General features: G+C 43.7%; 52 protein-coding genes and 6 non-coding genes across 95 annotated transcripts in view; 30 read left to right on the top strand and 28 right to left on the bottom strand.

Annotated features, from left to right (window-relative positions):
- Nucleotides 1-602, bottom strand: part of LOC117897903 (homeotic protein bicoid) — a 2469-nt gene extending 1867 nt beyond the window's left edge. The window contains exons 1-3 of the mRNA XM_034806982.1: nt 228-602; nt 87-162; nt 1-25 (exon numbers count right to left, since the gene is read on the bottom strand). The exon at nt 1-25 is cut by the window's left edge and continues 1066 nt beyond it. Coding sequence (XP_034662873.1) covers nt 1-25; nt 87-162; nt 228-380 — 254 coding nt within the window. The 5' untranslated portion in view covers nt 381-602. The remainder of the gene's footprint in view (nt 26-86; nt 163-227) is intronic.
- Nucleotides 603-3946: 3344 nt separating this feature from the next.
- Nucleotides 3947-5335, top strand: LOC117897969 (protein amalgam). The gene is made up of 2 exons (XM_034807080.1): nt 3947-4045; nt 4077-5335. The coding sequence occupies exon 2, from the start codon at nt 4088-4090 to the stop codon at nt 5063-5065; it is 978 nt and encodes a 325-aa protein (XP_034662971.1). The 5' UTR covers nt 3947-4045; nt 4077-4087; the 3' UTR covers nt 5066-5335.
- A 20706-nt stretch (nt 5336-26041) lies between these two features.
- LOC117897682 (homeotic protein deformed) lies at nt 26042-37623 on the bottom strand. Of its 2 annotated transcripts, XM_034806691.1 has the most exons (5): nt 35981-37623; nt 35564-35664; nt 35320-35497; nt 27184-27608; nt 26055-26840 (listed from the first exon to the last, which is right to left on the bottom strand). In XM_034806691.1, the coding sequence occupies exons 1-5, from the start codon at nt 36783-36785 to the stop codon at nt 26502-26504; spliced, it is 1848 nt and encodes a 615-aa protein (XP_034662582.1). In that variant the 5' UTR covers nt 36786-37623; the 3' UTR covers nt 26055-26501. The 2 variants fall into 2 exon arrangements, with proteins under 2 accessions (XP_034662583.1, XP_034662582.1); XM_034806692.1 differs by lacking the exons at nt 35320-35497; nt 35564-35664; nt 35981-37623 and adding an exon at nt 28146-28392 and having other exon boundaries at nt 26042-26840.
- Nucleotides 37624-59858: 22235 nt separating this feature from the next.
- Nucleotides 59859-59931, bottom strand: Trnak-uuu. The gene has a single exon. It is a non-coding gene; the product is annotated as a tRNA-Lys (tRNA).
- Nucleotides 59932-60743: 812 nt separating this feature from the next.
- Nucleotides 60744-60816, bottom strand: Trnak-uuu. The gene has a single exon. It is a non-coding gene; the product is annotated as a tRNA-Lys (tRNA).
- Nucleotides 60817-65192: 4376 nt separating this feature from the next.
- Nucleotides 65193-65265, bottom strand: Trnak-uuu. Its single transcript has one exon. It is a non-coding gene; the product is annotated as a tRNA-Lys (tRNA).
- A 170-nt stretch (nt 65266-65435) lies between these two features.
- Trnak-uuu lies at nt 65436-65508 on the bottom strand. The gene has a single exon. It is a non-coding gene; the product is annotated as a tRNA-Lys (tRNA).
- Nucleotides 65509-66607: 1099 nt separating this feature from the next.
- LOC117896881 (homeotic protein Sex combs reduced) lies at nt 66608-93216 on the bottom strand. Of its 2 annotated transcripts, none has more exons than XM_034805410.1 (3): nt 92694-93216; nt 83638-84676; nt 66608-68300 (listed from the first exon to the last, which is right to left on the bottom strand). In XM_034805410.1, exons 2-3 carry the CDS (start codon nt 84623-84625, stop codon nt 67993-67995), a joined length of 1296 nt encoding a protein of 431 aa, XP_034661301.1. In that variant the 5' UTR covers nt 84626-84676; nt 92694-93216; the 3' UTR covers nt 66608-67992. The 2 variants fall into 2 exon arrangements, with proteins under 2 accessions (XP_034661301.1, XP_034661302.1); XM_034805411.1 differs by lacking the exon at nt 92694-93216 and adding an exon at nt 90717-91390.
- A 13743-nt stretch (nt 93217-106959) lies between these two features.
- On the top strand, nt 106960-109086 carry LOC117898146 (segmentation protein fushi tarazu). The gene is made up of 2 exons (XM_034807345.1): nt 106960-107923; nt 108036-109086. Exons 1-2 carry the CDS (start codon nt 107092-107094, stop codon nt 108635-108637), a joined length of 1434 nt encoding a protein of 477 aa, XP_034663236.1. The 5' UTR covers nt 106960-107091; the 3' UTR covers nt 108638-109086.
- A 28434-nt stretch (nt 109087-137520) lies between these two features.
- Nucleotides 137521-151053, bottom strand: LOC117896335 (homeotic protein antennapedia). 2 transcript variants are annotated; one of them, XM_034804575.1, is made up of 5 exons: nt 150938-151053; nt 149934-150873; nt 149748-149786; nt 149401-149620; nt 137521-138982 (listed from the first exon to the last, which is right to left on the bottom strand). In XM_034804575.1, the coding sequence occupies exons 2-5, from the start codon at nt 150594-150596 to the stop codon at nt 138732-138734; spliced, it is 1173 nt and encodes a 390-aa protein (XP_034660466.1). In that variant the 5' UTR covers nt 150597-150873; nt 150938-151053; the 3' UTR covers nt 137521-138731. The 2 variants fall into 2 exon arrangements, with proteins under 2 accessions (XP_034660466.1, XP_034660467.1); XM_034804576.1 differs by lacking the exons at nt 149748-149786; nt 150938-151053 and having other exon boundaries at nt 138732-138982; nt 149934-150596.
- A 37-nt stretch (nt 151054-151090) lies between these two features.
- Nucleotides 151091-202581, bottom strand: LOC117896336. The gene is made up of 2 exons (XM_034804577.1): nt 202325-202581; nt 151091-151216 (listed from the first exon to the last, which is right to left on the bottom strand). The coding sequence occupies exon 1, from the start codon at nt 202502-202504 to the stop codon at nt 202397-202399; it is 108 nt and encodes a 35-aa protein (XP_034660468.1). The 5' UTR covers nt 202505-202581; the 3' UTR covers nt 151091-151216; nt 202325-202396.
- Nucleotides 202582-298589: 96008 nt separating this feature from the next.
- LOC117897153 (sorbitol dehydrogenase) lies at nt 298590-300136 on the top strand. The gene is made up of 6 exons (XM_034805825.1): nt 298590-298735; nt 298795-298828; nt 298900-299369; nt 299427-299645; nt 299707-299828; nt 299889-300136. The coding sequence occupies exons 1-6, from the start codon at nt 298682-298684 to the stop codon at nt 300070-300072; spliced, it is 1083 nt and encodes a 360-aa protein (XP_034661716.1). The 5' UTR covers nt 298590-298681; the 3' UTR covers nt 300073-300136.
- Nucleotides 300137-300140: 4 nt separating this feature from the next.
- Nucleotides 300141-303739, top strand: LOC117898733 (putative leucine-rich repeat-containing protein DDB_G0290503; the record flags this gene model as incomplete). The annotated part of the gene is made up of 2 exons (XM_034808353.1): nt 300141-301804; nt 301910-303739. Coding segments are annotated over exons 1-2 (3363 nt in total), but the record flags the coding sequence as incomplete, so codon positions are not given.
- Nucleotides 303740-304593: 854 nt separating this feature from the next.
- LOC117897213 (axoneme-associated protein mst101(2)-like) lies at nt 304594-306587 on the top strand. The gene is made up of 2 exons (XM_034805922.1): nt 304594-304965; nt 305029-306587. The coding sequence occupies exons 1-2, from the start codon at nt 304788-304790 to the stop codon at nt 306468-306470; spliced, it is 1620 nt and encodes a 539-aa protein (XP_034661813.1). The 5' UTR covers nt 304594-304787; the 3' UTR covers nt 306471-306587.
- An 88-nt stretch (nt 306588-306675) lies between these two features.
- Nucleotides 306676-309083, bottom strand: LOC117897214 (arrestin domain-containing protein 17). Its single transcript, XM_034805923.1, has 4 exons — nt 308786-309083; nt 308011-308166; nt 307107-307952; nt 306676-307041 (listed from the first exon to the last, which is right to left on the bottom strand). Exons 1-4 carry the CDS (start codon nt 308898-308900, stop codon nt 306887-306889), a joined length of 1272 nt encoding a protein of 423 aa, XP_034661814.1. The 5' UTR covers nt 308901-309083; the 3' UTR covers nt 306676-306886.
- A 1440-nt stretch (nt 309084-310523) lies between these two features.
- Nucleotides 310524-314143, top strand: LOC117896401 (PAX3- and PAX7-binding protein 1). Of its 3 annotated transcripts, XM_034804712.1 has the most exons (9): nt 310524-310822; nt 310886-311163; nt 311500-311740; nt 311809-311991; nt 312124-312780; nt 312842-313390; nt 313452-313644; nt 313699-314022; nt 314088-314143. In XM_034804712.1, the coding sequence occupies exons 1-9, from the start codon at nt 310603-310605 to the stop codon at nt 314137-314139; spliced, it is 2697 nt and encodes an 898-aa protein (XP_034660603.1). In that variant the 5' UTR covers nt 310524-310602; the 3' UTR covers nt 314140-314143. The 3 variants fall into 3 exon arrangements, with proteins under 3 accessions (XP_034660603.1, XP_034660605.1, XP_034660604.1); XM_034804713.1 differs by lacking the exon at nt 310524-310822 and having other exon boundaries at nt 311039-311168; XM_034804714.1 differs by lacking the exons at nt 311809-311991; nt 312124-312780; nt 312842-313390; ... (1 more) ...; nt 313699-314022; nt 314088-314143 and having other exon boundaries at nt 310886-311168; nt 311500-311681.
- A 289-nt stretch (nt 314144-314432) lies between these two features.
- On the bottom strand, nt 314433-317422 carry LOC117896402 (E3 UFM1-protein ligase 1 homolog). Its single transcript, XM_034804715.1, has 5 exons — nt 317262-317422; nt 316200-317200; nt 315657-316137; nt 314937-315595; nt 314433-314773 (listed from the first exon to the last, which is right to left on the bottom strand). The coding sequence occupies exons 1-5, from the start codon at nt 317336-317338 to the stop codon at nt 314634-314636; spliced, it is 2358 nt and encodes a 785-aa protein (XP_034660606.1). The 5' UTR covers nt 317339-317422; the 3' UTR covers nt 314433-314633.
- Nucleotides 317423-318121: 699 nt separating this feature from the next.
- On the top strand, nt 318122-320996 carry LOC117897401. 2 transcript variants are annotated; one of them, XM_034806219.1, is made up of 2 exons: nt 318122-318256; nt 320257-320996. In XM_034806219.1, the coding sequence occupies exon 2, from the start codon at nt 320279-320281 to the stop codon at nt 320633-320635; it is 357 nt and encodes a 118-aa protein (XP_034662110.1). In that variant the 5' UTR covers nt 318122-318256; nt 320257-320278; the 3' UTR covers nt 320636-320996. The 2 variants fall into 2 exon arrangements, with proteins under 2 accessions (XP_034662110.1, XP_034662111.1); XM_034806220.1 differs by lacking the exon at nt 318122-318256 and adding an exon at nt 320060-320182.
- A 334-nt stretch (nt 320997-321330) lies between these two features.
- LOC117897398 (THO complex subunit 4) lies at nt 321331-323349 on the bottom strand. The gene is made up of 4 exons (XM_034806217.1): nt 322917-323349; nt 322151-322352; nt 321880-322083; nt 321331-321815 (listed from the first exon to the last, which is right to left on the bottom strand). The coding sequence occupies exons 1-4, from the start codon at nt 323196-323198 to the stop codon at nt 321646-321648; spliced, it is 858 nt and encodes a 285-aa protein (XP_034662108.1). The 5' UTR covers nt 323199-323349; the 3' UTR covers nt 321331-321645.
- Nucleotides 323350-323733: 384 nt separating this feature from the next.
- Nucleotides 323734-324840, top strand: LOC117897399 (dephospho-CoA kinase). The gene is made up of 3 exons (XM_034806218.1): nt 323734-323937; nt 324024-324315; nt 324380-324840. The coding sequence occupies exons 1-3, from the start codon at nt 323826-323828 to the stop codon at nt 324678-324680; spliced, it is 705 nt and encodes a 234-aa protein (XP_034662109.1). The 5' UTR covers nt 323734-323825; the 3' UTR covers nt 324681-324840.
- A 65-nt stretch (nt 324841-324905) lies between these two features.
- Nucleotides 324906-327559, bottom strand: LOC117897395 (terminal uridylyltransferase Tailor). Its single transcript, XM_034806213.1, has 9 exons — nt 327363-327559; nt 326918-326998; nt 326453-326852; nt 326167-326391; nt 325992-326098; nt 325794-325929; nt 325549-325716; nt 325286-325487; nt 324906-325224 (listed from the first exon to the last, which is right to left on the bottom strand). Exons 1-9 carry the CDS (start codon nt 327462-327464, stop codon nt 325026-325028), a joined length of 1620 nt encoding a protein of 539 aa, XP_034662104.1. The 5' UTR covers nt 327465-327559; the 3' UTR covers nt 324906-325025.
- Nucleotides 327560-328510: 951 nt separating this feature from the next.
- LOC117897397 (tubulin alpha-1 chain) lies at nt 328511-330586 on the top strand. Its single transcript, XM_034806216.1, has 2 exons — nt 328511-328665; nt 329146-330586. The coding sequence occupies exons 1-2, from the start codon at nt 328663-328665 to the stop codon at nt 330493-330495; spliced, it is 1353 nt and encodes a 450-aa protein (XP_034662107.1). The 5' UTR covers nt 328511-328662; the 3' UTR covers nt 330496-330586.
- Nucleotides 330587-333215: 2629 nt separating this feature from the next.
- On the top strand, nt 333216-333822 carry LOC117897402 (enhancer of yellow 2b transcription factor). Its single transcript, XM_034806221.1, has 3 exons — nt 333216-333371; nt 333430-333568; nt 333627-333822. Exons 1-3 carry the CDS (start codon nt 333295-333297, stop codon nt 333711-333713), a joined length of 303 nt encoding a protein of 100 aa, XP_034662112.1. The 5' UTR covers nt 333216-333294; the 3' UTR covers nt 333714-333822.
- Nucleotides 333759-365149, bottom strand: LOC117897393 (zinc finger protein zfp-1). Of its 8 annotated transcripts, XM_034806204.1 has the most exons (14): nt 364844-365145; nt 362025-362503; nt 361769-361965; nt 360225-361708; nt 359856-359943; nt 340733-341249; nt 340329-340674; nt 337945-338638; nt 337707-337887; nt 337471-337629; nt 336179-336604; nt 335546-336099; nt 334883-335104; nt 333759-334816 (listed from the first exon to the last, which is right to left on the bottom strand). In XM_034806204.1, the coding sequence occupies exons 1-13, from the start codon at nt 364876-364878 to the stop codon at nt 335063-335065; spliced, it is 5202 nt and encodes a 1733-aa protein (XP_034662095.1). In that variant the 5' UTR covers nt 364879-365145; the 3' UTR covers nt 333759-334816; nt 334883-335062. The 8 variants fall into 8 exon arrangements, with proteins under 8 accessions (XP_034662095.1, XP_034662097.1, XP_034662102.1 ...); XM_034806206.1 differs by lacking the exons at nt 335546-336099; nt 336179-336604 and having other exon boundaries at nt 364844-365143; XM_034806205.1 differs by lacking the exons at nt 333759-334816; nt 334883-335104 and having other exon boundaries at nt 336012-336094; nt 336176-336604; nt 364844-365144.
- On the bottom strand, nt 353762-358656 carry LOC117897396 (muscle LIM protein Mlp84B). Of its 2 annotated transcripts, none has more exons than XM_034806214.1 (2): nt 358509-358656; nt 353762-355983 (listed from the first exon to the last, which is right to left on the bottom strand). In XM_034806214.1, exon 2 carries the CDS (start codon nt 355908-355910, stop codon nt 354426-354428), a length of 1485 nt encoding a protein of 494 aa, XP_034662105.1. In that variant the 5' UTR covers nt 355911-355983; nt 358509-358656; the 3' UTR covers nt 353762-354425. The 2 variants fall into 2 exon arrangements, with proteins under 2 accessions (XP_034662105.1, XP_034662106.1); XM_034806215.1 differs by lacking the exon at nt 358509-358656 and adding an exon at nt 357141-357245.
- A 309-nt stretch (nt 365150-365458) lies between the features above and the next one.
- Nucleotides 365459-366762, top strand: LOC117897006 (secernin-3). The gene is given in 4 exon segments (XM_034805572.1): nt 365459-365677; nt 365743-365930; nt 365995-366542; nt 366545-366762. Coding segments are annotated over 4 exon segments (1062 nt in total). The 5' UTR covers nt 365459-365527; the 3' UTR covers nt 366721-366762.
- Nucleotides 366763-367062: 300 nt separating this feature from the next.
- On the bottom strand, nt 367063-368300 carry LOC117897007 (ELMO domain-containing protein 2). Its single transcript, XM_034805573.1, has 2 exons — nt 367861-368300; nt 367063-367800 (listed from the first exon to the last, which is right to left on the bottom strand). Exons 1-2 carry the CDS (start codon nt 368108-368110, stop codon nt 367100-367102), a joined length of 951 nt encoding a protein of 316 aa, XP_034661464.1. The 5' UTR covers nt 368111-368300; the 3' UTR covers nt 367063-367099.
- A 332-nt stretch (nt 368301-368632) lies between these two features.
- Nucleotides 368633-369678, top strand: LOC117897009. Its single transcript, XM_034805575.1, has 3 exons — nt 368633-369162; nt 369228-369399; nt 369463-369678. Exons 1-3 carry the CDS (start codon nt 368857-368859, stop codon nt 369642-369644), a joined length of 660 nt encoding a protein of 219 aa, XP_034661466.1. The 5' UTR covers nt 368633-368856; the 3' UTR covers nt 369645-369678.
- A 227-nt stretch (nt 369679-369905) lies between these two features.
- LOC117897008 lies at nt 369906-371230 on the top strand. The gene is made up of 4 exons (XM_034805574.1): nt 369906-370019; nt 370098-370150; nt 370502-370690; nt 370751-371230. The coding sequence occupies exons 1-4, from the start codon at nt 369977-369979 to the stop codon at nt 371219-371221; spliced, it is 756 nt and encodes a 251-aa protein (XP_034661465.1). The 5' UTR covers nt 369906-369976; the 3' UTR covers nt 371222-371230.
- Trnag-ucc lies at nt 370375-370446 on the top strand. The gene has a single exon. It is a non-coding gene; the product is annotated as a tRNA-Gly (tRNA).
- Nucleotides 371231-371266: 36 nt separating the features above from the next.
- On the bottom strand, nt 371267-371338 carry Trnag-ucc. Its single transcript has one exon. It is a non-coding gene; the product is annotated as a tRNA-Gly (tRNA).
- A 313-nt stretch (nt 371339-371651) lies between these two features.
- On the top strand, nt 371652-372587 carry LOC117897161. Of its 2 annotated transcripts, none has more exons than XM_034805832.1 (3): nt 371652-371788; nt 371848-372030; nt 372098-372587. In XM_034805832.1, the coding sequence occupies exons 1-3, from the start codon at nt 371711-371713 to the stop codon at nt 372485-372487; spliced, it is 651 nt and encodes a 216-aa protein (XP_034661723.1). In that variant the 5' UTR covers nt 371652-371710; the 3' UTR covers nt 372488-372587. The 2 variants fall into 2 exon arrangements, with proteins under 2 accessions (XP_034661723.1, XP_034661722.1); XM_034805831.1 differs by having other exon boundaries at nt 371654-371788; nt 372086-372587.
- A 1872-nt stretch (nt 372588-374459) lies between these two features.
- On the top strand, nt 374460-379370 carry LOC117896447 (pancreas transcription factor 1 subunit alpha). Its single transcript, XM_034804776.1, has 5 exons — nt 374460-374740; nt 375605-376020; nt 376090-376255; nt 376382-376526; nt 378896-379370. The coding sequence occupies exons 2-5, from the start codon at nt 375830-375832 to the stop codon at nt 379153-379155; spliced, it is 762 nt and encodes a 253-aa protein (XP_034660667.1). The 5' UTR covers nt 374460-374740; nt 375605-375829; the 3' UTR covers nt 379156-379370.
- A 1271-nt stretch (nt 379371-380641) lies between these two features.
- LOC117896544 (GPN-loop GTPase 3) lies at nt 380642-385984 on the top strand. Its single transcript, XM_034804929.1, has 3 exons — nt 380642-380774; nt 380828-381486; nt 385772-385984. Exons 1-3 carry the CDS (start codon nt 380730-380732, stop codon nt 385926-385928), a joined length of 861 nt encoding a protein of 286 aa, XP_034660820.1. The 5' UTR covers nt 380642-380729; the 3' UTR covers nt 385929-385984.
- Nucleotides 381488-385686, bottom strand: LOC117896543 (glutathione S-transferase 1-1). 2 transcript variants are annotated; one of them, XM_034804926.1, is made up of 4 exons: nt 384923-385686; nt 382934-384858; nt 382225-382372; nt 381488-382158 (listed from the first exon to the last, which is right to left on the bottom strand). In XM_034804926.1, exons 1-4 carry the CDS (start codon nt 385394-385396, stop codon nt 381595-381597), a joined length of 3111 nt encoding a protein of 1036 aa, XP_034660817.1. In that variant the 5' UTR covers nt 385397-385686; the 3' UTR covers nt 381488-381594. The 2 variants fall into 2 exon arrangements, with proteins under 2 accessions (XP_034660817.1, XP_034660818.1); XM_034804927.1 differs by lacking the exons at nt 382934-384858; nt 384923-385686 and adding an exon at nt 382602-382671 and having other exon boundaries at nt 381505-382158.
- A 311-nt stretch (nt 385985-386295) lies between the features above and the next one.
- LOC117897373 (trichohyalin) lies at nt 386296-389222 on the top strand. Its single transcript, XM_034806171.1, has 2 exons — nt 386296-388236; nt 388293-389222. The coding sequence occupies exons 1-2, from the start codon at nt 386359-386361 to the stop codon at nt 389178-389180; spliced, it is 2766 nt and encodes a 921-aa protein (XP_034662062.1). The 5' UTR covers nt 386296-386358; the 3' UTR covers nt 389181-389222.
- LOC117897374 (melanoma-associated antigen D4) lies at nt 389166-390042 on the bottom strand. Its single transcript, XM_034806173.1, has one exon. The coding sequence runs from the start codon at nt 389975-389977 to the stop codon at nt 389228-389230; it is 750 nt and encodes a 249-aa protein (XP_034662064.1). The 5' UTR covers nt 389978-390042; the 3' UTR covers nt 389166-389227.
- A 10385-nt stretch (nt 390043-400427) lies between these two features.
- LOC117898681 (putative epidermal cell surface receptor) lies at nt 400428-419645 on the top strand. The gene is given in 10 exon segments (XM_034808264.1): nt 400428-400861; nt 410808-411765; nt 411767-412124; nt 414518-414815; nt 415083-415727; nt 415802-416044; nt 416381-417406; nt 417751-418776; nt 418971-419195; nt 419274-419645. Coding segments are annotated over 10 exon segments (5037 nt in total). The 5' UTR covers nt 400428-400611; the 3' UTR covers nt 419282-419645.
- Nucleotides 419646-420663: 1018 nt separating this feature from the next.
- On the bottom strand, nt 420664-423002 carry LOC117898683 (protein SHQ1 homolog). Of its 2 annotated transcripts, XM_034808287.1 has the most exons (4): nt 422614-423002; nt 422127-422544; nt 421023-422072; nt 420664-420986 (listed from the first exon to the last, which is right to left on the bottom strand). In XM_034808287.1, exons 1-4 carry the CDS (start codon nt 422901-422903, stop codon nt 420846-420848), a joined length of 1899 nt encoding a protein of 632 aa, XP_034664178.1. In that variant the 5' UTR covers nt 422904-423002; the 3' UTR covers nt 420664-420845. The 2 variants fall into 2 exon arrangements, with proteins under 2 accessions (XP_034664178.1, XP_034664177.1); XM_034808286.1 differs by having other exon boundaries at nt 420664-422072.
- A 510-nt stretch (nt 423003-423512) lies between these two features.
- LOC117898682 (phosphatidylinositol-binding clathrin assembly protein LAP) lies at nt 423513-436542 on the top strand. 19 transcript variants are annotated; one of them, XM_034808273.1, is made up of 16 exons: nt 423513-424102; nt 426488-426630; nt 427503-427578; nt 427932-427967; nt 428219-428321; nt 428385-428506; nt 428561-428754; nt 428819-428955; nt 429171-429285; nt 429359-429689; nt 430268-430363; nt 430858-431076; nt 432412-432742; nt 433135-433234; nt 434427-434516; nt 435240-435422. In XM_034808273.1, the coding sequence occupies exons 1-16, from the start codon at nt 423967-423969 to the stop codon at nt 435420-435422; spliced, it is 2412 nt and encodes an 803-aa protein (XP_034664164.1). In that variant the 5' UTR covers nt 423513-423966. The 19 variants fall into 19 exon arrangements, with proteins under 19 accessions (XP_034664164.1, XP_034664158.1, XP_034664174.1 ...); XM_034808267.1 differs by having other exon boundaries at nt 429123-429285; XM_034808265.1 differs by having other exon boundaries at nt 423514-424102; nt 429120-429285; nt 435240-436542.
- Nucleotides 436543-438427: 1885 nt separating this feature from the next.
- Nucleotides 438428-440659, top strand: LOC117898684. The gene is made up of 7 exons (XM_034808288.1): nt 438428-438674; nt 438737-439044; nt 439098-439660; nt 439722-439868; nt 439924-440034; nt 440093-440250; nt 440311-440659. The coding sequence occupies exons 1-7, from the start codon at nt 438464-438466 to the stop codon at nt 440595-440597; spliced, it is 1785 nt and encodes a 594-aa protein (XP_034664179.1). The 5' UTR covers nt 438428-438463; the 3' UTR covers nt 440598-440659.
- Nucleotides 440660-445024: 4365 nt separating this feature from the next.
- LOC117896805 lies at nt 445025-445851 on the bottom strand. 2 transcript variants are annotated; one of them, XM_034805308.1, is made up of 2 exons: nt 445315-445851; nt 445025-445260 (listed from the first exon to the last, which is right to left on the bottom strand). In XM_034805308.1, exons 1-2 carry the CDS (start codon nt 445790-445792, stop codon nt 445217-445219), a joined length of 522 nt encoding a protein of 173 aa, XP_034661199.1. In that variant the 5' UTR covers nt 445793-445851; the 3' UTR covers nt 445025-445216. The 2 variants fall into 2 exon arrangements, with proteins under 2 accessions (XP_034661199.1, XP_034661200.1); XM_034805309.1 differs by having other exon boundaries at nt 445025-445250.
- A 5637-nt stretch (nt 445852-451488) lies between these two features.
- On the bottom strand, nt 451489-454012 carry LOC117898098 (facilitated trehalose transporter Tret1-like). The gene is made up of 7 exons (XM_034807278.1): nt 453835-454012; nt 453651-453768; nt 453480-453591; nt 453272-453402; nt 452633-452985; nt 452154-452566; nt 451489-452091 (listed from the first exon to the last, which is right to left on the bottom strand). Exons 1-7 carry the CDS (start codon nt 453914-453916, stop codon nt 451894-451896), a joined length of 1407 nt encoding a protein of 468 aa, XP_034663169.1. The 5' UTR covers nt 453917-454012; the 3' UTR covers nt 451489-451893.
- A 5117-nt stretch (nt 454013-459129) lies between these two features.
- LOC117897924 (flocculation protein FLO11) lies at nt 459130-477435 on the top strand. The gene is given in 7 exon segments (XM_034807007.1): nt 459130-459326; nt 459750-460093; nt 471613-471660; nt 473107-473153; nt 473219-473485; nt 473542-476365; nt 476368-477435. Coding segments are annotated over 6 exon segments (3750 nt in total). The 5' UTR covers nt 459130-459326; nt 459750-460065; the 3' UTR covers nt 476904-477435.
- Nucleotides 477436-478289: 854 nt separating this feature from the next.
- Nucleotides 478290-480582, top strand: LOC117898895. Its single transcript, XM_034808578.1, has 3 exons — nt 478290-478448; nt 479178-479224; nt 479289-480582. The coding sequence occupies exons 1-3, from the start codon at nt 478412-478414 to the stop codon at nt 480408-480410; spliced, it is 1206 nt and encodes a 401-aa protein (XP_034664469.1). The 5' UTR covers nt 478290-478411; the 3' UTR covers nt 480411-480582.
- A 58-nt stretch (nt 480583-480640) lies between these two features.
- On the bottom strand, nt 480641-483477 carry LOC117898890 (nucleolar complex protein 3 homolog). The gene is made up of 4 exons (XM_034808572.1): nt 483364-483477; nt 481681-483302; nt 480996-481619; nt 480641-480934 (listed from the first exon to the last, which is right to left on the bottom strand). Exons 1-4 carry the CDS (start codon nt 483370-483372, stop codon nt 480712-480714), a joined length of 2478 nt encoding a protein of 825 aa, XP_034664463.1. The 5' UTR covers nt 483373-483477; the 3' UTR covers nt 480641-480711.
- Nucleotides 483478-483539: 62 nt separating this feature from the next.
- LOC117898898 (G patch domain-containing protein 11) lies at nt 483540-484554 on the top strand. The gene is made up of 2 exons (XM_034808580.1): nt 483540-483648; nt 483699-484554. The coding sequence occupies exons 1-2, from the start codon at nt 483602-483604 to the stop codon at nt 484459-484461; spliced, it is 810 nt and encodes a 269-aa protein (XP_034664471.1). The 5' UTR covers nt 483540-483601; the 3' UTR covers nt 484462-484554.
- Nucleotides 484476-485887, bottom strand: LOC117898896 (serine/threonine-protein kinase 16). Its single transcript, XM_034808579.1, has 4 exons — nt 485693-485887; nt 485029-485623; nt 484838-484972; nt 484476-484775 (listed from the first exon to the last, which is right to left on the bottom strand). Exons 1-4 carry the CDS (start codon nt 485800-485802, stop codon nt 484659-484661), a joined length of 957 nt encoding a protein of 318 aa, XP_034664470.1. The 5' UTR covers nt 485803-485887; the 3' UTR covers nt 484476-484658.
- A 289-nt stretch (nt 485888-486176) lies between these two features.
- LOC117898899 (DTW domain-containing protein 2) lies at nt 486177-487347 on the top strand. The gene is made up of 2 exons (XM_034808581.1): nt 486177-486342; nt 486410-487347. The coding sequence occupies exons 1-2, from the start codon at nt 486254-486256 to the stop codon at nt 487086-487088; spliced, it is 768 nt and encodes a 255-aa protein (XP_034664472.1). The 5' UTR covers nt 486177-486253; the 3' UTR covers nt 487089-487347.
- LOC117898900 (general odorant-binding protein 84a) lies at nt 487104-488292 on the bottom strand. Of its 2 annotated transcripts, none has more exons than XM_034808583.1 (4): nt 488136-488292; nt 487562-487623; nt 487376-487502; nt 487104-487315 (listed from the first exon to the last, which is right to left on the bottom strand). In XM_034808583.1, the coding sequence occupies exons 1-4, from the start codon at nt 488287-488289 to the stop codon at nt 487221-487223; spliced, it is 438 nt and encodes a 145-aa protein (XP_034664474.1). In that variant the 5' UTR covers nt 488290-488292; the 3' UTR covers nt 487104-487220. The 2 variants fall into 2 exon arrangements, with proteins under 2 accessions (XP_034664474.1, XP_034664473.1); XM_034808582.1 differs by lacking the exon at nt 488136-488292 and adding an exon at nt 487687-487973 and having other exon boundaries at nt 487105-487315.
- A 105-nt stretch (nt 488293-488397) lies between these two features.
- On the bottom strand, nt 488398-500161 carry LOC117898891 (glucose dehydrogenase [FAD, quinone]). Its single transcript, XM_034808573.1, is given in 5 exon segments — nt 488398-489982; nt 489985-490344; nt 492495-492615; nt 492689-492866; nt 499793-500161. Coding segments are annotated over 4 exon segments (1836 nt in total). The 5' UTR covers nt 492857-492866; nt 499793-500161; the 3' UTR covers nt 488398-488795.
- A 458-nt stretch (nt 500162-500619) lies between these two features.
- LOC117898893 (synaptotagmin-4) lies at nt 500620-504249 on the top strand. The gene is made up of 5 exons (XM_034808576.1): nt 500620-500744; nt 501379-501489; nt 501741-502936; nt 503021-503095; nt 503165-504249. Exons 2-5 carry the CDS (start codon nt 501447-501449, stop codon nt 503282-503284), a joined length of 1434 nt encoding a protein of 477 aa, XP_034664467.1. The 5' UTR covers nt 500620-500744; nt 501379-501446; the 3' UTR covers nt 503285-504249.
- Nucleotides 504250-505151: 902 nt separating this feature from the next.
- On the top strand, nt 505152-507485 carry LOC117898892 (modular serine protease-like). The gene is made up of 4 exons (XM_034808574.1): nt 505152-505206; nt 505380-505677; nt 505742-506749; nt 506802-507485. Exons 1-4 carry the CDS (start codon nt 505167-505169, stop codon nt 507094-507096), a joined length of 1641 nt encoding a protein of 546 aa, XP_034664465.1. The 5' UTR covers nt 505152-505166; the 3' UTR covers nt 507097-507485.
- Nucleotides 507486-507743: 258 nt separating this feature from the next.
- Nucleotides 507744-545242, bottom strand: LOC117898888 (zinc finger protein rotund). Its single transcript, XM_034808571.1, is given in 9 exon segments — nt 507744-508494; nt 508497-508769; nt 508847-509924; nt 528671-528975; nt 529102-529152; nt 531009-531048; nt 532456-532557; nt 537309-537824; nt 544575-545242. Coding segments are annotated over 9 exon segments (2928 nt in total). The 5' UTR covers nt 545097-545242; the 3' UTR covers nt 507744-508453.
- On the top strand, nt 523251-524602 carry LOC117898894 (GTPase-activating protein RacGAP84C). Its single transcript, XM_034808577.1, has 3 exons — nt 523251-523609; nt 523665-524466; nt 524524-524602. The coding sequence occupies exons 1-3, from the start codon at nt 523353-523355 to the stop codon at nt 524545-524547; spliced, it is 1083 nt and encodes a 360-aa protein (XP_034664468.1). The 5' UTR covers nt 523251-523352; the 3' UTR covers nt 524548-524602.
- A 2049-nt stretch (nt 545243-547291) lies between the features above and the next one.
- On the top strand, nt 547292-558879 carry LOC117898074. Its single transcript, XM_034807249.1, has 2 exons — nt 547292-547737; nt 558859-558879. Exons 1-2 carry the CDS (start codon nt 547423-547425, stop codon nt 558871-558873), a joined length of 330 nt encoding a protein of 109 aa, XP_034663140.1. The 5' UTR covers nt 547292-547422; the 3' UTR covers nt 558874-558879.
- Nucleotides 552588-553898, bottom strand: LOC117898073 (endoplasmic reticulum resident protein 44). The gene has a single exon (XM_034807248.1). The coding sequence runs from the start codon at nt 553882-553884 to the stop codon at nt 552643-552645; it is 1242 nt and encodes a 413-aa protein (XP_034663139.1). The 5' UTR covers nt 553885-553898; the 3' UTR covers nt 552588-552642.
- A 1738-nt stretch (nt 558880-560617) lies between the features above and the next one.
- LOC117898732 lies at nt 560618-560891 on the top strand. Its single transcript, XM_034808352.1, is given in 2 exon segments — nt 560618-560659; nt 560661-560891. Coding segments are annotated over 2 exon segments (273 nt in total).
- Nucleotides 560892-561511: the final 620 nt, after the last annotated feature.

The following is a 561511-nucleotide window of genomic DNA, read 5'->3' as shown; positions in this document are numbered from 1 at the left end:
ATCACCAGGGAATCAGGCAACTCCTCTGTGAGGGGGGAAAGAATGAGCTTTACAAATGTCACCTACTCTGTGTTTTTGGCACTCACCTGGCTTGGGCATTTGGTTGGGCAGATAGGGACGTATGTAATTGTAGTTAATGGCACCCGTTCGCTCATCGAAAAGCTTAAGAGGAACAAGCATCACCTAATTACATCATCTGTTGATTATTTTCCTGCAATTATTCTTACCAAATCGAAGGGATTCCGAAATTGTGGCGGCAATTGAAGCTGCGGATGTTGATGTGGATGGTGGGGATGCGGGTGGGGGTGGTGCGACGGGTGTGTGTGTGTGTGCGGCAGCGGGTGATGATAAAAATTTTGATCTGGCGGCGGTTGCGCCATTTTCCCCACAACTCCTCCTCCTCCTCCTCCTGCACCTCGCTTGCAGCACTTTTGCACTCGTTTTAAGGTCGTTTCCAATTGAAATTGGGAACGGGAAAATGGTATAAATAATTCCTAATTCGTTGGGGTAACCGGTTACGTTCGAGACGCTCTCGCAAACTTATCTTTCCAGCATTTTGTGATCCATTTACATGCGCACACACGCATACATACATATTTACATATGCAAGGTGCCGTTATATAGGGATGAACGATCACGACTAGGGCTGCCAAAAAAAACATTCGATCGCTATATATCGATTGGGATTTCGGGAAGTTTTGTAAATATTTGACCAACAAATAAACATTTATAACTTTCAAGCTTTAAGTAGCTAATTATTATTTATTTACATTTGTATTAGGCGCACAGTTTGTCTTCAGCTTACTGTCTGGCAACGCTGTTCTAAAGCCAGTCTTACCGTACATGACAGCTAGAGGGCGGTTTTAACTTTTCACACCGAAGCAATGCTTGGCTATTAATATTGCTGCTTTTTTTTACTGGAAATATGAGAAAAGTGTAGGCAAGGAACTAATTTTGATTAAATGTGTTTTACTCTTCCAATATATCTTTTGATTTGAGAGCCAACCTAGAAATTCAAAGTAGCGCGCGCTCTTTAGATCAGTGTGGCAGCACTCCTTAAATGGGAGTTTCCTTTTTGCAGGCAGAGGGCGCTTTCGGGCATTTTGCCCTCTGCCGGATAGAAATGTAACACAAAAAATTGATTTGCTCACTGACAGAAGCTGACGTATATAATGTATTGGCGGACTATTTGAAATTTTATTGAAATTAATCAAACGCTGTAATTTACTGCTGAATTGTTAATGTTAAGCCTATAAATTGAAACCCAAAATATTAAAGCGGTTATTTTTTTAGGTATAGAATGAGTCCTTGCTGTTTGCATTCATTTCCTCCCCATTTTACCATTCTTTCTACCCACTACCTCCTTTTTTTTTGCAGCATTTTTGTCAATTGCTAAGTGAAATATTTTAATGACATTTACCGAATAATTGTCGTGTTTGCTTTGGTGGCTGTGTGTGTGTGGCATGTTGTTGCTGTTGCAACTTCTGCCACTGATGCCAACTGGCAACAAAAGTCAATTCACAGACAGAGAAAGAGAAAGAGCAACACACAGAAAGAGCAAGAGAGTGCGGGGTATCGGGGCGGGCATCCAGCCAAAAGGCAAACAAAACTACGCGCCATCCAAAAGCCAAAGGATACACACACACACACACATGGATACACTCACATACGCATACACATACAGTGGGCAAGGAAAATTCACACGCAGTTTGTGTGTGACAAAAGGACTCTTCTAGGGAGACCAGAGCCCGGATCCGTGTACTCCCCTCTGTGCCGTGCCACACAGAGAATCCCTCCGGTTGCTCCTGTCCCCTCGGTTGCCGCATCGCCCGAAACACCCGAAAGAGTCACTGACAGAAACAGGATTCGGGTAATAAATTACAAAATTTGACATTTTCTGTTTTGGATCCGCTTGAATGTGAACAGAGAGCTGAGAGTCAGCCTTCAGCCTGGCTTCCAGCAGCGGTGCGGTGCGGTTCGTTCTGTCTCTTTTTATACATGTCTCTCCCTCTCTCTCTCTCTCTCTCTCTCTCTCTGTGTTGCTCTTTATAGCCCTGTCTCTTTCGGTGTGTGTCCAGTTTTCGGTCCGAGCCAAGTCGAGCGTTGCATTTGAGTGCATAAAGCAGCCCAGAACCCTGGGACCCTGGACATCGACAGTGATGATGATGATGATGACGATGATGATGATGCTGCTGCTGGTGGGGATGCAACTGCGCGAAAGAGATGGGATATGTGGCAAGGACATATAATAGAAGCGCCCTATGAGGTCGCTCCCAACAGATAGTTAACTTGAAATTTATTATTTTACACAATTTACAATTATCTGATTCGAATGTGCACTCAGGGATACACATACGAGAGGACTAGAGAACGAGCGAAAGAGGCTTAGAGGCAGTGGGCAGGATGCATTTTCCGACTGCATCTGCACCCCTTGCCCTCGGGTGCAGCCTCAGAAAAACCGATTTAAGATTTTGATTTAATTTTCCCCTAAAAACTGTGGAAATGCCCAGTTTTAGGTCGGTCTCTTAAGGGTCGAAGAACAGACGGTGGAACACCATCAATCATTTGCCATGAGAGCTGTGGGTTCAAGTTGATTAGGGACTTGGGTTAAGGCAAGAAATATCTTCTGTTGGTAAATATGGAAATTAAAGGGAATCCTAGAGGGTTTTTCGGATACGGAAATTCTGGCCCTGCCACGTGTTATTTAGAATCAGTTCCTTAATCTGAAATTATTGTAAAAACAAAGAGATTTTGGTGCTTAAAATTTAAGATTTAAACCATTTAATATTAATTTCATTCTTAAATTCTGCTTCCTTCGATGCTTTGCACTTTACTCTGCTCCAATCCTAAATTTCAAAGCGAAAATCGTTTAAATTCTTAAATTTCAGGAATTCCCGCATTAAATTTCCCCGAGAAAGTCCCCAGCATGGCTGAACTGCAGGCCAGGCCAGGCTGCAGCCCCTGCCTGTCCAGCTTTCTGCCACCCCTTTTCTGTTCCAGTTTTCGCGCTTGCGCCCCTGGCTGCAGCGTGCATGAGAAAGAGAGAGCCTGACCATCCTCTCTCCTCTCTCTCTAGCTGTCTGGGAGCGTTAGGATCGTGACCGCGCGGCATTTCCAACCAAAGAGGCGAAAGGTTATTCCAGAAAAGTTCGCTATTGTTGCCGTTATCCCGGCGGCGCGCCATGCCATAAATCATTCCTCGTCCCTGAGTGCGCGTATGCGTGTGCGTGCGTGTGTGTGTGTGTACGCACATTCCCACATTTCCAAGAACCCCTAAACTAAACGGTTTATGGCCGAATGGCGGCACAAATTTGAATTTCAGTTTGCCCGCGGCGGCTCTTTCGCTTGCGCGGACACTGCAATCCGCTCCACTCTTATCGTCAGAAGTGTGGGATGAGGAGGAAGCAATCGGGGGAAAAGGTCCAACAACATCGAGCAAAACAAATCAATTAAAGAAAAGGCAAGCGAGAGTGCATTGATAAGTGCAAGGTATATTCCAAGGAAGGTGCGCAAGGAACACTCCACTAGAAGAGACTTTCTCTATCTCTCCATGAATCTTTCTTTCTTTGCCCACTGCCCACATGCTCGGACCACCTTACCTGCTGCTAAATATACATTGGATAATTGAGTGAGCAGCAGGAGAACAACATCAAACAGATAGAAAGAGAAATAAATATGTTAAGTACAAAAACAAACAAGTCGAAGGGCGATAAGATACCCGAAACGTCATTGACTTTGTCTTCGGCAATTGCACTGAGAGAAAAGACGCAGCAAGCACATTGAGCAGAGATAATCACCTAATAACGATCGCGCTCTCCGCTGTCTTGGTGCCTCTCAGTGCACAGTTTTCGGTGCTCTTTCCCGCTGTCAGCGTCGGCGCAGCAGCATAAACGAAGACGAGGCGCAGGCAGAAAACCGAACTTGAGCCGGGCTCAAGCAGGCCGTCGGCACCATCGTTTCATTCAAATCCCGAACGTTGCGCATTGAACACTGAGCTCGCGATTGAGGAAGAGAGTAAAAGCGTGCGACCAAAAGCAAAGATAAACGGAAAGAGTGTGTGTGTGTGCACAGTTACTCGTAATCAGCCATGAACAATATACGGCTCTGCCTGTGCCTCTGCGTGGGCCTCGCTGCGGCAGCCAGTGCCGCCCCCGTCATCAGTCACATCACCAAGGATGTGGTCGCCAGCGTCGGGGACAGCGTCGAGTTCAACTGCACGGTGGAGCAGGTGGGCCAACTGTCTGTGAGCTGGGCCAAGTCGGACACCAACTCCATGCTCTCCATGCGGAACATGCTCAGTCTTCCCGATCAGCGGTACAATGTGTCCGTCACCGAGGATCCCAAGGCGGGCAATGCCATCTACACCTTCCGGATAAAGCAGATCGAGGTGAACGACATGGGTCCGTACGAGTGCCAGGTGCTGGTCTCCACCTCGGAGAAGATCACCAAGAAGCTGAATCTGCAGATCAAGACTCCCCCCGTGATTTCGGAGAGTACGCCCAAGACCACGCTGGTCACCGAGGGACAGCATCTGGAGCTGACGTGCCATGCCAATGGTTTCCCCAGGCCCACCATCTCCTGGGCCCGCGAGAACAATGCCATTATGCCAGCGGGAGGGCATCTTCTGGCCGAGCCCACTCTCCGCATCAAGACCGTGCACCGCATGGATCGCGGTGGGTACTACTGCATCGCCCAGAATGGAGAGGGTCAGCCCGATCGTCGCCTGATTCGCGTGGAGGTCGAGTTCCGGCCACAGATTGCCGTGCAGCGTCCCAAGATCGCTCAGATGCTCTCGCACAGCGTGGAACTGGAGTGCTCCGTTCAGGGTTATCCCGCACCGACGGTCGTCTGGCATCGGAGTGGCGTCCAACTGCAGTCGAGCCGCCAGCACGAGGTGGCCAACACGGCCTCATCCTTTGAGACGACGACATCGGTCCTGCGCATTGAGAGCGTGTCCGAGGAGGACTTTGGGGACTACTACTGCAATGCCACCAACAAGCTGGGTCACGCCGATGCCCGGCTCCACCTCTTCCAGACCGTCATCCCAGTGCCCTCCCTGTCGTAGGGGCCCTCGCTGCCCGACGCTGCCCATTCCCACGCATATAAGACTTGAACTTTTACTTTAATGAACTTTTTTCGGCAATTCTGCGTCTGTGCGGATCGCTCCGGATGCGGCCTCTGTTTATATTATTAATGATTCATTCAATTAGCTCTCATTCAGATTCATATATACTTTTTGGGATACACATGAAATCGTTCGACTGTTTGTGCCTTAAGAATTTTTGCATGTACAACAAATACAATGCCATAAACATACATACATATAGTATAAGTACATAATGTTCTTTGATAAAGTTTAATCGGCGTTTTCCTATATGGTGGCATGTTGTGGAATCTTTTGCAGGGAGTAAATGTGGGAAGGGTTGTGGTAAATGCTCATTAAAATGATATTTTAATGGAAGATTTTGGATTGCTAGAGTCAGAATTATGAGAATTATAGGTTGAAGAAACAGATCAGCAGAAGATGGATTTGAAAATTCGCAGGGTCTTCAAAATAGTAGAAGAAATAGTATATGAAACAGATCTTTCAGAGTTCGGAGAATATGTTTTTATAGTTACCTGAAAATATGCTTATCCTAATCATACGATATAGTATGTTCCCGCTTTAACCAGCAAAGTTTATTCGCCTTAAATCAAATCGCTTTGAAAATAAAGACCCAAACTCCTAGAGAGAAAGTCCCACCTGAATGCGAGCACAAGTGGCCGGCGCCCGAAAGCCAAAACCCCAAGCACTTTTCCCGACAGTTTATGCTGGTGGAGAAAAAGTCATTTAGCAAAAAGTTAACAGAGCCCGCTGAAAGTGCCACAACATTTAACTCTTCAATCATGGTTAAAAAATGGCAGCCAGTTCACCTCTTGACACGCACCGGGAGATGAAAAGTGAACCCGAAAGTAAGTTGTTCATTGTAATTGAGAGAAATGTGGAGGCATTTGTAAGGGTCTGCCACTGCCACTGACAGGAGCAACAACTACTTTATGTGTGTGTGCCTGGACGCCATATGAGGCATGGGCCCAACCAGCACCCCATCACTCCCGCAAGGGTGGCTGGTCCATTACCGCCCGAGGACATTAGTTTAACTAGACCCCAAGTCGCAGCAGAGCAGAGCCCCAGTGCCGTATCCAGTACCCCCATGCATCGCTCACTAATATCAACACTTGCTAATGACTTAATTGTTTCCATTAGAAACCCGTTGGCTGGCTTGGCTGCGGAATACTACATTTGGCCACATATTTTTCATGCTGCTGGACTTTTTCGCACATGTCCTGCCGCCCCAGCTCACATCCCGACCCGACCCACTCCTCTACTAAATGAAATCCTGACTAAATGTCTGTCTTTATTGTAATTGGTATTGTTGCTGCCCGCTCGCACGCATTCAAGCCACTACATGGACATGCGGCAGGGTATGCTAGAACACGTGCATCCTCGTTGTCGTCTCCTTCCTTAGAAATATCATTTCATTGTCTGCCTCTCGCATAACGCAGAGAGAGTGAGAGAGAGAGAGAGGGAGAGCGACCGACCATCATGGACGTCGACGTAAGTTTTATTGATTTTTGTCGCTTGGTTAAGAGCCAACCCCTGGAGAGAGACAGAGAGGCAGACGCTCTGACAAAAGTCGATTGGAACGCAGGCTGTGACTCTCCGAGCGGCTTAGGGGTGGAATTCGTGTTGCACAGGAGGCCACCCCAGGCCCACAGGAAAATGGCAACAGTATGTCCTGGCTAAAGGCTCCTTCCAGCATGCGAACCATGTGTGGGAGTCCACACGAATGCATTCGGCCATGGGGGGAATGGGGTTGAGGTGTTGGAAGCTGAGTCTTGGCGACTGCGCACTGCCACCCATTGGTTTACCTTTCGGACTTGCACTTTTGTTGGATGCTGTGCCGCGCTCTGCTCTGGAACCTGGAATGCCATTGAACACACAGAAGACTTTTGGCTGCCCTGACGGACGCCTCCACCACGCGGACGACGACGTTCATTCGTCTGGGATCTGGCGGCAAGGATGCTCTGTGACTGTGCTCCTCCCGTTTTCCTTGCCGTTTTGTGATGATGGTCCGACCATTTTACGACCTTCTAAGTTGTAAACAAAGGCTCTGGTGTTGGTTTTACGATGATGATGGGACGCTGCTTGCTCCCAGTGCCTGGTGTCTGGGAAGATGCTGCTGATGATAGTGCTGATGGTGCGAAGCTCCCACGACTGCTGCTTGTGCTGCTCCTACTGCTGCTGCAGATGCACTCGAGAACTTGTCGTGGCAATAAAATCGCCGTCATGTCCAACGAAATGTGAAATTTGATTGGGTGAGTATTTACTCTGAAGATTTGCTGTAATCTCCCCCCTAAATTGTGTGCCGCTGATGAGAAAATTTGTTGTGTTAAATAAGACTGCAGAATAGCGTACTTCGAGAGCCGTTTAGTGTTGTTTCTTATTTTTAAGATTAATTAGTATTTCCATTAAACAGTGTGCCATTAATGTAGCTGTTATTTTTTTTATTCATTTTTAAATATTACTTTACTTTTATCAGAATTTCTGGGAGTATATTCTGCCACAACCTATGTTGATTTATTTCCATTTGGACCATTACATTTCTGCTCTTACTTTTGGCTTCTCGCCAGGATAATTGTTTACTGTATTTTTGATAAGTTGCCAAATTAGAAGTATGCGAAAACACAAAACATTCATTGGCTTGCAAAATGAGCAAGAATTTTGGCACAGATGAAACCATTTTCAACCCTGTAAAGGTAATCGTGATTGATGATCGTCATTAGTCCAAAGATAGCCTATTGTCTGTACTTGGATCTTTTTCTCTGAGAAGAGTCTGAATAGAATCTTAATTATATTTATTGATAAAAAAAAATACTAGTCGGAATTATTAGGATAGAGATCGAATCATATAATAGGACTGTAACTTATCAGACTAATTTGTCAGCTTTAGTATCATTATTTCGATATAAATGACATCAAAATCTATACGTAAAATTATGAAGAACATAATAATAATGGACATGTGTATAAAAATACTCATACTCTTATCAAATTCATAGATTTGCCTGATCTCCAAGGATCTAAATAAGCTTTTTCGCAAGAGCTATCCTTTTAACTTATCTTTTATAACTTTTCATTGTGTAAAATTGGTTAAAATTAACTCTACAAATATGGGTAAATGATCACTTAAGCATTAATGTGTAAAAATACTTTCTTTATCCCTAATAATCCATGTACATACAGTCTTCCGATTAAAAGTACTGCGCTGCTTGACAACCTTCCTTTCCAGCCTCTACCATATGAATAATGTACCAATTATGGATGTCTTACTCTGCCGCAGCCCCCTGCTGTGTGGGAGAGTGGGTGGCAGCAGATGCAAATGAATGACTGCCACGCCTACAATCAGATAATTATGACCATGTTGCGAGGCCATAAGTAATTGCATTGCAATTAATGTGGCATGGCATTTGCTCTTCCCGCCGCTCAGCGCGCTCCGTTCGTTGGCCATTCTGTGTTTCTGTTTGTAAAAGATAAATTAGTGAATGAATTATCGATGGCAATAGTGGGGCATTAATTGAAGTTTCGCTCGCGATGGCTTGATTTATGAGGGCCCCGAAATTTATAGACGAATGCATAACCATTTTCCCTCATATCCGTTCTGGTAAAGATAGAGCCATGAAGCGAGAGAGAGACTGAGAGCGGGGGAGAACTGAATGGGGAAAATGGTAAATGGCAAATGGAAATTGGAAAAAATGCGGCAATAAATAATAATTTAAACATTCCATAAAAACGAATTAGCCAAGCCTTGACTTAAAGCCAAATATTTACGAGTGGGTGGGCCATACATTGTATGGGACATTAAGGGGGGGGCGGTTAATGGTAGGGAGAAGCAGGGAACCATGTGAATGACATGCAATCTGAACGGCATGCATATGCATGAGGGAGCCAGGAGGAACTTAGGGGATTGGACGGACTGTCGTTTGGTCGCTTGTTTGTTGCGCTGTCATTAATCCCCTCATGCGGAGGAGACAAATGCCAACTGCTTTGTTTTGCTCTTGCCCCACACGCTCTGTCCCGCTTGTGCTTGTGTGTGGCACATGCGGTCTGTGGTTTTGCTGCTCAAATAATAAATTTAACTAATTGCCCAAACAGCCAGAAGCTCAGAAATACCGATTTGCATTGGCCAAAGCAGATACACTCATGTATATGTGTGTATCCTACATACAGCCCCATCCTTTTCTGCTTCCACGCATCCATCCTGCTCCTCCTTTTCGACTGCCACTAATCCCTTCTAAACTTGCTCCCTCAAAAACTTTGGCATAGTAGGGCGTGGTGGACAGTGTCGTAGACAGACTCCAAAGTTGGCAATGAATTGAAAGAGTTTTGCCTTGGTTTATGTCTCGGGGATTACTGGGGAATTAGTGCCAATGATTCATTGGTTCATTGCTGGGGAAATGCCTTAAAGATGGTTCAAATTAAGAGCTTGTTCCTCTTGAATTAGCCTAATTAAAAAGTATTTTTAAGATCCTGTAAAGTAGCGATTACATTTGATATTAAGTCGTCTTTGAATTGGTGACTAAACAAGAGAGTTTTTGTTTAAAGATGATTTTCCGTAACGAATTCCCTCGTTTGGTTTTGCATTCAACATCTGCGCTTTGCAACTACTTCCTGGGGCACCTTTAAACGAGCTCATTTGCCAGCCGGAAAAAGAACTCTTTTCTTTTCCACGTGATAACAAAACCTGCAACATTCAAAGGCCATTCAAAAGTGCTGTTGGGACTTGAATTGGTAGCATCAGGCGCACCATTCGTAGCCACTGCAGGGAGGAGGCTTAATGGGGGGGGACTCCTTTTTTATGCTCCTGTTTTCTGGTTTCTGGTTGGGTGCTGGGTGCTGGCCCTGCGCCAAAAATGTGTAACGCGTTTCGCATTTCGCAGTTTGGAATTCGGCCGCGAAATGTGCCTTTTTGTGTGTCGCATCTGGTCGGTCTCTGGTGCTGGCCCGGCCACGCCCATTTGCTAGATGGGGGAAGTCGGTGTCCGATGCGATGTCGTTTTAATATTTCGACCAATTTAGATAACTGTTTCCATTTGCAATTAAAATGCAAAGTGCAGATACAGTACGCAGAATGCAGATACAGAAACTCCAAGGGACAGATGCACTCGGGGCGCGTCTGGCTGTTAAAAATTGGTGTCGCCCGAAAACTGAAATTAAAACTTTTCCTTGACGACTGCGAGTGGGGGCATGCTTCAGGGGGAGGCTCCGCAGTGGGTGTGGCCATGTGGCAGATAACTGGTTGCATTTATCTCAACGAACTTCAATATCACGTTCTGCCTCACGTTCTTACACTTTCAGCCTTTCCATTGTTGAAAATTAAAAACGAAATGAAATTAAAATAAAAGAAAACAAAAACGAAAAAGAGGAAAAACAATGAAGGAAAAACCAAGAGACATGCCGCACGCTGCCAACGCATTTGCATGTTAAAAGTTTTCGCACTGCTGGCATTTTATTTTCCACCGCCTCCTGGCCACATCCTGCTCCCTGCCAGTGGTTTTTGGTTCCTTTTGGCAGCTTCTGGCGGAAGCTCTGGGCCACCGCCATTTCGGTGTACACTCCCCCGTCTTTTATGTTAAAATTTTAACGGAGGGGACAGGACAACTGAATGGAGGTCCTTGCTTTTAAATGGAAAGGAGCAGGATGGTTCTCTCTCTCTCTCTCTCTCTCTCTCTCTGTGTGTGTGTGGGGCCAAATATATTTATGTTTTTGACATTTAATTTATGTTTTCGCTGTGTCTCACTTAAGTGCCTGATGACACAATGAACTTTGGTTTAGGGTAGGTGGCAGGGGCAGGGCCAGGGGCAGGTACTTAGTGTCCTGTTGATTGGGTATTGATCGGGTTTCAAAGTCTTAAAAGGGTCTTAGACGTGGGGGCGACATTCCCGGTTTCATAAATCATGTTAATTGGACAGCTGTGTAATTGAAATTTAATTTTTGATTAATCAGAGATGTGTTTTGAGTGGGTCATCAGCCTCTGAAGATGTTTCTGATATGATACGATTCTATCTTGAACAACTTCTGTATCCGTTCCCTAATCAGCGTCTAATTCCCGAATCTCCTCTGAATCTCAGCCAATGTCCTCTTCAAATCATAATCTTATTTGTTCTCCTACCACAAAACGTGTCCTTCAGTCCACAAGATAGATGCCCCGCATCTCTGGGACCTTCAGATGGTTAAATCCGATTTTCTCTTGGCGTCTGACGGAAAAAGCCAAAATCCGTTGCGAAATGATGAGCAATTTATCTCTGCGCGAAAATCTGGAAGAAATCTGCTGTGTAATGAATGTCCCACGATAGGTCTCCCCACACCCCTTTATCCTCTCCACTCCATCAGGCGAGTACTGTAGCAGGGAGTCTGGTTGGAGTTTGGGGCTGACATTATTTGGTTTAAGGGGTTTTCATTATAACATGCATCGCACGCCACGTCGAGTCGCATTTCTCTCTTCTCTTTATCTTTATCTATGTATCATCGTGGCAGCATCAAGCTGCTTGGAAGCTGGAACTCGTGTATCTATCATGGGTATCCATACGGCGGCACCCGGCTCTCCTCCCACCCTTGAGCCACACCCACCAGCAGATGAAATTCATGGGTGGAGCAGCAGTAGTAGCTGGAGTGGGGGTTGCGGGAGGAACATCATGGTCGTGGGCTACATTAAAATGTTGCCAAGCGGCGTCTCCCTCATCCCAGCTGCAAAGCGACAAACATCACCGTCTCCCGCTGGTGGTCCTTTTCCCTCTCCGCTCTGGCACGATTGCTGGTGGTCCGTTCTCCCACACTCACTTCTGTTGCCTTTGGCTCTGCTGCTACTGCTGCTGCTGCTCTTTGCTATAAATAAACTGCCGCAATCGCCAGCATCATCGTCGTCGCATCTGCAATTGCGTATTTCTGAGCGGGGCGGAACGGAACGGAACGGAGCGTAGGAGGAGAAGGAGTAAAGGAAAGGACCATGGAGAAATTTACCGTCTGAATATGCCGTTACCTCTGCTTCTGGGCTCTGTCTGTAAATCTTCTCCCTGGCTCTGTCGCTGCTATTAGTTCTGCCGATGGTATTAGTTCTGCTCTGCCTTGGCTTTTGACTCCGTTATTGAGAGTGGTCCTGGTGCTCGCCTTGCTTCTGCCTAGATGTCTTAATAAAGGATAAAGCCAGCTCTTCGAGTTTCCATGAGCATCACGTTTAATGGTCGCTCACCGTCTCACGTCTGAACCCAACTGATACAAAAAATGAGACAGCAGAGATAGAGCGTCTGCTGTGAACACGCATCACCTTGCCGAAACAGATCACAGATGCAAAAGGGAGCTTTTTAGTCTCTGCCTCTGCTAGCCTCTTAGCTTTTGCTTCTATCCCCTTTTTGCTATCGCCTCTCAATCTACCGCTATCTTTGATGGTCCCGCTGCTTCTATCTCTGCCCATGGCTCTGTCTCTGACTGTGCCTTCGATTCTGCTGCCTCTCCCACTTTGTTTGTTGTTGGCGTTTACGTATTCGATGCGTGGGTCGCTCAGCTCTGGTCAGACGGGGGTTGGAGAGGTGTGTCTGGACTTTGCTTCTTGCCTGCTCCCCGCGCTCGCCCACTCCCACTCACATTCCCATTCCCTCGGCCATCTACCCCTCTCTGTGATGTCTGACTTGGGTCTAATCCTGGGCTATTCGCATAAAAATTTGCATATAATTTGCGTTTCAGTTTTTTGCCTCTGTTTTTTCCATGCTTCTTTGTTGTTGCTTTTGTTTTATTTGCTGTTGGCGCATTTGTATTTTATGTGTTCTCCGCTTTGCTTTTGGACGAGGGAAGGGAAATTGGATTGGAGGCGTGTCCGAGGCGTACTTTTCATCTTCTCTCTCCTAATTTAAGGATCTTGGTAGATGAATATGCGTTGTGGAATGGATACAGAGGGCGGTTTTCACTCTATTTGGACATTCCCAATAGTTTCGAAAAGAATTTACCAAGTTTCGTATTGATTGCAAAGTGGCCATTATTCAATCTTTATCAATCCACCCAATTCGTTCCATTGCAAGTAACTTTTATGTCCCCCCAATTAAAATTCCCCAATTCCCGCAACTAATTAATTGTTTAATGCACTCCCCGACATGTACTACCATGCTCCATTCCGATTCATGCATCCCCCCCTGGGGCATTTTCCACTGCTTTCCAAAATGGCCGTTTGCATTCATTCCGAACAGCACAGACAGAAGATAATGGCTGTGGGGCGGGGGCAGGGCGTGTGGCATGGTGTTTCAAAGAGACAGAGCAGAGCCCACATGGAGTTGGAGATTTTAATTACCTTTTGAATTTATGCTAATTCATATTTGAGTATGTAGCCGGGCACATCCACATCTGCGGCCACCATGTTTGTATCTCTATCTGCAAATGTATCTCAATGCGTGTATCTGCAAATGCAACTGCCAGACTCGCCCCAAAGTGCGGCGGGGCCATGGCCATGCAATTATGCCTGTTTAATTTGGAACCAAATTTATGCACCACTTCCCAGCGTAAACTTTTGACCAGGCAGCCACGGCACCATGTAGCGGGACTTAAAGCGTGGCCCTGCCAGTGTCAGCAGCATAAAAGCTCCAAGGGGGGTAGCCAATGGAGAGCCGTTGAGCTCGTGCTGCTGTTGAAATTACTTTTGCATCCGGTGCATTTTCAGTGCGAATCGCTCCACAAGGTCCTCCACTATTCCCGAAAAAACCGCAAAAGCGTGAGTTTTACAGTCGCCTTCCGATGAAGCCATTTTGCTATACTCCACCAGGCTCCCCACGCCACCACCTACCCTACACTAACTCAGCGAGGAGAGAACAGTATAAGAAGAAGACGATGCTAAGTGAAAATAGAAACTAACGGAAACCAGAGTGGCACAGCGGGAGCCACTGTGGGACGTGTAGGCGGATTGTACTGTGGAGCGAGAAGAGGAAGTGCCAGAGCAAACATCAAATGCGAATGTTCAGTGCAGCGCACAAATTGAAAACAAATGGCACCAGGCCCTGCACAAAATTATTTTCCCTCCTTTTTCTACTCGCACTCTGTTTTATGCCTGCTCTTTCCGGCACACGCTTTATGTGCATCTTCCCCTAGCTCACATACACTCGTTTTTTATGTCAGCTCTTTCTGGCTCTTAAACGGATTTTTCTTGGTTGAATTTTTTCATTAGCTTTTTTCGGTGCAGCTTTGCAGAGTGTTTCCATACCCTAACTGGCTTAAGAGGTATTTCAAACTGAAGTTGAGTCTGGCTAACATAGAAAAAGACACTTAACATAATGAGTATTTAGATAAAATTGATACAGAGCTTTAAGAAGAGTACCTAAAGCATAAGTTCGTAGCGAAAATATAATCGATACATATTACACATACATACATATGTAGGTCCAATAGGGAGTACAGTCTTCGGCTTTCTTCCAATGCACTTTTATTTCAATTTTTTCGGTTTTTTTGAGTACAGTCAAAATGCGCCCATTAGAGAGGTACGGCTACGTGGCCCGAGCCCATATTTCACAGCGAATGACCTTCTGCTGCAGTCAAAAAGAAACTGGGAAAGAGAGCACAGAAGAAAGAGGGGGTGAAATGGGGAAATAGCGAAAAGGAATGGGCATTGGCAGCCCTTTTAATTCCAGTACAAGGCTGCAAAACAACCAAAAAACCCGAGAAACGAAGGAAAAACTAAGGAATGGAGAGAGGAGAGGGACTGGGACTTGTTCCGTTAAGGATTCCGAGCTCGTTGGGCATTTTAAGCGATTGCCAGGCCATGATAAATTGTGGAACTAATTTAATTAAAGTTTACGGCAGCCATGGGCCACGTCTCTTCCCCGTCCCTGACTTCCTTGGCTGCAATCTGTACTCTGAGTCAGACATTGTGCGGATACAGTTACATTTACTCTTACAAATGCAGATACATGCACAGATAAAGGGATTCAATTAAGGGGAATACAAATTATTATGCAAGAGCGTTGCTGCCTTCTGAAAAATGTTTGGGAAACCTTTTTGGCAGAGATACACAAAATATAAACCTTTTATTTAAATAAGCTTTTTCATTATATTCCGCAGGTAGGAAGAAATATGATTGAAATATTACTGGAATGTCACCAAAAAGTATGCTAGGCCTAGGGATATATTATTCCACATCAGTGGGAAGCAAATGTTTAGCTAAAAATTCAGTAATATTAAATTCCAAGTCAACATTTTCTTGTCCAATTTCAAAGTGCCTAAATTGTGCTTCTGTAAGCAAACGCACAGATCGTAAACAAGATAGGGCGCAAATAAATCCTATAAGTGAAAGCGAGACGGAGCGATATAGAGAGTCTAAAAATAGAAACAGCAAACAAAACTTCGCCAGCAGGTAGCAGAGCCGATGAAGCTCTCCACGCCTCGCTCTCAAGTGCGCGAGTAAGGTACTGAGTAAACGAAGCTGCAGCTCAAGTGCAGCATAAGCCTGCACGATAAGTCACCGAGAAACTTCCGACACGAAGGCTTGCATGCTTAGACAGTACTTAAAAGAGAAGAGCGAACTTCAAACCGCTCTCTGCAAGCGCACAAAGCAAAGACCGAGGCAAGGTGTTGGAACTTAAGGTGAGGTGTTCTAGTTGCATCTATTCTTTCGCCACTCTGTTCGCATGTGGAGTAATCGGAAATTCGCCACCTAACTTTAACAAACCTTTCTTTAGGCACGTATTCGAAGGTGCTCGTCATGCCCACAAGTGTAAGCGAGATGGAGCGATAATTTGCAATTCGAGCGGCTAAAATTTGTTTAGCCAGATTTAACAACATTTACCGGAATGCACACAACATAGCAAGCATCTGCTTTGCTAGATTTACTATGGTTAACAGGTAACATAATGCTCTTGGCTGTGATTTACAGCTTGAGGTTGCAATTAATGCAACTAACTATCATGTCGAGCACAGAGCCATGCTCAGCAACTAATAATGTAATTACACATCAGAAAACAATTTCGCCAGGGCATACCATTGTTCGGCCGTTAATTTATGGTGTTGGTACAGAAACGACACAAACAGCAGGAAAAAGGAACATAATTAACACAAGTACATATGTTTTTACGAGGCACATCGCATGCATCTGAATCTGATGTGGTGTGCACTATGTACAGATTTATATGGTTACTGGTGGGGCCAGAGCTCATTATGCGCATTTCGCCTGGCATCATAAATAAACACAATTTTGCTGTAAATTACAGATTAAAATGAAAACTAAAATGCAGCTGGGCGTGGCCATGAAACGGAACCCAGAGGAAGCCAACACCCCACACCCCTCCACAGCCCGATGCGGATGTGGGACAGGCGGAAGTTTGCATCGCTTTGGATCTCGAGACATAAATTACAAGTTCATTTTCATTTAATTGCACATTTGCGTACACAAAATCGTAAATTGCGAAACAATCCCCCCCACACACCCACACCGTGTGTGCGTGTGTGTGCATGGTGGAGATGTGTATTTCAAATTATGATTTCTGCTTATAAAGTTGAACTCGTTTCAGGCAATTCCTGGACTGGACTGGACTGGACCAAGTTAAGAATGCAAACAAATTTAAATATTAAATGCGTTGCGAGTGGCAGTGCCGTGCCGGACAAAGGTAAGAGTTGGTGGTTGGGCCAGAGGCAGAGGGTGCCATGGTATCTAGGTATTGTCCTTTCAGGGAGACAGGACATCTGCTCGAATGTCGCTGGGACTTCCCCTGGAAGTGCAGCAGCAGCAGCAATGTCCAGGAGCTGAACTGAACCGAACAGAGAACAGAAGTAACTAAAAACAAAACTTTTGCCTCAAGTACACTTTGCTGTCTACCATTTTGTTTTGCCATCTTTTTGCCCCAGAAGTTTGTCTTGTTTTTCCAAATTGTTATTTTACTTTTCTTTTTTTTTTGGTCGTGGGGAAAATTCCTCATCGTCTTTGGGTAGATACGATGCCAAAAGTTTTCTCTTTCTCATATTTATGGCACTTGTTCTTGTTCCTGTTCTGCTGGTTGCTGTTTACTGGGAAATGGCTGCCTTCCGGGTATCAACTATAATGCAGAATTCTGTGCCGTGCGTGAGGCTCGGCTTATGGATCGGATGTTTGATTGCAACGCTCCCGTGACCTACCCTGTAGTTCCGGGCTTTTGTTTATATTGCGCCCGATGTATTTTCGAGTGTTTGTGTCGATTATCAGAAGCTCGTCTCTACAGGTATCTCACAGGGTAGAAAGAAACAACATTGAAAGTGAAAATCATGTGTCTCCCTCCTCTAAGTGAAGTGTTTCAAATCATTTGCATTACAGTTTAAGTTAAGTTAAAGATACTCTCATCAAATAAAAGGCTTACCAAAACAAATGAAGTTTCCCTTTAATTTTGAGTACATTTTCAACACCAACTCATTCTTAGCCCCAGCCATAAAACTGCCTTTTCATTGTTGGCAGACATTCAACATTAGCTTTCAACATTTCTGCTTCTACTTTAGGATCACACAAAGGAATAAAAGAAAACCGAAGCCCATCAAAGCCCAAAAGCAAATACGAGACATAAACTTGGCAAACACCATGAGGCGTATACTTAATATCAGCAGCAGGACCACGACCACTAGGAGCACCAGAACGACCGCCACCATAGCCAGACCCAAAGCCAAGAGCAGAGCTAAACCAGAACCCACCTATAAACGTCATCATAACCAAGCAAAACAAGAAGAAATAAGAACCAAAAGGAGACTCCAAGATGGCGAAGGAGCATGGGTGAGAAAACAGAACAGAGCCAGGCCCATCGAAATCATTATTTATGTAGGAAAAGCTCCAGGTTCACCTTCTCCCTCTTTTCAAGCATTTCCCTTGGCTTGCTTTAAGCATCTGCAGACAATGGCTCTGGTGTTGCTCCCCTGCGTGTTTGGTTGTGTTGTGATTTTTCGCTTCAGATTTTCCACGATTTTCTTCACACCTCTCGCTCGCCTGCATCCCCAACCTCCCCTGGCCCCAGTGCGAGGGAGTTTGGTTAAGTGAAGCGCAACTTTTATGTGGGCCTGAATTATTAATAAACGTTAAAAGGCAACGCCAATTGTCGAGGCAGCCATTGGACAGCTTCAGTCTTCGCCGTGGCAAGTTTTCACCTGTTTTCCAAGGGGGTTTCCCTCTAAGCTTTTCCTCCCATTTTCCGCTGTCTGCTCTGTCATAGTTGAGTTGCTGTTTTATGTGCTAAGTAGTTGGGTAAGTCACCTGCGACAAGTTGCCTGAAAGCTTATTGCTTTACTTTACTTTTGCCTCCATTTTCCACTGAATGTTCTTCTTCGTCTTTTTCTTCTGTCTCAATCTTCTTCTTTACATTTTCACTTTGTCTGAGAAGTTTTCATATCATTTGTCATCACATTGTATGAGAAAAATGACTGCAAAGCCTGGCCCAAAAAAAGATTTTCTTCCCTTGGCTCTTAATGTCAAAGTGCAACCATTAACACCACACAAAGAAAATTGTGGTTGAGATATTAGGAAAGTTATGAGCGTTCTCAGCGGAAAACGGAGAGTTTGGATTCATACAGAGAGTTTGCAGATGTTTCAAAGATAACTCAAATATCATATATTTCAAAAGGGAAAAAACTGCATTTGGTTGAGATTAATTTGCCGCTAAAAACTTCGAAATAATTCCATTAAATCTCGAAATTTAATTCATGCGTTTTATGCACTTCTTTCATTATTATAAGAATAAAAGAAATTTGAATGCCAAGCTATTGACAGTTTCTATTCGACTTGCTTTAAAGTTTGAGTCTTGAACTGAAATCGACTTTGGAGGGGAGCCAACGGAGCCACTGTCAGTGCTCCAAAGTGATATAAAAATGCCTCACGTCTCATCAAGGGGGGGAGATGGTACCGCCCCGTTCTGGGGGGTTGCTTTTATGGCAGCTGTTGTCCTTGGGGAGGAATGAGGAATGCCAGTGTCGAGGAGAGTCGGAAAGTCTGAGAAAAAGCAAATGAAAGAATGCGATTTATTTTCGCATTGACAATCGTTTGATTTTCGTTGCGTTTTTCCGTTTTACGAGTGGACGGGGAGGTTCTAAGCGAATGGTTTCCCCCCGCAGGTTTTTCTTCTAGTTTTCTCCACCCTCCAAAGTTCTTGTTGCTTTCATTGCGTTGGCAATTTCTTTGTCATTTGAAATCGTTGTTGTTTCGGGTGTTTTCCTGCGTTGTTTTACTCGATTTTGCCATGTCCTTTGTGTTTCTCGGTATTCCCCTGTCCCTCCTGTCCGCTACTGTAGTGTCTCCTCATATCCTCCAGTAGTGTGTCCGGCTGCCTCCATGTCCTTTGTTTTAGTTGTGCTTTTGCCTGCCATGTGCTTTGTTTTTCCCGCATTCCCACATTTCCCACACTCCTTTCGCTGCTAAAATTCCCACTCTCTTGTCACCACTTTCCCACTGTTTCTCTTTGCTGCAGCTTTCAGCAGATTGTCGTATCGGTGTGCTGCCAACATGGCGAAAATGTGCGGGTGGGGGTAGGGGTTGGGATGCTATCACTGGAATGAGGGAGCCCATTGAGAGAGCAGCTCGTAAAATGATTCGCACATATAATTGCTTTTGTTGTGCGGCACACTCCTCACGTTGTTCAGCTGCGGATCTATTGCTATCCATCTATCCAAAGACTCCCCACCACCGACAGCCGTGCCTTGCCATGCCTCCCTTTTGCCATTTACCGTGGACGGACCCGCTGAAATCATTCGTCAGGATTTATGCGAATGAGCGACAGTTTTTGCCATTCGTTTGCAATGCCATGGAGGAACAACAATACGAGCACCATCCTGCCACACGTAAGGAGGAAAGGAGGGAAGAGTCCTGCTGGGAGCAGGAGCGCATAAGCGATGAATGATGGTGTAGCCATGGTGCCGTATCTTGGCGCTAAAGTATCTTTGTATCCGCATGCAACGAAGAGCAGAGTGCGCGCTCTACCAAACAATTGCTGAATATATTTTACGCGTTTAGTTGCCATCTCGCTCGAGGAGAGTATAACTGCGAAGGTATATCCCCTCGCTCCCTCTCCATCCCTGTATCGGTGCTCTCTTTCTGCTGGGGATATTCCTTCCTCTTGCCTTTCTCTGTCTGTTAGTATATCCTTCATTGCTGTCTCCCTTTCCCACTCCTGTCTATTTTATTAATTCGTTTTATTTTCCTTCGCGTGACAAGTTGACATAAATGGACAAATTGAGCTTTTAAATTTGTGCCCGAGGATGGACCAGGAGCAGAACATGGTACCAGAGGACCAGACTACCAGGAACAGCAACAGAGCAAGAGAATGGATGGAGAACCAGCAGAACCATGAGGGGCACTAGTATCTGAATCATAGCACACGAGCAGTACCCAAAGAGCACCACGAGTACCCCCGTGCACAGGACAATATCCACCATCGAATAAATACAAATTGTTTTGCAAATAAAATTGATTACTCCTGAAAGAGCAGGGGCAGATGCAGGGAGCTCTGTGGAAGCTGTGCAGCAATATTTATTGGATTAACATAAACTGAAATGCCAGAATTTATTGCCCTCCCAACCAACTTTAGTTTGAAATTCAGTTTCATTTTCATTCATTTTCCATTCGCCTTTTCCATTTTCAGCTTTTCCCTGGCATTTCCCACAGCTGTGGCCATTGCTAATTATTTCGGGTCAGGTCATTGTCCAATTTATGACCATTTAATCATGAACAAAACGAGAAATATTCGGAAACGCTGAAACTATTGCCATAAATCAATGCATTTTATTTACACGTGAAGCATTTTTGATTAAGATCGTTTAAAAATAAATAAATCATATGATTAGCCAAACAGTAACTATCTCGAAGTGGTTTTTGGGCTGGAAAATAAAGAAGAGCTTTGCTGGGGATATACATTCCCGGATATACATTTATATATTCTGTGGGATAGGCTCCAACATGTGCGTGTGTGGCTTTTTGTGTCGTGTCCTGTGTCAGTGCCATGTGACAGTGACAAACAGCTCCGTGGCCGATCTCCACCTTAATACCCGTCTGACCCGTAAGGTTAAGAGTGTCAGGCAACAGCACCAGAGATCCGCGTGCTGAGCAAGGACACACTAACATTCTTGCCACATTGGGTAGAGAAAAAACCGTGATACTATTGCATCGCTGATGGCTTATGGTTTTATAGGAGTATTTCGACCCATAGCCTAGGACAAGAAACAATTAACAACTGAACGACTGAGAAATGAACAGACAACAAATGGATTATTGAGAATTGTAGGGATCCTTTTATCTTCGTAAGCTTGACAATTTGCTAGCTTTTTTGATTATTAAAACATAAAACAATTTTAAATTGGTTATATATTAATAACCTCATGCAAACGAGGCAAGAAATATTTAATTCTTAAAATGTTATTAAGGAAATATAATTCTACATGAACTCCTTATCTTACTACATTAATTTACTTTACTCTTTACATTGGGTTCATGTCACGACTAAGACATTCAGCACTAATGATGCCCCTTTCTTATTTTCAGCACGTGTAGTCGTCTCTTTCTTTAGTCAGTACATGAACCATAGAATGGAATACATTTGTGGATGCTGAGTGGAACATATGCGGAACTTGGCTCGCTACTCCGCAACAGATGGCGTTGCCGGACCAAACATTTAATTTAAGAAAATTAAATAAATTCATTTAACGAGCAGATTTTCTGCACATTCTATCTGCATTTGGAAACCTTCCAGTAATCCGTGAGAGTTAGATTGGTTTTCTAACTTTTATATATAAGATAACAATTTTCAAGTATTCCAGTAGAATAAATCGGCAATTCTGTAAGTACATCATGGCAACCATTCGTAAACTGTGAAATTATTTCCCTCTTTAGCTGAAATGCTTCCGAGAAAAGTATCCCGTTATGTCTTTTGAGTGGCCAAACATTTTGGAACAGACCACAAAACAAACGAATCGAAAAAAGAACAGAGAACCAGGACCAGGCCCTGTACCACTTCCCCCAACCAACTAAAAAAGCTACTCCAAATGCGTAACATTTGTCAAAAAAAAATGTCACCAAAAAGTGTGTGGAATGGGGGAAAATCGTCTCTTCTTCCTTTATTTCTAATGCTACTTCAACTGCAAAGGAGACAGAGTAGAGGGGGAAGACGGGGCAGGCAGGCGGCATGTCAACGAAATAATCAACAAAAGGACATAAAATCGTGGGGTCCAAGCGAGCGGCAGAAATGACATTGACGGCTATGTGAACGGAATAAAATTTCATCAGAAATGCTGCTACTACTGTCAGGCGAATTGCAAATGGTTGGAAATTGCTGCTACTTTCATCTGGGTTCTGTTTTTGGTGGAGAACTTTCACTGGCACTGCCACGAGGGTGGTGACATCGAGGGTTGGAGGATGGTTGTGTGAATGTGTCTGCAAAGAGGGATGCGAGCACACCACACCACACACATCATATATGGGGATTTACGGACCCTTCAGGCATGGCATTGCCTGCCTGCCTGCCTGCTACATCAAGGAGCTGTCAGTCGGAAGAACAAAGCACTCAGTAGCGCCAGCATCAGGGCCCGGGCGGCCATGATGCAGATACATAAAATGGGGGATACCTCGGACTCAAGCAACTCCCTTGTCCCAAAAAGGGAGACTCCGTGCCCCCAAAAAGACTGCTCAAAGTCGACTCAAAAGAGCAGAGAAGGTGTTGAAGGCCGTTCCACTTGCTGAAAATTGTAACAAAAAATGAGAAAAAAACCGAAACTGTCTCCCTTGCAACAGAGTCGCACTCTCCCTCCCTCTCTCTCTTTTGGTTGAAATCGAATAAAAATTCGTAGGCGAAAAAAGCAACGAAATGAAACGAACGAAAGGAAATGTCTGCAGTGTGCAGCTTGTGATTAATGATCGAATGTCAATTACCGCAGATACTTCGTACTCGCACTGCCGTATTGCTGCCTGCCCTGCCCTGCCCTGCCTCGGCGTTCCAAAGAGCTCGACCAAAGTGCCAAATGGTAGGGGTATTAGGACATATTCTATATAGAGATACTGTGCATTTGTTCAGTGGTTTTAAGAAGACAAGAAGAACGTCTGAGATATTTTTAAAAAGTGCAACAATCTCCCTATTCCTAGAGACTTACATTTGAAGGCAACATTTTAGTTTAAATATCACTTTAAAACTTCTTCAATTTGTTTATATTTTCCTTCCTCATCTTAGAATATTTCTTCTAATTCAAAGTTAGTTCTTGGGCAGCTCATTTCCTCTAACTCTTTGACTCGTCGCAGCGGTAGTTCTGTAATCCTGTCTCATCCTCTTTCATCCCGGATTATCCCAACAGAAGTCAAGGGACACGTCTCAACCCTTTTTGGCTGTGCCAACGTACTTTGTGCCGCTGCCGCTCCTGGAAAGGACGAGACAAAACAAAAACCATTAGCTGCGTCTACTGTTGCTAATTTCATTGGATCGGCAGGAATACCTTCTTTGCATATCGGAATAGCGCAACGCCCACCGAAAACGCCCACGCGCGACTCCAGGCGGCGGCACAAGTGAGGGAAAGGAAAGGGGATTATAAGGGGCACGGAAAAAAGGATTCTCTATTGAGAATAGAGGGTACCGGTGCGGTCCTGCTGTGAGGTTTGACTTCTTCTAATACGCCATTTGATGAATGCCGAACTGGGCATTTCCAAGGCTGCCAGCTACCGTTTTGTGCTGCATGTCCTGCATGTTCTGTGTCCTGGAATTCAGCTGAAAACTGCCATCTAATTGTTGTTCATATTCGCCAATTAGTTGGCCATTTAATGGCCACTGTCAAAATAAACACTGAAATCAGAGCCAAACCAAAGCCAAACCTTTTCAAGTGGCATCAATTCTCATCAAGTTTTTGTTGTTGTTGCATTGGAAACCAATTCCCCGTGTGGCAAGAACACACACACAAAAGAGATCGGGGCATAAATCAATATAGTGCAGAGCCGTAGCCAGAGCCGTAGCCAGAGCCAAGGCCAGAGCCGAGCAGAGCCACAATTATGTGCAACAATGCACCTCAAGTGTGGCCCTCGGCAGGAATCAATCAAGTCTCATCACTCAAGTCAAGTAACTTCAGGCGTTCGTACCCGTCCCCTCTCATTGTGTATACCCCTGCCCTTGCCTCTCTCTCCTTTTCGATTTAATTAATGCCTGGCCATTTATTAAATTGGCAGCTTAGTCTCTCCTGCCATGCCACATCTTGTGGCAGGGAGCCTGCGGTTGGTCGCACTCCTCCATTCTCCTCCTCCTCCTCTGCTGCCTCCCTGTGCGTGCAACCGATCCAGGCCTAATTTGTAACCATTAACCCATGTATTATGTTTGCCCATGCGAGTGCCTCCTGCCTGGCCTGGACTGGCCTGGGCTTGCCTCCTTTTGCCCCATACGATGGATGGAATATAAATGGTCAGACGAATGGCTGCGCTGAGTTTTGTCTATTAAAAATCATTTAGAACAAATACCCTACAGATTTTGTGGTCCATACAAAGGTGTGAGAGTCATTTTCGAGGGTTTAATGGATTGATTTCGAGGCGTTCTACGAAAGGGTTTGTGCTCTTCGGTTGTAGATCTAATCAAATTCTATTAATTTCAGTTGGGTTTGGTTTGATTTGTGGCAATTTACATGGCTAAATTTTTATTATAAAGTTATTTCTAATAGTTTCTAGCTTGTTTTTTCCCATTTGGTTAATTTATTTCAAGCCTTAAAAACTAAAGAACTTGCAATAAAATTCCTTCAAACTGAAACCCAATCTGCGGTGGGTCTTCTCTTCGCCCGCGGTCAAGTGACAACCGAAGCTACCGTTGGTCATAATTACGAATGATATTCCATAACTTGTAACCCATTCCCCCTCTCTCTCTGCTGTACTGCTATCCCTGTCAAAGTGTTAAAAATTATTTCCATAACACGTGCTCATGCCCTCGTAATCACTTTGAGCTGCTAATTTCAACAAGGGGCGAACGCAATGTCAACTTTTTCCCGTCTCGGTTGCGGTTCTCCTCGTTCTCGTCTTCGTTTTTCAGGCTCTCTTCTTTCGTTCCGGTCTATAAGTAGGTCTTAATCCTTTTATCGCTTGAGGCGAGTGCGCGGTGCAGCAACTTCCAGTTCCAGTTCCAAGTTCGGACGCCAAAGGAGCAGAGCAGAGCAGTGCTGATCATTTCGCAATGATAAATTAAGCGCTAAGAGTGTTTCCATGTACCGGCCACGACAATCCACAGTGTCCAAGTCAGGGGGTAGATTGATTGTGTCCCAACCGAGAGGTTACCGATCCGATCCCCTCTGGAGGAGTCTCTCTCTCTCTCTCTCTCTCTCTCTGGTCATTGTCAACGAGGAGGAGTGCACGCTTGACTAACCACTCACAATTCGCAATAGGACGTCGATTCAAGAGAAATGTGTGCAAAGACCAGTTCCCCTTCAGGATACTGCCCATTCGCTGTGCAATTTCTTGAGGAGAGATGATTTCTTGTTGAACATATTTCCAGAAGCCAACAGGTGCCAATGGGCCGTGATCAATCATTGAATGAATCGATTTTTAATTAAGAACTCTTGTTAGCATTTGGCGACGCTGCCTCACTGCTCACAGCGCAGTGTTCCCCCAAAATGTTGATTGGCAACAAAGGCCTGTTGAATTCTTTAGCCCCGAAATCCCCCCGAAACGAGCAGGCACACAAAAGGAGTTCTTGGATCCCAGCAGCGTTTGGGCCGTGATGTTTAAATTTGTCCTAATTAGTTGACAATGAGCGATGGATGAATCAGCGGATTATCATCGAGTATGAATCTACTACTTGGGGTAATGTGTAGGCGGTTGCCTTTCAATCGAAGGAGTGAGGTCTTTACTTTACTCATTCAGGCAAACATTTTTATTTGTTTAATGCAAAGTAGAAGGAGTTCTGGGAAGTTTTGCTACCTTTAGCTGTACTCTTTTTGTAAGCAAATTAAACTAAAATAAAACTGAATGATAATTTCTCTTACATTTTCATTTTATATCTTTCGTTTTATATCATTTATTTGTATCCATAAAATATACGTACGAACTTACATTCATCTAGACGACGCACAACAAATGCCACACTACATCTAATAATAATAATAATCATAGTTATACATACTATATGCAATCCTATGTACTAAATATATCGACTTATGACTATGACAAATCTTTCTAGGCTTTATACAAAAAACTCTCTCTTATACCTGATTCTTGGGGATTTTTGGGGGCCTTAAGTACATATACAACATTTGTTTGTGGGGTGGTTGGGGGTTTTGGATTAAGTGGGGGGTTCGATTGCCTAATGGTCGATGCTTAACTTTAGTCTAACTAACTATTTTTGTTCACTGTATATTCCGATTTGTCCTTGGCCTTGTTCAGAGTCCACAAGGTTTTCGTTTTTAGAAAAAGAAAACAAACACAAAGATCTTACAAAGGAAGTGGGTAAATTTACATTAGCTACAGGACCACATAGTCCTGCGATGTCTACAGTGCCGTCAGATCGTAGTCCTGTTTGATGTGTAACTGCAGATTGGTCATGAGATCGGATTGTTGCTGCTGCTGCTGCTGCTGCTGCTGCTGAAGGTGGCTCCCATGCAGACTCGTGTGACCCATTTGATTGTTGTTATTTGTGTTATTATTGTTGAGGTTGCTATTGTTATTATTATTGTTATTGCTGTTGGTGTTGTTATTGTTGCTGTGATGCTGCTGCTGCTGAGATCCGACATAGCCATTCCCTGCTTCTGGGGCCGCTGGTATGTAGGGAGGATTGCCCAGCGAGGAGCTCACATCGCCAATGCTCTCCAAACTATCTGAGCGGATGCACTGGAATGGGGAGAGAGAGAAAGAGTAATGGTTTAAATATGGGTTTCAAGATAGTTATTTGGGAGCCATTTTTGCGTCTATGCGGTCAAAAAATCGGAGATGCTTTTGGGCTTTTATTTCTATGAAAGATAAGCCAATCTCTGAAATATATTCCATATATTTAAATCTAAATTTTGTTACTAAAAACAGGAGAAACTACAGGTGGAATAGTTCCTTCTGCTTTACGATCCTCCCATCAATTAATGATATTCCGATTTCCATGCCACGCATAAACCCAAACGGAGTCTCCCCAGAGCCGCACTTAAAGTGCCTTTTCTGTTGACTTTCAACACAATCCACTCACCTCATTCATCACTGGAGTCTGCTGCTGCTGCTGCTGCTGTTGCTGTTGGTTCTGCTGCGATTGTGGCAAGTTCTGTGGCTGTTGCTGATTCGGCTGCTGCTGCTGTTGCGCCTGCTTCTTGGCACTGGTGCGCTTGGAGGTCTTTTTGGCTACCGGTGTTGGATTGCCATTGGCATCGACCGTCTTCTTGCGCACATTCTTGGTGTTTGGCAGCTTGTTGTCCTTCTTCCACTTCATGCGACGATTCTGGAACCAGATCTTGATCTGACGCTCCGACAGCACCAGCGTATGGGCGATCTCGATGCGTCGCCGTCGCGTCAGGTAGCGATTGTAGTGGAACTCCTTCTCCAGTTCCAGGATCTGGTGTCGTGTGTAGGCGGTGCGTTGGCGTTTCGGTTCCATGCCCGGCTGATACGAGCCGTTCGCTAAAAACAGAAGAATATTTTCATAATTAATGGTTTTGGCAGAGCAAAATAATATTCAGGATTGGGTTTGGGTTTGCGACTGGGAAGGGGTGTGGCGTGGTGTGGTGTGGCATCCACAATTAATACACTTCAAATTGAGTTTCTCAATAAATCTCTTAGATAACTTGACAACCCTTAAAAGAAGCCTCCGCCAAAAAGTTGTGCTTTCACCTTGGCAGCGCGAACTCCTTCGCGGAGGATGTGACTGTGGGAAGGGGGTTTCAGTTGGGAGGGGTTGGGGGCTGGTGTGTGCCAGCGGGGACATGAAAGACCTCCTTGTGGCAGGATAATTAATCAAAATCAAATAGCGCGCCAGGGCTGCTTGTCCTTGTCTGTCCACCGAAGGTTGCCACATTTCGCGGCCACAGTTTAGTTTTCCAAGGGTTGCGGCCCTTAGCCCTTCCGCTTTTCCTACTACTTCTCCTTTCATTTTCCTCTTCCCCTTCCGTTTTCTTATTATTTTTTAATTTTTATCGCCGCCGAATAAATGCCTCGCACCTGCCACCAAGAGACCCAAATGATGGACAGACATTTGGTGTCCATTGGATCAAAATTTATGTGCACGCTCCATCAATTTCAATTTGCTGCCATCTCCAATGCTGATGTTTCCATCAGAGTTTTCTCTTCTCTGCTGTGCAACTGTTTCATATCCTGTCCGTTGTTCATCCCATCCGCTGCTCCATTCGGTTTTTGTACATTTATAAACATTTCATTGCGTCTGTGACAGACAGCTTTCGATTTGATAGAAATATTTCAATCCCAGTCGAGGCCCAAAACTTAGATTAATGATACATTCTGTGCTGTGTCCAGCGCTCGTCGCTGTCCAGCTATCCGTTGACAGCTCTTCATGGAGGTGTGGGTCTTGGTTTGGTTTGTCTTTGGTTGGGGCTTGGTTTTGGGTGGTCCCATGAAGAGACTGCTTGAACATGGGTCACTCGATTGGAAAAGGAAACACAACAGATGCGCCTAAGATCTGCTGACAAGTTCTTTATTCGCTTGTGGGTTTTGAAAGTCTTATTTTCTCCAAGAAGTAGAGAAAATGAAGATTATATTGTAAACTTCAGGGGTGGACAGCCAGACAGCACTCTTGGATGGTCATCTGTCATGGGGGTTGGAGTTTCATTGAAGTTGTTTGAGGCATTGGTGGATGCTTTCTGCTACAGTTTTAAGGGAGTTTTCTATATGGAAATTCATATTTTTATTTAGTTCTTTATATGTTCCCTCCTTAAAAGGTTCTTTAATTTAGCCTTGAAAATCTATCCTCAAGTTAATTTACCAGAAAAAGCAAGTGGGAGTTCCTTTAATGAATTTTTAGATTTAATAAACTATTCTTCTTAGATTCTTGGATGAAAAAAAAGTGAAGATTGAAAAATCTGTAATGTCTAGGAATCACAGAAAATCGAAATAAAACTTGATTATGCCTTCCATTTCATTTCTATAATTGCATGTAACACCAAATTCTTAAAATTACGTAAAACATGAATCGAAGAAAAACTCAACTCAACAAACTTTTTGCGGCATGAAATGGAGAAAATTTCACCGAAAAACCAGTAGGAAGCGAGGAAAAAGAAAGAAAAACTAAACTAAATCGAAGAGCAAAAAGAACGGGCCGTATCAATTACAAAAGGGGAACACCTTCAAAAAGAGGAAGAACCAGGCAAAGAACAGCACCTTTAGAGCAGGAAAGACTCTTGTAAATGGAAAGAGAGGCACAACAAAGTCCAATGTCAGCTGCTGCTGCTGCTGCGTCAGGGGCCTATGACGCTGTCTGCGGCGTTGGCGTTGGCGTTGGTGGCATGCTGCGTTAATTCGTTTTTAATAAGTGCGTATCATTTCATTTCAACATTTCAACGAAAATGCCAGCCTCAAAGCAGAGGAAGAACTCAACACAGGAGACGAGGAGAGAATGGGAGAAGAGCAAAAAGCAACGTCATGGTCGCGGCCCAAAAGAGGAACCGAAAAAGAGTGCCAATTGCATTTAAAACTGCCATAAGAATGGCAGCCAATTTATGAAAATGCCAAATCATACAAGGCCAAGGAAATCAAGATTGCACAAGAGTTCCCCGCGTACACCCGTGCCCCGTCAGCGGTTGTGCTGCATGTGGCAAGAGTGGGGAGAGGAAAAACAGCGCTAAAGAGCAGCCAAATCTCAGAGAGAGAGAGAGAAAAACAAGCTGCAAAATCTAGGAAATTGGCGCTCTCTAGGGAATTCAGTGCCCCTGAACCTTTATCCATTGATCCCCCCTGAGTATTCCTCAAATATATTCCCAATTCTAACCTCCTGACTCATTCTGAAAACTGTTGTTGGCTGTCGGCATGTTTGTCCCATCCTAAAAAAAATATTCATATGATTTATCATGCATTTGTGACTCTACAAACTCATTCACAGACAGAGAGGGGGAAAAGTCTCACTGAGAGAGAGAAAGAGAAAGAGAGGGCTCTCCCCATACGTACACAAAAACTATGTCAGACATTATTTCATAATCTCTTTTGTCTGGCGGCCTCATTTGGTGGGCCCTAATCTCCCCAAAGCCCAAACCCAATCCCAATTTTAAGGTGCGGTGGTGCCACCAGACAACTTCCGGGCTTCTCGTTTCGATTCGATACTCCCCAGCACTTCATTCATTTTGCATTCGTTTCAATGATTAATTACTCAGATAGACTTAAAGTCAGAGAGTGTGTAAATATTTTGTGGTTAAAAAAGAAATTTGACTCGTGCCACGACAAAAAAAAAAACCAAAAAAAAAAGATGCAGAGTTGAAATCAAGCAAAAATATTTAACATCTGTCATAATTCATTTGGATGGACATTCATCAGAAATCATTTATAGAAAAACCAGTTACCAGACTGTACAAATACTAGAGGAAACCGAGGGGGGAACGTTCCATCGTTTCACGTTGCAGTTTCAACAAATTGCTAGAAATTAATTTTAGGATCTGCACTAATGAATGCCGCGTTGCGCATACGCCGCGTTATCCACTCCAGCTGGGGTTTGTTCCAAGTTTAAAACTTCGTTTATTTTTTCCCCCCTTAAAGTATCTGTGTGTGAGCTCATGGCAGCGAACAAAAAAAAAGGCAAGTCAACATTTCAACAACAGCGGGAGCTGCATCAGCAGCTTGTCAAGTGACTTGCAATTTGTGGCAGAGCCGGGCGAAATAATAAAAATAAACATGAGCTCATGCTACTTACACATGTACCCCATGCATGTGCCCCCACCCCTCAAGAGAACACCCAAACCCTCATGTACCCATACATCATATATGTACGTAAATATCTACCATATATTCGTATATTTGTGGCTCCAAAGTAAAGTACCCGCAGCAGCACTTGAACTGGTTGCCGCCGCCACGCTGTGGGAGAATTGTTCTACGCCATGAATTTTTATTCATTTAAAGTTTAAATTTTAAACGCAAAAATACTTTTGTTGCTTAGATTTTCCAAATGGCTTAGAGCTTAATGCACATTAAAATCATAAAATATGCTAATTTATGCGACTTGAAGCAGTTGGCTGAGATTAAGGAGTAAATGTGATACCAATTTAGGTTAAAACAATATGAAAGAGCCCATTAAGACAGACAATAGATCAAAGTTGAACAGAACCAGAATAATTTTATATTCGTAGAGTAAAATAACGAAATTGAGTAAATTGATGTAAGAAAAATATCACAGATGTCAATCTTTGTCCAATTCCTAGCTAAAATTGTATTGCTTAAAGAATAGTTCAACCTTTAACGCAGAGGAAATTAAAATTCGAGGAGATTTATATCCAACAAAGAATTTTAGAACAGTTCTAGAGACCTTCCTTTCTTAGAATCTGATTTCCCTTATACTGCCGGCATTCCAAAATAGTCTCGAGAATTCCCACAAAAACCCCTCTAAAATCACGTTTTCCTTTCCCAAGTTGTACGTTTATTTCACTTTCGCCTTCTCATAGCCCAAGAGAGACACAACAATAAATGGCCATCGAAAATGTTATTCAACTAAAAGCATAATCTTAAGCACTTGTTCCAAGACTCGGAATCGTTTTGTTTGAGGAAAATAGAATGGAATGGAGCTACAAATACATGAAGAAAGACAGTAAGAAGCTCACGACTTTTAAGTCTTCGGACAAACAATGGAGAACAGACAGCGGAGCGACCTTGAAGATTCGTTTGCTTTCAACAAAGGAACACAAAGACACGCAGAAGCCTCTCCAAAAATTGTCTCTAGCCGTAGTCTATGGCGAAATATAGAAGTAAGGGAAGTACGTGCAATGGTCGAAGGCAGAGAGCAATAAATGTACGCTAATTAATGCCAATTTCAATAATTTGCAAACAAGTTGGCAGCTTCGGAGCGCTTCAGAGAAGAGAACTTTTATTGGCTTAAATTGCCAAATCAAGATAGAGACGGGTATATGTTAAAAGAGAGAGAGAGAGAAGGTCCATTCACTTGCTGGAGGGGTGATCGCGGGATCGCTAATTATGCTTTGTGCAAGAACTCAGCGGAGATTCGGTCTCTGGGTCTGATGTCCAAGTCTGAGTCTGACCGAAGTCTGAGCCCCAGTATCTGTGTCTGTGCCTCAGCTGTTCGTGCCTCATCTGTCATAAAAGGCGAACTTCTTAATTTTTACTGCGTCATTTTCATCATTGTCATGCCCTGGGCGGCCTGGGCAGCCGCCGCCGGTAAACATTTTGCAAAAGGCGCAATATTCCAGTCGAGTTTTTACAGCATCTGTGTGTGCCTTCATGTATCTGTATCTGTATCTTTAGCTTGCACTTTTTTTTGGTTGGTTTTTTTTTGCCGTTCAGGCGGCTTTTCCGCAAGTCATCGGGTAACTGTGACTCTCAGCCTCAGCCTCAGTTTCAGTCTCAGGTCGGTCTCCTCCTGCCCCGCATGGTGTGGAAACTTAATCGTGGACTTGCCATTGAAATTCAGTTACAAGGCTGTTCACGTTTCACTGTTTATTGAATGCCCCGCCGCCAGCAGCAGCCACAGCAGCAGCAACATCTGAGTATCAGAGTAGTACGAGTATCTCTCTCCCTCTGTGGGTATTGTATATCGCATAAACATGAAACTTGTACAAGTTTTAGCCACCTCATCTCTTGGGCCTCTCTGTCGTGCATGAAATCAATATTTTTCATCCAAGATTACGAAGAGGTTTCCCCACACATAGGTTATTAGCATGTGATACTTTGACAGAAGAATGGGTTGAGGTATGGGAGTTTTATGGTAGCTTTAAGCTGCGGCTACTCTGAACCAAAATTTAAGGACTCTGCAGCAAAGTAAGACCGACTTTGCAACGTATTTTATTGTAGATACGTACAGCCAACATAGTAGTTCTTATTAATATAATAAAAACATTTGTAAGCAATCTTCGTATAGAAGATAGTTTTCTGACACTTTTTTTTGAAGGGATTAAAATAGTTTGTTTTTAAAGCTAATTTTCTGAAACCAAAATATCATTTACAGCACTATTTTGATTGCTTTTTAACACTTTTCAAGAAGAAATCACTGTCTAGGAGTAGTTAAGTAACCTTTAACAGCTCAAAATAACTTCCACTGCCATCATAAACTTCAATTTAGGAACCATTTCCCCAAATCAAAGAAAGCCCCAAAGTCCCCTTACAACACTCAACACTTTTTGATACCTTTTCAACACTTGCCCCCTGAAACTATTAAATAATCCAGCAAATTGCTCTCTTAATACCATTTCACACTTCTCTTTCAAACAAAACTTTGAACAAGTTTTGTGTGTTTTGCTGGGCCGTAGGGCAAAAAAGAAAAGGAAAGGAAAAAAATATAATAATAAATTGAGCAAAAGACCACACGCCACATCCCATAGTTTTTTGGGGCCTCGACTAGTCGGGAGAGGCAAGTGTTAAGCGAGTGTAAGTCATTTGTAAAGGGAACAACATGACACCGCTGGTGTATGTACGGGAGTGAAGGTGGTTGAAAGGAGGGAGGGACACAGGTTTTGGGGCACATAACGAGACGAGAGACTCCACTGCGAGAGAGATGATGCACTGGCGATAATCAAGTTTCGTCTTGTTCTCGTAGTCGTGCGCTCATGATAAATGTCACAACATTAACATCAAATGACACGGACCATCCGTCACTCAGTCGGAGTCAGAGTCGAATTCGGAGATGGAGATGGAGTCGGGTGCGTCGTACGACGTACCTTGCGACTGTGTCAAACATGCCCCTGAGCGATCGTTTGTGCGTTCGCCTGTCCATCCGTCCGTCCATCTGTGTGTCTGATGGACTACTTTGATTTTTGATATTTTCTGATGCTTAGAGTCAATTCCCCAAGCGCCTCTCTGGAGTGGCCTGATGAGGCGCGTCGGAGTGGCGTAAAACGAACATTATAATTACCCATTTGGGTCAAGGTTATGGCCAAACTGGAGTACTCCATAGGTCTGGGTTTGCGTTCGGGGTCTCTCTGTGCTAATTAAAAAGCAATCTATCAGGTCCGTGTGTGGAGACTCCTCGCGGGTCTCGGGTAAATGCAGTCGACACCTACTTGATGCCCCTAAGGCATCCCATTCCAACTCAACTCCAATTCCATGCCATGCCATTCAGTAATATTAAAACAATAAGCGGCGACAATCATCAGTCGGTAACCCACTCGACACTCGGACATATGGCTGAATGAATTCCTACGTTTTAGGCTGTGACAATTATGGGTAATTATCTGTGCCACATCGCAGTGGACTGTGGCCCATTCAGTGTTGCCTTCTGGTGAATGGTTTTCGACACTGAAATGGAAACCTGTTCTCGTATCTGCATTCAGTATTTAGTGTATAGATCATTATGGGGCTGTATAGTCATAAAAGTTGTAAAGGCCGAGCTGGCGGTGTAACTCAAAGAGTGTGTGAGCAAATGAGTATTCAATGAGAGGTTAGACATTATTAAAAATAGTCTAAAATAGCCAAAGAAGAATTTTGATATTACTTTTAGAAGCTGCTACATAATGTTATTGTGTCAGAAACTACCAGAAATTTATTTGTATTATACTAAATAGCCCTAAATGTATTTTAGCAGAAAAACTATCTGCAAAATATTGGTCAAACATGCGGAGGTACATTTGTCAGAGGATAATCCTGTAAGACATTTAAAAATGTATTATTTTGTTTACTTTCTTGTGGAAGAAATCATTCAAATTTACTTTCAATCACTATGTTTTGCTTTCCCATTAAAATCAATTTGAACTCCTATATTCCAATGATGTATCAATTGGCACTATGACGTTGAAGCGACTCAAGCAACTTCAAGTGTTGAAAGAACCTCTTGAAGAATTCCCTCTAAAGACAACCACTTGAACTGCAGTTTACAGTGAAAACTCACATAAAACATAAAGATATAGCACAATTATATATAGGAGCAGTATGTTCAAATGTAAGTATATACAAAAACATGTCACTTGGGTTGGTGCCCGGTTTTTAGAGCCTCGACAGGAGGCGTGGCATTCTTGATTTTGATTGATGAGCTTTGGGAGTCGCAGTTTTCTTTCTTTGGCCTCTCTCTCTGTGTTTTCGCCAAAGAGTGAACATTACAGAGGGGCCTGTCAGTGGATCAAGTGGGTGTTGGCAGCTAAGTAATTTAATTAGCATACCCCGAAAAATGGGGGCACAATGTCTGGGGATTTTGTGGGACAGGAAAGAAAAGGAGTGGGAACGGAAACTTTCGACTTACCTACACCCGCCACATGGATCTTCTTCATCCAGGGATAGATGATCCGTTCGCCGTCGGTAGTCTCCGCCATCAGATCATCGTCACTGTCTGAGTCCCCCAGATCGTCGTCGTTGTCGTTGGAGAGGAGTTCATCAGGTGATCGATCCAGCATCAGACGATCCTCTTCCGACATATCATCCTGCATAAATCAATGGGTAATTTGCATTAACTATTTTTCGAAGGGTTTGTTTTTGTGTTTAATTACCACTTCGGATCCCATATCATCACAGCGCAATCTCATTCCCAGTTCTTGCAATTGTTGTCCGGCAGGTACAGCTTCTTCGATGCGTTTCTCTAGTTTTAAACCTGCATTGAGAGCAGATTATTATAAGGGGGTTACAAGGAGATTTCTGCTAAATTTGTATATGAAAATGTACTTATGATTTAATTGCTGCTTATAGAAGAATCTATTGAGTTCAAGATGGCAGACAATCGTCATTTTTAAACAAAGATTGGACCTGTTCAAGACTCTAAAAGGTTTAATTTTGCCAGGACTTTTAGGGCACAGCTCAGATCTACCGCAGGAAACCCTTCATTCCTCTCATATTTCTGCCCCAATTCCACATCCAATTATTATCCACCTTAGAACCATTATTTTTTCATTTCCCGATTGAAAACTCACCTAATTCCTGCAGACCCAGTGCCGTATTTGTGGGTGGCTCTGTGGAGGAGCATTGCAGCGGCAGATCCATCATCTGGGAGTGCGGCGAGTGTCCCTGAGAGTGAGTGCTGCCCACACTGCCGTTCGCTGGGCCATACCCTCCACCGTAACCCCCGTAGTATCCATTGGAGTTGGCGATGGCTGCTCCTCCAGAGCCGCTCCCACTGTTGGGGACATTCACCGACGGCCCGTAGCCGGCATTCGAAAGCGGCGCCGGATCGGAGTGTACGGCTCCGGCGGAGATGAACTCGGGTGCATGATGGACGTAGTATCCGAGGCTCTGGTGTGGATGCGCGTGCGGATGCGTATGCGAATGAGGATGCGGATGGTGGCTGGCGGGCGGTGTGGCGGCGGCATAGTTGGTGCTGTAGCCACCGGCGGATGGCTGATGGACGCCGGACAACGCGCTATTGCTGTGGTGGTGCGAGTGCGGGTGGGTGTGCGAGTGCGTGTGGGGATTGTGGTGATGGGCCATATAGTCGCTGACCATATCCGCCGGATGCATGGCGTGCGGGTGACCAGACATCCCCGCTGCACCACCTGTCACCCCGCCAACCGAACCACCGACACCGAGTGCACCAGCTCCGCCACCGCCGCCGACGGCACTGCTCATGTGACCCGTGGATGCGGTCATCGAATAGTGACCGTTATAGTGATGATAGTCATCGGCCACGGGTGGAAATTTCGGATCCAGACCATTGCCCATGGACATGGGACTCTGGACGTGATGGGGGGCATGCGGATAACCCATGAGGAATGAGCTCATGCTGACGGATCAGCCTGGGAGCACCACCTGGTCTTCACGGCGTCTTCTCCTTTCTATTTCGGAGCACCACTTGGTCTTCTACCGGAGCACCACTGTGTATATTCTAGTATCTCCGATTTCTGTTGGAGGTTTTCTTGGTTTCTGATAAAAACTTTTCAGTTTGCAACACTTTCACTCGGTTCGCACATATTCTTTCTCTTTTTTGGGAGTATTTCTCACACACTTTGCTTTCAATGCTTTCTTATATTCGCATTCTTTGGGTTATTTATGGGGTTATATGGGGGGGAGCTTGTTGGGAACACAACGCGAAGCTTCACGCGTAACCGGCGTTGGAAGAAAACGGGGAAACTAGAGAGACTTCAACGGAAAAACTGACTCTGACTCACGAGTGCGATGCGAACACCGAAGAACCGTTCCATTCGAGCCGTGCTTTTGTTATGTTCGAGCACGCGAGCTCTCGGCGCAAGCGAACCTGTTTTCCGTCTCCGTTTTGCATTCTTCTCTCCCTCACTCGCGCCCGCTCTCTCTCTCTCTCTCTCTCTCTAGCTCTCTCTGTCTGTCCGTCTGTTCACCGCCATTCTACTGCCAGACGAAACCCGATTTACTGGTTTAAGAGGCACCAAAGGCCGGCCCACTGTGCGCACGGACACTGTGGGCCTCTTGTGGAAGCCATGGCTGTGGTTCCTCTTCTTTTCACGCCATTTTCCACCACCAATTTGGATTACCTCTCTCATTCGCTCTTGTTGTTGAGATAGAGAGAGGGCTGAATAAGTCAGAGCGAAATGGCATGACTGTTGGTCCCACCCATTGAATGGAATGACAGTGTCGGAGTGGAATATTGAGCACCGTGAACGTTTACCAGAGAGGGTATAATAATTATATATGGAATGTGGGTGAAAATGTGATATGTCATTTACCAGAAATGCTCGAACCATGGTAAATATTCGTACATATGTAACTGTGGAAATATTAAGATATTAAAGCATGGGAAATCTGTGCTAGTGTTTCTACAAAATATAAACAAAGTTTAAACTCTCACAAATTTTAAATAACCTGAAACTATTAATTCTGTGATATTAGAATAAACTGAGGAACAAAGGAGGCTCTAATCTATATACCACATACTTATTTACTTATAGATCTATCTTTTTCTTCTCTCTTTTATTACTACAATTTTAAAATTAATAAATATATTCAGTTAATATATACCCCTAGTTTGTTGGGTGAACTTACAGTAAGTAAGCCACAGACCACTTTCTTGCCCGCCACTGTAACCCACCTCTGTTCCTATTTATACAGCATCGACTGTACAGCCACCGCGTGGACACATTTTTGGTTGTTTTGCCTGTGTGGCTGTGTGTGTGCGTCTTTGTGTTGGTGATTTGACAGTCATGGCGCATGCTCGAAAAGTGAATGCCAAGCACCGCCCATTTTCAGTAGGCTTTCATCGATCCCGCACCGTATCTGTGTGTGGCTCTGGACCAGACCATTTATTTTCCGCTCTCAGAACGTGCTTTTCTTATGTACAGATGCAGCAACAGCAGCAGCAGACTCTTGGCCAGCAATATCGATCAGGAAAGAGAGGAAAAAAGAGGTACTGCTCGTATATTGCATGTTGATTTCTCTGACGGAATCTCGGCTACCGACTTGAGAGGAGTCCGAGAGAGGCTGGGGCTCTGACTTGCAATAATTTCAATTGAACATCGAACGAATATCACTTTGGCATTATGTTCTCTTATGTGATTATTGTTGTGGTTTGTCTGGGTGCTGTCCGATGGGTCGCGGAGGGGGTTTGTTATCATTACTACCGTGATTCCATTGTTGAGATGAGCATGACGTGCAGATATTCAAATGAAGCGAACAAAACATGGAAAATCGATAGAATGATTGTTGTATAATGCACAAAGCACACACACACACACGTACGATACAGAAGGTCGTACATTAAACGCTTTAATATGGTTTTTTGTAAATATTTAGACTTGCTCTACGACTTTCCACAGATCCATTAAATCATTAAATTCCCCCTCTAACTTTTTAAAAGAAAAACACTTTGACTCACACTTTTGCCATGTGTGACCGCGTCTGTGTCGCTGCCTAATTGCCGAATAATTGAACCACGATACGATAGCAAACACCTCCATCCAATCTACTTACTCTCTCCCAATTGGGTCCACGTGCTATATACCACCTCCGCCATCAGTGTCCATGTCCATATGTGTGATTGTGTTTGTTTTTGTGCCAGGGTACTGTGAAGTTTGGTCGCTAATTAATCGACTTCCAACTGATTCGATTTTGATGGTCACCATCAAAACGTCATTAGGTCCCGCTAAGTGTATAAAACTTAAATTTAGTTTGTGGTTCGTGCCCATTTGAATATACGACTATGAATGAATTTTTGTGGGTTTACATAGGTCTTCATTTTGTGGTAAAAGTGTTCAAATTAATTAACTAGCCACTGCATACTAATAGGGCAGACTTTTGTTAACTTAATAGTGTTGTTTGTTTTTAAATATGAATTGGATGTGGCTGCTGGGATTTTATTGCTCTGATTAGCATAATTTTTCTTACATTATCTTTACTTACTCTTCTCTAACCAAATAAAGGATACTTCAATTCAGATAAATTTGGGATAAGAGTTGGGGTTATACTGGAAAAATTAGACACTTAGGAGACACAAAACAAAGCAAAAATATTTTAATATAGCATTCAAAGCAGCTGTAGCTTTTGGTTGTTCCCTACTTCACGTACTTTAAACTCCTTCTGGATGGAACTTTTGAGCCCGAGCGCATTAGTGGCTGCTACATTGAATTTACTCAACTCTGACAGAGCTGCTTAAGGTGAAAGGAAGTCCAATGTGGGAGCCAAAGAAACAAAACTCAGACGCAGACGAGGAGGAGAAGAGAATTCGCTGAGAGCTTTGCGTCAGTAGCAAGGAAGGAAAAGGATGGTACACAAAGTAACTGTAAGAGGATTGTATGGGATGGCACAGGATGGTTGCGAGGGGGTTGTGTGTGTGTGTGTGTGTATGTGTGTCTTGCAGAGCATTTGAGTCCAAAATCCCAATTCAGATCCAGCAATCAGTTGCGACTGTCAGGCGGCGGCAAAAGGAAGTTCACTTGCTGCACGAGGCAACACAGAAAATGTGATTAATGATGCCACCACCATCGCAACATCCACATCCACATTCAGCCACATTACGACCACCAATGCGAATTATGTATATACAGACAAATATACATACACATATGTACACACATACATATATCACCCATATATGGTTTGTTTCTTTGTTTTCTGTTCTGTTTGGTTCTTTAAGCCAGCCATCAGAAGTTTTTGATATAAACTTAAGAAACCCAAAAAGTGTGTGCGAGATCCCATAATATGAGTTATTTTTATGCAAAATGGGTGGCAACCAAAGCCACTGATTTAACGACTAATCTGTGTAATTAAGGGTATTCTAATAATGGTAGGGGATAGAGGGAATAAAATACATATTTTACAGATATTTTTAGAGGTTTCTAAAACAATTCCATGCCATGAAAGATTTCTTTTCTCAGCTAAGTTCAAATCTCAACTGAAATTCCTAAGCTTCCATCTCCCCGTTGCCCGATAAATGCCATTAAATCTAATTTCCATAATAAATATAAGCCCAAAACCTCCTCTCAACCCACATTTATGTACAACCCCCCCACAAGACAGCCTTCAGTTAGAGACTGGCATTCCAATCAATCTGGTATGGAAATTGTGTTAACGACATGTTGACAAGTCGATGGAGTAGAGCAGGCCTAAGCCAGAGATGAACTCTGGCAAGGGGGAATGGGTATCACATCACAGGATGTTGATTAGCTGGAGAGACCTCCAGCGAAATGCTGGTGGAGCCTTCTCTTCTGCTTCCAGCGAAAACAACAGGACAATGAAGGCTCTCCAAGGAATCGCTTGCCAAATGATTGATTGAGTGATTAATGATTGACTGACTGGATCCCCAGTGTATGTGTGTGTGTGTGTGTGTGGATCTCTGGGAGCTCAAGAAATTAAAGCTTCCACCCGATTTGACTTTTATAGGTATTCAAGTCAAATTTACAACACGAATCGAAAGTTTTGCATCGAGTCTAGAGCCCAAGAGACATCTCCAGTTGGAAACCTGAAACAATTAAATGTGGTTCAAATATTTGGTTGGCCATTTATCAACTGTCTCAACTGTTTGGCTGTCATATTATGACCAAAAATGGGGCCTAGATGAGCTCCAGCCACGGCGGAGATGAATGTTTAACGAAATTTACACTGCGGCTGTTTAAAATAATTACACGAATCACTTAAATGAGTCGAAGTCGAACGCTTTGGGGCCACAAATATCGAGCTAAACCGGAGACTGGGGACTGGACAGGCACCCATTATCCATGACAGATTATCTCTGATTGATTTTATGTTCACTGCACAAGACCATAATGGAGTGGAGGGAGCCTCGGACTCTGAGAGACCGCTGCATATGGACCATCCACCATCTACCAGGCAAGGGCTCGAGGCCAAAAGATCGCCGCTTCTGCCGCCAATTGGTTAAAAAAGATGAAACCGTAATTGCCTCGCATTAGCTCCAAAAACTTAAGAAATCTTCAACAAATTATGCTTAATGATGGTGGCAGTTTAAAACCCCCCTATTTTTCATAGAGTTCTTGGAGTTTTCTCAAGACCCAACAGAAAGTCCAGAAAGTGAGCAGAGAGAGATCTTAGGTTGCCAAGGAACTGTACAAATTTTGGTTTGAGTCATTTAAAGTTCCATTAAAATCTTGTCATTTAATTGAAAGTTTGTCATTCCCGATTTCGTAATTAGTTAAGACATCAAATGAATACTTACCAGCGAATAATTATTCATTAGAATCTCTCCATTTCCTAAAGATCATGATAATTATGGATCATTTTGCAAATGACTGCAATAAATTCGTAAATTAATTCAAAGTTGAAACTCATCTAATGATGGCTTAGATCAAGGAATTCAATGGGAGTTCTTGACCACGGAATGTCTGACACTTCAAGAGGGAAATTCTAACTTGAAATAATCAGAGTTACGTCAAAGAATCTATCGATGTGTTTTAGAGAATATTTAAGGCAAACTTGCCTTTGATTTAACCGCCCTAAAACAACTTTGATTGACCTAAATTCTTCCCAAGAGGAAGTCAAAAATCTTCTCTTGGTGAAAATAGTTACAAAACTTTCTTTAAATATTTTTCACACCAAGCCCAAGACATACCCTCATTCCAAGGCCCAGCTTGAGTGTAAAATGCTACAAAAAGGCCCCCGAAATACAAAAGGCTAGAGCGCTTATCCATCAAAGAAAGTTTTTCTTTTGGTTAGTCCAAGCCGAAAACCTTTAATTTAGTGAAACTTTTTGAAGACCGCCGATGCCGATGCCGATGCCGATGGATGGGCCTCGAAAAGCTTGACTCAAATTTCCAATTACGTCTGTGTCAATCATAATTAGTAACAACGGCGATTTTTCATTAAAGGGCTACACAAGAAAAAGCCTGAACAGCAGCCATAGAAGCTGGAATCCCAGAGAACTGGAATCCCAGTTTCTCACACATTCAGCTGGCGTGGATCGGGAGCAGCTACAACATGTCCGGAGGAGATCCAGAGGAAATCCAGAGGTGGCCCAGATGGGAGGAGCATAAACATGGCTAAAAGCGAGGCTCAGTTTTGTTGTAACATGTAATTTGGTAAGGGCCGACTGGCTGGCTGGCGGTCTGTTATGAATGTGACTAATTAAATTTAAAGATATCCCAGAGATTATCAATCTTTGAAGCGCATCGAAGAGGAGGAGATGGGAGATGGGGATAGGGATGCGGGGCAGGCAGAAAAAAAACGAAACAACAAAAAATTTCACAAGATACAACACAAGAAACAACAACCATCAGCACCCAAAGAGCACATTTGTTTCATGATTGAAATAATGATTAATGAACGCACCGCCAAAATTCAATTCGAATTTACTATGTATAGCCCGGGAGGGACTCGAATGCGATTGGAAACCTGGGTACTAGGCACTGGGTGCCAGAGACCGGAGACCAGACGGGACGCCGACTGTGTTCCATGCGTGAAATCCCAACCAGCGAGTGGGACAGAGGAGGCCATACAGGGACTGAAACTGAAAAGAGACGGTTAGAGCCGCCACGAAAGTGCATGTGGGGCTCCCATGCTGGTCAACGAGAATACAACACACAACTGCAGCAAGCAGCAAGCAGCAGTCACAGTCCTGGCCAAAACCATCAATTACAGCGCTGTTTCTTTTTGTGTTTTCTGTTCTTTTTGTGTCTCCTCTACAGAGAGAGACACACTCTCAGCCAGTCGTTGGTGTCGTTCCTTTTTGAGAGGGAGAGAGAGAACGTTTTCATTTTACTGAAATCGTCCAAATGGCTTTGTTAACAGCTTTTGTGCAGTGGCTTGGTTAATAAATGTTTATTTAATTGACTGCATATGTTCACGACTTGCTAGGGGCTCACCTACAGCACTCGCACCCACCCTTTCCTCTGCCCCTTCAATACCGCTCCTAAAGCTCCAATCAAGCTCAGGCTTAGCTCAGCATTCATAATTATCATTCGGCTTCTCATCTGGCTCCCCGCAATTGAGCAATTCATTTGGCTTGTCATAACGATAAGTACTTTGGGTGTAATGCTCAGATTAGAGACACAATCGCAGTTCGCAAACTGCAGCTCGCCTGCGAAACGCTTTAATTAATGAACAATGCCTAATTGTCTGATGCCCAAGTTGCAGTTTTCAACTCACTTTTCTTACCAAGTCACGAAACGAAGGCTTGAACACTCGAAGTTTTCCATTGAAGTGGTTGTTGCACTTGCCAAAGGGGTGTTCTAGGTTTGTGTTGGTGGAATAATATCATTTCTTATTTGCAAAAATATATTTCTCTTTAGCTAAGAAATTATCAAAAGCTACCTGAGTATATAGACTGTAATGCATAATTTACTACCTTCTAAAATATTTTACAAATCTATAATAGAATAGTCTGGAATCTATAAATAAACATTAATGGAATGTCTCTTAACTTTAAAAGGTTTTAATGCGCCTTTGGAATCACTATTTTTGTTTGGCTTTGAGATATTATTAGATGCTATTCCAAGAAAATTATTCGCAGCTAACAAAAAGTGTACAAAGAAAAGCTGCAATTATCTCAGTTTTAAGAGTCATTAAAAATTATTAAAGAATACTCTCTGTTTTGTTGGACAGGAGAACTTACAAATAGACGAATGGAATGCTCATACTTTATTTTATTTTAGGACATCTCAATTACGCCGACGATCTGTCGTACTGCGCACTGAAACAACACAAAATCCAGCACCAAATCGAATTGATCTCCCTTTTGGCTTAAGGTTTTTATTGTATTCTAGAGGGATCGAGGAGGGTGTAACTTTTAGAAGTGCTTGTGAGAGAGGCACAGGGTCCAAGCATGTGTCGTTTGGAAAACAAATGATCGCAAGTCGAAAGGGAAACCCAAGTGAGTGAAATTCTGTGGGCCTTTCATTTATTTTTGTGTAGAAATCCACAGGAAGAGCAAAAACGAAAGAAGAAGTGGAAACTTTTCAATACGAAAATGTCAGATAAATCGGCTCAGAGGATGCTCTGGAACAGGCACAGGCAGAGTCCCAGTCCCAGTCCCAGTCCCCTGGGAATAATTAATGATGTGCTCCATATTCACGCATTGGTGTAGGTCCGACTCCTCTCCGGCTTCGGTTCCTTTCTCCTCTCTCTCTCTCTTTCTCTCTGCGCGACAGACCGCCTGCATGTCCATCGTCTGTTTGATTTTAGATTTCACCATCTTTCTTTTTGCTGTCTGTCTCTCTCCTGCTGTTGTTTTTCCTGGCAAACTGTCACTTTTCTCTTTGGTATCTCCTCGAAAACGACAAACGTGACGTGCGTACGGCAGCGACACGTGAGAGAAAGACTTTTACCCGTCACACGAGTAAAGATAACGATTACGATTTCGTTTTCCACAAAAGATGCATCTGCATTTGGGCATCTGCTTAGCATGGCATGCATCTCGTCTCGTATCTTGTATCTTTGTGTCTGTCTGTCTGTCTGGTTGGGTGTCTGGTAACATGGGAGACCATCTCTGACCATCACTCATGGCTGCGCAGCCACACGACCTCTACTGCATGACCTCCACTCCCTGAGCTTCTACACAGCACCAAAAAAAATATATAAGCCACCAAGTTGACAGACAAGTGAAGCTCAGGTTTAGCGTCTGAAGGTTCCTGTTTCGCTTTTGTCTGCTCTTGGCTAATGGAGTTTGTGATTCAACAATGAAAACTAGAGTTCCAGAGAGACGATCATCCAAACTTTAATTGGAGAAAGATGGCTGGGCTCTAAGAACTGTCCTGGAATCATCTTCTTCCCTTCATTGCAGTCCCCGACAGATACTCCCGCCTTTCCCTTTAACGAATTTTAATTTAATTTCTTATCGCTGAGTGCGACCCACTCTGCAGTGTGGGTTTTGTGGGGGATGGGACACCTTGTCACTCGCACTCGGGGCTAATCAACGCGACCTCAAAATGTAAATGGGACGGGAGCCAGGCCTTGGGCAAACATTGTCGCCATTTTTTTTTTTGTTCTGCTTACTTTCATTCCATTTCGTTTTCTCTGCCATCCCTGATCCTGTATATCCTGTTCATCCACTTGGACATCTCAGGGTTGCCTGCGTAACTGTCAGTCAAACTCCTGCAAAAAGATACTTTTCTTTTTGAGTCCTCTCGCCCTCTTCCCTCTGCCCTCTTCCTTCTCACCGTGCTCTCTTTTCGCTTTCTCCTGCCTGTTTTGGTTTTCCCCACTTTATTTTTGTTTTCTCTCTCTTTCTTTCTTTCTTTTTTTTTGACACATAAAAGGACACGCACCGCGTCACATCATGAAAGGATTGATTAATGATTCGTTGATTTTTCGCCCTTATTCTCTTTAGTTACACTTGGGCACATAATCCGCCTCGTCTTCATCGCTTCCATTCTATTTTTGCGGCAGGCGGCAGGACAGCAGGAGGTGGCAAGCAGCCAGGAGGCTATACGCGAAGTATGGCTAGTCCAATTTTTACGTAAAGTTAGTTTTCAAGCGAAAACAATGCATGGCCAAGTTTTAAATGTGCGCTTTTGGCAGGGAAATGGCAGGGAATGGTTGTAAAAGTTATGAAATTTAAGGTGCTTTTTCCTAGGAGCATACTGATATGGGAAAGAAATTGGTACAACCTGCTGTTTGCCTCTTTTCTAGCACACAGAATCTGCCATAACCACAGAAACTTTAAACTCTAAAATTTGTATATTGTAAACTTGATTTTAGAGCATTGAAAAATGATCAAAATGAAAGCGATTCTTATAACAATAATGATTGATTGAGTGAAGACTGGAACTATGCTAATGAGACAATGATATCTTGGAAAGATTACTGTCTCTTTAAGACTGTTTATCCCTCAGGGCATACAAATGTTTATTCTCCCACAGAGACAGAGATCGACGTTGACGAATATTGAACAATAATCTCTAGTTCTACTGCCCCTAAGTTTCTGATGTCCAATATCCGTAAACAATTTCCCACATTCCTTGATCCTTTCCTCTCACATTAGCAAATCAAGTGTATGTCATTCAAGCACACCCACACCTTAGCTTAGAGACTTCTCAAATGGAATCCATTAAACGAAAACAAATGCTTAAGGCCACGAGTGCAACTCATGAATAAAAGAACAGAAAGAAAGTAATTATCACTGGAGAAACACCCAGTCAGCCAGCCCAACCCATCAGCCAGTCCAATACCCATAGTGCAACCGTTAAGAACTGACAATTAAATGGAGGGAAAACCTTCTATAGAGAGACTCCCCCCTCACACACACCTTAATGAATGAGACACTTTGACAAAGTGTTGATATTCCAAGTAATTAAAAGGAGAACTACTGGGGGGAAAGGACTCCCCACGTGGACTAATTTCTGCTACTGCTTGAGTTTTGACCAATGTCCATTCGTTATTAGCAGCTTAAGCAGCTGTTGAAGGGGGACTACAAATAGGGATGGCTAGAATGGTTTCCCTTTTTGGGGTAGAATCTGATGGAGGACGTGACACATGTCCGCTCTGCACGCTGGACACACAAGTAAATCTGTTTGGCATTCCACACAACAGAAACAGACTCGGGGCTGGCCATTGCTCGGGAAAGCGAGAGAGGAGAGAAATTCCCATCCCAAAATGGACCCTTGGCTCGCACCATTTCCTTTCGTTTTCCTGGGGGTGGATACTGGTGTTTAAAGTGTCGAGTTTAACGTCTTAAAACTAGAAAAATGATTCGATTCGACTCGGACACCAGCAGCAGTGGCAGCGGCAGCGGCAGCAGCAGGATCATTTCCTTCTCCATTCTACCTATAGATAATTTTAAAATTGGTCTCTAGTCCGTGAAGCGAAGGATGGGTTGGCCCAAAACAACGGACAGCGGAGGAGGAGGGTCCAAAGCAGCGGACAGCAAGAACAGACAAGAAATGAGTTCAAAAAGAGCGAAAGAGAGAGGGATAGAGATGGGGAAAAACATTTAAAAGGCAAACTGCGTAGAAACCTTCATCACGTTTGACTGACAGGTTTTCAAGATGTTCGCACTATCCAACCAAATGTTTCCGCTGCTCCCAAACTCCATTTCACCGACTTTTAGAATTTGATGGAGGGGAGTCCTACAAAAATGGTCATCGCAGGGGGAGATGGTAGATGCTTTTCATGGTTTTGGTATAAATTAAACTGTTTTGTATTAAAATATATTCTTTATTTGAAATTAAAAGACGCTAAGGCTAAGGCTATAGACTTTGTAACCCGTCTTATCGAACTAGTGCGCGCCCACAAGTGCCTTTATGATAAACATGCTGATAAGGAGAATAAGGAGTGGGAGTCAGCTCCGTGAAGATGAGTGAGAAGGTGAGTTAACAATATTTCTTTTGCGAACATGACAGCCGTAAAGAGCGCCATCTTTCGGTGGGTAGCAGTCTCATCGCACGCGTTCCATATCGTTTAGCATAGACACAAACCTATTCGATACACATAGCTGTGCTGCTCTTCTTCAAATAGTTGTCTCATTCTGGCAGAGGGGAAATGTAAGCAACTGAATTGAGTGGAATGGAATGGCCAAGAAATATGAACTAACGGGTAATAACGTTTCCTAAGGATCCTTCTTCTACCAGCAATCACTAGCAAAGACTCAAGAAACAATCAGACGATGTCGCCACGATAATTTACATACATGAACTCCAACGAAAATACAGGTGGATTCTCCCAACCCAAAACGTCTCGCAAGGGACATAGTTGTCCTGTGCTCCCATGTACTGGTGTCAGTACTCTCCGTGGAGCAGCTAAGGTCCATCCAGGTCGAACTGCAGACCAAATCAGGAACCTTATCTCGACCCATTGCCAAGCTCCTTGCATTGGCAACCAAGGATGAAACCAGCATCCCATCCCAACTACGTACTAGCCCGGCATCTATCAAATTCTTTCAGTCAAAAAGCACCCGTTCTGTTCCTTTTTATCGCAGATGTGATGTGAAAATATGCATAAATACGCAACCGATTCGGTACTGGCAGCAGTTCCAAAACTGGATTCCATCAACCAACAACGTGTGGTGAGGCGGATAGGACTCCACGAGACTCAATGAGTTTTCTGGGAGTTTTCCCATGAATAATTTGGAAAGCGTTTACGTTTTCCAGCTTATTTAATCAGCAATCTGAAATCATTTTCAATAAACGCTAATAAGCTTGTAATAATTGGAAATCAATTCATTAGTTCATACGAAAAATATTTATTGTTGTACAATTTAATAACTTAAATACCTTTTGATTGTATTTCGTATCTTCTTAATACCTTTAAATTTGACATTCCTTTTTCATATATTTTTAGACATTACAAACGCATGGCTCTTATCGATCCGAGACTCTATAAATTTAAAGATATCTTCAGTGCTTTTATTATACCAAACCTTATCAGATAGTTGTATTCATGCACAGACATGACTAATGATAATTTCCAATATCTTAATTAGGTTAAAAAATACTTTCCGCCCAGACAGTAAAGAAATTTCCCCAAGGACTGGCACGCCAATATCAATTGGTTTAAGTATTTTATGGCGGAGCGGTTGGAGGAAGGAGAATCTCTTGGAGAACAAAAAAGGTAGCCTGGCATAATGGGCGGCGACGGATGTGATTCAAGTGGCGTCGTATGTATAGCCGTATGCAAATTGGTAAAAGTGCATGGCCATTTGCACAAAACTGCAAACTTAGCCGATTCTCAGCGACCAAACACCACACTCTGCCCCACCACCCCACAGAAATCGACGCCCCACAAACCACTTGACCCAAATGTCTTGTTCGGGCAAAAACACACACCCCATATATAGGGTGGTCGCCCCCCACTCCTTTAAGCCAAATTGTAATAGCAATTTGTATGCAAAATTTGGAGAATGTAAATTTCATGCAACACATCGAATAAATTGAAGTCAGCAGGAATACAAATGAAGGCAAAGAATCGAAAGGAAGTACAAACAACAGCAGCAGCAGCAGCAGCAGCAGCAAATGTCCCATGTCCGGTGGGTGAAGAACTTTTGAAATGTGATACTTGATTCAATTGAAGGCAAATACTTTTGGGAGCAAGTGTAAGCCGATGGGCAATTGATGGAATTGATTTCTAAAATACTAGTTCCACGAGGAAGGTGTGAAATAAACATTGTACTGCAATATATTTATGCTATTAAAAACCTGACAACCATGAGGGGTCACTCCTTAGAATTTAATGCTGTTATCTTGTGGGACAATCTTTTCAATTTACTTTCAAGTGTCTTTAAGGTACGTCATTTTATGGTCAGACATTTTTAAACTAATCTCTGAATCATTGCCTTGCCCTTCTAAATGATAGTAAATATTCGAAACTTAATACACAATTTTCTTATCAATGAAATGATGTTAAAATATTATGTTTAATAGAGAATTTGGAAAGTATTTCACTTAACTGTCGTCAAGTGGGTTCTCCTAGAGTAAGTCATTTATTCATTTTGCTGACAGTTTGAACAAGGCAATCCTTAGCCAAGCCTTTTAAAATTCCATCTTTAAATTTCTATATTTAAATAAGAAATAGCTTAATGTAAAGAGAGAACATAATTAATGTAAAATTTCATAAATATTGGCAATGCATATGCCATTTAAGATATCTTAATTTTTTCTAGCAACAATTAAGTTAATTTAACAAATTATTCACTTGACAAATCACTTCAACACTTTTCACTTGAACATCGATCTCTCTTCGTTGTACATTGAACCACACAAACCTCTCTAGAACCGAATTTGTCCTTAAAGCTAATGTAAAACAAATTCGGATCTACAGGGTAGACGTGGAGCAAACTGGAGAACACACAAAAATCTGCCTGCCGAGGGGCGCAGCTGGTGCCATGGCAAAGCCGCGGAAAGGTGAGCAATCAGGACTGGAAAAAAGTGAAAATATTAATACATATTTTAGGTACTATGTGCGGAGGGGTATAATTTCGTTGGGGAGTTACGGTTGAAGGTAAAAATTACATGCGCCTAGGCCAAATTATATTTATCGTGCCACACGTGATGCGACGGCAACCGCCGTTTCCTTTCATTGTTGCCAACGCCATCGACATCGCCATCGCCATCGCCTGGCGAAATTATGAAATGACCCATAAAGGTGATTACAAAGCTCACAGTTGCCGGCCAATTAAGCCGAGGCATGTTCGTGGGCCGTGTCCGTGTCCGTGTCCATGTCCGTGCCCAGAGTCACGAAAGGCACACAGCCATGGAGAGCCTGGAGACGTGTGTCTTCACTCTCGCCGCCAAAGCCAAACTGAGACCAGGTCCCCAACGAATGGTGACCAGGTGGAGGTGGCCCAAGATTAGGCGACAACACACCCAAAAAGAATGAATACAGAAAGTAATTCCAGTCGTTATCGGAAGACGCAGCGATAAGATAAGACCCGCCGCAGTCACACTGATAGCTCTGTGTCGAGTAATATCTCTGCCGTGGTTCCGATGCCTTCTTCGTGGTGTGCTTAGAGCTCGCTCCATGTATCTAATTGATTGCTCGCGGATTATGGCACTTTCTTGTGATAAAAAGCACTGAAAATCGGATAGACAAGCAAAACACACAGTTAATGATAGATGTGATGCACTCCGTGGTGTGAAATTGGGTCTGGTCTTTTGTTTGCACTGAAATCAATCAGGTTGCTGATTCCTTGGGCTCGTCAGACGCCTTTCGTAAGCTCTTCGACCCCCGCCAGACACCAGTCACCAGTTACCAGTCGGCCAGTAATTTGTTGTGTAAAGTCTTCCTCCAGTTAGGCGCCAGTTCCGTAAGCCTTCTTCGGGGCTGGCCCTGCTCCACTTTGCCGCGTGCCCAGCCAGCACGTTGATGATGATGATGATTCAGCATAAGCCCCATGGTAAGGACTGCTGAGTAATGGTATCAGGGGGTTCTTCTGCCAGATGACTCTGTCTCTCTCGCCCTATCCCTCTGCCAATGTGTGTCCTGTAATGAAATTTCAATTAATTAATGACTCTTTAGCATTATTCATTAGCACTAAACGGAGCCTAAGCTGCCACGGAGTCAAAAACCTTTTCGTGCTAGGGCTCTGGATCCTAGATCCTGGGGTAGGCGGTTGACGGTTACCCCTGGAAATCCCCCGGATTAAGCCCCGTAATGGCAACAAATCTTGCGTAAACAAAGGAAAGAGGACAAACCATTTGACTTTGCACACCCTCTAGCCAGCCATCAGCGCTCTCTCTCGCTCTCTCTCTCTCTCTCTCTCTCTCTCTTTTTGGTGCCTCTTTGTCTGCGCGCCCGCCTGCCTGGTGGTTGTCCTTTTTTGCAGCCTCAATATGGCTGCTCTGCTGGATAACCATAAGCCCGGAGCAAGAGAGAGAGAGAGAGCCGCCGAGCCAGAACTCTCTCCAAATTTGTGTACACACACAATCCACAAAAGAGCGGAGAGGGATGCATGGCAGAGGGTAGAAATGGATAGAAAGAGAAGGAAAGTCAGGGTGAAGGACCAGGCGAAGGGAAGGGCAGGGAAGACGGCAGCTGGAAGTCTCTCTCCCTCTCTCTCTCTCTCTCTCTCTCTCTATTTGTGGTGGGTTTTCGGTACGATCGTACTGCTGCTCTAAATAGCCCTAATTTCTTGGCCTTGACAAAATTAACGCCGTTTCGCCAAAACTCAGAAATTTGCGAAAAACATCAGCCTTACATCACCGCATCGGACGCCCTGCCCCACACCCCATAGCCCATCCTGCTCCAGCCTTAGATTGATTCCCTGCTAATTGATTTCACGTGGCTCGAAGTTAACACATTTCCCCTGTCACCCCCTCCCGTACCTTCTGTACGTACATTTTATTGACACAAACGCAAATTGCCAGGAAATAAACATGCTCAAAGTCTTTCTACCCACTCCGATCATGCTAATTCAGTGTAAATATTGGGGTTTATCAAATACATTAAGTACCATGGGGGGGATTGATGGATTTTTCGTTCATTTGTAGCTGCAATGATGTACAGTCATGCTTGGACAGAGGCTGATGATGTCTGGGAGGGGTTTTATTATAAGACAAATTCAGGAGAGAAATCTTTCATGTAATTGCAGGTGGAAACAAAGATTGTTCAAGTATCTTTTAACCTTCGAGAACGCTGAGTGAATAACTAGCGAAAAGATCTTATCTTCTTGTTTTTGGATGGGAATTTTCATTGAAAGTAAGACTAAACCCAACTATTTTTATTCTGTTCCTTGAAATATCTTTAACAAACTTCCCCCACAAAAATATTCTCTTGGAATTAACTTTTCGTTTCTTTTGAAGTTGCCAAACAGTTTTAAGGCTCTTTTCTATTTCTGTATTTTAAACCCAAATTGATTAATTAATTTGCTCATTTCATTGATACAAACATCGTTAGTATTATCAATAATCGATAAACATGATGTATGAGCGAGTAAACTACTTATTTTGGGCGGCAGCCCTTTGAAATTGTTTTGTTCAGGTAGCAACAATCAAGGTGCCCCAAAACCAAAAATCACTCAATCAGTTTGTTTTTATTTAGTGATAAAATATTCCAGCTCGCTCCAGATGGACATGAAATGATATGCATCGACATAAAAGAGTGAGAGACCCCAAGGAGACGATCCCCTTCTGGCATGGAACGGAAGTTCCGCGAAAGTACACAAAAGGCGAGTCAAGAATGCGTATCACCCTCCACTCTCCTGTACCCTGGGCAGACCCAGAACCCTCCGCTGCCCACTAGCATTCCCCTGGACAGTGAGACACCCATAAACCATTGAGCCAGCGGAACAGCAGAACAGCAGCAGCAACACTACACAAAGGGGCAATGACTGGGTACATTTTTCGCAATGTTGCTTTTAACACTCGAAGACAACTTCGCACATAAATCACAGAGCCACTGCTGAATGGCTGGGTGGGGTGGAGTGGAGTGGGGGGAGATCATGTACCTGGGTGCCACGAGTGCATGGTCAGGGTGCACATTTCCATCGGGCATCGCCCCACTGTACCGGCGAACTTGGGGGGCTCTGCCATCTACCATCTACGATATTGTTGTTTGCAGCAGCAACGCAACGGACACTGAGAGCTTGAGAGGCCAAGGTTGTTTCAGTTTGCTGAATAATATTATTATTCTGCTCTCCTCCGTTTCCATCGTTCGCGCTATTCGCGGCGAAAATTGAGAGGTGGTGAGACACAGGTAGAAACGGGAGAGGAGACAGAGCGAAGAGACGGGAGGAGTGAAAATAAAGAGAAAAAGAAATTCCAAAAACGCGGTTGTATTTTTATATATTTTTGAACCTGCCCAAGTTTGCGGCATTTTGTATCTTTGTATCTGTGTCTTTATTTGTGTTCGCGCATGGGTACAGGGCATTGGGGTATGGTTATCCCCCTCCGCATCCCTGGATCACATACCGGTCGCTGTCTGGGAGCTGGCCGCGCTTCTCCGGAGGTTCGTTCTCTTGATGTTGTCGATGCCTGTTTGTTGTTTACGAAAATACGCGCCTTCCTTTATGGGTTCCTCTTGTTGTTTTTGTTTCTTTCTCTCTTTTCTACAGTTTTTGTATTTTATTTCGTTTTAGTGTCTTAATTTATCTTTACGTCGGGCTTAATGAAAATGCGCGGGCAACTCTTGTCTGTGCGTTGCTGCCCCGCGGACAGTCTCCGAGGGTTCGGGCTCTCTGTGGACATAGAGTGCACATTTCTCCGAGGGTTCTCTGTTGATTGCAAGCTCTCTTTCAAGACAGCTGCATTTGCCCAGTTGATTGTTTGAGAATTTGCATGAAATTCCAATAAATATGTCATACTGCCGCTACTCGAAATGGGTGGAAAGAAGTTCCCACCTCAATTCGATTCCCCTCAGGGTGGTTCTTGATAATGTTGGGGTTTTGGGGTGTTTTTTTCGATACGGGAAAAATGCAGCATATGCATATGTGTGCGGCATGTTTTAATGCTTGGGGGAAATTAAATTCTTCGGGGATTTTATGGCTATCAAGTCGTGCTAACGAATTTTGTGGGAATTTGTTTAGCCACTGTTTTTGTTCTTTTTCGTTGAAATTCACACAACTTATGCAACACAACGTCAGTTGGTGACCCATTGACACAGAACTGGCGTCACCGAAGCTGCCTTTTCTTCGACATTTTGCTGATTTGAATCTACAAATGCTACACACTGCCAGCCGCCTATACATGTTGTTAAGAGTATGCACAATTCCCATTCCAATCTCTTAAGAATTCATTTCTAATCTCTTTTTATTCTACTAGTCCCTGGTAAAATGTTTTAACATTGAATAATTATCCAAGAGACAACATCATAGCCCTATCAAACAGATTTCTATGCCATAAAGAAACGTCAGTAAACAGGTCTCGGTCTTCATCTTCGAGTCGTCACCCATACGGAATTAGTCATAAAATACAAAAAGATACTCGAACTGGAACTTGGGGGGAGGCTTCCATATAAAATAATCATAATAATCAAGACAGCGCACAAATGCATAAAAAAGCAATAAACGTTGGTGGTTTTTTCTATTGATAATTCAAGTGTGACCCAGCGAGTTTTTTATTTTTCAATGATATTCTCATTTTGGCTATTAGTCAGTTGCCGGTTTTGCCGTTCAACAATTTGCATACGCTCGTATAAAAAAGAAGGAAAATGGGTTTATTTTCCAAACATTAGGGGAGCTGCTCGCACTGAACCGTTTTGACCTTAGCCAAAAATGTGGCGAGCTCTGGCGGGGGGTTGTGGCCATATCGCCATATTGCTGCCTGCGCATCCCCGAACCTCGAAGTTTACGCACCTTACGCGCATCCACACTCAATATATGCACAGATGTACCACGGGTGTAGCTATGTACATACATATGTACAATTTATGTATGTACATTCCCTCAGTATGTACGCATTAAGTGCAGCCGCTGCATCCGCTGCAGCAGCCACGGGTTGGGTCAACGTCATCATCAGCATCTTCAGCGCCACATCTCTACATCTCAGCATCGCGCCATCTCTATATCTACTGCAGATGCTGCCAATCCCAGTCCTCAGACCCACTCCCAGTCCCCTTCCAGCTTAACACTTTGCCACTTGCCGTATCTGTATCTTCATCATCATCATGATGATGGGGTCCCAGTGCCTCTTGCCTGTAGATGGAAACACTTTTTGCCTGTGGGTTGGATGGAAAGCGCCTTTTTCCTGTGGCTTTTGGGTGCTCCTATTTTGGGGTTTATGGAGCAGCTGTCGCCGCTTCTTGTCCTCCCGCCCCACTAATATTTCGGTATACTACTTAACCCATGCACTAAATGGCGGGACAAGTGTTTCCCGGCCCACCGAAAGTACTGCTGGGGGGTGGCTCTGCCTGTGGCAGCCAACCTGGGGAGGGGAGTGGGCTCAAGTAGTTATTGTTGCTGCTGTTCATGCCACTGATAGCGCGACAACGAGGTTGAAATTCGGGCTTCTTCCTTTTTGTGTGTGTGTGTGTGTGTGTGTCGTACTCTGGCTTTTCCTGTGTTGAAGGGAGGGGAGGTGTGGCGAGAGGGTGGGAAGTTTGCGTTCGGTTTTCTGCGCAAATGAAAAGTGGATGAAAGGAGAGCTTCGACTGCTGCGGCTCCTGCTGCTATGCCTTTGCACATTTCCGGGCGCGCGACACTCACACTAATACAAAACGCGAACACACACAGAGACACAGGGGAGACACACAGATACACACAGATACATACAGAGGCGACGACGAGTCAAAACGAGGACAGGCGCAGGCTTTGGAAATGGCAATTGACTCAAGCACCCCCTTACGCTCCTGTGCCACTCGGTCTACCCCCCTCCACGCCTGCCTCTCTATCCTTTCCACACCTCACTCCGCCCGACCCTGCTCCCTCGCTCCTGTCTCTGGCACATGCGTACGAGTGTGTCCTTTGGCTCTGACTCTAGCTTTGAATCGTTTTTCTCGTCGAGTTTCCATTTAAAATAGTTTAATTTTCGAACATACCTGATTGAAACCAATATTTAACATTAAATCCTTGCCATTGTCTGGGCTTTGAATGCTTTAAATCGTTTTCTATTATCACTAGGAGGCTTTCCTAAGGGGGGTTTATAATTTTTGTAGCACTTTTTGCACCGTTTAGCGTTTTTTTTGGTCGCTTTATTTTTGCAGCCATTTTAATGAATGGCCCTGAATGAGGGCCTGATCCCAGGGCCGTCGCAGAATCCTGCAGGATAATGGTTGCTGCTCTGCCGCAGCGACGACGTCAGCTGCGTAGTAGCGACGGACGGGTGGAATATAGCAAAACCAGCAGCACCAACACCGGCAAACCGGCCGTGTCCCGTTGAATGTTCCGCTGCGCTCGGCGTCAAATTTCAAAGTGAAGTCGACTCAGAGAGCAGCAGAAACGTCGACCCACCAGGCACCAGCACAGCACCACAGAGCCACAGCACAGCCACAGCCACAGACAGCTCTGGCGTACGGCAAGGCATGCTTTTGCTGCCAAAGTTGATAACAGCCATAATGCTCGTTCTCTCTCTCTCTCTCTCTCACTACCGCTGAGTGTGTGAGTGTGTGAGAGAACTAGAATGAGCTGCAAAAGAGAGCAGCAGCGCGCGGCTTCCACTCGGAGAAATAATACGTCAGCAACTAAAGCTAAATGGTGGATTTTATGTGATCTTAGATTGGAGAGGAAGATTGAGAATTAAAGATTACTCAATAATATTTAAAAGAAGATAATTTTAAAACTTAAAAGAAGAAACTTCAACAAATTTTAGAATATTTGATCGAACCGGAAAATGCCTTAAGTTCGTTTTGAAGTGTGGGTTACGTATTTTAAGTTTAAATTCATCTGCAAATATTTTTGAAAACTGCACACTCGTGTCGAGTGTAAATATAAGAGACGGAATTTATTCTTTCAACCTCCAGACTCCCAACGACAAATGAACTCAACATATTTTCAGTTATTTTATTATAAAATACTGTCTGATTCTGTTGTATTAATATAACATTCGATGATTTAAAACAATTTTGGATGAGATATTAACAGAAGTATGCAATTTTCCCATGGTTAATGACAACTATGAATAACTATGGAAAGTTACATATGAATATTATAATAAATAGTACCATAATATCTCCAAGTGTATCAACTACTGCTCCTTTATTTTCCAGGACGTGACATCGCTTCACACACGCAATTGTGGCAGAGGAAATATATCCAGCTCATTTGTAGACATTTTGTGGATTCTATTTCCACTGTTTCTGAATTGCCCAACACACACTTTCGTGTGTAGATGTGTGCCCTGGCTAGGACCCTCAGCTCTCTTGGCAATTTACGAGGAGCAGCTCTCTCTCTCTCTGTCTCTCTCCAGACCTTCATTTTTTACCCCGTAGCCTTGTCCACTCTCCACGAGCTGAGAGTCAATGAAACTTCTTTGTTGTTCCTCTCACGCAGCGACGGCACTGCTCCGTCGTGTTTTGAGAATGAAATCAAAGTGGGATATTTAAAGCCTCATTAATCAGGACCTCCGCTTCGCCCAAGGAAAGTCCTTTGTCCACGAGGGGGACCTCAAGTCCTCGTTGAGAGCCGCTGAGTGCCCCTTTCATTGGTGGAGATTGAAGGACTAGCTGCAGAGGGTGGAGTCTGGCTGTAGATGCGCTCGTTAAATTCAAATTTGTTGCATTGATAATTACAGAGATAACACCCATCGAAAGAGGCAGGGGGACAACATTAACTTAGTAATTATGAAAGCCGATCAAAGCTAACATTTCAATTAGCTGTTTTTTCAATAAGGGTGAATGGAGCTTCTTTTGTTTAAGGGAATGGGAAATATAGGAGATTTACTTTCAATTTAATGGATTTAACTGTAATAGAATAGATAAATCCTTAAATGAGGTAAAGTTTTCAGTAAATTGAATATTTATGCACTTACATAATTCAATCAGATGAAGCCTTAAATTGATTTTGCTTGGCTACGTATTAACTTCCTTTGCACAAGTACAACATAAGGCAGAGTAATTTAAGGCTATTTGTTCTATATAGTTCTATATGTTCCTTACTAGTACTCTAAGGTCTTAAAAACAGATGCTTATCTATATTTCCTTTGAGTTATTTTGTTCTTTTCTAAGTTTAAACGTCTCTAGCTTGAAGTATTATTCAAAAATGTATAACATTATTCTTCAAATAAACCTAATCCAGTTTCTCCATTCATTTAAAGCTGTTTATTTCTACAGAAACACTACCACACATTATTTTCAATACATTTTCCACACCACCATCACACAGATGCAAAGACATCCGAAATATTTGTCATACGCCATTTTTCTTTATTTCCCGGAGCTGTCATAAAGAACCCGAAAAGATTGAGAAAATGAGCAAACGCAAGCTGTTCTTTGGTTCTAACGAGGGAAATCTGTAGCTCGGGTCCATTGTTTCTTTGGCATTTGCCATTTTTTAATTTATGACCCATATTTCCTTCGTTTTTCGGTTGCCCTTTTTTATGCAACGCCTCTACCTAAGTTCGAGACTCGGGCCAACAGGTAACGGGCCGGTCGTAGCCTTGATAAATGTGCCAAAAACGAAAAATTTCTCTGTAGCATTTCATACTCGGACTCTTTTCATATCTCATCTAATTTGATCCAACGTCATGGAACAGTTTTGAAAGATCTCTTGACTTTTTGTTTATCAGCTAAATATTTGAGTTTATTTTGTAGATTAACACGGGACCCGCAGGCCGGACCGGGCCTAATGTACACCCAACGTTTTTCCTGCTTCCCCGGAATGGGTTCCGTCCCGCGTCTCTGGTTTTATTGTTGCATCGTGAGTGCCATACTCTGCTGCCGTGGCAATTTGATGATTTGTCGTAATGAATGCTAATTAAACGCATTCGTTTTCTAGTTCACTTGGCAGTTGGCAGTCAGCAGCCAGCAGCCAGCATCCGAATAAGCTGCTAAATCGACCAGATATACAACGCTTTGGTGTTTGGTATGTACTCTCCTCCTCCTTTGTCTGGGCTGGGGCTTCGTTTTTAGCGGGGTAGGAAAGTGTGTCAAAAATTCTTAGGCGTATCCATACAGCCAGCAACGAGGGCTCTGCTCTCCTATATGCCGTCGGAGGTTAACAAACATCCGTAGAGTCTGAGGCACTCGCACACTTGTCGACACAGAGCCAGCGAGAATTCTAGATACAGAAACAAATGCCGTCGGAGCGGGGCTGTGGCAAAGACATGAAAAGAGGCACAGAGACCCGGCATAGATACTGATACAGATAGCTGTGTATGTACAGCACACAATTTGGGTATATCCACGATGTCGGCAGTAAATGGAAACGCAAATAAAAGGTGCTAATTTCATGAGGGTTCAATTAGACGTTGGCCCCGGCTGCTGTACGATTTCTTTTCTCCGCGATGGTTAGCGGACTGCGACTAGTTGAAACTGAAACATACTAAATGTATCCAAAAACAGATATGATCCAGTTTCATTTTGCAATCTATTGTCAGGCGGAAATGTGAAACAATTTGCAGAAGCAGCAACAAAAAAGTAGGTCGCCCGAGCAGGGACTTGAACCCTGGACCCTTGGATTAAAAGTCCAATGCTCTACCGACTGAGCTACCCGGGCATGTTATGGACGCCAGCCACAAGGCCAACAGGCTATAAGGCCGAAAGCGTTCGAAGCTTCTGAGTGCTTTGGAATTTTGAAAGTTCTACCTGAACTGAAATGTTAAAAAATAATTAAATAAACAATTGGCAAACTACTTTTGACTCCTTAGGAGGGACATAAAAATTTGTGGTTGGGTTGCAAAAGATTGTGGTCCAACCATGTTGGTGGGCTGGCAACGGCAGTTCACTCCGGTACGCTATCCCACTACTGCCTACCACGGGAACTCTTGGCTGCTGGTTTTCACCCCTGGCCCGGTTCATCCCTCCTTAGCCAACCTGAATGCCGCGGACTCCTCCATGGCACCCATATTGATGGCAAGCTTAGTGCGGACGTTCCGTCAACATGAGCTGGTCCGCTACACAGTGATTCCCAGCCTCAGGCCATTCCACAACCCGACCTCACAGAAGCGTGATTACAGAAGATGCCAACCCTCCAGTCGAAAGTCTGTGGTGTAACATTCCAACTTATGCAACGTTTTATTGATTTTGATTTTATGAAAACTACCTTATCTACCAACGAACTGCTCTATCGGCGGCGTGGCCAAGTTTTTCGTACTGCTTCGTTGTCACGCAAGCAGTTTACATTTCAACCAATTTATCGACACCCGCGTTGCCAACCACACCAAAAATATTGGAGACGAACTTTGATGCTTCTGATACTTGAAAGCAGTTTTTTCTTTGAGTGTGACATGCATATGTATAAAAAGCTATTTCACAAAAATTGAGAAAAAGACAAAATCTCGAATTAATTGAATGTAAAAAAAGTCAGTTCGCCCGAGCAGGGACTTGAACCCTGGACCCTTGGATTAAAAGTCCAATGCTCTACCGACTGAGCTACCCGGGCATATAAATTAACTGTACAAAAGGCCCCTGAAAATAGTATCCTTTAAATTAATAGACCCATTCTTTTTCCCTGGAAGGAAGTAATTCATTAAGAGGGCCCTTCTTGCAGGACTTATTAAAATTGCATAACAATACGTATGTATGTATGTATGTACAGTTGTGTTCAATGAAATAGTAGTGCCGCACCTCACCACTTTCAAAACTATTTTTAAGACATTTTCAATCATCCAAATTAAACAAGTGATACCTTTTTAGAAAGCCTGGAATGTACACATTACGAACCAGAAGGAATTTTGGATTAATTGCATTCCATCTTCTTGTTTTACATGAATTTAGAAAAATACCCATGAAAACTGCTGTTCAATAAAATAGTAGTGCTGGGTGCAAGTATTAAAAAAAAATTAAAAAACAAATTAAATCAATTCAAAAGAGTTACCATCAGTAAGCTTAGTTTATATATTGAATATTTTGATGAAAGAAATGTTTGAATATAGAGGTACTTTTGTTTTTGGAGCGTAGAAGTAATCATTGAACGGTCCAATATGGGAGACTTTAGAATTAGACTAAAAACTAAAATCAGGAGGTATAATGGAATTTAAAACTAATTTGAATGTGCTTTTACTGCTATATTTAATAGTTTAAACTAAAAAAAATACCCTGAAAATTGATTTTTTATGCGAAAAAATTGTCTTTTAGTAGATGGTCGAAGATGGTCGAAGGCAAGGTCAAGGTCTTCAATATCCTCAAAAATTATGAAAACAATTTTATATCACACTGTAAGTGTTATGACAGCTCGTTGACGAATGACTTCATATTATTTAATTGCAAGAAGTCCCAGAAAGCTACGCGTTTGTCTCTGAGAGTATAGGGGTATACAGCTAAAGTTTGCAAGAACGCATGTAGCTGAGCTGTGTCGCAGTGACAAAAAAATACTTTTGACTGATGAGTGTAAAGTTGTATAATATGGTAAGAAATAACAAAAAGAATAGGTTTGGCGTTCACAGACATCAGATTAGTGGTCAAATTCTTGAAAAAAACGGTATTGGGCATGTTGGGCTGATCCTTATGAGCTCCAGTCCACATGAAGTGGTACTTCCTAGCCTCCTAGTTGGAGCCTTTTATAAAATTGTGTGGGCCAGCATGCTTTTTCATACATTACATTCTTATTCCAGTTGAAAAAAACCTTTGAAAAGGAGCTTTCAACAAGATAATGATCCGAAATACTCAAGAAAGCTCGCCAACTGGGTGGTGAAATTGGGTTTCATCTGAAAAGATCGGCGTTTTTCGATGTTCAAATCAGTCCCTGGATCTGAATGTTATAAATATTATGGGGAAATGCCAAATGCATTATAATAAATGCAATTCCGGCATCCAGAGTAAGGTTAGAGCCAGTGGTTGAAAAAGGATTGGCTAAAATCCTATTGGAGCTTGGGCAGGACCTTATTAATTCCTTCCAGGCGGGAGTAAGGAAGTAACTAAATCAAAATTATTAAAAAACTAAATATTAAACCTCAAGAAACATGTAGCATATGAAAGATAGGTATTAACTTAAGTTTCGGTTTTTTTTTCGATTTTCAAAAAATTCACTACTATTTCATTGAACAGCAGTTTTCATGGGTATTTTTGTAAAGTCATTTAAATCAAGAAGATGGAATGCAATTAATCCAAAATTCGTAATGGTTCGTAATGTGTACATTCCAGGCTTTCTAAAAAGGTATCACTTGTTTAATTTGGATGATTGAAAATGTCTTAAAAATAGTTTTGAAAATGGTGAGGTGCGGCACTACTATTTCATTGAACACAGCTGTATGTACATATGCACACCTGTGGTTATGGATAAGTATTGCAGCACGTTTAAAATTTCAACACCAATTTTGAGACAGTGTAGACAGAATAGACAAGAAAGCAAACAATACATAAAACATAAAATATCCCTTTGCAAAAGCATTTCATTTTCATGTTTTTTAAGACTTAACAAATATCCCGGAAAACTGCAGTTCATACAAATAAGAGAACGAGCGTCTTCGAACTGTCACCTCACTTTTAATCATTTTTGAGGATATTGCAGACCTTGGTTATGCCTTGAACTACCTTCGACTAATCGAGATCCTAGTCCACTTCTTATAGTCCATTGGGTTAGATAGAAAATAAGAGTGCATTCAACTTAGTTTTCAATCCCAGTATGCATACATACATATGTATGTACCTCCTGACTTTAGTTCTGTGTCTAACTCTTAGGTCTCCTCTTCTGGACCAAATAATGATTTCTCCTACGCTCCAAAAACAAAAGTACTGATTTGTCCGAAAAGTTCTGTAATCAAAATGTGTAGGGATTTCTTTTTTTCTTAAGCTTACATTCCAGTCTTCTCTAAAAGGTATCACTGTTTACTTTATTTCATTGAACACTGTACATTATCTACACACATACATACATACATAAATATGTACATAAATGAATGTATGCATATATTTTCGTGGTAAAATAAAACGATTAGAAACATAAAACGAAGCCTGCAACGATGTCTGCAGAAAACAACACCAAAGAAAACAAGTTTTTATATTAATTATTACATTTATTTTGAATTCGTCTAAAACTTGCGCATCCCTTCCTCGAAATCCTCAAAACAGGCAGCTTTTGTGAGCTCGTTGGACTAAAATACCTTTTCGCCGAGCCGTTTCTTTCGGTGTGGAAACAAGAAATAGCCACTAGAGACTGTATCCAGAGAATGGGGAGACTGGGGAAGCCTTTCGTAGCTAATTCATGGATTTTTGCATATGTATGTCTGCGCTCTTGCTTTGTCCTGGTGGAAGTTCAGAGTTCCCATGGTAAATATTTATCAATCTTGTCCTTTAAATCAAAAGCCCTTTTATCCGAAAAAAAAATCAATTAGCATACGAAATTTATTTTTCCAATTGGTTCTTCAAATGCAAAAGTGATGCTTAAAATCAAGCAGCACAAGCGGTGTAGAAATATGTATTTTACATTTTTTAGCACTTAATGTTAATTTGTAAAATACGTTTGCTTGAATATATTTTAGGGTATTTGTGGATTTTGGGTATAATTAGTACATTAAAATTGAAAACATACATACATACATATGTACACTGACAAGCAAATGTGTAACATGACTTCAAGCTTCTCACTTCAACGGTCAGTATCTTCTCTTCTATTTAATGCAGCCTCAAGATCTAGGTCTTGTTTTGTTGGTGACTTATTTAGCTATGTGTACCAAAAAACTGAAACAGAAGGTCAGATGAACTAAAAATGTAGATCCCACTATGGATAATACAATATGACCTAATATGATAGAGGGAATTATAATCCGAGTTTAGTTTTAGGGTCCTAAACGGCTCATGTAAGACATAATTCGATCTACAAGTGGAAGGTACAAAGGAATACAATTTGTGGTGAGGCTAATGAGAATCGTAAAGTTTATGCGGCTCCACAAGTCAGGGCTACTGAAATAACATAATTAACTTGACGGAGTTACATATATAATACATACCATAAACATACCACCCAGTCTGACAACATGGGGTTTCTTCTAAGCGGGACACAAACTTAGAAATTATATCAATATTTACAGATATTAAATTATAATTTTATGTCTATTTTTGGGCCGGCTGGCTTGTTGTCTTTGCCAATCTTACAGGAGCTACATTATAAACAGTGGCCACCATTATAAAACATCAACCGTATTGCTAAATCCATCTGATGTTTCTTACAGAGACAGAGTTTAACGACACGTCTCGAAAAATTTGAGTCCACTTTATTTCTTGACCAAAACAAAATAAATGAAAAATTTGTGGTAGCAAAAGATTGTGGTCCAACCATGTTGGTGGGCTGGCAACGGCAGTTCACTCCGGTACGCTATCCCACTACTGCCTACCACGGGAACTCTTGGCTGCTGGTTTTCACCCCTGGCCCGGTTCATCCCTCCTTAGCCAACCTGAATGCCGCGGACTCCTCCATGGCACCCATATTGATGGCAAGCTTAGTGCGGACGTTCCGTCAACATGAGCTGGTCCGCTACACAGTGATTCCCAGCCTCAGGCCATTCCACAACCCGACCTCACAGAAGCGTGATTACAGAAGATGCCAACCTTCCAGTCGAAAGCCTGGGTTTTTAAATTCAAAAGTAAGCTACAAATTCAAAAGGTTTTCACACTAAACTGCTATACCGACGTAATCGACTGCTCAACCGACTTAAATGAATTTGACATGCACTGCTTGGACATGTAAATATCAAAGATGTAAAAAGCGTCTACAAAAAATAAAATTTTTGAATGAAAATCAGTTGAAAATGTAAAAAAAAAATTTAAAATGAAATAATAAGAAGACACAGTTATTAAAAAAAAAAAATTAAAAATATTGTTCGCCCGAGCAGGGACTTGAACCCTGGACCCTTGGATTAAAAGTCCAATGCTCTACCGACTGAGCTACCCGGGCATTCAATCAACGTGTGGCAAACTACCAACAAAACCAACGTTCTAATATCATTCTGGTGACGTGGCACGGAAAATATTTTTAGCTTCAACAAGTTTATTACCCAGAACAAAAAAAAGAAAGAAAATACGATGACAAAATGCAAGCTATGATACGATGCAGTAAAAATAAATCGCCCGAGCAGGGACTTGAACCCTGGACCCTTGGATTAAAAGTCCAATGCTCTACCGACTGAGCTACCCGGGCACTTGGGCCACCCCCGCCACGGACTTTTTGTGAGAAGGATGTCCACCCCACCCCCAGCATCCAATCCAAAGCCTTGGTCAGGAATAAGATGTAGGATGCGGTACATTTTAAAATAGTTTTTATTTTTTTATGCCATATTCATACATGTTTACATATTGGTTTTTTGTTTTGTCATTATATTTGTATGGTTTTTGTGTGGTTTCATAGTTGAAATTTCCATTTGATTTTCGTTTTCATTTTCGATTCCATTTTTAGAAACAATGCCTATGCAATTGAACCCAGATTAAGTTAATACATATACATACGAATTTCATTAAAAATTAGTTGCGTAATTTAATTTTTACATGGAATGCAGTTAAACTTTTTGCGCCCACTGTGCCCACTGGGCCGACAGTGCGTAAGCGCCGCTCCCTTAACCCAAAAAACTACAAACAGTGTAAGTATTGTATTGCATATCGTTTCGGTTCAGACAAATTGCAAAAAAACAACCAACCAATCGACAGAGTGTGTTTCAAATTAATGATTGAACAAATGTACAACGAAACTAAACAAAAAATAATAATGATTAATTAATTTGTGCTAAGTATTTTTTGTTTGATTTTGATGCATTTTCCATTTCCATATTTTGTTCGTTTTGCTTTCCGATTTGTATCCCATTTTGTTCTGTTTTCACTAAAAATTTGTCTTGCTAGTTCGATATACATAATTTAGGCTTACTGGCTAGGTTCACATAGACTACCGATAGTTCTAGAATGCACTAACCTTAGCTTTGCGAAAAGTACAGCATAAATAATTACATTACATTACGGTTATGGGGTTTCCTTTAGCTTTCGAGTGTAACAATTCTCGTTCTATTCAAGATTTTCGTTTGCTTATTATTTGTTTTTGTTTACTTTTTGTTTTGTTTTATATTTTTACAGATATGAAACATTGGTGAGAGGTCTCTAAATAAATAATAGATAATGCTGCTGCTCGAAAGAAAGTCCAGTTTCCGTACCGAATTCTATGCTAAATGTGAAATATTTTTAGTTCCTGTTTGACTTCCGAATTTGTTCTTCAGTGGCAAATGATAAAACGATTTGAATCTGTTTTCTTTTTGTTTGTTTTTGGATAAAATTAGTAAAGCATTTTCGAAGCTGCTAGAGCACTTTCAACAACACACAACATAAACTGAACATTAGAGATAGTTTCAAAGATTTTTCATTTCTAAACGAAACACAAACATAATAAAAAGAAAGGCATCCCCCGCGGGACTGTCGTCGAGTCGGAGGTGTGCGCTCTCTGCTATTTACAAACTAAACAAAGCCTTATGTGGTTAACTAGATTTATAATATCTACTAGCTAGGTATTAAGTACACACGTTAGGACTCCGTGGAGGGTGGGGTGTTTGGGTTGGGTGTTGGGATATTGGGTTTGGATTTGGATGTGGGATATATTTAAACGAAGAACTAATGTTAGTTAGAAATCACTTTGAAATTATTGCAGATATTAGTTTTTTTTAACTCGATCTTCATCTCCTCTCATCTGTGCAGCGCTTAGGGACTACAATTTATGCTAGACTTATAGACTAACAGCTTTTCGAATACTGCTTAGAGAAAGAGGTCCATCATACTGGGTGGGAACCACACGCATTCACATAAAGAAAGTTGGAAGCAGAAAGGAAATCTCTGGATTTACCCAGGCAGTTGAGAGCTGTGCTCAATTCGGGGGAAAGTTTTTAAGGAGGAACTTCCTTTGAAGGAAACATATCAAATATCGAATAGAACTGTGTGATTGCTTGGGGTCCCACATCCCAGTATCATAGACCCAAACGAGCTGCCGTGGGGAGGAACAGCTCGTTTCTTAGCTTAACACGAATCAGTTGCAAACAAGAAACATCGTCTCTGATGTTGGTTGATCGACGGGCGGCGACTGGGACAGGCGGGTGGTGGCATGCGGTAGGCAAGATGTGGGGCAGGTGGGCAGGTCGCAGATGGCAGGTGGCAACGCATAGTTATGGTTATCGACTCAGCAGCAGAACATGTTGCAGCCAACAATGTCCGTTTTGTAGTCCAGGTCCAGCTCTGGATCGGGCTCACAGTCCGACTCCAGCAGCCGTTCCATTTGCTGATGATTTTGCTCCTCCTGCTCCTGCTCCTGCTCCTCCTCCGCCTGCTGCCTGATGATAACCTGAGATCAGAACTCTTGCGGATACTTGAGGCAATCGGCATTGGAGTTGCTGGCAGCGGAGGAGAAGAGCGAATTGGGACCGTTGCCGGTACTATTGCTGCTGCCACCGCCTCCCGTCACACCCGCACCACCGCCAGCACCACTGCCGATGCCACCAACGCCTCCGTTATTGCCGCCAGCGCCAAGGGACACAGCATCCTGCGGCCCCTGCGACTGATAGCTACCGGCCACACTGGCCGCCGCCGCCGCCGTCTGATATGGTTCCTGATACAACTGATTGAGTCTCTAACCAGTACCCGAAAAGTGCCACGCGTCCTATGCGCTCAGATGCGCAAACTGTGACGGATGGATATCGAACTGGTGGTAGGGGTGGCCGTAGGGACCCATGTGGTACGGCACAATGTTCATCGAGGCCATCTTGTGCTCCTTCTTCCACTTCATGCGTCGGTTCTGGAACCAGATCTTGATCTGTCGCTCCGTCAGGCAGAGGGCATGGGCGATCTCGATGCGTCGCCGGCGTGTCAGGTAGCGATTGAAGTGGAATTCCTTCTCCAGTTCCAGTGTTTGATAGCGGGTGTATGAGGTCCGTTGTCGTTTCGTCTCGCCATTGGCATTCACAGTACCTGTGCAGAAGAATGAAAAAGAATACATTTCTCTTAGTGGGAGCAGTAAAAATGTTTCTTTAATTCTAAGTTCTGTTCTCTTCAACCCCTTCCACTATTTGTAGGCGTTTCTAGGCAATGCTCAAACGTTCAAGTGGACAAGACACCCATCCAGCGCTCCAAGGCAGTTAATTTTCTCATTTATTTTGTGATTTTCTGCAACGTTGCGCATTTCATAAATATGACGTGTCAAACTGCAATTTGGTGGCACCCGAAAAGTACAGACCCAAACCAAAACCACAACTTTGTATTGCCAAGGAGAAAGAGAGGAGTTCTGGTACGAGAATCGCCCTAGACAGATGTTTCACTCCCTCTCTTTGTATCGTATTGTATTTTATATTCATGCAAGATAATGACAATTTCCCGTTCATTGTGAGTCGCCCCCGAAAAAAGTTTTCTGTCATCTGTGCGAGCATTGGGCCTCCGACTTTGAGGCTACGAGGGCGTTGGAAACGCGTCGTTCATAATGAGGGGGCGTGCTGTGGCAAAGTAGACTTTTAAAAGCCATTTACCGTGGCGTGTTATTATGGCCAAGTCAATTGGCCCGCCCGCCCCGCCGCCCGGCCACCTCGTATTCGCTGCTTTTCGTTTGCTTTTGGTTTTTGGCTTTTTCCAAAGAGCCAAAGAGTTGCCAGAAACAATGGGCATGGACATGGGCATGGCTGGGCCAATGCCTTCTGCAATAGATATTGTATCTCTAGTATTTATATCTGTGAAATGTGTGGCAGTCAGTCAATGTGATAGACGGCAACCGCTGCCTCTTCTGTGTGTCTGTCTGTCTGTCTGTCTCCCTGTTTGGGGCATGTCGTTCCCCCATCTCTATGTCTCTTAGGGGGGATCTTATTCCACGTTCCACTGATATTATATGGGTCATGGCCCATTTGCTCAATGGGAATTAGTTTTGGAATAGATAAAGCTAAAGGATAAGTTTTTGCAGCCACAAGTTTGGCTGTGCAGAAATTTAGTAGATTTCGATGGATATTTCAGTTTGGTTAAAGTTTTTTCAACAAAAGTTTAAAATGTGCCACACAAGTTGCTCCTCCTCCTATTTTATTTCCCTCTTCCCCTCTCTTCTTTGTTGCTGTCTGCTGTCTCATTTTCGTGGTCTTCGATGTGACGTTGGCGGAAGATGTCGGGCCACATCAATCAGCGTGGAAAATCTAAATGGAATTTCCGATTAAAGTTGAAATTAATTACCGCTCATTTAATTAAAGTGAATTTGAGTGTGGCAAATGCTACTCCAAGCACACACACACACATACCGGGTTGAGGCCTGTGTGTGTGAGTGTGGAAGCGCCAACATCAAAAGCTCTTTTCACATCCCTGGCCCTGCCTGGCTCTCTCTGGCTCACTCTCTGGCTGCCACATCCTGAATGGGTGCAAACTAATGACCAAGTAAACAGCCAGCAGACAGTAACCAGACAACGGCCATCGGCTTCATCAGTCATGCGGATCAGCAGAGAGAGAGAGAGAGAGAGAGATGGCTGACTGTTGCTGTTGCTGTGGCTACAAATTGAATTGCAGTAATCCCAGACCCAACCAACTCTTGACCCAGTCTGGACAAAACTGTCAGTCAGGTTATCAAATTTGATTGTGCAACTAATATTTCTAGTTTGCCATTAGCCCAGAACTTTGCCAGAGCCCCACCACATCCTCGAAAAACTTGGCAGACGGCTTCAAGGGTCAGACTGATGCATGATGTGCAGACATTTTTGAGTGTTTTCCTGTGACTATTTCATAAGCTCGGCTCTGACCTTGCCCAGGGACCAGCCAAATCAATAAACTTTGCTAGGGGGCAACTAAGAGCACTGCTCTTCCTGGCCCTATTCACATGTTCTCCCTTCTTGATGGTTGGCGAATCATGTGAGTGCCTGCTGGCTGGCAGAGACAACAAAGACACGCTGAACACTTGCACTGCCATCGACCATTTACAATTGTCAAATGTTGCTGTCATATGTTGCAATTTGTTTACAACACTTACACCCTACCACAAAAGAGGGGCAACATCAGTGCCAAATGCCACAGAAATGTTGGGCTGCATTTGCCAGAGTTTTGAGGGGAGTTTGGGCAGACCCAAAATGATAAGATAGCTCCATAAACCATAAACTTCTTTGAAGAGCTGTAATTCCCCAGAATTCTTGGCCATATCTGCAACTTATCTTTGGTCTTCTCTCCCATTATGTCTAAATCAGCCCCTTCATTGCCCATCATCTGCCTCTGGGGAAGTTCCCATACTCTTCAGCCCAATGCCCACTCAAATTTAGTTTGATTTCCGACTAAAGATCAACCAGCACAGACATCCGCAACCCGTTGAGTGTCAGCACTGTGGTGGGACTTGTCTGCCCAATCTTTGGTTTATTTTTCATTTGGTTAACTACATGCGAGTAAGTAGCGCATCGCTGTCGTCATGGCCAGGCGCAAAAGCGCAAAAGCCCCCCGAATGAGTTGACAGGGCAGAGCAGCCACAGCCACAGAAACGGCACCTGGCATGTCATATCACTCCTCATGCTTATATCAGAGGGGGAATGAGAGAGCGGGAGAGAGAGAGATCATGGGAGGAAGGAAGACCGCTTGACAGCGCCAATGAGCGAACATTCGAAGCGTTTTACAAGTTTGTTCCCATTTCCCTGCCACCTCAATGGATTGTGGATGTGAAGAGTGCTGGGTGCTGGGTGCTGCTACGTCTGGGCATTTGTGAAATACTATATAGACATATTGGATTCTGCATGCGTACATATATACATAAGAGTATGTACATATTTCAGAGACATGAACGCCCCAAGAATGAAGAACTCGCTTGTGTGTGACTTTTTGTTTGTTTGGCTTGTTGCCGCTCTGTCATGTACTCTTTCTGGGGCTTTGTGAATATGATGTTTGTCCAACAGCTAAATGTGTTTGAATGCAATAAACCTTATTCAAATGCTGAGAGAATTAAATCTTCAAAAAGGGTATTCAAACGTCTGTGTTTGGTGTATGGCATCCCCAGTCTGTTGGTCATTTTATTTGCATTTCATGCAAGATGACGTCAAGTGCTCGGATCTCGGACCACAGCTGACAGCCGCTTAACATATCAGTTGATATTTGAAATATTTTGGTGCAACTCCGCATGGGGATGGGGGGGACTGCATGCAAAAGATCTGTTTCAGAATTTATTAAGTGACGATCCACGGTCGATCGGTCGCTCCAACTTCGATCTCAGTGTCAGTTGCAGCAGCAGCAGCAGCAGCAGCATTCAGCATTCTGCAATTCAAATTGCCATTGTCTGTTGGGCCTGTTTCCCCCAATGTTTTGGTGCTTATCTCTTTGCATACTGGCTGGCGGATCGGGTCTGTGATTGACACGAGATTAGCATACGCGCCGCAGACTTCTCCCAGTCGAAGGCAGGTTCAAAGTTAAGCAGAAAACCTTTGGTGTAGGTCAGACACAGGTACAGATACAGCAACAGCTTTGAAGTTTAATTGTTTTTTGTTTTTGTGGCGCAAATAGACACAAGAAATAAGGCAACAAAACAAAAAAAAAAACATAAAAAAGATACTTGCGGCTTGTCACAAACACTTGTAGCAGTCATTTGTCAACGGACCGGCGTCTGGTCAGTGGAGGTAGGAATAAAAAAAAAATATATACATACACACAGCCCCAGCAACAACAACTGAACATCGTCATCGTAATCAGCAACGTGTGCGGCACCAGAGACTCAACTTTGAGGCAGGAGCGAGGCCACAAGCGTCTCCCAGCACCTGGGATCATCTGGCGGCCTCAGTTTTGATCTTATCCCAGCGCAAAAAAAGGAAAACATCTCTGAACTTGTAGTATTTCTTACAGGGAATTGCGACAAACCAACTGCAAAGTGTCCATGAGTCAGGGCAGGTTCATTCCTCAAAGGAAAGTTCATAAATCAACGCACTTCCGATTGGACTGGACATGATCCAGTGTGCGGTGGCTACTTAATGAGTCGTTTAACCAAAAACCATTATCAATGTCAAAATTCCAACCCAAGATCATTACTCATAAGAAGAGGGACGGATGGATGGTTGGGTCGAGAGTTTTGTATGGCCAAGCCAAACAGTGGTAGAAATTTGTCACAAATTGAACTAATTAACTCGGCAGATTTGTGTTTACATCGGAGGGGGAGGAATTCCCAAAACAGTTTGCACAACTTTTAGTATAAAGATTCAAAACTCAAACAGTTCCATAAATAAATCAGACAGAGAGAATGGGAAGGGAAATGGGAATGAGAGAGATGATGCCACGCTTGAGGTCTGTTGGAAGAAATAAATCTTGAACCATGAGAAGCGATCGGAATGGCATGGACATGGACATGGGCATGGGCATGGGCATGAGGATAGGAATGGAGGATTGGGCATGGATGGAGTCAAAAGGGCCGCCACAGGGGTCGTCGGGACATGTGCAGCGTACGCGCGGGTTAATTTCTTTCGGAAAAAGAGAATTAATCAAATATGTGTGTGCCTCAGTGTGCCTCAGTGTCTCTGTCTCGGTGCTATCTTGAGCATGTATCTTCTCTCTTTCCCTCTCAGTTGCATTCCTTAGGTGATAAATGATGATGCCCTGGGGTTTTCAGATGCTTTCTGTGTGCACGGCTGTGTGTGTGTTATTTTTGGGGGCCATGCGACAAATGATGTGACATTTGTGATAATGAAAGTGTTACCATGAGAAGAGATCTCCCCCTCTCTCTCCCACTGGCACGCGCTAATAATACGCTCGGACAACAGGTGTTTCCGGGGTCTATCGATGTCCACACACCATTAAAGTGCTATTAAATCGTAGTTACAACTACTGTCCGATGTCCGATGTCCGCTGTCTGACACTGCCACTGGCACTGTCTGCGGGGACGGACATTTGTCACAGGAGCAGCATGGGAAAATGGGAATGGAATTGGTAACAGCACTGGGGATCATTAATCACAATTCACAATAAAGGAAACGATGCAGTCGGCGGGAGTGGTGGTCAAGTTGGAGTCTGGGGCGGGCATCATCATAAAAAATGGCAAGAATATTAAAAACACTCCACGAAATGGGATGCAGCCAATTTCTGGAACATCCATCCCCCCCCATCCGCCCCACACACAAACCACGTTTTGGGGTTTCTTTTTGTTTTGGGTGCGAATTGTGCGTGGCCTTGTCCCTCCCACTCTCCCCACCCCACCCCATTACTCTCTTTCCTTCTCTCTCTCTCGCAGGTTTTCTTTCGTGAGCATTCGCGTGGCTGCCTTTTGGTTTTCGTGAAAAATGGAAATTATGTCAAGAAGTAAATTGATTATTTCGCTTTAAAGCATTTTTCAATTTATATTCCGTGTTTGTTGTCAACACGAACAGCATTCAGTATTCAGTATTCAGCATTTCGTCAGAGCCCGCCACAATGCTCTGTGTATTCTCAGAGTGTTTCCTTTGAGTTCTTTCAAATGTGAAGCCAGAGCCACTCGAGTGAAATGACATCATGTGGCACGAAGCTCGGCAACAGCTGATGCGCTCTGTTGGCAAATTAAACGATCTGAACCCCGAAGTGTAGGTACAGGCATGAGTGCGGGGGATACGTGTGCTCTGAGGATACCATGGGCGATGGCATATGGAAGAGCATATGGTTTCCGGTTGGCAATGGGAGAGATGAGAATGTGTTTACATGGGTAAATGTTTATTAAACATATGAGAATTCGTAATGCATTCCCTTAGCCTCAATCCCTCATTGAATTTACCTTCAATTACCAGTCTTCAACCACTTTTCAGCTAACAACCAATCACACCAATTAAAAGTCCCACTTGCCACCTTCACAATCCACCTGTTGATTGGGTTGCCCAGCGCTTAAGTGCTTTTTGGGGGATTAGATAAAGGCAAAGGCGAACGCCCTCTGGAGACACGTGCCCGCCCTCGACCTAACCCCAAATGCCAAATGCTTTTGAGACAATTCAACCCTTAGAGAGTCACTCCACCACTCGAAGGTGTTTCACAATAATTGTTTTCAATTCGAAACAGTTGCCAGAAGCACAGCAAAACACAACCCAACGCTCACCCATCCTTCAATTCCTCGCTCAGCTCTCTCTCTCTCTCTGTGTTGGCATAATGAGCTGAATAACAAATTATGCCGCTGTTTGTGTATTGTGTTGAAAATATAATAAATGAATTATCTGCATAATTAATGAGCTTTTAATTTTTAATGGCGCGTCGCAGGCTCCCAGGCTGAGTCCGTCCCCAGCAGAAAACAGAATGAAATGGGAACCCAAACAGAAAGTTTGTTCTGAAGAACATGACCAGAGAGTGGCCCAAAGGGGAGAGCGGGAAGGGAGAGGACACCGTGGCCAGACATCGGTCAGCGGTTGTGCGAGGTGGTTATCAGGGAACGCGTATCTTTTAGATACAATTTTAATGTGACTTCTTGCAAATTATTTATGCGCGCATTCTCGCTCGGATAATTATCGTTTATCTCTGATTTAAGGAGAGGAACTCTTCTCCACCCCAAAGATGATGATGATGATGATGCTGAACTCCATATGTGTCTGCTCCGTATTAAAGTACAAGAGGTTTATGCCTGTGTGTGTGTCTGCCTGTTCATGTTCGAATCCAAAATGACTACCTCAGTTAATTATGGGGCTCCCGAGTAGGGAGCGAGCGTCGCGCATGCGCACATAAATTAGCAGAGCATCCAAGCAGTGGAAGGAAAACCTGTTTTTGGCGCACTCCCTCTCTCGCTCCGTCTCTCCTGCTTGCCCTTGCCACTGCCACTGCCACTGCCGCCGTGTAAAGACCGCATAAACAGACACCCTGCCACCTCTCTCTCTCTGTCTCTCTTTGGAGAGAGATACCCTGCACCGTTGCACCCATTTTTAATGAGTGTCCTGTCGTCTGCAGTTGAATGAACGCGCTACAAAATGCGGCGTTGTCGTTGTCTGGCTTCTGGAGTTCGTTCTCTTATTTTTTATTTTTGTTCCAGCTACCATGATTAACTGCTCGAGGTCTTTGACTGGCGCTGATGATGACCACGACCACGACGGCGACGGCGACCACGACTGCGACGGCGACCAGGACCAAATCAAGAGAACCAGACCCAATACCAGACTCAGACCCGACCAGACTCTGTAATCAATCAAAGGCACGTTGAAGAATCTCTGTGATGCCTTTTTTTGCTCCTGCTCTCCCGTTCTCCTGCCTCCTGGCTCTGGATTCACTCGCGTCGCACTCATTGACTTTCCATTAATAATTTCCTTTGTAAATTGCATCCTGTGGCAATTGTTGTAATTGTGATGAATTCCTTATTAATGCAAAGTCGGGAGGGGGGAGGGAATAATGCGAGCGGGGCACGGGCTACTGTCAATGGCGTTAGGTTCAATTATCCCCATAATTCTTTGTGGCAGACTTCTGTGTGATGGGGCTGGGGCCTCAATTCATTTGCGATCCGTCAGATTGGCTGCCAGCAATTTGCGTTTGAATACTCGTGCTCCTCCCCCTGTGATCAGAAGTCTTTAATTTGTTAGTGGATGCGATTTTGATGATGCATTTAAAGGCAATTATCTCGATTGCATAAATCAGATGAATGTACACTTCGGTTTTATAATCAATAAAGCAAACATCGAGGCAGAGTGAGGAGTGCGGAGTGCGGAGTGAGGCACGGGTCAATCTCGGCACAAGACTAAGAGCTCTACTTAAGCCATTAACTGCTCTATTTAAAGGGCAATTAATCATTCCGCTAACGGTATTCAAATTGTGCCTAATAGAGCTGTAGAATCCACTCAAATAACTCTCCTGGATAATACATATTTAACTGCTGAGTTCTCTTTGCATTTCATTATTTTAATTTATAAGCTGCCCAAAAATGAGCAACAATTTTTCGAGCTCGTAAATGCTGTTCAACCCACAGGCCGCTCGCAGTTGAACAACTATTTCTACACATTTAATTAAATGGAAATACAAAACACAAAGCCTGCCGGGGCAGCAATCAAAATTAACTTGAAATTTAACTCAAACAAAAAAAGACACAGCACAGCGCAGAAAATCGTAAGATTCGTTTTTAGAAAACAAAAGTATTCAACATGGCTGCTCCCAGAGCCAACAGCATGTCAGAGAAGATGTGAACACGTTAAAAAAGCAGAGGCGAAAAAGGAAAAAAATAACAAAAATTAAAAAGCCCCAAACGACTCAGAGGCTCTGAGGCTGATGCTGATGCTGCGGCTGCGGCTGAGACTGAGGCTGGGGGCTCTGAAGCTCTGAGGTGATGAAGATGAAGATGGTGAAGTCAGGGCGCGGAACAAGTTTCTCAAAACTTGCTACAAAGGTGTCTTTAAAAATCTTTTAATTTCGACTCTCTCGCGTATAGGAAATGTGCAAATTTGCTGTCGTCAGTGGCGGCGGCTGGAGGGGAGAGACAGACAGAGACAGAGAGAAGGGGACTGGGACTCCATTCGAACTGGAGCTGCGCCTGGGATTGGGACTCGCCCGCCCGCCCGCCTTTTAATGAACCGCGAAGTGCAGCGAAATGTTGTTAACAGTATTGGGGCTCTCGTGTGCATCTGTGTGAGTGGAAAGTAAGGCAAGAGTTCCTGCAGAGGCAGAGTTGGACTGAAAGTTGAAGTCGCTCTGGGCCCAAGGGCAGAACGTTGCCAACAAATTGCAATTGTTGCCATTGCATTCGAGCTGTCACTGCAGAAGGCAGGGACACACAGAGACACACGGAGGAGTAGGAGCAGCAGGACGAACTGACCCTTGAACCCCAGTGCTTTTAGCACGCCATAAACAGGAAGGGAGAGCGAGAGAGAGAGAGAGCGAGAGCGCAACACAAAAAAAAGGTTACAAAATATGGCCAGGAAAAGCCAAGTGGAAGTGGCAGACATTTAAATCGAATTGGCTTGAGGTGGCGGGCCACTCGGTTTTAATCTGCGAAATGTAAGACGGTACTGCACGTAGCCCCAGTCAGCTAGCAGATACATATGTATCTGCCAGATACACAGATACATATATACGACAGCGCCCAAGCCCTGGCCACGCGTGTAACTCAATTTTCAATGGAGGTGGCAGCCCCAGCCGAGCACACGTTCCACAATCCTCCGCCGCCCGCTGCCCGCTGCCTGCTGCCTGCCTCCTCCTTCTGATTCCGGCACCAGGTTGCCGTGGGTTTGTCTACTCAGCCAAATAGTTTTGCCGCCTGCATTAATAATTCACAATTTCATCTGGAATTGTGTGCGATTTGTGATGGTTTTCGTTTAACTTGCTTTTCGTTTGTTTGCCCGGAACCCCAGGCCAACACACAGCTCCAAGGTCTGTGGCTGCTCTCTGGGTTTCCTAGCCTGTTGCTGGTTGTGGTTTGGTTTTAGTCAGTGGATTGGCCACAGTGGGCAGTAGGACGCAGAGAGAGAAAAAGACTTTAATTGGGGTGGAAAGGAATTTAAGGTGAGACTCAGAGTGTGTTCAAAGTAAACATATTGAAGTTTGGGTTAATGGAAGAGCCTAGGACATATTTTCCATAATATTGCTATTGATCTACCAATTCTTAGCCACTTTCATGCCACTGTGCGCACAGTGCGCTTATCGCCATTGCGTCACTTCATTTCATTTAAGTTAATGCGAAAAGAGATTAATATTCTATGCGTATCTCGGCGCAAAGGCGGCCAAAGAAAAAGGGGGAAAAACGGTAACAGGCTGAGAGCAGCGAGATGGGCTCCGAGTGGACCTGCTCTGCACGGACCTGCTTCAGGACCTGTGGTGTGGCAGTGTGGCAGTGCGGCCCCAACTCAAACAATCTGCAGATGTGCGCCAATTTGCGACTGAATTTGATAAATTCGCATTGCAGCGCTGCCGTGACACTCAGTTGGATTTATGGCTCGCACTTTTTCACCATTCAAATCGCAATTACTTTGCTTTATTCGCAATTTAATTTTCTCCACTTCCCCAGATATCTGCAAGATATGGATAGATATATGTATAGACGTATCCATAGATGCGTACCCACACAGCTTGATCTGTTTGCTCTCTAAACAATGGGAAGTGGAGGAAAAGTAAACAACATTTTGGATGCTTCCAAGTCCATTAGAATGTCGTTTCAGATGTGAAATGATTCTATTGCAGTGCAGTCTTCCTGCTGCACTGAATCGTATCTGAATAATGGATGTATCTGTATCTGAATCTGTAGCTGTATCTGCGGGCGTTTCTGCAGCGGATGCCGCTGCGTTTGCATCTATCAGCGCTGGCACATCATCAGTCATTAGTGGCGCCATTGTTGGCTCTTTAAATATTGTTGTCTTTGTATCTTGTGAGTGGCCTCCATTGTTAGTGTCTCGTTCTGGTTGAGTCTCCGCTGCCTGGCCTGGCCCCCAGTTCTTCCCCCAGTTTTTAATGCGCTTTTATTAACTTTGGCCAAAAAGGTGGTGGCCGACTGCCACTTGAAGGCATCAATGGGCCACAATGTTCTGTCCGGGGCATAAACAATCCTCTGGACTCTTCAATCATCTTTTTTAAAAGCCTCTTCCCCTCGCTTTTCTCCTCACTCTCTGGCCAAGTTGATTTGGGCTATACGATGAGTGATATTTTTAAGTCAGACAATGGGATATGTGCGAGTATATATAGAACTGCACTTTCGCGTTGACCTACAAACAAAACCAAAATTGTATTCTATTCCCTCTATGAATGTGTGGGGATGTGTCTTGTCTGCCTAATGAGCTAATGATTTTTTATGCAAATTCTGCCCATTCACTCTTGAGTGGCCCTGTCCCATGCCTATCTTTCCAACGAACTGAAGAATGAATTTCAATTCGAGCAAAGTGATGATTCGTTTAGCAGCGCGACATCTCTGAATGAGCCACTCAGTTTCATTAAGAACAATCACCCAGAGTGACGGAGTGACAAGACTCGGTATTCGGACACTCTCTGATGGTTGCCAAAATTTCGTGCTCGTGGGGGAAACGGCCTGAAAGATCGCTAATAATAGGGAGCAGGGTCTGGCTCTGGCTCTGGCTCTGGGGCTTGGACCCATCATCGTCTCGATGGAACCAGCCGAGCAGTAAAATTAATTTATGTTCTACTGCACTTTCAGCACCTTGCGCTGCAGAATCCCTGTCCGTATTTCGTATGCACCTCTCGCTGGGCACAATAAAAATGATTTTTGGGCTAGAAGGGAGTGAGGCGGGACAGTGCGGCGGGGTACTGGTTCGGGTACGACCAAATATAATAACAATCATTATGATTAAACGTAGCTATTTGAAAAGTCGTGTTCCAAGTTAATGAAAATGTAATTGAGGCAACGAATGCCGCGCGCGTTTTTCCTCGCTTGTGGGTCTCTGTCTCTGTCTGTGGGTCTGGGTCTGGGTCTTGGTCGCTGTCCTGGGGTCTGCAACTCCCTTTTGGGTTGTGCAGTCTGGTCTGGTGTTGCTGAAAAACAGCATGGCGGATGGCATGGCAAGATCGAGAGCAGGAGCTGCTGCCAGCATAGACGAGTAGCGGGGACAGTGCACAAACCCAACAGCAGGTCCACCAACACCCCAGACCCAGATCCAGAGTCAGAGTCAGACTCAGACCCGTACCGGACCCAAGTCCACGTCCAGGCTGTGGCTGTGGCTGTGGCTGTGGCTCTGGCAGACGCTTGAAACATTCTCTGTGGTTGGTGCCTTGCAGCAGCCGTCGCGTATCTTGTATCTGGCATTCAACTCGTTTGCAAACTATTAATTTTGTGTAACATCCTGCATCTGCAGAGCCTTCGGGTTGAACGGCACGACCGAGCCAGAGCTCAGGCCAAAAACCAAAGGCTGCTCCAAAAGGTATTTGTAATTTAGATTTGGAAAATAGACTGGATTTCATAATGGATCATGCATTAGATATTTGTTTAAGCAGTTTCATATGCGAGCTGAGAGTTTCCTCTGGGTGCTGCAAGATGCTCGCAGATTGGCTTCTGTTTTGTTTGCATTTTCCATGGCCATCTTAGCCTCAGTTTCCCATTGATTGAGGACGCTTTTGATGCCCATTGCAGAATACCCAAAATTGTAAATGAAATAAATAAATAGCCCACTAATTGGGGTGCGGCCTGTATTCGCTTCACAGAAATTCAACAAATTGTCAACAAATGTTGTGGCTTATGCGGGACACAGACGAGGAGGAGGCCGGAGATGGGAGGTCTAATAAGCATTTGACATTTCGTTAGTGATGTCTGCCAGTCATCAGGTTGTATCTATGCACACATCCATCTATCTATCTATCCATCTATCGTGTGTATCTGTTTGGTGCATCTTTTGATGATCTGCTTGGAGCAGTGCCAGCTTTGGTCTTGTCAATTAGAGAATGCCTTTCTCGAATGCCAACAACTTCACAAGACTGCATGCGATATTAACTAAACATGGATCTATATATACTCCTACCCGCACTACACAAAAAACCCATAAGAATTGACCATTTAGCCAGGAGCTCTTTTTTGTGTCTTGGGAGCAAAGTGTTTCGCAGAATTCTGGTTTTTTTGTGGTGCTCCTCTCGATATATCTCTCTCTGGAAGATGGCGTTTTGGGGGCTGAGGTTTTTGTTCTTACACATTTTAAAATGGTTGCCACAGTAACAACTTGACGTGATTATATGCAATCAGCGTCGTGCCCCAGCCCCAGCCACAGCCACAGTCCATCCCCCGTCTCTTCCCAGGCTGCTTCTTCCCGCTTCTCTGAGCAACATGCACTTCAAATTTGCATAATTGTTAACATGATGTTGTAGCCCCTCTCCACTCCTCTCTTGCTCTCGCTCTGGCTGTTGTTTTATACTGGACTTTAATCAGCGAATGTTCAGCCAATGCACCCTGCCCCCCTGCCCTAGATTACCCTTTATTATTGGTATTTGTGCGGCTTGGCACCTGCAACAACGTTCATTTTTAATAGCGATTCTTAGTTTGGCAGCCGCAATTATAATTCGAGGGAAATCTAACACATGCCAGCAGCAGGCAAGGGACTTCTAATAAAGACATTTACTGACAGAAAATTGAGTTGTGTGGCAGCAGCGATAAAAAGTGGCAAAGCCTAATTGCCACAAAACACAAGGCTATTGACTCTGCCGGACTCCGCGGGGTGTGGCCACCATTAGGGGCAAAAGTCCACAACAAGAAACAAACTCGAACTCGAAACCCTACCCCAAGTAGATCAATGTATCTCTAAGTAAGAGAGAATGTTCCCCTGACACACACACACACACACACACACACACACACACAAACTAATTGGCAGTCTCAGATAGCTTATAGTTATGTGTATCTAAAGATACATGTACAAAATGTAGCTATAGATGGCTGCTTTTCATATTAGCCTCAGCAGAATATGATTAAGAAAGTAATTAAATCTCGTCGATGCATGAAAACTCAAGGGAAAAACGAAACAGCAAACATGGCAGCGCCAGACAGAGATGCAAAAACATCAACAACAAAAAAACTGCACATTTGGAGAGCAGATGAAGAGATACAGATACATTTGAGAGTAGATCGTTGGGGAGATCTTTGAGTGCTCTTTCATTCATGTTCCCTCCAGAAGTTCATGTTCTTCATTACTCTCTGTGTGCCTCTCCACTTGCTGCAATTTGCATAACAGATACACAGATACCCAGATACTTGCTGTTGTTGTTGTTGCCTCTGCTGCCATGAGTTACAGATACATAAATAATAACAATGTGCCCCATTGATTGGAAGCGCACACGAAACGAGTTTTTCCACCACACACACACAAAAATCGAAATGGAAAATCAGCCAGAGTTTTCCTTCAGTTTCGTTAATCAATATGTATCTGCATCTGTGAGGTTGTTGCTGACTGAATGACTGACTGACTGACAATTTATAAGTGCAGTTCGTGTGGCTTTTCAACGTCTCCTTAATTGGCTGACATGTTGTGATTTTGGGTTGTCAAGAGGCAGTTGGCACTGCCTCGCGGCCAATGTGGCCAATGGAAAATGGCAATTTTCCCAACCAGGCAATTATCGAAGGTTTGCAGCAGGGAAAAGCACACAAGTTTATGGATATTTGAGCAGAGAAAACTCCTACTTTCCGGGGCATGTCTTTCATTTTGCTTGCTAATATTTTTTGTGATCTTTCGGCTGCCCCTGCCAATGGGCTAATGAGCCCAGCGAAACATTTGATAGATGAACGCCTCCCAGATCAAAATTCCAATCGTACAAATAGTTTCCCAGAACCCCAATCAAATGATTAATATGAATAAATGCGACTACACAGAAATATTTAATTATTTTTTTGGCTTGGCGTTCAAATAATAAACGAGCTGCAAGTTGAATTGCACTCAGGTAGATCCAAGCAAATGTCAAACAATTTGCAATCCAATTAATCTCATAGATCCCTCGCCCCCCTCTGCTGTAGCACCTTCCGCCAAGCTTCCCCCCCGCCGTACCACCTGCCACAAAACGATGAAGCATCTTTGGCTGCGGTCAATAATTTGATTATGCGGCGAACTCCGTCCGCGTCGTGAGAGACCCTCCATCAATGGGTCATGAGAGGTGGCCAGAAAAAGGGAATCCACTTGAGGAGAAGGAGTACCAGAAGCAGGAGGTGGAGGTGGAGGTGGCAGTGGCAGGCAGCTGTGGCACACAGAGAAAAATCTGTGTGCGCGCCATTGACATGATGAAAAATCGCTCAACAATTTTTCCGTTCACAAATTTTCCAGCCCAACGAATTTCGTATGAACAAAACTTTTTTTCTCGTTTCAATTTAAATATAAACGAAGCGAGGTGCTGAGATTTATATCAGGCTACACTAACCGTCTCTTTGTATCTGTATCTCTGTATCTCATGTAGATGCAATCTGTATCTGTATCTGCAGATGTATCTGTATCTGCAGATGTGTCTGCGTGTGTGTCGGTTTTATGAGTTATTGTGGGAGTCAGTCCGTCTTAGCTGCGGGTGCCAGGTCCCTGGGTTCTACGATGGATCGCCTCCCCCGTTTGTTTACAGTTTTCACGCGCTACGATTTTCGCGGTCGAGTTTTTCACGCAGCGCTCCACCCACCACACCCCCCCTGCTCCCATCTGTGGAGTGGAGCATTGTGGGAGAGAGTGTAGGTGTGAGGGAAACTGCTGCTGCCGAGAGGTATTGTTTATGTATTTTGACAAGATTCCCCGCGCGCACAGTTTGCCAGACAATTTGGTGGCAAGCATTCCGGTAGCTACTCACTTGCAACATTTTTCGGCTGGCAAATGAGTGAGGCGAGTGAGGCAAGTGTCTCGCAGGCACATCGATGGGGCTTTTCGGTGGGTGGATAATAATAATCTTCCAGAAATGATTCAGGAATCATTTCCAGGGAAGTTTCCTCCCTTAGAATATATTTTTCAATACTCACTCTGTCCGAGATGCACTCTCTTCATCCATGGATAGATCTGTGGCGGATTCTTTTTGCCATTGCCGCTGTTCTGGCTGCTGCCCGCCTCGTTGCCGCTGTCGCTCTCCGAGTCGGAGTCGCCGCCGCCAGGACTGTGCATCGGGACATTGACCACGCCCGGCACACCGCCGACACCCACACCACTGCCACCGCCGCCCACGGGCACACCCCCAGCACCTGTGTGATTGTTGTTGAGACTCACGGCGGCGGCGGCGGCCGCTAGGCTGCCACCCAGCACTCCTTTGTTCAGGGATCGTGCCACACTCTCCACCACGGAGCTGGGCGAGAGCTTTGGCGAGATGTCGCGCGTGGAGAGGTCCTGCGGGCTGGCCAACGATTGGTTGTTGTTGTTGTTGCTGCTGTTGTTGTTGTTGTTGCTGCCGCCGCCGCCGCCTCCACCGCCACTGCCGCCCGGTGTGGTCGGATCATTGGCGTACTTGCAGCTGATGTTCGTCTGCTGCTGCTGCTGCTGTTGCTGCTGTTGCGGGAGTTGCTGCTGCGCGAGTTGCTGCTGCTGCTGTGCCACCACGGCCGCCGCGGCATGGGCATGTTGCTGCTGCTGCTGCTGTTGCTGCTGCTGCTGCTGCTGTTGCAGCAACAGTCGCTGCGGCTGCAGCTGTGTGTAGTCCACCATGTCCGGATTGCCCTGTCCGCCGTATGCCGCCGCCTGGTTGGCGTAGTGCGCCTGCGGCGTGTTCGGATAGAGGTTGGGCGTGTAGGCTGCCGCCGCTGGGAAATAGTCATTGGCTCCGGGCGTGGCGGCACCGGAGTTGCCCGGCCCACCGTTGGCCCCGCCGCCGCCAGTGACTCCAGCTCCAGCTCCATTGCTGCTGCCCGTGGAGGCATTGGCGCCCGGATGGCTCTGCTGGGGATTCATCTGCTGCGGATAGCAGGAGGCCAGCGAGTTGACAAACTGGTACGAGGACATGGCAAAGCAATCTGGATCCATTCTGTAGCCAGTCTCTGTGGTCTGGTCTGTCGTCTACGAATCGATTAGAATCTGAAATGAAGCGCAAGCAGAGTGCAAATTCAATTAGTTATGGATGCAGGAGGATCTATGCTGTAGGGCCTCTTTCTGTGCTCAGGAAAGAGATTTCACTGCTCGATTATATTTGCATAATCCAGAAGAAAGATACGCAGAAAGAAGTTCCTTCCTGAGAAGTTTTAAAGATCGTTAAAAAGATCCTTCAACCCATGAGCTGCTTCCTGCAGTTAATTCCCCAGCCAAAGAGTTCCAATCAAATGGCATCCCAACCACTGTGGCCCCCGTCTCTGGGGTCCGTTGATTGGTTCCTCCCCCAAAGTGTTGTGCGGCGGTTAATAATTTCACTGGCTTTCGTTTGGCTTCTACGTGGTTGTTATTATTATTATTATAACTTTTAGAACGGTAAAGAATCGGGTTTCTCCTGGGGCCACAGACCCGCAAGTCCCCAAGAAAGCGAGAGAGACAGAGAGGAGAGGAGAGGAGAGTGAGAGAGAGTTCAGTGCCTAAGCATGCAATTTAAGCAAGAACCAAGTCACAGGCAGTGGACTGGACTGGAGTGGATATATTTATGTACAAGTATTGGGAGTTTGGGTCTTTGTGGAATGCCTGGACCGCCCACTCTTCTGGACACACTTTGCTGGAGCTGCACTTGTCCGTGGCCCAGCCAGGCAGCAGGCAGCAGGCACTTCTGCAACCATCGCAGAGATACGAACCAGTGCCAGTGCCAGTGTTTGTTCAATGGAGGAGAAAACTTGTATTCCTTTTGGAGTCGCTGGAGATAGCAAACAAAAGCAATGACCGAGGCACAACCTCTGCCACTTCCCTGTCCTTCTGGAGGAGGAGGAGGAGGAGGCCATAGCCATAGCCATCGAGGCTGAAAATCGCCCGAAAGCCGAAAAAGTGCAAAACGCAATGGCAAAAGAGGCCAAGCGAGGCCGCTGCACATGAACATGGCCAAAATAAGATAGCGAGCGAGAGAGAGAGAGAGAGAGAGAGAGCAGAACTTTGGACAAAAACAATGCAACGAACTCTGCCACTTCCCCCCTTCCCAGTGCCCCTCCGCCACTCCTCGCTGTATCTCTGCCCTTTTTTTGCTGTATTTTGTTTTGTTTTGTGTGCTGCTTGAAACCAATAATTTTGATTCAGTGGGCAATTTAACCCTTTAGCATGTTGGCCAACTGAAAGGAGCTGGCCAAGTTGGGCTTAAATTAAAACGCCGTACGAGAGGCGCATACCACGTCTGCTCCCCCTCCGCCTCCCCCTCTCAAGATAAAACAGAAATGGCCAAGAAGACACGAGCAATGCGCAGCCACTGGACAGAGATTTATTTGATGAGCAGCGTTCCACAAAACACAGCACAGAGAACGGGGAACGTGGCCAAGGAAATACTTATTGTAAGCGCTAGCCGTCAGCAGGGGATCTCTCCCACTCCCACTCCAACGATTATAGACTTTAACGGTGGTTATTGCCTCCCCCTCAGAACACCCCTTAACGAAAACCCAACCAAATTCGATTTGGCAATATGAGAATTATAGTTGTAGGCAAGCGCCAATGTTTAGGCCGAACAACAAGGCCGAAATCAACGAAAATTATAGGATCAACTGCGGATTTGACTCCGTCTCTGAACGTTGAACGTTGAACCGTTGAACCCTTGTCTTGACTGGCAGATATTTGTACTGTGCGCGGGGTCGGATCGATTTGGTGGCAAAATGGGAATGGAAGCGATGAAAATTGATTAAGTGCAGAGATCCCAAAGATTCACAGTAATCGATGAACGGAACGGGAACGGGAACGGGAATGGAAGATAGTTAACGTGCAGCTGAGAGATCTTTAAGTGGAGTTTAAATTGATATCTGAAGATTGTACTGAACACTCTGCACCTCCCGTTCCACTTTCAGTTGGTAAAATTCAAATTAAACGTAAGGCGGCTGCTTCCGTTGATTTTCTGATCACTTAAGGGCAAATTAAATATGCAGCGAAATGCGGCGGGGGGCTCATAAATTATACGAATTTTTGGAAATTGTTTTCCAAATAGTTGAGGCGACAAGCGGTTCAATTGGTGTTAATTAAATCCATGAATAATAAAAGCGCAAAGCGAATTTGCGGGCACCCCGAAAAAGATACAAAGATGCACACGCAGGGAGGAGAGAGATGTACAGAGAGGGGACGGGAGGGAGACAGCCGCCAGACATTGTCTTAGATTGGCGATCGTCGGTCCATGTCATAAGAAAGCCATAAATTATGGCAATTCTTTCGGCATTTTGGTTCGAGACGGCGACAGCGACGGAGACGAGGGAGCGAACAAGTCAGTTTTTCCTTTTGTCCTCCCATCCAGTCCCAGTCCCAGTCCCAGTCCCATCCATCCACTCCTCTATTGTATAAACAATTTTTAATATGCCTTCAAATGGGAGTGAAATTTCTTTTTTGTCCCGATACTTAAACCGCAGAAAGAATTTCCTTTCCCCGTTTCACATTGCCGTTGCCACAGGTAAGAGAACGGATCTCGAAAGGAAAGTGGGGAGAGGTGAGGTGAGGTGAGGTAATACTCGTATAAAATAAACAGCAATTGAGTTGCACATGCGTCGGGTCCGCCGTGGACGCAATAAATCAATTTGGGGCACACATCGAGGCGACAGCTGAAAAGGGTTTTTCATGAAAAATTCCTCAAGACATTGACGGGGTTTCCTTTCTCGTTGGAAAGTGAGAGAAAGAGCAAGGCCCAGGTCGAGCCGTTTGACTTTTGTGCGTACGTTTCAGGGGGGTTGAGAAGGTTGAGCATATGCGTAATTAAGATGATTAACTTTTGCATAATCGATAATTAAAGCGATTTTTAAGGGTTTTTTGTGTACAGGATTGATGGTCCCGCTGTCTATATTTATCTTTATTCTTTATGGCAATGTCAATGAATGCAGCCTAAATATCTTTAATGTACAGAAAACTATACAGAACTTCTCCCAAATATATTATTCTTGCATGCATTATTTCATATCTCGCTCTAAATTCGAATTTCCCTATGTGTTTCCCTTAAGAAAACATGCCTTAAATAATCAAAATACAATACACATAAAGAAAATGAAGCTATTAACTAATATAATCCATAAATTAATTGTCTACAAATATCTGTAAAAGTCAGTGAAACAATTTAAACCTGTTTCTTCCTCCACAAAAATCCATTCTTCTTCAATAGGCAATTCTATTCCTCTGTTGGCTCCTCAAACTAACTTACAGTGGAAGTAAAATGCTGCTTAGAAACCCAACCACCTAATGACCAAACTGTCATCCATTTCTAACCACTCCATCATCGTCATGGGACTCTCCTCGCCACCATCTTAATTATGAAATGAAGAAAACCACCCAAAGCAGTTATTTCTTTTACAAATGTCGCCCTGGCTGCCTCGGCCGCTGTCGTCACCATTTCAGATTTTTGTGTATGGAAACAGAGACTGAACAGAGACTCAGCCACTAGGGAGCAGGGAAGAGAACCCTGTACCCATCATAAATCATAATTTTTAATATTTGTTGTCAACGACATGGGCGTAGCTCGTGTACATGCAAACATGCCGCCGCTTCTAAAACTAGGGTCTACGCGGGCCAGGCCAACCCACGGTACACGGTACGCACGTGAGTACGAACAGATCGTTGGACAAAAAACATAAACAGAAAACTACAACGGAACCAAAGAAAAAAGGATGAGGAAAATATGAATAAAGGTATTTGCGCACGCGCAGTCACACTCATTGGGCTGGCTGTCTCTTTTGCACTGCCTGAACAGCCAGCTGAGCCAGCTGTGGGACAGAGGAGGCGACAGACTGTGTGTGGACCCATTAAAAACTCATAAAAATTTGTAAGCACCTCATAAAAATAGTCATAAATATTATTCCTCCTCATCTTTTTTTGTGTTTTTGTTTTTGGAGTGCGGTGCGTCTGGCCCTGTCCTCTCTTTCACTCTCATTCGCTGGGTCTCTATCTGTTGTGGCAACCCTCGTCACAGTTTCTGTTTGCGGTTTGTTTGTTTGCCTGTCGCTCCTCATAATTTTTATGAGTTCTTTCAATTGTTTTCCAAATACTCGAAGCCAATCAAAGCCAACGATCCGCACTGCAAGCGGCCATTTCTGCCATAATTTACGATGTGTTATGTAATGGTTTTTGGTTAGAGATATCAGAGTAGTCGTGCTCCTGGTCAAGGACAGCTCAATTGTGTAATATTTCATGGTTCCTGGCTACTGTTTAGGGGCAGATTATTGTCGTTTAAGTAGTTGGGTTCAGATTTTGACAGCGGGATGTAATTGATGGAGTGTGGACAGGGAGCAGACCTCAAAGATATCAATTACAGAGGATTTAAAGATGCGGAATTTATGGAATTAAATATCCAACGAATTGGTTCCTGAACCTTGCATTTTTCTAGGAATAATTTGTGAATTAAAGCTTGCATGCAAGTCGACTGCTTGAGGTCTACTGGTTCCCTGACTTTTGCTCCCTTCAACAACCTTCAAAGTGTCCCAGCACCTATTGCACAAACATTTGTGGCATTTCCCCTTTCGAAGTACTTAGATCAACGACTACAGACTTCAGCACACAGTTTGAGAAGTTTGCGTGTTTCGGATTTTGATTTATAAATATGAACAAGTAACGATGAAATATCATAGGGGCAGAGGCGAAGGGACACGAAACCCGCGAATGATGAATGTCCCCGCCAGGCGCAGGCCAAATGCGAAATCCGAAATGATAATGGGCATAAATAACGATTGCCACAATGCAGAAGACACTCGAACTTTGGACATACTCGTACTACGAGGCGGTACACCCCTCTGTGTGCCTTCTCCTCACATGGCCAATTAGCTAGATGAAAACTGGGAGTGGGACAGAGAATGGGCCTGGGTCTGGGTCTGGGTCTGGCACTGCAACTGTAACTGTCTCTCTGTTGTGCCCACATTATGCAATCGGGGCAGCCACTCTTTGATCTTGGCCCACCCCTGGCGATGGCTAGGGCGAGGGCGATTGCTAGGCAAATGAAAGTGACCTACATCAAGTGGAATTTTCATCCACTCAGTCCACATATGTGCATATACCCGGCACTCTCTCTCTCCGCTCGATTCACTTATATCAGAAAAAAGTGCCCATGCAGGGACTCTGTCTAGGGCCCAGGAGCAGTCGGTCATTGGTGCAGCTACTCGGCATCTCGGTTCCAGACCAATGCGTCCGTCTTCTGCCCAGGTTCCCGTCTTTAATATCATTTCGGTTTCGCTCTGCAGTCGTCGCCCCATGGCGTCTTGGCCAGCATGACTCCGCAGTCCCGGACAGGGGCCAGACCTATGTCTTGGTTGCTTCATCCCTGCATACTTATAAGAGGGATCGGTGTTGTATATAGGGATGAGTACATAGGGTTATATGGTTAGATTAGCCTCTCTATATTCGCTGCTTGTTAGGCATTTTTCATTCGCTGTGACATTTCGCCTTTGTGCCTCTTAATTATTTCGAAAGCGGCTGCATTTCGTTTTAATGAAGTGAAAATTCTTGGCGCTGATACCGCACACGCAACCCAATGAAAAATTACTAAACACACAACGAAAAACCAGAAACCGAACCCCAAATAAAGGGAAATAAGTAGCAGCCAAAGTATGCGACAGTATATGGAAATTTTGTGGGGCTTGGTTTTTGGACAACGAACGATTTTTATTGATTTAAAACAAGATAGATACGAGTTTCCAAATAGAGGCTAAAATAGTAAAAGAAGCTACTGAAATTTGTATGTAAACAAAAGGAAAGAATATCTACAAAGTGCGGAAGACGATTGTGGCATAAAAAGTTACTTTAATCCTAACAAAATAAAAACAAATAATACCTGCAACTCAAAAGCAAACAAAAGCGAGCTTCACCTTTTACTTAAACAAATTCTCTTCTGCAGACACAAGAAAAAAAAAAATGCACAAATAAAAAAAAATTGAAACAAATTATAGCAGATTGTTATCTAAAAGAGAAAACATTTGAAATACAATGCTCTTCCCATGCAAGGAATGCCTCAAATGATTATTATTACCCCTACAACTCTACTCACAATTTTCAGTTAGCCGTCGGCGTTTGGCATTTACCAGATAGCAAGTGAATTCTTTGAATATTCACTTCACTCAATCACTGAATACACTTTGTATGGTATTTAGAGTTGTTTGCATTAGAGGATGGATTTGAGCAGAAGTTGCGCTGGGATTTCAAGAGTTAATCCGTTTGCATCCTGCTGGCAAGGCAAATGGGTTGGCGAGTCCTTTAACTTTACCTGCACTTGCCACAGGAATGATTGTTTGGCTGACTTTTAGCCTTAATTGGCCGCAGATTTGAACGGTTTTATTGCACACACACACAAACACACGGCACACACACAGAGGCAATTTGTCACAGACGCCGGCCGGGGCAGATGAGGCCCATTAGGAGGCGAACGCGATAAGTATCTGCGAGATGGCTAAAGTATCTGCGAGAATTTCACGCCGAATTTATGATTATCCATCAGCGCGAATGCCTCTCAGACGTCATCGATGAGCGCCCTGACACTGAAAACACTCTGCTGCCCATCCATCATGTATCTACGAAGTGTATCTTTGTATCTTTTGTGTGTGCAAGTAAGTATCTGTGCAGCTTTTGTATCCAATGGACAATTGTGTGTCGGATTGTTTTAGGTTGTTCCGTTTTCCGTGTTCCGTGTATTCCGGTGCTCGATGTATTCGCGGCTACGTGCTCGAAGCGTCTCACTTTGAATGCTCGGGCATCATTCAAATATCCGAGCATCAATAAAAAACACTCACACACTCATTCACTCGCTCGCTCACGCGCAGCCCCCGTCCCCGTCTCTATCTCCTTCCCCTTCCCCTTCCCCATACCCTTACCAACCCCACCAATGTCGACCCATCCAATTGTATCTGCGAGTACGAGCAAGTAGGGCTACTATAGAGCCACATCCAAGTGCATTCATCAAGCACTCACTCGCGTAAAAAAACGAAGAGCCAAACACCAAATTCGAACACAAGTGAGTGCGAGCGAGCAGGCAGCACTGTGTGTGTCGCCTGCCGTCTCCCTTGCACCTTCTGCGGGCATCCATGCCGCTCTACCTTTGCGGACGCAGAGAACATTTTCGTATCAACCGCCAAACCAGAAATTCGAAGCCGCAAATACCGCGCGTGTGTGTGTGTGTGTGTGTACGTCTGTGAATTCGAAAGAGAGCGAGTTCGAATGATGGTTTCTCTCTCCGCATTTTGGTCAAAGTTCTTATTGCTCTCACGTACACTGTCCGTGTGCATTTGAGTCTCACGTACACGAGAGATCGTTCGGCGGCAGTTCGAACAATTTCTTCACTCAAAATTCTTATTGCTCCCACACGGACACTGTGCGTGTGAGATCGATTCCTTAAAGCCTTTAAAAACATTCGAACTTCGATGTTTTGGATATCTTTGAGCGCTTTCCCATAAGCTGCATTTTGGCTGAGAATTGCTGATTGGGGCTAACGAAGGACGGGAAAATAACATACCTTTTGGAGGAGGCTTATTTGCTCAGTAATTGGCAAAAAAACATTCCAATTTATGGGATTTAACTCTTCATATAGCCGAAAACTCTGGGTTCATTATTTAATGACCTCTAAATAGAAACACAACATCTACACCCCCTTACACCTCGTGCACCTGCGGTTTCAGTCTTGTTTGTCTCCTACATTACACTGTGTAGAATGAAACAATGTAAGACAATAAATACTAAGATTTGTCTGTCAAAGAAAAATATCTTGGCCTCCAGTTCCGCTTTTATTATTAATCATTTAAAAAAGGAAAATACTTCTAGTAGTTGGAAATTTAAAGAAAGACGTTGAAGATGTTTTAAAGTACATTTTTTCTAGCACTTTTGGTGGGAATCCAACTAAATGTTGGGTAAGAATTTCAGCTTATTTTAATTCTTTCAGAGCTTCAACTCTAACTTTTCCAACCCATTCACTGACTTATTAAAAACCTCTTCCTATGCTAATCCCATAATCCATATTTGCAGTTTATTTTCTTACCTATAAATGGTTGAATTTGAAATCCAATCGCAGGTTACTTATCTGCTTTGAAGAATCTGTTTATTTATTCCAACACTTCACTGGATATTTCTGTGTATTTTTATATAAATTGTATTTGCTTTCAGCACCGCACTTTTAATCCAAATTATTCTGTGTTGAGTTGCTTCGGGATACAGTTTTCACTTTAGGATTGATGGTGGAACTGGGACATCTTTTCAGGGGGAGAACTGGCTCCCTTATTGAGGAGTTATCTTGCAGATTAATCCGTTATAAGCTCATCGAGGGGACCATGACCAGTGCACCTTGGTTCCGATTTACCGACGCCTAAAAGCTTCCTTTCCATGGGGTACAAGACTCCAAGTTGCATGAGAGAGAGGGAGACTCGAGTCGACTCGCGTTGGAGCAAAAACTTTCGCGTGTTGCACGATTTTTGTGGCAAGTTGAGGACCGAGCGCGCGGCTTGGCGACTGGAGCGACTGAAGTGCGCCACGTTCGATACACGTTTGAGTGTCGGACCATTCATCGGTCCACCAGTCCACGTCCGAGTCGTCGATTCCACAGTGCTTCTGGGCTGCGCTGTGCACGTGTTTGTGTGTGTTTTTCGAACACTGTAAATCATCTGCCTGCGAGGCCATGAGTGCGAGCGGGAGGCCGTCTGTGTGCGCATGTTCGAAAAGCAGGGTGTCCCGCTCTGGCCCGAAACTGACTCCGCCCCGTGCCTTGATTTATGGACAGAGGGTGCCAAGAACCGGCCTATGGCGCTGCAGAGCTGTCTGTCCCGTGGAAATGGAAAAGCCAAAGAAAACAAAAGAGCACAAAAAACAGGTAGTTGGATCCAACGTTGGCTGGCTGGAGGGCCAGCACTCCAGCTCTCTTTTGTTCTAGCTGCTGCTGCTGCTGCTCCAGATTAGGCCGAAATCATCCTAGATTAGGATGCGATGCGTCCACCCAGGCGGGCAGGTCTCTCTCTCTCTCTCTCTCTCTCTCCCCACTTATGCCTCCATGGAGCCCACTCCCCTCGGCGACTTTATTTGTATTCAATCGTGGCGCTGTTCCCCTAAATCACCGTCACATTATTATTTCGCATTATTATTTTATAAACGTTTCGCCGCGTTCCACGTTCATTTCCATTTTTATTGGCTGCCTTTGAAACTTTACAAAATCTGTTCGGTGTGTCCCTGCCTCTGTCCCTCCTCCTACACCTCTTCCTCCGCTGCCATCAAAGTGTATTTTGTGACTCCCTTTAAAACGAGCTCGTTTGCAGTTGTCTCTGGATTTAAATTTATTGGCTCCGGTTTCGGTTTCTGTTTCTGTTCGCTGTTCATTCTCCGTCTTCTGTGTTCTGTCTTCTGTCCCCGGGTTCACTTTGGGCTCCATGTTCCACAGGCCAAGTTCAAGTTCTGGTGATTCATTCGGGGTTTGGCTAAATGCCTTAATTAAAAATCAATTTCATATTTGGCTACCAACATTTTTGTCACTGCCAAACAAATGTGTATTGATTTTCGTTGACATTTGAATTTGAATGAACTGTGTTTTGGTATTGTAAAAGGCTTCGATTGGGAATATCTATCTATAGATATTTGTGTTTGCAGATGAACACAAAGACACACCCAAAATTGGTTTAAATTTTCAATGGGGTTTCAATTAGTGGATTTTTACACAGGTTGAAGGTTGTTTTGGGATTGATTTCCATTTGAATGAGTTATGGAAATAGCCAAAAATCTTCCTAATAAGTATTTCTTTTATATAACCACAGAATTTACATATAAGAAAATTGACGATATTTACTCTTCCGCTCTGCATCCCACCAAGGATTACACTTTTCCAGATGTTTTCGTTTCCCAAGCGCACACGCAGACATGTGTAGAACACCCTCTCTCTTCCCTCTTCGCTGCCACAGCCCGCACACCGTATAAAAATATGTAAAGAAACTAAAAGAAAAGATATGGTACGAGTATGGCTGAAATGAGAAACTAAAAAAAGAAATCATAAGAGAGACGCCTGCGTGTACTTCTGTAATTGGAGTTGATGTTGGCGATGCCAGCGGGCAGTCAGAGTCGGCTTTGGGACTCACTCCCATACCAGACCAGACCAGGCCATACCATTCCGGACCCATCGAGGGTACCAGGGTCCCCTCGCTCTCTCCTCACTCACCGGGCTGCAGCAGAAGCATCCAACATGTTGCAGGCGATTTTTCATCATCGTTGCATGTTGTTCCTCCGCTGTTGTTGCGCCACACAGTCGCACAGTTTTTAATATGAAACAATCAGCAGCATTTGTAGTTTGTTTTTACTAAAAATGTTGTAGGAATTTTCAAATTAAATGTGGGCATAGGAACTATCGTTGCAACAGCAGCAGCAGCAGCAGCAGCAGCAGCAACGGCAGCATCAACGGAACTGCCACTGCAACAGTTTCCAATTAAACGATCCAAGAAAAATGGCCCCCAACCCGGTGCCAGTCCCGGTCTCGACTCACGACAATTCGTTAATACCTTGCCATTTGAGTTCTTCACGCATCCGTAATGGAAATGGGGGAATGCCACGGCATGGCATGGAGGATGGATGAAAGATGGGAGACTGAAGTTTCAGATGGGTATACCATGTCTACGAGGAGTTGATAAATACCCCCATTTAGGGACAACACACAAGTCGGAGTTAGTTGGGATAGTAAGCGATATGTGGAGCAGGAGCTGCTGCACTTGGCGATGCATTGAGAGATGCACTTCCATTAAAAGCCAATTTAAATTAATTTCCACTCTCTGCTTTTTGGCAGCTACCAGTTTTCCGTACTTTCCTCAACCTCTACCCAAGAGCAGACCTGCAGAGCAGAGACCCTCTGTGTCTCCTTCTATGTCAGTGTCAGTGTCAGTCCATTCACATTTGATTATGACAAACGTGGCTCAGCTGTCAGGCAATGAGCTACTTAGTGCAAACAAGATGGCTGCCAGAGTGGCCAAGAGAGCGGAGAGGGGGGAGAGGGAGCAACTCCAAGACCGGGTGAAGTGGTTCTGTGTGGCAGGGCGGAGCAGTAGCCTGGGGACTGGAGGTCATTAGGAGCGAACAACAGCTGAGTGTAAGCGAGGAATAAGAGCCGGAGATTGGGTTCTGGTTTGTAAACAGCATTTGGGAGGAGTGCCAACAAATTTGCATTTAAAAACAGATTTTAAAGCTTTGCTATTCTATAAATAAATCTAGAAAAACCATCAATTATATGGAAGGAGTCTCAAGTATTCTTCCCCTTTTAAATTCACAGATTTGTAAACTTGATTTAACTTTTTATTGATTACAAATAATTTTCATCAACTGTATCTACAATTTTCAACTATAACTCTGTAATAAAAACAACAGGAATTGGTTGGCATATGTCTGTTATTTATAGAAATTCTAAAAAATGAAATACAGTAAAATATAAATTTAAATAAAACAAAAATTCAGTTTTAATTATGATCACCTCTAAAACTGCATTCCATTTCATAAAAACATTTGTTTTAATGCATTTAAAGTTCCATTTTCCACCAATACATTATTCAATCGATGTTTGAATCATGAAAGCCCCAAAGTAGCATTAAAAAACTGTGCAAATAAGCACTCGTAATGCTGCAGCTAACGCCAGGCCAAACGCCATTTTGATTGAATTTTTATACACACATATCTGTCTCTCTATGTATACTACAAAGGACCATAAGGACACATTTGCCAGGCAGCGGCAGCCAGCCAGATAGCGAAGCTTTTTTGCGTTGTGCTGTGTGCGAAAAGCTTCAACTGTATATTGCTCTCGCTTTGGCCGCAGCTGCTGTGCAGAGATGGAGATGTGTAGAAGGATGGGAGGACGCAGGACGCAGGACTGGGAGGGGACTGTTGCGCATGTCCTGTGCCACAAGCTGCGTACTTATGCGATGATTAATACGCCAGGACAGCGGCAGCGGCGAAAGTTGCTCCACCTACGAGGATGGGTCGGGGTCGACAGAGTCGACAAAGCCTTTAAAGATGCAGTAAGAACTGCCTTTAAGTATGAAAATTCCATTCCATGCTACAAATTTAAAATGGCTGAAAACGAGAGGAAGAGGCAAAGACACAGCTGCTCCTGCTGCACAGACAGCAGCCCCTAGGACTCGTTCTCAGCAAATCCTGACAGCAATCAATCAGATTGCAACAAAAGATACGCAGTCGAAAAAAAGAATTTCTATAAATGCCTGAATGGCTGCCTGGATGGATGGCTGGATGGAACGGAATGGATGAAATGGAGGGCCAGGGCCAGGGCCAGGTCTAGGGCTGCCTGCCTGCCTCCTCCTCCTGGCTGCTCTTGAAATGCTGCGCCAAGGTCGAGCTTGCTATTCGGGTGTCCTTCCAACAGGTCCTCGCTGCCAGCATTGTTCGACATGTTCCAGTTGTAGTTTTTGGCAAATGTTTGCCAATTTCTTACCCTCAACTCCTTTCGGTCGGGCTCATTTGTGTTCATTATCGTCCTGCGGCGCGCCGCCAACAAAATCCTTCCATCCCATCCATCCTTTTGCCCACATTATGCGTGTGAACAATGCGGGCATTCACTTGCCTCGCCGGACAACTCTACATGAGTCTTGATTGTGCCCTGCCTCCTACACTGACTCTGATTCCGACTCCGGCTCGGGCCTGCCACCTACCGCTGCAGCTAATCAGCGCCGCTTTAATTAGTTCACCTCATCAAGGCCACATTAAAGGCGCAGAAGGATGGTAATGGCAATGGGAAGGTGGGAGAGATTCGCAAAAGGAATAAGTTGGTCACGGTTTGCATGCAGGCTGAAAGTTAATCCGGCTAAGAAAACCCAAGATCTACAACTGTTTGTGAGGCGGAAACAGGTTAAAAACTACTTAATTTGGATTATATTTTATATTTTGAAACCCTTTGCTAAATTTTTTAACAGACTTTTTGCCTCTTACAACTCTGATCAAAGATCTCAAAGATAAAGACAGTTAATTATACTCCCAATAATATCTAATACAATAAATTAATTATTTATCTCACAATTTATTTAATAACCACAATTTAGTCTCAAAATCCTGCAATCCTTTGCAACAAATGCACTGGCAACATTTATTTAATTTTAGTCTGCAACATTTTCTGCATTGACCGGCAGCATTGTTGCTCCAGGACAGCAGCAAGCAGTGCGCACTGCTTTACTATCCCCTGCAAGGAATTTGGTTTGAGTCCAGGCAAACAAGGGAAAGTGCATTTTCCTCCTTTGGGTCCGCAGATGTAGACTTGCATTTTCCTGCGCAAATGTAAACTTGCATTTTCGGTAGAGTAAAAATAGATTTACCCAATAAGCATACTGGGAATCCTTTTCAACTGTCAATCCAACCAGAAATGGTTGATTATCCTTGTCAGCTCCTTTCCTTTTCTGTGCACAGAGGTCGCCCTTAATGAGTTTTCCAAATACATTTACTCGAACAGACTTTAAAGGTGCCCAAAATGAAGAAAATTCCTACATAAAACAGACTTTAAAGAGCTTCCCAGAGACCCCTCAGAGCTGTCAAATCGACCATCGACCATCGACCTTGGCCATTAATCCTCGCATTCATGTCAAATTTGTACAATTCAAATGTCAATTGTGTGTCAGAAGTAGAAAGTTTCCAGCCAGCCTCCGTCAGAGTCGGCAGAGTCGGCAGAGAAGAAAAATCAATAATTCGAAGCGCATGAGTTTCCATTAACAATTTGTTTTGGCGCCGCGCCGCTCGCATTCGAACTTGAAACGTGAAACCCGAAACACGAAGAGCCTTGAACAGTTTGCTAAAAAATAAATTAGAAAATTCCTCCACACTGCGAGTGTGGCACATGTGCAGGGGCTTTGAGCGCTGGGAGGGGAAAGCCAGTGAAACTTTTGGCCCTTCCATCCACACCATGAGGCCAACGACTTTTCTGCTTAGAATTAGGGTTACAGGGGGAGATGCAAAGGGATGAGATGGGATGGGATGGGATGGGTGGTTGGCGCCCTGCCTAATTTGAATACATGCTTAAGGAAAATGCGTGCCGTGCCACTGCCACTGTTGCTGTTGCTGTGTGGAGTGTCTGTAAATGGAAGTTTTGTGTGTGCGATTCGCTCACTGACTGACTGACTGACACATATTTGGGCATGATCAAAATTAATGACCCGGCACACATATAGGCACAGGAACACACACACGGAGACACCTTTGGGTTGATGCAACACAGGGCACTGGAAAATGGGTCAAATTTGGATTTTGCTTGATGTTTCTTTTGGAAGAACTTTGGTTACGGTTTGGATTTTTCGTGTATTATATTTTATTATCTATAGATGAATCTTTCTCTATGATGGATAGCTTTCTATATGAATGTAGGCGCGCACTGAGACAGACTTTCCATAGATTAAGTATAGTTCCTGCTAGCACTTTACACAATTTCCCTGACCACAATTAACACCAGTACGAGAATTTGCTTCATTTGAATAATTCCTACAAACAAACCGAACTATGATTCGTGGCGGAGACGGCCAACCCCTGAGCAAACCCACTTTATGATCACATCTCCACCCTTGGGTAAATATTATTTCTGCGATTCTTTTTGCCGCCTTTTGGCGTCACATGCAATTTGCTTTCATTCCGAGTTAAACATTTTCTTTTTGACCCGAGCTGTCGGTTATTAAAAGTCATAATTGAATTTCTTGTAAACAGTTGGTTGGTTGGTTGGTTGGTTGGTCGGTGAACGATGTGGCCGGAACATGCAAAAAGCCACTGAAGTAAGGGGAACGGGATGGTGGATCCAGCCTGGCGCTGAAAATTTCGAAAGTATGAAAAAAGCAATTAAAACTGAAATAATGAATTCTTTCTTTTGCCTGCCATGTTTGCCACTGTCTCGGCGTGAGGCTCGAGGTTGGAGTTGAGGTTGGAGCCAAAGCCCAGACCCGTGCTTGGTTGGCTGTTTCGGTTCCTCAGTTCCTCGGCTGAGTGAAGGGATTGCCCCTCCCCCAGAGACCCTGGCTCTGGCCCGGGCTGATTAGCATGAGGCGTAACAGTTTTTAATTGCAGCCACATTTGGCTGTGCCTCGCAATGTGCAGCAGTGGCAACAACAGCCAGAGAAACACTTATCTTGCCATCAGAAAGTTGAAAAAGTTATTTCTTTTTCCTTAATAACAATAATAAAAGTTTTGTCTCACAAATGTTTTACCATTTTGGTTGTCGCCTGGTGATTAACATAAAAAATATCTATTTTGCATGTTGAAAATAGGATTTGGAGATGGCTACAACGAAATGTAGAGGCCATAAATATTACCTTTGACGGGAAAGTCTGGGATAATCTTCGAAATATAATATTGAAATATTTGAGTGATAGAATGAGTTGGTAAACGTTTCGTTTTGCCAAGTTAATACCATTTAATAGTTAACGTTCTCCTATCATGCTCTGCTCTACATCTAATTTAAGGACACCCATCGGGTGTTGACATTATGGCCCTCCGCGTTGTCAAGTTATCTACGCCGCTTGAGGCCTTTGTCGTCGCTGCCTTCGCTGGAACACGGCCAAGGCTCTGCTGAAAAAAAGATGAAAAAATTGTGACAATTTCCACTGATTGCTTGGGACTAGACCTTGACTGCCATACAGTCAGAGACCAGACCCAGTTCTGGTGAGAGTTCCTATAAAAATCCTCATAAAAATGCTGCTGGCGAAACAAAAAATAAAGCATACAAAAAAATGTGCCTCAGTTCTAGTTTAGTTTTGAGAAATTCTCTGTTTATGCCAGGGAAAAAATTGGAAACTAGAATACGCGGGACAATAAAAAAAAAAAAAAAAAACGAGGCGCTGTAAAAACGTTTTAGAGCGAATCCGCTTTTGTATTTTGCGCATTTTGTTGGCCATTGTTAAAAAATGCGAGCATTTTTTTGGGCCGCGGAAGAGAATTTTTATTCGAAATTTGTCTTCCACTTGGCATGGATTTGTCCTGGTGCTGGTCTCGCTCTCCTCTCTGGTCTCATTTTCCATTTAAAATGCGAAACGCACAAAAGTTTTTCACGAATTTATGATTTTATCGCTTTACGACTCACCGGTCTCAATAAAACTTTATTAAGGCTGCTGACGGTTGTCTCAGTGCCCGAACTGAACTGTCTCCGTGCTCGAGTTTCACCTCCGTCGACCTTATTTGGTAGCCTCAAAACTGTAGCAGGGTCAGAGTCGTTTTCTCTCTGGCTCGGCTGGGTTTGGTCCTGTCCTGGCATGGATGGGAGAATGAGGACTAGGATGAGGACTATGGCTCTGCGAATTAAGCCAGGTCCAAGGCCGTGCCCGGTTATGCAAGTCTATGCAACGGATGGGCTTGCATAATAAAGGAAAATATTTGTTTAACTGGGAACTGCTCTAGTTAGCCATTGTCCGCATTGTTGTCCAGGCATCACCCAGGCACCGCCCACGAGCCGAGGGCCAGGATCCGTACGGAGAGTCAATAAAGCACGGCGTAGCCATCACCTTTCACCTCTTGCACAATATTTCACAACAAACTCTTAAATCCGGGGATTAGGCGCACCGTCCTCGCGGGCCACAATGAACTCAGGGCATCATGCCCGTCGCGGCCGACGTCTTTTGCTCTAATTTAAATTACCAATTGCATTGTCTTCTGGCCATGGTTCCTAAAAACTGACCTAATTTACGCACCACACACCCACACCTTTCTTTACACGTTTTCTCGTGTAAGTCTTTCGTTTTTACGATCATCCTCAAAACGGTGAAAAGTTCTGCGAATTTTGGCTATGTTTTTGTGATTATTTTGTCAGAGTTTTTGAAAAGGTTTTCGAGTTGCAGCGGAGATTATTCAATATGGAAATGAGAAATGGGTTTCGGGGAATGAAGGGGAAATAATGGAAGATTTGTAGTTTAAGTAAGATGAACGATACAGAAGGATGCTTATTTTATTTCTAAAAAATATCTAGAAATCAATATCCATTTATTGATTGTTCAGAATATTTTTCAAATGTTATTTTTGGACTTTTCATTTTAATTCTAAGCTTTCCAAGTTGTGACTGAATTGCATCGCCAATTAGTGGGACTCTCATCGGTACTTCTATGTAAAAATAAGAGGTGGACTTTGCAAGTTAACTGGAACTCCCATTACAAATCAATTTCCTAGTCCATAGACGTGGGCGTTATCTAAAGTAAAGTATGTTTTGGGTAAACATAGATGAAAATGCCTTTGCCCGATGCTCTGTGATTCCCATTTCCACCTCTGATTTCCACGGACGAATCAAGGACTACCTGAGGGTGGAGTTGGCAGGACGACGACGAAGCGTGTGTCTCGCATTAGAATGATGTCTTGTTGACGGACAGCGACAAGGACAAGGACACTCATCTCCGCTCAGCTCGCTCGCGCGACTCGAGACGCGACTTGAGACGAGTCGACTGTTTATGGATGGTAAATGCACCGTGTCATGGGTCCTTAAACGTCTTAATTGCCCGCGTATCCTTCGCCAGAGCAGCGCAATTGGTTTCCAAGGCGGAAATATTATTGGCACATCATAAAACTATAAAACAGCCGGCAGGGGGCCCACACAAACATCCTTCGCACTGCCCCGTTCAGCTCCGTCCAGTCCTTCCAGTCCTAGCAGAGCTTCCACTGAGAGACGATCCATTGCCATCAGCGAATTCGTCGAATTGCGATTGTCGCGCACGCGCGCGACTCCGATTCCCCGGCGTACGACTCGTCAATATCCTACGCCGAACTCCACGGTGTCCTCTGTCCCGATCATTGTTAATAGACACTATCCTTATTAGCTGCTGATATCCCATGAAGTAGAATAGTTTTAGGATGTAGTGATTGTACGAAGGTGACTTGGATAGTGGAAATATCTATTACTAAAGATAGATCTAGGTATAGGAAAAGCACAAAGATAACTAACACTTAAACTGTGATCAGATATAATACAATTCCCTGACTCTCTTTTAAATCAGGTGAAGCATCTGCATGAGAATAATACCCTACAGCTCTCTGAGATCTCAAGCGATTTTCTTAAGAAAAGTCTTTCTGTGCTCTGCCTTAACAGTAGATAAATTAAACATTAAAAACTGTTAAACAAAGATAAATAAATCCTTAGCTTGAGACTCTTTTTAACTAACGAATGGCAGCTGGTGTCAGGAAACTCTTCTTACCATTAGTAGTCCCTGCATGGCCATGAGCTAAAATCGAAATACTTATCGACAGATTGACAGACACTTGTCTCTATTTCCATGGGCCGTAATTGCGATCTAAAAAACCATCAATCTTTGAATGAGCTCTGCTGGAGCGGCTGACACGGAAGGTGTTAACAAGGCCCTCACACCGAGTGTGGAACGTTGAACAATTCACAATTTATATCTCAGGGCCATAAACAGACGGACGGTACAGAGTCAATGCATAATTCCCATTTCATTCAGCTTACGAGGTCATCATGGGCTCAACAATGCGAATAAGTGTGACAGGAGCAATTATTGCCTGATCCTGATGTGATGTCAACACAAATACGAGAGAAGCAGAGCCAGAGACAGAGGCAGAGGCTGAGGCAGCTCGAAGGCGACGTTGGCAGGCAGTTGACATTGAGAGCTGAGAGAACAGAACAGAAGCCAAGGACGAAGGCGACGCGTGACGCATTGGGAAAATATTTGTACAAAAACATTGAGGAAACACTGTAAAGGAGCACAGCGTCAGAGCAGCCTTGACTTTGATTGGTGCCGACTGTCGACTGTCGACCATCGACTGTGGACTGTCGTGACTGCCCAAGGCCGGAACGTTTGAGGTGACCTCGAGAGGAGTCTGAAGCAGCTTGTCTGTGGGACCAGGCTCTTGAACCAAGGTCAGGGAAAATGTCCTGCACTGCCTTGTCCTTCCATTAGAGATTCGAATGAGCCATGGCAAATGATTTGCAGCCTCGCTGAGTGAGCAGTACACTGGTAGCCAAAGCTGAAAATTGCTTCATCGCTGCAGGTCTCCAACAACATCTGCCAGATTGATGCCTCCCTCGGCAGCACTCGGCAGCAGAGAGAGAGAAAGAACTAACGACTTGATCTGTGCACTTTAATGGCTAAATCAAACAAATCGCATAACGCACACGGAAAATTTTGAATAATTCCCAAATGTTTCTCACTAATTAGCCGCCGATTGAAGCAATCAAATTGATTGCACTCCCGATCCGCGATCCGCGATCCATCGATGATGCCCCAAAGAAAACCTCCTGCTGGGTCCCGGCCTCCTCCTCTCTCTCTGGGGCGATACTCTCTCTCGTGTTAGACGGATTGACGCTGATCCTATATATAGAGATATCGGAATCGTGGGGGAATTTACACCACTCGAAGTTGTTTGTTTTGTTTGTTGATAATTTCTCTCGGCCCTTTACCATTTTATACGCAGCGGGCAGTCGACTGTTTCACTCTGATAATGAGTGTCGATCTAGTCGATTGTCCCCCCCGTCCACTCCTGTTCACCCTCTTGGTTGCCGCACAATTAGCATTTGGTATCGGCGTAATGAGCAATACTATCTAACGATTCCCCCCACTAGGAGGAGCAGGAGGCAGATTCAGCATCGACTTCAAAGACAAACCCCACAGCGTGTGACCGACCATCGGCAGCCCCACACACACAAACTAGGAAAACAAACAAAAGTCTGGAGTAGGAACTGAAACTGGAGTATCCCAGTGGAGTATCTTATGTAATGGTCTAGCTCTAGGGCATCCATTTCCATGGGGAAATCCTTTGAAGTCTCAAATATTAATGGGATCTCAAGCAGCAGGCTCTGCAATTGATAATCCAATTCGAGCACCAGATACTGTAATTATCGTGTAAACTATTCAATTTTAATTGGGATTTTGGTTTAGTTTAAGTTATTTAGGGAATCAAAAAACCATTTTCAGAACTAAAATTTCCTATTTCCTTTAAGGCAAACTTTTGCAATTTTGGTGGAAGAATAAATGCGGAAAATCTGTAAGGTTTCTGCAACTGATTTCAATCTGCATTTTGGCTTTACTTGGTTTATCTTGTGCCACTAATGATTATATTGCCTTGACCAAAAGCAGCAGCTGATGATGCTAAATGATGATGATGGCAGCGGAGAGAGAGATTGAGACTGTGACAATGCCAGCGCTGGGAATTAACACACTCGCCTCCTCCAGGCGCGTGCCTGTTCTACCTTCCCGTGCATTGATCAATAATATCTGACCGACCCACTGGCTGTCTCTCTGGGCGAGGCTTACCCTCATGAAAGTGCCAAAAATGTGCAACGCCGCCTGCGGAAGGAAGGAAGGAAGCAGCAGGGCAGGGAGAGCGTGGTCCAGGGACTGGGACACACTGCAGCCACTCCGACACAATGGGATGGTCCCGATTCACTGTCAAGGTAATTTATTAATTCGACAATAAAAACGCACGAATTCTTGGGTTGAGATACGAATCGCCGTGCTGGGGTTCGCCTTCGGGCTTCGGGCTGTAGGCTTCGGGCTTCGGGCTTGGGGTGTGTTGTGGTCGGACACTCGCATGTGGGCCTTGGGCCTTACAACTCAATTAAAGTTGCCTTGGTCCTGGTCCTGAATCCTAGTCGTTCGTCCCCTGGCACTACTGCATTTCTTTTGGAGAGTATTTTATGGCCATGTGTGTTGGGTTGGACTGAAATTGGGTTGGGTTGGGTTAGGGTTAATCTGCGATGTTGAGCGAATGGCAGCCAATCAGTCGTAAGTGAGAAAGTTAAGTGGTCGACGGGCAGCAAAATAAATGCTCAATTAAATTTAATAAAAGTTAGATAAATATTATGGGGGGAATACCAAATGATTTATGGCTAGAGAACCTGCAAGATCAATCAAATATTTGGTGTTTAAATCAGATTGAAAATAATTTCACAGATAAAGATGTGACTGGAAATGTAAATCTGTGGATTAGAATTACTTTTAGAATTATTCTTTGCTTTCTTTGCAACAATTTCAATTAATCTGCCACTCTAAACGTGGAGTACATTCAGTGTTAAATCTAAAACCAGAAACCAAACTCATATCCGTTACCAATAGAGCAATCACAGGAGTATGCGGAGAGTGTGGGCTGCTGTTGGGCCCTATTCGGGGTCCGATTCCTCTGCTGTCAAGCTGAAAAACGCCATAAATTTAGTCCAACAATGGAAGCTGTCGCAATGCACATGGGGGATGGGATGGGATGGGATGTGGCAGGGGTAATATTCGCACATGCAGCAACTGCACACATATGTCAGGACTACGACTATATGTTGTGTATCCTAGGGGATGGCTGGCCTACGGGGGTGGCTGTGAGTCTGCTACCATGATACCACTGCCCTGCCAAGTAAGCCGATCAGAAAGTCATGTAAACACAAAAAGTAGGCGAGAATTGGCTTGCTTATCCGTGGGCTATTGTTTTTTTTAGCAGTCAATTTAGCTGAGCGGCTTTTGGGTCGACTTGCGAGGGCTATGCAAATACAAGTGCCACGGAAGCAGGAGGAGTACTGCAGTGGGAGATGGCAGGGAGTTGCGCACTTGCTGAAGGACTGCGAGCCGGTGGCCGCGAGAGCAAACAAAAAGCGCAAACACGCGACCCCTGGCCCAGGAGCACGCGCAATCCTCGCAAGAATAAACGTAATGTTATCCTTTTGGCAGCCCATTCCAGGACGAGGCCCGAATCGATGCCGAAACTATATGCGTGGATTCTGAGAACAACTGGCATCAGCTTCCCGGTTCAGCCATGGAAAAAATCCAGAGAAATTTTTACGAACGGCCAGAACGAACCATAAATCGGTCCGAAGGGAAAAAGCCCATTGTTCCGACAGAGTTTCAGCAACAGTTTACAGTTCCTTTTTATGTCTTTATGATTATTGCAATTAGAGAGAGGAATGCGAAAGCAGCAGCACCAGCAGCAGCAGCCGCTGTCCCGCTCGCCCACCCATCTATCTGCAGCTCATCTACCTATCGATGGCCATAATTACGACAAGGTCCTGCGCACGACAAGCGTCTCAAGGCTGGAACCGATCTCTGCTATGGAGGGGAAATGCTCTCGGCTCTCGGCTCGGATAAGTTCGGAACGCTTCGCGATGATAATGGGCGCGATGGGTAGGTAATAAGCAGCACAGCAGGTAGGCTCCTCAGCGGATAACTTGCTGGAACTCACGAACGGATAAACTCTGCACTGCTACCCCTCTGTCGCAGCAGCAATAAACTCCGGCAAGGACACTGGGGAGGGGTAGTTCTCGGGCCCAGCATGTGTCAAAGTGTCATGCGCAGGGATATTTATGCGCTATGACGACGAGCGTGTGCCGGGCATCAGTGGAAGCTGAGCAGCTCAGTTCGCTATATTAGGCAGGATCTGTGGCAGGAGTAGCTCATTCGCAAACGCATCAGCGTCGCGCACACATCGCACACACCCAGAGCAGAACAGAACCCGCAGAACAGAGTCCAGCAGCCATGGCCACCACCAACAGTCAGAGCCACTACTACGCCGATAACATGTACAACATGTACCACCATCACAGCCTGCCGCCCACGTACTATGACAACAGCTACTACCAGAGCGCTGCCACACAGAGTGCGGCCGCCAGCCAGTGGCAGCCCGCGGCAGCCAGCTATCAGAGCAACTACGGAGCAGCAGCCTATGGCCAGGAGAGCTACTCCGACAGCAGCTGCTACTACGCCCAGAGCAGCTACAGTCCCATAGATGCCACAGTGCCACAGATGCCGCCAGCACTGCAGCAGCCAGAGATCCCTGTCGCCTCGCCCGTCAAGTCGCTGAAGCGCAAGGCGGAGGACACCGCCGCAGTCATTGCCGCCGTCGAGGAGCGACCGAGCACACTCCGTGCGCTGCTCACCAATCCCGTGAAGAAGCTGAAGTACACCCCCGACTACTTCTACACCACCTTCGAGACGGTGAAGAAGAGCCCAGCCCAGGCCCCGATTAAGGCCAGCTGCAGTCCCGCTCCCAGCTACGAGCAGGAGTACGTGGCGGCACCCACGCCCAGCGCCTCGGAGGATGTCGACTATCTCGACGTGTACTCGCCACAGTCCCAGAAGAACCACAAGAATGGCGAATACGTGGCAGCCACACCACCACCAGCCTCTACACCAGCCACGCCCACGTCCATAGTGGAGGGCATCAGCACGCCACCCCAATCGCCCGGCGTGAAGTCCGCCACGGCATCGAGTGTCAGTCATGAGATCAATCATCGAATTGTGACAGCTGCCAGCAACGGAGTCGCCGCCGAATTCAATTGGTCGCACATCGAAGAGAGCCTCTCATCAGGTAGGCATCGTTCCACAACAGCAAATCCATACCCATGCCTCCATCCCCCACAGAATCATCCAATGAATCGTTGACTAACCAAACATTTTTCTTCATTTTTTGTTTCCTTCAGATTGCAAAGACTCGAAACGCACGCGCCAGACCTACACCCGCTACCAGACCCTGGAGCTGGAGAAGGAGTTCCACTTCAATCGGTACATCACGCGGCGGCGTCGCGTCGACATTGCCAATGCCCTCTGCCTGACGGAGCGACAGATCAAGATCTGGTTCCAGAACCGACGCATGAAGTCCAAGAAGGACCGCACGCTGGAGGGTTCACCCGAACACTGCAGCACGGCCTACGGTGCTCTGCTGGCACCTCTTGAAGCCACCTCCGCCGTAGCCCTGCCCATGCCCGCTCAGCCACAGACCATGCCACAGTCCATGCCGCAGTCCATGCCCTACCATGCCACCGCTCCGTATCCCGCTTATTTGGCCAGCAGCCACAGCCACAGCCACAGCCATGGCCATGGTCTTGGACACAGTCACGGACAGGGCTATGATTACACGCAGCAGCAGCAGCAGCAGCAGCAGCAGCAGTACGAGCAGTACGCCACACCGCAATATCATCAACAGACCCAGCAGCAGTGCAGCCTCAGCAGTGCCTACCAGCATCAGCACCAACAGCAGGAGCTGACCGCCTCCAACCAGGCGCTGTACCACCATCTGCCCTAGGCCCAACCCACACACACAAACGAACATCTATCTGCCACAGAGCGGAACCGAGACGCACACAAGCACTTCTCTCGACCATTTGCCGGTGACACGCAAATGCCGAAGCCGAGACCGAAGCTGCAACCGCGCTGCCAGGCGCGCACACAGAGGAGAGCGCACTCCCTACGGTGCCCATCATTCGGGCACAGCACAGGACGAGTGCGCTGTGCGCCTGCGCCTGCGCAGGGACACTGCCAGCGAGGGGCAGAGGCTCCTTGCCGGGCCGAACTGCTGCGAGCCGAACCCAGTGGCTGGCCATGATGGGTTCTCAGCGATCGATTATCTGCGGGCCACAGCCAACCAACAACCAACCGATGATATTGATTCAAGATCTTGGAGACTGACACACACACACTCACACACACATGTTTTTGTTAAGCGAACGAAAGTGCTTCACTGTACATTTACTCTTAGTTTAATTAGCAATATTAATATTTATTTAAATTTAATATATGTATATTTTTAGGAAATAATCGAATTTACAAGAGAACAAAGGAAAACAAATACTGAATTTTTCTTGCAAAGAAAACGATAAGGGATGAGGATATTGGAGGGTTTGAAGCATGCCTTTGCTTATGGGAAAATAAACCTTAAAGTTCACGAGACTAAAGCTTAAATAATTTTATGTGAATATTCACATTAAATAAATCAATTGAGGTGGAAAACTCATCGAACTTTAACATCAGCTGATTGAAAGTATTTCTATTACCATGTCGCCTCCAAAAGTTTGAAACATTACCAAATATTCCAAAGAATATCAAAAGGTCCACAAACAACTGATGGATAAATAGATACGTTACGAATCCTATATCCTCTCTGACTTTGATACTGGCCGAACCACCCGAAAAATCGATGCTCAATAAATACCAAAAACAAACGCTTCGATTTAAGCACGAATCGTGCAAATTCGAGCAGCTGCATTTTCTTGCTCTCATCGACATCGCCCCTTCCAAAGCGAACGTTCGCCCTATCTCTCAGATTTTCTATAAAATTCACTCTTTTTGGCTGGAGGAAAATGTCACATTTTGGTCGGAAAAACGGGGTCTATCTACCACCGCATCCCCCCGGTGCGACCGGCAGCCCTGCGCTGTTTGCCCATCTATTCAAGTGAGACATTGATTGGTCATTTTTCATTGCACACCCATGACAGTTTTGGGTAACGCAACGTAGAGTCAAAGCCGTTGCCAGATACAGATACAAAGAAAGCGGCAGAGGCACAGCAGTCACACTCAAAGGAGCCATGTGCACGCGCATTTTCCTGGGGCATCATTTATACGACTCATTAGATAAGAGTGGACAGTGGCACAGGATAGAGGATAGGGAAGGGAAACACCATCTGTGGGTGCAGAATAGATTTCGATTGAGGTTAAAAAATTGGCTTAGAGTTTCCAACTTCTATCTAAGGTGGGAAGGTTGAATTACAGAACTTACAGAACTTTTCCTACTTTTTAGAAGGATATTGAAGGCTGTATTCTAATTGTTTGTAAAATTCTCAAAGGCTTTCCGTTGAATTTCCAAGCCAATGCCTTCTCCCCTTCCAAAGTATTTCCCACAAATCTCTGCCATCGTCTAACTCTATACCTAAACCTCTAGCTAACATTAAGCAAGCATACTACAAAGGACTTTATGATTTTTCCAAGAGTCAACTTTCAACACGGAAAGAGTCAAAAATGTTCCCTGCAATATTTTTACAATTCTCGGGGAGTAGTAAATGTTTTACGCGTAAATTGCGAAAGAGTTACGTTAACTCTTCTAACGTCCTTCTGCGAATCGAAGCCTTTTCCGACCGTTTTTTATCCTTTTTATTCGAATTTCGCTTTATTGGAAAGACTAAGGACACTGCTTAGGCCACAGGCGAGGATCAGATTCGCGGAAAGTGTCTTTGTGGGCGGAATCGTCTGCAGACGGGGAATGGGATGAGTCAAGGCTGCAAAGTCAATCCTTTAGCGTAATCCTTTAAATAGCCAAAATAAAGCCCGCCTTTGTCAACACAGTCCGCAGGGCCGAACTCTCTCTCTCTCGCAGAATTCGCATTCGCGAATAGGCGTTCTATTGTGTCCACTTAGCCGGACACGGTACCTGCCTCCTCAACCCGGCCCATACTTTGGACCGATACCCATACCCCTACCCCTACCCCTACCCCTGCTCCGGCCTCAACCATAACGATCGTAAAGTTATCCTTTCGCAAACACGAGCAGAGCTACTCAGATACTCGTAGGTGTAGAGCCTTAAGCCTGGCGAAGGAGTTACAAAGTCATAAAAACAAAACACCTTTGTCCGCGCTGCATTGTCGGTTGGCGAATTATCCTTTCTGTCGCCGCTGCCGTATCCTTAATCCGCACCGTGTGTTTATAGCCAACTGAGAGAGAGAGAGAGACAGAGCTAGAGATTCGCAAATTACTGCTCGACCCTGGGCCTGGTGCTGGTGCTGGTCCTGGCCCAGACGAAAGGGGAAGGGAATGGCATGGAAGGGTATGGCATGGCCTGGCTGGAAATTGCTGAGTAAGCCTTTAGCTGGAAGGGATTACATTACATTATCCTTATGTTAAAGATAAACACGGGAGAATTTAAGCCAAAACATTGGATCAAAGCGTGATATTCGCATTAACCAGACCTTGCAGGAGAACTGAAAGGAAGTTTCCATCCATCCGTGGAAGCTGGTTATGGAAGGACAAAGTGCAGCTAAATTCCACAGAAATCAAGAGTGTTTCATAAAGTTTCTTCTGTACATATTTTATTCCTGTCATAACACAGCCACAGATGAAATCATAATCATGCTGACACAATGATGTGATATGATACCCATCGGGAATCAGCAAGTCATCATAGAGGTCAGCACTTCTGTTGTCGCCGCGCCCTTTGTTGTGATGGCCACTTCTGGCCATATATTTATGGCGCTCAAAAAGCAATTAATTGTGACCCAAATCAACAGTTTCCGAATGGCTGGCAACACCACCACACGGGCCTGATCTAATGGCCCGGCAAATGCCACCGATCTCCATAGACCAAGACGTGGCGCTGGCATTTGGAAATGGGTTCGAACATTTTGGATATGCCATGCTATGGTCTGGTATGCTGGATGAGTTATGGATGTTCAGATGTCGCCTCTAAATGCCTCATTTCTATGCATAAACCTTGTTGTTGGCTGCTTGTACTCTTTCCATGAACCCTGATGAAATCAGCGCCAAAAACTAAACCTGACCGACTAGTGGCGGCTAGATCACTGCTGGGCCCCGAACCAGAGGTTAGCATCAATATGTTAATGTGCCACCGCCACCGCCACCGCCACTGAGAACCGCCGTAAAGGCATCCCATCCCCATACCCATACCCATCCTCATGTGAGGCTGTGGGGATTTATGAGTCCACCGAATGCTTTATGGCGTGTCGCTTTGACTAATTTATCTGCAAAAGGCGACGGCGCTGGCCACGAATTTTATTGTTAATTTATGATTAAGTTGATTATGCCTGAATCGGTTTTGTTTTTTTGGTTTCTGGGTCTCTTGGCTTTCGTACGTAAGGTCCAACAAAGGGAAATGAATGGTTGCCAATACCAAAAATATAATCCTAAAAATAAAAACCAATCGATTTATTGTATGCAAATTGTGCTATATTTTTATCTGTATTAAGAAGCCGCTAAATCTCGTCTTGGTTTTTGCTAATCAACTCTTGAATCTCTTCAGAGACTTGTTTTGCTAATCAACTCTATTGAAAATCTCTTGAAATCTAAAAGACAAAAGTGAATACAATGTTTGAATTATTGTTGTTGCGGGACCCAAGCAGCTAATGAAAAAATGCCTGTGTATCAAAATTCTGAAAATGAGAGCGAAATGCGAAAAAATCTTTGGTCGGTTTGGTTTAAATGGGCCGTAAATGATAATTTTAATTTTTAATCAAACATATGTACGGCCAGAACGGAAAAGAGGAGATCCGACCCTAGCCAACCACCAACCACAACGACCGAGTCAGAAAGACCCGGCATCCACCACGGATTTTTGTGTCAAAGAGACCGCCAAAAAGGCATGTGAGGAGGAGGCATGGCATCCACGGACGACACACAAAACGTTGCACCGCTCGACGTAGCACATCTTGAGTGCGGTGGCGTTGCCGCTGCTTCTGCCTCCGCATCTGCCAGTGCACTGCACTGCAGTGTTCACGGTCATGGGATGGATAGCCATTCGTGATTTCAATATGTATAGTAGAAAAAGTGTACATAGGAACTTATTATTCCACTATTAATGGGAGCACTATGATGACCAGAGGAGTAGCTCCATCCGGGCTGGATGCTATGTCCTTTTGCAAGCCGTCTGGAAGCCAGCTCCTTGATGTTTATTCAAGCGCACTCTTCTGGAAACTCCTCAAAACCATCCAAATCTCACTGGAAAATGATCTCCAACCAGAACAGCACTGCAGCATTTTCAAAATATTGCTAATTGTGTTGCATGTAGTTGTATCTACATGAGCCTGTAGTTATATTGCTGCCTACTACATTCCTGCTACATTTATTAGTGGCGCCACCAGGCGCAATTCCACTAAACCCTTTATATTTAATTTGCATACAACAAGCAATCCTAAAATAAACAAATTTTATTGTTTCAAATTTAAATTGCTTTTTAGGCTTCAGGCGTTTGAACGGTAAACAAGTATATTGACCAAACAAAATATAAATTTCTAGCAAAGAACACAACCAAAAGCAGTGCATGGGCATGTACAGCAAGAAAGCAGTTCAAGAACTGCTTGCAGACACTTTTCTGCTGAAATGTTTCTGGGGAATATGTTTCGCAACATTCGTCCGTGTTCTGAGACATTTGCGTAGATACATTAAACCGCATTTTTAAAAGAACTAAAAACTGCAGTTAATAGCAGACTAGAAATAATTAAAAACTTACAAACGCGTAATTTTTGCACACTTTCTACCATTCCTAATGTTTACTTTACGCATAAAATACATTTTTGTATTAATTAATTCCATTCGCAAGCCGTCGCTGATGATGATGGTGTATATTCGTTTCCATTAGCTAGATCTAAGCTTAGATACAAACTTAGATATTTCATAGAGTTAGATATGTACATACATATGTAAATAAGTTGTACATACATACTGTGTCTTTGCTCTGTTATTCTTTTGTAATCAGATTTCATATCAGTTTCCCTACTTTGTTCTCCTAATTACAGGTTCATGAGTGAGTTTTCACAGTCCCAGACAATACAGGGCATACATGGAGAAGTACCTACATATGTAGGTAATGAAATAAACTTCAAAGATATCCGACATTTTCTTGTCTGTTGCGTGAGTCGTGAGCGTGAACCGGCAAAAGTTTTGTATGGCGGCGTCGGCGCCTATCTACAGTTGTTCCTCAATTAAAGTTTTGTATGGCAGAGACGAGCGGTCGCGTCTCCCTTTCCCGTTGGAGTTCCTTCTTTCCCTTTGGGCTCCCCCCATTTATGCGGAGTGCCGTACAAATATGGCGCAAGTAAACAAAAATATCTGGAAGATACAATTATACGCACGCAATTCGTCAATCAGAACGACATTTTTCTTTTATTTGCTCGCCGGTCATTAAGAGTCCCCCCAGCCACCAGCCCCCAGTCCAACAAGATAAACCTGCGCCTGAGAATGGGCGAACGAGTAATAAAAGTGCCGCAAGGCAGTATTTTCTTGCAACCTTCCATTTTTGTTTTGGTTTTGGTTTGGTTTGGGTCTGGGGTAATTATTATTTGTGTTTGGGCTTTGGTTTTGGGGGGACTGGAGCTGCATTTCTGGGGTTTCCTTGAGCAATTATACGAGTAGTTCTGTTAGATTATGTTGCTCTCTCCTTCTCAGACGGTATTTACCCCTCTCTCTCTCGTTCATTGTCAAGAGAGTCGCACAAAAGGTAAACTAATTAATTGATTAATGGCCGCGATCACACGCTTTATCACGCAAATTAATATTATTCAATTTAAAACTGACTTAAAGTCGTTTTCACCACAACTAAGAGTTGTCGCACTCTAATGGCGCCCATTTGTTTGTCCCACGGAGACAGAGACAGAGAAAGAAGCGAACAGAACGGAGGAGAGAGCAGGACAGGGAGAAACCAAAACAGTCAGCAAGATCCTTTTGAGATCTTTATCGCCTCCAGCCGCTCCGACCATCGATAGTCGCTGGGCATGGGCCGGGACTTGGGTCTGGATCGGCTCCGATCCGATCCCCCGAATGAATCAGTTGCCGCTTGTCACATGCGACCAGGCCGCAGATAATGCCAATGGATCGCATAACTCAAATCTGCCTTTCGGGGCTCTTTCGCTCTCTGGACGCTCGGCTCTCGGCCTCGGGCTTGGGCTCGGGCGCACATGAGACACACAACACACACAATTAATTGAGCTGTTAAATGTAAGTCTCCAAGAAATGAAAGGGAAAAATTAAAATTGACATCCCAATTAATATTTGGCTCGTTTGCATGTCGCAGCGTTCTGCAGGTCCCGAATACCCACAATACTTGGAACACATTTACGGGTTCTACAGGTTTTCCGCTCTTTGAAATCCCCCCCAAGAAATCGGATCGATTTCAATCAGTTAGGTGTGGATATTTCAATTTCATTTTCAATTTCTTGCTTGATATTTTAGAATGGGTAACCGGGAAGAGTAAAAATGGAAACTCTGCTGCTCCATCATCAGATATTAAAGTATTCCAATTGAAATTACTCAACTTCCCCGCAACTACGAAGAGAATTAAAACCAATTAGATGATGGTATTCCTCCATAGATTAATACATTTTAATTACACGCTTCGGTTGGGTTCAGTCGGGCCTGTTCCACGCAACGTTTCGGGAATCAAATATGTATAATGAAAACTTCAACGCCGTTGAGCAGGAGGAGGGTCTTGTATAGCTCTGACGGAATGCTGTCTAGGGCAGTCGTCATCGTAGTCATCCACCAAGATGGTAGGCATTTAAGGCACTGCATACACGCACAACACACGCACAACACACACACACACAGACACACACAATACAACGACAGGCACACACACAGATGGGGCGAGTCCGAGAGTATCCTTTTCGCTTCTTTCACTGGCTTTGGCCTCCCTTCAGGGGCGTAGTACATGATAAATGTCGACGAATTCGTCAATGTCAAAATCAGACTGTTACAAAGCAGCAACGGCTACAGTCCACAATGTTGCAAGGAAGGGAACGGAATGGGTCGAGAACGGCAACGGGAGCGGAAAATGAGAATGCGTCCAGGATGCGAGCAGGAGCATCACAAATAACAATAACCAGAGACCGCCCTGTACCGAATCCCATTTCAATACGAACCATTCAATATTCACTTAATATTTTGAGCAATATTTACCCTGGTTCCGGGTCTGCAATTTTGGCCAAAAACCAATCCAGAGACAATTCCGTGTGCAGTCCATGCAAATGCAAAATCATCGAGCGGAAATTATGTTGACTAATTGCGGAGCATTAATTCTGCTCCTGGCCTCGTTCTTGCTCAAGGAATATGAGTCGATGTGTGTGAGCGAAGGAACTGGCTAGAATTGAATTTGATATGCTCCATTGGCACCTTCCACACACGCACGCAGCCAGCAGCCAGCAGCTCCTTCCTGCCCGACTCTGGGATAAAGTAATTAAATAAGTCGGTGGGTGCTGCTGCAGCAGTTTATTCTATTAGTGGCTGAAATTCAATCTGCCAAAAAGGGGCAGTGCCAGTGGATTATCGAGGATAAAAAGGGGTAAAATTTGCTGCAAGATGCTGGTTTATAATCACTTTTATTCAAAGTTGTAATGTTTAATGTTGCATTATAATGTTGCATTATATCCACAGCTTCAGCTACTTGCAACTATTTTATTTGGCTTCAAAATAATATAATAAAAGTCTCTTTAAAGGTGCAACTACAAGTATCAAAGTACATGTGGACATTAAACAAATACAAATCTCAAATAAACACAAAAAAGTACAACAAATTTATCGTAGACAGAGGACCCAGCAAAAAACGAACCAAATACATACGAGTGTCCTGTGTGTCCTGTGTGTCCTGTCCATTGGTGAGTATTTTGACAAATTGCCCGATTGGACATTGAAACATTTTATCTGCCATGTCGTCGATGGGGCCAATGGGCGTGGGACTCAGAGAGAGACTGAGAAGTGGGTGGCATGCGGCATGTGGCATGTGGCATGGGGGTGGTGGGCCCTGGGCTATGCGTTGGGTCAGTGCGTGGCATTTTGGTCATTTATATGGACACTCGTCCTTTTTCACAGCCAGTTGGTGTCGCCCTCTCTCTCACTCGCTCTCTCTCTGTCTCCTTCCGTACACATGTGTGTGAGGGGCAGCAGCCCCAACTCCGTAGCGAACCAGAACCCAGCCAGAAGGGCCTCCGCCTTCGGGAGCACATCATGGCGAATGACAGATTAGCAAAGTCCCAATGGACATTTGTAACCGAACTGCAGAATGCCGGCCAGAATGCCACTCGAACTGGAAGCCCATGTGGGCGGCGGTGGCCAGAGCAGCTCGAGGGTTGGGCTCGAGTGTAATTTAAATGGCCTGTCCTGTCCGGCTACCAGAACGCAGCATTTTTGACCGCTGCCCACCTTCGGGTGGGTGTGGGGATGAGAGGAAGTCCCTGGAGACGAGACGCCGCTCGCCTGGACGCTTCTTATCGGCCGTGATTACTTTCTAATCCGTGGCAGCATCAGGAGCGGTCCACGCGTTGACACAAACAAATGACCAACAGGCAGGACAAGGGCAGGAGTCTGTAGCTTGGAGCAGGCGCAGGAGCCGGAGCCGGAGTCGGAATGACAGGGCACATCAAACGGGTCAGAGTGAAAGGTATTAATTGCCATCGCCATCGACCAGGTAGGCTGGACCAGGACCAGAACCAGAACCAGCACTAGTCCATCCTCTTTGTGGTGGGTGAGAGTGTTTTTAATGTGAAAGCAATTTCAGCAAATCTCTCGTCAAACGAAAAAGCCGCCGCCTTTCTTCCTCTCAGGCAGGTCCTGCTGCTGGCAGGTACTCTTCGTCCTCGTACATGTGGAAATTCTTTAGTTATTATGACCAAAGTGGCCATAATTATTTTGATGTTGCTTCGTAATTAGTGTTCGATCAGCCACCACCCCGGCAGTCGAAAAGGAGAGTGAATGAAGAGCGGGGAAATGGGAAAATGGGAAAAAGGGAAAGTGAAAAATGGCACTTCATGCGTGGCTGCCTCAACAGGGGAAATTACGCACTTACACTCGTACTTTGGGCTGTTGTTAATCGAAAAGTGAATTTCGTTTGGGAGCAACTAATTGCAGTCATTCGCTGCAATGCAACAAAATGGCCTGCCACCAAATGGATTGGACAACGGGAGGAAGTGGCAACAAATTATAATATGCTGCAGATGATCAATGTGGCAGAAGGAGAGACATTTACAGGCGGTGCCAATGGGGCTTTCGTTTCAAATTACAATCAGCTCGAGAGGATCCTTTTAAGCTTCACAATCACCTCACACTCTCATGTATTTCCATCTGTTAGCAACTTAAACGGCTCTCAAGGCTGTAGGGTATCGTTTCCACGGCCACTCTGATCTTTTGCCATTTGAATGCGTAACTCTGTCGGCATTTGAATAATGGCCGCAACTCCCGTTGACGAGCACAACAAATTTCATTGCAACGTCTCATACTATCAATGTCGGCAATATGTCAAATATAACAGCAGCAGCCGCGGCAGCCATTGGGTGCACAGGGTGCACAGGGGGGCATGTGGCAGACAACGGGAGTGGCAGCTTCCACGTGATGCAGAAATAAAATGAGAGATGCAGGAGCTGCGTCAAAACGTTGCACCAGGCACCGGCAGAGGCGCATAAAAATTCATTTTGAAAACTTCTCCCCCTGTGTGCACGCCTGCCACAGCGCCCCGCCCCGATGCCGCTCCCGCATGTGAAGCAGAAATTAATAATGACGCCAACAGCGACGACGGCGCGACGAGGCTATATGGCTATATATCTAGATGATGTCGGGTGGGCAGAGGCATCAGACTGCCAGAGATGGCAGCGTGATGGGAGTCTGGAGCCGGACCAGAGATGACTGGCAATACTCCCGTGACAAGTTCGTGTCACGCTGCCATCTGCTCCAGGCATTGGTTGCCATTGCAATTGCAGACATCAAAGACAGACCCAACGCGTTTTGCCTTTTGCCATTGGCTTGTTTGAGTGACAGATCGTTCTGCTCGCAACTTTGAAGTGGAACTGAACCCCGACATGTCTGAGGCAACCGTTTAAGATATAATTAACTCGGAATTTGAGCACACACGAAAATTGGCAAGGCATAAATTTCGTATCGAAAGGCTTTCCATATTCAAAGTAAAACAAATGACAAACACAATTTCCCATTATGTGAGAATTGTGTTAACAGCAAACAACTAATGACAGTTGAATCAAAAAACTTTGTCCACTCAACTCATTGACATTGAAAAGAAAGAAAGAGGGAGAGCCCAGAGCCCAGAGCCCAGAGAGCCACACACAAATTAGATTAATTTGGGCAATTTGAAGTTTCGTTGTAATGAGTTTTGTCGGTCGGTCACTCATTTGGGCCTCTGCTCTGCTCTGACATTTGTCGTTCATTCCATTTCGCTTTGTTGTCTTAATTTCGAGGGTCTGTCGGCCACTTCTTATCCTCCATTATTATTGACATTTGTGCCCGAGTGTGTGTGTGGGGCCCATAAAAGAAAACTCAACTCAAACACAAATTTTTATTCAGCTTAGAATTATAATATTCTCTTCCCCTTGTTCTGTTTTGGTTGCTTTATTTATTTGACTGCCCGAAATGTTGAAGTTGCCCATTTTTTGAGTGCCAGTGCTCCGAGGCGACATCAGTTCCGCATTCACAGATTCCGACTCCGACTCCGACTCCGTTGCAGTTGGAGTTGCATCTCCCCGAAGATCCCATACCATACACGAAGGGGCGGGTGGGGGTGAGCATGTTTCTTATTATTTTTCGCTGATTAATCGATTGTCGGCTGCGTGTCGCTGGCTCTCCCTGCCGCCATATGTCATCCCCAGTGCGCTGCAGCGTGATTCAGACACTTGTCACTGGAAAAATGTAAACACGAAATGCATTTATGTAGAAAAGAAATGTAAAAAAACGTATCTGAGCAAAATGCAAATATCTCCCATGCATGTAGCTGTAGTCTGTGTGTGTGTGTGTGTGTGTGGGGAGGGGGCAGGCGGTGGCTGCAAATAAAAAATTGTTTGACATGGAGCGTTTCAGTTGAGAGACACCCGCTGGGATTTGGAGAGCCATTGCATAAGAGTATGTTGAGTATTTTAATCTTTTAGATGTGCTGCAGAAAAGAATGTAACTAATGGATGATGGTGTCTAAGTAAAACGAAAGTACCTGAAGGAAAAGAACGCTTCTAAAACTCCTAAAATTCAATCTAATTTACACAAATAATTGTGACTGCATAGCTTTGGGAACTATGACAAAAAAGGCACTTTAAACATTTTGCAAACTATTTCAAATATATTAAATTAAATCAAATGTTCTCTGTAGTTCCCATCTTTTTCCATTAGTTTCTACTTTTCGTGGCTTCTGTGCTCGTGGCTGCTGCACGCGCCGGTCCATGGGCCAGAGGCCAAAAGCTTCAAATTGGAAAATGAAAGCGAAATCTTGCGCAATTCCCAAATGCTACATTTTTACTGAAAAAGTCGAGGCTGGGAACACAACCACTCGACGAGGCAGCTCAGCGCCATCATCCCAGCTCGGATTGGGTTGCCGTTGCCTCTGCCCCTGCCCCTGCCCCAGCACCAGCCTTTGCCTTGCGCATTGTTTTCCCAGTGCTGCCCTTGCCCGTGTCTCCGGCTCAGGCTGTTTCCCTGCGGGCTGTGCTGCTCCGTTCCCCCCTTGGTTTCAGATCCCGGCTGCTGCCGCTGCTGCTGCTGCTGGCTCGGTCTGTGCTGCTTTTGATGATGATGGCATTTCCTTTGGTAGTTGCGTACGTCATAGATTAATGACAGCAATTCATCAAAATCACTCGATGGACATGACGAACAGCCGAAATTCAGGAGAAGAAACCGGGTCCAGCAGTCCCAAAAGAGAGCAACAGAGAGAGCAGCAACTTTTTGTGTTTTTTTTCTTTATTTATTTCTGCCTTGTGAACATTTTTTTGCTTTGCAGCTTCTGGAGTTTTGCTGTGAAATTTTATCAGCAGCCACCACAAAAAATAAATGAAGAGTAAGCCAATATTGGGGGATTACTTAAAGCCATCTGTTCTGAAGAAGGGGGGATGTCGGAGAGGAAACAATCTCTGGATACTTCTGCTATCGGCTCAGATTCAGAGGCGCCAAAGTGCATCGCATCGACGCGTCGTGCTGCAGACTCAATGATTAATCAATTGCCGGAAGAGATGGCAACTCACGGCAAGGTCCAATGACAACGCTTCTATGAATAGAAGAGAAGAACTCTTCACACACTTACACTTACACTTACACTTACACTTACCAAGCAGATCGTTTGCCATACCACTTAGCATGAATCCGGCATTAGTGTGGATGCCACTTGAGCAGTGGGCATGGGGGATGCATGCCACGTTTAATTAACAACAAAAGTGTGACTGTGACACATCCTCGGGGCACGGCACACACGCACACCTCTTCGTCTGCATCTGAGAGTTTTTATTCAAAACTCTTGTCTGCCGCTCGACGGACGCACAGCATTATCGGCAATTGATTAATAACCATTGTCTCGCAGCCCCCTCGCGGGCATTCCCAAAGTATATGTTCGTGTTCTCCGATCTCCGATCTCCACCTCCCCTCCACTCTCTCTCTTTGGGCGAAGATCTTGTTCCGAATTATGTATTTTGTCTTGTTCTTGGGGAGGTTTCGGTTTCGATTGTTTCCTGAGCATATTCCTGAAAATAAATGAGAGAGAATTGTGTTAAAAATTTCAATATTTTACAACTATTTTTAGTAGCTGCAAATTAATCAAAAGAATATTTCCCTGACAAGGGATTTCTGCCTGTTTTGTAATGCAATCCTTTGAGTACAATATAATTGTTTTTTAAGTGCCGCACAAATTACTTAATCACGTTTCGTCGTAGCTCTGACAAAAGCCCTGGGCCTAAGACTCGAGACTCCGCCTGAGATTCCCACTTCCTTGGGAACGGACTGAGGCTGCTGCTGGAGCTGCTGAATGGCTGACTGGGGTCCTGGTCCTGGCGATTATTCGTCTTTTTTGTTTGATAAATGTTTTTATCACCGCATCGAGTTCATTCATTGCCGGCAGCGCTTAATCTGAATGCCATCGTCAACTGATGGCAGCGCATTAGTTTGCCACGGGCCACGGGAGCTTGGGGTTGGGGCTGGGCTTTGCCAGCGGAAGTTTCATTACAGTTTGTCCTGGAAGGAAATGAAACGAATGCCTGCCCGGAACAGCCCCGTCCCGTCTCCACTTTGGAGGCGCTGAAATCGATGCGTATCTTGAAGGATGATTTGCGGCGTGCGAGGAGCAGAGCCTGACGCAACCGACGAAACTTTCTGTTGAAACTTTTTGAAAACCATAAAATAATTAACACTTGATTATTATTCGGGGAGCTCTCTCCACGCTCTCTGGCTGTCTCTGTGTCCAAAGTTTTGTACAACTTTGCTTAAGTGTCAACATGGGTGACATCGATTTAATTTCCTCCCCGCCCCAGCCGAAACTTTCGCCAAAAATGAAAAAAAACAATTTCGTTGCAATCTAAAAACCGATTTAGACTTTTGTCGCTGTCAGCAGCAGTGGGGATTGTGCAGCGATGGAAGATGCAAAATGGTTGCAGTGGAATGGAGTGGAATGCAAATCTTAATTTATCAAATTTCAACACTCTTAATGGCGCTTCCCCTGGCCGCTCCCTGCTTTGTCGCCTTTGTTCCTTCTAATAAACTTAAGTGCAAGTTGCATGCCCCAACGACAAAGGGAAGTGGAAGCCAAGACAAAAGACAAAAGCAACAAGAATAAAAAATTAACGTCAAACAAAAGAAAATCCACCATTATTATGTGCCACGCACACACAAATGGAAATAAAGGAAACGAAAGCGGTCGACGTCGATGGGTGGTTTGAGAAGTTCTGGAAGAGAAGTGGGAATGAAAAATGAGCAGAGTAGAAGGCGCACTGTAATATCTTTTGAAATAATAGTGGATACTCCACAAGGAAAAGGAACATAATAATTAAATTTAGTTTAGATTATTTTAAAATCCTTCAGAATCGATTTCTTATCTGAAACCCTTAATCTTTCTTCCATTAATACTCAAATTTATATACGAACAGATGCACTTCCCTTTCAATAATAGTTTTTCCTTTTCGAATATTGGTTTCAACTCAAAAATATAAACCACTTATAATTTCTACCTTTGTCTGCTGATCGCCACAATTTCCCTCATTACTTTAGGCACAATTCTCACAACTCTTTGAACCACCCAGGGGCCAGGACAAAGCGTGAAAAATTCAGCTTTTCATCCCCGCCAGGGAAATTCTTTTCGGGCAACCATAGTTCTTCTGTTTTCTTGCTTCTTTTTGGCTGCGGAGAAACAAGGGTGACATGATGGACAGACGTCGACGTTTTTCATCAGCGCTCGTCATCTTGTGTCATCGTCAGACCGGGACTGGGACTGGGACTGGGACTTCGACTTTGACTTCGACTCTGAGCAATGCCTCGCCACGATACGCCACGCACAATTGTGCGTATGGCTGCCACTTCCCCTAGCCGCCATTCTTTCTTTGTGTGGCACTGTGGCAGTGGCAGAGGCAGTGGCAGTGGTGGTGCGGTGCCTGAGTGGTTGTTGCTCCGAGGGCTGCCATGGTGGTGGTGGTGGAAGTTGTGCGTATTTTTGTGTCACATTCCAATCTATATCAATCTTGTGTTCGCAATGACGGATGACATTTGTCAATGTCAGACATTTTCGTTTTCCATTTGAGCCTCTAATGGCAGACAGGCAGGAGCACACACACAAACACACACACAGGAAGCAGGATGGCAGGACTACAGCACAGGAACACAGGGTCCCTGGGCCAGCCTTAAAGTCATCCTTGCCACTTGCTAAGCTCAGAACAGGGCCCACTCCCACGCCTCCCGCCTCCCCTTCGAGGACGCATGAGTTTGACGAATCTGATGTCAAATATTTTCGTTGTTTCCCTCATTTTTTTATGAAAAGCATTTGCTGGGAATTAGAATTGGCTTTCTCCCCTCAGGAGGATAGCTTTTTGGGGTGGCAGCTAACTCCCCCCTCTGCAGCATGTTGCGTTGGTGTTTGCCAGGAATCTGTGTGGCAGGAATCAGTAAATGTGTTTGCACTAAGTGTTTTCGATTCACAAATATTTGCGTTCCTGTCGGGGTCCCATCACTGCTATGATTTGGGGGAACTGTGGGGGTTATTAGCTTGTAATTTGATGGATGGGAGAGTCACTAACTATTGCAGGACAAATACTCCTTCAGCTTTACCCATCAACCCATCAACCTCTCATGCGACTGATCCCTCCTCCAGCGTTTATCCAATCCGAAATCTATATTACACATCGCCTCTTGGAGTGGGATTGAATAATCATTAATCACTCAATGCTAAATGTTTAATTCCGCAGACGGGCTCCATGTCAAAACAAGCACTCGACATCATTCAACATTAAGCAATGATAAGACCAGAAACCTGCGTGTTTCCCTGACCACTGACCGGGCTGTAGAATATGATGAAGGAATGAAACAATGATCAGCAGCTCAAAGGGAGGAGGAGGACTCGAGAGTAAACAGGAACCACCCGCAAATCAACGGCAAGATGCGACAAACAGAAAACTGTCCAAACCGAAAACAGAACCAGAACCAAGACCAAGACCAAGACCATAAGCAGAACTGAAAAAGAGCCGCCGTTTTGTTGAACATCATTAATAACAAAATACAACGACGAGCCAAAGGAGAGACTGGGAATCGTTTTGGGATTAATGAATACTCACGAGAAGGAGAGAGAGCGATGCGCCCCGCCAAAGATGTGCTAAACGCACGTCCAGCCCAAGTCCAAGGATCCTGCTGCTGCTCGAGGCGGAAATTAATGAACTTTTGCTGAAACGCATGCCCCGAAATTCAAACCCAAACACACAAACATGGAAATAATGAAAACAAAGCAACCGAAATGCATAAACAATTGAATAAGTGTGATGATTGGGAGGCATTTCCCCACCAAAATCGAAGCTGGAACCACAGAGTCTGCCTCGTTAGAGACTTTGTGTATCCTTTGACAGCACTTTAGTAGACTTGACGTCGACGTGGCCTCTTGTTAGATCGATTCGAGTGCGAGTGGGCAGGGCGAGGAGACTTTGATGATTGATGAAGCCCAAAGGTGAATTTCACACCCAGCGGATATCGCACACAAATCGAATTAAAGAGACACAGCCCCAAAACGATTGTTAATTAATTGTTCCAGCAAATATTGACAAATGATTCACGATGCAAACTTAGACTCGAATAAAATACAGAGACAGAGGCAGTGGCCGCTCTCATAGACTTTTCTCTTTGTGTAGTTTCGGATGTGTTGCTCTCCACTAAAAATAGATCCTCACGTGATAAATGATGTGCCGAAGAACGGCTTCAAGTGACGGTGGCAATTATGCGAGGAGCCAACTGAGGCCCAAATGACAGGTCGATTGAGTTAACGTTAACGCTAAACGCTAACGCCTGCTGCAAAGGGAGGATGAGGATGAGGATTCGGATTGGGACTGGGAATGGGAATGGGAGGAGTTGCTGCACTACCAGCTACCAGCTAATTTTAGTGGCTATTTCTGTAGGAGCTTGCAGACCGCCGATCGCCGCACGATCGATCGCCAATCATTAATAATCCATTGGAACAAGGTCTGCCGAGCAGCACCAGCTCTTAGGTCTCTTAGGTCTTTTGTGGAGCGGAGCACGAGTGTGGCAGGGCCAAACAGGTGTGCCCTGATGGGGCCTCCTCTCCTGCTGCTACGATCATCAGCTCGGGCATCCAGCCATCCAGCCATCCAGCCAGCCGGCTCTGTCTCTGGCTGTCTCTCTGGGGCTTTCAGAGAAAATCGATCATCGTCACGCCGCTGCCAGGGTCGATTAAAGTGAGCGAATTTTCATTACCAGAATTCATTTAATTTTTTGTGTTCGTTGAGAAAAGTTATAATTAAATATCCCGTTGATTGGGTTGAAGGCATTCGGTACAAAAAATATACGTACAGACCACACAGAAAATTGGTAATAGAAATTTGTAAAAGAAGGGGAGGAAAATGATGTCTAAAGTTAATGAAAACTGAAACTAAAACTTACAGGAGCCAAGGCAGGAGCCACCGATTGTGTCGAGAGTGAAATGGAAACTGATCTACGGCTGTCCGCACATTTCCACTCGCATCTGTCGCTGACTTCGTCTCTGCTGCCATAAATCACCCACACACAAAAGGATAAAGTCAAAACACAAAACAAACAGACACCCATCCATCCATCGAGTCCATGTCTCTGGCCATCCATCGCATCCTTCCACCCACGCGGCGAAAGGATGTGTGCGTATGCAGAGCGAAGTTTTATGACGGTCATTGCCTGGCGATTGACATTTTGAAGGACATCGACTACCCACGGAGCAAGGATTACAAAGGATTGCCGAACAATTGTATGGCCAATATTTGCATATCAATTCGATACGCCATTCCGAGCATGTCAAGGACATTCCTACTGCTCAAAACACACACAATGGAAAACGCAAAAGTCCTGGGTGAAAAGTCAACAGAGAAAGGGCAAGGGGAAGGGTGTCTAAGGTTAAGGGTAGGGAAAAGGAAAGGAGAGGAGAGGAGAGAATTTCTTTCAGCATTGTTCTGCTGCAATTGAAGGCCATGTGTTGAATACTTTCGAGTTAAGGGGAAATTGTCAATGTCTGACTCCTCTTCGAAGATGCAACTGGATGGATGGGGGAGAACGAGAGGCTCTGGGCCTTCGTGCCGCATGAAATGGTTGCACATTTGCATAATTATTGTAATTATCAATAAATATTCATTAGTGTGAGGCAGATGCTTAACTTTAATTCGCTTTTAATTAGCCCCATAATAATTACACTCCCAACCAGCCAGCAGCCAGCAGCAACAAGTTGCTTGCATTGTACGAGGATGGGGTCATAATGGATACTTTTTGGTGGCTAATGGGGAGAGAGGTGTATGCCATCATACTTTGTACTCATTGCGCTGCTACTTTGTTGAATAAAATACGTGTAGTTTATTGAATAATCGATACTGAAAGGGGCAGAGTTCTACAGAGTTCTTCAAACATGAAAAATCTATTTCAAAATGCTATCTCTGCAGACCAGTAGCCTTTGTTTTAGGCCACCAACTGACTGTATTTTAAATGACCAAACGACCAAAACTTAACCTTTATTTAAATCATTTCTTAGCCCAAAATGTTGTAATTAAAATTGAAACAGTAGGGGGGGAGAACTCTAAGCGAGGGAGCTCAGAATCAGCCATTGACCTCACGCAGCTGAGATGGAAAACAGGTTTTTCCGAATCATGACCCACAGAGGGTGGGAGAATGCAGGCGATAAATATTCTACCTGTCAATGGATGAGTATGAGCGCTACCTTAATGGCATCCGAGAGATAAACCGACATTTGCTGCTGCTGCTGCTGCCCTTTGATTGTGCATTGGGTGCCGGTGGAAAGACCTTTCTTTCCCTTTCCAAAATGGTTGCTGCTTGATGGTCGCTGACCAGAAAAGAAAGGCGAACAAAAGCCAACAAATTCAATTCAGTTCAATGTTTTTTCATACATATTTCGGCTCGGCTTCACTTAAAACGCCGTTTTCTATAATAACATGAATTATTTAGCGAAAAAAAAAAAAATTACTCGATGAGAGCTGCAGCAGGAGAGAACGGGGAGAGAAGTGCCCCAAAAACACGCACTAAATGGGGCACAGGAAGTGTTTGTTGTTTGTGGTTCGTGTGTGAGTGGAGTAGTCTGGGGCAGCAGCCTCGGATCTGGGGGTAATGGCTGTGTCAACAGGGCGGCCCCTGGCCAGTCGCTGGTGGCTCCAGGCCGCGGACCTGGCAATGAAGTCATTAAAATTTCACCCTTATTATGGCTTTTAAAGTGATTGCAAAATGAGAGGCAGCAGCAGCAGTATAAGGTATGAAATGTCTTCATTAAGCATGCATCAAATTTACGATTAAGTAAAAAGTGCACGCACATTTTCCTTGCGAAATAATCAACTCAACCCTCTACTTCTCTCTCTCTCTTTATGTGGAAGGTGCAATGAAGCAATTTCCTGTAATTGCCACCATTCTTGTTAATCACACTCCACATGTGGAGGCAGAAGGTACCCAGCACACATCCAGTAGCCAGTAGCCACAGAGAGAGACAGAGGCATCCAAGTGCAACAGGCGCAATCTTTTTCTGTTTTTGCGGCTGCCTTCTAAATACGCGATGAAATATTTATGAGATGCACACCATCTCGTGCTCTGCACTCCGCACTGCCAGGCTGAGGTTCCAGTGGGTTATCTTCGCTGCTACTGGAGCCATCCATTCATAATTGAGGTCCTGTCTGCCGACTGGCGTCCAGGGAACTTCCGCTTTTGCGCCACAAATCGATCGCTTAAGCAACTCCTAATAATATGCCATTAAGTTTTTATTTCATCACAAAGGAAATTAATTTTTTTGCACTCAAATTATTCAAATTGTTTTTCGGGATTTTTGCCAGCAATTTAATGCCACAATTAAGCCCAAGCCAAAGCCAAAGCGGGACAGGAGGATCATCTAGACGCCATATTTGGCACACAAAAGCGTCGCCATTAATTACTTCAATCAAAGGAGAACTTTTCCTTTTTCTTTTGGAGTTTTCAGCTTTATTTTTGTCTCTGGCTAATCTCTGCGGCACTCTCTCTCCCTCTGTCTCTGGCTGTACCCGTAATTTGCCACAATTAACGACTGATCAGCAATTAAAGTTGCATTACCACAGGGAGCCGCAGAGACAGAGAGGCTTAATCGGCACCTGGCGGATCAGCGGATCAGCGGATGATGCCGCAAAAGTGCGTGGATAATAAATACGCCGCTCCATGCGATCCATCAGTTTGGTTGGCCAGCCACGAGTACGGTGGGCCGCTGATTGCCGCTCTCTGGCGGGGACATTGCAGCGTGCCACAGCAAAAACGAGTTAAGGCCTCCACCGCACGGCGACCACTCGCATTTGGTGGATATTTCGTGGCAGTTTCTAATGATGATGATGGCGCAGAGTAGATGCCCCTGGCACATCCACAACCACTCATGGAGTGGAGGTCAAATGCGGCTCTAAGCGGAGCTTTAAATTTCTATCCTTAAACCACATGTTGCTCCACTTAGGATATTAAAAAAATGTACACATCCTTCTCGCTGGCTGGCTGGCTGGCTGGCTGGGCTCGCTGCTTTGCTTACGGGCGTAACTAGTCAAGATTTATGGAATTTAATTTCCTGATGCTGCTTTTTGTGCGCTGCCAGCCATGGCCGTGTGCCGCAGGATGTAAACCAGGATGCAACGGATGCGTGGCCGTGTGGAGAGTGACATGTAATATTCGCAGATGCCACAGGGAGTGGGAGAGGCTGCTGTCAGCACATGTGCAGTGCTGTGGAGGGAAAATGGAAAACTGCAGAAATGAGGAATGGCTTTCTGTGTGCAGAAGAGGACCTAATAACATTAGAGGCCAACACCAGCAGCGGCAGCAGCAACTGTTACCTAAGCAAGGAGCAGCAGGAGCAGCAACAGTAGCAAGGGCAGGGAGAGAGCGAAAGTGAAAGTGCGCCTAGGGCTGGGTCGGAACGCGATGGCAGGCAAATTTCATGCACCATTGCGTGACGTGGAGGAGGCAAAAGTGTGCCGTCTAGCGGCAGGACACCAATGCTTGTCGTTCTCGTTGTCGTTGTCGTTGTCCTTGCTGTTTTGTTGTCCTCTCTGCCTAACAGCGAATGCCACACGCAGGCGGAGGCTAAGGAGGCAAGGCAGGAGCCCAAAAGCAAACGAATAATATATGAGTGCACTCACTCAAACTGACTAAATTCCCTCCCAACTGGAGCCACTACTCCCTCCATCTCCCACTCCCCCGCAAAAACCGAACCAAACCGAACTGAACCGAAAAATGTTTGCTCTTGATCGATTGCCGTTGAACCGTAGCGGAGGCAACGCACGCGTAACAAATGCAATCCTCCTTAAAAGCAGAAATGTGTCACACGGGGCAATACACTCCCCTTGCCCCTTGCCCCATGCCCCATAGCCACCTTCAGACTCTAATGGCTGAATCCTTTCAGTGCAGCTCCTTGGGCTCCGCTCCCTTTTGTTGGCTGTTCTCTTAGTTGTTTGCGATTTTTTTGTTGTTGCCTTTGTCGTCGTCATTGTCGCCATTGTTGATGTATCCTTGCAGATCCTTTTGTTGTTGCTCTCCTGTTTTTTTTTGTGTGTAAACTTTTTCCTGTTTTTATTTTCCATCTTCTGCTTCAGCTTTTCTGCTCCTTTTCTCCTGTCTCTGGTTCTGGTTCTTGTTCTTGTTGTGCAGCAAACAAAGATAAATTGGTTAATTTCCCCACCCTCCCCCACCAGTCAGACATCGATCGATGTTCCTGTCTCTTTTCCTGACTCCGCTTGCCATCTCCTTCGCTCTGGTAATGGACTTGAGTGAGCTTACGCATTATTCTATTTCCTTGTCTTACACTTTTTGCCTTAGTTTCCTTGCGTTCTTTTGTAGCCATTAAAATTGAACAGGACATTGAATTAGTTGAGCAATTGGCAGTTCGATGGGAGGGGACGTGAATAGCGAAAATATAGACAAAGGAATATAGATGAAAACATGATAACAAAGCATCAAAAGAGCAGAGAATATTGATATAATTCTCTAATGATATTTACCCAACTTTCTCGCATGTAAATATCCCCTTTATCCATCTCTTCCACCGAAGAGAAAAGTTCTCCTCCTGCTATGCCCTCTAAGGTCTTCTTACCTTTTTGATGTATTGACTGGCTAATGGGCAAAGTCGCGTCTGTGATAATTAAAAGTCAATGTAGGGCCACACTCGTCAGCTCTCCGGCTGATAAGTATCAATGAGGTGCAACCTGCTAGACGTATTACAATCCATAATCGTTGCCAGCTTCGTTGGCAATTCGTCACTCAGCTCCAAGAGGAGCAGCAGCAACCGGAGGCACAGCAATAGGAAGCACAACAAGAGACAGGCAGACAGACAGACAGACAGACAGAGAGACACTTCATCAGAGTCGAAGGCCACAAGTGGAATATGGATAACTCTCGGAATAGAAATTCCGAGCTGACAACTGAGGCAGCAAGCAGCCTCATCTCATCACATCACATTCAGAGTACTTCAATTTCTACGTCTCCCAATCCCCAAATGAAGATTTCCTGAAATCAGCTACCGGGCTTCCTGCTTCCTCGCTCCCAGGATCCTTTTCCACGTTTCCCTAGAACAAAAACTGGGCAAAGAAAAACACGGAAAGCGAAACGAAAACTGAAATACGGCTGCATCATTAAATTTAATATGATACTCATTTAATGAAATTGTTGCCGATTTGTTTTGAAAATACACGCGCTGGCTCCCCATTCCCCCAACCCCATCCCGGAACCACTCTCCCGCACTCTTGTGCTCCTCCACATCCACCTCCACCCTCCTCCTGCTGCTGCTGCTCCTTCGAGTCTGACGCCTTTGCCAATGCGAAACAGTGAGGGAGGTAAGTCCCTGCCCCGGCTCAAGCCACGGCTTCAGCTTCAGTTTTCAGTTCTCGTGCCAAATGCGGGCGGACGGACTGTTGGATGGTTGTGGGCGGGACTGGGGCTGGGGCTGGGGCTGGGGAGAGTGCAATATTGCGAACATGGCCGGATAATGACGACAACGCCATCGACGTGGCTGGCCTCCGCTGACGACTCGGAAGGAAATATGCACTGGCCGCAGGCTGTGAGGAAGAACCACGAGAGAGCGAACCCAAAGAGAAAAGGACAGGGCACACTGCAACGAATTGTGGAATCGACTGAAACAGAATCTAACTTAAATATCGAGCAAATTTAAGCTTCTGTTCATTTAGAAATCTGTATAGATTCGGTCTTATTGGTTTTGGCATCACTTCGTATCATTTTAATAGTATTTTATGATTCTTTTATTTCGATTGGTAAACACGATCTACAGTGTATGTTTTCCACTCAATTGTTCTCAACAATTTCAATCTCCTTTGTTAATTATTCCCCCACAGTTTCTCTCAGTGTAGTTCCTGGCATCGTAGTTAGTGGCAAAAATCATTCTAATGACAGCAAAACGTAAAAAGCTCTGAAAGTGTTAAGTGGTTCCTCATTAAACTTTATGTACTGCTCGGTTCCGTCTGTTCTGTTTGGTTCAGACCGTTCCTGGGACCCCGGACCCGCATCCCCGCTCCTCCTGTAGTTTGTTTTTGTGTGTGGGCGGAGAATGAGGATGGGGATGGGGATGGCATGGATGAGGCTTAAACGATTGCCCGACCAGCGTCATTAGCACTTTTAACCGCATATTAAATTTAGTAAAGCTCTGATTAATGGCCACGCACTTCATTTTTGTGCATTTGAGAGGCTCCAGGTCTTTCAGGTGGTCCCGCTCCTAACCCACGGTGTTGTATCCCATGTAGTGCCTGTTTGCTACCGAAAATCTTATCTTTCAATGAGTCGCCGAGACAAATGACACGTGATTTTATTTGATTTACTTACATCTGCAGCTCAATTTTCAGTTGACTTTCGGTGTTTCTTCTCTGCTCTCCTCTCTCTCTGTTGTTGTCATTGGCCTTTCTTATGGCCAACAGTTACAGATACAGTTTCAGATACAGTTCTCGGTGCTCTTCACCGAATGGCTGCTTCGGCTTGGGCCATTATCCGAAATGATTCGATCATTAGCGACATCGTCATCGTGGCAGTCGTGGCAGTCGTCGGTCTCCGGGATTGGGATTGGGATTGTTGTGTTCTTTGGGCATTACGGGTAATTACTGGAATGTTGTGACAACATTTCCCTCTGCCTTGTCTTCAAATTACTTAATTTTAATGGCCAGCAATATCGCACAAAAATATTGAGATGTACGGGGTAGACTCGCACTCGTAAGGAAATGTATTTGTACGATGTAGGTGTCAGTTCCCCCTCTTTACCGACGGATTATCCCCCAACAGTTGATGGCGTTAATTGAAATCGAATGCACAATCAGTTGTCTTTTATCTCAGAAAGGGGGCTTTCTTGGGTGAACTGGGATCCAGATGGAGTCATGAAGTTATTTATTCTGAGGACTATAATTAATTTTCATTTTTCTTCTAATTTTAAATCTCCTAAATTTGAAATTCTTGCATGAAACGATCCCTTGTCCATTGATGGAAGAAGTTACTTCTGTCCACTGAATGATTTATATTTCATATTCGCATACGAAGTTATTTTAAAGTACTGCAAACTGGGCACAGCCATTAAGTCCCTCCTATAATTAATATAATTTGATAATGTTAACCATCATCAAAGATCATCAAAGATCGACAAACATAAAGAGTTCATTAGACTTCCTAAATGGTTTCAGATATATATCAGCACAGAATTATCCTCCTATAAGTAGTGAATATTCCCAACCGTAGGAATTTTTCCATAAAATAATTATATTTCATATAATTTAATTCCATTTTCCGATATAAATAACCTTTGTACTCAGTAAATTTCATAGAAGAATACTCTGAAAATCGCTAGATATTAATTGAAATGGCACAAACCACTTTAAATGAGAAAATCCAGAATATTTTTCAATTTTTATAAACATTTTTATTATGCATTAAATATTATATCAAATCACAGATGGCTTTCCATAAAATTAAGCATTTAATTAAATTGTTCATTTAAATTCGCATTTGGATCTCGATTCATTTGGTTTCGTTTCGTCGCACTGGCGGCACCGGCGGCACCGGCGGCACCGGCGGCAAGTGGCCTCCTCCGCTGCTTCGAAAATCATCCAAAATCGTCGGCAAATGTCTGCCTCAGCGCGCGGCATGGCGCATCTGGGCACCGGCAACAACAGCAACAACAACAAACAGCAATTGGAGCTGTCAAAACGGCGGCCATATTGAAAATCATTCAAGTATTTCGAAACCCGAGGGCGGGGCCACACGACGCGCATGCGGGTGCGGGTGCGAGCAGGCCGACAAGTGTATGCCACGCAAGTGAGTGCGTAGAGTGCACCTCTATAGAGCGGCCATGCCTGCCACATTCAGAGGCAACATTATGTTGCCTGTTCCGTTTGCTGCGCGATGCGCATGCGGTGTGCGTGGAAGAAGTACTGCTGTGCCGGTCCGAGCCAGCGACCAGCTCCGGGTCCAGCCACTTCGAAAACCGTCGAAAACTTCGATGTCGAAATCGAAACCCTTGCGGCACTGGCAGCGAGAGAGCGAACCCTAGAGAAGGCTCTGTCATGGTATGGGTGTGCTCTCAGGTAGTTTGCGAGTGTATTGGTGCGCTGCGGTGCACTAGTGTGGGTGCGATCTTCGAATGTTCGAACATCGAATTCAGTTTCGACTCAAAACCGGACTTCGATTCGGGTCTCGGAACTGCTGGCTTCTGGCTGCTCACCGCCTGCTGCTTGCTGGTTTTCCAGAACTGGTTTGGTTTTGGGCCAGGTTTACCTGCTGCTCGAGAGTCTCTCTCCATCTCCATCTCCATCCCCAGTTCTCCCTTCTCACAGCCATAATCATTCCTGGAGCCAGCGACAGGGACAGGGACAGCGACAGCCATAACCACTGCATTTGGTTAGGCGGTTGCCCGAATCGCTTTTTGGGAGTTAATATTCTATTAGAGGCTCATTTGTGTGATTGCCAGCGCAGGATATGTGTAATGCTTCTGCTTCTGCTCTTCAGCTCCATCCTTGTAATTGCCCAACGATTGTCGGGTTTCAACTTTTTTTTGCACTCGCCAGACAATTGAATTGGCAACTGGCAATTGGGCTAATATTTGCTTTTGGCCCTTCTCTTGCAGTGTTTAACAACTCAATTGAAGTTTTGTTCTTCGTTTCTAATTATCGCTTCTCTCTCACACACCCATGATTTATGTGCCTCGGGCGGACTGCCTTGGACGCTCAATATCGCCTTGATGGATCGCCGATCGATTGATGGATTGTGTGAACCCGGTCCCAGACACAGACACGCACTTGTCCGTCCGTCCGCTCGCTGATACAAACATACATAAATACATAGATACATACATATGTACATATGTTCAGATGTATCTCGTAGTCTTCATTATTGGCTCGAGTGGATTTCTGACATCTTGCTTTGTTTGCTACAATCATTTTCAGCCAGTTTCCAGCTTGCTTTCGAGTAATTAATGATTTATTTCAGTTTTTTTGAAGTGTTGTCTTAATTCCAGCGAAGTGATTATTGATCGTTTTGCTCTCACTCCATCTATCTATCTATCGCGCTCTCGAGCAAAGTGTGAGATGTTTCAAGTGGAGATACAGTTGCGATTGGCCCAAGAGTCAGATGGCTGTTGCATATTCCCAAATGCAGATGCCGGTGTGTAATGGGCAGGTAATATTTAAATTTTTAACGAAATTTGATGCTAAAAGGTGAAAACAGGTGAAATTCTTTGGGCGATTGTCAGGTAATCTGTTTAGTTTTATGCGGGAATAGTTGGTTGTAGTTAAATTTAAATTAAGATTCGCTTTTGCTCTGCTTGTCAAACAAAACATAAAATATAAAAACTCATAATAAATTGTGTGTTTAAGGCACTTAAAATGGTACCCATTTATATATAGAACTCAAACAATATGTATGACTAAGGCAAGGTTGTTATAACAAATAATTCTATACGTAATAATCTACGTAAGAACATTTCGCGCATGACTTTCACTCATAATAATACAATATTTATCGCTTAATACAAAAATGGATGGATAATTTACATGAAATTGCAAAAGTTGTCTCCCACAGAATTATGCATCTTGGTAATAACCCATACAACTCATTATCACACCCCAGCGACTATACCATTTGCATATCTAGATACCGTACATATAGATTAGCATACAGATATATTCCACCTCTAGGTAGAAATCTTGGGTTGAGCGTGAGGATTCTATTTGGGGGCAAACAAGGAACCATTTTTAATTAACTTCAGCAGACCGAAAACCAAATAGGAAACTCAGAAAACTTGGCAGAAAATCTTGTGGGAATAGCCATGGAATTGCCATATGTACATTCGCATCCGTGAGTACAAATTGGCAGCTGCTCAAGATCCACAAGACTATTTATGACAACTAGGGATGGGATGAGATGGGATGGGGTTTCGGTTTCGGTTTAGTGTAGACTTTATGCAAGATCTTCATTCGAATCCACCTCAAAAATGGCATCAACAGAGGGTATGTATGCTCGTACATACGAGTACGTACATATGCTCTATGTGAATTCTGCTAAAATTATTCATTTCGATTCTGTGACATAAACGTGAGCACAGTCACTCGAATTCACTCGGATTACAAATGGCCAGCGATTATGCAAACAATGCGAATTCAATTTGTTTGAGCTCCTGACTCGCCCGCTCGAGAGAGATGTGTATAGTATGTCCAATGCGGGTTACAGTGCGGGTGGATTCGAGCAGCTGCCGATCGTGCTGGCTGGGGTGCCTTAGCCTCAGTCTCAGTCTCAGCCTCAACCTCAGGTGTCTGCTGCGTTGTGGCCATTGGTCAGGGGCTTTGTTAATGCCACTTGATTAATCGCTTATTATGATGTCAGATTAATAAGATCGTTTCATAAATGGAGCTCTCGACTTCGAAAGGCCTGCAAAAGAAACGAAAACTTTAGTTTTTTTGTATTATACAGAAATTGTCATATTGCGGCTTACCCTCTGACATAATCATTGGCCTAGAGAATGACAGCAGTTTGGAGATCATTGAAAAGTCTGCAAAAACAAGAAACAAATAATAATTAATAAAATGTTTTCGTTGGAATAACAATTCAATGGACAGATTCACTTACTTCAACAAATATTCATCGACAACTGAAATCTCCCAAGAAACCCCCTTGTTTTTAGAAGCAAATAGAAGAGAAGTTTTAAATTTTTAAATACTATATTTTTATTATAAATATTACAAATAAAAACAAAATCTCATTTGTAATTTAATTATAGTTTTTCTTTATGCTTTTTTCTGCGTTGCCGCTTTCGCAGCACTTCATCATCCTTCACCTTCTCCTTTTGCTTCTCTTTGTTTACACTAAAATTTAATTTTTATTTACAACAAATTATTTAGCTTCCACATTTCATTTCATTTCCCTTTCAATTTCGCATAAATGTTTGAGTATATATATTTTTAAATCAACGCATTCGAATTTTGTTTCTTGTGAATTTCTACATTCTATTTTCCAATTATCCTTTCTTTTCTTTTTGAGTTGAAACTTAATTTAGTTTCTTACAGAATGAGGCCGAAAGTTACGTATCTGGATTGTGTGGAATTCCCGCCTCTCATGGCTCCATATGGTACCTCCACTTTTTTGACTGGGCTCTGGGCTTTTTTTTTTGTTATTGTTTTTGTTTTTTTTTTTTTTTTGGGATTTACAAAACGAAACTCTTTCTCTCTACAAAGTTACATGCTTTATGCTTAGGTGTGTTTTGTGTTTAATTATATATATCTACATATGAACATATGATGCTTTATAGTTTTCCCTTGCTTTCCATTCATTTTCCTTTCATTTTGCTTTGGTATATGGATTTCCACAGCTGTGGAAATTGAGTTTGAGTTACGTACATACATTCATAAAGTGTGGTTTGTTAGGCGTATATCTATATAGAAATCGTTCTGCATTCAAATGGGACTCTCCCTCTCGCTATCATCCTCTAATATTGATCTACTTTACACGGGGTTTTTCATTAATTTATACATATTCTTTGTTTTGTTTGTGTTCTCTTCGTTTCTGTTAACAATATAGATTTCATTTTCATTTTTGCCAATATTCTTCGCGTTTTTTTTTGTTTTTTGCATTTCGGTATACTTTATATCCTTTACGACCTAACTCGAGTTTTATTTTTTGCAAGAACTAAAAAATTGCACAAGAAATTAAAATGAAAACACACATAAAAACGAAATTAAAAGGTCTCTAAAATTTCCATTGGGAGAGACTTTCAAAAGTTCAAAAGTTGCCGAAAATATTTTATACAAATTTTGTTTGTTTTTTTTAAATGTTTTTTTGTTTTGTTTTTGTTTTTATAATAGTTTTTATTGTATATGTAAAACGTTTTTGTTTACTTTAAGCAACGTCTTTCCATTGGTTTTGGTATTTCTTTGTCTAAATTTGCAGACACTCCTCACTTAGGGTCAAAAGATTTTTATTATAGTTTTTCTGTTATCCATTTTATTGGGGGGTAAATGGATTTTGACGCCATTTTGGTTTATTTTTATTCGTTTCCTTTTTTTTGTAATATTTATTTTGCGCTAAGATTGCTACAAACATTGATTTAGTTTTAGGGGTTTAAAGGGGTTCTTGGGTTGGGCTTATGGGGGTGTATATATAAGTTAATCGTACAGTTACTTATGACGCATAGAACTAGTGTTATCGTGTATATAGTAGTACGTATATATGCTTCATATATAGATTTATTTTCATATATGTAACTCCTTGCCTTTAGCTTTAGTTGGTATCATGTATAGTTATCCATAGGTATATGCATTATATTTAAATATAGCTTATTTAGATCTGAGGTCACATGAGTTGGTTTTGTTTGAGTTTTACGCTTTACTTGTATCTTGTATCTTTTATCTTTACTCTTTATCTTCTATCTTTATCTTTACGCCTATCCTTTCTCCATTTGCAATTCGTGTAAAATTAAATAATAAGTAGAAAATAATAACAATTAACTAAGTTGTAGGTATAGTTTTCTCTTCTATTCTTTTTTCCCCTTTCTTTTGGGTTTAGTTTTAACGGATTGGATTTTATAGATGGATACATGGGGTAGTAGATAGATAGTCCTCTGGGATCGAAGTAAATTCTGTTGTTGCGCTCTCCAAAAAAAAACATAAATTGTATTTAGGATAGAAATTCATTTAATAGTGTGTGTGTCTCTCCGATCTGTCGCTCTCTGTCTACTGCGGACTATTGGGTGGCGTGATCTCGTCGCCCTCGCCGCCCGATCCCGGTTCGCCCTTCGTCTTGTTCTCCTTCTTCCACTTCATGCGGCGGTTCTGGAACCAGATCTTGATCTGGCGCTCCGTCAGGCAGAGGGCGTGCGCGATCTCAATCCTTCGCCGACGCGTCAAGTACCGATTGAAATGGAACTCCTTCTCCAGCTCCAAGGTCTGGTAGCGTGTGTACGTCTGCCTGCCACGTTTGCGTTCTGTTGGTTCCAACAAAGAAAAGGGGAAAAATATTCACAATTAAAATCAATGCATCGCTTCACTGGCCACCAAATTAACAACATCTACTATATTTCTACAGATCCACAATCCAACTACAATGCATACGAGTACGCGTACAACAACAAGAGCAGGGATACATACACATACATAATATACACATTTTTTGTTGCTGTATCTTTTTGTTCTTTTCTGTGGCCCAGAACGAGGGGGAACGGAATCCGAAACCACATGAAGCAAGGCGCACAGCGCTCGGGCCCAGGCGGAGGCTGATTAAAAGACAACCTTACCGAATTCGGATATTTGTACTTGTCAAAAAAACGAACCAAAGCGGCCCGAGAGATGAGGGGCTGCCCTCCGACGCGGCGGCCATCCCGATAGGAACTCTGGATTTAATTCTTTGGGTTTTACACTTCCTTCGGGTAGTGGGAATTTTGGAAAGATCTCAAAACCCGACTGAGAAGGTTACTTTGAAGTTGTTAGACTGAATCTTGCAATGAAGAATTATGCATTTTTGGAGTTACGACAATCTCTCTATAAAAATACATCCCACAAAATGATTCCCCTTTTGCGTTTATTCCGTGTTAGGGCATCCATCTTTCGTTCTGTATCAATTCCTGTTTCTCTGCTGGATTAAACCCTGGTGGAGATTTCATGGACATCAAGCGGCGAACGGACAAGGTAACTAATTATGGCCCCGATGCGGTCTCCCCTCCGCCTGTCTGTCTGTCTGTCCCACCGTCTGTCGGGTATCGCTGTCCGTAAACCAGAGAGGAGATATCATGGCAGTGATTCAGTCAAGTGCAGTTTCACCTTCGAACTTCCCTGCAGCCCTCAATCCACTTCGCCCACCTCTCTCTCTCTCTCTGTGTACGGTAGCCAGGGCACAACTGTAAAATAATTCGGCATAATTATGGGAGTTGCCCCCGATCTGTGGCCCCCTCGAAAACCACTTGGAAAGCAACCAACCAAATGAGTTCGGCGCCTAATGACACTTACTATAATTATAATTTTGGTAATGACAAAAAAGAGCTACTGCAGGGAGCAGGGAAAAATCATGAAAATGTGTAGTGGTGGGAAGGGAAAAATATGTCAAATATAATACGCAGCAAATATTATAATTGTCAATGGCCATTGCCATAGTCTGGACAGCCCCTCCCGCTGCTCCCCTTCCCTCTCTAATTGAAATGGGTTGGTAGCGTGTGAAGCCATTTTTTGTTGTTCGGGGTGGAGTGTAGGTTTTTCCTGAAAATGTTTGACCGGAAATTGAAAGGCGGCCACAGCATTGGCATTGCGGTCGAACCAAAAGACGTTGCCACGCCAAGCGGCAATCAGTGGAGAGACTTTTTGGAGTGCCTGTTGCGAACCCCCGTTCCCCCCGTACCCATTCCGCCTGGGAGGGGAGCATGGGGGCCGGGGACAATGCCTTAACTATTTTTTAATAACATCTTCAGCATTTGTCTTGCTCAACTCGCTCGACCAATGTTTTTTCTTCTCCTTACGAATGTCCATCTCTGGCTCGAGGTCATTACATCATAAGCTCTTTTATATATTTTTTTATTTTTTTGTTGCCCCACACCGTCCCCTCCCTCTGTTTTTTGTGCGGCATCCATTAAGGCGCGCGAATCCAAATCGCATAGAACCCGGGGGGTGGTGGCGGCCGAGCGGGGGCCTGCGGACCGACACAGCGGTGGTCAGAGCGCGCTGCTACCTTCTTTTAAATGACACGACTGATGCCATGTCTATAACCCGAGGCGTTCGCATTTAATCATCATCAGTTAGACGAGTCGCGGCTGTGGCAGCGGCAAAAAGCTACACAAAAAAAATCTTGAAAGATTTGCGGCAAAAAGCGTGCGTGGTCATCCCCCGCCACACCCCGTCATCCCAACCACATTGCAGTTGGCGTAGAATCCACGGGGGAACTCCAAAGCGTATTAGGAGCGGATTAAGAGTGGAATAAATGTGCTGGACTTTCACCCAGATGATGACTAAAAACGAGGGAGGGTTTTTTCATCGGTTACTACGACGAGACACTAAAGAGGAACCTATAGTCCATATGGAAAGATCTTGATGGAGCTTTTCCTCGCATTTTCCTATGAAATAAATTCGTTCTTCATGCTATGCATCACTCCCCAAGCCCATTTCCATTTACATCTCCACACCTACATAAGTATGTATGTATGTATGTTGCCCTTCCCCTTTCACGTAACAGAAGAAGCTTTCGCAGATAATTAGCGGTGTACCCCCTCGCTCCATCCTGCCACCATCATGCAGATGCGGATGGTTGCAAAGGAAGGGCATGGCATGCATTGCAAATAAATGATTATTTTAATTGATGAAAACACCTACAAACATGTCTCAGAAGTCTGGATCTATGTGCAGAGTGGGACTAGTTAGAGCAAGGGGTGTGGGGGAAGGCGTTCTTTGGCAATTTATGAGCGGGCGCTCTCTGAAATTTGTTTTTAATGATGCCTTTGCACAATTTCATGCAGCCATCACTCAGAAAACCCAGAGGAAGAGGAGCAGCAAGAGAAGAAGGAACAGTAGAAGGAGGAGGTAGAAGAGAACACAATGAAGAAATGATTGTTTTCCTTAGATACATTGAGGCGAGCTCGCTCTTGATCGCGAGCCGGGCACAGAAGCTTCGGGGATTGAGCGCTGAGAAATTATTATAAACGCATTAATGGCGCTGGCGCTTTCAGAGAGGCGCTCGCCAGTGTGGTGAGGAGCCAAGAGGGGGCTGTGGAGTATCAGCAACAGAAATATAATAAAGGTGAAACAATTAATATGAAAAAATAGAGTGGCGATACATGTGGAGTGTACCGGTGGTACCCCTTGGCAGCCTACCCCGTGCCACGCCTCCTTCTCCTAGTCCTATGGTTGAGTGGCGGTTGGGAGGGGGGGCATTAATGCTTTTTGATATGAAAGCCGTATTGTAATTAAATTGCGATTAGGCCACCATTTTAACCATTTTACTCGTTTATTACACTCTGCTCTTGGGGCTCCATAATGGATTTTATTCCATTTCTTCCATCCCTCTCGAACTCACTCACTCTATAGGTGCTCTCTCTCTCTCTCTCTCACTCGCGCACACACAATTACATTAGAGTGCTAGAGTTTGTGTGTGTGTCGGTTAACGTTTAAAGGAAATCATTAAAATAATTGCCAACAACATTTTATGAAATTCGTTGAAGCAGGGGAAAAAAAATTACAAAAGCATTATTATTATTTAATAGCAGAGAAAAAATTCTATTTTATAATGTTTGCCATAAATTATTATATTGGCTGCGGCTGAGTTTGCCGTTTTTTTCGCATCCAACCAGAACTAAAACAATGGACGGGAACGTACCTGGAAAAGGTTTAATTCCGAAATAAGAAGAAGCCCCTTGAGGAGCGGCGTAGAATCTATTAATAGAATGCGGAGTAAGCACGAGAATAAGCTTCGACACTCTCTGAGCGCAATAAGCATTGCATTTTTGTGCCTAAGTACTGGCTAAACGAGGCTGCAGCTAGTCCATTTGCAGCTCCTCCTGTTTTGCGCTGCAACGAAGCAGGTTGCTCGTTTAGCCAGTACTTACTTGTGCTCGCGCCCCTCTCTTCGTTTGTCTTATTTGCAAAACGAATCCGAAACGTTTGATGACTTTTGCCTGCACGCTGTCGCTCTCTCTTTGGGCTCTGCTCTTACTCTCTCACCTTTTCAATTGCTATTGCATTTGCGACGCTTGCCGCTTGCCGCTTGCAGTCTCTCTCCTCCTTCGCTCGTCGCACAACAACTGCTATTCCTTGTCATGCAAGTGCTTAATACAATGAGGTATTCTTGAAGTTATTTCTAGGTAACTTTTAATTGCACATTTATCAGCGAGGTTAAGGCTTCCCCCAGCCACGCCCCAAGCGGCTGCTGTTGCGGCTGCACCTGGGTGGTCCCCTCCCCGCCGCTCGCGACCCTGCCATCCACCGTTCGTTTCTCGCTTTGCCAAAAAGCTGCATGTCATGGATGCAAAAATGCATTTAGCTGTAAACAAAACGAAAAGCCAACGAGCAAGCAAGCACCAGCGAGGGGCGCAAAAAAAAGCTCACATCAAATGCGAGTAAATGTTTTTTTAATTGCGGAAATTACAGACAAACGCGAGCCGCCGCTGGAAAATGATTATTATTTATGATCGTAAGTTGATAAATTTTTCACCCGACTGAAGAGTGTTCGTGTGTGGCATGACAGTGAGAGAGAGAGAGAGAGAGAGAAGAGGGCAAGGTGGCCGTTGATGTCACTCGTTGTTCTAAAGCTTCGCGTGGTGTTAAAATGCAAACTCATTCGATGACTAGCGACTGATGCAGGGGGGGAGTGAAGAGGGCGGTAAGGTCTGGAAGTGGGTGAGCTTTTTTCTGCCCAACAGAAAACTTCTCTCCCTCTTTTCCTTTTTTTTTTTTTGATTGTTTTGCATATTTGACGTATTTTTCCCGTCGCAAAACTTTTCTGTGGTCCCTTTTGACCTTTGGGGAAATAACGGAACAAAAAAAGAGAGAGACAACCGGAATAAATATCCCAAAAAATCCTTCCGAGGTTTGATGTCTTTGACTGCTGGTCCCCCGAACAATTTCTCTCTTTTTGGGTTTTATTTTTAATTAAGTCAAAGAATTGTTCATAGAGGTAAGAGTTAGAGCCACAATTAAATATTGCCATTGACCAGTGGATCATTTGTTACCAGCTCTTTTTTTTTTTTTTCCTTTTTTCTCCGTCATAATCTCAGGAGACTCTGGGCACAATTTTAATTTGGGACTTGTTAAGCACTTAAGAGGGTTAAAAATCGACAAAAGTTGACACCAAAAAATAAAAAATAAACCAAGAGAAAGGATCGCAGAGCAGTTGGTTTTTGGGGCTTATGAATGCATTCATTAGGACGCGGGGCAAACCCAATGGACATGTGGATGGCAGAGTAAAGGGGACTCTTAACTTTATTTAGTTATCGCTTAAACAAAAGCAAACCCAGAATGAGAGAAAGAAGGAGAATAACTATGCGTAGTCAGTGGATTGTTCGTTTCGTTGTCTTCTCCCGCATTCTCTATGTTCCGTTCCCCCATTTTGGATGCCACATCCATGGCTGCTACCCATGTCAAAATATTTGACAGCTGACTAAAACATGCTATGCCCGAGACTTTGGTAGAGAGACAGGCGGCAGGCAGCAGGCGGCAGGAGGCAGGGTAGCAGCAGGCCTTCACTCAAGCGGCAGCTCCTATCATATCCCTAAGCGAAACCCGAAATTTCTTTCCCTCGCGAGCTCTACTCTCTCTCTCGCGCGCTCTCTCTCCCTCACATACTCTACATCTCTCTCTCTCTATCTCCCCCGCTCTAGCATCGATTCCATCATGGTAGTGGTAGGCGGCGTGCGTGGCAGCCATTGAAACATGTGGCCTGACATTGATGACGACGACGGGGGATGGAGAAGGACAGGTTTCAGGATGATGTTGGGGAATCATCCGCTCTTGGTGGCAAAGCTTTCGTTTGGTGGCAAGGGTAATGACAACCATAATGAAAGGATATTATGGAAAACACTTGTGGTCCTGCAGATAACTCACAGAATATTGAAAACTAATATTTATTTTGAAGAAAGTTAAACTTGATGAAGGGTTTCTCAGATGTTTTCCCCCTCACAACTGTCAGAGATCTTAAGTTTTCTGTGCATTTCAAATAGTTGTATGCCGGAACAGGAAACAGAAAACCATCTTAACACCATTGCGGCAAGCCGAGGCTCAAGCGTGTACCACAAGAGACACTGCGAGAAAAAAACAGCAAAAAGAGGGGGAGGCTGAGTGCCCAGGAGATAGGGGAAAGAAGGGAGCTTCCTCACTTCATTGCTGCATGAATAATATTCGTAATTTGTCAAAAAGGTTGGCCAAATCCCAAAATACAAAAACAGAAAGAGAAAGAGAAAGAGAAAACCAGAAACAGAAACAGAAGATGCGAAAAAAATGGAATGGAAACCGAAAAATACAGAGAGCGCTGCGATTGAGCCACAAGCAACATCCCCCGGACAGAACTGACCCGGCCCCCAAGGAGGCACCCCCTCAAAGGACCTTTGGCGAGCTGTTGCCATTATTTCACGCTTCTCAGCTGCTGGCCACAAAGCAGAGGAAAAGCGAAATAAAACCGAAATTTCCTCTTCGCATTTGCAGCGCTTTATTAAACTTTTTTCGCCCCTCTCCCGTGCTGCTTGTGTGTGCGGGGCTGGAGCGGGAAATCCCCAAAGTTCCTGTGTCATTTTTTCTCGGTCTTCACGTTGCTCAAATTTTTTGACAGAAACTGTCAGAGGATGGGGGACTGGACTGAGGGATGACGGTTTTATTCTAGAAGTTTTTTCCTCACTTATTTTTGGAAAAAATCTTCACGCATTTGGCAAATTATCTTTTGATCCGACTGCTTAAATTGGCCCCCCCAGAAAAATATATCTATACCGAGGAAAATGCGTTAACACAATTTCACTTTTGGAAAGCTGAAAAGGAAGCCGAATGCCGATGCCAGCCCCAGCGTGGACACATCCTAAGCCATGGCAATCGTCTGCCTAAGTAGTTGTCCACCTCTCCACCCCTCACTCAAAGCTGTCACTTTCCTTTCCTCTAAACCTGTCCCCTGTCTCCTCTCTGTGTAGCCATCTCTCTCTTCCCCGCTCTTATAGCTGTCTGTTCTCTCCCTCTCTCTCTCTCTTGCTGGCATCGAAAAGTAGTTTGCGCGCAAATCCTCAAGTTAAGCAAAACTCTTCAGGACATTAAGTGCAGCGCCAACAGACAACAAAGTCCAGAAGTTTTTTTTTTTTGCTCCCACACTCTCGCTGTCTTCCTGTCTCTCTCTCACTCGCTCTTTCTCTTTTGCTCCTCTTTGTTTCTGCTGCTGCTGCTGCTGGCAACTGCCAAACGGATGATGGGCCGGGATCAACGTTTTACCCAAAAGCCAGGGCGAGAAAACTTTTCTACAGCCATCCAGCGGCAGCATCAGCATCAGCAGCGGTAGCTAGCGAACGTGCAACTTTTTGGCTACCAAGGAAGTTCTTTTCATTGTCTTAGCCCCACTGACAGGTTGAAGGTCCTTCCCTGCCCCCTCCACCCTTCACTTTCGGCGGGGGCAACTGTCGCTTATAATGCGCACAATGAAGTGCACTTTTCATACTCGAAAGGAATTGAAAACTTCTTGGCGGAAAAGTCTGCCCTTTTTTCTGTGTCTCTTTTCTTTGCTCTACGAAAGTGGCATTTCTATTTTGTATTTTGGTAAATACATTTGAGCAGAGAGAGAGAGAGAAAGATTTACCAATGAATAACTGTGAATAACAATGAATTAATGTTTCAATTTGAATCATAAATTCAGCAACCAAAAGGCGCAACAAATAAAACTCTTTCCCTGAAAATGGAGAAACACTTGTTGCAAATATTTGCTGACTGTCGCTTAAATTTATGACCCCCAAAAGCGTTTGGGCCACAAAAAGAGTCGACGGCAGTCGGCAGGCAGCGGCCAGGCAGCCCCGGCAGCATCGTCCATGGTGTCAGAACACAGGATTAGGTGGTAGTGGGGGGGCAGGCAGACTGCAGCAAGTTTTCCTTCAGAAAATTATCAAATAGAAGAGGGACAAAAGCAAGAGCGGGAATCGGTTTGAAACTTGGTAAATATCAAAACAACATTAACGCAAACGCAACATCCTGCGGAGAGTGTCGGGGGGCATGGTCAGAGAGGTGGCACTCCATTGTGGCACCCGGCACCGCGGACTCCGGGCCATGAGTAACAACTTAATTGAAACCGAGTTTCGTTTTTCCTTCTCTCTGTCTGTTTTTTTTTGCTTTCCATTGTGGACATTGTCTGTGGGGTTCTCTTTTCTTTGGGTTCGCCTCGGCTGCGCCTTGCCCCGTCACGATCGGAACCTTTATGCTGCTTTTTTCTGTTTTATGGTTGTTGCAACCTAATGCAACGTCTGAAATATGTCCAGGCGTTAAGTGGTTACAATCGGTGTGTGGGTACAGTGGGAACCAAGAACATGGCAAGATTTGTTTGAATGTTTTATGACAGATAAATAACTTATGGATCCCGCCATGTAATGGGGAAGAGGATTATGTATCTACAGGTTTTTGGCTCAGATAAATACGTAGTGAGTAATAAAGGATATGTGGCATTTGAATATATAGAAATATAGGTTGAATGTATAGGAGGTTAAGTGTGCCACTAATAAGTCCCTAAATCAGCGAAAACTAACTTCAACTTGGGGTTGGTCTATTCTGATAAAGGATTTGCTATTTCCGTCAACATTTTGTGATGTTTATGCATGGCTACAAATTTCAGACATTCCTGCAAATCTTCGCAATTTTATTCCTTAATTTTCCACAATTTCAAATCACTTCCCAGCATCCAGCACATCCTCGAATTATTTGTCCCACTGTCTCCTCTATTTATGGGCAATGCAAAATGCAGGGAAACTGAGCTGCAGAGGCCAGGGGACACTGTCGAGCAAAAAGAAACCCAAGCAGAAATAAACTCGTATGCATTTAATCATCGTAACTTAAGCTTCGGGGATCATGTTGTGGCACAGTGAGAATGCCCCAGCCGCCGCGGGAGACGCCGCCGCGAGCAGGGCCAAAAAACAGCTTGAGAGTCGGACTCCAAGCTGCAACTCCAGGCTTTAGTTCTTCCCCCCAAGCCATGCCTCCTCCGGCTGCTGCTTCATTTTTAATAAAGAAAATAAGCAAAAAAAAAGGTAAAAAAGGAAAAGAGAGGAAAAACTTCATGTCACCGTGGCGGTGGTTTTTTTTTAGGCGCGTTCTTTTTATTTATTCTCTGGCTGCCGCCACAAAAGGAGGAGTGGTGTTGCAAGGAGCAGGGAGGCTGCAGCAGGAGCGGGGGGATTAAGAAGAGTGGACGGAGTGGCCAGGTCGGGTACTGCGATTGCGACTGCGACCACTGAGATGGCGGTGCTATGAATGGGGCAGCCGAAGCCGAAGCTGGAGCCGTGGAGCTCTCTGGATGGAGCCTCGGCGTGTTCTGGAGATTAATAAATTGATGGCATCCATTGCACATAACGTGTAACTAATGGCGCTCATCAATTCTGCTTTACATCTCAATCTGGCTTTGGCGCAAAAAACAACAACAACAACGCAGCGAAAAACCACAACAACAGCAGCGAGAAACACACCAAGGAGCAGCAGCAGGCCGCAAAAGCTCCACCAGATTCCAGTAATGACACGCGGCCAGGGTCCAGTCCCCGGGGATAAGGATAGAGCGAAGGAAAGGACCAAACACTTGAGAGACAGCGCGAGGACTGCTGCTCACTTTCACCCAGAGAAAACAGGGGAAAGTGAAAATGGTATTCTATATTTAGAAAGGACTCTGCTGCTACCAAGAAATCCCCCACTTATGCAACGCTTCGCATCCTTTGAAACTGAAACTAGAACTAAAACCGAACCACATGGTTTCCTCCTCCTACTTCCTCCTTCCTCCTCTGCTCTATTTTCGGGGATTAGCTACGGATCTCTGGCTTCTTTTGGCACAAACCTTTTTCTTTCGCTTTCTATTGTCAATTTGCATTAGGCGACGGGACCGCCTTCTGTGTTCGGATCGCATGAACCCCGGTCCTGTCCTGTATGTGCATGCACCTCTTCCGCAAAAACCTCTTTTCACATTCATCGATTTTTGGGATTTGGGAAATTTGCACAAATTGAGGCGAATGTCAGGTATCGAAGTGCCAGCAGGCGACGCGGCTCGTCTCCTCTCTGCAGATGGATTACGCCTAATGTCGAGCAATTGGCCAAGGCAATAAAGTGAAATCACCCGGACGTGTCAAGGTCGTCGCAACGTGAATACACAAGCAGACACACAGCGCAGAGAGGACACATAAGGCGGTGAAAGAGGGTAGAGATTTGGCTTCTAATACAAGTAGAGGGACATTTGCATTGAACTATCTGTTTTAGAGGCTTATGTTAATTTTGAAGATTATTAGAATGTAAATTATAGTTGAAAATAATTTTAAAGATTTTTCCCACATTTTCATAGAGGCATTTCATGTGTTCTCCATTCGCAGAAATTCAAATTTCCCGCGTACACTGCTTCCAGACATTGATCAGCAGACAAGCAGTGCTGGCAGTTTAACATTTCCGTTGGACACTGCTTGCAGTCTTGGACCAACAGTCGAGCAGTGCCCTCAAGCAGTGCTCGCTGTTAAGCTTCTGGGCTGAAAACTGTTATTAATTAGTATAAAATCGAATTGGATCCCTTGGCTCTTGTTGTTGTACGCACGACTACTACTAATTGGAGCTACTAAAATCTAGTACAACGGGGGATGACTAATCTACATTCAACCCACTACTATAAGAAGAAGAAAAATTCCACTTAATACGTTTCGTGGAATTATCGATCACTTTCCTTGACACTTACCAAACTGACTTCGCATCCAGGGATACAGTGGTGACGGCATCCCCGAGGATTGCGAATTCGGGTTTTGGGATGGCGGCGTGTGTTGGCCCGGTAAATGGCCCTGGTGCATCTGCGGCGGCCCCTGGCCCTGGTGCATCATTGCCTGTGGTGGTGCACCCACAGGGGGCACACCCGTCTGCTGTTGTCCGTACATTCCCATGTTGTGATGGTTTTGATGGACCTAAATGAACGATTCAAAAAGAGAATGTAAATATTTTATTGTCTACGGTTAGAGGGTGCAATTAACCAGCCACCATATTGGGAGAGGGGATGGGTAATGAGAGAGGGCGGGATGACGGGCGTCTTACCTCTGTAACATCGGGAACTCCAACGTCCGTGTAACCCAACTGTTTTGGTTGATTGAAAGCAGCATGAGAAAGATGGGAAAAAGCATTGAGTATTGGGTTATAAGCAGCGGATTTCAAAGCAATTAGAACCCCTAAAACCGTAAGCTAACAACCCCCAATCTACCCTTAAGAAAGCTTCATTCTCACCTGCGCCTGCGGATGTCCCATGTGATGTGGCAGCGACATTTGCGCATTCATATGATGTCCCGTCATCTGATCCACCAGTGGGGGAGAGCCACCCTCGGGAACCATGCCCAGACCCACGCCCACGGCCGCCTGCAGCTTGCAACTGGCATAGACGACAGGCTGTTGCTGTTGTTGCTGCTGCTGCTGCTGCTGTTGGGGATGTGTCACCTGTTGCGTCACTTGTGGCAGTTGCTGCAGCTGCTGCTGCTGCTGCTGCGGCTGTTGCGCCTGCTGCTGCTGTGGGGTCTGTGACTGCTGTTGGGGCTGCTGCTGCTGCTGCTGGGCCACCAGCTGGCCACCGGTGGGCAGGCCGTTGGTCTGTGCCTGTGGCATCACGCCACCCACCTGACTGGAGGGACTGTCCGGGCGGGAGTAGCCCTGGTGCTGCTGCTGCTGCTGGTCCATGCCCTGGCCGTTGTAGTAGGGCATGCGGTCGTAGGGCGGGAAGCGCGGGTAGGGCATGTTGCCCTGGTGATTTGGATTCTGGCTGTAGTGATGCATCTGCTGGGCATCGAGATCGGTGACGCCGTTGCCCGGGTAGTGGCCATGGTGCATGTCGGCGCCCATGTACGAGTTGGTGAAGTACGACGTCATGCTTTCACAGTTATTTGTACTCATCGTCATTGTGGAGGCGGCGGTGGCGTTGGCGTTGGCGGCGGCAACTGCGGCTGCTTCTGCTTCTGCTGCTGCTGCTGCTATTTCTGCTGCTTCCGTGGTGAAACGTGACTGCGAACGTGCGAACGTTCGGATGATCGGTTATCGGTTATCGGTTGTTTATCGCTTCCTATCGCTACTCCTGCTTAGTGGCTAGTGACTAATCCTTCTCCTCTTCTCGCTCTCTCTCTCTCTTTACTGTTCCTTCCTTGTGCTTTTAGCTACTTTTCCTTATATACAAAGTAAACTGAAATGAAGAGAAAAGCATGATTTAGCATGTATCGATAATTATCGCTGGTTCGATTACTCACCTAAATAACTCTTCCCTTTTGAACACTTAAGTACAATGTACAGTTGCGTCTCTCTTAATCGTTACGTTACGTTACGTGACGTGACGTTACGTGTGTAGTGGTGTGAGGTATAAAATTATTTCCAGCGATTTGTTTTTCCGCTCTCTGTTCCTCTGTTTGTTGCTGTCTTGGCCAAAATAACCGTCTATAGATTTGGTGTTTTTTGTTTGTTTGTTTGTTTGTTGATCCTTAAGTAGCCTTATCCTCTAATTGGTATTCCTCAATTTTGATTTTGAAACTCTGAAAAAGAGAATGAAGTAGAGTTTTCGTTAAAGTTCGAATTCGTGTTGTTCTCTGTTCAAAGTTTTGGCTTAAAATGAAGATCGAAGAGGCTTCTCTTCGCGCTCTGCTTACATATGTTCCCCAAACATGTGCGCTGCTTCCGCGCTTCTCTCTCGCTGACAAATTGTTTATTGCATGCTTCGACAATGTTCTTAAAAATATGTCACCGAAGCCCCACATTTCCCCCTTTCAGACCAAACGGGTTGGGGTCCATAATGGAGCGGGTGTGTGTGCCTCAAATTCTGCTTTAAAGTTTCCGACTAGTTTGTGTTTGTGCTAATTGTCGCAAAAGTTGCTGTTAGTAGAGTTGACACTCTCATGTTTATCATTCATAGGGCTGCCACACAACATTAAAACTCTGATTGAATTCTGTTCTAGCAGTTGAGTGGCAAATATTTCGACTTAATAGCAGACTTGAGCAAGTTTCAACAAAATTTTCAGAGTTTCCACACTAAACAAACGCACTTCCAATTTCATTCAACTCCTCTGGCAACTCTGTGCACCCCTGCAATCATTTGTATTGCCCTCAAATCACACACAAACCAAACTTAAGCTGACATTTCTGCAATTCCCCATCCAATGCAGAACTTTGGTAATCCTCAAACAGTTAGAAAGCCTGCCAGCCCCCTTCCCCTCTGGGGAAGCCCCTCTGGGGCTTGACAAGCTGACAACATTCATTGAATTTATGAATATGAAATCAATTGTGTTATCCCCTTTTGACCTGACATCCTTCCGGTCAAAGTGATTTAATTTCCGGGCTCATTATCACGAGTCTCTGACCTCATAAATCAAACAGAAAAACCCCTCCCACACACACGCAGAGCAAAGGCAGAGCAGAGCCACACAAACATTGCAGAGACAGTGAAAGAGACAGAGGAAGAGAGAGGGACACACGTTACATGCCAAGTCATGCATATGCAATGCATGTCTCTGGCCACTGTCCTCTCTGTGCTCTGTCTCTGTGCCGTTTTTGGGGGATTGTGCCTGGATGATGGTGACAACCCTGCCGAAAAACCAAACTAACTAACGGTAACTTGTTGTCGGAAATGAAACTTTCCCCAACTTGCCCTCAACAACGGGGGGAGAAGCGGCAGCAGCAACAACACGAAGGAAGTGCAAATAAAAAGAAGGGAAGAAAACTTTAAAATATTTCGGGCTTGCATTATTCCATATTCCATGTCCCTTCCCTGCTTTGGTCCTTTTCCTTTCACCATTTGCATTGTGTGCGTTTCCCTTTCCCTGGTCTCCGCTCTGCCTTTGGCATTTCCCTTTTGTTAACGAAATAATTTTCTTTGCCGCTCTCCGACGCTGCCAAAGCCAAAAGCTTCCCTTTCAATTACACATTTCCCAATGATGGCGATTGAAGTTGCCAGGGGGATGAGCAGTGGCAGGAAATGGAGGAGGACCTGAAACAGAAGCAAAAGGAGAAGGGGCAGGAGGCGCAGGCGGAGGCCATGGCGCGAAAGGACAATGGCAGCCAGCGGAAGGAAGCGTGTGTCTGCCTGTGTGTGTCGAGAGGGGGCCAAAACGGATGCTGGCAAATCGCTGGACTGTGCCCCGATCTCTCCACTGCCTACGCGGAATCATGCCATATAATCAGACATGGTCGTCGGTGGAGCAGGGAGGAGGCAGTGCCAAAGGGGACCTTTTGGGGTAGGCAAAGAAACTCACTCAAGCACAAGCGAGATGATAATAATGTCTGATGTGTGTTTTGTCTGCTCTTCCTGTCGCTGTTTGCTTTTTGTTGTTGCTCCTGCCTTTGGTTTTGTTGTTTTGTGGCATGCAGCAGCGGGTGGGGTGGGGGGTATGGTATATATATGATTTATGTTTGTCTGATGTGATTTATTCAAGCGAAGAAAATGCTCAAATTTGATTTGCAATAAAAGATTTCACACCCAGCACTTTAATTGCAAAATGTGCTTTGGTCATTGAAGCTGGACAGAGTATTGATTTTTGGTCTCAGTCAGAGTTTTTTCTATTAGTTATGCTTCAGGCCATGGCACGCTCCGGTCGCCACACAATTAACGTAGCTAACAAAACTTCCTCGCGTTCCCATTCGAACAACGCGCCTACGGTGGCGCCCTTTGTGTCCGTTTTCGGAACTACACTACTCAATGTCAAATACATGTCAATCAACTGTCATTTCTACACACACAAAACACGTGAAGCCCGAAAGTATGCAGCAACTGTTTGATGGCACCAATGCGCCATCTAGTTGGTAATCAGAGAACTGTCAGCGTGTACAGTGGGCACAATCTGTTGGTTGGGGCATGAAATTAAATGGAGTTACTTAGACATTTGGAAATATTAAAATTAACTTTTGTCCGACTAGAAACTGATTACTACTGTAATCTATCTCTAAGATAGATGAACATATAGGAATTATATTTGTAATCTTATCAGATTATAATAAAATTAAACAATGAAGTTCATATTTCTGAATACTTTTGTCCACCTGCCTCGCCCCACTGTGCATGGGCACTGCTCGTGCAGTTAGCGGGGACAACAACCATAGTTTTAAGCCCAGCCCACTTACGCACACACCCAACACACACACAGACGGCGCATGGCATATGGGGCGTCAGTCCCGTTACCAGTTTTAAGCCACACACAGCGGCAGACAGCTGATTTGCAAAAAAAGAAACGAAAACCGGACTAAAAGTAGGAAAAGAACAACAATCTACTGCCCGCTTAACGCTCTCTCCCTCACCAAATATTTAACGTGAAATTAAAGTTAATGAGAACATCATGCCGTCGTTCTACTCCCACGCATGCGCTGTCTCTGTCTCGCCCACAGAGCGGTGTGTGAAGTGAAATGAAATGAATGACTTCTTTCTTCAGCCATCAACTGCAGCCATTTTGATTTACGACTGCGACTGCGTTGCGCTGTCATTGTCGACGCTGACGCTAACGCCGACGCCGCTTCAGCTACCACTGCTTCCTCTAGCTGTTTCTCTTTCTCACCCTCATCATGGGCATGGCCGCAGCCGACGCTGCTGCGCTGCTGTTGGAAGAAGGCGTCGCTTGTCAACTGTCAGTTCTACTTCTTTTTTGCTACCCCTTACAGAGGATTGCAAGGCTCTAACTATTATTAATAGATGATGGCAATTTCCAATGGTCTCTCGTATAATTTCCATGTAAAATATCGCTAAGACAAACAGTTTTTGTGGCAGAAAACTCACTCAGCTCGTCCACCGATACTCTGGACGTTTTCTGGTAAAAATGGGTCTTCGAGGGTATCTGAACGCCGACACCCAAGGCTGGTCTTCCATTTCCTATGCCCATTGTTGTCGGCATCATCAGAAGAAGGGCGGCAGGCAGCCGCGGCAAAGAATTAGAAGACGCTGAGGCCTGGCTTCAACGGTAAACCAAAACCCAGTTAGTGCGTCTTATCGCCAGGTGGGAAAGAGAGGCGGGGGTTGGGCTTCCTCTCTTTCTCTCTCTGTGTGTCTCTCAATTAAACCCAAGTTGGAGAAAAACGTTCTGCTCGGCTGCTCGCCGCGGCCGACCGCCGCAGGCAGCTTAAATTGCTGTTTTGCATTTTATTTAAATAATAATTGGCTTGACTAACTTTTCAAAGAGGCTGGCGGGGGGAGGGGGGCAGTGGCTTGCGAGAGTAGGAAGAAGGCGTACCTTAAACAAGGTGGAAGGTGTTCCAGAATACCAAATCAAGGGAAATCACTCACACACACAGACACCAGATGCCAGACTTTGTAATGGAAATGTGGAAATTTAATTAGAGGAACGGCTTTAAAATAAACTACAGCAAATTACCCAAGGTATAATTGGAAAGAATTCTCGGAAAATAAAGATACTACATACAAGAAAATTACTATAATTTATTGCCACAAAAAACGGCACACAGCTCTTGCATTTTAGCCACAAAGTTATATTCACCTTTCTATCACTAATGTTACACGTAAACCCATCTGATATCTTCGCTTTCATCTCCCTGAACCGAAGAAGGTACATTTATTTCCTATGTTTTCAGCATGACCACTACCCAAATGACCTTGAAATGCATTGCTGACTCAGTCTTCTCTCTGTCTGTCTCTTTCCGCAGAATATATTACAATAATCACAAAACTGAAGAGCAAGTAAATGCCGAAGAAGTGGCTTAAGCACGTGCTTGAGGGGGGAATCCCGAAAAATGCCAGAAGAGTTTATTGTGCCATCAACTAAAAGAGCAAATAAAATTTTATTACCACTATAAATTTCCAGGGCACTTGAAGAAGCGCACCAAAAACAGAGGCCCAAACAAAAATGTAAAAAAAGAAACCCTTGGCAGAGGCGTGGGCAATATAATTTCTAGAGGGTATACTTCACAACAGATATGTTTCTGTTCTTCGTTTATAGCACGGGGGCTTGAAGCCTCCTCCTTTATTAATTCCCATCTCTGGGTAGCTACGCCACTGGCCTGCAGGTTCTCTCTTCGCAGCTTTGCCGTGAGGATAAGCCCACGCAAGACAGAGACGGCACAACGACGAAGAGGCAAGCAAAGAGAAGAGCAGCAAAGGGACGAAGCGATGAGAAGAGCGAGCGGTAAACGGGCCGTGCATTTTTCTCACATTTATCTTGCGTTCGAGTGCTGCGTTTTATTGCGATTGGAAATTGAGCTTGTCAACGCGGCAGCGCGGGGCAAGCCACGCTTGGCTAGTCACTTGCCTCAAGAACGAGCAGAGGGGCAGGGGGGCAGACAGGGGCAGGCTTAAGGAATGAGAGGACAGCTGGTCCGCTGGTTTTTGGGCGCGGACTTGGACTCTGTTTCCCTCCAGATAATAAAAATGTCAGGCACAGGGCACACGGGGCCTTGCCTGCCCTTCCCTTCGTTGTACCCAAACTTCATTTGTATTCCTTCGAACTTTTTGCATTTGAATTTTTGGGCATATGATCCTTGAAAAAGGAATTTTCCTGATGCATTTAATTGGCGCATATTTAGCATTTACTAATGGGCATGAGGCACAGTGTGAAGGCAGGTGCCTGCCCCCAGACAGACCAAAGGCAGTCCAAAGACTGACTCCTCACTCAATCCAATGGGAATACAAACAGGAGGAGAGGCACATCAGGGGGTTGGGAATGGGTGGCAGTGCTTGTGGCAGCAGCAGACAGTAAACACACACAGAAATGGACAATGACAAGAGCCTGATAATAAATCTAATTGACACATTTGCAATGGTTGACTCCCCGTCTCGGCCAATCCCCAATGGGGAATACAACATCGACTCTGAGATGGAAAAGATCTGCAGGCGATGTGAGTGCTTCTTGCAATTAAAAACTAAAATGAGGCAGAGCCAGAGATACTTATTATGCCACAAATAAACAAACAACAACAAAAAAGAGCAGTTGAACAACAAACATTGACAATCTACACGCACACACAATACATAAATTGTTTTGTCGATCATATCGAATCATCGATCAATCGTTTGTGCCCCCAACCATCGATCCATCGATCGGTGGATGGATGGTTGATCGGGCAACCTGCCGTGATAACACCACAGGACCTCGAACCACTGCTGTCTGCTGCTGTCCACACTCCACTCCACTCCACACTACCGATGCTGCACTCTGAGACTGAGAGACTCTGAGATGCTGCCACATCCATCCATGTTGGACTTCATCTGTTGCCATTGATTGGCAGGCAGCAGGAGAGCTTTGCTTTGGGGCAAAAACAGAGCACACACACACATGTGCACACACATTTGCTAGTGGAAATTGATTGGCAAAATGAAACATGGCCAACACATTGGGGTTCATGTTTGTAATGGGGAAAAATGCCTTCATTACAAGGCGAAATGCGTAAAACGCAAGCCACGCATGCGCATTGAATGCGCAGACCAGTTGTTGCAACTTGCAACCAGATGCAGCGACACAGACAGCCTCCTCTTCTCTCACGCACCACCAGTGGCACGCAATCCTCCTGCTGCAAGAACATCCACAACATTATCTACGTTTGTCACTTGCTTTCTTGTTAAGTGCAAATGCAGCTCAGGTTCAGGCTCAGACGCAGGCTCAGGCTCAGACGCAGGCTCAGGCTCTTTCTTGTATATCGTACGATATATTGTGCCACAATTGAATTGTTAAGTGGCCTCTGCCTTCCTCGTTGACTTCGCTGTGCCTTTGGGTTGCGTGTGAAAATTATAATTTCCTGACCAGGTTCCACGGCGACCCCAAAAACGGCAGCGGCCAGCAGCAAGAAACAGAAAAAAAAAAAAAGAAAAACCCCGAACAGAGCCGCAGAAATGTTGTCAACAATTTGCAAAGGTTTTTATGTGTGTTTCGCTGGCAATCAACGACGCGTAGAAACATTCAGACTGGAAGGTAATTAAATTTCATTTAATGGCCCAAACAAACAACCTTCCAAAAGGAAGGGAAATTTGTTGCGCTTTGAGAGCCATAAATAATGTTTTTTGGTAGTTAAAACCAACATGGCAAAAAGTGAAATTAGTGGGCTTTGGATTGGAGCCAAGTGGAGCTCAAGAGGTTAATTGTTGTCCACTGAAATTCAGTTTCTCTTGAGCTCATTTTCCAGGGAAATCCTGTCCAGAACCTGTCTCAAGACTGCCCTCTGTGACCGTCTCTTGGGTTCAGCCGAATGTCAACGGGTGGCCAAAGAGGTGAAAGTTGTTGGCAATTGTTGCATAAGAAAAACGCATAGCGATGTCCTGCAACGTCCTGATGATGCAACGCAGGTACTGGCCATAAAACGTAGACAATTGCTGGTACCTCGACCGCCCGTTTAGGAGCAGCACCAGAAATAGAGCAATTAACCTTGCCTACGTGCTCGGAGTTTTGGACTCACTTTGGCTCACTCAGGTCCTCTGGCAAACGCGTTTGTCATTTGCTTAATTGCCAGTTAGTGCCCACGATTATCAGGGCTAGATTCGAAGGGAATGAAGAGCGGGAAATGGGGGTTTCCCTTTCATCAATTGCCTGCTCCAAATGTCATTGGAGTCAACACGTAATTGTGATTCAACTTTAATTGAAGGCCAAAGTAAGCGTTAATTAATTTATTATCAAGCAGTCGAAGGAACGTTTTATCGATTTCAGGCAGAGACGTGTGATAAAAGTTATCCATTAAAAGATGTTTAAACAAAGGGAATTTACAAGTAGAAATGGAAGGTTTTATGTAAGAAGCTATCGCCATAAATGTGGCTAAAATCGATCAATCTTGGGTTAAGTTTGATTCCTGCTGGCAAATCGATAAACTGTTAACCTCAAAACAGAGATGAAGAGTTGTCTTTCATTTCTGTAGCCTTTTATCTCTCAGTTGTAGTCTCCTTTCGATTATCTTCTGTCGCATTAGCAATGTCATCTTCATCTGCCACCGCCATGTGCTGCCCATTTTCCTGGCTTTATTTACTTATTCAAATCGTTGGAACTACCCTCGACACACTCCCGCTCCTCCATTTCCTTGGGACAGCATTCAACTTTGCCGCCTGACACTTTTCTGACAGCGACAAAAACTTTTGTTCTATTTTCCGCAACAGAAACAGAAGCCAGCGACACAGAGAGAGAAAAACCCTCCGCAATGGAGGGGAGCCGCCCGAAAGGCAACATTGCAAAAATGCTAAAACAAAAGGCTGGAAAAAAATCTATATATGTATATGTATTCATACATATTCGTACAATATAGTATGCTTAAGAGATCTCTCTCTCTCTCTCTCTGGTTGAGGAAGCCACCACCCTCCTCTTTCGTGGCGAATGTCATGACAGGCTCAGTGACTTCGGGAGACCCTGGGACGGGACCAACTGAATTGCTGACTAACAGCCTGTCGCGAAATATGAGTCCATTTCAGCAAAAGAGATACCCAGAAGCAGCAACTGGAAGCAACAGTGGGGATTCGATAGATGAAAAAGAGGCTGCAGACTCTATACTGTAGAAGATAAGTTCATTTGGGAAACAGATAAATTTGTAGGTACCCGGGGAAAGGGGTTCTTTGATCATTCATTTGTGTTCCCAGATAAGTTTCCACTCTATTGTGTCTCCACTGTACCTGCTGAAAGGGCTATGGGGCTTTCCGTCGCTTTGCAGTGACAATGATGATGTTGGCCCCAGGGCCTGGGGTAATCCCCGTCTTACTGTTCTGCTGCCAGCCTGGCCCTGGACTGCTCCACTGTGCTGCGCACGTGCTTAAATACTTTTGGCATTACCATCCAACGCCCACCAACGTCTCTTTCCCCCACCCCCCACTCGCTCGCTATTCGCCACGGAAAAGTCTTCAGGATGTGACACAAAATGCCGACGCGCCAACGTCCGTGGGGCTGCTGCTGTCATCATTGTCTGCTTTAAAGATTACACAAAATATTTGTAAAAATACAAAACAGAACAAGCCACCGCCGAGCGGAGAGGCGGCGGGCCAAATGTGGGTGGATGGGGATGTGGGCTGTGGAAAAGAAATAAACTCTTAGCTTTACAAAAATAACAACTGCCAGAGGGACAGACGGAGAGAAGAATCAAAGAAATAAAAGCAAAAGGAAAAAAGCGAGCAGAGAAATACACAAAAATATTTACAAAATATTTTCCACTTCAACGAAATGGAAAACGCGACCGCCCGAGCGCTGCTAGCCCCCACACACCACACCGCCCCGTACCCAGGGACAGTGGCACCTTCCGAGGCGCCCGCTGTGGAGCCCCTCACACTCTCATTTACGGTGCGCCACTGCATTCCCCTGTCGATCTGCCTCTTACGGTGCATTCCCTTGTAGAATTCCCCCGCCCACTGCATTCCCCTCTGTTTCCCACCATCTGCTGTCTCTGTGTCTCTCTCTCCCTCATTATCTGCTGCATAGCGGCTGTCTCGCTATATCCCTCTACCTTCCTCTCATTGCTTCAGTTGCGACGGCTTTTGTCTGCTCCTCCTACTCCTCCACCCATTCTCTTCCGCTTCCCCTGCGCACGTCTTTGAATATCGTTGCGCCTGGCAATGGCTCGTTGGCGCTGCCTTCACTCCCTCTCCCACTCTCTCCCTGCTTCCTTCCCTCTCTCAAAGTTTCTGTTTCTGTCTTTAGCGCTCGACGTTGACTTCGGCGCCGGCTGCCAACAAGCGTAAAATGCCTTTGGGAGCAACAACAACAACAGCAGCAGCAGCAGCAAATGCAACGGGAACTGCACATGGCAACAACAAAGCCAAGGAGAGAGGGCGAGCAAAGAGCATGGGCTCAGAGCAACAACTACAAAAGCTAACTGAACTTGACTGAGAAATCAACGGAAGCAGAAGCAGCAGCAGCCGAAGCGACCAAATCGGAAGAGCCGAAGTTCTGGATGCACTTTTCTCTCTCCCTGACGAACTTATTCTCAAAATCAAGCAGCTCTCTTGGGGGAGAAGAGTATACAGAAGGCAGCAAAAGATTTTTTTGTTTGCACAAAATACGACAAAATGCTGCTTCAAACAAACGAAAGTTGAGCAAATTATATAAAAGATAGATCACACTACGAGCGTATATGTATGTATGTACATACATATGTATGTATGTACATACATATGTATTTATGTACATACGAATTTATATCTGTATTTGTGTGTGTGTGTTTGAATGTGAACAATTTTGTTTCGCTTTTTTCTTAATTGGCGAAACGAGTTTTTAATTGATTTTCTTCTTTTTTCACGTAAAGGAGAATGCTCTGCGCTGTGACCCACAAAAGTGAAAATAAAAATTGTTTCAACTTGTGGAAACAACTTGTGTGTGGAGTGAAAAAACAAGCGAAAATTCAGGAAAATTGCTAGGAAAGTAAACAATTTTCAAGAAAGAAGAGTGCTTTCAAGCTTTTAATGGGTTTAAGATGTCTTCCGAGTCCGAAGGAATGAAATTAGATCATCCAAAAACGCAACTAAATTAAAAGCCAACTATCCTTAACGCTCTGAACTTTTCGTTAGTGCGGGAAAACTTCCACAAACAACAGTTAAAAAAGTAATTTTTCCCTTAACCAAAACTTAATGCTCATCCAACGTTAATCCCTCCACTCATTGGACCCCCGGGAGGTGACTCCTGTGTCCTGTGAGCTCCATGATATGATAATTATATGGCGCCGCACACAAACTGGGGAAATGGGAAATGGGAAATGTGAAATTCATTTTCATTTGCGGTGGCGAAACTTCAACGCGACGGCGGCGGCGGCGGCGGCGGCGACCACTCAAAATATGAAATGGAAAATGTGTGAATATTTCAGAGCTCCCATTCTCCTGGCGGCGGCACATGTGGCAGGCAGCAGAGGCAACAACAACAAAAACAACAGCGAGGCATGTCAATGTTAATTTAGTCACACAACAAAAAAGAAGAAAGGGAAGGAAAATGAAACAATTCCATTGGGTATTGTTAGGGCCAAAAAGCCACCACCTACTCAGCCAGCAACCACCTCCCACTCCCTGCCACCTACCCCTCCTTTTCCGCACCTCCTGTTAGCCTGATTTCCACATGTGGCTCTGTGTCAACTTTTCATGAAATTAGTTGGCAACATGACGAGCTGCCAGGGAAATGTCGCCAAAGCCGCTGCCGTCGCCAACGAGCACACACGCCCATTAGAGTGATGGCGGGAGGAGGAGGTGGGCTGCGGCAGAATGGAGTTTTTCTGAGGGTGGGGCTCACTCTGGTGCAGCTGACACCTTGGTCCCAAAGTAGTTTTCGCTGTTTGTTTGGGAACCAGCGAGAGACCCCAAAACCGAGGTCCATTGGGGATTACGAGTACGAATGTTCCTGCCTCTTACACGTGTTGCAACACCACCGCAACGCAGCGCAGCGCAACGCACCACAGCAGAGCAGAGCTGCGTTGGCGTAGGGCTCTGTGTGCTAATTAAAAAATTTCCCTCATTTCATCAAGCCTGCCCTGCCACCCAGTCCATTTAGTCGTCTAATTATTACAAATGGGCGAAAAGCAGCAAAAAACAACAGCCGAAAGGCAACAGCGCACAGAGGGAGTATTCATGAAAGTGCACTCACAAATTAATTTAAGTAATTAAATGGTCACTCCGAAAGTGTGGAAAAACAACTTCAATCCAATGAAAAGTTAGCCATGAAACAGTGGGAGACATAGCCGGGCTTAGCTTCTATCCATATTAATTTGATTAATTTTAAATTCAAATTAAAAGATCTAAAATTTCAGAGGAAATCTAACCAAAATACTAAAATTCTATTCGGCATTTCATTTCGGGTTTATAAAACTATTCAAAAAATCTTCTCTAAATATTTTAAATTCTCTCACATTTTCCCACTGATCTTAAATATTCCTCGAGCATTTTTCTTACACATTTCCTAATTTTCGTGCACCACTGTGTGTCGCCAATCACTTTATTTCCATTGAGGAACTTTTGCCGTGTTGTTGTCTCGAGAAAATCTGTTTTTGCTGCCGTGACAAACACTAACTACTTTGGCCCCCTTCACTCCCCTGTTTGTATCCCTCAATTTCCTGGCAATCCAAAAACACTGCCGAAGTATTTCTGTTTAATCGATAAAAACATTTCAACTGCAATTTGGCTATCGCTTAGTGCGAACATTTGCCAGGAAGTGGAAGTGGAGGCAAAACTACTTTTAGACACAATATCCAGCCCCTGCACACAGATACAGTTACAGCCCAATGGAGGGAAAAGATACGCAGATACATCTAACAGAGGGGAAAAAGATACAGCCAACAGTAGCACAGATTTCTCTTCCATTCTGTCCTCTGTTTCCTCTAGGGAAAACCTACACACTCACACATACAAGTCGAAGGGAAAATCGAATATTAGATGGATTTAAACACGTGTGTGTGTGTGTTCCCGGAGCTTCCATCTCTGAAGCGACGCAACAAGCTAAGATTTGAGGCATAAAACGCAGCCGCCACAAAAAGAGGCAAACATTTTGGGCAGAGTGAGAATTCGAGACTGCATGACCAGGATAAGGTTAGTCCAGTTTTAGCTTCAAGTCTATGCCTCCTGTTCCATCTCATGTCCAGCTGTCCATTCGAAAAAAAGTAGCGGCAGGAGTAGAAGCACCAAAAATGGCATTAGAACATCGTAATCGCAGGAGGCACGACCGACCAAGAACCGGGTGGATTTTTCCTCAATTTTTCGTTACATGGCGGCGGCAACGAAAAACCATCCCCCGACCAGAATATACCCCCATTACAATGTATGTGATTGTGTGTGTGTGTGTGTCTGTGGGGTGGTTTTCATTTGCCTTGGAAATTTATCCCACATCACACACAGTTAGTTATTGAAGTTTTCCCTCCTTTCTCTTACCCGAAAAGGCGAAAATTGTGCACTCATTTAATTAGATTTGTAGCCGGAAGAAGTTACTCCATGAATTACCATGAAAAGCGCCTTGGAATGAAATCCTTACCTGAAATAAAAGAAAGCAAAATTTAAGATTACTTAGGGCACATATAAGTAAACAAATTAATTTAATTAAATGTAGTTTTCCCGCTCAATTGAACCTGCGTTTCCGAATTCCAATTAAATCTTTTTGGGGGCCAGAACTAATTAAGAGAAAAGTCAATAGCAGACCATCGCCAGAGAATCGAACGTGTTGATTAAAAGACCATAAAAATAATAAGCAGGCGAAGAAATAAAAACACATCAAGAACAGTCGTGAAAGAGGGAAAAAAATACTTAATTAGTTGGCCAAAAGAGCAGTCCAGGCGACAGGAGCAGTCGGTCGGAGCGGGCCAAAAGCACCAGCGGCCGCAGCAAGGGAAAAAAGCAGTCCAGGCCTCACCAAAGTGTAAATTGAATGAAATATTCATGCACAGATTTCTACAGACCGCAAAGACCGCAGTCCACAGACGCATCCTCCCATCCCACTTCCAAAATTGGCAACATTCAACGTGTCTCCGTTCTCTGTCTCCTGGAGGCGAGTGCGAATGCCACAGTCTGATGTTTTATTGAATTGAAAATCTCATTATCACCTCCAAGCATTCTTTGAATGCATTCGCAAAGGGGGGCTCGGGGCTCGGTGCATGCAGGGGGGACAGTGTGGACCGGGTTTTGGGCAGCAGCAGCAGTCTTGGCCAACGCATTTGGCAGATACTCGCAGCTAATTATCGTAATTATTGCAAATTTACAAATTGATATGAAATTGATTAGTGCCCTGGCCCGGTCGAACGTTGGACCATGGACGTTGCGTACGATGTGGATGCTGTGGATACAGGTTGCTCCGCTGCTCCTTTTTTGATGGAAAGAGAAACCTGTTTTTGTTTTGGCTCCGAATGGGAGGGGGAATGGGAATACATTATGGCCAAAGTGTTGAGACTTAATGAAGATGCCAAAATGGAGAACAAAAGAAGAGACAGAGGAATGCTCTGAAAATCCTCTGGCAAATCAGAGAAGATTTTCCGACCTTTCTACAAATGATTTTAATATATTTTTATTATTTATTGGATTTAATCAACGCTTGTAAAAGCAAATCAAAAGTTTTCAAAATTCATCCAAAGTAAAGCCACACTCCGCTCGGCTAAGCTCTTCTCTCTCCCGCTCAGCAAACTGTAAATGCAAAGCTTGTTTTTGCATTCACAAAACCAAAAGCAAAGCAAAACGAAGAGCAACAACAAGAACAATGGACAAGGAGACAAAGAGACAGACAGACGACAGTCAGCCGCTCCCTCTAGTGGGAATGCAGAGAGGGACAGACAAAGGGCAAACATGAATAAAATTTGCGTAAAAACTGGACAACAAGTAAAATGTGCAGCAGGCACAGGGAGGAGGAGGAGAAGAAGGAGGAGGATGCGAAGACGGTGGAGTACGACGAAGAGGTCGGCATTTCAATTGGAAGCGAGAGATAAATAGAAAGAGAAGGAGCGACAGGCAGACTGCAGCGCGTTGCTTAATAAAATAATGCGACAGAAGGAACGCAAACGATCCGGAATGATGATGATGATGATGCTGATGCTTTGATGATCAAAGCTGTTGATAATAATGATGATGATGATTGCGGCTTGCTGTGTGAATGATTGAGTGTGTATTTGTGTGTGTGTGTGTGGCTTTTGTGTTTGTATTTGTGTGTGGCGCGAAGTGAATTAATGGCTTAATTGAAAAATTTGTTCTCACCATGAGAACTTTACACTCTCACTTGCTCGCTCTCTGTGTGCGACTTTCTTTCTCGCTTGCTCGCTATGTTTGTGCCTTCCTCTCGCTCCCTCACTCGCTCTCTCTCTCTGTCTGTTTCCGCATGAAAGCAAACAACATGACAGTCGAGATGCGACAAATTGTGAGCTTGTTTTTGCAGCAGTACCGTTATGTGCAGTTGATACAGTGAAGACTCCAAGTTTGAGGAGGAAAACAGAAAGAAGGAATCTTCATATTTATGGGACACTAGGGATTATCTTGCTGGAATATTCATTTCTTCCATGCATTATTACTTTAGTAATGTTCTAGTTCTGGAATACACTGGGAATCCATTGTGGGGTATATCATGCTCCATGGTGAGGAGAATATTACATCAATTTCACCTTCCACACATCATACACACAGCCGCCGACGACCGCCGACAGTTGCTAATTTTCAACACCCTCTGCCGCCGCTGCTTCCCGCTCTCCCCTAGCTACTCTCTCTCTCGCTCTCTCGTACTCTCTCTATCTGTGCTTGGCTCTGCGGGCTGCCTTCATCGTCATCGTCATCGTCCGCGTCATACGCCCCGTGGGTGTTCATGCAAATGGTATACTTTTCACCTGCTTCCTTTCGGTTGCCCGTGCCTGCGCCGCACCACAACCCACCTTCGTCCACCCCTGGGGGTCCGGCATTGGCCCAAGGAAAAACTATATGGCATGCGTGCTGCTGCTCGTACGAGTACCGGTGGAAATTGCATGTTATTAGCCGCATACACGATCCCTTCCACTGATAACAGAACCATATTTTATTTATACTCTTTGTTTTGCTTTTGTTTTTTATTCTCTCAATTTTGCGCGCTTAGACATTTTATTTACCAATAACCAAAACGACCGACGGCAGTCGGAACCATGGCCAAAACCAGAGAACAGTGGGAGCGGGAGAGACGCAGGCGAAGGTGGGTACCAGTTGTTGCAGCAGTGTCGCAGCATAATAAGAAGACATTACACCAACAACAGTGGCAACACAACAGCCACCAGCGGCAGCAGCAACAGCAACAGCAGCGGCGGCAGCAGAACAGGAGCAGCAGGCAGGAAGCGGGGAGAGTGGGTGGAGTGGGGGGATAGCCTTGCGTGCTAACATGCAATTTCAATGTAACCAACCAGAAAGCGGACACAGAGAGGGGCAGGTAGAAGTGGGTACAGTGTTCAGGGGTCACACAGTGCTCGAGAGGAGGAGGAGGCAGGAGGGAGAACGGTAACACGTCTATAAAGAATTGTGAATAAATTTCCAAATAGCAAAAGGCAAATGATTGGAGCAGGATCAGTAGAGCACAAACTGAATCCAGATATTTGCATAGAAATATGGGAAATTCCAATGTAAAAATTTAAAACTACAGCAGAAGAAAAGATTATCTGAAGAAGGAATAAAAATCATTAACATTTCGACCTTTTTCTAAAAGAAATAATTTAAATTTAAGCTTTTAAAAAATTATGAAAATAAATATAAATTTCGAAATAAATCATAACTCAGGAACTGTAATTACAAAAATTATAAATATCAATCAAGTTAGAATGAACACTTTTCTGCACACTTTCTATTCGATTTCGCTCCACTGTTTTGGATAAAAAAATAAACAAAAACATAAAGTATACGCCACGTGTACGACACAAAACGCATGAGAGAACGATTTTTGTAGAACGATGTTTTTTCCGAGGTTTCAACAACCCCACTCTAGACACCCCTTACCCACCCATCAATATTTATATACGTGTGTGTGTTATGTGGGGTGGGGAGGGGCAAATATCCTCTCTAACAATCCTAAACCCGAACGAACAGGGAACAACTTTTCTGTTTGTTTATCATTAAGACATTTTACACTTTTACACGGGCTGGCTGTTGCCCCTTCGCATAATCTGCTCCCACTCTGATGCTGCTGCTTCTCCTGTCATATGTGGACGCCACATATACATACACACACATGTACATATGTACATACATATATTCTGTAGAATATGGTTGTATATTTGTGTGGCAGGATATTGGCGTCGCCTGTCGCCATGGGCTTGTTTGTGGAAAGGATTACAACGTAGCCACAAACAACTGCGACTCCCAACAGCCACAGGCCACAGCCATAGCTAACCAAACTCCCACAGCCAATTCCTTCTCATATTTGCCCTCTCTTTCTCATGTAATATGCGCCTCTCTCTCTCTTTCTCTTGTGCTCTTGCTAATTACAATAATTTTTCTAATGTCGCAGCATAAATTTGTAACGTGACATGCCCGATAAGCGATCTCTCGCTCTCGCTCTGCGCCAGAGTTGAAGCCACACACAAAACAACAAAATGACATGACAATTTGCAGAGGCAGAGACCACAGCCAAAGCCTTGGAACACGAACATGGAACATGGAACATGGAAGACCCCAACAATCGACATGAAGTCAAACACTGGACAAGGTAAGAGAGAAGCGATAGAGCCATAAGAGCCGTGGAGCCATAGAGCCAGAAACGTGTGCAGCGATAGACATCAGAGCGGATCGTACGGATTCGCTTGGATCATTGTCAATCAGAAGGGGCTACTCAATGGCACTGGCATACACTCAAAGAAAAAGATATCAAAGTGCTGAATAATAAGAAATATTATCTACATATTTCCCATACATTTTCCCCCAGTGCATAGACGTGCTTCTGCTTTTGCTTCATTGAAAATGCGCAATAGACGCCGCCAATGGAACGCCATTTGCCCCCCAAAGACAGACCCCAAGCGACGGACGGACGGACGGACGGACGGACACGGACCGCCCGATAGAGTGTTGGGGCAATGTGCGGCAGCGGCGGGGATTGGGGTTTGGGTATGGTTGCGGTGCCGCCGCCGGTGGCATTTAACCGCTGTAAATGAGTTTATCTGGCGCAATCGGGCAATCGGTTAATCGACAATCAGCAATCGGGCAATTTTCGGCATCCGCTTTTGTGATGTCGCATCGCGTAGCTGCGCGCATGTGCAGTGCCTACAGTGGCTGCCTGCCTGCCTGCCTGCCCGACTGCCTGCCTGCTTGAATGTTGAATGTTAATTAATTGAAATGTACGAAGACGACAGCGCCACTGCAGGCAGGCAGTAGCAGCAACAACAATGCATGTCTCTCTGTGCCCCCCGTTTTGGTGGGGTGCTTCTCCCCACCCCATTGGCAATTGTGATCGCTGGGCGATAAGCAAATTGCAGGCGCTGCAGTTCAAAGGAAAACGACAATTATGCGCCAGGCACTCAGGTCTCTCTGGTTTTCGTTTGTCTTCTTCTTGGGGTTTAATGTCGCGAAAAACATGGCGCTCTGACGCGGCAGTAGAGGGAGGCAGCTAAAGCCAAGGATATTCAAAATAGGGTCAAGAGAGAAGTGAAGATAAAGGCCTTGCATCCTTAATTTCCACAGCTGTTTTTCCACCATTTCCCACTCCATTCCATCGATCCATCAACGTATCATCGTGCCCCCACTTACATGCGCTTAAGAGTCCCTTTCTAACTACCTTTTCGAGGCGCCTCCAGCTCCCGTGGCTGCCTCTCCCCTTAGTTTTTGGGTCAAGTAGCAACTGTCGTTGCTTCTCCTTCTTTTCCTTTGCTCTTTTTCCCTGTTTTCCTTATCCTTTATCTTGTGGCATTTGTTGTTGCCGCGGGTGTTAGCCTTTCCATTGTTGCAAGATGCACATGCGGCAGGAACAATGTGAAAGGGCAGCAAGGGAGACTCCCAGGGGGCAACAACAATAGGCAACATGGTCGAAAAGAGGGAGAAAGAGTGGATGTTAGCCACGTTAATGATGACACGCGCCCAACTAGACGCTGGCCGCTGGCCGCTGGCCGCTGGCTGGGCGCTTGCCGCATGGCGAGTGGATCCCGAAACAAATTAACATACAAGGCAGGAGACAGGCAACGAGGCAAAACCAGAGGCAGAGCCATGAGGATGGGGCATGCTGCAACTGGCGTCAACCGCCAACGCAGTCGTCGGCAGTCGGGCAAGTGGATGCCTGGATCCGCTTGTGGTTCCATGTTGCTGCTGCCCCTGGATGTTGTTGCTTCTGATGCTGATGCTGCTGCTGCTGCTGTTGTCGGTACAAATAAGGCGAGTGCACAATAGTGCACCTTTGGGGCAGCCACAGCACAACACAACACAGTTGCTGCAGTGTTGCAGCTGCAACACAGAGTCCACTGTCGTCCGGACAACAGCTTACTGGGGATTAAGTCAATTGCACTCGAATGTCAACCCAAATGCCGCAACAAGTTGCAAGCAACGGCAGCCGCAGCAGCCAATAACTTAATTAGCCATGGACGTAGGCTCCATGTGGCACGTTGCACGTTGCACGTTGCATCGGGGCTTTCAGTGTGTGTGGGAGTAGGACATGGATTAAGGGGCATTTTGTTGCTGAATATTTTAATATTTGAACAGTTTTTGCCAGGCAGTAGATTGCAGGTATTAACAATGGAGAAGGGAGTTTCATCGTGAGGCGATAAAAGTCGATCATTAATGGGTGATTCGATACGCCAAAGGTGTGTGTTTTGATTGCAAGATCTTGATTAATCAACACTTAAGTCGAACAAGAACATGTTCTCCTATATTCCCCATACTTAACGAGTATAAATAATCAAAAATAATCTCTAAAAAGTATCTTTAATCCACACCAAATGCTCGTATATCAAACACCACAACAATATATCTTTCGCTCGACTGCATTTCTCTCAAGATCTCTGCTTAATCATCTTCCAAATAAGTAATTGAAACGCTTCCACGAGTCTTCTTTTTCTTTGCCAAATTTATGTTAAACAATTCCATGGCACCTCCTCCTTATTGATTCATGGATCTGCATTAAAACCTCTCCCACATTTGACAACAGCTTTAAATTAGAGCAAATTAATGACTATTCATGGAGCACACAAAACCAAAGTGAATCCCAAATCAATGGGAACTAGATTTTGGCTTAAACACACACCGAAAACTGGGCCAAGAGAGCCACAAGAGGGACACACAAAAATCAGCGCAAAAATCGCATAAAAAATATCATCGCAAATCGAAGCAAAAATCTTCCCAAGCTGCCGGCGGGGCTTTGGGGCTTTGATTAAGCGCCTTGTGACATTTCTATCGCAAAAGAGTTAGGAAAAAAACATAGAAATCGAAATTGAAATTCATGCCAGATTGATGGCTATCTTTGGGACTGGACGATGTCACTTGTCGTCTTATATTAATGGAGGAGACTGTCACAGAGAGAGACCAGAGCGATTATATCTCTCGGATTCATGCAAATGATGCCTCGAATTGAAGCGAATAAAATGCTGTAAACTAATTGCAATGACTGCCAATGGAAGATACCTTGGCTCGAGATACTTTTCCTACAGATACTTCTGTTGGAGAGACAGAAGCAGAGATTATCTGGCCGGACAGGTGACAATGACAGCTTCATTATAAAGTAATTTACATAAATCAAGGCATCAACAAAACCCCCCATCCCTAATTGCTAAGCCACACTGGAAGAGAGGAAGTGGGAGAGAGACAGCAATTAGTATGTGCGGCTGCTGCTGCTGTGTAAAATTAATTTTTAATACATCGAGCAGGAAAAGTGCAACTGACAGGAGTCACATGAGAGAGAGGATAAAGGACACCCACATGGCTGTGCCAGGCAGCCCCCTCCTGCTGCTACAGCTGCCAGACTCAACTTTGGCTGACAGGTTGCAGCACTTGCACCCAGACTCCTCCTGCCACAAGAGCTCTCTCTCTCTGTCCCTCTTTCTCTGTGTCTGTGTCTGTTCTGACTTATAGTTTGAAGTAGAGGCTAAAGCTGTGTAGTCTGTAGTCTGACGCTGAAGCAGTGGAGTGCGTGTGTTATTCAATATAACAGCATGTTGAACAGCACAGAAAACAACGAGAAACAACACAGGCAGCAGCAGCAGCAGCTCCAGCAAGAAGTGCAACGTTGGCTTGGAAAATCTAACGAATATGTAAACGAAATGCTAGAAAAATGTCAGTCAAACTGTCGCTTCCAACACACGCGCATAACAGCAGCAGAAACAGCAACAACAACAACAGCAGCAACAACAAACACAACATTTAGTCACTTGATGCTTATATTGAAAATTGTTTCTCGCTGCAGAGAGAGGCATTTTGCGTCCAATAGTTGCATCTGACAATGCAGTGAAAGAATATATAACGAAAAATATTTAAATAGAGAAAGGTCTTTGAATGAAAAATGCCTAAGGAAAGTCGATTTTAAATGTGTAATAAAATGCATAAAATGGGGAGCAATTTTCCATATGAAATAACATAGGGAAATATCTTTTGATCTCTACTAAACTATCTCTACTATTAATTCACACAAAATAAATTCTTTAAATAAACAATTTTCTAAACATTTTCCCAAACCAAGAACCTGCGGAAATTTTGCATATTTCTCAGTCAAACCTTCTCTTTATTTCTCTCACCATTTCCCACATTTCCTGTGGACATTTCTCATTTAAAAGCCTCTCAGTGTATCCCATAGTTTCACCTCAGAATACTGTTTTATTCACAGTACAAGCCAGAACCAGCTGTAGAACAGCCACTGCCGCCGCTGTGGGGCAGACTAGCGTTGAAAAAAATCAACACATTTATGGAAATTTATTCATAGAACTTATGAAACCGATAGACAACGGACAGCACAGCAGCAGCACAGCAAACAAAAAATAAAATAAAAAAAACGCCTGTCTGACGGCAGTCCCCCACAAGTTTACGGGGCTTTCCCCCCTGCCTACCACCAGAGTCACAGTCAGAGCCCCCCACAGCACCGTTGGTGGCTGACTTTCAAGCCTGGTTTAGTTTTTCGCCAAACAGTTGTCAGTTTTTGTACCTTTTTTTTAGTATGTGCCCCACAGAACACAGCCTTGAGGGAAAGAGAGAGCGAGCGCTTTGTGCAACGGGGAGGCGTTGAAATGATTGCCACAGCACTGTATAAATATATGCGAGAGGTCTCTCTGGGTGCAACAAAGAGATTCGTTTGCAACAAATAAAGAGCATACGACTGCAATTTGTTGATGGTTTCATACAAAGGGGGAACATGTAAAAAATATGCCACAAAAATATGATGGTAAATAAGAGCAAATTGTTTTCGGGGGGTGCTGGGACTGTCAAAAGGGGTTTGCAACACTTTATTGGAGGAAATCATTAAATTCGAAAGGGGAAATGCTGCAAGTAAAGTTGAACGTATCTCTTTCACAGTGAAGCTGAGCAGCTGAATATGATTTATGCGATCAGCAACCTTTCGCAACATATTCCTCTACAAAAATCATGTAAAAACCTGCGATAACGATCGCAAAAACTAATAGATTCCATTCGGAGAATTCACCGCTTCTCATTACACAAGAAAATTCTTGTAATATTTCATGTTTTTTCCATGTTTTTTCCGCCGGTTTTTTCTTTACGTTTGTATTTGCAAATAGCAATTAAATTAATTGTTGACTTGAGTACTTTTGACGCCATTCAGCAGCATGGAGTGGCACATCATTATTACGAATCCAAACAGATAAACGACCGAGTGAATGTGAGTGCGAGTGTGTGAATGAGTGTAGGTGTGTGTGTGTAAATATATTCAGGCACTCAATCTGCAGGGAGAACGAGAGAAAACTAAAAAATATGCGCGAAAACATGAGCAGAGAAAATATGATTTATGGCCATTTTGCAAATGCAACAGCGCAGAGTGGGAAAGAGAGGGGTGGCGCAGGAGAGAGGGAGATAAGCACAAACACAAATTGGAGCCTCGCGCGCTCTCTCTCTTATCTGCCATCGCTCTCCGCATGCATCTGCTGCCTGCATGCATCCATCGCTAATTATTTCATATGTTTTTCTGTGCATCTCTTTCTCTTGCGCTCTGTCCATCTCTTTTGGAGGGATGCCCCACCATCAATTAAGCTGCATTTTCCATTTAGAGTAAAACAACTTGTTTGATTATTGAACCGCGCAAATGTTTAACCCGCGATTTGCCGCCGCGATTTGCTGACTAATTTGTTTCTGTAAAACGTGCTGTCGCCTCTCTACAGATCCTCTCTCTCTCTCTCTCTCTAGAAAAGATTTATGAACTGCTTTAATGATCTAATTAAATTGCAACTATAGCCATGAATATACTCGCTATCATTCGATTCACAGACGATTCACTCAGTCGCTGCTCCTACTCCTCCTCCTCCTCTCATATATTTGCATTATTTTTAGTCATAAATCATTCAGGCACTCGCGCGCGCTTCCATGGGAAGTACAACTCGTAGATGTGTTCTGTATCTGAATCTCACGAGAATCTACTGATTACATGGATCGATTGACATTCGTTTATTCAAATTAATTTGATTACTGAGTATTATCGACTGAACGTTTTACCCTATCATTGTTTTAGCCGCTTCAAAATGGTCTTTAAATGCGGCTTTAAAATGTATTTTAATTGAATTTTATTCAGAGAATTCGCGGAATGATAACAACAAACAGGAATACTGGAAAGTGACGACAATTGCAAGGTATTTTTGGCAGGAAGGTTGATATATTCTAGGGTGTTTATGCTTTCAGTTATCTTAAGCGAAATCTATGGAATCTAGTGAACAAATCATAATCTAGCCAATGGGAAGTTTATAAACTAAATTCATATATTCGTTTATTTACCTTAGTTTTTACTTGTGATTGTTTTCGTGTCTTTTATAGCGATATATATCTATATAATTGTTGTTGTTGTGTAAAAATCGGTGCCCAAAATATATATATATTGATGTATACGTTTAGATATTTATTTGGTGTGTAAATATTTATTGGATTGATACACACAAATATTAGTTTTTTCATATATTTAATATCACAAATTTCTTTTTTAAAAACGTTGACGTTTTGCAGAATTTACACTTATGACTTTTATGATTATTCTCTTTACTTTTTAGGGGATTACTTGTATGTGTATTTTATGCATATTTACAATCACAATATCGCGCGCGACTTAACCATAGATTATTTATTAGAATCGTACTCATGTTTTTATTATTATGTGGAATTGCGAATGTTTTGAGTGTTGCTTTGGGGCTTATGTTGTTGATATATTTGAATCTTTTGAAATGTTGTTGCAAACGATACAGAAGCAAAATCAATAGAAAGCGCGCCACAACGATGGCAATCAGGAGCAGGACGACGACGACGACAATAAACGAAAGGACGACAAGATGCAAACGCAAATAATTTCGATGTTGGCGCGACGATTTGCGTTTTCTACCCATAAAAACACACGACGATTTCGGTTTCCTTTTTCACCCTGTGATTGATGATTGAAGAGAGAATCAGTCTCCTTATCAGCATACGATGGATGCGCCACTTCTTATCGGTGGACTCCAACAAAAATCACAATCGCAATGGCCTCCTCCTACCCAGAGGAGCAGTCGCCGCCGAATAAGTTCAATGGTTCGGCGATAAGAAAATTGTTGAAATCAAAATTCGAAATTTCTTCAGCAATTGAATGATGATTGATGATGATGCTCTTGTTGCCATCCGTACGATGAGATTTTCTGCGTATTTTCCATGTCATTTTCGCATAGAATTTTCCATTTCATTTCATGGTAAACCATGCCACAAACGGCGGCTCTTTCATTTTTGCGCCAAAAATATATACGCGAAGAAGGTTGCTTATGTCACCGAATCACAAAGTTCTGGTGTCTGGGGGTCCAGGGTCTGGTCTTGTTTTTGTTTTGGAGAGACTCTTCTGGTCCACAAGAAATTCCCTTGAAAACTTTCAAGGGAAACACGAACCGCGCGAGGGGAAACGATGAAGCGTAAACCGAAGTATTTTTGTATTTATTTCGATTTTGTTTTTTTATTTGTATTTTATTTGTGCGATTGGGGTTCTGGATCTCTGTTCTCTGGAGTGGGGAATGAACCGAAACGACGACGACGGCAGACGGCGGCGAACGAACAATACGTATACGATATACGGCGGCACGAACGGCGAACGGCAGCACGTCTATTTGGCACGTTCATTCATTCACAAGTAAAAACAGTGTGCGGCCAGTGAGTTCCCAACGAGCCCGGCTCGTAACTCGTAAATACTTCGAATAAACCAGGCAACAATGTTGCCGGCTGAGCTCTGGCAGCCGCTGCCGCAACATGTTTCCCGGGCGATTGGATTGATTCGCATGTTGCCCGAGAGAATGTTGCCAGAGACACATGTTCCTGGTGTTTGGGTGATTTATGTATGGGAACGAACGTTCTCTCCCGCTGCTGATGATGTTTTCGGACATTACAATTTATGATCTATGGTTTTGGCACTTATTTTATGGAACTACTAAATCCAAACATATGTATCCTACATCAAGTTGTGGTTTTGATTTGAAAGGTATTTCGGTTTTAGAAAGGGTTTGTTTTGGGTTTTGTATAAAGTAATGATTATTATATGATTGAAATAAATTTTGAAATAATTGAATACTTGGGCACCTTTTTAGGATGTAATATTTCGTGCTCTGCAGTTTTGGTGCAAAACATATGTTGAAGATAAAGTTGTGAACCTCATTTTAGACACCTCATTTAAGGAAACGAGAAACCTCTAATTTTGAATCTCCTTCTCAAACTCTGCTTGGAGACTTGCATTGGACACACATGTTGCTGGCTAGTAAATGTTGCGCGCGCTTTTGGCCAGACTTGTGGCCAGACACATGCTCCTGCCTGCGAATGTTGCCAATGGTAATAGTTTCAAAATAAATGCCAACAGCAGGCAATTAAACTATTAAAAATGCATAAATTAACCAACAAAATTAAAAACAAACAATAAATTATATAAAATAAATTTATACATACAATAACTCAATTATTGGAGAGCTTTTCGTTCACTAGGGAAAATATTACACACATTTTAGTTGGCGCTTTTTGATTTCCAACCGATAATGGTCTGTCATGAATAAATAATATTTCTGTAGGCACAGATCTGTGTTGAAGGGTCGGGTGTGTGTGGGGGGTTGGGTGATATTTGTTCAGGAAACCCCTTTTTTTCGATGAGAGAACAGAACAGGCTTTGAACTTGAATTTCGGCAAACGAATGAACGAACAACATAATCACAAAAATTACCGCCATGCATATGAAATACAAATATCCCCCCTCTTATACCCATCTACACACCCTTCCCAGCCGACTCCTTTCCCCTTACTCCACCACCCAACGAAGCGCACGCAACAAAAACTTGAAAAAAAAACAAGAAAAAAAGATTTATGACTTTTTTGGCGGCGCAATTGTTGTTGCCGCTAAAAGAAAGAGAGAGGTCTAGACCAGAAGGAGAGGGCAATGCTAGACCAGAAAGAGAGGCAAATATCTCAGCAAAAAGAGAGGCAGATACCAGTAAAAAGTTGTGCCACAATTGAAAGTGAAAAGCGTGGAAACGTGGAAGTCATCGAGAGTGTCGTCCGTTCGGTCAGCAAACGCCGGCGGCGGCTAAGGATTGCTCTGACTCCTCCTTCTGCTTTCCCCTCCTCCTCTGCCTTCTCCGTCTCCTTCTCCTTCACCCTCTTGCTCTGGACTACAGCTTCATTATGCCCCCGAGGACCTGGTCCTGGTCCTGCTCTGCTTCTTTCGTATTTAAATTCTTTATCAGACTTTTTTTTTCAATATCCCTTTGCATATATTTTCCAGCGCTAATTGCGTGAAGCCATAAATTTTCAATTCAATTTTTTAGAGACCGAGAAACGCAGAGAGATAGAGGGAGAGGGAGTCCACAGTGACATTGATAACTTCATTTAAATGCATTTGCAACGCTCGATGGAGGCCACTACTTCTTGTGGCAACAGTTTGTGGCAGGCATAGGAGTAAAATTCTTAGATGTTGCCCTTGGGGAATGGGCGAGTGGTTTTCTTGAAGGAACAATTAGGACACGGTACACACTGGAACCGATTGAGGTGAAAGAGTGCAGATAAAGCCAGAACTATGTATTTGTGGATATTACAAGGGGAATACTGAGTATTGTAGTTCCAGCATTTTCCCCTAAAGTCTGAAAAATGTTCCAAAAATCTCAAACACTTTTCCTACAAAAAATCTCTCCTTTCAGCTATTTCGCTGGCTAATTTAATTTATTTGTGCATCTGTTTCGAGCACATTTAACATCCATTAAGCGCGGCAATTCTCTTGATTGCACTCACATCCCTTCGCTAATGCACATGGCCTGCGCTGCCCCTGACGTACACCCTCATCTTGCAACACACTACTCCGCCTCCTCCTCCTGCTCGTCCCTTACTTAACAGCAATCCGTGCAATCAAGAGCGACATTGAAACGGTGGTGGTGCATCATTAGAAGGAAGTCAGAGCAGAACGGGTGGCAGGACAATGACCAACATATCAAAAACAATTCCCGACCGACAAAATCCATGGAATTGAAATTTCAACTTACGGATGCCCGCACCCAGCACTCTTGGCCCCCCGCCCGCTTCGGCATGTCAGTGGCAAAAGCTGACAAAGACGAAAATCAAAAACGTTACGTGGCGTGGCAGCATCCCAGCAGCATTCAGGACTCTTGAAATTAGAGCCTCCCCACTGCTAATGGGCATGCCATGCCCTGCCACAGACACGCACACTGCTAAAACATATACTAGCACAGCTACTAGAGCAGGCACAGGACCTTCCTCGCATCTAGTCCACACACAAACACACATCCTTCCATGTCCACTCGCTGTGGAACAGAAACAGAGCCCAGAGCCCACGAGAGTTGACTGGCAAAAGATATTCCAAAACTTCCATATCCGATCCGCAAACACACGCACACAGACACACAGGGATACAGCACACACACACACAGATACATTCCTCGCTTCGCATATGAGTATTGAACGACGAAATGAAACGCACATAAATCAAAATGGCCGGACAGCGGACCCAGCGAAGGACGACGACGCCCGTCGCTGCTGCCGTCGCCGTCGCAGTCGCCGTCGCCGCTCACTCGCTCTCGCTCTCAGAGTTTTAGAATGACAGGCGGACCTCTGCGGGGACTAACGGGAAACCAGAGTGCGAGAGGGGTGGGGGTAGAGGAGGCCGAGGCTGAGGCTGAGGCCGAGGCATCAACTGAAGGGCTTTTTCGGGCAGCGCACACGGGAAATGAGGAAACGAGGAAAAAGGGAAAGGAAACGGCGTTTTGCTGCCGCTGCTGCTGCTGTGGCTGCGGCTGCTAACGGGTGTGCCGCTTGCCGCTTGCCGGCTCTGGAAAGAGGGGGTTAGGGTGTGAGGGTGACTGCTCTATCGGGGGTGGGGGGGTGAAATGCTGGCCTGGTGGTTCAGGCCTGAGTGCGCGCTGCTGAACAAATGAAATGACGACGGGTTGACTGCCTGTCAAAAGAACAAACATGGGCGCACAGAGAGGCAGAGCGGAGAGTCGTCCGCTGCCACACAATCGCTGGTTGCTGCCACACAGTCACTTCTGCTGCTGCTGCTGCTTTTGCTGCTGCCGCCATAGGAAATCAAATGAAATGAAATGCACACATGACGAAACAAAAGCCAAAGCCAAAAAAACACACACACAAAAAAGAAGGCCTCTTTCTCCCTCCTCTCTCCTTCTGTCTCACTCTTGCTGCTGCCAAAATACGAAATGCGAAAACCAAAAACCAAAAGCAAAACAAAAGCTTGAAAACAAGCAAAAAGGAAGCGGACAGAAGAGCAGAGAAGAAGCGAAACCATCATTGTAATCATCACCAGCAAAAGGGCGGCCAGAGGCAGGCAGCAGCAGGAAGAGTGGCAGCAGCAGCAGGCAGAAGGATGAGGCTGCAGTCAGCGGGTGAGTCCCAGCAGGAGCACCAAGGGGGTTACGGTGGAGAAGGCAGCAACAGGAACCAGCGGGCAGCAGCAGCAGCAGCCCCAACAATCCCTGACAGCAGCCTCCGCAGACAGCCACTGAAGCAACCCGCTCTCGCTCCCTCTCGCACTCCCTGCGTTCACTCAGAGAAGTTTGTGTGTTTGTGTGGGTGGCTCAGAAGGGGGTCGGCCGGGCAGATAGGAAAATGCTGGTTACATGGGTAGAGGCCCATTGGCTGGTCACATTTGTGGCTTGTCCGCTTAACCGCTGGAATATTAATTAACGCTAATAGCAATGCTGCAAAGTTCGATGGATGGCAAAAGATTGATATTTGCACCAGAGAGACCCACTAGATTCCAGTAAAGATACCGAAAAAGTACGTAAACACAATCCAATTTGTGGAATATTTATTCAAAAATTAATTCTTACTTTAATTTATTTCTCCATTGAACATCTTTTATCTTCTCCTCCACTGAACCACCGAGTAAATGAGAACAAAAGCCAATCATCCATCCGATGATTACAGCGTATTACAGGCCGCACCTGTCATCGCCGGCAATTGATATTCCCACTACCCTCCGCTCCCCTCTGCACCGCTCCGCACCACAACTAATTTTCAGCTGAAAAATGAAACAGAAAAAAAGGAGAGACAAACACGCCCCCAGACAACGTCAAGTGGAAATTGAAATGTTTTCCATTGTAACGAATATCAATTTCGACATATCCCGAGGAGGCCTAAGGACACGCGGACAGGACACAGTCCTTGCAGCCCAAAAAACACAAACAAAAAATAGTAGAGCACGAAAAGGAAAGGAAGGGAGGAGGGTGAGGGCCAGTACATGGACACGGCGTTGCAACATTGTGTCCTGTGTGTCTGGTTCTTGTTCCTCCAGTGTCCTGTCGCGACGCACATGTTCCAATCGAAGCGGCACAAAAACTGTACATGAAATGATTACAGAAAACGCCAGGGAAAAGCCGGAGGAAAAAATGGAATAGAATTTCAATTTCAGAAACGTGTTTCGGCCATCGCCGCCCCAAAAAAGGAGGCCTGGCCCGGCCCGGCCAGCGTTCCAGTTTTTCCCGAGAGTTGACTTTGGACTTGTCTTTTGGGTGCATTTTTGGACACTTTCCTGTATCCGATGTGTGTGTGTGTGTGTGTGTGTGTGTGTGTGTGTGTGTGTGTGTGTGTGTGTGTTTGTGTATGTGCGTGTGCAACCCCCGAAAAAAAATAGCAGCAACTCTGTGTGGCATGGACAATGACGGATGAGTGCTGTCATTATGGCGGCAATGACGAGGCCGAGGGCTGAAGTGTGTCTAAAATCGAGCTGACGAACTGTCACTCACTCCCTCACTCGCACACGCACTCTCTCTTACTCTCTCTCTCTCTCTCTCTCTCTCTCTCTGTGTGGCAAAGCGAGATGGAGAGATTTTCTGGTGGCATGTGGCATGGCGTTTGTCCATCTGGAAGGGAGGATTCTTCTCGCCCTAGATTGATTGCTCTCAAAAATCAGCAAAAAAGAAACATGGCTGCAAGAAGGAAACTCCTTCAGCATCCCCCTTCCGCTCTTCCTTGCCCATTAATATTCATAAATATCCCGAGGTGCAAAAGCAAAACCTGGCATGGCGGAAAATGGAAAATGTTAATGGCACGCACTCATGTCGAAAGCGCACGCAGCAGCAGCAGCAATGGAAATGGAAATGGAAAATATCTCCGATGAGGAAATGGAAATGCGCTTTGTCTACAATTTATTCATGGCGTATTTCTTCTTGTGTGGAGTATTTTTTCGGTTTGGACTTGGGTTTGGTTTGCTTTTTGGGGTCTTTAAAAAATAAAAAAACCGAAAACTTAATTGGTTGCGCTTGAGAGACGAGAGGCATTTTGGTTGGGGTTTTGCCTAATGGGTTATTCTTCTCATGGGAATGGGAACTGGGCAATGTCTTGGTCTTGGGGGTTATCTGATCCACTTCAAAAATAAGATCAAGATCAAACAAATCTTACCAGAGGAAGCAACCACTAAGCAGGCAAGTGAAAGCCAGAAAAAGTTGGACTCGTACCTGTAACGAAATAAAATAGAGAAATATTTGTTTAGTTGGCAGTGGAAGAAGTATTTCTATAAACTCAATCTCGTATGGAAGGATATTTCCCCTGGGGCGCCACTTAAAGTGTGGGAAAGAAACATTTCGAGTTCATTTGAACAAGTAGTAAAATGCACTTAAAAATTCGTCACACGGCCTACACGTGACCCACGAAAATTGAAGGGGAAAATGTGTAACCCCCATTGCAAAAACCGATTCACAGCAACATCAACCCTCTCTCTCCTCTCCTAATGAATCATTGAGTGGTGCTACGCGCGCGGCCCGCCCAAAAATCAGTTCAAGAAAATGTAATAGAAAATGGTCCAACTTTCAGGCGAACGAGAACGAGAACGAGTGCTGTGGGCGTCGTCCTTTGTCTAGGATGGTGGCGCACCCCACCCAAACCCCGTCTCAGCTCATGGCCATACATGAGTTACAATATTTTTCAATTAGAAATTATTCTGTTGAAAGTAATTCGATTATTTTCACTCCGAAGGCGACACGACTGCCAACGGACTCTGCCTTGCGGACTCTGGTTTCCGCTCTCTTTGGGGACGCAGGACGAGGTACACGGGCGAGCCAAAGACCTGCCAAACTTCCCACAGAAATGGGAAAATACGAGAGAAAAAATGCAGTCAAAAATGTTTGCAAACAATTTTCGATTGGCGACGGCGGCGCCGGCCCAAAAGGTAAGGGATATATCTATACGTATATATTTCCCCGTTGAGTTTTCATTTTCTTTTCGCGCTTTTCCGCTCTGCACCGCTCCCCAAATGAATTATATCGCTGAAAATGTGAAAATCTGTTGCTGACAAAGTCAACATTTTGCTGGTTGGATGACGGTGTTCCTTTCAATGGCAGGAAGCGGAAAGGGTAGTTAAAGGTGATTGGAATGGTCTTCTATTAGAATGGGATTTCATTGGGAACTAAAATTCCTTGGGGTATTGATCGGTTGGTGAAATAATTTCATAAGCTTTTGCTACACAAATTGGTTCAATTTCATGCCAGAAAATATTTATAAAATTCCCTCAAAGCACTATAACACTACCATTCTTTCTCCCTTCCTTCTTAACCACCAAAAAATCTATAGAGTCTCCCTTTCTTCCTCCTTTTATCACCGCTCAAAAACATCAGTCAACCCCTCGTTCATGGCTACAAAACGACACACAAAAGACTGTTCCAGACGACATTCAATCCCACAGTTAACAACAATCGTAATCGTAATCGTAATCTTTCATCGTTCATTCGTTCATCGTTACAAATGTCGTCTGGCACTTCATAAAACAAATTTATGAACTCTCCGCGCGGCGCACTCGACCGCCGATCATTGATCTCGACATCTTCATCATCAGGTGGCTTGAAGCTGAAATCGAATTGAATGCTGAATGCTGAATGCTGAAAGTGTGTGCTGTGTGGTGTGGTGTCCCCGAAGCGTAGGCCTCGTTATAACTCAATCGTTTGATCCAAATTCCATGCAATTGCTCCCCTGGTTACCCCCATTGTTGGGCTGGGGATCTCCTCTCGGATCTCCTCCTGGCTTCAGTTTCAGTTTTGCAGCAGAGCCAGCATCGTGTGCCTCACATCATTGTCGTTGGAACGTGTGTCGCTCATTCGTTATTGCAACTACCAGCAGCCAGCAGCCTGCACTCGACTCGCGACTCCTTCTTTGACTTGCAGCCCGACTCTTGCCTCTTTCTTTCTTGGGCTAATGAATTTAATGCAACTTTTGGCTGCCTCTGGCCTCCTCCTTCTCCTCCTCCTCAGCTGCCTCTGTGCGCATTGTTGCATAGCATTGCAGGCCTCTCTGCACCCCTCTCCTGTTCGCTCCGTGTCTCTGTGGCTCTTTTTGTTTACTTTACCTTTAACCATTTCTGTCTTGACGTTTTTGCGCACGAGTTATGCGTATTTATGATATACGTACACATTGTAGGAACGTTTTTCTTCCCAGAGACCAGAGACAGTGCCAGAGTCTGGTCTGGTCTGGGGTCTGTGCTGCGCATGCCGCAGGATGCCAAAGCCAATGGCTCTGTGGCTCTGGCTCTGTTTGGTTAACCTGTTGCGTTATGTTGTCGGTCTTTTTTGCGCCTCTCTGATTGTCTGGCAGGAGGCCTCGTCCCCGGCCTCGGCTACGTTTTAGTGGGCCTCTCATTGTTAGCCCCGTTTTCTGGTTGTCTTGAGGACCGGTTCTTTCTGGCTCTGTCTCTGGATCTGTGGATTCTCTGGGTGCTGGGTGCTCCGTTTATGACATTTTCTTGTAAGCCACGCACCTACAAGAGTCAAATTTATCTCTCGCTTATTGCAGAATGAAGTTGTTACAGTTTTTCCTTCGATTCGATTCGATTTCTGTTGATTTCTGCTGCTCGAAGTTGAGTTGATTTTTGATTGTCACACAATTGTGACATGAAATGACGCAATGCACAGCGATAGTCACCCAACCCCCTGCGATGGTCAGCGATTGAGATACACGATATCCAAGGTTTTGTCTGCTTACCTTTCAGATTTAAAGACAGAGAGAGAGATCTGGGGAATGCACAGTGGAATTAGAAGGGTTCTTGTGTGCTATCGTTTGTTTATCGATTCATATTCTGAATTATCGATAACACAACGTTCTCTTTGCCCTGCAAACAATCAATAAAGCGCTGACCAATCAAACAATTTCCCATCTCAACCCATAATTCCCTACTCCTCCGGCACACTCCCTCTGTGGCTGTCAATGGAGAGGAACTTTATGAATTGACTGGCCCCTGGACCCTGGAGACCCTTTCCGCTGGGTCCCAACATGGTAATCCAATTTGGCAGGGCAATCGCAGGCTTCCCGGAAATACCAAAAAGTTCCCAAATCGATTCATTAAAAGGGATCGATTTTTGGGGGCCCACAAAAAAGAGAGAATAGAAATAAAAGCAAGACACAGACGTAAACCCATAATCAAATCACAAACACACACATTGCCAGCGTACAGTGAGTCAGAAAAGTTTCGCAGCTTGTGGTACGAAAGTAATTTTGTGGGCGTTTTCCTTGAGATTAGAGTTTGGGGCGAAGGCAGCACGACGTGCCTTGAATAGATCTTAGACTTCGCTCTGCCGCACTCAACTCTTCTGCTCTCAGACGATGAGACGGAGAGCATCTAAGCCAAATCAGAATCGATGTTGTGTGTGCTGTAGCTGTCCTTCTTCCCGTGTGCGTGCGAAAGGAGATTTGAAACGGTACGGAGCGGCGAGCAGACTGCCTGCCACTTGGGGGCACCTTTCACATCGCCTGCTGGTCGCACAACAACACCAGCAACAACAACGGGATACGGGACACGGGACATGGACACATGGCTCCACATCACATCTCTCTCTCTCTCTGTCTCTCTTGTTGTGTCTTGTGCTGTGGCCCAATATATGCATGAGGCGCACATAAATCAATGTCAACCATAATCATTTAAAATCAATCAAAATGCGAACGCTTTGACTGCAGAATTGCCTGGAATTGGTCGAACGTGGCCCCGCTGCCTCGCGAGGATGGAGTCTCGGACTCTCCGAGTACTCCTAAGCCCATTCCCATCCTCCTCCTCTGCACACATACGCTGTGCATTAGCACGGTAGGTCCCCCTCTCTGGTTACTCTCCTGCTCCTGCCGTATCAAACGTCTATGATCTCCTCGTGCAGTTGGTCAGAGGTTCTCTGGCTGGCTGCCTGGCTGTCTGTCTGCGTGTCCTGTGTGTTGCCTGAAGTTTGAAGCGATTAGTGGCCTACAGCAATCTCTCGCTCACTCGCTCACTCTCACACCCCCGCCCTAAGCCTTCTCTTTCTCTATTTCTTTTTTTCTGTTTCTGTTGCCGTTGCTGTTTGCCCGTCAATTTTGTGCAGTTTTTACGCGTGTGTCTCAACCTGTCCGAAACGGCCTCAGTCACTGGCGGCGACTGTTAGAAAATCGCACACACGCGCATTACCATATCGAAAACCCCACTGGCCAAAGCCCCTCTGCCCCCTCATTCCAGTGGGTTGTGTGTCTGGCTTTGGTTCGGGCTTTGGTCTGTGTGCGTCATGCATCCATCTAATGGTTGAGAGGTTGCACGAACAGTGGGCGGAATGTGCTTCTACTTTGGAAAGAGTTGGATGGGGTGTGCTGAAGAAGGGAACAATAAATTGAGTTATCAATTGTGATGCAGTCTCTAATTACTCTATTTAATTTAATAGAACTTTTGTTCTCTTCCAAGCAAGAAAGTGAAAGCTTGAACCATCTCCAACAGTGGAACAGATCCCAAATCTTTTGTATTCTCATCCTCTAATATTATTTGAATTATTATTTTCTTCCATAAACTTATCATATTTGCTACCATCTGTGGCAACAATCAATCATTTGCATCTCATTTAACGTTGCACATCGGTAATGCAATTTCTTCTGCCCCAAAAATGATTGTTCGCTGGGTTCATCTACAGATGAAATCTCTTTATTGTATCCATTAGTATCCACTCTTGTTCCACTGTAAATCATTGCTGGAGTCGTTTTATCCGGCGGGCATTTGCAATTTTTTGAAGTTTGTGCCGTTTTTCGGAGATGGATGGGGTGCCTGCCAGCAGCGAGTGGTGGCTGCCACATGGCATGGAGTGGTGTGTTTTTTGGGTGGGCTTCAAACTATCAGTAAATTGGCTTATCGACCCGATGACGCCATTCGTAAACGAACTCAATGCAAGCCAATGGCATTACTCACACAACGAGGCGTAAATTGTTACTAAATTATCGATAGATTCAGCGATAGCGATAGCCCCGCAAGCAAATTGAACTGCCGTACAAACGCTTATATAAGTGCGCGCACTCGGCTCCTTATCGGCATTCCCCCATCTGCAGAGGTGGTTCTGGTCTCTGGTCTTGCCCCCTAGCCCCACAAAGCATCTGCCAGTCAATGTTCAATGTTGTGGCACCTGTCGACCTGTAAGTGAGTGTGTGAATGTGTGTTCGAATGAGTGTTTCAGTGTGTGTGTGGGGTGTATCTATATGTATGTCGTGTGAACTGCTGCATATGTTAATGTTTTGGTTCGGTTCCCTCTCTGGCTCGACGCCATCTTCTACTATTTCTTTTTCTCCCTTCTTTAATTTGGTTTTTCGTATTTTTGGAGGGTTCCTCCACCATCAATTTGCGCTTTAATTTGCTCTTGATTCCTTTTTTTTTTAGCTCCACCATAAAGTTTGTATATTTTTCCACCAATTTCTTAGCTTTTATTTTTCCTTCTTTTTAATTTTCCTCAGATTTTGTATTTGTTTTTGGGGCACCTCCACCATCAAGGTCCACAATGTTTCTCCCGCTGCTTAGTTCGAATTTAGCTCTACGTTTTCTTTCTTTTTTTGGCTTAGAAAATTACAGTGCAGACGAACGTACTCCACCATAAGTTATCACTATTTTTCTCTCACTGCTTTGAATAATTTAACCCTAAGAAATTCTTGCAGTTTGCTTTTTATTTTCTCCCGTTTACGTTTGAGTCCCGACTGAAACCTTTGCGGCTTTGTTTTGGTTTTGGTTTTGCTTCGGTTTCATGGCGGGGCGGCTTTCATAATAATAATGGCAATAAATCATAAGAAATTGCACCTTTCATTCAAGAGTTGGAGGTGGAGTTTTTGGCGTTTGAGCCCTTTGCTGATCCCCTCGCTTCCTGCTTCTTGCTGCAATTTTTTGAAGCTCTCGAATTATTGGAAACACTTCTAAAAATATAATATTTTCAAGCATTGTTTCGTGGCGCTTAAATCGTATCGCCCTCCAAATTCTATTTTTGTGGCATTCCCCATTAAAACTTTTGTTCCCTCCAAAAATTTTGGTTTTGTCTCCAATAATTTTTGGTTAACGCGTGTTTTGAGCGGGGGGGACCCTCCGTTCTCTGTGCTCTGTGCTCGGTGCTCTGTGATGGTATTCCTTTTGTATTTTTGCGTGTTTTGAATACAATTTTATGCGTTGTGCAGTTGACATGACATGTGCGTGCAAACATTTTTCATTCCTATATTTCGTATTCGTATGCCATGTTTGTATTTCAAAATAAATTCGTAATTAAATACACAAACAAACGGAACAGCGAACGAGCGAAACGAACGACAAAAATTCAGGCAGCAGCAGCAGCAGCGGCAGGCCGAGTTATTATGCTCCGAATTGAGTTTTATTTCTGTGGCCCATATGTTGGCCCACCACCAACAAAAGGATAAGAATCTTGCAGCACTAATTACAGGACTCTCTGCGTTCATTCATAATCAGGCTACAGGATACGGCGCGCATTCCCGGCACAATAATTTCGTTGCGTGAGGGAATGTCGCCTTTTGCTTTTTGCTTTAATTGCGGTAGAATTTAGACGAAAGTTCAGACCGGAGGCAGGCATGATATATGGGTGTTGGAGGCATTTTTTAGTTGCTTTTTGATTGGGGTCTGCTCAAAGTTCAATCCAGAATACGTTTTGATAATGCAAAAAGCTTTTCAAAAATTGTACACAGATAATTCCCAGATTTCGCAGACTTTTGACAAATAATCTTTATGGTGGGGCTTATTTATGAATATCTTATGCCAAATATATAGAAAATATATGGAATATTGTCAGGTTTATTAGCCTCGAAAGAAATCTTCACAATCTGCTGCCAAGTCAGCCATCAGCGCCTTTTAGACCGCTGCCAAATGGTTTCTATTTTATTTTAATAACAAAAAGAAGCCCACTTTTAATTATGACAAGAGCCACCATTCGGTTGACAGTTTTAGCGCTTAAAAACTGTCACTTTTTGGGTGAAAAAACTGATGTTTATTTGAAAGAAAAGATATAGGGAAATCGACTCAAATATTTTAAGTGTTTTGCAACATGTTTACGAGACAGCAGACAGCAGAGATACAGCGGCACATATTTATAAAGAATTTATTAGTTGGAAAGCTTCCTCTAAAAAAGGGACTGCTGGGGGATTGATTTATGGCCACAAATTGAGGAGCAACCCCCACGAAAAGAGCCCGAAAACAGAAATGATTGGAAAGGTACCCCGGTCGACGCCAGTCTGCAACTTGATTTCCATTCGGTGCAACTTCTTCGGGGCAGCCACTCGTGGCAGCTGCAGGAAGCGGCAACACATGGAACTAATTTTTAATAATTATTTCATTTAAAAATGGTTCTCAAATGCCGCGAGGCTTAACCCTACAAAGCCTCTGGCAACAGCACCACAAAACCCTGAACCCCTGAACCTTGAAATATTTATACAACTTTTTTGGCTGTTGCTTGAATTAATTAAACAAAAATTATTCATTAAAAATGTTGTGTAGATCTACACGTTTTTCAATGACCTTCTTTCCCCTCTTTCCCCGCTTCACTCCTTCCTCTTTTTTTCCGTTTTTCTATAGTCTAAAGTTTTTCTTTTGTTTTATTTTCTGTGCTAATTAGTTGAAAATTTCTATTGTTTGTTAATTAATTATGTGACACGCTTATCTGGAGCTGAAGACCTACATAAATGGCAACCTTTCAACTTCCGATCTTTTGAGCCCCACGGGCCACGCCTTCTCCTTTTGGGGGACAATTAAAATCGAATAAGCCGCCAATTCTCATGTAATTCACTTAGCCAAAAGAAGGAAAGGCCGCAGCACCAGCAGCAGCACCAGCAGCAGAGAGAGGCAGAGGTTTTAGGCCATAAAATCCATTTAACTGCCGCTTAAAGAACGACGGCATGTGGCATGGGGTTCGGTTCTTGTGGGCCGTGCCTCCAAAAGCCATCTGTGGTGCGATGCGGTGCGGCATGATGGCAAAATGATTGCCTTTTTATGACCTCATAAAATTAGATACAAATCGCTTTGTCGACGTTTATCATTTGGTCGTCTGCCACTGCTCCATCTCCGTCTCCCCTTTTCTGCAGATACCTCTACAATTTCTACCATTTCTCGTGGCGAAGGAAGGCCCTGCCAACTCTGCTTTTGTTCGCCCTGGCCCTGCCAACTGGTTAAGTAAATAATTTAACGCCTTTTCATGTTTTACGAGTGGATGAACGGTGGTGTGTGTGTGTGTGGCAATTATCAAGTGTTCACTGTGGTTAGTTTTATGACCTTGACGGAGTGCCTGTGGATGGCTCTCCCTAAATTTATGTGTGGAGGTGTGGAGTGGTTCTCTCTCTTATCCGTTTAGACAGGGATTTAAGGATTGAATTTGGTTCTGGTTTTGGGTTTTCTGGCATTTTTATTGTTCCATGATGTCTTCGTCTTAGGGGAGGAGTTCGGTAGATGGGTGGGGCGCTTGGGTGATGATGGGGGAGATGTTCCATCGTTAAATAGAATCGGATGGTAGATAATGGGTACTGTGATTGTTTTCATGACTTGTTATTTAGTCATAAAATAAATCATTGCTTATTGATTGTTAGGGAACGAAAAGTGAAGTTGAAATGAGGAAAAAGTGAAATGGTTCACAGAGAAATTATGATTTCACTTTGATTGATTTTATATTTTATTTCTCTTTTTACAGCTACACAAACATTCTCTATCGCAGCTGGCGGGCAACGGTGCAGGATGAGGCACCTGTCGCAGGACCGAGGGACAAATCCTTTGTGCCAGAAAAGGTAACCACCACAAAGGAGGAAGAAGAGGGAGTTCACCGGTGGCTTGCAATTTTGAAATGAAAACTTCCACCAAAATCCCCCAGCACAATGCAAAAAAATCAAGAAAAATCCACGAAAATGCAAAAATATAAAATCAAGACATGAAAAATAAAGCATTTCCTCTCGGGTTCTTGAGCGGATCCCGTGAGAAGGATATCCAGGGTTTTTTTTTTGGTTAAAGGTGTCAGAACTTTAATTTCCGCCATGAAGGAGTTCTCCTCCCAGCAACGTCGAACGGCAGGAGGCAGCCCACGGAACGGCAGGATTTTCCAGCGAAAGCAGGCGACAGGCGAAGGAGGACCAATCCCCTCCCACAATCAAAAACAGGACGGAAAAAAACCCCTTACATGTTCACTTTGTATGTAAAATCATCGCAGCGCGAGAGAAAGAGCAACAAGAAGAGGATGCGGACGCTGCAGGAGCATGCACGACCAGAAAGGAGGAGCAGGAGGAGCATTCGCTGTCCACAGAAGCGCCACGCCATAGGTGGGCCCAAACCGAGCGACCGCAGAGGGCGCCCCGTAAAAGCTTTTTGTGTCAACGCCATCAACACGCTGAAATCAATTCAAATGCCAGGAGGACGAAGGACTTCCAGCTCACCCGCCCCCCAGTTCTCCAGCCTCGAAGCGAACGTCTGCTGCTGGCATTGTTGTTGATGTCCTCTCGATGGTGTCTCTGTGCCTGGTGCTTGAAGAGGTCCTGTGGACAACGAGATCGTGGCAGGGGAGGAAGGACATTCTGTTGTACGCTGCAGCTTCCACACCAGAAGCAGAAGCAAACTTTCACCTACGCGTCTGACTGCACAGCAGGAGAGCAGCGCCACAGCGCCCAGTGCCACAACAAGGGGCACAGACAGGCAGACAGACAGAGAGAGATGCATATAGAGTGAGGGGGAGGGAATGTGCCATCGAGCAAGTGTCAATAGCAAAAGCATCGCTGGGGAATTATGAAATATTTTATTAAAACCGAAAGGCAAATGAAGGAAAGGGAGGGCCACATGCCACAATGCCACAAAGGAAGACCGAAGGAAGGGGCAACGTAAAAGCGAGAAGAAAGCACAGAAGGTGGCAAGGGGAAGGCAAAAGGATGTGGCTGAGAGCTGGGGGACACGAGAGTGCAAATGGTAGAGGGAAATGAGAGATGCAGATGGAAAGGGAATACATGAATGAAGGAAGGAATCTCTGCTTTTGGACTTGGAGAAGAAAATGACACCTCCATGGGGGGTGTGGCATCCCTTTTTCTTCAAGAGGGTTGCAAATTTCTCTAGTAATTATTTCATAAATGGCAGCACACATGAAAAAGGAGAAACTTTTTTGAACACAGCTTTCGATGTGTATTACTTTCCCTTTCTCTAGGGTTATTTTCCAGAATTTAGTTATTTTAGGATTAATTTGATTTTAAATTTAATTTTAAGACTTTTCATTGCATTATCCTGCATCTAAGTTTAACTAAATTGCCTAAACTTTAAAGATTATTTCACGAAAGGAAAACTTTAATTCGCTCAAATGTTTGCCCAATTTATTTTTGCTTTCAATTTTCATTTTCATTTAGCAAGTTCTCAGCCTCTCCCTCTATCTCTTCTCTCTGTCTCTGTCAAACTGTAATCTGTATGGAAATTTCAAGTAATTTTCCCTTTTACCAAAAATTTGATTAAATTCCATTGGACAAGGACCTGCTTCGGGCAGGCGTTGGGTGTAGGGGGACAGCGCATTTCCATGTCATTTTCATTTTCCTGCTTCTGCAATTTACACAAAATTAAATTCGAAAAATGTCCTCTGTTGTCTTTGGCACATCGAAGGAGGTCCTTCAATGGCGGCAAGGGAGAATGGAAAGAGGATGGGCGGAGGGCAGAAGTGTTGCTACAACAGGCAATAAATGAAAAAATTCCAATGCAACGTTTGAAGTTTATTGGCCATAAATAAGGGGTCCTCAATCCTCCAGCACCCCAACACCCCAAAGGACACTCGAACTACACGGAAAGCAACAACGGGACGACAGAGGCGACAGCGATTGACAATTTGATTAAAAAACAGAGCGAGAATTGCATGCAGCCAAACAGAGTGGGAGGATGCGCTTTACAGGGGGATCCCCATGCCGATCCTTAACTTTGCATTTTTCACACTTTTCCAGCCATTTTCCCCTGGATTTTCGACTCATTAAAGTGAAAGTTTTCATCGTGAATTTAATGTCAGAATAACAGTCAAAAGGCATTCATCCGTTTGGAGTAATTGTTGCTAATGAATGAAGACTGAGCGATGGAGAGGGAAGGGTATGTTGCAGCAGGGTTGGGGCATAGCCGGGGGGCAGCTTATTTAAGTGGCTAATTTCAATGGCTGAAAATGTCCTGTTGGAATGTCCAGGGACGACCAGAGGGAGGCCAATGTCCAAATGACAAATGAAATTGCAGCCGCTGCACAAAATGCAAATGAAATGTGAAATGCAATGCCGCACAGAGGGAGAGCGGGATTGCGGCTGCCACAGGGGATGCCACACGTTGCAAGGACAATGTGTGAACACAAATGCAACGTCTGTTCGTGTGTGTGGGTGTTGCATGTGCATTTCCATGTGCGGTTGTTGCATGAGTGAAATGTCTGTCCTGTCGTTTTCTGTTTTACAAATTTCCGCATTTATTGCCACTGACAAAATATGATACGAATACTCCAAGTGCACGTCGCACATGTGGGAGAACGAGAAATTAATATTATTGATTAAATAATTGAATTTGGCATTTGGCCAACATGAATTATTACTGCAACAGACTCCCTGCCTCCATCCAGCCAGAGTTTCCCCATATTTCCCCGTCCACCCTCTGACATTTCGGGTTTTGCATATTGTGAAAATTGGCGTTGACATTCGTTCAGGGGAGGAGGGCCTGTTGTTTGGCTTTTAGCTCGAGTTTTGAATGAATGAACGATTGTCAATCAATGGGCATTAAATCGTGGATATTTTTTGAATATTTTATGGATTTACTGTTGGATTTCAGCGAAGCAAAAATATGAGATACGAACGATAGATAGGCAATTGGCAAACAGAAACCCCAAATAAAAGTAGTTTTCAAGGGAAATATTGCACTTTTCAAAAGCAAACGTGTGGATGAAATTATTCATACAAATTGTTTATAAAATTAAAACAAATATATTGATATTCCATCTAAAGAAAGTTCGCAGAACTTTTTAAATTTTAAATTCATTCTTTATATGCAAAAGTCATGCACATTTCCTACTTTTCCAGCCCAAGGAACCACATCTTTCCACATTTTCCCAAAACAGAAAGAAAACCCAAAAATATTCATAAAGAAAAACCACTTCCATGTGCACAACAAATGATCAAGAGGAAGGCAGGAAAAATATTAATTTGCATAACGAACTGCCAAAAATTCTCAACCAAAAAGATACTTTAAGAAGTCATAAAGATGATCATTAACCTAATTACCATAAGTATAAGGCGTTTAACGATAATGAGGCGCATGCACCATTGACCTTGCAACAGTTTAGCGACCGCACACGCATACACACAAAGGACTACAGGACTACGTCCTGCGCTTCTTTCTCAGAGGTTGGCCTCTCTGTGAGGATTAAGGCTCATAAATCGAGGGTATGGAAATCGCTTGCACTTTCCGTTGACCTTCGACCTTTGGGATTGCATAAGATTGCAGGCTACTAAGCCGAAGAACAAGAGTCAGGCCAAAATACATCGAATGTCCCACGAATGTCCTTCGTTTTGGCCTTGTTTTATGCGCTGCTTGAGAGTGGAACTAAAGCGAAAGGATCCCGAAGCAATTCGTGTGCATTGCATAAGGATATTGTGCTGATGCATTCTTCCTCTCCGTGAGGATCGAAATGTTTTGCCTATTCAAAATGTTTGCTTCAATTTTCGTGCAGGAAAACAAAGCGCAAACTTTCTCTTTTTTTGCAGCAGGAGTCCATTTGTCTCAGGGCCCCGACTTTCGCCTGTTGTTGATCCTTTTGTGCAGCATCCTTTTGGCACAAACAGGTTGCTCTTGTCCTGCTGCTCAAAAGGCGGTGGAAAAGAGTGAGCTGCAGCGAGAGAGATCTCTCAGTGAGTGTCCTGCGAAGATGGATTGTGTGTGAAACTCCTTTCAAATGATTTGTTTACCAACACACAAGGCACTGCCACTGCGCTCTCTCCATGTGGATTTTCCTTTGCGTCTCTGGTGTTTTTTTTTCGCTTGATTTTCGCTTGATTTTCTTCTCGCTTTTCCTTGACTGCCGCCTTCTGGTGGTGCCGCATGCCTCATGCCTCATGGTGTGGTGCCTCCTGCTTCTTATCCACTTCTGGCAGCTGTTGCATTTTCCACGCATTTATCAGTCGAATGTCCATGTCCTCCAACATCCACATCCTCATCAACACGGATGGCTGTCTCTCCCTCTCCCTCTCTTTTCTCTCTATCTTTCTCCCTCTCTCTCTCTGTTTTCTGTGGCACCATATTTCAATGTTCGTGACTCCGATATTTTCCCCGTTTTCGTCTTCATTTCGCACGCTTTTATTTGTTATTTCTCTTGCGATTTAATTTTTATTACAGTATGCGGTCTTTGGTCAATCGTTTGGCCCCTCTTCATCATCATCTCCCCTGCCACCAACCCAGACTGCTTCCTTGAACATCACCTTCGCTCTTTCGGTTTATCGACAAACACTTTAGCCACGAAGAAAATGGACAAAAAAACAACAGCAAGAAACACACCAGACGCCCAGCCATGTCCATGGACTTAGACGATGCTCCCCACAACAAGGGCGTCGTGTGGCACGTTTTCAGCAGGGGTTAGTTTGCAGAACAAATTAAAATATATACAAAATATTTAATTGGAATAAAAATAATTAAGGACATCATTTTCATATTTTTAGTTACCCAAAGAAAACATTTCCTCTGTCAATCCCCCCTGCTCTACACCACTGCTCCTGTTACTGTCTGCTGCCCCGCATATGGTGTTTCCTTCTTTTGGTCGCTGTTATTTCTTTTTTGGGGTCTGCAAAGTGAAAACATGTTTGTGCCACCAGCCACTCCACTCGATGGATCCACCATGGAGCTCGGCTCTTCGCGTACGGAGTACCCGTTAGTTATTCTGTGGATGGATATTGTCGCTACGTGTGGACTGGTTTTCGTCTTGGATGAGGTGGGGATTCCCGGACCAAAAGGTTCAATCAACATTTGTGTTAAGAGGAGTCTCGCTGCTCTTCAGCCACGAGGTTGCACTCGGGGCACCTGCCTGTCGTTGCTTATTAAAAACGAAGCAGATACGAGTGCAGGGAGATGCAGATGCTGAGGCTGGAAGAAGAGCTGTGCCCCATGATCCACACCTAATCGCTCCACTTGTCACTCGTGTCTACGTTTTGTACAGCTCCTTCCTCCTGCCACATCCACCTGTGCCCTGTCCAGTGCCCTCTCCTCTCCCTGCTCCCTGAAGCCCAATTGCAGCCACCAAGCCATGGCCTCCTCCATAGCTCATAATGCTGCTGCTGTGGCGGCACAATCTTCAATTCATTTACATTTTTATTCACGCAGATTAGGCGGCCAGGTATCGAGGCAATGTCATCTGCTTTGTGCCCAGCTAAGAGCTGGCTCTGGCATCCTCCCAGCCACAAGGATGGGGCACTGTGGCATCACCTTCGTACCGCAAAAAACTGTTTGCAATGTCGCAAATTTTTATCGCACGTCTACAAGAAATTCAACGCGTGCAACATTCCGACGGGGCGCATTCAAGATGTGCAGACATCACAGTGCAGCCCAAAAAAAGGCAGAGATACAGTGGAAAGGAAAATCGAGACGTGGGACTAAAAAGCAACCAAAAGGATGGGCAAAGAAATTAATCAGAGAATATCTTAAACATCGTTAAACATCTTTAGAGAAGATCAACTTTAATGGGAATTCCATGGAAGAAAGAGGATACAAAACTTTATTCCAAAATTCCTCACCAAACAACTCTTCAATTCAACACATTTTCACCCACATTTTCCTTACTTTATCCCATGGTAAAGGCACTCGCTTGCACACCGTACATCTGTCTGTCTATTTGTTGGTCCTCCCCCCGCCGGTGCCCAAGTGCCACAGAGAACCAATGCCAATGCCAGACGGAGTTCCTTTTGGCTGCATGCCCTGGAAGATGCTTTGGAGGCTGCTGCCTGCCTGCCTGCTGCTGCTGCTAGTTCGAAGCATCGACATTTCTTGCTGTTTGATTGCATTCGAAGAAGAGAAGCAGAGAAGTTGCACCTTCGACTGGGACTCCATCTGTGGCTGCCACATTGCCAATGCGAGATTGCAACGTTTCGTTTCGATTCGATTCGTGGCTCTCTGTGTCTGGGCATTTCTTTTGCAGCAGCAGAGGGAAAATAAAGATGTTAAACGTTTTGCTGATTCGTGTTTTATGAACTCAATTTCAATTTATAATCTGTGTTGCCACTCAATGGACGAAGCTGTGGCAGGACAGACTCTGTTTGTGGCAGGAACTCTGACTATAAATGTGGCTCTGACTCTGCCTCAGGGTCCCTCCTCCAAGTGGAGTTTGGCTGCGTTTTATCGCCTAGAAATACACGTTCAATTGGCGGACAAACCCTATCCCTCATGTGCCCCGATCCCCGTCTGTCCCGTCTGGGCTGCTGTCACTCTATCTTTTGGGGGTTACTTAAGTTGGCTCTCAGCTACGATTCTGCTGCAATTTTAATGTTGACAGAAATCAGATATAGCCACAGCTGCAGTGGAATGCCTGCTGCCTGCATTTAAGGTATTTGAAATGTATCCCCGCCACATGCCTCCGTTCTCCTACTTCTTCTTGTGGCATGAACAGACACAGAGGCAGAGCGAGAAGATGCCATCACACAGGTGTCTCCTCGTGCACCTCGAGCTGTGTGTCGCCTCTTCCTACTCCTCCGTGGCTGTGTGGCTGTGGAAAATGTCTGTTTGCGTGTTTACCTGCAATGACACAAGAGGTGAGCACAGAGAGGAAATTAGTTCAATTTGTTAGATGCATAACTAAGAGAGATTCTCATATTTGTAATGGTTGGGGAAATCATGGTACGAGAGGGGTGAAGTCAAGCTAGAAATGTGGGTTAAATTATGGCTTAAAAGGGGGTTTTAGGCAGTGGATTTAGGAATAGTTTTCTATAGAGAAATATGAACAGAGATTGCTGGGCAATCCCATAAGGAACTGTTTAAATTGGTTAAGTTTTCCATATATTTCCCTAGAAATATGCCCCTCAAAATATCGCACACTCTCAACATTGGTTCCCCTCCATTCCATAATTTCTTTATAATTCTCCCAATTAAAATTAGAATATTTCAAACCCCAAAAATGTACAATTTTTCCCCTAAAGAAAAGCCACAAAATGTTGCCTCAATCTCCCTTTACTAAATATCTGTGGAAATCATATTTCACAGACGAGAAATCATTCAATTAAGTGCAACATGTATTTTAGTGGCGCCAACAGTGGCTGCCCTCTCAGGGGACGACCTTTGACTTCCCTTTCCGACTGTTTCTCTCCCAGGGAAGAGTGTCTGGCCAAAAGGAAGAGTCTCATGTGGAGTGAGGCATCGTTTGGAAGATCTTATTTCCCCCATAAGAAGCCATGTAATATCCGGTTAAAGGCAACTGAGGCTCACACATATGCATAGAATGATAAGTGTATACACATCTGTATTTATATCTGTATTCCTTTGACACTTGGCAACAATCTGCAGACAGCTCTCACTTCTCTCATGCCGCTGCAAAAACTGTGATTACATTTTCCTCATAATGGAGTCATCTTTCATAATCGGCAATCGGAAGAGGAATTTTTCGGGATGAAGTTTTAGGGTTCGTGGGAGGCGTGGCCCTGGATTAAAATGATTACTGCCGCTGCCTACACTTTCTGGGGCTCTTTTGGGGGTTGTTTTCTAACGTAATCTCTCTCTCTTTCTCGCTCTTTGGTCTTCTACTAGTGTCAGCTCTCTGCCACTCCTGTTCTTTCCTATTGACGCCATTGACGCCGCTTGTCATTTACATTGATTTATGCTCTCCTTTTTTTGGTAATTCTTTTTCTAACTGAAATATTATCCATCAAATTGGATCGACCTTTTTTCTCTTGGGTGGGGAAGGAGTTTTTCCTTTTAATGCATATTATTTGTAAGCACAATTAGTTAATTGATTTGCTTATCCAACGGACATTTTCCGTTTTCCCCTTTTCTTTTTAATTACGATTGTTTTCAATTTCCCAGGGTGCGTATTGTGGGTGTGAAAATCCTTGTCTTATCAAAGGAGACATTTACGTTTCATTCTAGGGGGAAAACATTTACCTTTTTCTGGGGCAAATGGTCTACGCAAAAGCTCTCTTTCCTCTGTGTCATGCCTTGTTCCACTGTATTCCATTCCATTTCTTTCCCATGTTGACCACTGACCGATCCCGTTTTTTTCGCCTACGTGCACCCCCTTACACCTATGCAGCCCCGTTCCCCATTTCCATTCCATTTACAATCCCGTTTTGGCTCATCGAAGGAGAGAGACGAAGAGAGAGAGAGAGAGAGAGTATGTCGATTGCGGTAAATGCAGCACATCCGATGCCCGCTGACGCTTCCAGAACGTGAAGGGGGGGGACTGTGATTCAGTGGGGTGGGAGCGAGTATGTTACAGGGAGTAGGAGTGGGAGGAATGGGACTCCTCTGCCGATGAGGAAAAGTGTGTAATGAATTATTACCCTCTGATAAAAGTGCATGTTGTGTTTTTTTCCCTCACTCTCTCTCTCTTTTTTTGTGTGTTGTTTTTTGTTTCTGACTGCTATTTTCCCTGAATGTTGGAAATGGTCTTTAAAAAATGGGCAGTTTTGTAAAGTGTTTCCTACATGAAATGTGCAATAAAAATATGGAGAAAGAATAGAGGCAATAGAAATATCAATAAGGGTTTAGAATCACTTTTAAATCTGAACAAAAATTTTCAAACCCTAAAAACCACATGTAGAAAGCCTCTTTTTTCACAAAATCCCCATAATCTCTTTCTTTCAGTGATCATGCTCATTTCTCAACGATATTTTCCTTTTTCCCATCGATAGTACTCCCCTTACCATCATTCTAGCTCTCAGACTCCTCTTCCTGCGCTTCCTCCACTTGCTTGTGTCCTTCATTTGCTAATCACTTGCAACATTCACCGCTTCAGGGTCTAGACAAACATTTCAATTAGAATCGAAACCCAAACCGAATAAGCCCCCAACCCCAATCACAGACCCCCTGCCATCCATGGCTAGCCTTTGGCTCTTTTTGTGGCACACAAATGAATTCATTTTGTTGCTGCTGCGGAATCATCATCGATGAATCAGAAAAAACAGCAAATGGGAGGCGTGGCTGCAGCAACAAATGTAAAAAATAAAACAAAATAAAAGAGAAGGCGGCCGGGCAGGGCAGGGCAGGGCAGACGTTAAATAAAAATGTGAACAGAAAGAGAGAAACGCAGCAAAGCAAATGGACAAACGATGCTGCACCTACAACAGATGGGGAGATGGGATGTTGACTGTGTTGCATGCAGCTGAGAACCGGCTACAAGTTTTTTGGGATTAAGTTGTGAGTCGTGATCTTCGATGTGGCAAGGTGGCAAAGAGCGAATGCGCGTGGAGCTGCGGCTGCAACAGTCGAAGGTGAAGTCTTTGGAGTCGCATCTTTGGGGCTTGCCCCCTCTCCTCTGAGCTCGCCTGCGGTGATTAATCCAATGGAAGGTGCACTTCCAAGTGCAACTCCTACAACGCCAGGGCGAAACCCTCTTCTCCATGAAGGAAACCCCTCTGCTCCCTCTTCCATGAAACTCCTCTTCAAAAGACTACTCTTCCATGAAGCTTCTCTCCTTTCATGATCTTCGCTCCATGGAACACCTCCCTGCCGCCCCTCCATTAGCCTTCAAAGCAGATTCTCCTCTACAGATGCTTTTCTGTGGATGGATCTTCGTGGAGCAGCTGGGTCCCTGGCTTTGGCTTTGGCTTTAGCTTTGGCGATATTTAACCCATGATTACAATGTTTGTACATATTTTAGCCTTCGTTCTGGCCTTCGTACTGGCCTTGCGGGCCAATTTGTTCGCCAGGGAAGAGACCTCTGTCTGGTTGCCCCCAAAATGAAGCTAAATTGGTGGAGCAGCAGCAGCAGAGCAGATCCAATGGGGATCCTCCTGGTAGTTGAGCAATTTATTATTGCCGCAAATTGATTTTTATCTAGGCTTAATCGATTGTAGCTCTAGGAAAGGCAGTCAAGTGCAGCAGAAAGCAGGGAAAAACTACAGGAAAAAGCGGGTACACGGAACGCTTAGCAGAGGACGGCTGCGGGGGGTTTTGTATGGCAGATGAGCCTGAAAATTATTTATGTTATTTCACACATTGTTTTACACGTAATTTATTAACTCCCGGGTGCACTCGTTTTCCCTTCTCTTGTGCCTAGGTTTTAGGAAAATCAGTTTTTCGCTCGCTCTACTGACATTTTCAGTGTGAAGGTGATTTATTCCACCCACACTGCCTTCCACCTTCCCCTCTCTTCTCCACTCTTTGAGAGTCGATAATTTGCTGGCAGAAAAAAATGTGAGAGATATTTATGACAGAGAAATGAGCGCCAATTGGCTGCAATTACCGCAGCGCGTGTTTGGCCGTCGGCATAAACGGGTTTTTAGTTTTTAGCTTTTAGCTTTTTAGGTGCTTAAAGAGCAGAGAGAGAGGTGGGAGGGAAATGGTGGGAGAATGTTAAACTAGAAATGCAGAAGAGATGAAAGAGGATAGAGGAGCATGGATAGCATTGGATGAAAATATGCTCGGAATTTGGGGAAAACAAAATAAAGGAAGGCATACATTTTATGTACATTTATTTCGTAAATATGTACATATATGTATGTACATGTGTATTTATGTATGTAAAATATGTACATATGAAAATTTAAATTTTTAAGCTGCAGATTCCATATTTTTCCATTCAACCTTATTTATTTTGCAGACACATTTGAAAATGTTATGTCATTACATTTTCGTTCAATTTGCAGTTATATTTTCCAAGTTTTGTTCTGTCACTAAATTTTCCAGTTGATCGGCGCTTTTCTCGTTGCTATTTCCAGTTGCCTTTCTAAAATCTGTTCAATTTACCACAAAAATGTTCCTTTGGCCTGTACCTGGCTGGCTGCCACCCCTTCCCCGGAGCTCGTGGTGGTGTGGCGGCGCCCCGCATTTTCAGAATTTCATTGAAAATGTAATGCATTTCCACCGCCACAGCCACAGGGAAAACTGCATGGAATTTTGCAACAACCATGGAAAAAATAAAAGTGTGTAACGCATGAGAGGAAATGCAACACGCGCGTGCAACAAAAAAGGGAAAAATGAAAAGCGGAGAATGAAGAATTTTTTAAAAACATGGCGCGAACATAATGTCCTGTGTCCTTGCCTGTCTTCTCCCTCTCTCTCTCTCCCGCTTTTCCTGTCTCTTTTTTTTTTGCGAATGCGAATTTCCCTTTTGGAAAATCGAACATTGATTTATGGCCCTGTGCGAAAAAATGGGGGGTTGTAGGGCCTCTGGCCATGAGACAACGATGATGCTGATGAGCGGGAATTGTTTTTGATATGTTACCAAAAAGAGCAGAAAGAGCGAGAAAGAGAGAAAGGGAAGAGAAGGAGAGACAGGAAGGCAGGCAGCGACAGACAGATGCAGGTCTCGGGTTTACATTGATATATCCGTACTTCGTATATTCCGCACATTACGAATGAGGATTCTACGGGTTCCCCTTCCCTTTGGTTATTACAGCCTCCTTCCCTTCTGCGCTTTCGATGATGTTGCACCCTCATTTTGCATTCATCGATGTGGCAGCCGCAGCCGCAGAAACAGCAACAGAAATGCAATTCGTAATGCATAAATTTAAATGCGAAAAAATGGGAAGAAAAGGGAATCGAACGCGTGTCACATGTCGATTTTTCGATTGTTTCGCAAATTAATATATAAAACACAAACGTAGCTGCGGCTTCTCCTCTGCGGCTTCTCCTCTGCGGTTTCTCTTTTACATTTTATATGTTGCAATGTTGCAGCCTCATCAGCGGATATTGAAAATGTATCGATTTGGTTGGGAAGGTGAGGGCATGCTTTGGGATTACTGTACTGAGGATGAATGAAAACAAAACAGGAAAAAATCATCATCATCGAGATGATTGGATCAAATGGATGATTATGCTAAAATTAATAGGTTAATTTAATCCATCAAATACATCACCATCCATCACTCATAGTTCAATAGAAACACTCTCCATACGCGAAAAAAACCCCCCCAAGAATCCACAAGTTACCAAAAACAAAATCAAAATAGAAGCCAGAACTTTCCCTCAAGCAAACATCATCAAAATAAATGCACTTTGGACCCAGAGAAAAGCCACATAAACACACACACACACATAAGAAAATCCACAGAAAACCAAACGCAAGCCACATGAAAATATTTACACAAAACATTTATCAACACTTTGCCATTGAGTGCTGGAATCGAAAATGAAAAACTTGTGCCCTTCGTAGTCGATACAACAGCTGGTCCAAAAAGTTTTAATAAACTAAGGAAAATATAGAAAATAAAGCAACAATCGAAAGGAAAACAAAAGAGGGCAAAGGATCTCCCAAAATATTACCTTGCAATCGAAGACCGAAACCGTCACAAAATATAAATTTCCTTTTGTGGGGTTTTCCCGCGCCGCGCGCTTTTATTTGCGATACTTTTTCCGCTTTGTTGGTGGGGCCTTGGCTATACGAAGTTTCCTTTTCTCAAGGATAATGGTGCAGAGCAATTCGATTTGCGTTACGGGGCACATTGTGGGGTCCGAGGGGCAAGGAACGGACGCCGCCTCACATCCATTAGCCGGACATTAGGCCTCAAGAACTTTCATTAAATCACGCGGCACTTTTACGAATTTCTGGAGGGAAATGCTACAATTTTCTACTGTTTCGCCGACGGCAATTTGCTTGCAAATTTTTCTCGTTTTTCTACCGGAAAATTTGTTGCCGCTTAAATCTCTCCACGACGCTGCGGAATTGCCAACTAGAGGCGCCTCTCCTCCAGTCGGCACGGCACACTGCTGCTACTGGCCTTAGGAGCCAAACAAAATAAATGTATATATATCATTCCTGCCTCTTCTTCGTGCCCCACCTTCATCATCGCCTTGTTCTGCTGCTGCTGCGGCTGCTGTTTCTTTGGGAGCGTTTTCTGGCCCGAAAAATGATAACAAAAAGCAAAGAAAAAGCTTAAGGAAAAGAGCGGAAAAGCAAAGGCCAAGGAATTCTATAAATTATAGCGCCTGCAGGGGGGTCGCTCTCTTAAGTGGCGCCCCCGAGGGTCAACACAGAGCGATAGAGAGAGAGAGAGAAAGAGAGACATAATAATAACGCAATTTTCAAGTTGCAACAAAAACTTCTTTGCCACACGCAAATGACTTCATTGCCACCCAGTGACGGCAACGACTCGGAAGTTCATGGCTCTTGGTGGCAGGGGAATTAAGGAATCCTCCAATCCGAAAATTCTCTTAGAAATTCTCAGCATGCGCAGTGACGTTCTCTCTCTCTCTCTCTCTCTGTCTGCACAGCACTTGCCAGCCACTCGATGAGGCTGCCATCGAAAAGTGGGGCTGCCGCACTGTGGGAACCAATTGCATTGACTATAGAAAAAAACTTCTCGAGAAGAGCGTTAATCCAACTCAAAAATTAAAAATTAAGAGCATAAGCAAGAAATAATCGAAAAACCATCGATATGACAAAAGGAATATTAAATATAATTCCTTATTCTATTTATAAAATCCTCCCAATTGTTCCATTTAAAAACTTTTATCGGGAAGAAAACTTTAAGGAAGGTTCTGTATCCATTGAGATAATTATCACATAAGTAAGTGTTCGAAAACGATTGATTTTTCGAAAATATAATTTTGCGTTAAATTAATTTGCAACTCTGAAAACATCCCATGCGCATCAACATTGTATTCCTATAAACAATCCCACATCTTTAAATCTTTAAGTGCATTTTAAAAACAGATTTAAGCCCATTGTCCTATGGGGATTGTCATCGTCATCATCGTCTGCACATTTACGAGCACTCGTACTCGCCAAAGAGTGTGCTGCATGTAAAGGCAGCTAATAAAATTAAAATGCCATATTTCAGCCGTTGATAACAATAAGTGCGCTCAAGTTGCCCCATCGGATGGTGGTGCCACAGATCCCCCTGGCGCTTCGCCCCTCCCTGATGCTTCTACTCTCCTTGTACGCCGTGGACTGCTCTTCCTGCTGCGTCTGGTTCAAAGTAGGAAATTATTTTTTGGCACGAACGCACAAACGTGCGGCCTTGTCGCGCAAGGGGCACGCGGCACGGCAAGTAGTCTGTGCCTCGGCTGGGAGTCGTCTGTTCATATGACAAAAGCGTCAGACCTCCACCAACAAAAACAAGGCCTACAAAAATACCTGTGGAAAAAAGTTTTTTTGAAAGGTATTTTTTGTACGTTTCCTTTTTGTGGGGAGGGAAAAGATATTGATTTTGGTGTCAACGGTGCCGTGGGCGTCGAAAATTATGAAAATTGAAAATGAATTTGAATTTTCTGAGAGGCTGGGGGCTGCGCGAGTTTTTTCTAATTTTCCACGTCAGAAAAGATAAAAATCTTGGAGCAGAATGATTTATGTGGAGTTGATTTTTATTATTGATTATCAATTGCGGGGGTGATTTTGTGGAAGGGAAATGAAAGGCAGCTGGAAAAGCTGTGGAAAAGCTAATCTATTAATGTGCAATATTTATTTTTGTCCCCATAACAAAATGTCAAAAAGGAAACCCCTCTCCCTGTCTCTCTCTCTTCCTCTCTCTATATTTCCTCAAGGATTGTAATTAAATTAAAATTCCTGTTACATGACAGGCCCCACAAACACATACACACACACACACACACAGTGGAGGCCATGTCCTGGCAATTTAATATCTGTGTGTGCGGGGGTATTCGTGTCTCTGTGTGTGTCCTTGTGTGTGTTGACTGCATCTCTTGAGCTCGTTTTGTGCAAGCTAAGACACGTTGTCAGCATTCATGTCACCTACAACCAACGGGGAAGAGACGTGAAGTAGCAGCATCAGGCTCTTGGCCAAAAGAGGCGAAAGAGAGGGAGTCCGGGCGAGAAAATGGAAAATTGGCTGGAAAATGAGTGGAAGAGTAGACAAAATTGGCCATGGAGGAGACGGGAGAGCAGAGATCTAGGGAAAGAAAGGGTCTGTCTCCCTTTCAAGTGGCTTTTCTCTGTCCAAAAGAAAGATTTTTCATTAAAACTTGTACACTCCTTCCATCGCCTAATAGTTTTAGGCAAGGGAACATTTTCCTAGCTGTTGGAGAGGGTTTGTTTGTGCGGGCAAGTGTGTCAAAATGTAAGAAAACGTTTCATTTGAGAAGCAATTTTATAATTGTATGTTAATTAAATTGCATTTCTTTGAATATACAAAATTAGTTTAAGAATATGACTGATTTACAAATATTAAGCAAACATATTTCTCTTTTTTATTTCCATTACCAAAAAAAACGCATTAAAAACGCTACAAAATTTAATTAAATTTTCCCCGCTCTTTTCATTCTGAAACACCAGTCAAGGAGCGGAGCAGGAGTCCGTCCCCCAATCAGCATTCAAACACGTAAAACTGTTCTCGTTTTCCACACGCTTTTCCCATAATGGACTTCTGAGTCGCGGACAACATTTAAAGATTGGGGAGCACTTCATGATGGGGGCCTTCAATCCGGAACCGAATCCGTAGCCCAGACGCCAACCCCCCAGGAGTCCCAGAGGGCTAACGAGGGGTATGGGGACTTTTTCGGGGGAAAAACACAAAAATCTTTTTACGTCAGTTCTGCTTGTCTTGTTGCCTGGCATTTTCTTGCGTTGTTACCTTCGGTGCGGCGCAGAGCGGGAGGAGAAGAGAACCCTGCGAAATGCTTCGTTGCGTTGCCCTCTCTCAAACTTCCTCACACCCCTCACACTTTTGCCTAGCCCCCCTAACGATATTCGACTTCCTTAAGAGGAAGCAGAAGAGAGGAACAAGAGTTACGACAATGCAGTACCTGGAGTGGAGTACTTGAAAACTGTTAAGGATGAAAATTATTGAAACAAAAAAATCCTAATAACAATAAAGCATATTCCAATAACATTAAACAAATGTCTTCAGTGGCCTCTGACGAGTACGAATATTACCTTCAATAACCTATACAGGGTATCCCCAATATACACGAAAAACGAAGCGAAAACTTTTTGCGAAAAACGTTAAACGCAACTGTCCGTCCCCATGTCCGTCCGCCCCCTTTGTGTCTGTCTGCCTGTCTGTCCCGCTGTCTCGCTGTCCCTGTCTCACTCTCATGCAGCCCCTCACTCCCTCACTCTTTCTGTCTGTCTGTCTGGGTCTGGTTCATCCTTCCGTTTGCCTGTTCTCCCGGTTCTCTCTCACTCCGCCCCTCAGGCAGTTTAGTATATAACAAGTCAGCGTCAGCTGCTCCTGCCGCTCCCGCTCCCCCTGCTGCTGCTGCTCCCGCGCTTCGGTGTTTCTGCTGCTGCTGCTGCTGTTGCTGCCACTTTGTCGGCTGCCTCGAATACTTCCATGTTCATTTTACAAGTAAAACGGAAATGACAGTTCCGCAGCGAACATCTTTTGCTCCTCTGCCTCGCTCGCTGTCTCTCTCTCTCTCTCTCGCTCTCTGTGGCAGCTCCCCATGAAAAGTGAAAGAAACCTTTCTTGCATAATAGTCTGTCAAAGTGCTCAAGTTGCTCCTCCTCCTCCTCCTGCTCCTGCTCCTGCCTCAAGGAATATGGCTGCTGGAGAGATAGAGAGAGCACTTAGCACTTGACAATGGAGATGAGACACCGACACCGCGTGCGGATCGTGAGAGGAAATGAATAGTGAATGAGAGTCTCCCAGAAATAAAACTGTTTTAATTACTACCAAATTTAGTCTTCTACTATAGCTGCCCTTCTTATAACTTGCCTTTAATCTACAATGTCTCATCCCCAACCTCATTATTTATCATGCGTATCTTCAAAGTTTTTCGAATAATAATGACAGACAAAGAATCAAAAAACTTAGTATCGAAGCCAACAAACGGAAAATTACGCTAATCAGTCGCTCCACTGGCGATTAGTGGAAAGCAAGAGGGCCCAACAATAAATAAATAAATCAAATTCAATTCAAACAATAAGAAGAAGGAGGAAGAATGGGAACAACGCAAACAATGAAAGAAGGCCAAAAAGTTTTGGCCAAGTGATTTGGATAAGTTCGATATTGCGTAGGCAAGTCCATAGCCATAGCCGCTGGAGAGCCTGCCATGGGAGACTGGCCAACAAATATTTTGACATTTTTCCCCAGCCAAGCAGCCAGCCCATAAATCACTCAGCAAGCGAATGAGAGGAGAGTAAGGCACTCCAACGCTTGACATGATTTCTCTGCGCTCTCGTCTCGGCCTCATAATTAGAAAATTAGTTTCGAGTAGCTTTTCGTTGTACATATTGGGAGGGGAGGTTGCAGAAGTCGGAGATGCTTCGAAAGTTAAGCCGAATAAGAGCGAAAGTAAAACCAACAAACAAAAATATCTAGGGACTGTTTAGTAATTTCTTCTGTAAATGTTGTTTAACATTTTTCCATAATTCTAGATTTCTAAAATTGTATTTTAGTATTTTTATAGCATTCGTAATATTTAAATTCATTTTGTAGAATTTTTAAATACTTTATGTATTTTTGTTTGGCTTTATAAACTCTTCTGTGATCACTCATCAGCCGTTCTCTTCATTGAGTGTGCACTGTACTTATCCTCAGCTCAAGAACACACACTCATGAGATTTCTGCATCTGTAGTGTGAATGTTTGTTCAATTGTTCCATGGGGCGGCGGCAGTGGCGTCACTGAAAGACACCCACACATGTTGCTCCACTTTGCTTAGTCTCCGCACCACAACAGCCTCTTTTGCAAGTGGAAGAAGGACAGCAAGTAAGTGAATGAGAGGAAGCGGGAGAGAACTACGCTAAGCAATTCCCAGAGGCGAGGCTGGCGCTGGCGCTGCCGCTGTAGCTGTAGCTGTCCCGCGTCTTCTCGGGTTCGGGGGCAATGGCGCGATGTCAACGTCGGACGTTTGCTCTTGTGCTTCCAAGTAATTTGCAAAACTCTGACACTTTTCTCTGTTTCTCTCTCCCTCTCGCGTTCTCTGTAGTTAGGCGACTTTGATTTATGGGCGTGTGTGTGTGTGTGGCATGAGTTGAGGGAATAAAAGGGGGGTATGTGGTTGGTACAACTCAATAGTAGGCGTGGCATGGCCCATCATAGTAGTGTGAAGGTCAAACTAGTTCCCGTTTCAAAAGGTTTCTACCTTCAATGCCACAAAAACTGTGAATAAAATGTCATCTCTACCTCACTGCCCCTTCCACCCGTTCCTCTCTCGCTGCCTTAACGAATTTCGTAGCCAAAGAAAGAGATGAACAAAAGTCCCCACCATGTTATTCCACAGAAAAAAGTCACAAAAGTCAACTTCACATGCCCCAAAAAGAGTCTCGCACAAATAATCCCAAAAAACTTTTGCGCTCAAAAACATGAAAACGTTCAACACAATGACAGCAGGGAGGGAGGGGGGTGCTCAGGATGAGGCTTACTAGGAAGGGATGTGTGATGAAGGCTAGGCAGGGGGTGTGCAGAGGGGCAGAGTGGAGACCCAGAGTCAGATCAAACAAAAAAAAAAAGAAAATGTCAAAGTTCTTCTCTTTGTGGTCTTCGGGGTCTCCTCGGGAGGTTCTTTAAATGTTCTTTCGACGTAACAATTTTTTGTTCTCTGTTCTTCGGTTTCTGTTCTGTGTTTTCGTTTCTTGGAATAGCCGTCAAGGGAATTTTTGGCACGGAATTAGAGATGGGAGCAACATTCCCGTCACGAAAGGCACGAAAACTGTGATGGAAATTCCAGATGAATTCATTGTTAACTATTTCTTTGTGATTCATCTCTAGCAAAGGAGCAGATTCATTTCTGAATAATGTTTTTCTTTTCCTGTTGGTAGTTTTTTGAGCTTAATTTTTTGTTTTTGGCATACAATTTCATCTTTTGATGGTTTATGTTACAGCAAGGCCGAGCAGAGGGTAGGAGGAGCATGCGAAGAGCAGGCAAGAGAGGTCATCATTTTGGTGCGGGTATTGTGGAAACAGGAAACGGAAGGTAGGCCCGCATACAGGAAATGTCAATGAAAGTTTCACATGTTTCTGTCTGCGGATGAGCTCAAGTATAACTTTTTGACTGTTTTGGCTGAGCAGGTTAAAGTTACAGAATATGGAATTAAAGTTAAGGATTAGACGAATAAATCCCCACGAGAAATATATTTAGAAACCCAAGAGAGTCCCTTTATTCACTGGTTTCCCACCTTTGATTGCTATGATTTTTATGATTTTTAGATGGATTAAGATTCTGTATTGAGTGCCTAAAAGTTAAGCTTTTGAACATTTTTGGCTTAAAGCCTTAATTACTCTACCATTTTGTTTATGTTTCATTCAGCTTCTCTTTCCTCTGTTATTTCTCTCTTGTTTTCGCTTATTTTTATGGTTGTCACGCTTCCGTTAACATGAAAAGGAAGTGCACGTCAAAGCTTAGACACAAACCACGAAGCGTAAAGGTGCAAGTGAAGCCAAAAGTAACAACATTCATTGCAATTGCCGCCTCACACAAAGCACAGAAAAAACAGCAGGAGAAATACCAAAAAAAGAAAAAAAAACAAGTATTAATACCAACAAAATCTACAAAAAAGAGAACAGTCAGAGGGAGGGGAGGAACAATGGATTAAAGGGCATTCGTATCCAGCAATGCGTGCGAGCGAGAATCTGTTGAGCAATTTTGCTTAATTTTGAGGAGATGGAGGAGCTGAGAGTGCCACAGACGTAACGGCAGTGAAGCAATAAGAGAAACGACAACAACAACAAAAACCTCAAGCTTGCATAAATGAATAAATGACTCGCAAATAAAAAGGGAAAACTAAGCAACAATCAGAGAGAGAAAGGGGGGAATAGAAGTGCCAAGCAATGGGCAGTGAGTAAAAGAGAGAGGAAAAGAGTGGCCGAGGGGGGATTATCACAAATTACTAACAATTAAATGGCAAACAAAGTAAGCCAAAAGCCAAAGCCAAAGCCGCAATTATCACATCACTGGCCAACACAGCAGAGTACCCCCCAGCCGCCTCACACTCCCATGCACCATGGCTCCATGCCCACCAACAGCAACATCATCGGGGGGGGAGAGGAGAAGACAACTCTAATTTATGAACTGCTCTGCTGCGCTCTGTCGTAGAAGGAGGGCCAGATACAGTGGGGCTAAGAGACTAAAAAGAAACAAAGAAATACTACAGAACATGATAATTACTCCAGCCAAAGTCAAAACTAAGTAAAGTCAGGAAAATTACAGGAAAGATAGATAAACCATCGACGGACTTTTTTATTGAAGCTAAAGAACGACTCCAGTCATGAGGATACTGTTTACTCATATTTTCAGCGCTGCATTATATTACAAATGCCCCACTGTGCATTAGTGGAAGCAGGAGCGGAACGGAACGGTTCCTCCTGGTATGTGTGCGTGCATTTTTTCCCTAGCATTCTTCACCGTCTCTTTCTCTCTCTCTCTCTCTCTCTCTCTTTCCTATACTTTCGAGCAACGTCTTCAAGGTGAACAGCGATTTGTAAAGATGCAGGCGATAAGCAGGTAAAAAGAGGCAGACAGAGACGGAGGCAGAGAAAAGAAGCAGCAACAACAAAAAAGAGCGTCATGCCTAACAGGTGCTAACAATCAACGGAGCAATTTGCAGGCTAGTCAAAGTAATAACCGTAATAACCACGCTCCCTCCCGCAACGCTCTTGCACACTCTATACTCCTTCCACTCTTGCCCTGCCTCTTCCTTTGCGTTTTATCTTCCTCCTCATCCTCTTTCTATCAACTAAATTGACAACGATCCAATTTCATAATGAAAATTTTTGCTGCTGTCAGGCCTTCAATTGAATTGGCAAAAAAATAAAACGAAGAAACAAAAGCGATTCTACAACAACAACAAAAATGGGAGAGTATTCCGAAACGACAAGCAACAACACCAAAAATTACTGAAAAGAGAGTAATCTGTAGAGAGTCGCAAAAATGGTACCCTTGAAAAGCCAAGGTGCTTGTGGTTCCGGAGCTTGTGGAAGTGTTTATCCCGTAATTTCGTTTTGCATAAGTGTTTTCTACATTATTTCAAATAATATTCCCTCTTCCTACAGGGTACCGCCAGAACAGCAGGCAAAACTTTGGCAAAAGCAAAAAAATAATCTCAAGACATGAGAGAAGAGAGCATCATGAAAGCGAAGCTTCAGGAGTGAGGAGAGCAGAGAGTAGCACCCCCATGAAGAAATCCAGCTGACAGGCCAAAAGAGTGACAGAGAGACGCACAGACAAGGAGTCATGGTGGGGGTAGAGGGGAAGCGAGACGACCCCAAAAACTGCTCAGAACAGAGGATAGCATGTGTTTGGACCTCTGTGTGTGTTGAAGTGCGTGTTTTGTTTTTGTTTCTTTTAGTATAGTTATAACGGGAAAACAAAAACTTTTTTCCACTTGAGTAACTTAAGTGCCAATTCGTCCCCACAGAAAAAAACGAAGGAACTGGGGAAAATCCAATACTCGGCTAAAGTTAAAAGAAAGAAGAAATATAAATATGATAGCACTTCCAATATTTACATCTTTATTTATAAGGACTTTAGAAGAAACACTTCTAATGATCCCTTCTAAAATAATTTGACATTAAATTATACATAGTGCAAACGTATGAACTCTAAAAGCAAGTTCCGTGTGAATAAAATGAAACGGAAGCCGATTGAGATGTCCAGCATGAAACACGGAATCCATCAAAATAATTGTATAAATGTATCGTTTAAGTATTGGAAGTGTCAAAAGGTTTCTGACACAGTATTAGTTTGCCGTCGGTAAATGCACCACCAACAATTATTTCCAAAATTATTCAAAAACCTATTCCGCAACAATTCTAAATCAAAGACATCATCAGTTTCCAGTTACTAAATTGAAATGGTATGGTGATGACGTCGTTTTTTCTTTTTCTCGCTCTCTTTCTTGCCTGAACTTGAAAAACTTTTGCAGAATGAATGCGCAGAGGGGGCGGGGGCTCTGTGGCGTTGATTGTTTCAAAGGAAAAATGAATAATGGCCGCACACAGCACCTCAATTCCCATTGATCACACACACACATAGACAAACAGTCACACAAGCAAACACAAAGAGAGAAACACATGGAACAATAAAGGGAAAGAAAAACAGGAAGGCGGCCATGATTTGCCGACGGCAAATGGTCCCAAAAAAACCACCACAGCAGAAGCAGTGCTAAGAGAGCACGGCCTTAAGAGAACTCGTTTGCACCCTGCATGACGAAACAGCTGCTTTAAGAGAGTTTTCTCTTATCCTGTTTTACTCTTAAAATGATTGCCATCTCTGTCGTGCACAGCTGTTCCGTTGCTGCTGTTTTGGCGCCAAAACTTAAACGGTGCTCACTGGAAGGAAGAGAGGAATGTTTTGCTCTCTTGATGATGAGAAATGTGCTTCGATGCGTGTTTAGGTCAGGAGCAAAAGGAATGGGAAGGTATTTGTGTTTGCTTTTGTATTTGCTTTGTTTTTGCTTCGGCCTATTCTTAATTTTTAGTAGCTGGACTTTGTCTGTTTCCTGGTTTTCCTTATATCTCTGCATTTGCTCTTTCCTTGTTTTTTGCGTTGTATTTTTAATCGAAATTTTATTCCATTGTCAATTTGGAACGATAACGATAACTACCGGCAGGCAGACTTGCATATTGATTAATTTTAAACGTTCGATTAACATAAATTCTTCTCCTGCTGCCTCCCGCATTTGTGTGGCACCACAACTTTCGATCTTTTAAGGCATTCAAGACAAGAATCAACATGTTATTGTTGTTCTTGCTGCTGTGGCACACACACAACATTCATCCGTCGTGTGGCACATTAGCACGTCTGACCCCCATTCAAGGCAATTGGTTTTTTGGCCCCAACACCCATCGGTGGGTAATGGGGCGTCTTCTCTTTTGGATACATTTGCAAACAAATTATGCTAGCTTTTTTGCAAACACTGAAAGAAATCATTGAGTACGAACAGAAACAAGGGCCACAAAAGCTTACCAAAATAAGTATATCGAATTTTTGGTATGGATTTAAGAGCCCGCTGAAGACCCTCTAACATTTCTGCAAACATTTTCAAACCCATTCCCAATCAGAAAGCAATCCCAAAACCAATCGAAGAAACCACTCAAAAGCCAATACCGAACCACGGAGACCTTCGCATTCCAACGCATCCGCTCTGGTATCCGTCTGTCTTTTTGTTTCTGCTGCATCTGTATCTGTGCATCTGTTTGCCTGTCAAGTTGGTTAAGATATCGGATGTGTGCATATATCTGTATCTGTATCGTATATACTCCCATATCGATTTCAATGGCCAACAGAAAATAATTAAGTTCTCAAAAGGAGATAAAAATCATGTTAGCCGCTGGATCAATTAGTTGATTTTTTAACCATAAAACCAGACATATATCAATTTTTCTCCTCCATCTACTGATTCCCCCACCTCTTCTGCCTCCTTTTTCTGCTTCTTTTGTACCCCCTTTGGCTGCTTTTACGCCCCCACTTCAACCTCTCTGGGGAGCAATCCACGCATGGAGCATAAATTTACATATGAGAATGTCTTGAGAATGCTTTTTGAAGGCTGTTGAAATGTTGCTGCTGCTCCAGAGGAGGCAGCTTAGCACACCTGCCGCCTGCTGCCTTGCCCTGAAGCCACTAAGATCTCTCTCTCTCTCTCTCTCTCTCTCTCTCTCTGTGTATGTGAAGGCACGGATTGCAGGCACAGGAGGAGTCCCAATCCCCAACTGAAGTCTGGGATACTGGACATGCACATGCTCGAACGTCAGTAACTCATTTATCGCTTAACTAAAAGCGGGAGGAGCCTGGCCAAAGCCGATTCTCCCTCCCTCTGCAGACACTCCCCAAACCCTCGCTTTCCCCTCCCAAATCCTGTCTTTTTCCCTCCCTCTTGTGGGCACAACTTTTGGTTTCAGTTTCTGTTTCGATTTCTTTGTTTTTTTCTTTTATTTTGACAACGAATTTGCATGCGCTGGAAACTGTGTTTTGAGGCTTGTTAATTTTGACTAAAGTTTGCGCTGCAGTTACGTGCCACAAGAGTCCGCAGAGACCCCGATCCACCGATCCACCGATACAGACCATTGCGTGACTGAGCCCAAAAACCGCGAGAGACTTACGCATGCGCGCGCTTACAAACGCCAAAATATATACAAAATACACAAAAAAACACCTAAAAGCAGCAAAAGGAACTGGTAGAAATGGAAACAACAAAACTGTTAAGAAGGAGAAAAAGAGTAAAATGTGAAACAAGAACCAAAACAAAGTGTTCCAATGTTTCCGTTTCAAATTCTATGGAACAAGACATTCGCTGAGGCTCCAAACGGTGCCCCAAAGGCAGAGGCACAGAGTCTCGAGTCAGTTCCATTGTGCGGGACAGTGGGACAAGTGGGGACCGGACCAACTCGGGACAGAGAGACAATTGGCGGGCAAACAATTGTTTCGGTTCTTCGGCATTTCGGCTTTAAACCCAAAGAAGAGGAGTTTCCCTCTTAGAGCTAGTGAAAGACAGTGGAGCACAGGGCGAACAATGGGGTAAATGCAGGAAATTCTCCTCTCTTAAAGTCTTATTCCTCAAGGCACTATTCGGTGTGTAGCTATTGGGTCTTAGGTGGATCTCTTTCATTCATTCATTCACTCGATTACAAATGTTTTTATTTCCTCTTTCTATCTACCACACCCACTGTAAGTCCCAACCTCTGCTCTGTGGCACTGCCTCTCCACCTCCACTGTTGCTGTGCCTGTTGCACTGTTGCTCTTGCGATTGTGCCGCAGATAAAAGAAAGGCACTTGAGCATTACAACCAGAGGCAAGAGGCGGCCAAAAGCCATGCCAAGATTTCGTTTTGTTTTGTCCGTGGCGGACAAAAAGTGCAAGAGAATTAACAATTCATTTTATTGTTAAGTATCTACGGTGGGGCCTTTCGATGGGGGGAGTTTAGACCACAGCTTGTTAGGGCCTGGCCTAAGTTGTCTAGACTATCACTGAGAGACGCTGCCCTGCTTCCTTCCAGCCTCTTTCAGCCGCCTTCTTCCTTGCTGAGTTGCTCCCCTCTTTAGCAGGCTGCTCTTCCTTGTTTTTTTGCTAGTTAATAATGCGATAATTTAATTTTCATTCAAAGCAAATCGAAGGCAAGAAAAGGGAACATAAAAAGAAGGACAGTCGAAAGTTTAGATACTCTTTAACAAAGATCGTTCAAAGGGTAGATTTGGGATGGGATAGGTAGGTACATTGATAAGAACTATGGGGTATACATAAGCATTTTTCATGCTCTGAATGCTTTACACAACGAAAAAATTCCTATTAATATCCTATTATTGGATATTCATTATAGCCGTCTTGGAGGAGGGTATAAAATAAGCCACAACGAGAGCTTGGCTACCGTATTACGACCAGAATGAGGGACAGAGAACCCAATCCATAGCATAGAAAGAGTCAGCGATATGCAAAGGTAAGCGAGACAGAAGAATGAGTGGGGTAGGGGGAGAAGACTCAGTTTTAGTTGCTTTTTGCGAATTTCATGGCGTGTTGCGGCAACATGTTGCCCAAAAGACATGGTACGGTTCGGCCTGGCCCTGGTCTTTCTTTCGTTTCGGACTTCGATTGAGTTTTGTGGAGGGGGGGGGGTGCAGTGGGTGCGGGGGTAACCCTGATGCATGCACAAAATTTAAATTATGTTGTTTTGTCGCATGTTTTCCTTGCTTTTTGTTGTATCCTTTTGCTGTGTCTGTGCCTTAAGCGCATTATCAATGAATAAATGAAAATGTCTTTTGTCTGCTGCAAGCGAAAGAGTAGGTAGGGGGATGGGGGTAAATTGTTGCTTGCCTTTACATCTTCCTTAAGCTGCTGTTTTGTGTCACAGCCAACCTGTCATTTGTACATTCAATTGCTGGCTGCTCTGTCGAGAGGTCTCTTTGGAGTCCCTGTTCCCCGTGTTAAAATTTACATAAAATCACAGGAAGCACTTAGGATTAATAGGGGCTACTCCTGTTTCCCCCCCTGCCCCTGTCCATCTCCTGCTTCAGTGGTGTCATGGGTTAAGCATTTGCTGTGTTAAGCGATCATTGCTTTCAATTTGTGCTTTGATTTCTTACCTTTTATGATGCGCGGCTGCTGCTTCTGCTAGTCGCTTGTAATCCATGTAGGACATGCACTTTGTTTATCCATTCAACGACGCTAGAGTGGGTAATCCAATAATCCAGAGGGTAATCCACAATTTTAGAGCGAAGATAATCCAAATCCAAAGCGGAGTAATCCAAATTGCACTGGAAAATAAACGTTAAGACATTAAAAATTAATTTAAATGAAGAATTTTCGAATGGGAAATTAACACCATATACTGGCGCCATCTGTTTGCGGGTAGTGGAAGCGCGCAGATGGAAGGGGGAATTCGTAGGGGAATTTAGCCGTTGTTAGGGGAATTTATGAATTTTTAATCGAATTTAATTTGGTGCTAGGAATACTCGTGTATTACTTAAGAAACTTTTGCATTTCTCAAGGGATAAACAAATTTAATTGTTCGATTTAGATTAAATTCCAATTTCTATAAAATAAAATATAAAGGTAAATGAGGGACTATTTTCAAAATTTAACCAATAAATTTAACAACTTTGTGATAGAAAACCAATTTAATAGTTTTCCCAGAGTCGCAGCAATTATTTCAATAACCAAAAGAAGTTCCTGTATGCTCCCTTGACATTTTCTCACCTTTTAATGTCAGCGACAGACCAAAATGTCGCATCGGATATGGGGAGAGCCCCAAAGCCCCAAAACCGAATGATCGGGACTGGAAAGAACTTCAGTGCAAAGAACAAAAAAAAACAATGAGAACGAAAGAACTGGCAACGAGGAAGCTGCAGCAGTAGAAGTGGCAGAAACTGTCAGAGAATTTCAGTTTCGATTTGGCGATCATTTCGGGGGGCTAAGGGTCCCTCGATGTGGAGGGGCTGTCATATCCTTTTGCGGTAAACGACATCGCCGCCTTTTCATGGTGAGGGAAGGGGAAATTCATTTGCGCCAAATGTCATTATTGTTGCTCGTTTGTTGCGCTTGCACCTTTCTGTGGCTGTGGCAGTGGCAGTGGCAGCATCTTCTCTGTTGGGTCTTTTGTAAAACTCCCTCGTTAAACAGATTATTTTCACACCGACTGTGAACCGGCGGCTGCCTGCTGCAGGAGTCGAAGCTTTGGCTGCTGCCAATTTGGTAAGAGAATTGAATGGGGAGGCCCACAAATGGAGGCACGAATGAAGCGGCGAGCCCTGAGACTGAGAGCAGGCGTTAATAATGCGATTTCAATGCAATTTCTGGTCTCCGCTCTGAAAGTGCGAAATGTTTTTTGTCGTTTTTGTGTTTCTGTTGTTGTTTGTGGCTTTTCGGGGGACAGAAGGAGTGACACATGTATGCACATGGTTTAGAAGGTTGCCCCAACAATGGGGCAGACGCTTTCAAAGACTCCTCTGATTGTTAATTGCCCAAAAGGAGGAGTATTGCTGGAGTCTTCGTTTGCGCTTTTTTGGCAGCAAAAGTTTTGATGGTGCCGGCCGATGGTTTAAGATTAGATTTGATTATCACAAGAAGTTCAGATAAATCGAAAATGAATGAAGAATGAAATAAATATGAATAGGGAATGGAATGGCGATCATGGGGATATTTGTTCCATTCCACTGGCGGACACGCTCCAACGCACGTAGGCAAATTGAATAATGAAGAACGAAGAGAAGGAAGAGTGGAGAGGAGGGAGAATTGGCAAAAGAAACCCTTGGAATGCAAAAACTGTTTTATGGCAACACTCAAAGTGGGAAGGGTAGGCAACCATCAGCAGTAAAACGCTCCGAGGGGGCAAGAGGGAGACCACCTACGCTTAACTGTTAACCAAATTTGATGTGCATAATTTTTGCAACTATTTATTTGCGTTGTTTGTTTTGATCGCGAAAATGTTTTGCGCGCCACTGCGGCTGCGCAATTTGTTCGAAAGTCGCGAAAAAGACACACGAAGGTAGGGCTGCCAGAAGATAGAAGGGGGTGGTCCCCCCGTGACACGTGAATGACAGATCATAGAACCACATCACGCCCAAAAACATCCATAAATATTTTTGTCATTTACGCTCTGCTGTGCGGCGGGCTCTCCGGAATGAATTTATGGTCGGGAGTCGTAAAAAAACCGTAAAAAGCGAGCATCATAAAATTAGAAATAGTCGCAAAATAGTCGTCGGCCCTCGATTGTGAACAAAATATTTAATTAAACGATCCAATCGATCGATGGGTGGCTGTGGCTGGTGTTGGGTGGCCCACCCACAGTCCTCGTCTCCATTTCGATTCGATGAGCGAGCGTGCGCGTTCATTTGATTTATTCAGCCCTCCCCCACCCAACGCGGACACATTTTAATGAGCGGCATTTGAATGCGCAGCCGCCGTTGGCCGAGAGTGTACGGACGAGTATTTTGGTCTCTAAAAATAAATGTGGGATAAATTGTGGGGGGCGGGTGTGGAGGTGGAGCCATGTGCAATGGCACGGAAATTCCTCGACGATTTGAGCGCATGCCAAAATGTGCTGGCGCCATCTGATGGGTAGCGGCGGAACCACAGCCGCAAAAAGGGAAAGTTTTTCCGCATTTTGGAAATTTCCTCTATGGCTGAATGAGGGCTAGGGCTGACCGATAAAAAGGACATTTTCAGAGGGTTTCAGTCATGGCTAAAGGATACTGGGAAGATGTTTCGTGAAAGGATATTTTCCGAGGGTTTCCATCCCTGCTGCAGGACTGTTTGGAGAGAGCTTTGGAAAGGGTATATTGAGCGGGTTTCTGTCTTTGCTAAAGGATAACTGACAATAGAAAGAGCTTTGATGTCCTTTTCTTAACAAGGGTATTTCAATTGGTATCAATGGGACTTCCCTTTCGCCTGGTTTGGACATTTTTTGATGGGGAATTTATGGCTTATACAGGGAACTTTTCGGTAAAAGCTTTCTCCAACAGAACATTTTGTAATGGAGGTATGTAAAATATGGATGAATGTCATGTAACAAATGTAAGAAGATGAAGATGAAATTAGGAGTTTTGTATGATTTCTACTGCATAAATGAGATAAACCTTTCTCTTAAAGGATCTGCAGAAGGATATATGTAAGGAAAACACCCGTAAACGTGCTTTTCAATCAACCTTCCATTATTTGTGTTTTGTTTGTCCCTCTGTGGCAACTTTCATTATTATCGCTTTTTCCATCTCTGTCACCGAAAGCAATTAAATAATAATAAATAAAAAATGCCAAGAAGCTCCATAAAAATTCAAATCAAATTTCAAACCATATTTCTTGAGCAAATCATCATACATCATCGTCATGAAAGAAGCAACAGTACGAAAAAGCGTGTAAATTAATTGTAGACAACAGAGAGAAACAGGAATGGAGAGACCTGCAGACCACACACAGGCATCAAAGATGGCATCAAAAAAGATACCAGAAAAAGCAAGCAACAAAAATGAAGTGTGCAAAATAAAAATGAAAAATTGAAAACGTAAGGCCATAAAAATGCGAAGTTCCTTTTAATTTGTATGACAGTGCCGACACTTAATAAACAATAATCATCAGCCTATGATCTGGGGAGCATTCCTTCCCCCATTTCGCATAGGCATACCCATGGAACCCTTCCCCATCCACATTCATGGCCATGGAAACGCTTTGCTCTCAATCTTCAAGAGGAACCAACTTCTGCGCGACTATAAAGCGCACCACGATTTTTATGATACCCTTTAATGAAAGGGAGTATACATTTTCATCATCTCCCACTGAGTTAGGTAATTTTACATAGGAAAGTATATATTCCTAATCTGAATCCGAATGAAAATAATCACATGGTTTAAATTATATTTAAAAACTTATTCTTTCTTATCAAGGCTGGCAGCCTAACCAAGAGAGAATATTTTACTAATCTAACTTCAAGGGTATACAAAATTCGAACTGAGAATTAGCATCCTTTATGCTTACACTTTTTTCTTTCTTTTCTTTCTTTGAAAGACTTCTTGTTGTTTTTGTTTACGAGATTTGCATTTTGATGAATTGCAGGTGAGAAAAAGCAAGCGAAATACGGTTTTGTTTTGTTTTTTCGGGTATGTTGTCTATTGAGGAACATGTGTGAGACATAGAGAGAGAGAGAGAGAGAGAGACCTGTAAGTCATTTTTCGTGACATAACCTTTAGGGAGAGGGAGAGCGGGGGAGGAAACAGACTCACGTGGCGGGGTGGTGGATTGAAGTGCTTGAGAGATTGAGTGTTGGAGAAGTTGACAAATGCAGAATCGGAGTGGTTGCTACATTGAAAGATAGACAAATGTTTTAAGCTTCCATCGGAAGCTCTCTAGTACTGCAATGCCAGAGAGGGACACTGCGAAGGGGAAGTGTTCAAAGAGCAGAGAAGAAGTAACTCGTGTAATCTTTTTGTTGTTGCTCTTTTTTTTCACTTTAGTCCCCTCTTCTCTGCTGCTTTTGTTGTTGTTGTTCTCTTGTGTGACTTGAAATTTAAATTAACCTTCGGTCTCTTTTTTTCAGTCTCTAGTTTTTCCCTTTTTTGTCTGCTGTTGCGGTAATTATTTTTTCATTTTGCAAAAGAGCTTGAGCTTTGCTTTGGTTCGAGTTCGGTTCGGTGGATGTGTGATGTGATGTTGAGTTATTGTGCAAATTAAAATGAACGATGTGTCGGGGTAAGGTCGCCTTTGAGTTGGTAGCGCCGCCCCGCCAATGACAGTCGCTGCTCGGTGGTGGCAGGCAGACCCTGAACCTGAACCTGAACCACAAGTGCTGCTCCGTACATGGTTTTTTCTAGTAGCACTCGTCTCCGTACATGATGTGACTCTATGACTATGATTCGTGTTGGATCATGCCATGAATTTTGCCCCTCTGTCCATTGGCGCGATAAGAATCTGCCCGCCATTCGCGAGAGTTCCCAGCGTCAAGCGGCGGCAGCAGATGAAAAAGCTTTTGGCAGGCAAATATTGACCAAGTGTCGGTTTGGGCAAGGTCTAAAAGAGGGGGGGTTTGGGGAAACCCTGACAGCGGTTAAGTGATTAACTTTTCACATGACTCTACGTTGCGCCTCCATCTTCATGGCTCCGCGGCCGCTTCTGTCTCTCTGATTCAATCTACATTTTCGTAAGACAAAAGGCGGCAGTTTTCGGTGGGGGTTTTTTAGTGCCGTTATGCTTGTTCGGCCTAAAACTAGTTACCGTTTAATCGGTGTTTAAGATCTTGATTTATTAATTTTCAGGAGAAAATGATTAAAAGCTAAGCGTTTTGGTAGATGTTTTCATGGGCATTGCTCACTTTTTAAGTTGAATATTTCTTAATCAAATTTCCGGTACTCTCTGCAACTATTTTCTGTCAAAATTTAAGTTTCAAAGCGCTCCCACACTCCTCCTACGCACTCCCACTCCCAATTTCTGTCTCTTTCTCTTTCCCACTCTCTCTGTACACTTCTCTCTTCAATTTCCATTTTGTGGAACCAATTGAGACTTGGAATTTGCCATAAATTGCATGTGCGACAACTGTTCCACTGCCTGTCTGTGTCTGTGCCTGTGTCTGCATTTCTGTATCTGCATCCGTGAGTGTCTCTCCATTTGCATTTGCATCTGTGTGAGTGTGTGTGTCAGAGGTGGAATCTTCTCTCTCAATGAAGTCTCAAAGTTTTGCAGTTCATTTAAGGTTCAAAGTCTTACGGATGCCACAGAAATGTGCAGAGACAATGTTCAGAGAAATATTTTCACAAAGGACACGACCCCAAATAGATGGAATATTTATGTATCAGTCTGTGTGTGTGTGTGTGTGTCCATTTGGGATGGGGAAAAATATGCAAAAACTTGCTTCTGAATTTTGAATGACCTTGGCATAGAGGAAATGGTCTCTCGCACAAAGGGCATTATTTTGAACTTAAACAAGCCGCCAGACAATTGGGGGATACAGCACACAAACACACACATATACATATGTACATAAATACACACATATTTAGCTCTGTGTGTGTGTGTGTGTGTGATGGTTCGAGCCAAAAACTCAATCAGTGCCTGGCGGCAACACACGGCAGGCAGCAGCGGCACAAAACCCATTAGAAACGAAACCTCCTTCCTCCTTTGGGGATTTCTCTGCACGCCTACCCCTTTCCCCACCCCCTTCAATAAGGGGGTGTGGCATGCAGCAGCAGCAGCAACAGCAACGGCATGTGTGTGTGTCTTCTGCGTGTATTTTGCTAATTTACTAGACAGAAATACGCCTTTAACCCTCGAAGCTCATTTATTATATAAAACACAGTGGCGGCTCCCAAAAACGGGTGTCAAAGGGTAGCAGAGAGTGGCCCAGAGGTGGAAATGAGGGGTAGATCAAGGGCAAAAAGGGGTATCAGTGGGCTAGCAGAGAGTGCGCGGGGGGGTGCCTGACAGAGAGACAGGTTAACTTTGCAGAGCAGCAGCAGCTGCTGTCCTTTCACAGGCAGGAAACAGCAATAGCCGCAGGACATCCCCGCCCAACCCTTTCCCTCTCTGTCTGCATGTGTGTGTGTGTGTGTGTGTTCATTTTCGAGGGTAGCAATCTGTGTGTGTGTGTGTGTTAATTTTTGAAAAGGCAGGGCCGGGCAGGGCAGATTTTTTCGGGCTGTGACCATTTTATATGAGTTTTTAATTACAGAAATTAGTTGGGTCTTCCGCTTGCGCCTCTTCCTTTCCAATTTCTCCCCCTCTTGTTTTCCTTTTCTGATTCTGCTTTTGTTTCTCTCCATCCCTTCTGTCGTTCTTTCTTAGTTTTGTTCTTGAAGGAAGAAAACTTCAAAGAAAAGGTGTGACAAATGGCAATGAAATGTCATACAATTTTGCAGATTTTTGTGGGGTATTTTCTTGGATAATTTGAAAGGAAATGTGGCCAAGAAAAGTCCCCAAATTGCATCACTTTTCTTGTAAATTTTCACCTGTAAAATTTTCATTCTTCTTTACCCCAATAAAAGCTGTGACTCCCTTCTCCCCAAAAAGAAACTCCAATTAAACGCATCCAAGAATCTGTATAAAATATTTAAAATGCAATTAACATTCACAGCGGCAGAAGGAGACAGACAGACAGAGAAAGAAGGAGAAAGAAATACACACAGCGAAGAGGTGGAAAAAGAAACTTTTGTCAAATCAACTTGCTTCCGTTTTTTGGCTTGCGCAGCACAAAATGAAAAATATCATATGAAAATTAACCCCGTGCAGAAGGGCAAAGGGAACCACCCCCTCGCTGGACGACGACCTACCCCGTGCATAAAAAAGAGCGAGCCAGGAGGGGGGGTAGTAGGGTTGGGGTGGCATACAGCCATGGCTGCGGCAGACAATGTGGCAACAAATTTGTATGTAAATGTATGCAAAAGTAATTAATCATAGTCGCACATGCACAGAGAGACACACACACACACACACACACACAGTGCCGCACGAGAGACAGTGGCACACAGGATATTCCGAAAGGACATGCAGTGCAAATCCTGAGGTGCAACTTGTTTCAAAGGTTAACTTCATTTTTTAATGTATGTTATGACTGAAACGGAACACACAGAAGGGCGGGATTTCATTTTAAAAATATGTAGGGGATGCACTCGACATACAAAAGGGTTGAAATTGGAAGGATATTCAGGAGTAAATCAAAGCATTGAAGGTGGAACTAAATCTTAATTCATTTAGATTCAAACTTGGATTAAAATTTGACTATAAATGAATTCTGGGCCCTTGCAGAGATTTCCTTTAAATATAAATATATTTAAGTAACATTTTCGTGTGGATTTCCATCCATTTTCCATCCACAAGCACAGGAATATGGGAAAAGTTCCAATTTAACACGTGGTGTCGTCTCAGCAGATGATTTATGGGCCAGGCAGGGCACCATAGACAAAAAGAAAAGCTAAAACAGCGCTCGCAACTCCAAAAGCCCTTTCCCCTCCCTCCATCTCTCGGTGGCAGCACATGTGTCGCCGGCCGCTGCTGCTGCTTCTGCTGCTGCTTTCCACCACTGCCATTGTCTGTCTGGTGTGCGCTATCGCCGGGTTGCACTAAGCGGCGGCAGCATCATGGCAGTGGCAGCGGCAGTGCCTCAGGCATGGCCGCCGGCAACGTTATCGTTTTGGGCCAACCACCACCAACCCCATGGATGGGCGACGAGGAAGGACAAAGACTGCAGAGGAGGCAGGAGCAGAATGGCTGCTGCTGCTGCCACATGTTGTACTGCCAAAAGGATTTGTCGCCGCTCCCGTGCCTCTCGCTCTCTGTGGTTTCAAATTTCAATATCGCTGCCGGACAGCAATCTCTGGATGGGGCAGCACTCACACATGTGTGCCACACACTTGAGACCTTTTTTCCAATCGGATCTCCAGCAGGCAGCAACTGCTTGCTGAATTGGTGTTTTAATCATTTGCTTCATTGGTTTATGGAATTTTTGATTGAAGTTCGGAGGTTCTTTGAGGCATATAAAAGAAAGGAAAAGGCTCTAGGATATCTTTGAATGTATAATATTCATTGAAATAATATTTCAACCAACACTTGCCATTCAAAAACGCCCTATAAATATCATAAATACGGGAACAAGGTTCCTCAAAACGTTTCTAGGCTTGTATTTGCTCTGCAAATTGCATGCAACATTTGAGGCCAACTCTCATGCCACAACATTTGCATGCAAATCATACACACACGTTGTTCCGCCTTGCCCCTGTTCCCCTCTTTCCCCTCTGGCTGCAACGAAAAAAAAAGCCATAATTTTCCAATTAAGCGAAAATGAGCGATTTATTTGCCATGAAATCAGTGAGAATCGCCGATAAAAATCTCTTCATTCTGTTGCACAGAGCTCTGCGCGAGTGTCGGTGCCGCATGTCGGTGCACACTGCCGGTCTGTGTGGCAGTGGCAGTGTCTGTGGCTGGGCTGTGGCCGGCCAGGGGCCATCGGGTTGCACACTGGGGCCAACAGACAGCTGCGGAGAGTGCGGGCGAAGCGCTTTTTCGCTTCGAAAGTGCAATGCGAAATGTTTGCCGCCGTTGCAATTATTTATTGTGCCACACAGCAGCCCCCAGAGGAAGCGGAGAGCAAGGGAGACAGAAGGGAATATAGGAGGGATTTTTGGGGGCAGTGCAACAGCAGCTGCTGTGGGTGGGATGTGCCGAAGCTTCTGCTGCTGTGCCTGCGAATGATGCGATGTCTGGCCACTTAACCCCACCGAAAAGAGGGGCAACATTGAGGGGAAAGAGTGTGTGTAAGGGAGGGCTGAAGGGGCATTGCAACACCCCCGTTTGGCCACTGGGAATTCGAGAATTCCATGGCTCTGATGTCGCATTGTTTTTCTGTTTTTTTTCCCCTTTCTCCCTTCATGTTTTCTGCTATTTTTTCGACCTTTTTCTTTGGTTTGGTTTTGTGGGAAATTGCATTTATTTCAAGTGGAAAATTGTTAAAGATAAATTCAAGGTAACTATGGCTAAAGGGTAGTAGGATATTAGAACAGAAATATTCAAAGAAATAAATCCAAAAATGCATTTAAAAACTGTTGCCTGCTTTTAGGGTGCTCCATAAAATTGTCTCAATGGAATGACAAATTCCATTGCGAATACGAATTCCGTATGCTATTACAGGGCATCAAATATTCGACTATTCAAATAAATTCGTTCCTTTTAAGGTGACAACATGAATTGCTTAATTTTCAACCAGATGAACCTCAAGATACAGCCCTAAAAAAGGTGGCAAAAACTCCACTAAAGGGAAAGGAACGCAGGGGTTGCTGCCACTTGAAATGTTGCATGTTGCACACTGCAAAAGGAAGGCAGGACCTCTCTGGCTATTTAGCACCTGTAATCCAACACTTAATTAAAAATGCAATTTCGGTTGCTTTTTTCCTTTTTTTGGTTGCCTCACACGCCAACACCTGAAGGAAGGCGAAAGGATCCTCGGACTTGGGCTTGGATTTCGGACTCCTGGTGTAGGCGGCGGTGGCATGCAACTCGTTTTGTTGCACACTTACTCCTCGCTTTGTTTAGCATTAATTCAATTGTGAGAGCAGGCACAAGGGTGCTGCCCCTCTCCGCCCCTCCATCGACACTGTCTTACACTTCATTTATCAACCAGAACTCCGCTTTTCACTCGCTCACTCGTCTGCCACTTCCTGCTGGCCAGAGCCCAGGGGCAGAGGTGCCAAATGCAATTTGTGTTTCATTTTTAATTCTTGTGACCCTCGCACTCAAATTTGATTTTTCAATGAAATTGTTAAACTCTTTTTAAACACCTTTACTCTACATATTCCTGTGTATATTTCCCTTCACTTTTTGTGTATATTTTCTGTTTATATTCGCTCACTATAAACCAGAATTTATCTACAGAATTCACTCGCAAACACTCTCTCGCCTGTCAAAGGAGAGGTCGCTGCACTCTCCGCTGCCCTGCCGTTTCATTGCATTTGCATTGGCGCCAGTTTCCCCGAAAAAGAAAACACCGACTGGGGGATTGTTGCACGCATTTCGCAGAGAAATCTCCAGGTTTCAGGTCCATGAAACGAGAAACAGAACCAGAACCATGACCAGAACCCAGTAGCAGCAGCGGCAGCAGGCGGAATGCCCATAAATTTCATGAATTTTCCACACAAAAACACAGTCGGAGATGGGACAAGGCGGGCAGAGAAAGAGAGCGGGAATGGTGGGGTGAATTTCCATTTTCATTTTTATTTTCTCTGTTCATTTGCAATGGCAACATTTTCCTTTTTTTGAGGAAATGGATGCCGTGCCACCGAATGCCGAATGCAAAATGCGTTCAAATGGATGAAAAATTAATTTTAAAAATCGTTAATTGAGTGTTTATGGCGCACACACACACACACACACACACACTTGGAAAGGTGCAAATTCATAGACAGAGACTAACAGAATTATATTTTATGACATGTGAATATTTTTAAACACATAAATAGAGAAAACCCAACTGAAATGTTGAGAGATTTATGGCTGTCGCATACAAATCCCAATTATAATTATAAATTTGAAGCGTAACTAACAAAAAGTGATAAGAAAAAGTAAAGACGTACTTGATACCCTTGCGATTGATAATTGATGCATGACTAAAACATTTCTTTGACAATGAATTATATTTTTCATAAAATATTCTGCTTATTTTCAATAGGGCCCATGCCCAGGGAATAGAACCATAAACGATACTTTCATCCTTAACTCAGCATTTATTTTTTAAATCATCATACCCTCTGCTACCCTGCAAACCTCTACTGCCCAAGCAGAGGGTATAATAAACTGCTTAAATCAAATGTCAGTCATTCATTCACTTATTCATTCATTCAGAGGTTGACTTCAATTTGCATTTGCAGCTAAATCATTTGAAAGCGAGTGCCCCCTTTCCCCCTCTCCAACCGCAACAACGAGTGAGTGTGAATGTGAATATGAGTGCAAGTGTGAGTGTGAGTACTCGTGTGAGTTGGAGTATGAGTACTCCGTATGCGCATAACAAGAGCAAACAATATTTCTCACATAAATTCACACTTTAACCAATTTGCATGCAATCTGCGGGGGTGAAACGACTTTCAGTCACTACTCCCCCCCCTTCACCATCCTCCGCCTGTCTGGGGCAGTGCACCCTTACATTGTGCCCCTTCCCCTGCACAGTGTGGGGTAGAAACAGTGTCTGCATTTTGCGCATGATTCTGGAGGGAAATGGACGGGAGCCGGGCCACATGTGGGGGGGTTTTCTGTCGTATTTTCTGCTGCATTCAGTGTAAACTTTTTGCATATTTAAATGGATTTCCCGCTCGCTCGCTCTCTCTCCCTCGCTCTGCGTGTGTGTGGTAGCCACTGTGGCAAGTGACTGAATGAGTTTGAATGAACTCCAAACGTAGCAACACACCGAAAAAACAAACACACAAAAAAGTCTGCGGCCCACGGATTGCAGTGTACGAAGTGAAACAACATTTCCCTGGCTCTCATGGACATCGTCACAACAGCAACAAAATGCAAGAATATGGCAGTGCAAAAACGGTGAAAGATGAGAGGGAAGAAGGGAGAATACAGAACAGAAAATGTACATATATAGGTGGCAACTATAGGCAATTCCATCGAGGAGGTAAACAGTGGGTTAGCAAGTAGATTTTAAAACCTACAAAAACATGATTAAATCATAATCAAGCAATGGATAGGCAGGGGTACTTGTTTCCATGGATACTGGAAACTAAAATAAGTAACTCTGAATCTGCAAGCATATAAGAATGTATCCTAGAACCACTGTGCATGCCTGCGGGCATTGGTAGTGTGTGTTCCTTGAGCTCCACACCGGGACTTCCTGTATGCCCCTCTCGCAGTGGTAAAAACCCACTAAACCCTCCTCCTTACAATAGCAATCTCCTCTCCTACGTTAGGGTTCACCCTGCCTCTCCTTAGACCTCACCTTTGCTGCCCTTTGTGGCATTGTAGAACGAAAACTTAAATCAAAAGGTGACTAAACGAGAATTTCCTTTTTAAATTAATAAACTCTCGGGTTGCCAGCCTGACGTTTTGGCCTACGACTGGAACTCCCTTTAGTTCTTGCCTCGAAAACTTACCCGCTAACTGCTGCGACTGCCACTTGCCAATTGCCCCACTGGCCGCTGCGCTCATAAATTCTGTGGACTTTTTGGTGGCAAAGTTTTCCACTGACATTTTTGCGCGCCAAAGTTTCGCACTTTTTTGGCATTTGACCACCACAAAAAAAGTGCAGTAAAAATTAACAAAACTTTAAATTTTAAAATAAAACGAGGAGGAACGTTGTGAGACGCGTCTTAAGCCGCGTCACAACTCTTATACCCGGTACTCAGTACTACATCTGCACCTTAGCGGTTATTTGTCAAATTTTACATTTTCTCTTCATCTGTCATCTACATCAACAACACTACTCACGCCAACACGCTCCTTTAGCTCGCCACCCTCCCCTAGAGACACACACTGCAGAGTCAGGGCAGAGGCAGCGGCAGAGTCGTGGCCGAGGATGAGTCAGAGACGTGTCAGGGGAAGAGGCCTCTGCCACTGCGCGAAGCAGAGTGTGAATGAGAGAATGTGTAAAAGCAACAAAAGCTGCTGGACAGAGTGGGTTTAGCCACTGCAACTTAATTTCTTCATTGTGGCCATAATAATGATCCAATCGGATCCCAATTTGGTGATCAGATAGATATGGTCATTCCCTACGGAATGGCGTTTTTAGTTTTCTTTTATCTTTAAAATTGTAGATTTGGGAGGTTTTCGCCCTTTTGCGGGGGCGGAAGAGGGCGTGGCTGATTTTTGAAATACACTTGTAACAGTGTGAGCATACAGAAGTCTGGATGCAAAATTTGGTGGCTCTAGCTTTTATGGTCTCTGAGATCCAGGCGCTCAACAAGACGGACGGACAGACGGACAGACGGACAGACGGACAGACGGACGGACAGACAGACATGGCTCAATCGACTCGGCTATTGATGCTGATCAAGAATATATATACTTTATGGGGTCGGAGACGTTTCCTTCTGTGCGTTACATACAACCGTTATGTGCACAAATACAATATACCCTATTTACTCTTCGAGTACCGGGTATAAAAAATATCATGTATGCAAACTAGAAGGATATAATTTTTTTTTTTCTTTTTTGTTGTTTGACAAATCATTAAGTGCAGATCTGCAGATACTTTTTGTGGGCCAGAAATCTCACCTGAAACGAGATAGAAAGAGAGACAGAGGAATGATTAATTAATTATTGCTTTATTGTTTAATAAACTATTGATTTATATGCAAATAATTGAGAACAATACAATTTATGACTATTTTTGCGAATGACATTAATTATGCAGAAAAAATGCAATAAAAATGGAGCGGAAAATAGGAAAGAGAATGCGGCAAATATGGGAAGATGTATACGGGAAAAATGGGTAGAAATTAGTGGAAAATATGAGGAAAAATGGGGAATAAATATAGAAGGGAAAGGTATAAAATTTAGTTCTGAAAAACGCCTAGAAATATCTAGAAATAAAATACCAAAATTAATTTAACAACAGGCCCTAAAAACCTTCTCTATTCTGACAAATGGAAGTTCTCCGAGTCCTCTAAGTCCCACTTTATCTCTGACTTCTTATCACAGAAAACGAATGAGAAACCGAATGTGAATGTGGTGAATGCCATGCATGAATGAATCGGAATCGAATAGCTAATGGAGAGGCCGCCTGCTGCTGCTGGAAGGTTAGAGAACTTCCTTGAAGGCACTGCCCTCGCGGGTAAATTGTCTGCCTCCGCTTTGGTGGCCTCCGTTGATAAGGATACGCGGCACTGCGATAAGAACGGGAGGCACAAGCCAGAACGACAGAGTACTGAGCTTCCTTCCGGCTTCCACCGCTTCTGGGGCACAAACAGCAGGCTTGGCTTGTGGTGCAACTGCCACGCGCAGGTTTCGCATAGTTTCTAGTACTGCGCGAGGGGTGATGTGATGTCTGTCCTGTCTGCACGGCTCGGCTCGGCTCGGCTCGCAAGTTCTGCGATATCTCATTTTTATAATTAAAACACTTGGTGCACAGGACATGTGTGTGCCTGCCTCTGACTTGGCCTCTGTGTGGCATGTGCCCCTCCGATGGGTACGTTCCGGGGTTCTGTTTTCTGCTCCGGGGGCAAGGCATTCCATCCATCGTCTGTGGCACATTCCATCGAAGCAAAAGGAACAGTGGTCCGGCCTCCCTTCCCCTCTATCTATCTATCTATCTATCCTCCCTTTCGGTTGGCTTCTGTCTCCCTCTTCCCTTTGCTTTCCATCTCTCTCTGCAAAGGGTGATATTTATCAGCAGCTTGGCATGGCAGTGCAGCAGCAGGGGGCGAATGTGTGGTCTGTCCTGCTAACCCGTATCCTGGCCAACAATCTACAGCCAAAGGATGAGGGGATGAATGTTCCACTGAATGCGAATGCGAATGTTCCGACGGTTTTAGCGATTGCTTTGTTGATTGGAAGTCGGAATTGAAAGCGATATCCTATGGATTGGTATGGGAAAAGGAACGGCAGAATGAAATGAACCTTTCCTAGGGGCCTTAACTGTAGCTACAACTAAGAATTATGGATGGGAAATGCAAATCGAAGGCTATATCCATCAGTATTGGTTGGTAAAATGAGATTGGAAGGTGGATCCAAAAGGATTTTCTATAAGAATTGAAAGAAGCGAGATGTCCGGTGATTTATTTGGGATCTTTAATGAATATAAAATTCTCTTCATCACAAAAATGGCATCCATCATCTTCAAAACTTTTCTTTTTGATGCAACTAAATGAACCTTCAAGTCAAACGCAAGTTTTGAATAATGCCCAAAAATCAACACACAAAAGTTGAATAGAAAATTGGGTGGCGGGAAAGCGTTGGTAAAACCCCCCGCATAGCTGGTGGAAAAGTCACCGAAAAAGTAGGCAAAGCGGAAGCCATAAATGAAATTAAAACAAAAAGCGAGAATGAGAATGAGAATGAGAGAGGGTACGGCCGCTGGTGTTTTGGCCAGGGCCATGGCATGAGGAAGGGCTCTCTGTCGGTCTGTCGCTGTGTCTCTAAGGACTTGAAAATTAGGGTCACTGGGTGTGTGTCACATTTCCCGGGCGGGAAAAAGCATTGCGTAACTCAAAGAGAGAAAGAGACAGATGGAGGAAGAGGGAGAGATACAGAAAGAATGGAATGATGTCCAAAAAGATACGAAAAAAGTCCCCAAAAATATCTACAACAAAAAATGTGTTGCTGATTTTTGTTCTTTATTTTTCTTTCTACCATTTTTCAATGCGGCGCCCATTTTGCCTGTGTGTTTGTTTCATTCTTTCCTTTGCCGAAAGCTTTTTCCTCTATTCTCGTATTCCTGTAAACAGATATATATTTCTGTATACATATTTTACCATTCTTTGTTCCGAATTTTGTTTGTTTTTATGTACATATATTTTTGGTTGACTTTCCCGCTGTTTTTGGCCATTTTTTGTATACATATTACCACGCCATTTATCATGCTCCCTGTGTTTTGGGGCAGTCCTCTCCCTTCTCCCACAGTTATCCTTCTATTTCACACACTTTAACCTCTCTTTCCCTCACTTAAGCCCGTCTCTCTCTGTCTCTTTCCCACTCTCTATCCAAGAATTTACATATTTCTAACATTTTTTCGCTTTATTTTGGTTGGAATTTCGCAGGTAAATAAAAGAGACGACGACGATTCTCGTGCGGCTTTAATTTAATTTATTAAAAAAAAGAAAACAGTTCTCGGCTTTTCCCTGATTTTCCCCGACCCCCCACTGTGCGTGAGAGGCTTCACTTAGTGGAGGCCACTCCCCCTTAAAAAAAGGAAAACTAATGGAAAACTCTGCCAGTGAAAATGAAACCAAGGGAGAAGCCATGGCAAGGGGGAGAAATGCCTCGAGACTGCGTTTTGTTTTCGTGTTTCGGTTCTTGACATTTCCTGGTGCCCCACGGACCCTCCACCCCCCGCGACGGCTCCTTGATTCTGGCGCTGACTTTGAGTTCTGGTTGGGGGGGGCTTTCTGTTGGGCGGGGGTTCAGGGGTTCCTCTGCGTGTTTGCATTTGACACATTTAATTCCAATCCACCTCCTCGCACTCCCACTCTCCGCTCTTCCTTCTTTGCTACCTTTCCTTTCCTCTGCAGTTTTGCCCCCTTCTTCCACCTCCTTCTGCTTTATTTTTGCGCCTGACGCTGACATGATTTATGAATTATGCGACGAAACATGAAACGAACTTGAGTTCTTAATTTGGGAGACCTTTAAACGCGAAATCCCCTTTGAATAAAAACAAAAAAGAGTTAGAATTTGGTTGGCAGTATTGAGATATGGAAAGATATGGTAAATCGTTTGATTAAACGAAAACCACGAGTGAATGAAAAGGGAGATGGAGAGGAACCAACATTTATGACTGGATTTGTTGTTGTGTTTTTTAACCATTTTATTAGTACTATGTTTGGGTTTTATGGTGTTTGTTTGTGGTATCCTCTGGAATTTCTAAAATATTCATTGATATTTCGATCTTAAATTGAAAAAACAAACAAAAATACTCTTAGAACCTAATCCAAACACAACAATCTTTAAAATACAAAGTCAAGAGACAATTTTCATTGAAAATCCATAAGAAAATGCTAATGAAAACACGTGTATGCTTTGCTTTTATTCAACCAATGGAAAACAAAAACGACGCCAGAGAAAACATTCAAGAAATCCAAAGCAAAATGAAGGCAGCAAAAAATGTTGTATTTTCGAAAATAAAAGCAAAGGAAAGTCAGAATTGGGGGACACACTTATGTACATATATGCTCATGGATGTATAATGTACATATGTATACATATGTACATACATACATATATGTACATACATAAAATGTATCTAAATGTTGCCTTAGAAAACAACAATTTTGTTGGCGCTGAACGAAGCGAGATAGATGGATGGCTTTGGGTGCCAAGATTTATGGTTGATCGAGAGAATTTTCCCTGCTTTTCCTGCCACCCGAAAAACTTCACCACCCCCTGTGGGGCCACACCTTCGCCCTCCCCCCGTGGCTGCTCCTTTTATTTTTCTCCGCTTATTTTTAGATTTCCTTTTCCTTTTCGTTTCGTGTTTTCTCAGTGCAATGCTCCCAAAATGTCTCCATCTTTCAGCATCTTGTTTCCCCCCATTTTGCTGCATCGCTTTTCTGTGTCTCGTGGCGCGAGAAGAAGAGAAATGTCTCTTGGGTGTATTCATAACATGGCCGAGCCATAAATATGCCGCTTTTGCCCGCTACAAGACACACATCCGATGTGTGTTGTCTCGATATCTGTCTGATGCTGCACAGAGCCAATGGACGTGCCACAGAAAACCAGAGAGCGAAAAAAACACACACTCTGTAAAAACTGGGCGTACGCCAGTCGACGCCTTGACGGATTGGACGGATGTTGCAGCAGATGCAGTGCCCCAGCCTCCTCCTCCTCCTGCTGATCGTTCGATCGGTAATCAAGTTGCAAGTGGAGTGTGCGCCTGCGTTAATTGAGAAACTAGTTTCCACTTGCAGCAGCAGCAGCGGCAGCAGACACGGCAGACGATCTACATAAAGAAATAATCGTAAAACTTGTTGTCCCTGCACATCCCCCCACATGAGGCAGCTCTCTCTCTCTCTCTCTCTCTCTCTCTGTGGCATTGTGTCGCAGGAAGTGTTAAGCAGGAATGTTTTAATAGCACAGTCCTGCTCGTTCGTTCCTTTTCTATATGCAAATTACAAGAACTAAAGTTAATAACATGTTCCATGTGACAGGGAAACAGCCATCAAAGGGCAGAGGCAGAGATTCAGGGAGGAGGAGACGCCGCAGCAGTAGATTCGATGCGAAATGTCTCAATTTTGAGAGACTCTTTGGGAGGGATCGTCTGCGGGAATGGAGCTCTGTAGATTCTGTGGGGAGCACCACCTACAGGATTTCCTTTCATAAAAAAATGCAAAAATAAAATTCAAAATTGAAATTAAAAGCCAAAGAGAGAGACGTGGTGAGGGAGAGGGGAAGGTGATAAATCAGGTGACACAAAATTAATTGAGTTATTCAACATTCGAGAGGCATCGCTTGGATATCGGGATGCAACACCTCACACCCCCCCTCTTGGGGCAGGCACCGGCACCTGTGGCAGACACACCGTGTAGATACTTGTCGTCGATGTTGTTATTGGGATCCCAGAGATCGATCCCTCTGGAGGAAGAGCCGCACCTCAAGAAGGAAGGAGGAGCCACAGACAGACATCTTTCTGCCAGAGATTTGCTTTACTTTTTTTCCTCTCCCTCCAACCCAAAATCCTCTTCATGGTTTCTTCGATTCTCTGGCTGATTTTTGGATTAATTTGTTCTGCTTTTGGTTGCAAGGAAAGTAAATCCCCGAAAAAAATGCAACAAAAATGCAAGGGAAGAAACAAGAAGTACAAAAAGGAGGCACACGAGTCACCTTTACCTGTGGCGTGGCAGCGGTTCTCGGCGTGGCAGGTTTTTCGTTGTTTTTTTGCGTTTTGCGTTTTTTTGGCGGAATGATATATGAAGTATCTCATGGTATGACATTAACAGCACACACGAACATGTAGTTTTGTTATTTATTGAGTTTTCAGATATTTTGAAGGCATTAACATTGAAACAAATTATTATGATTACAAGATTTATGGCCCAACGACAGAGCCGACAGACCGTCCAGACAGCCAGCCCAGCGAGAAAACACAGCGAATAATCAACGAAAGATACAGATACGGGAGAAAGAATGACAGAGAGAGGGAGAGAGAGAGAGAGAATAAAGGAGTAAGAGAGGAGAATAAGAAATAACTCATTTGCATGCAAATTTGAAGCGACAGAATCCAAGAGGTCGTTCGACTTCCTGAGTTTGTGCTGAACCTTTCAATAAAAGATCCTTAGGAATTCCAATTGATTGATTGGGAAATGCCAGTAAAATTGCATAAAATACAGCAAAGTTCATTTATAAACACTAATAAAAATTAAATAACATTAATAATAGCAACAAAACTAACCCCAAGGAGTTTATGAGAAAAGAAAAATCCAAATTTACTGGAAATGAATCCTCAGATAGTGCTTTAAATTATAGTTTCTCTAACCGTCTCCACCCAGCAACTTAATTAACTCTTTCATCCGTTGTCCCATTGCCTCAGTGTGCCCTAAAGGGCGGACACATAGCAGTCACAGTAGCCGTGGTCGTGCCACCGATTGATTTGCATGTAAATTGTCAAAGGAAGTGATAAACGATGGTCCCACCGACTGTCTGCCCGGCTCCCTGAACGACTGTCTGTCTGCTGGAGTCTATCAAAGAATAGGGAGCTTTCCCTGGAAAATCTAATAAAAATATTGTCTCCAAACACTCGCGGGCGCACACATAGAACCAACAGCAAGCAACTGCCGCCAGCCACCACATGACATGCGACAGAGAAGATGACAAATTGTTGGGACAGGCAGAGAGTGACAGCAAAAGCAAAAGCAACAGCAACAGCAACAAAGGTGGCAACAACTCTATGTGGCAAGTGCACTGCAATTAGTCAAAGTGCCACCAACAACAACAGTAGCTGTGTGGCAGAGTGGCAACAACAGTCAAGACATTTTGGCGTTAAAAAGCCATAAAAAATGCTATAAAAATTATGGAAAAAACCACAAAAAAGCAATAAAAAAACTGTGATAAAAAACAGAAAGGGGGAGAGCAGTACGGGGGGTGGTGTGGTGGGTTAATGCCAACACGTAGCTACACGTGCAACCGTGCAACGTGCGACGTGCGTCAACCGGTGGCAATTATGAAGTCCAGTGCAGAAATGCCGCCGACGGCAATTGGCAGCCAAAAAGCAAAGCAAAGCAAAAAATCAATGCAAAACTCCAGACCAGACGCAGAGGAGTACTCGAACTGGGACCGCATTTTGCAGTCAGGTGTTTGGGTCCGCCTTTTGGGCCGTCTTTGAATCAATAAACGCGATTAGAAAGCCGCCGAGAAAGGAGGCCTAGAACAGGGCGCTTCGCTCTTTTTTTGCGTTTCGCCTTATCGATGGCTGTGCATCGTCTGCCTCGTCTATCGAATGCATTGCATCCGCAATAAAAATAAAAAACCAAACACCGTTTGCACCTTTGCGCATTTCAATTGGAAGGCAATTATGCAATTGACCAAGAGACGACAGACCACGGACGGCAATCGCAGTGCAATTGGCCAAAAGTGTCGCGTCGTCGTCTACGCTTCGATGGCAAAAGGCTGATACTAGTATTTCTCTCTGCCACATCGTATGGGGCATGCGTGGGTCCCTATGTCTGCCGGCTGGCTGGCTGGATGGCCGACTGGCTGCTGCTGCTGCTGCCTGGCCAGTGTCCAGAGATTATCAATGTTAATAAGGCAATAACAAATGGGTTTTTTCTTGGGGAAAAGTCTAGTCTGGTGGGTAGCCTCATATCGGCCATCATCTCTCTCATCTCTCTGTAAATGCAGAAGATTTGCTGAATGGCTGCCAAAAGATGGGCATTTTTTATGAGAGATTGTGAGAGAATTGTGGGGAGTACTCTTTGGGAGGGTCAGCAGAGATTCAAGTGAGATTTTGTAAGAGATTCTCTGAAGATTCAATGGATATTTTATTCATACTTGATAGACCTTTTATTCCCCTTTCTTCCTATTTCACCGAGAACCCATCAATATTTCACCATCGACCAAATCTTTGGCTTAGATTTTCACTCCACCAAACAACTTCAATTTCTCTCAACATTCATTTCTGTTCTGCCACTTTTAAAGCTCGAACTGAATCGAATATATCCACCCTTAGACGAAGGACCTCATAAAGCTTTCGACTCCGAAGGAAACCAATTTGTTCTGCCGTTTGATTTAAACGGTTTTATGGCCCCGTCCTGTTGTTTTCACTCCAATGTCTTTCGGGGTCTGTCTGCAGGACTCTCTGCCTCTGCCTCTGCCACTGCCTCCTGCGGCTGTCTGTCCCGTCGACGACCACGACGCGCCCATAAGTATGCCACTCACACAGGGGGCAAGCACCCCACTCACACTCGCTGTACTTGCCGTACTTGCCGCAGCACCGCCACCCCACCACGGCCGCAGACTGCCTTGCCACTTGGGACTTTGGCAAATTTGCAGCATATGCAATGGATGATAAGGACAAGGGACAGAGCACAAAGGACATTTCGTTTTTCGCAAGACATTTGGTCAGAATTCAAATTTGGTTTCGGGTTTTGCGATTCGGGCTGCCATGTGTGTGGGCCCTGGGAATAATCCCCGCTTCTCACCCTTGGCTGGCACCCTGCAGACACCCCCCAACCCTCTGTTGCCACCCTCAACTCCCTCTCCTGTTCAATCACTATCCACAGCCCTCTCTTCAAGCTCTACTCAACCCCTTCCACCAGTTTTAAGGGGTGCAAATGGCAGCCGTAACGCTTTAATCTGTTTTAAATTATTTTCCGTTTTCTAAAAAATATTTGGAAAGGGCATTAATCGGGCCTCGGAAAGATGTTAGCGGTCGGGGTATGTGTAAAACTAAAAAAAAATTAAAAACAATTTTCTGATGGTAAAGTATGATGTGGGAAGGAGACCTCTTATAAGTGGATCTTAGTTTGGTAGAATTTTTAGCGCTATGATGTGAATCTATACAGTCCCACTACATATTGAGATCACTTGATTTTCAGTATTTATGGGAGAATTGTTGTATGGAGAAGTATGGAATTTTGTATGATATTATTCATACGGATGACATTGCAAGTGGTTTCGGGAACCTGTATGCATAATTATGGTTTCATTTTTTTTTGCTTGAGCATTTCTTTCTTTTGTACATTTCATAATCCCCAAACAGTACTCCATCTCCCTCTCCCGCTTGGGACAGAGCCACACACTCACTGCTGCCATCTCCCTCGCACTCACTCACTAGCGATCCCAGATCCAAATTTTTTGGGTCCGTTGCCAGGGCGACGCTTGCTTTGGGCATCAAGATTAATTTTAGACCAGAGAAAAAAAGCAGAAAAAAAGAGGGGAATGGGAAAGGGACGAAGAGAGGCAGCGAGGGGAAAGGCAAAAGAAGGAAAGAAATAAGTCAAAATGATTAATGGGCTTTAATTTTTGTTGTTCCTCTGCGCCGCTCCTCTCTTCTCATCCACTCCCTTTTGCACACTGCATTTGTATTGGTGTTTTTTCGGCAATCGCTCGCTCTCTCTCCCTCTCTCTTGCACCCACGCCTTTCCTTTTGGTTTCTGGGTTTCTGGGATCTGGAGTTTAGTTTTTGTTTTTGTTGGGTCTATCCGAAAGAAATAGTTTCCGAAAAGGTTAATGCATCATTTCTCGGTTGTGTTTCTGTTGCTGTATCTTTTCTTTCCTGCAACCATCTTTGATGGCCTCGTATCCCTATCTCTTTCTGGCTAGCTCTCTCTCTCTTTTTATCCCATCCCTTTGTCTTGCATCCCTTTCTGACTTGAGTCACGGCCATGCTGGTTTTTTTTTGGAAATGGATTATGGCTGCCACTGCGATTACGATTGCCGTTGCCGTTGCCGCCACCTTTTGATGCTGATTGCCGCCTGTGGCAGGGGATGGAATGTGGGTGCATGGCGTCTGTTGTGTCTCTTCTCTTTCGGAGGAGATCATGGAATTCATTTGAGATAGGGATAGGACAGTACATAAACGGAATATATATGGAATAAACAGGAATAGAATTCGGAATGTGGAATCTAAGGCACTATAAGAATCAGCAGATGGAAAATATTTTATTTTATTAACATTAAAACTTATTTTAACGCTGATATTTTAATGGATTTTATTCGATTTTCAGTGTTTTTGCTTTGAATATTTCACTGTTTTTTCTGCATTATCTGGGTCTGCTCTCGTCCCCATTGCAGAAAGTATCTTTCATCTTTTATTGGGCCAAAAACGAGAGCAACGCCAAAGCTACCAAAAAAGATTTCCATGGCTAACACACGATTTGCTTATACACATGCTCCATCCAGCCATTCAGTATATTTCATTCCAGTTAACTCTTTCCTAAGGTCTGTGCTCTTTTTTTTTGCTTCTTTTGCCTTTTTAATTGTGAAATTTCCACGAAATTTTTGCGACGATGCGACTTTCGAGTGAGTTGATTCGTGTTTTTTGAGGCTGACACGATTCCTCCGCCAAAAAAAGAAGCCAAAACCCAAAGAAAGAAACCAGCGTGGAGCTATATCTGTATCTGTAAATGTGTATCTGTAGGTCCCAGTCCACGCGGTGGGGGTTGCGGGGTTGGGGTTGGGGTTGAGGTTTGTTGGGTCAGTGAGCAATCCGTACCCGTACCCGTACCGTACCGCATTTGTGTCATTTTGCGACAACTTTGACATGTGTGACATTGTTTTTTTTTGTCTTTCGTTTCGTCTCAAACTCTTTTCGCTTCTACTTCTTTTTTGTAGCTTTTTTGTTTGTTTTTTTTGCAACATTTTTCGTGTAGTTTTTTGCCGCAAAACGAATTATTTCATGTAGGTTTTTTGTTGTTGTCTGCGAGTTTGCCCCATGGCTAAGTTAGTTTAGATACATAGATATAGATTATATTTGTGTGTATATATACATACATACATATGTGTAGATGTGTGTTGGAAATGCGGCTGGACTTTGGTTGCTTTGTTTTCTTGAAATTTGCCGCCTCAGGTTTATTTTGGAACAACTTTTGTTCGCAGTTTTGTTCTCTCGTTTGATACCCCTTAAAAAACATGGCATATATTGAATTTGGCATTGGCATTGATACTTATAATGTCTGAACTCAATAAATTGTAGCCTCTTTTCCCCTTGGTTTACGCTTAGAATTATGATTCTTCTTCTGGTATTTTCATATATTGCTAAATTCAATGGATATTCATTTTAAAGGGTACTCAAAGTATGATTACTCTTGTGGATATGATTTTGCTGTTACTTTTCTTGAGTCATTCTTGAAACTCTGTCCGAAGCCCGACGCTCGTGCTGTGTCCGTCTGTGGAACGCGGCCTTAAACGTTTGAAATTCAAGCAACGGACAGACGGACGAGAGAACACGCAGTCAGCAGATGCAGATCTAGTTCCCAGATACAGATACAAACAGCGGAATCTCTTGGAAAACCGTACAAATCCAGAGCATGCCTAATTGCTTACTCACTTATGTAAAAAGAGAGGAAGGAAATGCATATCCATCCATATTCAATATTCATATTTTTGTCATATTTTGTTTGGACAAGGGGCGCCGCCCTGCCGCTGCCACCCGCTGCCGTTGCAATATGCAAATACCACCATATGTGTGTGTGCAACAAAGACACGCGTCCTAGAACTACCAGACTTCTTTATGGAGAATGGTCGGGGCATTTCTAATGTTCCAATTCCTCTACCACTCGCAGAGTTGTCTTCGCAGCAGTCGCTGCACACACGAAAAAATCAAGATTTATTTGGATTTTTTTATGACTTATTGACTTCTTCACACAAATAAATCATGAAATTTTCTCCCCATTGTGATGTGTTTGTGAAAATATTGGAAGTGAATGTGATTTATGGAGGCGACAGGACGGCAGGACAAACGACGACACACATGCGGCATGGAACAATTCTCACGGTTGCAGCAGCGGCAGCAGCATAATTGAAGCAGAGAGAGGAAAGTCAGGAAAAGTGGCTAAGAAAAAGGGAATTTAGTGGGTGACCTTTTTGATGGTGGGAGAAGGATATATTTATATCATAATAATAAAAATACAATTAATATTTAAACATCAGTTAAATATATCAAAGATAAAAATTGATCTATTATTTTTAGGATTGAGGAAAATTCCAAACCCACTCCTCAGAGATTATCCTTATTTTATACGCTTAAATCTTGTAATCCAAAAAATCTTTCAGAATTAAATGCACTTTCCAGCCGCCAAGGAAAAATAACCTGCTTCCCGTGCAATCCATGTGTTGTATCTGCATCTCCTGCATTCCTTGGTCCTTAATCCCTGCCCCAAACAAAGAACCAAGAAAATCTAAACATTGCAATCCAGAGACTTTGATTTATACGAATATCCAGAGCACAAGACAAACCATGCACCAGCAGCACAGAAAAAAGGAATTTGATTTATTGTGAAATTTCGATTTTCAATGAAAGTAAAGATCGAAGAAGCAAGCGAAAGGAAAGACGAAAGACGAAAGAGAAGACCAAAAGATGCAGAAAGAAGCATAGAATTGCAGTCCAGTCGTTCCTTTCGTTTCGATTTCCAGATCATCGACGGCGCGACAACAATGCCAGATCATAAATAATAATTTGAGAGCAAAAAAGAGTCCAAAGAAGAAGGAGAGGCAGCAGGCGAGGGGCTTGTCTCTAAACTGTAAAAACAGGTAACCTTCAGAGGGACGGGACACGCGGGTCTTTTAGCCTCGAAAGAAGCCAAAAGTCATGTACTTTTCAGAGACTTCAGAGTCAAGGTTTAGATACAGTTTGCAGGCGTAGGAGCGAGAGAAGAGCGCAGCAAATTGGCACCAACAACCGAAGGACGCATATTAATTTTTATGACCATTGCATAATCAAACGAGGCAGAAGGCAGGCAAGAGTCAAAAGGCAAGTAAGATCGTCCTCAGGACCGTTCGCCTTGCAGGTGACTTCCTAATGGACCTTAATCCTAATTTTTGGTCGGAAATTCTCTCTCATTTATGACTCATTTATGACATGTGCAGGACGGTGTGGTGCAAGTGACAAAAAGGAAATGGAAAAATCATAAAAATCAGCACGTTTTTGCCTTGCACTTTCATTTACCAAAGAATTTTCATTGTTTTCCCCTAGTTTGTTGTTGTATTTTCAAGGACATTTCGGACATTAAAAAAGTGACTTTTCCTTGAACAAAAATCTGTACCTTTAAGGTAGATTTTTGGCAAAGGTTTTCAGATATTTTTGGAGAATTTTTAGGTAGATTTTGCAAATATTTTTGGCAGAGTTTAAGTTTTTTGGTAGATTTTTTTCCGTGGGTTAGGACAGATTTTTGTCGTTGATATTAGGTAGATATTTTTTGGCGGAGATTGAGTTAGATATCTTTTTTTTCTTGCCTAGTTTTCGGTAGTTTTCCCTGCATTCAATTTGTGGATTTTCATTCGTGTTTTTTCTGTTGCTTTCTCTTTCGCTGCTGCACTTCTTTCGGGCTGAAAATGTTCTGTAAATATTTTTCGGTTGTGTTTCGAGGAGCTTTGTTTTTTTTGTGAGGTTTTTGGTGAGTTTTTGCGTTTTGTTGTCGCTTGGGTATCTCTTTGCCATAAATCATTGTCACCCGCTCCGCTTCGCTTCGGTTCGTTTCGGGGCGCAATGTCACTGGGAGGCGCAGCAACAGCAGCAGGAGCTTCCCGCTGGGCGGCTGGGGCCTCGCACTGGTGCCTCGTAGCCCCCTCTAGAGCTCTGCCTCTCTATCCTTGGCCCCTGGATACTCCCATTTCAACTTCATTTTCGACTGGAAAGCCCTCTACCCAGTGCCTGCGAACAGTTCGAGTGTTGAAAAGCAGAATTGCATTTTACCGCAGTAACAAGACACATTTTTTGGGTGAGTATTTCGCTCTGAGTGTACAAGGCCAACTAAAATAAGTGGATTTAACTTTTGCATACATTTAAACAAATAAAATGATTATATTCTTTAATTAGAAATAATAACTTTCCTAATGTTTTCGGCATTCTTTGAGAACTTTTAATTAACGAATGATATTATAATGTAAATAAATATAATTCCAAGCTAATTTTAACACAATAGGCGGTCCCAGAGGTTCCTTAACTTTACGATAAAGCAAACTCCAGCACTATTCCGGCACTTCCGTCGGAGCTTATCAAAACCCGCTCCACAATCTCCAGGGAGAGAAAGAGCTTGCAACGCCCTCAAACCGCAATCCCATCCCCGAAAGCCCGAGATGAAGCCATTTTTTTGCCACTCAAACAATAAAAATCCAACACAAACAAAAAATAAGCTTATTTCATTTAAAAATAATACCGTTTTTGTGCCGCCTTTTGTTTCTTGTGTTCCGTGTGTTTTATGTGTGTGAAATTTTCGAGATTTTGTTAGATTTCTGGTCGGGGTTTTGTTGGTTTTCTGTGCATATGATTAATTAGCCATCGTTTTGGTCGTTTCGTTTGTGTCGCCATCCATCAATAGAGGGATTTTATAATATTTTAATTTCAAATCTGAAACCCGAACAACAAAACGAGTTTTCTTTCATTGTTTCCAGAGGCATTTTTTGTTGTTGTTTTTTTTAACAACAATTTCGTTTATTTGTTGCTCAGTTTTTGGTTTTGTTTTGCGTTTGTTTTTCGAATGAGGAGGCTGCCTCTTGATTAATGTTTTTACAAAAGAGTTGTCGCCGCAATATAAATCTTATTTGAGGTGTGTTAGCCCTGAAGTGCGAAGTTGATTAAATATTGAACTGAGAAAAAATTATATAAAAAAGTTGGGAAATGGCGAGATTTTTTTTTGTTTTACAACATAATATTTCAAAAATTGATTTTATGTTTAATTTATGTAGATACAGACATTTTATAAATTATTTTTCGGGAGTTCATTAAATTATCTACATTTTTAAAGAGGATAAAAGTGTATCAAAATCCTCAAAAAAATGATTGAAAGTCTATTTGGAATTGAAACCATTGAAATATTAACTAAAACTCGTATTTGAAACCATTTAATGATTTTGATAAAAGCCCATAGATATTTTCTCTAGTATTTATTATATAATATATTCTTCGTAATATGATCAAATTTATTCCACTGTATGTATCGAATGCCTGCCCTTTTTCTGGGGCCATAAATCACGACAAAAACTTTTCTGCATTGCAAACAAAAACAGAGACAAAACGTAGAGGAGAGGAGTTTATGATTTTGTCAGCTGTGTAACATTTCCAGCTGATTAAATCGATTGAATTATGAGAAAATAATACCGACAATCGAGTGATTTGATAAGAGATGAGAAAATGGGGAAAATATAGAGAGAAAACTGAGCGGAAAATTAAGAGAAAATTGGAATAAATAAGGGGTAAACGCAAGTGCAAAATGTGGAAATGTGTCAACAAATAGTTCATTAAAAACATAAAAAAACCTTAACATTTAATGAATTTTTGGTTGAAATATATTTAAATTTACGCGCAAGTGCAATGAGAAAATGGGAAACAGAGAAAATGAGAAAAAGAGAGAAAGACCGATGGGGCATGGTATGAGAGAGAGGGAGGTTAAGTGGCAGACGACACACCGAGGAGAGTGCGACAAATATGCAAAAGGCCACCAGACAGACGACCGCCGACCCGACCCGACAACTAGGACAACAGCAACAACAAGGACAAAGGACGACAACTGCAACGCAATGGCCGCATAAATTTTCTATGCGAACCAAAACCCGAATATGTATAGAGAAGAGGAACGGAGAGGATCTCTATGTGTGCAGGGATTGTATATGTGTGTGTGTGTGAGTGCCCCATTCGGTGGGAAGTGAAAACTATGTTGCCCAGGATATGTGCAATAATTCACAAAAGCAGGAGAGAAATTCCAAGTTCAAAGCGGCCATTACTCGTGCGGTCGTGGGCCGCCCAGGAACTCCGACTCTCAGTTGCAGTTCCCGCTGCTGCTGCTGCTGCTGCTGCTGCTGCTCTTCTGCAGCTTCAAAGTTCTCTAAAAAGAGGGGCTGTACGGACGGGGCATTCAAAATCGTATGGCTCTAAAAGTAGGGCCTCCAAATGGGGGTAAAATTTATGCAAATGGCTAATAAGCCTGTCAACAGTTGCTGCAGCAGTTTTGTTGCAACCAGCACACAGCAAATGAGTGATGGACCTGGGTTATATGTATCCCGAAATGAAAAACACTTTTTGAATTATGAAGTGTTGAACCTCCCCTCAGAAAAGGGATCTGCCAGAAGATATACATAGGTTCTCCTTTACACTTGGAAAAAGCTTTTTTGGTGTTTCAAAAAAATGTAGAGATTTCATAGATGATATCTTCCTTTTACTTATATGCAGGTTTTGTATGAGATAATAAGAACTCTTTTCAGAAAACAATAAATTAAATAGAAATCCCTTAAGACATTATTTGTGTATTACTGGCATTAAGTAAAGATTGCTTGACATTTCATATAATAGGGATACAGCACAGATATGTATTTAGGACAATCTCTATTACAATTTCTCTATATCTTAAAAATATTTCCATCTTCTCCTTGACAATTTATAGATATTGCAGAACATTTTCCTATTGGAAAAAGCAATTTCGTTTAAAATATGTTTCAGAAAAACATTCTCCATTTATATTTTTCTCTCTTGCAGGGACTTCATTCAAAACTAATTTCTTCCAGTGAACTTTTAACCCACTTCTAGGCCATAAATTAACTCAAGTGTTTTTCTGTTTCCTCTATGAAAATTGAAAACATAAGACCCATCCGCTTACCTTTTAAATCCAATAATGTGTGTGACTGACTCTTATCCTTGGAATCCTGGGGTCTCAATGTTGCCTGCCCCCAACTTTTTGGCACGTACCAAAAAACTTTTGTTGCGGCAGAAACTTTTGCTATTCTTTTGTATTCTCTTTTTTTGGTTGTCTTTTTTAAAGGCTTAGAATTGGTTTTAATTCTTGATTATGTTTTATAAGTGTGTAAATATTGCTGAAGGACTAGAAATTGTTGAAAGTTTTCAAGTTTTCCGGCTGCTGCACAACAAATGAAGGATTATACGATATACAATAATATTTTATATAGTAAAAACACTTAGATTTTAGGGATTTTTTCTTTTTGGCTTTGGATTTTGCACAACTAATCGGTTAATTATATAATCCCTATATGGATATATCTTTTAGAGTTTTTCTGGTATATGTAGATATTGCACAAATTGAGGATTCAGGCATCCCCGGAGACACCTGCTCGACACCACCTTCGAAAATTTGCGCGCGCGAAATTTTCTTATGGGGTTTTTCCTCTCGCTCTCTGTTTGCCTTTGTTTTTTTCTGTAATGTCGTTGCCGGACAAGGCCTCAGAGCGATTGAAGACAAGGGGCGACAATATTTTTTACGATTATGATGATTTTTGTGTCGCTTTTATGACAATTTTCGATAGTTTTTATCGCTTTTACGATCTGTGTACTTTGTTTACGATCTGTCAATTGAAGTGGCGTTTTTGACGATGGGGGCGTTTTGGTTGAGGCGTGGCGTGTGGTGTAACAACCGCGACGACCGTAGGCGACCGAATAGTCGGTAGTTCTTCTGTTCAGGGCCCCCAAAAAGCGTTTGATGCGTATTTTCTGATGTGGGATACTGTGTGGTGGAGGGCGGCGGTCGGTCCCGGTCCCCCTCTCTTTCTCACGCACACACACGCACGAACCGACGGACACACACGCACACGCACGAGAAAGCACACGGCAGCAAGAAGTCGTAACGTAACGGGGTAACAAACGGTAACGGGCAACGTCGAGTGGATACCACCGTCGAGTGCTTTTTTGATGATGTTGATTTCTTTACGAGTTTGGTAGAACTAAACCCATAAAGCATTCAATTCGTAGCATATAGCTCTCCTCTGCCATTCGGCATGTGAAAATCCTTATTAATCCAGAACGTGTGCGCCAACGTCGGCGACAGCAGAGGCAGCAACGCTAGCCAGCAGAGGCAGAGATGGAAAGCAGCGGAGTATATAAATAATCTTATAAGAAACTCGTGTGCGCCGGCAGCCAGCAGCAGCAGCAGCGAAAGAGAGCGATTTTATTTATGTGACTGCGCTGCCTCGGCCACAGTCAACGTCGCAGCCGCAGTCAGCACCATAAAGCATTTGGAAGAGCAACAACAACAGAAAAAAAGCTGCTCTCTGAGAGAGTGAGTTATGTTATGCCGCAGAGAGAGAGAAAGAGAGCGGCGCGTAATTCAGAGAGGAGAGTCGTTGGCAAGCAGTCGAAAGGAAACATTAGCTTGCGGTAGTTTTCCGATTTTTGCATTCGAATGAAGCGTAGACCAAACTAGGCGACTTTTGCGGTACTTTAGTGTTTGAGCTTCGAATAGATCCACGAATTCGAGATCTTGAGGAACTACTAGATTTATTGGTTGATGTTGGTATGTTTTTTGATTTCTGTTTTCTAAACATAGTTTGGCCTAAATTGTCTTTTGGGTAAAAATAATAATGTTTTTTTACAGCACTTTTATAGTCATCTAAATAGCTACTAATGTTCTATTCTTTTTATAAGAGGCTATCTAGACATTTTTTTTTATAGCTTAAAGAGAACTTAACGAATTATATTCATTGGAACTAAAAAAAAGGAAAGGAAAATATTATCCTTTGAAAAAATGTTTCCTCTTAATATTATTTTATAAATAAAACACAAATCTATCAAGACCAATTTTAAAATTATCCAATAGAATTATCAATTGGCTCGGCAATAATCGAGAGCAATCTTTCATACGCAAGCAAAATGATGGCCGCCGTGAAGTATTATGGAATCCAATCCTCCACTTTGCCGACGGCAGAACCATCATGGCCGTACATTTACCGTACAGATGGACCTCTTGGAAACAGAAAGCAGAACAACAAATCACACGCACGCATAAACCACCCCAAAGCAAAAAAAAACACACTCTCTCTCTCTGTTTTTCTGATTGCTCTCACAGCTGTTGTTGCTCGTCTTTCCCCTTCCACTGCCACCCGCTGAGAGATCCAACAACAAAACTTGGCCGACTTTATGCTGCCAGCTCTCTGCTGCTCTGCTCTGCTTCAGCCACGCCACTGCCTGCGCTGCGTCGCCAGTTCTGCGCTCGTCGTAAACAGGGAGGAGTCATAAAGCATTCTCGCTGTCGCCTGCACACACACATGTATTCTCTCCCTCTGCAAGATGGATGGCCTGGTGTGCGTGTGAGAGCGAGCCAGCGCTAGCGCGCGTACGAGGGAGATGGCCCGATGCCGGCCGCGTTAAGTGTGACGAATGTGCCATTATTTTGCTTTATGTGTGTCGTGAGCGAGCTGCCGCCGTCGCCGCGTGCTGCTCTTTTTTCAATTGGGATTTCTCACATAAATTTACGCAGTCGACAGCCGCAGTCGGCGTCGACGCTAACGTCGCTGCCAGCGTCAGCGTCGAAGTCTGGACTCTGCTAGCGTTGGCAGCGCTCGTCTGAGCGGCGCTTGGAATTGGAGCTTCTTGCTTCGCTCTTTTGCCGGTTCCTCTTTTGGGGCTTTTGTCAGAGAATCAAATTGTTTGTTGCTGGAGCTCGAGGTTCGAGCAACGGCGGAACTTTTTCTGTGGACACTGAAATGCCAGCGGCAAAATGGTGCTCTATAGGTTGGAAGGGTTTCGAAACCTAGAAATCGTTATCGAGTTATCGTGGAGGTTTTGAACACATATTGCAGCGGATTTAAGACATTCAATAGATTATAGAATACATTTTAGGTATTTTCAGGGGTTTTTAATGCAGATATTTTGGGAAAATAGTACAATATGAAATGGATATTGTACCATATAGGAATGGGATATTATTAAAAATGTCCAAATATACATTGAAAAATATCCATAATGGGTTTTAGAGCGTGATTGATTAGTCCCTAATAAATTGTGTGCGTTTAGGGAAGGGTTATTCGAAAAGTGTATTTTTTTGTTAAATTTAAAAGATGTGAAAATTTAAATTAAAATATTTAATGGATATAATACTCGTATCAGAAATGTTATGTTTTTATTTAGATATATATACATATATACCAATAACAATAAACCAATTATGGTTTAATTCTTTATGATATTTTCAAACATATTTATTTACTTCCAATTTTCCACTCAATTGTGCTGCAGTATCAAGGGGCAATAAATATCAAGTGAGCGAGATATAGAAACAGCGACCGGATGAATTGGTTTTAAAAGAACACTTGGCGCCTACCTCTCGAATCCCCACATGTTCCCGTATGGCAGAGGAAATGTTTTGGGGGCCATACGCATCGCTGCTCTTTGACAACTGTTTCGGCTCTAAATCATTCATTCAGTATTAGTGGGGATTCCAGGATCACAGGCCAGGCTCAGCTGCGGGTCCTTTTTTCATTCCATTCCAAGGTGAATGCCAAAGAAAACAACAACAAGAACAAGGGCCATGGGACCCCAAAGAGCAGCGCTCTGTTTCCGCTCCAACAACTAAAATAACAAGAGAAACGAACGGCGCGCGTGCCGTTCTGCCTTGCAGATTGGATTGGAGACACACGGACTTTAAATCCCTTGTCTCCCTCTACCTGTCCCTCTCTTCCCGACCCCTTCCCACTTTGTGTGCCACAAGAAGAGTCTCGTCCAAAAACAAGTGATCGATGAAGTTGCCCGCCAAATTTACGACGTGAAACTTTGAATTGTTTCTCGCATGTCGCTTCGATTTTGCCATCTGCCTGAAAAGGCGCAGTACTCTGCTGCTCCATGGCGGCTCCAAGCCCCTTTCCCCCACCACACAAAAGTCGTCTCCAAGCGGAGGTAGTCCCAAGTCGAACCTTCACCTTGCGTTTCCCCTGCTTTTTTGCTTTCCGTCTTCTGTTCGTTTCGTGGGTTTCAAGTACAAAACTTGTCCCGAGAATTGGCTTAAAGTTTTGTATATTTAAATTATATTTGAATTTGATTGATATTACTAATTTTAGTTTATTTGATTTAAACATTAAACTTACACACATATTACATTTCATATAGTATGTACATATGTATGTACATACATATATGAAATTGTTTTTAAATGCAATTCCCCTTGTATTGATGGCGATTGTTGCGATTATGGGAATGATCTTATTTCTTTAATAATAAAAAATAATGGAGATTTTAAAAGATTTCGATCCTTTATCATTCCTATCATGTTTAATTTAACTTAGAGATTGTTTAATGGTTAGAACGTCTGTTTAATTCTATGCAAATTAAATTGTATGCATTAATCCTAGACGATTTGCAAAGATTTAAGAGCTGAACTATGTTATGCGAATGTTTTGAGTAGATTTTTAATTCATCGTAGATACAAACTAGTTTTCCATAGTTTTGTTTCCATTTGGAAGAGTGCACTCCACGTTGACGCTTGATTCTGCTGCACCAGTGGCAGTGGCATGTCAGCAAATAGTCCGTCAAGTCGATCAGGTGAGTCAATAAATAAAGTTGCGGAATGAAACCCCAACCCATTGGTCTATGGAGTGCTGTACAGTAGGGTGGGGCAAGAGAATTTGTCACGGCAGCAGGTAACTCTGTTGACATGTGTGGGGTGCATATGACAACATTTTAATGCTAATTTATCATAATTTGTGCCCCCCTACTGAAGCTCTAATTCAAACAGAGAGGAGGAGGTACATCTACATAGAAGATATGGAGTGACATTTGAGCGCTAGAAATGTCAGCGGAAAAGGGGGGAATTCATTGATGAAATTATGTCTCATGTGTCTCATGAAACGTCATGGTTTCATGATTGATTGAATGATTTTCCATATCTATAAGCATTCATTATCCAAAGGTTCTCCAAAGGTTCTGCCAATCTCCGTTCCTATTTATTATTTATTTATCAGCAAATAAATCCACAAAACTACAACCATTTTAGGGGTTCATCTAAATAATGATATGATTATGAAAGACCCCGCCGTAGAGAGGGTAGAGAGGGGCAGAGTGGCAGAGTGGAGCAGGGCGTTGTGGCAGCCAGTCGGGCAGGAGTCAGGAGTATTAGATAGATATATTTATGTGTATCTCTCAGATCGAATGAGCAGAAAATGCGTGTGCGGCCATTAAAATGAAAGAAGGGCGGAACCCGAAAGAGGGCGGTACCCCTGGGTGGGGCTCCCACTGTTGTTGGGCCACTGAAATACGATGTGGCAACACCCCGAGGCGCCACTACGCACCCACGCACACCCACACACCCACACTCCCTTTCCCCCATTCTCCCTTCTTGTTTTCTGCTTTCTTTTTCTGCTGCCGCCTCTCGCACGCACACGCACACGCACGCACGCACGCACTCGACACATGGCGCTATCGGCGCTTCCGGTGCGTGCGTCTCCACATCTGCCACGCATCCCCCGCTACCCGCTCCCCACCCACATGGCCATGACCGCCCCTCTGAGGAGGTTTTCTCGTGTGGCAGAAGGAGGCGCCCGGGCGTGGCCCAAGGCGATTCCAAGGAGCAGCTGACAGCACAGGCAGAGGCAGAAAAAAAACATCTAAAACGCAATAACTTTGGGGTGAAAATACCCGAAAATATCGATGGAGGATGGACAAAGACACCACAGCGCCGCAACAACTACAACAAGAATAGAGTAGAGGCATAGAAAACATTGGAAAAAAGTAAAACAAACCCAAGAATGCCCTTTAAAAGCATAAAAAATAAAATGAAAAGATTTTACAGGAATTAATAAAGAAGAAATAATTAGAAATATATTATTATTTTTGTTTTTTCCTATTCCCATCGAAATTTTCCTTTTATTTATTTCTTAACTTTATTAAATATTTATAGAATTGATGGAGCGTGATTTCTTTTTGGATAAACCTCAAAATACTGCAAAATATTTTTATTTTCTATATGTTTCCAGTTAATTTCCAACAAAACTCTGCCAGCTTTTCCTTAAATGTTGCCTAACTTTATAGTTAGGGTATTCAAAATAGTCACAAAAAGTGCGAAAAAAATCATCCCGAAAAAATAGAAATAAATTCCTTTGTGTGGTGGCTATGCCTCTTATCTATATGATTTGTGATTCTGTTCTGGGGTGTTGTCGTTCCATCGTCAATTGTTGTTGTTGTTGTTGAAAGAGCGGGGGGAGGGGTAACCATCCATCCTGCCTCCAAAACATCAGCCTAATGGAATTCCTCCTACAACAAGGATCTAAATACAAGAAAAGAAACTAAGCGAAAAGGACTTCAGTCGCTGGACCTGTACTTCTTTGGGACTTCCCTTTCAAAGTTGCTTCTCTGCACTTCCCCAGCTCAAGCTTTTGTATCTCACAGATACAATATTTCGCACATAAATTGTGAAAACCAAGACAATCTATCTTTCATTTCACCCGCACCGTGAAATTCTTTTGTCAAATGACAAAAAAAAGACTGCACAAAAATTTCCCTGCCAAAGAGAACGAACGAAACGGAATATAAATAATATCCTCATAATGTCGTGAAGTATCTGCCAAAAAGGAATAGAAACCATCTGCAGAGGGGAGGAGGAGCCAAGTTGAAGCCCGGCTCCAGCGAACGAAAAAAGAGACGAGGGAAGAGGAAAGAGGAAAGAGACTCCAGGGCACAGGAGGGGAAAGAGGAGCAGTCCCCGCAGCCAAAGATTAACGTTCATTCCGTGTATCTTTTCATATATTATTATAATGCGGATAAAGAGATACAATTTCATTGATATCTCTCTCGCCTGAAAAAAAAGTCGCAATATACGCCAGAGATTTATTACCCACGTGAAGATGCTTCCCCCAAACCCCCTCAAAACTTGACTTTGACTCATTCTTCTGCCTCTCTTTTTTGTTGTTTTATTTTTTGTGGCTTAAGATTCATGTTCATGGCCAAAAGATACAACACAGCAAAATTATCAAAAAATACATACACACAGACACACTTTTATTGTGCCGCTAAAACGATACAAAGATACGCCAAAGATACACGCGTACAACAGATACTACTCAGGGATACACACATCCGAGAAGAACAAACGATTTTTGATAAATGAACATCCATTACACTTTTCATTAGGTGAAAACATTTATCTTCCAGGCGGCACATGCTGCATGGTGCCATGGGGCATTCCTGTTAATGTCCAGCTTCTAGGTGTATCTTTTGTTATCCTTTGTGGAAATTATCGCAATTAGAAATGCCTTAAAATTAATATAAAAATGGCTAAAAATGTTTATATTTGTAATTTTTGTTGGGAAATTGCGGAAGAATTTCTAAAGAGCGAAGCCAAACTTGTGTCTAATTTATTTGCTCTACAAGTTTTTAAACCATAAAGATACATAAAATGTATCTATTTTTATCATCTCTTTAGGAATATTTTCCCTTTCTAATTCATTGTTTTATTGAATTGATCTTCCATTTTTCGAGTACGTTTATTTTGACAGGGGAAAAACCTTGAAAATCCAACACCAAACCATTCCGCATTGACCATGAAAAGCGAAAGCGAAAGACCACACCTGAAACAATGGAGAATCCGAGGGGTAATGCGAATGAGCACTACTCTTTATGGATGGAAGGTCGAAGTGGCAGAGCACTGACCCTCGGAAAAACACATTTGAAAAGCGGAAAAACAAAGGCAGAAACAGAAACAGAAACAATCATCAGGTGGTAATTAACCCGCCTCCGTCTGGGTGCACCGACATGTGCCCCTGCCACGTAATAATGCATAAGGCGACGGCAGGAATGCGGCAGTGTGCTGCACCAATAAAAGGCAATAATTGTTGCAAGTGCAAGTGCGGCAGTCCGGTGTGTCCTTGCCTCGAATTTTAGTGTTTTGCCACAAGGTCACGGCCTCATAAGAACCCCAGAATTCAGGACTCAAGAACCAGAACCAGAACCCCCGAAAACGTAACCGAACGGAACGGAATCCGCCGCCCGTTGCAAGGAATCAAGGTTAATTGTCCATTAAGGAAAGGAAGGACGATGGGGCAGGGGCAGGGGCAGGGGCAGGGGCAGGGTGTGTGCTGCTTCGTCGTGTAGAAAGTGCAAGTGTCGTGTGGAAATGGCAGCGCTTGCAACTTCAAACCCAAAATTGCAATGCTTGCATGAATATATGGGTGTTTCGAGTGTTTGAATGTCTGATGGCATGAATATATGAGTGTCTGAGTGGCACGAATGTCTGCCCTTCGAGGTATTTCTGTTATTTATGAGGTCAATGCGCTTCACTCTTCAGATTTTGAGTCCCCTCCCGCATTAACAGTCTTCCTTTTGTCGTCGGCAAGAGTTCCTTTGCTCAGGCAAATAAAAAATCAGTTAATAGAAAAGCAAAAACTTCATTAAAGCCGAATATTTATACGAGTTTTCCCAGCAACTTATTGAATGCCACACTGTGAGCCAAAACAACACAGAAATCGCGAAAATAATAAACTTCGTCCTCCGTCCGCTGCCCACCAAATGAAAGGAAAGTCGTTTCCACTTGAAAAGCAGCAAAAGCCTAGAAAAATCCCCAAGTACAACCCCAAGTAAAGCCCCAAGCAAATGAATGTCCATCCTCAGTCTCCCACCCGGCCCTTCCATCCACTATAGTCCTTCACATATCCTCCCCCCAGTCGTATAATGAATTCAAAATCACTTCCGATTTGTCGATTGAATAAAATTACTATAATAAATTGGCACGCACTTACGGAAACGGAGAAACGGGAAGACAGTGAACCCAAGAGGAGGAGAGACTGAGCCACAGGAAGAAGGAGGTTCTCTGGGAAAGTAATCCCCTACTCACACGAGGGTGGAGGCGGCGCCCAGATTGTGTGGCACCACTTAAAAGAAATTGCCAAATGATAATGATAAAATAAATAAACAACAAAAAGAAGAAACAACTACAAGATATCAGAGAGAAAAATGCCAGAAAAAATAACAAGAAAAAGTTCTAGAAAAAAACCAAGAAAGAAAATGCAAACATGGAATGGCAGAAGCCGCAGCCGAAGGGGAACTCAAACGGAAACTTGTATCCGTATCCTAGATGTCTCCTTCACTCATTCCTACCCAAAACTTCTTCCACTCGCTTCAAATCAACGAGGAAATGCCTACCGGAAAAAGTTTTGCTCCAAAGCCAAAAGCGAAAACAAGTTTCCTGGGAGGGTAGACCGTTGCAAAAACAGAGAAAAACCGTAACCAGAAACCGCATTTTCACCAAATTTTCATTTGGTTTGTGGGTTGGTCTCTGAATTTGCCTCTAGCTTTGGGTTTTGGCTCCAGTTTCAGCATTTTCTTGATTTTGGGATGCCAATCTCCAAGAGTCGATGAGTGGCAGGCGACAGGGCGGTAATCCTATGGGGAAATCGGAAAAACACACACACACACACCCCTCCTCGCAGGAGCAAGTGTCTCTCTTCAGATACGGGGAAAACTTTCTGCCATTTTCCCTGGGGATCAACAAAACCTAATCGCTTATGGGCCCTGCCTCTGCCGTTGCCTCTGGAACGCTGAAGAGCCAACGGGGAATCGGATTGCACGTTGGACAAGTGGATTTTGTATCTGTATCTTTTGGGTTTTGCAAGCAAATTCAGATACAGATTCAAGACAGATGTCAATCCACGCAAATGTTGTATCTGATTTTGAGTCCAGCCATCCCCTCAGCCCTCTTTGCTGTTGGATTCTCTGAGCAGTGCCTAGGAAAATGGCAGACTTTACCGGAAAATGCCTTGCATCAATTAGCAAGGAAACATTTGTTTTGGGTTTTGGCAATCGAAATGCATTTTGGGCTCCCCAATTGAAGGCCATTAGAATGCTGAACAGGCGTGGTCACCAGAAGGCCTCCCTACAGATGCAAGTACTAAAGATACTTGTAACCAGGAAAAGTGTACAGGAAAAACTCAATTGAAGAAGAAATTGTTTCTAGAGTAAATTTCGATTCAATCTCCGATACTTAACCCACAAATTCCATTCACGAGGAACACACTAAAGTCTCTCCTTGCCTTACTTAATTCCATAACAATCCTGATTCCCGTTTCTGCCTGTATATCCCCCATATTAATGCCTCCGCCCCCTTCCTGCCCATCAATTGCACTTTTGAAGAACGTAATTTGTATGCACAAGCCTGTGCCTCGCCTCTTTAGTTGGGAGGTGCAATAAAAAAAGAATCAAAATTCGTGTTTGCACAGAACCAGAAAAGGTGTAGCTGCCGCTTGTATCTGCATCTATATCTGTACATATGTGTATCTGTATCTGTATCTGTAGGCCTGCTCTTTCGCCATAGATCGTGATGGGAATCAGCAAATAAATGACTGAAGGGATCACACAACAGCGACAGTGCGACAGCCGACAGCCGGCAAGTGTGCAAATTGTTGCATTTGCATTTGCATTTGTGCCCCAAAACACACACCAGAATTGCTTTTTCGCATTTTGCAGTTGCCTGTTGGCTGTTGCATGCAGTTCTTGGCTAAAACCAAACCTCGATTTGGCTCCCGTTCCCCATTAGGGGGTCTACGACGTCTACTCGTCCTCCTCCTCCTCCTCCTCCAGTTAATGACAGTTTTCGACAGATACGGATTTTGATTGTCAGCCAGAAATGAAACGATGGATTGCAGGGGGCAGGCTTTGGCATTGTAATGTGGTTGTTGACACTAATTATAACTGGAAAATTGGAAGGCAGCGAAGGCACAGACCTAGAGCCCAGAGGTGGAAGCCACTGGCCATCGTTGCACACTTCCACCTGGCCATTCGGTCAGGTTTTTCATTGCATTTCATGCTGCATTTAGCTCACGTTTTAATTAAGTCGTTGGGACACGGTAGTCGTCGTCGTCGTTGTCGTTGTCGTCGTAGGAACTGCAACTGCAACCGTGCAGCAAACGGAGAAACCGAAACAGAAACAGCTAAAGGCAAACAGTCAGGCAGCAGCAGCAGCAGACAGGCAGCCCCAAAGTCATTGCAGCAGTGGCGATGCCGGCACTTGCATGTAAATCTGCTCATCATTGTTGATGGGATATTGCTGCTGCTCCTGCTCCCTGCCCCCTGATCCTCCCCCTGCACCACGCAGCACTTGCAACCCAAAACGAATCATCAGACAACGAAATGAATGCAATTTACAGTCGGGGGACACCTTTTGTTTCGTATTTTTATGGATTTTCATTCGGTTTTGTCTAGTGTTAACACGTTTGCGCATTTGGTTTTTTGTTTTTAGAAAAATTGCACAAATGCTTTGGAATTTTTATTATTATTTTTTGTTTCTTTCTGTACAATAATATTTCGCGACTCTGGGGTCTAGACTCTAGACCTACCGCACACACACTGAGCTTTGATCTTTCTGTTTAGTTTTATAAAAATAAAGATATCATCATCATCATCTTCAACGTCGGAGACAACGACAGACAGCAGAATACGCGGCGGTTCCGCGTTCCACTGCCAATTACTTTGTGCTCCCAGCCCCGCACTTCAAAATGTTCATTTTTGAGGTAATTTTGAAATTAGGAAAAAATACATACTTGTGTTTTTGTGCACTGTGGGCACGTTCTGTCCATCTGGGATGCAAATGTTGAGCACTTGAATCCCATGACACGAACCACGAATTATAGATAGTTATGTGATAATTTTAAATAATACTTGCAGCTATTGTTTAAGCATTTATCAAAATAAAACACATTTCAGCATGCATTTAATTTTACATTTCGATTACCAACCTTCCACTCGTACGGGACCTACCATCTAGTATATAATTTCTTTTATTGTGTGACAATTTCCTTTTACCGTATCGTTCACATAATGAACTGCCACCCAAAGCCTTACTCCTAGTCTTCACAGCTAATAATGAAATACTTGATGAAGCGCAAAAGGGATTGAGCAGGGAAGAGAGGAAAAAGAGTAGCAGCTCCAGCGAGCAATGGAACAACATTCATTATGGGGCGGTTGGGCATCACCCAATTACTTCCACCCCGTCTCCCCATCCCACGCAATGGCATTACTTTATCTGCTTTCGTATTCAAGTGTGAAGTGCTCCCCGCCCCTGTCCCCCGCTACGCCTAACCACCAGCCAACGCCAACAAATGCAGCTCGCAATTTAAATGAGCAAAAACACCAAGAACCCTCCCTCTCCGACTGCCTCTCCTGCTGCCATCACTCACCCACTTCTACTCTCATTTCTACTCCCTTTTCTACTGTGCTCCCCTCCCCCGGATGCCACCTCTTGGGAGCAGCCTTCTCGACTACTATTCGCTTCATCTCTCTCTGTCCTTCTCCTTTCCTGCTCCTTGCCACAACTCAAGTTGAAGCAGCGGCAAATGAGTTTTCTCTTCTTCTGTCTGTCTCTCACCCTCCCCCGTCTAACCAAAGGCATCCCCTACATCCACCACCCCCCTCCTGAACCACACACCTTTAATCAGCATCTGCTGCTGCTGCTGCCTCTGCTGTTCGCATCTTCAAGTTGCCACAAAATGCTTTATTGCATTTTGTTGTGTTATATTACCCTCGTGTACCCACAAACCCACACCCACAGAGGGCGAAGGAGAGAGAGAGAGAGAAAGGACATAGAACGGAGGCAGCAGCTTGCGACCCGGACATGGATACTACGGGGCTACGGACACGAAGCCCATGGCCGTGCGGGCTGTCAGTCTGCCATCCCGGTGGCTCCAACACCACATTCCTTCCTCTCCAGCACAAATGTCCTTTTCTTGTTTTTCCAACACCCCATTGCTGCTGCTGCTCCTCCCTGCCTGCCCCTCGCTTCTTGTTTTTCTTTTATTTTCATTTTGCTGCGTTTTCTTTTGGCATTTTTCGAAATTAGTTTTCTGCTTCTGCTGCGAAGCGTCGGAGAGATCCAGAGAGTCGTCGTCGGAGTCGTTGGAGTCGGTTTTAATATATAGCAGCCCATACATATTTATAGAGCTGCGGCACATTCATCTTCAGGATGTCTGCCCCTCACCATGCCTCCCCCCCTCCCACTTGTCACCCACTTATTGTGGCATAAAGTAGGAAAAATGGTTGTTTCTTGCTGGCACACACAACATCATCAGCAGCCATTGAGTACCCCATTCCAAGACGTTCAAAAATCTAACATTAACGATTTTCCTTTAACTAATTTTCACAGCCAAAATTATGGCTGAGAGTGGCTGAATCTTTTGCCCACTTAAAAAACTTCTACTTGGAGACAGCTGGTGCTGTCTGTCCATTCCCAGGCTACATCAAAAAATCCAAGAGATACTGAAAATTGGACCTAAGGCCAGAGTGGACAGCTGGGACATTCCTTCCTTCACTTTTCTGTGCCCATAAACACCCTTTGGCGGGCCTCTTCTTTTCCACTTTCTCCACTCTCGAATAAGCCCCAAAAAGAGACCCTAAAACCAGTAGAAAAGAAGAGGAAAACACCGAACAGGATCACGGGATCCAATGTGGAATTTAGATGAGAGGCCAAGCAAATAATTCATTCGCTCGTTGCGCCACCAGAAATGCCATTGGCGGTGTGGTGTGGCAGTGGCATGGGGCTCTGCGTGTACACCTAATATCCTTCTGTTTGTTTTTTTTCTCGCACTTTTCAAAGCTCACGCAATTTGCTTGCCAAAAGCCCAAGGAAAAGGAAAGGCAAGCGAAACGAAGGAAAAGCCAAGCTACAAAAAAGAAGCGTAGGAAAAGCCAAGAACAAATAAAACATTTTATATAATCTTGGGAAATATATCACACTTAGAGCGAGGCAGGGACGAGACCCCTCCCCATTCCCCTGCTGGAAACACCTACCCCTCAAGCCCTGCTGCAGAACAAGAATTTCTTCCATTTCTTGGGCTCTGCATGTCCTGCCTTGTGTCCAATTGTCCCTCTGTCTGTCCGTCTGTCTGTCTGCCTGTCTCTGTTTTCTCAAAGTTCCATTTTCCTTCTTTGGGCGGGCGGGCAGGCACCATCTTGCAGATACTTGCCCTTCCCCTATGGCTGGGCAGGGGTGGGTGGGTGCCGCCGCTGCTGCTGCTGCTGCTACGTGCAAAAGGAAAGAAAAAGAAAAAGGAAAAGGAAAACCCTCCCCCTCGAAACATATTAAATTGCGAAATGCTGCTGCGAAATGCTTTATGGCTTTTCAGTTAGATTTATTTCCATTTTGTATGTTTTATTTATTTATTTATATGCGGGAGAGGCTACCGAAAATGTGTGTGTGTATGTGTGTGTGTGTTTGTGTGTGTGCTTCAACATCCCCCACACGCTCTATTGCTGCTACTGACACTGCCACTTGAGGGGTGAGTTTTTCCCATCCGTGTGTCTGTATCTTTAGGTGTGTGTGTGTGCTTGAGTTCTGTCTGTATCTGTATCTGTTCTTTTGGGCTCCGTATTTCAAATATATCTTGTTGTTGTTTGAAGAATGATAGCGAAACTAATCGAAAAATAATTGGATGTTTTGGGATGCCCCCCAACACCTCCCCACTTCATTTCGGCCACGCCGAAATCGCTTCCTCTATCTTTTTTTTCTCATATCCCTTCATTCTCTTTCTGTGCTCCTTTCTGTTTATATTTTCCTTTCGAAATGGAAAAGCTATTCCCAAATGCATCGTAATGTTTAAACAATTTAAAAAAAGAAAACAATAAGTACCTCTGGCTTTTATTTTGACGCCAAAAAGTCTCGGGTTTTAGAGGAGAAAACAGTAAAACATCATCCAAGTTATGCTAATACAAATAAGAACTAGTCTTTTATTTAAACACAGTTAATTGAACTATTCCTTTTGCATTCTAACACATTTTCTACACCACCAAAAATACAAATCAACACAATTAAAAAATATATATTATATTTTTAAATAAAACAACAAATTCAACAGCAACAAAAATAGCATAAGCCTCATAAAATAATCATTAGAAACATCACACAGCATAATTCATACAATAATTGTCCACCCACATCAATTAAAAGCCAGAAAACACAAAAAAAATGTCGAGTTTCCTGGCAATCAATGCCATAAAAATCTGCCTTCATTGTAGGAACCAAGGATTATTTAGGAGCCCAGGAAAATCTCCCACAGTGCGAAAGAAGGGAAATTTATGCATTAAGTGCAGGCCCCAAACCGCAGTAGCAGCACCGCGGATGTCCTCCAATGGCGGTACAGGGACAGGGACATGGACACGGACACGGCATTCATTCTCCGATTTCCATTCTGCATTCTGGAATTTTCCCCCACTTTTAATTGAAAACGAAAGAGCAGCAAAGGCAGCGGCAGTGCTTTGAAATGTTTACTGAAATGTTCAACATAATCATGTCCTGGGCCCCACATATCCTGCCAGGATGAAACAAAAGGACTACTGCACTGAACTGCTGCCAGCCAGCCTGCCTGCCTGCTGGACACCAAATTAATTTCGAAAGACAAAATACTGCTGCTTGCAATGCAATGCCCGCGAATGGCGCTGCCGAACGCCGAATGCCATTAGCCGCCCGGGGGGGTGATTCCAGCGGGGCTTAGGATACGCTCGAACACGCGCCAAAACCAAACCGCAAGCTGTGCCACTGCCAGTGGCTGTGGCACTGCCATGTGGATGTGTGCCCAGTGGCTACTGCTGCAGCTCCTCTGCTGCCTGCTGCCTGCTGCCTTCTTGCAACTCTCATCCTCTGCTTCTGCCGCTGTGGAACGTGACACGAAAACGGGGCACATTGCATTGGCCACCAAATGCGTGCGCCAGCAATTTGATTTTGGTTTTTAGGGGGCAATACTCGTACGCTGTTTGATTTCAAATATCAGAGACTTTAAAAGGGTCCAAAAGGTTTTGCCTTAAATTTTATTTGAGAGCCAGAAAATTCTGTCGAAAAGTGTTGAAAAACATCTGCAACACAACACTCAAATTAAGCCAAAGGTTTGGTTGTGAAATGTTGCTAAAAGTTGCTCAAATAAGGTTAATAAAAGATTCAAATTTCCTATAAAATTTAGTTAAGGCCAAAATAGCAGCTGAAATTCTTTCCATAACAGCTAATCCTTTAGCTAATAAATTGAATTAAAATTCCTCAAACTAAAAATAAACTATATTATGCCCTTCCACAACTCTTTCCATCTCTATTTAAAACTCTAAGTCACATTCCAATGGGCGCAAAAGATAATGTCGCACATCGACTGTGTGAACAGAATTTAGGAGAGAGGGATGGGAGTGTGGCATGGAGGCATGCCACTTACAAGCGCCCATAATCATTTCAACAAGAATAATTTTAATAATTATTAAAAGCAATTCAGGCAGCGACAGGGCAGAGCAGGGCAGGAGTCGACAATTACAAACGACTCGACGATGGCTATGGGTCTCTGTAGCTGTCGCTGTCTCTGGTTTCGGGACTCTCGACGTTTGTCTGGCAACAGGCCGCCAATTGCTTGTTTGTGCCTCCTTCCCCATCCGCTACAGCCTTTGACTTTTATGATTGCCTCAGATTTTCATGCTTTTTTTTCTGTGGTATTTTTTGATGCGGTTAAAAATTAATACGCGGAAGGATATGGCAGGCAATTCGTTTTGTGTGTGCGCGAACGCCTCCCCGACGAAAAACAAAAGCGAGAAATACAACTGAAATTTGAACGCATTTCATTGCTCATGAAAAATTTACATTTGAATAGATCGCAGAAAGAGAGGGAGAAATCTCTGTGGAGAGCGGTTGAACCGCAGGACAATGGCTGCCTGTTCATTGCAGTGCTCCGAAGGGATGTTCGCTTCTCTGAGCATTTATGTGGCGTATTGTTTTAATTTTTTGATTAATAATATAAATTGTACGCGTATTGGAGTGCAGAGTGCAACGAAACGTACAGAGGGTTCACTTCTGCGGGGAAACGCTGTGGAAATTAACTGATTAAATGGAAGCAAGAGAATGCTCCTGTTCTCCTGCTCACCTGTTTGATATACACATTCCTTTACTCCACAAACAATCTCCCAAAATGCACTGCAGTAAGCGCTAAAGCAGACTCCAGTATTTCCTGCACCCAAAAAAAGAAAAGAAACAATTCGCACTCCCCCCCTGGCCGCTCATGTGTGTATTTTTGAGAGGGCGTGGAGCGGGTATCCTCATAAGTCGAGTCGTAATGAAATCCTTCGCTTTATTACCATGCAATATTCATAAATTTCATTTCTACACAACAACCAACCAACATTCGAGGAGTGCACCAACAGCTACTCCGTGCAGCTCTCCGTACTGCTCCTGCTGCAACAACAGCAGCAGCACTGCACCACAGCAATGTGCAACAATGGCAGCAGGCATTCACGCAGGCGGGCAGCAGCATCATCCGCTGCTCCAGGGCCAAAACCAACTCCCAAAACTAAGAGAGAGCTCACAGGCGCTCCACCCAGAGCTGCCTCCAACGACTATCCTCGTTTACTTGTTGAGAGGTGTTGAAAGTGTTGGAATATATATGTAATAAATAATAGCGCTAAGTACTACTTTAAGAATTTACATGCGGCAATTGCAGAGAGCCAGCCATGCAGCCAGCAGTGGTGCTGAATGGCAGAGGGTACGCGAGGGGTACGGTACCAGTAGGAACAGTATGGCGGGTAGGGGAGGGAGTGTAGGTAACGTTTGTGCCGCCACCAAAAGCTAAAGTCAGTGGCTACTGAAAGCTATGGACTGCACTGGGAGAAATCAGAGTGAGCTAAGATAAAGGCTAAGCTTGAGGGAGTAAAAGACAAGCTGTCATGAGTAATTTTCAGTACATGCCATATGGAAACTTATTTCATTAACTTTAGAATTTTTCCAATAATATTATTAGAAATTATTAAATCTGTTACTAGAAAAAATGAATTCTTCCCAGTCGATCATCATTCATTTTCCATCTCAATTGTGTGCTCTTTGCTCACCCAATTTCTTTCAGTGTACACAAATTTTGACGCCAACATGGCTGCGGGGATTTTCGCACACACACACACACACAAACTCATGCACTCATGCCTCTGTGTGACTTGCATTTTGAATAATCGTTGGACAATGCTGCTGCAAGAGTGCGGAGCGGCACGAGGAAGCGCTACAAGGTATGGGAGGAGAGTGGTCGGTAAAGAGGAGTAAGAGCGGAGCCAAGCAGCATATGAAAAGCGAGTTCTTTTGGTGCTTTTGTGCGACGACTGTGAATCCCTTTTTCGGGCTGTATGCCTTTTGTTCCTCTTCCCCTTGTATACCTCTGTACCGTTTCCCCCATCTATAACTAACTCTCTTTAGATCTGCACTCCCCCTTTCTATATGTATCTGTCGACCGTGTGTTGACTTAATCCTTTTGAGATTCTGCCGCATACGCAGTCTGCAGCATTAATAGAGCTACTAGCCAGACCAGGATTTAGGGACAATCCCACACCTCTAACTCCCCCTACTGACTCTCTTTTTAGCCATAAATTAAGGTCCTTTCTCATCAATAATGTCTAGAATAAATGTTGGCTTATTAAATCCCATTTGCGTGCATCTACTTACAGTTTAAATGAAATGAAAAATGTCCAAAGAAACAGTGAGGCAAGCATCATCAGCAGCAGAAACAGCAGAAGAGCCACGAAACAGGCAGCAGAGGGGCATAAACTGTGGCACAGGCAGCAGAAGGAAAGCCAAAGTTCTAAGGCCTTTGGAGGCAGAACTGGAAGGGAAGCAGCCCACAGATAAAAAATCCATTAAAATAAGAATGCGATAAGGTTGTTTTCTTTTTTTTTTTTTTTTGTGGTGTAGTGAAAGCGTGAAAAAAAATTGTCTAAATTTATGCGGCTTTGCCATAAATTTTCGCAGATGCTATAAGGATATCATTAAAGCGCAACCACACACCCACACACATCCTTCGTAGAGAGCGAGAGAAAGAGAGAGAACTTCTTGGCAAAAGCTTTCACTTTCACATACAATCGCCTAAGCCTAAGGAGCGACCATGTCCTATACACAAATACCATGTACTATGGGATGAACAATGGATATTTGAAAGAACAAAATATTGTTTGTCTAAAATTATTTGAAGAAATCAAAGAAATGGGACACATTTCTTAAATATCTTTAAGCATCTTTTGTTTGTGTGTATTTCAAGTACATTTTCAACAACATTTTCATACTCAAAAATGCAATTTAAATATATAAATATATGTATGTACATATATGTATGTATGTACATAAATAGCTTGGATTGCTAATTAAAAAAAAAAAAAAAAATCCAATTAGCAAAATGAATACATTTTAAATAACTTAAATAATAAATTATAGTTCTTGATGGTTTTTTCTTTGCAATTAAAAAGATAAAATTTAAAAAGTACCAAATGTTTGTCCAATTTGTCCCATTGTTTTGAAAGAAAAAAGTACACAAGCCCAGAAAAAATAATAAATATTATACGTACAAATATATTCTCCTGTTTTTGTTGTTCGTCGAACATTAATAATAATTTTGCGATATTTATTACAGGAAACATCGAGACATCGACTGAACGTGAAATGTGATTACAAGGAGCAACCCCCTCAAAAGCAGAAGCTGGAGTTGGAGGAGGAGAAACAACCCCCAAAAGGGGGTTCTTCATCTTTCATTGATCTCCCGAAAACTCCTCCTCAGTGGGAACAGAGGGTATCAAAAGTTCGCCATTTGCATGAGTAATTTTGTTCTGCTTTTTCTATGGAAAATATAGAGAAAAAAGTTTTCGTTTGGCGAAAAAGAAAAAAAGGAATTTCATTTATATCGAAATAAACAACCACTGGAAGTGGGAAAGGAGAGGAAAACCCTCTGTTTTGGGCGCACTCCAATGTTATTTATGATGTCATCCATCATTTTTATCGTGAAAAAACATTTTCCTGTCTCAGCCTCAGAGAGCCTCAGCCGGGAAAAGCACGGGCTCCTTCTGCTCCGCTACTGCTGCTGCTGCTGCTGTCATTGGCCAAGGACTTTTTGTGTCGTTTGTCGCTGATGGCCAGCCTCAGTCCCAGCCCCAGCCCCCCACATGGCATCAGGGAGATCCTTGAAGAAATTAGAAAGACGACGGCAGGGTCTCTGCCAAAAGGGACGTACATTTTCGGGGAAAAGGCTCGACTCTAATGATGCAACCCCATTCCCGGGCGCTCCACCCTCGCCGTCAGCCTCCATTCAAGCGAAAACCGAAACGAAGGATTTCCTTAAGGATTCCTGCTGCTGCTGCTGCCGCTGATGCTCCTGCTCCTGCTGCTGGAAGGATGTTAATGAAGTGTATGCGAATGAAATACGAAGGAAAATTACAAATTGCCTTGGCCAAAACCCAGAAAACAGAAAGAAATCCAAGAGGGAAAAACGAACGAGAAAAACTGCAAATGTTGTTTACGATTGTTCACGGGTTTCCTTTCGATTTCGTTTGCAATTTATGTGAAAAAGCAATTCAGATTCGGACGCAGGACAACAGGACACAGGACCCTTCTTAGAGATGCTTCCACTTGATTCGAGAACTCAAGTGGCGCTATATTTCTGGTCAATGACTCACACTTTCCCTTACAGTTTCTCCCAATTGGAACATTAATTAGCGCCTGGAGAACGGATGGGGAGACACAAACTTAATGATTTAATTCGTTTTGGTGAGGATTTTTATGAACTTAATGGCTCAACACGCTCTTAAATATTCTTAGAAGAGGAAAGATGTATTTTTAGGTGTGTTTGTTTGAGTTCTAAAGATTTTCTATGTAGATACTTGCAGCTAAAGCTTTAAACTAAAAGTTCACCTAAAATATTCAAGTTTTTCACTTACCCAACACAAAAGAAAGAAATCTTCCTGGCGCTCTCCAAGTAAATCCCCATTTTGAGGACGCTTAGTACATATCCTGTCTGAAGTCTGCCAAGTGCATGTTTCGGTGGAGAGCACACACACAGAGTTTTTATTATAATGTACGGAGACAACGATGTGAGGTCATAAATTAAAACGTATTTCACTTGGAAGAAAGAAAAATCTGCGGCATAATAAAACAAATAGCATTCAAAAATTGCAAGACGCACCATGCGACGCGACGGACGGACGAACGGATGGACGATCCACATGCGAGTACAACAACGTAATTCAAATTGGAGACAGAAATATGTAAGGGGAGCAGAAACAAAACGGAACGAAAAAATATTATAATCTTCTGTCGCCTGAGAAATGCTTGACAGCCCACATTTTGTGGGAGAGAGAGCGAGACGGGAGAGACATTTACCGGTGGTTTGGGGATCTGCAAGATTGGACATGCACAGACATGCATGGACAGAGAGCCAGACTGGCGGAGACGTGTGGGGGCCAGCATGAGAAAGAGAGAGAGAGAAAGGAGTGGATGGAAAGGTTAAGATAAAGAGCTCAGGAGCAACTACATAAGTTATCGGTGAAAAAAGAAAACATGATGAAGGAAATATCAAGTAGATAAAAACCTTTTTTCAAGGAACTTTTATAAATGTTTATTTAAACTGCCATAAATTCGCCTTTCTAGCATAATTACTTCCAATGATACGTTAAAGATGTTGCATTCCCGAATCCTTAAATCTGTTTTCAATATTTGTATTGCTGTTGTTTGTTTCTGGAATACTTACGAGTAGTATTTGTCGTGTCGCTGTGTTCACATCTGCAATTTATTTGCCATCATCACAGGAGGCACTCGAAGTTGTTTATTCATTTGTTTGCTCCATTTGTTTGTTTGTCCATTTGATTGGGAGTACAAACACAAACACAAATACAAATACTCGAACTCTCATTCGTATTCGTATCTGTGTGAGTGGCCATAACTCAAGTTGCGGGCACAATGTGATCATTGGATCGCATGATTTGGATTTATTCCCAACGCGCCATTGGACATATTGCCGGCATGTGTGTGCCACACACAGAATCCACATCCAGGGCGACACAAAAACCCCCATTGCTGCTGCTGCTGCTGCTCCTGCTCCTCATCTTGAAAATTAACATAATCGAAAAGCGATTCGATTCCCAAGCCATTCCCAATGTGACTGCCTGCACTTTTCTCTCGCTTTATTTATTCATTCATTCTGTCAATTTCTGTGGCTGTCTGTGGCTGCGTCTGTTTGTGTGGTGCAGCGAGCGAATTTCTTGCTGACAGAATTAATTATTTCGCCACATAAATTCTTAACCCGATGGCTGTCTGTCTGTCAGTCCATCTGTGCTGACAATATTTCCCAGGAAATGGAAAATGGCTTCATTAAGTTGAAAACTTTTAAAAATTCCATTCAAATGGCAACCAACTGAGAGTTCCCGTTTTTTTAATGAAATATAATGCTGGTGGTAGGAAAAACCCCATATTGTGCGTAGTTCTGGGTGGTTACTTAAATTTAGCCATAAGCTGCGTTTAATACTTGTTTTATTCACACAATTCCTGCAAAGAAACCGCTCTAAGTCCTTTTCCCATATTGAAGCATTTTCCCATATTGTATCCCCATTGACCTCAATGCAATTACACATTCATTTAGGCCAAGTTTGTTAGTTCAATTCCCATTTCATCCAATGAAACCATTCACTGAGCTGTGAGTGACTTATGAATTTGCAAAAGGCCCAAGGGACTTGCCCGTACACCCCTCCTTCCCTTCTATAAAACAATTCAAAAGTGTGGAACCCAAATTAGAGTAAACCTTATTGAGACCCACCTTAATGCTGCTCCACTGCTGCACACACACACACAATGCAAACAAATTTATTGAGAGCAAAGGAAGGGCAAACAAACCTATTGAATTGAGAGCAGGGGGAGCTACTCCATTGAGTGGAGAGAGAAAGATGCTTCCAGGGAGGAAGAGAGAGTGTCATAGAGCCCAGGATGCAGGGCTAGTCATGCGGAACCACTTACAAATCCATAAATGTGAATATTATTACTAAATTTTGTAGTTGTTGTAGTTCTCTCCTGGCATTGTGCTTGGGCCCATCGACTCTGTCAGGGGACACCCAATTCGGGGGGGAGATGGGTCCGTGGATCGTGGTATGGGAGATTGTTATGGGGACGCAAACACCGCAATGACTTTAGCAAATAGTCAAGCAACAACAACCACAGCAGCAGCCGCACACCACAACAACAATGTTTGCACTTTGCTTTTGCCGATTTGCAGTTTTCAGTTATTGTAGGGTATATGTACATATGTACAACAAAGCAGGAGAGTTTCATGAGCTGTAAAAGAAGTATGCAAAACATAGAAAGAGTGGAGAAAGTAGATCTTATTAGAGCCAATTAATACATATGTATATCCACTTACATTTAGCAAAGTTATTACATCTCTCCATGAACTCTGCTTCGAAAGGGTATCCGCTAGTCGCTCTTCTAATTCGCTTTCCTCCTTTGCCCGTTGTTTTTGCTTTTGTTGTGGGATGTTCGGTGTTTTGCGGGACTTTTGTGTTTGTTGTTGGCTTCGCATGAGAATAAATTCCAGTAGCCGGAAACAAACGATTTTATTGCAACAACCAACAGCAGCACTCGAACGAGCAGCATTCGTGCATTTTTGTTGTTGTTGTTCGCCGTATTACATGTCGTATTCTTTGCGATATTTTTTGGGTGTTCTGTTTTGCCTTTTGTTTTGTCAGCAAATACCCAAACACAGCCCAGATCTGTGTCTCCCTCCAATTGATTTTAGTTTATTTATTGTTTTGCTTTAAACTATTAAAATATTGTCTGCACATATTCCTTGTTTTTTTTTTCGTTTCTCTGCAGTTGGTGGTCACCCCTCCACACTGCCACTGCCGTTTGTGGCATCGTTTTTGGTTGTTGACTCAAGTTTTTGGCAAATAATTTGATTCGGAAAACGATAAATTGTAACAAATCTATAAATTATACTTACTTCGGCTTAATGGAACATTTTTACAAGGATTATGGAAAAGCATGTAACAATAAAATAAAAATTCCAAAACACTGGCCTTAATGGGGACTATTTGTTGTAGTTTTTTTAGTAACAAACAGTTTAAGAACAAATAAATAAAAACATGTGTTTAATCTCTCACGAATTTCAGGCATCGTTTTCTCAATAATTTGCCAAATCTCGTTTTGTTTATTTTTCAACCATGCAAAGAAAGATTCAAAATTTTTTTTTTGCATGAATCATAGCCATAAAGATTCCATCGACTAGCAAGGACTCCCCCTCCACCTCCCTCATCGATCTACCCCATCTGCTAGCTAATTTATTATACCGTACTCTTCTCCACTTATTGAAAAGAAAATAAATAAATTAAGTAAAGAAAGAACGTGGAAAAACCTTCAATAGAAAGTCAAATAAGCTGAGAAGGCGGAACTTTCGCATAAATTAGCCGTTTGCATTTGAAAATTCTCAAAAAACTTCCTTCAAACTGAAATCAATTCGATACATTTCCCCCTCCTCCTCCTCCACTACCAACAAACAACAATAACAAAAGAGTTTTTATGCTTTTTATTTTTGCGCTGCTGAAAGGCAAAAAAGTTTGTTTTCCCATTTCTCATTGCTTACAACAGAAAGTTTTAAGTAAAAAATAAATTTCTGCCAATTGGAAAAACTAGCAAAAAAAAACAGAATGCTGAAAAGGGATGGGGGAAAATCGGGGAAAATCTGTGTGTGTTTTGCAGTCAACCAATAAGAACAGACAGACAGTCGCTCCGTCATTCAGATGGAGATTATTTTCTACTTTTTTTGAAAAGGAATGACTGGATGGGGCGCAGCTCTTGGATGGCTTCCAAATTATAAGGCTCTGTCCTGATTTCAATTTAGCCGCAACCGAAACGTCGACCCAAGGGGTGGAGCAGCGACTATTTGTCGCATTTTCACTTGTAAGAAAAAGTCGTCTTTTCCAGCCGCCTCTGGAGAACAGAACCAGCTAATGGCCATAATAATTTAGTTATCCTTCACGGATACGGAAACGCCTTGGGAGTTAATGAAACTTTTGTTTATGAATATTGTTTTTTAAACATGTTTCAGATGGAATATTACTTGGGGGGAAGCCAAGGATTAGGGCTGTATTTTTGATACTTTGAGTTTTAAAACTCAGGAAAGGTCGAAAAAAAAAGTTTGATACCCAATATATTTCTGGAATCAGTCCTTTAATGTAATATTTGAAAACAACGATTAATAAATAATAAAATAAAAACTAGCTGTAGCTAATATCTAACTCTCTTCCAGTGCGAACTGAATATTTCCCAAAAGCCATATTTTTTAATGTTATTTCTCAATGAAGCTATAGAAATATTTGCTTTATCCTTCATACGCTTTCTTTATTTCTCCATTCATCATTGTCTTTCCCCTTTCCTTTGAGCTGATCTTGACTACATTTTGGCAAATAATTCTCAGCAAGCAATATTTATGCCGCATTGTAAAGTCAGCGAAAAAAAAAAGCGGAACCGAAAGGAATGAATATCCTTGTGCCAAAATCCTTGGGTCTTTCTCGCTGGCATCATGTTGCATGCAGCAATGAAGCAATCAATCAATGCGAAAATCGCTTTGGTGTCGCAAAGCACCGCTGGGCAAAGCGACTTTTCGCCTTAGGAATAATATCCATCATTGCGCAGTCCCGCAGTCCTGCGGTCTCCGTTCCGAGGAGGAGACCCAGAGCCAGAGCCAGAGCCAGACCCCCATCGTAATCGTAATCGTCTTCATTTTCAGCGGGGCAGGCCCGCGCGCTGCTCAGTCGGAGACGCCTTTGATGCCGTGGCTCCATGACTCAGATATCGATGGGGCTTCCAGGGGAGGAGTACTCGTACTTTTACTGTGGTGGGGCTTCGGCTTTGGGGTCTCTATGTACGAGTCTGCCTGTCTCGAGGAGTCGTCTCCTTCTCCGTCTCCGTCTCTGTGTGTCTCTCTGTCTCTGCCCTCGTGCAATCTCTCGCTGCGTAATCACATTCAAGTGCCGTGCCGTCCTACGTCTCCTCCACATGTGTGACTGTGCCTGGGAGTTGGGGCATGGCATCGAGGATTGGGGGCTCTGGAGCTGCTGGAGCAAGGGCACGGCGAGGCAATGCCGAAGCTGTGCCGCATATAAATGTTTGATTTATGCATCCAAAATGCTTGACTCGCAGCCAAAAAGAACTTCGACGGGCGGCCACAGTGGTACCAGATAAGTGTAGAAATGGTGGAAAGTTTTGGAAAATATAAGAAAGAATTCGTAGATCTCATTCAACATATCAAATAATATTTTTGTTTAAGGTTTGAGCAGTTCTTAAATCCGTTTTCTCTGCACCACTGTGCCACCTCATTGTCGTGGTTTTTCTGCTGCAGCTGTTCTTGCTTTGGCTGCAGTTGTTCTCCTGCTCCTCCTTTCCTTTCTCCTCCTCCCGAGTGCAGTGGAGTGGAGTCTAGTGGACTCTCTGTCTGCGAGTTGTGACTACAAATGCAGTCCGTCGGCGTCGTAGTCGTTTTCCCATTGCCATTGGCCCCATCATAATGGCGGCACTTTGAGCTTACAGAACCCACCGACAGCCCGACAGCACCGACACCGCGGTACCGAATAGAGAGAGAGAGCTTATCCTTATGGCCCATGGAACCACATCATTCCACTGGCCTGACGAGAGGAGCACATTATCATTATCAGCGCTGCTGCTAGAGCTAGGTGCTAGAGGCCACCAAAAGCTCAGAGCTCCGTGTTGGCACTCTGTTATAAATCCGACGCGTATCTTATGGATGCATTTTTGCCATCTGCATTTGCCACTAAGCCTGCCTCTGCTCCTCCCCCTTCTCTTCAGGGCCCCATCTGTGGGCATTTATAACTCGTTAAATGCTCAATAACTTTATTTATCTTTTGCGGAAAGAGGATTCTGATGCCCCCGAGGGTCTGGTTGGGTCACCCAAAAGGTGTGTGAGCCTTGTCTCTGCAAGTCAGGAAGCTTATTAAGCGATTGGCTTACAAGGCATGGGAATACGCCTACCTTCCAGTTGGGGACTTATGGGATTTGAAGAGAAAAAGGATTGCCAGCGATTTTTGTGTGTGTGTTTTAAGGTGTGGTTGCATGTTAATGGAGGGGTGGAAAAGGTATAAAGATGATTGCTGGAAAGAGAAAGCAAAACATTTTTGATATAATTTTTTTCTACAAATATTCATTCTCTTTCATAACAAAACTGTTTGAAATTCTTTTAAAATATTTTCCTATAGCTAGCAGAAGAGTTTCTTTAGAATTCCTACCACATCTTAAACAAATGATTCCTTAAAGAAGCAAAGCAATTCCCCTCAATTGAGATTCTGTTTCCTACGAGTATTGCCCCACACATTCTTAGATGAATCTCTCATGAATAATGCATGGAAGTGGACTTCATTGAATGAATACAATTACAAAACTTGCGTTTGCGCACTTTGACCAAAAACTTAGACTAGAAGTTTTTTTGTTCCTAATAAATTTACGAGCAGAACTTTCAGTCTTAAAAGCAACAAAAAGAACAGAAAAAGTAATCACTTAAGTTTTTACAAAGTCCCTGAAGACGCCCAACATCGCCTTCCAGTTAGTGGGCGTCTTAATCATCAAAGACCAAAAATAGTCAAGTTCTTTCAAAGGAAACAGAGTTCTGGGAAACTAATTTGGTAGCGTATTTTGGTGGCTTCTCCCATCTACCGTTCTGGACCATCATCGTTCATGGTCTTCTTCTTGATCTCCTCCATCGCCACCCGCGTGGAAAGCAATAAAGCAGCAGCAGGAATAACAAAGTTAAATAAACAAAATGTTCTCATTATTTATATTTGCAACACAACTCGCCAAAAAAAAAACAAAACAAAAGCAAGAAAAAAGCAAAAGAAAACTGCTATGAAAACAAGCTGTGAGATGGAAAGTTGAGGAAAATATACAGGGTAACCAAATCAGGGAAATGGAAGAAATCTGTTTCAACTCCTTAGAAATTAGTGTAAATATTAATTTAAATCTGTAAAATAGGGTGCGTTTGCCCGGTAACAAACATTTTAACTGTTTCACGCATCATGCAGTAGCACCCCTCGCTTGGTTTTTAATTCATCACGTTTCACCCTGTATCTTCTTGTATCACAAAATATGCTCAAAGTTTCCCTTCAGACAATAGAAGCGCGTAAGAAAAAGCTCATTAATAATCTCTCCCGTACTGTTGCCAGCTCATCTTGCTAGCTTTCTCATCGTCTTACGGTTGCACTTAAAAATTAATTTAATATCCTTCGTGTATCCTTTTCAGCAAGCACCAGACGTCTCCTCGCACTCGCATGCTCCACAGCCATAACGATGGCAATCCCTGTACAAAAGATGAGCGAAAACATCCTTCTGCCGGGCAAATTCCCATTGTGTGTACTCCTGTGCTGCTGTTTAGCTCCTCCTCGCATGGCGGCGGTAAATATAATTATGTTCGGGAAAATCCGAACCAAAGAGGATTAATTAGTGCGCATTACCCCCAAAAAGGAATAGAAACAAGCAATGAGGACTTCAGGACTTCAGGACTTCAGGAAAGCCCCTTGGGAGGAGCTCATAAGCATAGGTGATGTTTCTCAGATCCCCTGACAAAAAAAAGTGGCTTACTAATTAAGAATCCATGTTTTAAATATATAAATGTACACTCCTCCTCCACATTATGTTCCTCTGGGTGAAAGGAGCTGCTTGTCTGTGGTTTAGAGTTTCGGGGCAGCAGCCATAAAAATATAAGTAGTACATGGCGCATAAATGTTCCCTGAACCTCACAGCAAAAATACCTCTCACGAAAGGATTGAATGACAGTGCCATGCCCACTCGAATATTACCTTACACTGTATCCTTCTAATAAAGGCAGAGAGCGCGAGAGAAGTGATGATGGGGTGGCTTTTAATGAAGGGAGAGAAATAAGTTTGGGAGGCAGAGACATTCATACATTTGCAGCAATATTGGTGGGAGTTGCAAGGGTTTCCATGCACTTATCCTTTGTACAATAGTTAAGAAAATAAAGCTAAAAATAAATGAATGCTAAAAAATTAACGAAATACGTTTGTTGCACTAAGTGGCAGCAATTGAATGCAAAATCAATCAACAACTCAGAACCAACCTCAAAGCAACCTGCAACATACAATTTATGGGCAATAGAAATCACATACTACATCCATAATCCGATGAAGGATCCATTCGCATCAGACAAGCCACAATCAAAAGACAACCAGAAATCGTTGCAAACAAATGAGCGACAAATTAGAAACGAGCTGCGAAACGAGACTCAAATCTCGTAAAAGACTCATAAATGTCGCAATAACAATAAAAATTCCGGTTGCAAATAAAGTTTGAAGCGAAAGCGGCATACCAGTGAGAAAGAGAGAGAGTCAGCCCAGCCCAGGCCGGAACCCAAATGCCGAGAGAGCCCAGACATAGCTATGGCTCCCCCAAGCCATTGAACATGTTCATAAAATCATCGCCTGTTGCTGCTTGCTGGATGATGATGATGGTAGTACTCGGCGGAGTAGCTATAAAGCGGTGCCACACAAACAGACAGACAGACAGACTCACTGAACAACCAACTGTTGAACGTCCCGTGGATTTTACGAGCCGAGTAATGACGTCATAAAAATTAACAACTTTCAGGACTGGTTCTCTGCCCTTTTTTCTGTGGGGTAGGGTAATCTTTTGACAGAGTGCCAGCGGCAGAGACAATTATTAGAATAGTAAAAAAAGCATCAAGAAATCACAGAAAACCATCTGTAAAAAGGAATTCTAGATTCAAAATTCAATGAGCGGGCAAAAGTGTGAAATTAAATTGCAATCACAGTGGCACACAAAAGTTCTATGCACACAACCAACCAACAATTCCCACTCTTTATTTGCGTGTGCCAAAAATAGGAGTAAACGAGGATGCATGGGGGGAAGTATGGTAGGAATACGTGTAAGAGGAGAATGAGGAGGATATATGGGCAGGCTATGGCAGGACAACTGCAGGACGACTGCAGGACCAGCCACACACAAACACACACCAAAGCCAAAAGAATGGCAAAATTGCGTTGGAAAATTTACCGGCAAAACGAACGGATGCCAACGGATGCACACACGGAAACTCCCTCTCTCTCTCTCTGAACATCCCACTCTCTGCATGTGTGTGTGCGTATGTCCTGGGTGAAATATAATTTATTCGATCTGCGATAGCCAGGGGCCTCTGTCCGGCATGTCTCATAAAAATTGCAGTTTAATTACTCCATCGACAGTATCAATTTAGCGAAATCTTTTATTAGCGCGCCGCCAGATGGATTGCCATCCGTGTTAAAGCGCCATCTGTAGGCGGCCAGGTAAACGGCTCTTTTGTTTTAAAGTGCAGGTTAAAGGTTAAGGCATAAATGAAAGGATTAAACTATTTGAATGGATCTTAGTATTTGGGGAATGTTGGAGGTGCATGGAATAGACTAACATTTATTATTTAATTTAATGGGAATTTGAATGAAAAATAGCTTTTATTTATTTATTGTTATTTGATTTACATTTTCGATTACTTGTATTATTCTGGTATTTATTTCACCAACGTGTTAACCATTGCTAATATATTTATACATATTTTCTTGAATTGGAAAATATTTAATTTTCTTATACTTTGTATTTTTCTTATTTTTCTAATACAGAATAGAAATTTAAAATTGTTCTAGGTTTAAAATATGTTTGGAATCTCTTTTCTTATATCTAAGACTTTAACTCAATCTTGACAACTTTTAGCCAACTTTCTACTTTATATAAATAAAATAAGCTAAGATAATAAAAGCTCTTTTTGGGTTTTGATTCGAGTCCTTTCATTAAAGTTCCCTTTAAAAGGAGCTCTACTTTTTCTCATAGTCGCATATTCCCTCAGTGTTCCCTGGTTTTTCATGCCACAGCTGCGTTTTCTCTACAGCTATGCCCGTGCCTCAAAATCCCCAATGCAAGGCTCACAAATGAAACCCAAAAACGAAAAAACGTAGGCCCAAAAACCCCACCAAATGCTGCCACGGCTCATCCACAAGATTTATGTGTGTATCTCAAATATGTGTGTGTGCGAGTGTGTATCTGTGTGTCTCAGGGTTCGAGTACGAATGCCTATGCAGCATCCATTTTCCAGAGTTGTGCCTGTTCTTTTTTTGGGTAGGACCCAGAGAACCCCCAGCATCCAGGACTCCGATGGCGATGCCGATGCCGAGGCCTCCGATTCCCCGATTCGCCAAAACAGTTTTCTCTGTGTATCTGTATCTCGCACGAGTGTGTTTTTCTGTTATTGTGCCTCGCGCTTTTTAAAATTTACGTGCGGCAAATGCAACATACTTCACTTACGGAATTTGCGTTAATGTGAATTTGCAGACCACTTCAGAACCAGACCCAGACCATGCCATGCCACATGCCGCAGCAGTCCCTCTGCCTGTGCCTCAGTCTGTGTCTGTGCCTGTGCCTCTTTGGCGGATTGCTTTCATTCTGCATTTGCATGCTGGCCGCCGACGCATTCGCCCGCCAATCGAAGGTAGGGGAAGAGTCAGAGTGTGGGGGAATGCATGTGCAGGGCACAAGTGCAGCGGCCTCCAGTTTATACTACAAATGCACTATGGAGAATGGAGTATGAAGTGCATGTTGCTATTGTCAGACGCGGAGTAACATTGCGATTTCAATCGGGGATATGCGACTAAAGGGTGCATTTTGTAACGAATGGAATTAAATTTGTAAGAAATGTATTTAAGTATTTAAGTAAATATAAAAGATATTCAGATATTGGTTATCTTACTTTACTTAGCTCTTTCTTCGTTATCCCAATCTGAAAGCACTTCCTTGCATAGCATACTTCTTGGAGCTACGTAGAACATCCTTACGGGATATCAATTAGTCGTATACTTCCCTTCTGCCCAGCACATAGAACTCTTCTTACTTTTGTTGTTGCAGGGATTTTTGCTTTTGATGCTTTTTTGCAGTCTTTTTGTTGTTGCAGCATTCGTTTTGTTTTAGTTGTTTCTGTAGTTGTTGCACAGATTGTTGTTGTTGTTGTTGCTTTTGTTGTCCCTGTGTGATGCATCCACCAACGAACGTCAGCTACAAGGTACACCGTACAATGTACATTTGTCGGTGTCTGTGCCGTCTCCCTGCCTCTCTGCCTCATGGTGCTGCTGCTGCTGCAACTGCAACTGCCTCATGCATAAGAGTATAAGTGTGTGTGTGTGTGTGTGTGTGTGTTTGTGTGCCGTACGCAAATGCAGCCCATGATTTATGATCTGAAACAATATTGAGCGCACGAAAATTTATGGAGTGCGCTCTCCTCCGCTTTTTGCACAAATAAAACAGAAATAAAAACCTTTTTTTGTCAGTTGTATTTTTCGTTTCAATATTTTTCTCACTCTCCCCTCACTCTCTCCTACCTCTCTTCCGCTCTCTTTCTGTCTCTTTTTTGTAGATGTTTTGTTGTTGTAGAAGGAGGCCCAGGCCCAGGCCCAGCCCAGTCTTTACTTCATGACTCCGACAACCATTCATCCTTTTGGTGTCCATTCATTTCGCTCTCGATTTATTTCATTTCCGCATCCCTGTGTATCTGCCAGTGAGTGTGTGTGTGTGTGGCAGTGCATTTGAATCTGTGTGTGTGTGTGTGTAGGCGGCTTTCACCCCCCAGAGATGCTCCCAAAATGCATTCGAGCTTAATATTTGTTCTTTATTGCTGCGATCGGACATAATATATTTGAGATTTCCAGGGCGAAATTGCATGTAATTTATTGCAGTGTAATGGAATGTTTACTCAATTTTAAAATAAAATCATTTTGATGCTTTCTTGAGGCATTTCTAATGTTGTATTGCTTTAGGTAAGGTTTTCATTATCTCAAAACCATAAATACTGAAAAAGTTCTTCCACTCTCAGGGCTTAGGGAATTAAGCGAAAATATTCATAAAGTACTAAGTGAATGAATAGAATTCTCAAATAAATATAATGTTTTCTCAAATATTGCGTTTCTTTTGCTCTTTAATGATAACAAAAACAAATCTTCTGAAACGAATTAAAAATATTGAAAAATATTCAATAATTCCCATGGTCAATGAAGTATGAAAAACCATTTGAAAAATGGAGAACGAAAACTGAAAATGTGGGAAATGGTGCATGAAGACACTAAAGATGAAGGAAAATTTTGAAACGGGTAAACAAGGAAAGTGGTGAAGAATTTTACGTACTCTAAACAAGATATTGATGAATGTTTTTGTGGTTTTTATCAGTAGAAAGTAGAACCCCATTCGTAAAATATAATGTCTATAGCGCCGTTATCTGTGCTGCAGCACTTCAACTTACCTCTAGAAACCATCTTGCCACAAACATAGTGGGGAAGGGGCAAGACAGGGGGTAGTCTTCAAACCAAGAGAAAGATGAGGGGAGAGACTATCACACTCAAGAAAAAGACACTGGAGAGTGGGAAACCCAATGGAAACTCAAGGGAGAGACAGGCGGAACTTTTGGTTTTTGGGGGAGTATTTCATTTGCAAGTGACATCTTTGGGGGCAGGGGCGATAGAGGCGGCCAAGGATAATTCGAGCATATATCATGTTCAGTTTTTGGGCAATCGATTTGCGTTCGATTGAGGCTTATCAGAAGAGCATGAAGAAAGCATCAGAGTATGGGGGCATGAGGGTGTGCATGTGGCATACGACGGGTGTGTGGCATGCTCAATTGAAAGCCGTTACGCTTACGATACACAGACTGAGGGACTTCCTGCCAAAAGGACATGGGATGCTACTGCATATCTATCATCAACCAGCAACCCCCAATGCCAGATGGAGAATCCCACAAACCCAGAATCCAGAATCCAGAGACCTACCATTTTGTTGAGCCACCATATGGCCATCGACGGGTGTGAAGGAGATGCAGATGCATCCAGGGTGTTAGGGGGGATCTATTTCTGTTTGATTTCGGCTGACAAATGCAGGAAAACTCCCTCTGAGCACGTGACTTTTCAAAGAATTTTCTATATATTGCACATTTAATGGGGATTTTGGAGAAGGAATGCGGAATGGCTTCTGAGGAATGACTGCTAGAAATCATCATCAAAAGGGGAAAATATATTTTTTCTGTTTGTCAACAAGAGCTATTATGGAGAGGGATTTTTCAACGATTAAACGCGAAGAAATCCATGAAAAAGGCACTAAATATATTCGTTAGACTCGCTCCTTACAGAAAAATGTACCCCTTCTTGGCCGAAATTGGCACCGCCGGCCGAGGAAAGCTGCTGCATGACGTGCAACCACATATAATCAACTAAAAATATTTTTACCGGACATTTCACTTCTCAGGCAACTAAATCAGGCTGTTTTCCTTTTCAAGAAAGGATCCCACACTGTCTTCCACAATCATTTCCTCTCCAAACACGAACTAAAGCCATTTTCAGCTCCAAAATTGTTGACACTTTCCCTGCCAAAGGCACTAACATTAGAAAAAAAAGGAACATATGGTTTAATAAACCAATTCGTCAGTGGCTTGGCAACCAACACTTGCCGCAGAGAGTCTAAAGTATCCTGCAACAGAGGCCATAAATCATAAAGATGCAGATGCATAAAGAAGAAAGATACTTATTCTGCTCTAGATATTCGGTGCCTGAAGGAACATCACAGCAGTCTTCCTTACTGCTTCGCAGGAAGCGACTTCCTTTGCGTGTTGCATTAGTTTTGCATATGCAAAAAAGGACCACCAGCCCAAAAACAAGGAGCCATAAAACAGCAAGGACAATGCACACAGCAGCAGCAGCGCAGTGAAAATTAAGCCGAAAAATGCATTTGATATTCCGTTCCATATTTTTATTTTTTTTCTGCGAATACATGTGGTGCAAATATGATTTATGATGATGCCAAAGAGAAAATGTCACACGATGACAACAGCAACAGCGACAGCGACGGAAAGCCAAATAAAACAGCGGGCAGGCCGCTCAAGTGTCTCACAGATACAGATACTGCAGTTGGTGGCAATTAAAAGCGTCATAAGATCTGGCAGGATACATCGTTAAATGGATATATTAATTTGTGATTTCACTTGGCCGCTAATTTATTATTAATTGAATGTGAAAGAAGGAAGGACAGACCCCCCGCACAAACATAAATGCTGGGGATCCAAAACACACACTCAAAACAGACCACAAATGGAAGCAGGCCTGACGTCTCGCTCAGATGTTATGTGAGTTTTATGTTCTATTTATGTGGTGCAAACGATGCCCCATAATCGTAAAAATATCAAAACAAATCGTTAAAATCGATCTCTCAATCGTTTGGCAATCGATTTACATCCCCATGCAGCACCGAAGAGGAGTGGCGTTTTTACGGCGACGAACGCGTGTCATATTGAATGCTTGTATCTCTACCCATACACACACACACACACAGCCATATGTATCTCTATCTCTACCATTTGTATCTCCATCTCTCTGTCTGGTGTCTGCGGGTCGTGTGTGCCCTCCAAACAAGAAGCTCATAAATTTTGTGACTTAATTAAGTTGGCATCACTTGAAAATTGTTTGAATTTTTCAGTCGTTGTGTATCTGCGTTTACAGATAATAATTGTAAGAGCCCCAACCATAATTGATTCCCAGTATTGATTTATAATTATTGAATCGACTCAAGTGCCACTGTAAAGAGTGCCACACACACACACAAATTGGTAATTTAATTAGCTTCGAACATTTTGGAAATGTCTATAGAAGTGCCTGAACTCTTTAGGGTATAAGAAGATTATTTCAAGGTTTATATAATGTTTCCTAATGTTTATTCACTCATTTTAAGAAGTTTTTCCTTTGGACTTGACGCTCGCATTCCGAGGGGTTCTGCTGCATTACACGTGAGCCATTTCATCTTCTTTCTCATAGAGATTTTAACCAATTGCGAATGAGAGCGTACCCGTGGAATCCATCTATAAGTATCAGTCATGCTATGAAGTCATCAACTTTCAATTTCAAATCAATTCCATGAACAGCCTCACTATTGAAACTATTTACCAAATAAATAAAACACAAATCTAAGCAAACAGAAACCAGAAAATCCTACCCACAAAAAACCTACAAAAAAATGAAATACACGAGTTGTTTGTTTATTTACCTATGCGATGCGGAGGAGGAAAATGTTGGGGCATGTTGGGGCAGACAGCGGCGAAATGAAGAAATATTCGCAGCATGTCCCAGGAGGAGTCTCCCAGGCGTCTCCCACTGGTTCTTCTCGTAGAGGTGCCACATGAGCGGGAGAGGCGCTCAATGGCGTTGTGTTTATCCAACGGTGGGGACCAGAACCAGACCTCCATCGAGTGTTTGTTTTTATAGACTAATTTTTATGGTGCTTTCCCCCACCCCCTCATCCCACTGGATTTCCCCCTAGATTTTTGTGTGTTGGTTGTTTATTTTTCTTTGGGATTGCTCAACACTTGCTGCCTGCCTGCCGTCGGTTCGGCAGCACGAAGAGGAGGAGGAGGAGACATGTTTACGATCCGAAAGAGCCGACTGGCGAGGCGAGCAGTCCATTGCTGTGCCACACATAATAACCATCATAATAAAGCATTAACTTCCTCATTATCCCAGGCAATCCCAGGCACCCACAGTGGGCACTCCGAATCCACCGCAGAGGAGACCCACACACACACAGAAAGGATTCGGTTGCGGCGCGGGATCATAAAGACATCATAACTCAAACGCCTGCTGTAAAGGGATACGATGGCATAAAGTAAAGCCATCGTGTCGTCCTGCCCATAATTAAGTAGTTTTCTATGCAAAACTCTGTGAAAAATTAGAACAAAGTTACAGTTCTGTTACCTGTGGTCCTGGCTGATCCTTTGGCTAAATTAAAATCACCCTCTGTGCGCACGGCAAGTGCCAAGACATTGTCACACATTATCCTCGGGCGGTGGGAAACTCTCATGCCAAACAAAGGCAGAGACAAAAGGGTTGTGAATCCCCGTGAATCCTTCGAGTTGAAGACAAACTTTTTACAGCCAGCAGAGTCAGTGGTAGTGGCGGAAAAGTCAAAGGCAAAGAGAAGGAAAAGTCAGCGGCCTGAGACGGAAAATTCGTAGGCAGAGCGCTGGCAGCAGGGGAAGAGGCGGTGGCGGAGGCGGAGGCAGAGGCATGTAGTGGCTGGCAGCTGTGCTGACGCGCCCATCGGCTCAATTGCAATTACGGCCAAATTACTTTATTACATCCGTAATTGTGTGACCATCGAGCGTGCCATTTTTCGGGGGCATTGAAATTAGTGCTAATGCCACAAGTGGTTGAAGGAACGGTCTGGCACTCCAGGAACTACTTAACCACACTCCTTCCAACACTCCTACCTAAGCTTTTGCCATAATTTCTTGTACTTGATGCTATACTCCTTAGACTTTTTCTTGGCCCTGCCTTCCTTTACTTTCCTTCTACTCTCTTCGCTGGGCTGCAAAGGCGCAATGCCGACGGCTATGTTTTGAGCCACAAATCCGTCGGCAATTGCCACGCAATCCGAAAGATTTCTAAGAAAGGTGGTGATAAGACTTTTGGAAGTAAATGGTAACTTTTTTTTTTTGATAGTTAAATTAGTAAATATTGAATATTCCTTATGTAGTAATTCATACATTCATACTGTAAAAAAAAAGGTCCAAAGTGAAAGAAACATATTAAAGAAAAGGTGGCGCTCTTGGATACACAGTTCCATTGGTAGTTCTGTAGATCTTTTCACCTTTTAACCACTAAATATCGTAGAAATTCCCCCAATATGTAATATCTCTTTCAATACACCCCTCCACTTACCCACTCCAACTTCTGTTTCCACACAGGTTTTCTTCTTTATGAGTCATCCAGGCACTCGTAAATTTGTTAATTCTCCTTTGGCCCCCAAAAGCAAGACCGCGCTCCAGCTAATTGTCTCCGATCGTGATCAAGATCGTGTCTTACATGGAGTGGGAGCGGGTGAGCGAAGGCCCCAGGCTGCTGACGTCACAGCGGAATCAATGGAACTATGTACGAACCCATCCCCTCCCACACACACTCTCGGTCGCTGGGGGAAACAAACGCGCGCCAAAAACACTGAAGTGGAGCTCTCTCTGTCTCTCCACGCAGACTCGCTCTCGCTCTCCACGTTTGTCCTCTCTCTCAGCCATATTTATTTATGATGTAAACAAACCATTAAACGGGAGAATTACGAGCGCAGTCGCAGTCGTCGTCGCGCAGCCATCATGGCAGCGACGCCGACAGCGACCGAGACAGCGCAGTAGCGACGACATAGCGCTCTCTCGCTCTCGCAATGCTTTATGGCTGCCGGCAATGGTTTATGGACTCGCACGCACACACGCACGCGCTCTCGCTCTCTCAGAGCAGCTGTTTCTGTGTCCAGCATATGTGGGGTTTTGTTGCAGCTTGAGTGCCAGAACGAGAGGGCAGCACTTTAAACTCCGCCCCGTTTTAGTGCTGCGAAGCGTTTGAAGAAGCGAATGCGTGATGAAGGTTCTGCTCTTGGACTGGCTGTTTTTACTATCCAATACTGGCCTAATGAGAAAGAAACCTGTTAGAGGAAGCACCTGGAGAACTGGTTCAGAGCCGAAATGCCGAAATTTATGGCTACACGTGGCCCGGGCCACAGCATTTCTCCCGCATTTTCATTGAGAAAGAAACCGTCGCTTTGTTTATGGGCGTTTACTTTTTGTCCAGAGCGAGCACATTTTCCTAGTGTGAGAGAGCGAACTTCTCGCCTCTATTTTATGGGCTTTATGTCCCAGTTGAACTTGAAAATTACTTTATTAATCATCTAGGAATAAGCGCGTCTATTAGAGGGCATTCATCATTAGAGGGAGCGAAGGGAGCCTATGTAATGATGGCAAAACCATGGAGAGGGATTTTTAAATTAAATTTGAATAAAGTGATTAAATTCAATGTCTTTGGAATAAGAATTATAGGGGATTAATAGATATATGTTCTTGTATTCATATTTTATTGAATATTATCAGTGAAATTCGGGTTTCCTAACAATATTCTGAATATATTTTAATATATGTAAATAAAAACTAAATAGGTTTTGATTTTAATGATTTTTCAATATACTCGCGTAATCCAGTTAATTTGAATTTTGCATTCTGCTAAATACAGGCACTCTACTGTTACTCTCCCACTTGACAGAATATAGCGGTCTTGCTGGGATAACTTTCTTCACCTTGAAGTTTGTTAGCTATCAACCCCTTACCAGCTACCTTAATCCCCCTCCCCTACACCCTTGATCAAATGGACATTTTCCATCATGTAGCCCCCAAAATTAACATGACACTTGGCTGCAAGCATCGTATATCGTATGCCATCCCTTGCCACAATTTTTCTTTTGCCACATCAAACAACGCCATTTTAGAGGTGGAATGGAGGGGAGCGCTGCAATCCCAAAGCGCAAGTTGCGATGGTCATCAATTAGGTCCGTTCACAGCATCCAACACCTCTCGTAGCGTCTCGGCTTACGTGGTCGCCCGTCGCCTTCCCGTGGCGTGGGGCTGGCCGCCGCTCTACGGGTCCGCCAATTAATCAAAATCGTCGCCGTGTGCAGTCGGTGGTCGTTGGGTGGTGGAGTGGCTACGGAGTGCTGTTCCAGCAGGAGAGAGAGCCAAAGAAATGTCGTTAACTTAAGTGTCCAATTAATTAAAATCGCATTTAACAGCCGCCAAGCTGCGAAAACCCATTAAGATAGTTTGTCACAAAACACATGAATGCCTTAAACCACCACGTCCTCATACACTCCCTCTTCAAAATGGAAACTTTTGCTCCTTGAGGTTTCTTCTTTCCTCTCTTCATATTTCTTTCCCTTTGCTTTCAGTTTTTGAGCCTTGGAAACTTCATTTTGTCTTTGGCGTTTTTTTCTGCTGTGTGGCGTGCCTTTTCCTTATAAACTCCCGGGATGGTGTGTGCCATTGTGGTTGTCGGAGGAGTCGTTTTCCTTTTTGGCCATGTTCAAGTTTTGTGTGTGTGTGGTGCAAGTTTTTGAGCTGCTCGCTCATGTGGTTGTTGGTCGTCGGTTCTCGGTTGTTGGTCTTTTGGTTGTCCGACGATTTCACACTCAACTTCCCCGTAACAAGATTAATTTCGTGTGCATTTGTCGGCGATCTTTGTCCATGGGTCTTAGCAGTCGTTGGGGACTAGGGTTTGGAAGTGTATTAATTTTTGGTGATTTTTCAAAAGAGTCTTTCAGGAGTCATGGGTCTAAGAGGCCACATAGGTAGCAATTGCAGTTGACTTAGCTGATCTTGTGGAATAAAGATTAAGAGATACTTAATAAGGAAAGTTTTTTATTTAGTTTCAGGGAAAATTGAATATCTCACACGTCATGCAGAAGCTTCCTCTTGTTTTCTGTTTACCTTTGTATCCCTCCAAAATTGATATATGTACATATGTATGTATGTTTGTAAGCCACCTTACCATATCCAAGAAAATTCCCCCACTTAATTTGGAACCCTTTTTCAAGGATGTGCGAACCCTGTGGGAGCCACAGAAAAACATTCATTAATTTACTGCACTTTTGGAGCTCTGAGGAGAAGGCAACAACATTTTTTGAATTGTTTTGTGCGAGTCCGTCGGCAGTGAAAATTTATGAACTCAAGAAACTGAACATTTTCTTCCTCCCTCTCTGGAACTTCCACTGTTTCCCAGTGCAAAAGTGCAGCCCAAGAGAGCAAACAAAAGTTTTCATTCATTTTTGGTTTTTGCCTTTTTGTGGAGAGACTATCCAACATTTTTGTTGTTGTTTGGGTTTCCTTTGCCAGAACGTAAAGTAAACTACACTAAACATTTGCCAGTTTCTCATTTAATTTATTTTGCGGCCAGAGAATTTATGGTGTTTGCCCTCGAATGTGAGGCGTCGTCTTATCAAATAATTGCTGGCCAGCAAACGCTCGTACAATTAAGCGGTAAAACGGTTTGGTTTGTGCTGTTCCCAGTGGGAATTTGACTGCTCATGGATCCACCCACAAAAGCCCCACATCAAACATACACATTGCATTGGTGGGACAGTGAAAGCTCTTTACGGTGGAAATCTAAAATGTCGCTCCACAAAATATTGGTATTACTTTTAGGAACTATTTTCCTTAATAAAAAGGAATTGTAAAACAATTTTCCATAAACTGAAAACTGAACTGAAAACACATTTTCTACACAACAGAACTTCAGCTCTATCATTATTCTATAATTTATTTCCTTCGATTTCAAGCTTTCACTGTCCTCCTCTTTATCCTTTTTTTCTTCTTAATTTTCACCAAACAGTGTACACATTTTTTCTGCACCGCTTGTTGCGCTCTCACCTCACAGGACTTCTGCTCCTGCTCGCAGGACCTTTTTTTGGTGCTTATCTTTATAGTCTCGTTTAGTGGCTACCAAAAGAATTATGTCGCTCGTTTTTTCTACATTTTGTTGGTTCTATTTTTTATTTCGCCATCATTTTTAAGGTCCACCCTAATAATTGCAGACCCGTAGCCAAGCAGTGCAAGCAGTTCAGCTAGAGTACTTTTCATAGTGTCAAAAATTCACCTGAAATGTAGTTCTCGTATAAAAAATTACTCACGAATTAGTGCGAAAGTTGTCTAGTTGATAAGAGCAGCAGCCCCCCAATGATATATGGAGGCAGCGGCAGAGCAGAGCAGATGCTGCCTCTCTACCTGGGAGGGTCATCTCCAGAGTCCAGTCCAAAAGACTTAAAACTGGACACTGTCAGGAAGGGGGCAGAAAGGGGCACAAGCAGTTGGTTGGGGCCATGACATCGATCATTTTGGACGCGTGTGCTCTGTGGCTCTGCGGAACCTGCAACCTGATGCCCGCCGGCAAGGTTCAACGCAGCAAGCAGAAAGCAGCAGCTTCGTGGAAGAGCGATCGTGGCACAAACGGGTCGTCGGGTAGGGTAGAGAGTGGGGCAGAGAGATCTATATATATACGCGTGTGGTGTGTGGTGTTGTGTATGTGCAACATTCCAGCCATCTTGTTGTGGCCTCCACTCCAAGGTGTGTCACATCTCTTTTGTGTCGCACATTTGTCAGAAATTAATCATGTTCTTGTTGTCCCGCATGCTGGTGGTGGTGTGTGTGTGGTGTGGTGTGTGTCCATGATAAATTAGCCAGAGAGGTGGGGAAGAGAGGGGGAGAGAGATCCAAGGAAAGGTTCGGGGCGTGCGAGTGTAAGAAATGCAATTAAATGCGATCGCAAACACACGACTTTGGTGGCGCAATTAATTTTCATTAAACAAAAACGAAAGAGAAACCGGATTTAAATCCTGAAACTGAAACTTAAAAGATTAAAGTACCCTAAAAGAAGGAAAGTGTAAGTATAAGAAGCGTCGACGTTACCGCAAAGTTTATTATTCTTTTTATTAAGAATAATTCCCTGTCAAGCATCGTGCAGCAGCACTCCTCGGTTGTTTATTTCAGCTTCTGCTTGAAATAAGTTCTTAAAAAAATTGTATACTGTAAATTCAGAAGAAAATTGTGTAGGATCTATATTTTAAAGAATATTTTAAATCTCTTTCCCTAAAGTCAACGTCTATCATTTCGAAAAAATTAGTTTTACTTCTTAGCCCTGTAAGTTTTTCTTAAATTTTCGCACTTTAAACAGCCACAAGTTCATTACGACTCCCCCCTTTCGATTGATCGCTGGGCGGGTGCGACATTAATTGATATTCTTATCGGCAATCGATGACGATTACACCTTTTGTGCGATTACTTACTTATCCAACGAGTACATCCAACGCTCATCGGTTCAATCCACTTTCAATTTGACAGCTGCGACAGACAGGTGACAAGCCATAACTCACGATCCTCGCGGCGGCTCAGAGTCACAGCCAGAGACCCAACCAATGTCCGCTTCGGGTTCGGGTTATTTATGCAACCCGTCTTACGCGGCAAGGAATATACTTATACTCGCCAGTCCCTCTCTGTCTCTTACTATGCCAGACACGATTCTTCAATGCAATGCAAAGTATTTATTTATTTTTTGGCTTCTTTCAATGATCAATGGAATTCTGCTGCTGGCCAAAGAGGAATCCGCACAGCCAAAGCCAGAGCGGTGGAGGAGGCCTTGAGGCGTATTGTTCCTTTGCTTATAATATAATTGATGATATTGTCTTTTAATTCGCTGGATCTGTCGTGTCTGGCATGGCGATACGATTGACTCGTGCATTTGCATGCGGTACGCTTTGAGCCAACCATTGGATTGTATCTGTATCTCTGACTGTGTGTTCAACAGATGTTAAACGACAATCGAATCGGTATAATGGAGTGTGCAGTGTGCAGTGTGTGGAAGTGGAGTGGAGTGTCCTAATCTCTTTTATACTCCTCTGTTGTCTGCTGTTTTTTACTTTTATTTTTTGGTAAACCTTTTTCTTCCACCTTTTTACCATTTCGGGGCAAAACAAATTAGAGATTTGAGTGTGTAATTTACGACCCAAAATGGTTGATCTATGATGGGAATTAAGGGTTCAGCATTGGCTGCGTGTTTGTGGGGGGTAGAAAAGGGGATATGTTACCTTTCAAACAGATTCGGTGGGAGAATGAGAGCAAGGGGTTATATTAGCGCTGGTACAAAGAGTCTGGTTGAATATGTGTTTTTCCCAAAGTCTAGTTTTTCCTTTCGACTTTTCTTTCTTATTATCTAACGACGAAAAAATCACCGCATGGCCAAGAGTCGCCAGGCCGTCATTTATCTTGTTTTGGTGTCTTCTCCTGGTGCCTGCCTGCATCAAAAATTCAACTGCAAAACCGGCAAAATAAATCAGTGCACTTTTCAGACCAACAGAAACACAGAGCGAGAGAGAGAGACAGAGACAGAGACACACACACACACACAAGACAGATAGAGACAGCGCGATATGTCAAGTGTATTTTTGGACCTCGACAACTCTTTCGCTTTTTTTGGCATCTTCTTCGCTGCTGGTACGCTGCTGGTCTCCTCCTCCGTCTCCTCCTTAGCAATCTTTAGCGCCAAGATTTATGACATTTTAGTTGGCAGCATCTTGGCGAAATCTTATCGAAAATTTCTTCTTTTCTCTTGGCATCGCCATCGGTCTTCGGGGACTCTGCCGTATCTCCCTCTATATCTCTTCCTCTTTGGGAATTGTAATGCATATTTTCAGCATGACCTCAGCCCAAAAGCAAAGGCAAACCCAAAACCAAACTGAATCTCCATTTCTTCACTCTCTCTCTCTCCATCTCTCTTAACCATTAATCCCATGTCTACCTGTGCGCAACCGACAAAAAGTGCGGAAAATGAAAGGAAAAGTGACCCAATAACGCGTAATGTCTCCGCCGAAAACAATGATGACAATAGCAATGCCTTGAGTAATGGCCAAAAAAGGAAATGGCTTAGGGCCCAAGGTCATTGATTTTCACCATCATTTTCACATACCAATTATGGTTAGATTGTTCTATGTTGATGTCCTTGGTCCAAACATGAAACTCATGGTTTATTATTTGAAATTGTAACACAATGAAAATGAGTGATTACAAAAGCTAATACTAATCTGTTATGGTTTCAATTTTTAGATTATTGCAAATGGAAAGTGGAGGATTTTGTGATAAGAATAGCTTTTTATTGTTCCTAAGATTTTTGAATATTTTGAAGCTATTTTGCATTGAAAATGGAAATGAAAGAAAGAGTTGATCATTAAATATCATAAAGCAGGGACCTTGGAGGAGATAGAAAGATAAACAGACAGATAAATAATACAGATCAATAAACAAATAAATTTATTTTCTTTTGGTTAACCACAGTTTGAGCTTAGATACAATTGATCCCAATTTTATTAGAACTTGCAAGGCAAAGAGCACTGGAATGATCTAAATCCTCCCCTACAAAAACCCACCTAAAAGTATGCTTCATACCTAACTCAAAACTCTTCCAACTGAACCATTTTCTACCCTTCACGAGAAAGGCAAGTATTCCTTCCAGCCATGTCCTATCTGACCAACAACTGTCCCTTCATTTTTGAATATATTTGTAACGCAATCTACGAGTATAATCTATCGTAGTTGAAATATTCACCTTTTTATTTCCACTTTAAAGTTATCAACGGCTTCAGGGCTTCAAATGCCCAGCATGTGATAAGGTGCCCAAATGGCAGTTTGAGGATGAAGTCAGGGGGGAAATTGTCGGATTAGAAACCATTTTGTGGCATCCACACGCACTCACACACAACCAAAACAACAGAGAGTGGCAGAAAGGTGCGTCGCACAAAAGGGATGTGGCATCGAGTGTGTGGACTGTGGCTGTGTGGATGTGTGGTGGAACATCCATAAGTGTCATGTTCGGGTATATCCTCATTCATCCTTGGCATGCACGCACGTTTTTTTCCCTTTCGGGGCAGGCGGCGGCTCCTTTTCTTTCCCTTTATTGTTGTTATTTTTGTTCTTGCTTTTTGTTTTATTATGTGCACGAATTTCTATATGGAACTGAAAGTGAATGCCTGATTGTGTGTGTGTGTGGAGTGTGTGTATTTGTGCGAGTGAAATAAATTCCGTAGCGCTAGAAGCAAAGATTTATTATCAAATTAAATTTCTGACAGAATTTATTGCTTTATCTCTCGCTCTCTCGCCCAAAACATAGTTCTTTTGCCTTTCGGCAGAGCATCCAACACAGAGAGCCACAATCCACCAACCCAACCCGACCATCCGCAGACACCACCCACACAAATGAATCCACCAACTCCGGAATGAATGAACCGAACCCAAACGAAACCCACCAGAACACCCAACCCAAGTGGTGACCCCGACCTGAGCCTTAGGGTCGCTCGCTCCTCAGGCCAACAACACGAAATTTCATTTCGACTACGGTGTTCTTTTTGCTTACAAAATTTATAGAGAACAAATTTGGACAATATGCGCGTATTATTCTCGCGTGTTTTCGTACATTTATTTTGGCTGCAAGATTCGGAAGAGGAGTCGTATGCGGGTGCCACATGCGAGTGCCACATTAAGAACATGATGCTGGCGCTGCAACACTCCATGCTCCTTTATTCTCTTTAGAATGATGCATTGCCCCCTGGCTAATATAATTATAGGCAGCAGAAGAGCGGTGCAGACTACAAGATCTTTTCAATTTTCACACATTTTTAATTAAAATTTAGTTGAATGAAAATTTTAATTAAGGGGCACAATAGGAAAGGGAAGATTAAGGAAGGGAAACCCCGAATATATGTATATTTTAGCAGTAGATGCAATTTTAAAACACATTTCAGGAGGAAACATGTAAAAGTAAATTCAAGCAAGTGGAAATATATCTAGAAACGGATTACACAACAAACCTTTTAAGGCTTTATAAACGTTTGAAATTATACAAAAATTATAAAAAAACTCATTTGAAACATCATTATAATTGCCGATAAAAATATTTAAATTTATAATAAACACTCTGAAAATAAGTGCACTACATAAACAATCTCTTAAGCTTTACCTCCTTAACTATTTATATTTATACTCCTACCACACCACACCTCTCGCTTTTTATGAGTATTGGGGTTGGGGGGTTTTCCTAACTAAGCTGCTCATTTGAATTGTGAATTCCGGACATGTTTGCCGCTGTAGCATATTGATTTATCTGCCCCAAAGCCATATATTTTCCATTTACGTATGCCCTGGATGCCACTCAGACTCCCAAACACCAACACTCCCCCTCCGCAGAATGAATGAAACTTTTGCAATTTCAAATAATCGCCAGCGCCCAATAATGAGGCCTGAGAGCGCGAGCGAAACACGCACTCCATTCGGTGGGGTGTGGGAGGGATCCAAACCCCCTTTTTGGTTGGACCAAACAAAAGGAAAGGCCAGAGCCAGGACTCTCTCTGAAGTAACCACACCACAAAACGAGGGGGAAAAGAAAAACTTTCTTATTGCCAAACTGCCAAACTCAGAAGGCAGCCAGCGAGAGACCACTCCCTGGGCATCCACCGAGGCACACAGCGTCTTGGGGCACACAGCAGAGTAGAGGTGGCGGTGTGGCAGTGTGGCGGTGCTGGTGGCAGGAGGCAAAGACGACGCGGCGATAGCATGAGGGATTACAGCGCGTGATTTATATGGGATTCCGAAGAAATATGGGCGAAATGTGTCGGCAATTTTTATTGGACATTTTAAAAAGGCGAGTAAGATGTTCTCTGTTCTGTTCCCCTCTCCTGCTAATGTTGTTGCCTCTCTCTAGCTCTCTGTGGCTTCTGGGAATACGGAATATAAGAAACTGCGGCAAAAGTAGCTGCTGCTGCTGCTGCTTGAGATGGGAGGTTTTGGGTGGTGCGGCCACACACACACACACACACACACATATTTTTGCAACGCGGCAGCTGCTCCCCTCAGCAGAGTAAAGTCGAGAATTTTCCCCACTTGATTTTGCGTTGCGTAGTTAGTAAGGAAGTCGCGTTTCATTCGTTCTCGCAGGCTCTAACGAGCCCCAGCGAATATTTATGATCAGCCAGAGTTGTCCTGCCTCCCCAAGAAAAAAAGAAGGGAATGGGGAGGGTTGCATGGGATGGTCCAAAAAGTTTACCCAACATTCGTTTTTTGGCATTTTCAGCGGTTTTGCATTAATTTAAATTTCCGAAATGCAAATGAGGCAATTTCTTAGAAAGCCAAAAAGAAGATGCTGTTGGTTGCAACCCTTCAGGGTTGCCAAGCCAATTCAGCGCTTGACAAATTGCACAAAAGCCTACGGAAGAGAGTCCATGTCCAGGGGACTTGCCCCATCTCTGTTTTCCCTCTCTCTCTCGCTCTCTGTGGTGTGAAGGAGAATGGCGTCAAAATGATTTAGTTTTTACTTCCCCGCCAATTGTTAATGCGTCACTTAATTTAATCGTCAGAGGACACAATTTTAAATATTTTTTCCGTGTCTCTTTTGCTGTGAAACCTTGTGGAAATATATATAGGAGTATCTGCAACTCCAGGCACGTTGTAATGGAAATTAATTAGGCAAGTTCCTCCCCTGACAATGGCAAGAGACAACGACCCAACGATGGCGATGACTGTGAAAATTGCCCTCGGCTCTCTATATCATTTTTAATTTAGTGGGCGCCCCCTTCTATGGGACATAATACCAAGTACGACCACGAGCGTATATAATTTATATCCACCAATGTGTGAATTAACGAGCAGATGTCGGAATGAGTCGACGACAACTGAAGGAAGGTTGGAACTTGTCGAGAGCTCTGGTAAACAGAATGGATATCCTATAAATGCTAGGATAAATGTATAGAAAATATGAACCAAAGAATTTAAAACTGTAACCATTATATACCATTATCATCTTTCAAAAGAGAATTATCCCTGAGTTCTCTTCGATTGATTGAGTGTCCAAACAGAAGCATATGTATGTAGATGTGGGTATCCAAAAGGACTCTGCTCTTGTGTAAAAGAATCAATTCTAATTTTATTGTTATTCAATGTTTTGCTTTGGCAGACACTGCATAATACCCATTCATTTCTTGCACTTCTTTTTGCTTATAAGTAGCGCCACTCGTCCTGCAAGTACATCCAAGATTATTGTCTGTGTCTTTTGTGAATGAAGAACTTCCGGCAGTTTTCGGCCATTAGTCTTAATACACGCATGGAAATGAACAGAAATTTGCCCAATAAAAGTTCGATGCCATAAATTAAGAGGCGAATGCCATTGCCATCCTTGGTATGGCGCATCCTGCGCATCCATGGCATCCTCCATGGCCGGGCGCCAGCTGCCACACAGCGAAAGGATGGGGGAAAGGAGAGGAGTGTGCACGGTGTCCTGTTGTTGACCAGGAGAAAGGATGTGAACGTGGAAGTGGACGTGGACGTGGCGCCCAGAGCACACCGGAGGAAGACCGGAGACCCAAAGGCGAGATATGCGATCAGTAAATACGTTTCCGTTCCGTTTGCTAATAAACTTCCTCTTCAGCTTTAATTCTTAAATGGTCGCCAGATGGTGATGGATGCTGCTCCTTCCCAAAAAAAAGAGATAGAAGCCATGGAGGTCCTGGGGTGCAGTGGGGTTGGGGGCATAGTCATTACTCTCAGCTGGTGCTGCTGGGTGTGTGCTGTAAACTCGCAACACTTTGATGTTTTCAGAAATTATTTCATTTTCTATATCCTGCACACTCTGCGGAGAGCTTCAGCTATGGATGCTGTTACAGCAGGGCCCAGGACACGAAGGACTGTTCCTAGGACAGGACGCGGACTTTAGATTTATGGCCGGGAGCCAGACAAAGTGTCTGCGGTTCGGTCAGAGCCTTCAAGGCGACGACGATGACGACGAATTCTGCGGGGCTTTTGTGTGTATCGTTCTGCGCTCATCTCGGATGCATCCTGTGTGCCCCAGGATCCCTATTCTGCTCTCCTTTGATACGCCCAAAAACTGCAAACACACACACAAAAAAAAGTTGAAGAACGGGGGGCCAAAACTTGGCCCTGGGTCACATGTGAGTCAAAGTAAGCCAGAAGCAGCCTGCAGGAGTAGCTAGAGGAAGCTGCAGCAAGGGGAGGAATATCTGAAGGAAGGAATAGCAGCATAGGAAGGTTGAAGGAGGAGCCGTAGCATCCCAAGTAGGAGCATCCTCCAAAGATGGGGAAACAGCAGGAGCATCCAAGAAGTCCAACTTTTTTGCTGCAACGCATTTGCAATTCTCAAGACGAAAGTGCAACGCTGGCATTTGAACCCCAGAGCAAAGCCGGATGTCGGAAGCACTCCATTCAATCTGCAAACAAGCGTCGCCCATCATCCTGCAGAAACCTCTCCCCTCCCCCCCAACCGTAAAACTGCATCGAAATGAGAAATTCATTTTTTATTTAAATTTCAAGGAGAGAAAAACATCCTGGCCCCTGGCACACATACACACACCCGTGATCCTGCCTCTTGCAGTCTCTCTGGCTTTTCCACTGTCGCTTCCGGCGCGAGGAAGATGAATGCCTCGACGGCAACGACAACACGATGACGCCAATAGTTTTTCTCACCCAGGCCAGTCTCCTGCAGAGGTCTCCTCGGGGTGGTCCTTCAGTTTCCGTCTAAAGTCTCCTCTGGTGGTCCTCAAGTCTTGTTGATTTTAGCCAAAACCAAAGAAGGATTCACCAAGGATTCACCCCTGTGAACGCAGCCCTTTGGTTTTTTTTGGGGAACCTTTTCGCAAGTACTTCAATAATTTTGGCACTTTGGGCACAAGCCTAAATTGCCATAATTTCAAGTTATAAATATTTTAATTGAAATTCAAATTTAAAAATTAAAGAAATACAAAAAAAACCCTCGTCGTATTTTAACAATTATGCAACTTCATTAAATTCGCGCATAACTCATGGATGCATTTTTCGAAAAAGTTTGGAATTGCAAACGGAATCGGGCGAAGCGAAGTGGATAAAACTGCCACACCAATCAAATGATTCGACTTGTGGCATACCCCATCATCAAAATGATTGTTCGCTCACTGCGATATCAAATGATGAATATTCTACATAAATTATAAATAATTTGTTCGATTTGGCAGTGAAATAACTTTTATAAATAATTTATTATTAATCTGTGATGCAGCCCCAGATAATTAAAGTTGAGTGTACAGGGTATCTTTGGGCATCAAAATCGAGTGGAAAGTATTGTTGTGCGTGCCACCCCTGAAAGAGGGCTGGGGAAGGATCGGCGCGGAGGTCCATTGGATGACCGTTTGGTGTTGGCGTTGCCAGAGTGCGTTTATGGTTTGATGATTTACAGTCACGGCCATAAATATTCGCACGGCCAGTGTGCACATTATTCGCGATTTATAACGGGACCGGCTCCATGCATACATAACTCATGCAACAGCACATGTAAAATTTATGCAATTATTAATTTAACACGCCTGCAATGACCTCTGCAAAGCCAACCCCTCCCGATCCCACTAGATATCTCTCTTACACTTATTCCAGGGCCTATCAATACGGATCTAATCAGAGCATTTAACGGCACTCGGACACCACTCCGCTTCCCGAACTGGAAGAACCAATTTGTAAGGCTGTAAATGGTGGCAGGGCAGAGGGAGAGCAAGGGTTATGGCCACCCTCACACTATAATTTACTCGACGAGCAAAAACACTCACGGAAAAATAATAAATGTCCAATATGTTAGCCCAGCCCTGGCCAACACACATAACGGCGTGGGGGAGCCAAAGGAAAGGCAACACACACACAACAACACTCTCCAACATACATTCAGGGCACAAAATCGACATCAGTGACAGAAACAACAACAACAGAAGCGCACTAGCGGAAAAAATGTCATTTGACAAAATAACTTTAGGACGAATTTACTATACACTTTGGGGAATAGAAAGCTGTCAAGAGTCTTTTCAAATATTAGATACTGGGTTGAGTTTGCAAGGAGCTGCTATCCAGACAAACAAGTCCTTGAGTGACTTTACCTAATACGTATTTCAATTGTATTAGGACTTTGAAAGGAAAATCAACCGATGAGCGCAGCTGCATGGCGCGCCTACAGCATCTACTAAGGAGATTTTTCTTAAGCCAAAGTCATGTGATTTGAATAAACTTGAGAGAAGTGCTTGACGAAGAAAACCAACAGTCAAAATGTAAAGTGAAGTACATACAATGTAGCTTCGATACGGAGGATTCTCATATATCTCTCGCGTAAACGGTGTTATAAAACAGAAGATAGGTTGATTTGGACTCCATTTTTATGATGCATTATCCTATACATTTCACATACATATGTACATATGTACATCTCATCTAAATTAGAACACCTTGTGGTAGGGTATGGCAAAAACATGTCCATTCGGCATGTGTGAAGCGAAGGATTATAAGGAGGAGAAGTGGTCAAAGTCCTGTGTGGAGAAGATGGAAAAGAAGCTGCTGGGTCGTGGGGTGAGAGGAGGGGGGCCACCTGCTAGGCCCGGAGTGCATGGCAGTGAAGTTCCTCCATTGCGAACATGGCCAACATGTCGCTCCATTAATTTGCCATAAAACAGAAGTGGACTAAAATTTGTTTGTAGTTGTTATTGTCCAGGCAAAAAATTACAAATGGTTCCGCTCCAGGGGGAGAGAAACATAGACAGGGAGAGAGCTAGATGCAGGGACAGGCAGGCGGGGAATACACTTGTATAACTGCTGCTGTTGAGGAGGTCAAAAGCTAGGGGTCTTCTTATTTATGGGCACAGGCACAGGCACATTTTCTGATGTTCTGTTAAATGTCCGCAATGACACATTGAGGACACCCACTACATTTTTGTTTCTGTTTGTCAGAGAAGGGCATTAGTAGGGCTCGGCAAATCAGATCTACATATGTACATATTTCCATCATCATATGTACAGACATACAAACATATAAACTTGTACATGAGATTGTAGATAAGCTAAAAACTGTAGACGAAACCTAATCTGACTGCAATTTGCACACAATAATTGTAAACAAGCAAAAGGGAATGGGAAAAAAGCAAAACTTAGAGTGGAACATTATGGGTAGCCGCCGAGTGGATACCTATTACTTTTATGCAAGCAAAACAAGGCACTGCGGTAACAATCACTCGTTATCTTTCGTCTCTACATATACAGCGAAGCACCGGCAAACGGTACAAGCTCAAACAGAGAATGTTCAATCGAACATGTTTGAAGCCTTGCATGCACGATCGTGCAGGTTCGATCTCTCTTAATGCAGTTCTTTGACACTCACTAACATGCTTCCCCTAGTATTCTACGAAAGGGTACATAAGTGTACAGTTCATCTCTGAAAACATATACATATGTATGTATGTACATACACAGCTATTCAATTATATTCCTATCGCGCACACCCACTTCCACCCACCTATGGCTACCACTATACCCTTTCCACGTGGTAGTGCTGCAATCTTTTCGTTATTCATACACAATAAACATAAACAACGAAACAGCTGTTTTAGAGTGGGAGAGTTGATAACATTTGACCGCTAGTTCTCAGGGAGGCAAGTCGATTAGTCTATTATCGCCTGCACCGACGTAGGTGACCCGCCCAGAGCCCCCGAGCGCGATAATATTTAATTCGTTTTCTGTCGTCCAAATCAGTTCCAAGTCAACTTTCAAGGCGTACGGTTGAGGATTTCATAGAACTACTACAATGGCAAAGGATAATCTGACAGCAGTGCTGCATGGCATTGAGGATATGCGTTTGGTGAGCATTTGGAAATACGAAAATTACAGAATTTCTATAACTCTCCGTTTGATTACCAGGAACAACGTCCCATTCCAGTGATAGCCGATGATGGTAAGTGCTAGAGAAAATACAGATAATAGCATTTACTCATTGAACTTGAATTCTCCTTGGATGTGCTTCAGAGGTGCTGCTTGCTATGGATAGTGTGGGCATTTGTGGCTCCGATGTGCACTACCTCAAAGAAGGACGTATTGGCGACTTTATACTGACCAAACCCATGGTCATAGGACATGAGGCGGCCGGTGTTGTGGCCAAATTGGGCAAGAAGGTGACAAACCTCAAAGTGGGCGATCGTGTGGCCATCGAGCCGGGTGTACCCTGCCGCTACTGTGATCTCTGCAAACAGGGAAAGTACAGTCTCTGCGCGGACATGGTGTTCTGTGCCACTCCACCGTACGATGGAAATCTCACGAGGTACTACAAACATGCCGCAGATTTTTGCTTCAAGCTGCCTGATCATGTGTCCATGGAGGAGGGTGCACTCCTTGAGCCCCTCTCAGTGGGTGTCCATGCCTGTCGTCGTGCTGGCGTAGGCCTCGGCTCTCGTGTCCTCATCCTGGGAGCTGGCCCAATTGGTTTGGTCACTCTGCTGGTAGGTTAACCGAGGAATAACTTCTAGCATGGAAAGCCTAACATTTCCAATTTTTAGGTTGCTCAATCCATGGGAGCCTCAGAGATTCTCATTACGGACTTGGTTCAGCAGCGTCTGGATGTGGCCAAGGAGCTGGGCGCCACACACACCCTGCTGCTGAAGAGGGATCAAAGTGCCGAGGAGGTGGCCGAGATTGTACGCCGTACAATGACGGCACAACCGGACAAGTCCATTGATTGCTGTGGAGCCGAGAGCAGTGCCAGGTTGGCCATTTTTGTGAGTGACTCATAGCCTTTTTTGGGAGTCAAATAACTCAGTTTTGACATACTCATTTCAGGCTACTGTGTCCGGAGGAGTTGTGGTGGTTGTGGGCATGGGGGCCCCGGAAGTGAAGCTACCCTTGATCAATGCTTTGGCCCGTGAGGTGGACATTCGTGGTGTCTTTCGCTACTGCAATGAGTGAGAAATGAATATAAAAATCCATAAACAAAAATATTCTTCAACCATTCTGTCCTCCAGCTATGCCGCTGCCTTGGCTCTGGTGGCCTCTGGCAAGGTCAATGTCAAGCGTCTGGTGACCCATCATTTTGACATCAAGGACACGGACAAGGCTTTTGAGACCTCCCGCAAGGGTTTGGGTGGAGCCATCAAAGTGATGATTCATGTCCAGCCCAGGAACACAAACAATCCTGTGAAATTCTAGATTTTTTACCTCTGTACATAGGTTTCCTTTTCTTAGTCAGTAAACAGTTGAATTTGATTCAAAAACAAATATTTTATTTACACAAAAACTGGAGACAGAGTCGACAGTCATGCAATATTCATTTTTCGACTGAAAATTACCGGCAAAATCTAAATTTTAAAGGATTTACACAACACGCTGAAAGCAGAGCAAAACCAAAATGATCGGTAGAATACCAATCTGCCGTAGACCCATTCACTATTTGGGATTCCTGCGTCCTTTTCTGAGATCCGCTCAGATATCGCCCATCGCGGAGCGTCGCCTTAAACATGGAATGGAGGACTCCGGAGAGGAGTCATTGGCCAAGGCCCGCACTCGCCTGCGACAGGTGAAAAGTATTAAAGTGCGACAGGGATTTTGTAAGAAAGAAAACCCAGCCAGGGATGGTGCAGCGACTAGCGGCCTGATGACAGAAAACGTGGGGCATGCGAAGGAGGAATCAATGAGTGAGGCAAAGGATGAATTGACGAGTGAGGCAAAGAATGATTCTATGTGTGAGGAAACAAAGGTGTCCTTGAGTGATTCGAAGAATGAACCCATTAGTGAAACTAACGACGCACCTCAAAGTGATGCCAAAGACGAACCCTTCACCACCGAGATCCCCCAAGAGCGTAGGCAGGAGTCTCCCTTCGAGTGCAGGCCGGAGCTTCCTATGAAGGGGCAGCCGGCCACTCCCACACAACCATTACCAGCCGTGGTAAATCCCAAGAATCCCTATCCCGTAGTGACATGTCAACAGGATCACGATGCTGCTCCATCGAGCTCTGAAGAACCCGAAGGTAAAGTGAAGATATCTGGCAAGATCAACTTTAAGGATAGCTCTCAGTTGGACACCAAAGCATTGAATATTCTCTCAAATGAAGCACCGTCAACGAAAGGAGAGTCCATGAATGTTTGGGCACAGTCCTATGCCTCTGACGTCATGGACCCCGCGAAGAAGAACTCCAACGTGGACTCAGCCGCCAAGGAAGCCAAAACGCAGATCATTTTGGAATTTGAAACACGAGACTCAACAACAGAAGGAAAGAATAGTCCAAGCTCTGAGAAACCGAATGAGATTGTAGAGGGAAAGCAGCAGAAGACCGAGGAGCTATATCCAACGACCCCAAAAGGATACGAGATTGGCTGTGTGATAGATGTTAGTGACAGAATCCAGAGTTCCAGAGATTTGGCAGGGAAGGCAGAACAAGCAGTGGAAACCAATGTCCATGAAGCTAAAAATCTTGAAGATAAGATCCGGAAATCCTCCACAGGAGTTAACGAAGAAAAACCTGCGAAAGCCATCGAAGAAGTGGAAGAAACGAAAAATAGCACAGAGATCGAGATCAAATCTCCAACCAATAGCTTACCCATAAGGATCGTAAGGAATGAGGATGATTCACCTGTTGATCCCCCGCCAATTATTACCCGAATACCATCATCGGAGCTTAAGTCGGATAAGGATGCACCGCCAGAAGAGTCCTCTTCTTCGAAATACAAAAGAAATCTAGAGTTTATACAGACCGAACCGGTGTTTACCAGCGATGGGGAAATGAAATTGGTGGTACCCACATCGGTGGACTTGAGTCCCGAGAAATCTATGAAGAAAGCAACAGAAATGAAACCGGAAATTGAAGAACTTCAATCGAAGACAAACGAACTGCAAGCGGAGATGAAAGAACTTCAATTGGAGGCAACAGAACAGAAATTGGAGGCAACAGAACAGAAATCGGAGGCAGCTGCAAATGAATTAAAGTCAAAAGAACTGCAATCGGAGAAAAAAGAACTTCATTCAGAAGCAACAGAACAGAAATCGGAGGCAGCTACAAATGAATCAAAATCAAATGAACTCCAATCGGAGATGAAAGAACTTCAATCAAAGGCAACAGAACAGAAATCAGAGTCTACAGAAGCTGTTTCCGCGTCCCAGATGGCTTCCCAAAATACTCCCAAGTCCGCTGCAGAAATAATCTCCATGCTGGAGCTCAAACAAAAAGCCATGAAATCCATGTCCCATGGCAGCACACTGGCTGATACGCGAATCAAATCCACATCCCAGATAGTGGCGACATTTGGCTTGAGACCCGAGCCTGGTCAAGGATTTAGGGCCAAAGGAATGCTTAACAATACCGAGCTGGACAGACACGCTGATGAATATTTTGCGAAGATCAACGAACACGAGACGTCACAATTGAAAAAAAAAATGGAACCAGAGAGTAAAATCGAATCAGAAACCTCAAAATTGGCGAATATAATGGAACCTGAAAGCTCCCAATTCCCGAAAACAATTGAAGCTGAAAACTCCCAGTTAGATAATAAAATGGATGCAGAAACCTTCCTACCGGAAACTAAAGTGGGACAAGTAGAGACCCCAGAGGAATCCAACAGAAAAGCTGAAGAATATTTTGAAAATATTGCCGAACTAGAGATCTCGCAACTGGATAGACAAATGGAAGAATCGAAGTCCTCCACGTTTGAGGAATTATCCGCCATCTCAAAGGCTGATGAAAGCTCAGAATTGGAGACAAAAGTAGAAGAAGTGCAGAACCCAAACGAACCCAAGGAGTACACCACGTTCAAGGCCATGGTGAAGGAGAGAAAAGCTGAGGAATACTTTGCCAAAATAAACGAAGCAGAAATCTCACAGCTTGACGGCAAAATAGAGCCTGAAAGCTCACAGTTGGACGGGAAAATGGAAACCAAAACACAACAGGAATCAAAGACTTTCGAGGTTATGTCCACAGGGGGGAAAAAGGAGCAAACAGGCGACACCGTCTTAAAGGAGACGTCAAAGGAAATTAATCCAGACGATGACATAGACGACAAGAAAGTTGAGGACAAAAAGGAGCTGCCATCGGATAGACCTCTCTTTGTGCCTGCTGACGACAAGGATAGGCTAATAGAAAAAAGTGCACTGACAGGAGGAGATCTCTACAAGCCCCAATCGGAGGATCCTATGTCCGATGATTATGATTATGATTCAAAGTCCACCACAGATAAAACCGAAACGAAGGAGAAACCAAGAAGTAAACCCAAGCTGGAGGATGGAGAGCTAGATGTCAAGCTGTTGGTTCCGGACGAAACCACCAAGACTGCCAGCGGGATTCCTGAGACGACTGCAGCACCAGCGAAACAGAACTTTGTTCAATTTATTTTTGGGAAGATATTTCGCCAAGGAAAGAAGACCCCACCAACAGACAGAACAATGTCCACCGATTGCCAGAGGCGAGACCTGAACACAAGCTCTACTCTGCTTTACCCTGAGCATGATGACATACTTGACGATCCGCACAGTCCAGAAGTGGACAAGGTAATCAATCCAGACGATAAGGATTTCATTTCGCCAGATCTTGAAAGACAGGGTCTGGGGGCCAGAACAATACACGAGGAACGCTATGATCAACCCCAGGCCATGAAGAAGGACAATCCGGTGGGTGTTTGGTCAATCATCAAATTAAAGGCTCCTTTGAATACTCAGCCATCAAAGAAGATGAGCATGGCCATGCCCATGTTGCGGTTTGCCAGCGATGACAAAGGTTCCCTCAAGATACGCAGCGGTTCCCCCCAATGCAAAAACCAGGAGAAGACAACCCATGAAGAGCTAAGGGAAAAGAAGGAGAATCAAGAAAATAAATCGAAAAAGATGGACCAACTCAAAAAGGAGCCCAAAGATGATGATTGCAAGCGCAGCTTCAGCAGCTATTTTGAAGGATTCACCAAAATGTTTTGGGTAAGTAAATCAGAGATCATTGACAGATCCCCAAGGAAAAAATACTTTTAAAGGGTAGCACAACTTTCGCCATACAGAATGTATTCAATGTCACATCGAGGTGACAAACACAGCTGCACTTACTCGTAGATTAGGTCTCACTCTACGTAAAGTGGAAAATATTTAGCGTCAATTAAAAGTTTATGCCACCCCGCACTGATAAGCCAAAACTTTTGATAGTAGTAGCAGAGCGCCTACGCGTTGAGAGAATGGGAATGTTTAGTGGTATAAATATAATCACTTGGGCTGGGTTATTTGTAGGTCAGGAAACAAATCAAATTTCCAACTAATGGGCAAACAGTCTTCTAGCATTTCAGCTGCAGACCCAAGCAAAAAGGACAAATAGAAGAGGAGAATGCAGTAGAGGCTTCCCAACCAAATTGGAGCTATTTGACAAGAGGACTTAAAATCAAATTACAATTATTTCTTATACAAAATTAAATTATATACAAATTATGCTTACAAGTAATTAAAAAGAAAATATGAACATTTGTGCATGGGCATTTGAAACTTTTATTAATCAAATTGGGCTCCTTTTTTTCACTTACATTTCTGATGAACTTCGATTAATCTGCAATTAATTTCCTATTAAATATGTATCTACAATTTATACCATTCGTGCCTACGGTAGAACCGCCTATTGGGTTTGTTTATACCACAAAAATGTTTTCAAAAATTCTGGATAAATAGCAGGCTACTCCTTTTTGATTCCCCAATTCTATACCTTTTTACTATAAGCACGACAGTTCACATCGAATGCTCGATAGGCTCGTTTCTAAATGTTTCGGTTTTTGTTTTAAATTTTTTTACGCAATGTCTTAGGGTTTGCAGTTCCAAATGAAGCTCTGCATTCCTTATCACCTAATTGCACGTACTCTTTGATCATTGAAAATTCGTTGTAAAATTAGAAACAATTTCACGTTTTAAGATGCTGAAAAGAACGGCATTGGCCTTGGGCAGAAGTGTGCAGGAATGCCTTCGGGCATGCAGAATCGCGGTTCAGCCAATCACCACCTTCCGCAGCAGCTGCAATTATAACGAGGATCACGGACATAACAATTCGGACAAGTGTCTTCTGCAATCGGTATTCAAAAGACGGAACACAGGTGAGTACAGGACATTAATACGCTTTAAGGATCGGCTATATCACCCATGATACACGTACATAGATGTTACACTGGACACGGATGGCGCACGCTTGTGTGGCTGTAGGACCGACAACTTGTTTCTTAAGAATTATATGGTCATGGCTTATGTGGCCGCTTGTATGGGCGCCGAGAAAGTGCAGTTTGGACGGCATCCCGTCTACAATCAACCGATCAAAAACGATCAATTTCCTTTCAGTTCCGGGCCCTTGTGCCACCATTCGGCTTTTCAAGTCATCGGTAGAAGTGTTCATACCCAGAGATCGGTGCCGATTTCATTGAATATTCATGCAAAACCATCAAGAATCATTATTCCTAAGACAAAGGAGGATAATTCAGTCATAGTGATCAGGGAGGTGAAGCCATTCAAGAACTATAGTTCCCCAGCTCTGGACAAGGATTTCATTTACCATCGGGATCTGCAGAAGGCCAATAAGATACAGAAGGATGCCAAAACAAGTAAGAAAGAACCCGATGATAAAGGGGACTTTCAAACCATTTGGATAAATGCACAATTCAAACGCCAAAAAGTGACCATGGCAAAATGTGGCAGCGAAGACAAGAAGGGAGCGCAGAAAAGCGGCAAAGAATGCAATAAAAACGATAAAAAGGAGAAAAAGAAGGAATCCATTGACGACATATGTAAGATAAGAAACGATTGCTCGAAAATGGCTAAGAAAATCAGGGCCGAAATGTTCCTCAAAATGTGCCAGGCACGGGCCGAGAAGGTAAAGTGTGCTGGAAAGAATACAGATGATGTTAAGGAAGAACTTCGAAAGAAATGCAAAAAAGTGGTGGAAGCTTTAAAGAGCAAAAAGAAGGCCGAAGAAGAAAAGTGCAAGAAAATGGCCGAAGAAGCAAAGAGGAAGAAAGGTGGACAGAAAGAATACTTCAAGCAGCTGGCCGAAAAGTCAAAGTGCGAGAAGGAAAAACTCCAAAGCCAAGCGGCAGAGTTGAGGGCCATGCAGAAGGCCTGCCAGGAATTAGCCGACAAGATCAAATGCGCCAAGGAAGCCAAGAGAAAGGAGCTGATACAAGCCTGCCAGGCGCTGGTCGAAAAGGATCGATGCGAGCAATGGGCCAAAGAAAAGCAGCAGCAGCAGAGAGCCGAAAGCAAGGCAGGTGGCGACTCCTGTAAACAAATCAAAAACGGCGGCAGTCCCAAAAGCAAAGCCAATCTCGAAGCAGAGCAATATCTAAGGGAGCAATGCAAGAGATTGGCTGAACAGAACAGATGCATGAAAATCCGGGAAAGGTACAAGCTGGAAAGAAGAGCAGCTGAGCTGAAGAAAAAATGCGAGCTAGTGGCCCGAGAGAAGAAATGGAGAAACCTGGTGAAACAGAGGAAGGCCAAGAAACAAGCGGAACTGGAGAAATGCAAAAAGTACAAAAACACTCGAAGTAGGAATGCAAATCGAAGTTCGCCACGAAACGAGTGGCCCAAGAGAACACGAGCCAAGAACTGAAGGAAATTTGGCATGTGAAGAATGTTCCATACAATACAATAATAATGTCTACCTGATTCTCTGAGTGCAAAAGAGAGCATTAAATGGAACGTTCCTCGTTTTTGGATTTTAAAATAATATATGCGTTTTATTACGAGAGTCGTCGTAGGAGTTTTAGTTAGCTTTGAGTTCCAGGCACTATTTGCTGAGAGTAGAACTGAATTGCTGAGCAGCGTAATTGACAGAATTTTGTGCGCTTGTATAACGTGTACAATATATAGGGGGGTTGGCGGATTGCTGCTTTCGCTTTGGACGGAAAGCTATTATCAAATAAATGCAAGCCGAACGAACAATCAAAGAAATCGACGAAACTAAATCAAAAGTCGAGTAGAGCACACTTGAATATCATTCCTGGGGTCATAGTCCGAGATTGGTTTTTAGTGATTCACTGGCGGCGCTGTGGCATTGTTGAACTGAAATGTTGGATAGCGTGGGGCAAAGCCTCCCTCGCCGCTCATCTGCGTGTGTTCCGAATCATCGCGTCCGGCAATGGTGGGCGCTCGATACTGTGTCTCCACAAACTGCGGTGGCGCTGTAGCAAAATATAAATTACCACCAATTAAATCACATTTTATTGTGGAAAATCTCAGTACTCACGTATATTGGGGTAAAGACCACCACCGCCTCCAGTGCTATCGGCGACATTCCAGCCCAGGGCCCCACCCATGGCACCATCCGAAGCGGGTGGACTGGCTGGACTCACCGGCTGTGTGGGCGCCAGTGAGGGATCCTCCGATTGGGTAGCCCGCACATCTGTATATTGAACGGGCGGCTTCATGCCAGCCAGCGGAATGGTCCCCAAAGTGATGGGCACTTTGCCCGTAAGATTTCTATGAGCACCGCTGACCTCGCAGGTCACATGCAGGTCATAGTCCAATGCAATAACCCCACAGTTGGATAGATTGGTTGGCGGCAGTGCGGGTATCTCCATCTGCTGCGTAAACGTGTGAGAGTCCCCGCCATTCACTGGGCCAATGCTGAGATTCGAAATGATCACCTTCGATTCGCGCTTCTCGCTGCGCGGCTGGCTCGTATGGAAGGTGACCAGCTTGCGGAGCTCAAACTTCACGGCACTGAGATTCACGTTGCTGGCGTTGTCCACCTCGCACGTAATGGGCAAGATCTGACCCGAAACATAGCCAGTTTGCGGTATGCTCGTGATCACGGACAATGGACCCGAGGCACAGCAGAAGCAGCAGAAGGACTTCTCCAGCTCCAGCTTAAAGGGATCCTTGACACGTGGATTGAGATTCAAGTCCACCGGGGCTATGACCGTAAAGGCCATTTTCATGTCCTGATCGAATTTCCATGGTCGATCCAGCGTCACCTTGATGGTATAGCGCACATGTCCGAATTCCCCCTCGAACGACGAGGGCAGAGTAGGCGGCAAGGCGCAAGTAAAGGGATAGGTGTGGGTACCCGGCGGCAGCTCCGTCTCAGAGCCTGAAAAGTTGTGCCATTAGAGAGGGAATATTTTGGTAGATGTCCATGGAATACTCACTGTTCTTGCCGCCCAGCAGATAGTATTGGATTTTAAAATACTCCTCATGCCCCTTCAGTGTTGTGATTTCGTTCTCGGTCTTGCCCTCGCTGGTGGTCACATTACGCTCCTCATTCCACTCCGTATTGGCCTCGCCCAAGAATCGTATTATGATGCCTGCAGAGAAAAAGTGTTTGCTGTGAATGACAATTTACTGCGGTCTACCCCAACCCTCTGTAAAATTAGCTATAAATAATATAAAAGCTACTGCGTCTCTGCTACGCTCTCGCTGACGACTCTCGCTCTTGGCATACCCAACAGATGACATCATCGCTAGGCAGCAGCATCGTTCCAATGTGTTTGCTAACCTCAATCAAAGGTTTTGGGTGTTTGTAATGGAACGCATACGCTACATATACATTCTGTATTTATTGTGTTCACACTTGTGCCTATAAATAGTTTTGTTATCTCTCAAATTGGAAGTGCACACAAAGGGGGAGAAAGTGCATTTCTTTGGTAGGTTCAACAACCGCGAGCAACTGCGAAAAACAGACCCCCAACTAGGAGGAGGGTGTTGGGTGGTTTCATGACCGACACCCGGCTTTTGGGGTGCAGGACTATCCCATTCTAAGACGCACAAAGAAAACGGCCTGCATATAGTATACATTTTTTTATGTTAGGCTGTCGTCACTCTGATGAGTAAGAAACCGCAACCTCTCAGCTGATGTGAATAATTAGTACATACTCCCCTCTCCACAAGACCCACACTCAACATTTCAATTTTGACATCACTCACCTCGAACCTTCTTGGGCGAGTCAAATGTGAATTTTGCCTGGCCATTCACCGTCTGGCCGGCATAGTACGTGTTCCAGGGATTGTCCAATTCCACTTCACAACCTTTGAGACCCATGTTGGAGATTCAATGTTAACTGCACTAACAAATAAACGACAATTTCCCTAAAGTTGTTTTGAACGGTCTATTCTGTGTGCACACAGCACACCAGCGATGGATTTCAATTTTGTCGCTGAAATTAATGTTTGGTACGAGCTAATTTGTTCTTTTTCGAAGAATTTATAGATATTATTATAATTCCTTAGCGATGGGTAGTTTACTCGTCTTGTTGTGTTTTTATATTAAAGGTTATATGCGATGCGTTATCGATATTATCTTTGTTATCACAAATGTTACTTGCGACTACTGTGTGCCTATCAAAGCACTGTCGCTAAGCTTTTAGCGTATTTAGGAACCATGGGCTTAAAGCCCCGTTTCTGCTGTCCGTTAGGATGGCGACACGAGAAAAACCGCGCGAGATAGCATGGTCCAAGGCCTTATCAATTGCAAGCAACTCGGCGGACAGAGATGATAAGGTTTTGTGCGTGAAAAAGCTATGTGTCTGTTAGCTACTGATCCATCAGTGTAGTAGATCCTCCCCTTGTTCGTCCCTTGTTACCTGCTTGCCTTGCGGTCACATGCCAAAGAGAGGATTAGGTCAGCGGAGAGAGTAAGATACTCTCTCCTCTCTCTCTTCTCATTTTTGCGTCCCAATTAGAGGTGGAGAACTATCGATGACACATCGGTAGTTCCTCATTTTTGCGGTTCGATATCGAGCATTATTGTGATTCCCGGCTATCGGCTGCAGTCCATCTCTATAACAGTACCAAGAGGAAGAGGACCTAGGGTTGTCAAATATATAAAAAATATCATATAATATATTTTGCTTGGGAAAAATATCAAAATATTATTTTGCTTGTATATATTTGCTAAAATTCAATTCCATGCGCATCGGAAATAAACCATAAAGAAAACAGAAACCTTACGTATGTTTTTAACATCTTTAATCCTTATTCCACTTTTCTGTGTTTTGACTTATTCAACTATTCTTCGCTTAACATATGTAATTAATTCTTTTGAGTAAGTGTTTATGGTTTTTGGTTCAAAACACCCACAGACTTTTTCACTGTATAAAAATCCTCCAGATCATATTTCCATCTCGCTCACCTAAAACCTGACAAAAACCAACAATGCTGAATAAATTGCCCTTTCCTATTTTTCTATAAAACTCTGAGAAAAATTATTTTACGGAGGTGGTAGTTGGGACCAACGCACTAACACACACATGCGGTGTCCGTGTAAAGTCGAGAAAACCCCAGTTTCATGAGCTAAACGAATAGGGACGTGTGAGACGCTTCATACATTCACTTGTATCAGTGTTATATCACAGCAATCTTGGATAAAAATTCAGTGGCTCTAGCTCTTATAGTCTCTGAGCCAGACTGCCAGACGGACAGACAGACATGGCCATATCGACTCGGCTATTGATGCTGATCGATACCACTAACCACAGATTATATATTCTTTATGGCGTCAGAAACATTTCCTTCTGTGCGTTGCATACATCCACTTTTGTGCACAAATACAATATACCCCATATATTTATTTAGATCCTGTTGTTAGTTACCGAACTTAAAATATAAAAAAAAAATATCGCAAAAACATATCGGTATATTGATATTTTGAAATATATTTGACAACCCTAAGAGGACCCTTTGCGAAAATTTTTTGTCTGCCTTTTTTAACAAGATAATTTAAAGTAGCTATAGCATTGCATTAAATGTCGCTGTTTCGCAAGCCGAAGAAAATACAGCGGCGCGTGTTCTCCAGCGGTGTGGACGATGACAATGACGGGGCCACGTTGGACTTGGACGCCGAGATGGAGTCGGCACCGCCGCCGCCGATATTATCCGGCAAACGCGACAAGGAAAAAGTGAAGAAAACCATCAAAACGAATGATGACAACAAGCCAAAAGCTTTGCTTAGCTTTGCCGACGATGGTGAGATCGAAAATTTATCCAACCCCAAGTGGTTCCAATTGTTACGATTCATTGATTTTGCAGAGGATGATGGGGAGGTCTTTCAAGTGCGGAAATCGTCGAATAGCAAGAAAATAATGCGCTTGATGGACAAGGAGCGGCGCAAGAAGAAGCGCGAGGAGCGAACGGAGCACGGTAGCACGGAAAATGGTAGTACACAGCATTTAGAGTCGTCCAGTGCCACGGGTGCTTCGGGTGCTACAAATTCTAGTAGATATAAAAACGCGAGCAGCGATCAGAGTAAAAGTAAAAAAAGTGATAATCATATGATCCAAACCGAAATACGCACAGACGACTTTGTGGTAAGGTTATTATTATTCAATTTTTCTCTCACCATTAAAAACCGAAAAATTTCAACTCAACAAATGATTTGATAATGATAGAATTACAATAATTAAGAGCAACTACTTATATGAAAACCTTTGAGCGATGAAGGCGATTGTGTTGTTGATTTAAGCTATATTTGCAGCCAACATATAACCATAAGTTGCTGTTGTAGTCGATCCATTTCTAAGCTTATATTATAATCGCATGAACCCACTTTAATATGCCGCATGAATGTTCTCTTACTTCTTACTCCATCATGCACCCTTTCCGAGTCTATCCATTAATATTTATTGTACTCTTTGTTCCCTTAGCTCGTGGTTAAGAAATCAGAGACCCCCGAGGCTGTTCTGAATGGTCGGGCGGCCCTCTGTGCCGGGCGTGATGATATGAGCGACGATGGAGGCGATCCATCGGACGATGGGGGCCATAGCAAGGAGCATCATCGCTTCTCCAAGCCGGAGGCATTGAAGCAAATGCTGGAGAGTGGCTCCATTCCAGATGCGGCAATGATACATGCCGCTCGCAAACGACGACAGCGAGCCAGAGAACAGGGTATGAATTGGGTGGATACTGTATGCTTTCCATGACCTTTCCTAATACTTTTCTTGGATTTCCTTTAGGTGCCGGTGATTATATACCCATTGAGGAGAGCAAAGAGCAACCCAAACTGAGCACCCGCCTGCCCAACGAGGATGTCGAGGGCGATCAGTCGGACGATGAGGAGCGTGTGGACATGAGCGACATAACCGGTCGCAAGGAACGTGAAGAGCGTCGCGAGCAGTTCTATGCCGTCGAGAATGATTGTATGTAGAGTGTGGGCCAGTCCCCCAAAATATTGTGGCCAGAGCTGACCGCAGCTGCACGTCACTCAGATGCCGCAGATACCTATGGTTTGTGCCCAATCAATTATCTAATCTTTGTTCACTCTACTTCAGCGACCGATGAAGACTCTGACCGCGAGATGAACGAGTGGGAGAACCAGCAGATCCGCAAGGGCGTCACCGGTGCCCAGCTAGTCCATGCCCAGCACGAAACTGTGCTCTCACGCTTCATGATCAAACCGGCGGCGCCCAGCGGTGCTCTAGCCCTGGAAGACGCCGACCTAGTGGCCCCACAGTCCACCTCCACGCTGCTGGAACAAGCCTATGCGAAGAATGCCCTCGATCGCAGCCATCTGGCCTCAGCCATGCGCAGCTCTGCCGCAAAGCCCAAAAAGGAAAAACCCAAGGCCACAGCACTGCGCACACCCCAGGAGATATTCACTGCCATTCAGTCACGCCTTGCGGAGATTAAAGAACGCTCGGCGGATCACTCGGCCACCATGGCCAGAGTCAGCTTGGAGCTGAAGGAACTAAAGCTGCAGCAGCAGGAGTGCCAGAAGAATGCTCCAACGGCGGCAGCCAAGTACAAATTCTATCAGGAGGTCAAGTGCTATGTGAACGATCTGGTGGATTGCCTGGCCGAAAAGAGCCCCGTCATCAACGAGCTGGAAAAACGGGCCCTGCATCAGTCGGGAAAGAATAATCGCTATCTGGTGAATCGCCGGCGACAGGATATCAGAGATCAGGCCAAGGAAATGGCCGAGGCAACAAGTAGGAGTGTTTAATTTCCCTTAAATCGTCTTGGGTTTCATTGTGTTTTTCCTTTTGCCAGAACCTATTTCCGCTGCTGCCCGTCGCACACCGGAATACGAAGAACAAGTGCGCCGCGCAGCCGAGCGGGAGGGACGAAGGACACGTCGTCGCTGCGAACGTGAACGCAACGATCTCTTGGCCTCCCACTTGGATGGCATGTCCAGCGATGATGAAATAGCCGACCAGCAGCAGGAACAGAGTGTGTCTGCCACTGCGCAAACGCAAAAGGAAGCTGACGAAGCGTTTGAAGATGTCACCGATGAATTCTGCAAAATCGAGCTCATTCTCATGAAGTTCTATGCTTGGCGAAAGACCGACATGTCCTCGTATCTGGATGCGTTTGTTAGCTTGTGTTTGCCCAAACTATTGGCCCCACTAGTGCGCCACGAACTGCTGGTGTGGTCGCCATTGCTGGAGGTGTATGCAGACATAGAGACAATGCGCTGGTATCAGGCTTGCATGCTGTACGCCTGTCAGGCAGATGAAACAATGGAGCAGCTAAAGAACGATCCTGATGTGAATCTAGTGCCATCGCTCATTGATAAGATTGTGCTGCCAAAAGTGACCTGTAAGTACAATTGCTTCCTTTACTGCTAAAAGTAAACCCATTTTGTATATTCTTCTTTTAGCTTTGGTCACGGAATGCTGGGATCCCTTGTCTACCACACAAACACTGCGGCTCGTGGGCTTTATCAATCGCTTGGGTCGTGATTTTCCACTCACTGGAACCAATAAGCAGCTCAAGAAACTCTTTGAATCGATTATGGAACGCATGCGATTGGCATTGGAGAATGATGTGTTTATACCGATATTTCCCAAGCAGTAAGTTAAAACTTTAAGCCGCAAATTAAGGTACTAAACTGTTTATATTTACAGAGTGCAAGAAGCGAAGACTTCATTCTTTCAGCGTCAATTCTGCAGCGGCCTGAAGCTCTTTCGCAACTTTCTCAGCTGGCAGGGCATCCTGGGGGACAAGCTACTACGTGAGCTGGCAATTGGGGGGCTACTAAATCGCTACCTGCTGCTGGCCCTGCGTGTCTGCTCGCCCAATGATGCCATCAACAAGGCCTATATCATAGTAAATACCCTGCCCACGGTTTGGTTGCTGCCCAACAGCGAAACTCTCAAGAATTTGGAACTATTTATAATGTATATAAAACAAACATTGGACAGCTGCGATTCCAGCAATCCAGTTTTTATGTGAGTACATGCAAAGCTTGCCATTTAAAGAGATAACTTTAATATGTATCCCTTTGTTCCTTTAGGCAATCCTGCGAAAAGGCCAAGCAAATGCTAATAAGACTACATAGTTATTAAAGTACACAACATCGCTCACATTTCAAGACACCAAAACGAAAACAATCAAATACTCTCGTTGTAGAAAGGCAATGCAAAGCACAAAACTCTAAACTAAATATTAAAATTTGTATAATTTGTAAGAATTTTTAAACAATTTGTATATAGCCCCTTAAAGAATGAGTGCTCTTGAGCTTGAGCTTAGCAAAGCACCAATAATGAGAAGAAACGCTTGCCTAAAACCTAAAGCCCCTCCTCCAATCGTTTTCCTATAAACATTAAACAAAAACATTCAAAGTGATAAATTGTGGAACTCTGTTTAAGGCTCTTAAACCATTTTTGTAACTTTACTGATTGTATTCAAGGCGACTCGACGACTCTCGTGCATAGCAATAATAAAATATTAAAAAAACAATTTATACAAATTATAAACTATGCAAATTTAACAAAAACTCTCTCTTAGAGACCAAAACCAATTGAAATTTAAGATGTAATCAATGAGGAAGGAAGAGATCTCAATCTGCCTTGGAAACCGAGGCCCGTGTAAAGTTCTGGGCCAGCTCTACCACCTCCGTCTGCATGATCTGCAATTGTTCGTGGGCCATTTTGGAATCGTCACTTTCTGGCGCTGCCTGCAGCACTTGCAATACCAGATCTACAAAGAGAATTTAGAGTTTACAATTATTTGCAAAGTGGCACTATCTATCAAAGACTATAAAAAAAAACCATGATATTGATGCATTGGGCGAACACCGAAAAGCCCTGCCGCATGCAACATCTGTAGAACTTTTCGTATTATAATATGATTAAATACCCACCGTGATAGCGCAACAGCATGTTGTTCTGGGCATCATTTAGAGAGCCACGGATGTGCTGCAGTATGGCAGAGACGAATTTACCAGAGGCGTGCAAAATGCAGCCACTAATTGTGGTAAACAGTATCAGGGCAGCCAAATGCAGCAGCAGAGCTGGCTCTCGGCAGTCGAGCAGCTGTTGCTGCAGCTTCTTTTTGTGATCCGCAATCAGCAGGCGATCCTTCTTCCTGTCCACCTTTTTGATAATCATGCTGCAGGCTTTTAGCACCGATTCGGTGGCCAGCTCAAACTCATCTATGGACTTGTTCAGGGCTTTGTTTTGCTCCAGCAGGGCACTGCGATACTGAGCATCGCACTCTTGGGCCAATTTGATGCGCTGATCCACATTCAAGCTGGTATTCTTCACCGTCAAATTGCATTCACTGGCCACATACAGCGAAAGTTCATTGCAGATGTCATTACCCAGTGATTTGAGCAGATATTTCACCAGCTGCGTCTGAGTGTCGTGGCTAAAGAGCTTCAGACCCTTCTCATACAGCCGAATGTCTATCAACAGCGTATTGATGCGATCCTGGATGGCGGCATGGGTCTGCCGACGATTCGTTTGCGGTGTTGCCTCATACAACTCCTGGGCCTTGGCCAGCGCCGTCTGATTCAATTGACTGTTAAAGATAGATAGAGAAATATAAAGCACCAGCACGTGTAGTCTCACTTTTTGCATACTTTAGATAAAGAGCTGCAATCGATGGGGCCAAGTGCTCCAGGCTCTCTTCCTCTAGACTAGCGTTGATGAGCTTGACAATGTCGGCCGTCTTGACCAAATCCAATGGTTTTACAGTCTTTTTATTGCCACCGCCACCGCTTGCTCCGCGGGCGCCCTGTTGCTGCCCATCGTCTTCGTCATCGGTATCATTGTGGGCTGCTCCACTGCGTCGTTGATGCTTTTTCGTTGACTTTGTTTTGGTTTCACGTCCCTGGGCGCCGCCACCGGCTTTGCCAGAGGAAGCCTTCTTCCTACGCTCATCGCGTTTGTCCACTTTACCATCATCATCCTGGTCCTGGAAGGAGGAGTTACCCTTCTGAGCCAGGCTCTTATCCACAATAAACTGCTGATAGACGCCCGTGTCAATGGCTGCCTTGGCCTGTGCCTCGGCCAGAGCATGGCATGGCTGCACCAGCTGCGTGAGATACGGCTGCGAGAAAACTATAAGGAGAACACACAGAATAAAGCACAAGTCCATTGAATTATTAAAGTATAACCCATACCGATGCTCTCCAGGTACACAAAGTTGCTGGGATTGCTGTGCTTCTGCGCCATAATGGCACTGAAGACTTCCTCGATATCCTCCTCCGAAAGATTGGAAGGCAGAATGGTTGTCAAGTCCAAGTATTGCTTGGTGGCACTGCACTCATTGAGGGCCGTAACGACGGTGAGCTCTACAAGACGAGCGCCGAGGGCTACGCGCTTCAGGAACAAGAACTCCTCGTTGGGAAATTGTTTGCGTATATAGGATTTGGCATCGGAGATGCCAAGCTTGTTGATCGCATCGTATTCCAGGAAGCTGTTCTGCTTGTAGAAGGAGTTCACCCAATCAGCCTGAGTCTTGGCGTAGATGTGCGGCACGTACTGGGCATTGGCCAGTTTCGAGGTCACCTGTCCGGCCGGCGAGATCTCGTCTAGCAGTGAGTGAAAGATCTTCTCCTGAACATTGATCTGCTGCAGAATGACAGCCACATTTGTGGGTCTGGTGATGGCCGCCAGAGCACCGCGTATCTTCGCCTTGCATCGCTGGATGTAGGCTTGCGTGAAAAAGACTCGCGGATTGGTCGCATCTTGGCGGCCCTTGATGATCTTGCCCAGGTGCTTCTCCACCACATCCTGCTGCAGAAACTCCGATGGCAGATCGAATTGAGAGGCCAAATCGGAAATGGATATTTCGCCACGCAACGCAAGCTTCTCGTTGATCTCCTGGGCAATGTGGCTGATGTAGTCCTCATCGATTAGCTGGCCCAACACCAGATGCACCAGAGGGTTCTCAGCCGCAATGCGCTCGGCCAATGTCACAATGCGGGACAGATCCACATTCAATGTCCTGCTGACCTCCACCAGATTGGCCCGGCCTCCATTCGCATACAGCTCGTCTTGGATCTCGCGCTCCAAGTGATCTGGTGTAATGTACTCCTTGCCATCATTGGTGAACACCACCTCCAGCAGCTGCTTCTCCAGCAGCAGCGTCACAATCTCCACGCAATTGCGTTCGGACAGCCTTTCAATGATAAATGTAGGGGGTCGGATCAATGGGAATACTTTAAAATTCACGTACTTACTTCTGCAGTGTCGAGGTAAGCTGTGCTTTTTGAAAGTCCGCCGCCAGGCGCTTTATCTCATCCCAGTCGCTGCCCATTTTAATTGTTAAATTAACTAAATATGGAAATTTAAAGTGAAAAACTTGAAACGTCAACAAAAGTGCACGCAGTGTGACCGCATGCCAATCGATCCACTTATCGAACAAAATACCGATATTTTGGTGTCGTCAATAATTGTAATAAAGTTTGTCAGGGTTGAAACAATTGATTTCTAAGATTTCAGGCGAATATAAAAAATTGTTTTTGAGCGGATTCAACAAGAAAGTGTTGCTCCACACACAAGAACAATACTCCAATATCGGCCGGATATATCGGAGTTGATCCCCAATTATGTTGTGAAGATAGAAGAACTGCCCCCCAAATCCCTCCGAGCTTATTATAATATTTACCTATGTTCCCGTTCTCTTTCCCTTTCTGAAAAACAAGAGAATTTCTTTTCTTTTTTGTTGAGCGCGCTATTTTTCAAAAATTTGCATGATATCACTTAACATACATGTGTCTCTACATGTAACATACACTTACATACTGAACACAAACCTCCCTTGCTTCCAGAAGGGCGATTTTAATGAAAAATTAAAATGCAAATTTGTTAAATATAAGAACATAAGGTATACAAACAAATAAAAATTAGTATTTAAAATACGTCCAATTAATTCTTTAAACGGATCAAATTATTGTTTCTGTGTTATAAGTCTTTGCAACCTGGTAATATTAAATAGAACACCAAAACCGTGGAATGGCATTTAAGACTATGGTATATTTACAGTATATTTTGAAGATTCAATGGTATAGTTTGGTATTTTTCGATGGTCTGTCGGTATATTTGATCGATAAATCCGCTGTCACACTGCAATTTTGAAAATAAACGGTACCAGTGCGCGTCGTCTGCAGAATTTTTGTAAAATTTTTCGTTTGTTTGCCAAACCATTTAATAAGTGTTCAAAGTATATTCTAAGGTAAGCTTTCAAGTTGTGCTAATGGGTTGGATCAGCAGTTAGACCATCATTGCCATGTGCCCAAAAAGAAATCAATATTTTCCGCCTAGCAGCATTGTGCCATGGAATTTTGTGGTTGTCTGTCCCTATGGCGGTGCTTGGGATGTGTTGTGCCGAAGCGCAAGCGCTATGTGCGTGTTCATGTGTCTGTATGTCCGTTGTTTGATGCAGCTGCCGCCTTTAAATTTTATTTAGCACAGCTGCCATATGCATATAAATAACACACATATCCTCTTGGGCTCCCTGTTTTATGCTCCATTCTGTGCTCGCCTTTGTCTTTTTTTAGCGGCCATGTTGCTCATTTAGTCGGAACGATTGCATGCATCGGCTGACTGGGGGCCCAGCCACCTGAAAAACTAGCTAGAGGCAGTTTGAACCGAAATTTTTGCCTTCCGCGCGATTCTACTCTTTGGAAGTGACGCTGACGACGACGCCGCGCCGCCATCTCGGGCAACAGTGCAAAAACAAATCTGCTTACCTCTGCTCTGCCAGTTTCGGTGTGCATCGCGGTTTAAGCTATAATCGAAAATTCGTTTAAGTAGGCCCCATTCCCCCATTCACTGGTTAGACTTGATTTCCGACTGTCTTAATGTGCTTTTTCCATATACATAAATCTGTACATACATTTGTACATATGTATTTGGCTGTTGATCGCCTTGTCTTTGGCTAATGGCGAAACCATAACACAGCGAAATACAATAGGATAGGTAACAAGAGAGGAGAAGGGAGACGTAGAGCGAGCGAGAGATAGAGAGTACATACCGACAATTTCGAGCTATATCTAGATCGCTCATTACTCATAATTTCTACAAAAATACCAGCACACGGTCACCGTTAATGTTATTTGTGTGCATGTGTTCATATGTTTCTGGCTGTATGGGTGAGCCGGCAAGCGCGCTTAAGGGCAGGCACAGTGTTGCCAATTCTGTTCTCTTCCCGCAATATCTGGCTTTAAAAAAGCAAACTGTTTTTGAGTACTAAACTAAATCTAGATGAAAACTATTTTGGCCTTCTTAAAAAATAGCAGCACCGTCGAGCATCTCCTCAGTTCGGCCTGCTGCTGCTGCTCTACTTTATTTTCTTAGCTGAGAAACGTTTGCCATCTAGCGCATATTATGGGAAATACAATAGCCACGCTGCTGGAGATCTTTGACTCTATGCGGTCATTCACTTTGCTTTGTTTTACCCCATGCCCCAACATAATTGCGCGTGTGTATGTCTCTCTGTGGTGAATGTTGCCACCCCACTGGGGCCTGCGCCATCCCATCTCCACCCCCTGCGTTGCCCAAAGGATGATGACGCATCATTACAAACGTTAAAAAGCGCTTCTGGCAGATGTCATCGCCTCCACTATGACCTCCTTAGCCCACCCCACAGCCAAACCATGAAAACAATACAGAAAAAATGACTGGGGGATAAGAGCAACAGCAGCAACTACTACATATCTATGTATGTACATATGTAGAAATCTTCCATTTATTGCCAATAGTTGTGCAGTTTTGGCCCACTGTTCCGTCAAGCTTGACACCAAAACGAAAAAAAGCAACAACAAAGAAAGTGCGACAGCAACAAAACGCGCAATTACAGTTAACGGCAAAGTGTAAAGAGAACGCAACCAGCAAAAATAGATAGATAGAGATGATAAATTTATGTGTATAGAGAGGGGCCAATAGCCAGGCAACCATTGTGGCGTTGGGGCGGTGGAGAATACTAACACACATCCACCAACTCTCGTACATGTGAATTTCTCATTTTCTCTCGCCGTTCGAAAACAGAGTTTCCTCAGTAGGGCGGAAGGCGCGCGCGTCGTCATCGTCATTCGCTTTATTCTGCTGGCCACATCCGCAAGTGGCGTGACTGTTGTATTTCCATAGGCTAGAATTTATTGTATGCTGCCATTGTAATGTGAGAGCTGCAGGCCGCCGTATATTAATTTCACTTTTGTTTCTTATTCATTGCAGCAGAAAATAAAAAAGCAACAACATGACTTCCACCGAGCTAAAAATTGGCATGACCAGCAGCACTCGGCCCTCTAGCCGTGTGCTGAAGCCACCGGGCGGCGGACACACCAATATTTTCTCGGAGCCAGAAGTTGCCGTACCCGCCCCGCGTCCCAAATACAATCAGCAAAACTCTTCCAATTTGAATGCCTGCATGGGCTCGACTGACCCCAACAAGGTGGTGGAGAAGCTGCGCGACGAGGTAACAACTCCAAAGGAGGACTCCAAGCCCACGACCAACAATCAGCCCAAGGAGTCGGACAACAAGCCGGCGGCCACGAATGGCGAGGCGCGCGGACGAGTGCCTCCCGGTGGATTCTCGTCGGGCGGCTTCTGGTAGAAGAGGAAGCCCCAGACAAGCATTTAATGACTCATGCATCCTCAGCCACCCCCCACATAGACATACTACACACACAATCATGAACTAAACATAAACCTATAAATATAAATCGCTTATAAACATACATACGTATACACCTCTACATACCTACACTACCATAAATATATATATTAAAAGACGAACTATCTATATTCAAAAACGGATCTGCTGGAAAAAGGAAGCCGCAGAAGTCTATACATACATAGCTCTCCAAAATCTACATCCCTTCCCCCTACTGTGTTGCCCTTTCATGTATTTTATTATTATTCTAAACGTCTAACGCATTTGTTGAAAAATTAAGTAACTCGTGATTCCGCCCTAAATAACAAAGAAAAAGAACCATGACTAACGTTCTACCACCTAAAAACAAAACTACCAAAACGAAGCTTAATTTTGCATTTTGTACTTAGGGAGGGAGTGTCCCCAAGAAGAAATTTCTAATAGTCTGTACAACTTGTCCAAAAAAAAGAACCACAACATTTTCTAACTATCGATATTATATTCAAAAAATAAAAGAAAAAACATTTAATTATAAATTGAGTTTGTTTTATTGTATAGCGAGAATGCATGATCCGAGCCGGAGATGATTATTCCGGCTCGAAATTAGTTCTATTATATTTTACACTTCAGCCTAAGAATTAAAAAAGTGTCCATTAAATTTGCATCGTCAATTCTCACTTCGTTAAAGCATATTTCTATTTTAAATAAATACAGCTCAATTGTATTTCAACTATTTTCGCCACTTTGCAGTATTCACATGCGCTCAGACGCATTTAAAATTAAACATTTCTCTTATGAAAAGAGTACTCGTTCCAAACAGCTTTTCGGTTTCTTTCCTTTGCGCGGCGTCGTTATTGGTACAGAATTATGTTATTTTACCATAAGGATATTCCGTCCTTATGGTAGGCCTTAAGACTAGTGGGGTGTTCATTTTTCTTTGTTAGAGACTAAAATATCAGACTATCAACTATTTAGATCTTCATGTCATTAATGTACGAGTCCAGTTCGGCGTCTAGCTCCTCGGCAGTTGGTGGGGCTTTGCGCTCGCGGCGTGCTCCGCCAGCTGGCTTGGGTGCAGCACCTCCACCACCCGGGGCCGGACGTCTCAAGCCACCGCGACGCGGTCCACCGGCCTGGCCACCTGCAAAAATAATCGAAATGTTAGTGCCAAGACTGGGATTTGTGATCATTAGATAAGTATGTACCACCGCGTTTGTAAGGAGCCGAGGCCCCGGCGCCGCCTCCCACACGATGCTTGATATCCCCTGAGGCCACTGGACGGGTCAAAGCATTGACATCGGATACGGCAAGCTGTATGGTCATGGGACGTCCATCCAAGGGCACTCCGTTGTACTGTTTGATGGCCTTCATTGCGTCGGTGCGACGCTCGAATATAACATCTGCGGTGCCTGTGTGGGTGCAAGCGACAAGAGCATTAGATGTGGGTTCGATTGCATAAGAGTCTTCAAAACGTACCCAAGGAGCGACCGGAACGATCGTAGTGCACGGCTGCCTTCTTAATCGGTCCAAATTCATTGAATAGCTCCTTGATGTCGGTGTTCGAAACGCCGTAATCCAGATTGTTAACAATCAGGAGGGTTGGGCCAGATCCAGAGCTGGCAGCACCGCGCTTGGGTCCATCATACATATCGTGCTTCCAAGCGCTGTTCACATCGCCCTAAAGGTGGGGGTAGTATTAGGTAGAAGGGTATGTTGGTTTGAGCGCGTTGGGTATCAAATATTGTGGGAGTAGTCGTAGCAGTCGCAGCAGTTGTCGGTATCCTAGCCTCATGAGGACAGCGCCATCGCATGAAGAAACACAAAAATTGTGCATGAAAAATATTTAGCGTTGGGAACTGGGGAAAGAAAGAACTCAATACGAAACGCTGATCGTTCATTGCTTCTGTCTGGAAAAACTGTATTAAAAGGAACTTGATTTCGACGAGGTGATACCAGGCGAGGAATTCCCTTCAAAACAGCCGATCCGAGGAGTGTGGAGGAGTCCGTATGAACAGCTACATTTACATTTTTCGCTCGCTTCGCACGCCAAAAACCAGCTCTGGCACCGTTAGTTGCCATGCACGGTGGCCATTTTGAATCCATGCAATTGTGTGAATGTTTGGAATGCAGCTGTCAGAGCTCCGAGCTCCACACATGGCAGTGTCCTTGTGAATGCATGGATATTTTCTTGCTGCTCTGATGCTTTTCTTTGACTCTACTTGAGACAAAACGTATGTATTACCCGTGCGAATTTCGACTTCTGAATGGCGCCGCCGCCGCCGCCACCACCACTAGCACCGCCACTACGACGACCCTTGAGCACGCCGCCTGCACCGCTTGCTGGCGCTGGTTTCCTTGGCGATGAGCCGGCTCCACCGCCGCGACGCGGACCGCCAGCCGGAAAACGCTGTTGTCCAGCAGGCCGACGTGCTCCGCCGGGGCCGCCGCGCGCACCCTGTGGTTTTTTCTGTGTGCGGGTCGACTTGATGATATCGTCAAGGCTCATTTCAATTTTGTCCACCATCTTTGCTTTGTTATCAATGCGCTAAAGAGATCTTTCAGTTTATTTTGACTTTTTCTCGTGAAATTCTATATTAATTTCGCGTTGAAACTCGCTTTACAAAAAAAATGCGCGTGTAATTTCACAAACTGAAGAAAATCGCCATCTTGGTTTTAGGCAGTGTGACCGGATTCCCAAACATACTGAAATATGCCTTTTCGTTTTCCAAAATATACCGTAAACATCAGTGTTGGCAGTTTAGCAATTTCTCCACTAGATCAAGCGTTTTTCAATTACCGAATGCTGGATTACCTATTACTGACTTTACTTATGTGTAACAATATTGAGAAGTTCTAAGGAAATAAAATAAAGTTTTCAAAGTCTAGTTTAGCTTTTTTATGACCCCAAGTGTTGGCAGCACTGGCTTCTATATACAAATCCATAGATGTATTTATCCATATGTGCTGTTAAATGGTGCAAAACCAAGGATATCGAAAAATACTAGATATGCGGCATGCCAGTGCTGGGAATTGAACAATAGTTAAACAGTATTTTTTTGCCTCTCCTCTTCGCGTTTTCTGCACATTCGTATCGTATTTTAACAAACATTAAATATAACATTCCCCGACTTGGTTTAACTATTCTAGAAATATGTTTATAGTGGCCGTAACTGGTGGCATTGCCACGGGCAAGAGTACCGTTAGCAAAGTGTTTGAACGTCACGGCATTGCCGTCATAGATGCTGATAAAATCGCTAGGGAGAGTGAGTAGTCCAGATATGAAGAATCTGTTGTTAAGCTGCTGTAATTGAGAACAATTACCGTTAATTATCGCATTTAATTTACGTAGTCGTGGAACCAGGTCAATCTGGCTGGGAACAGATTCGCGCTGCCTTTGGCGAGGATGTGCTCCTCCCCAGCAAGGAGATAAACCGTCCCGTCCTTGCACGCATGATTTTCGAGGACAAGGAACTGCGTGGAAAGCTGAACCAGATTACGCATCCCAAAATACACCGTAAGATCTTCTGGCGGGCATTCAAACTGTTTGTCACAGGACATTCGTGGATTGTCCTTGACCTGCCGCTGCTCTTCGAGACTGGCATTCTAATGGATTTTATCTACAAAATTGTTTGTGTTTCATGGTAAGCAATCTACCTACCCTGCACAGTTGATTTCAACTCACTCTGGATTTATGGATTTTTTCAGCGACTCAGACAAACAATTCCAACGCTTGATTGCCCGCAATGAGCTTTCCGAGGCAGAGGCGAAACATCGGATCGAAGCACAGATGCCGCTGGAGAAGAAATGCGAACAATCGCATTTTGTCATAGACAATAATGGCAGCGTTGAGGAAACGGAAGAGTCGGCCATTCGCATTGTCAACATGATGAAGGAGTCCAAGCAGCACTGGCGCAATCGTGTGTATCTGCTGGGGCTGATCATGATCGTGGGCTTTACCATCTATATGTTGTTGAAGGTCTTCAGTCGCGTACCCGACGTATTGTAAGCCATTGTAAGTGTGTTCCTGGCCTCCATCCAGCGTGTGCCATTTGATGCTTTTTAGTGTGTTAGTGCAATTGAAACCAAATCTTGCTTCATAAGGCAGCAAAATTATACAATAGTGCGATACTTGAGCGCCTTTTAGTGAAATATACAATTCAGTAATATGTATTTTCTTTTGTTTTCTTGTTGCAACAAACGCTCGGATTGTCTCATGGTGCAGACAAGCGAGCGTTGCAAAAATATCCGATTTATTTACAATAAGAAAACTCTGATAAACATCAATTCGAAACTAAGAGCAGATATCAGAATTTAGGAGAATTCTGTGTTCTGCTTATTTTTGTGTCTATGTTTATGTGCGCTGTCGCCAGTTGGTCGATGGCTCACCCATCAGAGATGCCGTCTGCTGGCAATAATCTATAAACGACTGCAGTGCATATCGTGTTACCGCCTTCGTTACGTTATGATTCAACTGTATGGGATCCTGGACAACCATTGGCTTCCGCAATTGCAATGTACACTCGGGATTATCCCTGATGTATTGAGTAAAACTACAATTTGAAAATTGTACAATTAGTCCACACAGTTGTGTAAGTGCGTTAAATCTCTTACCGGTTTGGCATTAGCTTCTCAACATGTTGAATTTGAACATCACGGCTACCAAAGTATGGACACACCAAGCAACGCTCGTAATCAAATGTGGAATAGAAGGTGAAGAATGCCCTCAAAAGGTTCCGAGCTGTCTGCACATCCGTATCGGCTTCCGGCAGACGCAGATCTTGCAAAGTTTTCTGACCAAAGTTGACAATCCAAGCTGAAATCGAACAAACCGAATAAAATCCATGGTAAATGCAGTGAAACCGACTGCGACTTACGTCCAACAAACTGATTCAACGGCTGTTCATGTTGCAAGGAGAATACCGAGGGCAGCAAGCCGTGCAGCTGCATGAAATATATCACCATCAAAACAATGCTGTAAGTGGAGATGTCTGTCAGCTTGCAGCGTTCCAGCCAGTTTTTCGCATATATGCACATGTATTGAGCTGCCCCGCCAAAAGATAAGAACAATCAATGATCAGAGGAATGGAACGTGACTTGGGGACTGTTTGTTTGCGCTTACCCAGAGGCTGTGTCTCGAATATGTACTTTAACAGATTCGTGTTGCAGAAGCCCAGGCTATTCAGGCAAATGTCACACTCTATGCCGGTCAGCAGATGGGAGAGCTTGATGATTGGAACGCGCGCCTGCTCGATGACCTGCTCATGAAAGCCATAATTTAGTATGCAACATAATGATGTGACTTTGAAGATTAAGTTACATTGAGGATGCGCCACTTGTTGCTGGAGCAAAACACTGGACGCATGGCCCGCAGCTTGCCCAACGTGTCCTTGGAGGCGCGATGTTCAAATGTGTCGAATGTGTTCCCTGTCAACGCAATGCAATGGTCACATCAATGAGACATCAGTGGGGATTAAGTGATCGAATGCACTTACCAATATCCACAAATATATCCAGATCGGAACAGCGTGTGCCAATGCCAGTTATGCGTGAGCCGAACTTGTAAATGCGCATCGCGCTATTTGGAAACACGGGCGTCAGCACCTTTATTAGATCCTCCTCGATCAAATCGTATTCGGGTATCACTTTCAGCTTGTCGGCCACACCATATCTCTCCTTGAAAATTTTTGTGAGATCGGACATAACCAAGGCTTTGGCTTCTGTAAAGCGAGAGTCGGATAAGAGAACGTACGAGGGCACGCACAGGGGCACGCTACTTACTCTTGGGCAGAACGTCTATCAATCGACCGCGTGGGGCCCCCTTGGCGGGTATCCTATTCTGCTTCCACTGCTGCGCTGCAGGCACTCCGTTATCCGGGCTCTGGTGCTTTTCGGACAAATGCGTCACAACCTTAGAAATGTGCGTACCAACCATTTGGTTGGCACACGCTATGCAGTTGAATGTGCGTTTGATTTTCTGCAATTCCTGCGGAGGCACAAAGACCACACCTTCTCCCGGCACTATGCAGGTGGGCTTTCGGTCCAAATACTTTTCGATGCCCAACATAATGCGCTCCAGCAGCGATGCCAAATGTTGATCCAATTCGACATCGTTGTTGTTGCGGCTCACCTCCTCCAGGGTTTCCAAAAAGAAGTTGGCCTCTAGCGTGAGGGGATTTAGCTGCAACGCGAATTCCAGTGCATATTAGAACCGCAGTTCAAGGTAAAAGCTCACTCTTCACTCACGTATGGTAAATTTTGTGGATTCTGTCGGGCCGCCATCGCCTTGATCTTCTTTTTGTTCTTTCTCGAACGGACGGCGGGAACCTGTACGGTACGGGAAGGGTCAAAGTAAAAGATAATTTTATGAAATGTCACTTTTTGAGCAGTCTTTGCAGTTGTGTTTACGTCCGGCCCGGCTTGTTGAGTTTGAGTGCGTGCAATTTCAAACTGTCAGTAAATGCGAGCTGACAGCTGATTTTTGAGGGGCTGCCAACTGGGTAAAATGAAACCGCACACAATAGATACATATGAATGTATTATGAACAACACATGCAAATCAATATGTGAGCAATCGTGAAGTTTTGAGCAGCATTTAGGCATTTTAATTGAAATGCAAGCGACTCCATTGAAGCGAGGAATATTTTCAGCTTATCGCTGCAACTCAACATTTGTAATAGTCGTAGCATACCTGCTCGATCATCTGAATACATCTCTCCTCGTAATATAACCTCTCGGCATTGCTGTACACAGTCTTATTCAACCAAAACAACTCCGAAGCTTCGATTCTCATGGTCTCTCTAATACAATTAGTTCCTAACTAATAATTTAAAAACAAACTCTAGCGTCAATGGCGTCGGACACGTAAATTTACACACACAAACTAACTAAATGCGTAGGTGTGTGAGTGTAGCCCCCTGACAACGTATTAAAAACAGGTTGGCATACCGCACGCATGGTAAAACTATTTAAGGTAGAACAAACAAGAAGGACCGACAGATTCGGCTATTGTTGCTAATCAAGAATATATATACTTTATAGGGTCGAAAACGTTTCTTTCCGTGCGTTACATACATCCGTTATTCCCCACAAATACAATATACCCTTTTTACTCTTAGAGTACCGGGTATAAATCTGAACTATATATAAAATATTAATATTTGACTGTAGAAATAAAAGAAAAGAAATAAAATCAAAGAAATCGGTAATAAGTTAGTCGTTATTTTCATCATTATCCGGTGTTCCTTAGCAAAAGAAAGGATTAATTACAATGTATAAGCCGAAGCCTAGCCCCAATTGTATTGTAAAGATAGAAGAGCTGCCTCCCAAACCACTCCAAGCTTATAATAATATTTACTTATGTTTCCTTTCTGAAATTGTCAGGAAAACAATATAATTTTTTTTCATCCTTTGTTACGAGCGCTATTTTTCAAACATTTTCAATGATTTCAGCTAACCTACATGTGTTTCTACATGTTACATACATTTACATACTGAAGACAAAGCTCCCGTGCTGCCAGAGGGGGTGATTTTAATGAAAAATTCAAATACAAATTTGTAAAATATAGGTCCATGAGGTATACACTCTAATAAAAATAAGTATATATAATACGTCAAATTAATTCTTCAATCGGATTAAATTATTGTTTCAGTGGTGAAAGTCTTTGAAAGTGAAAAATATCAAATAGAACATCAAAATCGAGGAATCTGATTTAAGACTACGGTATATTTTGGTATATTTTAATAAGCAAAAGGTATATTTTGAGACTATTTTGAGGGTTGTGCGGTTTATTTGACCGATAATCCCTCGGTCACACTGAACGCTAAAATTTAAACTATAAAACCGAGTCGCAGCGACTTTTACTTCAAGTTTATGTTTGTGAAACCTCATAACCGGTAGTTCGAACGTAAACGCTCTCCACGTCAGACCTAAATCACAAGTTTTGTGAAATTTCCTATTTGTGTGTGAAATAAACTAGAAAAAACTCAATATGGTAAGTAATATGCGCTAGTTGTAGATGGTAAATTTGAGAATAAGTGGGCATTAAGATAAAATTAAAGGCATGCGGCGTTGCCGCAAGTTTTCGCAAAATGGCGACCGCACGCATTTTCGGTAAAAAAAAAATGATGACGTCATGGCAAGATACTAGTCAAAAGTTGTAGAATCGAATTAAAACCAGCTAAAAGTAGAGAGTACTCTGCACAATTGTGCATTAAAATTGTTGCAAAGCGAAAGCCGGTAAATTATATAGACATTTAGTGAGGTTCGGCATTCGGAAAAAAAAACTGCGGCGTCGGCAAAAGACATTTTTCTTTTTCTGGTATACCATCTTGCCGTCTCGCTTGCACATACATACATACACATGTGTGGAGAGACAGGGCCGCATCATCTTGGGCGCGGCTCTGCGGACTATTGATTTTTTGTCGGGCGTGTTATTAATCATCGTCTCGTTTATTTTCTTCTCTGGTTACAGCGCGAATGTATCTCTATCCATGTTGGACAGGCTGGTGTCCAGATCGGTAATGCCTGCTGGGAGCTGTACTGCTTGGAGCACGGTATCCAGCCCGATGGTCAGATGCCCTCTGACAAGACCGTGGGCGGTGGTGATGACTCGTTCAACACCTTCTTCAGCGAGACTGGCGCCGGCAAGCATGTGCCCCGTGCTGTCTTCGTCGATTTGGAGCCAACTGTTGTGGATGAGGTCCGCACTGGCACCTACCGCCAGCTGTTCCATCCCGAGCAGTTGATCACCGGCAAGGAAGATGCCGCCAACAACTACGCCCGTGGTCACTACACCATTGGTAAGGAGATCGTCGACCTGGTGCTCGACCGCATCCGCAAGTTGGCCGATCAGTGCACTGGCCTCCAGGGCTTCCTGATCTTCCACTCGTTCGGTGGTGGTACCGGCTCTGGCTTTACCTCTCTGCTGATGGAGCGTCTCTCCGTGGACTACGGCAAGAAGTCCAAGCTGGAGTTCGCCATCTACCCAGCTCCCCAGGTCTCCACCGCCGTGGTCGAGCCCTACAACTCTATCCTGACCACCCACACCACCCTGGAGCACTCTGACTGCGCCTTCATGGTCGACAACGAGGCCATCTATGACATCTGCCGCCGCAACTTGGACATTGAGCGCCCTACATACACCAATCTGAACCGTCTGATCGGACAGATCGTTTCCTCGATCACCGCCTCTCTGCGTTTCGATGGTGCCCTCAATGTGGATCTGACTGAATTCCAGACCAACTTGGTCCCCTACCCACGTATCCATTTCCCTCTGGTTACCTACGCTCCCGTCATCTCCGCCGAGAAGGCCTACCACGAGCAGTTGTCCGTTGCTGAGATCACCAACGCCTGCTTCGAGCCAGCCAACCAGATGGTCAAGTGCGATCCCCGTCACGGCAAGTACATGGCCTGCTGCATGCTGTACCGTGGTGATGTTGTGCCCAAGGACGTCAACGCCGCCATTGCTACCATCAAGACCAAGCGTACCATCCAGTTCGTGGACTGGTGCCCCACTGGCTTCAAGGTCGGTATCAACTACCAGCCCCCAACTGTGGTGCCCGGCGGCGATCTGGCCAAGGTGCAGCGCGCCGTGTGCATGTTGTCCAACACCACGGCTATTGCCGAGGCCTGGGCTCGTCTGGATCACAAGTTCGATCTTATGTACGCCAAGCGTGCCTTCGTCCACTGGTACGTCGGTGAGGGTATGGAGGAGGGAGAGTTCTCCGAGGCCCGTGAGGATTTGGCCGCTTTGGAGAAGGACTACGAGGAGGTCGGCATGGACTCTGGCGACGGTGAGGGCGAGGGTGCCGAAGAGTACTAAACGCTTCACACATACACACAGCCGGGGCGTCACTGGTGGATGGGGGCCCAGCCCTCGTCGAAACCAGTGCCTACGCCCAAACAAGAAGAAACTCCACTGCAACACAAGAAAAGAAGCGCTAACAAGAACCACAACAAGAAAGTATAACCCAAGAGTATTTTATTAAAACACAAAGACACGTACAGCGCAGATACAAAAAAAACTAAAACGGCGATAAATTGTGTACAAGAATAAAATCGGCTGAAAGCAGTCTGGACAGCAAAAGAAAATCTCTCCATTTGTTGTTTTTCTTTTCCCATCTTTTCCGATTCAAACTTTTCCAGCAGACGAGAGAGTTCATTGAACGGAGGAGCTATAATTACGGGAAAGCGGACCAGCCGCAGCTCTCTGTATCTAATAATAGTGCCGCTTTCTAAGTTGCTCCATTTCATGCTGCATGTGGCAAGTGCAGACTGTACCAGCCCAGGGTGCGACAAGCACTTCATGCTGCAATCCCTAGGGGGAGAGTGCATACAATTATATATCGATTTTTTAGTCGCCTGATGAGTCATTCATTTGAGTGGGCCCTGAGGAGTGTAGGCCGTAGTAGCATAATAATGGTCATCGCCATCGCGACGCCAGCAACAACGCCAACTCGGCAAAATCATGCGATGACTTCATTTCCTAACTGATATGTGTATGTACATCTGTATGTACATACATACATACTGGCAAGCCACGCAAGTGTGTGCGCATGTGTGAGGTTGTGCCATATATGAGGGTTGCTTTTCCAAAAACAAAATTGAAGCCTAGGTAAACCGGCTTGTTGTTGTAAAAGGCCGCCCAACCTCTGCCTGCGCTGCGGCATTTTCGAGAAACAGACCGGCAGCTGCTGCAGATGTTATTGAATTTCCAGAAATACACAAGAAATGGGCAGGAAATGCAAGAAAAGGGCCACCCAGGCCATTTACAAGCATACATATGTATGTACATATGTACTTATGGATTCACATGAACACACACACATTTAAAGTGCCGGCAGACCGGCGAACTCGATTGAGGTTATGTATGTATGTATGTACATATGTATGTTTGATGCCATTTACTGCAGATGTCCAAAGAAAAGCAATTTCCCCTCCTTTGAGACACTTTTATTACCAAGGGCTTAAGCCTGTCGCATCATTGACGGAAAAGTCAAGGTTTAAAGCCAAATTCAAATGGTATTCCCGTCAAATAAAGCTGATTCGGCAGAAATCGTGAAGCAGTTGGCTTCATTGAAGCCAGAGATATGTACATATGTAACGCAGTATGTACATTGTATGTATGTATGTATGCATGTATATATACAAACACTGCGATGCCGTCAGACCATATTTGTGCATTGACTTGAGGGGCCAAGCCAACGAATTCAATGATGACGACAAGCCTCAATATCAGAGATGCTTAAGGCGATTTTTTGTCGCATATGGTAGGCGGTATAATTTTTGTGGGCTTCACAGTTGAAGCTCCTACACAGGAAGGTCCCACACCCACATTTAAGCGCTTGAATGAGTTTTGATGTTTGATCAATAAAGAAAAAGCTAATAAAAGTAGGAAAGCGAATATTTCGGCTCAGCAGGCATTCATACATAATAGTATGTACATATCTATGTATATATGTATGAATGTATGTACATACATTTTTTCATACATACATTCATAAGTACATGTACATATGTATGTACTATATACATAGTTTATGTTTATTTTAATCGGAATTCACGACCTCGATTTTGATATTCGCTTCAAGTGACATATGTACATATAATTTTATCCCAAAGATGAAACAATTTTCTACAAGATTGGCTATGTTTAAAGTAACTTGGTTTTCTATAGGTTGTAAAATAAGGTTTAAGCAAAAATCAAAAACATTAAACGTAACAGTGTTTGGATGTTACGTTATTTTTGATGGTCATCCGGGTTTGCGATATTAGTATGCGACGTTTGTATGCCCTCTATACGGTAATTAATTAATGAAAACTTAATAATGACTTCGAGGGAACTGCACATTTACCTCGATTTCAATACCTATTCTGCATAGTTTTTAAGATAGCCTTAAAACATAGCCTGACTGGTATCTGCATTAATTGGATCCAGGGATGACAAATACGTCCTCACTTCTTTAATATTATTTTTTACCAAGGGTATCAGAATGTGCTCATTCCGTTCTTCTGCCATGACATTTTTATAACGATGTGGCAGGGCCGAACAACTAGTTCAGAATATGAACTGGTTCCTGTAAACATCAACACTGCCATGACCAGAGTGACCTTTTAAGATATATATATACTTTTCAGGATATTTTGACCACTAAATTGAGTTGATTGTATATTTACGGTATATCGTTATATAATGGTATATTTCATGAATTTAATCGGGTATCCAAACATCCCATACGTAAGATTTTTAAATATCCCTCGAGGACTTTCTCTCTTCTCCGTAGGAAGTTTTCTCTCTCCATTGAAGGGATATTTCTCTTTCGCAACATGGGAATTTTCATCTCAGCAATGAGTCTTTATTCCATCCGAATTTACGTTGAATTCCATCCAGACTTACGTATTTTACCGTTGGCGAAAAGTGCGAAAAGTGAGCAGTTCACGGTATATTGACGGTATATTTTGAAAATACAAGGGTATATTACGGTATATTTTCGAGGCCCCGACGGTATATTCTATCGATAACTTCGCGGTCACGCTGGCCATGAGACTAGTTTTTTTTAAATTAAAAATAAACAAAAATAGATAGCAACTAACTGAACAAATATTTTTACAAACTGTTATCATGCCGCACAGCAAGGAAATTGGCACTGATGCCCAGCCGAAGGAAGATGTTAAATTAACACATTGCGAAAGCGTCACGTAAGATTTGTGGATAATTTAATTGTAAATTGTTTTCATTTAACTAAACCCTCGGTAGCCTGAAGGATATTTTGCAGACACGTCTTATTGAATGCGGCTGGCGTAAACAAATTGAGCAATTTATACGTGAAAAAATTGCAGAGCGCGGAAATCAGACTATAACAAGTGAGGAACTGGCAGCCGAGATTGTGCCTCAAGTAGGTGATATAAAATGCGACTGTGTTCCAATTTAATTGATATAGTTATATTCGACAGGCCCGCGCCATGGTACCCGAGAACGTTCGCAACGAGATGATGATACGCGTGCGTGAAGCCCTGGAGTCGTCGTTGACACGAGAGTAAAGGACCGCCAACCCAATCAATGGTGAAATTATTCGCATAATCTTAAATTCTAGCACATGTGTGTTTCTTCCTTTATTATCTCGTATTTAAGTAGATATTTACATGCTTACGCTAAATATGAAAGTGCACCACTAGTTGTACAATATGTATGTAATAATAATAAATAAACAGCCTAATTGTAATGCATTAAAATACGTTGTTTGCTATATTGTATGTTCATATTATTTATCGGTACGATTGGCTAAAACAAAATTTGTGTGCTTGGTTTTCAGGGTGTATGGTGTGGTGGCAGTGGGTTAAGTTAGGAACGCGGTTTGGGCTCTTTTTTTTCGTTGAATTGTTCTACAAAAAATAATGGGGCTACACTTTAAGTAATAATTTCATCATTATTTACTCCACTTTTCGTCTATTTACTTATTCAATAGCGAGTCAATTGAAAAGTCTTTGAATTTGGCGTTGGAATCATCGTTAAATAGCTGTGGTTGCTGCTGCTGTTGCAGTTGCAGTTTTTCCCTTGTTTGTTGTTCATGTTTTTCCTCATCCTGAACAACAATTGTTTTTGTGCTCATGGTGTTTGTTGTTGTTCCATTGTCCAATGTTGCTGTTGTTGTTGGCAGCATTTTCATTAGTTTATTCCTTGGCTTTCGCAGAAATTTAGTGTTTATTTGAAATTTTTGAGGCTTGTGATTCGTTTGGGATTGTAAAAGTTGTGGTGTGTTGGTTGCAGTTGCTGTTGCTGTTGCTATTGCTGTGGGGGCTGTGTTTATTGTGGGTACTATTTGGATTGTATTGCGATAGTTCTGACGCCAGCTACGCAGCTCTGTGCTCGGGGATTTGACAGCATGCAGGCTGCTGGTTGGTGTTTGACCCACTGGCGCTGCTGTGGTTGCTGCTGGTGTTGCTGTTATGGTCGCTGCTGATAAGGCATTGGGTCCAAAGCATTTTAGAAAATTCTGTACATGCAACAAGCTCTCATTCTCATCCTTATGCTTGGGCCTGCGTTGTTTGTCCTCGTTCTCATCCTCAGCCTCATAGTCCACCGAAGATTCCTGCTGTGGCGACGAAGAGGAAAACGTGGAAGAGCTGCTGCTGTCGCTGCTGAGCTGTAATTTAGACACCAGTTTAGTTAAGTATATTTATGGTGTATCGATTGATTCAGTTTTACTTACATCATCATCATTTGTATCGCGTAGTTGCTGAAAGCTAAGAGGCTCCGCTGGCTTCGGCTTGCTGTAGTAGGGCGTAGGATTGCTGCTGCTGTTGCTACAACGGCCTCCGCGTCTGGCCAGTATCGGTTTCTTTTTCGGCTGTGGCTTCTGCTTCTGTTGCATTTGCTCACGGTATGACTTTCAGCTGGTTTTGGCGAGGTTATCGTCGCGCCTTAGCTGGGACTGTAAAACAGAGGGACACACCATTTATGAGTTGCATTCTAAGACATAATTCTACATATTGTACGGGGGTTCTATTTGGATAGAATGAATATATTAATAGTCTTCTCTTTCATCCTGGCACACAAGAAACCAGATATAATTTTGGGGTTTTCTGCCGTGAAATGAGATATTTATAATGCAAAAGAGATGGTGGTGGCTAAGCGGATGGATACGATTTGTGTGTGCGTGTGTTTAGAAATTTCTTTGGGGCAATGACTGATTGGTTGATTGAATGACTGAATGACAATAGATATGGGAGGGGCACGTTGTATGAATTATGAGCATAAAACCAAAATGAATGAAAATTGCACAAAGCCTCGGGGGAATGCATGGTTTACAGACACACACACACACAGAGAGATACAGACACACACACATACAGGCGCGCACGCACACAACTACCTGATGATGCGTGCTGTAGAGCGCCGCGTGATGCGCCGCATAGGAGGAGGTGGAAGTGGTGGTGGTGCTACTTAAATCGCCCAGGCCCAGGCCAAGGTTAACGCCAAGGCCAATGCCGCCAACGCCAACTCCGCCAACGCGGAGAGGCATGCCCACTGTTGTTGTAAATGTGGTTGTTGTTGTTGTTGCTGTTGATGTTGCACCAGCTAGAGCTGTCGCTGACCCACCTCGTCCAATATTGCTGCCACCAACCGCCGCCGCCACTCCACCAGCACCGCCCATGCCCATGCCCACGCCCACACCCACACCGAGCATATGGGCGGCGGCAACAGCGGCGCTGGCATGATGCGACGACGACGACTGTTGCTGCTGCTGTTGCTGCTGCTGCAAGTGCTGCTGTACGACTTGTTGTTGCGACGGATGTGAATGTTGCTGCTGCTGCTGTTGCTGGTTCTGGGAGGGATGCTGATGCAGGCTGTTGCTGTTGCTTATGCTGCCACTGCCACTGTTGCTGCTGCTATTATATGCCGCATGTGCCGCAGAGACATGAGGTCTACGGGGAATAAAGATTACGAATTAGAGATATCTCTTTTCACATCCCTTGTGTGGGGAGGGGGGAGTGGACACTCACCTTCAGTCCCAGGCTGGCTGCATTGCTCATTGTCATACCGCTCAGGGACATGGGGGTGGTTGTGCCCGAGCTGACATTCGAGGATGATGTTGCTCCTGCCCCACCAGGATTATTGCTCATGTTGATATTGTTGTTGTTGCTGTTGACGCCGCCCGCTGTTCCCGTGCCCGCGCTCCGATAGTCTAGTACACCGCTGGAGCTGGCCGGCGCCACTGTGGGGCGGCTGTTCACCATTGTGGGTGTGGTCGTATTGATGGCCGTGGTGGCCAGGGAGACGGCTGCCGCTATTGTTGTTGCCGCATTAAGAGCGCTCATGTTGGAAGCTGCTAATGTGGAAAGGACAGAAGTTGTACAAGTTGTTGAAGATGTTGTTGCTGTGGTTGTTGAAGTTGAAGTAGAAGTAGAAGAAGTTGTGGTTGTGGTTGCAGCTGTAAAGCATTTTTTTTGTTGGTTAGATTGTGAGTATCGGTATCCCCTGCCCCCATTTTTGTGTTTATCTTTACCCAAAATTGTATTAGTTTGTGCGTGTGCGTGTGTGTGTGTGTGTGAGTGTGTTGTGGCGTGGCATGCAACACAACAAACTTATGAGCTAACAAAATTCGGGAGAGGAGAGAGCGTAAAATTTGTTCTGTGCACATCGCCAGTGTTGGAAAACGTAAGCGGTGTAAACTTTTTCAAACTTAGAGAAACAAATTTAGAATTTTTGTTCATTTTGAAACATTTTATTCATTTTTCAAATAAATAAAATCGAAAATGATTAGTTTTTATGTAAATATACATATACTTGTAAATATATTAGTGTTTTTATATGGTATAATTAAGGTATTTATCGTGTAAAATTGATTAACTTAAGAGTGTTGTCATGGCAAAGAAAAATGCATTTAATTGAGGAAATTGTCTGATCATTTGACTATGTTATGCAGTGTATGTGTATGTAGGTAGGTGTAAGGTTTATATTATATACAATTAATAAGAAGTTTGACTGTTAACTTAGGGATAACTTAGGAATAACTTCAATAACTTAAGACTATCCATTGATTCAGGTGCATTGATTTGTATGTACAACGGATACGAACAACAGACAAAGAAATTTTTAACAAAAATTCAAATAATAAACGTAATCAATTTGGTCTGTTATCAGTGGCTGTGTGTGTGTGTGCGTGAGTTTGTGGGATGGGTGGATGGCTTGGCATTGCAATCCTGCCTCATCTACTGCCAAGTGCCATGTGTCATGTGTGTGTATGTGCCGACACCAAGTTCAAGAGAGATCGGACGTTTTGCCTTCTCTACTTACCATGCGCCTCGGCCTTGCTGGCGATCGGATTCAGTGGGATTTGTAGACGGGCATTCACCGCCAGCAAATGATCTCGCCGCGCTATCAGGCTGGTCACATGCTCCTCCAAACGCAGATTCTCACTCTGCAGCTGATGCAAGCAATTCAACAGGGAAGCAACTGCAATGGGGAGAAGATTAAATATTTTACAGATTAGAAATTCGCTGCAGGGCATCCTCAATGCGACTCATACTCACTGTCAAAATGCTGCGCCTGCTCCATGAGAAACTGTGAGCCCTGTTCCCATTGGCGCTCCAGCAGCTGCTCTAAGCTTTGGGGTATCGACATATTGCTATTCATTCCGACTCCGCTAAACATCGACTGCAGTGGATTCGGTGCAGGTGTGGCATTCATGGAGGCGGCATTGGTATTATTTCGCTGTGAAAATGAGAGAGAAATTTAATATCTTCTTAGAGCAACACTGCTCCTGCTTACCTGTTTCCCAGGGAACGGCACTCCCGCGAATTGCGAGCCCATTGCGTCACTCGTGTAGATGGCATGATCCTGCACTTCCATATGCAGCTGCTCCGAGAGCTTCTGGGCCACACTGCTATTAGGATTCACATGATTTCCCAGCATATGGGTGGCCGTGTGTGCAATGATCGAGCTCGCTGGTGTGGCCGGCGGCGTGGGGGTACTGATCGGACCACTCGATGAACTACTGCTGGCTGCTCCATTTTGCAGGATGCGCACATCCTTGAGATCTGGCTGCTGCTGTACGTTTGTGGACGCCGCTGCTGCGGCTGCAGCTGCCGTCGCTGCTGCTGATTGGGCGGCCGCCGCTGCTGCTGCAGCAATCGTCGACTCCTTGGCCTTGCGTCCACGCTTGCGTACATTTCCAGGCTGTGGAGCTGGTACAGACACAGCTGTGGCACTCAATGCTCCTGCCGAATGCAGCTGCGTTGTGCCACCAATCTCGGAGCCTGGCGAACTCGGCGGCGAGTCCTTGATGGAGCTCACCGGCAGCATGGCCACATCCAGGTGCGGCTGCTGCGTCTGACTCTCGTAGCTGAACTTGAGGCCACCCCCAAGGGGCAACATTGACTGGCTCAACTGTTGACTCGTCAGCGTTGTTGTGCTTGGCAGTGATGATGTCGTTGCGGCCGATGTTGTTGCAAGATCCGGAGTTCTGTTCGATTTCGTTATCGATGTTGTTGTTGTCGCGGAGGTGGAAGAAGGATTGGTAGGAATCGAATTAGTGAATTGTAATATTTCAAGATCTTCATGTTGATTCTGTGCCTGCTGCTGCTGTTGCTGTGGCTGTGGTTGTTGTGGTTGTTGTGGTTGTTGTGGCTGTTGCAAGTGCATAAAGTTTGCCTGAATTGGAGCTGTGGCTGAGGCGGAGGATGAGGCAGAGACAGAGGTTAGATTTGTGGGGGATGAGGTTCTAGCGGGTATCGGTGCAAATGTCTGTGGTTGTTGTTGCTGCTGCTGCTGCTGGAACAATTGCGACTGCTGAGCACGCAGCATTTTCTTATTCAACGGCTTGGTGGTGCCACTGCTGCCGCTGCTTCCGCCATAGTTCCCTTCAGAAGTTGAGCCCTTGGCATTGCTCGTGCCCGTGCTGCCCCCTCTGTAACCCACTGCCGATGGCCCTGTGGACATATTGACGGGAGAATCCAGCAGATTCACCACAGGGACCACACCACCAATCGAGGACATGGACGAGGAAGATGTTGAGGATGAGCACGGAGATGAGGTCTGATCCCCATTATGATTGCCATGCAGTAGCATGCTGTTGCTGCTGTTCCGCGTGCTTCGACTTGGAGTTGGTGCTGTTGCTGTTGTGGGAGCTGCTGATGCCCCTCCCGCCACAGCGGGTGGCGAGTCTATCGAAGATTGCGAAGAGGACAGTGACAGCACCACTGGCGAGGCAATGCCTCCAGGCAGACCTGCACTTGGCGATTGATGTGGTGAACTATGGCGACTTTGTTTCTCCGCTATGGTTGCTGCAGCTGCTGCAACATTGCCTGCTACTGCTGCTGCAGCTGCTCCCGAGGCATTGCTTTCGTTCTTATTGAGTGCCGCTCCACGCTTTTTACCCGAACGTCCACCCGATGGGGCTTTGGTGTTCGATGCGTTGGTGGCAGAGCTACTGACGGGTGTATTGGGGGTGGTCAACGAGGTGCTGCCTACGCTGACGGCAGAGTGCAACGATGTTAGCTGCTGTTGCAAGTGATGCTGTTGCTGCTGCTGCCCCTGTGTGTTGAATGATGTGGGGGGAGACTATTGCTGTTGTGGTGGTGGTTCTGCGAGTGATGATGATGGTGGTGATGATGACTACTGGTGCCACTGCTCTCACCAGAGCGCGATCTACTTGTGTGGTGTGTGGTGTGGGTGTAGGTATGGGTGTGTCATGGGAAGACATTAAGCAAATCGAGATAACAAGAGAAAGAGAGATTGGAAGAGAAGAGAGAGTAATTTTGTTTATAGATCGCAGCTTTATGTTCTTATGAAATGAAACACAAAAAGCTGCTGCTGCCCGTTGGAACCAAAAAAAAAAGAATGAACCACACAGCCCCGTTCAGCCTCCCGCCTCCTGTGGTGGTGGTGGTGGTGCAGTGGTGGGTGCAAAATGATTGATTAAAAATGAAACACAGCCTTCTAAAAAATCTACACACAAAATGAGACACACAAGAGCAACAGAAACAGGATAAAACACAAGAAACAACACACTTTACAGGTAACCAAAGAGCAATCAAGGTGTGGAACACATCTCTATCGTTTAAGAGTGATTTATAAACTAAAAGGCAGCTTGCACAGGCAACAAAACATGAAGACACTCGTCATAATATCCCTTCTCGCAATACCCTGCATACCTGCTTCTGCGCGACGTGGCTGGCGGTGCCTCCTGCTCTTGCAGCTGTTGCACGCGCGTTGTCTGCTTCTCGTAGCTGATCTTCAGGTTGCCACTCTCTGTGGTGGTGGCCGTGAGATTTCCAGTGCCGCTGCCAGTGCTGGCGGAGATAATGCTGCCACCGCTATTACCGCTGACTAGGGAGCCGCTGCCACCCAGAGCAGGTGAAGATTTTCCGCTCTGATGCTGAATGACCGTTGAGGCGCCACTTGTTGCTGTTGCGTACGCTCCTCCTGCAGCACTCATTGTCGACAGATTCGCTGCAGTCTGCTGTTGGGTGCTTCGTGAAGTTGCCATCGCATGAGAATCTGTGGGGAAAGGATCGTTATTTCAGTATTCTAACTGCAGATTACAAGAAAAACTTACCACCACTGAGGTTCGTAGGAGTGCTGCTGCTGCTGTTGCTTGATGGCAGATTGATTCCAGGTACATTGGCCGTCGACAGCGGCACAGAGACATAAAGGCTGGGGGCATTGCTGTTGCTGCTGCTGCCAATTCCACTCGCAGGTGGCGGCGGATTGCTGTTGCTGCTCTCCTTAATGCCGCCACTGCTACTACTGCTGCTGCTGCCGTGCTTGCTGCTGCTTCCGCTGGTGTTGGCTTTACTCGAATCTGTCTTTGGATAGCCAGTGGCACCCACTCCTGCCGCTCCCCCACCCACAGCTGGTGAGTTAGCCAATCCTGCTCCTCCTGCTGAACTGCTGCTTGTGGCATTGCTGGTCAAAGTGCTGCTGCCCGTTGTGGTTCCACCCGCAACCGATGTCACTGCTGCCGTTGCTGCTGTGCTCGCAGTGGCAGCTATTGTGGCGCTTGGGACGGGTGTGGCATTCACTTCAGCGGTGGCGGATGTTTGATGGGTCGGCGGACTTAGTTCCGTTCGTTGCTGCAAAGAGGACAAAGGGTTTTTATTGGTTAGTTTTGCGTGATTCACTTAAAAGTATTTCCACAGCTGATAAAACTCTCAGCTGATAAGCCGGCGATCATAAAAAACGATCATCAAGTGGTAAATTTTTCATGTTACAACAGCAAAAAGGATTGCATAACTTTGTGAGTGGATTTGTTGAAGAATTCCTCAGTTTGAGGCAAGAAATTATTAGTTTTCAAGAAATCTCTCCAAGCCTTCCTTTTGGATGGTCAAAACTTCCTTCCAAAAAGTGAAGCCTGTTGCTTTAAAGCGTATTCCCATATTCGGTGTGAATCCAAAACCCCACGTTTTTCTTTTAGATTTAGCCTTTTGGCTTTGCGGTCATTAGCAACATCCGGCGGCTGTCGTTGACTGTGTGTTGTTGCTGGATTTCTGGTAAATGGGTGATGTTTTTTAATGGTGAGACGTGTAAACACATGTTTACAACCGAAAGAATAAGCAAATACAAGGCACAAATACAAATCACATGGCAAGGGGGGAGCAGCAACACCATCAACAGTGGCCTCCTTCCAGCGGCAGTGATGTTAAATGTTACAGAAAGTACCTAGATTTTTGATACTCTAACAGAGAGCTTCTAGAGGAATAACAGCACTGAGAAGAGAAGGTGGAACAGCAGAACAGCAGTGAGGAATAACTGCACTAAACTGGGAGGGGGAGTAGGAACATATGTAGGGTGACAAAAAGAGAGCAGGGCAGAGCGGAAGATACCGTGATAGAGGGGGTAGGGGGGCTTAAGCGGCGCCGCATGTGTTCCAAATAGATTAAAAGCTGGCGAAGGGACGGACGGACACATTAATGCAACTCAAAAAGCTCTTATCGCTGATGTTGCCTGCTGTTGCTGTTGTTCGGAATACAATAAAATACAACGACATGCAACATGAGTCACAGACGAGTCAAAAAAATGCATCGCAGCAGCAGCAGACAGCGCTGCATGCAGCTGCATTAACAGCAAACACAGAAGGAGAGAGAGAGAGATAGAGAGACCACAACAACACCCACCCGCTCTTCACTTCACAACTCACTCTCCCTCTGTGACCTGTCTCTCTCGCAATCTATGAGAAAACAGTCTCTCACTCTTTTATGGGAACAGCTTCGCACTGATGTGGGAACAGTCTAAGAAAAAGAGGCAGAGAGCGAGAGGGAGTGGGGTTTCCATTGTTTTTGTTGCTGCTGTTGTTGCACGTTGTATGTACCCCCATTTACAATGTAGTTTTCGGTCACGTAGGCCAACAAAAAAACTATGAATGGCGTTGCCACCTGATGACATTTGTTCCAATAGGAATTGTTCCATTGAATTGACATTTGATTCCAACAAGTTGGCAGCCCCTAGCCCTAGAGCCTGTTGCTGGAAAAAAGAGAGAGAACACCGAGGAGGAGTCGCACACGAATGACATTTTAAAAAGTGTCAAATTTCCAAGCAAAAGAAACACCTTCATGCCTCATTAGATTTGGGTCAAGAGATACAGCGAAGAAATATGTACATGCAATATGCTTAACTGGATGTGTGTGTGGTCAGGTCCTTTCTGTTTGAGAGCACTTAAAAATAAAACGGGTCCCTAAATACCCTAGAAGATGTATTGATTGCAACTATAATAGTAATGTGAAACAGGAATTAAATTTTGATACATTTTAACAAATGTTTTTACAGGATTTTAATCTATAAAGCCTGAATAAACCATATTGCTTATCTATTTCTGAATGTAACAGTAGTCCAAACCAGCTAAATAAATTATTCTTCAGTCCTATATATTGAAATATGAGAGACTAGCTGGCATTTAAAAGCAGATTAACAAGTGGACGACAGACGGTCAATGCTAATCAGCAAAAAATTATATCTTTGTGGAAGTGTCCGCCCAGTGGGTCTCCCTCCGCTTCGGCATCTGGTCAAACATCTGTTGAGAATCATAATACCCTCTCTATGTCGCCACCGTTCGGGGTGTCACAAAAAATTTCGTCTACTACCATTTCATGGCCAAGTTTCTAGAAGATTTTCGCAGTTTCCCGCTTCTCTCTCACGTTTCGTATCCCACACTCTCTCTATGGCTGCTTCGGGGGCAGCTGTCGGACAAACAATGGCGGAAGGTTTCAGGCGCGCGCTTTGATTATCCTGTTGCTGAAGCTAATGGCCCACAACCCCCAGGCAGGCCCAGACGCGGAGCACAACGCGATACCGGCATGCACAATCAACCCCTTTTTTTTTGGTTTGTTGGGAATTCGCTTCCGCGACACATTTCAATTTTATTTCCAACCAAATTCAATAAGAAGAATTGTCGAGCGTAGCCGGAAATAAAATACCAACTATAAATATTATATTAGCGTGTGTCTGGGATATTTCTCCATCCTCGAACAACTCCCTCTCTATAGAGCTGGTACTTCCCTTTCACAACAATGCTGTGGGTTAATGGTCGCATAAAAGGGTTGTCCTTGTTCCCTTTTTTTGGCGGCACTGAATAATTTTGCAAAGAACTCATGATACATACTAGGTACGAATCGTACAACAAATAAACGATTGAACGATAGAATTATTCAAATTGAATTGAGAATTCAATCGTTCTTTTTGGGGGACAACTTTTGGGGGAAATCGGAATATCAAAAGGAATGATGAGATTCAGAGGAATTAACAAAGGAATGTCTAAAATGTTTGAAAGTGCTCGTAAAAAGAGCGAGTAACTTTGGGATAATCATCAAAGATCAAAGGGAAGTGATTCATGTAGGATTTCCTCACAAAATAGTGGATGTTTGTTGTGCTACTAGAACAACAAGTTATAGCAAGTGTGTTTTCAAGGTCTTCCACAAACAAAGCATCTAGAAAACATCTTTAATCTTTATAATCCCAAACAGAGAATAGAAACCATCTAAAGTTTTTACAGAGATATCTTCTTTAGCTCAAATCCTCTAGTAGCCTTGGAAACACGAAAGGTAAACGAAACAATGAATGCCAATTAAAATAACAATTAGAGCAAGAGTTGAGAAAGACACGACTCGTCTTGGGCCTGTCCTGACAGCCAGCATAGAGTTCAAGACATTGTCCTCAGGTAGGACGTGAAACAGCAGCTGTAACCAGATCGAATGGAAGGAAAGGATCAATCAGCCGCCCAGGAAGGAACAGCAAGTACAAAAAACTAAGGGTAGCTGCAGCTCTAGAGCGGAGGAAAAGAAGAGGGGAAGAAGAAGAGCTCTCGTTGCTCACGAGGCAAGAGAGGCACAAGATAAGGAAGCATCTTGTGGCAGCTGTCGTAAACTAGGCGCAAATGTGCCAACCATACAAATACAGAGGGCTATCCGATCCAAGGATATTGCCAGTGAAAAACCGGCCCTGGGCTCACGAGAAATACGTATGCATGTTTCTTGCGCTACCTTCAAGGAACAAGAGGCTACGTGATACGTGGCACAACAGCTGTCTCTCCCCCGTTTGGTAGGCACTTACACTAATCAATAATACAAACTCCCTTTCCGATAAATGTACGCATATAAAAGGATATGCACTACCCGACAATTGGAGCATTCAGTGTGGATGTAATTGCGGGCAAAGGCGGGGCATTGGCATTCCCCGGGAATAATTGAAGGTGTCTCTTCCCCCTCTCTTTACAACATTTCTTTTGTTTTATGTCCCTGTGGCAGGTGGCTTGCTCTCACCGCCTTCAAAGACATCCCAAGTGGTGGTGGTGCAGGTGCCTGCGACAGACTGCACACAAGTGGCACATAAGCAATGCGGTTAAATAATTGATGGAGTGTCAAAGACATGGCCGATCGAATTGGGAAAACATCATGAGGGTTGGCTTCGATTATGCGATGGGAATATCCACTGAAGAATACGCTTGTAAATTACGGATCTTAATGGGGATAAACATTATCGGCTTAGGGGAAACCAGGGAACAGATCAATCATCCTTACACTCACTACCAATGTGGAGTGGAGTTCTCGGATGGCCTTGGAATCTTCTGGATTATGTCTTTGGCCTTTGAGGAAATAATTCCGAGTTGTTATTGAACTGTTAATCGGCTGAAATACACACTTTAACGGTGTACTCCTCATGGAGCCTGCAGGTCTTTTACCCAAACTATCTTTCAATCTAAGAAGAGACTTCTCGCTCTTTTGAATGCCGCTTTCACTTTACTCCAGTTGCTTATCTCTCCCCTAAAGAATCTTCTAGCTCTTTCCTATGAATGATTCGTAAGCCATTCCAAAAGTGCGCCTCCCTTTAAGGATCCAGGAATATCTTTTTCTTTCAAAGAACACTCGCAACATTTATATCTGCCACAAGAAGACAGAACCAACAGCATCTTTTTCCAAAAAAAGACAGCACAGCAGGTCAGAGAGACAGCTTCTTCCAGGGATTTCCCGAAATAGATTTTGAGGGATTGGCATGGACAGATGCGACTGCCAGGCGCCGTGGATCTACGACTCTTTCTTACCCCGGAAAGCAGGAAGCGTATTTTTAAATTGTGCGGATACGTGGTGGTGGCTGTTGCTGTGGTGGCTCCTCCGCTGGCGCCGCTGCCTCCTCCTGCGGTGGCAGCTCCCAAATAGGAGGGCGATGCAGAGGCCGAACCCCCCACATATTCAATGGTCGCCGAGGGTGTGGTGGAGGCGGACGAGGGCGAGGACGAGGCGGATGTCGAGTGCTGGCTGCTGTTGTGAAGATGATGTGACGATACCACCTCTCGCTCCCGCTCCCGCTGCTCCCGCTCACGATGCCGGCGATGCTCCCGATGTTCACGATGCTCCCGATCCCTGTGCTTATGATGGCGATGCTCCTTGCCCTCCTTCTCCCTCTTGTCACGTTTCTTCTTTTTGTTCTTGCGATGCTCCTTGTACACCGCCATATCGATGTGATTGTTGTTGCTCTCCGCTGTGGCAGCCATAGAGACCATTGTGGCGGTAAAGTCCACTAGAGTGGCGTTGCCCACTGTGGTGGCGGCCACGGCCATGGCGGGTGCAACATCCATGGGCTGTGATTGGGATGTGGTGTCCATAGTGTCCATCATCATCATTTTGTTGCTGCTTCTCTTTTGGCCCTTTTATTCTTCGTTTTGTTCTTTATTCTTATTCCGTTGTTGTTGGCCCTGTGGCCCGTAAGCCAGGTTTTCGTTTCGTTCTCTCTCTCTCTCGCTGTGCTCGCTCTTTTAGCTTCAATTTTGTTTTGTGGTCTGTAATTAACTGAACGGCAGCATAGTCGTCCCCAGAGGTTGGGCTCCAATCTCAGTTTCTCAGTTTTCAGTCTTTTTGTCTCTCTCTCTCTTCCTCTTTCAATATTATTATTTTGTATGCTGCTTTTGCTTCTTGTCTTTTGTATTCACTCGCACACACACAATCACAAATCACAGCGCGCATACGTGAGAACCAAAACTGAACAACCAACCGCCTCCACCTCCTCGCTCCACAATATCATGCGCTCTCACTCTCTCTCTCTCTCCACTCTCCCGCTGATGGCTAGTAGCTGTTCTGTTGTTGTTGGGGTGAATAACTTGCGTGGCGGCGACTGGGCTGGCTCGCTCTCTCTCCCTCTCTCTCACTCACTTCTTTAGGCTCTTTCACTCTTTCGCGCTCGCTCTCGGGCAGCGTTTAAACTTTTTCGTTTTTTTCACAGAAATTTAATTTCTTTTAAATGGAAACTTGCGACTATATATTATTTGTGGGATTTTCTCGCCTGCTCTGCGAGCATGTGTGTGTGGCCACGTGAATGGTTTAATTTTGTTAGTTTTTCATACAGGAAAACGTAAATGATTGAATTTTGTGTCTCACGAAAAACGTGAATGATTTATAATATTAGTTAATTTTCCCAGACAGGAAAAGCCACTTATTATTGGTTTGCGCGCTTTTTCAATTGACAACAACAAAAAAACACCAACAAATTCACTTTTTTGAGAAAACAACAATTGCCACTCGAGGGGCTGGATGCACATGCACGGAAGCTGCAGCTGCGTTGTTGCATGGCCGTTCGGAGTTGAATTTGTATTAAACATTAAACTCTGCTGCCTTGAAGCGTTTGCTTAGAAGCGTTGCTCTCTCAGCGCGCTCTCAGAGTGCGGCGAGAGAGCACGGCACAGTGTGCATTGTTGTTGCTGGCAGTCCGTCGAAAGGTAGAATTATAATAGGTAAGGGAAACTCAGCCAACCCTGTTTTAGCCAGAAGCATCGAGAGCGAGAAACAGCCTGAAAAGAGGGATGACCGTACCTTGAATTCCAGTTATACCATGGCCCATCGTTTTCGTGGCAGCCGGTTTTCAGTGGGGGATTATTGAAACGTGCATATATATGTACACGTACATATGTATATATTTTTTGAGAGTGCAGGAGTATATATGTACGTGTGTGCTATGTCTGCACGTAGGCCAGACACGCACCAACACAAACACATGTATACCGGTGTGCAGACAAAAAGAAACAGCAGCAGCAGCAACAACAGCACCAAGAGCATAAGAACACAACACACGGCGGCAGCATAAAAATAAACATACATATGTACATACTCATAGTCAGAGGGTGAGGAGAGGTGAGGCGCACAAACAGATGCACAAAAAGTTAACTGGAAAAAAGTCACCCAGTGAGCAGACAAAGTGAGAGGAAGTCCTAGGTAATTTCATAGTGAGCAATTAGCACCTTTTAAGAGATTGTAAATATTTTTAAAGCTCAAAAGCTATGCAACTATTAAGAGTATTAATCCTGGTAGGCATTTCTTTACCAGATACATAATTTAAAAACATCCATCAAGTTAGGCAACCTAACCTTTAACTCAAAAAGGTAATACAATATATGACTTTTATGGGATAAGCCCACCTTCACATTTAATTGAATCCAAAATGTTGACTGTGCAGTGACAACAGTTAAAACCAGCTCAGCATTTACCTATCATCCAAAATGTTCACTGTGTAGCGCGTAGTCACAAAGCAGAACACATAAAAGTGAATCTTTCACAAACGCACACACACGCAAGCAGATACAAATACAAATACAAATTCAAATGCAAGACAACGACTGCAGTGTGCATTTCGTAATGCTGTTGATGTAATAAAAAAAGCACACAAACGCGAACACAAACAGAGAGAGAATGAGAGAGACAGCGCAACGACAATGTTATCAATGCAGACAGACAACTGTAAAGACCAGGAAGAGCGATGACGATGAGGAGACAGGAAAAGCTGAGCAAAACAAAATGTGACAAAGATTGAGACTAAAACGAGAGGAAAGGAGACTCAGGACAGTGAGTAGGTACCGACTTAAAGAAGAGGAAACGGAATCAATAGGCATGAAACAAGTCCAGACCAAAGATAGGAGTACCTGTCCTCAAGCAAATGGAAGCAGGCGCACTCGTAAAAGATACTTTTTATGTACATATTGTATGTATATACAGATATTCAAGTACCTTGCAGCTCACTGCAACATCTGCTTTTTATGAGCCCGATCGAAAATGGGTTTGAAGAGGTTTAGCCGTTAAAAACATCCTTCTGGTGGCCTATGGTTATGGGGTGGTACCACTGTTCCCAGGTCAATATTTGCCTGAGAACAGTTTTTAGGCTAGACAGAGGGGGAGAGCGCGAGCGAGCCAGAGCATGGTGAGCATAGCAGTGAGAGCACTGCATTATCACAGTGTGAGAGCGGAAAAGCATTGCAACATAAAAACAACAGAAAATGTAGCGGTGGTCTGCTCTCAGCACTAATATTTGTGTGTGTGTGTGTGTGTGCTTTATGCAATGGCTCTGTCAACGAGGGCGGTCAGTCGGTCGGCGGGGGTGTGCGGGTGACGATTGCTGCTGCATGCAGGTTAATTCTTCTCTCTCTCACTCCCTTGTGGGTTTTGTTGCTGTTGCTGGTGCTGCCAGACAACGGCGACAGCGATTCAAGAAGACAAAACAGGAAAATGAAAAATAATTGAATTGTAAGGCAATATTTACAGGAGAGGAAAGAGAGAGACACAGACTGGTGGAGCAGCAGGCAGCAGCAGAGGAACCACCGCCGCCGCAGACGTTTGCAATTGGCAATAAATAAAAAAAAGAAGCACCAGCAGACGAAGAAGATTGTTTGCAGCTGGAACGGAAAGAAGAAGAGGAGTAGAAGGAATTGGTAGAAGCAGAAGAGGCAGGGGAAGATGAAGCCTCATCGCGAGCATAATTTGCGATGCAAATAAATGGGGAATGTGGCCAAAGCCAGAGCCCAAAAAATCATGGTGCAGAAAATAAAACAAAGCACAAAAAAAGAGGAACGTTAAGTGGCATTTACCTGACGACGGCAGTAGTAGACCAGACGATGGGGGAGTGCGGATAGGTGGGTGAACGTGCCTGTTTTACAAAACAAACAAAACAAATTGGCAGCGCCGCCACTGCATAGGAACGGTACTAATATTGCCGTTGCCACATTGCCCCACCCCACCCTCCAAACACATCACCTGACCAACCGACCGTTTCGTTTCCATAATCAAATCATAAGAAAAGGTGGCAACAATGGCGCGCCGTCTTTTGTCGCCGACAACGGGATAATTAATTTTAATATGCAGTTAACATCGTCGTTTTATTTATACCCTTTTAGAGGAAGGTATTATGATGCTGATGAGAGGTATGTATGCAATGCCGCAAGGAACGTCCTTAAAGTTAGAGGTATTTTAGTTTGCGATTCTGCCTTTCTATCAGTAGATCCAATCATTTTAGATGGTACAAATATTTAATATCAGAGTACCATAAGCAGCCACCATTATAATTTTGCATCTATTAGGGTATCAACAGCTTCTGCTGTTGCCCAAAATAAAACTTTATGATGACTTTATGCGTAACATGGTGGGACGCGACAGCTCCTTCAAAATTTTCGCATGCCTAATTAACAGACCCTAGAACATAAAGACTACCTAAAGCATATTCATCCACATGCATTAATTAATGAATCCCAGGGCTCAGACAGGTGACTGATGCTTTTAAGTCTTCCACTTCTTCGTTTGGGTTCATTCAACCCCCTCTGTCTACAGAAAAAAGGGTTTCCCAGGAGCAAGCACTCAGGGCACAAGCATAAAATGAAATGTGCAAATATTGAGACAGGCGCAACTGCCGTCATCCGTCAAGCGTTCACATTTTTAACTTTGCACACGCCACTAAACAAACCCATTTCGTACGCACTATTGATCTTCATAAAAGTGGCACCAATGCACAGGAAAGGCACATCAAGGGTATATATTTATGTACATAAATACATATGTAGGTTTCCAAAAATCAAATTAAAATTAAAATACTAAGAAAAATGTCAACAATCAAATATTTGAACAAGTGGCCAAAGGACTCGTGCTCGAAGGACCTAAAAGCAGGAGTGAGAGTACTGCCATATCGTGAGAGAATATGCAAAGAGGTGGGGGTGTGGTTGTCATCGATTGTAACCACTGATTAAGTAATAAGACAGACATACTGTCTGGACGTTGATATGCAATGACTGCACCATCACGTGGCCCATGCGACACCAAGCCAAAGCCTGTTACGCGCGGAACCCAGCAGAACGCAGCCCTCCTCCCGCCCAACCGACCGAGGGGCGCTGCCGCATGACGCGCGGCGCGATTAACCGAACCGGTCGCGAGCATGCAGGAAAGATAGATGTTAGGCTAATATTCGAGGAAAATTAGAACTAAACACAACTAAACTAGAGCAACTATAGCTAAGCAAGCAAATACTTATGTACATACATGTATATTAAATTGATATCTGAAGTTGATTAGTTGTCAAATCGATTACATTGAACAGAATACATAATCAAAACCATCAAAATATAAACCACTTCATTTATCCATTAACAAAGACTATAATTCGAAGTTACGAATTCCTCCCATGGTATAACTCTACCATACAATTACTTAGATTATATCTAGAAAAACAACATTAATACCATTATGATAGACACTGCAAAAGCATTAACAGCCACGGTAACTGTACTTGAGATCAATGTTTGCGACATTTTTTTGTACAAAGAGTCACGGCTATAAAACGCAATAACGGGACACGTGTCGGACCCATGAATATGACAAATGCAGGCAACACGCGACACAGCAGAACGCAAGAACCCACAGCACACCCTAAGTCCAACACCCAAACAAGGTGTTGTATGGTCGACTATCGAGCAATCATAAAATGAACTCCGTGGTGCTCAGCTCATAAATGAATTGCTTTAGGAAAAACGTATTTGTCCAAATGATTTGTATGGTCATTTAAAGGGAACCGCTTAGCAGATGGACACCCAAAACAGAGGCGACTTACAGGAGGCAATGCCATAAAAACCATGCCTTGAGTACGATTACATATCATAAAAACATAGTTTTTTTGTACCATCTAGATACTTATGTGTACCTACGTGGTAGTCCATGCCAGCACGTGTGCTTGTGCTCAGTTTTTCTCTCTCCTTCTCCATTAAGGTCTCTGAAGAAGCGCTGATAATTGAAACAGTCATGAGAGGAACCAAATTATGAGTTATTGCCTCCCACCACACCCATCAAGAGCTCTAAAAATGACAGCTACCGCGAACCTTTTCATTCCACCACTATCGACAAACAGTGTGTACACACTACCGCACAACAGCAAAAAAAGTCAGCATGGGGTCCTTCCTTTCCTTCCGTTTGATTTCCGAAGGCACCCCCGCTGATCCAATAAATGTGGTTGCAACCGAGGGGTTGGCTTCTCCAAAGAATGGACATAGCATGAAAAATGGCAATCGCAATTTAGAATTTATAATTTTTCCAGCCAAAATGCTAAGCACAGCAGTAGTCTGTTCGCTGTTTCTGTGGCTAAGGGTTCTAGAGTTTCGCTTGGTTCCGTTCCACTCGGTTGGGCACCCTCTTCCCCTCCCCATTCGATTTGTTCCGACAATTTGTAATGGGAAATCAATAAGTTGTGGCCCCCATTAAGAGCATGTACATAAGACACGTAAATGTAATAGATATGATGGATATTTGGAGCGCATTTCCACTTCCTGAATTAATCATGTCAACAGGAGAACACATCTCCTTTTCTGTTACATGTCAAAATGACTTGAAACCTTGCAAAAAACACTTCCGTAATCCAAAGAAAATCCAAACACAAGCACATGTTCTATATCCCCAAAGTCATAATCGAGTATACAAATAGTTGCACATTTCAACAAGCCATAAATCTATTCACACCATTGAACGGGCCACAATTAAACATTAATTAAACAGTAGAAGCGCCATAAAAAATAAAATATCCATCGTAGTATATTTACTGATCATCAATAGTCTACAAACAACAACAACTTGCGATCAATGTTTCAAGTGCTGTGTCATATGCGAAACAATTTCAAAAACAGAATCCCTCTAATCGAAAATAGACTCTGACTAAAATCAAAAATCTATAAATACTCGCATCAACTAACACAAAAACACACCTGGCCCACAAGTGCCATTTCTTTTAATATCTATAACACAAATAACAATAAATAAAATATTTATTTTTTGGCCCCCAAACAACCCCATGGCAACATCACGTCACAAAGGTGCTGCCCGCCCTATAGATATTTGCCAAAATAATTATTAGAAATGTGAATAATGTTTGTTTCGGTTGCGGTGGTGGGAGGATTTACACAGTACACGAACAGTTCTTAAGTGCATGAACATTAATTCTAATATTTGCGACCTTCCACCACCCGAAAATGCACTTTATTCGAAATGGTATTTCACTTAAGGATCGTTTCTCTTGAGTGACTCACTCATTATACAACCATTATCAATCAGGCACGTGGTAAAAACATTCCTTACAAACAATTTCCAAAGCCATTATCTCACTCAGAAGCTCTTAAAAAATGCATGAAGATATTTCTCCCAAATATTAAAGAGTTTTCTCTCTTAAGAGTTGGATACATCTCTTGAATGAAAAATCTATGAGTGAGCATTTGGGGATATGAGCATCGGCATCATATTTATATTTAGAAATCATTTGGATACATCGGGTTATGGAACATTTTCGAATGTGTTTTTCTCTCAATATCACACGCAAGAGATCTCTATATTTATATGTATATTTAGAGAATTTTTGTTCTTGTGCGTATGGTTGAGAAATAATTTTTCATGATGTTTAGTCGGTCGAGAACCGAATCGAGGAGAATCTATATATAGATCCCATGAGGTGGCTCAATTCAAAAAACCGAAATCCACCCACCCACCATGGATACCACCAGGTCATCATCCATTCCATCCATCTATGCGTCCATCTACTAGATGGTGGCATTCAACACACAGCACAGGTAAGCAGACAGGTAGAGATATCTGTGGTATGTTGCACCCAATTAAATCAATTAAAACCACGAAAAACAATTTTGAAATTAGTTTTTGTTGTTGTTTTTTGTTTTCATGGAACCCACTGGGGCATATATATTATTTGGATGTTATGTGTGTGGTTGTTGTATGAAAAATAAGTATTTTTTGCTCTATCCAAATCCGTATTGGAATTTAGAGCGATTTCTTTCAAGAGATTAAAGAGTGATGAGAAATTGGTTTGAAAATATATCATTATAAATAATCAAGATTTCGTAAATATATATGTATCGTAAGAACTAAAAATCATCTAAATATACATCATCGTAATATATATATCATCATTTCTTCATTTCATCTTTCATTGTATCATCGTTCATCTTTTATCGTATCATGGGTAGTATATAACATTTTTCAAAGTATGTTTCATTGTTTTTTGTTTTGGAGCATGGAACATACTTTGGTTTGTGTACAAAAAATAAATATAAACGACTTCTTGGCTCGCTTCGTTTCCCTATAATTCCTCCTATAAGTCCTGTGCTATTGCTGGGACTGTACCTCCACAAATGTTAAGCATTTTTAATGGGCCTCTGCCGTTGGTTGTCGTTATAGATCGTTAGGTCATTGGTTTCGATGGTTAGTTTCGCATTTTGATTCGTAAGTTCTTTTGGTTGCAGTTTTCAAGTATTTTTTTTCAATTTTTTATTATTTTTTTAAGCTTATTCTCACATAACCTAAAAGAAAAGTAGATTTGTTGCATCGTTGATCGAAATATCGTTGGAAGAAAACGAAGACTAAGTTAGCTAATTTCTGTAAAAGTTAGTTAACACAAATAGAGGATAGATAGAGGGGGATAGATTAGACAGAAAATTCGGAACGGTTCACAGACACAATCCTGTTCATTTAGAACGTTGTCAAGGCGCCCGCGCCGATACCATATCCGCATCCCTTGGTTCCATAGTTGCGACCATAGCAGGCCTTGCAATAGATATCACCATCGGGTCCATCGTTCAGATTCGTCGAGTCCAGGGATTTGCGACAGTCCGAGCAGTAGAAGCAACGCTTATGCCAGATTCGGCTCTTGCTGATCATCTGTTCGGCGGCAAACACGGCAAAGCCACAGCGTGGGCATCCGCCCGAGGTGCGTGCTCCGTTCAGAGGACCGCCATCGGGGAACTGAATCGTCGACTCGCCACTGGTCGAAACCAGAGTAGGGGCATGGCCATAGCCAAAGCCCTTGGGGCCAAAGTGCTTGCCATAGCAGGCGCGGCAATAGATATCGCCATCGGGTCCATCGCAGGCCAGCATCGAGTCCAAGGGTCGGTGGCAGTCAGTGCAGTTGTAGCACTTCTTGTGCCACACCTTGCCCTTGGAGAGCTGCTGCTCAGCGGCAAAGACAGCGCCACCGCATCGGGGGCAGCCCTCGCCCTCGCGCGCCTTGATCGATGTGGTGTCTGGGTTGTAGAAGGGGCGATTGGCACTGATCTGATCCTCGGTGAGGCCATCGGTCTGCAGGAAACCCGAGCCGCAGGCAAAGCCATAGCCATGGGGTCCCCACTTCTTGCCGTAACAAGTGCGGCAGTAGACATCGCGATCGGGCCCATCGCTGGCATTGATCGAATCGAGCGTCTTGTGGCAGTCTTTGCAGTTGAAGCACTTCTTGTGCCACTCGCGACCCTTCGACAGCTTCTGCTCGGCGGCATAGACCATGCCGCCGCAACGGGGACAACCCTCGCCGGGACGAGCCTGGATCTTGTCCACATCGATGGCGGCACGGATCTGCGGTGCACCATCGTCATGGGCATAGCAATCGGACTGGAGGGCTCCGCCGCCCTGGCCATAGCCGTAGCCCTTAGGGCCGAATTTCTTGGCGTAGCAGCCCTTGCAGTAGATGTTCTTGTCGGGCGCCTCGCAGCACAGGATCGAGTCAAGACCCTTCTTGCAGCTGCCGCACTTGAAGCACTCCTTGTGCCAGCCGCGACCGCGGGCCAGCATCTGTTCAGCGGCATACACATAGCCGCCACAGCGTGGGCAACCCTCGCCCTCGGGGGCACGGGCAATGGCACGTGGCTCCAAGCGTGCGCCATTCCTCACCGACGGACTATCGCCATTCTCGCGCAGGAACTGTTGTCCGTTGTCCATCGAGAGTGTGCCAGCTCCAGTGCCAAATCCGTAGCCCTTGGGGCCGAACTTACGTCCATGGCATGTCTTGCAGTACAACTCGCGCTCGTGCTCTGTGCAGTTGGTGGAGTCCAGCGATTTGTTGCACATGCCGCACTTGAAGCAATTCTTGTGGAATACATAGCCACCGGCCAGACGCTCCTCGGCCGCGTACACACTCTTGCCGCAGCGCGGACATTTAGGGGCCTCGATCGGTTGGAAAGGCATTTCTGTTTCGTTTTCTGTGTGTGTTCGCTATCGAAAGGATCTACTCGAGAGTACAAAATACTATTCTTATTATCTGAAAGTGCACAGAGAGAGCAAAAGAGAACACATAGAATCGAGTCGTGGGGCTTTAGCGTGGAATTTTTGGGGACGAAAAGAGTTGTGTGGGCGATGAAAGCGATGAATGAGGTAAGCACCTGCCTGTTCTGCTGGTGAAGTCTAGTCACAGTGCCAGTTCTTAGGTTAAAGCCGGATTTAGTAAATTTAGCACATTTTTAGTACAGATCTAAGTTCGATTAATCTGCATTAAAAGTCATAAACTGAGTTTTATCAACCCTACAACGTGTAAATAAGTTCAATTTCATATGTATAAATCTGCTTTCTTCGTACACATCAGATAACAGTGTTGAAAATATGTTAGTACATGATCTAAATGTACAAACACGATCTTAGATCTATGATTAACTTGTGTGTTGGGTACAATCTGATCACCGCATATATTATATGGTCTGAAACCTATATTTCCACAAATTGTACCTTTAGATCACGCACTAATACCTTTCTACAATGAAACAAAAAGATTCCACCTCTAAATATCATTAGTACATTAACTAAAACAGTCAAAATCCCATGGTGGCCGTCATCTGGGTCATCTTGTCTGCGTTCATTGAAAAATCAAAGTGATCTTTTCACTAATTTATTCCTCAATTTACATTATGTAGATCATCTATCAAAAACCTTATCTGTCAGTCGTCAGAAACGTCATCGCCTGGTGCTAGAAAAATTACCCAACCCAACCGCAGACGTATACGTAATGTTAATGAAGATTTTCCCTCTTCTCTTTCTTTCTTTCTCACTTTTTCTCGACAAAAATTCAGGGAAAATTCTTTAAACATCACAGAAAAACATGAGCAATAAATGTGTATCTATACAGAATACAGAATATTTTTGTATAAAAATAAAACCCAGACAGGTAGAAACACACAAAAAAGTGACCGCGAGGCTATGACAGATATATGGGATGTGATGTGATGTGAGAGAGTGTGTGCTAAAACACTTTTGAGATCTGAATCACCGAACACACAGTCTTTGATATCTAGGGACCGTTTTGGGGATGGTATAGATTAGAGATGGAGATGCAGGTGGGGCAGTATGATGCAGTTTACAGACGTGTGCAAATATCGGTTAAATAGCTGTGTCTAGATATAAATATATGACGGGACGGAAACCTACACAACGCACTAAAACCACACACGGAAGCGCCGAGTACTGAACTGGAAGATTGCTCAAAGCAAACTAATCTATATAATTCTGAGTGCACACGGCACGGCCGAGTCAGAGATGATTCTTCCTGCTCACAGTTTTTTTGAGTTGAGAAACTTTAGATGCGGCAACAGCAGCAACACGGAGCACTTTTCCTTCATTTTCATTTTCAGTTTTTCATCTAATACCATCTCGCCCAGAGAGTGGGATGGAAGGAAATGTTATGATTGTATTGGGGAGCAGCAGCAGCATCAGCAGTTCTGCGGTTTTTCAACTTGTATTTTGTTCGTTTTTCTTTTTCACATTCTACAATCGCTTCTTCTTGCCTCTGGCTGTTTTAGTTTTTTGTTTTTTATGTTCGTTCAGTTTTTGAGGGTAAAAATGTTGTGTGAAATCGCTTTCCCCCTGGGGTGTGAAGGAGCAAGATCATAAAGTTTGCGGTAGCTGCATTTTCTCGGTGGGGGTACACATACAATAATCAACATAATTAAGCATCTGGGAATTTGTTTATACCCTTTGGCTGTTTTCTATAAATTGTAATGCTAAATACTGAAATCTAAACATGTGAAGCGTTTAACTAAATTGCTTGGTAACTCATTGAGGTATAAATTTCAATGATTGAAGAATTTTAGAACACATTCGATGTAGAACAAGTATCAGTACTTCCTAATTAATTGTCGTTTAATTTTCTTATCTTCTTAAAGTTTTGTAGATAGGCTAAATTCATTATATCCGATACTAGTTAAATTGATTCTTTAGTATATGATCTAAAATGATATATATGATCTAAAGTTGTCTCTCTGTGTGAGTGTTTAGAACACACGTTTCATGTTTTTTTGATTTTTTAAACTTGGGTTTACTTAAAAAACAAAACTATTTAATGTTTTGGAAAAACTCGAAGTTTTAGACTTGGTTTTTTTACTGTGAACAACATTTAGTACATATACTAATCTGTTTTCTATTCTTCACTGCACCAAAATATATGAAACTCTCCATAGACAATTCAAATTTCATTGAGCCAGACAGCTGCGTGTGTAGGCTTTTTCTGCTAAAAAATATCCAAATCTATAAATAAGAGTAGGAGTGGGAATGCGCGAGCGCTGCTTCCTCTGTGGAGCCACACAGCATTCCTCCCATCTTTTTTTTGGGTCATTAAAATATGAGTCAAAATTTCACACAAATTCTAAAATTAAACCGGAAAAAACTTGGGGACAAAACTTCATTGCTTTAACCGATATTTGCACAGCACTACTGAATTTTCGGAATATTTGTATTATATGAGATGCAGATGGGGGAATTGTAAGTGTCCCTCAATTGTATGATGGTTTTGATATTTACTTTTCGTTCGTAATAATAAGATTCGCAAAGGAAAAATATATTCTTAATTTTAGTTTTAGCTTCGATTAACAACGATTTTCGACTGATCGCTCTACAAAATTGTCATAATTCTCGATGCTGTTGTCGCTGTGGCGCTGCTATGAGTCGTTGTCTGCACACGGCACAACGGCTACAACGACAACCACAGCGAGATGTCGCCAAAAGCCAAACGATAGGGATGACTATATAGACAACAATACTACCATCAGCGGCAGAGAAAAAAACAACAATAAATGAGCCAACAAACCCAACAAATCACCAAAAAAATATATATGTACGTAGATATATGTATATTCCAATAAATTTCATCTATGAAACATTTTCTTTCTGAATTTTATTCAGAATTTTTTCCAGGTGGAGGCTCTTCTCATGACATGGCAAAAAAATATATATGTAATTTCTGTTGAATCAACAATATGGTAGATGCTGTTGTCTGGTTCAAAGTCGATGTCGATCAATAAATTAACATGCACATTTGCATTTAATTAAATCTCAAATCAATGCTATTTTTGCCATGCATTTTTGTGATTCAAACAGAAAATTAATGGGGCTTGGGGGTAACGTCGAAGGTACATCAATCAAATCGAGGAAAATTGAAATGGACAAGCGTGAAAGAGAGAATATGCGACTGTGCGCCTACAATCAAAGAAGGAACGGCGAATGACAGATGAGATTTTCAGCATAACGCAGAAATAGAGAGGTTATTCAGAACCCCAAACTCACTCCAATTAAAATATTTCATTCATGTTTATATATGCAATATTGGTTTAGGATAGACAGATTCTCCCAACCCCGAAATCTATATCCCTCCACAAAATACTTCAAAGGGTGATACACAAAAACAAGGAATTCCTTGAGATCCCCCACTTTAGTATAATTCCACGCACACCTTGCGCTTTCTATGGAAATTAATTTACAAAATAATTGCATTTATTTTTCTTCCATCTATAAATATGATACGAGAGCGGTAAGATGCGCCTGCGCCTTAAACTTTTGGCAAGTGAAACGAATGTATAGACGTGGACAATAACTTATGTATATTATAGTGTATTCTCTCTGGCAAACAATTTGGACATGACATGCTCTAGACAAGTGTAAAACATCATTCAAAATGCAACATTGTACCCAGAGACGGAGAAACTCTCGGTAGAGATCCGAAAAAGTCACTCAAGAGATACAAAAATCTTTAACTCAAGAGCCGAGAAGCTTTTCCATTCTCTTGTCTTCATACACTATATTGTTTATCAGTCTATTTATAGAACACAAAAATATACTTAAAGATAAACAATTTGTTGGAATAAAACTTACCCTCTTGGAGCTCTTTTCTATTTCCTTTTCAAAATCCGTTAGTGGCGTCAGAGTCACGTGTGCATCCTTGCTTATTTCTCGAAATGAACTACGGATATACAAAAAAAAACATAAATCAATCATTATTTGATATAAAGATGAGGGACTTTTTGGGTAAAAAAATAGGTCTCATACGATGTTAGTCGATTCGATTCATAATTTCTACAATTGAAAAAATTCGGCTCCTCAAATTCGGACGCCTTTACAACTATTTAACAAGTTACAAAATGATAATTATCGAATGTACTGGCTTCTAAATGTTTGGTAAGACATTGTAAGCCCTTTATAAACTACCAAAGAAATTTGGAAAAATTGTAACTTATAAAAGACCTTTTCTTTGCCGTTCTCGAAGCCCACCTATTGCTATCGTCCAAGATCGATGGGGCGATTATGGAGGGGCCACTTGCACTGCCGCTTGACTGCTTAACCGAATCGGCTTTACGTTTTTTCGAAGCCACACTCGTGGTTTGTGTGGGATTGCTGGAGGAAGACGAAGTTGATGCTGCTGCAGACGATAATGATGCCTTGTTTGTGGTCAAATTCGTGGCCACAGTGGAGGAGACTGCAGCTGCTCCTCCTCCTCCGCTGAGGCCCTGGCCAAGAACTGCAGTCATATTACTTGCAGACGAACCAGCGCCTGGTAATGTATCTGCACTGCTGCTCGCCGCAAAGGCCGAAGAAGGGTCATTCAAAGTGCTGCTGCCTGAACGTATTTCTGTACCGAATCCCGTTCCGCTGCTACTGCTGGCATTCAGATGTGTGCTCACATTGCTGCCTGCTGCTCCTCCGTTCGTACTGAGGTTCTGGGCATGATTCGAGTGACTGGCAGCAGCAGCGGAAAATATGGCAGTCACAGAGCTGGATACAGCGGCAGACCCATTGGCGGCTGTTGGAGTTGACGAACTGCTGCTAAGCTGGGTATTGCTGGTGTTGGTTGTGCTGATACTCGAACTGCTGCTTGTGGCACTTGGCATTTGAATGGATGTATCCTTGTTTTTCAATAATTTCGATGAGGACTTCTCCCGAGACGAGGAGGAGCTGGCAGATGTTGAGGTGGCTATTGAATTGGAGAAACCGCTGTTTGTGCTGCTGCTTGGGGGATTGTTCCCGTTGTCCTTGCTGCTATCCTTTTCCTTACTCGAATTAGATTGCTTGCTTAGGCTTTTGCTATGCTTATCCTTGTAGCTGCTGCTACTGCTCGAACTACTGGCCGAGGATTTTGTGGTTGCGGATGCCGATGTTGTCGACTGACTGGCGTTGGAGGCTTTCTGTGAGCCAGAGCCGCTGCCAGAGGAAGGCAGATTTATTGCACTTGTGGTTCCACTGGCCACGCTTCCGCCCGCAGCTGATGCTGCTGCTCCAGTGCCGACCGGCAGACTGGTGTTAGCACTATTACTAATATTACTGGTGCTACTACTCGATGGTGGTAGGCTTCCTCCGACTGGCAGATTGCTGGCACCGCCTGAGCTTGCGGTACTGGAGGAGGGATTCGCCACTCCCGTGGAGGATGATGAGGAGCTACTGCTGCTGCTGCTCGATGACTTGCCCGATGCATTGCTCTTGCGCTGTTTGGACGATGAGGATACACCACTGCCGCTGCCGCTGCCTCCAGAGACTGCCCCCAAAGAACTGGCATTCAAGGCATTGCTGGTGGTGGTGGTGCTGCTGCTGGTTATCTTAATGCTCGTTGCCGAGGTAGCTGCTGCATTAATTGTGGAGTCAATATCCTTTTCGGGCGACGAACACGAATCGGATGAGGTGTCATGTTGTATGGGTTTGTATGGCGGTATGGTTTTGACGTTGCCGCCCTTTTTCTGCAAAGTTGCAATCAGATTAGTGTGGAGATCATAAACATATTCCCCCCACATACTCACCAGTTTGCTATAATGATGCTGGCAATAGCCGCAGTACTTGACATTATCTAAATAGTTGCCAGCCTCCTCGCAGAGCAGACCCAAGCTCTGGGCGCATGTGACATGGAATTGTTGCTTGCAATTGGATTTGTTGCACTGCATGCAGGCACCCTTAGTGGAGCGGCCAGTCTTTCCAATCTCCATGCAAATGTAGCAGGCTATAAAATACCAAATTGTAGATACAATATGAAACTCCAAAGAACATCATTTTACTCACCTTTGTGGAAGCGTTCCTCTGGTATCTGCGACATGAGTATGGGCTCCATAGTGGTCACATTACCGAAACGCACTTCGGGTATGTACAGAGCACACACGACATGTGCCCATTTGTTTTGATCTGTTTTCTTGAGCGCCCCATCCTTTGAGGGGCATAAATGGCAATGGACGCGGGAGGCGGGCTCTTGGGATTCACATTTGCGACAATACCAGGGTCCGGTGGGGACTGTCACAATGCCATAGCATGCCTGATGCACGGCAACCATACAGTTTTGGCCGTCACAATACACGAGCGGGTTCTCCGGCCACCCCCGCTCGTCCGAACAAACACAACAGCCGCCCACCATTTCCTTCATATCGTCCAGCTTGAACTTTTTAATCTTGACGAGTTTTTTATTCAAGTTTGCGGAGTGAATGGTGTCGTCTTTGCTGGAGTCTAGCTCCAGTTTTGCATTAAATGAAGATGGAATTTTGTTGGAACTGCAAAGAGAGGAAAGGGGAGGAATTATTCCTGGTTTCTTTCCCGATAAAGCGACGCCAAGCTCTCGATAATAGCCAGCGGTGCAGGTGTCGCATCGCAAGGTCACATGCAACAAACATTCCCAATAGCAAAATTATGTACATATGTATGTATATAAGCATTTCCCATACCCCTACACTATATAAAAGTATAAAATACAAACACAACATTAACACGCACAGCTGACTCTACCGCTGCACTGTTACCAGGGACTAAAACTCGAAACTAGAGCATATATTTCTCTCGCTTACACCAAAAGCTTTTCCCATTCAGTTTTTGGATCAGATTCCAGTCTTCAATTGTAGTGTATTGAAATACATACGACAATTATGCAATTACAATCTGGCCTTCAATATAAGTGTCTGAGGGAGAAGGCACATGGCAAGGTATCTAAGACAGAGGGTATGGAAGTCAGACAGATGTCAGCCACACCTGTTCGGTGTGCAAGTCCCTCACAATAAGAGCTGGTGGGTAGTTAAATAGGACACCCAAAGAGCAGTTATGTCCATACCTTTACTTTAGTATACCTTGGCACATGGCAAAATATTGACACACGCACGCACACACATTCACACAAACACAAAGGCACTGTTGTTGTACATGAAAATCTCTCAATGTCAAGGTAATTTCGCCGACGTTTTAATAAGCCACGCAATTCTTTGTTGAATTCTTCTTGTTGAATCATTTATGTAAATAAAAATGACCATAAACAAATCAGCACACCTTGGCACCGCATATTGATATTTAATTTATTGACGGTGATAAAATCGCCCAACAAATCTCGGTAACATTCACACACGTTCAAAAAGAACAAACGCGCACGGACGGACACATACACAAACATTTAACACCCGAAGGCATTCCATTGCTGCTGGTTCATTGAACTTGAACAGCAAAATCGCTTTCTCGATATAAACAAAAGGCAGCACCAAAAATAAAACAGGAAAAACGCTGCATTACAATTCGGGGACTAATTTCGGTTCCACTGTGCAGCATCTACATACATACATACACGTATACATACACAGAAACATAAGTAGCGGTATTATGTGGGTCGCCGCCGCAGCATCTGCAGAGATTTCACAATAATAATAATAACGGCATGCGGGCGCTATTTCTGTTTCATTCATGCATGTGGGCTTCTGGGAGTGTGTTTGTGCGTGTGAGCGAGAGTTGAAGTTCTATTATACCGTTATTGGGTCAACGTGTTGCCAACTGCCGAAAAACGCACCAACTGCGCGAGAACTTTAACTTTAGCGGTGTAAAAGCACACACACCTTTATATACGAAACGAGGCCGTCGCCGCTCTGCACGCCGCTTTTGTAATGTTTACAATAAATAGGCGACGGAGGAAGAGGGAGAGCAATGCACTTTCCACGGAGCACGCCTACAAAATACACAGTCAGATACATACACACACTCACTGAACACACATATACAGAAGATGTTACATATACCCATGTATATGTACACATGTAAAATGCCGCAAAAGGGGGCGCGTTGGGTGCTTTTGGGGGAGGTATATAAGCGGCACAGCACTACTCTATATATTTTCTTCCTTCCAAAGATGCTCTCAATGGAGGGGGGAGAGTGGAGTCAATGGGGGCGGCTGGAGTGCGAGGGTGGTTTCCCACGTCCGTTTTCTCGCTTAAAGCATGTTAAATTTCTCCAAACGGAAAATGTGTGTATACGCGAAGCTTGAATTTATTGATTTTTTCGGGAAAATTACTTTAAATGTGTCCCGTACACATGAAAAACACGGCTTTAAAACGTCATCAAAAGGCAAATTGTTTTAAAAAACTAGTTTCGGGCGAGGGCAAAATGCGCGCGGTCAAAAGTGGTCAAGCAACGCATATAAAGAGATATCTCTTTTTTTTTTTTGGGAGCGTCGTTTGTGGGGAGGGACGTTCACCAATAACTTGAAATTCTTTACACTCTTTTTTTTTGTTACACTATTTTCACACAGTACTGTGTGGTTTTCTGATTGGGGCGCTAGCAAAACACCTTTCGCACAGGGAATATTGATTTTCTTTACCCAATTTGACTGTTGAGCAGAACTTTAACCAGCCTTATCGAGCTGGTCGGGGCACTTGTGGTTTATCGGGCTATTCGTTTACTTTTCACTTTTCGGTTTTCCTTTCCCCAATATTTTTCACTGTTTTATCGTCCCCACAGCCGCCCACGAGAAGCAAACGCACGCAAGTAAAATAATCAACACACGAACAAAAAAAGGCGCTGAACATCCACCAGCGTACAACAACAACAACAACCACAACTGTATTTACAACACCAACACACACCTTGTAACTTGTTTGTTGTTGTTTCGCTCGCACATCAAGAGCGAGCGTGCAAGCCTGAGAGAGACAACACCACCTGCTCTGTATACAAATGCAATAGACGATTTTCCCTATTATCGATGCGCGATACTTGTAACAACAAACCCACAACGCGAATTTGTGGGCCACTTTAACTAAATTGCGATATTCCAATTGCAATGATGCTTCAGGTGCATAAACTCTCGGCTCGGTATGGTATTTTGCTACTTAAATAAAAACTAAGTAAATATCCGCGACCGTGACACCTGGGACGCAGTGTGACCGCGGGCCTATCGATATACTGTCTGACCCTCAGAAACATACCGAAAACTACCTTAACCGTGGGAAATCGCTGATGAAAAAGAGGGTATGGACAACAAGCAAAACGGACCAAAATAGGACCCACCCCATGATAGATGTTTAAGCTTCAGATTATATTTTCCCCGGCTTAAGTTTCGGATATTTTAAATAGACTGTTTTAGTGGGCTAAGCTCGTTTTTTGTCGGTATTTTTACGGTATCTTTTGGCATATTTCAAAGAGTCTGAGGTATATTTGATGGAAATCGCGGTCACACTGTTTGAAACAGCTGTGGAAATATTGATTTTTGAAATCAATTCTGCAACTCCAGCGTCGTGCATTCAAAAGCGAGCAAAAAACTAACCGAGAAAATGTCCTCTAACGGCGAGTGCTTTGTTGTTCTGCCTGTCAACTGTGTCTCTGGCACCCTGATTGTTGGCCGCAATGCGGAGGACGAGGCATCGGTGGGCGTTGCAGAAGAAGTATGCTACTATGATGTCAGCGACGTACTGGAGGGGAAGGTAAAACTTCAATTCTCGAAAGTCGAGCTTGATCAATGACTCACCTCCATTCGCCCTGTTAACAGACTGATGGCGGAGCCGCTGCCGAATCGAGCAACGACGCCTTGCGTGTTATATTGCAAAAACCAAAGCCCGGTCTCTGGGGCGGAGATTTTGGGGCCAACGAACGCGGCTTGGCCGTAGGTCTCACCTGGTCGGCTGGTGAGGATAATGCCAAAGACAGCGATAGCCTGCTGGGCACGGATATAGTGCGGTATGTTTTAATTTAAACCCTCTTTTGGCACTTGTTTTAAGTTCAATTATGGTGTACTCTACAGATTGACTTTGGCCGTGTCCAGCGATGTGGAGGCTGCCGTGGACCGTATTGGGCTGCTGGTTGCTACCCACGGCCACGATAACTCCAAGCTCAATTTTATTGCGTGTGATTCCACGGCCGCCTGGCTCATAAGCTGTGCCGGCAAGGTCTGGGCCGCCGAGAAGGTGGAGTCTAGCTTCCTGCGGCTGCCCAGTGGCGGCCTGACCGTAAGCACCGTCATTAACAAGTCCAGCGAGGGGCTGGACGCAGAGGCCAGCTTTGCGGCGGCCCATGATGCCGAGGCGCAGACGCCAGCCGAGGATTGGTGTGGGCCCAAGCCATCGGGCGATGGCACCTACACCCAGCACGACATGTTCGAGACGCTGCGCGCCGCCAGCAACGAGAGTAGCTCCCGGGCAGCCACTGTTTCTGTGCTGTCGTCCAAGGGGATATGCTGCCATTGGTTTACGGCCACGCCCAATGCAGCCGAATCCGTGTTCAAGCCATTTGTTTTCGCACCCAAGCCTCGGATCTCGCCTTTAACGGCCGTGCAGCCAGAGGCTGAACTAACGCTCTACACAAATTGCATTCGCAGCGCAAGCCAGCGGCCCTGGAGCACTTGCGCAGCCTGGAGCGCTCCTGTGTGGACGAGTTGAACAATTACTTTTCGCTGCAGGATCATGCGAGCGACGAACTCGACGAACTGCTCAAGGACTGTGTCGAGGCGGAGGTCAAATTTTATCGCTAAACTCGCGATACTCCATCCAAATATTGATATTCCAAAAAAATAGCTTGCAAGCGCCTCTATTGAGCCTTGGGATTTGACTTTGATGCATTTTTTTATAGGCTATATCCAAAAACAAATGATTTACTTGTGCAATCTATCAAACGATTTTATTTTCGTTTAGTTTTTATGCTTTTGCGTGATCTCTCTCTACTATGACTTGATTTTGAATAAAGTATTACATACATACATATATCTACATATATCCACCCTTGGCTCTAGTCATTAGGTACTGAGATGAGACGCATCTTTGATCAAATATTGATTCAACCTTTTCCTGTTACACGGCCTATAAACAATTAAAACTTCTAAATCATTGCCATATATATTTACACAAATTTGCTTAGACGGATTCTACAACCAAATTGGTTTTAAAAATTGTGTTTTCATTGTGCAGTGCCTCTAATTTGGTGATTTCAAACGCCTGATAGATCTCGCGAAAGTCCATAATATTGCGTGGATCGCTTTCCATCCAGAAGCGATCGAATTCAAAGAACAGATAGCAATACAATTTATGAAAATCCTCTATGGAGTTGAAGTCCTGCTTGTGCAGGGCCACCACATTATAGAAATGTGTCTTTGCCTGTCCGGTCTTCACCAGATTGTAGGCCATTGAAGTGAGATTGATGCCCACAATGGCATAAGTATAGCCGCGTGTGGGATGCATTGAGTGGAGCAGCACATGCTTGGCCGCATCGTTGTAGGCGCTGGCGAAATACAGCAAATTCTCCAGGCCGAGCATGCCCATGCCACGGAAATCTGTTTTCGGGTCGTCGCCCTGGAAGCCAATATCCTGCCATTGTTTGCTCACGCGCCCGGTTAGCGGCGCCTCTGGCATCAGCAGTTGCCATAGCTCCAACAGCCTGTATTCGTGCTCTGGGTTATCAGAATCGTATTTCTCGGCCCGCAGTTGTTCAACCTGGTGCATGAGACGCCTGTAGCCCCAGATGGTGGACACACAGTTGCTAAACAGACGGGCAAAGTCCGGATGGACGTTGTTTTTAATGCGTTTTGCCTGCATAACAACGCGTGCGGCACGGGAAGCTGGAAAATGGATAAATTGATTAGGATTGATCAAACACGAGGAGGTTTCTGATGACTTACAGAACTCCAGGAGCTGCCTGTTGTCTGCATAGGGTGCTACCTCGTCCAGGTCGTGGACCACGCGCTTTATTTCATACGATTTGGACAATGTCAGGGATCTTTCCACTTGTCGCGTCCGGCTGGCTCCCGCCCGCGCCCCATAGCAGATTCTCTGCAGCTCCGATAGTCGGGTGAAGGCGTGCAAGAACCACTTAATAAATGGCCTAATATAGCTAAATATAAACGGCAATATTCTGTCTAGTATAAACATTTTGCTAGTGAGATTTCTTCAGAACAACTGAAAATCGCCAAAGTTACGATTTCGTTTGTTTGCCCATAGGTTGCCAAGGCAACGTGGCGGACGCTATGCGATGGTAGCGTCTTCCACTATATAATATATATTAAATATTATTACACTATTTTTTAGCTGTCTTTTGTTTAAACTGCTTGCAACAACAACAATTTTCCAACTTAAAATTTCTTAAACAGCTGATTTTCCGAAGAACAGTGCTGTAAAAGGATGGAATATCATTGACTGCCACTTTAACAAACAGCTGAGAATAGTGTTTGTAAGCGGGTGGAACAAGGAGAATTTGCTTACAAGGTGACGTCTTCACTTATTTCGGTGACCATATCTCTATCTCCATCCCTTTCTAGCGATTGTCTTTTTGAGCGTGGTGAATAAGTTGTTGGTCTTTCCCACAGCTGACAACGGCACCTTGTTACTAAATTCACCTTGGTCCTCTCCACAGGGGACAACGTCACCTGTTAAGTGAATTCACCTTGGGGTGGAATATCGTTTTCCGCTACTTCCACAAACACAAATTTAATTTTAGATCTATTGCGAAAATAGCAGACATTTGCATTACAATAGTTTCTGTTTCTGCACTTTATTTGCGATAAAGTTGGCTTGTGTTCATTTTATTGCTGTTTTCATCGCCCATTTCGTTGGCAACTGCTTCAGTCGTAGTGTGTGCCGATGAAGTAAGTGACTCCGTTGTGTGTGGGTCTGGAAAAATGAAGCGCAGTGGTTCGTCATCCACGAGTAATCCCAAGTTTGCGAGGGAAAGGGAGGGAAGTCCTCCAGGGCGAATAACAGTGGATGACCAGATCATCAGATTAAATGAGCAAATGGACATGGTTCTGGAAAATCAAAGTAAAATCATAGACACTTTGCGGAGGTTGACCAACAGCAGCGGTGGTCAAACTGAAGAAACACAAGAATCTCTGCTCGAAGATCAAGAATTGCAGAAATTTCCTCTAACTGAAATCGAGCAGCTGGACATGGTGGAAGAGGCTCTCAATGATCCCGAAAATCGTTATGTAAGTGGCTAAATATGTGGATACCAAAAGTTATGCATACATAATTACCGTTCGTCTTTTTGTAGTTTCAACAAATGAAGGACATTATACAGCCTGAGGATAAGCCTCGTCCTGGAGGCCTTAGGAGACACTTTCATCTGCTAATGAAGGCCGACTTTTTTGTCCAGTTCAATTACGATGGCATCCACAACAAGTATCCATTCAAGAAGTACAAAAACTTCAATAATGCCATATATCGTACGTTTTTCCTATTAGTCGATTGCTATATGCCTTCTCCTACATGGTCTGTTTCTTTTGCAGGCATTCGAAAGCATGATGGTTATACGGAAGATGATTATGTTACGGAGATGAGAGCCGTATTTCGTGCCTATAAGAATCGCAAAAGTAAAAACACTTCGAATGCTAGGAAAAAACTGAAGGAAGCGCAGGCCCACTTTGAGCCTGAAATCGATTTTGAAAAGATCTTGTGGCCCGATGAATGAAACAGAAAGACACGATCCATGCGATCCCCTGTTAAAATTTAAAAGACATTGAACTTATTGTGAGCATATCTATCTGTGAGAGACTAGGGCGATCAACTGTAGCTATCAGTAAAACTCGCGTGCTGAATCGATTAGATTAAGTCTCTGTGCATGTGTTTGTATATTTTATAGACTTATAGCCGGTGTTTCGTTTGTTGCCGCCTGAGGGCTGATGCTATACATATGTAAACAGTAAAAACCTGTATCGGCCTCAGTTATAAACCAGCTTTTGACGAAGCTGAAGCTATATTTGGGTTGCCTGGCGTCAAAATTCTAGCGATAAGAGTGCGAAAATGCGTGCCCAGAATGGAAGAATCTGGGGAACTTTGCACGATGGTGTGTACATTTTGCAAGTACCTACTTAAATAAATTATTCTTTTACATTGTTAACGTTTAATTATTTGTGTTTTTTAGGGAAATTTAAAGTGCAAAGTGTAACCGAAGCTGATCTTGAAGAGGCGCTTGATGTAAGTAAAAATTTAGCTTAAAGTCGTATGTGAGAGCCAAAGCGGTCGGTGCGAGGTTTCATTAGACCTCAAGATGGTCGTGGAGGGCGCAAAAGTCACACAAATTAACCAAACTCTTATCAAATAATTTTCCGTGGGATGGAATGAAAATGATGCTGAGTTTCTTTAAACACCAGAGCTACTTCCGCAGCAGAAAATCATCATTGGGCTGCGATACGAACGTGGCGTCGGTGGTGTAATGGTCAGCATAGTTGCCTTCCAAGCAGTTGACCCGGGTTCGATTCCCGGCCGACGCAGCTCGCTTTTTTGCAAAAATTATTAAAATATTAATTTGTTTTTATTTTTTTTTAGGTTCTAGATGGTTCATTTTTCATTAATGAATCAGTTTGCATTGCTTGTGGAATTAATTTACCGCAGAATGCTCAGTCCCGCCAAGAGTTACGAGAGTTGTGCAAAATAACAGCCCAGGATGGGGTTTCACTTTTGGTTAAGGAGTTGGCCACGGGGAAGATTGTGGCAGTGTCTTTTAATAAAATACAGGTAAGCAGCCCATGGGCAGTCTCTTTAGATCCGTAAATGATAAAATAAACATTCTTCCAGTACACTCCACCGCCTGGCGAGGATCATTTCTTCTTGAAATTCCGCAATGAGGTCGCTCAGAGTGCTCAGGCCCGGCGTTTGATGGATTTTATGATCGAAGTCGACGAAAGGATCGATGTTTGTGCCATGTACAATATGGATTGTTTCTGCGAGCTTATGTTTTTGGCCACCTTGCCCTCCCATGAGCGTCTGGGACTTGGTCGCGCCTTGGCCGACTATACCATTGAACTCACTAAAGAGCTTGCGGAGGGAAAGGGTCTGGATGACATTAATGAGAAGCTGCGCGCCAAACGTCCAGCGGCTGTGACAGCTCTATGGACCTCGAGCTTCTCGCAAAAAGTTGGCCGTGCTACAAATTTTAAGGTTCTTAACTCCGTTTCCTACGAGGAATTCCAATTCGAAGGCAAGCGTTTTAGCGAGCGCATTAGTCCCTTGCATAAACTATGCGAACATGTCATTTACAAGTTTTAAAAATTGTTATAGTTTTTGAATAAAAAATCACAAAAAATTTAGATGTGCGTCGGCCGGGAATCGAACCCGGGTCAACTGCTTGGAAGGCAACTATGCTGACCATTACACCACCGACGCCACACGGATTGTGTTGCCCGTTTCGCTTAAAATGGTAAGGGGCAATAGTCTGGCAACCCTAGCAACGCATTTGTAAAATGTAAGCTAGATGGCGCTTCTTTAATAAAGAAAATGTGAAACGATGTGAAGAAGCCGTTGAGTTTGAATTTGAATTTAATTATCATCTTACACGTTGACAAGAAACACAACAAGCATAAACGATAGATGGCGTTCTGCAATTAATTTTTTGAAACATTGCAGCTTGTCACGTTTAAAAATCTCAGAATAAATCACATAATTTTGATTACACACTTTGACAAGCAAATCGAAAATAGTTAAAGTCTCGAGAGGCAGTTTTCAGCTCAGGTGCACTGTTTTAGTTGCACTACAAACATGGACTGTATAAACATTTTGGATGGACAATATCAGATTGTGCACGTAACACCGGACTTGTATGATGAAACTGAAGAGGTAGGCATCCCCATTCCATCCCCTACCTCACGCGTTGACATAAATTTTCTTTTGTGCAGCTGCTGGCGGATGTATCGGTGAATCATGAATTGACATGCCTGGCAGCCAAAGTGAAAGACTCGCCACTGGCCATGGCAGATCTCCGGGCACAAATTCGATATGTCCTGTCCGGCGGCATCTCATTTGCCGTACGGCACGTGTCCAGTGGCAGAATTGTGGCTGCAATTGCAAACATCATCTTTGTGAGTGTGTCTCCTTGAGGCTTGCTTGCATTTATTACAAATTCTTTCCCTGCAGCACGAAGCAAAGGATACCATTTATGAGTTGACAGAGTATAAATGCCCGAAAATGATCAAATACATGCAGTTGTGGGAGGCGCTCGAAGCCAGCTACAACATCTACAAAGAGTGGAATATGCCAGCGATTTTTGACGTTCAATACTTGGCCACGCATCTCGATTTCAGGTGTCGCGGCTTGGCATTCCAATTGTTCAAGCATTCCATGGACTTTGCGCGGCTTTTGTCGCAGGAAAAGCTGCCACTGGAGGAACACAATTCAAAGGACATCCCAAAGGGTGTGATGACAATGGCCACGTCACCGTACAGCAGGAAGTGCGGCTACAGATTGGGCTTGGAAATTGTCAAGACATGGCACATATCAGAGAGGGAAGTCGTAGAGCTTCAAGCGATAAAGTTTTAATGTCAACTCTATCTGCTATTTGAAACATTTGAAAAGTTTTAATCCATTTAGAGCTGTGCCCAACCCCTTTAATAAATTCTATTTCCATTGTTGATATCAATTTTTGCACTTTCGAATCTGAAAAACTTTTCAAATGAGATTAAAATCCACATCCCCATGCAGCGAGTGCTCGTTGAGGCATGCCACTCAAGAGGATTTCCCTCGTCCGCGAAGCCGCTCCCTAATGCTCAGTGTCAACACAGGACAGGGGATCGGGGCGAGTGCAGTGTGATAAGCATTTCGATCCTACTTTACTTTACCTCTCAGCCAGCATGCCTCAACAATGCATTTGGGTTTTTAATTAGAATCGAAATAACAACAAAAAACTGAGCAAGACTTTGCCAAAAAGGAGAAAGGCAAAGGCAACGGCCACCCCTTTTGCGGCAAGGGCAATTGCGTGTAATGATATCGCAGAGATCATATAGTATGGCAAAGTGGAGTATTGTATTGTAGGTACTACATGGGGTTGTCAGTCGTTGAGGCGGTTACGCTTGATTGTGTTATATGACGTGTGCATAATTCGACGAGAGCCGAGAATGCCAGTTAGTACTTGCTTTGCACTTGGTACGGAATTGTATTTATTTTCTGTATGGTTGGCGCCTAATTATATAGCCAGATATCCGCGTTCCTGTGTGGGAACTAATGCCTGCAGATAGCCAGAGCAGTTTGCTTATGGAAAATATGGCAAATGGCTAATGCTTGGAATGTTTTTAGTTACGAATCAATGGGTAGAACCTTGCATAATAATTTGTTCTACAATAAATCTATAAGAAATAATATGATTAAGGAGCATGGGTCTTGAAGGAGTAACCCCAAAGCTTTCAGCCCACTGATAAAATTGAAAACTAATTTGTTTATACAGCTGCACAAAACGAGCAACGCGGAGCAGCGATAACAACGCAGAAACAAAGGGAAAGGCACGGAGCAAGGGCCATCGGATGGGCCGAGTAGGATGTTAAGGCTAAGGGTAAGAGGACCAAGGCAAAAACAATTTGTTTATCATGGTATCCCTAGTGAGGTTGTCTGATGATGAGGCAACAACAGACACGGCACACACACACACACACACGCAGCAAAAAAGGACAACAAACAGAGAGAGGCATGAAGGAAGAGCCATGCCATGCCATTCAGGGGTGGCACTTTACCCCTTACCCCATATTTTGACACCCCTGTCCAAGGGTTTTGGACTCCGTAAATTATGCAGCAAATATTGCGGAGCCCAAAACGCATTCTAATGGAGTTGTTTCCCCCCGCAGGAAGTGGAAATCCTAGACAGTGCAAATATTTGCCAATGTCTCCAGCTAATGCTTAAAAATTATGCTGGTTGACAAATCCCATTGGGTTCTTCTTTTTGTTGGTTCTGTGTTTACTTTTTGTTTTTTGTTGGCTGTTTGACTAGTTTTGTATTTTGTTTGGTTGCAACAAATCATTAATTAGACTTTGGCGCCTCTGCGGAAAGTACTAATCCACATGGTGTGAAGGAACGAACACAAAAGCTGATGATTATTTCGACACATCATTGTGGAAGTTGTGCAGCTGCCACAGCACCCCCTGCCCGCCTCCCGCCCTTTGCTGTGCGACAATCCCCGCAGGCGGAACACTTGTCTACACCGGAATATCAACACCTCTTCCATTGTCAAGCACTTGGGCAATAATTCCGCTTAAACAGATAAACCGAGCGACTGAATCAAAAAACAATTTAATGTGAACACGGCCCGAAAAACACCACCCCACAGCGCCCTTCCTAATAAGCTTTTCCACCCCTTCAAATGCTGCCCGAAACTTTGGCTTTGCTCCGCTCCGATTGGTGGAGCATTCAGCTCCGCCCCTTTGGCTGTGCCTTTTGATGTCCACCGCCATTAATGCAGACTGTATCTGCAACCACCACCCTCGGCTGTGTGTGTGGAAGTCTCCTTATCAGACAAGTCCTGGCATTCATTCGCTTTCCGGCTGTCTCTGAGTTCGCAACGAGGACGCGCTTCGATGTCAGTGTCCGCCGTGCATTGAGCAACGTTCCATCTATATCAGGGGATATATGTACATATATCCGGGGTCTAGGGGGTGCTCAAAATAGTCATTCGGGTCGTGTGTGTGTGCTGAAATATTTAGTGCTTAAGTGGACGTGCAATAGATTTGAAAAAGTAATTGATTTTTTCAATTGGAAACCAATCTAGTCGAAAGGATAATTGGATATATTTTGGGTGTGTCTGTGAGGTAAGTTGCATACGAGAAAATTGCACAAGTAATGCTATATGGATATGGATTTATAGGTATTAAGAGTCTATAGGTAATATGGTAATATGTCAGTGTTAAATCTAGGTTTATCCTCCAGTAAGGAAGCTATTTTTGGTGTACACAAATGTCGCAAATGTAGGAAAGAGTTTATTCATTGAAAGAAAAAACAGTCCTTAAAATACTTTGAACAATATCTATGGGTATTTTTATGGCTATTATTGAAAGATTTAAAAAAGGTTTTCATACAAATGTAAGCATAAGTTTAAGCAGTTTTAGATACGAGTACAATTTTGGCTTTAATTGATCTTTGTAGAATGCAAGGAAGAAGCTACATCGATTGTTTGTAGAATTTAAGAATACTTCTTCTGAGGATTAACATCAAAAGAGACTTTTGCAGTAGCTCACTTCTGTCGTGTTTGATTAGCTAATTAGAAATATAAAAGAAAGAGAGTCTTGCTTTCTATGCCAATATTTAAGCTATATTTTCTTTGGGATTCAGCGAAGCTCTCTCTTAAATAGTTTCAATTTTGGCAAGAAAGAATTGATTAAACTTAAATGGCTTCGCACAGAAATAGATATTACACATCTAAAAGATGGATTCAAAGCTCCATTAAACCCATAAACCCGTATCTGTCCGTATTTATAACTCAAATATTTATTTGTACATGTAACCTGACAACCCATCATATCTATTAACAACACCAAAACACATATCTTATCTAATCGAAAAGAGTGTTTAACATGTTTATTATCGGCAGTCCAACAACTGAACAAGTACAACAAAAGGCTGATAAAAAAGAGGAACTAAACACCCACTTAATGCTCTTCCATTTTCAGGCAAAGATAAAAATAAAGAGAAAGGGAGATAGAGAGAGAATCAAAAGTCAAGAAGGACACTTGTCAGCCATTTGTACACCCACTCCAGAGGAGCGGCACGTGCTGGTCACGCGTCGGCAATCAGGCACGAAATCGGAGGCGGAAGTGTTAGCTTAACCGTTATGCACTTGTCGGCCAATTAGTGTGCAACATACATACACATAAGCAGATTCCGTAGCATACGCAGGCAACATGTTTTCCATGGACAACTTTGACCTGGAGGCCACCATGGCGCGGCACTTCTTTGAGGGATCGCAGGCCACCAATGCCTCCAACTCCAGTTCCGAGTACTTCTTTGGGGACGAGCACAGCTCGGAGAGCGATGACGAGGACGATGCCTACAGCAGTGGCTTCAACAGCGACCAGGAGAACACCGAGAAGACGTGAGCATTGGGGGTTTGGCTGTGGCATCGATGGGGCAGTTTTTTAATTAATTCCAGCTTCTCGTTTAGACGGCGCAGCCACAAGCCGCGTCGCTTGAAGTGCGCCTCCCAGATGGCCCAGCAGCGGCAGGCGGCCAATCTCCGGGAGCGACGCAGGATGCAGAGCATCAATGAGGCATTCGAGGGTCTGAGGACCCATATTCCAACGCTTCCATATGAGAAGCGACTGAGTAAGGTGAGCCAATCCATGGGATAATCATTTACCCCTCCCAATCGTTGTAAAGCTTTATGCAGCCCCGCATGCTAATTATTCTATCATTACCATCCATTAATAACCTTTCAAATTTATTCCCCCCTTCAGGTCGATACACTCAAGCTGGCCATCAGCTATATAACATTCCTCAGCGAAATGGTGAAGAAGGATAAAAATGGCAACGAACCGGGACTGAGCTTGCAGCGCAATTACCAGAAGGAACCGCCCAAGAAAATCATCCTCAAGGATCGCAGTAAGTTGTCAATCAATCAAAAGTGCATTGTGTGGGTTCAGTCCACATTTAATAACATAATTCGCACGACTGTGGGCGATTGTGTGGCATATTCAAAGGCCATCGCTGATGGGAAAGGTGGCTGGTTTTTTGGTTTTCACCAACAGATCGCACAGGGGATGCATCTGGGGTCTCGGGGTCTGTTCTGTTCTGTCTCTGCCTAAGTGTAACTAATTAGAATTTTCACACTTCCAGCACGGGGATGTGTTCGGTTTGAGTTCGGTTTGGTTCTCTTTGCGGGGCTTTGCGTGACTGCCAGTCAAGGAAATTGTTTTGCTCATTGCCGTCGCATCGATCACTCCGGGATGTTGGATGTCCGATGTGCCTGTGCCTGTGGCTGGGTTTTCCACAACTTTCGGTAGGGAACAATGGCTATGGATTAGGGGTTTCCGTGTGCCAGCTCATAAAAGTTGCTTTAGTCACGGTTTTTTTGGTTAATAATTTTTCTATTCAAAATGTATGACGCTGCACAGGCCTGGACCCTGCCACACAGCATCTGCATAGCTAATAGTCCAGGCACTTGGAACACCAAAAGGGTGTCGATGTGGGTTTACAAAAGGGTTTCGCGGTTACCCATTGAGTGCTATGCATAGCTAAAAAGTATTCCCAACATTTTTTTATCGTTTTTTTCCATCCAATGTATGTCAAAACAGAAATTTCGAATGGTTAAAGTTGCGCTACGAACTGGTTTTTGTTTGGAATGAATCTTGCAAAGTGGCTAAGGGGTTAATTATATTAGAATTTACAGCTCTGGGAATTTAGAAGATTTTTTTTAGGTACTCTACTCATTTTTCTGTGGATATTCTATATTAATTTGGTTTATTTATGGGTCTCTTTATGTGATGTAAATATATTTACTCAATTAGAAATCCCTAAGCGGTTTGGAGAAAGGAAAGTAAAGTATCCGAAAACTGTGGAATGGATGGAAGATGTTTAAAGAAAAAGTTGTTTGCCGTTTTCTTTCATTATGTGTGAGAATACAAACCGTTTGTAATTCTATGAATATTCTAGATTGTTTAACCTATAAAAAGATGCAATCAATTTCACACCCCTAGAGATAATGTCTTCTTGGTAGTTATATGAAAAAACCAAATGGTTGTGTTTATTTGTTGCCCTCCTTCTGAGGCAGTTTGTGAACGAACAAACTTATTTTTGATAAAGTTCCAAACAAAATGAACATGCAAGCAGACCACTGCTGATGTATAATTTGTTTTCCTTTCCCGATAAAAATCCCCCACATGGCCGTACACCTTGCCATCTCGCCCAACAATCAAGACAGACAGACAGACAGACAGAGAGGCAGGCAGGCAGATAGACCGAACCGACAGTTGGGGGGAAATACACAGAATAGTAACAATAAAGGCAGCAACAACAAAGCACAATCGACATAATCATAGCGTGAGAAATTCGTTACACTCCAGCAGATGTCTCCTGTCGCCATCCATCGTCGACAAGGTTCTCGGTGCTCGTTGCTCTGTGTGTTCTGTGTTCTGTGCTCGGTGCTCGGTGCTCGGTGCGCTCGCTTAAAGGCCAAATGGATGTCGACCCGGACACAGGACCCGACCCCCAAAGCTATGGGAGCTGATGGCAAAAGCGTTTTCATGCTTAACGGGCATTAAAAATGTTGCAGCAAAAACAAAAATACAAACCGTAGATAAAATCGCACAAAAAAGAAAGGAAACTTCCGGGGCGGGGGAGCGCAGCTACCCAATGAAACGCCCATTTAAACGGGTGCAAAGGGATGTTTGGCAGTGTGGGCGGGAGGGAGAGTGTGGCACGCGCCTGGCATATGTTCACACCAACTTGCGACAAGAACGCGCTGGAAGCTGTGGCCTGGGTGGCGGTGTGGGGTGGGGTCGAATATTTGAGCAACACCCGCATGAGGCACTTGAAATCCAGGAGTGCTACAAATTGCTCATCCCGGGTGGGATTTTTCTCTTTCTGGGATGCAAGCTGATTGGACGGAATCCGACATGGCCGGGGCAGGGTAGGGTGTTGGGTTCCGGTTTGGGTTCTGCGTTTGTGGGCTTTGCTTTTGTTTGTTCAAGGCAAATGGCGGTGTGGCACAGCGGGGCGGCAGCTGCAACAACAAGAAGGAAGGAAACGAATGCGGAAAAGGGTTCCGCTTTTCCCACTGCTTGTTTGCTCTGCATCGCTGATGGGCTTGTAATGTGGCCGCTAATGGCATTTGCTCAGTTTTTGGCAACAATTTTAATTGTTTGGGCGTAACTCTTGACTCTTGATTGTGGGTTTTTGTATGCCTAGTAGAGGAAACCATTTTTCAAGAAAGAGTACTTTAACTCACTCTCTTCAATTATTCTTCCTTCCAGCAGGCGGTGTGGCGCATTCCTTGTCCTGGTATCGCAAGGGCGACCGTTATCCGGGCAGCAAGCTCTATGCCCGCACCTGGACACCAGAGGATCCACGCGGCCCCATCGCACAGATCCAGCCGCTGTACAACAACTCCAACTCGAATCAAAATCAAAATAGTAATCAAAGCAGTGATGATTTCAATGGCAGTGCCGGCTCCGCCGATATGTCTGATCCTGGTGTCGGCGCCAGCATCTTCGGCAGCGGCAATGGCATGTGAGGAGGGGAAGGCGCAGCACTCAGTCCTCGTGCAGGGAGTGATCCTACCAGAGATCCTACATCCAACTAGTCAAGCTTTGCTAGTCATTGCATCTACAATATAACAATATTAATCAATTTAATAATTATATGAGAAAAAAACATGTTCTGTGGTATTTAATTGCTCTAAGTTCGCTAATATCTAAATGTTATATACTTAGTGGTTTAGTTTAAATCGAATAAACATTTCAAACAAAATCCACACTCATTCATTCCATTATCATCATCCACGGGTAATTGTTGTGGGTTCAAATGCCCGGGGCAAAAGGAGCAATTTGTAGCTAAATTATAGAGTTATCAGCACAAAAAACATATTGAACACCTGGCCCCTGGTTGTCCTCGTGGCCTCTGGGCTATCTCTCGTACCCCTCATGTTGTCGATATCATTAAAAAAGCGCGAGAGGGAGAGACAATCGTTGGGCAGACAGAAAAATATCAAATATACTCGTAGTACAAGTGCAGTTCATATTTTAGAGGGTGGGTGTTGTGTGCCATACCGGGGGGTGTGCTAGAAAATTATTTCCGGTCCTCCGACATGCATGCACACACGCCAAAGACAATTTTCCTCAAAAAAAACCGAATGAAAAATTATTATTTTTAAGCGTTTTCAGTGTGCCATTTAAAATATCATTATGACTGTCAATCGTTAGACCGTTGGACAGATGTTGAGTCCTCGTGTCGAGACAGGCGCGAGTTTGGTTGAACAATTTAGATGTTTATCAGCAATTAGGATTAGCTCGTGGCCGGGGGGTTGCTACGAGTGATGGCGTGATTGAGCGTTTTGATTGTGTCTGGCCCGTTTGATCTATCAATTTCATCATATGTAAATTTATGCCTTCTGTTTTGTGTTCTTGTGGTCGGCCAAAGATTTAATTAGCTGAGGGCGGACACAGCTGCAGTCATCGATAATCTTGCAATTCAAATCTGATAAATACACCGCACATAGGGTTGAAATAGGGGGAAATCAGTGTGTTTAAAAGCCCAGCCGCTTTGCAGCACGGATGTTGGAGCGCATGCTCAAACCTTGCAAACAATTCAATGAACAAACACGCCAATCTTTTAGAAAATTGATTTGCCTATCAGCTAAATTTATTTGTTAAGCGTTGAGAGTCTTAGCTATCTGGCAATATCAAACAGAATATCAAAATCGTCGAATATGACTTCCGAGCATGGACAGAGGACGATTAACCCATTGTCGACTAGTGGGGTATTTAAATGTACACAAGAGTATTAAGGAACTTTAATAAATTAAGCTACGTTCAGGTGGCAGATAACTTAGCAATTTAATTTTTCAAATAAATGGTAAGGATGTATCTACAAGAAAAGTTACAAAAAGTATTATTTTCTGCCAGCTAACTCCAGTAGACCACCTTTTTAAATAGAGGGGAGTTAAGTGGGTTAATTTCGTTTAGCCACTCATGGTATATCGGTATATAGTTTTTGGTATATTTCACCAAGTTTGTGGTATATTTCTAAAAGTTGACAGATTCGCGGTCCCACGTTTGTTTTGTTTTGGTTATTTACAAAATTTAAAGCATGCGATTCGCCCAAATAATTGTGGGTCCAGCGGGCAGTGGCAAGGTAAGCCCTAAGGAATATCCAGTGTGTACGAAATCTCATTGTTACACTTGTAGTCGACCTACTGCAGCTTTATGCAGCAGCATGCCATGGACGCCAAACGAAATATTCAAGTTGTCAATTTGGACCCGGCAGCCGAACACTTTACCTACAGTCCGCTCGCAGATATACGAGAGCTGATACACCTGGATGATGCCATGGAGGATGAAGAGCTGCAGTACGGACCCAATGGGGGATTGATTTTCTGCCTGGAGTTCCTCATCGAGAACCAGGACTGGCTGAAAGCGCAGCTGTGCGGCGGCGAGGACGAGCTGATGGTGGGTGAACCGGACGATGATTACATACTCTTTGATATGCCCGGACAAATTGAGCTATTCACTCATCTGAAAATGGGCAAACAACTGGTACAGCTGCTGGAGTCCTGGAACTTTCGGACTTGTGTGGTCTTCTGCCTGGACTCGCAGTTCATGGTGGATGGCGCCAAATTCATATCGGGCACCATGGCCGCCCTCAGTGTGATGGCCAACATGGAGCAGGCGCACGTGAATGTGCTGACCAAAGTGGATCTGCTGAGTTCTGAGGCGCGGAAGCAGTTGGAAATGTACCTGGAGCCAGATGCACACAATCTAATGGGAGAACTGACCATTGGGTCCTCGTTTGGGGAGAAATATCGCAAGCTGACAGAGGCAATTGGTTCGCTCATTGAGGACTTCAGGTGAGTGGATAATAATATTGTATATTCATGTGTATTGAATATGTCAAAGAAATAGTTACAAGCATAGATAATTTTACAAAGAATACGTTTAAACCTAATTAATAATTCTCAAGCCTTGGCCTTGCGCGTCGGATGGAATGGGTGTTCCATTTCAGACAAATCCGGGGGATTGTGCTCAAAGGCATTTATCTCCTGCATTCCACTGTTTGCAATCTCCCACAGCTGCGGGTATTCTTCCTTAAAATTGTTGTACCATTTGTTGACCAACGGGTATGGAGATAAATCAAAATCGATGGCCTCCAGGCAAATGGTGGCCGAGATTAAAGCAAAATCTGCTATGGTTACATCGTCGCCAGCGGCATACTTGGAGCCCAATCGTTCCAAATATGTTTCGAACACCTCCAGGGCATTTTGCACCTTCTTCAGCGACATGGGCGTACGTTCGTAGTCAAAGAAAATGGGTGCCATGCTGTGGGCCGAAATGGGGGCATAGTAGAAGCCCATGTTGAAGCACAAACGCTGGTTGACCAACGCCCTGTGGTTCACGTCCTGCGGATATAGCGTCGAACCTGATGCCGCATATTTGTCGCACAGATATTGCATAATGGCAATGCTCTCCGACAGATAAAATCCATCGTCGTCCAGTACGGGTATCTCCTTTTGGGGATTCATCTGAAAGACAGCGTACACTATGGTTTATTCCCATTCTCTTGAACCGTTTTGTTGTGTGTAGTCTACCTTTGCGTAGTCCTCGGTGCGATGCTCCAGTGCACAAAAGTCCACGTTAATTAGTTGATAATTCATGTCCAAGGCTTTCATAGTCATTCGCACGGCCAGCGAGGGCGGTCCATCGGAAACGGCATACAGTTTCATCGGATAAGTGCGTCTGTTTTGAAATAAATCAAGTATTAGTTTTCCTTTAGTTTTATTTTATTTTTTGCTGAACCGGTTTCCCTTTTGCGCACAAAAAGTGAAAGTAATTTGGCTCTAGTGCGGCATTTTTCTAATGAATTATCTATTTTTGGTGGCCTTTTTTGCTGCTAGGCTATTTTTGGGACTCTATTTCTTATGTGTTGGCAATTGGTGGCTTTTCTGCTTGCATTTTCATAATTTACCCCAATCGAAAGTCACACAAAAATTATACAAAGTGCGCTCGCGCAGCACTCAAACACGACTAATGGCGAGGCGGTGGCTATTGCTTGAAAGATTGAATTATAATATGCTGCAGGTGTTCGAGCTAGAGGTGGTCCATTCTCTGCCTTTGTGTGGGCTTAAAGCATAGCTGCGACACGTTGCCATCGCCAGTTCAATGTCAATTCAAACAAGTTTCAATGAAAGCCACAAACCATATTTATGCGAAGGCAAAATACTCTTTGTTGGTCCCTCCAATATCAATGTCAGTTTGAATGTCTTGTCGCAATATCTCAGGGGACAGGTAGATACTTACTCAACGGATGCATAGTTTTCTATTTCGTCGGCCGCTTCTTCCACAACCTCAATGATGGCATCTGTATTGTCATGCTCCATTTCTATGTACTGGCCATCTATTTCGGAGACTTGTTCATGCTGCTCCTCACCTTCGTCCACAACATCGACATCCTCACCTTCCTCCGGCGGCTCGGATTTGGTTGTGGATGTCACTGAGGCTCTGCTACTGCCGTTCTTACTGGGACTTGGCAACCTTGGCTTCTTTTGGACCATAATATCGTTACTGATGTTGGACACACTCAAGCGCTCGACGGCCAGATCGCCATACTCTTGCTGTATCTCGTCCAGCGACTTGCCAATAAAGTGTAGTGGCCGGAACTTGAGTTTCTTGTTGTTCTTCTTGTTGATCTCGTTGAACAGGCGTCGTTTGATGTCATCCTCGCTGAAGGGATGCGTGTGAACGTTGTAGACCCGTAGGACACGTATGGAGCCATCCTTTTGGGTGGCTGTGGATATGCGACTCTTGCAGTTGATACCCGGATCCCGACTCTTGATGCAGACCCAATAATTACGCGATATAACGCCACGATTCTTGGCATGATATATATAACCATCGACGCACAGCAGTTCGCTGCCTTTGGCAGACCGCAAGGTGCAGATTTTCGATAAATCCATGTCCGGATGGAGAAGCGTTTTCTGAGGCTCCATAACATCTCGACGTCTACGTATATTCGTGATTTCCGGCTGTGGTGGTATTTTGGGCAACGGTGTGGATGTGTTAGTCCTGCTTTCGGTGTGTGTTTGGCTTTGGCCATCCATGATATCCACTATTTCAATCTTGGCGCTTAAATTATCCGCACCATATTCGACGTATTCCATTTTGATGTCCCCGTCGATGCCGATTACCTTTTTCATTACAACTTCTCCCTGTGCCTCTGGATTGTTCTGCTGCAAGTGGCTCTCCAGTTGCTCGTAGCCGCCATCAGCACTCTGGTGGCCAACATCTTCCTCGCTTTCGTATTCTATTATATCCGATTCGGCCAAATGTTGCTGAGGCTCGGTCGGAGTCTCAAGATCTATCTTAGCTTGCTGGGCGAGTCGCTTCTCGATTTCCTTCAGATCTGGATTGTGGGTGTGCTGACCATTGATGCGCAGCACCATCGGACCAATTGGTGTCAACGTAACGCGCACGTGACAGGCCAGATGCTTGATGCGCCGCATGATGCATGTGAAGAACATGTGTCCGTTCGACTTACTCTGCGAGTCAAAGTGATACAGATATCGGTTGAGGCAAAGAACCTTGCGCCCCTTGGCCGACGGCAGAAACGTGAACTTGGTCAGATCGGTTTCTGTCAGTGGTTCGTATCCGGGTTCCTGCACATAGTTCGCTATGACATCGTGTGCGGCCGGCCATATGGACCTGTTGTAAAGTATTGGCATCCTGTGCAACTCCGCCCTTTCAGCTTCGGTCTGGTAGTCCTCCAGGTCGCCAGATATCTCTGCACTTTGGTCATCGTCCATGTACACATCATAGCTCTCCTCACAGTCTTCTATAATTAGCGACTCGATATCGTCACACTGCGATGGGTCGACCGTTTGCTCCGGGTCAAAGTATTCTATATTGGGGCACTCCTGCAGGACCTCATTGGTTTGGTCGTCCTCGACCAACAGGATCTTATGCTTGGCAAACATTTGCATCAGCTTGTCGGCCGAATAATGCGGATGTATGTGAGCGTCCGTCTCGATCATGTGCAGACGATGTCCCCCGTCCAGAGTGGCCTCCGTGCAGATCTTGGCCGAGCACTCAATGTCCCGCTGACGGACGCATGTCCATCGATAAATTTCACCCTTGTATGACTTCCCGCCCAAATAATACAAGTGTCCGTCGATGCACACCATAACACGGCCATCGCGACGTCGCATCATGTAGACACGGTCCTTTTCCTGCAAAATAGTTTCATTTTAGAGTTTACAATGAATAATGCCATCGCATCGAGTTGAGATTTACCTCAAAGTCCACGTGAAAGGTAGTTTCCAGTAAGGAGGTGTCAGTACTGGCTCCATTGTATATAAATTCGGGTGGAGTATTAAGTGTACCCGATGCACGCTCATACTGTCGTGCTCTTTTGGGCTGGGTGGAACTGTACGCGTCGTTCTTCTTCATAATGGCGATACGCTTGCGTTGCGCCACCTTGCTAACCTCATGGTTGCTGCATCGGGGATGGATGTGATTGACGGGCACGTCCACGACAACATGCCGCGTCTTGTCCAGGCCATTGGGCAGAATAGTGCATATGCGGGATTTACAGGGAGACATTTTATCTTTTCGTCTATTGCAGAGCCACCGGTAGGTGTTGTTCTTGCCAATGCGATCGAAATGGTATAGATAATCGTCCACACAGAGCATATCAACGCCTTTGGCGGAGCGGACCACGGAGACCTTGGACAGGTCCATGCCATGGTCGCCGCTTCCTTCTTCCATATTTTTGAATCGCAGGCAGTAGCAGATTGTTTGACCGGATTTTCAGCGTTATTTTGCCCGAAAAAAAGTGTTGTACCGTAATTTAGGCGATTTTTTACCAGACACACGGGATTTTTTGGTGGTATTTTATCAGCACAATTATGGCGCGAAATTTTTTAATTGTTGCACAATCATGTAGCTTGTCCACTAGCACATTAGTACGTCCTGTTATTATTATATCTTTACATTGCTTTTCAGTTTAATGGCGTAGCACATTTTCTTTTCTTGATGTGAAAAAATGCTTTTGTACGTGGTGCCAGGGCTGAACTAAACGCGGTGCTGCCACCCGTCATGCGTTCGGATTAATTAATTTTATTGTTTTTATCTCTTTTACAGTTTGGTTCGCTTCTTCCCCCTGGACACACAGGATGAGGAGAGTATTAGCGATCTTTTGCTGCAAATTGATAATATTTTGCAATTTGGAGAAGATGCCGATGTCCAAGTGAGGGACTTTGAGGAACCTGATGCGACCGAAAGGGACCCAGATATGTGAAGGGTTCAGTTCATAAGAATAAAATGTTTTTAATTATTTGCTGTAAATACAAATTAGAGAACAAACAAGTTCTATAATTAAAATTTATAACATTTCTTGTTGCTTCCCATCCCTGGCTGGTGATGCCACTACCGACAGTCGTTTGGCAGTACAGGGTGACCATTTGCGGTTTATTTTATACTTTTCGGGTTAAATCTACAAAATACAAAAATTAGATGAATGAATATTTACGGCATATCATAAAAAAATGTTGAATAAATATCATTCATCTAATAAATTAATTTCCTAAGATTTTTAACTGGCTGGCAATACTAATCTGAATGTCGAGGACAATTATATTTTATGGTATATTTCGGTATATTTTTGAGTACAGGAGTACAGCGTCCAAACCAAAACAAAACAAAACATTCAAATTTAATGTGAAACCATAATGCAGAACGATGGCGAAAATTCCATTGCTCTTGCCACCAGCCGGGAGGATATAACGAAGCGACTTGAGGCGCTGAATCGTTGGCAGGACGAGCAGAAACGCCTGCTGGAGGAGCGTCAAAACAACCAGCGGGTAATGCTTGGCATGGAACAGCGAAACATGTACCAACTGTTGGGACTTGTTCACAAGGAGGTGGAAAGCGCGGAGAGTAGTATTTTAGAAGAATCCGATGTAGAGGATGACCAGGAGCTTCGCACGGATGTATCCATCCAAATGCCGCGACACACGGAATATCAGGAGGAGGAAGGTGGTGGCGGCGATAGCCAGCAACCTGCGAAGCCCAAGCGTCCTTTTCTGCGTCGTGGCGAGGGCTTGAAGCAACGCTTTAAGATCAATCCAGATCAACTGCGTTTGGAGAATTTGCCGCGCTATAAATACGCAAATGCGCATCCACAGCTCCGTACTCAAGCACAGAAAAAGGGCATTCTAAAGACGCACAAGGAGACGAAAAGAGTTACCACTGCACAAGCGCCTGCTCCTGCTGCTCCTCCTGCTCCTCCTGCTGCTCATTCCCTGCCGCAAGATCTTGACCTCAATGAACAGCGTTTCCAGAAGCTACTGATTAGCTCTAAAACTGCCTGCAATTCCACACCAGACCTTAAGTCTTCCTATGCATCTTCAAGCACAACCAGCGTGTCACCCAAAGTGCGTTTCGCTGAGCAGAGAAGCAGAGAGCATGCTGCCGACGATGAGCAGTCCTCTGAGGCGAGTCCCCTGACGGGCGTGTGCTGGGCCAAGGTATTGAATGCGCAAAGTATCAAGCCAGTGCCCCTTATCCAACGACGCACGGCCCAGATTCGACTGGAAGATGACAGCAATGTGAGCATATTCGAGTTGTTGGAGCAAAAGGCACAGGAGGGGAACTTTGACATGAACTCCAGTTGCATACGGGCGTTCATGGCTCGCAAAGAGCACCGCCGTCAAACGGCAGACGATACGGATCAGATTGTGGTCACCCAGCAGGTTAGGCAAATGCATTTACAGCCAGAGGTGGTCCAGATCACGGAGATAGACGACAATGACGACGATGACGAGGACGCGGAGGAGGAACAGTCGAGCGATCTGACAATGACTCCCATACAGGTGGGGAAAAATCAAGTGCGAGTACGCTTCTCCGACTCCCATGACACACATGACACAACCCTTGGCGATGGCTCCAACGTGCAACTTTTCGAGCAGTTCAAGTCCGCGCTCTTCCAGGCCTTGGAGCAGAAGAAAAAGTCGTCGAGTCCAACTAAATCCGCAGACGAGCCCCTCACCAAAGAACTTCAAGAAAAGGCAAATCTTGTGCGCACACGCCTCGAGGAACTGGAAGCGGAGATTGCCACCTTCAAAAAACAAAACATGGAACTGATTCGCCTCAAGCAGAAGCATGAGCTGGAAAAGGCCCAGTGCGCCCAAGACCACCTGGAGGCCATGGATCGTGTCCACGATGAGAAAATCCAGGCGGAGATGTATCTGCACGATGAGCGCATGAAGATCGAAGAGGAACGCCGCAAGTTTGATCAGCAGATGCGATTACAAAAGAGCAATGCCAACAGCAAAGAGAAGAAGGAAATCGCTGCCCTCAAGCAGGAGGTGGAGTCGCTGCAGTTGCAGCTCAAGCAGAAGGAACAGACCCATGTGTCGGCCCAGGCACGCCTCAGGGCCCAGCTGCGGGCTGGCGAGAAGGAGCAACGTTTATATCGCGATGAGATTGAGCTGCTGGGCAAGGAGAACAAGCGCCTGGAGCAGGAGCTGATCAAGGTTTCGCGCGAAAACAACTCCAAAATGCTGCAGGAGATCAATCGCAATATTGCTCGACTGGCGCCGAAGGTGGTATGTAGTTAAATGAAACTATTAAAACTGATAATCATTAAATATTTTTCTTTCAGCCGCTGCCCACGGATTCATCTCATACAATCGATGAGAACGGGCGGCGCACCAAGTCCCTGGATGGACCTCCCAGTAAAGTTCCAGCCAAGCAGCGGGAGTCCATGAACCGCCGTCAGAGCAGTGGCAGTGTGCCGACACGAGGCCAGAGCAGTGGCTATGGACAGTCACGAAATCGCACAGATAAGAAGAAGCCAGAGGTGTTGGACGAAAGCTATCCCAGCAGCAGCGCCAGTGATGAAGAAGATGATCCAGAGTCGCCCACAGAAACTCCAGCTGTAGCGGCAGCCAAATCCACAGTTGAACCTGCAGCGGCTTCAGACTTTAAGCGTGAGATTGTGAATGCAGATGGAAGCAAAGACATTTGGTATCCAAATGGCAACCTCAAGAAGATCAGCGCCGATGCCATGACCGTGCGCATGTTGTACTTCAACAAGGACATCAAGGAGTCTGACATTAGGGAGGGCACCACAAAGTATTATTATGCGGAGACCAACACCTGGCACACAACATATTTGGATGGCCTGGAAATACTGGAGTTCCCCAATGGCCAAACGGAGCACCGCCACAAGGATGGCACCATTGAGATACGCTTCCCCAATAATACAATCAAAATGGTGGATCCAAGTGATGCGGAGGTGCTGGAGGAGTGGCGCTATGAGGATGGCACGCGTCTCGTGCAGCTCCGAAACGGTGATAAGATTCTAAATCTGCCCAATGGCCAGAAGGAGATACACACAAAGCTGAACAAGCGGCGCGAGTATCCCGATGGTACCGTCAAGATGGTCTATCCGGATGGCAGCCAGGAGACCCGCTATTCCAATGGACGCGTGCGTCTCAAAGACAAGGATGGCAAACTCATCATGGACACCGACTATGCAAAGTATTAGAACATAAGATTCCTGTTTATTTTATAAATGTTTTAATTGTAATTTTGCTATGATTCTTGATTGTCGAGCTCTTTGGCAATCTCCAGCAGCTCGGAGAAGTCGCTGGGCGGTTTGTTGAGTATCTTAGCAGAGAATTCCACAATCTGCTCGTAGGCGAACTCTTCCTTGGCGCGAAGTCCCCAAAGCATGTAGGTCTTGGTCTCTTCGAAGGCACCTTCCGGCTGTGAGCGCTCGCGCTTCACATACTGCTGCTTCACGAATGTGTCCTCGATCAGTTTTCGCAAATGGCTGCCAAAGTAGGCGTGCTCCTCGTCCACACGTATGCCCAGCAGCTCCAGCATGGCATACAGCTTTGTATCTTCGATGCGCATCTGGCGCAGGAATATGTACATCAATATGATGTACAGCAGCGTGAGCTGGGGACGTTGCTCGGGCGTCATCTCGTGAATCGAAGCCATGGGCGCCTCGGCCATGCAAATGTACATCTTGGTGGCGTCTTTCAATTGATGAAGGCGTATTCCATAGCGCTTCGCCAACAGTTTGGCCACGAGCGGCAGCCGGCTTTGAAGATCGCTCTTGGTGCCGACTAGCGGTACTAAGTCCTTCTCTTTCATGGGAATCTTCGCCGCTGAATGGTCCAGAATGTATTTCAAAATAGAACGCACTTTGTCATCGACTGCCGTGACTTGTACATGCTGCGACGACTGAGACAATAGGCTATTATTGCCACCACGTGAGGTGCTAGCCTGGCTGGCACGAGAGGTGCTGGCCTGGCTGGCGCGAAAGGTGCTAGCCATCTTTATATGCAAAGAAATAATAAAAACAAAATAGAAATGTGAATTTGCGCCTCCAGCAGTGTGATCGCTTATTTATCGATAAGAAAATATACTGAAATATACCTTCTCATTTTCTAAATATACCGTAAATATACCGTGAATATTAACTTATTTTCCACGATATTTAAGTTATATTAGATATTACTAGCTTACAAAGACTTTCACCACTGAAACAATAATTTAATCCGATTGAAGAATCAATTTTGCTTTTTATAAACACTCCTTTTTATTGTTTTGTATACCTTATGACCATAAATTTTGAAATTAATATTTGTCTTCAGTATGTACATAAGTGTATATATGTATGTATGTAAATTAGTAAAAGAGACATGAACATTTTAAAAATAGCGCGCACAACAAAAGAGATAAAGACTTTCTATTGTTTGCTGAAAGGAAAAGGGATCATAAGTTAATATTATAATAAGCTCGGAGTGGTTTGGGGGGCAGCTCTCCTATCCTTACAACATAATTGGGGCTAGACTCCGGTTTATACATTGTAATTACTCCGGATCCTGATACTCCGGAACACCGAATAATGATAATTGTATATAGTGAACTATATGGTTAGTGTCAGAAGGCCAAAATCGAATCACAAGCCGCGGAAAAACGGCACTAGGTGGCGTGTATCGATAGGTTAAACCTATATACGATAGCCACACTTGGCGCGTACAAACAATTTGAATTAGTGGGACACTTGCCATTGTTGGACACTAAATGCATTTTTTTGTTTCCTTTCTCCATCCGACTACCCTTGACAGCTGCTTTTATTGCCATTCAAGTGCAAATGCGCACTCAATAGGCTCGTTGGGGCGTTCGAAAGTGGGTTAAGCAGGCCTGAAGTGCCACATCCTTTAGTGGGTTACTATTGATTGATTTCGTTATGCTGGACAGTCAGGACAGCCTTTCCTCTGTCGCTCAATTCATTTCACTTTCAGTTAGCCCAACAGCCTTTCCTTTGACAGAAAGACATTCTCTGCTTTCCAATTTTTCGAACCAATGAGATGAGCATAAAAATAGCACTTTGCAGAAGGATTGTGGCGTCTCTGGAGGTGATGTGTTTTTAATTAATATGGTAAAATGGACAAGACGCGACGTGGATGTGGATGCGGATTGCAGGAAGCAAACAACTTTCAAAACTAAACTCGAATGACATGCACGGTCAACATCTGCCGCAGAGAGTCGTCGAGTCAACAAACAAACAAAACAACGAAATGGTAGAGCAGTTTGTGCAGACACGCGCCCAGGAGTGCACTTCCAGACGCCAAATGCAAAAGCAAATCCAGACAGACTGAGGCCAAACCGCAGCGCACATACGCTATTGCCTTGAAATGTGTGTTTTAGGTGGCTGAGGTGAAAACTAGTTACCTGCGGACTGCGTAAGCCGGCATAAAGTGAAGTGCTCTAGCCATAAATAATAAATCTACAGGCGGAAGACAGACAAAAGTTGACTGGCCAGGCGGCAAGCTTTAATTGATTTGCCATTGTTCCGCCTTAAACAAAAGCAAAAAGCGAGCCCCAGTCCAATCTCCAAGAGTTCACAAATTTATGCGGCTCGAGTCTTTTGTTTAGTTCGATGCTGAAATGGATATCCGTTTAGGTGTGCAATTTAATGCTCCACCAGGGGCTGTAATAACTTAAGAATTTGCATAAAAACTGCCCAAAACTCTGTGGTGGCATCTCCGCCTCTGGCCAAGGCAAATGTGTTTTCGTGTCTCAAAGAAATTGCGAGTGAGTCAACAAATGGTCACTGTCAACGCTTTGACTTTGACTTTCTACCAACAGATAAACATTTTTACTTTCAAAATGCGCATTGTAACGTAAACTTCAGACCCCGTCTCATTTTTTTATGGCTGGCTAATTGTGCTCTGCAGTCGGAGTCGGATGCAGAGTTGAAGAAATGTTTCTTATAGCCACTCGTACAATGTATTTTTGTTGCTTTTGCTGAAAAGAAAGTCAAGGTCTTTGGGTAAGTGGCTGTAGCAGCTTTAGAGACATTTTGTGGCCATTAAAAATTAGCAAATGACTGGAGCAAGTCATTTAGAATTTTCATGATAAACAAAACCCATGACAGCAGCCAATACTCGTAGAGTAACGACTGCGACCAGTTTTGTGCTGCCGCTGCTGTGCTCACACAATGGTGGTAAAAACTATTAATAAATTAATAACAGAATAACCACACAAAAAAGAAAGCTATGGTAGGAATGTGTGCAGGGGAGTGTTGGATACCCTATGAAATGCTAACAAAGAATCCATTCTATTCGCTATATTTGTAGCTTATATCACCTCTTGCGCTTACACTCGCATGTTACTACCGTATAGAGTGTACCGATAATCCCCATTAGAGAAAAAGAATTCAAGCAACAATAGCTCGGGCTGTCGTTGACTCAGTCGCTGGTTGCGTGCCGTTTCTTCAAAAGTGGACTACCTTCAGCGGAGTGGTTTGGCATTCTTGTCGAACCGGGTGCCAGTGCCTGTGCCTGGCTCGTGGCTAAGCCAAATCCCCAGAGCCCGGCACATCGATTAGATTATGATTTGCAGCAACTCTCTAAGCAACCAGTTCTCCTATAAATGTCAATGGGTTTCACAATTAACAACTTTAGATATGCGATACATATGTACATATGTACATATGTATTTATTTATGTATGTATTCATATATGCATGTGGCGGCTAAAGTTCAGTTCTAAAAACAATAGATTTGTCTTGTTCTTTGCCATTGGCCTCCTAATTAAGACCATGGCCTAAAATATGTGGCTCGTTTGTATTGTCTCTCGACCTTTTACACTTAATAAATTTCGTTGCAAACCAGATGGCGGCTCCAAGCTGATAATCAAATTAAAGGCTTATCAAAACGGTGTGCCAAATGGCTGCAACAATCGTCATAATTAAAGACGGACAAATGAGGAATGACTTGACTTTAGTTGGGGGCCAAGATTACTCGTGCATGACAAATCGCACAAACGCACTATAGGCTCTGACCGAAGCTAAATGAAGAAATCCAAGCCATGAATGGGGGGAATCTTCTCAAATCAGAGCAGTTCTTCATGCATCAAATTAACATCCAAACGCATCTACAGTTAAGGTAAAACATTCCCTTGAGCAGCAGGATTCATCAACCAAAATTAAATCAATTAATTTATGTCAATGACTAATACTTTCTACTGCCTTTTATTTGTTTTTGAATCAAATATTTTTGCAGCAGCAGATTTGTTGAAGGTCATCTTGAAAACCGTTTTTATTTATTTCTTTTGAATCTTTCTGGGTCTTCAACTTGATCATTTTACTGTCTTTAAGTTTTTTTTCTTGTGTTGTGTGTTTTTATTGATCTTGAGATTCACGATACGATATCTCGTTTTGGGGTTATTCTAAATGGTTTTATGAATTTGTATAACCCCGTGCTTCGGTGACTGTGAAGTGGACAACAAAAACCCACATCGTCTAACTGTTTGTGTGTATAACCATTTAATAATTATTAATAATATCATAAATAGCCATGCCATGCCATGCCAGTTTGTAAACAATTAGGCACTAAATTCAATGTCTTTTGCATACACAAATAAATCGAAATTGCCCCGAAATTAATGCCTTTGAAAAATGCCCAAAGACTGAGTCATGTTCCGCGTAATTCTCTACGCTAAGTAAATGCTAAATAGCCAATTGGTTCATATAAAATCAATTAGGTTTCTCTGGAACACAAATATTTTGCGGTGACGTTTTCGGTTTACCTTGTGAAGGTCGATTAGCAACTTTGCGAGAGTACTCGTACTTGTACTCGTACTCGTCACATGGGGCGAAAACTGATTCACAATTTCGTGAAATTTGTATGCAGCCGGCAACGTTGTCACTGCAGCCTTGACTCGAGTCTCCCTCCCCGAAAAATGCCACTTTGCATGGTGAAAAAAACGACTAATAAACAATAAATTGTTGCATAAATCTGTGGCCCGTTTCCTGTGTGAAAAACTTTCACAAGACACATTTTTTGCCAAAAGGCCAATAATTTATAATAATTGTTATTATGATGCCTGATGTCGTGTTACACATGCATCAATTTGATGAATTTTCGTTGATTCAACTTTGAAAATCGTGGGAAGAGAGTCTCTTCGCGAGTCATGGTCATGGCCAAGCCATGGACTGACGGGGACCATTGCAACCCAAACAATTTGAAGTATTAGTTTGATTTTTGTTTTGTATTTCCGTAATTGTTATTCTATTGAGGTAGTTTAGCAAGAAAAAGGGATTGAAAAATATCAAGAAAGATTTAAAATAAATATAAATTGAATTGATCTGTGAAGTTCTTCTGATTGGGTTGGAGCTGCTAACTTCCCTATTGAATAGGTCTCTAAAAAGCTTAACAATTTCCTCCATTGAGCTACTCGTTTTCGTCAACCTCTTCCCCAAAGTATCATTCCAAACTTCTGAAATAAAAGTAGCAAATATCACATAAAATATCAAGGCTTTAAACATCTAAAAAGAATTCCCTGAATTATTTCCTATGTCACAGAATTCCCAGGCCAAGACGCTCTTTTGAGTCATTCCGAATACCCCTATATATTGTGCGATTATTCAAAGAAATGCTGCTTAAGCCCAACTTAAATCTCTCAGAGAAGATTATGCAGCCAGTGGCCGGCCTGGCCTATGACATCATGATGTCTTCGGAATGAAGTTTGAGTTTTTGGGGTTTTTATTTTAAATTTTTGTTTTCTTTTTGGTTGTTTATCAGCATCCGAGTATCGGTTCAACAGGCGCAGCGGCTTTTTTTGAACGCATTTCATTAGCGGGTTTATGTATATACGAATCCAGCGTGTGTGTATATATGGCAGATATATGTCTGGTGTCTGGTAAATGGTGTCTTGTCTGCATTCACAACCGGTGTGTGGTGTGGCTTGTCTTCGCACCGGCTTCGGCTGCGGCTTGTCTTTTGTTTGTTTTATATGGTGTATATATGTATCTCTTTTTCCACCTCTACATCTTTGCATTTAAATGCATTTTCGTATATACATAAGCATGTACATATGTATGTATGTACATATATATTACATTTGCTTTACTTTTACTTTCATATGCAACTGGTTGGCGAGTGTCTGCCACATGTTGTTGGTGTTGCCGCTGACTCTCAATGGGGAAGTCTGTTGCATGTGTGTTTCGGATCTCTCTCTTGCTTTTTTTTCCATCGAGGCGAGTCGCCAGGTCTCGGGGCTGCAATGAAAACTGTTTGTAAAGTGATTGTCAATCATTTTTGGTGGCATGTCGCTTAACCGCTTTGACAATAAACGCAGCAGCAACAACAATGGCAGCTGCTACACATTTTTTCTTGGGCTTGGGCCAACGTTCGTTGGCCATCTGATTTGTTCAAGTATTTGCTCAATTAAGCCATTTTAAAGTTTATAAATTGCGAAAGATACGGGTGTAAATGTTTAACCCAAAAAGCCAATATTCCACGAAGGCAGGGCTACTGAAATTAAGAGAGTTTAGCAGATGTTATCGAAACAAACTGAAAATCTGTAGATGAAATAAATTTCTTTAAATATTTATATGCCACGCAGCCTAATTAAATTATCTTTAAGCACCCTTTAAATGCACGTACCTGGGGAAAATACATATCTTTAAAATTCTTTACTGCTATTTCAAACTCAATTAATGGTTGCCTCCATAAATTGCCCATAAAACTACTTTCAAATAAATAAATCTTCGAGTGATAAACACCTTGTATAATTCACTTATTTATGACCCACCTGCCTTTGATTTATTTGACTTTAATCATCCAATAATCAACAATAAAAGTTATACCCAAAGCCCAAAGACAAAAAAAAAGAAAAACGAAACCACTAAATATTGACGCAACACTTAGCTGCAGAGCAAAGAAAATTGGTTAAATGCTTTCAATGAACAAATAAGGAAAACTAAACCAATTTAAAACGCGCGCTGAAACTTTGTTTCGGTATCTTTTGAAACACAGTTGAAATTGGTATAGACTTTTGTGGGAGATTTCATTCGCTGCCATGGCCTTAATTTTGCCAAACTCTCTTAACTTGTATCATCATGAAAATTTCATGTGGAACGCGAATGAAGACATTACCCCGCCACTGCATGTGGAAAAACTTGGCCTCCCTTTTCATGTTACACATGCAATGGCATCCGAAATAAATTCATTTTTGGCGTTTTTATATAATGTCGGAATGAATTTTTCAGCTTTTGATTTGGTATTTTGGCTAATTTGGAATTTCTATGTAGATTATACTCTTAATTAAAGCCAATTATATTTATTGTTGAACAACTTTCGCTGCCCCCGAGTCCCTCAATATCAAGTTGCATGCGAATAACTAAAAACAAATCACACAAGTATCAGGTTTTCCTTCATCGCCTCTTGTTGGACGGGGGGAAGTGGGTGCTTATGTCTGTGGCAAATTGGTTCAAGTCGTGTGCTTGTGGGTATGCCAAAGGGGATGCCCCCTCTAAAATTGGTCACATTTTGTTGGATGCTGTAAGAGCTTTCAGTGCTGGAGGGCTCCTAACCCTTCACTGACACAAATCAGGTTTGCCTGTAAATCATACTGTCTTTAAGTCTCTTTCTAAGATTGTATCTTGCTATTGCAGCATCACAGATAATTTTGTAATGGATTTTGGGTAAAGTAAAGTAAATATTTTAGAGTTTTTAATTGATTATTATTATTTTCTCGGGCTGCGCTATTGTTTTTTGTTTTTACGAGTCATTTCCCAAAGATTGGGCAGTCATTATTGACCTCGAAGATGCCTGCTGCCCCAGTCAAGTATCTTAAACCGTATTGAAATCGAGAAAAGATCCTCAAGCACCCATTTGATATATTTTTCCCTTCGTTATTGTACTTCTTTGTCGTTGCTTCTTTTCTGCAAACTTAAATATTGCTCCATTCAAAATATGGCAGTGCATAAACTCAAGTTGCAATATTATTATTATCTTTTTTTTAGTGCTTATTTGTTGTATATTATTCTGCAGCAGCTGCGATAAGACCCATACACAGAAGGAAAGACAAACAAACAAAAGCACACAAAACCCAGAGACAATGCAACAGTGGCGGTGGCGGCGGCGGCGGCAATGTTTGTGCAACACCAAAAGCGCATTCATTTCTGAATCGGATTTTTTCGTTGCATTTTAATATATGCAACCACCGCAAGGGGAGGGTGAACCGCCAGTATGAGTTTGAGTCTAACAAAGGTAACAAAACAAGACTCAACAGACACTCGACTGTTTGCACATTTGATACTCGTATCTTTTGACGTTTGTCGGATTTTGTGAGTTCTTTGAACACACATTTCTTTTGACTGATGGAATATGGAATATTCCATATGGAATATTGGTTAACCAATAAATGTATGACTGCCAGCCAGCCCCTTGTGGCCATTGATGTGTGCTGACGGTTACTGGGCGCGTCGCATCGTCTCTTCGATGAGGCATTGGATTGATATTTGCATTGATGGCATTTGATGGCTGGCGGTTTGATCAGCGGAATTATTATTTTGGGAGCAGCAGCTCTGCAGATAAACCCAAGAAAAAAACCTTGGGAATTCTTTGGGATTTTGTTATGTGGGTTCATTCGATGGGAAGTGGTATTTCTTGTTGAATGTATCTGAAAGATTTGTATCTATGATTTGGGTTGGGTTCTGTTGGATGCACTGCCCTAAGCTTTTATATCACAGATAAACTATTTCAAAATGTGGTGTTCCTAAGTAGCCGTGAACCTTAAGCATCTACTGTCCTCCCTCTGCATTATACCAAATGACTTTTGTGATCTTTGCAGAGACCCCAACACACAAAGAAGTAGAAGAAACCGAAACTGTAGGCGTAATCGTACCAATGAATGCCAGACGTTGACTTGGGGTTTTTCAATGGGATTGAGACTTTCCCCCTCCGCAAACACACAGCAACTGGACAGTTCAAATAGTTCGCTGAGTTCACTTGTCAGCCAATTGACAATTGCAAGACTTGGGCCCACAAAAGAGTTGCCTTGCCAAAAACCATAGTCAGAGTCTTCTATGCATCATGGTCGTCCGTCTTGAGCGACTTCTAAAGAGAGAGATAGAGAGAGAGAGAGGAAGGTGATACACCCACAGATGGCAGACCGACAGACACACCTGATGAGAGTGGGTGAGAGAGCGAGCGTTCAACTATTATGTCAAGCGAAGCTTACGCTCTTTACGTGCGGAGAGGGATCTATACCTGTTGATCTCCCGCTCTCATAGTCATACCTGCTGATCTCCCTCTCTCACAGCTATACCTGTTGATCTCCCTCTCTCATAGTCATACCTGTTGATCGCTCTCTCTCTCTCTCTTTGCTCAGCTGAGCTGAAACTCAACACGGCCATAACCAGTTACCTGTTTGGGCGGCTGGCCCTCCTTCTGCAGACATCTAAACGTGGTCTACACTGCTGTGGTGGAATACCAAAATCACGCTACCATCCCATATCCATGCCAGCGGAGAGATCAGTTGGTGGACGTGCTTCAGACGGAGCGGTTTTGGCCCCGGTGCGAACGTGTTTACAAATATATCTATCTCTCGGTCTGTGTGTGCGTTTCAATCTCTTTCTCTCACTCTCTCTCTCTCTGTGTGTCTCCGTCCCTCTCTGGGTCTATAAACGTGGCCAGATAACAGATAACCTTTTGCCGGTTTGGTGCTAATATTCAGTTCAAGTGATATTTCGTTGGATATTTTCACCGATTTATGCTAATCTCTTGCGGCTTTCTTATTGAACAAACAACAAAAAAAGGCTGCTCTAAAACACACAAGTGAAATGTTCAGAGGGGCGGAAGGGAAAGGTGGAGACAGCACACAGCAACATCGATGGACAGAAAAAACATTCCATTTAAAATACCGAAAACAAGTTTTCTCTCTTTCTCGCCAAGCCATCAACCACCTCTCTTTCACTCTACGATCTTTCTTTCCCTCTCTTTCTTAACGATCTCTCCCTCCTTTTCTTTCGTCGCTTATTTGCTTTTGTTGTTCGCCTTTTTTTGTTGCCATTTCTACATAAAAGGAGCGAGAGTGAAATGTGAAATGTCAGTGCACACACACAGACACAGACCCAGACCCCCCCAAGCAATAACCCCAATAACTCTTACAATGACATCATTTGTTTAAGCAACAAAAACTATAACAAATATTTAGCCATAGATATGGTAGCGAATGGTAGCTGTGTCTTAGAATCTGTCTGTCCGCCTTCTGTCTAATTGCCTTTGCAGCAAACTTGGCCAAAAAGGCATTGGAGTGCATTCTGCGGCTTGCAGCCGTTTTCCCAGTTGTTGTGGCTCTGGCTGCTGCTGCTGCTGAAAACCGGTTCAAATATTTTCGCTATTGCAATTTGGGTCTTAAGTTTTTTTTTTTTGTTAAAGCCAATTGCATGAGCATAGTTTCCTTGGCAATTTGTGGGCTTTTGTTTTAGGGTTTCTTGGGTTATTTGCCTAGTTTGTTGTGGCCTTTTTGCACAGTTTTTTGCCAAGTTTTTCTCTTGGAGTTTGTGAGAAACAAATATTTTGGCCACAAATTAAAGATATTTATGGGTTTGCCCTTGTCTTACCATTGTTTCGAGAGCTGTAAATCCATCTTAAATATGTTAAATAGGGTTAAATATTCTAGGGTCATCCATCAACTACAGTTTCGAAGACAGTTGTGGTATATTTATGAATGGAAATGTTTGCACAAAGAAAGGTTTACCTTCTTCAGCGAACAAAAGACTTGAAACACAAACTTGTTTGAGAAATCAAATAGGTGTAAGGAGACTTTGGATGAATATAGAGTATTTTTTTTGGTTCTCCAATCTCCACTTTATTCAATGATGACTAAGGCCAAAATTCTTTTGACAAAGACACCACAACTTTGCATTCGTGAAAATCCAACAGTTTCCAAAGAGACTTAATGTAAATAAATTTGCAACAATCATTAATTACTTTGTAATGGTTGACAAATGACTAAATGCAGAATTCAGCTGAAGTATCAGTTACATTATTTGCTAAGCAAACAGTACAGGAAAACTGAAATATCATTGTAAAGATATTTCCAAAAGTTGAATATTTTCGCAACTTTCCAAGTAATATTAACCCAAATGTAAGCTCCCAACAAATCACCCAACAAATTGACTGACAAAATATGGCACTTGACTTTACACACAAAACCATTATTGAAGCCGACTTTCAAACGGAAATGACAGCATTTTAGGGGGTTACCAAACCAACAGAAACCGCTACAAAATAAATGTCGTGTAAAGCAAAAAAACGAAAAAAACCGCGAAAAACGAAAATATAAAACAAAAGAAAACCAAACAAAACAAAAACAAAACAAAAACCCAATGAGTGCCCTAAAGTTAATGATTGAGACCTTTAACGAAACCAAAAAGAAGATACGGATATATAATACTTATTGCGAATTTCATTTTTTATAGAAAATCATTAAAAATTAACAATAATAAAAAAATAAAAACAAGTGCAAACGTGTGAAAAAAATAAAGTTGAAAAATGCAAACGTGTAAAAGAAGAAAAGCCGGAGGCGATACGGCCACGATCTTGTGGCGGAGACTGTGCCTGGCCAGTCTCTTGGGATTATTGCTGCTTGGCATTCAAATTGAGCATGCGGCGTCTGCGCCTGCAGGCGAGGATGATGCAGCAGCAGCAACAACCACAACGACCATGCCACCACCCTATGGATGCCACAACAATCTCCAACACAGCAGAAACAACAATTGGTGTAGAACAAAGCAGCATTGGCAGCACCAGCACCAGTACCAGTCCCAGTCCCAGCAGTACCACTGAGGAAACGGATAGTTCAACGACTTCAAGCACTACAGAAACGTCCAACAAATTGAATGCGGCCGAAGCTGGTGAGTTATACAAAAGCCAAAAGCCATGAAAATTATAGATGCCGGTAGAACGCGACGATGGCGATGACGTTGTCTAGGCCTCCTGATCGTTTGCCAGACACTTTAATCTCACCTTACTTAGGCTCTGGGACTGACTCTCTGGGACTCTCTGGGCCGTAATCAAATTTCATTCTCTGAGCCACCAATTAACGGCCAGGCCTCCTCACATCGTGAGCCAGTGCGTGGCGTGTCTTGGGTGTGTGCTGCCCGGCATGGCCCGGCCCGGCATGGCCCTGCCCTGCCACCAATTTCGTTTCGATCTGTAAGACATTTCTCCATAATTATTTCGGATTCGCTTAAATGGAGCGAACCAAAAGAAATTTCGTGTTGCTGTGGGATTAATCATTGGTAGAATATTTGTATTTGTGGCTACAACAAGTCGTTTCCTGTTGAATTACTTAGTTGATTGTGCGGCATATCAAAGGGAAATTTTTGAGAAAATCTGAACATCTTTTGACCTGAAGCTAAAAGGCACATATTTCCAGTTTGTTGAAGCTTGAAATGGGAAAGTATCATAATAATAATTTAAGTATTTCTTCAGAGATGGAGAAAATGAACTTTTTATGTGTGTGTATAACCAAAGGGAATCTTGCTCTTATTTATCCACATTCCAACACGTTTTACATCTTCAAAAGAGAAGGAACTTTTCTCTGATTAATCAATCATTAGAAGAATATTTTAAATATTAAAAAATATGAAAAGATAATTGAAAAAAAAAATGTGCATAGCCCCGAAAGAAAATCATTTAAATATTTATTAAAACACTTTTACAAACCAATAAAACTATTCAAGAATGTACATATAAGATGAGAAAATTGATTTCTAATGGGACATTCGCTTACATTTAACATTCCGACGCGTTTTGAGATAATCTCTCAAGCCAAGAACTTTTCCAGATCAAAAGTGAAAGGCTTCATTCCTCCGAGTACTCGTATATCGTCTAAACCAATCAAGTTTTTCTTATACAGAAAATGAGGTTACCAGTTTAATTGTTTCGGTTCTTTGTGGCCACCATGTTATAATTAGCTGGAGTGTAGTTTTTGTTTCGGTTTAATGTCAGATGCACTTCAAAAGCGTCACGTTGATACAGACATGGCTCATAAAAGAAACTTCAATTTGTTGTATTCTTCTTTCCATTGTTGTTTTAGGTTTTCTTACTTCTCATCTTGTTGGTCCATTGATGACTCGATAAAATGAGGCCGAAGAGGTGGCCCACACACAGATATCAGATCTGTTTCAGCTTTGGAAGGGGGAAACACTCGATGTTGTAAGGTTGTGAGCCCTAAATGCCAAGGGAATAACTAATAAGATTTTGGGACTAGACCTCCACAATTCACACAATTTATATGCAAATTAGGGAATTGAAATGACTCATGATCTTAACCTACGTACAGTCGAAATATTCATTTGTTTTAGCTTCAGGGATTTTTGGGAGTGGAATGTCTTTAACGCGGGGGCTAATTATAAAAAGATGTACCAAGAAAAATTAACAAGAAACATAAACTCCGCAATTAGTCATTTCGTTTTGGGTTTGAAACACCCACAAACTATGCAAAGACACCACACCTGACGACCAGCCTCGGGATGTTCCATTGATGTTCCCCCTACAGAAGAGAGTGGCTTCATTAATTAGTCAGAAGTGGGCAGCCAGCCAACAGATTAAGGTCTTGCGTTATGTAAATATATATCTAAAAATACAAATCAATTATTGAGCAAGACTTTGGACAGTTACAAAACGGGTTTGTGTGTTATAGTTGCAGCCAGTGGCGACAAGACTTTCAGTGGGACTTTAAAGTGTCAATGGATCAAGCAATTATATGTATAAATTGAAATATATATTCCATGAGTAAAAACTGTCTGTCCGAATGATTCATCCACGCATCGCCTGCAGCCCAAGCGGATGTGAAGTCTAGAAGTTTCCATATTTGAAAACAGCTTGACCTCTGACTGTAGGCGTGCACTAGAACAATTTACATTGACCTTCAAAAAACTCCTGCGGTAACTCAGAATCACCCAAAGAGTTTTATCCATAAATTCATTAACTCAAATCTATACAATTTCATTGAATATTTTTCAATATTTTCATATCAGTAGTTGCTTGTTGGATGGATTTTCCCCCAGTTAATGCTAAAAAAAGCCATTAGTAATCTTTTTTCACTGTTTGACAGACAGCCAACTAGTTTGTGAAAAAAAACCCAAGCCCAAAGCCTATACCGAAACCAGAGGCCAGTAAATTGTTTGCTAACTAAGGAAAATCGACACATAGACCGGCCCGAGCGACTTTAATGAGTTGGAAAATTGCAGAGCACGGTGGCTGGTGTACTTGAAAGTCGAGTATATAAATCATTTATGTTAATTTTCGCTCTGCGAAACTGATCCCAACTGATCATTGAGTGCAAAAATTGTGGCCTTCCATTGAACAAATTCCTATTGAGCAATTTTCAATGCGTTGGCAATGCAAGTCAGGGCCCTGCACTCGATACGGTGTTGCCAAAAATAAATACAAGCAAGGCCTCTTGCACAATGTACTTACTTATATATTTAACAAAAAACATGAGACTGTACGACCTCAATTACCAGACTTACTTTCTTCAAGGGAAAATATCCAGACCAGGCATACAGCTTCGCAGAAATAATAATCATAAATTATGAACGAAAAGTGCTGAGGTGACCTGCTATTATGTGGACCTACCTGTTGATGATTTGTTATTTTTACAAATCATAGCAAAAGGGAAATTTACATATTTGCAGCACGATAGTCGTGAATTTTGAGAGAGGAAGTTGTCGGAGTCAACATTTCAGCGAAAACATCAAGTTTTGCATTAATGAAATATGCCCCAAGTTGCCATGGAGATGAGATGCTGCCTCCACAAGTTTGTTGCCTCAGTCTTTTGTTTGTGCATGGACTCTCATGGGAGTTCTCCCTCTCTCTACATCTTTCTGTTGATTTTTTGTGTGTTTTTATTGTTTATTTTCTGTCTGCGTCACTGAGAAATTCTGCAGAAAAAGCGAGGCAGGCAGACAGGCAGACAAGACTTTTGTTTTCGTCGGAGTTTTCAAGGATACAAGTTTTGTTGTCAGAGTACGAGAAGTGTGAGAAATATGCCAGAGATATACTCTGTAGAGGGTGTGGCCCGGACCCCAGGCTTCGGTGCGATGCGTGTCTCACTGTACCTTTCGCTTTGGTGGGGTTCATGCTCGATTAGCTGGCAAAAATTTTGTCTGGCGACCCGCTATAATGAACCGATAAGTAAAAGTAGCTTACAGAAAAGAGACTTTTCAACAAGCTACACCACAATGTCCGAATGTGTGGAGTGACAGATACAACAGCAACACCAACACCAACACCAACAGCTGAAAACTGTTGTTAATTGTTGGCCGCTATTATTACTATTATAACTATTATTATTATTGTGCCGTCGTACTCCACACACACAAACACATCATCGTTAGAGCGGGAGATGCGTGAAAGTGCAGACAGAGTCAACAATTAACATTTTGGCCATAAATATGGCTTACAGATACTTCGAACTTTAGTGTCAACAACAAACACAAAAAAAGTGAACTTTGAGTGGGATTACCATGGATTGGCTTTGGCTTCGGGGGCTTTCTCCCAATCACCCAGCTTAAAAGAAACTCTTCAAATTCGAATAGAATCAAACGGGTTACACAAGTGAAAACCTGCCCTGGCAGGCCGGCCTCAATCTCAATCTCAGTCTCATTTCTATTTATGTCAGGGGCGCAAATCAAAATGCATAAATAAGCTAAGTAAAATTAAGTATACTTGTAACTCGTTTGAAATATGCATTAGGCAATGGCATCAATTCCACTTAGAGCACACAAGTATCATGCAATTCCTCTGCTACCAGCGGGGTCTAGACATGCGTCTTGGCTGTCTTGCATTTTTTTGAATTAGATAATTTTTTATACTATAAAAAAATCTTTTTTTTTTCTCATACGAGTGGGAAAAATGTAGCACAGAAAGCCAATGTGCGGCTAATTAATGCATTTTAATTGCACATACGTTTGTGGCTCAGTGTCTGTCTTGTGTGTGTGTGTGTGTGTGTGTGTGTGTGTGTGTGTGTATGTGTGTGGGTATAATGCTGCAATTAAGTGTGTCAATGAACGGTGCAGAGATACAGATACTGAGGAGTAAGAAAGAGAACGAACGCCTTACAGGAAGTGCCGCCAGGCTTCAACTGGGAGAAAGATAATTAAGAATGAACATTAATTTAATTATATGTTATGAATATTTTTCTACTGTTACTCGTAGGTGATTTGAGACATATATAAATGGGAGGAAACACTCGTGTCTGTTATATAATGATAGGGTAGAGAGTGAGAGGAATCGGAAGGAAATCGTTTTGGTTTTATGGGTTTAAAGAACTTTTAAACTAGTTGGATTGTAATTCTGAGTCTTTATCGAACGGTTTTCATTGGTGTTCTTTCTTGTTAAGCTTGGAAATTGAATGGGAACTAGGAACTGGGGCTCGAACATGATAATCGCACCTTTTCCCCCATGCTTTTGCTCGTCTCTAATGCTCTCAGCATTTTCCCCTGTGTACAGCATTTTATACCCTTTATGCCCCATGTTATGTGATTCAAACTTCAAACTCATTTACTGTTTGTGAGTTTCGCTTGCCCGTGCCATTCAATTGACCTTCAATTTGCAAACGCACTTGCCACTTGCCATCACACCACAAAAGTTACAGAGCAAGTCAGCTCAGCTCAGCTAGTCAGCAAAAACCTCTCACATGGCTAACTCCAATTCCAATTCCAATTCGATTTCATGGCCGGCCAAACAACTCGCATTCACTTGGCTAAAGACTCTGTCTGTCTGTCTGTCTGACTGTGGGGTGTCATTCCATTGAGATCAGATACAGCACAGAGACAGAGTCATTGCTACTACAACTCGCCACAATATTTATACAAACGTTAAGGGGCTTTAGTGTTTAGTTGTTCATATTTCTGCCAGAGGTCTTTGTCTTGGCTTTAACAGTACTCCACTCCAACCACTAAATGGACAATGACACGAGCCTCATCGTCGCAGCATTTGAAACGTGTTTCTTGTGTTTTTTTGTTTTGCCGTCATAGCATTAGATACGATCCGCCCTCTCATAGATACAACGTACACCCTCTGCAGCTCCCCCCTACCTTTTTGCACCAGGTCAAACTGCATTTTTGTTGTTGTCAGATGCACATGAACTTTCGAGTTGAAAAAGGTCAAATGCTATGTTATGTTGGGAAATAATTTTGCTTTGACTTGACTTCCCCTTTTCGCTGGTTTCTCTGCCGTTTTTTGTGTGGGTTTTAATGGTGTCGAGTGGAATTCTACCCTATCAGAAATACCTGAATGAATGGCCGCTGGGCATTCGTCTGCTCTGCCTTTCCACCGGGCACTCTTTATATGTCATTAGCCAGATAGAAAGGCCGATAAAATGCCCCGTATTTGGGTTAAAAACACAGTCGGTTAACTGCAATTGAGATACAAATTTATGATAGAATGCTGGGTACTTGGTAGACTTTTGTGGGATTCTTTTGTTGTAAAGTAAAACGGGGCTTAAATGTGTCTAAAAAGTGTAAATGATACAGCTGAAGACTGATGGCTCTATCAAAGTATAGTAACATTTAAGAACAATAATAATTACAGAATGATTTCTTTAAGATTTCTTTCCGTAATCTTCATCGGATACTTCTGCTTCCATTCCGCCATTCACTAACTCATCACATCTCAACCATATCCCAAATTCATTATTGAAATTTAACACTTGGTTTCACAAATTTCCATACACGACTTTTTTTTTTATCATCTTCATGGACAAAAGCCATCACAATGAAATTTCATTAACATCAGCGCAAAATTTCTAAAGCAAATACAATAGAAAAAAACCTCCAAACTCTGGTTTTAATTAAACCCAAAAAAAAAGATAATCAAAATTAACACCCAAGAGTAGGGGGGGAAAAAAACTGAAACTGCAGGCAACATCCAAAAAAATTGCGTAATCAATTTCGAATTTGTTTATAATTCGAAGTCAAAACCGGACCAACAGCTGCATAATACCATTCGGATATACATATATACATCGTATATATGTATATTTATTATGGATTCATGACACACTCTCAGGCATGACCGTTACATTGCCCAAAAAAATAAACAGAAACAAAAATGGTCAGACCTCTTCCCCCTTCTCGTATTTTTACCCTTTTCCGATCGGTGGGGCCGCTCCGTTTTGTTGACACTTTTTGCGCGTTACAAAACGCGGCCAATAGTGTGGGGAATGTAGGATGGTGGGGCGGAATGGAGGGAGTGGTGTGTGTGTAAGAGGTGTGGGGCACATGGGGAATGGTCATTAGGCAGGTTTCATTATGAAGCTCTGCTTCCGGTTGGCTGCGCCGAAGCCCCTGAGCTCAAACATCAAACAAATCTATAGATACGGAAATTGGGGAAAAAAGAATTCGAGTGCTGGAAGTAGGGGTTCAGATAATGAACAGTTTAAGAATGTTTATAAATGGAATATTATACCTGTTTTATGCATAAAACCTGAAACTGAAAGACAAGTACAGCAACAGATTTAGTCACTTTTTTAACGTTAAGGATGAGAAATAAATATTGCCGATTTTCTTTAGAGAATTTCAATGCCAAAGCAAGACAGCTAGGAATTGTAAAGCTTCCAAATGCCTTCTCCAATAGCTTTTTCTCATATATCTTCTTTATTCTCTTATTCTGCAATCATTTTGATCGCCTTTGCAGCTGTTCAATTGACCAAGAAACCCTTATTGTCTTTTCAATTTTAACGTATACTTTGGGCCATCATCAACTCTAGATCAAGACCATTAACAACAACAACAGAACAGCAACTATCCCACCCAACAAAGACATCCGGTTAGCATTGCAACGCTTCATGGCAGCTTGTCAATTCTAAGCACATCACTTATGTATACTCGTAGTAGTAGAGCCCCAAACTCCCCCTCTATCTATGGGTACTATAGGAGGGTATAAAACGATCTCCCACTCCTTTGGCTGTCCAATCATTTGTTTGCTTGTGTGAGCCACAGAACGTGCGGCGACTTAGAAAAACCGCAAATGAGTGTTGGACAGGCATTTTTGCATTTTTCTGCATAAGTGCTTATGCATATACAGTCGTAGTCGTACAAACATATATCATAATCAAGACTGGCTGACCGGCTTAGCTTTGAGTCATAAACTATGCTAAACCAAAAACCCATTTTGCATGGCCAACATGCAGAGAGGAAAAAATGTATAAGAGATGCAGAAACTCAAGTTCGTTTTCTGAGTCTTTTGTATGGCAGATGCAGGAGGCAGAAAAAGCGACTTGCATAACGGAAAGACCACCAAACAAGTCCCCCATCTATGCGGAATACATAAGGGATATACATATATTCTAGTATGTGTTTGTATACAAAATAAATTGAAGATGCCTTGGCTGGCTTTAACGAGTGCCGAGTGAAAAATGAAAATCAATGACAGTAAAAGACAAATTGTGCGCCAAGTAAAAAGAGACAAAACAAAAGGAGCCAGGCCACAAGAAACTTCGAACAGTTGGCGTATTATAAACGGCTAACCGTGACAACAGGCCCAAACAGAACAGAACAGAAAAGAACAGTCAACAGCAGAGTCAAGAACTGCAATAGCTGCTCCCTAGCTGGAGCTGGAGTTGGAGTTTGTAGTTTGGAGTTGGAGCTATGGCTGGAGGCTGCCACAAAGGTAAAGGCAACATCAACAGCAACAGCAGCATAACGAACTGAAATTCAAGGTTCATGTCAGTAACCCTAAGAGTTCTGGTCTCTCTCTCTTTCTCTCTCCATTCGACACAACAATAAAAGCAACAGCTAAAACATAAAACACACACATAAAGATCTGTTCTGTCTATATATATTGTAGAAGTCGGCTGGGGTCTCTTTCTCTTACTCTTTTCTCTCTCTCTCTCTCTCTCTCTCTTTTTCTCTGTGGGCTAACGAACTGTTCGGGAGTTCTTTAACGTTTTGTATACCCTAACTTATTGGTGGGGGGAAATAGACATTCATTTTGGGATTGAAAAATGGAAGGAGATTTGATTTTATGAAACAGAGAAGTGTGACTCATTTTTGATAAATATTTGTGACCCCAATCTTTGCTTAAATATTTTTTAAGAACTCTAACCGATTCCTATAGGAGAATTGTTATGAAAACTCTTTCCACTTATCGCCATTCCTTTCACTTCCCCTGAACCACGCTTTTATTAGTTTTTCTCTTCTCTAGAACCATCATTTAGGGCATTTTCCCTTCGTTATGTGTAAGTTCTCTACCCTCAACGTTTTTAGCGCTAAATTGGCGTCCGTTGCATGCTGACTTCGACTCTGTGTTTTGAGTCTGACTCTGACTCTGACTGACTGCCTCCAAGCGTATATTTTGTACCTTTTTCTTATTGGAGCGACGACAACTGGGGTCTAGGGACCGCTTTAATGCTTATTACCACGCATGCATGACAGTCCCAGTCGCCAGCCGCCAGCCGGCAGTCGCCATTCTCTCCCCCAACCACCTACACTCCAGGGCCCCTCTCTTGGGCCCGTCTAGGCGTAGGACTTGACTGGATAAATGCCGTCCCCATGGGGTAGCATTTCGTACACAGAGAGATCGTCAGCGGGTGTTTCCTGTCCCCTCTTCAAAAATAAAAGAGAAGTACGTCATGAGTCAGCGGAGTAAACGTGTGGTACATGTACATATGTGCATACATATGTCTATGTGGATGCTATATGGTTGGAAAGGCTTATTTACTTTTACCATTCGACTCAAGCCAGCAATGATGGGGTGCTTGATGCAAATGTTTGAGGAAAATTGCAGGCTGCAAATCATTTTGAGTTATTACTGAAAATGGTCTGAAAAATGCAAATGGAAATTCAGGTAATTCTTCAAGCTATTTAGGAGCCATCAAACATAATTATGTTCACATTTAATGAATATTGATTGACTGAATAACGGAAAAAAGTGAATAGAACTTTGATGGATGGCTTCCCACACTTAATTTAGATCTGAATACTCGTTTAGAAGTGCTACAATTATCGCTGATGTTCAAGTTCAAGTTCCAATTAATGAATTAACTTTTTAATTGAATGTTTTTCTGGTCAGAAGCAAACTTAATTCGCTGCAGAAGCCACAGGGCAAGAGACAAGTGTTTTTGGGCCTCCACTAAGGTCAGCATTTATTTATGACATGAATGCCCGAATATAAATGTAATTATATAAGAAAAGATGGAAGAGAAAAAGCACGAAAAATAACATCTTTGGCAGAGGCCTCAAAGCGCTTTACAAGTAAAAAAAAAAAAAGAAGAAACCAAAGAGAAACAAGAATTATATCATAAAAGATGTGGCTGGGCTGATATTTTGGTTTGGGGCTTGTCCCTACACTGAAGCTTCCAAGAATGGACGACCATCGGATGATTCAGCAGGCAGCCAGCAGCAGGCAGACGGAGCTTAATGAATACCTTGCAGATTTTGAGGAATTGATGCTGCTTGAAAGATGCTTGGGGTTCGGCCGGTTCGTTGTGTGGCAAAATTGAAAAAAAAGAACGCGAGACAAGAACCGCGAGACGAGAATTGAGAACTGAAAACAGAAATTACCTTTCAATGATGGCATGGCCAATGCGGAATTGCGGATGATGTGGTTGATGCTGATGATGGTACGCGTGAGATATTTCCAATACGATTTGCCATATTTCCGCTAGAATTGCGCAAGAAAAGTTCTGTTTTTTCTGTTCCCATTCAGTTACCGTAAATGTGGGACAAAGACTTAAGAGTTTATTTACCCCATTGGGGAGGGATGAGTCAGTATTGATAGGCAGTTATCCAAGAAGACTTCTTTCCTCAGAAGATGCTAATGCTATTCCTTTTTCTTTTCCTTTCGCAGAGATGACCACAACATTGCCACCAACTACCAGCAACAGCAGCGTTCTGCCCACAGCTGCTGTGGATACGATGAGCAGTTCCTCTGTGAGTTCCACGAGCATTGAGCCCATCACTTCGACTGAGCCCACAACAACGCCGCGACAGGAGAGCGAAGGACCCGAACAGCATTTGATCTTCTCGCACACGGAGGGCGATCAGACCCACATCCAGCACATACCCCTGAGGGATGAGCATGCGGAGAACAGTGGAGCTGATGCCACAACCGAGGCACTGAAGGATCCTCGCGAAGATCAGCTGCTGAATCAAATATCCAATGAGAATGATGATGTGGTCAAGGATCTGAATAATTTCCGACATCCGGCGACACTGATCACGGCCAGCAACAGCAACAGCGAGGAGAGCAGTGACTCCTCAGCGAATGCCAGTGAAAATGAAAGTGAAAAGACAGATGCAACAACAACAACCAGTACGACAACAACCAGTACGCCGATAACGACAACAACGACAGAGGCAACAGTGCAACAGAATGAGCGCGAAGAGGATCCCTATCATGTGCATATACTGTCCGAGAATCATGATCGCCTGGCCGAACACGAAGATTATCAAATGCTTTCGACCAGCACCGAGGAGTCCTCGTCCTCGTCATCGTCATCATCATCGTCAGAGCCAGCTACAACCACTACAACCACAGAGAGCAGCTCTGATGCTGGTATTATTGTCAGTGTGGAGAACAAGGCTACGGCCGAGCCAGCCACATCCACCGAGGGTACGACGAGTACAAGCACAACCACATCGCGAGCACGCGCCATGCATATGAATGAGGAGACAGAAATCGATGCGGCGGCTGCCACCACAATCATGCCCCCGCCAGACAACGAATCGTCGTCGGGTGCAGTGATTAACATTGTTGAAGGACAACACATGAAGCCGGAGGAGGAGTCGAGAGAACAGCAGCAGCAGCAGCAGCACCAGTACAACCACCAGCACAACTCCAGCCACCACAACGACCGAAGAGCCATCGCCATTTGTTGCCTTTGCCGGCGAGGGACGATCAGCGGGCGGTGCTGGCGATGATGATGTGGAGGAGCTCTTCCTGCATCGCAATGCCACAACGCATGAGCAGCTCATGGATCTCAGTGATGTCAGCATGGATGAGGAACCCAAAGAGAGTAGCAGTAGCACCAGTAGCACCTCATCTACGACCACAACATCCACGACAACTGTGCAACCGGAAACGGAAATGCCCAAAATCGTAGAAATCACCGCCAGCGGGGATACAATGCAGCGCGAATGTTTGGCCAACAGCAAGACCTACAAGGTTAGTATACTCTCAAATAGAAAATAAAATATGCAGAAAGAAGTTTGATGGCGTGGAGAAAGCGCACAACGCCTTCACTCGTATTCATTCCTTTTTGTCTGGCTGCCACCAGCCCACTTCCTGGCACGCAACTCCAATTGGAGCTTGTCGTCACCCTGCAGATTGCATAATGGCCAACAAGTCTTTTTTTTTGGCACTGCTGCCGCTCATAATGAAACCGGTCAGAGCACTGGGCTCCATATTCCAGACTCAGACTCACTCTCAATCCCCAATGCAGCTGCTGCTGTTGCTGTTGCTGCTGCTGCTGCACTCCAAACAAAATAAAACTTAAAAAAAAACATACTTTCGGTGAGCCGCTGTCGCTGTTCGACCAAGCAGCAATTATGCAAAAATTTGCGCACCTTAAAAATCAAAAGAGAGAAAAATGTAGAAACAAAATACAACAGAAAACGGGCAAAGAAAATTCCAGAAAATTGCTGGCTTGTGATTGATGTTGACATCGCCTTTGTGGTTTTGGCCAAAGGCGGTAGATACAAACGCCAGTTCGAGATCCGAAAGGGAGATACAATCCCAAACACTGCCCATAGTCAGACAGATGCAAAACCAATCCAGACCCCTTCCCATTTAGAAACCAGGAATCCAAGCAATCATCTCAACAATGTGTAAATTGCTAGCATTTCAGATAAATTGCCTGATAAATGATTTGCATTAGAACTATTTGGTTAAACAATGCATAGAGCTGTAGAATTTATCTTTCATCTAAAATAATTCATCTAATTAACAGCCAACGAGCATTTTCAATCATTTCCAACACGCCTTTGTGCGTCTGTCCAACTGTGACGTGTTCATCAAACATTGCACTCGGCCACAGAGTGAGGCACGGAATGGCTACCAATCATGAACGCTACTCATGGCTTACATCGGCTGTAGATATATGCATATAAAATATATATAGTGCAGTTGGTGCAATGCCTGCAGCTGGGCTACTGACCAAAACCCAACCCACATTTGTGAGATGGAGCCTGTGCCTGCTCTTGGGCCAGAGTCTGGAGTGTTGATTTTGCTTTAATTAAACGAGCGTTTGGCTTTTCTTTTTCAAGTACTCTTAACAATAGAGGGGTATAGAGATATTTGTATCCATTTTGAGTATCAGTTTGTCTTTAAATATACAAATATCTTCGCCATTGAAAGGTACGGGATTCCCTTCCATGAGATGCAAGAAATGTTTGCCATCTCCAAAGATCCTTTATTAAATTTCCATTATTGCTAGCACTTATAATTCCCAATAAAAAGAGTGTTCCCTCTTCATTATTTCAGCCTCTCTCCCTATTTAATTCAATTTTTTTTCTTAATCTTTTAAATTGTTTGTGTTGTCGTTTTCATAATCGAGTTTGCGGTTCGCGTTCGATATGAAATAATTTTTGCTTTCACTTTTAATGAATTGTGGCCGGTAGACACGACCCTCCTCCTTTATCTCCTCCCCCGCCACGCCAGCCACCAGCCACCAGCCACTTCTCCTGTAAATATTTCTTATAAATTGCCATAGATTGGCGGACACGTGCAACATGCCAAGCCGCATGCCACGAATGTTTTTCAAGTGAGCAGACAGGCACATAGAAAAAATTACAGAAACAGAAAAAATGGTTTAATAAAGAAAATTGCACAGTTTAACTGATATTTTAGTTAAGATTTGCTGTGGTTTTTTAATGTGGCAAAGGGGGCGTTGTTATGAGCTGCCCGAGGCCCCAAAAGTTCACAAGAATAGTGCTCATTAGCCAACAAAAGAGCAGGGGGCAGGGGCACACACCATAAAATGCTTTTGGGCGTGAATTTGCGCACCTGAGAGCCATATAAATGGCTGAGAGAACACAGAACCCTAGTCCCCGGACGTTTAATTAAAAGAACAAACGACGGCCTTAAGTGTTTTCCCGCTAAAACAAAAGACTTAAGACACGAACTTGTGTGTCTGCGAGTGCGTGGGCATCGCTTTTGTCTGAAGCATACTCGGATGACATATTTGGTTATTGGAGCACTCCATACGGAGAGCAGGAAATTTCAGCTCATGATTGCCTTGAGTCAACAGCCGGATGATTGATGATCAGCCACTCCAAAACTTATGCCACAAATTGACGTAATTTCTTTGCAAATAACTTTTGCAGAGTACACGAAAATTGGCAGTAAAGTCAGAGAGAGGGAACTGGCACAGTAGGTCGATCTTCAGTCATTTCCCCAAATAAATGATGATGGGAGAACCAGGGAAAGTTGTGGGAAATAAAGGAGGAAATTTGATTAAGTTTTGATTGAATGTTAGACACAATTAGATGGAAATACTTATAGAATTATAGTCCCAAAAATGTGCTATGTATGTTCTAAATAAATCTTTTATTTTCCAGCATGGCGACACCATGGAAAGAGAATGCGATGAGCGTTGCACCTGCAATCGCGGCGACTGGATGTGTGAGCCGCGTTGCAAGGGCCTCAGCTATCCCCGTGGCAGCCAGCGCAGCATGGCCAATCCCAACTGCAGGGAGCGTGTGGTGGAGGAGGATGAATGCTGTCGAATGATGGAATGCAATGAACCTTTGCTAGAGCCCACATTGGCCATATCCGAGGGCGCAGCACCTGCAGTGGCAGCAGCAGCAGCCGGAGTGGAGGAGGAAGCCACAACCATTTCCAGCAACGATGATGAAGGTGAGTTTTCCATTAATCTTTAGACAAAGACTTTGAGCGAGATGAAGCTGAAGTTGTAGCTTTTGTTGTGGCTTTATTTGTGGCTTTTACTTGTCGATCCTTTTGGCCCAAAGCTTTTTAACATGCTGTATGTTCTCTATGCATTCCATAAAACCTCGTGCCTCGTGCCTCATGCCACACCACAACACATACCACACCGCACACACTCGACTCGACTGCATTCTACCCCCTCCACCCAACCATTGCATTGCCACTGCACCCACATAGCCACGCCCAAGCCGAAGAATGATTGCCATTACATGGGAGGCGTCTATAAATTCCGCGAACGTCTGGAGATTGCCTGCGATCAGATCTGCCACTGTGCCGAGGGTGGAGTGATGGACTGCCGTCCCCGCTGCCCGGAGCGGAATCACACGCGTGCGGACAAGTGTGTGTATGTGAAGGATCCCAAGGATGTGTGCTGCCAGCTGGAGCTGTGCGATGTCACTCTGGACGACCATGAGCAGCCACAGACGTCGCCACAGAACAGTGTGAATGAGGATTCGGAGGAGGAGCACCACCTGGAGCATGTCTATGGGCTGCAGGAGCAGGCGAGAGATGCCGGAGGCGCCTCATCTGGCTGCACCTTCAAGGGCTCCCAGTACGAGGTGGGCCAGCAGTTCCGCGATGGCTGCGAGCAGTTGTGCATCTGCAATGAGCAGGGCATACACTGTGCCAAGGTGGAGTGCCCCTCGAACTTTGGATTGGATGTCCAAGATCCGCACTGCATCCGCTGGGAGCCGGTGCCGGCAGACTTCAAGCCCATTCCTCCGAGCTGCTGTCCGGAGAGCATGCGCTGCGTGGACAATGGCACTTGCACCTACAAAGGATTGCAGTTTGAAAACTGGGCACCGATTCCCGCGAATCTGTCAGGTAAAGTCCGCACATCCCTTTCATTCCCTTCACATGGTCACCTCATGTCACACTTTGGTTCTCCCTGCGTTTAGGTTGCGATCAGCATTGCTATTGCGAGAATGGGCGTGTGGAGTGCCGTCCGGCGTGTCCGCCTGTGTTGGCATTGCCGCCCGCGGATCTGCCCTGCCATCCGGCACAGGCACGTCTCCTGCCCATACCCGATGACGAGTGCTGCAAGCAATGGAGCTGTGCACCGTTGGTGCCCAAACTAGGTGCTGCCGGGCAGGAGGAGTCGCCCGAAGAATCCTCCACACAATCCACAGTCATCTCCAATGGTAAATAGATTCTGCATGCCTTGAGATTAATTCTTTTCCTTTTTTCGGGGAACCTGCATGCAATATAGAAACGATTTTCCCATTTTCATATTCATTCGTATGAGCTTTTCATTTTCAATTAAATTTCATTGGAAATTAATGAACTATTTTGCGCTTTTTTCTGCTGCCTAACTTGTGTATCTTTTTGCTACTTTTCTGCCTTCTGTTTTGTGCATTTTAAATGCTATTTAATTTCGTTTTTACTTTACCTTTTTGATCATCAATTCAATTATAAGATATTCACGCTATGCATTTTGTAAATAATCAAACAACATTCAACATGCAACAAAATAACAGAAACCACAACGACAGCGACGACCACGACAAGTACAACAACCACTGGCAAAATGCCGCCCCAGAAGAAACCCTCATCGGCAGGTGCCTTCTATCCCACATTGGATGGCAAGCCACCAAAGTCCACTGGAGGCGGTCTGGGCATCTTTGAGAAGACAGAGAAGAGCCATGAGAAGGGCCATGAAAAAGGACACAAAAAGGTGCAACACCAACACCAACAGCAGCAGCAGCAACAGCAGCAACAAGAGGAGCAGGAGCAGCAGCAGCATCAGCAACAGCAGCACCAGAACGATGTCATCTTCGATGATCGTGAGGGACACTTGCAGCAGAATGGGGGCTTTCTGCCCTTCCAGTTCGGTCAACAGCATCCGCACCAGCAGCACCTGGGACCCTTTGGCTTCTACAATCCCGTGAAGCCTGTCTATGAGGACTACAATCCCTATGAGCCGTACGACATTAATCCCAATGGAACGCCCCAGGGCAAGCCGCCACCAGTGCCCACAAGTCAATCGGATTTGTTCAATATACTGGGAGCAGAGCAGCCAGGACATCCAGGGCATCCAAATCATAATGGACATCCCGCACAGACCCAAAAGGACAACCACAATCTGCCCTCCCAAGTGAGAATTGAACAGATTCTGCAGCATTTGCAGCAGACCGTGCCAGGAGGACCACCATCGCAACAGCAGCAACAGAATTCCCAACAGCAGCAGCAGCAGCAGAATCCTGCACATTATGTGCCCATTGTGCACAGTGGACTGCCGCCACCACCGCCAGCCCATGGCATTGCCATTGTCGATGGCCAGCCCGTGGCATACGAGAGTTATCCGGTGATACCAGGCCTGGGAGTGCCGCCAACAGCAATCCATCAACAGAAGCAACAGCAGCAGGCCACAATTCTGCCCAGTTCCAGCACCATTTCAGGATTGTCTACCCAAGCCAGTGAGCATAGTCTGCACCAGAATCAGGAGAAGCTAACGAAGCAGCAACAGCAGCAGCAGCAGCAGCAGCAGCCGCAATCCAATCCAGGTTGAACCTACAAAATATTCTATAGCTACCAACACTCTTAGATCTCTACAACAGCCACAACAGAACACTGCGACAGGGTTTTTACTGTACTAACTGCCGACCCACACACACTCAAACAAACACACACAAAGAAACTGTACTACACACATAAATTCATAAAGTTCATATAGATCACCCATAGATCCATTCATCATTGTCATGCTTTTTACGCTAATCTGAAATTTGAGCGATTTTCCAAGCCAAAATTCGTTAATTATTTTTCGGGGCAAACCAAATACTAATCTTGCATAATTAATTAATCACTGAAAACTAACCGAAGTTTGTTATATTTCCACAAAAAAAAGGCAATAGCAAACTCCAGCCAGACATTGAAGTTCATACTTTGGAGGCTCTGGATGCGCGCACCATTCACATTGTCTTCACTGTACCCGAGGTCTATGTGAATCTCCATGGACGCATTGAGTTGCGATACACGAATGGACCCAGCAATGATACCTCCACGTGGGAGCAACAGATCTTTGCACCGCCAGAGGATCTCCTGGCCACATCGCAGATGGAATTCGATTTGAACTATCTGGAGCCCAACTCCCTGTACAAAGTGAAGATCACATTGATCCTCAGGGATCTCAACTCCCAGCCATCGAGCACTGTGCATGTGGTGAAGCTGCCAGCGGAGCGGACCATCACACCACCTCCACCCTTCACCGACTACCGACCGGACTTCCAGGACATCTTCAAGACCGTGGAGGATGCCGAGTTGAATGTCAGCGAAACGAATGCCACGTGGCTGCAGTTGACATGGAAGAAGCTCGGCGACGAGCAGATGGAGTATGTGGATGGAGTGCAGCTGCGCTACAAGGAGCTCACGGGCATGATCTACTCCTCATCCCCGCTGATACACCGCACCCTCACCAGCTACACCATCCAGAACCTGCAGCCGGACACGGGCTATGAGATTGGCCTTTACTACATTCCCCTGGCTGGTCATGGGGCAGAGCTGCGTGCCGGACACATGATCAAGGTGCGCACAGCGCCCAAGATCGATGTCTATGGCTTTGATGTGACCGTGAATGTCACCAAGGTGAAGACCCAGAGCGTAGAGATCTCCTGGAATGGTGTTCCCTATCCGGAGGATAAATTCGTCCACATCTATCGGGCCATCTACCAGAGCGATGCTGGCAAGGAGGACTCGAGCGTCTTCAAGGTGGCCAAGCGGGACAGCACCACAGGCACTCTCATCATGGACCTCAAACCGGGCACCAAGTACCGCCTCTGGCTGGAGATGTATCTGACGAATGGCAATACCAAGAAGAGCAACGTGGTTAACTTTATCACGAAGCCAGGAGGACCAGCCACACCTGGCAAGACGGGTAAGAGTCGATAGGGAATATTTATAAGAAGAATCCTGATGGGAAATTTAAATACCTTTTCAAGTCTTGCAATTTTTTGAAAGGATCTATTTGGGTTTCAAGATATTTGGTAAAAGAAATTTGTGCTGTAGTTCTGTAGATCTAAAACCTCTATCTCATCTTGATACTAATTCCTTTCGTTTATATTTTCATAGGAAAACTGCTTACAGCAGGCACAGATCAGCCTGTGGGCGACTACTATGGTCCCCTGGTTGTGGTCTCTGTGATCGCAGCATTGGCCATTATGTCCACGCTGGCCCTGCTCCTCATCATCACCCGAAGGCGAGTCCATCAAACGGCATCGATTACACCACCACGCAAGAGCGATGCTGCCTATGATAATCCCTCATACAAAGTGGAGATCCAACAGGAGACTATGAGTGAGTACATGAGCGAAAGAAAACCTTTTCAATCTATACGAATTTGCAATAAAAAGTACTTAAAACCCCTCCTTCCAGATCTGTAACTCACGAATCTGCCAAAAACATTTAGTTTTAAACCAGATTCTTGTAAATATTTAAAGAAAAAAACAAAAGGAAGGATGAAATAACTAAGGAAAAGTAATGGAAAAACTCAAACTCAGTGTCAGTAAAAAAGAAAACGATGGAAAGATAAAGAGGAAATAATTTTCTTAATCCGGCGCAAGATCAGTAAAAAAATTGTCCCAAATGTGGAATTCGGCCGCCATGTTGTATGTAGTGTTTAAGTAATCTACACAATTTTTTGTTAAACAATTTGTGACTTGTGTATATAGAGAGAGAGTGAGACAAGCAAGAAGGATAGACACCCAATGGAAGAACTAATTGATCAAAAACTCCACACACAAAAAAAGATAGAAACCCGGGCGCATTAATTCTTCTAGCGATTTCGAAATGCATACGAGTTTAGTTAGTTTAACTTGTAAATTTTAGCTTTACACCTATCGTAATTTAAAGGCGCCTCATCCTCATACATCTGTGGAGTGCAGTTGATTCAACACGATTGAATCAGCAACTATGGAAAGCGAATCCACGAAAGCAAAGCGATGATGCGTTTTTCAATTAACAGTCCATAAATATTTAAAAGTAGCTTGTAAAAAACACTTAAAGAGATATGCATATACTCGTATGTACATATGTATGAATAAATAAAGAAAAAAAATAATAAAAACTTATTAAAACAAATGCAAGTGTTTTTGTTTCAAAACCACAAATTAATGAAATAAATAAATTACAAGTGAGTACAAAACTTCCTTCTACCGCAATTAAAATAACATTTTCCTGCATTTATTACAAAAATATATCGTATATTTTATTAATAGAATTTAGCTGTGTGTTCTTCCTGACCGTTTATGACATTTCTAGACATTTATACAACTTTAACTTTAAGCTTTTTGGATGACTTTCGCCCATTTCTTAGTATTTTTTCATTTTACATTCAATTTCCATACATTTTCGTTATTCCATAATTTCATTTATTTTCTTTTTGCTTGCAGCACCAACAATATCAATATCGTATCGTATATCTATATATGTTTGTAGATATATCTATATATATATATATTTTTTGTATATATACAAAATGCACAACTAGATTTCGCGTTTCTTTTTTTGTTTTTTAGAATTCAAAATTCAAATATTTGTTACACTAAATGCTAAAGTTCTTTGTATTCTTGTTTACGTGTTAATTATAGACAAAAGTTATTGTAGAGCAAAGGAAAAAGGATATTTGAAATACTCTTGCTCATTTTGGCATAAACAAATCTTTGAGTTTGCTTTTTGTTTTCTTTTGATATATAAATTATTGTACAATTAAAATGTAAGTGTAGACATTTTTTTAATTTCTTGTTTTTTGTTTTGTGTTGTTGTATTTTTACAGTATTTCTTTGCTTTGTTTCTTTCTATTTTGTATTTTGCTTTTATGTTTTTTAAATGGTAAAAGTAATCACTGTTTAGCCTCCTTTCTTTGACATTAAGTTGGTTGTGTGTGTGTTGTGTGGGGTTGCGTTTCGCTTCGTGGGGGATGCAGGATGAAGAATGCAGGACATGTGTCTACTTGGTGCTGGTGGTGCTGATGCTATTGCTGGCAGCCGTCTCGCTGTTGCTGCACTGTTCGATGACGCTGTTACCCTCCGCCTCGCTGCTGGTTGTGGTCGATGAGGCAGTGTCCTCATTATCATCATCCACACCGCCTTCTTCATCATCATCATCATCATCCTCGTCATCCTCATCATCGTCCTCGTCGTCGTCGTCATCGTTGTCGTCGTCCGGCACATAGACCGCCTCATTCTCAATCAAACGCATGTCCATGTCCATGCTGTCGAATGAATCGGTTATGACACTATCATCATCAGTCGTTGTCTCATCCTCCTGCCCGGACGTATCGTTGTCCAGATCCATGTCATCATCGCCGCTCTGTCCCTGCTGCAGCGATGGTGACTCCCCGCCGGCGGTCAGACGCATCTCCTGCATCAGCTCCTGGATCAATTCAGTCTCTATTTCGGTGACGCCCAGATTCAGGTGCTTCTTGGTCACATCCATCAGCACATTCTTCACATTGCGGGCCAGCAGACGCAAATGCTCATCGCTGCACACATTTGGATTGGTCACATAGCGTATGTAGTCCTCCAGGTAGTGAGTGTTGAAGCTCTCGCGGCACGGCTCACCGCTGGCGAACTGCTGGTGCGTCAGCAAAAGCTGATTAATCAGCCAGTTCCTGCCGCCCTTCAGCACCTCGATGGCATCTCGCACACACTGGCGACCGAGCTCAAAGTTACGGAACAGCGGATAGGTTATGGCACGGCGTAGGAAGGCCACCAGGACATCCCTGTAGTTGTCAAACTGCTCGTAGTAGCAGAACAGAGGGCACAGAATGCTGCGCGTCCAGGCCGACTCGCAGGTGGGATCGTTATTGGTGGTCCGCACATCGTAGCAAATGGCCAGCATAATGCTAATCAGGCCGCAGTCGATCTCCTTTTGCCTGAGCCTCTCCAAGGGGCTATCTTGATCAGCTGGCTCCTCGTCCTTCTGCTGTTTCTGCAACGCCTCTCGACTGAGGTTGTGCAGCAGATGGGCCTGATCTTGGGTCATGGAAGTTTCGAAGATTTTGGGCTTGAAGCGCAGGGGATTCTGATGCCCGGACGGAACCTGTAGCTCCACAAAGTTCATTTTGTATTGATCGCGCGAAAAGCGTTTCATTTCATCGACAACACGATCCTGCCGACGCTGAATGGGGCTAAGGCGATGGGGCTCCAATACACGGCAAGTGGATTTATCCACCTTAAGGGAAAGGAGAGTTAGTTCAGATGTTAGATTGATTTCTACTCTACTTACATCGCTAATATCCGGCGGTCCATTGTATTTGCTGGCATAGCCATAGCCAAAATGATTTGTTAACTTGTAGATACGCTCGCTTCCCTCGAGCTGCAATTGGCACTGATCGGTGATGCGTTTGAGTTTCCATTCCTGAACAAGGGGCTCTTTGTCTGGCAGATACATGGCATCTCCCATTGTGGGCAGCCGCAAGAAGGTGGCAATGTACTCCTTGCGCACGGTCTTTGGTTTCGGGGCGTCGCCAATGCTAGAGGAGGCTCCGCCTCCTCCCCCTCCTCCTGATGAACCATCTCGAGTGGTGGCCGCTGTGGCAGGCGGCAGGCAGCGTAGGCATAGCTGGTAATGATTATCCTCTGGATTGAATTTTATCAGCAGTGTTTTCAGCTCTCGCAAATCAAATGTGCGTCGGCTGTGGAATCTGTTGAATACAAAGGAAATGCCATACATACAAATACACGATATGGATAATGGTTGGATAATGACTCACTTGTACAGCTTGACATCGGCATAAAAGTACAAATCATGCGAGTCAATGAATATATCGCAATTCCTTATGCGATCCACATGTAATTCCTCCGATCCACACCCCTCACCCCCCTGTGCCAAGGCAACCACGACCCCGCGCCCAGGCTCTGCTTCTGCTGCTTCAGCCTCTGCTGGTGCTGCTGCTGCTGCTGGTGTGGGCGAGTGGAATGGCTTCTCCCTGGCATGGGGGTGTGGTATCACAAGGGTGCACGTGTTCTCCTGATAGCTGTGTGTGATCTGTCCATATAACATCTTTTTATTTTAAAGCGTTTAACTACGTTTTAACTACTGTTTTTTAGTGTAATTTTATTTATTTTAATGACCAGTCTGCCCGTATACGAGAACTTAAAAAATGGCACAAATCGCACAAATACTTGATTTCAATTTGACCTCAGCCCGAAAAGTACCGAAGAAAATACTACAAATCGTGGTATTTTTTAGATACAACTTTCGAAAAAAGTCAGATCTAGTATTATTATACAAATTTTTTCTCACGCGGCACCGCTTTTACCGTCTATTAAATTTCTTCTATGAAATGTATTTAATAGAATAAAGAAGATAGGCATGCCTGAAATATGGTGTTTTGAGCAGGCCTTGTGATGGTTAGATTCAAAACAAAACGCTTATTAGATCCGCCTATCGCACACAACTACCGATATTTTGTTTGAACTCCACTGTGCACCATCAAGTAGGATATAAATAATGAAATAAGTCATGAAATGAGTGCCAATTTGATTAAAATTGAGAAATTAAACGCTTTGTTGATATATTCCGCAAAATTTGCTGCCATCAAAAATGTATATTACATATTTTCCTCGGTATATTTGGAAAATGTAAAGGTATTTTTCTGAGGGTCAGTTGTAGATAATTCCGCGGTCACTCTGATCCCTGTGGCACAAGAAAAATATAGATTAAAAATTAAAAAAAAAAGCCTCGCGTTGCAGCGTTAGGCACCGGTTAGAGAGTGCAATCAAAAGAGCGGCGTTACATTGTGCCCAGCTGCTGCTAATCAAATCAAACTCCTGTGCTGTTGTCCCCCCAAATTGTGTCGGTCGTGGCGTTCGCATAGCAAAAATTTCTATAACAGTTCTCAATCAATCAATACCTCTCTCTCGCTCGCTCGCTTTTTCTGTCTCTCTGCCCTGTCTTTCGCTGTACGTGCGTGCTGCTGTGTGTGTGTCAGTGTTTTTCTGTGTGTGCGTGTGTGGTGCTGGTGTCGTCCACTCCTTGGGTGCATAATTAAATTAATCAAATAAATAAAAAATCAACGTGTTGAAACCGAAAAGAGCAGCCGTAGTGCAACAACAGCTTCAACATGACCATGGCAGGGCAAACAATCAACGACAGGCTGCTAGCAGCCCGTCACAGCCTTGCGGGCCAAGGACTGGCCAAGTCCGTCTGCAAGGCCACTACTGAGGAATGCATTGGACCGAAGAAGAAGCATTTGGATTGTAAGTGCATGCAAACGATTTTTGGGGAAGGGGAAGTTGGTGCCAGTGGGAAGAAGAGGCTGAAGGCAGATAAGCAAGCACCGTTACATTTCCTAGTTACAACAGTTACACACACGCAGCGTGTGCAGAGGATAGAGAAGAAAATATGTCTTTGCCATTCATTCACACACACACATACTTACTTTCAGTCTGCCTCTCCCACTCTTTCTTACACGCCACTCCTCTCCCACAATTTTTTTTGGGGATTTGTGTGGTGTGATAAATTACAGTGAGTGCCAAAAGTTTATGTGACATGGCGAAAAATATATACCCAATCCCCAAAAGCCCTTTTATGCTCCCTCTCGCTGCCTCTACTACCCCTCCACCACTGCACCTGTATCACACAGCTGTGTTTGTGGGCTCTATTCAGCATTAGGCTGCTCCTCTTTTCATCCCTTTTCTCTCTCTGTCACTCTCACTGCTTAGACGCCTCTCTTTCTAATGTTACGTTTCAGCTGCTCTTTCCCTCTCTAGGCTAGGCTCTCTTTCTAGTGTTACGTCACTTTCTCACGGCTGCACGTGTGTGCCTGTGTTTGTGTGTGTGTGTGCCTGTCGAACGCCTACAAAAGCCGCAATTGTTAGTGGTTTCGCGGTGTCATTGTCTTGTAGATTATGCACAAAATTTTCCCTCATTTCGTGCACTTTTGTTTGTTGCTAATTTGGACATAATTCTTATTACATTTTGTATAATTTGTAATCAAACAATTTATAAAGTTTTTTTGGTTAATTTTTGATAGTACATTCGGATCCCCGTCCACATAAAGAGCAAATTACATCTTTGACGATAGTCACTTATCATAAGACATAGAATCCACAAGATCTTTTATTTCCAATTAGTTCTTCCCTCATATTTCGTCTCTATTTCTGTTTAGCAATCAGCCGATAATCACTTGATGACATTCTTGTTGGATTCTGGTTTTTTTAGAGCTAATTTCTGGCTCTCTTTATGGCTCTATGCTCGTCTTGACCTGTTTTCTGAGCACGTTTGCAAAAAGCGATGACTCATGCGAAGAAAAAAGAGGCCAATATCATTATTTGCCACATAATCAGCACCACCCGCAGCCAAAGACACTTCACTCTTCTGCATTGTCTTATTGGAGTATGTGTCAACGATAGAAAATAAATGATTTCCATTTCTGGTCCACCTAAAATTCCCCACACAGCGGGTGCCTCCCCCTCTCACAGAGCGCCATGGGCTTTGTGAGAATATTTTTATGAAGAAAAGCTATTGAAAATTTATGCTCAAGCTCTTTAAAGGTTCCTGCAAGCTCAATTTCTGTAATCAATCGTTTTTTCTGCCTGTTTAAACCTGATTTGTAGTACTCGTTTGTATGTAAAGACCTACAACAGGTAGAATTTCTGCATCAAACTTTATTTGTTTTACCTTTTCTCTCTGTCTCCATCTCCCGTTCTGTCTGTATAAATAAAACAAGTTAAGATTTCACAGAACTGGCAAGAACGGAAAGAAGTAAAGACGAAACTCTACCTTAAAGTAGAAGAAACGCTTAAAAAGTAGAAGAAACCGCCGTTAAAAAAGAGCTTTAAACAAGGGGAAACAACTTGTTAAATTAGCTCTCAATGGGGAGTCTCCCATTCGGATCGCTTTATAAGAAAATGCAGCTGTGACCTATTTAAATTTTACTTTCATTCAATTGTCTACCAAAAAATAGTAATCAATTGTCTATAGTTTTATAGAAATTAAAGATCTTTAGATTTTAGGTTTCCATTACTTGTTGACTTTTATTTCCCACTTTATTCTCAATAAAATGGACAGTCAATAGGAATCATTCCCATTCCCATGAATAAAACTCAGTAAAGACCAACGTAAATTGATCAATTTTCCACATTTCCTATTGCATTGCCATTTGTTATGCATTTATTATTTGTGTGCCCTTCCTCACTATTTCCCTCTCTCTGTCGCTTGCCATGAATCATATGTGTCGTCTCCTAAGTTGATATTCCAAAGCAAAGCAAAAGCAAACATCTGGATGTAACGCCCCTTCGAACAGCATTTGTTTATTGTTTCTGTCAGAGTTGTTGCTAATTGAAATGGGAAACCCAGAGAGTGAGAGAAATGATAGAATTTCTTATCAAAGCTTTTCCGTTTCGTCTTGGCTTTGTGGCTGTGTGTAGGGTTTGAGTCTGTGTTTCAGTGTGAAAGCGAAAGATAAGCTCAATAAAATACAAAATACGAGTCGCGACCGATAAGAGAGTGGCGTCGGTCGGCCCAGCAAACAGCGTTGATTAAAATTATACATTGTTTATATGACATTTTTTATGATGATTTTTAAACGATTGCTTCAAGCGTCTCTAACCTTTGGTTCTATTTCTTCTATTTCTTTGCAGATTTGGTGCACTGCACAAATGAGCCGAATGTCTCGATACCTCACTTGGCCAACTTACTTATCGAGCGTTCACAGAACGCCAATTGGGTGGTGGTCTACAAGTCGCTGATAACCACACATCATCTGATGGCATATGGCAATGAGGTTTGTATCTCGTCTTATCAGTACTCAAAGAGGGGGGCGTATTATATAGATAGAGCATTCCATTAGCAGGAGATTTAAACCCGACTATCGTACATGAATGGCAGCTGCTTGTGTCGAATGTTTCTTTTCTCTATGGGTACATTTGTGAGTGAAACAATATCTTTCGATGAAAGTTCCCTAGTGGATGAGGGTATTAATCATGTTGTTCCTTTTTACTTTCATTTCATTTATCATATTCCACTCGAGTCTTTCCATTCGAAATCATTGTGGGGCGCGCAATATTCTCTACATTTTAAAAGGTCATGTCTTTGGGTTTGTCTTATGCCTTTTGTTGACTCTCTTTTTTTATTTAATCGATTGCTGCGTGCTCTCTTTCGTTCTCGGAGCTTATCTTTAATTGTTTTTCCTCTCTCTGTGGTTTTATTTGTTCAGTCTTTTCGTTTGGGGTGTTTATTTGGCGACATAATTGCAAGCTTCCTCCAACCGATGGACAGCCATATGTAGGGGAGGGAGGGTCCAGCTCAAGTGAGAGATTGCGCCACAAATGAAATTCGATTGCTGGAGGGCTTACACAAAAAAGTTGAAGATGCTTGGGATGTACATATAAAAATATGGGCACGAGAATGGAAGCACAATATTTATATGACCAGAGGGCATGCCTTGTGCTCTAATGCAGAGAGAATTTGGCACTAAAAAAGATTTCGTTAGTTTTTGGAAGATGATTTTTATAGGAATATTTTCTATGAAATAAGATGACTCTCATTTTCTACCAGCTCGCAAATCATATGAAAATTTGATATGGGTTTTGACCAATTTAAATTGAATTCTTAATCTTTAATCTTCATTATCTCTCTATCTTTGCATCTTTACAGCGTTTCATGCAATATTTAGCATCAAGCAACTCTACATTCAATCTCAGCTCCTTTCTGGACAAAGGAACAGTGCAAGGTATAAAGATATTGCCCTTAACTAATGCTCAAAAAATCCCACTAACCATTTCCATATCCATTTCCATTGATTGAACAAATGAATTCATTTAAAATTATAAAATAAAGCTTACATTCTGTATTCCTCTCTCTCTCTTCTTATCTCATGCTGCGCAAACGTTTGGCTTTTACTCATTTGTAATTTTTTGCATAAATTTAACAAATTTAATTAATAAATTTTTAACAACAAAATGCGACGCTTACTTACAAAAAAAAAAAACACATGCAACATTCATATACAACAACAACAAACATTTACTGGCTAACAACTCGAATCGAAATACTACAAAAATATCAAAACTAAATATTCCAAAGCAGATGGTGGCATGGGCGTTCCAGGTGGCAGAATGGGTGAGTATATTGCAACAAGCTCTGCTATGTGGGAAAATTGGCTCTCAAATACTCTCCTTAGTTTTTGCGGGGGCTCTTAATTTATCTTTTTTTCCTGGTTGTGTGACTAATTTTCGTTTATTAGCTAAAAAGAAAATCAAAATTTACTAAAAAAAATATTAATTCTTGTTTTGGCCTTGTTTAATATCTGTGTTTGTTTATCACTTATTTTTCGATAAGAACTGTATTTAATATTAATTCATATTCAACAGGTTACGATATGTCCCCATTCATACGACGCTATGCCAAGTATTTGAATGAGAAGTCGCTCTCCTACCGAGCCATGGCCTTTGACTTTTGTAAAGTCAAACGAGGGTAACTACTAGTATAACATATAATATAATGCATATCGCATGACTAATTGATATTTGTTTATAGCAAAGAGGAGGGCTCGTTGCGCAGCATGAACGCAGAAAAACTCTTGAAGACTTTGCCAGTTTTGCAGGCACAATTGGATGGACTTTTAGAGTTTGATTGCCAGTCCAATGATTTGTCCAATGGTAAGATAATACCCAACCAAATATAAGATTTATTTAAATGTGTGTTTTTTCTAGGCGTTATTAATATGAGTTTCATGCTCTTATTTCGCGATCTCATCCGTCTGTTTGCTTGCTATAACGATGGCATCATCAATTTACTGGAAAAATACTTTGATATGAATAAAAAGCTGGCACGCGATGCATTGGATCTCTATAAGAAGTTTTTGGTTCGCATGGATCGTGTAGGGGAATTCTTAAAGGTGGCAGAGGTACGTACACTCTTTCCTCAGAGCTGGAGTATAGATTATTAAATGTGTTTTATTTGCTTTACAGAATGTGGGCATTGATAAGGGTGACATACCCGATTTGACCAAGGCCCCAAGCTCTCTTTTGGATGCCTTGGAGCAGCATTTGGCCACACTGGAGGGTCGTAAAGTATCTGCTGCCAATACGCCCACACAGTCTTCAAGGTGTGTTCTGCATTTTGTGGAGTATTTATTGTTTTTGTGCTTAGTTTGCATTTTAACTATTGAATTATTGAGTTATTTTAAGTTGGATATTCTGTAATCTTTTTTCATTTTCTTTGATTTCTTTTCCTTTGGTTTCATGTATTGGTTTCGATTTCGATGATCAGTAGCCATCAACGCAATGTAAAATCCGCTGTATCTGCACTTTCTTCTACCAGCTCGGCTTTTGGCACTGCGGCCGCTTCCAGTAAATTCGATGCCACCAATGGGATTGATGAGCAGCTCAAGGCACAGGTTCTGGCCGAAGAAGAGGCCGCCATGAATCAGTACAAAGTAAGTTCTATAATATTATCGGAATAAATGAGATTAAAGATTAATATATTTGATTGTTTATTTCTTTACTAAGTCGAAGGTATCGTCGCCCACTAGTAGCGGTGCTGCTGGCTCTAGCGCTGCACTAACAAATCCATTCCTATCGTCACCGCCAGCCTCATCGGCTGGCCAGCCGATAGTTGATCTGTTTGGTGCCGCGTCGGCACAGCCCGCTGCTGCTGGAGCAGCGTCCCACCACCACCAGGCGCCACAGGCCACCACCAAGGCCTCTGACGATTTATTGCAGTTGGGCAATCCCTTTGCCGACATGTTTGAAGCCAGTGCCAATGCTGGCGGCTCTAATGCTGCAGGAGGTGCCACAGGTGCTACACTCAATGCCAATAATTTGTGGATGCATAATAATGGTAGCATGTTATAATTTTCTCTTATTATTTCCTAAGTTTTTACTAGAGTTTAATTTTAATTTACAATGCTGTATATACATATACGAATCAGTGTTTAAGTGTAGTATGTATTTCTGTTGTATCCGTATCCTCCGTAAATGGTTCAGAGCTAAGAGGAGAGCGCACACTTTTCCTAGTGGCGCGTCTTAGACGCCCGCCGCCCCCTCTATCTGTATATTGCACCAAAGACTTTCATGCACCATTTACTCTCCTTCATATATTTAGTAATCATTTTCGTATTGAATCGTATAAGTTTTCTTGATATCGATTAGTTTTGCTTACATTTTTGATTTCTTATGAATTTCTGTCTAATGTATTGTTACTTCTTCATTTTTTTCCATCACTATTTCTTTTCCAAAAAACAACCCCGAATACAAACAACGACAACGAATACCGATTACCGATAATGAATGCAAAACTTCGATACAAACTCGATAACGAACCAAAAAAATATACAAAAATATCGCAATGTACAATCGCCAACAAAAACAAAAAAAAAACACTTACAAAAACCAATACAAAAAATATGAAAAAACAGGGTTTCAATGGCGCTTCAGTCTCCTCCGCTGCTGCAACAAATGCATTCGTTTCCGATAGTAATTTCTCATCCGTTTTTGGTAACACGGAACCCACAGGTAAGTCCTTCAAAAGCCATCCAAAATACTCATTCATTCCATTAACTAAAACTGCAACCACCGCTCTTCTATAATATTTATTATACAAATATACGCTTTAAATTGACTAATTTTTGAGTGTGTTCGTCTACAATACTACTAAAACGAGATGAGGCTATCTATGTATCATTACGCTAAAAGTTAACTAATTATGGGTTTTAATATTGGTGTGTGTTTTAAAGCGCGATTAAAAAAATGTTAGCATGATGTTCATGTTATATTTAAAGCGATTTTTTGGGTTCGAAAATCAATTTCCACGCAAAATCTAGGCTTAATTTCTGTTAAGTATTCCCAAATCTAGTTTTGAGATTTTCCATTTAATTTTCAACCCCAAATGTTAGTTTAAAACTTAAGATTCATTTATATATTTTTGTATATATTTCCATATTATTTCTGTTGTATATTTATTTTAAATTGTTATCCTGTAAAATGTCTGTGTGTTGAACTAAATTCAGCATCGATGCCGTTGCCCCCCAATCCATTTTTCGATGACGCAGTCGCTGTTGCACCTGTTGCTCCAACACCCTTTGGCAGCAATAACATTTTTATGGATCAGCAGCAACAGCATCAGCAGCAGCAAGCAATGTTCTACATGCAGCAACAGCAGCAGCAACAATTGCAACTTCAACATCGACAGCAGCTACAGCAACAGCAACAGCAAGAATTTCCACCAGGTGAAACCTTTGTCCTCTCGCCACAAAAACGAAAGCCATCTGTCTTTATCCCACCATTCGCCAGGCTTTTCTTGTCTGTACAAAGCTTTTCCACCTGCCAATCTTGCTTGTAGTGCTGCCGCCGCCGCACACACAGAGAGCACTGTCTCAGCTTTCAAGCTCTGTCCTGTACAGTAGACACTCATTGACATCTACAAAAAACACGCTTTTCCCTCCCCCTCTGTTGTTGTCGTCGTCTGCTCGTCTGTTTTGTGAGTAGTTTTTTTGATTGTCCTGCCTTTGAATTTCTGAACATACTCTGTTGCGCTGTCAAATATAAGATCCTCTGTTGGGGACGGATCCAAGTGGCATCCAATCTTCGTTGTTGTTTGATTATTTTTTTTGTCTTTTTATAGTTTAAATTTTTGTGATCAATGTTGCTTTACTTAAAAGAATTTAATATTTTAATGATGTAATAATTGAATAATTTTGATGTATTTACTGTTTAAATTAAATTAATGTTTTGTGTACAAGAAAATTGCTTTTAAAGAAACGTGTCTTTAAATATTTTGGGAAAAAAGTCTCTTTTACGAGATTCCAAAGACTTTCTATTCATAGTTTTTGTTTTAATATATTCAAAATCGAACCTCTTCAACGCTTAACAATCCTGCAACATTAACCATTTTGCGTTTTGCCTGCTTTTTGTATGTAATCTAAGCCATAAATCATGTAATATTTGTCTTAATCAGTGGTTGATGGCATAACTAATCCCAAAACGCAAACCATTATTTAGGACTAACCAAAACCAAATAGTGATATATATTTTCTATATAAAAATGCAAAAAGAATTCATGTTATTTATTTTGTAAATGTTATTTTTTCTCTTTTTCTCTCTTTTTTATGTTTTTTATGTACTTAAAAAAACAACCCAAAAAAAAAAAAAAACAAAAACAACTCACATTGTCTCATTTTAATGTTGGTGGCACAAAAATCCATATACGAACATTTTCTAATTTACATAAATATATTATAATACGCTGAAACATATATCTGTGTGTTTATGCTGGCAAAAATCGAATCAAATGAACTCAAATGAACATAAAACGGGAAAACAAACTCCGACGATAACTCGACAAAACATCATCAACAAAAAATACTACTCCTGGGCTTCCATCCATCGGCTTCCATTGTCTATATCTACTATGCATATATATATCAAATATCTTCACAATGTGTTTGTCTCTGTGTGTAAATGTCTGCTATATAAACAAAATCTCGGTGCATTGGTTATCAACAACAACAACAACAACAAAAAACATCAACCATCGTGTGAATTGTGTGTACAAAAATGAAAAGGTTTTGATGCTTTGGGCGATGTATTGAAGCCAGCTTCAGCCAGCAATCAAATGAACGTTGTCGCCACCACAGGTGTCTATCCTACCGGCAACAGCAGCGGAAACAGCTCCTCGATCCTTGCACTCCAGCAGCAGCAATATCTCTTGGGGCAGCAGCAGCATCAGCAGCAAATGCCATTGCAACACCAGCAACTTCAGCAGTTACAACATCAGCAGATGCAGCAGCAACAGCCACAGCCAGCCAGCACTGGGAAGATAATTACCGGCGATTTGGATAGTTCACTAATGTCACTAGTTGATAACTTAAATATAAATAAAACGGCAAGTGCAAAGTGAGTAAAACATCGAGAAAAAACAAAAAACAAAAGCAAAATACGATCTATACTACATAATCGTATGTGCGTGCGTTCGAAAGTGAAACCAAAACAGACAAAAACATAATCGCATTTGTTTGCCCGAACTCCCCTATCTACCATTTGGAGCTGTACAAGTTTCTACCTTGATCCAACACACCCAACAACCATTGCCCCAACCCCCAAAACCCATTCGTTATTCATGTTCCATTATGTGTACATAAAATATCCATCCATATTCCAAAACCAAAAAATTCCAAATAGTTCGAAATCACGCAGAGAAAAAATTTGTTTAGAAGAATGTGTATAGAGAAATACAATTGAAATGCCGTGTTCATATCCATTACTCTCTTACCCCATTATTCTCATAGACCTGTGCAATGGAATTCACCTAAAAATACAGCGAAACCAGGTGCTAATTGGACACCACAACCAATGGCGGCTACAACTGGTGCTGGCTATCGTCCAATGGTGAGTTATGCCACTCTAACTCTCTAAAAACTCTACTCTCTACTGTCCGAACTCTACTCTAATTAAAAAAAAACAAACTACTAAATACTACTCGTACTCGTACTACTACTCGAAAGAAAGAAAGATCCAAAAACTATATACGATAATACTCCACTTTTGCCTGGAATCTGAAATCTGAATCGAATTCAATCGAAAGACTAAAATAATTCGTATATACACTAGACAATTTGTGCCGAAAATCAAATGAATAATTTAAAACCGAATGCCAGAAAAAAAACAAGAAACGATACAACAAAACACATGACAATTTTTTTTGTAAAGGTATAGAATCGAAAAAAAAAACGTATATTTTTGTAAATTTGTCGTCTTTATTTGTGAAATAATTTCGTGTCACCCTCAACACTTTAGGCATTCACCCTCATGTACCAATACCGATACCAATATTGTTTCTAAGTTTATATAATTTTCTTTTTAATTTCTGAAAAAATGCACCATGCAATATGCGATATTACAGCCTCAGCTACTTGGTTGTCTTTGATTTCCTTGTGAATGGTCTTGAAAGTTTTCTAATAATATTAATAATAATAATTTTCCTTGCCTTGTTTGCAAAATCCTATTTCAAAATCTAAATGTTGTAATATCCAAGTACCGAAAAAGTACCAAAACCAAGTTGTTGCGGCAGTTGTAAGTGTTTCTACTTTTATTTAAAATCTTGGCTAAGGTTTTTCCAAGGTTTATACCATACACCCTCCCACCATATAATACTGCACCAGAACACAAAGCACTAGGGCCCTCTATAACTTATAACTTTTGTGGCACATCCCCGGGAAAACGTAGGTCGATGAATACTCAAAAAAGAAACCAGACACAACATAATAGCAGGCCACAAAGAAACCACATACTTTCTGTGATTTTTTATTTCCTTTTATTATTTTACACTTTTTTCTTTTGCATTTATATATATATGTATATGTATCCTTAAAATATGAACTATCACTTACTTTCTTTTCTTTATTTTATGTTTGCTTTATATATTCTCAACTATCCCAAACGCATACCGCAAAAAATCGAAAAATCAAATCTAAAAAACGAACTAAATATATATTGAAACCCAACAAACAACAAATCTCACGCTGCGCCTGTGTGTGTATCAATATATATTCTATCAATCAATCAATCAATATCAATATAGGCACATGGCATGACCGTAAGTCCAGCGCCAATCACAATCAATCATCCGTATATACATGCTAGTTATCCTGTAATGCCAAATTATATGCAGGTAAGATGATGCAACCAAAAAAAAACACCCCCAACGAAATCAACATACCATAAAGAACTCCACAAAAACCAAAACCAAATAATAATTACAAAAAAAATATATATAGTAAATATATATAATTTTGATTTCGACCTGAGTTGCCGTTTTATCGTTTTTTAGTTCTTTGATCATTTTTATTTATTATTTCGTTAACCAACCTTTTAGTTTCCCATTCGTGACTATCAATCGAATAACTAACATCTTCAGCACTACTACTATAAAGCGATATATACGCCAGTTAAATCTCCTCCTAACTCTTGAAGCAAAAACCATCTGTTCTATCCTCTGAAAGCCACAAGCGTGTGTTCTGTCTATCTATCCTCTTCTCCTGATTCTGGTCTCTAAAAGTGTTGCACTTTCTTTAATGATTAAGTTATTGTTTTTTCCCCCGTAGAATTATTCATTTAAAAACCGAGTTACTGTAGAATCTCCACTAACTTTCGTATGTAGACCACTGTTTTTCCCCACCAGCTCACGGCGGCCTAAAAGTCTACTAAAAGAGAGAGAGAGAGAACTGTCTCTACCCTCTACCACTGATATATATTTATATACTTTGTAGCCGTTGCGTCTGTCCTAGCAGTTTAAGAAGTATATGAATTCTCTCCCTACCAGTGCATGCCGTTTTTTGTTTCGATTATCATTGTGTTCATTGTACTAACTCCTATTTTTGAATGATTCTTGTAGGGGATGCCGGTGATGGGGCAAGCCCCTTTGACTGGGGTGCCACCGACGATGATGTCGGCGCCGCAAAGTAATTCCTCAACGGCAGCTGCAGGAGCGACGGGAGGCATCATGCAGCCAATGCAGCCGACGCAGAATGGGAGCGGCAATAAAAGCGTACCACTGGATCCATTTGGTGCGTTATAAAGGGGCACTCATCCAAGCCACACTCACACCCACACACACTTTAAGCGCTCTAACCTCATAGAAAGCAGACAAACACCCACACACATAATAAAATATTATAAATTAAATATATATAAAAATATATATTGAAAAATTCAAAATGTTTACACTACGCTACACAGAAAAGCTAAAGCAAAAACAAATGTTTATGGAAAATGGCACTAAAAGCTAAAAGAATGGAAAAGAAAAGATTATATTATAATGTTGAACGAAAAAAAAAAAAACAAATGCTATATACATACAATATATACGAGTATATATATATTTTATATTATTACTATTTAAATGAAACAAAAAGAAAAAATAAGTTTGACTATTTATATGTATACACCAATTTATATACTATGTATGCTAAAAAGAACGAATGAAAAACGAAACAATTTCCGTAAATAGCTAAAAAGAAAAAGAAGGAAGAAAAGTAGTCTATGTGAAATATACCTACGAGAACTCTACGATAAGTCTAAGCAAAAACCTGTAGTTGTGTCCTACGCCAATCACACGTTCAACTTTCTAAATTATGGAATACTAGTGGAAAACACTCTGTTAACTGTCGCAAAAAAAGAGAGGAGAAGCCAGCGCCCCGAACCCCAATTGCAATATTTTAATCCGTCTATTACGCAAATTTATAGTTTTTCTGTTATTTGTGGTTAAATATACTATATACGAGTATGTACTATGTTTTTTAAAACTGTTGTTAAGCAAATTATAATTTTGTAACTCAAATAATTGTAAATGCATTCCAAACTAGTTTCAATTTTGTCCAAATTTAATTTGCAAAAGTTAAAACATTTCTAATTGTTAAGTATTATTTAAAAAAGAAACTAAAGCAACGCTGAAGATTGATGCAGTAACGTGTGCTGAAAAAAACCGCGGCGTATATTTGAATATGTGTTATATACTCTAGAGCCATTTATTTAATTGCTTCGAAAACCGACAGCACATCAAGATACGTAGTTCATTTGAAGATTGTGTATATACAAAAGAGAAAAAACAAACAGAAAGCATGAGGCGTGTGCGTAGGTTATTTCCTATTGTCCCACCCACACGCTGAACTATGTCTAAATAAACATTTACATATAAATTATAAAAAGTATTTTCTGTTATTTATTTATTATTTTTTTGTTCTGCGTGTGGACCTGGACGGAGCATGCCGTTTTACAATTTTCATTATATCTATCCCACCACCTCCATTCAGCTTGTAAAAGTTTTTCTGATGATTCCAAAGGTTTATCCAACCTGCTTTCCTATCGTTACTATCCCCTCTTTGAAAGCTTGTGTGTTTGTGAAAGATACCTTCCTACCTTCAACATTTTCTTAGTGGATCAGTAAAGCTGAGATATGTATCTATCGCTTTTACACTCGTGTACTTACCAAATGTAAAATAGTCAAAGTTTCGAGCTGAAAAGTAGGCTATATTTTTGCACAAGTCCACAGGCAATTCCCCATTGCTCACAGAAGTACATTAATAATACTAAATATTACATTCCTGATCTGCATCGAAAAATGGAACCAATAGAAGTCATGTCACATTTTGGAAATCAGGAAGATTTGAAATCTATGGAATATCTTGTCAAATTTTCAGCCGACTGCGTCGTCATGTGTAGCCATGTCATTGACGGGCTGTAGATATTTTGTAGCCGAATTCTTATTTTTTTGATAAGTATCTATATACGTCTATGTTGGCCAGGATATAGGAATATGGAATATTTTATGGAGAAAAGTAGAGTGTGAAGTCGAGTATACAGCACCGAAAAATGCAATAAAATTTTAAAGCAAACAATCATATATGATATTTTGTCATTAAAGCTAACGCAAATGTAAAAGCAGTAAGGCCACTAAAAACCCCTTGAATCAATGTAAATTTAGCTAAATTATACACTTAAAACCAAACAAACAATTAAAAACCCATACAAAAGCAACTCAGAAAATTACAAAAAACAAAAAAAAATGTTTCATGACAATATTTATACGCTGGTGTTTGAGCTAAAACTATACTCATACTTAGGATCTAACTAACTTAAAAACTACAACAATTATTCTATAGTACACCTGTACTCTGCGCCCAACAAAAATGATGTGAACACTGCGACCAATCGCATTCTTCGGCATGAGCAGAATAGAAAATTAAATACGCGAGAAGTTTCCAATAAAGTAAGCTTAGAAGTGTATCTCTATTCCATGCAATGGAGAAATAATCATATACCTATGAGCTCTTCATATTCCAATGAATGTTGTGTTTCCATTAGTTGACTATTATATCGTAAAATTTATACGCGCAACAAAGGTGATGTAAACCAGTGCAACCCCCACTCGTAATGGCATGGATCTATAATATATTAATCATAAAGATATTACTTTGTCGTACATGAAGCATTAATGCATCTGTACTGGTACAACAAAAAGATGTGAATACTGCGACCATTTGTTGATCCTTAAAAAATGGGAGATCTAGTGGAGCAGAATATGAAATATAATACGCGAACAGTTTCCAAAAAACGTAGCTTAGAAATGTATCTTTAGAGAATGCTTGGTGCATGTACACTATCTCTACCTATGAGCTCTACATATTTCAATCAAAATGTTGTGTTTCTATTAGTTGAGGCTGTTTCCCTACAAAAGAACCCCATTGATACATTTGCAAACACCAAGAATTATAAGATATTTTAACACGATGAAGTCTTCGAAATTCTATTAAAATATATTCCCATTGAAATTGAAAACTATTTAGGTATGTACACGGATATGCACACACATTCTCATCGGATAAACATAGATATAAAATATATATATTGTGTATTGTATAAACTTTGTGTTGAAAACAAAACCAACCTTAAAACAAAACAAAAATGAAATGTTAGTGCAAAATAAATGTGTAAAATAAAAGATCCCAGTAGTTCTCATTTATTACTTCAAGCATTTCGCTACCATAAAGTGTACATATATTCGTCGTGACATCGTTTTCGATTCTTTGCGTGTGTTGTTGAGATACAGATAGGTTTGCGATGCCTTGCACTTTGCGCCAGCGGGGACTGTCCTATCGGCCACGTCGTGAAAAGGAGAAGGATGTGCTGGCCCCCAAGCCAGTGCATCCGCGTGCCTTGCGCTTCCATGGATTCTTTGGCATGTCCTATGTCCGCCAGCATGTGATGGTCGATGATCGCTGGACACCCAATTCACTGACAGAGCAGTTCAAGGGAATGACCGACCTGTTGGGTAAGTGCCATCCATCACATCCACTGATATATATATCCCCTACATCCTTGGTTGCCCTTTAGCACGCCGCTTGGTCTTCAAGAGTCATGAATCGAAGGCCAATCGTTTGCGCTACTTCCGCGAGAATAAACGCCTTAAGCGGCAATGTCGCGATGGCCGCACAAAGTTGCAGAATATTCTGACCAATGATAATACCCACAAGATACGGAATTTCCTGATTAACCACAAGGACATGCAGCGGTTGTACCAGAAGATGCCGATCCATCTGGTGGTGGACAACATCAATCAGCGGACCTTTGTGATGCGCAAGGAGCGAGATCGTCTGGAGTTTCGTTTGGATCAACTGAAGAAGCATTACAAGGATCTGCTGGTACTTAATCATAATTTTAAACATCCTTAAATACCACTAAACAAATCCCTTAGCTTCGACGCGCTGTGTTGGAAAACCGCATCAAATACCAAAATGAATTTGTATTAGACGAAGAGCTCAAGTCTCGGGTATTCCTCAAGAAAATCGAGAACTCTAATGTGCGTATCAAGGCCATTAAGACTATTAACAATACCTACAAAAAAATGATACAAGTCCTAGTACATGATGAGATCTTTTATGAGCCCATTTTGCGCTCCCTAAGCGGTGACATGGAAGATCAGTCCAATTTTATTAAGCACATACTGTATCTTGGAATGCCGGCCATTTCAAAGTTCAAGGAACTCAACGACGAGTATCGACACATGGAGGATAAGTCACGCAAGAATCTGCAAATGAAGCTACAGATGTTGGCATCGCTGAAGAAGCCGCCAGTGACGGGATCAGTGGTGCACACGAAGGTCAAGGAGGAGGCACCGCTCACCGCCAATTTGAAACGTTATGTGCGAGAGACACAGAGCATGATGGTACTCAAATTGGAGCTCAAATCGATTGAGAAGACCATCAAAGAGGTCAAGTTTGTGACTCTGTGCTCGCAGGCCAAGGAGATATATCCAAGGTAAAGAATTTAATCGAAGTCCCCTCTGAGAAAGATAGTTTAACGTTACCCACCTTTGCAGAATGAAGAGCCAAGTGGACAACAATGAAAAGCTGCATCGCATGATTGTCAACGATATGCTGGCCCACGAAATGCTGGAAACCAAAATGAAATGTGCCAGCGTCCTAAAGGGTGTGCTGGTCAATAATCTTTCTGAAGAAGAAATCAAGTAGGTATTTGTAAACTGCAGCGAGATCATTCTATAATCATTTCCATTTCTATAGCCGCCTGGAGCGCATTAAGGACTTGAAGAAAATGATCCGCAAAGAAGAGGAATTCGAGCAGGATACACTGCAACATCTTAAGAATCGTGCAGATGCGTATGTCATGCTGAGGTGAGTTAGCAACAAAGTTAATGGGATATCACTTATGTATAGAGTGCTGGTATATTAGAATGACAATTTGGAATCTTGTGGAAATACTGCGTCATGTGGATCGTCAGCCCAAATTGCTGCGTGCACAGTACCCCAATTCCTACTTGAAGTTGCCGCTGCTTAAATTTGAAATGCTTAACATGAGGGCTGCAGCACCAGAGCTCTACGAGGCGAACAGTTGCGTGAACATCCACTTTATCCCAATCCCATATAATCATATTAAAATTCTTTCTTTAGTTGACAACATCATGCACATTGTGAAGCGTAAGGTCTATAAGTTGATGAAGGGCTACACTGTGGAGCTTCGTCCTGCCACCATTAAGCGTAATGTTGAGGAGTATCATGCCGATTTCCTTGCGAGTCTGGACATGTTTGAGCCCATTGATAATGATGACCAGCAGCAGGCCGTGCCCGAGGAGGATCTCCTGCAGGAGAACAAGACGATGGCCAATGTACCCAATCGCAAACAGATCAAGGCCCAAAGTGCCAAGCTTGTGGAGGAATTATCCAAGCGTGATGAATAGAATTAGTTTTTGTTTTTCTTTAATTATTTTGTTTTTAGAAAGATATAAATTTTGAGTAGTACCCAAAGCAGTTGCTCCAAATTTTGTTTGGTGAATGAAAGTGCCTCCAAATTTAAAATATTTCTGTGTCCTGACGAAAAAATGCAAATCCATTTCTCATAATTGTTGTCTTCATTTTGGCCATAATAAATAGCAGCGCACCAAAACCAAAACCAAAAATGAATAAATCGTGAGCCGAACAATGGAAGCGCCTTCATATAATTGATCTGAAATTGCTGCAAACGTTTGCTTCACCTGGGGATCTCTTGGGTCGTTTCGGCTCGGATTGCTTCAACTTTTGCCTTTTGACGACGACGCCCTGCAGTTTCGGTAGCTCTTGTTTGGCTGTTGCCAACCGTAGAAATAATGGCTAGGAAGAATTATTGTTCCATTGCCACATCACATAATTGGTGGGGAGGCTGGAGTTTTCTCTCTCTCTCTCTCTTGAGTTGGCTTTTCTCGGTTTGATTTGTGTGTTTGCTGTTGGCCAAAAGTGTGATGATGGGACTGAGATAAATTTGTGGGGTGTTTTCGGAGGCTAACCTTCTATCAATTATTCCGCATTCGAATGCATCAATCGGCCATTAATCATTTCCTGGCCACTCCACAGCCAAAGCCAAAGCCACTTCCTCTCTGCGCTCGATCATCCATTCATACGCGCACTCAAAAAGGTCAATCGTTGTCATAAAAATGTTACAACTTTATTCGACTGACGATGGGATGTAAAATCATCTCTGCATCCAAAAATGGAAGTTTTGACTCGAGATGGGTTTCATTTTCTGTCAGAGCAGAGGAGTGCACACACGTTTTCAGTACAATCTATTATAAATATATGTATATGTATTTACATTTACCTGTTCCCTACCTGTCTTCCTATCTATCTCTATGGTTATATCTGCGTACACGATATCACGCCGCCGCAGCCACCGAAAACCTGGGCACGGGAGCACGCGAGGGCGAGCCTCCATAAGCCACTCACAAATGAGGGTTATGCAAGCCTTACATTACACTCGTGCCTCCCCACCATGTTTATTCATATCCACACTCGCATTCACTCGAACATATTCATGTGGTTTCATACCGCCCCCTCCTTGGTAGACAAATTAGCCACTGGAAGTGTTTGGGTGATGATATTTTCGGGGGTCTGCCCTTAAAAGTTAATTTTGTGGTCAACTTTCAACACTTTGCGAATGAATGGCACATAGTACATGTCTTACAAATGTTGTGATTCATTTTTGTGGCTGATTTGTTGTGTAAATAAAATGAAGAAGATTAAATGGTATAATTTAATGTTTAAATAAGACTTCGGAGATGTTTTCGTGGCGTTCTTTAAATGTATTGCATAATTTTTTCCCTTTCCTGTATAATTCGATTAAAAATACATCCATCAACTGATTATTATTAATCACATGATCACGGAAGTATCGCAAATCAATTAATCCAATTGACCAATGAACTTAATTATGTTTGCGAAATGAAGATGATTTTTTTATGAGGGTTGCAGTTGCTGTTTTTGGAGCTGCTTAGAAAATATTTCTGTTAATCATCAAAAATATTGTGTGTTGGAAAGTCAGGGGCGTCTCTATTTACAGGAGCCAAAACGAATGCCATGCCTCATTTGGCCATCGTTAATCTTCATAACTGAAACGAATGCAATTGCCATTGCAGCTTTTAACTGTCTGTCGAGTAGTCAAAACCCATTTAACCCGCCACTTTGCACTCTTGCCCTGAAAAACAACGATGAAGCTGGAGCTGGAGCTGCTGCATCGGCAGTTCCTGTAGTCATCGCTCAAACGGTTGCAAGTTGCAACATTTCAAGAAGCCACAGCCCACCAGCAGCAGCAGCAGCAGCAGCAGCAGCCACAAACGTTCGCTTAATAATTATGAACCTTCTTGGGCTGTTGGCGGCAGTTTGTGTTTGAAATAATTCGTGGAGTAGCCCCGGCATCCATCCAGTATCCCAACATCCCGCATCCACCATCCAGCACTCCGATCCAAGAGTCGTGGCAACAACAATTGGTAGTCAGTCAAGTTAACGCGGTCTGCGAAACTAGCCAATTTCTGTGAGCCGTTTTCTGCTGGCCCGAGTCGTGGCCAAAGGTTTTTCTTTTGTACAATTTGTAAAACGAAGACGAACTACAGGGAGAAGCAGGAAGGAAGGTTGTATCATGGCCTTAACGATATTTGAATACTCTAATCACAAAACGTAAAGTGTATTTTTAATTCTCAAGAGAATATTGCAGATATTGTTTTAATTCCTAAGTCTGCATTATTTTATATTTTAATTTATTGTTCGAAGAGTTCCTTTTTGGAAGGGTATTTAATTTAGGATTTACTGGCCATTGCATGGAGCACCCCCAGGAAATTATCTTGTCAATGGCTATGGCTGGGCTTCAATTGCAGTCCAGCTATGGCCTGGGCTTTGGGGTCTCTCTCGGGCCTGACTCTCTGACTTCAAACTCTGCCTGGAATGGACAGTAGCACGGACATGGGACTAACAGTAGTTCCCTTTTTTCCATCGTTTTTTAAGGTGTGTTCCTGCAAAGCGCATGATCTCAGCCATATTTCTTCTTCATTTGCTGGGATAATTTACATATGGTTATATAAGCAGAGAGCCGCAGCAGGAGAAGCAGCAGCACACACTCGTACGAGTACCCATTGCAAAATTTCAACATGTTTTATTTAATTGCCAAAGGAAAAACGACAAAGAGAAAGAGACCCCTCAAATTGAGTACACATGTAAGAGTTAACATCCGAGCCAGCGAGCCGTCCATCCCATCCCATCCCGTCCATCGATCTCCATGCAATTGGTAATTTCTTTTAGGGCCGAACGTTTTGTCTTCGGTCAATGGGTGCGTAGACAATTTCCTAACATGTTGCCCCAACAGGGGGCCAGCGTCTGCTCCAACAATCATTAAATAAAGCTCCACCAATTGTCAATGCTTCTACAGAAATTATACAATAAATAAATTGGTTTTGCTCCAGATAAATCTCTTCAAAATTAATTGGGGAAGCTGAAACTGAATTCATGGCCAATTTAGGCTATTATATCACTACTCTTTCACACCCATTTCTCTGGCCCAGAGACCGGCTTCAGAACAAAAGTTTTATAAATAAATCTGTGTCACTGGCAAAAGCCACAACACAATAGACACCACAAGACGTTAAATTAATACACCTCAAATCATTCAAGATTATGCAATTTATAAGAGTAAATGAAAATATCAAACACGCAAGCAAAAACGAAGCAAAAGAACAGCAACAAAAAACACAAAAGACTTGAACAGAAAACTCGTTTTGGTTCTAAGTGTAGAACAAGTTTTTGGCGATTGGTAACTTTCCCACTGTTGCTTGAAGACTTTTAGGACCAACTGTTGAACTGCAAATTTACTTGGCATGCACACTGTAATAATGTCATCTTTCTAATTAAACTAGCCTCATAAATATTCAACCCAAAAGAAAATCATAGATAAGCAGAACTTCTCTTGCACTGAGCAAAATGTTTCGTGTTGCGATGCCATTAAGTCTGGGGCTTTGCGGTTTTGAAATCACTCTCTATAAATATGGATTTCTCAAGAGATCTGCGCTGTGAAAGAGTGTCAGCATAATAGCAGATTATTTTAATTAATTTCTAAACAAGACAAAAGCACACCACGCCCACATGCCAATGGCAAAACAAATGCCCAAAACAAGACGTATCTTTGCTTTGTGTTAGGAATATTGTAATTATGCAATTGTTTGCCTAGTTCTAAGTTCTGTGCCAGCTGCTGCTGGCCTATGCAAATGTTCCTTATGCTTATCTCTATATAATTATACGAGAACCAGCTGCAGTTGCAGTTATCGGAGAACATGGCTCGACCTTAGACAACCTTAGAGGCATGTCAGTGCCCATGCCCATGCCTATGCCCCACCCTCTAGTTTCCCTTCAGGCCGTACTGCAATTGTTCAGTTAGGTAAACATTATACACTTCATTTCATTTGGTTTGCCTTTAGACAGACCGCGGCGTCTCTCTCAATGCCTCAATTAAACCATCATGAGCATGCGCAACTACTGTTTTGTGGCTTTTTGTTTTTCTTTTGCTTTGGCATCTTGAAGATGGCTATCATAGACCTCCCCCCTAACACTTACACGTCGATCTAAAATTTTCGAGATCCAAGATAGCAGAATTTCGGGTGCCTTCAGCAGCATTGAGGAGCCATCAAGTCGTGAATCAGTTAAAAGTTCTCGCAAAAATAATTGAAAGGTTCCTCCGTTCAAGTACTTGAAGCAATTACCAGCTCTGACAATGGCTTCATTTCCATGAAGGGGCCATGATATAGGGAAGTGTTTGCCTTAATGTCCGTGTGAATAGTATTTTAGAGCAAAGAGATAAAATAAAAAATAAGTATTTCAAAATTTAAATAATTTATTATTACACCAGCTTGGCTGCACGGTGTGTTCAAAGAATTGTACTACTTATTCGAGTGCCAAGAAGTGGCCTTCGCTCACGTTTTGCGGCGGTTCCTTACTCTGGAATAAATCAAATACAAGAGCTCGGTGATAAGTCAATTTTATACATTCTTGGTTTGTAGTCTAACACTTAGTCTTCAGCTAGTCGACTGCGTATATGTCGTCTAAATAAATCAAAAAGGTTTTAAAGGTTCAACTTTGATATGGGACTTCAAATGGATTACCCACCCAATTCTCTGCTCGATGGCGAGTCCACTTGATTGGCAGAATCTTCTCGAATTTTCGAATGCTGTTCTACTTGTGGCACCTGCGTTTTTATTTGCGGATGGTAATACTGCTCTACCGGCTCTGGTGGGTATGGATGCTCTGCCGCTTCTGTGGGCAGGTATTGCTGTGCCTTTTCCTGTTCATGTGTCTTATGGCGAATGAGGTACAGCTGAATCCAATGTCGAGCCCGTTGGCAGGGACGCATTGCTTCCGTCGTCGGTTTCTGAAGCGAGATCTTTGAGCCGTTGCGGTTATGCGGCATACGTTTCCACTCGTTGCCATCGTCTAGCACAAGGAATATGCCCCAACCGATGAGCACGGCAGCAAAGATGAGAACCAAGAAGAATAGAAAGTCCTGAATGAGCTCTTTTAAGTAATCCGCACTGCTTTGCCTATTGTCCTCTTGGGGAGTTTGCCGTTCGGCCTTCGATAGATCCATTGAGCAGTCGAATTTTTACCTTATCCAAACTGAAAGAAATTTTGATATTATATTAATTTTGTTTATCTCAATAAAACATTTTTATTTTTGTGTTTCACTTACTTTTGTATAATTTTAAAGTTTTCTAAATAGGAAAATTTTGAAAAAAATTTAAGACCGAAAGACTGTTGACTGCTCGACAAACCAAATTGAATGACCGGAAAATGTATGTCTCATTTGGCATATCAATTCGAAAATGGAGTATTAAATTCTTGGCCTACTAAATATTGTTGAAAAATTGTTGTATGTGCTGCAGGGCTGCATTTATGTTGCTTTTCTCATGATGGGCTCTCAACTTTCTCAAATTCGATTGGGGAAATTGGTGTAATTGAAACTCTTTAACGGCACTTTGGTGCCCATCAACATGGCGTTGGATGTGATTGAATTATTGGACACTTAAATGGGCGGCAAAGTCGCAGGGGGAGACTCGACTCTTTAGCGCATTTATCCATTTGCACCTAGGGGCTTCGACGACTCTCTTCTCATTTCTTTCACGCTGGAGAGGCTTCAACACATTTCTTCCCTTTGGAGGAGCCTCAACACATCTCTGGCCATACACATCACTCACTCAGTCAGTGCTAATGAAGATGTTTCCCTTGAAAGACAGAAACTGACTCTGACTCGGGCACTGGCACTGCCACTTCATTAGTCAGGAAGTGTTATACATGATGGAGGCGATGCATGAGACTGTAATTTGATTAGGGGTCGGGTATACTTGTACGTTGTATATTATATAAATGAGGAATGATTAAAGAAGTTAAGCAATGGAATTGTAGATTAATAAATTCGATTTCCTCCAATCTGTGGCTTACAATCAATTAAATGCCCGCCACCAACTGCTGCGTTATATAATCCCTGCCTGTAAATCCACTTTTTGTACTGATAAGAAACTACTCTCTGTCTCTCTCTTTCTTTCTGATATTTGACTCCCCCTCAAGCCAAAGAAAGAAATACCTAAAGCTCAGGGCAAAATCCAACAATGGCAAAGCGGCGGCGGCGTCGGAGACATTACATAACCAGCCACAATAACCTACAAAAGCAGTCCCAGCCCCAGCCCCAGACCGACCCCCCCGTGAAAACTAGTGAAAAATCAACGTAATACAGTTAAGAGCTTCTAAGAGAAGAAAGAAACGAAAAGACCGAGTGCTGTGTGTGTGGGAAATTACGGCAACGACAAATAAATTACAAGCAAACGCTTAAGGTCAAGCGATTTGTGCAGAAAATGAGGCATATAGAAAACATATTGTGGAGATCGTTGGCTTTTTGATAACCAAAGAAATGAATAGGCCCAAGCGAGTCAACCGGAGTCGACTGTCGAGGAAACGTGGCTACCACACAATTGCTGCGGGGTCAAATGGCGTTGAGAGGTAACGAGTCGAGTTAAATCATCGACTTTAACTTGGGTGCCTCTGCCACATGCCTCTGGCTATGAGCCTCTGAGTCTGAGTCTGGATCTAGCTGTAGCTCCAAATCTAGTTGTGGTTGTGTGTGTGTGTCTATGGGCTCTCGTTTTGGCTCCAAATCTAGTTGTGGCTTTTGGCTCTGCAGCCAGAATTGATTGCCACTTGAGAAGGCCATTTCGGTGTCTTCGTACATATAAATCAAAAGAATCTTTTTTCAAATTGCAGTCTACGGTTCGACTCTTCTCTGCCATGATTTAGGTGCCACGGATGGGGCCGTAGACGGTTTTTTGGGTCTGACATTAGAGATCCACGGCTCTCTGGGGGGATGTTGGGAGTGCCAGTGCCCTCGACAAGGTGTCAATTTGGCGTGCGAGGCAATTTACAATGATTTTCGGTAGTTGGCCATCAATTAAATTCGCATCAGACAGTCGATTGTTATGAAAGAATCCTATTAACTTTTGATTGACTGTGAAGATTTCTGAGTGAAATCAAATGAAAAAGAACTATGAAAAAGTGCTGAGACATGGCTAACAATTGGAGATTTTCACGAATATCAATTGGTCGTGATCTGTGAATGTATACCATTTCGGGGATTTCCATTTTTCCCGTCCCTTTTTCTTGGAACGTTTCATAGCCCAGCGAAAATGTACTCTCATCTACCGACTAGTTTTGGTTTTAAAGTCTGTCGTGTCTTCATGTCTTCATTTCACCCACCAACAGTCGACGCCACCACAAGATTGTGTTAAAATTTTATTTTTGCATAATTGAAAAAGTTTAACAACTTTAAGCAAACAAATTTTATGTTAACTGTTGAGCATTTTGTAATTTTGCTCGCGTGCACATTTCTTTTGCCCGTGTGCCTCTGACCCATTCCATTCCATTCCATAACAAAAGCAAAGCGAAGCTAAGCTAAGAAAAATCCCAACATTACAACGTGATTTCCGGAAGTTGAAGCGCAACAAAAGGCGCCTGCGCGCCTGCTCAAATGTCGTCGTCGCTGCTGTCGAATTGATTGCTGGTCGGAGTGGTTGGCAGTAGTGCAGGAGGGGGCGGTTGTTGCCTCTGCCTCGCAGAAGAAGCTAAGGAAAGTCGTGCGACAACAGCTGCTACCAACGGCAGCCATCCTGCTTGCCTTTCGTGCGAATAATGTCATTTGTGTTTGTTTTATAACCAAATTTACAACAACTTGCCACAACATCAACTACCACAAAAAAACAAAAAAAAACTAAACATGCACTCAACATAATTGCATCCAATCCAAGTCAATGAGGACGAAGACCCCTTCCAGAACTGCCAGTACTATACCCTTTTAAGGAGCAATATCAAAACCCCCTAGGCGAGTCCAATGACAGCTGGCGGCAGCCTTCAACGGCAGACAGAGAGACCCCACACAGACGTCAGGGAAATTAGCTGACAGGAAAAGCAAGGCACAAAAAATAGTTAAACCTTTTCTTTAAACAAACACCTGTCTGGCGGGTTAACACTGGCGCTTTTGCAATTCCCTTTAACAGATTGGCGTGATTTGAATTTTTGCAGTAGATGCTTCCTGAAAGAGTGAAAAAAGCATGGCTTCGAGAAATTCACTTTTAATACCACTCTCGTCTCGGCACCTTCACCGCACAAACCATCCAAGGAAAGTTCTCTTAAATAACATCCATCAATCAATCGTAAGATTACTTTTTCTCCCACTTCTAGAATCTTCACCACAAAATCTGGTGGAAAGAAGAACCTTTTCATTATTCTTTCTCTTTCAATAAGCTTTCGCAGAATAACTTTTACCTCATCTTTAAGAATAGAAGACAGATACAAAAAGACTGTTGCGTCAGTTGCCTTTTGCGCTCTTTATATTTGAAACAAATTTGAAAAAGTTAATTCCATATTAATAGGTTTTCTTCTTTTGCCTTCTTACATAATAATTATAGAAATAAAGCTGTCAGTGGCCACATAAATTTGTATTATAGAAAATAGAAAGGTTTCCTCTGCCAAATGGTGTTTTTGCCCTCGCCACAGCAGCATTCATCCACATCCACACATTTGACCATTCTTTTGGCTAATTTTATGCCATGTCTCGTTGGTTTTCATAAATCTTTCAGGCTGTGTGGCGAAATTTCATCCCAGAGTCTCGTGTCGGGGGCATTAAATTAATGTTCTAGCATAAATTTATAATTCAAGGCGAAAAACACTTCTTTCACGTTGTGGTTCTACTTTGTAAAAAATGATGTCTTCCACGAGTTGAGGTCGACTTAATGACCTTTTTGTGGCGTGTCTGAGACTTCTGCTTATTAATTATATTATTGGCAGACGTTTTACAAATGCTTCACTGACGGTTGCCGTTGCCGCTAATTAAAGTTTAATATTTTATGCAATTCTTTGTCTAATTTTTATAAATTGTTCGGCAACCCGTTTTTGATCCTTTTGGCCATTATTTTTGCTACATTTGGAGGCCACTCCAATTATTTGTATACCTTTTCAGAAGAGACGACGCAAATAATTTGTGTGCATTTTCAGGTTTTGATATGTTTATAGCCAGCACTGCACGCACTTCTCTGGCTGCCAGCTGACCTTTCAATTAATCATGGCTAATATACATACATACATACATACATATGTACATACATAAGAATGATATTTTTCCAGTCTCCCCTGTGGTCTAACGGTAGCTTCTGCTGTCAAGACTTGTTTTTCATCTCTTGTTTATCTTAACATTTTCACACCAAAAGTCAGGTTTTTATTTGAATATTTAAGCGTTTATGTGTGTTGAATGTTGAATGTTGAACCATGCTTGAAATGCAAATCGATTGTCTGAATGTATAAATTAAGTCTTTAACTATTTTGCTAAAAGTTCAGTCAACTTTAAAAGATAGTTTTCATTATGCAAACTCTCCTCTGAATAAACAGAACCAACTCATTCGATCGTGCTGTATGCCCTTCAGCTAACTGATTGTATAACATTTTTTGATGAATTGAAAATGCGGAATTCGGTAAGCTCTACCACAACCACCACCATTCAGCCATTCAAAAATTAGAGCAGATAAATATTTGAAATACATTTTTACAATTACCGAAATCGATTTCCAAACAATAGAAACTCGAAAGCATCGCAAGAAATGAAATCAATATTTGCAATGACTCAAATAAATAAAATCGGGAAACTATTTCTCTTGTCATCCCCGCAAAATGTTATCAATAGAGATCACTGGGTGAGTGGCACACACTCGCAGCGCTAATTGTAAATTATGGGGTCTCGAAATGGGAATTGGAATTGCTACCGTGTTGGGGTCTGGTGGTCTACTGGTCTGCTGTCGAATGACATTTTGCCTCGATATAGAAAATTGCGTATTAATCGTCATCCCAGCATGAGGGCCACACAATGGATATAGCTGCAGCTTTCTTTCAACAAATCAAAGGCAAACAATTGGATTCCCTGCAGCCACAAATCAAATGCTCGTAATCGTAACAAAGAGCAATCGCTGGATCGCATTAGCCACAATTGTTTTGGGCCTTTATTTTTTGGGAGCGGTTGCAACAGCAGCCCCGGGCCGGGCCACACACACATGATGTTGATGATGCCCTGGGGCACCACCACTTCCGACAAGTCATCCAGATATGTATTTATCAGTTGATAATCAGAAAACAGCTAATTGCAGTAGTCGTCTCTGCATTTGCACTTAACAAAGTGCAGCTAAGATGGAAAAAACTGTTACAAATTTCCGCTTGTCAGCAGGGCCCAGATCCCATTTTCCAGAGTGACAGAAAAACGTGTGAAAATTATGAAATTGCATTTTGATGCAACCTCTTTTCGGCTAAGTGGATGGATGGCTGGACGGAGCAGCTCCCGAAATAAGAGCTCTTCTCCATCACAAAATGTGAGCATTTGTCTGGGCCATTGTGGATATTTGTCTGGGCCTGAGGTTTGTGGCCCATTTAAAAAGTCTCTGCGGCTTTGTCTGGATATCTGGGAGAGATCTCAGACTTGTGTGTCCTGTCATAAAGATCAAATTTTCTTTTCTTTTGAGCTCCCCGTGCCGCTGCTTGATTTGCACCAAAAATGCAGAGTACCAGCCAAAGAAGTAATTTTTATTGTTGGTAAATTTATGAGTCATTGTTTGTTTATCTTTTGGACTTGCTTTTATCTTCTACGATTTTGCGAGTTCATTAATTCTGCCTCAGCGCAGCGAAAGCAGATAGTGAAAGAGTTTTCCTTTAAAGATTTTCCTGTGGCTTACTGGCCATGAAATAGGATGAAAGCGGGGCTTCGATTTGGTTGATTTATTATTCGTAATTCAATAAACTAGTAATAATAACCTACTTAAACCTATTTCACTTACAATTTGAGCTCATATCAATCAACAGATCACAGCCCCGACCCGGGAGACTTTCTCCCTAACAAAATTAAATTTCTATTTACAAAAGATCCCCAGATGATCCCGCAGACAAAGAGCAAAACCAAACCAAACCAAACCAAACCACATCGCAGTACTCCAAAATTGAATTAAGTTCAAGAGTTCAGGATGAGCAGCCACAAATTGTCGAGTCTCTTATGCAATGGATCTGCAACAAAAGGCTGGCAGGCAGTCTGGCAGGCAGGCAAACAGTTTTTGGCGTGGCCGCAGGTTTGATGTAGAGACATCATTGATTTTCACACGAAAACAATCGGCATCAGTGCGTCATGAGGCGGTCTTTGGTCTCCGGCAGATAGAGCCCCAAGACAATGAAACCAAACAGGCACATGCTCGACGACATGAACATGGTGGCGGGCAGACCCTCATCGTAAATCATGGTGGGATAGATCTTCAGCGATACAAAGATGAAGGCACTGAAGGTGGCCATGCTCAAAGAGGTGCCAAGGGAGCGGATCTATGAAAAGGATTAGATGTCAATACCAAGACACTTCAAAACCAATCTCTAGCGTGGCTTACCTTTGCCGGCAACAGCTCAATGATGATGATAAAGATTAGGGATATGACACCCACGGATGCAATAACTGCAATGAAGCACATCACTACCAAAGGCAGCCAGCCGTTCTCTTCTAGGAACTCCGGTGTGCAACAGATCTTCAGCAGAGCAATGGCCAGCTCTCCCAGACCCATGCCCGCCATCGATGTGAGGAGTAGCACACGACGTCCGAGACGATCCACCAGGACAACGGCACAGAGTATGCCAAACAGTTGGGCAGCCCCCACCACAATGGTGCAGGTATTCGGATCCAATTTGTTGCCCAACTCCGCAAAGATGTGCGATGTGTAGTTGAAGATTGCGAAGCTGCCAGACAACTGATTGCAGATGATCAGCACAAAGATCAGGCCAAAGATCTTTATGGTGGGTACATTGACTGAAAAATAGAATCGGGATGTTCAGCGGAGTCAGCACCATAAATTCATAGCTTATCTCCACTCACAGAAATCTCTCCAGGTAATGCTCTGAGTGACGCCGCCACTGAGTACCTGCAGACGGAACGTGTCAAATTCCATTTTGGCAGCATCATGGTGTGCCGCCTCTTTATCATTGGGGGCTGGCGGCGTGAGGTTCTTGTAGAAGTAGTAAGATCTCTCAGCCTCCCCGTCACGCCCATGCTTCAGCAAATATTGTGGCGTCTCGCGCAGTCCAATGACTGATAGCATAAATATCGCAGGCAGGGCGACGATGATGCAAGGCATCAGATAGTACGAGAGATAGGAGGCCAAAGCGAAGCCTATCACTATTCCCATGCTAACGTACATCATGGCCATGGATGATAGAGCACCACGAACGCTGTAAAGAAAGATTTCAGATGTGACTGGGGGGAATCCAATTGAAGCCTCTAGAATAATCGAAATAATAATCCCTCAATGGGTATTTCCATAATTGTCATATTCAAAAATAGGAAGTAGTTCTCAGAAGTACTTGAATCTAATCACTCGAAGTAGACAAATGTGAACCGATATTGGCGTACACTGATGTCTTTATCGTCTGCACGTAATACTTGAACTAATCTACAGAAATTGATTAACTGTAAATCATATATTTGACTCTCCCACTGGAGCACACTTTTGCTTACCCATTATCGGCAATTTCTGCAATAAATATGGGCAGGACAACATAAACACCGCCACCCGACATGCCAGCCAGAAATCGACCCGCATACAGATAGTTTACGTCTTGGGCTGTGTAGATAAGGACCCAATATGCCTATAAAGAAAGCAAAATAAAAGTGAATCAGACCTTGAGGAAACCCCTTCAGATAGTGCTTTATCAGCTCGTCGTACCATGTTGGGAATTGCCAGAATATACATGCACATTTTCCTTCCTATACGATCGAGTAGCAGGCCAAAGATTATATTGCCGGTCAGAGAACCCAGACCAATCAAAGAGCCAACCCTAAAGGATATAAAACCATATAGAATCGAACACTCTTTGGTTTATAGTAATGCACATACCAAGAGGCCTGAACAATAGTTAAAGGTGGTCCCAGGGGACTATTCTCCGATCCCAAAAGCCTCAATGATGGTGACAGCCAGCCCACCGCAAGGCCATGTGTCAGCGTCATGATGTGCACTACGGTTTATAGTTAGCCATTGATTAGTGAATGTTTTAAGTGAATTACCGAAATGGATCACCCACCCGTCATTGTGGCAATAAATTGCCATCGGTAGCGCGCACTAAATATGCTCAATTTCTGCGTTTGACTCGGCTCGAAAACCATTTTGAGTTCTTAAATATTCAATCACTTCACTTAAATTTGGAATGGGGATGGTAATGTACTCGGTAAGGCTGCCGTTTGCCTACTGAGAGCTTCCACAGTGGGTTGCAGACGCTTTTGTAGTGGAAATCACGTCCAGATATGTACCCCCCCCAATCGCTTTGGCGTTGTAAACACTCTTATAACGATTATAAAATTATTGAAGATTAGATTGTGTAGAGGTCTCCTCCTCAAAGGTGTTGCATGCTGATTAATACACTACACATTGCCTTGGATGAAATCAGAAAGGGGAGAGAATTTAATAAGGGGAAAAGTTACCTATATTCAAGTGCACGAGTTTTGGTGATATTTAAATAGCTAAAGAGGAATGAATACAAACTTTGATAAGAATGAGTAAATTTGAAGAGCTTTTGACTAAATTGAACCAAGGATTAGCAAAGTCATTGTTTGAGGCCATAAAGTTGTAAAAATTAATCAGGTTAAACAGTTGGCTTTAGAGAGAGGTTCTCAGAGGTTTGTTTGCTTTTGTTAAACAAAGTCTCTTAGTTTTCACTTTTAAAGCGTCACAGAGAGAAAGGGAGAGAACTTGCGTGTTCGACATCCATATTTTGATTAGCTTGAAATACTTTTAAATTCAATTAAAGTTCAATAATAATCCTTCACATGTAATACTGGTTTTTGGTGCAGCCTCATTAATCTGTAGAGCATTCTGACATCTGTTTAATGCCACTCCAAATAATCTGTAATATGAATTGGAGATCATAAAACCAGCTACCAACCTTTTATCTAGTGTGCAAATAAAAACTAACTAATATATCAGAGGTGATGCTCTACCTTGATGCTGGCTAACATTCTGACACCTAGGCATTTTAGAGCATATTTCATGAGGTTTTGAAACTAGCAAATGTTTTATCTTTAAGCAATTAAGTTGTTTGCCTTTCGCAGAATGATTATCAAGCTGCAAAGTAACATAGTTTCATCATAAAAAGAAAAAGAAAATAGAAAACCAGAGACGGAACAGCATGACAACAAGTTGACGAAGAGAAGTCTTTTGAGTGGGCCCCCAATCAGCGATCGTGTCACAATAAATGATTTTCCAGTGATCAAGTTATTATCTGGCAGTTCCCGAACCCGTACCCCTTACCCTGGCCTCCTGTAGGTCTCTCGTCGACTGTCGTCTCGCAGTCTCTGGCTGCTTATATCGATCGATAATGATGGGTTCCTGTGCTACCAACTATTGGCAGACTCTTACATAAATCTTCGGTTGCATCGAGCGGAGGCTGTGTGCTGGTGCTGTGTGCCCCTGCCTCATCGTGATTCCTAGTGGAAGACTTCGACGGCTGCCTTTGTGGCTGGAGTTGTGCACGGTCGGAGGTCATGCCCTGAGGTTTGTTGTGCAGTTTGTAAAATGCTCAATAAAAAAAATATCAAATTTTTTCTGTGTCATTTGCATTTGCAAGCCGTGACCATATTATATTATCGTATCCCCTTGTCTGTGGATCTTTGACACAGCAAAGGCAATGAATGCATCACCACCACTCTGGTACTGATGATAGTAGTAGCTTCCCTGGTGGCCAAAATCCAGCCTGCCTCTGCCTGTCTGCCTGCCTGTGCTTGTCTTTCATCATTAGCGCACAATTGTTTTATAATTCCAAATGCTAAGATATCACTTTGGTTGGTTCAGCTGTCGTTTGAGATAGATTGCACGCTCCAAACAGACTACTAGCGCGGGTTCTTTGGCATTGAAATCACTTTTCACTCGTTTATCTTACGAGTATACTTGTTTTCTGTTCACATTCCAGGTGCATGATGTGTTAAAAGCTCGTGGAGTTTCCAGTTTTATTCATGCCAATCGGAGAGATTTTGGCTATCAACTAACGATGCTGTATTGTCTGAATCATTGCACTTTATTTGGTGGGGTTTTTTTTGGTGAAATTTATCTTTAAGTTAAGTCAAGTGGAAGTTGTCTTAAGAGTTCTTGGTATTGGAATAGTATCTCTCACATGGAATGTTCTGGCTCAAGACTAACCATAACTAAAATACAAATAAATATGTTTTCTGCTTGTTAGAAAGTCTGAGAAACCTTCAGGGATTCTGAGATATGTATAAATATATTTAAAAAATGCTAAACAAAAAATGTTTAAAAATGTTTTGCTACACGAGAAACATTTATCAAAGCTACCCAAAAACACATCACCTCCGAACATTAATCAGGGGGTTATCTGTATCATTGATCTTGACAAATGTGGGTCGAGTGCAAAAACACATACGAAACTCAGCCGCCACGACAACATGCTCGTGGAAGGGCCAGGAATGTGGGCAAATTCCCCAGAAGCATGCCTGTATTTCAGCTACAAAAATAGTTGAAAATCTAAAAAAAAAACTAAACAATAAATTCAACAAATTGCGGCTGCCACTGCAGTGAACTCCAGTGAAGAAGTTGCATGCAGCAGCCAAGTGCTGAATGAATGACGGCATGAATGGATGAGTAATTGAAGGCAACAAAGTATTGTTCTCATGCTGTGAGCACGTTGACAGTGTGCTGCCCCTGTCCCCCCGTGTGTGTGGGTGCAACATAGCATGGCGTATCTGGCAGATACTTTCGGCAGCACAGCATGGGGTAGCCCGGTAGCCATGGCGAAAATCGCACGTTTCTATGCAAATCTTCTTCGCTTTTCAATCATCTACACGACCAGACCACGGCGGCTTCTGTTATTTCTTTTCTTTTTTTTTTCCTTGGATGTATTTTTTTTGGTTGTCTGGAGACGTTTTTGGAGGCCTGTAGGCAATAATTATCGCTTGCAATACGTATTTCGGCTGCTTCTCGTTTTTGTTTTCGGCTCTGGGTCTCTGGGGCTTTGGTGTTCCGTGGATGCTACAGTTGCTGTGTGGCAGTGTGGCAATCTAACTGGGGTTGGCATAGAAAACGGGCGTTAAAATTAACGGGAGTTAAATTGTTTTTCAATTTACAAAAGGCAAAAGGCTGAGACGAAACAAGATTGCACGTAGGGCCGCACCATCCCACCGTACACCATGCATCTTTGATGGATAGTTTGGGGTTAAATATAGGCTAGATGCCTTCTGAGATACTTCTACAATGATTTGACACTTTGCCCGATCTTCCACTGAATTACTTTTCAACAACAAAATGCCCAAAACGACCTTTTAAGGTTATTGCACAAGCTTTCAAAGGGGCTTGTACGTGTATTTTTTTTCATGTGATCTTTAGTTTTGTGTACGCTGGATTTCGGGCCAAAATCAACTAGTTGTGACAATGAGTCTCTCTCTCTCTAACAAATTGGTGTGCAATTTTCGGTTAGTATTTAGACGAAAACTGTCCTTGAAAACATTAGAGTGTTTTAGGAATTTATTCTGACTTTCTGAATAAAACCTCCTGCATCATCTTTACTGTAATACAACTCTACAAAATTCCATTTAAATTCCTGATTGTAATCATAGAACATTCCCCATTCAATGTCAGAACCTTTAACGGAAGACAGTATGGCAATATAATAACTATTTATATAGAAACTCTATTAATGCTTGTAAATCCGTTGAACATTATCAATTGAGCAATTCATTATGATCGCATGCTGCCTGCCATTCTTAATGAGCAAAAGCCGCTAACTCAATGTCATTTGCATCACCCCAGCAGCAATGAACAAAAATACAGAAACATTGTCAATGGTTAATAATGGAAAGGAGTCAAACAGCCAAAGTCGAGAACCGAATCGCCATTAAAATCACGTTAAGCAGGCAACAGGCAGAAGGCAGGCAGGCCATTACGACCATCACTTCTGATTTTGAATAGAATCCAATGTTAATTTTACATGAACTACTCATACCATCGCTGGATCACTGCAGGGAGATACCACTATGGGTAGGCGGCCTTAGTGGAAAATTTCGTGGGAATATTTGTGACTGCGATTATTTAAGCATTTTTGCTACACCAAAACCATAATCGCAGGCCCCAATGAATCGGCATAGGCATCTGCATCAGCATTTGCTGCCTTCGTGTGGAGAAGGAAGCAGAAGTTGCTTCCAAGATGAGTCCAAGAAGAGGGAGGAAGCATCGGCATCGGCAGCATCCAAAAAACAAGCCAAACGAAAATCAAACAAAATTATTATGCAATCGAGGCAATCGCTGGCCAGGTTACCTCCTGGTTGTAGGCCCCGCAAAGAAGCTGCCCAAAAATCATCATAAAAACTGTCCACTGTCAACTCCTCAGCTGTCTTCCCTTTTGCCCCATTGTTTTGTGGTTCACAAAACACAAACAAAATCAAACTCAGCCAAGATACAAGAAACGCCTCAAGTCAAAAAGTCGTCACTGCGAGCATTTCGAATCTTTAATTTGCGATGTTTTTGTTTGCTCTGCCTTCCACGGGCGACCCACAGATCCCCACTCCAGGGAGGGGGACCAACTCTTCGTTGAAAACCCTACAAGTGCTTCCCCTTCCTCATTAAGCGGTGATGGATTTTCAAACTGTCATCCCTCCGATTGACTGAAATCTATTTCAATTGGATGTGAGCAGCATTTAATGCGATTTTGTTATTTATGCAATTTTATTGGAAATTATGAGAAAGGAGGTTAATCCTTTAAGATGTTGACATACACACTAAATAAAGCATGAGAAGGGTAATTTTCCTACACACAAATTGTCTTAAACAATTGTATTCTTTATTCCTATCTATTTTTTATCACTTGAGAGTTGTGCGGTATTTCTCCCTGATCCTCTTCAGTATGAGTGTCCATCTCCATTCCATGTACATATGTAAATGAAATAAAATTAACTCCACAGCTGGTAAGACGGGCTCTGTTCTCTTCCTAAAGACACATTTCCAAAGCTTTACGAAGTACCTATGTACAATGTAAATATGTATAATAAATGTACATATGTACATATGTACATACATACATACTTACATGACACCTTTGAAATCAACAATTAAATAATATTTCAAATATAACAGCCACCTTGACAGAATTATCCCAACAGCACTGTTAAGCTTTAACAGTCTTGAAGCCCACTGCTCTGTTATGCTTCGGGTGCCTGCCGAACGCTGTGTCTCTCCTCTCTTTTACACTGCGACCGGTTGCAAAGGCAATTTGTGTTTGGTTTTTGTGTTTGCGGCTGCTGCTGCTATTGGGCTTTGAGGAAGATGTGGCAAAGATCTTCGTTTTGCGGTACGACGCGGGGCGCCGACGATGACTCTGATTTCTGTCTTTGCGTCGTGGCTTTGAGAGCGTTTTTCGCTAAACAAAGTTTCGAGTCCGGGGCCCGCGATCCGCTCAACTACTACTAAAGTTGGACGCCGCATTTGCCAATTGAAACATTCAAATGTGAATATCGTACGGGTGAAGACGTCTTCTGTTCGTCTGGCTCCGACTCTGGCTCTGAGATTCCTCGTACTGTATTTTCCAAAGCTGATTTTATGTGGATAATAATCTTAAAAGTGACTCAAGTGCTTGCATTTTTAAACATTTTGTGCTCCTAAATAAATTATAGTTTTTTGCAATTTTTTAAGGAAGAAAATGTTAAAATATTAGAGCAACTTATGATATTGAAAAGGATTATTAAAGAACAAATCACTTCAAGTTTTTCGCAGTTTTTGCCATAATATTTCTGTAACTGCTAATGAACTTGGCCCAAATACCCAGATAGGCCATAAAATTAAATCAATTCACTTTTTCCTTTGCGGAATTACCAAAAAAATTGCACCTAATGATATCTTCATACCGCTGACATGAAAAACTTGAAGTGATTTTGTGCTGCCACCGAAAAAACCATCAACTAAATCGTGATATCTGTGCATTATAACATAATTCCTCTCTAGCCCCAAACAAATAATACACCAAATAATCGACAATAGTGAGACAACATTGCCACAACAGTTACACGAAAAAGTGCAACATTATAACTAATATTCACAAGCGAAACAGAAAACACACATAAAAGAGAAACACATCAACTTGGAGAGCGGAAAACGTTGTCATAAATAAGTTTATAGCAAAACCTACATATTACTTCCATCACGAAACCGAAAGCAGCAAAAAGGAAGCTGTGGAAGATTGAGTTGCTGCCACAGTTACTGCCACAGTTACTGGCGAGTGTTGCTGCCACACAAACTGACATTCAGAGACCCGCTGCCAATGATGCCGCTGCTGATGCCGCTTAAAGGTGAGTGAGCGCCTGAACTCCAAATGCGTTTGGGCCAGGAATTTCGACAGCACACGACAGGTCCACAGATCGACAGCTGAATGGACTTCTAATAAAATGCCAAACGCATTTCGTACGCATGAATGGACAAAAATTATGTACATCTCCTTTCAAAAAGCCTCATCTTACTTAGATTTATGGTATACATTTTCTACTTAATTTTATTACTTTTTTCTGGCCGACTCGCTACAGGCAAAGCAACAATAATGCTGCTAAAATGTCAATGTGTTGGTTAAATATTGGACAGACAGACAATTTTTTATGGTGGCTCTTGTACGACTATAAGTTATGCAAGTCCACTTGCCGCCTGTCTAAGATGCCCCATAAGCCAAGATACAAAAATTGCAAATAAATTATGATACTTGACCAAGATTTTGAAAAGTAAAAGGAAGTGAAGGCAAATTCTTGAGGGTACACAACTTAAATGTCTACAAAAAAAGATGATTTTCAGGTTCAATATAAGTACTCATTTAAATAGCTTCGTTTTTTCCATCCTACTTTAGTTTTTTGTTGAAGTTTTTGAAGTATATTAAAAGGCACTTGAGATACGACTCCAAGAAGTATTAGATGAGATTGATATCTTTAGTTTGTATGAAGACAAAAATGGGGTAAATATGAACATATTTATAATAGATTTGAATCATGTTTTGGGCGGTTTCCTTCAGGAAACACTTGTAGCATATCCTCATAATGGTAATATTAATCTCAAGGAATCGGCTCTTAATACTCTCCCATAAATAAAAAAAAACCAGGAAGACTACAACATTTTACATTTACATTTACTTGGTAAAAATAATTCAAGCAAAGTTTGCTAACAAACATTTTAAATAAACTGATGAATAGCTTAATTAAGTTGGCACACAAACCCCCTCAAAGTCATTACAATTAAAATCAATTAGCATTAGCTCTGGCTTAGCTTCTTGTTTTCTTCTTAATCAACGTAAATATTAATCAGTTCTAGGCGCACGAAATGATGGACGATTTCCATAAATCTTGCATTTGCCAGAGGCGACTTTTGGCTCGATGATTAATTTGCCAAATTGTTGGTTACCTTAGATGAATAGATACAACAATTAAAAGCCATGCAAAAGCCTCAAAATTGCCGGCATGCATTTCGGTCTTTTCTTTTTGTTTTTGTGTATTTTTTGTTGTGTTTTTCTAATTTTTTTCTACTGCATAAATTTTGTGTTGCAAAATTTGCAACCACAATTGTTGCCTCGTCTTGGCATTGTTATTAACGAATCTAAGATAATGCTGGGTGGCTCAGTGGCTGGGCTGAGCACACAGTTCAAGGATGATTGCGGCCCCCAGTAGCACTCAGAATATAGACCCTTGGAACGGGGAATGCGGTGCTGTTGCAGCTGCAAAGAGTTTTACTGGGTTTTTGTGTTAGATAATTCCAATTGGTGTGCACTCTGTGATTAGAGGCAGAGACCCACAGAAAGTAGTGCAGGGAATTGGGAAATGCGCGCGTCTTAAATGTCAAGAGGTGCCACAGTTTTGTTTTCTTCTTGTCTCGTGGCGCAAATGAACAAAAGAAAAGCGAGCCGGGCCGAAAGAAAAGACAAATTTAGGCCAAATGTGTGACTTAACCGTCTTTCACATCACATCAGATACACCCACCCACTCACAGCTACACCTACACCTACAACTGCAACAGGGTCGGGTCGGAAGAAAAACAAGGGCCAGGGATAGGGATGTACGTACACTCGTACTTGTACTCGTACTTTGTGTTTTATGTGGCAGGGGGTTAAAGTTGACTGGGGAGAGACCGAAGACGAGTCTCCAGCCGAAAGGCAGCTGGAAAATAAACCAAAATGTAACAAAATGAATGCTACAATATAATTTTTTGTTGTTGCCTGTTGTTTCGTCTGTCCCAGTCTGCAGATGGCCAGATAAAAGTTCAAAATGCGAATGGTTGCTGTTGTTGTTGTTGTTGTAGTCTTAACCGGGTCTAAGTCTGCGTCTGGGTACCGGGCCCTGGTCTTGTTCGGATCTTGGCCTGGTCTGGTCTGCTCATTAACGTTTTGCCAGCAAAAGAAATGGCAAACAAATTAAAAAGTCATTCAAGCAACAATACCCTCAAAAGGAGGATGAATCCATCTCTCTCTCTCTCTCTCTAACTCTCTCTCCCTCTCTCTGTGTTGTCGTTAGACAGGGAAACTTGTTGGTGTAGTTTTTTCGGTATTGTTGTTTATATTTCTGTTGAATTTGTTGGTCTTCTAATTGTTGTTATTGGATTTGTTGGTACTTTTGATTGAATCTGTTGAAGTTAGTTCTTGGCATTGTTGTTGTTGTTTTCGGTGTGGGTTATATATGTATCTTGTACTCCATTCCAAGTGTTGATGCGTTAACTGGCGCTGCGTGCGCATCGCTGAAAACCCAATGAGCCGCAACTGAAAGACGAAACGAAACGAGATGAGATGAGACGAGACGAGACGCCATGGAGCCCCCAAGTAAAAGTATCTCACAACGATTCCTTATAGACAACACCACACAAACAACCAATAATCATTTAAGCAGATGCTGTTGTTGTTGTTGTTGTTGCTGTTTCTGCTGTTGTTTTTGTTAGACCATCTTTTAGTGATTAATGAAGTGTAAATAATGTTGATGTTTTGTATTGTTTTATTTTTCGAAGCAACCTCATGATTTCAACATACATATTCTAGGCGGACTTAGTTGGGGTTTTTCCTCCGGCTTAATGCTGCGATCTATCAACACTTCAGTGCTTGTTCTTAAGGTGTTCATCGAGGTAGCTTATTATGGCAACAGCAACAGCTACAGCAGCAGCAGCCGCTGTAAAAACAAAAGACTTTGACAACGAACTTGCTGCTGGCCGCAAAACCGTAAAACTGCAGACAAAAACCTCAGCTAAGTCTTTTTTTGTGTGTGCCGTATTGTCGTTTGGGCAAATGTCAGCAAAGTGCACTGCAGTCATAAATAAACCATTTGTCATTTTTTTGTTGTAGCTTCGGTTTTTTGGTGGTCAAACAAAAATACTGTTGAGACAACGAACTTGAACTTTTCAAAAAGGAATTGTGCTGCCAGTGTAATGGGACTTGACGATAACAGTGCCGAAGTGTTGAAACAATAACTTAAGCTGTGGAAATGGGTGAATGCCCGAGGCTTTTCCTCGAATCAGTAATCATTTAAAATACCTTTAAGGCTTAATCATGGTTATCCACTCTAATGCGTGAACTGTTCAATTACATCATGACTTTAAATATGATCATCAAAGCATCATTTACCAGCTAAATGCCATAAGCTATGCTATCGCTGAATATTCTGAAATTGCTGCCACAAACAACACACGTGCGTCGCGAATTGCGCGTGGCGTTTGTCAGCCTTTAATGGATGGACTCCAGCGCCAAACTCCATCTAGTATAGAGCCATAGCCAGAGCCAACTTTGATATATGGCCCCAGTGCCACTCGGCAGCAGGCTAAATGTCAGACTGAAATGCTGACCTCCATGGCCTGACAGGCTTCGCTTAGGCCATTTTAGGGCTGCCCGTTGAATGGCATTTTGATATGCATCCACGGCTGCATGGTCCCCACATGAACTTCATTGGCCACAGCTGCCAAAATTGGCAATTGAAAGCCATTCACCGTCATACATTTTCCAATCAGTTTTATGGCTTGCAAGTCTTTAAGTGATTCAGTTTGTTTCGGTTGTGAAGAAATTTTGTTTAATTCAGGCCAAAGATTTGTTTCGAACTCAGTTCTGGAGGGAAACAAATGCAATTTGCAACAAATAAAATACAAGTTTTATGGCAAATAATCTCAATTATCGATGTTACCAAATTTATTTAGCAAAACAATGAATAGCACGCATTAAGCGCCCCCAGAACGAGTTTCCTATTGCGCTTTCTTTGAGTGTTTATCTTGGTTTAGTATGATAAATATTTTATGTGGTTATTTTACAGCTGTTTGGGAACTTGTTTCCAGCATATTCCGATTTATATTTGTTTTCGTTTGCTTGGGGCTTAGGCAGGATCTAAATTGGTCTCATGATATCATACAGAGGGCTTGGGTAAAGGATGCTCATCGAATATTATCAGAAAACTGGTTGTTCTCTAGATGATTCATAAAGTTTATACACATAAAATATGAAGACACTAATGTGTTTTATAAATAGGTGTCAGCCAAGGCTAGAATTTAAAGCTGCCGTTCTCACAGCGGGACGGCCGTGCCATAAAATTATGATCGAAAAAATGTAGTGTTTCCCACTGAGATTTTGCCATTAAAAGCTGCCATCATTCAATGTCTTCTAAGCGATTATTACCCATGAAAACAAATAAAAAGAAACTGTCAATAAGCGTCTGCATGTCTATTGGGGCACTACATATTGATATAAATTTCAGGCAGCCGACAGGCAATTAGAGACGCCTCAAAAACACACACGCTTACTCTCAGAAATCAAAACATAAATCATTGAATTCATCGAAACAAATTCCGCATTTAATTCCATGATATTGTTTGATATTTTCAAGCACAATCAAAATGCTGCGAAAGCAGCAAAAATGACAAGAGCTTTCAGCAGTCATAATAGTCTGTCTATGATACACGACAAGACAAAAAAAGAATCTATGATATTTTGAAAACTTGTTGTCGCTTACAGCAGCAACAGCACAAAGAGTTTTTGTTGATGTCAAAGTCATGTTCGTAACTTGAGTTACTTTGTTTAAAGACTCTAGAATGGTATAATGGAGCTATGATTAGTTTAATATCTCCAAGTCTTCGCTTTATGGTTGGAAAAAGCAAACAAAAAATGTAATTTTCCTAGCCATTTCCGCTTGAACTCTTTCCACTGACACGCTGAACAGAAATCATAAGACAAAACCAAATCAAAAGTGACTTTCATTTACGTGGCTGCTGCGGCACACACAAACAAGAAACAATTACTCCTCCAGACAATAAGCGACTAATTCGCAGCTTCATTTCAGTTCAGTTAGGGGTAACATACATATACATACCTACTATGTACATATATGGATAAATGAATATATGTACGATAGATACATACATACAACGACTGCATAAAGATGAGTGCAAGCTGAAGTAATCATAAAAAGGCCATCGCGAAGAGGAAAAGTGAAAAGAAATGCCACAAACAACGTGAAAAGCTGGCCATTGTTGTTTGGAGCTAATTGGAGCCTCCTCCAGCAGTGAGGTGGGAGCACACTGGATTATTTAACCAGGTGACATAAATATGCACCGCCCTGATAAGAAACACTGACCCAAATATTGTGTGTGGTATGCGTAATTTGTAATCGAGCTGAACAAAAGAATCCAGACAGAGTGCAACATGTTACCCCCGTGGAATTGTCTATGGCAGGCTGCCACTTGTGGCGTCAACAGCAATTACCTATTAATTGCCACTCGTTTGGCTGTTGTTTGTAGCTGTTACTGCTGCAACTTTTGTTTGCCGCTGCCTTCGTCTCTGTCTCCGGCTGCCACTATCATAAATTGCACTCGCGAATATTGCCTCATATCAATTGAAACTGCCTGAGCGGCATTTTCAATTGTTATCTTTTGAGATTTCTCGCTTCTTGTTTGTATTTTGGCACATCATCTAGCCAAAATATATATATCTTCTTATTGACAACTCAATTGTTATGTGAGCACTAGATGGGGTGGCGGTCGGATTTATTTCCGCGTGTGTAAATGGAAAAAGTGACACCGCAAAAATGGAATTCGAGTAGGCCTGTTGTCAGTGTAGAAGGTGGAAACTGGTTTAAACAGAGTTCATCTTCAATTTAATCTTATATTTAGTAATACTTTCACAATTTGCTAATAAATGGAGACCTGTTTTTCGAAAGCAATCGAGTGGCAATTGAGTTTTGAGATATATAGCCAGCTATTTAGCAGCAATTGTTGTTATGTGAATATATACTGTTGATCTGAAGTAAATTTTGCTTTTTAAAGGTACATTAAAATGTTTACTTTTGAGGTTAAGTAAGTGCAGCTTCTAGAACTTTTTAACTTAACACGAAATCAAGTTTGCGGCTTTAGTCTTTTGTTTTTTTGTCATTCGATTTATTCTTTTCACTTTTGTTTTAATCTTTCCTCTTTTGAATTCTTCTGACTTTTTATTTTGTTCCCTTTGGTTTCTTGTTGATATAATTTCAATATTCTCCTTTTTATTATGATCTGGTTTAGTCGTTCATTTGATGACAATTTAACATCTTTTCTTGCGTGGATTAAGAGTTTTTTGGATCATTATTGTTTCATTTGATAAATGCCAATGAATAATATTTGCATGGAGAATTGGGATATGCGTATCAGATTCTAATATTATGATTTAATGCCAACCAAAAAAAGCGTTCAGTGGGTGCAGCTTCCTGTTCGTTATGGCTCTCCGTAACATGAAACTCTGCAATTACCTTGGAAAATTTAATGATATACTTGGTTAACCCTTGTTATTACAACAGCGTTTTTTATGAACTGCCAGACAAATAGTGTTTTTTGGAGAACTGCTGAATAACGAAACAGAAAATATGCTTAACCGATAATTAAGTAGCATCCAAGTGCCGTCCCTCGGGGTTGGCTACATGCAAATGAATATGAATTGGGGCAGGTTCCAACATCAGCGGGAGAGTACATGTGTCCCGCGGCAACAACAGCAGTGGCAGCAGCTCTTGCATGAAGAGTTGCTGGGGCGCAACAATTCAACAAAGTTCCCCCCATAAAGAAAAACCCGAAAATCATCTGCACATTCGGCGCTAAATGTTTGCTGCTGCTTAACAAATCGTCAGCAAATTTAGATCCATGTAAGTCTATTCCCGATCCTCAATCTCCAATCCAGTCCGCTCTCAATGGGCGGTCTGGGGCCTGTGGCCAAGTGTGAAACAGTTGACAGGCGGCTGCCACGAAGCGTCAAAGTGACTTTGGCTATGCCTCCAGCCTGCCACAGAGTTAGCATTTTTTGTTGTTGCCCCCCGCAGCAGTTCTTGCTCTAGCAAGTACACAAATTGCAAATGAGAAGAGCAGAGCCCACAAAAAGTGCTTCACGGAAATGCACAAGAATTCTTGTGCAAAAAACTAACCGAAAAATTGTATCAACGAGGGCGAAAAAATAGCCAGTAGCTGCAGCAGTCTGAAAACGATTGCATTTGACCTCAAAATCTATTAGCACGTCGAACTCTGGCGGCTATGAAATGCAATCATTGCCGCGCCCCCTCAGGGGTGCCCCCCCTCCTTCTACTACCGAAAAACTGTAAAGTTGCGGCAATAATTGCCACTAAGAGTTGTGTACACCCATGTCTGAGTGCATCTGCGACACGTAGGTCAGTGCATCAGCAGAAGCAGCAGCAGCATCATCAGAGGCAGCCGCCACCACTGTGGTCTGGGTGTCTTGTCTTCTGTCTGGGTGCCTTCCCTGGCTATCTGCCGGCCTTTGGCTGAATCTTTGAATGAAAAAAAGGCAACTACAAAAAGTTACGTTATTGCAACATTTACATGTCTTCTTGTCTGACGCATATTCACACTTGGGATTTTTCATGCAGATGAACTTTATTGGTGGCTCACGGGGGAAGATTTGTGAGGGATAACTAAACGCCTTTGAAGTTTCTGATTAATTGTTGAAAATGCAAAATGTCACAGCGAAACTTCAGGTCATAAATTTATTATTTTTATTTAATTTTTAATTTTGATAAAGCTACGCCGACCCATTTCTCAGGGCCCACAGCAGCTGCCATGTCGTACGAGATATGCAGGTACCATTACTCAGATATTTATTCGGTAATCCCATTATGAATTTATTTGGACCTGCCCCGAAATATACCAAAATAAACGCATGTATTGTGAAAATACTCGTATATAAACGCCCATCATTCAAATGATTTATGAGTCTCAAAAAATTGTATGAGCTTCATTTCAGCTGTCCCGAAAAAAGTGATCTCTATCGCTGGGGCGGGAATGGGGATGTGCCAATATAAAATACGCTTTTAATTGCTGCCTGCTGCGCAACAATTTTATTTTAGAAACAATAACAAAAGCAAACAAAATGCCTGCTTGCCAAATCTGCTGTAAAATAAATAAAGCCAAAAATGCACAATGGGCGGCACTTTCAAAACATTTGCCATGGGAAACAACGAAAAAAAGCCAAGCGATTTGCCTAGACTTTTATGCATTTATAATGACATTTTTCACACAATTTATTCGCCCGAAAAATAGAGCATTAGCTGCAGCATTTGCCATTTGAAATGTTTAACAATTTAATTTCGGTCCAGTCTATGCCAGAATGTTGGTAGCACTTTGGTGATAGAGTAATTAATTATAAGCTAATTAGCATAACATTTTCTTGTGTCAAAGTTTAGCACTAGAAACAGGAACTAGCCATAAAGGCGGCTGATAAATGGATGAAACCCATTCTCTAAATTTAATTTATGTGCAAACAATTTGCGTTCCCAAGGATGCCGGTGGCCTCTCCACTTGACTTGCATTCGAAATTTCTCTCCCACCATTAGCCAAATGACCAGCATATCCATCCGCACCTGCATGGCACTCCCAGTCGCCAGCAAAAAATATACAGAAAAAGTCTCCCCGAATCAAGTTTTAGATTTTGTTTTGTTTTTGTTAGTTTGAAGATGCGCTCCGGCTGACTTTATGCAATTTTATGCAACAGGAATTGGCAGGCAGTTAGCCAGGCAGCCAGGCAGCCAGGCCACTGCCATTGCCTGCCGTTTCATAATGAATTTTCGGTAAAGGTGAAATTTTCCTGCACACGAGCTACAGATAAAATAAAATAAAAACTACGGGTAGGAGTAGTTATCTGGCGAGAAGGCCACACAAGTGCCAGTGCAAGAAAGGTTGGCTTTCAGCAAATAAACAGCCGGATAAGCCCCTAACAATGCCACAAGCACGAAAACCTAAAACAAATAAATCAAATCTTGGAATAACACGTAGAAGACATGCAGAAAATGTTTGCCTTAGTTTCTGTGGATTGTACGGGTTTCAACACTCCACTCTCTGTGTGTGTGTGTGCCGCAAGACAATGTGCGATGTGCAGTACACAACAGCAACAACATGAGCAAAAAAGTACAACAAATACTTCCTTCATGTCAGCACCAGCGACCGTAAAGGTTAAGCGCCAACTTGACAAAAAGGTTAAAACGATTTAACAGACATTTGGCTGCAACCCGAAAGAGAGAGAGAGAGAGAGAGAGAGCCAGGTGATCCACTGATGCATCATCGACTGCGTCCTTAGCATATCCATCTCTCAGCCCAGCTCAGCATCTCTCCATCTCTCCAGCTTCCACTCTGCCCCCAACTTTGTCTTTGGATGATATCTGCTCAAGGTGTTGCATGGCATGTCATGGATTGGCATGGCGCATGTGTTGAAGGCGGAACCAAATTTTTGATTGCAGAGACCCTCAGCGTGGCGTTTGGCGTGCGGCATGCCTGAAGGAAAATGCAAGGCAACCTCTGTTGTCGACACTTAACTGGCGCTAGCTTATTATTTTTACTGGTGCCGCATTGGTTGTTCGCTTCAACACCTGCTGTTGCCATGGCCCCAGCCATGGCGTTGACAATTTTTTCGTTGCTGCTGCTGCTGGGTGATGATGCTGGTAGATTTAGCGGAGAAACTTCCTTATTTGTCATTGTTGTCGTTGACAATTTTTTGTGCCTGTGACTTGAGCATCGACATTTTTCCCGCTCTATGCTTTCCCTGAAGATTTCCCCCCAAAACATGATTACACTTCTTCATTGGCCTTCTCTGTATAGTTTTTTCCAAAGATGATTGAACTTCTTTCATGGATTTCTTGTGATTTCCATAGATTTCTCTAGCCATAAACCCACGCCAACCGTTCCAACCTTCATCAATTGATCGCCAATTTAAACCCATTCAATGGCCAAAAGCCTTGACAATGACAAAAACCTCCTCTTTCGGTCGTGTAATTTGCAAATTGAAAATCGTGAATTTAAATTAAAATCTGAGCAGACAAAACGAGAGTGTCCGCGAGGCAGCATCTTGAACTTTAACTAAATGTTTGGGCTAATCGACTTAATTTACAATCTTTTATTAAAATTTTAATGTCAAGTCTGCTGCAACGCCGTTGCATGATGACACTGCCGCAATTTAGTTTTCTGTGTACATTACATTACGTTACGTTATTTTGATGAAACTTAAATTTAGGTGTGAGAATATTTGCAATGCAGCAGAGAAGCGAACCCCCACCAGCCACCTACCCCAGCCGCCAAGGCAATCAACTAATTTAAATACAAAAAAGCAATTTCGGCAACTGAAGAATATCCAACAGATAGACAATGCTGAAAGGCAGAATCTCAGCAGCCTCCTCCTCCGACTCCTAGTCCTCCCCCTACAATGCTGCAGCTAATTTCAATTTAAATTTATGTTTCGCTTCGAGATTCTGTTCGATTGATGCTATTGTTATTGAAAATGTAGCTACGTGTTTGTTTCTTTAGGATTGCGTAAAGGAAATAAATTACTTAAACCATTGAAAATGATTTAATTGAAAACAAAAAGAGTGTCGCTGGGCGCCAAGCCGGTTCGGTACGGTTGGTTGGTTAGTTGGTTGGTTGGTGTTGATCTATCGTGTTGTCTCCCCAACTTTTTGATATTGTTTGCTGTGTTGTGCAAATTAAAACAATTATATGAAATTATGCAAAGTACGCAGAAACTACGGGAACAACAGCAGCAGCAGCAGCAGCAGCAGTGGCAGCGTCAGCGGCAACAAATTCAGCGACAACAACAGCTGCAGAAACGAGCTGACGGAAGCCAGCCAGATACGATACCCCAAAGTGAATGTCTTTGGAGGGGATCGGATTGACTGACTGCCTTACTGAATGGCTGAATGACTGACTGACTGACTGACTGGCTGCTGGACTGGATGCAGCACTCCTAGTTGGAGGCGCAGCAGCTGCCTGTGCAGTTCCTGGTCAGACCTAAAATGTAATAATTTATGGCGCATACGCCCTGTGGTACAACGTACCCAAAATGCAATCTCCCCCAATCTGCATACACATCTACCCTTCCCCAATCTGCATATCTCCCCTCAACAATCTGCCTATCCGACTATCTATATAAGGTGTAGAGATCTCTAACTATCTGCCATAAATTTCGCATCTTCTGCATGCGTCTGCGTCTGCGTCTGTGGGCGTATCTCTCTCTCTCTCCATCTCTCTCTCTCTCTGTCTCCCCATCTCTCAACAAATTATGCAATCGGCTGTGAGCCTTTTTGTTCGCTTTGTTCGTCTTCGTTCGGCACATTGACAACTCTTGGGGCTCTCCGGCTTCTCTACTTCTCTGATTTGTGCAAGCCCAGAGTACATTTATTATTTCTGTTTTTATAATTTCTACTACTATTGCCCAATAAGGTATGTACCTGCCGGCGTGTGTACGTGTGTTTTTTTTTGCTAACAAATTATTTATTTTGGCTTCTCCCACGATCTTGCGGAATAAATATTCAAATTTTGTTAACCCGCTAAAGTATTGTTTCTCCTTCTTTAATTCCAGGCAATTCCAAATACAAAATGCGGTGTACGCAGCTCAATTTGTTGTGTGGTAAGTGAATGTGAATCTGGTTAGAATATGGTCTTTCATCATCAAGAAACCCATCAAAAACATGAATACAACTTTCCCAACTTCATCCACATGTAAACTATGACATCCTTGACCTTGTCAGTCTCTCATCATTTTTCCCATGATAGATCTCCCAGCCAATGGCACATCCACTATACGCTCATGACAGCCAGAAGGCAACATCAACGCATTTCTGGCCGCATGCGTGCGCCATGGCGGGGGCGGCATGGCCCAAACCCAAACATAAACCCGGCCAAGATTGCGTTAATATGCCTTTGTCTTAGCCAGCAGTGGCGTGAGCTGTCTTAGCGGTGTTTTGCTTTTTGTTTGTTTTCTTTTTGGCGTGCGACAAAAATTGTTTGAGCAAAAAAACAAATGTAGGGAGACTTAGATTAAATGTGACTTTGATTTGAATTAATGGATCGGACGAGATGAATGCTTGGGAAATGCAATTTTTAACGGCTCATTAGGACAGACACATTGGCGGCCAAGACCCAAATGCCAGAGCGATCGGCATCGGGCAGCCGACGCATAAGTGACAGCTCATCTCCCCCGAGACTGCCAGAGTGGCAGAGTAGGCAAAGTCCGATTGGTTTTCGGGGCCCGTCTGTGAGTAATTACGCGCCCATCGACAGCGCCTCTCAATTAAGCTCTGGCCATACGCTGTGTGACCCGCTGTGCGGCTCACGAATCGAAAACAAAACCGAAAGATCCCCCCCGAAATAGATGCACAACGTGGCGTATGGTTAATGCGATTGGGCCGAATCGAATTTTGAGTCCCGCTTGCCAATCAACGGACATAAATTATGGGCAATTGTTTAATTTGTTTAAAGCAAACAGCAAGCAGCAGACACCCTCAACGTCTTCATCGTTCACGGGGTCTCCCATCCAATACCATACCATACCATCCATCCGCCGATGATTCATTTAATCACAGTGATTATGCATCAATTGGACCTTGAGTCCGGTGGTTATTTTGGTTATTCAATAGTCAGCCTCCATCCTCTTCGGACAGTCTGTGCATCTGTGCATGGTGTCGCTGACATCTTCTTCTGTGGCTACATCATGACTGTTTTATTTGTGTTTCTTTCTTTAATTGTTTTTATGGTTTAAGATTTAATTATTGCATTAGGAGGGGAGGTCTAAGGTCAGTCACATCTAAACCCCCTGCCCATGCCCATGACCATACACAGTCACCGTTTGCGTAATTTGGCAATGTCTGCATATGATATTTTTTCTTGGAATGGAATGGAAAAGTCAAGGTCCGAGAGAAGACATTCTAAACAGAAGGAGAATCCCATAACTAAAATGTTGATGAACCATTCATGATAATAAGCAAGCGAATAATATTTAATTTAAATTATGGGGAAGAAGAAGTTTATGAGTTTTCTAAATTTTCTTTAATTATGTTTCGTTCATCCTTTACAGCTCTTCTCCTGCTGGCATTTGTAGGCCACACAAGCGCCGAAACAAAGGTAAGTTTATGCCCCAAAACTATATTCAGTTAATCTCTAAACATATTTTCCCCTTTCTGTTTTAGTACCGCACACCTGCTCGCATTTTGGCCAAGCAAACGGGTGCCACACAGTTCGAGGAGGAGCGCTACGAGTCGCATACAAACTGCAATGAACACAAGCATCACCTGAAGAAGCGCGCCTCCGACGAGGATGTGGACTATGAGGTGTACCAGGGTGTGGTAGGCAGACCGGGCATTGACTTTCCCATCTATCCCAGGATACCCAAGACCTCCTTTAGCTGCCGTTCTTTTGGCAATGGCTACTTTGCCGATATGGAAACGGATTGTCAGGTGAGTGGTGCCTCCAGTGCAAGGAGAATCTTGTTATTAATTTCCTCCCTTTGTAGGTCTTTCACATCTGCGAAGAGGGACGCAAGATCTCGTTCCTCTGTCCAAATGGCACCATCTTCCAGCAGAGCGAACTCACCTGCGACTGGTGGTTCAAGGTGAACTGTTTGGGATCCTCTGGCTACTATGCCGAGAGCGCTGAGATCCTCAACAAGCAGCGTGTCCATCGAGTGCGTCCGTCAGTGCCTGTCCAGGGATTCAACATTGTCGGCGGTGGCCTGAACATCAAACCAAAGGTCACTCCTGTCGCCGGGCAGGCGAGGGCAGGTCCTCGTACCAAACCCGACAGACGCATCGATTCTACGGAGGATGTGCCCGCCTCCGTGGAGAGCGTAGACTTTGACGATGTGTCCGGGGAGAAGCAGCGCAAGGTTCTGACCAGCATCGACAATAATAGCAACGACCACGAGACCCAGATAACCGCCGAGAGCTCCTCCTTTGTGAGCGGCTCGGGCAAGCGTCGCAACAACAAAGGCAGCGACTCCAACAGGAACAGCCACGACGATGTCACGGTGCTGAAGCCCTCCAGGAGTAGGACGCCATTGGTGTCCCAGGAAAGAGCTCCATTGGCCTCTCAGGAGAGAGCTCCACAGGGCCCTCAGGAAAGGGCACCACTGGCATCCCAGGAAAGGGCACCACTCGCCTCTCAGGAAAGAGCACCACTGGCCGCATCCCAGGAAAGGGGACTACCACGTGGCGAGTCCACAGAGCGGGCAAGACAGGGACAGCGCGGACAGCACAGATGGAGGGAGAGCGGCAGTGAAGAGCACAGCAAGGAAAGAGAGAGGGAAAAGCCCACTGTTCAACTCAAAGAGAAACCCACCGCCAGCTCCCAGCAAAAAGAAAGAACCACCGCCAGCTCTCAACAGAAGGATAAGCCCACCACTGGCTCCCAACTAAAAGATAAGCCGACCTCTGGCTCCCAACTCAAGGATAAACCCAACTCTGGCTCGCAGTTAAAGGACAAGCCCGAGTTCTATGAGGCCCACTCCACGCGTTCCGTTCAACACACGACTCCGTACTTCACCGCTGGCAGTTACTCCACCGTCCGCCGCCTTGAGCCCAGCAAATCCACACCCTTCTACACGCCCACTGTGCCGAGTCTGGTGAAATCCAAGACCACGGAGGGAAAGCTAAACTACATAAAGGGAGGACACTATGCCACGACACCGAATCCGAATCGCTTTGGAGGTGCCAGCTCTGGCATATTCCTGGAATCGTCGGTGGCGCCCAAGATCAAGCCCACAGCCAGTGGCAGCATCGAGCTGGACAGCACCTACAGGCCGGTGATCATTGGCATGAGGCATCACTACGATGTGGCAAGTTCGGGGGAGTTCCGACCACCAAGCAAGCAGAGTGAGAGTCTGCCAACTACGCCATCTCCATCGGCAACGAGCAGTGGACCCACCTATCTGCCAAAGAGCGCCATCTCCCCGAGAGGCAATGCAGCAGCTGCAGCAGGAGAGGATGCCCTGCTCTTTGCGCCCAATCCAGTGAAGGAGGAGTCTGTGTTCCGCAATGTGCAGGACATGCTGAAGACGATGAACCTGCTGAAAGATCAGTTTGAGGATGTGGAGCTGAGTGCAGCGGCAGCGGCACCAGCAAGAGTTGGCCTGGAGATTCCACCATCCTCCGGGCCAGATGCTTTGGTTACCCTGGCCAAATATTTCGCACAGGAACACAACGAAACGTCCAATGCTCTGGGAAAGCCACAGAAGTCCGAGAAACCCGAAAAGACAAAGACGAAGCTCTCAGTGAAGCCTCCGCCACTACCCACAGCCAAGCCATCAGACACCACAGCCATTCTGACCACCTCGGAGAATCCGCCAGCCATCAGTGAGGATGCGGATGACATCAAGCACAGTCTGCTGAGTGACAACACCGTCCAGAAGTACAGCAGCCTCTTTGGATTGAAGCCCGCAAAGGGACGAGTCGGCGGGGAGACGGACATCAGCACTGGCCTGCTCTCGCCCAAGCCAAATGAGACGCAATCTCTGCCAGAATCGGAGCAGGGCTCAAAGTACCAGCAGTTCCCGCAGATTGGAACCACTGGCTCTTCCATTGGTGCTCTGGCGGAGAAGCCCGAGTCGCGTAAGATTGCCCAGATCTTCTCGAATGCTCTGTCCAGCTATCTGGACAATCCTGCGACATTCCGCGCTGAGCTGGCGGCCCGTGCGCGTCCCACAGAGCCACCGGTTACGCCCAACTTTAAGCCAGTGACCACCACAGACTCCTCACTCTTCAGCGATGGAACGGCCAAGTACTATCTACCCACTAAATCCGTTCCCGTGGCTACTACACCCACGCCCCAGAGCATTGCGGTGGAGATCAACCACAAGTTCGATTCGACACCGGCGCCAGAGTACTCCACAACGACGGAGCTCTACGAGATCAGCACGAGCCGTGGACTGGAGTTGGAACTGTCGGCAGAGCTCTCCCCGCCCAGTGCGGACTCCGGAGAGGGCGACGAGTTCCTGCAGCAGCAGCAGACCCAATCCTTTGTGAAGTCACGAAACGATCTGCTGAAGGATTCCAGGCCCCAAAAGCTGATCACCACCCACAAGCCCACAGAGCATCCGTGGGCATTGAAGTCTCAGACCGATTTCCTGGATCCCCTAACCATCAACGATGGCCTGATGAAGGAGCAACGCACCTCAACGACCACAACAAAGGCCCCATTTACATACCTTCCACGGCTGCTGTCGGGCGTGGGCACCACAACGCCCACACCTTCGCGTTTTGAGTGGGAGGACATCTTCAAGAGCTACGACATACCCAGGGATGCGTTGCCCTCCAGCAGTGGCCTCCAGCGCATTGCCAACAAGCTTTTGGCGGCCTCAACGAGCAGGAGGCGCTCCATCTGCGCAATGTTATGGCCAAGGCGGAGCACGATCGTCAGGTGTTGAGCCTGCTGCTGCTGCTCATCCAGACCTGCGACGATCACAATGGAAAGGCCCTGGAGCGTTCCAGGAAGCATCTGCTCAATGCTCTCATCGATATTGATAGCAAAGTTCCAGCGGCGCCAGGGAAATCCTCCAGACAAAGGCTGGCCACCACCACCACACGCATTCCGGTGACAACATTCCGACGAAATGGTGGTGGCGAGTACTTTACCAGCACCACGCCGGGCTATACGTCCACCACAGATGTGCCGCTGTTCAGCACAACAACGGGGTCGGGCAGCAACGAGGAGACGACCAAGTTTGAGATCCGAGTCGAGGACATTGAGGATGACTTGGGGGCGGCGGCGACAACGGTGGCACCCACGCTGTTGCCACTCGAGGGCAACTCGGATCGCCGGGCCCTGGAGCTGCTCAAGTCATTATATTCGCTGGCATCGAAGTTCAGCAGCAGGCGGTAGGCCGGAGGAGATCGTTGGCGGGTTCCTAGCGATATGCGACAACTTTTGCGAGTTAATGCCTAACTTTTAGTCAACTCCACTCCATACTTTTTCTTCACTCTTCAGTTTGATGTATTTTAATTTAATTCCTACGATTTTCCTTATGATTTTTCTCCAACCATTTCCACTATTGTATATCTTGTTAATTAATTTCGTTTAGCCAATGCAATTTTCGCAAAAATAGTTTGTAAATATGTAAAAGTTCGAAACGAAAACGAAATGAATCGAAATACTCCCCCTAAAATACTCGAGGCATAGACTTGGTTAATTCCTGAATGCCCAGCCAAGCAGTTTCCGCATTAAGTATACAATTTACTATATAATCGAGCGATGTATTAAATTAGTTTCATATTTTAGTCTTAACTAAAGAAAACACACTACAAAAACACAAACCACAAACTCTTCCATCCAGTATCCAGTAAGAGCGATCTATTTTGTATCCATCTGTATGTCTTGCTGTTCTGTTTGTAAATATTTATTTAAACTTAATAAAGTACATATAAAAATAAATACAAAAAATATTGACTTTAAAGTGTTTAAAGGTATGAAAAATGGAGGAAAATTAATGAAAGAACTGGGGAATGATTTCACAAGTCTCTGAAGAAGAGAGGCCTTTAAGAATTTATATATTTTTAATGCCTTAAACCAGAAGATTCCCAACTACCCTGATTAAACCATTACAATATTGTTGAGAACAACCCATAACTCCTCTTCTGTTATCCCCAAAAACTCATCCACAGCAGTCTCCTTGACACAAATATGAGCATGATTGCTGCTACTTTTCCGCAGCTCTAATATAAATCTTGAAGACACCGCATCGGGAAGGTCAGAATAGAACAAATGTCATAAAAATGCACAGTGTAATCAAACGAAATTTAAATATTTTTGTCATTTTCGCAAGACAAAATAATTCTGCAGCATCCCGCGATCCATTCTAAAAGAGCGCTGAAGGACAAACCAAATCAGATTGAAAATTGTATTGCACTTGAAATGGCCATAATATTCAATTGATCGGCGCGGCGTCTATGTAGCTAAATATTACGTATACGTAATGCATTTTATTGCTTGTACAAATGGTATAGGGTCTGGTCGGTGATATATGAATTCTGATAACTGCTAAACCGACGACCCCAGGCCCCCCTCACCACCATGACAACAATGGATAATCCAGGGGTCATAAATCTGCTAAAGCGCAGGCACCAAACGAACTGACGAACTGTCGTCGTGGTCGTCGTTGTTGGTCTGTGGGCAGCTGCCACATAAATATGGCAAAGATGCAGCAGCAACCATTGCAATGGCTGAGAACTGCAGCGAATTTGAAATTGGTATAAATTTCTAACAACGTTCTTGCTTCGCCCACAGTTGCTGTCGACGAGTGCCCGAGTGAACCACGTAGCCGAAGGATTGAAAGGATATCAAAATCACACACGGGGAATATAAACATTCTCATCCTCATTTCGGACAACATTATGCAAGTCCATCGTTGCTGCTGTGGCGTCTTGGCAGGTGAGTCTTGGCCAATGCGTTCTGCTGACCCAGACCCACTCCCAGTCCAGCAGTAGGCCCAGGTCTGGGGACTGAGGCGGTACTCAACAGTAACGAGCGATCGGCTGTCCGCCCCATCATTATTAGCACTTCCTTTTTGGAGGGCGTCTGTCTGTCTAAGTTTTTGCTGCCTTGCATATTTACGATGCATGCGTCTTGGGGCAGTGCCCAGAGCTCGAGAGATTGTTGTTGGCAGCCAATTGATGTTGGAGTGCGTTATTGTTGCAATACGCACAGTGGAATAGGACACCAAAATACCATGTAAAAGGTGCATTAGGCTACGAAATTACAGAGTAATCGGAGGGCTGCTGAGGCTGTCTCTTCGCCTCTCATTTCGAGAGTCATCTAACTCTTTCTCGATTCAAACTCTATGGAATATTGACTAAATCTCAAGTCTTACTTGTACCACTGTGTGCCGCTGGCTGAGTAGGAAGCTGATAAATAAAGATCGCAATGCAGAACCGTCTAAGACGCGCGCTATCAGACCGCTAGAATCGCAACGTACTTGGCCCTAATACGGACACGAAACTCTTCACTTCACTTCGCTTCGGTTTTGCTGTCGATCTGTGGCTGTGGCGTTCATTTCGATTTTGTGCGTCGACTGGCCCACAGCACAGAGCACACGGAGCACACTCTAGGCCACAGTTTCCACTCCCACTCACGATAATCGCTTTCTAATGTTTGTTCCAGTTCTGGTGCTGCTCTGGAGCGGAAGCTTAGCCCAATTGCAAGTCCAGGTGAGTGTGCGTGTATGTCCCCTGGAATACATTTCTTACCCATGAAACGTGTTCTGTTGAGCAGGCTCAAAGTGGCTACAACTATGGAAGGCCGGAGCTGGCTAGTGCTGGAGGTGTTACCGCCGGCGGAAGACTCACCCCGGGTGCCTATCCCACAGGCACAGCCTTGCCTCTGACCCCAGCACCCGCAACGACAGCCTATGGAGCGGGTTTGTTCCCTTCTCCCGCTGTGGGTTTTACGCCAAGCGGACAGGCGACGACTGCTTTTGGAGCACCGGCCGTTGTTGGCGGAACCGGAAGTATCCCAAGGAGACCATCGCCAGGGGGCATTGCTACAGCGCCCTCTCGCAGCGGACCCTACGGACCACAGACCTCCCAGTACGGAAATGCCCAAGTCTCCGCTGGACGTGTGCCAAGTGGAACTGGCGACGGTGGCGATTACAGCGATGGAGAAGGCGACTATTCGGCCATTCCGGGTACACCAGGTGTGGATTATCCCGTCTACGCACAGGTGCCACGCACAAACTTCGATTGCACACAACAGCCCCTGCCCGGATACTATGCGGATATCGAGGCCCAGTGCCAGGTCTTCCACATCTGTGCCCTCAACCGGACCTACTCCTTCCTCTGCCCCAACGGCACGGTCTTCAGCCAGGAGACACTCGTCTGCGTGTGGTGGAACCAGTACGACTGCGTCTCGGCCCCCAGTTTGTACGCCAACAATGCCTACATCTACGACTATTCAGGAGGAAGTGGCGCCAATGTCAATGCGAATGCCTATCGTCAGGGACAAGTCGGGGCAACGACAGCATATGGAGCACCTGTGTCGGCCACTGGAACTGGAGGCGTTGCCTTAAGAGCCACTGGAGTGCCCCAGGTGGCTGGCTACAATGCAGGTCGCGGATCCTATCCCTCGCCCACACCCACGCCTGCGGCACAATCACAATCCCCTTACGGCGCAAGTGCTCTAATTCGTCCTGCCATTATCCCAGGCAATGTCCAGGCTTCTTCTGTAACCAATCGACTGGCACCCGCTGGCGCAGCTGCTGGTCTCCTGGCCACAGCCGCCGGTGTCCTGCCCGACAATGGAGTGGTCGGCTTCGGGCAGCAACCGATTGTGGCAGGCGGCAACCGTGAATATTTGCCGCCAGCGAATGCAGGGCAGCGTCAACGAGGCGCCGCTTAGGAGACCCTCTGGCACTTGTACCCGGTTATATGGCAATAGACACTGTGCACACCTAGGCTTAGGCGATAAATGCAACATCTTTCTAGATTGTTAGGAGCTCCGAAACACACACACACACACACACAATTTAGTAACAGATTCGTTGTACTTTCCATTCCATTTTAAATATACCATAAAGAATGTTTTTTACTGTGAAATTGTTGAAGTTATTGTCCCTTTTTATGTCATTATGTCAATTTTAGATCGTGGAAATACCCAAAAGCTCTTCTGTACTCTTTTTCTATCGCATTCCATTCCGTTTTTATTGTAGTGCACTAAGAAAATCGAATTGCAATGTTTGCTTGTCTTTAGAGAGTGCCAGTTTCCCCTCTTTCAGCAGCTTGTTGTATTCCTGCTTGAAGTCCAATCGAATAAACATGGGCTTGCCCTTTTTCAGCTTGGGTTGTCCTGCTTTTGGCAGCGGTATCGTCGGATTAAAGGCCATTTGCGTGCTGTCAAACTCTGTAAACAGTTCATGTGAGGTGCTGGAGAAAGGCAAAAAAAACAAATTAAAATTAAATTAAACAAAGGCAAGGGTTTACTCACAGTTTGCCAATATCCGTGGGCAGTGCTCCGTCACCCGAGGCGGGCACACCATTGGCAATGTGCATAGCCAGGCGCCGCACCGTAGGATGATAGTGACGTGCCAGAATGGTCAGCTCGTACAGCGACGTTGCAGCCGCATTGCAGTACTCGGGATCCTCCAATTCTGGATCATAGCGACCCGAGCCAATGCTGCAGTCCGTGTCTAGCAGAGTATCCAGCACAGAAGTCAGCTGGAATGTCTGCTTAATGGTTCCCAATGTCGCCAGAGTGCCATTGTGCAGCAGATACAAACTGCCTGTTAGAAGACGCTTCACAAAGGCCATCAGACGCTGTTGGCTCATGTTGCGGCGCCGCTTGACCAGCACTTCATCGAGAGTGCGCAGAATGATGGTAAAGTCAGCGTGATTCTTGCCCGCTTGCACGGCCAGCATGTTCCTATAAAAGTGCTGATAGAAACGTATAGGATCAATGTTCAGGACCTCGCCCTGGCCGGAGAGGATAACAAAAATGGTTTGAATGCAGTGCAGACGCTCCCGATAGCCCAGTTCGTCCTGCTCCTCGAGTATCTGATTGAGCACATTGATAAGGTCAGAGAAAAAGTCCAGATTGATGACATGCGCAAATCTGTAAGAGAAACCAAAAGATTAAGACGGCTTCAAGGGTGACAACAAGAGAACAAACTCACTCTGCCAGGCCTTCCAGAATGGCGCTCAGCACACGCGATGTGGGATCGTTCTTAAGCACACGAAAATAGATTGTGAATACCATTTTGATGATCTCCGTGAGCTTCTGTAGCTTCACTTGCTTGTTCTCCTCAGCGCGGGTCTCCTCCAGCTCCTTGTTCAACTCCGTTAGCTTCTTTCTCCGCTTGCGTTCCTTCTTGGACATGCTGATCAATCGCTGGCGATGCGATTCCAGCTTCTTTTGCTTCAATTCGTTCTCCTTCTCGGCATCCAGATTGACATTCTTGATCTTGAGACCCATCATGCAGGTGATGCACTCAACATGGACATTGTTCTGCTTCGTTTTGATCAGATTATTGATGCGACGCACAATAAACAGAGTCATATCCAGCTTCTTGTCGTTGGCAAAGAGTGTGCGAAAGCATTGATTGACGGCTTGCCGCATGGTGCCATAGTGGCAATTGAGCATGTAGACCAGCAGTTGGGCAATGTTCTGAACGTAGTTGAAGTACGGATGGGCCTCCAGCAGCTCACACATGCACTGAACAGCCACGGTGGCCAGTTTCACGGTTTGCGGATTCTTCAGGCCTCCTCTTTTGTTCACCTGAGCCGTGAACTGTTCCATCTTCTGCAGAAACTTCTTGAACTGCTGCAGCAGCGCATTTTCAAAGGTGACTCGCTCCAGGGTGGCCTTGCGCACGGTTTGCATTTTGGTATCTATTTGTCCCACACGATACTCGGGCAGAATGTCTTTAAAGATCTCCGTAACCGAGATCATGGCCAGCTTGCGCACAGGCATTAGGTTGGGCAGACCGCTGGCAGGGTTTATCTCGTCCATCAGCTCGTACAGGGCATGGAAGTTGCGCATCTTATCCTCTGGCTTCTCCAGCATGCCCGAACAGATGATTCCGATGCGATACTTTTGACGCTCGATCTCCTGCTGGCGGGCAATCAGCAGATCTGTGGTGGAAATCATTTTCTTTGTGGGCACTATCGGAGCTGCAGCCTCATCGTTCACCACATCATCATCGCTATCAGTATATACACTCTCCTCGTCGTCCTCCTCTTCGTTAACCTCCACATCCGAGTCCTCCTCTTGCTTCTGCAGCTTTGGCTTGGGCACATAGTCCACTTCGGTGCTCCTGGTTATAATCTCGCCATCCCTGGACTTGATGGGCAACAGATTAACCTTGATCTTTTGCGTTTCCTCTTCCTTTTTGCTGGCCGTGGCGTAGGCCATCTCCAGGCCTACAGACTGCTGCTGATCATCCACATCCTCGACTGTCTTGGCCTTCCTCTTGCGCTTGTTTTCATTGAGCATCGCAAGATCATCGCCATCCAGCATGTCCGCAATGTTATCCAGCAGATTATCATCGTCACCGTCGTCGTCGTTGTCAGCCTCCAGCGGAGCCAATCCCAGGGACGATAATTTATTGTGCTTCTTGCGCTGGGCCAAGTTATCTCGCTTGTGTGCCTTCTGTGAGAATATACTAGGTCCCTGATCGCGTTTTGAGCGCAAGTTTTCCTTTTTTTGTTTTATCTTATTTTGTTGCTGTTTTGTGAGCGGCGTTTTCTTCGACTTCAGATGGGCCGCACGCTTCACAGAGCTGATTTTCACCTTTTTCTGCCAGTAGAAAGTTTAATTTGAGTAATGTGACTTTAATAATGTAAAGTTAAGTACTTACCACCCCCATTATATTTTATTTAATTGATAAATCGTGTAAATAAAATAACTAAGTTAAATGTTGATTTCGGAGCACATGGCAAATGAATATGAGGCTGCCACACAGCCGCGAAATGCAACAGCTGTATTGTGGGGATGCCAGATCGTTCAAATTAGATCGTTAGACAGCGTTGCCACCTAATTCGTCGTGTCACAAGCAAAATAAAAACAAAGCAAAATAAAGGTAAATAACAATAATTATGTCCGACGATGAAGAGGATTACATGTCCGACAAGTTCCTGGCGGGGTAAGTATTTCTCAAACATCTCCAACTATACTATAATGCTCCAATTGCAGCATGCAGGATGTGCGCCCCAGTTTGGTGCAAGATCGCGGGAAAAAACGCGCCATCAAAGTCCAAACCAAGCGGCAGGAACACCAAAAGCGGCAGCGCGAGGCTGCTGCCGCCACGTCCAATGTGAACAATGAACGGCTGCAGCAGAATCTCAACAAGCCGCTGGCTGCGGACAACAAGGGATTCCAGTTGCTGGCCAAAATGGGCTACAAGGCAGGCAGTGGTCTGGGCAAACAGGCGGATGCACGCATCGAACCCATTGGAATAACCATAAAAAACGATCGTGGTGGCTTGGGAAGAGAGGCAGCCATTGCGGAGCTAACTGCAAAGCGACAGGAACTACGAAGAGCTCATCTGCTGCACAGGGCAGGCATTGAATCGAGCGAGGAGGTCAGCACAGAGGCGTACAGAAAGAGAGCCATGCAAAAGGCAGAGGAACGCAAGCTTCAGTACGATATAAGGCGATGCCAGCAGACATGTGAATCCCTGGATGTTGCCGCGAATGTGCAAGAACCTGATCTAGAGTTCTTCTGGCCTCCCAAACCAAAGGAGGAAGAGGAAAGCGACAGTGAAGCAGAGCAAGACAAGCCCGAAGCCGAAGAGGAGCTCCCAAAGGAGGAGCAGTACAGTGCCTTCGAGCAGCTGGAACTGCTTACAGGCTACCTTCGCACAGCCTACACCTTTTGCTACTGGTGTGGAACACGCTACGACAGCATCGAAGATCTGGATACCAACTGTCCAGGCCTCACCCGCGACGATCATTAAATTAGAATTATTAGAATCATTAAACAAACATATAAGTTCACAAAATTTCTGCACGTTTACAAGTAATTTACAATAATACGTAGTCAAAAAACATATAGCGGTGTGTTAGGGTTCGTTACTGTATACAAGAAAGGTCTATAGACGAGTTGGAATCGATGTGGGTGTGTGGGCTGTGTGTAAAATGAGCAGTGGAGACGCTAAACGCGACCCTCTAGTTTCTGTATCAGATCGTGAGTGCGTTCGATGACGCTGTAGATGAACGGCCGCTCCATGGGATCCGTGCGCAGCATATAATTAATCAGGTCGTGCATGTCCTAAAGATAAAAATGCCAGAGATTAGGAAAAGGAGAAAAGTATGGAGAAGGTTCCCCCGTACCTCTGTATAAATGGAATCCTCTGGAATGTTTATATTGCCGCTGAGCACGGCCAAGGCAACGCTATCACCACGCTCATAAATGGGATCGAATGGGGAGTTAAAGTAGCACATGGCATACAGCACACAACCAAGGCTCTGCAAGAGAAAACTATTAACTAAATGTTCAATCATCAACAGAACTAACCACTCACCCATATATCCGTTCTTTCGTCAATGGTGCAGTAGCTTTTGACGGTAAACAGCTCCGGGGCACGATACACAATTGAGCTCCGCTCCTCGGCCTCATCCTGCAGACGCTGGGCATCCGATTGGCCAACAATCTGCAAGCGTGCCTCCGTCATGGAGCCCAGATCCACGATAATGGGCTCAAAGGAATCCGATAAGCATATATTGGCAGTTTTCAGATCACGATGGGCCAGCGGCACAGGCTTGGCCTCATGGATGGCTTTGACACCCTCGCAGACGCCCAGAAAGATTTGCACAATCTGTGCCTCGGGCATGTGGTCCTGCTTTCGAGCCCGCAGCTGCAGATGATCCAGAAGTGCGCCATGCTTGTAGTACGGCAGCACAATGTACAATGTGCTCGTTGTATTGATGACGATGTCAGCCTGACCCTTTAGCTCGTAATCAACGACCCGGATCACATTTTCCGAGTCGATTTTCCTGCAATTTTCAATCTCCCGCAGCGCAATGTTCTGGTCGTCGATGCTGTGGCAGGTGATGCGTTTTATCGCGTAGCTCCGTCGGGTGGTGGGATTCTCCCCAAGGTCTATCAGACTGAAGCCCCTGTGCACAGATACGTATAGATAAGATATTTCCAGATTCATGCAACAGAGAGATTGTTTCAGAGGTTACCCTTGTGCCAGCCTTTCCCGAATCGTGTAGCGGGAGCCATTGATGTTGAGCGTCTCTTTTCTGCAAAAGCAGCCACGTTTCATAATCAGGGTCCAACCAATGCTTTGCATTTTGTCTCTATTAAACTATATACTTGATAATTTTAAGGCTAACAACTAGTTTAATTCATATACAAAACCTAAATATAAAACAGTTTGGTGCCATTAACATGTTCATGCGTGGCAATGTTGCCAATGTGCAGTGATTGTGAATTGAATAAGTGCTGTTAAGTGTTTGCTGATTATGATTTTTATGAGTTGAGGCTAAGCAGTATTGATATTGGTAAAATTCTATTTCATTAAATATATTTTATCAATAAAAATGACTGCATGATGATTATTAATTAGAGATATCTAAAATCATGAATTTGAAACCGCATAATCAGAAAACATATTCGCGCTTCGCAGCTGTTCCAGAGACAGGGCTGTTATTGTGGACATGTGGCTGCAGAGCGTTGCCACCTGGCCCTCCATGGTTTTGCGGATTCCGAAACAGTAGTAAGACATTTATTTAATTTAATCAATGACAACAATGGAGGAGGAAGCCTGGCAGGATTTGATTGGCATCAGCGCAGACCCGCCCGACGGACGCGAGAAGTGCGAACAGTGCAAGTGAGTGGGAGGTGCCTTAATATGCCTCTAAAATTTCAAAGTCATTGTGGTGCTTCTCTTTCTGCAGGCGACCCGCTGTTGTCTGCTGGTGCTCCGCCCTACCTCAGCCACCGCTGGCGGTGGCCTCGCAAATTGTGATACTACAGCACCCTGCCGAAGAGAAGCGTTCCCTTCGCACTGCCTTGATGCTCCAGCTGGGCCTGGAGCCGGGAAAATGCGTTGTCTACAAGGGCAAACGATTTCCCAATCAAAAGAACTATGCGGAACTGCAGCAAATCTTCGATTCGCCACAGACGCTGGTCCTCTATCCTAGTAAAGATTCTGTGCCTTTGGAGGAGATCGATCGCAGTGCCGGTCCATACACTTTGGTGCTCATCGATGGAACCTGGCCACAGGCAAAGGCCATCTACGCCAGCAGTCCCGCCCTGCATCGACTGCGTCAGGTGAAGCTCATATCAGTGGGCATCAGCGACTATATCATACGCACCCAGCCCACGGAGGGCTGCCTGAGCACTCTGGAGACGGCAGCGCAATGTCTGGCCGTGCTCGAAGCCCAGCCAGAGCTGCGAAAGATGCTAGTGAACCCGCTACACGCCCTCTGCAAATACCAACTTGACAACGGCGCCGTTGAGCATCAGTCGAAGGAGTTCCTGATGAAGACCAATCAATATCCCAAGCCCATTGGCAAGAGATTGAGTCGCCTGCTTAACCAAACGGTGTGTGGAGCCGCCGAGCAGGAGGCGTGATAGAGAAACGGACACAAATGAGTGTAGTTTATGCTTTGTACGTAGATTTATAGAGAGCTCTGTGCACGGCCATAGTAATATTTAGCCATTTAATACAAATAATTTGTAATTTTCTACCCAAAATGTAGTAGTTTACACAACTGGAATGTTCCTGGCGTCTGTGAGGGCGCGCAGGACAACGCACTTGATGATGGCATAGCCTCTCTCACAGGCATTCGCTTCGTCCTCTAATGGATTCAAGTTTTTGAATGTATTTGGAATACATTTTCCAGCGTTGGGTTACTTACTTCCCTGTTTCTCACAAGCTTCGATGGAATCTCCAGTGGCTGGCCAAACATATTTGCGCACAAGATCCGCATTTAGTTTGTAGTTATCCATTAAGCCGGATTTTTCAAAGAAGCAATGGAAATAGCACTAGAAATATTTCAGCCAATAGAATCTGGTATCAAAAGTGTGCTTTGATTCCCCCTTACCATGCTTGTTTTATCCTTTTCATCTGGCAGAGCTCCTGTTGTATTGAACTGAAGGACATTGGCTGAAAGAGTCGATCTATTAATACACCCAAACTATGATCCTTAAGATCCCTCTCCCGACTCACACATTGGTGTGATAAAACTAGCGTTGCAGTTCCGCATAACTTCATCGAGATCCACATAGCCAGCTTCCCGAGGGGCTTGTGTCGTTGTGGAGATGTCATCCACATCGCCATCGAAACTGTCATAGTTTATAATGAATATGTCGCCATTGTCCTTGGCATGATCCTGCAGCGCTTTTATAGTGCACAAACCGAGGCTCAACAGAGCAACGACCGCCAACGTTTTAAACATTATGGAAATCATTTCGAACTAAACTGATTTCTGGTTTGGTTTTTGCTGGGGATTGATGCCCTTTTATAGGAAATTTTGATGGTTTGGAACATGCAATGCACAGTTGCTCCAATTTGTTATAATATTTGCGGAAATTGGCCAACAATGCAAACACACAAAAGAAACACATTTCACCCCATAGATTGCCCAATTAAAATCATCTATTGTATGCCCCGCTTACCATATGGAATCAAATTCTCATCCGCACATTGCACTCGGATCGATTTGAAAAATGCATGCATTTCCTGCTGCTTTTCCGGATCATCGGGCACAATATCCTGGCCAAAAACCAGCATCAAAGATACAAAACCAAACACAAGAATAGCACGAAACATTTTTCGACTTACTGACTGGTTTATGGGAAATACGGAACCCTTTTATATGATCTTTCGATATGTGATCGTGTGATAAATGTTTTCCAATTGATGACCAATCATTAAGTATTTAAACTAAATAGTTGTTGCACTTTAATCGAACAATAAATACAAGTATTATATAGAAACAGAGAGAGAGAGAGAGAGACCCATATTGGAAATTTGGATATTTCAATGGGTTGGTTTTCACAAGAATTAGTTTAAATAATAGTAGGTTGATACTGTTAAACGGTTAAACTTATCGAGAGTCAATGTCGGAGTCGTAGATTGCGCAACGCAGAGTGCTTAGAGTTGGAGTTGAATGGGTTCAGATCGTATCGGATCAGGCCAAAAAGGTTTTAAAATTAGTAGAGAAAAATGTTGAGTTTTTTCCTTAATAATAATTTTCGCTTAAATTTGAATTTGTAGTAATTTTCGTTGGAATTTGATTAAATTACTCTATGCAACGTCCACGTCGCATCCACACGTCAGACCTTGGCGCCCCAGGCACGCTTCAGCAGATAGGCGCCCTTCTCGGCAATCATCACGGCCGGTGCATGGGTATTGCCCGCCGTCACCTTGGGCATAATGCTGGTGTCCATCACACGCAGCCCGCGCACACCATGGACTCTCAGCTCGTGATTGACCACCGCCATGGGATCCTGGGAGGGACCCATTTTGCAGGAGCCCGCCTGATGATTCTCCGGCCCGGTGTTCTGACGGACCGCGCACTCCCAGTAGGAATCGCTACCGAAGGTGTGCGACTCACAGCCCTTCACGACGGTCTTGTCCAGCCTCATGCCATACTGCTTCAGGGGCGAGGTCTGAGATAGCCTTATGGCGATTTTAATGCCCTCCACCAGGGTCTTGACATCACGCTCATCCGTCAGATAGTTGGCAAAGATGCGTGGGGGATCCAGGGGATCGGCCGAGCGCAGGGTAATGTAACCACGGGACTTGGGATTGAGTACAGCCGGGAATATCTGTATGGATCGGGAGTTGTTCGAGAGCAGCTCGCCTACCTGTCCGGTGCGGGCACAGCTGGCCAAGTAGCCGCCAAAGTAGAGCTGCAGATCGGGCAGATTGGGGCGATCGGCCCAGCGGGTGGCCATTTTTGCGGTGACATCGGAAATGCCAGTGCCCGACATCAGGCCATCGCGGAAGAGCAAGTACTCCATGGCCGTGGCCCAGTTGAGGGGCGCCGTGTCCGCATCATCGATGAAGAAGTTCGTGAAGTAAGCCACATGATTGTGGAGGTTCTTGCCCACGCCTGGCAGATGATGGACTGGACGGACATTCACCTTTTGCAGATCCTCCTTGGGTCCGACGCCACTCAGCAGCAGAATCTGTGGGGAGTTGACAGCACCACCACTGACGATCACTTCCTTCTTGACAAGGATCTTGCGCATGCTGCCAAACTGATCGCTGACTTCCACGCCCACAACGTTCTTGGTGCCCGGATGGATGAGCACCTTGGTCACGGTGGTGTTCAGCAATATGTGCAGATTGTTGCGCATGCGTGCGGGTCTCAGAAAAGCCCTGGCAGAGCTGTAGCGAATGCCATTCCTAGCCGTCATCTGGGCAATCATGAAGCCTGTCGAGTTCTGTCCGTTTAGATCCTGCACCGCGAAGCCCATCTCCTCGCCGGCCTTCAGCAGGGCATAAGACAGTGGGGATTGTAGGGGAACTTGCCCACGGGCAGCAGACCACCCTTGGCATGAAATTCTGTGCCCACGGCATCCAGTTCGAGATTGTCCTCTGATTTCTTGAAGAACGGCAGCACATCCTGGTAACTCCAGCCCGGATTTCCCTGTGCGGCCCAATCGTCGTAGTCCTCGCGATTGCCGCGTATGTACATCATGCCATTCATCACCGAAGTGCCACCCAGGACCTTGCCACGGGGCCAGTAGCAGCGCTGCTCCATGGAGGACAGGCAGGCCATCCGCTCGGGCTCCGTGTTGTAGCGATAGTCAATGTCACTGCCAATGAAATTCAGGAACATGGAGGGGATCTGTGCACCCACCGGTTCGTCGCCACCTGAAATGAAACGAATAATAGGAATGTGTTTGAGTCGTGAGCAGCCAGAAACCGGTGGATGATTATCCACCCATTTAAAGCCCAAATTTCAATAGCCTTCTGCATCTGGGTGGCATCTCAATTAGATGCTTGCAACATCTGAGGCACGCTTTCGCTTAACCCCTGGGTAATCGATTATAATTTGTATTGCTCCAATCAGCATTCTACTCGAAGAATTTCCGTTTCGAAGAGTCCACGACTCGTAATTAATTAAATCCAATCACAGATGGAATCTTTGATTGTTTTAACCACAGCGTGGGAGCCGAAAGTTGTAGCCGCAAAAATCGCTCACAGGCCAAAGAAATTCAACAAAATAGCAACAAAAAACAATACCAGCTCTGATTCATTGAGTATTAGCGTTATATATGATCCCCACATTGTTCATAACTTGTTCTACGCCGCAAAATGCAAACGAAATAAGAAATAAGAGACAACAATTAGCACCGTCGCAAGACGCATTCTAATTAGCTGGGTATATAACCGCCCAAAGACAATAAACAAGGTAAAAACATCTTCAAATAAATATGGTCTTTAGAAATTCAGTTAACTTTCGATTGCTGAACAACTTGGTGATTTTTTTTGTATAAGAAAGTAACAAATGATTGGCGGTAACATAAACCATTAACATTGACTTTCAACACCGAACAAATATATATTTGCCATATTTAATCTAATCAGAAATGTTTTTTTTTTGGCAGATTGGTTTTTGTGCAATTTTTAAAAGCCAGAAATCAACGTATCGTGAGTTTAATTTAAGATATTAAAACCAAAGACTCAGAACACAAACTCTGCACACAATTAAGCCATTAGCCATCACAATTGAGGGTCATTTCTATTAGTTAATGCAAATCTCTTAAAGCCAAGAACTTGCTTAGTTTGTAGCTCTTTCCGGCATTTATTTTGACATTGACTAAACATTTGATGATGAATTGCATGTCTAATGTCAACCAAGATTAAACCATACTTGGGATGAATATGAGTTTTTGACTTTTTAAAGTATATTTTTTCGAGACAATAAGCCCAGTAATGGCCACAACTAATTGCACTTCAGCCTGGGCCTGGCGGGCAATCATTGTATAAGGTAACGCCAACGCATTGACAACTTTGAAAATGTTTCTCTTTTCTCGAGGGTTTCATTATGCAATTAGTGTAATTAGTGACTGGGCATAAAAGTTGTCACGTACAATAAATAAAATTGAAAAGTACGGTGTAACCCACAAAGTAAGCCAAGCGAAGAGAAGAATGGCTGATAAGGCAAGTCTAGTGGGATTTATGAGAATGTTTTCCCAGCGCTGGAGAGAGGTATTAAGTGATTTTCTAGAGACATGAATAACTAATTAAGTTATTAGTGATGAATGGTGAAAAATTATGATGATTAATGAGTGCTTTTTTGTGTTTAGGCTCTACGCAAAATAGAGACATTTTAAATGTTTTAAAAGAAGATTTGCTAGACTAATGGTTAGATTTTGTGTGAAAAAATTGGTTTCCTAAAAGCATTCCATAAATGATTTAAATGATTCCCTAATGCTAACTCCTAATAACTGGTACTATTAATCCTGTTTTCAATTTAGCAAATTTAATGTAAAATTATTCAGTGCTAAAAAGCCTCTTCAGCAGAGTTTACCGCATATTTGTTTCTAATTAAGGAAAAGTGAATGCCCTGCATAAAATATCACACACACTCGTTCCACCGCATTGTTGATGCATTATAATTCATTCATAAAAAAATGTAAGGCAAAAAAGCAAACAATGATTCCAATGCAAAACAAATGAAGTCAAGCGGAACGTAAGAAACCCCCATGAGGCATTGTAGGGGGCATGCAGCAAGACCAATCCTACATAGAAAGAAGACATTTGCATGGGGAGTGCACTGCCTTGGGGCAGCAAGGGAACGGCTGCTCTAGGTGGCAGTGGCAGCCGCTCGTTTAGTTTACATAATGCTCGTGGCAGAGTTGCGGTTGCCCAAGTCTTAGCTGCTGCTGTTAGGCTTCAATTACTTCTAAACAAATGCCACATAACCGTGCATCTAATTGCCCGTGAGCACACTGCAGTGTGCACAAGTGGCTGGCAACATGTTGCATGCAGCACACACGACACGAAACACAGCTTACCGGCTTCGATCAGCAACACCTTCCACTGGGGCACCTCGGAGAGACGTGAGGCAACCACAGAGCCAGCAGAGCCGCCGCCAATGACAATGAAATCGTACTCGTAGTCCGGCTCCGATCGAAACTGCCAACAAAACGGATTGAATGTGATCTGGTTAGCCACACGTCTTGACCATATATGGATTTGATTGGCTTACCCGCGTGCTGGCCCGTCCGCATGGATCCTCCAGATCGCATTGGGAGCGTATGAAGACCTCGAGAAGGCCCATGAAGAGCATGAAGGCGCTGCCGCCGCAGGTGGAGGCGAGGGTAGGGCCCGTGGGCACCCCCACCAAACAATCGCAGGAGGATGGACTGGTGGACATTGTGATAAGGCTGTGTGGAATGGAGAGAGCAGAAAACGAATGATTTAATTAACGATCTTGAGAAATAATCTGCTTAAAATTATAATTCAATATTTAAATGAATCTTTTTGGTTTGTTTCAATAATTTCCAGTTGATTAAACACAAAGCCAAAGGGCAAAATCATAAATATAATTCCAAATTCCAAATTCCAAAACTTCTGTTTAACCTTGCCGATCCAAGGGGCATGGAGGACAAAGACCAAAAATCATCTAAGTAATGCTCCAGCACTGCAATTAATAAAAGTACCAACCGTGGCAGACAATGGGCGTCGTCGCAGTCGAACAAGTAAAACAAAAGTTGAATAAAACGGAATTAAAATCAGCAAAAGATACTTTTCTGATAGCGCTGGGCATTTGGCAAAAACAAACGGCAACTGCCGCAAGCATCAGAAGCAGCAGCAGCAGCGGCCGCGTTGGCAATTACCAAAAGGCCAAGCCAGACATAGCTCATCATCTTGGTTGGGTCTTAGCTGTTGGCTTTTGTTCAGTCAGCTGCATAGTTTCACATGACCTTAGCCCCGCACGAGGGGCTCTGGCGCTTCTCTTTTCCTATTTGAAATTTCAAAATTACTCGTACTCTTTTGCTGCCCAAAACAGAAGCAATGAGAGATTGAGTAATGTCCATTATAATTATGTCATTTGCAAGGGTTTTTGCTGCTAGCAGCGCGGATGAGATGACCTCTGGGCGGGTGAGATTTGAGTGATTTTTAAGTGAGAGTTTTGGGCGACTGATAAAGTTGCTCAATGTGTCAGGCCACACACACCGTTTCCAGGCATGATAATTAGACAAATTTGTAGTATCGCATGAAATACCAACCCACAAATCAACACATTTTTGGGATGATGCTGACAACGTTTTTGACCCCAATTATATCGAGACTTAGAGCAATCAAATTGCAATTTGCAACAAAACCAAAAGTGGAAAACAAAAAGCCAAAAGACCGAAACTGAAAATGAAACCAAAAAGTCAGAGGCAGAGGCAGAGAATCAACAGAGAAGATCACGCTACAATTGCTACAGTTCGTCTGTTTTGTTTTTGGTTTTGGTGTTCGCATTTGACATTTGAAACACGATTTTTCATTCAATTTGAATGGGTTTTTGGTGTCTTTCTTGTTTTAAAGTTGAAGGATGTCATGAAAGTAAAGCAAAAGCCATAGCAAAGGCAAACTACAGCCAGAGTTCATACGCAACTTGGGCAGAAAGAGGCAGAAAGGCAGTTGACCTCGCAACAAGTTTTCCAGGCTGGCTAAGAAAAACCAAGTACAGGCGAACTTCACAAAAGCCAAAGAAAAACGCGTGCAAAAGTCGTGCAGCAGTCAGAAAATTAAAAGTTGTTCGGGACAAGTTTTTGCCTCAGTTTTGGGGCATGGAAATCTATGGAAAACTTGGGGAAATCCTAAGCAAATGCTGGTGGGAAAATGCGAGTAATTATTCAATTTATTAATGACACTTTTTGTGTCTCTTCGTTGGCCTATTCACACTTCCTTTTTGACAACAATGTTATCTGTGAGTTGTTTTTCTTTTCATAATTATGAACACCTTGTTTTGTATTAACAACTTGATCGGATGTACATAATATCTTGTGCACTGATGCGATGCGTTGCCCGCATGTCGATTATAATCGGAGTTGCAGTTGTCTTCTTGTGGTTTTTGTATTGATATCGCTTGGCATTGTCTTCATTGCTGCCATTGCAGTTGAAGGTTTCTTTGAGCTGCCAGTCAGTCAGCCAAGCAGTCAATCAGTTAGTCAATCAGTCAGTCAGTCAGGCAGTCGGTTTTGTGCTGAGGGGTGTGAACAATACCACAGACAGAGTTGGTTTGGTACCTTCTTTGCCATATGTTTAGCTTTGGTTTCTGAGAGGAGTGGAGGGCGCTTATTAATGTGGGAACTGTGCATTTATTAGAATAATAATCATAAAGTAATGCAATTTATGCGTGCCATGACAAAGGCGCCACATAAAACCATGTGATTATAGTGCGGGGATTGTGTAAGGGCCAACTATCTGCCGCTTTGGAGGGGTGAGATCTTAGGTGTGGGGCGGGCTTCCTACCACCTGTCATAATAATAATAGCTTCCCCATCAAACTCGAAAGCTGTGAGACATTCACGTCATTACTTTAAAGAACTTCATTGGCAGCCATCCATTATTCAATTAAATTGAGATTTAAAAGCGTCACTAAATAATTCACATAATCTCAAGAAATTTCACATCTAATTTGGAGTCAATTTGGAGACCAGCAATTCGCAACTTCCCCTCTGCTCAAAACTGGATAAAAACTATAACAAATTTAATGCTCAAACACATTGCGGCAAATTGTAGTCATTCATTTGGCCAATGGACCTCCAGCTATGAACTGGAACGGGTTTTGATCTGATTTTTGTATAGCTTTTGATCAGCTTTTTTCCATCAAAATCTTAACTGTAAACACTGCGCACAAGAGAAGCAGCAAAAACGTGAGAGAGAGAGGGAGAAAAACCAATAGAGAGATAAAATAAAACACAGACCGTAAAATAAGGTCTTTCACGATCGGGCATCAAATTGACAAGAGCTCTGGCAATGCGTATGAATATATTAACGAAAAGAGCCGAATGCAAAAACGGGTAAAAAGAATGTAAATAGATTTTGAGGTGGTGGAAAAAGTTCATAAATAAAGCGAAACACGTCCGAAATCGTAGGTGCAACATGTTGCCGCCGGTCTTTCACAGAGTGCGGCAATAAATTAACACCAGCAACAACAACAGCACCATCCATCCATCCGTCCTCGGGTGCCCCATGGAGAGGATAACGAGGCTGCAAATGCAAACACAATATTGATGTTACGCAGTGTTCACAGTGTGCTCTGACCATTAGAAAATTGGCCAAGAAATCAAAAGAGTGTGGAGCTCCAGTTGCAGCCCCAAGTTGCAACTACAGCGTGCAACCTGCAACTGTCGACGGCGGCAATTGCATTGGCAATAGGCAGAGAGGAAACTGACTCGCAATGTCTGTCTGTGTCTATTTCTGGCCAACTTGGCCAATGTCTGACTCAAAGTCTGAGGCTGATGTTGCATTTGGTTGTTCCCGCCGTTGCTGCTGCTGCCTCTGCAACCATTGCCGGTCTCTCATGGCTCTTTGGCCATCTCTTGACTTCCTATTTTCACTTTCATTCGTCATGCGCGTGGCGGCAAATAGAAATGCAACAAAACAGCAAAGCAGCTAAATCTACTACTGCCCAAACTGCAGCAAACCCACTTTGGTCTTTTCTTGTAGTTTTTCTTTAGTTTTTCTTGTAGTCTTTTTGTCTCCGTCAACGCGCCATCAACAATGTGCGAATGTTTTGTGTTGTGTGAGAATCTGTTGCTGGTTTTTGCCTCATCGTCGCATGCCTCATAATGGCAATATTTGGTTAATGCACTTTGCTTGATGCTTTATGGCCAACAATGATGGGCTTTAATTTTGTAGAGACTTCCAAGTTATTTATTGGCTAAATTCTAGCAATCCACATGTGCTATTTCCCCGTCTATTGATTGTCTAAAGCTTCATTGTTCGGTAATTCCATTTCAATACCTGATTAAGATCAATAAAACTCGATGGAGAAAAACAATAAAAACGGATCTCGTGTACATCTGCATTGATTGGTAATTGTATTTTTATTTATTTTTCCAGATAATTGCGCATTATCATTTATTTAGATGGCATTGACCGGCACGATTTTCAATGGATATTTCCACTCTCCCAGAAACAGAAACGGAAATACCCCAATACCAAGCAGTGGCTACAATTTTTGTAGAAAATTTCGAAAGCAGCAGCAACAACATAAAATAGAAACACCAAACTGCTTTACATAATTTATTTAAATTTTGTATGTTTTTTGTTTGTGTGGATCCTATGTTGCACGAACTACGTGATTGAATATTTACAACATTTTGTTGCATTTCGCCAAAGAAACAAAAACCAAAAACCGAGTTGCGGCAACTCTGCATGTAATACCCTTGGCGTTGGCCAATTACGTGGCCACAGCCACACAATTAAGTTTCAAGTGAAATTCTGCAATTGCGGTGTGCGCATCATTCGGGCGATTGTCAAAGACTCTCCAGATGAGGCTTTGTGCCTTGATTGATCGCTGGTTACGTGCTGGATAAGGTAAGAAAAAAATCACCAACAGTAACAGCAGCAGCAGCAGCAGCCACAGTCGCAGCTACAGCATCTCTTTGGTGGCCCCCGAGGCGGATGCAAAGCCCAGTCAACGATGTTGTTCGGGAGCTGCCTGTCAACTGGGTTGCCTGCCATTCCATGAGTCTCTGCGATCTCTGCGGGGCCATTCGGGACAGTAACAACACTTTTAGTTTCATTGCTAAATGAGTGAATTTGTTAACAGGGTTTTGTGGTCGCCGCTGCCGTAATTGATGTTTTGCCAAAATTTCTCACGCTTTTCGCAAGGATAGCCGACACCTTAGGGGCTGGCTTTGTGGATTCTCCATAATGATCAGAGATGGTTACTCGCTTCAGCTGTGGTGCAATAGGATAGTCAATAGGATAGATCGTCAATATGCTAATCAATTTCTTATGAAAATTTGTCCCATTTCAAGCATTGTCAACGTCACGTTCCAACGGCTGTCTTTTGGCCTGCAAATGTGCCATAACGAATTGTTAACAAATAAAAGTACAAAAACATTTAAATGGCAAATGGCAGAGGAGAGGCCAAGCAACAGATCGGACACATATAGGAGGCACACAAAAGGAGGCAAGTAAAAGGCAGCGAAGGGGAACCGAACACACTACTCGCCACATCGCCACATGCTGCAGATTGAATGAATGAACGAATGGCCAAAAACCAAAAAAGGGAGCAAAACAACAAAATAACAAACAACAAACAACAGGCAGCAAAAGTCAATCGATGTCTTTGAAGAGGAGCAACAAAAGGCAACTTTTTTCTACCCATTTTGTGTCCGTTGTATTCCAGACGGTTAGAGAGCTGGAGCTGTAGCTGGAGCCCCCGATCGAGATGCGACATAGCGGCGACAGCACGCTCCCAAAACATGGAGACATACAAATTTTTATCTGTTGCTGACATTTGAACATGACTTCAGCTATGGAGCAAGTCCCCGCTCGTGTGCAAATAGTTTTCGTTGGCGTTTTTGAGGTTTTTTCATGTGCCACAGAAAAGAAAGCGCTGCGGGGTCTCCTGGGCGTGGGTGTCAGCCGGTCAAAGCACTCTGCTCTTCATGTTCACTTATATCCATTGCCAATGGCCCCACCGAAACCCCCCTCCGTGGCAACAAATATCAATAACTTTTTATTGAAATGCTCGTTGGCCACTGTTTGCCCTCAATACAAATTTTGATGGATCATCGCCGTCTACTTTAATTTTGCACTCAACAATAAAAGTACAAAATTTGTTATGGTAGAAAATAAGCAACAAATAAAAAGATCTCCCCCAAATGTACATCCAATTTTGATATGCAAATCGAAAAAAAAAGCATCTACACAGCAGACGCATGCCTTTCGAATGCCTCTTTTTGGTTTTAATGAGTTCATGCATAAAATCAGAGCAAAGCGAATGTTAATGTGAAATTCTTTTTGATTTTGCTGAATTTATTGTTTGAGCTTTGATTGCTTTTACTTTGGGCTTTAATCAGCTGACAGATTAGGTGAGTTTTTGGCACTTTCTTTGCTTGACTGGTCATTAGATTATGAAGAAATATTAGCATTTCGTTATCATACTTTAATATTCTATAAAACGAGTATTACTAAGTTCCTTGGGTATTTGGGAATCACTTTTCAGGAAAATGTCATCTTAATATGACCAATATATTTGTATAAATATTGGAAGACTATTCAGCATTACATTTTCGTGGTATTTTTTGAGAGTGTTTGTAATTTCTTAGGGTTTTTGGGAATCACTTTTTGTGGAAATATTTTGATAGCCTTCTGACCAAAATGTTGTTGTTTATTTATTTGCAACAAATTTTGACCCTAATGTGAGTCTTGGTAGAAAATATTTGTATATTCGAAAGTCATGTTAGGGATAACATTTCTTGGCCTCAGAGATAATATGCATTCATTTCCTGTAATATAAATAATTCATGAATACATTTATAAAGATTTTGGTCGCCTTTTCACCTCATAATCAATGGACCAACTTTACTTAAGTTTAAAAACTCTTAGAAAATCTAAGCTGATTTCCTCCATTGATGGACTTGGAAAAGAAAAGCCAGCTAATAACGGATATTTCCATTCATTTTTATTCAAAAGTGAATTTTACCCACCATATATAAGCGTAATACGCGGGCTTCCGTCGAATACAAATGAGGTGGAAATAAAACAGAGGCTGGTTTTGTGGTGGGGCGACGAAACCGGGCTAATTTCCTATTACACTGTAATGATCGTTTAATGAACTGGCTACGTGAAACACCCTAATAAGTGAGGCTGTGGCACAGAGAAACAAAGAGGCACAGTACGAATAATACGCCATGTAATTGAGCACAAAAATCGAACAGATTAGTGATCATATGGAAGGCAAAGCCAGACAATGGGTGACCGATTTGATGTGTGTGGAAAAAGAAACCAGTAACTAAAATTAGAAACGTGTCTAGAGGCAGAAAAATCGTGAGACCTATACAGACGGCAAACAAAACGAATCGAATTGGAATTGGAGCTATTGCAAAAAAAAAGTAATACAAAAAATGCAACTCAATTTATCGCCATGAGGCATCAGAAGACCAACAAACTCTCTGCTGAAGTTCCGTTTCTTGGACTTATGACAATGGTAAAATTTCCAGCAGTCCAAGAGGCTGTCCAAAACAGTTTTCGTTGAGCTTCCTCAATGCCTAAAACGGACATGGCCGAAACACAGCAGAAAATCAGCGAAATAAAAGAAAAACTCAGGTTCCAGGCGATTGCATCAACTTACGGTCGGTCTATGTCGGTTCGGGTTTCCTTTTCAGTTTGTTAATTTTTGGAAAAATTTAATTATTTATTCCTTATTGAAAACAGAAATGCCTCTCAGCAAATTGCTCAATGGCTCAATGGCATGGAGATGATAAAAACGAACTGTTCGACTCGACTCGTAAAAAATGCACAACTGTGAACAATTTATTTAAACGTTTCTTGTTGCAGTTTTTTTTTCTTTTATGTTTCTTTATCTTTTCTCGGACACAACACAAAGACACTCACGAGTACAACGGATTTGTTGGGTTGCCTTCTAGGGTTTTTTAGTATTCCCTCTTCTTTTTAGCACTGGGTCTCGTTTTAACCTGTTTTGAACTGCGCGCAGACGCAGACCGTTACCGACTCAGCCTCTGGCCGGCGAGTGCGAGGCTTTTTAAGCTTTCCAAAAGCCGCGCGCCACTGCGGCGAGCTTTGGTCTTAACGAAGGTTACATTTGACGAAACGAAAGCTTAAACCTCGATAGCAAGCTTGCTAGCGCGCTCTTTCGTTAAGTTTAGCTTTATAGAATTTGAAATGAGAGTTGAGTTGAGAGAGACTTCATTATATTCTAGAAAACTCATTAAAATTCTCTAAAATACAGTGAATATAATTTATCCAAGAATTCTCATTTAAAAGCATTGTTATTTGATGACTCATACAGCTTTGGTAGTGTTGTAAAACTCATCATAATGTCAGTCACCCCCATGTGGCTCTAAGACGTCACAGGTTTCTTCAACCCTCGCTCTCAGATACAGCACACAACCCACACAAAAAGCCCTCACTCCGCGGAGAGCGCCTGCGCCGGTTTAACGATTTCCAAGCGGACCTAACAGAGGCAAAGTAAATTACCTCTGTGTGGAACTACGCTGCAGTATTGTTGTTTTCGCCAAGCTGGGACATTGAAAGTGTTAAAATATTTGCAAAGGTTTTGATAAAAAAGTAAGATAATAAAATAAAATAATACTAGATGATAAACACTTCCTATTTAAGAGTTGAAAGCTACCAAAAAGTAAAGGGAAGCTGTAGAAAAGAAGATGCATGTATGCTTTGAAGAAAAACAAATAGATAAGAAAATTCTTGGTGTGCATCAATATATGGTATTAACGTTAATGGAATATAACTTTAAATGTGATTTTCCATAAGAAAATTATTGAAATTAATCTTGACTTATACAAAATACGAAGAAAAAGTAAAACCCAGTGAGTAACGAATTTCGCATACAAGTTTTGCGGGGGCTGTGATGATTCATGCGTGCACCCCCAGGCCCAGACGAGAGCACCCATATAACGCGTGTGTGTATGGTGGGGAGGGCATCTTCTCCCACTCTCTCGGTTTCTCTCTCTCAAGTAATGCAAATAACAACAAAACCCAACCATCATCAGCTATACCTGGCAGCTGCTAGCCACCTACTGCCGATGAAAAGAGCATACATTTGTGCGCAAAATCGATGTACGAAAAATTTTCACGTGCCACAGAAAGTTGCAAGAGAAACACTTAAAGCCAGTCCATACAAAAAAGTTTTCTTACTGAACTTTTCTTCTAACAAATTGTGACTAATTGTTATTCCACACAGCTACGCAGGAACTTCCAGAAGGAAGAACAATCTGAGAGAGGCTCAAGCCGAACCCGAATCCATTAAAAATGGCTGAAGAGTATATACCAGATGTCAGCATGATGGACACAAGTAAGTAACATATTGCAACTTTATTTGTGGGGTTTCCTTTCAAAGCTTCTCATTACCCAAGTTCCTTTAAGAGTTGTGTGATGTTTTTGACAACTTTTTCGATTGTAATGAATAATTAAATGAGGAAGGGAAAGGGAGGAAACTTGGTTGATGTAACCATTTTTGTTGGGTTTTCTGTTGGCACTCATATATGTGTAGGTGTAGTATTTCTCTAATTTCTTTTCTAACTTTTTTGTTTTATTTTCTTGTAGTTGTGCCCGCCATATTGGGACTGACGGCAGCTGCAGTCCTGTCGTCGGTGGCCTGCATCTGTGCCAAACAGATGCGCATTCGGAACAAGAAGCAGAACCATCATGATGCCTCGTTCCCATTTCAACCGACCCGACGGCCGACTGCAGTTCGTTCGCCCAGCGGCCAGCCACCACATTATCTGAAGAAGTCTCCATCGCCAACGAACGGCAAGCAGATGGGTTTGCTCTCTCCCATGCAGGACCAGTCGACTTCACCTATCGCACCACCGAATATGAAATACACCGAGGAGGATGAAGTACCCATGCAGCAGGACCAACAGCAGCAACAGCAGCAGATGGGAAACAAGCTAACGGTTGTGGATGGGAACGGGATGAAGCAGTCGCTCCACAATCATCACCACTCGCCGGTGGAGACCATTGCCAATGGGAATGTGACAATCACTTTGGACGACCAGGCACTGACCAACGGAAAAGAGCTGGTGGTGACCGATCAGTATGGAAAACTGGGAACCATATACTTCAAGTTACGCTATCTGGCCGAAAGGAATGCCCTGATGGTCTCGATCATTCGCTGCCGTGGATTGCCCTGCAAGGGCGGATCGGGGGGCACTGGCGACATACCCACTGGCATGAACGGACGCACACAGGCGGCCACCGATCCCTATGTGAAGCTGCAACTGTTGCCCGACAAGCAGCACAAGGTGAAGACCCGCGTGGTGCGCAATACGCGGAATCCAGTGTACGACGAGGACTTTACCTTCTACGGCCTGAACATCAATGATCTGCAGAACATGTCGCTGCACTTTGTCATACTTAGCTTCGATCGGTATTCGCGGGACGATGTGATTGGCGAGGTGGTCTGCCCCTTGACCTCCATTGAGATCGGTGACATTTCCAAGGAGGCCCTCTCTATCAGCAAGGAGATCCAGCCGCGCAGCTTGAAGATACGTGCCCAGGGACGAGGCGAGCTCTTGATCTCTCTCTGCTGGCAGCCGGCTGCTGGACGTCTGACTGTGGTGTTGCTCAAGGCCCGGAATTTGCCACGCATGGATGTCACAGGTCTGGCAGATCCCTATGTGAAGATCTATCTATTGTATAATGGTCAGCGCATTGCCAAGAAGAAGACGCACGTGAAGAAGCGCACTCTAAGTCCAGTATTCAATGAGAGTTTCGCATTTGATATTCCCGCTGCAGAGGTGAGTCAGAAAATACACCCAAATGGGGAGGGGAGAGTTTTACTCTACTCTAAATATGTTTATGTATTTTTGTTGACATTCCAGGGCACTGGCGCCAGTCTGGAGGGCGTCTCATTGGAGCTGATGCTACTTGACTGGGATCGCGTGACCAAGAATGAGGTAAGTTCAGGGTTAAGGTTAGTCACTGACTAATGTCACACTAATTGGTTGGTTGTTGGCATTGTTTAGGTCATTGGTCGCCTGGAGTTGGGTGGACCCACATCCAGCAGCACAGCCCTGAACCACTGGAACGAGGTGTGCAATTCCCCACGCCGTCAGATTGCCGAGTGGCACAAACTGAATGAGTAAATGAGATGCGTGCAACCAACCACCCAGCCTGAAACGAGTGCAGCCCCGGCGCTGGCGCCACTTTCGGAGTAGAGAAGTGAGGAGAAGCAGGGAAAACGGAGGCGAGAGTCATACGATTCATGAGTATGAGCTCGTTGGCTATTCATTTATGATTCGTTTTCTATATAGCGTATAATTTTATATATTCTCTTTTTTTTTGTTACGAATTTTGTTCCCTTCAAGTCGCTTAAGTTTGTATGCAAGGCATACACCCAAGAAGAGATGGAGCGGAATTATAATATTACCAAAGCCCAAAGCCCAAAGCTCCTAAGTAAATTAAATGTATTAGAAAATGTTTAGGACATAAAAATGCATGTAACTGTAAGATATTTCCAGGACATCGTAATAAATATATATATATGAAGGAAACAGGTTAACCTACGTATAATGGACACCGGTTATGTTGCTGTATAGAACACGAACTCACCGCTTTGTAAACCTCGATTCCTTGCTATTGTTTTCCATATCAATCAAATGAAGAATACCCATTAAATGTGCCCACCATGAAGACATTTGCATTGAGCAACTAAATTTGATTTTCATGCTAAGAAATATTAAACCCAGGCATATACATATGTATAATATATTTATGATATAATACCCCTAACTCTTAAGCATAAATCTTTGTGTTTTGTTCTCACTGTTCTTTTTTTTGCCGGCTTTCTGTTCAATTGTAAAGAAAAAATGATCCGAAGCACACAGCAAAAATCAGCAATGCACTGACAGAAAGCTCTCGAAGTGTGTCCAGATGGTAGATCCAAGAAAAAATGCTTACTGCTTAACAATTTATACGTACATATTCGTAACAAATGAAAAGATTAATGATTAAAATAGATGATGAAACCTAATTGAATCTAGAGACGAACACGCAGCTGAATGCTTGGCACCAAAAAGATACAAAAATCCACACACCCACAACAAACAAAAATCGAAGGAAATTCACAAAGAGAAACCAACAACATATTACGATACAATATTTTAAGCAAAAAACATAGGACATGTAGAAGCAAAAATATACTTATAACCTACATATGTACTCTAGAGTACACAATCCACGAATAGCTCAACAAAACCGAACTCAATAATCACTCGAATGTGTATCTAGTGGCATTATTTATAATGATCCCATCGCACATACACAAAAGATGAAAAAGCATAGCTTGAAGAAAATGCAACAGACTCTCACTCACACATTATCCAGCGTACTGAATGCAAATTATGAAATAATACTACCTATAATAAATAGATCTTTACAGACATCAGGCTGCGCTTCTACGTCTATTTTGTAAGATGAATGTTAGAGCATGAAACCACAATTACGATATCCCATTCTCGTATACATAAAGATATTCATACAACTCAAACTTTGTGTCCATTCAAAACTTCAATTCGTCTAAACGGGAAAAGAAAACAATAATTAATGGTGGCATTAACCAATTCATATGTCATGGAACACACCAACTTATATATGAAATGTGTATAATTCTACATTATATGTAATAGTAATTGTAAGCAAAACAAACATCAAATGGTTAATTTCAGTAAATAAAAAACATATTATACAAACTACAATTGAGTTGCGTATTGTAATCAGTTCAGGTATTTTCCCATTTACCAATGATTTATATGTTTGGGAGCATATATTATACATGCTATACATATGTACATATGCATTTTCTCTACTGATAACAAACAGATTCCATTTCAAGACGCGTTCTCATCTCTTCTTATCAGTTCGCTTTTAGCTACCGTCTTGATCGGTCCAATAATAGGCAATATTATTGCCTGTTGATTTTTTATAGCATTTATTTTAGATAAAGCTACGATATCTGAGATTTCTGCCATGACATTGATCAAAGTTTTGGCATTTATGTGTTTGTTAGGTAAGGCCTGGAATATTGGAAAGTGTTTATGAACATCTTGAGTTGTCTTCTTGAATACCAAAGGTTATCATTATGTGGTTAATGGCAGCTGGCAAATATGTACTTAAATAATTGCCATTGGTAGAGGGGAGTTTTCAACGAAGGAAATTATGTTATATTCTTTTTCTTTCAAGGATTGACGCTCGGTTTTCAATGCATCACAAAAACTAAAGTACCCTTGCGGGACACTCAGATATGCAATGGAATTATTGACTGCGTGGATAAAAGCGACGAAATGTTTGAGCTTTGCTACAACAGAACATGCAATGAGGAGCATTTCTTCCGTTGTACTTACGGCGGCTGCTTGGAAGCAACGAGAAAATGTGATAATACCATTGACTGCTGGGATTCCAGCGATGAAAATAAATTGACTTGCGAGGAGGATACAGACATGTGGTACCAACTGTACGATGACTTACAGGGAGACTGCGAGTGAGTCGGTTTGGGGGTCTATACGCGTGCGGCAAAACAAAAATCTAATTATGAATGATTTCAGTGACCAATTCAATTGCGAGGAGATGTGCTTGGAGTGGAGTCAGGTGTGTGATGGCCAGATCGATTGTAAGGATGGCCGGGATGAGAATATCACTCTGTGTGCCACCATCGACTGTCCGTATCCAGCATTCAGGTGCCTCTATGGGGGTTGCATAAGTGCCGCTGCCTTGTGCAACCACATTCCAGATTGCTTTGATGGCTCTGATGAGCTGCCTGGCATATGCCTCCACACTATGGGTCAACATCCACCGCTAGTAGCTGACAGTCCGCAGGCAAAATCACAGGTCTGGGAGGTGAGGCATTGCAGGCTAGAGGATCCATCGGGAGCCCTGATTGCGGAGAACTATGTAGGCAGCACCACCTACCGCAGCAATGCGACGGTGCGTGACCAGGCCGTTGTGACTCTCAGTTGTGGCCACGGGCATGGTCTGATCGGTGAACCAAAGAACATTTGCGATGGCGATATCTGGCGATACGAGCTGGCTAAATGCGTGCCCCAGTGCCAACACACAGGCACTATCCTGCACAAGGGGCAGTGTACCCACCAAGGACGCCTTATTGACTGTGATCAGGCCTTGCTGCCAATGGATACCCAAATGGTGGTGACCTGCGCCTCAGGTTATGAGGCGCATGAGAAGCCCGGTGTGCAAGTGTGCCAAGGCAATGGCAATTGGGTCGTGGAGGAGGAGCTGCCCAAATGCGAACCCATCTGTGGTGTGTGGAAATTGAAAGACCAGGAACACGAGCAGAAATCCGACCCATGGATGGCTAGCATTTTTCAGCGCAGCCGTGAGCCTTTCTATGAGTATCGATGCGTGGCCACAATTTTGTCACATTACGTACTGGTGACATCGGAACAATGCTTTAGAAACAAACCGATCAAAGGTGCTCCATCCACAGAGCCAGTACTCTATGCAGTGGCCGAGGGCCAGGTGTACGGGACTACCTTCTGGGCAAACGAGGAGCATGGCTACAAGCTGCACAACGTGTCTTACATACACAATGTCACGTAGGAGAGGAGAACCTTTGATTGAATGACTTGTAACTCTCTGATCTTTCAGGCGCAGTAATGGGAGAGCAGTTAGTGCCTTGGCTTTAGTGCACTTGATCCAACCCCTGGAGTTTAATGTGCGAGTGCGTCCCATTTGTCTGACTAACGATGTGCCCAGAAAATGGCAGACCAATGGAGATTTCTCTGACGTTCCAGTGGGGAAGCCAATCGTACAGCTCCAAAAATCCAATCGATACGAACTTGCACAGATATATGCCAGCCAAACGGATAAGTATCACATCAGTGCCTTCATCGAACCCATACGAAATGATATAGCCAAGTGCCAAGAGAGTGGAAACATTTAATTCACTTTATTATGGGTTGCGTTTTCGTGGTTAATCAGAAATCAATGTACATTCAACAGAAGGAAACACACACCTACTATTGACAATTATACTCGTGTATTGTATGTATGTTTAGGCATTTGTATTGGGTACCCATCGGTCATCATTCACTATTCACCGATCGGAATGCCACAAAAATGTTTAATGTTTCTATTTAATTAATAGTTCCAATTTCAATTCGCTATTCACTTTGCTGCTGCCTGGATCCATTCATTACATTGAGATTGCATTCTGGAGTTAAACACTATCTATTATAGGTTATTTGTTGTTAAATTTAATTTTAAATTTAAATTACAATTACTTTATTTAATATTAATAATACATTACATTTGATGTTGCTATACTCGTACTTTAGATTTAGCTTTTAGTTTTGTTCTCTGCCATTTAGTATGAAAATTTATAGGACACATTCAGTTTGCTTAGTAACTGCTGTAAAAACGTTCTTTAAAATGTAATCTTCTCTCGCATCTATGTGGTTTTGGGGTTGGTTTTCTTCTTTTAATTTTGATCACTTCAGTCTTTCCAAAAAGTATTACAACATCTCTATTTTCTTTTTGCAATTGCCAACATATAATTAGAAAATGTATTAGTTCTTTCAAAATAGTTTCTGTTTCTTGTATCTATCGCATAGTTCCATCTATAGTTGTAAACACGTTTGATTTTCGTGAATTTGTGTGTTGTTTTCTGTGCTCTTATATACTTACATACATGTGTATGTATGTATGTACTCGTATGTCTGTAGGAAAGGTTTCTTTCAGAAATCTTTCTGTATTCAATACACGGATACACCTAAACAAATATATATTTATGTATAGTACTATATTTGAATGTAAATTACGTTTTGGAATAAGTATCCTTTAGGTTCTATATATATGTACATATATATCGGTTTTAGTTTGCAGCTTCTATTTGATTCAAGACTGCGAGATCCGTTTGTGCATTCGAATATAAATACATTTCCCTTCAATTCTTTAAAGTATTTACAAGTTCTGCAAACGACGAGGTTTGTCTGTGGGAAAGAGAACCAAGATTTGGATGGTTTAAAGGATTCAGGGTCCACATGTGTACATCGTTTTCAGAGTCGGGACATTGTATAAACTTAGGTATGGACGGTGTTATTCAAACAAGAATACGTATCGTTGGCCATTTACAGTGTGTGCTTATCCCAAACTGAAACTTAAACAAAACATAAGATCTATTTAGATGTAGATGTAAGCTAAGCTACAAATTAATACTGTACAGGAATGCACGCCTCGTCAAATGATACAATTAATGATAGCAATGTGGATAATTACCAAACTTAAAAGTAGGACCCTAGCTACCCTTTCTCCTTGCCCGGACCCACACTCACGCCCAAAGATGCTCCCCAGCCATCAGACCCGCCGGCTGGTGCGCATAGTTGCGGATCTGATGCAGCGAGATCAGCTGGTTGGGGAACGCATTCGCATTGTTCTGGTTGACATTCTTATTGGGGAAACTGATGGCATCGTAGAGATAGGGTCGCTGGGCCATCGGATGGTGGCTCAGCGAGTTCAAGTGCGGCGGCATTGAGTTGATCGGCGTAAAGGCCGAATTGCTGGTGGATTTCGTTAGGGATGCTGCATCATATGGACCCACAGCACTGGGTGTGGACACTGTTTGCAACAAAGAGAAATGTATGATGGAATGCTTTCAAGAAATCCCAGTTAAGAAAGAAGACTGTGGGACTTACCTATATCCTCCCTCACCGGGTCGGGCATGCGATGATGCGGCTGCAACTCTGGTCCATGGCCATTGCTTTGGGCACTGTTTGGTGCCGTCGGCTGGACATAGTGCCCCTCCATGCTGTGCTGCGGTGGCGGCTGCTGCTGCTGCTGCGGATGATGATGGTGCGGGGGCTGTTGCTGTTGCTGCTGTTGTTGTGGCGGGACATGTTGCTGCGGTGGAACTCCGTGCTGCGGATGATGGTGATGCGTCTGATGCTGCTGCTGCTGTTGTTGCTGTTGCTGCTGCTGCTGTTGTTGCTGCTGCTGCTGCTGTTGCTGTTGTTGTTGCTGCTGCTGCTGTTGCTGCTGGTGCATCACTTCCATGGCATTGGCAGCGGCGGCCGAGTCAGGACTCACCTTTGGCCAGTAGCTGCTCTCGCTGGGAGCTATCGAAACCGGTGGCAGTCCCAAATTATTGCGTTGGTGCTGGGCAGGATTGCTGGCCGTTGGCGGCCCCGAAGATCCCGCTCCTGAGCTGCCCGCGGCGGCTGCAGCAGCTGCGGCAGCAATGGCTGCTGCACTTCCCGGCACAATCGGTGGCCTTTTGTCGGTGCGCTCCGCATGCTTCTGCATGTGCTTCGTCAGGTAGGTCTCCTGGGTGTACGACTTGCCGCAGTACTGGCAAATGTGCGTCTTCAGATGCTTGGACTCCTTGTGCTTGGGTATGTGCTCCAGCAGCGAGGGCTCGTCCGAGAAGCACTTGTAGCAGGAGTTGCACTTAAACGGCTTGTCCGTCTGATGGCAGCGCGAGTGCGACTGCAGATTGGAGAGCTGGGAGAAAGCCTTCTGGCAGCCGGGATGCCGGCACTTGTACGGCTTGTCGCCCGTGTGGGTCCGTATGTGCTGCTGCAGGTGCGACAATTGGGTGAACTTTCGCTGACAGATCTCGCAACGGTACGGCTTGATGCCCAAATGGATTCGCGTGTGCTGCGACAGATACGACGAGTTGGCAAAGGCCTTTGAGCACTGGGTGCACTTGTACGGCTTGGCCTCCCTCATATGAATCTGCGTGTGCAGCTGTAGATCCGCCTTGGAGCTGAAGATCTGTAAAAATCAGTGAAAAAGGTTAAGTTATGGGGAAATGATAGCAGAGTCAGGGAATATTGTTGCTGTTTGCTGGAGAGTTTAAATTCTTAATACTCGAAAATCCCTATTTAAAATAGGGTTTTTCCCTCCCATCACCTTCGTATCCTTCACATCCATTTGCGTCATATGATGAGGCGAACTGGTGGAGGAGGAGATGCCATTACCAGGAGCCGTACCTGTGGGTACAACTCCTCCTCCGCTTATGACTGGTGCTCCAGGAACTCCTGCCACTCCTGCCACTCCTGCCACTGGCACGCCGCCTGTGTTCTGACCATTCCTCTCATTGATGGTAGCATTCTGCATCCGGATGCCGCCATTGTCCACACTATTGCTGGTCACGATGATGTGTTGATTCGGATTGGGATAGATGCGGGACTTGCGACCACGTGTGGATCCCGTGGGAGCACTCCCAGTGGCCGTGGAGCTTCCGCCACCGCTGCTGCTGCTCACGACGGCATCGTTCACGTGCTTTTGGCTGTTGGAGCCCGTCACTGCGGAGGAGGGCACACCACTGCTCTCCAAAGTGGTTATGCTCGGTTTTGGCTGCTGCACCAGTGGCTCCACTCCACCACCGCTCAGGTGGTATTGATGCTGTTGCTGCTGGTGTTGTTGCTGGTGCTGCTGCTGCTGCTGCGGTGGAGGTTGATGGTGGGGCTGGTGTGGCTGTTGGCTATAGCTGAGAACGGAGCTCCTCAAGTCGGCCGTATTGGAGAACACGCTAAGTGGCCCCAAGGCCACGCGCTCATTCAAACTGTTTCGCAGATGATCAATGGATCTATGAACCGCATGAGAGTAGTCTCCGCCAGCGGGTGGTATCTCCCCAATTAGCGGGGAATTGTGATGGTAATCGAGGCCCCCTCCAATGGGCCGATATTCTATTAGACGTCCTTCCATTTCACTTCTTATTTGATCACTTTTCTTTTGGTTGAAACTGATGTCTTTTTAATTAATTGTCTAATCACTTATGATAACTGCAAAAAGATTTCACTTTAAACAGTTGTAACATTTTTAGTATACTTCATATCGAAGCATTTTTATACCCGGTACTCGAAGAGTAAATAGGGTATATTGTATTTGTGCACAAAGTGAATGTATGTAACGCACAGAAGGAAACGTTTCCGACCCCATAAAGTATATATATTCTTGATCAGCATCAATAGCCGAGTCGATTGAGCCATGTCTGTCTGTCCGTCCGTCCGTCTGTCCGTCTGTCCGTCTTGTTTGTCGGCTAGTTCTCAGAGTGGCTAGAGCCACCAAATTTTGGCTCCAGACTGCTGTATGCTCACACTGAAACCAGTGTATTTCAAAAATGAGCCACGCCCCCTTCCGCCTCCGCAAAAGGGGGGAAACCTCCCAAATCGACAATTTTGAAGATAGCAGAAAACTAAAAACGCCATTCCGTAGGGAATGACCATATCTATCAGATCACCAATTGGGATCCGATTGGACCATTATTATAGCCAGAATGATTAATTTGCAGTAGCTAAACTCAGCAACGCATCTTCTTCATCACCCCCCTTTTTACTGACAATTCCAGAGACCGATAATCAAAGTGCTAGACACAATAAATGTACATCCGATTTGCAAGTAGGAGAGCGAGTCATAATCCACCAACACCAAGAATCCAATTGTCTTTCCTATTCACTCATATAAGGAAAGAAGAACGAGAGAGCTCAGTCTTGTGTTGTTTTTACAGTTACTTTGCTATCTCACTCTCACACGAAAACCAGAGAAAAGCAAAAAGAAGAAACGGCGCATTATGATGGTTTCTGTATAACAAATCTTAAATGTAACTCCCTTTACAATTTCCGAGTCAAAAGTAGGAGAGCGAGCCAAAAGCCACCAACACCAAGAATCCAATTGTCTTTCCTATTCACTCATACAAGGCAAGAAGAACGCCAGAGTTCAGTCTCGCATTGTTTCGCCGTTACTATGCTCTCTCGCTCTCACACGAAAACCAGAAACAACCAAAAAGAAGAAACGGCGCATTATGATGGCTTCTGTATAACAAATCTTAAATGTAACTCTATTCAAAATTTACACATTTTTCTAAGCATTTTCCGAACGAGATCACGTGAAAGAAATCTTTTCCGGGACGATTTATATCATTTTGATTCAAGCCTGCACTCCAGCAGCGCATCTTCTTCTTCTCTCCCCTTTTTACTGACAATTAGTCAAAAGCAAAGAGAGTTTCGGCTTGCACCAAATTCCAGAGACGGAAGGTCAAACTGCTCCATACAATAAATGTGCATTCGATTTGCAAAAAGAAGAAACGGCGCATTATGATGGTTTCTGTATAACAAATCTTAAATGTAACTCCCTTTACAATTTCCGAGTCAAAAGTAGGAGAGCGACTCATAATCCACCAACACCAAGAATCCAAGTGTATCTCCTATTCACTCATACAAGGCAAAAAGAACGACAGCTCAGTCTCGCAATCTTTCGCCGTTACTTTGCTCTCTCGCTCTCAATGTTTTCTTATTCTTTCTCCTCTTCACTTCCTCATTAGCTAAATGTAAAGAGAGCGAAAATCCCATGCAAAAACGTAGATTCACCCTACACTGATCTGGTCTGGTCGGCTAGCTCAAAAACCCAGAGAGCAGTAGGCCGAAGTGCACGTCACAATGTATGTGCATTAGATTTGAGAGTAGGGGAGCGCGGCCCAAGCCACCAACACCTACGCAGTTTACTTTTTGCAGCTTCCTCATCCCCACTCAGTAGTTAAAAATTTGTCAGCGCGTTCGGTCCGGTACGGATTCGGTCCGCGAAAAATCGAAAAAATCGGGGAAAATTCGGGAAACTAAACGGGAAAAAGTATCGTGCAGTTTGTGCAGTGTACAACAACAAGAGTGTGTTAGTGAAATCAATAAAAAATCAAGATCATTTGCGGAGGAGCACAGCAGCGAGGCTAGAAGCAGATCGTCGATGGAAATATGCGGCAATATGTGAAAGTGAAGTGTGTGTTAGTGAAGTGAAATAAAATGTGGTGCAATGGTTGAACATTTTGTGGACAAAAAATGCGAGATCATATGCGAAATCTACGACAATATGTGAAAGTGAAGTGTGTGTTAGTGAAGTGCAGTGAAATGTGGTGAAATGGTTGAACATTTTGTGGACAAAAAATGCGAGATCAATTGTGAAATATGTGAAAGTGAAGTGTGTGTTAGTGAAATATGGTGAAATGGTTGAGCATTTAATGGGCAAAAAATGCGAGATCAATTGCGGAGGAGCACAACAAGGCTAAAAGCAGATCGGCGTTGGAAATATGCGGCAATATGTGAAAGTGAAGTGTTAAATGTTTTTTTTTTTTTTCGAACAAATGTATGTACATACATGCGTACAAAGAGCTAAAATGTTCTAAATTTGCACCAAGGGCTTGCAATGTGTGTGTGTGAAAATGTGCCAAAAAAGGCGTGAAGTTGTCCCCTCCCTTTACCGTGCAGTCATATAAAAGCGCAAGAAAAAAGAAGAGGCGCAAAAAGCAAAGAGAAGAGCGAGTGTCAGCGCTCTAATTTCAAGTGTCCCCTAATAGGGTGAGGCAACCCAATTCGTGCAAGTCTGACTCTCTCTCGTTGAGTGTGTGCGTACGAACATCCGTCCCAATGCCTCACCCTAAATTAATGTGCCCAAAATCTGTGCTCTTATTAGAATCTCTCGCTCGATCCCGTTACATTTATTTCGTTTCGTTCGTTTCGTCGTATCGTCGCGCGGGTTACGTATGCATGTGTGTAAAGAGGACAATAAGTGCTTCACGGCACATGCGAAAAGAAGAAGCGCAATGAGGAAAAGAAGAATGTAAAAGGCAAGTGAAAATTGATGTTTTATGTTTGCTTTACAGTTTATACTTTGTTTTCGCAAATGCTCGTATATTTTTCTCAGTGACGATCATTTTTTTTCCTTTACTTATTTTTGTTTTGTTTATTGCCGTACCCTATGGCTTTACGCTCTCGAAATTAACCAAAAACAATTCTCCTTACACTTGCACCTCTCGATAAGTGAGTGTGGGTGCACGCAAAGGCAGTTTTTCTCTCCTTGCATAATTTTTATACCCGGTACTCGAAGAGTAAATAGGGTATTTTGTATTTGTGCACAAAGTGGATATACATATGTAACGAAGGACACGTTTCCGATCCCATAAAGTATATATATTCTTGATCAGCATCAATAGCCGCGTCGATTGAACCATGTCTGTCTGTCCGTCCGTCCGTATTGTTGAGCGCCTTGATCTCAGAGACCATAAAAGCTAGGGCCACTAAATGTTGCATCCAGCCTTCTGTATGCTCACACTGTTATAAGTGTATTTCAAAAATGAGCCCCGCCTCCTTAACAAAAAACGCCATTCCGTAGGGAATGACCATATCTATCAGATCACCAAAATGGGATCCGATTGGATCATTATTATAGCCACAATGGAGAAATTAATTTTCAGTGGCCAAACCCACCCCGTCCCGCAGCATTCACACTCTGTTTCGCGCTGTTTATGGCCTCTGCCCCTGACACATCTCTGCCGCTGCCTCTGCCGCTGCCTCTGCCGCTGCCTCTGCCGCTGCCGCTGCCTCTGCCTAAACTCTGCAGTGTGTGTCTATAGGGGAGGGTGGCGAGCTAAAGGAGCGTGTTGGCGTGAGCAGTGTTGTTGATGTAGATGACAGATGAAGAAAAAATGTAAAATTTGACAAATAACCGCTAAAGTGCAGATGTAGTACTGAGTGCCGGGTATAAAATTTGTGACGCGTAAGAAGCGTCTCACACGTCCCTTCTCGTTTAGGATTACTTTAAAGCAAAAACACTGGACTCGGTTATAATTTGGGGCTACTTTCAGCTTAAAATAAAAAAATATTTAAAAAGAAATAAGATTTCAACACAAAAAATTTTTGATCCTTTTCAACAAATGCCTAACAACTGTTTTATCCTGAAACACACCCTCAACTTGATTTAGTTTCTTTCAAAAGTCTCGATAGATCCATAAATATTCGTGAAATTATTCCATCGTCCCTTCTTTTTTCGCCAGCATAATCTTCCCTTAAAAAATGTAACAAAGCCAAAGTTAAAGTTTTTACAAGAAAGCGAGGCGTGAAAATGTTGAATATCTTTTAACTCTCTGTTGACATTCAGCCACAACTGCCAAAGCCAATATTAAATAAGGGGAGAATAGCAGAAAGGGGAAAAAATGAAGAAGAGAGCTGGGGAAAACCTGTGAGACGAGACCACAAAAACGCTTTGGTCTCGACTGGCTGCACCGCATAGCCGGAAAGGACTTTTTGTCTTTGCTTTTGTTTTCCTAAATCTAGCGCTATTTTTTTCCCGAGTTCACTTTTTATTTCGCATTTTCAATTGCCCTGCCTGTTCAAATTTTTTTTTACCCACAACGCTTTTGGCGTGACGGAAGTATTTTTTCCATACGATTTTGACTTGTAGTTGACTTTTTAGCACGCGCTTTTCCGCTCTTCGCTTTTCTATTTTCTATGCATTTTTTCATGTTTTTCTGCTGCCTTCGATTAGATTTTTTCTATATATTTGTATAAACGTTGGCGGCGCTCTCCCCGGGCACATTCAGGCGCAGACATGCCGCAGACATCCTGTGGATTTTTCCAGGTGAAAGTCCTCAATTGGATGCGCTGTTTTTTGTTTTTCCATGTGCAATGCTCCAATTTGAGATTCTCTAGTTCTAAACGCGACAAATTATTCATTTATTTGGGGAGTATTTTATTTGTTTTTATTCCCATGTGGTCGTATTTTGTTCGTTTTTTATGTCGCGTTTAGATTGAAATTGTAGATGGGATTTTTTTTGTGTCCATTCCCAACATTGACCTTGAACAGTGATTTTGTGGGCTAGATTTAGCATATTTCGAAAAATAATGGAAACAAAAAACTAGATTTGTCAACAGTTTTGGCATTTGACATACGGATTGGTGGGCGGACACATTTGCGCTTTGTTTTAATTATTACAAGTGTTAATGCATGATTAACAAATTATTTATGGAATTGAAATACAAGAGTTGAGAGGTTCTCTGAGATTTAATTGACATGACAAAAAGTGGTGGAGGGAGGGAATCCGATTCCTGTGTGAAATATGTGAAATGTGAACAGAATTTTAATGAATATTCTTTTCGTTAAATTCCTCACATTAATTAATCTCTCTCTATATATGCATATATGTACATATGTATTTTATGCAGTTTTTGTAATTATTTATATTTTTGCATTGCTTTCTAACGATATGGTTCTTGTAACATGCCTCGATCGCAGCAGTTCGTAAGAATGATCTATCGCTATTAGGTAAAAGATGTTTCATTCAAGTTTCATCCAAAAAAATTGCATAATAGTATAAATCTATTCCCATACTTTCTCTTGACTCTATCTGCGACTTGTTACCTCTGTTATTGGTTAGCTAAATATTGACTTTTTTACGACACGACCATTTGATTTATATATGCAGCTGGCTGAGCAAACATTCAGTGTGTGGGAAAGTAAGTATATAAGCGGATTGCGTGTACATAATGTAACCCAGGCCTAAAACAGAAAAAGATACTGCATAAAAATCACACAAAATAAAAAAGGAAAAAATGCATAAAACTGGGGAAATTATGATGCTCTCTGTCTGCGTCTGTGTTTGCATTTGCATTGGGGTTTGGGGTTTGGGCTTTGGGGGTTTGCTTCGGGTTTGGGTTCCTTTCGGGTTGAAGTTTGGGGTCTATGGGGTCTTTGGGGTCAACAGGGTTGTGTTAATGCGTAGTTTGGGGCTTTTAACTAATTAACATTTAGCGGTTTGGCAATATTTTCACTGGGGTTCTTCGTCCCCATTCACATCGTCCCGCACACACACTTTTCATGAGATGTTATTAATTGAAAAATGTGTAAAAAATTTGCGCGCTCTTTTATTATTCATAATTTTTTGTTGTTGTTTCTGGTTTTTGTTTAATTCTGATTAATGCATTTTTCACACTACTCTTTAGGTTTTTGTATTAAGTTGTGTCGACCAGCATCACTAGAAATATTTCCGCTTTTTTCACTTTTTCTGCTTTTTTTGTACACAGTTGATGAAAAATGCATTGGCTTGATGTTATGCGATATAGTTTTTTTTATATATTTTGTTGTTGTTGGTTAGTGTCCTGTATCCTTTTTTACATCACTGGTTTCTTCTGCATTTTAATGATATTTAATTTCACATTCGCCATTTGAGTTTGTTTTGTCTGCCTGTTTGCACTAATCATTAATTAATTTCACATCACTTAAAATATGCAATTAATATTCCGCGTTGTCTCTTAATTAAAAATTATGTTTTGCAGCCTATTAGAAGCGTACGCCCGTGGCTCCTTTGTCGCTCCACTCTGCTCCGATTTCCGATGCTCCGATACCCGCGTAAACGATGTGCACGCCGCGCTTGTCTTTGATTAACTGATCGCTCAATCGAATCTCGAGCATCGAATTCAGAACGAAGGCAGAACAGGGAATAGCGAACAGCTGGCCAAAAGGGTTTCACTAACTTTGAGCTTTGGGAATTCTCTGGGCAGCCGTTTATGGCAATCACACAGCTCGGCTCTTGCGGTGGGCCCCAGAAAGATCTTCTCAGCATATCAAATATCGCATCGAATGCCCGAAAATCAGGCTGAACCAGCTCCGGAATCAGGTGTTTTGTGCTGCCCAATTAGTTTCAAGTCGATTGGATCTGCCAGCAGAGCAGATAACTCGGGTCTCGAGTCAGTGAAGTCAACTAGAACAATATTTGGTCATCGAGCTTAGGGGATTATACCCGCAAAGGTTTGGGTAAGAGACAAGCCAACGGGTTTGATGTTTGGACAGAATTTGAGTTGGGAAATGGTGACAAGTTATCGAGCTTTGGAGATCAAAAACGTCTAGTAAATACTTCAATTAAGAAAGATAACTTTCTAAATGCTAAGCAAACACAAAAAGGAGTGAAACAAAGAAGGAAATCAAAAAGCTGTGAAATGATGAGGAAATGTTAACTAACTATTAGTCAGCAGCGTGCCTTTCACTAGTTTGAACTCAAATAAAAATGAGCAACAAATAGTTAATTTAATTAATTAATTATTTTAGCTTGTTGAACTAATAATTCCCAAAGCTCACTGAAATCTGAGACATACAATTTTTAAATTTCATCACAAATTTGTATGTTTAAGAAATGGTTATGCTGTTTCTACGCACAGGCGGCACTGGCTGCTGTGAGATTTATCCTGACCTTGATATTGAACACAAGAAACAGCTGATATGCTGTACAAACACAGACGCACAGACACACAGGGCACAGACGGGGAGACCGGCGAAGTACATTTATTATTTATATGAAAAGCCCGCCAGCCACCTCACACACACTCACAAGCACACAAACACACTCGCACTCACATATAAACAGAGTGTGGAAAGCAAAACAAAGCCAGCTGCTGGCTGCTTGACTTTCTTCTTAGCGTCTGCACGTGACGACGACGACGATGCCAACGACCAAGCCAAGGACGCATTGCGTTTGAAAAACTCGCGTATCCTTAAGATATACACACATACACATACAGAGACGCCAAGGAAAAACCCACACACCCTAACGCGTTTGATATTTTTTCTTGGCCAAACAATAAATAAACACACACTGCAAAGAAATCGAATGGCAAGAGCGCGCTCAAGAGAGTGAGAGAGCAGAAGGCAGAACCCGGAAAATGTCTAAAAGCGCGCACACGTTCCAACGGAAACGGAAACCGAAACCAAGCTAAGAAAAAAATCGTCTTTCTCTTGCTGTTGTTGTTGTTGTGTTGCTTTCTTTCCTTGCGGCTTGCTGCCTCCACTTTTTCTTTTGCTGCTACTTTTTCTTAATGCTGCCGCGAGCAGGAGGTAAAGAAGTCCGGGAATGGGGACGGAGGTGGCGCTGGGGCCGGTGTGGGTCCGAAGACGTTTGCGTGGAAAGCGTTTGTAGTGGTTACTGTTGTCATTGACGGTCTCGGTGTCGGTGTCTCGGTCTCGGCCGTGTCTCGGTCTCAAGGAACATGTTGCGCACACAGAAAAAACTAACTGCAGACTGAATGAAATGTTGTTGGCGCGCCTTTGGACGGGTCTTTAGGACGAGCTTTAGCGAGCGGCCGAGCGGTTTTTGGAGCAGGCAGCGCGTGCCGGAGCCGAGAGCACGATCCGTCACCAATGTAAAAACTCAACTAAAGCGATGATGAAAAAATCTGAAACAATATATTTTTGTGGGGGCGCCAGCACCAGCACACACACACACACACGTACACATAGAGAGATGCAAAGCGAGGCGGCAGAGAGCTGCTGGCCAAAGCATCGACAGGCCGCAGAAAGCAGAAGGCAGACAGACAAAACGCGCACTAACACCAATGCAGCATTTCAAAACGCAGCAGCAGAGTCTGTATGTGTATGTGTGTGTGTGTGTGGGTGGGTGGGTGGCAAGGTGGGTGGTGTGGCGGCCTGGCTTACTAAAGGCCGCCGCCGGCCGACACAGACAACAACAAGAGCAGAGAGGCAGCAGCTACAACAGAAGGGGCAGGCAGCATCATGGGGCAAAACCCCACTCACACAAACACAATCAAGCGGTAAAAAAAAGCGGCGGCCGCAGCAGCAGCGGCAGCAACAACAACAAACTAAGCGAATGGAAAAAAACCAAAAAAAGTACGCCACACGCACACAGAGGCAAAAAAAAAGTTTTGGTTGCATAGGCGGCGGCAGGCGGCAGGCGCCAGCGTCGAAGCCAGCGCCACTGCTGGCGCTATTCAAATGCTGCGAAGCCGGCAGCGCAGCCACCTGCCAAAGCAGCAGCAGGAGCAGCAGCAGAGCGCCAACATTGACCCAAACCCAAAAAGGTGGAATGGGAGGTAGAGGGGGGCTCTAAAAAACGCGGAAAAAAATTGTGTAAAAAATAAAAAAAGGGGAATTTTTGCGCCGGCGACAAACCCACGCACACACATAGGCACACAAAGAGAGAGAATGAGTGAGTGAGAGAGAGAAAGAGAGAGAGACACCGACATGCCAGTACACTCATACAAGTGCAGGGGGAGAATTTTTTCGCTGTTAGCCTTTGCCGCCCCAAATATCCTGTCTGCCCAGCCCCCACTCCACCCATTCGTTTTTTGCATTTTGTTTTGTTCGACTTTGATGCGAGCGCTTGGGTTTTTTTCATTGAGAGAGAGAGAGGAGCGAACAGAGCGAGATGGAGAGGGCGAAACCGAGAGAGAGCGAACACTTTTTGACTTTGAAAATTGTGTTTTGGATTTTGTTAATGCCATTTTTTTTTGGTAATTTTTTTAAGCGCTTGTTAACAGATATAAGACTTTTTTTGAGGTAATCAATTTGAAACCATTTGGTGGCAAATTAATCAAAAACCTGCTCCCAATAAGTAGGCAGAGCATGCCTGGCTGTGGATGAGACTCCGTGCCTCATTTCTGTGGATGCGCTTTCCAGCACTCAATCAGTCTGGGGAAAAAGGAATGCCCCAAAACAACTTGAGAGCAAATGCAAATGCAAAAAAAAAAGACGAAACAGAACAGAGTGGAAAGGAAAGGAGGAAGCAGCCCTCGCACACACGAGCACACACCTCAGGCAGCCTCCGCCCTGACCTAAGCCACCGCGTTGGCTTAACTGCCAGCAGCAACCACCTCACATCGAGCATTCAGCCACCCACTCACCCATGCAACCCACACTCCCAAACTCACTCTGCCCCTTCTCCTGACGTCGACTCGGCGCTTGTGTCTGACGTAGTCGACGCTGCTGCTGATGCTGCTGCTTCTGCTGCTGCTATTTCTAAGTTCTTTTTTTCGCATTGCAACCTTGCCTCAACTTCTTCTCAGCCAACCACCCCATACCACTCCACCTGCTCTCTTTCTCTCTCACTTTGCACATTTTTTCCAGAAATTTTTTTTCATTTCCATTCGCTGTGCATTTTTTTCTCGCAGCCGCCCCCTTTAGTTTGTCCCTCTCTCTCCACCTTCTTCATTTTTTTTTTTTTCTTGCCACAGGAAAAAATTTTTTCCTTTAGCTCATGCCATCCCGCTTGCACGCGTTGCAAGGATGCTTTGTGCATTTTGACCACCCCCACCCACCCCATTCGCAAAACACAATCATTTTTTTCCCCGACTTTTCCCCAATCGCACGGCCCCTTTGGAGGGATGAGTGGTGTTGGTGCTTTTGTTGCATTTGCTGTTGTGTTTTCGCTTTTAGATTTTTGTTTTTAAGTTCTCCTTTTTTTTACGTTTGCTCTTGCTGTTGCATGTGTCTCTCTTCTCGATGGGGCACGAGCATCTTGCAAAAAATTGCAGAGTTGCCATTGAAAAATATTATAATTTATTGTAAATTGTAGAATTGGGTTAAACAATGTGCCAATTGTGGCAGAAGGTTGTAGAAAAAGGGAAATGAACTAAGGGGAGTATTTTATGCTGAAATAGGGATAATTATAATATGGTTTACAGGGAAGAGGATCATCTGTCTCCTTAAATGGCTTTACAAAGATTTTTGATTTATTGTTTTACTTTTTTTTTTTAAAGAAATTATTCTGCACTATTCTACCCACAAATAAATACCCACAACGTTCGCGAATCGAATACTTTTGTGGCAGCAGCTGTTCAAAAACATTTTTGATCGCCCAAAAGTCAGCTCTGGCGTGTGTGAAAAATTAATTATCACCACGTGGCAACACTGTCAACGTGCTTTGATGCCATTTTTTAACCATTCGTTTTTCACTCGGTTTTGCTCCCTTTTTTTGCACACGTTTTGTTGCATGTCCAAACATTTTTTATGCTGTTTTGTTTTTTGAATAAGCAACGCATTGGACAGTCATACACACACACACACACATGGATGGATGGTCATGGGTAGAAAAAGTACAAAAAAGTACATTTTGGTCAGAAGATGGAAAGAGGGTGGAATGAGGGGGGTTTTTGGGCCTATACACAGGGGCTAGGGCTGACTGCATGGGCTTATTGCGATGCGTGACTGGCATTTGTGGACTTTGAATACAAACAAAACAGTCACTCGCACACATAGATAGTACACACACGCACACACACAAGTACAAATATGAATGCCCCACACAAAGGGAGACAGAGAGATATATGTACATATGTATGTATGTACATACACTCACTCTCACTCACAGATAGAGAGCAACACTCTCACTCACACTCGCATGTGCATTTCAATACGCATTAATAACTACGAATTCAATGTGGCAACCACTCCTCATTCCTCCCACACACCCCCAGTCATCACTCTTGCACCACACACACACACCACACCCCCTTGACGCAGTCACACCGACACGGAAGCGGCGTCGCTGCAGCAGCTGACGCCTAAAAAACGACTACAAAAAATATAAAAATCAAATTCCCCGCCCTGTTCGTTAATTTCATCTGGCAGGGCGGCAGTCGAAAAATCGAAAAACTGAACAATTATATTCCGTTTTGCTGGCACTCTCTCGACTCTCCACCAACGGATATCCAGAGATCTAAATAGATGGGGAAAAGTAGAGCCATTATCTTAACATAAAGATCAGACTCCCACATCTAGTCCCATTCCCATTGCCTGCCTCCAATTGAGTCATTGCTTTGTCTCCTGCCGTTTTTCTATTTCTAGTTTTGTTTTTGAGTTTCAGCATATTTGCTTCCTGTTGGGATATATGCACATATGTACGTACATGGTTCATGGTTCCCATGAACTTCCCTCCAGTTTTTTTCGTACAATATTTTTCCTGGTTGTTTTCCCTGTCTGGTGGCCGCAAAACGTTTTTCCATGAATTTTTCATCCATTTAGCGTTGCCATTGAGCCATTTTCAGGGCGCTTAGAATTCATTGATACTTTAGCAAAATTGTTTTTTATTCAGGAGCGTTGCCGTTTTCGTTTTGGTGATTTTCAAATTTGTAGCGTGACATTGAATCAGGAAAGAGATGAAAGTTGGGTTCGTTTTGTATTGTAATGCGTTTCAATGAACTATAAATGGGGGCTTCGAGTGGTTAGTTACTCGTAACTACTCAGTCGTCTGCCTTTTCCAAATCCAAATCACTGCCAGTGGCATTTTTATATGAAGCATACAAGATATCAGCTTTAAAGCAGTAAGCAAGACTGGAATTACTGATAAAACATTTCCAGCAAAGGCGCACTCAAATAACGATCATACGCCGATCGAGTATATGTTTATACAAAATATATCTATTGCATTAGCCCCTGGCTATGCCGTTCTGCCATCTGTCTGCACAATGTATAAATAAACAATTCGGAGCGTAGCAAGAATTCTGAGAAGCAGAAAACGAAGCGATGAAACTTTCAGTCACTGACTCAAGGTGGAGGGAAACTGCAACTGACCAACAAAAAACAGCTGGAATCAGAGTAAGTTTTGTGGGATTCTTTGTGCCATTTCATTTTGTGTTCGAACGTCAAGCCATGCAGAGCAGAGTGGGACTGTTGAGGGAGTTTAGCTCGTACCATGATCTAAGCGATCATTTTCGCATGTACAGATCGCAATCGATTGATACCCTAGACAATGGAATTGACATGAACCCGAGTACTGGGTCCAGAGAGGGCATCGATGATTGCTACACGACATGCTCCCAGTCGCATTCCGGGCTGCTGCGGGAGCACAGCTTCAAAGTTAAGAGCACATACTTCCACGTTGGAAACTGCGTGCATTGTGAGAAAAGGTGAGTCATAAATTGCGTCAGTGGAGACATCCTCAACTCTTTGTGCTTTCTGTAGGATTGGCTTTGGAACGGCCTGTCTGCGTTGTCGGGCATGTCCGCTGCGCTGCCACATCGGCTGCTCTCGCCAGTTGACGGTCAACTGCATTCCTCAGCCACAGATGAACAGTAAGCGTGGAAGCCTCAGTGACTATGCGCCCACGGTGGCACCCATGGTGCCGGCTTTGATAGTCCACTGTGTGACGGAGATCGAGGAGCGTGGGCTGCAGCAGGAGGGACTCTATCGGCTATCCTCGACGAGGGAGAAGTGCAAGCAGTTGCGGCAGAAGCTGCTGCGTGGAAAGTGGACACCGCATCTGGGGAGCAAGGACACAAACACCCTGTGCTGCTGCATTAAGGAGTTCCTCCGCCGTCTGGTGCATCCCCTGATACCCATCTACCACAGGCGCGACTTCGAGAGAGCCACGAGCCAGAGCAATCCCTCGGACGTGGAGGAGCAGGTTTATCAGGTAATGCAGATGCTACAGCAGGCGCATCGTGACACGCTGGCATACCTCATGCTGCACTGGAAGCGTGTGGCAGATAGTCCGAGTGCTAGAATGTCCATCAGCAATCTGGCACTAATATTGACTCCAACTTTGTTCGGGGATCTCGACTTGACGGTGGAAAATATAACAACCTGGACAAAGGTGCTTAAGGAGCTGCTGCTGCTGCCGCATGTATTTTGGGTTCAGTTTCTGGAAGTGCAACCTGCCCCTCTGTCCAGCGATTACCACGACGACGACCGGTACACACACAGGCAATGGGACCATCATCACCACAGGCGCTGGAGCTCTGTTAAAACCTACTTTAGATCTATGGTAAGACGATATTCTCTCCACTTTTGATGCATTTAATAATGTGGTTCTATATTTCAGGTGAATCTCTCCACAATCAGATAATGAGAGATGTTTTTTATGTTTTTTTTTTTGTTATTTTTGATTTGTTTGTTTTGGGTCAAGTTCTTTCATTATTGCAAAATTCAAAGTTCCTATTACATTTGATTCCATCTGCTAAAAATCATCTGAAATTACGTTTTGAATGTACATTTAAAATTTAATTTGAATGTTTTTTGCTGATTTTGCTATGAAGTTTCCCAAATAAAATAAAAGCACAACTGGAAAACATTTTTACCATACATAAATAATATAGCATGGCCCAAAGCTTGGTAATCTTTCGACAATATATTTGGAATATTGAAACATTTATTAAAATTTTAAATTGAATTTCCACTTTTTTAGCTGAATGTTGATTAATTCCCCAATCACTGGTGTGAGGAGGAGTGGGGGGTGCGGTAAAAACCGTGAAGCGGAGTAAAAAATTAATAATTTCCATTTGGCCATACGAATATTTATGTTTATGTGAAGCGTGAACCAAAACACAAAGTAAAATATTATGCCACCGATGGGTGTATGGGCCGACGTCGTACAGAAAGAGTGAAGGCGTTAAGAAAAAAGTTAGTTTGGCGTTTTAAAAACAATTTGCTGAGTGCTGGTAAAAAACGTGTGTGTGGCCATTAAATGCAAAAAACAAGCAAAGCAAAACAAAGCACTCGAATGCGCTGGACGAGTGCATAAACAGACCCTTACGCACACTCATACGAACTCACGCACACCACTATATAGGGGGTAAAAAATAATGTATAATAAAATCAAAAATAAACCTAAAGCGAGACGGCGACAGAGTGCAATGCGATTCTGTTGCTAACCGCTAAAAATGGGCTGCAGTTGCAGTTGTTCTATCTGCCACGTTAACGTTAACCAAATGCTAATGCCACACACACACACATGCACACTCTGATACCCAGTCAGGGGCAACTGCAACTGCAACGTGCACCAATACCGTGGCAGAAAAGTGCAGCGCAAAAATAACACACAAAAAATAAACAAAAAAAAAAGAAAAAAGCAGAAAAATAAATAAGCAAAACAAAAATAAAAATAGTTTACATAATTCATGTATTATATCGGATCAAACTTTAATGCCTGCCGTAGCCCGGCCCAAGTTTATGTGTGCGTGTGTGTGTGAGCTGCTGCAGCGTTGCAACGCGTTGCAGCAACAGAAGCGTTGCCTACTTGGGGGAAATTGTTTAACAAATGGCACGATTGCAATATATGTATGTATGCAAGTGTGTGCGTGTGCATGCATAATTTGCAGGCAGTTTTTACTTTATTTTTTAGACTTTTTTAGCCTATTTTTATTGTTAATTAAATGAGGGGAATAACAGACACAGCCGTTGCAATTGTACGAGCATATACATACATATGTACATATATATCCACACACATACATATGTATGTATATGTATGCATGTACAGGGATCGCATTTGTGTGTTTGTGCTGCTTCTGTCTATGCATGTGTGAGTGGAAGCTTTGGTATGCGCAACAAATTTTTCGCAATTTTTCTATTTTCTCAGCACTTTTTCCGCGTTGTGTGTGTTGGGTCGAGAGCATTTTACGCCCGTTGTTTCGCATGTAATTCACTAATTGATAGTGTGAGTCCTTGCCCGGTCCCCCCCACCCACTCACCAGCCCCCTTTGCCAAAGGGGCAGCTGACCACTCGTGTAATTGTGTTAGTGACTGGACACACACACACATATAAAATGTTAAAAGTGCAGCAAAGAAGAATGGTGGAAAAAAGTAAATGCAAATGTCAAATAAAACTAAAAAATGTACGTAAAAAATAATAAAAGCGTATTATGCGTATGTGTGAGAGTGTGTGTGGAAAGGGGAGAGGAGAGTCTCTCTCTCTCTCACACATACTTGCATGCATGCAGACACATGAGTGGCGTTGCGCTAATAATAACATGGTGCAAAAAGCGTTTCATACTTTTATGCTTATTTCAGTTAATTCCGCCGTTTTTTTTCTTGTTGCCCCCTTTGCTAGGCGTGTTCTATAATTTTATGTAAACCGTGTGGCGGTCGACCGAAACAAGTGGGCGCGGCATGTGGTCCATATAGAGCGCCCTTTTTTATTACGAAATAGCTATTTCTGTTTTTGTTCACAAGACAAATATTTTGTTACAAAAAAACTTGTGGCAAGTACATGATTAATTTTAGTGCTAAAGGATTTAGGTTGAATGGCAAATTGAATTCAAAAATCAAAGGTATTCAGTGTGGAATTTATGTTAAAGTTTTAGCATTGCAAAGTACTTTTTCTGAATAAAATTCCCATCACTTTGAAACCCATTTAATCATGGGACTCTCGCAGTCTCTCTCTTTCTGTGTCTGGTAAAAGTATTTATACATCAGGCATTTCTGTATTCAATCTTCTGATTCAATTTTAATCAAACAAATAATTTTAAAATAATATACATTCTTCATGTTTTCCGCTGCCATGAAAAAAACATACAAAATGAAGGCTCCCCCCCCTCCTGACATTCGCCCAAAAATGGTGAACATAATTTTTTGGCCAGCTCCAACAAAAAGGCGTCGAGGAGAATAGCAGTGCAAGGCTGCCCCCTGCCCAGCATTTCCATTCGAAAGAGAAAAAAGACGCAAAGAAAGTGGCAGAGCAGAGCACACACTAACATGATAGGCTGGCTCTCACTCACACATGAGCGTGGGGCAGGGCACATACGGAATATGTGGCCAGTGCCAGGGAACAGAATAAAAAACGAAGAGCTGATGCTGCTGATGCTGGTTTTTGTTCGGCCAGCCCAATGTGCAGATGAGAGTGCCAAGTGTAGTAATTCCAATTGAGGCAGGGACTGGGTGCGGAACCGATGTTGAGGCCGAAGCCGAAGCCAGTCAGGCCAGCGTCCGGCTACTGGAGCAGCAACAGCGTCAGCGTCAGTGGCAGTAGCAGGATCGGAAAAAATGAAAGTGTGGGTAATTAAAAAAGTAGCAGCAGCCGCTTTTGAGCGTAGAAACGCACTAATTTTCTGTAGTGCAACACACACACACGCCGTAGCATGTGTGCCAAAAGGAAATACAAAATTGACACACTCATACCAGCACGCCATGACAGCTCACACACTCCCACAAACACATGAAGCAGGCAGCAGTCAGCAGCCAGAAGAAAAAAAACCGAGAGTGTAGCATACTTTTAGGCATGCTGCTATTTCACTTTGTCTCGCACAAATGAACACCTCACCGCCCATGTTAGCCCCCTTCTGTTTTATGTGTGTGTGTGTGTGCAACGCTCATCAGCGCTGCAAATTCTGTTAGCTCCGCACCGCAATTTGTGGGTATTGTGGGTGTGGCATATCTGGCCGGACACATCATTCGTCCAAAAATTCGTACGCTGTCAATGCTGCTGTTGTGCTGCACAAGAAAACCGTAACTACAATTCAGTTTTTTTTTCCTGGCACAAAGGAAGAGTTTTCCTCATTGCATAATTGAATACAGAAAAGTGCTCTGCAATTCTGTAGACTTTAACTACTCCAAAGATCTTTGTGAGCAGATCTTCAGCCCACCCAAGGCTGTGTCCCACGCATATCGCTGACTCTCCGCCAGAGATTCTTTTCAGCAGCAGCAACAGCACAGTCTCACCTGCGACAGCTGGCACCTGCCCTGTTCTGCCACAAATAACCGTTAAAAAACAATAAGCTCAATTAGCAGCAATCAACACATGGAAAGAGCCGATGCATAATTGACATTTTACGAGGCAACTGCAGCTGCTCTGCGGCTCTTCGGCCTGGCTCTGGTCCTGGCTTGAGTGTCATGACACAGAGTGCGTGGGGCATGTGAGCCGTGAATGAATGTGAGAAAAAGTGGAATTCGATACGAGAGAAGGGCTATGCATTGCTATCCATCCCAGCCATTGAAATTCGAAACTTTTCCCAGAATTAATCAACTGGAAAATTGTAAACAAAAGCTGGTGTCTCGTCCGGGTCCTCTGAGGCCACGGATCCGTCGCCGTCTCCCCCGCCGGTTAACTGGGCCAGGATTCATGCAACAAACAGTTGCCAACGGCATCAGCATAATTTAACTGTTGCAGCCACTACCCTTAAGATACAAACAGCAACAACGTAGAGGGGGGGATTGGCGAAAATTGGAATCGGGATAATCGTTTATGGACTCACCTGCGGGCACATTTTGCACTGATACTTGCGTCCACTGCCACCGCCTGGGGCATGTCCACCAGCCCCTGCACCGACCGCGCTCTGTCCGCCGCCCATTTTGCTGGCATTGATGGGCTGGGGCACGACGAGAAGAGAGGCCGCCGCCGAGGCAGCTGCCACCGCAGAGTTGTGATGATGGGCAGCAGCAGCGGCTGCGGCGCTCACATGATTCCCATGATGTGATGGGGCGCCCAGGCTGGAGTTGCCACCGCCAGAGGCTCCACCACCCGCACCGCCATTGGCGGCACTTCCCAGACCCAGGCCACCTGCAACAAGAGAGCAGAAAGGAGATGTTCCGAGTGAAATGTGATCCAGAGCTTGTACAATCCCGAAGATGAGTCATTTCCCCCTTTGGATGGCTGTCTTGGCAGTGCCTGCGACATGTAACTCACCTTGTCCGGCCACCGCATGATGCTCCAGACGATTGTCATCCAGAAAGTGACCTGCAATGGCAATTGAGTTGTTGCATTACTTGGACTCGCGACTTGTGACTTGCGACGAGTTGTGTGTGTGTCAGCCGTGTGGCGCCGTCTAATGCTGCCCCATGGTTGTCCATCAAGTCTCGGCCATGCTTTAGTTCTGCTCAGTGCGAGTCGGAGTCGTGCCTGTACGCTGTTGATGTTGCCGCAAATGTTAACGTTCACTCACGTTGACCATGTCGCCACCTGACCACATCATCCTCTCTGCTGTGCCGTCTCCTGGCTACCTGGCTACCTGGCTACTCGTTTTCCGTTGTTCGTTGCCTGCTCTTTCCTCTAATTAAACTGAGACATTAGTTGGCCCCACTGATTGCCACTGGGAAATCGCTCGACTGTGCTCTTGCTGCTGTTGCTGTTGCTGTTTCTGCGGTGAGGAATTATGTGAAAATAGTTTCACATTTGCACGGGTTTTATAATTTTTTTCCCTCGACTTACTGCCTGGGGGCGCCGCTGAATGGCTTGCTTAGGCCATTTGCGTGCAAAAATTGTGTGAGTCTGTTAATGAGTTTGTCTGTGCTGTGCTGTGTTGTGCTGTGCAAGGGTTAAGCAGGATTTAGGGCAATCATCTACTAGTTATGAACATAATTGCCAGCTCCGCTCAATGGTTAATGAGGAAATTCTTTTATAATCCCCCACTTGTGGCGCCCCAGCAGTTATGTCAAAAACATTTCTCTAATAAAACATTTGCAGCAATAAATGCTTGGGCATAAGCAAACAATATATATAAATCCTTTCAGCGGCCTCCTCCCTATTCAATTTGTGTTAATTACTGAGAGCTGGCCAAGTGGCGCCAACCATTTGCGGCATTTCAAATGAAAGACCAGTGGCAATATGAGCAACAGATATATTCAGAGGTAGACCCATGCACCATCAAAGTACTGGTAAAAGTTGCCATCTAGTTAATTTGTTCGAAAGGAGAGAGCGAGAGAGAGGTAGAGAGAGATCAAGAGACTGCAACAGAATCGCACACAGATCCGAGTACATCTACATCGATGGTAACAATGTGGCCTGATGCTTATCGCAGCTGCAGCAGCAGCAGCAGCAGCAGCAAGATCCACAGTAGCAACAACAACCTTATTGGCCAATTGCCTAGCGTTGACATTATCGGCCTGAGATCATTGCCGCCAACGTCAACGCCAACAAGCACTCGGGGGTCCAGCCTCCACCCTCCAGCCTCCTCCAGTTTCCTTCAGCCTATGGCCCGCAGTCTCCGATCTCCAGTCGCCAAACGGGAGCGTGTTGCTGTCAATGTTGCAGTAGCAGCAGCAGCAGAAGCAGTAGAAGGAGCAGCCGCAACAACTAAAATGTTGTTTGCATTTTAGGAATTTATGTAAACATCTTGTAAGCATCTTGCAGCAGCAGTGGCAGCTACAGCAGCAGCAGCAGCAGTAGCAGCAACAACTCCTGTTAAAGGTCAATTTTTGGGCTGCTTCGGATACTCCGTGGGAGTACATTGTCTTTCGAGGCTTTTGTTGTTCCGCGAAGGGGACGGTGGCCCGCACGCGTTTTCCAATTTAGCTTTTGCATTCTTGCCCCTTTTCAGCATTCAGTACGGAGTATCTCTGAGTGGGGCTTACGAGTAGATCGGTATCTGGTGGAGATCTGTGGTTCGCGCGCCGCGATCTGAATCTGCCTCCATTGAGATCGGAGGCACTGTGCAAATTCGTGATTATCGTTCGATGTTTTTCTGAGCAATTAATTAACAAGCGCATTGTTGTCAGTCAGGTTTTTCGGGTAGGTCAAGTGATTGGGATAGGTCCGCACACAGTCCGTTCACAGTCCGCCAACACAGTCCGGGGAACGTTCTGCAAATGACTCACCTTTCTGCAATTGGTTGTGGTGGTGATCGTTCATTTTGGCCTGAAAGGGAGAGGATAATTCATGACTAATCAGTGGAATTGGCTTTGACGGGATTCAATTGATTCGATTTGCGCAACTGCTTAGTAGTGTCTAATCCAACAAATGCCCGCTAATTGCTTGTAGTTTAATGTCAATTCATAAATATTCCACACACATTTAATTAACATCGTCCACCTAACATTATTATCAAATATTCATTTTGCCACTCGCCAATCAAATGGCCATAAAACAATTTGCAGCATGCTGTCAAAATATTTAAACAAATTTCCTAATGATTCCCCTAATCGTATTAAAAATGTTGCACATGGAAAAGCAAAATGCCATGTGGCATAACAAATGTTTTCGCCAGCTGTCAGGATGAGTCAAAGCCAGCAAAACCAACCAGCAATAAATTAATGGGAAAAAAGCAAATCAAATTCGTGACAAAAACCGTCAACCCATCAAATCGAATAGTATAACCAAATCAAATAGCAGCAAAAGGACCATCAAACCCATAGCTAAAGACCCGTGAAACCCATGGCGAACCGTCAAATCCAATGACTGAAAATCCTGGTCGAGAAAATATAAATAAAAATTCTAACCGACGGCAAAGCGAGAGTGATAGATAAAACGATGAATAAGACCCAGAGAAAATAGTAGTACGAGTAGCATAGAAAAAATGCCACACAGCTTTCGATTGCATGTAAATTGTGAATATGGGTTAAAGTCCTCTAGCTACCAGACATGACCTAGGACAAACCCCAGACAAACACACAGACAGACAGATACCCAGGCGGTGGGGACGGAGGGACGGAAGGACTATCTATATCGATGGCTGGAAAATGGAAATCAAATAAAATAAACTCCCACTGAAATGCCGCATGCCGATGGCTGGCTAGTTGTCAAAAAATAAATGACAGCCTGGCTTTTTTTCTAAACAATTTCCATATGCTTAGAGGATGGGAATAGGTCAGGGGTTTTCCCCCCCCTTACCATCCCCCTACACAAAATGCAACAAGAAAATATAAATACAAATATTGCAGCGGCAACAATAGAAAAGCAAAAACCCAGAGTCTGGCAGCGACCAGACACAGTCAGCTATAAAAGTATATAAACCAGGCGTTTGTGTGTAGGGGGTGGTAATAGGGGGCGGGTGCCACGGTTCGGTTCCGTGTGGTGGAATAAGGAGTGGGGTTGCATAAAAGGAGGAGCAAAAACAAATCCAAAACGTTGGCGGCACGCGAGCTTAGAATTTGTTTGTTCTGCTCTCGTTTTCCGCTGTGTTGTGTGATGGGTCTGGAGGGAGGGAGGGTTATGCATATGCCATAAAGTTATTCCCCCGTTTGTTTTGCTAACATTTTGATACGGATCTATAGATAAAAACACCCATACACATACACATACATACATATATATGGGGACACTTACCTCGTATTCCTGTTTCAGGGACATTGGATGATGCTCGCTGGCATGCTGATGACTGCGCGGCGTCGGCGGCCAAAGATTGTAATCGCTTATGTCTTTGGCATGCTGTTTTGTGTTTTTTTTTGCCCATGTTTGGTTTTGTTTTACGGTCAGCGTTTTGTTGGTCAATTAGCGGCAGCATATGGAAATAGAAAAGGCAAATATGGGATGAACAATTTAGATTAGGATTCTCGTTGGGATTTAGTAAACAAAAGAGACTCTATGCCACAGCAGGATGTTGCTCATATTTCAGTTGGTTAAATAACTAAAGATATCTCAAGTAAAACAAAGCTACGGATTTGACTTTTGATGTGTTTTTTAGTGTCGTTTACTATTTTTTTGCAATAATAGCACACAAAAGAATACTTCTTTTTGATTGAAGCTTTATGTTAAATCAATTTTTTACAGATAAATAACATGTTTTATTGACATTCCAACAATGCGATTCGTTGCAAATAAAACATTTCTGCTTCGTATATTTTATATACTTTTTTAAAGAAAAAACATTAAAAAAAGTATATTTTAAAGTGGTCTCTTTTTTGTCCTTTTTACTTTTTTAATTCAGTTAACTATATTATTTAAAAACTTTCTTTTGTTATTTCGATATCAATTCATAGAACCTTTTTAAAGCCATTGTTTTGTGGCACTTCAACAAATTGCAAATCATTAATATCTGATTTCATAAGCATTAATCCAATGTTTCTATTTTCAAGAGCTTGTTTTGTTACATTCCAACAATGCAATCCTTTTCCCATTGATCTACTCTAAACCAGGCCCTAATTTTTTGCTAAAATCCCAGAAATTGACAACCAAAAAAATATCAACCCTGCTCGAACTCGAAACCAGGAAGAGCAGTCACATGGACAAAAAAAAAACAAATAACGAGTGGTCGAAAGGCTCGGCTCGAAAGACTAATACAAATAAATGTGAGTGTCAATTGAAATAGAAAACCGCGCGCCACGCAATCGAGGTGTCAAAGCGACGGCGACGGCGATGCCGAGGAGACCGGCAAAAGTGCGGCGGCTTTTGGTGTTGGCCAAACGCAACAGCAAAAAATAGAAGAAACAGGCAGCAGGAGTAAAACAAAATAAAACTAAAAAAGTGTTGCATAGCGCAAGGGGGAGTTGGCCAGTGTGTGATAGGCTCTCACATATGTGGTGCTGAGGAGTGTGTTTGTGTGCGTTTTTGTCTGTGTGTGGGTGTGAACCGCTGAGCGTTAGCACTCTTGTTGTTTTAGTTGCTCCTGTGGAGGTTCATAGTTGACCATCCTCTCGGATGGGAGACCAACTACCACCCCCATCCACCACTCTCTCTTCTTTCCCATACTGTAGCTCTCTCTTTTTCTTTCATTCGCTATCTGTGCCCCCTCGCTCATACGCTCTACATCGTGAAGCTGCAGCCATGACTAGTTAGTAGGTGGGCTAGGAAAAAATGCAAACAGAGACAGACAGACAGACACACACGCACACACGCAGCTGCTGATGAAGATGACCAGAGCCATGGACATGGCTGTGGACATGGACGGAAGTCCTCTCTAACCAACATTGCCAGCCATACAGTCGGCAATAGGAAGGCGTCGCCTGTCCCCACACACCCCGCCATCTACGACCAGCCGGAGTTTGGGTTTCCAGCACGCAGCAAAAATGAACAAAACCAAAAAAAAGGAGAGCCAAAGAAAATTTTCGAAAAGAAAAAATGGCTCAGCGCAGCAGCAGCTTTCTCTTTCTCTCTCTGCCTCACACACACACAGGACACTGTGTCGTTTTTCTCCTCATGCTCCCCTTTTTGAAGCTCCAAAACAGCGAAAACGGAAAAAAATTTCTACAGGAAAAAAATCAAAACAAATTTTTTAACCCCTTCGCAGGGAGCAGCAGCAGCAGAAGCAGCATCATCAGAGCAGAGACGTCGACTTTGGGCAGAGCCAAAGGGTAGGGGTGGTTGGGTGGCAGGGACGGGGAGATGTAGCCGCTGGACAGGGGGCAAGGCAGCGCTTCTATGCAATATACAAAAAAGTGCAAAAAATTAGGCGGAAAACGTTGAAAATTTCTCCTCTTTCGGATTTTTTTGTTTGGTCTTTTTTGCAATTGCACGTCCAGACTTTAACAGAGACTCAAACCCCAAAGCGTGTTGGGAACATTGTAGCAACCTTTGCAGGGATCTACGCCCCCACACTCCTAAGACATGCCCTGGTTTGCCCTCACCTTGCTTATGCATTGGGTTGGTGTGTATTTTTTTGTATTTTACACTCCTCTGTGCATTTCATTTTTATTTAACTTCTTTTGCCTTCACATCTTTTTAGTCATGTTGCCACTGTCTGCTTCTATTGATTTTTTTCGCATTTTAGAACTGAATTTTTTGTTGTTTCATGTTCAAATGTTTGACCATCCGCACTTGTGTTTCATCTTTGTTTTTTTCCTGTTTTTTTTTGTCGCCAAACTGCTGCGTCCTGCGGCTCCTGGGCTCTGAGGTTAGGAATAGGTCCTTGCTGATTTTGTTGTCACACAAAAATTGTGCTCAACTTTGCTGCAATTACTTTAAAAAATTGAAGTTGCTTGCGGTTTTGGCGGTTTTCTTTTTCACATCCCACTGTTTTTTTTTGTCTGGTCTAACTCCCGATTCGTTCTGCCGTGACTCTGGCCCCCCCATTAGTCAGAGCTACAGCTACAACCTCCGGTCTGGACTCGTACTCGATTCTAGTCAGAGTTTCTGGGAGTTCATGTGACTGGCTTTCATTTCGTTTCGCATTTCGCATTTCACGTTTTTTCTTCGGCATCACATTGACGGGTTTTTTGTTCCCACTAATTGAAGCATAAGTATTAATTGCAAAGCTTTATTTGAAATCGTGCCGTGGTTAAGGGTATACATTTTTGGTTTTCTTTGTTTTTAATTATTGAATTCTATGGGAAACAGATTGGTTTGTGTTAAAGCGCTTTGTCGGAGAAAATATCTGAATACATTTTTCATCAAAAAGTTAATCTGAATCCCAGAAAAACTGTGGGTTTTCTTGATAAATAAATGTTTTTCCTAAAGCTCCGCTAACCAAATCCCATTTCTTAAAAGTCAAGTCTTAGGACTAAGAAAAAATTAAGTGCAATTGCTTTCAAAATTAATTAGTGAGCTTTACTGCCAACTTCGCTCAGCTTCACTCCTGGCTAACTAATTTCGCTAATGCAAGTGACAACAACAGCAGCAAAAAATATCTTGATTGTTGAACCAACAGAAAGAGACAGAAGCAGCGAGAATGGGAGAGAAGGAAAGGGATAGAGAGGGCATGAGGCCATTGTTCAACTTTAAAAATTAATTAACTATCCTTTAAGAATCATGCGGGTGTAGCAAAGTTTTTAAATGGTTTTTCCCAGAGACTTTGCTAACGAGTCAATTGAATGGGACACAAGAGAGTGAGAAAGTGATACAGGGAAAGAAAGAGAGAAAGAGAGCAAGAGAGGAAAATGTAAAAAGAGAGAGAGAGCGAGAGAGAAAAATGAGGCTAGTGAAGGTGAACCTTTCTGCCTGGACACGTCGTTGTCCTTGGAGACAATCAATCTCCATTCAAAACAATAATTTCGCTGCTCCTTCCATAAAAAAATGTGGAAAAACTGACAAAAAACTCGCTGAAGCTCAATGAAAAGCAAAAGGGAAAATAAGGAAAAAAAAGCAAAGAAAGGGAAAAACTCTTCAAAAACAATGTTTAACGCGTTGCGCAAAGAAAAACTTGTTTACATCTTGAAAAACGTAGAAAAAATTCCATAAAAAAATAAAAAGAAATACGACCCCAACCCTGTTCCCCCGTTGGCACGCGAGCAGAGAGCGCGACGCGTTCAAGGAGATTTTGTGGCAGGAGCAGAAGGCAAAAACAGAGCAGAGAAAAACAGAACTGCAAAGGAGACGGAGTGCGAGCGATAAGCAGGAGGGGCGGAGACCACGCTGCTCAAAAGGATTTTTTTCAGCGTCGCGTCTGCTGTGGCAGGGGATGGCGGAAGGTGGAGGGTCCAGTAGAATGGGGCAGGATGCTTTGGCTTAGCTTCGGGTACGGTTTTGGCCATGTAGCAACAGACAGTAAATGGTTTGAGTTCCGGCCAGTTGTTGGCCTGGCCCCGAAGTTTTGTCGAGTGAAAGTGCAGCCCCAAAGGGGATAGGAAGTGGGTGGATGGGAAGGGTCTTTGCCCAACTTGGCGGCGTAACGAATCGCTATAGATGAGCTGCTGAAATTGCTGAAAAAAAGGGTTGCGAGTCTCCAGTACAGGGGAATGGAATGAGTTCTGTAATGAGTTGACCTGAAGCTGGGCTTTCAACTTCGCTGAGGGTTAAGGTCGTTGTCGTTTGCAAGTGAACTTTGCACAACTTTTCAGTAGCAGTAGAAGTTGTTTTATACAAAGTCTGATAAGATCCAACAGCAACGTGATAAAGTGTTCATGCAAAACTAGTTGATACAATTCTCAAAAAAGTATCTCAATTTTTTCTTAAATCCAGTTAGCAATAGGGCGTTTTTTTTCGTTATGCATCACTCATTTAATTCAGTTAGCCAGAGATGTCCACTTGCATCTTAATTATGGAGGAGTTCCCTCTATAGAGGCAAGTACCCGCCATTGGGCTCGGGCCAGCGAGTGGAAACTGCAAGTGCCAACTGCAGTGGGAAGTAGAAAAGTTGCCCCTTACTTTTCGCCCCCATTCGCTGCTTAACTACCAAAAGTTTGTCCTTACGTACAAAAAAGAAAGGGAGAAAAATCGCAAGACAAACTTTGGCGACAAGTCGAAAGTTGGCTGGAATTTGCAAGTGCCACGCCTACGAGGCGTATTATCCTTTTGATGATACTCACATCCACATTGCCGTTCCACATGTAGTGCATGCCCACGGCTGCGGTGGGATCATGATGCGTCTGGCCCGTCATATGCTCGGCCATCACGGCGCTCATCCAGTGGACCAGTCCCTGGGTGGGGTTCTGCCCCTGGACACCGCCGATCGGCATATTGGCAGCGGCAGCAGCAGCAGCTGCAGCGGCGGCAGAGGCCACAGAAGCGGCCCTCGAATTTGGACTGGAGCCGGAGTGGTGCTCCTGGCTTTTGCACGTGGCGGCTGCCGATGTGGCGTTGGTGGTGGTGGCGGCGTTGGCGTTCGCGTTGTCCGACTCTGGTGGTGACTTTATGGAGCTGCCAAAGTTCGGACGCGTCTGTGATGCGGGTTGGGTCTGATTCAAATTAATTGCGGACACTGAAGTCGCTTGGGTGGCGTTGCCTTCGATGGGTGGCGTTGGTGGTGTTGTTGCTACAACTTCGTTGTTGTTGGATGACCACGAGTAACTGTTGTTGTTGTTGTTGCTGCTGCTGTGGGGTTTCTGCAATGAAAAATTATTCCTTGTTTTAGTGAAAAGGGTTTTTGTTTTGTTCAACATTATGCGTACAGAGATGTGTGCGTTGGTTAATGTATTGGGCATGAAAAATGAAATTGAATGAATGGAGTTGAACATTTTTGATGATATTATTGTTGGCGGGCGGCTAGACCTTCCCTTTTTGGAAACTTTCTAGAGGGTTACATATCTAATCAGCTTTTTTGGGATGTATTTTTAATTGCTGATAAAATGGGGGTATGTTCATATAAGTATATGTAAAAGTAGCTCTTAATGGTGGTTGAAACTCTCTACAGAACTTTTCATTGGGTAGAGTCTCGGAAGTCTTGACCTTTCTGCATGGAAGGAAACATAAATTGGCTTGTGCAAAGCTCTTAATTATCACCATTCAAAAAAGAGCAAAGGTTAATGTAGTATTAAGCATTTAAGGCACTCAAAATTGTACCAAAAAGACTTGTCTTAACATTTTTGTGCAAGTGGAGAAGTTGAAACCTCAGAAAGAAACCTCTGACCAACCCCGATACCCTTACTAACATGCTGTCGTCCAGAGCTCTTCTCAAGCACATGCTGCTGATATTGCTGCTGCTGCTCTTTCCTCGTGGCTAGCATCTCCCTGTGGTGCCTGCGGCTCAGGCTCTTCCCGCTCCGTCTTCACCTGCTGGCCGCGCTTCGCTGCCGCTGATGCGGACTCTGCGGCCGCAACGCAAACAGCCGCAGCAGCCGCCGAGGAAAATAACAAATTACTGGGCAGATGTGAGCGTGCGGAGGACGGAGATGGTGTCGAGCTCGTGGCTGGGATGGGCGATGGCGTTTGGGAGTAGAAGCGGATGGCATCGCACTTCTGCTGCTGCTGGAGCACGGCGCTGGCCAGCAGACTCTTGTAGAATTCGGCGGGCATCAGGAAAGGGGATGGGGATGAAGAGGCGCCGCCCATGTAGTTGGTCAGCTCTTGGGTCTGGTGGCGCTTCAGATGATCCTTCAGCCTCTCCATGTCCATGTTCATATTCGGATGGCTCGAATGGTTGTATTTGCTTATGAGTTCGTGCATGACAAACGCCCCAGCGCCCAAATGTAGGCAGCAGTTTTAACGTTCCTTTTGTAGTCAATTTCACTTTCAAATGCTGGGCACACCGGAAAAATCCGGAACGAATCACGAATAGCACCCCAGCTTACAGCAATTTATCTAACTGAAGCACAGTTTGTTTGATTTTTCCACAAACACACACACACACACACTCACACATGGGCCAAAAAAGAGTTGGAAAAACTTTTCACCCAAATTCTATGTTCTTTTATTTTGGTTTAACTTTTATTTTATTTTAGAACGTGAGTAGGAGGCCGCCTGTGGGGGCTGCTGCACTTCAAAAACTTTTTCTACTCGTCGAGGTATCCGCTTCACCATTTTTTAGATGCACACAAAATTGAAACAAATGGAAATGATTTGCCACCCAGAAACTTGCCACAAATGACCTTGAAAAAGTTTCTCCTTAGTTTTTTATTACGATTTTTCTATTTCTATGTGTGTGTGTGTCCTCCATAATGGACATGTGTTGAGGGGATCCGGTTTTTGTATTATTTTGAATATTTTGCTAGTCTTATTTGTTGTGGATGTTTTGCTTATTGTTTAGCAAACAGTTTCCGCTCCTCTCTCTCGATGATGATTTATTTGTTTGGGTTTGGATGGGTTCTTTATTTGTCAGTTTGTTGGTTTACTTTTCATTTATGATGGTTTCATTTTGTGGCCGTTTGATGTGTGGCGAGAGTTTAGGTTTTTGTTTGGGTTGTCTGCGATTTGTCACACGTTGAGTGAATAAATATGATCCAATGAGAGGTTTAAAATATTCTGGGCAAAATTAACTCATGGCAATTTTGTTTTTGTTTTGTACAACTTTTTAATATCTTTGGTTATACGTATAAATATTTTAGCTTATTTATTGTTATGTGTAAATATTGTAGATTTGATTTATAAATATAGATTTTTGCACTACGTGATAGGAACTTTGCGTTGCATTTTTGGTTGATTTATCTACTATAAGTTTACATAGCTATCTGCTTAGTAATAGTTCGTTTGTTGTGTATGTGTTTTTTTTTGTTATGGAGGAACTTCATTTAAGCTTTCACTTGGGTCCGCCACTGCGGAGGGAAGATAAAGGATGAGGTGTAGCTTTTGTTGTATCACGTATACGTCCTTCGCGACGAGACGCTCTAACGGTTCGCATATCACTCTATACCGTAAGACGGTTGCTGTTTCGTTCACTTAAAGTATCAGACGATGCCGTAGTTTCAGTTAAAGTGCTGCCCCCGGTAAGATGCACATTTTGTTGCCAGGTTTATGTTTGTTTCTGTCTCTGTATGTGTGTGTGTGTAGTGTATCCTAGCCCGTCCGTGAGTCCGTCTGCGTCCGTCCACGTCAGGGGCAGTCAGCAAGCGTGGGATAACTTGCAACAACTGAAAAACCCAACTGGAACTCAAAGTGCAGCACCATCAGCATCAGCAGCAGCTGAAGAGGCATGGAGCTGGGAAGCTGCGGCAAAAGAAAATTGCGAGCGCGCGCGAACTAAATGTATATACAACCACACACACACACACACACACACATACAGATAATGTGTATGTGTTAACGGCGACTCTTGTGTGTTGTGAATGTTTTGTTGCTCCACCGTAACCTTCCTTCAAGCTTCGCTTCTCCTTCCTGCTATTCCGCTGCTGCTACTGCCGCTGCTCCTTCCTGCTTTTTGTTGTTTCTAGAGCTTGTTCTCCCTTTTTTTTCCTCCTATTTTATTTTATAATTCTCCCCCTTGTCCCCTTTTTATATGCACACTGCCCCGTTATAAAGACATACATTTGCAGTTTCAGCGCGGCACTGCAGCATTTTCCTCGTAAGAAGCAAACGAAGAATGAAGGGAAAAAAATAGAAAATAAAAGCTGAATTTGCGCGACGTTGAGTGCCGCCAAGGGGTGTTGGTGCCAGGAAGGGAGGATGTATGTAGGTGCTCCTCCAGCAGGGCAGATTGATTTTCTTTTATACGGTTTGCTCATGTTTGTGATTTTTATTATTTTGATTCCTCTCCTTTTTCTTGTTGGCTCCTTGTTTAAGATAGTGTGTGTGAGTGTGTGTGTGTGTAGGTTCTTTGGAAACAGCTCTATGTGTCCTTCTGTATGGATTCTCTATAGATGATGTGATGGTGGACCTTCTTTTCTGTGTTGGCCGTAGGCGTGGACAACAATAACAGCATGTGCCACATTTCCTTTCACAATTGAGCGACCCCGGAATCTGTTGTATGGATTCGGAGTGGGCGAGGGGCTTGAAAGGCAGCCAAAGTTCAGTCAGGAGGCAATTTGCTGCCAAGTTATGAAAAAGTACGAATTGTGGCCATAGTAAAGTCTGATAAAATATGCTATTGAAGGAATCTAAAGTCAACTGTAGTGTATAAGTTAATAAGATTGTTGGATGTCTCTGAATAAGCTCTAAGAAATTTGTCCCTAATCTATTACTCATCACCCATTACATTCTGTTCTCTAACTCTCCTAGATCCTAAGCCAAACGAAACTAGACATGGATCGCCATCAGTAGAATATCCCTACCATGATAATATAAGAATAATTTTGTACCCCCTTGGCTCTATCTACCATCCTCCTATCATCTCGCACCACCAAACATTGAAAGCGAAATCCTTTTTAATCCATTTGACCCCTCAACTACCATCAGATGAAACCCCTCGTCCTGTGTTGATTAATTACGATTGCAGCCCTCCCTGCAGATGTCTGATGGCGCCATCTACTGTCTAATCGCGGCAGCTGGTGCTGCTTCTGCTGCTGCTGTCAACCGCGAAACCGTTAACCAGCAAAGGGACGCAGCACGGAGACGCGAACGCGAGCGCGAGCGAGCGAGCAACGTGGCACCGCGACCAATAGATTTGGCCAAGCCCTGGCGAACTGAAGACAACGACAGTTGCACTCCCGCCAAAGGCAACAAACTCGGGCTGTGCCACATGCAACAATCGCTGCGTCGGCGTTGACTGCGACAGAGTCTTGCCAGGAGCAGCGGCAGCAGCAGCGACGCGACAGTGCCAGTGGCAGCGGCAGAGCAGGACAACAAAACTCGCAAAAAAGGAAAACAGACAGCGGAAGCGAGCTATTTGGTCCGGTCTCGGGACTTGGTTGCGGGATCCCGGCCACGGAGCTACGGGGCGGCAGCTCCAGCTCCAGCTATAGCGACTTATGGCCATGTTTGTTGTAAGTAGCAGCAGGAGCAGGAGCAGCAGCAGAAGCAGCAGCAGCAGCGAAATGGCGAGCGCGAAAAGGAAACTCAAGAAGTAGAGCTGTGCAGCATGGAGCATGGAGAGAAGGGACGAAGGAGCAGGGGCGACAGCCGTAACAAACACTCACACACTCATGCATGGACTACATGGACATGGACATAAAAAACCCAAGTAAAATTGTATTTTTTCTTGCACATGAAGCACAAAAAACGGCAGCAAACTGAAAGAAATACATTGCAGGCAGCGGCAACGTCGAGCAAAAAACGAAATAATAACAAAAAGTTGTAAAAGAAAAGCGAAACCGTGTGATGTCCTGGCGCACACATAGAGACACACACAGAGCCACACATACAGTTACGGGATACCAGCAGAGGCAACGCCGCGACGACACATCGAAGAAAGGATAAAAACCATTCAGAGCTGTGCTGCCCACGTCGACGGCGCCGTTGTCGTCAACGCCACTGCGCTGCCAGCGTTTCATCCTCAGCTCCAACGTTCCGTTCCGCTGTTCAGCGCTGTCCTGGCCCCCGTGCCCCCTAACATTTCACGAGCGCCAATTTCTTTTCCTTCATTTTGTTTATATTATTTCCCGTTTTTCTTCTCACTATTTTTTTTCGCAAGCATGCAACCAACCTTCTGTGTGCTGTTGTGTTTGTTACAGCTTGCTCGGCAATTCCTCTACATTTTTTACCCTATTCGCTGTTTGCATTTTTTTCTCTATTTAAATTGTGATTTTTTTGTGAGGGGGGAGAAAAGCGAAGGCCAAGGGAAATCATTCGTATATTTTCAGGTCAAAATAAGATCAAGATTGGTAAAAGGTTAGCCGTATTACAAATACGGATTCTTCTGGATATTTCTCTCTAGAAAATAAGTTCTATAAATTATCATAGATGGAATTATGATTCTAAAATTCAAAGAATATTTTCCTAAATACAATTTGTACCTCCTAATCGATTGATATTACAAATTTACTGACTGTGTAAGTGTACCATATACATACATACATATGTATGTACATGTAAGTATCGTATCCAACATACACATCAATCCTTTAGATGTACCTACTGATATCTTTAGTAGATCTTATAATCATTTCTAGTCACTCCATCACTTTTACATGACGGGATTCCAAAGTATATCCAAGATTACTCTACTGCAATGCATTTTGCTAAGCCGATTTGCTCAAAAAGAACTATGACAAAGGGCAGGGAGTCTCCATCAACCGTGTGCTGCCACTAGCTCTGTTGCAGTTTCACTTGCAGCGCTGCCAACGGCGCAGTTGACGCTGCGCGGGCAGCAGGCCAGCGCATGAGGAAAACGGGGGTAAAACGGAAACTAAATCCTGTCCAGGAGCATATGTTTTTATGTGTATGTGTTTGGAGCGCTGTTTTCCTTTTTATGTGCTAGGATTTCGAGCTGCCCTTTTTACAACCAACATACACATACTTAGTGGCAGTTTGTATGTGTGTGTGTGCAGTATCCTTGTGGCATGGCTGATAAGAGTACGGAACGTGTGTCCTTTTTGCATTGCGAGAGAGCTAAAGAAAATGGTCTTGGCCTTTAAGACACATGCTGGGGTCGGTCTCTGTGCAATGAAGATATGGCAAAAGGAATTGCTTTTCGCTGATAATTGAAATGTATGCCAAAGGATGTGTGGGGGTGCTGGGTTAAATAGATAAAAATCTAGCAATGCGCAGGATAAGTACTCGTAGAAGTAAATGGATTTGCTTTGCGGGAAATGGTTATATTTCTACAGATTATCTTCGTAATATTCTTCATGGCATGAGCATGTAAATTCGCATAAAAAATCTTAAGAAGTTTCTCCCTCACATTTCATATTTGGCGACTCCACAAGTGGCTAAGCTTTGCCTGTACACCTTGCGAATGGCCACCTGTTGAGGTCCTTTATTCTTTTGCCACTTGACCTCCAAACCATTAGAAGCAAAACCCTTCAAGTCAATTGCCATTAGTTGGCGGAAAGCTTTGAAAGCCAAACAATTATGGCATATCCTGTGCACGAACCACGAGCACAAAAAGTATCCTTGGCAAGCCCATAAAAACCCCCGCCAAAGCTTGAGTGTTTTTCCCCGAAAAGTGCCACTCGAAAGCACTCGCTCTATGCCTTTGCTCTTACACTCCCCCATAAGAGAGCGGTGTGTGTGCGCTCTTTCACGTGCTCTTCGTTTTGGGGGCGTGTTTGTTTTCGCGTTTTTTACTCGCTTTCCACTTGCGTCTGTCGTTGTTATTTTTTGCTGTTTCCCCCACTCGAGTTTAAAGTGTTATTGGATGATTTTATGGAAATTGATTTGGGGCACGCCCCTTGTTCGGTATATGGAGAGGGGGGAGGTTGGGTGCGTGCAAGTGCAGCTGCTGCTCGAATGGGGTTTTTCTGCGCCCAACCTAACCCCTTATTTAACATAATAACATTATCTCTACGAATACTCGTAGTCGTACTCGCACAGTTACTGGTACTCACCCGAAAGTTATGCGTGTGCTGGTCGACTGGGCAGTCAAGGCTCAGGGAATAATCCTCGACGACGGCTCCCAGGGACGATGCCTCGCCAAAGACCTGCTCGATCTTGATCGACGGACTGGTCAGCAGGGGCGTGTTGTTGGCTCCACCGATCGTGGCAACGGTGGCTGCTGCTGCAGCTGCAGCAGCGGCGGCTGCTGCGGCGGCGGCAAAGGTGCCCTCAACGATTAGTGGCTGCCCCTCGCCGCCACTCTGACAGGCACCGACGACTCCAACTGTTGGACCAACGTTGCAGGGCGTTGCCGGGGCGCAGGGTGTGCACGGTGTGGGCGTGGCCGGGCCCGGAGCATGTCCATCATGGTAGGGTGTCACCACGAACGAGGGATACGATCGAAACTGATGGTAGTCACTGTGATGGCCGTGGTGGCTGTGCCCGGCTGCTCCGTGATGGGAATGGGTATGGGTATGGGTGTGTGGATGATGCGCCAACTGTGGTCCTTTGTACCAGGTACCATGCATAATCATTTAAGCAAGTTCGATTGCCGGTTGTGTGAGGCGATGCTCACTTTCCTATTAACTCGCTTCCACTCTTCTCCTGGCGTGTAATCAATATTCAATTTAGCTTTCCATTAGGTTTTGGTTTTGGACTTCAATTGATATACGAGTCTTCGTATTCGTATTCGTTTTCGTATTTAAACTGGAATTTTGCAATCACTGTGTTTGGGAAATTTGCTTGAAAAAGGGGATACGGAGAAAGTCAATTGGTTAACCAGTGCAAGCATTTGGCCAATGAAATAATCAAAACTTGGCAAAAGTTTTGGGAACTGAATGGGAAACCCCAAAGGAATACGGTCCTAAAATGATTGTGTAACCCTAATTGATTATGAAGACTTTATTTGAAGACTGACTTGGGCTCCATAAAGAGACTCTTTCTCAACGGACTCTCCATTTATGTTGATGAAGTCTCTCCCGGTCTCACACGGGCTATCCAAAGTTAGGAGACGCCCAAAAGACGCCATTACATACTGGAGTACACACCGAATTGCCTATCATGGATATGGTTTAACGATCTCTAAAGGCAGAAAGCCATTTAACATACTGAAAAACTTTGCATAGACTTATAAAAATGTTGGTACAATCCCTAATCCGAATGGACTAACTCTGCAATCCCAGCTCTGTCGTATAAGTAAATATCCGAATTTATCCACACTCGGAAAAGGGAGTTTCTAGCTAATGAGCGCTTGAAATTGCTTTCTTTTATATAATTCAGTCTATGATCTAAACTGCAAGCATGATCCACCATATTTCCTTGTTCCCATAATCTTAATGAATCTATTTACATTGATTAACCGTTTGACTTTCCTTACATCCACACTTTATTTATTTCTCATAATTACCACTTGATAGGGGACACTTGGAATGAACAGAATATTTAATATTCATACACTTCCATTCACTTTACTCGCACTCTGACCCTTGTTCACAGTTGAACACTTTTTGGAACCCGTTTATGGCGGCTTTCAATGTATTGACACTTGGGTCTGGCTACCCTTTTTGAGGATTATTGCTCCTGACGTGTGGTGATAACAATTTTCAACTTCACTTTACTCGATTTTTAATTGTGATACAGAAACAGCTGCACTCGCGGAATGACGAAAATGCATTGCACTTTGCGACAGAATTCTTCACGGATTCGCGGGGCAAAAACTGGCACTGTCACTGGCGTTGGGACTGAAACAGAAACAGGGACTGCAAACAGGGAATGCAAACAGGCACTGGGACTGGGGCTGGCACCACGAGTAAGACTGCCACTGCAGTCGTCGAAGAGTGCACTTGGCTGAAACGCGCGCGCGAAAGTGGCTTGTGGACAGTGGCTAGTGGCCAGCAGTTCAGCTCAGTTGAGTTCAGTTCAGTTCTGTTCGGACCAGGTCGTCCAGGCCGGGGCTTAATTTGACTTAGCGGCAGGCAGAAGAAGACGGCTGGAAGGCGGCAGCAGAGGCGGCACAGCAGCAGGCACAAAAAGTTGCTGCCAGCTCGCAAGAATTCCGAACTCGAATGCTGAGTGCGGCCACGAAAAAAACATTCAAATGCCTCGCACGGTACGGCTCGCCGCCAAATCGCAGCGACGACGATAGCAGAACCAGCAGGCAGCCCCACAGCTCTCGTTCTCTCTTTCTCTCCAATTCTCTCTGTCCCTCTTTTACCTGCTCTCTTGCCGTGGCTGTAGTACACTCGCTCTCGCTCTCGCTCTGATGGGGGGCAGCAGCCAGTCTCGCGACTCAGTCATGGGGCAGCTTTTGGGGCAGACGGCGACGCATGCGCAACAGCTTTTTACTCCTTCTGCACACAAAAAACTAGTTCTCCCTCTCCCTCTCTGCTGGTCTCTTTTCTCTTTTTTCTCTCTCCGTCTCTCTCTGTGTATCTCTCTAAAAAATTGTTTGTGGTTTTTCGTGTGCTTCGCTGCTTGGGTTTTTGTGCTGTGAGTCTCTTAAGCAAACTCTGATTTGATTTTGGCCTTTTTGCTTGAGTGGATTTCCTTTTCTCTTGACTTTGAGCATGAATGAGCATGTTCCGCGCTTTTTTTATGGCTAAATCTTTATGGCAAGGAGGCGTGGGCGTTATAATGACTAAAAATGAAAGTTGAATTGAGGAAAAATGACACCAAGATCATGAATTACAAAACATATTCATCAAGCACCCATTGAGTTTGTGATTTGCCTTTCGTGAAGTTTCAGTTCAGTTTTCCATTTCAACAAAAAAATTATGTGTTCTAAATTTTGTTTGTGTTTTTGATATTTCCGTTCATTTTTCGCAAGTCTAATTTGCGGTTTTGCCATTTTCCTAATTCCTAATGTCTGAAGATCAGCCAACTGGTGAAGGTTCACAACAGCTCCTGGAGGAAGTTCAACAACAGCCCTCAAATTCTGATGCGAGGGGAGGTTCCGATGCTGATGTCCAGCCATCATCAACAGGCGAGAGTCTGGGACCATCCCAGACTGCCAGCAAGCAAAATATGGAAGATTCAAAACCAAAACCGCCGGAAAAGCAAAACCCAGATAAAGACAAAGAGAAAAAGCCCAGTGACGCTGGAAACTATTGGGAACTGGGTCGAGGGATCATATTCTTTTGCGTTGGAAGCATTATCACCTACAATCTGACGGGCATAGTTCTGGATTAAAGAAACAAATTTTGGATGTTACCCAAATTCGAGTGTAGATTTATTTACAGTATCTAAAGCAATTCAACGAGCAACCATGAATATAAGCCCAGCTGTGCCAATGGGTCTCGCACGCCGCTGTTCTGTTGGAGCGCGATACCTAGATCCGCAGAATAGGATCGTTCAGTAAATCATCAGCGTTCTACTCATTTTGGGAACTGGCCCATAGGAAATGACGAGGATGGCAAAAGCCTGCTTGCACATTCGTCATATTTCTTAGCCTGTTCAGCCAGCACTTGCAATTTCACCCAAGAAGACGTTGAGCTACACCACGGACTATACAATCTGAAGCATCAACACACAGCATTCTTACACCACTACTTATAGTGACTGCTTTCAGGATTCTGTATGCTGATGTATTCTAGGATATCGCCAGTAGACATTGTGTTTTTGTTTTAATGTATCCTTTTTTTGAACACTACTAAACCGAATAAATCTTGATGTTACCAAAGTAAAATAGAAAAAAGTTCGACACCTACATCCCCTCTCAAGTGCATAATTTTCATAATTTTGAAGCAAAAAGCACACGAAAAAATCCGTCCGCATCCGTCGCCCATTAGCCCATTGACCAACTTCGATGGCGCATTGTACGCGTAGTAATGAGTTTTTAATACATGTAATATTCAAATTAAAAATCCACAAAAACTCCTCCAAAGACACCGCACAAAAACGGAATGCAATTTTTTTTACAGCTAATAATCGCACACATATTCATTTCAACCGGCGGCAGCCCAAAGGCGGAAAAAAGCAGATCACTCATACGCAATGTAAACCAAGCTCAAGAGCAAGCCACACAAAAACCAGCAACGCGCTCTTAAAAAAACTCTCAAGCACAAAAAAGAGAGACAACAATAAAGAGAGAGCATGACAGAAAGAGAGAGAGAGAGAGTGAGGAATGAGGCAAGTGCGAGCAGTGCGGCATTCAAGCGAAGGCGGTGGAATTTTTATTGGAGCACTTGGTTTATTTCTTTTTCTGCTGCTCGCCTTTGGATTGGCATTCTTTTTTCTACGTATTCTGTTTTTTTTGCTGGCTTATTTCCTTTTTGACAAGGCATTTTTTATGGGCACAGACATGTGTCGCTGGCGGGTGGGAATCGGCCATCGCCTGGAGGGAGATTTTTCCCGATTTTTCGGCCTGGTTCGGCTCTGTGGCAACTGCAACTGTCATTCCCTGGGGTGCACCAGAGCCAGTCGTAATACATGAAATTAAACTGCAGCTCCTGCGGCCATAGGAAGGCCATTTATTTCAGTTAATCAATGCAATTGGCTCGTCGTCCACCTGGGCCGCAGAATACCCTTAGGTCTGAATGGAGTATGTCAAATATGCTGTGGGCATTGCCCCTACATTGTTGCAGCCTTCTCCATTTTTGAATTACTAGGAAATTGCTTCATTTAGCGCTCTGTTCTTCCATGGTCTGCCGTCGGGCAGTGCCCCATTGGCCCTACTACTGCCACTGCAATGGCACCTCAAGTGAATGTCCTCCAGTTTCCCTTGCAGCTTATTGACTAATTTGATTATGCCACCTAATTGCCACCCACCGCTGCAATTACCTATTTTTTATGGCTAGTCATTTGGCTGTATTTTCCCTATTTTGTATGTGCTTTCGTGCGGGTTTTCATTTAGTTGAGTGCCATTAAAATTTCCTTGTTTGCACTGTCATCAATGCCATTTGGTATTTGCCTACGAGCAGACATTCGAAGAGATTCAAATCTGATAAGAGGAAGCCATGATTGCGGGTTTTATTAATTCAATAGATTTATTGTAGAACTCTCTTTCCTTTTCCCCTGGTTGTAATAAGTCACGAAACTGCAACGAATGGGATACTAATTTTAAATAATTTATTGTCTTTTATCTGATCATCTAAGTTGAGCAAGGAAACATTATATTTCTTACGGATTTTGTGTGGGTTAAATTCCACTAGTTTTAGGCAAAATGTTCATTCCACTATAGCATTTAGTTCTTTTAATATTCTGAAATATTTTTTTTATTTTGATTTGCCAATTCTTTGCATTGTTAAAGATTCCTCAACTTTTAAAGTAAATCGGTGAAATTTTTGCTTGAAAATCCCAAATAAGATCCAAAATTCCCGGCTTGCAAGTTATAAATATGAAAAGCTTCCATGCTTGATTTATAAGAACCTTAAATCCGGAAATTCTTTACCCAAAAAGTCATAAATTTGACTCCAACAAACACTGAGACACTTAAACTTCCATTTAAATTCAAAATGTATCAGTAGCAACCGCAATGGCATGCAAAATCCGACTCCAGTTGCATGATGGGATATTTATTTCTCGCCTCAAACCGCTGCCGGACAGATAAGTGATGGTGCTGCAGATGCCGTGGCGGTTGCAGATGCAACTGTGCGGCGCCATGGACTTCATTGCCTCCGAGCGAAATGTCAAAATGCCAGCCGCAGTGAGAAGCCAAAGCCAAAGCCAAAACCATAGCCAGGCCGAGAGCAGCCGTCATGGTTGGTCATGGACGCCAAATGGTTGACAGACATCCAGAAGAAGCGACAGAAGCGGCAATGGCGCAGGGCTACAGGGCTGGCTCCCGCAGCACTCAACCGAATGGAGAATGGAACGAGGGCGATGGCGATGGCGAGGGGCAACTGCATTGAAGGTCCGAAGCCGGACTCCGCCTTTTTGTTGTACGCGCGCATGGCGCATTGAGGCGCTCTCTCCTGATTGGTCGAATCGGGCTGAAGGCAGCCAAAGAGCGAGATGGCTATGGGGCATGGCATAAGCTACCCCAAAGTGGGAGCGAGAGGCAATCGTTTCAATGGAGGCTCGAGCGAGACAGGCTAAGAGCTTCTGGGGGAGCGAGTGAGCAAGCCGCTGGCCTTAAGAGAGCGCGCGTTGCCTTGTGACATGCAACTCTCTCTCTTAGCGAGAGGCGGCCGGCCCTTGCAACACGTGTTGGCGTGTTGGCCTGCGTGCAAAATAACTGAGTTTTTGCGCCTCCGCCTCTTTCTCTGCGACTGCTGCTGTTCATCCGTCGCGTATTTTGTTAATTTAATTAAACAAAAACGTTTTGTTTGTGTTTTTTTGTGTGTTTGTATTTGTTGCACGTTGAACGAGCAAACGGTTTCTGCTTTTCAGCTTTTTTTGCCATCGAGCAGCACAAAATGAAATTGGAATCCCGCTCGTGCACAACTTTGAATATGTTGAGCTCTCCTCTCAAATGGTTGTTGTCGATAGTTCGTCTGTCCATCTGTCGCTCTGCACTGACATTTCAGCTTTTTGTGGCATCTTGTTTCCCCCTCCCTACAGCCGCTCTGCCACTCTTCTGCAATGCAAGTTGTATTTGTCATTTAATGACTTGCGCCGTTAAATTTTAATTGAAATATCACACATTTGGAGGCTGCAAATTGCAATTGTAATTGCGATGCGGAAGAGACTTTGGTGTTGTCTGCTTTTGGGATGTCGGAAATGGCAGAATAATCTTAAAACTGGGTTAATACGAGAGTAACCTTACAAAAAACCAGTGAAAATATTCCATCTAAATTATAAACGGAAGTTTTGTGTACTCTAATTTGGAACAACGATCCATTAAAGCTGAGAAAGTTTTCCAAATAAACTTCCGCACGTGACTTCCTCCACGGCAATTGTCGATCTGCCTTGATGAGCATCACCAGCCCAGCATCCAGCAATCACTGGGAGGGAGACCTCTGCAACTAGAGATCTTGGCACCCAACCAGCCCAGCTCCAGACAGCCGCAGAAGTTAACGATTGAAGCGGTAATTGGAGGCCCAGACAGTCCGTCGAGGCGTAGGCGATTAAAAGACGATTATTTCAATTGTGCAGAGAAATAATGATGGCAGAAGGCACCAAATGGATGGTTGGTTGGATGGATGGATGGATGGAAGATGCTCCACAAGACAGAGAGAGAGAGAGAGAGAGAGAGACAGTCACCTGTCAACGAAATCGGCTTAGCTGTTATGTTAATGCGCCAAAAACGTTGACATTTATTGGCAGTTATTTATGGCGGACACTTCTCGCGCGGACAGAGAGCTCACTCTGTGTCCGTGGGCTCTCTTTTTGGAGTCTTGCCATTTTGGTGACAGCTCACTGCCCGACTATGGAAAATTCTATAATTGTGCAGGTGACAACGCGACTGGCACGCGCTCCTGACGCTGATTAGAGGCAGCTGCAGGCTGCAGTACGACTTGCATCGACTCTGCACTTTGTAGTTTCTGCAGTCGCTTCGAGTCACGCTCGTTTGTCTTCAGATTTATGTATGACCATATAGATATTATTAATTATGACAATATTGGAGTAAAAGTGTTTGGTCTGAGGCGTTGCCATAAGAGGAGTGGTGCGGAATGGTGCACTCCCTCGAGGATTTGCCAGAAACATGCCACAGATATTCACAGATATGCTGTGGAGTACAGAACTGCTCTAATTATGCACTCACTGTGCTCTAAAAATTAGCCTATTCTCCAATGTTTAAGCTGCCTTAAGGATATGCAACGCACTGTATGTGAGATTTGTGTCTAAAATGCTTGACTAATGAGTTTATTAGCATTTATATGGTTCGATCCGGCTGCCAGTGGCTGGAATATTCAAATGGAATGGCCATTCCACTACCATTCTGGTTGCTTTGGGCTTCCTGGAAATGTCATCGATATCGAGGCACGCGTCGGATTGTGCGGAGTCGGAGCCCGAAGAGTAATGTCCATATCTGATGGGTGTTCGATTTGTCACAGCCGCCAGAAACGGGCATCCAATGCCGCTCTCTGGCCCCCAGAAAGGAGCTGTGGAAATATTTCACTTCAGCTTCTGCCTGCTGGAAATCTAGCCTAGGAAATCTTTAATATTCAATGGTTGCAAAATTAACATTTCTATTTAGAGTCACAACTCATCTTTGGTTCGGTTGATCAGTGTGTAGCGATGCGGGGAGGGCAGCAGCTGCTTGAACTGCGAGTCGGGCACCACAGCGGCAACAATGTTGTTGGACTCCACCATGGAGCCGTTCTCCCACACCGATGTGGGTACGCTCTCGCCGTAGTGGAAGTGATGGTGCAGCTTTCCAGTGTACAGATCATCGATGAATCCCTGCAGAGCGCCCGGCTTGTGGATGTCCTCGTAGCGGGGAAACAGATACATGTGGCGGAACGAGTCGATGGCTATGATGGGCAGATCGGCCTTGGTTTTGCCCAAATGTTTCAGCGGATGCCCAAAGAGCTCTCCATCGGCAGTCAAATAGTTGACAAGTGACGACGGCGACAGTTTGGTCTCCACCACCGTCTTGAACTCCTGCACGGGCTGCATGTTGTTCTTGTCGTAGAAGAGCATGACAAAGGGCAGGCCCTCCTCGCCGATTGCCTCGGCATTGCTGAAGGTTATTTCCCGCACCAGCTGGATACACTTGTCGTCCGCCCAGGTAAGCAGATCATCAAAGCTGGTCATGTTCCCCGAAAACTCGCTGTAGTACTCCCTGTGGCTGGATTTGGTGGCATCCGCGCGAAAGATGATCAAATTCTTTCCAGCCGGATGGAGTTTCTCCGTCAGCTCGCCAAATCCCACCAGGAACTGGCATTCCTTCTTCAAAATGCTGGCCACCTTGCGATAGTTCTCATACTCCGTGTTGTTCTTCTCCATGAAGTAGCCCACCACCAGGCCGGTGTCCCCCTTGGCATAATGCAGCTCTTCGAGGGTGTGGAACTCCTTGACGGGATCGGCGAGCTCCTGCACCACGAACTGGTAGAACGCCTGCACTGACCTCTGACCGCGGTACTCGCTCTTGCCAATCATTCCATGGCGCACAACCTTCAGCGTGGGATACTTGATTATGTCGAATCGTTCGGCCACATTGCTCTCCGTATCGCAGTTCACCTTGCCCATCGTCACCCGTCCCGACTCCGTGAATGTGACAGCAATCTGCCTCGCTGCCTCCTCGAAGATGGGCGCCAAGCGGGTACTAAAGGGACACCAGTCCGTGTAGAAGTTCAGCAGCACCAGCTCGTTCGACTCGACTATTTTGTCGATGTTGTGATCGCCCACGACCACAGAGCTTCCAGCAATGGGTGCCACTTGGTGGCACCCAAAGATCAGCAGAACAGCCCAACAGCAGGTCAGCTTTCCAGTTGCCATTTGTACTCGACTAATGATGTTTTCTCAGTGATTGCTGATCGATGGGGAAGTTTTCTAATTTAAAGTGTGAAATTGCCCATTTGTGCGGCTCTTCAATGCATTTGCTACGTCTACGTTGAACTTAATTGAAGCTGGAGCTCAGCACTTGATGTGATTGTTCAGCTGGCTAGGGTCAGTCTCTACAAGGAAGCACTTTGAATGGCTTAGAAAAATATATAAAACCAACGCTTGCTGTTAAAAATTTGAATGAAATATCTATTTCGTTGCAAATCCAAATACAAACCCTGTCCGGCTACAGATACAGCCATAGATGCAAAGATACTCTCACTTCGATGCTAATGATGCGTCATGGTCATGGTACGATGTCTGAAACATTCGACGGGGAATTTCAGCAGACAATTTGGCAAGCTGTCAACGCCACTCACTGAGCGAATGGGGGCGTGGCACAGGGTGGGACCAAGCCCAAAGAGTAAGGACATCGACGAATTCGAAGCTAATGATTGTCTGAGAGACGTTTGCCAGCAAAGACATCAATCAATCCGAAGCCAAAGTGAAACCACCCCCAGGGGAGGAAACGCACTGACTGCCTCCCACCTCTGCAGAACGTTCGACTCTCGGCTCCTTAAAAAGTAAGCAAAACTTATAAACTCATTCGAATCATATTTAAAAATCATCCAGCAACAGCTTGCCCCATGCGCGTGTCCATTCATGAATTATTAGTTGGAGCTTATCAAACGTGACCAAAATCGGAACGGAAAAGAAAATGTTAATAATAAAATAATAAAAAAAAGGAAACACAGTTGGCCTTTGCCAGCTGTTGCTGGGCAGCAGCAGCAGTAGCAAGGACCACGGACCAGGCCCAAGCAAGTGTGAAAAATCAGCAAAAACGAGGCCAAGTCCACAGGAAAAACTGTGGACCAACCCACCAAGGCTACAATTTTCATTGTGGGAACGGGGAAAACCCCACATGTGCTGTGCCGTGCCATGCTCGTTCTCGTTATTATCTTTTGGGCTGACCACAAGACGTGTCAACTTGTGGTGCCATCTCACCAGCCGACTTCAGAGCCACTCCAGTGCTAGATATAAATCAACTTTTGGGAAAAACTTTGCCTGCGGCGGACAGCACCCCCCAACACCCAACCCGAAAGCGTTCCTTTCTCGGTTCGGGGAAGCCGCTTATACATTTTTGAGCAATATATTCCTTTCGAGGAGAAAACAAGCAGCTTATTGACAAGTCATGTGGGAGATACGAGTATATGTAAGGAGTGAGTGCATCTTCAGCTCTCAGTTGTGGTCAAACGGCGTCTTTAACGTGAAACCTTTAAGCCTGTGTTCCCACTCCCAGCCAGTCTATCCAGAAAGTTGTTGGGTGTTTCGGGTCATGACTGCCACGAGGTGAGGTGACGTAATTATAGATGTACTTGTACTTGTAGTTCTGCCGGAGTCGAGACACGAGCCCACACCCAAAGTGCAACGCACGCAGGACACAGCCAACCCCCGAGCATGCAGCGTGTGGCTAAGAAACCAACAATGAAACAAAGGGAACTGGTAAATGGTAGATGGTAAATGGTGTATGCTAAATGGTGAATTGTGAATGGGAAAACAAAGTCAAGGTACTGCAAAAGGGTTGACACGACCCACAAAAAACATTGTAGCCAAGTGGGCGTAAACCGACGACGCGGTTTCTCCCCTCCCATAATTGTGGAGGGTCTGAGTTGCAGTCGCAGTCGCAGTCGCAGTCTGAGTCGTAGTCGGGCTGGTGTATCTGTGGGATACATGCTCTCCAGCTGGCAAGAGTTGAGTTGTCGCCAGTTTGGTATCTTGTAATCTTGCAGCTACTACAAGACGCTGCGACACATTAGCATAAAATCATGATTAAGATAAAGAATTTCCACTGGCAAATGGCCGGCGGAGTGCGTATCTGTACGTATATTTTAATGAGCATAAGTATCTCTTGGGGTAATTAACGGAACACACAGCAAACCTAAATCAAGGTTATCTTCGCAGCAAGAGGACACCAAATCCTTTGGTGAAAAATTGCATTGCAGACCAGCAGCAGGAATCCGCTTAAAATGCAATTTGTAGACAATTTTGTTTCCTCTTTTCTTTTTGTTCCGCCTCTCTCAATCTTTTTGGCTAGACATTTCCGTTTGACGCAGAAACAGAAACGTTACTTTTGGGGAAAAGTGTCATTAGCATTGATTAATTTGTCCCACGATTTACATGGAAAAACAATCAATCAACACGTCGTCCTCATTCTCCATTAGTCAATCTTGAGATTGAGATGCCACCGGGCGGGCAGCCACTTGAACTCTGCGAAACGAGTGTCAACCAGGCAAAGCCGTGCCACCCAGGCCCCCTTCCTATCCATTCTATCTTCCTCTTGGCCATCTTTCCAACCATTTCAGGGACATTAGCAATCACAATCGTCTACCATCATTAACGCTTTTGTGTGTGTGGGGGGAATGGGTGTGGCCGGCTGGCCTGAAAATCTTTATGAAGCTGTTGTTGCCAGTTCAGGAGGTTTAATGAATTGCCAGGCTCTCGGGCTCGCATGAGAACAAAACTTTCGAGCATTTCTGAATGTAATTAAAGCGTTGGCATAGGCGTAGTCAGAAGGGGGAACTCAAGAGAATCGTTCGCTAAGTATTGAAGGTAATCCTAATTTTATCTTCGCACTAATGTCCTTCCCTTGTGAGCGCCTTCCATGCATCAGGCAGATCATCTCTGGCATAATTAAGCCACATCAATGTCGTGTTAGATGCCGGCCAGCTAATGATGGCCAACATTTACAACAAAAGCCAATTGTTGCAGACTCAACGTCGGCGGGGGAAGTCGCAAGCTTCGGGACTTTAATTTTTATGCGTGAAAACAGAACAACAACAATGCCATCCCCTCTTCACCCACAACAAAAAAAGTCCACACTTAAAATGCGAGGCGAACATTTTTCTACAAACAGCAGGATGAAGGATATACATGGGGCATGGACACGGACACGTGGAGGACAGTGGCGACCTTTCAGCATAGAAGAGGAAAGGAAATTCAATTAGCCTGAGAACTTTCGGGTTGGTTTCATTCGTTCATTCAACGTTTGCTTAGGTAATGTTTCAATTAATTCATTTGTCCCATGGACCTCAGATGTGCAGTGGGCTGGGGGACTGCTAATGATGTTGGGATGCTGCTGGGTGGTCCTTACACATGCGATAACATTAGATGATCTTTAAGGATGATGCATGGGATGTCTACGAGTATCTGCGCGACAAGGGGGTAGCCCTTGGTATACCACGGCCACAAAACAAATCAAATCAATTGCCCACAATTAATAACACCGATTCGAGACTCATTGATCCGGCGAGACTGCGACTGCGACAGCATTTCATTATTTGTTATATATTTCAAAGATATTTATTTGATAAACGCCGCCGTCAGACGCCAAAAATCTCATCGCTTTAAGTGGCTCATTTTGGGTGCTTCAGATCGGAGATGGGTCCCCGAGTCGTGGGTCCTCCTCGACCAGCCACAGCCGCAGGCAGCAAACCAACACCAGAAGTAACAAAAAAAGAATGGGAAGAGCTCCAGCGAGAGCTACCGGGTAACATATCAAAACGCCGCAAATGGGCAAAGTCAAACCAAAAAGTAAACGCAGGGAGAGAAAAAAATGAAATCGTATAAAAACAGAGTGCCAAAAAAAGGCAAACATGCGACGTCGTCTAAAGGATTTGCCCCATGCCAGCAGGCAAACGGCAAAGACAAAGTAGCTGTGGACACAAGCAAAAACCAAAATGCACACAGAGATGGAGATGCAGAGAGACCCAAAAATTTGCTGAGCCAAGACCACGCGGGCTGTGTGTGTGTGGATATGGCTCGTATATTTGGGAATTTATGCCGCGATTTTGAAATGAAAAAAAAAAGTACGAGTCAAAAAATAAAAATAAAAGTGAAACAAATGCAGGGAGAATGCGGGCTTATGGCGGCGGCGGCAGAAGTCAGAAGCGAATTCGCGTATTCGGTAGCCCGCATATGTCAACCAAATAAATTTGAAGACTTTTTGGATGAAGATTCGATGCTGGGGTCTAACCGATGAGGAAATGCGCTACAAAACAGAACAGAAGGAGAAAATGTAAATTATTACAGGATTATTGGAACTGTTTCAGAGATATAAGAAGAGATTAAGGACAAAACCAAAATAAACCGAAAAAAGTTTTAGTTCTTTAAGCTTTTAAACGCTCATCTGCAGGGTATTCCCCAACCCACAGATCCATCCTGACTGTGACTCACTTTGGATGCTCTTATGCTGTGCCCTTGTGCCTCCTGCCCCATACGCTTCTTACGTCAGTCACTGCGTGGTTCACACTAGGCTGCGTTAATCCAATATGTGATTACGAGTGTTCTGACTTTAAGCATCTGTTAAATTGGCTTAATCCCCGTCTCAGTGTGTGACTGTGAGTGTCTGTCTCTTTGTCTCTTTGTCGGTGTCGGTGTGTGCCCCCGGACTGTCTGCTCTGCTCTTTTGTAATAGTCATATGTATTTGTATTTGTATCTGCTGCTGCTGCTGCTGCCACTGCCACTGCCACTTTGTAACTGTTGTCATTTTTATTGCCCTGGGAATGTTTTTTGTCCACTTGTTCGGAGCACACGCCCCGCAAAAAACTTTTTTTCCCTCTTCATCTCCATCCATTTTATGTCCCCCGCCCCTCGCTGGTTCTTCAGAGTCTTCGTTTGACTTTTGTGGCTGGGTGTCCTTTGTACTCTCCTTTGGCCAAACAAAAGTTTTGTCGTTGATTTTATTGACCAATTTTTGGGTGCGTAAGTTCTTTTCTTTTCTTTTTTTTCTGTATGGAAGTTTTTGCATGCCACCGCCAGGGTCCAGGGATCGAATTCGGGATTTGAGTCGGTTTATTTTGTGTTTTCTTTTCTTGAAGTTTGGCTTTTTATATGGTTTTATTGCTTCATCATCTGTGGGGATTTAAAGTTTTATTGTGATTTAAACACTTGTTAATCGTGTGTGCATATGTCAATTTGGTGTCGTCTTCGAATAAGATTTGGTCTTGGGGCAGGGGATTAAGATGTTTTGGGATGTTATGACTGCACAAAGAGGAGTGTTGAGTATGGGAAATGTCTTGTTTATTATGGGGATATAATATTATTATTCAATGAAATATGCATTTAGTTGTGTTTGCTGGTTTGCTGGTTTGTTTGTGTCCAATTTGCGTTGACATTTTGCACATCTGTGCCGAAATTTACATGCTAGAGACACTCGCAACGACAAATCCATCGTTTCATTGATAAATTGTCTCATGTGAAACCAGAGCGAGAGAGAGAGACCGATCTGAGACAGGTACACATACACACACTGAGGTAATCACCGCACTTCAATCTACTGGTGGCGAGGAGGCATTGACGGGCGGGCTGCCAGTGGCTCGGATCTGTGGCATGGCTGGGCTCTGCGGCCGCTACATCTGCCAGCCGGACGAACGATTGTAATCAAAATACAACAAATTAAGGAGAGAGAGGAGGCGGTGTGTGTGCGTGAGAGCGCGAGCGGTGGCGGCTGAGAAGAGAAGAAGGAGAAGGAGAAGCGGGGGGAGCTGGAGACAGGCTGGATACCTTTTTTAAAATATTTATTTATGCAATTATTTTGCAAGTAGCTCAAAATAAATAAATGAAATGAAATAGCAGACCAGACCAGGAGAGAGCCACAGCCAAAGCCAAAGTCGGAGACAGGGACTGGGACTGGGACTCGCGATGGAGACGACTTGCCAAGTGCCCGAGCACGACTTCAATTGACGACGCAGTAAATTAAAATTTAAATTTATGCCATTTGCCAACTGAAAACTGAGAAAGACGAACAGTGTACACCAGGCAGAGTGCCCCCAAAAACAGAGGCACAATTAGAGCTAAAGGCAGAGCCAAAGGTGCGCCACAGAAGTCACTCCTGGTGCTGGGTCTGCTGTTGCTTCTGCCATGTGATGATGGCCAACATCAAGGCACTGAAGAGCTGACACTATCGGCCATGTCACATCACCTCTATTGTCATCATCATCATCTTTTCCCCTCATCCCATCCCTCGTGCATTTGTGGTGTCATCTTTCTGTCAAAATTGTATTTATTTATTTATTTGAGTATTGCAAATGCATTTACCGCGAGGCATCTACATAAGTGAAACGTCATTGAGGTTCACCTGCCAACAGGTGCTACAGTTCTGACCCTCTCACTCGCTCACTCACTCACTCACTCGCTCTCTCTCTCCCCTGACGAGTGCGTTACATCTCGTTTTTGACCCAATTAGTTTTTGTGGCCCTCTACAATGTAAGCCTTGAGAGTTTATGGCTCGTAAATGTCTTGTCTGCTCGGTTTCCATCTTGTTGATTTTAATTACAGCGCAAAGCCCACCACGTATACGTAACGTCTGTGCCTCAGAGAAGTTTCGTTGAGTGAGGAAATTATTATTTCTACCCCAAAAGAAAGTGCACAAAGTGTATCACTGTATCAGAGCAGCTGCCGGGCTAATCTGTTCACACAATTACCAAAGATTGTGGGTATGATTTGCTGCCGTTGTTCCTGCCATCCACTCATTAGCCGCAATCATAACTGTGAAGTTGTAAAACCGCCAAAAAGGAAAACGAGAGGAAACCACCCATTTCCCAGTGCCACTGCCACAAAGACATCCTTCGGGAGGGGGCAATAAATGGCAATCAGCGCACAATCAATGGGTTAAACCCTTTTTGCTTTATGATCCGAAAACAATTTAAGCTTTTATTTGTTTTTGATGCCCACCACAACAAGCAATCAGGAGCCGCCAACTTGTCTTCCAAATGGTAGCAAATCAAATTGGCCAACAAAGAACTGAGAAACTGAGAATGGGCCAGAAACGCGGGAGAGCAGAGCTGAACAGAGCAGAGCAGGCCAGAGGCAATGCAATGAGCATACATCATGGACAACTGTTGCATTTGGACGCTGGGACACAACTGGGAGTACAATTGATGGATCACCCAAAACCATCTGACTGCTGCCCCAGACGACCATTGTCAGTACTCGTTCTCGTACGTTGCTGCCACTGTTGCTGCTGCCGCTGCTGCTGCTGCTGCTGCTGTGGCAGAGCCAAATGAGTGGCAAAGAAGTTGCGTAAAACGAAACCAGCGATAATGATCATGCCAGAGCGCAAGACGCGTTAAAGATTTCAACGTCGTCATCAGCAGCACAAGAAGCGACTGTCCACAGTGGAGATTCGACAAGAAGAAAGCTCATCTATGACTGGGTATAAAATCACTTATGCAGCATCCACTGTAGCCACGACCGGACGTAGTCGCCAGCCAAGTGCGATTGCAAATGCACGGAATTCACATTGAAGAAGCCCCCAAACGCTGGCTTCGCTTCTGTCTGCTTCTGGCCATTAACGCGAGTCGAGTTGGAGTCGAAGTCGTAGTCGCTTGCACTTGGCAACGATCGGCTACCGTTGCTACCGGTTGCTCCCTGCCAAAGCTGTACAGACCCATCTCCAGGCACCGCTTCCTCCGCTGATGAGTTTAGTGCCGCTCACTCGTCAATGATTTGTAATTTTTTGCTGCTGCCGCGATGCCTGGCGATGCCCGCCGCCAGTCGAAAATCATAATAATCATAATAAAA

The sequence above is a fragment of the Drosophila subobscura genome, chromosome O (genome assembly GCF_008121235.1).
Source record: "Drosophila subobscura isolate 14011-0131.10 chromosome O, UCBerk_Dsub_1.0, whole genome shotgun sequence".
Classification (NCBI taxonomy): Eukaryota; Metazoa; Arthropoda; class Insecta; order Diptera; family Drosophilidae; genus Drosophila; species Drosophila subobscura.
The sequence above is the reverse complement of the archived record's forward strand: the minus strand, read 5'-3'. Positions and strand labels throughout refer to the sequence as shown.

What these genes read in the sequence shown, in the direction of transcription:
- LOC117897969 (XM_034807080.1), top strand. Translation starts at nt 4,088, where the DNA reads ATGAACAATATACGGCTCTGCCTGTGCCTCTGCGTGGGCCTCGCTGCG.
- LOC117897682 (XM_034806691.1), bottom strand. Translation starts at nt 36,785, where the DNA reads ATGAGCTCATTCCTCATGGGTTATCCGCATGCCCCCCATCACGTCCAG. An exon ending in ATGATATGGGATCCGAAGTG is followed by an intron (nt 35,498 to 35,563) that starts GTAATTAAACAC and finishes TGATTTATGCAG; the next exon opens with GATGATATGTCGGAAGAGGA. An exon ending in GATCCATGTGGCGGGTGTAG is followed by an intron (nt 27,609 to 35,319) that starts GTAAGTCGAAAG and finishes TTCTGTTTTTAG; the next exon opens with CGAACGGCTCGTATCAGCCG.
- LOC117896881 (XM_034805410.1), bottom strand. Translation starts at nt 84,625, where the DNA reads ATGGATCCAGATTGCTTTGCCATGTCCTCGTACCAGTTTGTCAACTCG. An exon ending in GAGAGTGCATCTCGGACAGA is followed by an intron (nt 68,301 to 83,637) that starts GTGAGTATTGAA and finishes TCTTCTGCACAG; the next exon opens with GTACTGTGAATGCCAATGGC.
- LOC117898146 (XM_034807345.1), top strand. Translation starts at nt 107,092, where the DNA reads ATGGCCACCACCAACAGTCAGAGCCACTACTACGCCGATAACATGTAC. An exon ending in CGAAGAGAGCCTCTCATCAG is followed by an intron (nt 107,924 to 108,035) that starts GTAGGCATCGTT and finishes TGTTTCCTTCAG; the next exon opens with ATTGCAAAGACTCGAAACGC.
- LOC117896335 (XM_034804575.1), bottom strand. Translation starts at nt 150,596, where the DNA reads ATGACGATGAGTACAAATAACTGTGAAAGCATGACGTCGTACTTCACC. An exon ending in GAGTTCCCGATGTTACAGAG is followed by an intron (nt 149,621 to 149,747) that starts GTAAGACGCCCG and finishes TCGTTCATTTAG; the next exon opens with GTCCATCAAAACCATCACAA. An exon ending in CTGGATGCGAAGTCAGTTTG is followed by an intron (nt 138,983 to 149,400) that starts GTAAGTGTCAAG and finishes TGGAACCAACAG; the next exon opens with AACGCAAACGTGGCAGGCAG.
- LOC117896336 (XM_034804577.1), bottom strand. Translation starts at nt 202,504, where the DNA reads ATGTGCCCCGTAACGCAAATCGAATTGCTCTGCACCATTATCCTTGAG.
- LOC117897153 (XM_034805825.1), top strand. Translation starts at nt 298,682, where the DNA reads ATGGCAAAGGATAATCTGACAGCAGTGCTGCATGGCATTGAGGATATG. An exon ending in GCATTGAGGATATGCGTTTG is followed by an intron (nt 298,736 to 298,794) that starts GTGAGCATTTGG and finishes TTTGATTACCAG; the next exon opens with GAACAACGTCCCATTCCAGT. An exon ending in TTGGTTTGGTCACTCTGCTG is followed by an intron (nt 299,370 to 299,426) that starts GTAGGTTAACCG and finishes TCCAATTTTTAG; the next exon opens with GTTGCTCAATCCATGGGAGC.
- LOC117897213 (XM_034805922.1), top strand. Translation starts at nt 304,788, where the DNA reads ATGCTGAAAAGAACGGCATTGGCCTTGGGCAGAAGTGTGCAGGAATGC. An exon ending in ATTCAAAAGACGGAACACAG is followed by an intron (nt 304,966 to 305,028) that starts GTGAGTACAGGA and finishes ACACGTACATAG; the next exon opens with ATGTTACACTGGACACGGAT.
- LOC117897214 (XM_034805923.1), bottom strand. Translation starts at nt 308,900, where the DNA reads ATGGGTCTCAAAGGTTGTGAAGTGGAATTGGACAATCCCTGGAACACG. An exon ending in TCTGCTGGGCGGCAAGAACA is followed by an intron (nt 307,953 to 308,010) that starts GTGAGTATTCCA and finishes ACAACTTTTCAG; the next exon opens with GCTCTGAGACGGAGCTGCCG. An exon ending in TGGTCTTTACCCCAATATAC is followed by an intron (nt 307,042 to 307,106) that starts GTGAGTACTGAG and finishes ATTTTGCTACAG; the next exon opens with CGCCACCGCAGTTTGTGGAG.
- LOC117896401 (XM_034804712.1), top strand. Translation starts at nt 310,603, where the DNA reads ATGTCGCTGTTTCGCAAGCCGAAGAAAATACAGCGGCGCGTGTTCTCC. An exon ending in GCTTAGCTTTGCCGACGATG is followed by an intron (nt 310,823 to 310,885) that starts GTGAGATCGAAA and finishes TTGATTTTGCAG; the next exon opens with AGGATGATGGGGAGGTCTTT. An exon ending in ACAGCGAGCCAGAGAACAGG is followed by an intron (nt 311,741 to 311,808) that starts GTATGAATTGGG and finishes GATTTCCTTTAG; the next exon opens with GTGCCGGTGATTATATACCC.
- LOC117896402 (XM_034804715.1), bottom strand. Translation starts at nt 317,338, where the DNA reads ATGGGCAGCGACTGGGATGAGATAAAGCGCCTGGCGGCGGACTTTCAA. An exon ending in ATTGCAGCTCTTTATCTAAA is followed by an intron (nt 315,596 to 315,656) that starts GTATGCAAAAAG and finishes TATCTTTAACAG; the next exon opens with TCAATTGAATCAGACGGCGC. An exon ending in CATGCTGTTGCGCTATCACG is followed by an intron (nt 314,774 to 314,936) that starts GTGGGTATTTAA and finishes TTCTCTTTGTAG; the next exon opens with ATCTGGTATTGCAAGTGCTG.
- LOC117897401 (XM_034806219.1), top strand. Translation starts at nt 320,279, where the DNA reads ATGACTTCCACCGAGCTAAAAATTGGCATGACCAGCAGCACTCGGCCC.
- LOC117897398 (XM_034806217.1), bottom strand. Translation starts at nt 323,198, where the DNA reads ATGGTGGACAAAATTGAAATGAGCCTTGACGATATCATCAAGTCGACC. An exon ending in AGAAGTCGAAATTCGCACGG is followed by an intron (nt 322,353 to 322,916) that starts GTAATACATACG and finishes CCCCACCTTTAG; the next exon opens with GGCGATGTGAACAGCGCTTG. An exon ending in GGCTCCTTACAAACGCGGTG is followed by an intron (nt 321,816 to 321,879) that starts GTACATACTTAT and finishes TTATTTTTGCAG; the next exon opens with GTGGCCAGGCCGGTGGACCG.
- LOC117897399 (XM_034806218.1), top strand. Translation starts at nt 323,826, where the DNA reads ATGTTTATAGTGGCCGTAACTGGTGGCATTGCCACGGGCAAGAGTACC. An exon ending in TGATAAAATCGCTAGGGAGA is followed by an intron (nt 323,938 to 324,023) that starts GTGAGTAGTCCA and finishes TAATTTACGTAG; the next exon opens with TCGTGGAACCAGGTCAATCT. An exon ending in AAAATTGTTTGTGTTTCATG is followed by an intron (nt 324,316 to 324,379) that starts GTAAGCAATCTA and finishes GGATTTTTTCAG; the next exon opens with CGACTCAGACAAACAATTCC.
- LOC117897395 (XM_034806213.1), bottom strand. Translation starts at nt 327,464, where the DNA reads ATGAGAATCGAAGCTTCGGAGTTGTTTTGGTTGAATAAGACTGTGTAC. An exon ending in GTATTCAGATGATCGAGCAG is followed by an intron (nt 326,999 to 327,362) that starts GTATGCTACGAC and finishes CGTACCGTACAG; the next exon opens with GTTCCCGCCGTCCGTTCGAG. An exon ending in GAGAAGCTAATGCCAAACCG is followed by an intron (nt 325,225 to 325,285) that starts GTAAGAGATTTA and finishes TTCAAATTGTAG; the next exon opens with TTTTACTCAATACATCAGGG.
- LOC117897402 (XM_034806221.1), top strand. Translation starts at nt 333,295, where the DNA reads ATGCCGCACAGCAAGGAAATTGGCACTGATGCCCAGCCGAAGGAAGAT. An exon ending in ACACATTGCGAAAGCGTCAC is followed by an intron (nt 333,372 to 333,429) that starts GTAAGATTTGTG and finishes AACCCTCGGTAG; the next exon opens with CCTGAAGGATATTTTGCAGA. An exon ending in CAGCCGAGATTGTGCCTCAA is followed by an intron (nt 333,569 to 333,626) that starts GTAGGTGATATA and finishes TATATTCGACAG; the next exon opens with GCCCGCGCCATGGTACCCGA.
- LOC117897396 (XM_034806214.1), bottom strand. Translation starts at nt 355,910, where the DNA reads ATGCCTTTCCAACCGATCGAGGCCCCTAAATGTCCGCGCTGCGGCAAG.
- LOC117897393 (XM_034806204.1), bottom strand. Translation starts at nt 364,878, where the DNA reads ATGTGCGAGCGAAACAACAACAAACAAGTTACAAG. An exon ending in AGAGGAACGCTTCCACAAAG is followed by an intron (nt 361,966 to 362,024) that starts GTGAGTAAAATG and finishes GGTATTTTATAG; the next exon opens with CCTGCTACATTTGCATGGAG. An exon ending in GCCACGTCGCGCAGAAGCAG is followed by an intron (nt 338,639 to 340,328) that starts GTATGCAGGGTA and finishes GAAATCGAACAG; the next exon opens with AACTCCGGATCTTGCAACAA.
- LOC117897007 (XM_034805573.1), bottom strand. Translation starts at nt 368,110, where the DNA reads ATGTTTATACTAGACAGAATATTGCCGTTTATATTTAGCTATATTAGG. An exon ending in CAGGCAGCTCCTGGAGTTCT is followed by an intron (nt 367,801 to 367,860) that starts GTAAGTCATCAG and finishes TCCATTTTCCAG; the next exon opens with CTTCCCGTGCCGCACGCGTT.
- LOC117897009 (XM_034805575.1), top strand. Translation starts at nt 368,857, where the DNA reads ATGAAGCGCAGTGGTTCGTCATCCACGAGTAATCCCAAGTTTGCGAGG. An exon ending in ATGATCCCGAAAATCGTTAT is followed by an intron (nt 369,163 to 369,227) that starts GTAAGTGGCTAA and finishes GTCTTTTTGTAG; the next exon opens with TTTCAACAAATGAAGGACAT. An exon ending in CTTCAATAATGCCATATATC is followed by an intron (nt 369,400 to 369,462) that starts GTACGTTTTTCC and finishes TTTCTTTTGCAG; the next exon opens with GCATTCGAAAGCATGATGGT.
- LOC117897008 (XM_034805574.1), top strand. Translation starts at nt 369,977, where the DNA reads ATGCGTGCCCAGAATGGAAGAATCTGGGGAACTTTGCACGATG. An exon ending in CTGGGGAACTTTGCACGATG is followed by an intron (nt 370,020 to 370,097) that starts GTGTGTACATTT and finishes TGTGTTTTTTAG; the next exon opens with GGAAATTTAAAGTGCAAAGT. An exon ending in ATCTTGAAGAGGCGCTTGAT is followed by an intron (nt 370,151 to 370,501) that starts GTAAGTAAAAAT and finishes ATTTTTTTTTAG; the next exon opens with GTTCTAGATGGTTCATTTTT.
- LOC117897161 (XM_034805831.1), top strand. Translation starts at nt 371,711, where the DNA reads ATGGACTGTATAAACATTTTGGATGGACAATATCAGATTGTGCACGTA. An exon ending in TGTATGATGAAACTGAAGAG is followed by an intron (nt 371,789 to 371,847) that starts GTAGGCATCCCC and finishes TCTTTTGTGCAG; the next exon opens with CTGCTGGCGGATGTATCGGT. An exon ending in CAATTGCAAACATCATCTTT is followed by an intron (nt 372,031 to 372,085) that starts GTGAGTGTGTCT and finishes CTTTCCCTGCAG; the next exon opens with CACGAAGCAAAGGATACCAT.
- LOC117896447 (XM_034804776.1), top strand. Translation starts at nt 375,830, where the DNA reads ATGTTTTCCATGGACAACTTTGACCTGGAGGCCACCATGGCGCGGCAC. An exon ending in CAGGAGAACACCGAGAAGAC is followed by an intron (nt 376,021 to 376,089) that starts GTGAGCATTGGG and finishes CTTCTCGTTTAG; the next exon opens with ACGGCGCAGCCACAAGCCGC. An exon ending in ATGAGAAGCGACTGAGTAAG is followed by an intron (nt 376,256 to 376,381) that starts GTGAGCCAATCC and finishes TCCCCCCTTCAG; the next exon opens with GTCGATACACTCAAGCTGGC.
- LOC117896544 (XM_034804929.1), top strand. Translation starts at nt 380,730, where the DNA reads ATGCGATTCGCCCAAATAATTGTGGGTCCAGCGGGCAGTGGCAAG. An exon ending in GTCCAGCGGGCAGTGGCAAG is followed by an intron (nt 380,775 to 380,827) that starts GTAAGCCCTAAG and finishes TTACACTTGTAG; the next exon opens with TCGACCTACTGCAGCTTTAT. An exon ending in TCGCTCATTGAGGACTTCAG is followed by an intron (nt 381,487 to 385,771) that starts GTGAGTGGATAA and finishes TCTCTTTTACAG; the next exon opens with TTTGGTTCGCTTCTTCCCCC.
- LOC117896543 (XM_034804926.1), bottom strand. Translation starts at nt 385,396, where the DNA reads ATGGAAGAAGGAAGCGGCGACCATGGCATGGACCTGTCCAAGGTCTCC. An exon ending in CCTTTCACGTGGACTTTGAG is followed by an intron (nt 384,859 to 384,922) that starts GTAAATCTCAAC and finishes ACTATTTTGCAG; the next exon opens with GAAAAGGACCGTGTCTACAT. An exon ending in GCACCGAGGACTACGCAAAG is followed by an intron (nt 382,159 to 382,224) that starts GTAGACTACACA and finishes GCTGTCTTTCAG; the next exon opens with ATGAATCCCCAAAAGGAGAT.
- LOC117897373 (XM_034806171.1), top strand. Translation starts at nt 386,359, where the DNA reads ATGCAGAACGATGGCGAAAATTCCATTGCTCTTGCCACCAGCCGGGAG. An exon ending in CTCGACTGGCGCCGAAGGTG is followed by an intron (nt 388,237 to 388,292) that starts GTATGTAGTTAA and finishes TTTTTCTTTCAG; the next exon opens with CCGCTGCCCACGGATTCATC.
- LOC117897374 (XM_034806173.1), bottom strand. Translation starts at nt 389,977, where the DNA reads ATGGCTAGCACCTTTCGCGCCAGCCAGGCCAGCACCTCTCGTGCCAGC.
- LOC117898683 (XM_034808286.1), bottom strand. Translation starts at nt 422,903, where the DNA reads ATGTTATATGGACAGATCACACACAGCTATCAGGAGAACACGTGCACC. An exon ending in GCCGATGTCAAGCTGTACAA is followed by an intron (nt 422,545 to 422,613) that starts GTGAGTCATTAT and finishes TGTATTCAACAG; the next exon opens with ATTCCACAGCCGACGCACAT. An exon ending in GACCGCCGGATATTAGCGAT is followed by an intron (nt 422,073 to 422,126) that starts GTAAGTAGAGTA and finishes CTTTCCCTTAAG; the next exon opens with GTGGATAAATCCACTTGCCG.
- LOC117898682 (XM_034808265.1), top strand. Translation starts at nt 423,967, where the DNA reads ATGACCATGGCAGGGCAAACAATCAACGACAGGCTGCTAGCAGCCCGT. An exon ending in TTTTGTAAAGTCAAACGAGG is followed by an intron (nt 428,322 to 428,384) that starts GTAACTACTAGT and finishes ATTTGTTTATAG; the next exon opens with CAAAGAGGAGGGCTCGTTGC. An exon ending in ACGCCCACACAGTCTTCAAG is followed by an intron (nt 428,956 to 429,119) that starts GTGTGTTCTGCA and finishes TTCGATGATCAG; the next exon opens with TAGCCATCAACGCAATGTAA.
- LOC117898684 (XM_034808288.1), top strand. Translation starts at nt 438,464, where the DNA reads ATGCCTTGCACTTTGCGCCAGCGGGGACTGTCCTATCGGCCACGTCGT. An exon ending in AGCATTACAAGGATCTGCTG is followed by an intron (nt 439,045 to 439,097) that starts GTACTTAATCAT and finishes CAAATCCCTTAG; the next exon opens with CTTCGACGCGCTGTGTTGGA. An exon ending in AGAGCTCTACGAGGCGAACA is followed by an intron (nt 440,251 to 440,310) that starts GTTGCGTGAACA and finishes TTCTTTCTTTAG; the next exon opens with TTGACAACATCATGCACATT.
- LOC117896805 (XM_034805308.1), bottom strand. Translation starts at nt 445,792, where the DNA reads ATGGATCTATCGAAGGCCGAACGGCAAACTCCCCAAGAGGACAATAGG. An exon ending in GCCATCGAGCAGAGAATTGG is followed by an intron (nt 445,261 to 445,314) that starts GTGGGTAATCCA and finishes AAAACCTTTTTG; the next exon opens with ATTTATTTAGACGACATATA.
- LOC117898098 (XM_034807278.1), bottom strand. Translation starts at nt 453,916, where the DNA reads ATGGTTTTCGAGCCGAGTCAAACGCAGAAATTGAGCATATTTAGTGCG. An exon ending in ACTATTGTTCAGGCCTCTTG is followed by an intron (nt 453,592 to 453,650) that starts GTATGTGCATTA and finishes TATATCCTTTAG; the next exon opens with GGTTGGCTCTTTGATTGGTC. An exon ending in TTGAGCTGTTGCCGGCAAAG is followed by an intron (nt 452,092 to 452,153) that starts GTAAGCCACGCT and finishes TCCTTTTCATAG; the next exon opens with ATCCGCTCCCTTGGCACCTC.
- LOC117898895 (XM_034808578.1), top strand. Translation starts at nt 478,412, where the DNA reads ATGCAAGTCCATCGTTGCTGCTGTGGCGTCTTGGCAG. An exon ending in CTGCTGTGGCGTCTTGGCAG is followed by an intron (nt 478,449 to 479,177) that starts GTGAGTCTTGGC and finishes TGTTTGTTCCAG; the next exon opens with TTCTGGTGCTGCTCTGGAGC. An exon ending in TAGCCCAATTGCAAGTCCAG is followed by an intron (nt 479,225 to 479,288) that starts GTGAGTGTGCGT and finishes TCTGTTGAGCAG; the next exon opens with GCTCAAAGTGGCTACAACTA.
- LOC117898890 (XM_034808572.1), bottom strand. An exon ending in ATTCTGGAAGGCCTGGCAGA is followed by an intron (nt 481,620 to 481,680) that starts GTGAGTTTGTTC and finishes TTTCTCTTACAG; the next exon opens with ATTTGCGCATGTCATCAATC. An exon ending in CCCACGGATATTGGCAAACT is followed by an intron (nt 480,935 to 480,995) that starts GTGAGTAAACCC and finishes GCCTTTCTCCAG; the next exon opens with CACCTCACATGAACTGTTTA.
- LOC117898898 (XM_034808580.1), top strand. Translation starts at nt 483,602, where the DNA reads ATGTCCGACGATGAAGAGGATTACATGTCCGACAAGTTCCTGGCGGG. An exon ending in TCCGACAAGTTCCTGGCGGG is followed by an intron (nt 483,649 to 483,698) that starts GTAAGTATTTCT and finishes CTCCAATTGCAG; the next exon opens with CATGCAGGATGTGCGCCCCA.
- LOC117898896 (XM_034808579.1), bottom strand. Translation starts at nt 485,802, where the DNA reads ATGCAAAGCATTGGTTGGACCCTGATTATGAAACGTGGCTGCTTTTGC. An exon ending in CGGGAAAGGCTGGCACAAGG is followed by an intron (nt 485,624 to 485,692) that starts GTAACCTCTGAA and finishes ATCTGTGCACAG; the next exon opens with GGGCTTCAGTCTGATAGACC. An exon ending in ACGAAAGAACGGATATATGG is followed by an intron (nt 484,973 to 485,028) that starts GTGAGTGGTTAG and finishes TTTCTCTTGCAG; the next exon opens with AGCCTTGGTTGTGTGCTGTA.
- LOC117898899 (XM_034808581.1), top strand. Translation starts at nt 486,254, where the DNA reads ATGACAACAATGGAGGAGGAAGCCTGGCAGGATTTGATTGGCATCAGC. An exon ending in GAGAAGTGCGAACAGTGCAA is followed by an intron (nt 486,343 to 486,409) that starts GTGAGTGGGAGG and finishes CTCTTTCTGCAG; the next exon opens with GCGACCCGCTGTTGTCTGCT.
- LOC117898900 (XM_034808582.1), bottom strand. Translation starts at nt 487,927, where the DNA reads ATGATTTCCATAATGTTTAAAACGTTGGCGGTCGTTGCTCTGTTGAGC. An exon ending in AAAAGGATAAAACAAGCATG is followed by an intron (nt 487,503 to 487,561) that starts GTAAGGGGGAAT and finishes AAATATTTCTAG; the next exon opens with TGCTATTTCCATTGCTTCTT. An exon ending in AGCTTGTGAGAAACAGGGAA is followed by an intron (nt 487,316 to 487,375) that starts GTAAGTAACCCA and finishes TGAATCCATTAG; the next exon opens with AGGACGAAGCGAATGCCTGT.
- LOC117898893 (XM_034808576.1), top strand. Translation starts at nt 501,447, where the DNA reads ATGGCTGAAGAGTATATACCAGATGTCAGCATGATGGACACAA. An exon ending in TGTCAGCATGATGGACACAA is followed by an intron (nt 501,490 to 501,740) that starts GTAAGTAACATA and finishes ATTTTCTTGTAG; the next exon opens with TTGTGCCCGCCATATTGGGA. An exon ending in TTGATATTCCCGCTGCAGAG is followed by an intron (nt 502,937 to 503,020) that starts GTGAGTCAGAAA and finishes TTGACATTCCAG; the next exon opens with GGCACTGGCGCCAGTCTGGA.
- LOC117898892 (XM_034808574.1), top strand. Translation starts at nt 505,167, where the DNA reads ATGACATTGATCAAAGTTTTGGCATTTATGTGTTTGTTAG. An exon ending in GGCATTTATGTGTTTGTTAG is followed by an intron (nt 505,207 to 505,379) that starts GTAAGGCCTGGA and finishes TTTTCTTTCAAG; the next exon opens with GATTGACGCTCGGTTTTCAA. An exon ending in GACTTACAGGGAGACTGCGA is followed by an intron (nt 505,678 to 505,741) that starts GTGAGTCGGTTT and finishes GAATGATTTCAG; the next exon opens with TGACCAATTCAATTGCGAGG.
- LOC117898894 (XM_034808577.1), top strand. Translation starts at nt 523,353, where the DNA reads ATGCAGAGCAGAGTGGGACTGTTGAGGGAGTTTAGCTCGTACCATGAT. An exon ending in TGCGTGCATTGTGAGAAAAG is followed by an intron (nt 523,610 to 523,664) that starts GTGAGTCATAAA and finishes TGCTTTCTGTAG; the next exon opens with GATTGGCTTTGGAACGGCCT. An exon ending in AAACCTACTTTAGATCTATG is followed by an intron (nt 524,467 to 524,523) that starts GTAAGACGATAT and finishes TCTATATTTCAG; the next exon opens with GTGAATCTCTCCACAATCAG.
- LOC117898074 (XM_034807249.1), top strand. Translation starts at nt 547,423, where the DNA reads ATGTCTGAAGATCAGCCAACTGGTGAAGGTTCACAACAGCTCCTGGAG.
- LOC117898073 (XM_034807248.1), bottom strand. Translation starts at nt 553,884, where the DNA reads ATGGCAACTGGAAAGCTGACCTGCTGTTGGGCTGTTCTGCTGATCTTT.